The sequence below is a fragment of the Trichosurus vulpecula genome, chromosome 3 (assembly GCF_011100635.1).
Source record: "Trichosurus vulpecula isolate mTriVul1 chromosome 3, mTriVul1.pri, whole genome shotgun sequence".
Lineage (NCBI taxonomy): Eukaryota > Metazoa > Chordata > Mammalia > Diprotodontia > Phalangeridae > Trichosurus > Trichosurus vulpecula.
The window spans coordinates 72,032,367-72,609,082 of NC_050575.1; the positions used below are offsets into that span (position 1 = coordinate 72,032,367).

The 576,716-nt window shown below is 36.9% G+C and overlaps 2 protein-coding genes and 1 pseudogene across 3 annotated transcripts; 2 read left to right on the plus strand and 1 right to left on the minus strand.

Moving 5' to 3' along the window:
• The first annotated feature begins 14,093 nt into the window (after nucleotides 1-14,093).
• Nucleotides 14,094-15,808, plus strand: LOC118845102 (annotated as a pseudogene).
• A 46,593-nt stretch (nucleotides 15,809-62,401) lies between these two features.
• On the minus strand, nucleotides 62,402-322,851 carry GABRB2 (gamma-aminobutyric acid type A receptor subunit beta2). 2 transcript variants are annotated; one of them, XM_036750859.1, is made up of 10 exons: nucleotides 322,716-322,838; nucleotides 322,489-322,580; nucleotides 321,347-321,414; nucleotides 236,648-236,868; nucleotides 171,871-171,953; nucleotides 104,852-104,989; nucleotides 101,019-101,171; nucleotides 99,712-99,956; nucleotides 97,093-97,206; nucleotides 66,315-68,477 (listed from the first exon to the last, which is right to left on the minus strand). In XM_036750859.1, exons 1-10 carry the CDS (start codon nucleotides 322,790-322,792, stop codon nucleotides 68,130-68,132), a joined length of 1,539 nt encoding a protein of 512 aa, XP_036606754.1. In that variant the 5' UTR covers nucleotides 322,793-322,838; the 3' UTR covers nucleotides 66,315-68,129. The 2 variants fall into 2 exon arrangements, with proteins under 2 accessions (XP_036606753.1, XP_036606754.1); XM_036750858.1 differs by lacking the exon at nucleotides 97,093-97,206 and having other exon boundaries at nucleotides 62,402-68,477; nucleotides 322,716-322,851.
• A 163,157-nt stretch (nucleotides 322,852-486,008) lies between these two features.
• GABRA6 (gamma-aminobutyric acid type A receptor subunit alpha6) lies at nucleotides 486,009-530,132 on the plus strand. The gene is made up of 9 exons (XM_036751014.1): nucleotides 486,009-486,058; nucleotides 486,212-486,330; nucleotides 486,731-486,798; nucleotides 488,933-489,153; nucleotides 489,241-489,323; nucleotides 489,689-489,832; nucleotides 490,266-490,418; nucleotides 496,115-496,362; nucleotides 529,092-530,132. The coding sequence occupies exons 1-9, from the start codon at nucleotides 486,009-486,011 to the stop codon at nucleotides 529,401-529,403; spliced, it is 1,398 nt and encodes a 465-aa protein (XP_036606909.1). The 3' UTR covers nucleotides 529,404-530,132.
• The last annotated feature ends 46,584 nt before the right edge of the window (nucleotides 530,133-576,716 follow it).

Genomic DNA, 576,716 nt, shown 5'->3' on the forward strand with positions numbered 1-576,716 from the left:
TGAGAAGAGATCACAAGTTCTACAAACTCAAGCTCAAAGCTGTATTTCTGATCCTTCATGAGCTTAATCCCTCATCTCGGGGAAGATTGCCCCCAGTAGGTATTTTCATGACAGAACATGCAACATGGATAGAAGCTCCACTATCACAAGTCTGTCTGTTCTTCCCTTTATAAGACAAGGACTTCCTGGCTCTCAGCCAAGAGCCATAGGCTTTCTTGACTTGGATCACTTTCTCAGAACACTATCTCATTCTTCAGACAAATCAAGAGCCAATGTGCATTGGATCTCAATGTTCTCACCTGCATCACTGTCTTAATTTGTACTGTTCACCTGTGTTCCCAGATACTCCATGAGGGCTGTTACTTTCTCTTTGGTTAATCTGCCTTAACCCTACTCTTTGGAGGATAGGACACTTTTTGAAGTCATTTGGTTTGGAACAAGGAGAGAGGGGGAAAAATTCCTAAGACACCACCTCTTATACAATATGAAGCCTCCATGAAGCTACCTGATTCAAAAGTTTCTCATATATTTTGGGAGGCTATACAATATGAATCAATAAAATCTCTTGTTCATCTTAAGCCCTGAGCTGATAGTTTCCAGAAATATCCAGAGAGTATCTCTGTCTTACTGGAAAATGTGTATCACAATATAAAATCTCAAACTTCTTCATGGCATTTATCCTCCTCCCCTATCTCTGGCTACATTCAATCTCCCAAGGACACATAAGCAAATTATTGAAATAGACATAACATGCAATCTTAGAGAAACTATTTTATTTTAAAATAAATGATGAAACAGCAAGCAAAAATGTGTTCAAGAGACAAAGATTGGGGATAAAGCCTCAGTTTGAGGGTCAGATTGATGCAAGAGATGGAAAAGTAAGAGTTACAGTCCTTTTTTTAGTGGTTCTAGCCACTGTGCTTCTTTTCTAGGCAACTTCCATGTAGTTTGGCTACAGTATTTTCCTTTTTCATCTTAACATTTTCCCTTCTTACAATTTACTCATGAACATAGGTGGCAGAAACATCAGTGACTCCAGGGGCAACCTGTCCCCTTGCCATCTCTAGAGTATTGTCTCTTCTTACTGAACTTCTTGTTGTCTTGCACTTCTCCTCTTTTGCCTTTCATTAGGAAGATTGACCTAAGATAGGGCTCAACAGATAATCTCAGGACATTGGTTTTAAAAGTCCTACCATAAATATAAAAGAAAAATGCCTAGCCCTAGACTTTACAAATCTAAAGTTTCTTAGCAATTCTATTTAGCTAAAATTCCCTGACTTAACTGGCCCTTGATTCTTTTTTAGCCTGGAACATCTGGTACAACTGGCACATAGTATTACCAGTAGAGAATGTCTTCTGATTCCAAATATTCATCCTCCAGTTTAGGTTTGGATCACTGGAGTACTGTAGCTCTGACTCACTCATTCATCCTACAAATTCCTTTTTAACCAACCAGGAAGTCTCCTGATTGTGTGGCAGGTTTGGGATGTCTCATTCAAATTCTTGCCTAGCCACTCTCCTTTCCCCAATCAAGGAAAAGATGATCAAATACAAATAGATGTGCCATTCCATTTAAATACAAAATTCAAAATACAGAATCTCTCTAAAAGTGTATAAAGATAAACCCACCCATATAGGGATATTTTAGAACCAGGTAGTAGTAACTTGCTTATGAAAACCAATTGTTGAATTTTCAGTGAGAAATTTATACCTTAAGAATTGGCAAATGCTATAAATAAGGGTATAATTAATTGTTTTGTTGAGTGTCTAGCCTTAAGAAAGTAATTGAGAATATGATAAAAATCAGATTAAACTTAAAAGTGTCATGCATATATTTTTTGTTGTTGAACCATTTTATTACACATTTACCAGCACACTGCTTCATCTATCATATTTTCTCCAGCTCTCTCAGTCCCTTTACATCTGACTTTCTGCTCTTGATCCTCATATGACTCATCATTAGACCTGAGATTATAGTAAATCATAACCCAATTCTGTCTTCCTGGTATGAGAATATGTCCATTTGATTATTTAGAGAGTAATGCTGAAGAGTTGTCTCAACTTAGACATGCTAATTTCAATAACATTTGCATGTTTGTATTATGCTAGTGATTTCCCTGAAACTTCATGTGCCTTCTAGGTCTGTGTGATTTATAAAGAGCTACTATTTCTCAAAGAAATGTGTGTTTTATTTTATTTTTTAAATTCATTCCATTGAGTACACTTGACTAGCCAATTGCAAGAACTTTTGATGGCTTGCATGGACAGTGGAGGTGGGAATGATGAAGATTCACTGTTAAGAAGAAATGAGGTACTCCCTGTGATCCCCAAACTCTTATAGCATTAATGACGAGAATCACCGAGATTTTCTTCATTATCTATGCCATTGGAAACAAAATCCGTAACTGGATAGTTGAAAGGAGCTGTGTTCAAACTTTTTAGATTGTGTGCTCTAATCAGTTTAAACAATTGAGCATGCCCCCTAATATATTTATATTGACTTTATATATATGTATGTATGTATATATGTATTACTGTACTAATACTTATAGAGGAGCCCATTATTCTACTGATGTAAGGAACATTGAGGTAAATAAATTGTCCCTGCCTATGTAGGTCAAGACCTTATCTGCAATTTATAGTCTTAGAGAGTTGCCTTGGATTCTGAATAAGTGTCGGTCAGTCAATAAACATCATTAAGTGCCTGCTGTGTTCAAGGCACTGTATTAAGCACTGGAGATACAAAGAAAGACAAAAGACACACCCAACTCTCAAGAAACTGGAAGTCTAATGGGAGAGACAGACAACATGCCTATTTCATATTCAGGATAAATTGGAAACAATAAACAGGACTGGGAAACAATTCCTTTAAAAGGTGGGACTTTAGTTGAGAATTGAACAAAGCCAGGATGTAGCGATGAGGAGGGAAAATATTTCAGACATGGGGGACATCCAGTAAAAACGCAGTCACACAACCAATGCATATCAGATATAGGAGCTGAATCAAAGTCCTTTTAACTTCAAGGTTAGCTCTCTATCCATGGTAGAATAGAGGAAAGAACACTAATAATTATCTATACTATAAAACTTATGCAAAGTTATGATATTTTTAAAAGGTGAAATAAAGGTAAACAATTTATTAGTTTTTACTTTCATTAAAATACAACTGAGGCAATGTGGTCGAATGCACTTCCTGATACAGAGATTTGAAAGTCTGATTTTAGGTTGAGTTTATTTTCATTTTAATGGTTGTTATAGCTGAAAAAGATACCTCTCCAAGAAATGTAGATCCAAATAAAATATGTTCATTTATACTGCATTTGCTAAATTATGATAATTACTTTCCATCTCATCTAATAATCATGCATAGGATTTTTAAAAATTCAACTAATAAATTTTCATCTTTTCATAATGTCAGTTAATTGTTCTAGCAAACTAATCGGAAGATGTTATATTTTAATTTTTCAAAATAAACTGATGAAACTTTTTGGAAAGGATTTTAAACAGAAATTTAGAAACTTTTCCCAAGTTTTTTAAGTGTACAAATATAAGAGTTTTTATAGATGATATACTTACATTGTTTTTGTCAATAGAGTCTACTTGGAGAGGGTAATCAACAATTTCAACTGCTGTAGAGAGGTCAAGAATGACGAGGATTAAGAAAAGGAAATAAGATTATGCAATTAAGAGATCTTAAAGAGAATAATTTCACTTAAATGAGGAGGTCAAGGTTCAAGAATGCTGAAAAGACTATGAAACTAGAAGAATGGTGGTGCCCTCAATAGAAATAGCTAAGACTGGAAGTGGTATATGTTTTGAAGGAAAAATATTGTAATGAGAGTTTCAAAGCACCTCTTATGAAGTGATCTGTGTGAGAATATGGAAAAGTGTTGCGGGGAGGGTTGGTGTTTCAACAATCCGGCTAGCAGCTCTTGTGGAGGTGAAAGACCAACACAAGCCCAACAACAAACATGCTACCAGCACGCTGCAAAAGCCCAGGTTCTTTTGATCTGCTTTACTAAAGAAAGCAACATTAAGGGGTTAACAAGCTTATTTTAATCCAGCATACAAATATCACTCACTTAGTTCAGGGGGAGAAACCAGCACCCCGAACTTCAGAGCAAAATACAAACAAATTACAAACATCAACAGAGAGACTTTGTCTGATTCAAATCCCAATACATAGTTACCAGAGTTTAACAAAGCCCCAACATCCGGGTTTACAAGCTGGAGGGCTCTTAGCTACAGCTGCCCGGAGTTTCCACATCAGCGAGCCACCTAGAGTGAGAGCCCTGAGCAAATAGCTCTGTCTTCTCTCCTTATACCATTTCAGACGTCATCAACCATCATCTGAATGACCAGAACTTAGGCTGCTATGATTGGCTCTGGAGTTAGCATCTCCCCTTAGGACACTGGAAGCTTCACACCCACATAGCTTTAGCACCTAACAGGGGTTAGGGTCTGGGGCTTAGCAGCTAGTAAGACTCAATGAAATACACTGAATTAATCAAAGGAAACAAAAGCCAAACTCTTCAAGGGCACTTGGTTGAACTGAGTGCTAAGAGCCCATTTTGTTTACCAACACAGCTGGGGGGAGCAATTCTGTGTGGACAGTGGTCGCGGTTACTTGGGGAAGGTACTTCAATTATAACTGCCTTGAGTAGATAATGCATAGAACAAGGGAGGCTGGTGGTGGGAGGGGACAAAAAACAGGAGATAATGTGGTGTTGAGGTATAATCAGTGAAACATATGATTATGGTTATGTTAGAGACAATCCCATGATTGGCTATCATGGGGAGAGTTGGATGTGACCCTCTTTTATTAATTAATTTATTTTTAATTTTCAATATTCATTTCCACTAGATTTTGAGTTTCAAATTTTCTCCCCATTTCTCCCCTACACCCCCCCAAGATGGCATGTATTGTGATTACCCCTTTTTCCAGTCTGCCCTCCCTTCTATCACCCCATCCCCCACCTCTTATCCCCTTCCCCCTTACTTTTTTGTAGAGCAAGATACATTTCTATATCCCATTGCCTGTGTATCTTATTTCCCTGTTGCATGTCAAAACAATTTTTAACATTTGTTTTTAAAACTTTGAGTTCCAGATTCTCTCCCTTCTTCCCTCCCCAACCACCCTCATTGAGAAGGCAAGCAATTCACTACAGGTTATACATGTGCAGCTATACAAAACATTTCCATAATAGTCATATTGGGAAAGAGCAACTATATTTCCCTCCATCCTAACCTGCCCCACATTATTCTTTTTTCTTCTTTGACCCTGTCCCTTTTCAAAAGTATTTGATTCTGACTACCCCCTCCCCCAATTTGCCCTCCTTTCTATCATCTCTCCCCCGCCCCCCCTTATCCCCTTCCCCAGTACTCTCCTGTAGGGTAAGATACCCAGTTGAATGTGTATGTTATTCCCTCTTTAAGCCAAATTCAATGAAGGCAAGATTCACTCATTCCCTTTCACTTCCCCCACTCTTCCCCTCCATTGTAACAGCTTTTTCTTGCCTCTTTTATATGAGATAATTTGCCCTATTCTATCTTTCCCTTTCTCCTTCTCTCAATATATTCCTCTCTCACCCCTTAATTTTATTTTTTAGATATCATCCCTTCATATTCAACTCACCTTGTGCCCTCTGTCTATATATATATATATATATATATACACATATATTCTCTTGAATCATGTATTTGAAAGTCAAATTTTCTATTCAGCTCTGGTCTTTTCACTAAGAAAGCTTGAAAGTCCTCTACTGAATGTCCATTATTTCCCCTGAAGTATTATACTCAGTTTTGCTGGGTAGGTGATTCTTGGTTTAATCCTAGTTCCTTTCACCTCCAAACCCTTTAATCCCTTAACACAGAAGCTGCTAGATCTTGTGTTATCCTGATTGTGTTTCCACAATACTCGAATTGTTTCCTTCTGGCTTCCTGCAATATTTTCTCTTTGACCTAGCAACTCTGGAATTTGGCTACAATATTGCTAAGAGTTTTCTTTTGGGATCTTTTTTCAAGAGGCAATCCGTGGATTCTTTCAACTTCTATTTTACCCCTTGGTTCTAGAATATCTGGGCAGTTTTCCTTGATAACTTCTTGAAAGATGATGTCTAGGCTCTCTTTTTGATCATGGCTTTCAGGTAGTCTAATAATTTTTAAATTATCTCTCCCGGATCTATTTTCCAGCTCAGTGGTTTTTTGAATGAGATATTTCACATTGTCTTCTCTTTTTTCATTCTTCTGTTTCTGTTTTATAATTTCTTGATTTCTCATAAAGTCATTAGCTTCAATTTGCTCCATTCTAATTTTTAAGGAATTATTTTCTCCAGTGATCTTTTGGACCTCCTTTTCCATTTGGCCATTTGCTTTTTAAGGCATTCTTCTTCTCATTGGCTTTATTTTGTATTTGGGTTAGTCTATTTTTTAAGGTGTTATTTCTTCAGTATTTTTGGGTCTTCTTTAGCAAGCTGTTGACTCGTTTTTCATGATTTTCTTGCATCCTTCTCATTTCTCTTCCCAATTTTTCCTCAACTTCTCTTACTTGCTTTTCAAACTCCTTTCTGTGCTCTTTCATGGCCTCTGACCAATTCATATTTTTCTTGGAAGCTTTGGATGTAGGAGCTTTGACTTTGCTGTCTTCTGCTGGTCATATGTTTTGATCTTCTTAGTCACCAGAGTAAGATTCTATAGTCTGATTTTTTTTTCTCACTGTTTGCTCATTCTCCCAGCCAATTACTTGACTTTTAAGCTCTTTGTCAAAGTAGGACTCTGCTTCCAGAGTGGAGAGTGCTCTGTCCCAAGTTTTAGGGGTTTTGCACAGCTGTTGTCAGAGATACGTCTAGGCATGTATAAATCTTCAGTTCTTCTAAGGTGGTATGACCAAAGGAGAGGTGTTTATTCCTCTCCTGGCCTATGCTCTGGTCTGTGAGTCAGCACAAGCACTTTTATCTGCCTTGGAATTGTGAGGAGTATTCCTTTTCCATAACCACTACAAGCTCTGCCACACCAGTGCTCCTCCTCACCCCAGGACTGCCACCCAGATCCAAGTAAGGCAAAAAGCAAGAGAATCCTTCCTCAGCACCAACAAAGAGATCCCTGCAATCCCCCTCTGATCAACTGCTTGATCCCCCCACTGTCAGTGGGCCTGGAGCTCCAGAAGCAGTCCCTGCTGCCTCTGCCACCACCTCAGCTGCCCTGGGGTGCAACCACGTTCTTCTCTCACCCAGGTCCAACAGAGTTTCCCCACTGACCTTCTACTTTGTCTTTGGCATTTTTGGGTTGAGAAGTCTGGAAACTGCCACAGCTGCCAGATTCAATCGCCTGAGGCCTGCTCCAGCCCCATCTGTGTGGGCTCAGCTCACATTGGACTGTGCTCCGCTCCCAGACTGGTGCAATAGACCTTTCCTGTCAGTATTCCAGGTTGTCTTGGGCTGGAGATTTTCTTCACTCTGTCATTTTGTGGGTTCTGTAGCTCTAGAATTTGTTTAGAGTTCATTTTTTACAGGTATTTGGAGGAGTTTGGGGGAGAGTTCAAGCAAGTCCATACTTTTAATCCACCATCTTGGCTCTGCCCCCATATGACCCTCTTTAAACAGTTTATCTCATATCCCTTAACGTCAAGCCATGGCTCCCACTTTGGAATTCATTGGTTTAGAAATGGACTTGAATGTTTGGGTCAAGCTAATAGGAGTGGGTAAGAAAAAGTATCGATTTCTCAATTTAGATATGTACTTATTTGCATACTAATTGCAAAAGTGCTGATCTATATCTTGCCACTTGGGTCAGTAAGGCAATAATAACAATGGAGATGATAATTGTCAAAATGCCTATGTGGTTCTGTATTGCAAAGTATACAAGACTCTCCACATAGAAGGCTGAAGAAGTAAACCATTTATTCAGACGCCAGAGAACCATATGCCATAAGCCATCTACCCAATCCATCACAGCAGCAAAGCATTCGATACATAATATCACAATATGGAGCCTCGCCATCCCAAAACCTCTCTGACCCCCTGCTGGGGTCTTCCCAAAAACAAACTGTCACAGTTTGTTCAGCTATCAGAGGTCAACTTGCCTTACCTCAGCTCTATCACAACGACCATTAAACAGCCATAACAGCTCTCTCTCTCTCTCTCATCATTTCCTGTGACATAACTTCCTTTTCCTGCCAGGAAGCTCCTCCCACCACATGTGACTTAGACTTCCTGTGACATAAACAGGTCACATGGCCTATTAATTGGTGGAAAATATCTTCAAATCTAAATTGCTATTACACTACTGGACCCAGATGACACTGGAAGAGAAAATGAGGCTGTTGCACAGCCCTCCCTCACTTACATCCAATTCACTTGCAATTTATGGCATCACCTTCCTGATGTCATGGTCCTCTTTCAGAATGAAGAACAAATAACTAGTCGCAAAAGTAGCTTTTACAAGACTCAAAGGGACTATGTGAAGAACAGATGACATGTCTATAAAGTCAATCAATCAGCCAATCAGTATACATGAAAATATCTTCTAAACTGGAAAATCTATACAAATGTAGAGGATTATTACTTATACTCATTGAATAGCATTCTCATGTGTATGCTGCTATCAGGCAGTTTCATAACACTTGAGCTACAAGCAAATAGGTATCAATTTGATTCAATCACCAAATATTTGCTGTCTGCTTTGTAATACATGCTTTGTGATAAGCTAGGGATACAAAGTTCAAATGAAACAATCTCTGCCCTCAGGGAACATATAGTTAGCTAGTAGAATTAACATATACATTGGGGGCAGCTAGGTGGCACAGTGAGTAGAGCACAGGCCCTGGAGTCAGGAGGACCTGAGTTCAAATGCAGCCTCAGACACTTGACACAATTACTAGCTGTGTGACCTTGGACAAGTTGCTTAACCCCAACTGCCCTGCCTTCCCCCCTCCAAAAGAAAACTATATACATTGAAAACTGGATGGTAATTCTCAAAGTGAGGAAATAAGCTGAAAATAAAAAAGCCATTTGCTAATGACAAAATGGAAATTTCAGGGTGCACAGAGAAGGGTAAGGTAGAATTGGTTAGGGAAGGATTGTGCTGACACAGTTGAGGGAGCATATAGTCATAGCTAGAGAAAGAAACTTCAAGATAGCCTGCCTATAAAAGAATTATGGGAATTCAGAGTAGGGCTTTAAGGCATTATTTTGTCTTACCTGTCATAGTAGCAATGATAATGCTGAATGGTGGAATGGGTGTTAAGAGTGCTTTAAAAGTATCCTGGCAGGGCAGATGGTATGATGGTGAGTCTTTGGTCTGGCCTGTTGGTAAAGGCAGAGTAGTCATGGAACATGACTGATGATAGAGGAGTGAGGTATAGCTGTGGTACTCATCCTTCAATCTCCAGCTAGGTTAGCTCTTCACCAGGGATCACTCCAATGGTGAGATAATGATGATGGTGATGGTGGTGGTAGTGGTGATGATTAGATGATGATGATGATGATGATGATGATGATGATGATGATGATGATGATGCAAAGGAAAGGCTTAGCAGCCACAAAGAGAGGGAAAATTAGCAGGAGAGATGGCTAGTCCACGGCACTGTCTGATGGTAAGGGCAAGGTATATTTGAAAGCACACATAGATATTTGTTTTCAGTTCACTTTACCTCAGCAGGAGTAGCCACAGTCAAAACTATGAAGCAAGAAAGAGATTTTGTCTTTATCATTTCTTTCAATGCCTCCTACAATCCTCAGCTCCCATTCAGAAAGTTGGTACTTTCACTGAATTGTGTAGTGAGAAGCAGTGTGTTACAATGGAAGAGCTATGGCCATGAAACAGGAGTCCCAGATCTGCTACTCATTATGGGACTTTGGGCAAGCCATTCTTCATCTCTTTGGGCCTCAATTGCCTCATCTGTACAAAGGGGTTTAGACCAGACAATTTCTAAGCTTACTTCTAGAACAAAAATTTCATGTCCCTATGATTCTTTCTAAGTTTTGTCTGCCTCATTCATAAAATTAAGGTTATAAAATATTACCATTTTGAAGTCTTAAAAATGAGTGTGTTGGATGGATGATTTCTGAGGTCCTTTTCAGCTTGAAAATTCTCTGAATCTAAGTCAAAGTATAAATGATCTCTTCGTGTCTCTTCCAGGTATGCTTGAATTGAATTAAATCACTGATTTGACCCAATGATACTCCAAAAAAATCCTTCCTAAGATACTCCAAAAAATAGTGAACTAGGTATATTTGCTCAAAATCATTCCAAGTATATACAGTAGATGGCTGCTTATGTTGTATGCATTGTGGGGGAAGGGAAAGGGGAGAATAGGGGACTGAGAAGTCCATCTATCCCACAAATATTTCTCCTATCATCTTGCCAACATACCAGAAAGTCTATAACTGGAGTAGCTATCAAGAGCTTTCCCTATCCATGGTCACTCTAACTGGATTAAGGCTTTATGCTCCCAAGGAGGGTTAAGAACTCAGTGTGGAGGATTTAGTTTATCTGATTACAGCAGAGATGGAGGCCCTGGGGATTTTGAACTTAGGAGGGAGAAAGGGGAAAGCTAGGAAGGACATTCTGAACTGCTATTTGGGACATCTAGAAGGCAGAATGAGGTCAGTAAATGATCAAGATTGAAGGGAAGAGTGCCTTAAAGGAGGAGCATGTTCATCACAATTCCACCCCACCCCAACTTGTATACAATTGGCTCTATTTCCAAAATCTTTATTCTGTTGCATTGTTCTGTTTTTCCATTTTTATTTGGCAGCAGAATGAATGCTTTGATAATTGCCACTTCAGAGTATATTTTGAATACTGGCCCACAAATGATTTTATTCTAATTTCTTTGCTTATTACTAAAGTTCCCAAGTAGGTCATTTCTGACCTGAACTGATAAGAAGCTGGCAGAAAGAGGATAGAGCTGAATTCCCTGGAAGTTGAGCCTCATCCTGTTTATTCTCTGTGCTTCATTAGGGCCTCCCAAAGAGTCGAGGACAGTGGCTAACACAAGAGATAATGACTCTAAATCCAGCTTTCCTATTATTGATTTGTGAGATTCCTTGCTCACAATGAGACTTTGTGCAAGGCCCTCAACCTCTTCAAACAAGAATTTTCCCATATGTGAAATTATAACAGTACTTGATTTCAGAGACAATTTGCAGCAAAAACACATAAAAGATTCCTTGTGATCTCTTGATATGAAGAGATGCAGGGAAGCAATGAATATTCAGTGGGATTTCCAGGCCTTTGGAAACCTTCCTAATTAGGCAGGGTGTCTTAACCTATTTTATTGTTTGTTTAATGGGCCTCTTTGGCAGTCTGGTGAAGCTTATGGATCTCTTCTCAGAAGAATGTTTTTATATATAGTAAAGTGCATAGGATTACAAAGCAAACCAAGTTCATTAAAAAAAAAATGATTTTTCACCCATCAAAGTTCACAGGCCCCCTGAAAACTATCTGTAAAACTTTTATGGGACAGTAGATCCCAGATTAAGAGTCCTTCTACTCATTGCTAGTGTTGTAAATAATATATCTGAAGTACTTTGAAAAATTCTAAAGAGCTATATAAATGTTAGGTGGTATTTACTACTACCACCACCACCACCACCACCACTACTACTACTACTACTACTACTACTACTACTACTACTGCTACTACTACCACTACCACTTCTACTACTATTATCATTACCATTACTACCACTGCCACTATTATCACCACCACTACTACTGTTGCTACGCTACTGCCATTGTTACCACTACAACCACCACCACAGCTATTGTTACTACTAGTACTACTAACCTGTGCCACCACTCCTCTCTCACATCATAGAAACTAAGAATTTCAGAGTTGGAAGGGACCCTAAAGATCATTTTCTCAACTCTTACCTGAACATGGAGGCCTTCCATAGCATACCTGGAAAGTGACCATGATGTCTTTGCTGGATGACCTCCAATCTGGGGAACCTGTTACTTTTCAGAGCAATTCCTTCCACTTTTGGAGAGCTCTAATCGACAGGAAGTTATTTCCCCCCCCCCCTTTTATCAAGCCAAAGTTTATCTCAAACTCTTCTTTCAGGTGCCAATCAGAACAAATCTAATCCCTTTCCATATGACAGCCCTTCAAATACTTGAACAGAGCTTTCATGGCCATAGTCACTATCTTTTCCTCTTCAGACTCTAGTTTAGAAACTAGATAAAAGTCATTCATAGACCCCCAGAATCATAGGCTTTTGAGATATAAGTGACTTTAGAGACCATCTAGTCTAACACCCTGTTTCAACAATTCAGCTAGCAGCTGCTGTGGCGGTGAAAAAACAAAACGAGCCCACACACAAGAATGCTGCAAGCCCAAGTTCTTTTGATCTGCTTTACTAAGAAAAGCAACATTAAGGGGTTAACAATCTTACTTTAATCCAACATACAAATATTATTCACTCAGCTCAGGGGGAAAAGCCAGCACCCTGAGTTTCAGAGCAAATACAAACAGAGCAAATAAACACAAATCAACAGATAGATTTCTGTCTGACAAAATCACAATATACAGTTACCAGAGAAGCGTCAACATCTGGGTTTTCTTCAAAGCCAGGAGCTCAAAACAATGGCTTGCCTAGAGTCACGCACCACTTCTGCTGTGGCTCAGAGCTCCAAAAGAGAAATCCAGCCTCTGGGTTTATGTATCTTGTTCAGGGTCAAAGGTGAGTCACACATGCGACTCACCCACGTGACCTAAAATCATCACAAAAATGAGACTTAAACCCATGTGATCTAAAAGCCTCTGATGTCACAAACATGTCACTCAAACCCATGTAAACTAGGCTTTCCCTTGAGGCAGGGAGGTCATCAAGGACTCCTAATTTAATCAAGGAAACAAAGGCCAAACTCTTCAAGGGCACTTGGTTGAATAAGTGCTAATAGCCCATCTTGATTCCCAATACATACTCTCAATTTCATTCAACTCAACAAGCATTTTAAAGCGCCTACTATCCACCACTCACCAAGTTATAAGTTGTGGTTACAAAGATAAAAATGAAAATAGTCTGTCCTAGAGAAACTTGCATTCTTGGGAGGAGAAATGGGAAATAGCATGAACGCAGATAAGTAAATTAAAAAAAAAATGGCCAGAACTGGGATTCCACTAGTGTAGGGAGTCCCAATGATAAAGCTCCCTCTACCAAGGTTGATATAATATATGTGCCCATAGGAGGTGTCTGTGGAGAGGAGAAGAGCCAGGTATCATGCCTACACTACCAGCGTATTCACTGTGTGGTAACAGGAAGGCTTCAAGAACACTACTGTTAGAAACATACTTACATTGTCTAGGAATGAACAATACTTTTTGGGAAGCCAGGAACGTTTTAATTATAGTTTACATTTATTCCACCTGAATAAATGGGTACATCCCCTGGACAGAGAGAGCAAGAGAAAGTACAAAGGACTCAGATGGACCTCAGTCCTTTTATTGACCCTCACTTCAAATCTCCTAACAGGCTCTTCATTGGTCAGATGCAAACCCCTGACTGCCTACATCATGCCCTCCTCAAATGGCTCGTTTAAGCGTGTGTCAAGCCTTTCACCTGACCGACCAGAGGCCTGGGTTCAGCTAAAGCCTGGGTGGAGGGGGAGGAAAAGGTGTACTTTCAACTCTGTGGAAACCAAACTCCCCCCACCCCGTTTCTTACACTGCCAAGGCTAGTGCTCTTCTCTCTAGTCTCTGAAAAGGGTTTGGGATATATTTCCATCATTTGTTCCCCTCAAATACTGGTGGTCTAAGGGATGATAGCTTCCAAATAAGGGCTATTTCCCTCATCTGTTCTTGAGATCTTAACTCACACTGGCCAAACTTGGCTCCTTTGAGTCAAATTCTGCCTACACAGAAGAGTAGCACACATAGAGAACGTGGCGTAGAACCTCGGCCAGGGGAACTGAGCAGGAGGAACAAAGACCACGCTGGCGCCTTCAGGGGGAGAGGCCTGGGCGGCGGCAGGACTAGCAGCAGGGCCCGCGGGGGTTCTCTGGGGGAGGAGGGGGTGGCGCTGAAGTGGGGCCCTGGCCCGCCTGGCCCCCGTCCGTCTCGCTGGGGACAGGGTCAGCCCAGGGTCTCCACTATGCCCCAGGCTTCGGAGCACTGACTGGGCCGGGCCCGTGAACAGCCTCTCAGTGTCCAGCCTCGGGCGGGAGCCAAGCTACCCGGCGGCTCCCGGGCCAGGGGGAAGGAGCACCCAAGCCCAGCGCCTGAGCCTGACCCCACGCTCAGACCGCCCTCGCGGCCCGGACCCCATGAAGAATGGTTCAAGAAGCTGGAGCTGGGGGTGCGGCGGACTGGGAGGAGCTCAGCTGCGCTGATCATGGAGTGCCCCTGGCCGGCTCACCACCTCCTACTGTGGCACTGCCTCTGCCGGCCCGCACTAACCTGGCCCGGTCCAAGTCTGTGAGCCTCGGGGACTTGCGGTCAGCAGGGGCTTTTGGTGGACATCGATGCTGCGGGGGACTGGGGACTGCGCTGAGCCGCCTGACCTTCCGCCCTGAGTCCTCAGTGTTGAGACGCAGGACCTCCCTCCGACGACTTGGCGGCTTCGCTGGTGCCCCTACTCTGATAACCATTCAGTCAGAGCTTCCCGCCCCCCCGCGCCCTCCCCCACGGCCCCTTTCTCACTTATGTCCGGCCCCTGGAGCCTGTCCACCCTGACCACAAGATAGCTCATCACAGACTGCTCCAGAACCTAGCTTGGTCTCCAGAACCTAGCTAATAGGTGCTTCCTGAATGCCATGTTGCAGTGTCTGAGCAGCACATGACCACTTCGGGACTTTTGTCTTCGGAGAGACTTTCGACGGGAGGTGCCTGATGGGGGCCGGGCCCATCAAGAACTTACTGAAGCCTTTGCAGATGTGCTGGGAGCTCTGTGCCACCCTGACTCCTGGGAAGCTGTGAACCCTACACGTTTCCACAGCCTTCCAGAGATATGACCCTTCCTTCTCAGGATACAGCCAGCACGCTGCCCAGGAATTCCTGAAGCTCCTCATGGAGCCGCTACATCTAGAGATCAGCCGAAGGGGCCGCCATGCCCCACCCACCTTGGCTGATACCTCAGCCCCCTCTCTACCCCAACGGGGGGCACCCTCCTTGAAGAGCCTGAGCTGAGGCATTCCGTAATGCCCTTACCTCCTACAAAGGATGACTAGCCAGACAATCTAATGTGGAAAAGATACTTGGATGGAGAGGACAGCAAAATCGTGGACCTGTTTGTTGGCCAGTTGAAAAGTTGCCTCAAGTGGCAGGCCTGTGGGTATCTCCACAACCTCTGGGGTTTTTTTGTGATTTGTCGCTGCCTATCCCTAAAAAAGAGTTTGTTGCGGGGAAGGTGTCTCTTCCGGATTGTTTCAACCTCTTCACCAAGGAGGAAGAATTGGAGTAAGAGAATGCCCCGGTGTGTGGCAGATGTCTGCAGAGAACAGGGAGCACCAAAAAGCTGACTCTGCAAAGGTTCCCTGATCCTTGTGCTCCACCTGAATCAGTTTTCTGCATCTCTAATTCCATTAAAAAAATAGTTCTGTTGGAGTTGACTTCCCCCTGCAGTGACAGAGCCTAGGGGACTTTGCCAGTGATAAAGGTGGGAGTCCTGTGTACCAGCTGTATGTCCTTTGCAACCACTCAGTCAGTGTCCACTATGGTCACTACACAGCCCTTGCTGGGGCCAGACTGGTTGGCCTGTCTACAATGACTCTCCTGTCTCCCCTGTCAGTGAAAACCAGGTGGCTTCCGGTGAGGGCTACATGTGCTGTTTACCAGTCAATGCCAGAGCCAGCACAATGTCTGTGATACCCCTCCAAGTCCTGGACCATGAAGCCCTTTTGATGCCCATAAATCCCAGAACTTCCATTTACCTCAGAGAAGTGTATTTTTGCGTCTTTTTAATCTGGGACGGGCTTGGTTTTTTTTGTTGTTTTTTTTTTTTTAATTAAAACAGAAACAAAAACAGCCCCTTAACACCTGGAAGCTTCCCCTGCCTCCCAGACCCCTGTACAGAGCTGCCCAACCAACAACCCAGTAAGTCTCTTATATGGATCTATAGCATTACATTTAGAATTCTCTTTGTCAGTCAGGACTTAATAGTCCTAGAAAATGACCTTTGGTGTAGTGAGATTAACTGACTTGTCCAGGGTCCCACAGCCAGGATGCATCAGAAGTATAACTTGAAACTAAGTCTTGCTGAGTCTGAGACCAACTTTCAATCTACTATATCACCTCTCACATGTATATAAGAAATGTATACAAAATAAATACTAAGTCATTTTTTGGGGAATAGAGGAGCATTAACAAGTTTAAGGGATTATTAGGAAAGACCTTGTGTAAGAGATAGCATTTGAACTAAGTTTCCACTGGAGCTAAGGATTCCAAGAGACAGAAATGAGGAGAACATTTTAAGGCATAAGGGAAAGCCCGTGTAAAGGTACAGAATGGGGAAGACCAAATATCATGTACAAGGAACAATGAGGAAGCCAAAACTGACAATCAGAGAAATGAAGTCATTTGTGAAAGGTTGAACAGATGGTTCGTTGTAAAGCCAAGAATAAACCCAAGTTCCTCAATGACATCTTTCCATTATGCATACTCATTTAAGAAAAAAAAATTGGGGGAAACAAATTGCCTACATAGAATGCCCACAATTTGTCCAAAGAAGTTTTCTGAGTTGGGGCATTCCTATTTGACTGTTCCAAGTGTTGCTTCTCTGGGACAATGGAAGAACTAACGGACTTGGAATCAGGATCCCTGCATTTTAGTCCTGGCTCTGACATGAATAATCTGTGTGACTTAGACAAGTCACTTTTTTTCTCTTGACCTCAGTTTCCTCATCTGTGAAGTAAGGAGGATGAACTACATGATCTTCTATGGGAACCTCCCAACTCCACCTCTACCATTGTGTGATTTTATGACTGATTTTGTGGAGTCAGGCCTCAGCTTAATTCCAGCTTTTATGATTTGATAACACTTTCACCAAGTTCTATCCATGTGCCAACTTTGAAGAAGTCACATTAGCAATGAAATTACTGCTACCATGCAAAGCAATTAACAACTTCAGCAACAGCAGGCTGTTTTTAAAAGGTGTCATTCTCAGATTCAGCCCTTAGCATCTCACCTTTCTCCTGTTAGTTGCTGGGAAGACATGCACATGGAAAGAGGCTCAGGCCTAGCAGCAGGGCCCAACCAACCCAAGGCTTATCCCACCTGCTTTAGTTTTTCAAAACACCTGATGGAAGGTCTGAGGGGGGCCTATACTTAGTCTATAGGAACACTGTTCAGATGCCCTTTCCTGTGCCTACAAGGTGAAAAAGAAAGCATTATATGGGAGTTATTAAATAGTTTATATCCTCTGGGGAAGATAGTAATGAGTAAGGTAGAGTGCACAGTATATGAGGTATCAAAAGATACCTCAAATCAAATCATGCTAATAGCCTTTGTAACTTCTCCAACTCATACCTGCCTCTTTGCTTTGCCCGTGGAATCTAGAATGCCCCCCTTAGTCCCTCTGACTTCTGCACTACTGAAGCTGCACATTCTGCAAGATCTTACTTGACCATATTGATGATGATGGTGATGGTGATGATGATACCACTTTACATCTGCTGCCAAATCTGGTTTCAACTCCATGCAATAAAATGCCCCTCCTAGGATAAGCTCATCACTTCTAAACCCAAAACCATGCTGTTAACTTAAACCTTGATTGACACTGCCTCCCTCAGCCTCCATTCCCTTCCATTTGTAGGGCTGGAGGGTGGAGCATTAAATTCCTCCCAATGCCTTCCTTTATAGAAGGTAGAAACTGGTCTCTAGGACTACTCAACTTTGTATCTGCTGCCTCGCCTGGTTTCTACTCCATGGAGGAAGATACCTTCTGGTGTCCCAATTCCCTCCCCTCATATATTCCCCATCCCCACTTTCCTGCCTCGTGTTGTGTGTTGCCTCCTCCTTTGGATTGTAAGGGACTGTCTTTTATATTAATCCCCAGTATCCCTAGTGCTTAGCAAAGTTTCTGGTACATTGTAGGTGCTTAACAAATGTTTATTGGATTATAGGTGCTTAATAAATGTTTATTGGATTGATTGGATGATGATGACAATTACAATTCACATTAATACAGTAGATTAAATATACAGAAGCACTTTCCTCACAACAACATAGGGAGATGGATGTGTGATACAGGAAAAGAACACTGGATATGGAGGATCTGGATTCAAATACTACCTCTATTGGGAAATAACTAATAAGAAGTTTGAACTAGATGACCTCTAATGTTTCTTCCAGCTTGAGATTTCATGCCTATAACACCTCAAGACAGTATTATTTTGTAGGTAAAAGGATGTAAAGTATAGAAAGGTTACACAAACACAATTTGGTTGAGGTCACATGGGTGTGTTGAGACCTGAATCCAGGTCTTCTAACTTCACACTGGGACTTTTTTTGTTTATTTGTTTTAAATCACAATACTTGCCAATTTTTTCAAGACTATTTAAAGCCATTATTATTTTAATGTTGAGGTTTTTTATGCTCATTATATCTTTTTGAATTTCACTATTAAATTAAGTATAGAGTTCAGTTATTTTTATACCCATTTGACAGATAAGTATGAAGCTGAGGAAGTTTGAGTTAAATTGAATTAATCATAATATTATAGATATAGAGCTGGAAAAGACCTTAAAGATCATCTAGTCCACTTCATTTTACATGCAGCAAAACTGAAGTCAAGGAAAATTAAATGATTTGTCCAGGGTCACATAGTTAGGATGGGTCACAGTGCATTTTATTCTCAGTTCTTCCTGGCTCAGAATCCCACATTCTGTCCATTCTGCCAAATTGCCCTTCTATGCTGCTTTTTCTAGTTCACCAGGGTCATTGTCCTCTTCTCTGAACTGAATTTATAGACTGAACCATACATTAATGCTTAACTTATTCCATTTTGTGCTATTCTGTATTTATTTCATGTGTTAGTCTTGCCTATGCAAGGTTATCTCTTTCTTACTGGTGTTTTCTTAGATTCCTCACAAGGTGAACTACAGTTCTGAACACACCACAGAATTATTGTTAGGGTGATTGTAGCACCAATGTGATATTCACAGAGCCTATGGTGGCTATGAATATGCCAGCATAATTCTGAATTGCAAAACATAACAGACTCTCCACATGGAAGACAGAACCAAAACGTTTATTCAAACACCAGAAAGCCAAATCCCAACATCAGAAAGCCAAATCCATCATAGCAACAAAGAAATCTATACATATCAACAATGCAGGAGGCATAGCCATCCCCAAGCTTCACACCCTGTTAGGACCTTCCCACAAACGAACACCCTCAAGCAAAATGCCCGCCTCTCACAGCTTGCTACCTCTCTCTCTCTCTCTCTCTCTCTCTCTTTCTCTCTCTCTCTTCTCTCAGTTCTAACTGCTCTCAGCAACTTCCTCTCAGTTTTGCTCTACCCCTTCCTGTTCCACTCATTCAGCAAGCTCCTCCCACCACAGGCTTCATGTGACTCACACTCGTGTGACTTAGGCTTCCATGTGACTTAAGCAGGTCACATGGCTGTATTAATGGATGGGAAAAATCTTCCCATTTACATTACCATTACATTACGGTGATTTACAAAAGAGAGGGTAAATCTGAATGGAATATGAATACAAAATTTAGGTGACAAAGGAATTGGATATCCCTCAAGAACAGCAAGTGATAGTTTAAGAAGAAAATTCAGAGTGTAAAAAGCACTGAATCGAAAGTCAAAAGCCTTGGATGCCGAACCAACCTCTGCTAATTGCTAGCTGTGTGGCCTTAGTAAGTTATTTAATCTCTCTGGTCCTTAATTTCCTCATCCAGACAGGCTGGGTTATGTTCTGCATTAAGTAGGTCATAGAACTCCACGTGGTATTTAGCCTGAAGGAAAAGTCTGGAGTGAAGAGAAAGACAAAGGGCCAGATCAACAATGCTTGTGGAAAGAGGGAGAGAAGAATGGAGACATCTTTACACTTCTCAGGTAATTTGCAGAATTGATTCATTTAGCTAAAAAAGAAATTGTCCTCCTTCTATTCCAACTGTCATCATGTTAGTCCAGGCCAATATCACCCCAAACCTGGATTAATTTATTAGCTTTCTAAGGGTTGTTCCTGACTCTTACCTCATCTTCCTCCAATGAGCTGATGCCATAATGAGCTGATGCCAGAATTATACTTTAATGCTTCAAGGTCCCATGATTTCATTGATATGGATATTCTCTCCATTGACACAGATTACAATCCCTTCATACCTTGGAAGGTGATTTTCATAGGTTATCTATCATGGCCCAAATCATCACCTGGTGGCTTGGTGATAAGAGTTTCTTTTTTTCTCCTTTTTAAAAGCATATTTATTTTATTCTGAATTTAATAAATAAAACAAATATTTCCATAACATAGAATAGAATAAAAGACGATTTTAGATGAAACTGCAAATCTATTGTGTACAATTTGCTGCTCCTTTTAAATATATAATAAACTTATTGTGTAATTTTCTTTATTTCCCTTTCCTCCCCCCGCCGCCTCGCTCTAAAGATGGCCAGCATTAGACACTAATATGTGTGTGTGTGTATGATACATACATACATATATATATATATATATATATATATATATATATATATGTAAAACCATTCTATCCATACTTTTATTTAGCAGTTCTTTTGCTAGACCTTGTGCTCTGCTGTGTTCACTTTTGAGAACCAAGGGTCATTCTGTGCCATGATAAATTAAAGGAAGAAGACTTTTGTTGGAGACTAAAATTCCATTTTTAGATAGCTCTAATTGTTAAGAAGTCTTCCTGATAACAAAAAAAAAATTGTCTCTTTACAGCTTCCATATTTTGTTTCTGGTTTTCCTCTTTGGGGCCAAATAAAGCATGTACAATCCTTCCTACACATAACACTTCAAGTACTCAAAGGCAGCTAACACGTGCCCATCTTACCCTAAGTCTTTATATATATACATCCAGTTCTTTCAACCAATCTCCATATGAAATGGATTCAATACCATTCACCGTCATGTCATGGTAGTTGTCCTCTAAACACTCTCCAGATTTTCAGTGCCCTTTACATAACATAGTACACAGAACTGAATACAATATTCCAGGTGAGAAGGGCAAGAGTATAGTGAGACAATAACCCTTTTATTCCTGGAAGCTCTGCCATTTTTAATCTCCCAAGACTGAATTGCCTTTTTTTTTGGCTGCCACTTCATATTTCTGACTTAATGTTGAACTTTTTTTTAACAATTGGTTAAAAAATCTATGGCTCCCCATATTGTACCTGTGAAGTTGATTTTTATACTAGAGTTCAGGATTTTACACTTATCCCTACTGAATTTAATTCTATTAGATTCTGTCTAATGTTTTAGTTTTTAAGGTCATTTTGGATCCTGCCCCTTTTTTTCCCTATTGGACTAAACTTTGTAGTTATGTATAAATTGTCTGATCTGTACACTTGTTGATCAATCCATGCCATTATGCAAGTCATTGATGAAACTGTTAAAAAGCACAGAGTCAAGCACAATTCCTGGGGCACTGAACTAGAGACTTCCTGCCACATTCACAAAGAATGATTAACAACTATTCTGAGTGGCTATCCAACCAGTTCTGAACCCATGGTTGTATTATCATCTAATTTGTATCTCTCCATATTCATAAGAAGGACATGGGATATTTTATCAAAAGTTCTGCTAAAATCTATTGCATTTCTCTCATCTATTAGTTTAGTAATCCTATCCAAAAAAAGGGGAGGGGGATGTGGTGAATCTGGCACAACCTGCTCTTGATCAAACCATCCTGGCTCTTTGTGATCACCACTCCTTTTTCTAGATGTTTGCCACAATCACCTTTTCAATGACTGGGCCTGGAATTCCCATCTACCCCCACCCTAGTTATCTCCTTTGTTTGGAATTCTTAGGAAACTTGGTATTTCTCCTTTTATCCACATTGATCCAGACTCAACAACTGTTCCGTCTAGTATGACTTGTGACCATTTCATCTTTAGTTGTCCTATCTATCCTCTTTCTCAGCTATCACTGACCACATCTCTTTTGTTATGATACAGGCCGGGGCTACATTTAACACTCTTGCTTAGGGAATATGCTTAGAATTTGAACCCAAGGTGAAAAAAAATTTCTTTTTTCTTTCTTCCTTCCTCCCTTCCTTTCTTCCTCTCTCCCCTTCCCTCCTTCTCCTCTTCCTCCCTCCCTCCCTCCTTTCTTCCTTCCTTCCTTCCTTTCTTTCTTTCTTTCTTTCTTTCTTTCTTTCTTTCTTTCTTTCTTTCTTTCTTTCTTTCTAACAAACATTCTTGGATGAGGCTGAATTTGAGTTAAATCCCCTCCCAAAGTGATCCTTTGCCTGGAGATCCTATTTATGCTACAACCATCCCTTACGCCTCAGGAGGCAGAAATACTTTAATTTCTAGCAGAAGTCTTGATCCATGCATCCCTGGGTGTTAGGTCTAAACTGAGATTCAGGGAGTATGCAAGAATGGCCTTATTTTCTTAGAGAAATCTAGAGGTTGCTAATGTTTCTTTATATGTGTCCTTCAACAATGCCTGTGCAAGCAAACCTTTCATAAAAGAAAGCACCATGGACACTGGAACCCTGTGAACCCAGTACCAAGTTAACCTGTAAGGGAAGGAGGCTCAGAGTTGCAGTAGAGAACATAGTGTCAGAGTAAACTGGGGAAGATTTTATCTTTGGATTGTTCAGGTCAGTTTTTTTCTCTCACCTAAATGAAGCCTAAAATAAATTTTGAAAAAAAGTTAGATGTATTTTCCTTCTTGCTTGCAGGTATTTACACTATGCTTACCAAATGTATTGCTGTCGAAGAAATCAATTTTTCATAGCTTACTTATATTCTTCTCCAAATGAGAAAAGACTTTCATGGACATTTGGATACCAGTTAAAATCAAATGAAACATGTTCTGCTTACACTAAAGCTTTATTCACCATGACAACCAATACTTTTCTATTACATGTGCACCAGACCCCTTCTAACCTCTATTTTTCATACTATCCTTGAAAACAAACCTGCTAAAACAATATCATACATTTTTAACACCTACATTTTTTTCAAAAATTGTCTCCTAAACCTTCCCCCACCCTCTAGGCCTGCTCCTGTCTCATGAATACAACAGCTGCATCAGAAAAACACAAGATTTGTTATCTTAAACCAAGAAGCCATGTATTGGGTCAGATCTCTACTGGGGATAGTTAGGGAAGAAAAGAGCAATATAGGAAAAAATGAACTTGGTTTGGAAGCAAAGGATCTGTGTTCAAATTCTCACTCTGCTACTTACTGCTTATTTGAAATTGGGTAAATTATTACCCCTTTGGGAGACTGAGTTTCTTAATGTGTAAAGTGTGAGGGTTGGATAATATGACCTCTAAGACTGTTTCTGCCTCTAAATCTATGTTCCTATCAGAAATCCCTCATCTGTGAGGATGGTGATTCCATAGTTCAGCCCAGAAGACAATGAACTTAAGGTAGCTGAGGGAGAAACAAACCAACAACAAAAACCCAGAAAATTATTTTGCATAGCTCACCTTTTCTGATTAGCTGGAGGTTCATTATTGTGCCCCAATCAAGGTATTAAGTATTTATTAAAGTCTACAATGTGCATGCAGGGCTTTATACTTGGAGCAGCTCTTTGGGAGTATATTCTTTAAAAAAGAATTCAGCATTGCCTGGGGAATAGCCTCTGGCTCTGATTATTTCCGCATCCTTCAAAGTCCCATTCAAGTCACACTGTCCTCTAGGAAATCTTGCTTCTTCAACAATGACCTCTTCCTTTTCTGAACTCCTACTACAACGCATATATACATACACACACACACACACACACATATACATATACATATACATATACATATACAGATACAGATACAGATACATACATACATATATATATATATGTTATGGGTATGTGTATATATATATGTGTAAATTACAACACAATACCTATAGCAGCTGCTATGAATATGCATGCGTCTTTCAGGGTAGATTCACAAAATATAGTAAACTCTCTTCCTCCAAGACATAATCAAAATATTTATTCAAATACCAGAAAGCAAAATTTACCATGGTGACAAAAATGTTTGTACACATCACCAATCCAGGGAACACCGGCATCTCAAGTGTTCTTTCTGTTAGGTCTCCCCACAAACAAGCTCCCCCAGAAAAATTCCTCCCTCTGCCGACTCATGCTAGCTTCTCTCCCTCAGCTCTGCCTTGCTCTCCTTTCCTGCTCTTTTTTCCTCTGGTTGGTCAAGCTCCTCCCTCAATGGTCTCCATGTGACTCAAGGCTCCATGTGACTCAGGCTCCATGTGACTCAGGCTATACCAAAGCTGTAAGCTGGGCCAGGGCTCAAAGCAGGTCACATAGACCTATTAATGGGCAGGGAAGAGCTTCCTAACCTATTAACATTACATAAATATGTACACATATGTATACGTGTACTATAAAACACTAAATATACATGTACTATATACTATGATACTGTACATCTGTGTATATGTACATATAGATGTATATAAGCATTACTATAATGTACTATATATACTATGTACATGTACTATAATTATAAGCATATGTATATAATGTATATTTATGTGTATATGTGTACTATAATGTACAATGTATATTATATGTGTAGTACAAGTAATATAATGTACATATATGTATAGGTGTGTATATATATGTATGTGTATATATTTGTATCTATCGATATAGATATGGATATATATCTATATATATATCTATACCTATATGTACCTTATAGTAGGAGTTCAGAGAAGAGAGAGGTAACTTTTGTCTATACATACACAGATGTATACACACACATGCACAAAACCTATATATAGTGTGGTATTGTGTATATAAATATATATGTATATATATAATATATATATGTATATATAAAATCAATGAGGGCCAAGTCCTTGAAGCATGCCATGTTTACAATAGCCCTTCTTGGTGGGTTGCACAGAACATGTGCTGGCATTTCCTTGCTGGTTCCCATCCATAGAGTATTGGTGAACCTGTTTCTGAATGAGGCATTAGTTCTTTGTGATAATGAAAGTCAACTGTTTGGCTGAGAAGCCAAAAGGATTAACAACTATTGAGTTGCTGAACTGGAACTGAGAATGCATTGAAAAGATTCAAGCATATGATCTTCCATTTTTTCTTCTTTGGCAGCTTTTGAACGGGGACTATTGTGATTTTCTGGGTAGCTATCTCCCTATCTCCCTCCTGTTTGCTGTGTATCCTCAAACATGCTGTTTCTGTTTCTTTTATGCTTATTCTCTCCCAATTTTAGGTGAATGAATATTCTGAGAGACAAATGTCCAGAGGAATTTTGTATTGGCAACCAGAGTCAGTAGCAGCAGCAGTAAGCACAACAGTGAAGAAATTCACTTGACTCACGCCAGCAGTGGATTGGTTCATTAGCTGAAGTTGTTATTGTTTAATTGTTTTTGGTTATATGCAACTCTTTGTGACCCCATTAGGGGTTTTCTTGGCAAAGACACTGCAGTGGTTTGCCATATCATTCTCCAGCTCATTTTACAGATGAGGAAACTGAGGCAAACAGGGTTAAATAACTTGCCCAGGGTCATATAGTTAGTAAGTGCCTGAGGCCAGATTTTAACTCAAGAAGATGAGTCTTCCTGACTCGTGGCCCAATACTCTATCCACTGCATCACATAGTTGTCCCTATTTCAACTGAAATACCTCATCATAAAATACTTTGCTAACCTGAGTTATGGAGTTATTTGTTCATCACTGACTTTTTGCCTAAAACTGAATTTGGTAAGGACTCCCTAAAAGAAGAAAAGGGCTCCCACAGCCAAGAGTCATGAGATATCCCTTGGCCCCATGAGTTCCCCACATATGTGTCCTACCTTTGTGTATTAAGCTTGTACTCACTCTCCCCAAGCACCTTATGTGTGCAAAGGAGATATACCCTCTCAGTTTAAGAGATGTTGCATAACCTCTCCTTACCATACCTTCTCAGAAAATATCCTTTATAAAGCTAAGAGTTTTATTAGCTGATTTATATTGTAGAGCAGACCAAATAGGATTTTGTGAGAGACAGTAAAAGAAACCCCAATCCCTCAGAGTTACCCCAGAGACCCTGATTGGAGCAGGAGTCATTACTTTGGGGAACATAATATTTTTCTCTCTGTCTCTCTTTCTCTCTGTCTCTGTCTGTTTGTCTCTTCCTTCTCTGACCTTATGGGTCAAGTTAAAGCAAAAACTGGGGTTCAGGAATTCGATGGAAATGAGTACTCAGGAAGCTGATACAAACAAAATCTTTATTATTCTGTGGTGTAGCAAACAGGTGAGCCAAAGCATACACAGACACACACATAGATATACACAAAGACACACACACACAATGGCATATAAATAAACAGAGGTTAATGCCTATAGATTCAAAAAAACTAATTCAATATAAGGGTGAGGGAAAGGTATCAGGGAAGAAACACACTCAAAGTTGGGCTCCAGGTGGTGAAATTATATACTCTAAGAATGGACTTGGTTGAGAATAGGTAAATCTGTGCCAGATATGGGATAATCAGACCCAGATATGATGGAAAAGTTCTCGTAGTCATTTAGTCATACCAGACTTGAGTGAAGTTCAGGTACAGAGAGTTTCTTTATCTAGATACAAACTGCCAGAAGATCTGTCAGCTATCTAAGGCAACAGAATAACTCAATAGGCTGAGGCTGGTCAAGAGTTCCATCCAGTTGAAAGCTGTGAGCCTTTCTGTCAGACAAAGAGTGAACAGATTAGCGCAGTGGAAAAATTCAAACTGTCTTTGTCTGTAAGGTTTTATAGTAGTAGGTGGCAGAGTGCATAAAGCTCTGGGCCTGGAATCAAGAAGAGCTGAGTTCAGACATGACCTCAGACGTTTATTAGCTGTGTGACCCGGAACAAGTCACTTATCTATCTGCCTCAGTTTTCTCAACTGTAAAGTGAGGATAATAATAGTACCTACCTCAGAATCAAATGAGATAATATTTGTAATGCGCTTAGCGTAGTACCTGACACATAGTAAGTGCCATATAAATGTTAGCAATTATTAGGGCCACTTAGCTGAAGTGACTTCATTTTGAAGTCCTATCATTATAACTAAAACATCGAATAATACAATGTTTACAATGATTGCAAGCCCCTTTTTCTCTATCTCTATCCATATCTATAAATTAATTATCCATAATATCTGTCTGTCTATGGCAAGACCATAAGCTATGCCCTACATATCTTTTTGCATTATTTGACTACTGAAACTTATTCTGTACTTATTCTGTATATGTACATATATATTTTGTACATATCTGTTGTCTCCTCCAATTGAATAAAAGTTCTATGAGAAGAGGAGCTATTCCACTTTTTTATTTGTGTTCTCCGTTCCTAGTATTGTACTTGATGTATAGGAAGTGCTTAATAAATATGTGTCATTGATTGACTACATTCCCCAGACTATCCTGCACAGAACAAGGCACAGATTTTCATTGTCAATCATCATCATCATCATCATCATCATCATCATCACCATCATCTTAAAGTGACAGGGTATAGAAGAAAGAGCATTGGATTTGGAGCCAGAAGAATAAGGCTAAATTTCCATCTTTGCAACTTATCTATATGCCTATAAGTAAACTACTTTACCTCTCTGAGCTTCCATTTCCTCATCAGTAAAATGGGACCATAATAGCCATAATACTTGATTAACAAGGTTATTGTGAAGAAAGTGCTTTTCTAACTGTTGAGTACTACAGAAATAGGAAGTGCTGGTGGGTTTTGTTTTTATTGGATATTTCCCTTAATTTCATTCCAACAAGCAGCTGCTATGTACCAGAAACATGTTAAGTGCTAGGGGTACAAAGACAAAATTAAACAATCTTGAGACTGATGAATATGGCAAAATGAGGGGAAGCAGGACAGCCTAGGTCTCTCAAGCAATTACTCCAAAAATGACAGAGGGAAAGCAATAGGCCAAGAGATGAATCAAGTCAAGTGAAGTCAACAAGCACTTATTAAGTACCTACTCTGTGCTGGGAATTGTGTGCTAAGGGCTGGGGATATAAGGAGAGACAATAAAAACTCCCTGACTTCAAGGAGCTCATGGTCTATTGGGGCCACAATATCAAAAAAACTTTGAACAAAGCAGATATATATATATATATATATATATATATATAAATATATATATATATATATATATATATATATATATATACATAGAATGAATTGGATATAATTTCAAAGAGAAGACAGTAGCATTAAGGGGAACTGGGAAAGAATTCTTGTAAGAGGTAGAATTTTAGATGAGAAAGGAAGTCAGGCATTTCAAAAATTCCATTCAAAATATACAGTATTCATAAAATTTCTGTGAGTCCACCAACCCAGGCATGTACAAGAGCTACATAAAGAGAACCACAGAACATTCTTTACAAAAATAAGTAATTGGAGAAATAAATGTTGTCCCCAAAATCTTATTACACCTTCGATACCTTTAACAGCTTAAGGCTGCACTAAGACTTTTAGATGACTGTCTAAATTCCTCATGGCTAGGCCAAGGCAATATAATAAAAAATGATGATACCACCTAATTTAACTTATTTATTCAGTGCCTTCTCAATGAAACTATAGAAGGATTTCATTATAAATGTAGAACGAATAGTAACAAAGATGATGGCTGGAAAAAGGGACTTACTTAAGCTCCTGCCCAGGTCCCTCCAAACACCTATAAAAATGGCTCTGAACAAATTCCAGAGCCGCAGAACAGAAAAAATGGCAAAGGGAAGCAGGGCTCTAACCCAGGAAAGCCTGGATAGTCGCTGGGAAGGGTCTATCACACAAAGCTGGGAGCGGAGCAGAGGAGAGCCCAGTGTGGGCCAGTGCCAGGACCATCCACACCAGGTGGAACAGACATAGTGCCCTGTATCAGTGAGCTGTGGCAGTTACCAGACTTCTCAACCCACAAATGCCAAAGACAACAGAGAAGGTTAGTGGGAAAAGCTTCTGAGACAGAGTGAAAGGAGTTTGCAATTGGGTACCACCCCAGGGGGTGGTGGAGGTGGTGCAGCTCTGAGGCTGCTAACAGAGCTACAGCTGCAGTTGCCTCCAGCCCCAGGCCCACCTGGTGGGAAGAATTAATTTGCAGATTTGAGCGGAAGTGCAAAGCCTACTTTGCCCTGCCTGGATCTGGGTAGCAATCCTGGTTGGCCATTCTTGGGGAAGAAGGAGCTCTGGTGTGGCAGAGCTTGCTGTGTAGAAGTAGCTCTGAAAACAGCAGCCCAGCCCCTCATGCTTGGGACAAAGCACTCTCTACTCTACAAGCAGTCATTCCCTGACAAAAAGCTCAAGGGTCATGTAGTTGGCTGGGAACATGAACAGGCAGCAAAAACAGTCTCAGGTTCAGACTCAGACTTTGGAATTTTTTTTGGTGACAAAGATGACCAAAGCATAAAGCCAGAAGTCAACAAATTCAAAGAGCCTACATCAAAAGCCTCCAAGAAAAATATGAATTGGTCTCACACCATGGAAGAGCTCAAATAGGATTTGGAAAAGCAAGTAAGAGAAGTAGAGGAAAAACTGGGAAGAGAAATGAGAGTGCTGCGGGAAAACATGAAAAACAAGTCAATGACTGGCTAAAGCAGACCCAAAAATTACTGAAGAAAATAACACCTTAAAAAATAGACTAACTCAAAAGGCAAAAGAGATCCAAAAAGCCAATGAGGAGAAGAATGCCTTGAAAGGCAGAATTAGCCAAATGGAAAAGGAGGTCCAAAAGACCAGTGAAGAAAATACTATCTTAAAAAATATATTGGAGCAAGTGGAAGCTAGTGACTTGATGAGAAATCAAGATATTATAAAACAGAACCAAAAGAATGAAAAAATGGAAGACAATGTGAAATATGTCATTGGAAAAACCACTGACCTGGAAAGTAGATCCAGGCGAGATAATTTAAAAATTATTGGACTACCTGAAAGCCATGATCAAAAAAAGAGCCTAGACATCATCTTTCAAGAAGTTATCAAGTAAAACTGCCCAGATATTCTAGAACCAGGGGGTAAAATAGAAGTTGAAAGAATCCACAGATTGCCTCTTGAAAAAAGATCCCAAAAAGGAAACTCCTAGGAATATTGTCGCCAAATTCCAGAGCCCCCAGATCAGGAGAAAATACTGCAAGCAGCCAGAAAGAAAGAATTTGAGTATTGAGGAAACACAATTAGGATAATACAAGATCTAGCAGCTTCCACATTAAGGGATCAAAGGGCTTGGAATATGATATTCCAGAGGTCAATGGAGCTAGGATTAAAACCAAGAAATACCTACCCAGCAAAACTGAGTGTAATGCTCCAAGGCAAAATATGGATTTTCAAAATAATAGAAGACTTTCAAGTTTTCTCAGTGAAAAGACCAGAGCTGAATAGAAAATTAGACTTTCAAATACGAGAATCAAGAGAAGTATGAAAAGCTAAACAAGAAAGAGAATTCATAAGGGACTTACTAAAGTTGAACTTTTTGTTTACATTTCTACATGGAAAGATGATGTGTGTAATTCATGAGACCTTTCTCAGTATTAGGGTAGCTAAGGGGGAGATACATATATACACACACACATATACATACATATATAGTATGTGTATATATATATGTATGTGTGTGTGTGTATATATATATATATATATATATATATATATATATATATATATATATATATATATATATATATATATATATATATATATGGAGAGAGAGAGAGAGAGAGACCAAGAGAGACCGAGAGAGACAGAGAGAGAGACAGAGAGACAAACGGCACAGGGTAAGTTGAATTTGAAGGTATGATATCTAAAACAATAAGATCAAATTAAGGGATGAGAGAGGAATATATTGAGAGAGGGAGAAAGGGAGAGATAGAATGGGGTAAATTATCTCACATAAAAGTGGTAAGAAAAAGCACTTCTGTTGGAAGGAAAGAGGGGGCAGGTGAGGGAAATGAATGAATCTTGCTCTCATTGGATTTGAGTTGAGGAGGGAATAGCATACACACTCAATTGAGTATCTTACCCCACAGGAAAGAAGGAGGAAGGGGATAAAAAAGGGGGGATGAAAGAAGGGAGGGCGGATAGGGAGAGGAGGTAATCAAACGCAAATACTTTCCAAAAGGGACAGGGTCAAAGGAGAAAATTGAATAAAGGGGGACAGGATAGGAGGGAGCAAAATATAGTTAGTCTTCACAACATGAGTATTGTGTGAGGGTTTTACACAATGATACATGTGTGTCCTATGTAGAATTGCTTGCCTGCTTAGGGAGGGTGGGTGGGGAGGGAAGAGGGGAGAGAATTTGGAACTCAAAGTTTGAAAAGCAGATGTTCAAAAAAAAAAGTTGTTTTTGCATGCAACTGGGAAATAAGATATACAGGCAATCTATCTTGCCCTGCAAGAAAGTAAGGGAAAAGGGGTTGGGGAGGAGTGGGGTGACAGGAGGGCTGACTGGGGAATGGGGCAATCAGAATATATGCCATTTTGGAGTGGGGGGACAGTAGAAATGGGAAGAAAATTTATAATTCAAAATCTTGTGGAAATCAATGCTGAAAACTAAAAATATTGGATAAATAATAAATTTAAAAAAAGAATAGTAACAAAATTATCTGGAGTATAATTTCTTAAGAGTGTGTGTGTGTGTGTGTGTGAGTGTGTGCGTTAGGCCCTTCTGGCAGTCTGGAGAAAGTCTGGAGAAGTCTATGGATTTCTTTTCAGAATAATAATTGAAAATTTATCAGAATATTTAAAAAGCATTTTCATGGACCCCTTGGTCTGGAGGGAAAAGAAATGATCAAGAATCTCAATGGAAATAATGAAGAAGAAAAGGGGAAGGACTGGTCCCTAGCAGTGCCAAAACACAAACTATAACACAAAGGAATAATTACCAAAACAATTTTGTGCTAGTTAAAAACAGAGAGGCTGGTTAGTGGAACAGTCTAGGTACAAAACATCAAAAAGTCAACATTTGATAAACTGAAAGAACCCAGGGTGAAGTAAGAACTCACTATTCATCAAAACCTGCTGTGAAAAGTGGGAGGCAGTCAGGTAGAAATCAGGTCGAGACCAATACCTCACACCATATGTCAAGATAAATTTCAAATGAATACAGGGCTTAGATATAAAGGGTCAAACTATAAATGAGTTACAGGAACAAGGAAGGATATATACAACTAAACTATAGATAAAAGTTCATAACTAAGCAAGGATTTCAGAGGATCACAGAAGATAAATTTTGACAATTTCGACAAGACAATTTTGATTACTTACAACTGAAAAGTTTTTGTATAAATAAAATTACTGTGGTTAAAATTAGGAGGGAAACTGCTAACTGGTAATAAATATTGGCAGCAAATTTCAGAGGTAAAAGTTGGACATGAAAGGTAGACAAAGAAAAAAAACTGATTCAAATTTAAAAGAATTAGAATATGGCATCAAAACTTGTAATTCCAGCTGCTGGGGATACTGAAACTGGTATAACTCTTGACCTCAGGAGTTCTGACCTGCATTGGGCTAAGTTGACTGAGTTTCTGCACTGAGTCTGACATCAATATATCGAGGTCCTAGGACTGGGGGCCTCACCAGATGGGGAATCAGGAGTAGGCCCTGCACATCCAGTCTGGGTCAGATGCAGTTTTTAAAAACAAAAAAGTAGAGCTATTCCTCAATAGATACTCAAAGCATATGAAAAGGTAATTCTCAAAGAAAAAAATCCAAGATATCACTAACAACATTATATGTATGTATGTATATATATCTAGTGCCTTCCACCTAGGTTTTAAACTCTGTGAGGTCAGTGACTATTTTTCATGTGCTTTTATATCCCCAGTGCCTAGAATGGTGCTTAGAATCTAATGGGATCTTAATAAATTCTTGTGAATTGGTTCATTGTTTGAGGTTGTTGTTATTAAGTATTAATGATGATAATTTAATATTTCAAAGATTTATGATTCCTCAAGGGAATGAGTGTTTCTTCCCCCACTGCAGACTCTAAACTCTTCATGTCTTAGTAGATGGGTCTTCATGCATTGTTGTGATCAAAAATTGTATTAATTCTTGGCTAATTACTTGGTGGCTAAAGTACTTGATGATTGTGAAGAAAGAGAAAATCTCATCATTAGGCCTGTAGTTCAAAGTCTTTCTAGCCCTGATGCATCACTAGAATAGGCTTTGAGAATCCCAAGATCATCTGCACATCACAATAACAGTAACTAATAATATGTGTGTTACACGTAATAACTCATTCGATCCTCATAACAACCTTGTGTACGTGCTATTATTGATCTGATTTTACAGATAAGAAAACTAAGGCTTAGAGAGTTTAAGTGACTTTTTCAGGGTCACAGCTATTCAGTGTCAGAGGCAGAATTTGAACACAGGGTCTTCCCAACAATTAGGTACACAAGGCACTTTCCTCGGAACTCTACGAAAGTAGGTAGTACAAATCTGATTATGCCTATTTAATAGGTGAAGATAGCATCATCCAACACACTTAGAGAAACTGTAATTTGTCCACCTTTACTTCATAAGTGAGCACAGAACCTGGGCTGGATGTAGCCTCAGCAGGGAAGACTAATGGAAAGCCTCCTGGAAGGTCTTCTGAAGCATTTGACTCACAATCTGGGTGTGCTTATGAAGGCAGAGCTGGGAACACCTAGACCTGTATAGAAGTCTGAGCTCAGGAGAGAAAGGCCAGCACAATTGTCACTATGTTATGGTGCTTCTTCTTTATGTTCAGTATTAATTACTTGTACTATGATATTTTTAAAATGTGTACTACTATTTTTTTGTCTTTTCATATACTTCTATCTTTTATGTATTTTTACCTGTTAATCTATTAGACTGGACATTCCTTGTAAGCAAGAACTTTTAGCTCTAGGTTGTGTTCATCCTTTGTTTTCAAAGAGGACCATGATATCAAGGAAATTATGACATGACTTGCAATTGACTTTGATTTGAGTGAGGGAGGGCTGTGCAAGGTCACCAGCCTCACTTTCTCCTCCAGAGCCATCTGGGTCCAGTGACCAGATATTCATCAGGATGACTGGAGATGACCCAGTATGCAATGGGAGACCCTGGCCCTTTTAGGAGAAGGACTTTTCGTGTACTCACTTAAAGTGAAGTAACACCCATTCAGTCCATAGGCTTTAAGACTTCTTTAAGAAGTGTGTCAAGGGATGGCCCCTTTAATTAGAAAAAAAAAAAGAAAAAAAATCAAACTGGGAGGGGAAGACCCTCAGGGTTGTGGTATAGAGTGAAAGGCTGTCACTCCCTCATTAACTCCTTACCTCAAGACTGGTTGGAGAAGTTCCCAAACACTTCTTTCTTTGCCTAGGACAGCTAGGTGGTCCAGTGGATAGAATGCTTGGCTTAGAGTCAGGAAGAGCTGAGTTCAAATTTGACCTCAAACACTTAGTTGTGTGACCCTGGGCAAGTCACGTAACCCTGTTTGCCTCAGTTTTCCCATCTGTAAAATGAGCTGGGGAGGGAAATGGAAAAACCACCCAGTATCTTTGCAAGAAAACCCGAAATGGGGTCATGGAAAGTCAACAGGACAAGGAATGTTAAGCAAGTGTATTCACTGCTGATGGCTCTGCAATTAACTAATCTCACCCAAATACTCCCTTCATTAAAATGTTAAATTAGAGGGAGGCTTATCATATGTCACACTGACAGGTTCCTGCTGTCAGCTCCAGTTTGCTAAATACTTTCCAAAGAGGTAGTTTGTGGAACACCTGGCCTGCATAATGCACGGAATGGTTAGTGTTTGGAACAGTGAAGAAATCAGGCTGGGTCTCAGGCTATAGAGTTGAGTCTAAGAGTTCTTAACTTGGGATCTGTAGAATTATTAACTGTGTAAACATAGTTATATGTGTGTATATACATATATGCATATGTTACATACATATATCTGTATATAACTACAATTACATACACATATCTATTTCAATATAATTGAGTTGGTTTTTAATTCTATTTTATTTTATGGATTTTAAAATATTATTCAGAACAGTCCATAGGTTCTGCAAGACTTCTAAAGCAGTCCATGACTAAAAAAAAAAGTTGGAGGGGGCACAGTGAATAGAGCACTAGCCTTGGAGTCAGGAGGACCTGAGTTCAAATCCAACCTCAGCCACTTAACACTTACTAGCTGAGTGACCCTGGGCAAGTCACTTAACTCCAATTGCTTCACCAAAAAAAAATTAAAAATTGCACAGTGAATAGAGCATTGGCCCTGGAGGCAGGAGGACCTGAGTTTAAATCTGGCCTCAGACACTTGAGGCTTACTAGCTGTGTGACCTTGGGCAAGTCACTTAACCCCCATTGCCTTGCCTTCTCCCCTCCAAAAAAAAGTTAAGGATGCCTGACCTAGTTTAATCCTCTCATAATATAGATGAGGAAACTGAAAAATAACTTGTTCAAGGTCACACAGAGAAATGATAGGTAATATTTGAACTCAGATCTTCTGACTTGAAAAACAATGTTAGTTACAGAAAAAGAGTTTAGAAAGAGTTTTTCCCAACACAAAATGTACATGCTGAAATTTCTATATGTTGTGTAAATAGTAATCTGTAGCACAGACATAGATATGGATATAAACATACCTGTCTTTCTTCAGTTAAGAGTAAAAAAAAAGGTAGTTTTCATTCGTGTATTCCATGAATTATTATTAATAATGATAGTAGTAATAATAATTACTAATGGCATTTTAAAAATCACCATAAATCTTCAAAGCACATTATATATGTTATCTCCGTTGGCCCTCATGGCAACATGGAGGTAAATGCAGTGATTATCCTTATTTTACAACTCGTAAGTGTCGGAGACAGGATTACAATATTCTTGTACATGGATTCCTCCTGGACCCCTGCCTTGTTGTGGCAAAGGGGCTTGTGTAACTCAATGGAACTATAAGCCATGCTGTGCAGGGATACCAAAGATGGGTCATAGCAGAGAGTTTTGACAAAAGGTGATCCACTGGAGAAGGAAATGGCAAACTGGTATCTTTGCCAAGAAAACCCCATGGGCAGTAGCAAAATGATAAAAGATGTGGCACAGGAGATGAGCCTCTCAGGTTGGAAAGTGTCCAACATGCTACAGGGGAAGACTGGAGGACAACTACAAGAAGTTCCGGTACTAATGAAGCGGCTGGGCCAAATCTGAAAGAAACTCAGGGGTGGATGTGACTGGTGATGAAAGAAAAGTCTGATGCTATAAAGATTAATATTGCACAGAAACCTGGAATGTAAGATCCATGAACCGGGATAAACTGGATGGTCAAACAAGGTAAAATTAATCATCAACATCTTGGGTTTCAATGAATTTAAATGGATGAGAATAGGTGAATTTAATTCAGGTGATCACTACATATACTACTGTGGGCAAGAATTCCTTAGAAGAAATGGAGTACCTTTCATAGTTAATAAAAGGGTGAGAAAAGCAGTACTGGGATAGAATCTTAAAAATGTTCAAATCCAAGACAAACTGTTCAACATCACAGTAATATAAGTCTGTGTTCCACCTACTGATGCTGAAGGGGCCAAAGTTGATCAATCCTATGAAAACTTACATGGAAGCAACAAGCATTAGGTTGTATAGACTTTGGGAGACTGTGGAAGATAAACGGGCCTGGAATGCCATAGTCCATGGGGTCATGAAGAGTCAGATACAACCCAACAACAACAACAACAATGCAGATTCCTTGGATCCTCCTCCATCTCCAGTCTCAGTCAGTCCCACAGATCCTGGGATAAGACAAAGAGGTCAGTGTCATCATCCTCAGGATGGTCCCATGAGCTTACATGGTTCTACTACAATAGAGGCAATATGTGAATGGTTATTCTCTCTAACCTAGAGATGACCAAATTAACACAAGTCATCTGTTACCTGGGAAAGTTTTCTTTTCTTTTACCCTAAGTCTTTTCTGTGAACCTGGTTCCGTATCCACCCTATGTAAATTCAGGTGAATCACACAAAAGGCATTTCTGATGTAAGTGAATTCATTATGGATCAGTCTTTGATTTTTCTTTGCTGGGGATAGAGCTGGCAACATGCAGTTGACGTAGCTGTGTGTGAGACATATCAGAACTCTGAGTAATGGTCACAACCTAGCTTATTAATCAAAGATGGGATTGGAACTCTAAATTAAGATGAAAGGTTAAAAGGTGTCCAGGTAATCACCTTGGGGAAAGGTTACTTAAAAAAAAAGATTCCTCTTTTTCTCAGTCTTATCTCATCCTTTGGGTTGTCTAGGGGATCTGGAAGCTAATTCTTCTGCCATTAATCTGCCGACTAAGATGGGCTGTGTCAAATCAGCCCTCTATCTATCTTTTCTGAACCAAGTCATGATAAGAATAAAGAATAAATTTGGAATTCATTGAAGGAAAAATAAAGAGTTGTGGGGTAAGAAAGATGAATTCCAGAGTTCTTGATCATGAAAACAGAATGTATATGGATGATGGTGAGATCAAGGGGATGACCTTATATGAAACTGACATGGAGTGAAGGTGTTGAAGATGTGCTACAGTGGGAAGAGTGTAGGATTTAGAGTTCAAATCTCATTTTTGATGCTTACAACTTATATGGCTTTGGGCAGGTCGCTTAGCCTATTTTTACCTAAGTTTCTTCAATTCTAAAATGAGGTTACACAGGGTAGCCTCTGACATCCCTTCCATATCTAGATAGTTAGCTAGAGGGATAGATAGAACATTTATTAAGTGCTTACTATGTGCCAGGCACTTTGTTAAGTGTTATGGATACACATACAGCCATGTCCCCATTAGTGTGACTAATGAATCCCCTGAAGAGATCCTATGTATTTGAATTTTCACTAAATATGAATATGAAATAAAATAATGCAACTTCTTTAGGGGATTCATTATTCACACTTATCAGGACCTAGCTGTATAGGCAATCAGCAGTCCTTCTCCTTGAGGAGATAACATTTTAGTAGAATAAAACTCATAAAGAGGAGATGTCAAAAAGATGGTGGTATGCAGTAGGCATGGCAAGTAGCAGACATGGAGGCCTGGACCCCTAGCAAGATAAGTCCAAAGCCAGCCTCTCAAAACTGAAGGACTAAGGGTCAAAGTCCAGGTTACTGGTGTGGAGGAGGTGAATGTGATTGTCCTAGCAGAAAAGGCATAGTACGGAGCCAGAAGGGAAGCTAGATCTATGATCTTATGAATTCTACATTGTTATGATCTTGTGCAAATTAATAACAGCAAAACTGATAAGCAGCAATACTGATTAAAGTTAATGCATAGGAATCTTTAAAAAAAACGATAACAGAACATGTTGCATGTGCAACCATTTGCCATTTTTTTTACACCATTCTGCTTAATTCTCTTGATTCTCTATATCCCTCCAGTAAGTTGTTACATTTTGGTTCTTTTTTTATTTTAAATTTGTTTCACTTCCCCACAATTATATGTAAAAACAATTTTTAACATTTGTTTTGTTTTAATTTTTGAGCTCCAGATTCCCTCACTCTCACTTTACCCCTTCCCCCCCTTCAAGTTGATATAGGTTATAGATGTCCAGTCATGCAAAACATATTTTCATATCAGTCATGTTGTCAAAGAAAACAGACAAAAAACCACAAGAAAAATAAAGAAAAAGTATGTTTTGATCTGCATTCTGATGTCATCAGTTCTTTCTCTGGAGACGGATAGCATTTTTCATCATAAATCCTTCAGAATTGTCCTGATCATTGTATGGCTAACAATAGCTAAGTCATGCATTGCTTATCATCATACAATATTGCTGTTACTGTTTACAATGTTCTGCTGGTTCTGCTCCTTTTATTTCACATCAGTGCATGTTAAGTCCTTCCAAGTATTTCTGAGAGCATCCTGTTCATCATTCCATCATGATCATATATAACAACTTGTTCAACTATTCCCCAATTGATGGACATCCCCTTGATTTCCAATTCTTTGCCAAAGCTGTCTTTGGTTCTTGTGCATATATCTGACTGCTTGAATGTACTAATGGAAATGAAAACATTTTCTTTCTTTTAAGATTCAGTATATATATATATATATATATATATATACACACACACACGCACACACACACACATATATACATATATATGCATATATATACATATATATCTATACATACACACACACACACACATATATATATATATATATATATATATATATATATATACATGCACACACATATACACACATACACCCACACATATGGAAGAATCGTGAGTGCTGAGGCAAGTATAGAGCTTGTAAAGTCTCTTCAATTCCTTTTTCAAAAACCTACCAAAGGGACCTAACCAGAGTGTAGGTATGACTATGTCACTCCCTTACTCAGTGAACTCATGACTTACTATTACCTCTAAATAGAACCCACTTTTTGGCATTTGAAGCCCTTTAAAACCTGGCTCCAACCTAAATTTCCAGGCTGTGTAATAATACATTTCTCCCCTTCGTGTAGGATGCCTTTTGGTGCTAGCCTTCTTATGTTTGGGCCATTCCTCATGTCTTTAATGTATTCTTTCCTCATCTTCCTCTCTTGGAATCTGGTTTTCTTAACTCTGTCCAAGGCCCTTCCTAATTTCTCCAGTTGCTGGCACCTCACTCTCCCCCCCATCCCAAGATTTCTTGTATTTACTTTCTAAATATATCTGTATTTGTGTGTGTGTAGAAAACATCCATATATAATTTTTTCTCCACCCACAAGAGCATGTAAACTCCTTGAGGGTGGGGTCTGTCTCATTTTTTATCTTTAAGTTAAAATACCTAACAGGGTGCCTGGTATAGTAGGCAATTAATAAATGTTTGTTGATTACATTGATTGTTGACTGTATTGATTCCTAATGGCTGTGAACCTCACAAAATAAAATGAAAAAGCATAGAGCAGTCGAGAAGGAAGTAGAGGCTCTTGGGAAGAAGCTGTTAACGGTAGCCTTGGGGCAGAAGCATACAGCAAGTGGCATGTAGACTCATCCACATCTTTTGCACCATGAGTTGTTAATGGTGAATTGGGGAATGTATGCTACATGTGTTCTTGTCCATGTGGCTTAAAAAAAAGATATCAGATATCAAAATCCTGGCCCTTTGTTTTTCCTTTTCTGAGCATAGTTCAGAGACCTGAGTCCCTTGGAGAGCAGACTTTGCTGGTGTAAGAGATATCAATAGCTGGAGGCAATCCTGGAGAATTGAGAGTTCCAGGAGAGGTACTAGCAGAGGCACACAGAGTGGAGTTATGGTCAATATCTTCTGGGGATTGTTATCTGAAAATTCATCCTTCTAGATGGAGAAGGAAGATTTCCTAGGTTGTGGGAATCTTGAGGGTTGTCTCAAGAATAAATCCCAAGTTTGAGGTCTCAGGGATCTTCATGACTCTTGGAAAGAGAATAGTATTATGTACATGGCTTCCAGGTCTGAGAGGAGGAGTAGCTAGAGATGTGATCTTGGGCAAGTCCTTTGATTTCCCTGGGCCTTATTTTCCTCATTTATTAAGTAAGGGAATTAGATGGGATGATTTCCAGGTCTAACCCGTCTCTAAATGCTATGGTCCCATGAAGTTACATCTTCATTAGAAAAGAATCACCAAAATCCTGTACGTATTTCCTCTCAGGTACCACACATCCTAGGGTTTTTATTCCAGTATATCCGATGTCTGTTCCTGCTGTACCATTACTTCAGGTTAATGGTGACAATACCTCTGGATGTTCATTCATCTTGTTTGCTCAACAACTACACTGGAAATTAATGGTTTATAGTAACTTCACCTCCATCAGCATCGACATTCAGGGTTATTTTGCTGATCTGTCTCAGGACTCCTTTCTATGCAAACATTACAAAAAACAAACACACCCAGAGAAATCTCAATCTGTTCAACAGCTTGCTGTTCTGTAAACACAGGTTGACTAGGATACCACAATGACAGTCCTTTCCTCCCACACTATTAATTTAAAGTGAAATTAGCACTTTTTTGTTAGAGTCTTTAAATGTCTGAAGAGTTGTCATGTGAAGAGGGATTAGTCTTGCTCTGCTGGGCCCCAGAATTGGAACAAGGAACATGGGGATACCTAAAAACCACAGAAAATTGATTTTTCATTTTAAAGGGATTAAAATTTTATACTATCCCTTGTAGCCTAATATGATATTGATAATCTTAGCAAGCAGGGAGTTCTTCCTTGTATCTAACTCAATTCACCCTTGCTTCAATCTAAATATATTTCCTATTTTTAAATCCTCTATTGAAAAAGCAGACAATTGGTCAACACTCTCTTACTGATAAACATCTTTATATACAAAGAGAATTATTAAACTACATCTTGGTCATCATCTCTTCTTCAAACCAAATAATTTCAAGACTCTCTCCTGATATGACGTACTTTTTTTTGGCAGGGCAATTGGGGTTAAGTGACTTGCCCAAGGTCACACAGGTAGTAAATGTGTCAAGTGTCTGAGGCCAGATTTGAACTCAGGTCCTCCTGACTCCAGGGCCAGTGCTCTACTCACTGTACCACCTAGCTGCCCCTATGATGTACTTTTTAATCCTCATATTAAATTATTTCTGCTTTTCCTTTCTTTTTCCCTCTCTCCCTTCTTTCTCTTTCCTTCCTTCTTTTCTTCCTTCTTCCCTTCCTTCCTTCCTTCCTTCCTTCCTTCCTTCCTTCCTTCCCTCATTACCTTAGCTTCATTTTCAAGGGTGGGACCCTTTTCAACTCTATAATTTTCAAATTCCATTCTTCTCTTCACTGGACCTTGATAAACTGGAGAAAGGTTCATGCCTCTAATGCCACTCCCACCCCACCCCCCACCAGCACAACTGTCATAGGTAAAAGGCTGTGATAAGTAGGTTGTGGGGGGAAATTCTATTCTCTGATTCAGATGAGAATTGTATTTCAAAACATCAACTCTGAACATCTTGGTAAAGTTGCTTACTCTAGAAGCTACATGAGACTAAATCTGAGGCATTTGTGTGCTTATCAGAATTTCTTTGCAGATTCCTGTGAAGAAACCTGACAAGTTTTTAAAATTTTGCCCTTAATGATCATGTTGAGTGGCTATTTTGTTTTGAAAGGGCAAAGGGAGGTTTTCTGGTCCTTTCCTTCAGAGATTCTTCTTGGTCACATTAGGCACATTAGATCATTGTCAAATCCAAAAGGATTATAGGATCATGGATTTAAGGCTAAAAGTAGCCTTACAGGACACTGAGTCTAATTCCAACACTTTCCAGATAAGTAAACTATGGAACAGAGAGATTATATGACTTGCTCAGTGTCATGTAGCTACTATGTGTCTGAGGCAGGATATGGACCCAAGTTTTCCTGAGTCCAAGTCCTATGTCCTATCTGAGGAGGGCATTCTGTCCTCAAGTATAGACTCCATTTTTACAGTTGTGGATTAGCTTCTTCTAAGACATGCAAGAAGAAAATGGTTGGGTTATTAATGATTACTCATGTGGATGATTATTTTCTTGAGTTACAGGTATCAAAATTTAGTCTTATCCCATAGCATAGGGAAAGCCACATCTTATTAAGGAAAGAAAATACAGAGAAGAGGATACTGGGGGTGGGGTGGGGCAGGGGAAGTGGCTCATTTGGTATTCTATAAATGATGCTATTAGGCATGATTTTCTGAAGATCCTTCTAATTGGAGTCATGCTTCAGTGAGAAGTGATTAAAGCTGTCATTTAGCAAAAAATCAAACTTTACTTTTTGATTACATCTGTAATTATAATACATTAACTGCACAACTGTAAATGCAAATGCTTCATATGTTGTAGATATTATGAATCACTCTAAAAAGCAACAAATTTAGTGACTGAGCCACTGACCTGGTCAGTCATATTAAGTATAAAGTTCCTATATAGTCTGACGTAAAATGAAAATGGAATTCAATTTTACCAAATGATGGGAGCAAAACTTTGTGGTAGTATTTTCTTCAGTGGTCTTTTGGACCTCCTTTTCCATTTGCCTAATTTTGCCTTTCAAGGCATTCTTCTCCTCAGTGGCTTTTTGGAGCTCTTTTACCATTTGAGTTAGTCTATTTTTTAAGGTGTTATTTTCTTCAGTATTTTTGGGTCTCCTTTAGTAAGTCATCGACTTATTTTTCATGGTTTTCCCGCATCACTCTCATTTCTCTTCCCAATTTTTCCTCTACTTCTCTAACTTGCTTTTCTAAATCCTTTTTGAGCTCTGCCATGGCCTGAGACAAGTTCATGTTTTTCTTGGAGGCTTTTGATGTAGGCTCTTTGACTTTGTTGACTTCTTCTGGCTGTATGTTTTGGTCTTCTTTGTCACCAAGAAGGATTCCAAAACCTGAGTCTGAATCTGAGACTGTTTTCGTTGCCTGGCCATGTTCCCAGACAACTACTTGACCTTTGAGCTTTTTGTCGGGGTATGACTGCTTGTAGAGTATAGAGTACTTTGTCCCAAGCTTGAGGGGCTGCATTGTTGTTTCCAGAGCTTTTTCTACACAGCAAGCTCTGACATACCAGTGCTCCTCCTCCCCCAAGAACTGCCAGCTTGGACCAGACTTAGATCTGAGCAGGTTCTGCACTCCTGCTCTAATCTGCCACTTAATTCCTCCCACCAGGTGGGCCTGGGCCCGGAAGCAACTGCAGCTGTAGTTCTGTAGCTGCACCACCCCCACTTCCCCCGGGCGGTGGCCGAACTGAGAATTCCTTTCACTCTGTGCCTGCAGTTTTTTCCCACTAACCTTCTCTGTTGTCTTTAGTGTTTGTGGGTTGAGAAGTCCCGTAACTGCCACAGCTCACTGATTCAGGGCACTAGGGTCTGTTCTGCCTGGCTCCCAGTCTGGTTGGTCCAGGCACAGCCCACGCTGAGTTCTGCTCCCCTCTGCACCCAGCTCTGTGTGATAGACCTTACCCAGCAACCATCCAGGCTGTCCTGGGCTGGAGCACTGCTTCCCTCTACTATTTCATGGGTTCTGCAGTTCTAGAATTTGTTTAGAGCCATTTTTATAGGAGCAAAACTTCACAAAATCATGTGTGTGTGTGTGTGTGCCACATATTAAATATATTTCACTTTCTGGTTTTTTTTTTCTTAGTTCTCAGGTTTGCTTCCTGGTGTTTGTCCCAAAATGTGCAAAGGAGTTCCTTACTTGTTTTCTCCATCTGTTTTCAAGAAAATTAAGGTAACAACTGAAAAATTCATGGTTCAGTAACCCAGATCTCCTTGGGACTTTTATACTTTTCTTCTCACATGGAATATAACAATATTATAACTATAAAGGGGCATCTTAGAAATTATCCATTCTAAGACCCTTGGAGAGGAACTGACTTGTCCAATGTAATGGGATTTTGCAAATAAGAAACAGAGTAGAAACTAAATATTTCAAGTAGAGAGTATTATTTGTACTGTAGCTGAGTGAATAGTTTGGCTTTCTTATCCATAAAATCAAGAGAATCTCTAAAGTAACTTCCAACTGTGTCATCTTTTGATGCTATGGTTCTATATGAGGTCCTGGAATGACACTTTTGAAAGGATGGTACACCAAGAACCTTTTCAAAGACTGTCAGATGCAAACGCAGCACCTTTTTATTCTATAGCTGTCCTTCCCCACTGCTTGGAGAAACAGCCAGGCTTTTATTTGGAAGAGTAAAAAAGCCAGTGACCTAATGCAGCAGCAAAAACTGGTGGGCAAACTCAGAGTGGATGGGACATGAGGACATTCAGTGGCCTTGGGGGCCCTTGCTGAGGTAGTTACTGGTGCTAATCACTATGCCTCATGATGGTTTAGTGAAGGTCAGAGGTCTGTGACAATGATCAGAAAACTAAGAGAGAGCATCAGTACTAACTTTCCTAAGTTTCTCTAGTTCATACCAGATTTCACTATCCATGTACCTATGCCATGAATGTCAAGATCCTAACTAGCGTTTCTCCATCTGCACCTGGTGAGAAATATTATAGAAGTATCAGCTGGAAGACCTGTGGGAGATATGTTTGCTAGACGTTTTGTCTGCTCAAGGGAGGGCTCAAAGTGCATGTGTTCTAGATCTCTTGATAAATCCTATGTCTGACATAAATCTGGCTAAGGAAAGATGTGGAAGAATGGAAAAGGGAGGACTTAGTAAGTGACTTCAATTTTTTCAGTAAAATATGAGTCAAAGTTCTCAGCTGAAAGGTTTAGAGGAAGAAGCACCATGGAAGGTTTGAGGAGGGATGAAAATGTTTGGAAAAGCTCCTCTGGTAGCTAAGATAGTGAGCTAATTAGAAATATCTAAAAGGATTGCCTTTCAGCAGTGGGGTTCCAGTTGAAGTTACATAATATAAATGGTAATGAACCCGATTAACAATGTTTCATGATTTTCTTCAGCTTTGTTCAGCAGCATGTACATAGAGAGTGATCCAAGACTAAGGCATGGCAGGGCAAGATGGGCAATAGAATAAGAAGGCAAGGGACTCAGGAGAAAAGGACAGTGAAGAGTTGAACTGGATCACCAAGGGATCATGATGGGAAAGGGAAGAGAGTATGGCTAGTAGCTTTCCAGGCAGGCCTTGGAAAGAATAGAAGGGTTCAAGAATTAGAGGTTTGGTGTAAATGAAGAGCAGGGTTTGAGGGTGAAAGGTAGAGGGAGAGGTGGACTAACAATAGATTGTGATCAGATAAGGGAATTTCAGAATTCATGAACAAGGAAGTGGAGCATTTGTGAGTGACAGCAAGATCAAGAGTATGACCATCTTTGTGTGTGGCTGAGGTGGAGTGGAGGAGTTCACCCAATACAATATTCTCTTAGCCCCTTGAATTATTTTGACTCATAATCCAAAACTTCCCTTTATCCTGCCATGTCTGTGAACAAACTATCAGTGGAGTAAGTCACATGGAACCCATATATCTTTGAGTTGGTTTGTTGTATTTGATGAGAGCACAGATAGATTTCCAAATATAGCACACAGTCAGTACTAAACTGGGAGGCTAATGTTCCTAGAAAACAGTGCAAAAGTAAAAACTGCAAATGCTGATACTTTGAAACTATGGGAAATAGGGGAGTAAGTTCCTGCAACCACCAAAAACTGCAATCTTTTGCTAAGGATTGCTGAAAATATGCTTTTCTACATACAATTCTTTATAGCAAAACATTAATTCTGATAATATGCATTTTTCCTAACACAGCAACCATGAAGTAATACATAAAATGAAATACCCAAAATAGAATTAGTAATATGCAAAACATTTTTCGCAATAGTAGTTCCCTAGAATTCTGTGACATGTACTAACATCTTAAAAAATAGAATCTTCATTTCAGATAACATTTACTTTTCATAACACATGAAATCTATAGTACCATAAATATTTTTCTCCTTTTTGAGGATATAATGAATCGCTAACCCTAAACTCACAGCCTAGAGTGGCTGCAGGCATTCTGTTATGAAGTTTTTCCAACACCTTTATTTTCTCACTAAGCTGTATCACTGACTTTGTATGGTTGGGCTTAGGGCCCAAAGGACTTGCACTACTTTGAGGGCATAATTGCAACACAAAACTTGAGTTTTAAAGACAGACAATGAAAACATGCAACAAATACCGGGAGAGCTCTTTCTAATGGTCAAGTGAATAAGATCAGTGAAGTACCTAGTAAAACATCAATGCATGGGACTTCTCATTTTTTTCTCTACTGCACATGTACAGGTTGCTAATGCAAGAGTGAAAATGAGGTTACTAATAAAATAATGGAATTCTTGAAGGTGCAAAAGGTAAATGCAGGAATGTTGAGGATTAATTGTAAATAGTCCAAATACCACATTCATTAAGAGCCTAAGACTCTGAAATATAATCTCACTTATCATCTCTCAATTATCTCTGTGTAAGAAAAAAATAATAGGGAAGGTGAGAAACAGACAAAGAAGGAAGGAAAGAAGGAAAGAAGAAAGAAGAAAAGAGAAAAAGGAAGGAAGGAAAGAAGGAAGGAAGGAAGGAAAGAATAAAAGGAAGGAAAAAAGGAAAGAATGAGAGAAGGAAGGAAGGAAGGAAGGAGTAACAACAACATTACTCTCTGCTACTTTGACTGTGAAAGACCAAAAACTCCAGCACACAGGAGGGCTGCTAGGTTCTTTTATCTGCTTTTCTAAGGAAAGCAACTTTAAGGACTTTACAATCTCACTTTAATCAAACATACATATATCATTCACTTAGATCAGGGGAAAAAAGTTAGTGCCCTGAACTTTAGAGAAAATGCAGACAGAAATTGCAAGCAGAAATTATATAAACAGAGCAAAATAACACAAATCAGCAGACAGGTTTCTAGCTGTCTTCCGAGATATTACATACATACTTACCAGACAGAGAAGCATCAACATCTGAGTTTTTCAAAGTGAGGAGGGGTTCCAACAGCTACCTAGAGTCTCGTCTGATCAAATCACATGACACTCTTCCAGTGCGTGAGCCCCAAGCAAAATGCTAACCTCAGAGATATATGCCCTTTTTTAGGGACTGAGATCTTTGCACCCCTCAAGAACTTCATACCTCTTGTGACCTAAATAGCAAAAAGATGTGGGCCTTCCTACAAACAAAGGCAAGAATCAATCAAAGGCACTTGATTGCCTTGGTGCTGAGCACTCCAAAAGAAAAAAACAGTAAAAAGTCCTACATTGCTTGCCCTTACAGAAGGAAGGAAGGAAGGAAGGAAAGAAGGAAGGAACTTTTTTTTTTTAAGACAGTACTTTTTGCCAAGCATTGTGCTAAGCTTTAGTGATACTAACACAAAACGGAGGCTAGGCCATATCTTCAGGGACTTTACATTCTAATAGAAGAGACAACACAAATGGAAAAATGGGAGCAATAGAGGAGAATTTGATTTGGAAAATTTCAGGGTTTGTGAATAGAGCAATAGGAAAGAAAACTAACACATTCTTTCCAGGAACAATGGTAGAATTTATTTGATTACAGTTCTAGGACTGGAAGGGAGTGGTGGGGGATGCACTGGAAGACTTGTTGAGGAAAAGTCTGAAGAGTAAAATTAATTCTGCCTGGAGCTTTTAGTGAGTCACTAAGGCAGCCACCAATCAGGAAAGCAGGGTTCAGCAGATGAAAGGGTTAAATCATTTAAGGATTATTTTCTGGATTAAAGCATGAAGTTGGTGAGAAATCATGGCAGAGAATGAAATGGAGAGAGAAAAATTAACTTTCTCTAAGAGGCATAAAAATCATTTCTGACATCTTACAGCTCATATTCCTCATAGTGCTATAGCATCACATTATTAAGCATACTTCCATTGAATCAGCTTTGCTAATGGGGATATTTTACTTCTTTGAAAATTATTTTGGATTTGATAATGAAAATGTGTCATCCAAGAGATTTGTCCCACCTCTACCCCACCCCTCAGAAAATCTTATTTAACCTGGACTTGGGGTTTTGACTTCTTGTTGATCATTTCTGCCCCTTTTTTCTCTCTTGTATCCCAAATGAATCTAAATCTAGGCCCCATTACCAAATGTATGAGCCTGTTGTTACTGATCATTTAACATAGTCTTTGTCCAATAACAGAGTTGGGGATCGGCTCCTTCTTCCTTGACATGACCAGAAGCAATGATTTAATTTGCAGGAAGAGAAACAGGTTGGGACTATGTACCTCTTCCAGCTGGTCAAAAGTGAAAAATTGAATCTATTTAAGATTTCTGAAGCTCAAAACAAGTTCAAGAAGAGGTAAGTCCTGTGTGACTAGGTTGAAAAGGGAGGAATTTAGAAAGAGGAAGCCAGAGCCCTGTCCTGTCCCAGCTGGGCTGGTCACTGAAAGGAACTCAGACATACTGTACTTGCTGTTTATTCCAGATGGGTAGAAACAGCTGGGGACCTGAGGGGCAGCTGTTTGGCCTAGAATGATTTTGCAATTATACTCAAATGAGAGTTACTTGGGACTTTTGTTCCTCTTTCTTTAACTATACTCCAGGAGAAAAATCCTTCCTCTCTTCACATTTAGATTTTAGGAAACTTTCTTTCCAACAAGCCCACCTTCCCCCTTTCCCTTCTTAGTCATAACCAGCTCCCCTACCTCCCGCAATCCGAACTTATCTCTCTCACTACCTCTTTTTAATAGACACACAGGAACCAGAATAGTAAGGCAGCAGAGGAGAGTGTAGAATATGGCAGGAAACCACAGCTTTTAGCCTGATGTTTCTTCAAAAGGTATTGTTCAGGCCTTAGGGTAGAATTTGGAGACAATGGAAAAAGTACTAGTTCTGAAGTCCAAAGATCTAGGCTCAAACCCCACCTTTGACATTTATTATTTCATGACTTTGGGTGGGTCATTTAATCTCACTTGGCCTTGATTTCTTCTTCTGTAAGATGAGGGGGTGAGACTAGATGGCCCCCGAGGATCCCTGCAGCTCTCTACATGTTATGCTAATGTTAGAGTTAGGAATTCTCTATTGAATCAAAGCCTGGAAATCTCTCTTGAGTCAATCATTCCATTCCACTAAAAAGAACTACCTTAACCATGTGGGAACAATTCTATTCAAGCAATGAATCAACAACTAATCTAAGCTTTAGATGTTCCTGAAAGCCATGCATGAAATGGAAATGATGATGCATAGGAAGTATAGGTGAGTTGGATGAAGACACTCGGTTACTTCTGTGGAATTGTGATCGATACGATATGTGCAATGAATATACTAATAGGTTTGATTCTCAGAATTGCCTTTTTTAGTTTGAGTCAGCTTGAAATGATCAATCAAACTTTGACAATGCTCACAATCACTGGAATCACTGCTTACGTACCTAAGTGAAGTGAATCAAAGACTCCAGAACCTGTTCTAGTCACAGGACTCTGGTCCTATGACCCACCTGTGACCACCACATGGGGATGATGACCCCCAAGGACTCGAGCAACATTACTCCTGCAGGACTCCTGAATTGCTATATTGTCTTCTTGTCATGGGAAACCACTCTGGCTCTGGTGATGATTATAATCGCCCTTCCCCCTTCCCTTCTCATTGTCATGTATATACATCATCTCTGTTTTCACTTCAGCAAGGTGGAATTCTGATCTGGAGAATTCCTGATTTGCAAATCTGTTCCTCATAATGAAACTAATTAATTAAACAGCTACCTGATTACTGGCACTTTGTCTGTGGCCTGCTGTTTCATCATTCTCAGGTTAGAGACTGGCTCAGTAAAATCCTATTAACACTTCCTTGTGGGTTTTGTGTAGAATTGTGAACCTTTTCAGACTTCAGGATTCCAGTATCTAGCCAGCAACCTCAGCAGTCTCAGCTACTCCCCCAGAGAAGTTTTTTTTTGGGGGGGGAGGGGATATTTCTATCCTCCCCCTCCACTTGACAAGAGGATGATCTCGTGAACTTCAAATGGTGAGAGGACTTAGACTTCTCATCAGCAACTGAGCACTTTCTCTGAAACAGTAGTATAGATGGCAATGTTTGCTACCCAAGGACAAACTAGATATACCGAGGAAATGCAGCTTTAAGACTTTATAGGCACGGCAGCCAAAGTCACACCAAACCTATGGAGAGCTTCCTGAGGGCCCCTCAAAGGGGAGAAAAGGTCTTCTACTAAAAGAACTTCTAGGGGCTATAACCCCTTTTGCTACGAGTGCTCTAAGCTTGAGCCTACCTGGACTCTGTAGTTGCTTATGGGTGAATTTGCCCCTAGATTTTTTTGAATGGAGGGTGTTTTGGCTCAATTGTTCCTACTATATTATATTATTAAATTGGTCTTTCAAAAATGCTAAGTCTAGAAGACAAATTGATATTATCTGATACTCAGTGAGAGAGAAGTACACTGGTAGGGGCCTGTGAGTTCTAGCACTATAAATACAGCTCCCCCAATCTGTTTGGGTTATCCCTAGAATGGGAAGTTGGGAGAAATAGCCATTACCTTCTGGGTACTCAACCAGCTAGTGCCAGTGATGGTGGATTTGAGAGAGAATAACTCCTGCATATTGTCGTGCTATGATCCTTAGCTAATTGTCTCAAATAGCTTGGTAGGTGATTATCATATATTGTTAAATTACATTGAAATAGTGCAGTAGGCAAAATGAGGCAGGAGCACTGCTTCACCTCTTGCAACTGCCATCTTTCCTCAGTCTTCCTCCTCCTAGGCATATACATTATCTCTTCGTTGCTCAGTTTCTCCAACTTAATCTCTCCATTAGAGTCCATCCCTCCCTCTACAGCACCCTATTCTCCAAATCTTTTTCTCTCCTGTTCTTTTCTTATAGGTTCTATACCCTTAGATACAGAACCTGGTAGGTGACTATGGATGATATTAGGTAAAGTATATTTAATTCAGAGACAAAGAGAATTGCAGTTTGGAGTTAGAAGGGACTTCAGTGGCCATACAGAGTGACCTATACCTGAAAAAAAAACCCATCACCACCGCTTCCTAGGCTAGTAGTCATCTAGCCTGTGCTTGAAGATCTCCCATCAATGAATAACCACTACCTACCCAAAGAGGTAGGCATTCTACTTGGAACTTTTAAGTGTTAGGAAGTTGACTATTTTTTTTCCTGACATGAAGTTTAATTTATCTCTTTGAAACTTTCCACCATTGCACACACAGAACAAGTGTAACTATCTAGCTTAATTATAGGGAACAAGACTAAGGATTAGAGACATAAAATGGTTTGCCAAATGTCATAAAGGGTCCCCAGTGATAGAGTAAAGAATAGAACCCAGGTTTCTTGGTTCCCAGTTCAATGTATATTCTACTGTAACTAGGCTGACTTCTTGTAAAGAAAGCTCTAAATATGCGACAACGATAGTGGGAATTCCATGTCCCTGAAATGTGGAAGTGAAAGAGCTTTATTTGGTTATATGAGTAATGACCCATACAGTAATGGTCTCTCTTAACATAAGAATAAAGGGGACCATGATTGAGAAAAATTGACAGTGAGTGACTAAGGAGAAGCTAAGTGTTGTGTGAGGAGTGGATCAGGATTGGTCAGATAGAGAATGGGGGACAGAAGAAGAAACAAGACAGATATTAGAATAAATAGGCCAGTGGAAGTCCTTCGGAGGTCTGTACTTAGATATGTGCAAAATGTCCCAGCAAAGGCATCAAGGAAGCCTGAGAATGCAGCATCAAGGCAAAGACCAGGGATCAGAAATTACTTGTGCCTTGGAAACCAGAAAGTAATCAACTCTTTGTTGAGGGATGTGCTGGTAAAACAGGTCCAGAAATCAGAACATCAAGGTTGATCTGACATAGAATAACAAGAAGGACACAGAGCTGAGCCTGATCTTGATCCTAAGGCAGGCACACCAATTTGTCTCTTTATGTAGGTGAGAAATGTACATAGGGGTATTTTACTTGCTGGAGTGCTCTGACTCCAGTGAGGCAGCTACAGGATAACGAATTACAGAGACATTCCTTCACTGGCTCTATTAATCTGAGCAGGAGAAATTATTGTTTGGAGTGAAATCCCAAGAGCTGATCCTATAAAGTGGAACTGATACTTAGTAATGGGGAGAGTCACATTTTCTTGAAACCCCTTAGCAACATCATTACATAAGAGAGACAAAGCAATTTTTAAGGAACTCATGATAACAATATTTAGTAGTTAGGAATGAGTGGGTCTGGATACAACGATCTCCAGCAGATTAACTTAGATGGGAAATCCTGTGGAGGTCCTTACTTAGAGACCTCAGTGAGAGGGAGATTGTAGTACTCAAGAATCATAATTTTTCCTCTATTCCCTGAAAACTTTGACCCATTTCTCTCTCTCTCTCCCTCCCTCCCTCCGTCCCTCTCTCTCTCTCTCTCTCTCTCTCTCTCTCCCTCTCTCTCTCTCTCTCTCTTTCCCTCCCTCCTCCTCCCTCCTTCCCTCCCTCCCCCTCCCCTTGCTCCAGAGCTAGAGGGAATTAGGACACCATACTGGCTTCTAAGGGAAGAAGCAGGGCCCCTTCCTGTCACATACACAGACACAAACACAGACATAGACACAGACATAGACACTGGGTAACCTGCATTATATCTTGGGAATCAGAAATTGGGAAGAAGGTATTAGCAACCAGAAGTAAAGATGACCTGCATACTAAGCCAAACTTTTCAGGGAGTTTGGGAATGGAAGCCTTCTGACCTATGGTCAGAATGTGGGTAGGACTTAAAACACAAGGTGAGGCAATCAGCTCCGTCTGACCAGAACAGAAGAGTGTGGAGGCAGGGAGCCAGGAAGCAATTGACGATGCTCCCTTGCACATAGACATTGCAAAACAGGTGAGTGGAGTGTGTGTATGTGTGTGTGTGTCTGTGTGTGTGTGTGTGTGTGTGTATTTGGCAAGGAAGGAGCCTCTTTTAATCACTATTAATAATTCTTCCTTCTGAAGCTATTTTCTAACTTAAATCCCCCAGGTTGTGATTGAAATAGTGTTGTAGGCAAAGTGGGGTTCACTTTTTCTGCTATCAGTGGACCTAGAAAGCAGCATGTCTCAATCCTTGGACAATGAAAATGATGATGATGTTTGTGATAAATAATAAGTACTCTTCATAAAGCACTGTTATTTCATTAGATTGTCACAATAATCTGGTCAAGTAGGAAATGCCAATTTAGGGCTGAGAAAAATGATGTGACTTGCCCAAGGTCTCTTGGCAAGCAAACGATGGAAGTGGGACTTGAATCCAGATCATCTAGTTCTGTGAGTGGTGATCTTTCTGTTTTAGCATGTGGCCTCTGTAAATGAGTCTTTTGTATACTCTCAGCCTTATATCTCTTTTTACCTTTAGTATCCTGTGACTGACAATATGTCCTTTTGACAGACAATCCTGGAGTACCAATGATTCCAGACACCAATATCCAAAGAGGAGGAAGAGGGAAAAAGAAGGAAAAGGAGGAGGAGGAGGAGAAGGGGGAGAAAGAGGAGGAGGAGAAGGAGGAGAAAGAGGAGGAGGAGAAGGAGGAGAAAGAGGGGAAGGAGAAGGAGAGAGAGAGAGAGAGAGAGAGAGAGAGAGAGAGAGAGAGAGAGAGAGAGAGAAAGAGAAGCCCCAGTGGTTTTCTATTACTTCCAGAATCAAATATAAAATCCTTTGTTTGGCTTTTAAAACCCTGCCAAAGTCTAAAGTCTCTCTTCTCCCCTCCCCGCCAACCCATCTTTCCAATCCTCTTACTCTACATTCCAGAGACACTGGCTTCCTCGCTGTGCCTTGCACGTGGCACTCTACCTCTAGACCTCTGGGCATTTTCCTTGGTGCTCCCCCATGCCTGGAAGTATTTCCCTCCTCATTCTCACCCCCTGGCTTTCTTGGCTTCCTGTAAGTATCACCTAAAGCTTCATTTTCTATTTCCCAGCACCCTTTAAACTTAATGCCTTCCTTGTGCCTACCCTAATTTATCTCATATATATTTTGTTTGTACGTAGTTTTCATGTTATTTCCCCTCCATTACACTATGAGCTCCTTGATAGCCAGCACTATTTTTTGCTTTTATTTCTGTCCCCAGCACATAGTAGGTACTTAATAAATTCTCTCACTACCCTTGTGAGTTAGAGCGAGTATTATCTCCATATTTTAGATACAGAACTTGTCCGTGGTGGTTTCTTAGCCAGTGAGTGGGAGATGAGACCTATTCACTCACAGATGGGTCAGATTCAAAAGCAATGGGGAAACCAGGAGGGATTTTGAATGCTTAGTCATGCTCATATTGCTGAGATTTTTTTCTGCAGAGTCATTTTTGCCAGAGCAGAAGGCGTCTATCTTGCAAGAACAAAGAGAAACATCTTTCTTCTCAACCAGTCTCAATATGTCTCATGAATGAATGATTGAATTAATAAACGAATAAGCATTTATTAAGCCTTACTATGTGCTAGCCACTGTGCTAAGCTCTCAGGTACAAACATGAGCAATACAGTTTTTGCCTTTAATATATTGTGGGTATAAGTAAGCTAAAGTATACTTCCAATGATTTATGCAGAGCACAGCAAGTAGGAATTGGCTCAAAGTCCCCAAATATACAGTGAATCTATTTACCTTCTGGATGTCAGATACTAACAGAATATCTTAAACTTTGCTTCTGTGCTTATGTCTCTATTGTCCAGGAATCTATCTCCCTTAGATATTACCACCAGTCCTTCTTAGATATAGCAGATACTTTCCTTGCCTGGTAATTGTGCCTTGTAGCTTTCCCTTAGAAACAGCCTGCAAGGCTATCTCAATCAATTATCTACAAGCACTTATTAAGTACCTACTACATGTCAAGCACTGTTCTAGGCCTTGGGGTTGAAATACACAGATGAGACTTTCCTTGCCCTCAAGGAGTTTACATTCTAAAAGGGGGATACTACATTGTCAGTAAGGTGAATTTTAGTGTAAGTAAGGTGGATTTTAGTGTGTGTAAAGGAGATTTTTGTTATTATTTCTTAGACTTCAGTTTCCCAGTATCCGTGGCCATGACAATCTCTGTTTCCCAGGTATTAGATATGAGTTCCCAGTCTCATGGTTCAAAACATCTCCACCACGCTGGTGCAGCATTATATAAGGATAGATAATATAAACATGTATGCTGAAACTGTAAACGTCCACTGCAACCATGCAGCAAGATATAAGGATGAGGTGATGTAAACTTGTGAGCCTATTGCTGGCAATATGCCTTCTTTGTCTTATGCCTTATAAAACAGGTGGCCATTGGTCAGTGAGTTGGGGAAAATTTATGGTTGAAAGCACAAGCTGGGATGCCGTGTGCCTTGACTAGCCCCCATCAAGGCTTGGGAGGGGTGAACCTGTGTTTGCCTCAATCATTCCCCATTGAGGCTTGAGGGGATTTAGGGGATGCACAAGTTGTGCCTGTCTCAATTGACCCCATCCAGACGTAAGCGTAGTTGCCCCGCCTTCTCGCCAGCTCCTGCTAGAAGAGTGATTAGGGAATGCTGTAGGAGTTTGTGGTGCTTCTGTTATCAGCAATACCTTGTTAGAGAGGACTAGGCTAGAAGAAAGCTTATTATTAACACCTTTGAAGCTCTCTTTCCTGTCCGACCAGATCAAGAGTGATCCTGTTAGAGGCTGAAGTCTGAAAACTCCAGTGCCTCCTGTGTGTTATCTAACATACATACATGAGGAACTAATGTCTGGGGAAGGGAGTTTTGCTCTAGGAAGTCATAGGGATTGGGAGCAGAGCTCAGAGAGAATAGACAACATATGTTTTCTAACAGCAGGGGTAGAATTGATAACCCAGGTTTGTAAGGAGTGGAATATGGACTTTAAGAAGTCCCTGGTGTCCTGATGGGTGGCTGAATGACATATGATGCATGGTCTTGTCTTGGTCTGGCTAGATGTAATCAGTTGAGATGAGTTTTTATTCATTCATGCACCAATCAGGACAACTCAGCCCCACAGCTGTGTAGTCAAACTAAGGAACATGGTATAGCTGAAAGAACACACTGACTTTGAAGTCAGAAAACCTGGGTTTGTATCACAAAGCTGATATATTTATAACTGTGTGATCTTGGGAAAGTTACTCCCTGGGCTCCAGTTTCCTCATTTGTAAAATTAGGAGGTCATAGATGGTCTTTTGAGGTTTCTTTTTGTTCTCCATTTATGGTCCTATGAAATCCCCAGAGCAGGAGCAAAAGATGGTCTGTGGAACTCAAAGTCTGAAGAATCTGTTTCTGGTGGGGAGCAGAGATTGGCCAAAGGCCAAAAGGAATTACTCCTATAGTCAAATTTATTAACCCTGACACCGTCTTGGAGTGTTCAGTAAACCTCGGATTGGAATGATGGTTATTTTTGTATAGTTCTCATAGTTAGGAAGTTTCTCGGGACATAAAATCTAATAGTAGGTAGTACAATGGATACAGCATTGTTGCTGGGCTCAGGTAGACCTGATTCTGACCTCAGATAGTTGTGGGCCCCTGGGCAAACCACTGTATTTCATTTTCCTCATCTGTAAGATGGGGATAATTATAGTACCTATCTCCCAGGATTATTGTGAGAATAGAATAAAATAATATTTGTAAGTATTTTACAAACTTTAAAATGCTATATAAAGCATAGATATCATCATCATCATCATCATTTTACTATCTGACTTTGAAGCCTCCACTTCTTCCTCCTAGTTTTTCCCTTTGGGACCAATCAAAACCCCTTTACACAGGATGATCCTTCAGCTCTTTGAAGACAGATGTTTAATCTCTTTTGAGTTTTCCCTTTTCCAGGCTATATAGTCATAGTTCATTCAACTGATCATCCCTGAACATCAACTCAAGGACCTACCTTTGCCATCCTGGTTGCCGTTCTTGGGACACTCTCTAGCTAAATCAATATCCTTCTCACACCATGGTCCCCAGAAGTGAACACAATACTCCAGATATGGTCTCAGTAGGACAGAACTTCTAAAGACCACCACTTCTTCATTCCTACAAGTTATGCTTCTCTTCATGCAGACCAATATTACATTAACTATTTTTTTTTTTTACTGCCAGCACATGTACTGAGCGACTTTGAAAAATCCATTTGAAAACTAAATAATGAAATTGAGGGAAATTTATTTTCCATCATTTTTTCTCTGTAAGAGAGAAAACTTTAAACAGAATGTAAAAGTGGGGTTTCTCCACCACATTAATTAATACATCAATCAATCAAGAAACAGTTTAAAAAAACATAAACAAGTGGTTTCTACCCTGTGACCTTTTTAGGAGTCAAGAATGATATTGGCTGAGAGGATTAGTCATGGCTATTAATCGTATTTATGAAAGAACAGTTCAGCAACAAGTTCATACCAGAGGGCTCCAATCCAGTGGCCTGATTTTAGTTTTAGAGTTGAAGATTACACTTTGAGGTAAGTTGTTCAGAGGGAACCACTCTTGAGGGGCAGAGAGTGTTGCTCCCTCTCTGTCCTCTACATTTCCCCTCCCCCTTCATTAATCATATTTTTGGAGATCAGAGACCAATAGGATGTTCCACATTCAACCCAGTATAGAGAAGAACATGGCAAAGGCAAAGAAAGGCACAGATGGATGCATAAAGGTAGTTATCCTAGGGAGGGAGCAGCTTCAAGGTGCATAATCCCTTGAATCAGAAAAGAATACTAGCTATGGATTCAAAAAACAACTTCCAGTAACCAGGAGTTGTGAATTTACCCTTTGGCCACATACGTTCTCTGCAAGTATGCGTCACTACCATCATACATTAAATTTAAATACATTCTTCCCCAGGACTCTGTGTATACTTGTGGAAGAGCATATCTCAGGTTTTGGGGAGGTAATCTTCTTATACCATTTTAGTAAATAACCACTTCTAAAAGCTGACTGAAGCTATTGATTATAATCAATGTAAATTACACCAGTGAGGGCTCATAATAAACAAACAAACAAATAGATGAAGATGATAACATTTATATAGTGCCTACTATATATCTGTCCATTTCATAAGCAAGATTTCTAGAGACCTCAACCTGTCAGGGTCATTCCTAGAATCATTATGGGAGAGATAACTTCCATCCCAGGATCTAAGATGACAGAGTTAATCAGAGTTAGGGTAAGACCCTGGAGAGAGTTTTACATGTATCACCATCTAGGGACAGATATAAATTTATTTTAGGTTCCTAAAACCTTTCAAATAAAGGATAATACTTATCTTGTTGAAATTGCTCAAAAAAATCACCTTGAGAATTTATAAAGAATCTTTATTTACTAAACCTCAATGGATAACTCTGTTCTTGGGGAAAAACAAGAGTTTACTCTTCATGGATATTTTTTAGAAAAATATTGGAGATTCAATTCAATATACCTCAATGAATATTTATTAACTGCCTTTGGTATAAGGCATTATGCTAGGGCAAAGGTTGGGGAACCTGTGGCTTCCAGGTCCTCGAGTGGGGCCCTTTGACTGAATCTAAACTTCACAGAACAAATCCCTTTAATAAAACTTGGACTCAGTCAAAAGGCCACACCCACGGACCTAGAAGACCAAAGGCTGTAGGTTCCCCAACCCTGTACTAAGCCTTTGCACTAGGGATATGCAAGCCCTCCCAGCAAAAAATCTCTGATAACTGATTAATTTACATTAGAAGCTTACATTCTAGTAGGGGGATACAGTATGTATACAGATAAATAAATCCAAGTTAATTTTAGGAAAGAGGGAGAAGTAATAACTTTTGGAACCAAGGAAGACTTTGAAGGTGGCATCTGAGTGCAATAATGAAAGATGCTCAGGATTCTGAGCAGTTTAGATAAGGATCAAGTGCATTCTAAGTAAAGGAGGTATGGAATGTTGAATTTGGCAGAAACAAACAGAAAATTTATGAAGAAGAATTAATGGAAACTCTTTAGACCAAGCTCTATACTTCAAAGGAGGAAGAGGGGCATGTAGATTGAGAAAGTTAGAGCAATAAATGAATATACATGATTTCAGCTCCTGGCTCCAAAGCCAACCTGATTCCTGACTGCCAGCCTCTGGGTTTAGTTTTGGCGGATACATTCAAATATAGCTGTGAAGAACTCAAAACTACTTTTGTCATCCTCAGGCTAAATTTGCGTAGTCTAGAGCCAGCCACATGGATAGAGATATGTAGATAGAGATGACTTCCTAGAAGCAGGGTTAATGGATACTCACTCTTTTTATACTTTTCTAGGATGAGTGTGCATGCTTACTCAATTAGTTTGTATGGTTTTAAAATACCTGTGTTAGATTGGCTAAGGGCAAAACTTTATCTCTTTGTAACGCTGGATGTGGCTTACACCCTAGCAATGTGAAGTTTTTTCAAGTAGCTTCTGAAATCCCACTCCTCTATGAAGCTTTCCTTTAGTACATGGGAGGTGGAGAAGTTGTCTTGGCTGGCCAGTGTTTACCAATTAAGGACCAGAGTTTTATTAATCCTCAAAATAAGGGGATTGGGACAAATGACCTTATACCCTCTTAAAGCAAGAGGACCCTCCAATATCATATAGTCCAATTCCCTCATTTTATAGGTTTAGAAACTAAGTACTTAAAGGGGTTAAGTGATTTTGAGTTCTGCAGCTTCTTTGTCATCTTGGCTCTAATATTTTATTTTTAGGTTCCTTTAGCAGAGTCCTGGATTCTGCTAAAATTCTATATTTTTCTATATTCAGAGGACACTGGCCTCCTCTGGACCTACCATTCTATGTTTCTGGGTCTCTTCTAGGTTTAACCTTCCATGTTGGAAGGTCTCCACTAGCTCTGATATTCTATATCCTGAGGTAAGAGTCATAACACAGAGCTGGAAGGGACCTCAGAAATCCCTTAGCAATTTAAATAGTATGGAAAGGTCATTGATTTGCTACCAAAGACCTGGATTTGAATCCTGACTCCAATGCTTTATGTTATCTACAGTATTAATGGATAGACTATGGAAGGCATTGAACCTCACTGCACTTCAGTTTCCTCACTCATAAAGTGGAAAAAAATTACTTGTAGAATTTATCTTATGGGGTTGTTAAAAAGAATATTCTTGGTTAATCTTAAAGCACTATAGTTACATTTGATTAATCTTATTCTATATTCTAAATCCCTTTCATCTCCAACATTCAATATTGTAAAGCCCGTTCCAGTTTTAACAGTCTATACTTCACAATTCTGGTAGCATTAACCATGTATCTATTACTATGTAGGTTCTTGTTTCCCTGTCCATATCTGTTTCATTTCTGTCTACCTTGACCTATTCATTTCCAGAGTGCTGCTATCATGTTTTCTTGATTTACTCTGTATAATACTTAATACTATGCTACATTTTCTTATTTGAAAGTTTACTTATTTGCAAGTTCTTACTAAATGATTTTTGAAGATCATGGTAGAGAGAAGAATTAAGCAAAGCTCTCACTTAGAGAATCTTATTATTCTTTTCTCTCAAACTGAAATATAAAAGATTCAGTTTAATGATACTTTTAAAAGTTAGCAGGTTCTGGAGAGCAATATGGAACTATTCCCAAAGGGCTATAAAACTGTGCATGCTCTTTGATCTAGCAATACTGCTACTAGGTCTGTATCACAAAAAGATTTTCAAAAAAGCAAAAATGGTCTATTTATTACAAAAAATGTTTATAGCAGCTCTTTTTGTGGTGGCAAAGAATTGAAATTGAAGGGAGGTTCATCAATTAGGGAATGGCTTAAGAAGTTGTGATGTATGACTATAATGTGATATTACTATGCTACAAGAAATGATGAGCAGTATAATTGAGAAAACCTGGGAAGATTTAGATGAACTGATACAAAATGAAGTGAGCAGAACCAGGAGAACAATGTACACAGTAATAGCAATATTGTAGAATAATCAATCATGAATGACTTAGTTACTCTAATCAAGATGATGGTCCAAAACAATTCCAATGGACTCATGATGAAAAATGCTATCCACTTCCAGAGGAAGAACTGATGGAGTCTGGATGCAGTTCAAAGCACACTATTCCCCACTTTATTTTTTTGTGGGTTTTTTTTTTGGTCTGTGTTTTCTTTTACAACATGACTAATATGGAAATGTGTTTTGCATGATTGTGCATGTATAACCTATATCAAATTGTTTACTATTTTGGGGAGGGGGAAGGAAACAGTGAGGGAGAGAATTTGGAGCTTAAAATTTTAAAAAAGGAATGTTAAAATTGTTTTTCATATGTAATTGGGAAAAGTAAAATATTCAAAAAAGTTAGTGGGAAATTTTCAATATATATTGCTATAATGATAAGAACACTGTACTGATAATCAAGAAATGTAGGCTTAAATGCTGGCATTGTAATTAACTCACTGTGTTACAGTGGGTAAATAGATTATTTCCTCCACTGGGTCTCAATCTCTCCATCTATAAAATGGGTATGTGTGGATAAGGTTCCCAGGTTCCTTACAATTTGGACATTCTGTGGATTTGAACTACTCTAGTTCAAGTTGTTGTTGTGTTTATCCTTTGTTCTTGAAGAGGACCATGACATCAGGGAAATGAGGACATGACTTGCAATTGACTTTGATTTGAGTGAGGGAGGGCTATGCAAGGTCACCAGCCTCACTTTCTCCTCTAGAGTCATCTAGGTCCAGTGGCCTGATATTTACCAGGAGACCCTGGCCCTCCAGGCTAAGATCTTTTCAGATTCTCATCTGAGTGAGGTAAGGCCCATTCAGTGAACCGGCTTCTTTAAGAAGTTAATCAAAGGATGCCTCCTTTAATCAAAAACTCAAAAAAAAATTGCCAGGGGAAGACCCTCAGGGCTCCTGTCCAAATTTACATTCACAATAGATCTATTTCAAGTGATACATGCTGATTACACCTTCCCTCCCCTTACCTTGCTTCTGGGAAGCAAACAAATAATGCTTTAGATATCACCATTCCACAATCTCACACAGAATCAATGTAAAAAAAAAATAGGTCTTTGGAACACAATGAAACACTATGTAAATCCTTTTAAGTTTTCTTTATTTGTATTTTTAGTTCAAGAATTACACTAGCCAACATTATTATATATTTACATGCTAAGACTGGCTGCGATAAGTTTAAATTCAAGAAAATATCTTTTATGTTCTACTCATTTACAACAATCTTTTTCTTTTACAACCTCACTTATCCCAGAGGTTAGCAGTTCTTTTGAGAAAAACATGAAAATCTGATGCAATGATATCTGCTAGTATTTTGCATTTTCTAGCTGTTGAAAAATGTGCATTATGTGCATATAAGAAAGGCTACAAGGTAATTAGTAAGGCTGATCATGACTACATTGTGAAGCAGAGTACTAAGTTAAAAAAAAGACATCAGAATTGTGCAGAGACATTAATAACAGAACCATTTAAACACCCATGCAAAGAAAAAGAAGCATTAAGAAATTTAAATCATAGGCAATTTTGTTAGAGTTCATCTCAATGTGTGGAAGGTAAACTCAAATGTAAACTCAAAATACAGAACTGACTAAGCAGAAATAGAGGCATCTGGAGAGATACAGACATACGGGGTAGGTCATAAGGGGGAGGTCGATTGTGCTCCAAACACTGGTGACACAGAGACTGGGAGCAAATCCGAGAAGGAAAATGTGACAAGGAGAATGACTAAAAAGTGAAAACAAGATGATGTTTTCCATCAGTTCATTTCCCCCCCTCATTCCCTAAAGCACTTCAGAAAAAAAAGATGCTTGTTATCATAATGTTTCATATATCTGAAGACATGGTCTATTTACATCTCCATGTAGCTGATATTTCAGAATGTTGCTGTTCTCTTTTTTTTTTCAACATTTTGTTTTTCGACAGAGTAGAAAAGGACAATTTCTGAATGACTATGCCATTGATTCTTTATCATTTTAAACAAAGTTCCTAGTGCATTTTAAAAAGCTTTGCCTTTGGTGTTAAGCAGTGACTGGTTAGCTTTCCCTTTATTTCCCACAATTCTGGAGTCTTTGGTTTTGAGGATCTATAGAAGGACAGTCTTTTAAAAAAAATCTACCAGAACTTTTATCATAGATTTCTGGAACAAGCAATCTTCTCTGCAGTGAGATCAATATGACTTTCACTTCCTCTCAAAACTTAGTGCTTAGCTACAACCTTATCTCTTCTTTGACCTCTGCTGGGAAAAAAAAAATCTTTTGCTAACTTTGACTTGTACTGCTTACTGCTTCCTGCTTCCTGTCACAGCTGTACTCATTCTATTGTTGCATTACTTCTAACACTATAACAATTCCCACTGACTTTAAAAAAAAATCAAAAATAAGTTGAGATTCTGTTATCTGTAATCCTGAACTGTCTGTGAAAAAGGGTGTTTAAATTACTCTGTTTGGGTACTGCAACTATAGTACTTAATAAAATGAAAAAAAAAACAACTAAACAATTACTGAATCTACTGACTGCTCATTTACAGCTTACTTATTTACAGGGCTTTAGGACACAGTTCACCTAGATCATAGCATTTTTGCCTTACCATAAAGTACAAATTAGAAGTTAAAAATGTTTAAGAAATCTGATGATATTTACAGATGTTCAGCTGGACTTAGAATTGCACACATTACATGTTCTATATACATATAGCAAAATGGTTATGCTCACTATTGTTAAGAATAGTTTACCCTGGCCAACCCATCAGTTTGTATTCCTAGAAAGGTTTGGTAGCATAACTTTCCCTTGGTTTCTCTAGGATATGTTTGTTAAATTTTTTTTAATTGCTAGTGGGCAATTTTTTTTAAGACAGAGAGGAAAGAGGGAGGGAGGGAGGAAGGGAGGCAGGGAGTAAGAGAGAGAGAGAGAGAGAGAGAGAGAGAGAGAGAGAGAGAGAGAGAAAGTAGGAAATCAGTAGAATTTAATTTAATCTAATTTCAGATGTTGAGGCACAGTACTATTATAGTGTCAAATTGTGCAATGTTTTGTAAGAATTGTATGCATTGATTGGTTGAAATAGAAATGCCCAGTTACCCTGTATAGTTAGTTATTATAATGTATTGATTTTTCCCCAAAGTAAAAAATATTCTTATACTGGTTTAAGTGATAGAAACAAAACATATTAGCTTATTCCTTTTGCTGTCCAACATATAAATGCATATATATGTATGTATGTTTATACCGACCTATATATACATATATATACACGTGGATATGTTGTAAGTTTGGTTTCCTTTTCTGTTGAGTTCTGTGTTAATTTAAGGACTGGAAACTCAATTACTCAAAGTGGATATTGTTGGATTTTTCATTAAAATGTGGATCTGGCCTAAAATTAATCGGTTCATTTCCCAATTACAAACCCACCTTCTCTTTCACTAGGCATTGTGCTTTTTTAGCTGACAGTTTGTATGTGTATGTGTTTGCATGTGTGTGTGTGTGCACATGTGGGTGTGTTCCTTAAGCTTTTAAGCTAGAAAGTAAAATCTCTCAGAGAGATCTTTCACCTACTTTTCATTTTAGATTGATTTTTAGAAGAATGAGAAGAGAATAGAGAACACCTAAATGACATTGGAGTTTTTTTTTCTCCCAGTTAATAGAGTGAAGAAAGAAAAGTAACATTCCTTATGCAAACACAGAAATATGTTGCACTGGTTTTCAATTCTGAAAATGCATTTCATATTTGCTAGCAGTCATATACAAGAGATATTTACAGATTGAGATTCAAGATTTTGTTAAAACTTTGCCATTTTAGAGTCAGAATTTGTCCATGAATTTCATAAAGATGAAAAACACCTTAATTGCTGGCTGTCTGGCTGTTTTATACTCAAAAAGAAATATGTTTACTAATAGTCATATAATATCAGCATTGCCTTTGCACGGATTATTTTTACAAGTCTGCAACCTTACTCATAAGAAAGTAGAATATACAGGCTCATTCTGATTCTTTTCTTCAAGTGCAGCATCAAACCACTCTCAGGCACTTTCTTCCTAGCCAGATCAGAGAATAAAATCTCAATCAAACAACCGAGGACAAGAGGAGTCATTGCTCTCATGGGATCCAAGAGAGTGGTAGCTGGAAGCCAACATAAGATTCACTCTCTTGGACAACTCTATATTTTCCATTATAATGTCTCCTCATTACTCCTTTTCCTAATGTCTTCATCCCAACACAACTATGAGCATAAATGGAATAGCCTATTTCATTTCCTTTGAAATAACTTTGTCTATAGAAAGGTCCATTTGGCAGAGAGTACCTTGCTTTTTTTTGCTTTGTTCTAGGTCTCTGTCCTCAGTTCCTTCCACATTAGGCATTTTATTGCACCCATAACATGGCAATATTGAGGATTATTATGGCTTTTATGGTAATGGCAGGTAGCAGCCCTACTTACAGATTCAGACTCTGGCTTTTCCCTAGAACCATCCTGGCAGAATTCAGCCTATTTGTTTCTTTCATTTATGTATCTGAGGTATTGAAATACTCTCTACATTACATATTTAATTGGTAGCAGAAGTAGGAAAGGCTAGTTAGGTGATGACTAAGAAGAAATCATTTTAGGGGAAAAGAAATCTTGGGGTTATCTTGAGTATGTTCTCTGTTATGAGCCCAAGCATAAGAACCGGACTATTTCTTCCACAGAGTTATCACCAGAGTGAGCTTCAACAAATAAAAGAATGGGATTGCCAAAGAAATGTTTCACACTCTGGCCTATCTCTAGCTATATATGCAGAAGGCAGGTATAATAGTGTGCCACCTTCTGCTAACAGAGACAATCTGTTGTCTCAAATTCAGAACAAGATGTCTATGTGATAAAGCACCATTTCCAGCTAATGTTAGAAATCAGCCATGAATAAAAGGACAAATAGGAGCTAGCTCATGCAACCTACTGGTGAACCCTGGCCCATAGAGCCTTTCATATCAAATTCTGTCTGTATTCTTAAACACAAATGCTGCTTCATTAAAAAAAAAGAAGCACTCCTTTAGGAAAAAAAGAGGAAAAACCAAACTTCTGAAGTCATTCACTGAACAAAGCTCTGTAAAATCAATCTATTTTCTACAAGATGGCCCAAATATCATCCCTTCCATTTCCAAATGATGTTTCAAATACAATGGCTTCATTTAGAGGTATAGTTAGTACAATGCAATGTGGTTGCTTTCTAAAGGAAGACCCTTACAACTGAGCCTGCCAAGGAAATTCTGCTGTTATCTTCTTTCTAGTCTCTATTTTCCCTTCAATGGACAGATTTCCACATGCAAAAAGAGAGTATTCTTTCTTAAAAACAATCAAAAACTACATCTAATTCTTTTACCACTTCTGTGGAAAATGTGAAAGTGAACTTCACTACATGTAAGAGGAAAACAATTTACTGAATCGCCTAACACTTATTAACTATTTTTCTATATTACTACTTTTCAAAAGAAGCAGCAATCAGATTTCAGAGGCAACAAAGACATGAGAGGACACTTGACCTTGCTAAAGCAACGAACGGCGCCTTCATTTAGGAGCACCCCATTCAATTCAGGAAACATATTGTGGGAAATTCCACAGAAGTGGTTAGCATGGGCTGAGGTGGGGAAATCCACCATTCGTCAACTGCGCGCCATGATATGAGAAGCAAGGCTCAAGACAAATTCTTTGTCAAACATCTCAGGTACTATTGATTCCCATAATCTTGCCCATTCTTTTCTGTCCTCTGAATAGGCTGCACACCAAAGTATCAGTAGATACAATGCCCCAAAGCTTATGAAGTTGTATACAAATCCTGCCCAGTTCACCATTGGCCACTGTACCTTGTTCATATGTACCCTGGTGGTGTATAGAGCTGATGAGACATGCTTGGCTGCTGATATACTTTTAAAAGTTTTCTTATATCTTTAAAAAGTTTTCTCTAGTTTTCCTGATATTCTCTGAAGACTAACCCCCTCCTTTTACATAAAAGGCAGGTTATAAACAATTTCTGCAGCCACCCGTGAAATAGTTTTCTTACGAAATGCCCAACCTCTTCAGCCCCGCCCCCATCAAAGATCACACTTAAAACAACAGCAACCATCACCACCAGTCTCCTTTTTCTTAGCACTGGGTTTTCTAACTGTAGTACTTTGCCAACATTTAATGGGGCTAGAGAAGGCAACCTTGGTTTCCATGACTTTCCAGACTGACTTCCTTATTATGTGGCACTGCATGTCAAATGCCGATCCTTTATCAGTGAACTAACCAAGACCTTTGCAAGGTGTTGGGAAATAGTGACCTGTCATCACTATCTTCATCATCACCACTCTAACATCACTTTATGATCTTCAGTACTACTTTCAACTTGTGTTGAAAGTATTCTCCATGAACTGTGAACGATCTCTAAGTTTAATATCAATTTGACATATTTCCTTCCTTTAGAAATCAAACTGTGGAGCAGCTAGACATGCCCATTACACAAGGAAATGGTTCGCATTGCTACTACACCTCATTAAGACTATTTCCCAATATTTTCCCACTTGTGTAGGTTGAGTGAGCCCTAAGCATATAAAATGGAAACGGCATGTCAGAACTGAATTTGGCCATCACGCACCAAATACACTTCTATTTTAACTGGGAAAAATACATAGATTGTAGCATAAGGAAGTGTTTAGCAGAAGCAATCCATATAGTATGAAATGAACCACAGAATAGGCCAGCAACTAAGGTGTTTTAAAATCATTTTTTTCCTGAAAATATTTTTTTTTCCAAGTCCCACTTTTGGCTGTACAACCAGTTTGAAGAGAAATCCAGTCTTTTGTTCCCATGAGATGCTACTTTTTAGTTCACATAATAAAGCCAATAGACAATATTGAAGAAGGAAAAAACAACAGGAAAGAATATACGCGACCATCGATCTATGGCATTTACATCAGTCAAGTCGGGGATGGTGATTTTCAGCTGGGAGGCACGTCTCCGTAGTCGGCTCTTCTTCTGTGCCACATGACGCTCCAGGGCATTGCGGCCAAAGCTATGTCTGGGCAAGCCAGCTTTCCGGTATTGGATACTTGAAGCATCATAAGCCAACATGGTGCTTCTTGGGTCTCCCAGTCCCATCACTGCCTCAGAGGTGGCCATTTCATTTTTTATTTCGAGGGTGCTCAGTAAGATATTTTCATGAGGGTCCATCTAGAAAAAATAAGCACCAGCAAAATCAATTAGGAAATAAATATCTATATATTGAGCACCTTCCATGGGTGAGATGTGCTAGGAGCTGAAAGGTTACAGAGGAATAGGAGTCACATCCTAAAGAAGTTTATGATTTAAGTGGGATGTCAAATACATGAAAAATTAAATTATATGAAACATGATGAGGTGACAGATGACAGATGATTTATTAACTGACAATAACTGACACACTACAGAGAAATTCACAAGTACTAACACCTAAGAAATTATTTTGTTCATTTGTATAGCCACAACAAGATGGGTAGAGGACAAAGTGCCATCCTTTGTCATAGGAATGGGAGTCAAGGGGTTAAATGACTTACAAGGATCAATATGAGAATGCATGACAAGGTTCTTGAAATCGAGGGTTCCTAGTGACATGATAGGCAGGTTTGGTTTAATGGAAAGAATGCTGAGAGGTGTGGCTGCTCTTTGATTGATTTACTTAAGGGCACTGGTCACTCTGTCTAATCTCCTATAATGAAACATTTTCTAGTAGGAAGGAAAACATTTGTGTACTTTGACCAATAACTTCATTTTAAGGACCTTCAGTGATGATTATGGCAGGAAAATATCCATCATGTCTCCCAATAACAGAATATATTGATTTCTACCTAAGTTACTGCAACTATACAATAATGGAAAAATGCCCCCGATGATGGAGTGTAGACCCAGACCTATACAAATGTATGGGCAACTGACAAAGCAAGTAATAGGCTCATGGAGGGTTTAATAACCTAGGCTGCTTGGATTGGTATAGCAACAGCCATATATTACTGCTTACATAGACCAGCGATGATATCTTAAGTTCAGGATGATAAGTAAATTGATAACATAGCACCATAAAGGTAAACCTAAGGATTGTTTTGAAAATAACCACTATTAAGTTAATATTATTTCAGGGATTCTAGACTAAGAAATTCTACCTGGAACACCAGCCAGACATCCTCCCACATGATACATGAAAGATAATGTGGTTTCAAATTGTGTGGGTTCTTTATCCATCAGTGCTCCCCCGGAGTTGCTTCACATTTTTTCATCACTGTGTACTCTCTCTTCTGAGCATCCTGCTACTTTAGATCATAGATCCAGAGATGGAAGAGACCTCAGAGGCCATCTAGTTCAACCCCTTGGTTTCACATATAAGGAAACTGGGGCCCTAGAAGGTAAAACGACTTGCCCAAGGTCATACAGGCTTTAGGTGACAGAGGCAAGATCTAACCAAGATCCCCTGACTCCAAGAGCCATGCTCCTCCCAATGTACCATGATGATTGCCTGGCTGGCTAGGTTGGTAGTTAAGTGATGCAGTACATCACCAGGCTCATCATTTGAACCTCCCCAGCCTGGAAGTCCTGCTCAAGCTTGTATTCCATTGCATCATCTTCACATGGACATTACATCTCATAATGAGGCACCCGATGTGGACTTTGGTGGAGACTAATAATATTTGATAAAGCTAATAAAGCAATAGAGCTCATTGCTACCTTGTTCTGTAGACTTTTTAAAAATGAAGAAAACCTTTTCTAAGTATAAAAACCAAATGATTATATAGAATAATTAAGAGCAAACAGAGAAATGGAGGATCTTCAAATAAAATACAGTTATTAGTATGGATACAGTTTTGCTCACTCCAGCTGAATGTCTCATGCCTGCATGCCTTGGTGACGATTGAGACGGCATTTTTATTACACAGTTAGCATGTCACCAGAAAATTTCTCCCAAAGCCTTTGCCAATAAAGCCAGTACTGCTGTAAGTTTATACCAAATATGCTTGCATAAAAAAATGTGAAGCAGCAATGATAATAACAATATTAGCCAAAAGATCTGGGTTTTGGTCTTGGTTCTATTGCCGATCTATAGAGAGGCAATAACTTGGTGAAAGTCACTTGCCTTCTCAAGGCTTAGTTCCCTGATCTCCAAAATTAAGGTGTTGGAATAATGATTTCCAAAGTCATTTTATCATTAGCATTTCTAGATTCTGCAAATGCAGGACCTATAGATGTTGTGGTATAGTGGGAAAAAACTGGACTGGGAGTGAGAATGCCAAGTGCAAATGAAACATTTGCTAGCAGTATGAACAATGTGAGCCTCACTTTCTTCATCTGTAAAATGGGGAACATAATATTACCCAACATTACCTAACTTATTGAGTTGTTTATTTTGAAAACCTTAAAGCCCTAAGCACTGTCATAATTACATAATCAATCTGTTTTGTATGAATAACATGGAAAACTATGCTGAAAAAATAAGCATGTCATTCCAGCAGAGAAGCAGAAATGGGTATGGAGATGGGTGTTCCTCAGAGAAAAAGTGGTCATCTCAGTACCACCAGTTGTATCTGATAAAGGACCAGGATCAGTTTACAAACTGATGTATCAGAGGCAGGATCTGAACCCAGATTTTTTGGACTCCAAGTCAGTCAATCAATAAAACATTTATTAAGTGTCTTCAACACCTTCATTTTGCAGCTGAGGAAAATGAGACCTTGAGAAGGAAAGTTTCTTTCCCCCGTTCACCTCCCTTATATAGTTCAGCAGCAGAAGCAGGACTAGAATCCAGATCTCCTGGCTGCCAATGTTATTATTACTGCTGTTGTTTCATATTTTTAATGCAAGCACAGTTGGTATAAACTCATAGCAGTAGTGGCACATATGTGCCAGGCACGGTGATAAATGCTGGGAAGACAAAGAAAATGAAAAGATAGTGCCTGCTTTTGAGGAGCTGACAATTTAATGGTCAAGGCAACATGCAAGCTACATTCAAGATATAAACAAGCTACATACAGGACAAAGTGAAAATAATCAAGAGAAGGAAGGCACTAAACCTATGGGGGAATCAGGAGAGGCTTCCCATGGAAGGAAGACAGGGAAGCCAGGAGGCAGAAATGAGCAAGGACAGCATTCCAAAAATGGGGGACGGCCAATGAAAATGCCCAGAGTTGGAAAGTAGAGTATTTTGTTTGAAGAACAGCAAGGAGGTCAACGTCACTGCATCTCAGTGTACATGGGGTGGTAGGGAAGAGGGAAGAAAGAGGTGTAAGGTGTAAGACTGGAAAGGTGGTGGTGGGGCAGGTTACGCAGGACTTTGAATGTCAGAGGACTATATATTTGATCCTGGAGGTGATAGGGAGCCACTAAAGGGCGCGCGCGCGCGCGTGTGTGTGTGTGTGTGTGTGTGTGTAATGGGTGATATGAGTGATATGATTAAATCTGCACTTTAGGAAGATCATTTTAACAGCTGAGTGGAGGGTAGATTAGAGGTAGGTGGATAGGGGCACTCTATCACTGCACACAGAGACTATTCAGTAAATGTATTCAGTAAAACCTCTTAGTATGACAACTCTGGATTACGTCTGAACCAGGAAAAAAAAATCATTATTCTTACAGAGACTCAATATTGTATGTGTATATATGTATATGTATATGTATATATATATATGTGTGTGTGTATTATACATATATATATGTGTGTATATATATATATACATATACATGAAACAGAAAGGGGCAGATAGAACTATTTCACTTTTAGACTGAAGTACACAGATAAGCTAACTACAGCATTCACATTATCAGCTATGTTGACTTCTGATGTACAGCTCCTTCTTCCCCAGCCAATTTCTCCTTCTAAGCTCTACCCTTTCTCCACAACAGTCTATGTATAGACTCTAAGGGCTTTTTCTTTCTTTTTTCCGGTATGTGGTTTTTTTAAAAAGAATGTTTTTATTTTATTTTTTAAATTACTATTAAAAACAATTAATATTTTTAAAAATAATCTTTAAGTTCCAAATTCTCTCCTTGTCTGTAGTCCCCCTCCTTGAGAAGGCAAGTACATTGATATACATTATACACATACAGTCATGCAAAACATATTTTCATATTAGCCATGTTGTGAAAGAGAATAAAGACCAAAAAAGTAAGTACAAAAAATTAAGAAAGTATAAAAAAGTATGCTTTCATCTGCATTCACATTCCGTTAGTTCTTTCTCTGGATGTAGACAGTATTTTTCATCATTAAGTCCTTCGGAATTGTTTTTTATCATTGTATTGCTGAGAAAAGCTAAGCCATTCACAGTTAATCATCCTACAACATTGCTGTTACTGTGTACAATGTTCTGGTTCTCTTACTTCACTTTGCATCAGTTCACATAAGTCTTCTAGGTATTTCTTAAACCACCCTGCTTGTCATTTCTTATAGCATAATAGTATTCCATTACAATCATATACCACAACTTGTTCTGTCATTTCCTAATTGATGAGGAATCCCTTCAATTTCTGGACAAATTTTTCAGTGGCTCAACACTTTATAAGAAAGAATGAGGGTGTCCTTTAATTTTTTTTATCTTCTTTATGGAATATATGTGGATGCTTCCATTTTGCGCAGCATCACCTGCTCACAGGAATAAAACCTGGCAAAAAAGCATGGGTTTAACACCACACTAACTTCCACAGTAGAGCTGGTTTAAATGATTCTTTAATTTAAAGGGGATAGGGGTGAACTGTTCCTGGCTTATTGAACTGGATTTGATGGCTTCCTCAGGATTTTAAGGGCAAAAACAGCCTGACTATAAAGACAGAGAAAAGAAACTATTTTGGTTTTGCTGTGGTGTCCTAAAGGAAAACACACACAAAATAACTGAATATCTTTGAATTATTTAAGAATACTGATCAACAAAATGACCGACCATGAGTCCAGAGGACTGATGATAAAGTATGCTATTTATTTCCTGACAGAGAAGGGATGGACTTCCAAGATGCAGAATAAAACACATTTTTGGACCTGGTCAAATGTAGTAATTTGTTTTGTTTTACTATACATATTTGTCATAAAGCTTTTGTTTTTATTGTCACTGAAGGGAAGCAGGTAGGAGAGAAAAGAGATACATGTTTTTAATTGAAAAAAATTAAAAAGAGAAAAAAGACCATACTACAAAGGTGGCAGATGTAGTTTTATTTCTCTTTGGTCACCTATTGGATGTGTGATCAGAGGAAAATTACTTAATCTAAGGTTTACATGTAAACTGGGCTTTAGCAGATCACCTCTTAAGGATCCTTGAAGATCCATGACTTATTTATAATCCCCTGTTATTTATTTGGCATGTTTTTAGAACAGCATACACACGCGCCTGTGGTAAGGCAATGAAATTATCCCAATGGAGGTATGATACACTGTATTTTCATATAACAAATGGAAACCTGGGGTGAGTATAGACACAGATATGAACCAAGAAGCCTTTCAAATTTCTTGAAGTCAGTAGATGGAGGAGGCTCTCCAAGATGTTCAGTGATGTCCTTTCTAGCAGTGGGGAAGAAATTAGATATCCAAACATTCCATGAAGAAATATATGGGTGTTGGGATGAGGGAAGAGAAGGGAGCTTAGGCTTAATTTTATACCAAAAGTGGATTTCAAGTTGCATAAAATACAGGTGTCCTCAAAAGGACAGAGTGGTGGAAAAGAGGTTGAAATCTTGTTGAAGGTTGACAGCTCCCTCATATAGGCTATGTCAATAAGGCGTACTTTGAGCCCTATCTCAGCTTACTGGGGATTTGGGTAGAGGAATGTCCCATGGATTAGTTCCGTCCAAATCTGCCTTTGCCAGAATTAATGGCATTGTTTATATGGATAGTTTCCAATGTATCCAGTGTTTTGCATTGGATTTCACTTAGGCACTGGAAACACAAGCAACCACTTGCTTGGCCATTTTACAGTTGTTTTGTTTTTGGTCAGCAAGCTAAATGACTGACTAAAAGAGTCAGTCTTGTTTGAATGGATCAGATTGACAAAGTGTCTATACGGAATTGCTCGTATTTTCTGTAAAGGTATTCAAGAGCCTGTGTCCTCAACAGTTTCTCCGAATAAGGATTTTATTCTAGTGATACAGCTTTCCAGTTTATGATGCCCACTACATTCACCAGCTGAACTGCATAAATGACTAAATTGGCTATACAGAAGAAAGGCAAGTGAATAAATTATTCACATGAACAAAACCACATGACAAGTGCCCCAGATTTTAGGTGTTCTAAGTAAAACCAAAGTCTAAACCATCCTGACATATAGTCTGGGCTCTGAGTTGTGGTCCAGTACCTTAAGTTTCCAGGGTTGGTAAAGCACATGCAAATAAAATAATTATTTTCTAAAACTTCCCCTCCCTTCCCATGCTATTCTTGGAGTCAATCATCCTTTCTGTGCTTATCAATTTAAAAACCGTTTCTGAAAAATCTGAGAAAACAAGCTGGCTTCCTTTCTAAAGATCCCTAGGATCCTTACTATTACTTCATATAGTACTGTTTGAACTGGCACAATACTTACAACAGTCAGCCAGTTGTCTCTTATGAACTGGATGTATTTTTCTCTATGGCTCTTGAAATAAAATAATTTTTTCCCCTGGATCCTGGCCACTGAGATTGCTGCTACATTAATAGCATATTTGGATTATTTAAACTTTCCAGGATTTTCTCTTTACCATCCTCTCCCTTTTTCTGATGTGAAAAAACAAGTTTTGTGGCAAATAGTGACAACAACCATGTAAATAACAACAATAATGATAGCTAATATTTATACAGCACTTTACAGTGTGCAAAAGTGTGTTCCATGTCATCTCATTTGATGCCTTGAGAAATATCCTACTTTGCTTAAAAGGCTGAATGCTCATACTTATAGAAACTGGAATTATTAGTATAACAAAGAGTGGTTCCTATTTATACACAATACTTGAGTTGAAAGAGGTTCATCTCCAAGTTTCCCTTTTCCTGTGCTCAACTTTAGTCAGTGTTCAGTAAAGACATCCTTGACCTTGCACTATCTCACTTTGGTATACAGACTGCCTCTTTAATGACACATCCCACATGTCCCTTTATTTCTAGGGCTTTTATTGGACTTCAGTTCAAGATTGCCACTTTTCCTATGAAGCTCTGAGTGACAATTCAATGTTTAAAAGCCCTGGAAATACTTCAAATGCTAGATTACCACCTCAAGCCTCCAAGAAAGGTTGACAATGTGAACTTCTGAACTTATTCAGGAAACTCTTAACTTTCCAGTTTCGAATTAGTGTGAGTGATGAGTGGGTGAATGATTTTCCTTTATATCTGATTGATTCACTGATCTCCGCCATGAAATGCCATCAAAGACCTAACTGACACTTGAAAGACAGTGATGATGAACTATTAGTCCTCTGGGAATATCCAAAGTGCTCATTCCAAAGAAAAAAAAGAAAACATGCTACAACTGCCTAACCCATGCTCAGGATGACAAGAGGTGAAGAAAAGTTCACACAACTGAAAATGGAATGGGGAATCAAGGTGAGTCAACCAGTGTCTGTAACTTTTCCAAATCTTTCAGTCTAAAGCACCAAAAGAATGAAAAGGAGTAAAATGGGCATGGGGTTCAGACACTAATAGCTAACATTTATACAGTACCAGCTGTGTGCCAGGTACTTTACAATTATCTCATTTGACTCTTACAATAACCTTGGGAAGTAGGTGCTATGATAATCCTCATTTTATTGATGAAGAAACTGAGGCAAACAGAGATTAAGTGACTTGCTCAGGGTTACCCAAGTAGGAAGTATCTAAGATCACATTTGAACTCAGGGCTTCCTGACTTCAGGCCCAGTGTTCTATCCACTGTGACATCCAACTACTTCTAAGGATTTAATCTGAAGATGATGATCAAACCTTATAGATTTTTGTGTGCCTGGAATTAGGAGAATAGTTTCATTTGACCAAGGCCAGTTGTAAAATATGCTGAATTTGTTTATTTCCTGCTTTATGTAATATAATTTAGGAAATTTGTTACTTATGGGATAGATTAGTAAATCATTTAACCAATCAGCAAGCATTTATTAAACACTATATGTGAGGCACAGTGCTAAATGTTGGGGATACATACAAAAGTAAAAATAGTCCCTATGCTCAAGGAGCTCACATTCTAATGACAGAGACAACACATAATTAACTTGATATACATATGTGTGTATGTATATATGTGTATGTATACATAAACACATGCACGCATACACACATATGTATGTGTGTATATATCTATATTATATATAAAGTAGATGAAAGATATTTTCTGATGGGAAGGCACTAAAAGCTGAGGGACAGTCATAGTCCTCTTGAGAAAGGTAGAATGTGAGCTCAGACTTAAAGGACAGTCAGTCATCAAAACTAAGATATGGAGGTGAGGAAGAACAGAATTCCAGGGATGGGGAACAGCTGATTCAAAGGCACAAAGACAGGCGATGCAATGTTATATTTGTGGAACAGCAAGTAGTCCTCCAATACAGTTGGAATGTCCAGTACACATAAGGGAGTAATAAGAAGACTGAAAAGGTAGAAAAGGGTCAGATTATGAAGAACTTTAAATGCCAAAGAGAGGATTTTATATATTTGATCCTGGAAATAATAGGGGGCTATTAAGATTTATTGAGCAGGGGGATAACATGGGCAGACCTACACTTTAGGAATTCACTTTGGCACTGAGTTGAGGATAGACTGGAGTGGGAAGAGACTTGATCAGGGAGACTAATTAGAAGGCCATTTTAATAATATAGGTGAAAGTTAACGAGGTCTTTAACTAGGACTCCCATGAGTGGAAAGGAGAAGATGTACATGAAGAATGTGGTGAAGGAAGAAACAAAATTTGACAATAGACCACATATGTGGGGTCAATGAGAGTGAGGATTAAGTATGACATCTATGTCATCATCTTGGAGAACTGTAAGGATGACAAGGCCTGACAGAGACAGGGAAGTTCATACTGGGTCTGGGAACCATTTGTACAGAGATGATAACTGAACACATTTGAACTAATGAGATCACCCAGTGATAAAGGGATAGAATAGTATAAAGGGAAAGAAGAGGACCCTAGACAGGGTTTTGGGGGCAGTAAATAAAATTCCTATTTTTTTTTTGCCTCTTAAGTATTTATATGAAGACATCCCGAGATTAATCACAGAATCACAGCATCTTAGAGTTTTGTATATATAGATGACCTCAAAGACCATTCAAGTCCAGTCAAAGCCAGATTTTTCAAAAATCTCCTCTAAAAACAACCCTGGCAAGTAGTCATCCAGACTTTGCTTAGAGACCTCTAGTGAGTGGGAATCATACCAAGCAAATATTTCACCTTTAGATAGCACTCATTTCCTCATATCACCTTGTAATCAATTCTCAACAATTTCTATCTATTATTATATAGTTCTGCCTCTAGGGGGAAAAAGAAAAAAAAGACCAAGACAGCTTTCAGATGAGTAAAAATTTATGCAGGGCTTTGCATGTGAGTGGAGTTGGTTGATGTAATTTTCTTTAAAAAAATCTGTCTCTGGCCCAACTAATGTACGTGCTGATGGCTTCCAACATTTCCTTTTCAAAAAATACAATTTAATTCCAGAAGAGGCTGAACACTTTAGAGGAAATGACACTCAATGTAAGTTCTAATGAAAGTCCTAGCACTAACGAGCTAAAGACCTTGGGCAAGTAGTAGTAGTAGTAGTCACAGTAGTAGTAGTAGTAGTAGTAATAGTAGTAGTAGTACTAGTAGTCATGGTAGTCGTAGTAGTAGTAGTCATAGTAGTAGTAGTAGTAATAGTAGTAGTAGTAGTAATAGTAGTAGAAGTAGTGATAGTAGTAGAAGTAGCAGTAGTAGTAGTAATAGTAGTAGTAACAACTAGGATTTGTATAGTGTTTCAAAGTTTTCAAAGTGCTTTTTATAACAGCACTGTGAAGTAGATGCTATAATTTTCTTCATTTTACAGATGAGGCAAGTGAAGCTGAGAGGAATTAAGTGACTTGCCCAGAGTCATTAAATAACTTGCCAAGGATCTGAAGCAGAATTTGAATTCAGGTCTTCCAGTCTCCAATTCCATTGCTTCAATCACTGTGCAAACCAGCTGCAAGTCTTTTAATAATTCCCCTACATATAAATTTATAGTTTATGAGGCATTTTCCTCATAACAAATCTTTGAGTTATGTTTGCATATCATGTTCCTTTCACAGAGCAGAACATTGAGATCTAGAGAGGTGAAGTACTTGGTCCACAGTTGCATAGTTATTAGCAGGCATCAGAGCATCAAAGTCTTTTGACGTCAAGTCCAACGTTTATGATTAAGGTTCCTTCTATTCCATTTGTTCTCATTTCGTCCAATTAATTTCTCTTGGAATTTGATTCTTCTCTATTTGTTCACTCAAGGTCCCTTTATCTTCAATACGATCTATGACAGACTCGACATACCCTTGTTTTTGAGTTAAGATTTTCTTTTGGAGGAGAGCATTTTAGAACTGTTTCTCTTGCAGATAAATTAATGTCATTCATGAGATGTGTGCAAACTTACAAATAATACATTTTTGGAAAGGCTAGCTCTGTTTCTAGGATCTCAACCTTACATAAACAATAACCATTATCATATTTCTATAATAATAACTTATAGTTCAATTATTTTTTCTAAAGGTTTACAAAAGTTTCCTCACCAGACTACTATGAAAAAGGCAGTGCAAATATTATTATTCCCATTTTACAGATGGGCTCTGGAGATGAAGTATCAGAGTCAAGATTTATACCCATTTCACAGGAGCCCCCTGAATAAAACACAGCCTAATTGATTCAGCTTAGATTATAGACAAATAAATACACAAAACTTTTTATATTATTTAAAGCTTTTCTTTTAAAAAATTGAGGCATGTTCTATATCCACAAAAAAAAACAAAGAAATACATGCAGACTCACTGACTCAATCCCACATAGGATAGTTATTCTTGAGTTTATATTTTCCTTAATAGGTTCAGACATGTTAATTCATTATGTGCGATGCTTCACTAGAGTTTTCCAAATAGACCTTTTCATATTTACTCTTTTCTAATCTATTTCCTTGCCCCATATAAGAAATATAGAATAGTTTTCCAGAGAGAGAGACTTGGAAGGCTACCACTAAATGATTTTAGTAGTGCCCCGTTCTATCCTCAAACCCATGAATAGAGGGTTAGGTAGCTTCTGGTCAATTTTTCACTCTTATACCCTGGGAGTCACAGAGGAAGGGAGGGAATAGAAGTTTGTATTTTGGTAGATAGATGAACCAGGTGAGGCTTCAACAATGACTGGTAAATTGTGACTGACCTATTGGGAACCTATGGTTTAATTCTAAAGAGGAAGCATGGCATAGTGGAAAGAGAAATGGATTCAGCATCTGATGACTGGGCTTGTATTCCTACCACTGGCACTTACTAGCTTTATGACTCTGGTCAAAGCAATTACTGCCCAAGCTTCAGTTTCCTCAGCTTTAAAACAGGACTGATATTATCTGCCTTACCTACTTTAATAGGTTGTTCTGAGGATCAATGGGCATAATGAATTTAAAACATTTTGTAAACCTTGAAACTCTGTTTAAATGGAACCTGTTATCATCTGTTCTGTGGGTCAGTGTGCTGCACTTATGTCTAAAACAAGAAATAGAGGCAGGCTTCCAATGAATTGAAACAAAGCTCCATGGGGAATACATGAAGATTTATGGCCAAGAATTTCATTAGAGTAAGAGTTTCATGAGTAAATTTGGATGGATTATAATTTGCACCAGGGCAGAGAACGCACATGATAATGAAATCACAGCTCCAATGAAGGGTTATTCTATTCAACAAATTCAACAAACCTTTAATCATCTACTATGTGATAGGGACTTAGTATTTGGTGCTGAGGATACAAACACAGCAATGAAATGGTCCCTGTCATCAAGGTACTTACATTCTCCTGGAAAATATAACATGCATAGATAACAAATATAAAGTAATTTAAGAAGGGGGAGAGTATTAACAAGTGAGAGGTTTGGGAAAGGTTACAAAGAGGAGGGTAGAAGTAGATACGATTCCTGCATTACAGATCTGGGCAAGATGCAGGAGATCAAATGTTGAGCTCAAACAAGAGCTCATAGTCCAGATTATCACAAGTATTGCTCAGGCCTTAGAATACTTCTGCATGTCTCCTATGCCCAGACTTTGGACCTGAAAAGCCATATATGAACATTAATTTTGCTCAGTGGTCTGAGAGAATGCTCTCATATTTACAGACTATCTAACACGCTTGTTAATGTAGCATCCTTAGAGGCAGAAAGAGTTTGGATTCTGAAAGGATCTTGGCAGGATCAACTCTGGGCTGAGAGCCAAGAGCCCCAGGTTTAATTCCTAGCTCCCACAAGGTAATGTGACATTGGGAAAGAAGATGCCAAAACTCTTCCCATCTTAGTGTCACTATCTGAAAATCTCTTCTCTCTAGAGGATATATATCAGAGTAGTTAAAAGTAATCTGCAGGTCCATTTTTTTACAGTTTTAAATTGGCTCCCCATGTTTTCTCCTAACCTAATACCATTTTGTAGCTACCACTGCCTATTGTTCTTCTTGTTTACAGGCTAAAGACACACATATGCAGGACCTTCTGCACAAAGATACTCCTGCGAACATCTAATAAATATCCTTTTGAAAGGCGGAAAGGGGATTGTTCAGTTTCCTTGAGGTCCATGGAACATGCCCATCCTTCTCATGTTTGCTTTAATGGTTTACTTTGGGCTTTGAAAAAACAAAAACACACACACAAACCACTGGTATCTGTGTGAGCATGAGAGGCAACAGGAAAAAGTGACCTAGTTTTTGTCATATATCTCGAATTCACACAAACTAAAGTGATTTGAAACATGCTGATATGTCATCTTTTAAGGACACTGATATGCTGTTCAGATTAAGCAAAATGTCTCACTAAGTAACTATGGTAGCTAGGTAGCACAGTGCCTGGCAGATAGTAAACATTTAATAAATGCTCATTGACTGAGGATTGACAATAGAAAATATAAGTACGGGCCAAATCCCTTCATAGCAGATACCAAAACAATAAAATGTCTTCATTATAAAAGTGATTTTTACATCCCACATAACAGATTGCTTCGATTGAGATTGGTTGGGTTTCAAGGAACTTTAGAGATTATTGAGTTCAATCTTGACTTTTACATAAAGACTGAAATGGCTTGCTCCAGAGCACAATAAGGTGGCAAAGGATTCATATTTATATCGCTTCCCAGTGCAGGTGCAATTGACATGTGCATGGGATAATTGTCCCATGATAGTTCATTGGGAACTATGGGGATTGTGAATAAGTCATAGGATGAGAGAACTTAGATCTGGAATTTTCCTTTGGGACCATATAGTTCAATCCTTTTCCTATGCTAAGCAGGGAATTTAAGCACATAAATATTCAATGACTTGTCCAAGGTCAAACAGGGAACTTCAGTCAAGATTCAAACTAAGGACCTCAGACTGAAAATACATGTATAGTTCTGTTTCATGGAGTTGGAGAGGGATGATGAGCAGGATAAAAGTTAAGTTCACCAAATCTGATTTGGAAAAAATGTCACTTTATCTAGTCCATTATATACTTCCCCTTTCCACATATCTCTTCTGCATATTATGTGACAGGTACAGTGCTAGGAGTAGTTATCCAGCCTCTTCTTCAAGGACTCTAGTCAAAGGGAATTCACTTTATTTTGGACAACACTAACTGTTGGGAAATTTTTTGTTTATATCAAGTTGTAATTTCTGTTCACTGTTCCTAGTTCTATCCTCTGGATCCAACTCTAATACCTCTTCCATATTATAGTGCTTCAGGTATTTAAAGATAGTTGTCATGTCCTCTTTTCTGGAACAGATATCCCCAGTTCTTGCAAATGTTCCTCATACTCTCCAGTCTCCTTACAATCCTGGACACCTTAATCTGGATATGCTCCAGTTTGTCAATGTCCTTCCTAAAATAAGACACTCAGAAATAAAGACAATACCTCACATATGGTGTGATCAGGGCAGAGTATATTGGACTATCCTCACCTTTACATTTAACCTCCCAGTAAAAATCTTACATTTATGTGACTTTTTTGTTTGAACAAAAATATGGAGCTTTTTAGCTTATTAAATTCCAGATCATTAGATATGATCTATTGTTCTAGTTTGGCAAGAATTTCTTGGGTCCTGATTCTGTCATCTAATGTTCCCTGTGTGGTAGACATCTGATAAGCATGTCATCTATGTCTAGTTAACTAGGTGATTTCTAATTTTCCCCTCTTCCCTACCCAGTTCTAACATCTTTGTTTCTCTATGTGTGGGGAGCTATTGAGTCAGTCAATCAACCACTAAACCTAACTGAAAATGGCAAGATGCTACACCCTGACGTCTTTGTCAGGTGAGAACATTCACAGTTGTTAACTGATAGTGGTGTTGAATAAAGCCTAGACATCAATCAATCATAAGGCTTAGACTAAATGTGGAAAATCCTTGATCAATTTAGAAGTTCCTTAAAGTCACTGGAGTCCAACGACTCCACGTAGGAAGTTTCTTCAGATTAGTTGAGGGACCTTGTCATATCCTGTGGGGCTTACATAAAACTGGGTAGCTACTTCGGAATCAAGCATTTGGCAAATTAGGGTTGATGCCTTCCCGCTAAGACCCAGAGAAGTAAACATTTAGTGGGTGAAGGTGGGGGAAACAACCCTGTTCTCACCTTAGATGTTGGCCAAGGTCTTTTTCTTTTTCCTTCTGACCAGAAGAGGGTCTTGTAAAGATTTCGGTTTCTCATTGCTATTTTAGCCTTAGTAGAATCTCTGGAACACCTGACTCAATAACTGCTTTGGGAGCCAAGGATGAACTTGATATACTGAAGAAAGGCACTTCAGGACTCTATAACAAGTCCAGAAAAGAAGCTGCACCATGTTTCATGAGCTTTCCCTCATGAAAGGGAACCTCATGAGAATCCCATGAAAGGGAGAAAAGGACTTCCAGCAACAAGGATCTTTGACATGTGTCCTCTCCAAGCATGAGCCCACATTCCTCTGCACTCTGAGTGTACTGGTAGGGGAACATTTTGCAGATTTTTAAAGGGATGTTTTGTACCAATTGTACTATCACACCAGCTCAATAAATACTCCATTTTAAATTTGCCTAGTTGATAAAAATGGAAAATCATGGAAAGAAGCATAACAGTGGAGGGCTTGTGAGTTATAACATTAGAACTACTCCCCACCCACAGCTCCTTAAGGTTGCCCCTAGAACCCAGAGGGGACGTAATAGACAAACTGAGGACCCAGCCTTATAGTTACTCCAGAGTATGTGCTACATTTCTTTTTTTTTCTTTTTTTTTACATTTTTATAACATAACGGGACCCTTAGAGATCATCTAGTTAAACCTTCTTTTTTTAGAAGATGAAATTGAAACCAAGAAATATTAAGTGATTAAGTGATTTGTTAGATGTTGTGAGGCCAAGATTTGAATCTACCTCTCTCTCTAAACCTAATGCTTTTGCACTATTGTATCCTGCTTTTTCAGTTTGGTAGCATCTAGCACAAAGAATCTAACACAAAGAAGTTTGCAAGAACCTAGAATGACTTCCATGCAATAATGTAGCAGCAGAGTAGGACTTTAGATTGCTAAGAACTCTAATAACACATACAGAACATAATTCAATCCAAATCTCTTATTTTACAGATGAATAAACTAAGGCCTAGAGAGGCTAAGTAAATTGCTCAAGGTCACACAGTGATTAGTGACAGAATTGGCACTGGAATTCAAGTTTCCTCATTGCATTTGCCACTTTCACCATCATACTACGAGCTAGGCTAATACTACTTACTAAAATAAAATTTAGGAATTACATTCATTTATGTCTTATAACATTACCCCTCTTTCAATTGAAATCTATCTGTATATAGAGTGCTTCATCTTCATCATCATCATTTTTAGAAGTTATATGTTTAAGGTGACCCTTTTTCAGCCATATTCTAAAAATTCCTCAGCACTATAACAATGCAAAAATAAACTCATTTAAACTCGTCACATTATAATAGTAATACATTGTATTTAGATTTAGAACTTGTGTTTAAAAAAAACCTAATATCTGCTAATTCTCTTCATTCTCAACATCCCCTTTCGTGTAGGTCATAGTACCTACATTTTCTGGTAGGCACAACTGAAGCAAAGAAAACTCAACTGACTTATCCAAGATCACACAGAAAATTAGTGTAACAAATAAGCTGTTGAACCTTTACCTCCTCAGCTTGTCTTTGGTTTCTTTAGACTACACTTTCTTTTAGATTGAATAGTCACACAGTTATTACAATCATACATACAAATACATACATGACTATGAAGAGAAATTGGCATCACCCAGTCTGAAAAGGCCAGAGTTTGGTTACTACAAAAGGTTAATTTCTCCATCAGGTCAGTTGACAGCACTATGGCATTCATGCTACCTGCTCCTGCTCTTCCCTCTCTCCTCTTCCAGTTTGCCAACCTAAGTAAGAAAGTTCGTACGCTATCTCCCATCCTCTCTCACCTCATCCCTTACAGAAATTCAAAGAAATATGCAATGTCACAAGTGTCCATGATGGAGAATAGCAGGCTTTAATCATTTCAGTTAAAAATCAATTCAAGGACATAGGTCAGAAGTGAGGCATAACATGCCATTTTCAGTAGCATCACAGATCAAGAGAATAAGGCTATCAAGATGGCAAGAATATTCAGACACCCCCTCAAAGCCCTAAGGATGAGAATTGCAGACAGTAGGTCCACTTTACCCCAAGCACTACACTTTATATTTGTTTGAGCTTTAAACTTTTATCCAGGTACTTTTATATCTTTGTATGATTTTCTCCTTACATTTGCTCAGCTAGCTGATAGAACAGGTATAATTTTCCCATGTGATTGTTGAGGAAACTAAGTCTTAACGTTATTTATTATTGTTATTATTACTTACCTTGAGGGCGCTGAATGACATCCAAAGTATCATAGTTAGTTAGTGATATAATTTGACCTAGAACTCTTCTGACTCTAAGTCTGGGGCTATTTCCACTAGATTATATTCTCATTAATGACTACTTTTTAGGTTGCACAAGGGGCAGACTTTGATTTGAAGTCGCCAATGTTTAACACACATTTTGGTCTAGTTAAACTGGCCTTTTTGTTATTGCTCATACAAGGCACTTGATTTCCCACCTCTGTGTCTTTGCCCTATCTGTCATCTATGCTTGAAATACACTACATCCTTATAATTGTCCATCAGAATCCCTAGTTTCCTTTAAGGTTCAGCTGAAGCACTACCTTTTATATGAAGACTTTTTTGATCTCCCTAGCTGTTAGTGCCTTGCCCAAACAACAACAACAGAGTTTCTATCTATCTATCTATCTATCTATCTATCTATCTATCTATCTTATCTATTTATCTATCTATCTATCTACATGTTGCCTCCCTATGAGCTCCTTGAAGGCAGACACTAATTTTTCCTTTCATTTTCAGTACCTAATACAGTGTCTGACACATGGTTTCAATGCTTACTGATTGACAATTCAACATCTACCTATAATATGAACTCTTTCTACAACCTTCTTGAGCAATGGTCCCTCATTCACTCAGTGTCTCACCTCAGTCTAAAACTTGCAGAACAAACTTTTCATAAATTTCTTACTCTACCTTCTACAGAAATAAAGTAAAAAAGTGAGAAATACATTTCAGGTGAGACAGTAGAAATACCATTGTAATGGTAGCCAGAGGGCACAAGATCTAGGGTGGGCTCTGAAACTAATTATGTGGCTTAGGCAAATCACATTCTCTAGCTGGTCTCAATTTCTTCTTTAGGAAAATATAAATAATTAATTAGATAATCTTTAAGCCTCTTCTAGTTTGGCAAGTTAACTCATTTCCAGGAAGAACACAGGGTATTTCCTGGGATGTTTTTGTTCTTTTATTAAAGATTCCTAACTGCTATCAAATTTGAAGAGTAACTAGTTAATGAAAATCACAGTGACTCCCAGGTCCACTATTATTACAGCCCAAATAACTCAAAGTTGATGCCTATTCACAGTTCTAAGATCACACAATACAGGGCAGTTGTAGAGCAGAACTGTGAAATCACCAACTACTGAGTGTCCTTAAAATAAATGTAGAATTACTGATGTGGCCAGTTGAGTGTAGCCAGTACAGAATTAGTGACTGATTCTCTCATAAACCCTTGCCCAGTGTAGCATTTACCATTCCCTACTCCCATACTGTAAAAGATGGTGCTTAAGTTGGGCACACAGTTTTCAGCCATGTCCCGAGCTGTTACTTACATCCTTGGCCCTGAGATTAGAAGGATAGCAAATATTGAAAATAAGTGGAATTTCCAGATCATGGGGTATGGATGAGTCAGAAAGGTAAAGGTTTATAAACCCTGGAAGTGGATGACCACCAGGTATTCTCATAGGTCTCTCTCTTTTCTTGAGTTGTAAAGTCATCTTAATCTTGGATGCTAATTGTCATACCAAGTACTCTCTCAGACTTGTTTCTTTGTGTGCTGGAAATGGAGGCAGGTAGAAGAAGAGGACATGACAGGCAGATGAAGATGTGTGCTTAGCACTGGCTGTTTAGAATGCTTCTTTCCTTTATACATAGCACAATACCTCTTCTCTTAATTAGAAATTATATACATTTTGAATCCCATTTTAAATATGAAGAATTTGAAGCTCGGAGACAGAAAAGATCATGTGGTTTGTAAATGTTGGAGTTAGGAATATAACCCAGGTTTTCTGACTATAAAATCAGTGATCTTCTGTACTAATTCTGGAGGAGGACTACAAAGGTAACACATATTCCCAACCCTTCAGGGTGTGCCAATCTAAAGGGTAGCTGTATATAACATGCACATAGAAAACCAACAAATTTAGACATAGGATAATTCTGTAGTGAAGGTGACACAATTTTTAATGAATTAAGAGATTAATTTTCTACATATCTAAAAGAGGCAGAAGATATCCAGTCCTTGGGGTAGTGGGGGACAGAGACTTTAATAGTATTTACAAAAATCAATGAAGAAAATATCAATAATTATTGATCTACAAGCCTACCTCTCCAAATTTGTAAATTTTACAACAAAAATTTACTCAATGATTGAAGGTATTCTTGATGGGGTGTGAGAAAGGAAAAATAAGCTTTTGAAAACTGAATTGTATGGAAGGCCACATTTTTATGGTCACACAATTAGCTGAAAGATATAGAAAAAGCAAAACCTTACTGTACTTTTTGTTTAACTATTAAAAAATCATTTAATTCAGTGCAGCAAAATGCTGACAAAGGTTTTCTTCCAACAAAGTATTTCCCATGAATATTTTAAAATTATACAAGATCCTTTAAAAGATGAAACAACATGAATTCTGTTCAATGACTCCCAGATCATTAATATGATACAAAGCATAAAATAGCTTTGTCCATGGTGTCTGCCACCATCATGGAGGATTTCCAATATAAAGCCTAAATCAAATCCAAAAGGATTCTTTACTTTTGGAGAGGTATTCTGTAGAATCCCCTAAATGAATTCTATGATCATTCAAACAAGTTTAAATTTGGGCTATCTACACAAGAAAAAAGTAGATTAAGAATGGCTTTTGGCTAGACTGATAACGGAGTTGGATTAATGACCTATACAGATGAAGAGGTGATCAAAGAACACATATATCCAAGATAGATCCTGCAGATAGATAATTAATGGGCCTCAGAACTGGATAAAATGAGAAAAGCAGGGTGGGTTGCTGTTGAGTTTGTACTGACTCTAAGTTTCTCTCTGAAACATTTGTCCTCTTTCTTTCTTTCCTTCCTTCCTTCCTTCCTTCCTTCCTTCCTTCCTTCCTTCCTTCCTTCCTTCCTTCCTTCCTTCCTTCCTTCCTTCCTTCCTTCCTTCCTTCCTTCCTTCCTTCTTCCTTTCTTTCCTTCTTTCTTTCTTTTGCTTTCTTTCTTTCTCTTTCTTTCTTTTCTTCTGCTTCTTCTTTCCTCCTATTTCTTTTTTCTTCTTCCTCTTCCTCCTCCTCCTCCTTTTCTTTACCCTTCTCCTCCTTCTTCTCAGAATAATGCTGTTCCAAAGATACTTCATATCTCAATACTTCATAGTCTCTGAAGAATGAAAGTTACATGTCACTCAAATAACAATGAAGAAAACATTGGGAAAAACAGACTTCAAAAAAAATTACCAATGAACAGTTGTGTAGAAGTCATATAAAAATATCATTAAAGAGATGTATGACTAAGAAAAGAGGAAAGGGCAAGCTAAAGGCAGCTTGGTGGCAGAGTGCTAGCACTTGAGTCAGGAGGAATGAGTTCAAATTCAGCCTCAGATGCTTACTAGCTTTGTGACTGTGGACAAGTCACTTAATTCTGTTTGACTCAGTTTCCCCATCTGAAAAATGAGCTAGAGAAGGAAATGGCAAACCACTCCAGTATATTGCCAAGAAAACCCTCACAAATAGTCGGACATGACTGAATAACAACAGCAACAAAGATTACCAGTTGTCAGCCTAAATTCTCTACTGGTATCCACAAAATGTCAAGAGCTCTGGAAGAAAGCAAAGAGAATGTTGAGTAGCCATCCAGTTGAAGATTTAAAGGAACACATGGGCAAGAGTTGCTAAGGATGAAAAAGCATAGTAGAATGTAGTATGGCTGGATTACAAACTTTACCAGTGGAGGAAGTAGCCACATCAATGAGATAACAGATTGATTTAAGAATCAAAGTAGAAAATGGTGTGTATAAAAATACAAAATACTTTGAGATCAGTTGAAAGAAACCACTCTCTGCTCCAGTGATCAGGAAAGGCTTCAGAGAGGAGGTGGGATTTGAATTGAGGATGTATAGCAATAAGAGATAGAAGTATTTTTCAGGGAAAGTGAAAAGTATAAGCAAAGGTTCAGAAGTAATCATTTCTGTAAAGACTCTCCTGATTCCATGACTAGGCTTCAAACTCTTTGATGGCTTAGATAATGACTTATCACTATTTATATAGTTCATATTGCCTAACACAGGGCTGTATATAGAATAGGTATTTTATATTTGCTTATTGATTTGTTGACCCAAGAAGTCACTCAAAGCAGCAAGAAGGGGAGGAAACAGTCTATATCTAGACCTTCCTATTTTTTCCTCCAACTGCTCTTCTCAACCTAGCTTTTTTTCCTTAGGTCATATTGCCTGACTGGATTGCCTAGGGACAATTTCATATTGTTCTGGCTTACCCCTGAGCTACAAGGTGGGTTATTTTCCTGTTTCAAGGCTATATAAATATGATTTGTGCATTGTAGGAAAGACTGAGGTTCTAATGAGGACTAACAAAGTAAAATATATTGTGCAGAGAATAGTGATGATGCTGGGCTTAAGGCAAAAGACATTATTCCCATCCAGCTATGTTCATGACCCCTGTCTGCTTTACAAATTTGCTCTCTGGTCCATGATATCTCCAGAAAGATCATGTATTTGGGGATTTAATCCACTTAGCTTTGGAATATCTGTTCTTGTGTTGGCTGTGCTGATAGATGAATGAATGAACACGGATTCCCATAATCTACTATATCTAGTCAGACTCAGAATTGATCATGCTTCCCATATCATACAATCATTTTATCCACACTGCTTTCAAAACTGTAATTAAATTGTTACTGCCGTGCTTCTGGAGAATGTCATCCTCTGTCTCTCTCTCTCTCTCTCTCTCTCTCCAAACACACCCCTATTTATAGGTGCATGTATGTATCACTCCTCTATCTATCTATCTATCTATCTATCTATCTATCTATCTATCTACCAATCTATCTTTCTATCTATCATGTAAACTCCTCAAAGGTAGAGTCCACCTCTCTTCCATATTTTAATCTCCAGTATTTGGTATAATAATTGGCACATGATGGAAAGATAAAATATGATGGGTCTTCTGTGATGTTTTCCATCCTCAAGTCCTTAGCATGGGGTAGACTAGTGGATTTTTATAGAATCTTAGAGCTGGAAAGTACTTCAGATGTCATCTACTACAACTCATTCCTGAATAAAAAAGCCATTAAAATATACCTGACAAATGGTCATCCACTACCACCCAAGACAAAATATTCCACTTTTGGATAGATGTAAATGTTATATTGAGCATAAATTTGCTTCTTTGTAATTTTCACACGTTGGTCCTAGTTCTGACCTCTAAGGTCAAAAAGAGCAAGTTGAATCTCAAATACATGAAGAAAACTATCATATCCCCCAAAATCTTTTCTCCAGCTTAAATAGTCCCAATTCCTGCAACTCATCATTTTGCAGCATGATCTTGAGAATCTTCACCATCCTGGTTCTTCTCATCCAGTTGCTCTCCAATTTATTAATATCCTTTCTAAATTCTCTATATCTCATGCTCTTGCTGAGATGCTTATGTCATCACCCAGACTGAGCTTGCCCAGGAGTCTGGGGATGGGTCGTGATAACCCTGGTATTTCACATTACTAAGGGAGATGACTGAATTAACCCTAATTATTCAGTTGCATTCATTGGGGGCCAAATCCAAACCAATCCAGTCCTACAGAAATTAAACGCATACTGTGGTCAGGTTGATGCTAGGACTTGGTGATATAAAAAAATAATCTTATCTGTGAAGTAGCTTACAATCTACTGAGGGCAGACACAACATGTAAATCGAAAAGTATCTGCATGATAATTTGAGGAGGAGCCCGTGAGCACTAACAACTAAGGCGATCAGAAAAGCCTTCCTATGGGAAGACATATGATCTCAACATTGAAGGAAACTAGGTAAATCAGGTGGTTAGGCTAGATTTTAATACCCTTTGGTCCTAGGTAAGAAAAATATTCCTTCTTAATGGAGACTATCACTGCAGGCTCACCTTATGAGTAACCTAAACCCTTGTTCTGAAAGTTATTTGCATGAAAACTATCACCCTAGTGGGTGCTAAATACAAAGCAAACCTTAACTCATCTTTCCAAAATTCTGTCTGAAGTGGGAAAATGACATTTTAGGAAGCAACACACGTGATATTGATAGATATATGGAATTCTTTTTCAAACTCACAAAAAAGATTAAAGCCCAGTCTAAGCAGAAATTATATATTTTCTTTTGTGTATAGAAGTATGAATTTATGTTGTTATTTATATTATATATTTATACCATGTTATTTATATTGCTTTTCTACTCTTTTCCCTTCTCTACTAGAAAAAAGTCTCCAAAATACTCAAGTTTTCCTTATTATTGTAGATGTATGTATATGCATATATATACATGAATATATTATATATACATACATATAATTTTAAATATATATAATCTCTCTCTATACATATATCTGTATGCATGTATATATACATATATCTCTGTGTGTATATATACATATGTGTGTATATATATATATATATACATATATATGTACATATAATTTCCCTTTCTCATCTTTCTAAATGTTCTTCCTGTTTCCAATCTGCTGCCTTTGCTTTCAGTCTATGGCACATACCACCTGTGTGACTTTGGGCACATCACAACCACTCAGTGCTTATGTCATTTCTCAAACACTGTAAGTTGCAGAATGGTGTTAACTTGTTTTGGTAAGATGGAGCTTCATTATCCACAAATTCCCTTTATCAATGAAATCACAGATCAAGTCCCTTTCCTCATATTGTATCTCCGACAAGACTTTGGCTCCTTGAGGTAAGAGATCTCACCTTCCTCTGAAGTCACACAACGTATTACCTCTACCTCTCATTGGGCACTTACTCATACTACATTATTTAGTCTCTTAAATGGTTTTCTTATGCTGTTATTTAATTTTTCATGTGTTTATGTGCCTTTGCTTCTTGGCAATTCCTACTGAAACTTAAATGCAGCAGGTACTCAATAAGTATTTGCTGAATGATGATGATGATGATGATGATGATAATGATGATGATAACAGTCCTAGCCTTTTAGAAATTCCTATTGTGACCCAGGTTTAGTATTTCTCAGCCAACTTGCTCAGGTAAAGTGGAATAGCCTGTAGCAACCATAAATAAAGCAAATTTGACTGATCCACAAAGGGATCAAACTCATAACCTTGGCCTTCATAGCACAAGCTCCCTACGTGGTCAACAAAATATAGACCAGTGATATGTCTAATTGGGAGCCCATAAAGCAAGTATACAGAGCTCTGCAGTAGCCAAGGGGGAACCTAGGCCCCACAAGGGTATGAATCATGAGGGATTTCCCTGGAGCAAAGATGCAGTAGTCTAGGGCACTAAGCATGTTGTAGGGATTCAGAATGAACTAACAATGGCTATTGCATTGAAAGAAAGTTGCAGAAATCTGCTGGGAAGGGAACTGCAAGCTTATTTAGCAAAAGACTCGATTTTAGGGTCCATTTGTGTTATGTCTCCCAAGAAACTCCTTGTCCCAATTAAATAAGCATCTGGAACTACTGCAGGCTTCCTCTCTGTCAGTGGTTATAAAATGAGATCTAATTTCTTTGGGAAACTAATGATCATCCTAACCACTTTACTTGTCTTATAAAATAATTTAATATTAATAGAGTGATGGTTGATAAAAATTTAATGCAATTCCCATTGCTGCAAACAAATGCCACAGTAGTATTCTTTATCCAGCTTATTAGCTTTGCTGAGTCTTTTTCTCAAGAACAAACTCTTTGAACCACATAACTCACTTTTATCTTAGGATCTATTTCTAATTCAACATCCAGAAGCCATGGCTTCCATGATTATTTATGGGATCCTATTCTTCATTTCTCATTAAGGTTCCTTCCTTCCTCTTTCTCTTTTTTCTTTCATTCCTTCTTTCCTTCCTTCCTCCTTTCCTTCCTCCCTCCCTTCTGGCCTTTCTCCTTTTCTTCCTCTGTCTTTTTTTCTTTCCTTCCTTCCTTCCATCCTTCTTTCCTTTCTCTTTTTTCCTTCCTTCCTTCCTTCCTTCCTTCCTTCCTTCCTTCCTTCCTTCCTTCCTTCCTCTTTCAGACATGACTTTGCCTGGGTATTGAGCAAACATCTCCCTATCTTGCCCGGGCTCAAACATGGCAAATGATATCATATAAAATGTGATGGCTTCATATGCCAACTCTGGCTCCTACATTTATAGATTCAGGATCAGGTAGACAAAGCCAATGTGACAGAATTAATGTGGCTTCCAAGCTGACTCCACTAGGGGACACACACACACACACACACAAACGTGTATGTTTGTATGTATATATATCTCCCAGGAGAATCTGGTTTAAGGGAAATAGTGAGTAAATGTGAGGCTGTTACCTTCTTAACTGAGCAAGCGGGAAAATAAAAATTGGACTTACTAATTACAAATCACTAGAACGTCCAAAAATATTGATGTGGTGTTGGGGAAAGAACAATGAAGTAGGATTAAAGAAAGTTGGGCACAACAGTCCTTGCTCTGCCACTGATTCATTATGTGATTGTGGATCAATCACTCTGTGCTTTGGGTTCCTCATCTACAAAATGAGATACTAATTCCTCATTTATTTATCTAATAGGGTATTATGATGATATAGAAGTGATAAATATTAAAGCATATTGAAAAAATGATAAAGCAGGATACAAAAGTTACATAGTACTAACATAAGTAACTAGATAATCATGGTCTTTAGACTGTAAAGTATCTCAAAACATCAATATTAAAATTAAATCAACATAAAGAACATATGTATGTATATATGTATATATATGTATATATATGTGTGTATATATATGTATATATATGTGTATATATATATATATATGGAAAAGACATGCTATTTCATTGGTATATAGGAAATGCCCTGGGTGAGAAACTTTCCTTAACAATGTAGGTTGGCAACTTCTTAGTGACTTGGAGTCTTAGAAAGCATCCTATGGTACAGAGGTAACACTTGTGGTGCAAAACTCCTGAGTGCGGCCCAACAAGGTTAAAATGTAATTGGGGAATGTTTAAGAAAACAAATGAAAATACAATAAATCAGAATATTGTTTTTTGGGTTTTTAAAGTCAATATGCTGCTCACAGGGATCCATTTTTATTTGAGTTTGACCCCCCTGTGACCTAGACCATGAAGAGAAAAAAAATATTTGCCAAGGATCACATAGCAAGTAAATGTCAGGGGCCAGCTTTGAACATAAGTGCTCCTGGTTTCAGGATCAATTTTCTATCCACTAAGCTGTTTTTCCTGCAGGTTAGACAACAGGAATAAAATAAAATGCTAGAATACTAGAATGTTTAGAGCTGGTACGGATGTTTGAGGTAATCTAGTCTAAGTCTCTAATTTTATAGACAAGGCATATGAGCCCCCAGAGTATTGACCTAGCAGAGAGTTCCACAGATTATCAGAGCTAGATACTGGCTGAGTAAAGACTAAAACATAGGTCATCTTTGCACTCTCATTCTAGTGCCATCCAGCACAGCATCTTCTATTTAGACGATGCCCAGTAAATTACTTGTTATTGTTTTTAAAGTCTGGGTCTCCCTATCTTGCCCAGGCTCAAAGTATAGGACTTACTTACAGGTCAAATCCCTCTCTGATTGGCATGGCAACTCTGACCTGATTCATTTCTAGTTTGCCCCTCCTTAGGCAACCTGGGACCTTCTTGCTTCTAGGAGATCACTATATTAATACTGAACTTAGTGCATACACCTGTTTGGCTTAACTTCTGAGCTCCTGAGTTCAAGCAATCTGCCAGCCTCAGTTTCCCCTGTAGTAGGGATTACAGGTATGTGCTACCAGGCTCATCTCAATAAATGATTGTTATTCTGAATCACTGAATTGTTCTGGTCTATAATGATACAAAGTTGAATACAAGGAGAATTGGGAGGGAGGAAGAAAAAAGGATAAATGTGGGTATGACCCATGCAGAGTTGCAGTTGAAATATAAGATTTATATATCTAATATTTTAAAAACAAATTTTCAAATTGCTACATGGCTACACGATATAGCTTTAATTATAACACATTTCACTCTGATCAGTATCTATGACCTAGACAATTTGAATACTCATGATTATGTATGCAATAAAAATGAACACAAGTAATACATGTGTTCACATACATACAACTAAAAGGAAAAAAGAAAATCTTCAAACTAGTAGAAGGACAAGCATTTAAATGCAGAAGATATTCAAATTCTTATTTCAAAGAATGACACTGAACCTTGATTTTAGACAAACACATGTTCTGTTAAGTTCTAGATCACTTTTTGTCAAATTAGGTAATAAGCCTAACGAAACTCAAAAAATAAGTTAAAAGATTAAGTTATTAATAAATACAAATAACCAAGTACATTAGGTATATGAACACTTGTAAAGCAGCAAGTCTACAAGTTAGTACCCTAGAAAAATAAACTTTCTAAATTCAATGTCCTCATGATCAGAGAAAGTTGCTGAACCTCAAAGTAGAAGCAACAGTCAACTTAAAAGTAGAAAACTAATTTAAAAGGTCTGACCTTTTGTTTTTGTATATTTTCAACCCATTTTGACTATTTTAGCATAGATCTGAACATTTTCTTATAAACATTCTATTCTAGATGAGTAAGATTTAAATTATTCAAAGAAGAATCCTTAAGGTTTCAGTTTACTTCATCAATGTAAAATGGAAGCTCCAGTTTGAAAACACCAGCATTGTGAATTAGATATCCTTGAGCTAATACAGCTGGTCAACAAATATTTATTGAATGAGCAAACAACCACAAAACACATATGTCCTTTGGAGTATCTTTCCAAATTTAAGTATCTAATGAATAATGCTGATAAAATGCATAAAATGGCACCTATAAATTGGGAGTCCCATCTTACAACTGTCATAAGAAACATTTTAAAATTACCCCCACACAGAGCAGAACTCAGTACTAACTATAACATCAAAGGCAGTGAATAAGGCATCATGAAGTCTGTGATCTTGTCACATATTAACATGGAACAAACTTAAAGAGACATGGAAAATTTAGAAGAACACAATAATGAAAGAGCATCAAGCATCAAGTCCTTATAGGAAAAGGGTCAGCAACAGCCAATTTTAGAAAAAGATGGTAGGGGAAGTCTTATTAGAAAATATAATTACATAGGGAGAGTTAAATTTATAGATTATATGGAAAAAATAATCTAAAATTGAGACTATGTGAAAATTGCATGACTATATTGTCACCCCCAGCAAAAAAACATGCTCTTCTTGGGGCTATGGGAAATCCATTGAAGTGAGGAAAGCTGACAGGTCAGAAACTCAACCGTTTCATTTCACCTGTTACCACAATGGATCTGAATCTGCCATGGCAACATTCATGTCAAAACTAAATGAAAATGAAGTGAAAAGGACTTGATGCAAATTTAACATTTCCTGTACACAAATACATAACTTCAGGCTAGAAGACACATTATTATTAGAAATTGAGAAAACCCATAAAAAAGTTAACCCCCACCCCTAACCTCTAAGAAAAGAAAACATGAAAATGGAACCATGTCCATGAGTCTTATCTTTGAAATAAACTTTTTTTTTAAATAATGAGAAAGAATTTCAATATGATCCATTTGGTTAAACTAGGCCTTGGGCTGTAAACAACAAGGCTATATTATGAACAACCCCTCATAACCCCTCTAGGGTGTCTTTATTACAGTTGATCATTATAAAAATTTTAGCAGATAGTATATATCTGGATGCCAATGAGACATTTGCTAAAGCACCATACATTATCTTAAGGGAACAGCTAATACAAATTGGCTCCAACAAAAATACAAATAAATGGATCAAAAACTGGCTATCTAACCGTATACAGAGAGTAATCGTAATTGGTAGTCCGTCTAGTTGGGGAGAGGTTTCCAGTAGGGTCCCAGAGAGATCGATATTGGGTCCCATTTTGTTTAATATCTTTATAAAAAATCTGGAAGACAAAGTAGAGAACGTGCTAATTAAGTTCACTGATACTGCTAGATTGGATCGGTGGTCAAAGTTAGCTTGGATATAAATGAATGCAAATGGTCTTTCAAAGCTACAATAAAAGACCACAAAGTACCAGAATGGAATTTTTACTTCGTTTCTCCCTAATACATTATCTTTATCTCATTGTACAATCAGTACTGCTTAGTGCCTTTAAACTACAAATAGTCAAGTGTACTAGTAAAGACAAGACATAAACTCACAACATAAAGACAGGGCCCCAAGTGGCCATCATTCTCAGTTGCATATCACGTAACATGAGAGAGCAAAGTGAAAAGGAGCTTATGTGAGAGACCTTGGTGCACCTTTAATTGGAAAACTATAGTCAATATGTAGTATTATAATATTAAATAGTAGTAGTAGTTTAGAAAATATATTGGGGCTTTTCAGAGAGGCAGGGGCCAAGACAGCAAAAAGGCAGCCATATATAATGAATCAGAAAAAGAAAGAAAGAGGAGTGCATATGTAGTTAGATATTTGTACAAAAAAAGAAATTGAGGTATAAGAAAATCTGATCATCTGGAAGTAATTGAAAGGTAAAAAAAAGATAAGGGTAGAAGAAATAGTTAGGAAAAAAAATAGGAGCAAATTAGAAACATTACAAGAAGGAAATGTTAGACTAATCGGGAAGAATCAGCAGAGTTCTGTGTAGAAATGTCATTTGCAGAACATCCCATTCATTGAAGAAGGACGCTCAAAAAAAGATTCTAGAAAGCTATTGAAGGACATGGGACTGATGAAAACTTTTATATTTTTCACCTTGAATAGCAGTATAAATTCAACTGATTAAGTAAGTTATACTTGCTTTGACTAAGGGTTATCAGTTTTTATAGTCAGAAAGGGATTTTCATGAATAATCAAGTGAATAAAAATGACTTGATTTATTGTAATTATTTTCATTTCTGGAGGTTCAGTTTCTAATCCCTTCCCCTCTATTCAGAGCTGTGTGACTTTAAATAAGTCATTTCATCTTTTAAGCATCAGTTTCCTTATCTGTAAAATGAAGGGTTGGAAAAGATGACCTCTAAGGTCTCTTCCAGTTCTAACATTCTGTGTTCTTATATTTATTCTATTTTTAATATTCTATGGTTTGAACTCAAATAACTTTGGAAGATTATTTCTGCCCTCCCCACCCAAAGTCATGTTATAATCTGGATGTACCAAAGTAGTAAAAACATTTAGATCAGGGTTTCTTAACTTTTGTGTGCTCTGTCTGTCTGTCTGCCTCTCTCTCTCTGTGTGTGTGTGTGTGTGTGTGTGTGTGTGTGTGTGTGTGTGTGTGTGTGTGATGGACCTGTCTGGGGAAGCCTACTTATGGAATCTTTCTCAAAATGTTTTTAATCATTGAAGGAAATGCTAAATTTCCATTACTTGATAATGAAAATAAATATATAAATTTTCCCATCCAATTTCATAGACTCTCTGAAAGTTTGCCATGAACCTCCTGGGGGCCCATGGAACCCTAAGAAGCCCTTACTTAGATGATTGTTTGAAACTAAGAAACCTGGGAAATTACTGCTTACATTTTGTCTAGTCCCAGGAAGAAAATTTATTAACAAGAAATGGAGTGACATTATTCATAATAGTGATAACACTAACAGTAACAACAAAATCCTACGTGGAGAATGATGTGAACTGTCTCTGACTTTCCAGAAAGAGATAAAAACCAGCAGTCAGAGGTGCTTCGAATCTACGCCCACTGTGACCATCGCCTTTTGGCTAATCATGATGGGCCCAGGTATTCTGACCTCAGGAATAATTGGTGAACTTTGAAATAATTTTTCTAGACTCCATAGCAAATATGTACTGAGATGTGTTTCACTTTTTTAGACTAACCACTAAGGGCAAAAGCTACCAATTAAATCATCTATGTGCTATAGATGAATATATATTTTGTTTGCTGTAGTATATGAAAGTTACAAACACACTGCTCCAGGAGGCTGTATAGTTTAAATGAGGCTAGAATCTGTACTAATATCCTTTGTATCATGAGGATCCATTTAAACAAGATGTAGGATCAGTAATAAAAGCATAGCTTTGTTGAAATTCTGATCAAGGGAAATAGGCTCTCCCTAACTCGAGAAGTTTTAGAATAGGATAGATATCTATTGGAGAACCAGCCCTGAGGGAACAATGCAGATTAATTCCTTTTGATGGTGTATATGCCCTCCATGGATGTTTCTGTACCCCAGCTTTTTTGATTCTCTCTCTTTGTTCAATCAGTTATAAAACTATCAATTACTTTAAGCCTAAAATTAATAAATTATATACAAATAGTCATGAAAAATGTAATGGACAAGAGTGACTGAGGATCATGTTATCTTAGTTGATTTACAATCATTCTAAAATTCTATCCTATGATAGATTTTTTTCTCTCTCTCAACTAACACCATGTTTATAGTAGGGAAATTAAAGAGAGAATATAAAATAAGATTATAGGCTCATTTACCTTGTTGACATCCATGCGCAGCTTCTCATTGTTGGCACTGGCAGCTTTTTCAGCTGCTTTCTTTTGACGCTGGGGTCCCCTACCAAAGAAGATGTAGTTGACCAGTGCATACTCCAGCAATGCCATGAACACAAAGACAAAACATCCCATAAGATACATGTCAATGGCTTTCACATAAGGAATTTTGGGGAGAGTTTCTCGAAGATGAGTATTGATGGTTGTCATTGTTAGTACAGTGGTAATTCCTGAAAGAATAAGAAAGTTCCTTTAAATATGCTAACTTGAATCCCTTGCTATTATTCTTTCCAGAATGTAAGATTCATGAGGACAGGGGACTGTATATGATTCTTCTTTGTATCTCCTATGGCGTAGCTCTGGACACAAAATGGGCATTTAAGTATCAGCTGAATTGAATAATCAAATTTAGAAATAGTTTATCATAAAACATTCTAGCACATTAATGGTTTCTCCATCCTCATGTCTGTCTCTGACAATCACACCAAGAACATTCTGTTTGTAAGCCTGATTACCCTTAAGGAGGTTTGAAGAAAAGTATCATTTCCTTTTTATCTCATGAGCTCTGTATATAGCAAATGATGTTCTCTGAGGAGCCCAGTGGAACATTCCTACACTACCTTTTCCTTTACAGTTAAGTTTTTGTCTGATGTCATTTTACTTTCAGTAAAATGGTAATTATTTTATGTGATCTTGGTATTATTACAGTTATAATAAATTTGCTACTACTAAAATCCCCAGGATTCATTACTGTCTATTTCCTCTTCTCTCCCCTCCCTCTGATGTAATAACTTGAACTTTCTCAAGAAAAACGGGATAATCTATGCCAGCTCTGCTTTAATAGTATGCCCATTTTCGTGCCTCCTGCCATCCAAACTCCAAGCAAATATTATAGAGACTTAGAATTTGATCTTCTGGCATCTTGTAAATTATTAAATATACGCCATTGTATCTCTATGTTTCCCACCCATTAAATAGGTTGCATTGAAATAAATAGCTTGAATTCTCTTATATGTTAAACAGGTACCATGAAATAATCATGTGAATAATGTTATATGAAATATGCCTCAATAATAACATCAAGATGATGGGACTAATTTCATTACCAACAACCATACGCTTAACTAATTCTGACATGAAAGAGTCTTAATTTGTGCTTAATTGATTTAATGCTGAATCAGATTGCCAAAGGCCTAACAGCCAAATCTTCTTAGCATGTCCTGATCTGGCCTCATCTCACATCATAAGTTCAAGGCAAAGCAAATTCACCAAGCTACATGAAAATGACCTACCTAATGCTACTCGTGCTGCTGAGGCATCATAGTTAATCCAGAAGGAAACCCATGAGAGAATTGTAATCAGAATGGAGGGCATGTAGGTCTGCAAGATGAAGTATCCGATGTTTCTCTTAAGCTTGAAGCTGAGGGACAGCCTGGGGTAAGAGCCTGAAAGAGAAAGTTTAGGAATCATGACTATCATCTGATATCTTTGAAGTGCCTGCTATCATTAAAATATAACTATCTGCTTGCACATCTCTTCTCCACACATAGTTACAGACCCACTTATTGCTTTTGGGCAAGAAATACTCCTACGAATAGGGGACCTGAGTTTAGAGTTTTTGATGAAGAAAAAGTGGTTTAGGCATAGTGAATTTGAAATGAGGGGTAGCTAGGTTTGACTTCTGACTCTTCACTGGTGACCTTGGGGAAGTAATAGCTAACATTTACATAGTTCTTACTATGTGCTAGGCACTGTGCTAAATACATTAAAATTATTATCCCATTTGATACAACAATCCTTAAGTGTAAATGCTATCATCATCCCCATTCTACAGAGAAGGAAACTGAGGCAGATAGTTAATCTTGCAAAGGGTCACAAAGATACTAAATGTCAGAGGTTGGATTTGAACTCAGGTCTTTCTGACTCCAGGTCTTGTGGTCTATCTACAATGCCACCTATCTGCAGTTACTTAACCTCTTTGATCTTCAGTTTATTTAGTCATAAAATAATCATAATAATTGTACCTGCCTCCAAGGATGTTGGGAGGTAAACAGTCTGTAACACCTTGCAATCTGAATTTGTTCCTACCACTCTTTGGAAATAGCATTCTGCAAAGTCACTAATGACCTAAGACCAAAGGAATTTAATTTTTTGTTGTTGTTCCCTTCTGAACCCTTTGACATTACTGACTTCTCCTTCATCCTAGACAATCCTATTCCCTCAGTTTCCCCAGTGATGAGTTTTTTCTAATTCTCCTCTGATTACTCCTTTTCTGATTCCTCTGCTAGGCCCTCTTCCCCTTCTGACCACTCGAACATGGATGTCTCCTCTAATCTCCTATCCTAGACTCTCTTTTCTTTCTACATTGGCTTTCCCTTATTGATTTCATTCATTCCCATTGAATTACTAGCTCTATAAATAGCACCCATCTCTCTATATTCATTTTCTCTTCCTATCCTACAACCTTTCCTCAATGGCGTAGTCCTACATCATTGCCTACAGGCATTTAGAGGATATCTCCAACTACAGGTTCCACAACACGGCAAATTCAATATGTTTTCCCAAACTTGTTACTCTGTCTAACTTTGATTTTTGAAGATATTAAGGGAAGGAGAAAGGAGTAAGCATTTACTAAGTGCCTACTACATGCCAATGTACTAAGTGCTTTACCAAAGTTGTCTCATTTGATACAACAACCCTGTGTAACAGCAACCACACTGGCATACCCAGGATGGCTGCCAGTACAGTTTCTTTAATCTGCTTCACTAGGAAAGACAGCTATTTCAGAGGTCAACAATCTTTTTTAATTGAACAGAAAAAATACAGAGAAGAAAAATACAGAAAATACTTTACATTGGATTGAGAGAGAGCCTTTACCTCTGAGCAGTCGGGGAGCTCTGAACATACGGCAACTCAGAGTTTCAACCAGAGAATCACAAGATACTTCTTGTAAGCGAGCCCCCAAAGCAAAAGCTCACCTCTCAGAATACATACTCTTTCAGCTAACAGGCTCAGAGCCAGAACGCTCCTGATTGAGTGCCTAATTAGAAATTAACAAAAAGTGTGTAAGCCTTCCTACAAGCAAGCAAGCTTCCTTTAATGGGCTCGACATGAGGCCTATTGATGGGCGGGGAAGATATTATTCCCCATTAACCTTACACTCTGGTAGTTAGGTACAATTATTATCCCCATTATATGATTGAGGAAATTGAGGCAGAGGTTAAATGACTTGCCCATCTCATAGCTAGTAAGGAGGATGGATTTGCACTCAGGTCTTCCTGACTCCATGCTCACTGATCTATCTATTGCATCACCTAACTGACTCATCCCGATCATTCAGGTTCCTTCCTTTCAAATGATCTTCGTTTCCTCTCTCCTTCCCCAGATGTTCAATAAATTGCAAAGTATACCGATCTATTACTTTTTCTCAGTTTTTTACCACCTTTCTCCAGCCTTCATTTCATCTCACAATTACTATTGGAACAGCCTCTTCACTTTCTACCCTTAATCTTTCATGTACTCAGTACATCCCTCTCACACCAGCTTAGGTAATTTCCTTAATTTACCACTCTAGTCATATCACTTCTCTATACAAAAATCTTTGGACATTCTCTACCTACTACAAAATAGAGACTCTCTCGCAAGGCACTATAAGCCCTGCACAATGTGGCTTTGATCTGTCTGATCAATCTAACCTGACCCAAATTTCTTAGAAATTTCTGTCTCCAATTATTTTCTAATGCCTTCCAATCCCATCCTGTGTCTTGTTCGTTCCAGGCAAGAATGAGTATTGGTGGTAGGGGGGTTTGGGGGACAGTACGTAAACACGGCACTGCATTAAAATGCCTCCAAAGAAAAATGGAGAGAAAAGGGAAAAAAGTAAACATTTCTGAAAGTTTTATTTTTCTTCCTTAGGTCTAACAGAGAGAACTAAAGTTAAAAGGGGAAATTAAGGGATGAAGTCATTGATGAGGGCCACTCCTAAATGTTCAGAAGCCTGGGGAGAGTGGAGATCTATTTCCCTCATTCTTCTGCAATCTGGTTGCCATTTTAATTTCGTCCATCAGTAGCATGCTGCAGTTTCAAGTAACTTGCTGGGACAAAAAGGAGTTGGAACATCACCAGAAGGAGAATAGAAAAGGCAGCTGACATAGGATTAGCTGCTTATAGAAGATCTCATTTCTATGAGACTTCCCTGAATTTGGATCAGGCCCACACATAAAGATGTTCCTGATTATTTGTCACTGAATGAATAATTTAGGATTCAAAATCTTTTTCTACACCCTTTTCGGACTTTGCAATGAAAACATAAAATTACATTTATAAAACTGAGTTTAGCCATCAAAAATACTAATGTCGTTGATTTTCTTTTCTTCTTTGCACCAAGGGATGGTCTGACAAAGCTGCCTGGCAATAAAGCAGAATGGGGCTATTTAAAGAGTTACAGAGGTACTCTTAAAACGCACACACACACACACACACACACACACACACACACACACACACACAATCTGAATAAACAAAACAAAACAAAAATAAAACCTACCATATTGGTCTTTTTATCAGCCGGTCTTTCTTGGTTTGATCTATTATCTGACATGGTGGACTTGCCCTTAGTACATTTCCCACCAACTCAGCATATTGAAAAATTATCACCAAGAATAGGGATTATCGAAACCAGTGTTTGAATCACCTGACCTCCACTCTTCCAATAGTTCTAAAGTACCTCTCCCAAAGCTGAATCTAATCCCTATACTCAAAGCAGTGGTAGGTGAAAATATTGAGGTTGGCAGAAACTGTTCCACTTTTCTCACCTCCATTCCACCATAAATCTTGTTCAAGAAGACCCTCCTGACTTTTGACAATTTTATTACTCTCTGTTTGTTCTACTTGACTGAAAAAAGACACCAAACTCAAAATAGTGTGGAACTTTCATAAAATAATTCATCATACAGGGGACTGGATTTTAGTTTTAAATGATTTTTAAGGATTTCTTGTTAATATTAGAGTTCATCCATCTTAGACCCCTTCTCCTCTGATACTACCAGAGTGTTATATGTATCCACCCCCTCCCACCCAGGGTAGAAGATACCTTTTTCCCCTTTCCCTCTTCCCTAGTACCAACCTGTGGAGAAAACAACCTTCTTGGTGATCAGTTTGTAATCAACAATAGAGAACTGTGGTAATTCTATCTTTGTCACTCCTGTTACTGCATTATCATCTCCACGCCAGTAAAATTCAATGTCATCAGTCGTATAGCCATCTGTTAAAAGAAAACAATAAAGAAATATATTCTTAGTACATAATGTACTTCACTGACACTTCATGACAATGGGGGAAAAATCCAGTTAAGCTGCTAGGATAAGATATATGCAGTCATATTCCTTCTTAGTACAAATCATAAAATCTGGGGCCCTTTTGCCATGGGGTATTGTAACATCTGGCCATCAGCTTTCATGTGCCTACAGAAGTGTTTCTCAGTCCCAATTTTTGAAATTAGAAAACAAAACACAGCTGGCTTTGTTTCAGTTTGAAGAATAAATGTTTATTTGACAGTACTTCTCAGGTGTCCTATAATCAAATGAAAGGTAAAAATACCTTTTGTTTGGCTATATTTCTTATTTTGTTTTAAACTGTATTTGTGATTTGCTTGGTACAGGGAATTCTCAGTGAGGAACTCTCTACATTAGCAGTCCTCTCACACTCAGAATCTTAGAACAGAGGTTCTATCCCTGGAGGTCTGTGATTTTCAAAAATATTGATAACCTTATTTCAATAGAATTGGTTTCCTTTGTAGGCCTATGCATTTTATTTTATGCATTAACCTCAGAAAGGATTCGCCAGAGGGATCCATCACTCACACACACACACACACACACACACACACACACACACACACACCCCAAACAATTAAGACTTAGCGAAATGTCTGGAGCCACTGACAGGTTAAGTGGACTACTTGAGAGGTACAAGGATATAGTTGAGACCTGGTAGTGAAGCAAGTTCTTTCACATCAACTGTCTCTCTGAATGTTTATAACAACCCTGCAAAGTAGGTAGGATAGGCATTGCTCTTCTGCAGATGAAAACAAGGCACAGAGAGGTCCTAAGGGATTTGCTTAGTGTCTTTCAGTTGGTATCTGCTAGGAATCGAGTCCAGGATTTCTAACTACTGCCTCTAAGTTCTTTCTAGGGAGATAGAATGGTGCCATGGAAAGAATGCTAGACTTGGAGTCTGAAGACATCAGGTTCAAATCCAAGCTCTTCCATTTAGTACCTGTGGGACCTTGTGCAAGTCTCTCTCTCTCTGGGCCTCAGTTTTTTTTTCATCTATACAATAATGGGCTTGGAAACAGTGACACTGAAGGTCCCTTCCATCTCTAAACTAACAATCCTGGGAGCTTTACTGCCTCCCAGGTGAGTGTCCCACCTCCAAAAAGGACGGCAATCACTGTTTTGAGATCCAAGGAAACAGACAATAAATAGCTCATAAATCACATAATTGACAAAGTACTTTCCTTCATAATACCTCAATTAAAACTCTATTTTAATGTCTCATTGTGACACAATTCTGGGCCCTCAAAGATCATGGCAGTGGTGTACAAGCTCTGGTTGACGTTACCAATGAGAAGGGTTTTATGTCCGGCACCTAAGAATTAGCATAGTTCTGAGCACGTCGGGAGGGAGAAGCATTTTTTAAAGTGCCTTCTGTGAGTCAGGCTGTATGCTAAGTGCTTTACAAATATTATCTCATTTGATCTTCAGAACAACCCTTTGAGGTAGATGCTATTCTTATCCTAACTTGACAGTTGAGGAAATCGAGGCAGACAGAAGTTGTGTGATTTTCCCAGGGTCACACAGTTACTAAGTTTCTGAGACCACGTTTGAACTTTGGTCTTCTTTATTCCAGGCAGCTGGGTGTCACAGTGGATAGAGTGCTGGTCCTGGAAGACTACTCTTCCTGAGTTCAAACCTTGCCTCAGATACTTAACTAGCTTTGTGACCCAGGGCAAATCATTTAACTATGTTTGTCTCAGTTTCTTCATTTGTAAAATGAGTTGAAGAGGGAAATGGCAAACCACTCCAGTATCTCTGCCAAGAAAACCCCAAATGGGGTCACAAAGAGTTAGACATGACTGAGAAACGACTCAACAACAACTTTCTGATTCCAGGTCCAATGTTCTATGCACTGTGCTGACTAGTTGACTTAGCTAAATATCACAAGGCTTACTGTTACATATTGGCCACCAGGTCATTTATTTATTTGTCCGTCCACTTGTTTGTTTTGGTCATGGCAACTCATAAAATGTGCAAATATTGTTCAGGGATCTTCCAAATTATAAAAGTCCCCACAACAACAAAGTTAGATTGGTAATATGAGTATTATACATACATACATACACATACATTTACACACATAAATACATACATACATATATATCTATATACACAATTAAAGAACCATAAGATCTTAGCACTGGAATGTACCTTAGAGATCATCTAGCCCATGTATCTAATTTTACTGAGAAAGAAACCGAGGTTCAATTTGTAAGGTTCATAATAAGACTGGTAGAACTGGAATGAGAACTATACTGGGCTACTTATTTCTGAGATTCTTACATATTGATGATGAATATGTGAATAGAAAACTAAAATAAATTTACTAATTAAAGAACAGAAATGTTTGTAAAAATATCCAAATATTTTATATCATGCAGAAAAAACACCTGTATTTTATATTAATTTTTATATTTATGTTATTTTTTCCATTTTAGCTAGATGTTTAGTGTCATGAAGGCACAGCTTTTATATTAAACACTGAAAATAAATTCCTAGATAAATGAACTAAAGTTACTTCAGTATATACTTTTATTTGCTATTGATAAAAATTTTAGATAGTGATGAAAATTTAAGTTCAGAGACTTACGAAACCATTCTGTCACTTTAAAAAAAACTTGTTTGTGTGAGTGTATCTTTCATAATATATATACATTCATATCACTTCTAAGGTGACTTTGAAATGAAAGTACAATACCTCTACAAAGTAACTGGAAACTGAAGATAAAATACTTGAACATTATTCTGATGTCAAGGGTAATGGAAGCCCCATGGGCAATGAGCAACACTTCATGACTACTACTTATTCAACAGTCTTCTCTCTCCATCCTCAATTCATATTGGATCACCCAACTGTGGAATGTTGTACAAGGTAGGAAAACACCTGCTCCATCATCAATTCCAGAAGATGAGAGCTCAGCAATTCATAAAGGTACAAGGGGGGGTCAAGTTCAGAAGGCTATTTGACAGAGAAGATTAGTTTAACTCATATAACTCCATATTACTTTTCTCCTATAAATCTGTTCTGCAGCACCTATGAGTTTAGCATCCTCTAAAAATGAATGATGCTTTTAAAATTCTAAGGGAGGTGCCCTGGCTTTCAGTAGGATAATAGATGAGCTTTAATAATAATGGCAAAAGAGAAAAGTAATGTGATTTCTTAAAAAGGTTTGTCAGTGAGGACATACTTCATTTCCTCATTAACCTACTGCAATTTAAATACACCTCATATTTTATTCATGGGGTTCAAATACTGAGTCATTACATAGTTTTGAGTAATTTTATGTTATTACTGTTAGAGACTTCCCCCACATATTGAAATGGTTGGCATAAAGAAGAAAACTCCAATTGGAATACATATTTAATTAGTTACAGGAATGTTTTAAAGAAGCTGTTACATGTCTTTGATCAGTAAAGATAAAAATGGAAATGTACAAGCACAGTAACTATACAAGAAATTTAAGTTATACATCTTTCCTTAAACATTTGTATAAAAACCTATTATTTGAGACTAAAGGAGAAGAGATGTCATTTTGCTGAGGAATATAATTGGAAATGTTCAGTTCATTGTAATATTATCTTGTTATGTAACCAAAGCTTTTTTTTAAAAAGATACTTTTTTCCTGTACCATCTATAGTCATGTCTATCATTTCCTTTCTATTCAAAATTTATGCTATAGAAAATTCTTCAGCCTTTTTACATAGAGCTTAATACTGAAAAACAAATCAATCTGCACCAAAGTATTAAGCAAATGGGAGGGAGGAGAAATATAGCACTAGTATGGACATTGTTTCATTCAAGATTCTTCTGAACTTACGGTGGAAGGCTAAAGCCAGTTAGAATCAGTCCCAATGGTTAGCTATGCCCTATGGAACATATGAGACTTCATCAGGAAGTCTATATTCAAAAAGCTCTTGCTCTTCAGATGCCTTTAAAGACTGAAGAAAACCTAGATAAGGAAAAAGCTGCCTCCTATCTTCTTCAGCTAAGCAAATGTCTGTTTATAAGTATATAATAATTCCCATTTTTTCATATCTTAAGTAATACAATAGGAAGGGTATTTGGACTACTAAACTCCTGTATTTAAAAGATATAGAATGGATGGGGATACCATTAACAATGTAGTAGTGATATATATATATATATTGTTGCTCAATTATGCTTCTTCGGAAAACCAGTAATTTATACCCATTCTCTCCAGCATCACCTAGTCCAAACCTCTCATATGTTGTTTCTGCCTGAATAAAACTGTTTTCTTGAAAACTTATGGGAGTGAAAGCATATGTAATAACAACATAAAGATGAATGTGTAATGTAAAAGGAAAACAAAAACCAAACACTGAGATTAGGAGATTTGGGATCTGTCACAGAATCAGAATTTTTAGTTGATTGAGACCTCAGTAGCCAAGGCCAATGGATACCTGAAAGAAAAATATACTACAACACAATGAACATATTTGATTATCCAACTTCTGCTTGAAGACCTCCAAAGAGGTGGAACCCACCTCCTCTTATGGAAGCCCATTCTTCTTCTGGATATGTGTCATTGTTAGTAATCTTTCCTCCTGCCCCCCACCGCCCTTGACATCAAGCTTAAATAGATGCTAGGTAATTGCTGTGACATCTCAGTTATTTTCTATTGTTCATTCTAATCCTGTAGATGAATTGTCAGTCAACAATACTTTGCTGCCACATCGGTTACCTAGGGGTCCTGTTGCATGTTCTGCTACTTTATTTTATATTTCTAAAGCCGAGTCAAGATAAATCATGAGATATTGAGAACTAGATAAATTAATGTGAGTGATACGAGGGAAAGAAACCTCTGGCAATGATAAAGAGAAAAAAATGGGTTTGAGAAACTTACTTTAATGGATTGTCAACACAGAGTATATTAACCTGACTCTATTTAACTTCACTCATGTTATATGAGTGGGTAATCTGCCTAAATAAATGGATTTGATATTTAATAATAATAATAATAACCAGGATTTATATAGCATCTACTACATGCTAGGCACTGTGAAAATCACTTTATAAATACTATATCATTTGATCCTCGTAATAACCTTGGGAGGTAGATGCTATCATGATCCCCATTTTAAAGATGAAAAAAATAAGGTTGAATAACTTGCCCAAGCTAGTAAGTGTGAGGCCAAATTTGAATAAAAGTCTTCCTGATTCTAAGCCTTTTGCTCTGTCCTCTGTACCACTTAGTTGCTTCATATCTATAGATAGAACCAATAAGGATTTCAATCTAACTTTTAAGATTGCTTCAATACACAAAAAAATCATAGAGCCCACCAAAGGTCAAATAATGTTATCTATCTCCTTTTTTCAACATTCAAAAGAAGGTAATTGGCTGAATTCCAAATCCAATATTTTATAGTTAGGGAAACTCAGGATCAAAAGGAGGAAATGACTTGTACAAAGTCAACTATCTAGGTAGTGGCAGATTTGGAATTGGACCCCAAGTCTTTCAACTTCTTATCCTATATTCTTTTTAAAAAATTGTTGACAAGTTTGTTTTCATATCACCTACATTTCCCAATGTATCCCTTCTTCACCTCCCATACAGAGAGCTATATCTTATAAAAAAGGATAACAAAGGGGAAAAAAGAGTTCAACAAATTTAATAAACATGGCAAAAAATCTGAAATATGATTTCACACTCATCCTCCCACCTCTGAAAAGTCAGGGGAAATGCTTTTGCATGTCTTTTTATGGGGCCAAGGTTGGTGGCTGCAATTTCATAGTATTCAATTTCAATTGTTTTGTTGTAGTTGTTGTATATATTGTTTTCCTGATTTTGTTTACTTCACTTTGCATCAGTTCATACATCTCCTCACGCATCTCTGTATTCATAATTTCTTACAGTATAGTAATAGTACATTATATTCATGAACCACAATTTGTTGAGCCATTTTCTAGTCCATGGGCATCTCCTTTGTTTGTGTTTTGTTATTTTTTGCTACTACAAAATGTGTGCTATAAATATTTTTATTATATATGGGAACTTTATTTTTGTTTTCGACTTGCTTGGGGTCTATGTACAATAGTGGAATCTTGGGATCAAAGGCTCTGGACATTGTATCATTCTTTGCAAAATTCCAAATGGTTTCCAGAATGGTAGGATTAACTCAGGGCTGTCCAACCTTAGGTTTTTATTGAAACAATCGACAATATATTTTGATTTGCCATTTTAGTGAGAGCTCTGCCATACCTCAGCTTTGTTTACTAAAGCATTTATGTAAATTTCTATGCTTGTAGGCAGGCCACAAAAATTGCACTGAGGGCCGCATTTTGGACAGCCCCGGATTAATTCATAGATCTACCAATAATGTATTAGTGTTTCTATGACCCTTCCAACATTGACTATTCTCACTTTTTATCATCATTGCAAATTTGCTGGGTGAAGTTAATTCCCTAAATTGTTTTGACTTGCCTTTCTACCAGCATTAGTGATATGGAACATCCATTCATCTCCCTTATCCTTTCAATCCACTTCAACAAAGTGCATACCTACAGTGGGCAAAACACCATCCAGCTGTCAGGGATACAAAATTAGATAGGATCTAGACCTTGCTCTAAAGGAGAGTACGTGAAGGAGAAAGGGAAGGACACAAATATTTATGATATAGGGAAAGGTGATGTATTACAAAGGAGACATCTAAACAAACTATTCAGAGAATTCTGTAGAGGGAACTTTTATTTTCATCATTTGGAGGGTAAGGAAAGAAGGCTTTATTTAATGTCACTTTCAGCTTTTCAGATTGCTTGAGGTTACCAACTTCCAACTCTTTACTTCTGATTTGACAGGTAGAAGGTGCTGATTGTTATTCTAGTTGGGGGCACTGAGGGGATAATGCTTACTTAATTCAGAAACAGGGCAGGTTGCATATACTTAAGGGAGCTACCAAACTCACAAACAGGAGAGGAAGTAAGTGTTGGTCATTAGCTATTGCCCGTAATACTGGAAGAGGGAAAAGTCAGAAGCATAATGATAGTAATTAGTTTTCAAAAATTGTCCTGTGTGTTATCTTTAGTGCTTTTGATGGGGGCCACTGACTTAAAGTATACTGTTAATTTAAAGGTGAAAAAAACTGTTAGAAAGTCAGAGACCTTCTTGGAATGACTTTTCGAGAACTAATTGATCTTGGGAATCAATTATACACAAAATGAGCATACTCCTGATGATAGGTTTATGTTTATAAACTTAAGAGGTAGAGAATGCTTGTAATTCAAATGGAATGATATCCCCAGCAAGGCACTGATAAAGTCACATGAGAGTGTTTGCAACTTGGTTTGAGCATCCCTTGACGATCTTTTTCTTAGGTCTTCCTTATGGAGAGCCGGAGATCAATTAAGGATGTATTTGAATTTATAGCAATTGTTGGCAAGAGGACTTTCAAGGACCACCTTATTCCATAACGCGATGGTTTAAAAGAGCTAGGATTGAATGGATTATGGGGTTCCCTGAATGCTGTCCCACTTTTCCATTGCTATATAATGAGTAAAAAAAATTACCTTATATTTTGAATTGGGCTTAGGTAAATATATAGATCTATTTTCTTGAAAAATAGTTGAATTGTTATAAAATAGCTAATGCTACATTTAAAATACTGATCAATGCTTATGCAAATCTGCCCTTTTTTAAACTAATCATTACATTCTTGGCTTTGGGTGATTCTTTAAGGTTCCCTTTTCATCTGGAATGTACTTCATTTTTGTCTAAAATTTCACTGAAAACAGAATAATTACACAGAAAACACTATTTTAAAAATGCACATTTTTAAATAGAACCCCCCCCCCCCAGAGCTGGCTAAATTGAATGCTGGAAGCTAGATCAGGGAATCGTTACCTTCACTCAAAGTGAGAATAGAACATTAACACAATGATGGAAAGGCGGTAAGAGGCAAACAGAACCACTGAATGAACCACTTTCCTGCTAATGTAGCCCAGTTAGAACAATTCATTTGGCTTAGCTGGGAAGAAGGCCTTGTCCCATCATCAAAGCTAATCAGGCAAAACTGCAAGGTTAAACCACATTCCAATATATTGAAAGTAGAACTTCTTTTGTAGTACCAAAGGAATGGAAACAAAGTAGATATCCAGACTTGGGAATAGTTGGTCAAAGACATTTATGGTACATTAAAGTAATGGGATATTACTGGAAAGGTTTATGTGAACTGCTAAGGAGTAAAGTAAGCAGAGTCAAGAAAACAATAAAAAATAATATGACTACAATGTAACCAAGAAAGGACAGTATGTAAACTGACAGTGAATTAATTATCCAATCATCATCACTGTGGTACCAAGGAAAAAAAGATCCAGAACCCGGCAAGCAATTCACACTTTATCAAAGAAATATCCTCAATGACAGAACAAAGGGTGACAAGCATGCAGGGTAATGCCTTTTTTAATAAGTCAGAAAGTATAAATATGTAAGATTTTGCAAGGGGATTAATATTACCACCTTGTAACCATCATTGTACCATCACTGTCAGAACAAAGATTGAATCAAGGGAGAATAGGGAACTCTTACACCTCCTATGGGGAGACATAATCAATGCCAGAACAAAGGGTCAGGGCAGTGCCTTGGCAAATCCATTTCTTCAGTTTCTTTCCATCTCTATTTTCCTGTGTGACTCTTGATGAATGTCTGACAAAGGAGAGTTTTGCTATTCTCCACACTCACCCCAGGGAAGAACTCACATGGAGAAGTGGGATGAGGGAGTGACTAATAGTGCTAGGTTGTTATAATCCTTCAAGCTTGTTGCTTTTCAGTAAAAGTTTCATCCAGATTTAGCCATGTTTATACATTCCTGCCACTTACCTCTCACTTCTTTGCTGGAAAAAAAAAACTTTTCTTCTGTGACTTCAGCATTGCTTTCCTCAGTTAAGCCCAAGAAAACCATAAATAATACTACATCCCTCTCAGAGACACTGCAGAGGTTGCAAGTGCTCCATGGGCAAGACACTCATTGTCATCAATAAATGTCAGCAAAAGTAATGTGCACTGAATGCAGATCTATTGGGTATCAAGAAAGAGAGAACTGCAGTGTTTTGAGTGTGTTTGTGTGCTTATTCATACTTGCAGAAAATGTTCATAAGCAGCAATAAGAATTATATATCACTGACAAGAAAATATGACAAGATAATATGAGAGACATATTAATCAATAAGAAGTTATGAAATATTGTTAAGCACCATTAGGAATAGAAAAACCAAGACATGATCCCTGTTTTCAAGAGGTTCATTATGTGAGAAAAGAATAAAACTTGGATAACAACTAGAGAGCAACTAAAGAGTAGATAGATGAACAGCTAAATGTAGGTCTGACCAGGTTATCACCATCGCCCTACTCAATAAACTCCAGTGGTTCCCTATTATTTCTAGGATCGAATATAAGCTTCTCTTTCCTCCTCTGCCTCTGCCTGCCTCTCTCTCTCTCTGTATCTGTCTCTCTCTGTCTTTCTGTGTATCTCTCTGTCTCTGTCTCTCTCTGTTTCAGTCTCCGTCTCTCTCTTCCCCATCATTTAAAGCTCTCCTAAACAGGAGCCTTTCCTATCTTCCCAGTCTTCTTGCACTTTGCTCCCTTCTTTGCATTCCCTACTGGCTCACTCGCTATTCTTCATAGACAGCGTGTTCTGTCTGCTGTCTCCATGCTTTTGCACTAGCAGTCCCTACCTCTTTCCCTGATACCTCAAATGTTCTTCTCCCTCCCTCAGCCTCTTAGAATTCCTTCTTTCAAAACTCAGTTCAATGATACTCTATGTAGGTGAGTTTTTCCCATCTGACTCTGTCCCATTCTTCTTCCCATTCCCTGGTACCTTCTAAGTTTAACTTTCATCTAACCTGCATGTACCTACTTTTTAATATATATGTTGTCTCTTCCATTCAAATGTCAGTTCCTCGAGGCCAGAAACTTTATTTATTTATTCATTTTCTATCAACAGCTTAAAGACAGGAATCAGCATGAAATGTGTAGGGAACAACAAAGAAATGTGTTTGACCATAAAGAAGGCTCTGTTTCAGACCAGTGTGATCTTTTAACAAGAATTTGTTAACCATTCTATTATGTGACAGGCAGTATGTTTCGTGGTGTGAATACCAAGTAACAAATGAAATAACCCCCGCCACCATGGGATTTATATTCTCTAAGAGAGAGATGACAGGTACACCTATAAGTACATAAAAGATACATGAAATAAATGAACTATTTTTTTTACTGGAAAACTTTTTATTGTAGGTGGAGTGGGATAGCTGGACATAGTTTAGATGGTTCCAATTTTGTTGGCAACATCTAAAGCATCGTAATCCGGAGCAAGTCGGACATAGGCCTTCTTCTCTCCATCAGGCCGGATCAGCATGTTGACCTTGGCCCCGTCTGTGTCATACAGTTTCTTTACCACCTGCTTGTTGGCTTTGATGTCCACAACGAAGACTAGGGTGTTGCTGTCCTCAGTCTTCTTCATGGCAGACTCAGTGGTCAAGGGGAACTGAATGATGGCACAGTGATCCAGCTTGTTTCTCCGAGGGGCACTTTTCCAAGGGTATTTGGGCTGCCTTCAAAGTTTTAGTGTCTTGGGTGGCTGAAAGGTGGGGGATTTGGGATCTTCTTCTTTTTGTGGCTGTGGACACCCTTCAGCACCGCTTTCTTGGCCTTCAAGGCCTTGGACTTGGCTAGTGTCTTGGGGGGGAACAACGGCTTCCTTCTTTGCCTTTGGTGCCATCTTGGGGGAAAAGGCTAAATGAACTATTTTTAAGGGTGAGAGGAGTCTCCCTGAGGATCAGGGAAATCCTCATGTAGGAGCTGAGGTTTGGAGGAAATTAGGGATTCTAATAGAGTCAAATGGTACTAGATTATGGATGATATTTAGACTTGAACCTATAGGTACATGGCCGAGGGTCGACTGGGGTTGGAGGAAACAGGAAACTTTATATCTTCTCCTAAAATAACTTTTGATTTTAAGATCCATTGGGTTTATGAATGTACTATACTTCTTTTCTTTTGGCTTTGCAGATGGAGGAAGTACTGAAAAAGTGCTCATTGCTAAGCAATTTGGGGAGCATTGAAGGACCATGTTTGCATACACACTTTGGAGTTTTCTTGAGCCCAATACTTAGATAATGAAAGCAATGGCATAGGAAAATTAATTTGGCTGCAGTGTACAAGATGGATTGGAATGGGGAAAGATTTCAAGGAAAGGAGTTGTAGTAAATTTAGAACACTAATTCCATTTACTCTCTTACTCTTGTTCAATGGTCAGGCCATCAGAGTTTTTGAAGAGAATTTCAACAAAGTCAAAAGTTGCACTATCTTACTACATTTACAACTTACATTCAATAATGAATTAACTGAATTTCTTAATAATTTTTATTCAAATGAAGTCAGTTTCTCCAGAGAATCAGAGAATTTGAGAATTGGAAAGGACATCAATGGTCATTTAGTACAATTCCTACCCAAAAGTCTCTGTTTGAAGATTTCTAAAGAAGAGGAGCCCACTGCCTCTTGAAGTAGCCCATTCACCTTTAGGACTACTCTGACAGGATTTTTTCCTCGCATCAGGCTTACTCCTTCTGGATCTGCCCTCTGGGGCCACGGTGTACAGATCTATAGAAAGTCTTTGAGTTTTTATAATTGGCACATATGTGAAAAAATGTCTTAAATAACTATTAAATAGATCAATGCAAATTAAAGCAATTTTCAGATTCTACCTCATACCCATAAGATTGACAAAGTTGACAAAAAAGAAAAATGATAAATATCACAAGACCTGTTAGAAAACAGCATATTGATGTCCTACATTCACATTAACTGTGACTGGGTAAAACCACTCTGGACAGCAATTTTAATTGTACACAAAAAATTCCTAGATAGTGAATTCCTAAGTTAAATTAAAGGACTCAAATAAATATCTGTTTGAAATGCACACAATAATAAATAAAGTTAGCTCATAATGGCCAAAGGGGTAATAATATTAATATATTGTCTGGATAAGTGAGAAACCTAATAATTTTCCATACATAATACGGGTCATCAAATAGCATAAGCAGAATCTGAATACAGAACAGTATAGAGTAACTTTGCTGTTGCACCAGGCTAAAGCTGCCTAGCTGAAAATAACTGGTGCAAAGGAAGACAGGCCAAATGTAAGAGGAATATTTGGCCAACCCTAGTGATCTAAGCTAGTTTCTTTAAAAACATATTCAGTTTTTTTTTAATACATCAAGCTTTAACTTTCATCTTTCATACAATACCAAAAAAGAAAAAAAAAAATCTCCCTAAAGCTCTAAGAATTTGGACAGAAAAGGGAAAGTAGTTTTCTAACTAAAGTGGAATAACTGATTTTTAGCTTAAAGTGGCACAATTCACCAAACAACTTTATCTTTATTGAAGTATACAGATGTCTAGTATGATGGGAAATGTTGCAGTTGACTGCTGTTCCCAGAATGGCAAATTGAGGCAGAATAGTTTAGTGGAAAGAACGATAGTACTCTCCAGGAGAAACCTGGGTTTGGATTCCACCTCTTACTCTCACTAGCTTTGTGACTGAGTGCTGAACTTCAGGTTCTTTATCTGTAAGAAAATAGAGATAATAATACCTAGAGTGTGTACTCCATAGTGCTGTTATGAGGATTAAATGAGGTAACTCGTGCAAACTTCTCTGTAAACCTTAGAGTACTCTTTAAAAATAGTCAGTTACTTTGGTCATTCATAAAGTAGTTGAAGGAAAGGTAACTAGGGTACATTCAAAAGTACTTTTGAGTTTGTAAAAGTCGTGGCAATATGCACATATGATTCTTGAAAATATAAATGTTCCTAGGATGAGCTATCTATCATCAAAGGGATATTCTTTTGCATTGGAAAGGTATATTCAGAGTCAAGAGGTCTTGGATAATAGTCTCAGTTTTGTTCTTCATTTAACTTTGGATGTTTCATTTCCCCTCTGTAGACCTCAATTTTCTGATTTCCTGAAAGAAATTAATTAACTTCCCTAATCTAAATCAGAACAAATATGTCAAATTCCTATGGAATGCTTTTGTAGGGAATTCAGTTCAATTCAAGAAATATTTGTTAAGCACCATCTACCTATAAGGGGCTATGTTGGGTGCTGAGTGTAAAAAATAAAAAAAAATCACTAAGTTCCTAAACTCAGAAAGAACAATTATCTTGAATTTTTAAATGAAAAAAAGAAAGGAAAGGAAAAGAAAGAATAATACACATATTTCTTCTAGCAGGAAGGCCACAAAGAAATGTAAGACAGGAAAATCTTGAATGATGGGTTTATACTTGTAGATGCCCAGAGAATGTGCTGATATATGAACCCTTATTCATAGAAATGGTAGGAATAGATGTACAGATAAAGCAAAATAACAAATAATGACACAATGACTTTTTTCAATGAATTATTCATTTTCCCAATAAATTTGATATTTTAATTATGATTAACTTAGGAGGATATTTAAGTTAATTTTTCACTCCGTGAAAAATTGATATCAAGGAATCATTATTATATCCCAATCTGAAACTAAAAATCAGATATGGATTATAAAAAATAAGTTAATTCAAAGATTTCCAATAAATAGTTGACTATATCATATAGTTAATATTTTCTTGACCTGAGCCATATGACTATAGTCCTAAGCATCTTTCTTCTAAAAGCTGCCACCTTTCAAATATGAGACAGATGATGGATGATAGATGGAAGTCCCCTTCTTGATCCTCACGCAAGAAACATTCTTCCAGCTGATAAACTTTTCTTTTGTCACTTTTTACATCATCCTTTACCACATGGGACACACTTATTTGTCTCTTCAATGATTTTCTCCTGCTTCCAAATCTAAAAGATAATAAACTCTGTATAAACAAGGAAAAACAAAGATATGTGATGGCGGGAGGAAATTGAGAAGTTCCTTTTTCTAGTGAATTTGCACTAGAACTTCTCTTCACAGAAGTTTCAAATTCCCTAGTGAATCTGCACTCTTTTCAGGACTCTAGTCTCAGTAATCTTTCCAATTGTGCATCACAAGGTCAATGAAGGATCATGATATAAAGCAGCTTGGATGAAGGTGAGAATTGAGGGAAAAGAATACAAAGACCAGCCATTTAATCTGATAAGCTTCAGGATCTTTGAAATCAGCCAATAGATTCTGCCCTGTGACTTTACATTTTCTGAAATTTGATTTTCTCATGAGAACGTATTGATATAAGACTCAAAAAAAGCCCACTTGACATTTGCTTGTTAATTGCAACCAATAGACTGCGACCTCTTTGAAGACAGAAGTTGCCTTTTGCCTTTTTTTGTGTGTCCTCAGAACTTAGCACAGTGCCTGGCACATAGCAGGTATTAATACATGTTTACTGATTATCTGGCTGCCGGCTTGCTCTAAAATCGGAGGGGCATATGTAGATATGCTATTGTTAGCAGTGTCCCTAACCCTATTTCCTCCCCATATTCAAGGCGATAAAGACAAACACATTATGCTTCCCTAGTTTTTCGTTAACAAAACAATGAAGAGGATTTCTTAAATGACTATTTCCTGCTTCTCTGATTGCAACTAAATGTCCCTTGCTTGATCAAAATGGAAATATCTTTCCATTTTAATTCATTCCTGTTAAAGTACTCCCTATAATATTCCATGCTGCCGATGTGAAATAAGAGGCAATTTATCATATTGCTACCTTCAAAATTATGGGCAATGGTAACAAAATAATTCTGCTGCAATCTGGCTTTTTCTAGACATACAAATATTTTCTTCTGAAGCATCATGTTTGAGAAGTTTTTGCACTTTAGCAAACTAAGTTTAATATCTGACTCTTCCCATCCATCTCTAATAAATGCTGGTTTTATGATGATTAAAAGTATAGTCTTGAATTTTATTATGTGGATAGTATTATAGATTTAGACTTGGATGGTGTTTTAGAAATTATCCAGCCCAACCTCCTGATTTTACAAATGAAAGAACAGAGGCTTCTAGAGGTGAAGGGATCTGCCCAAGATAACTTTGTTAGAAAGCATCAAGGGTTGGATTTGAACCCAGATCTTTCCAACTTCAATTCTAGCACTTCATCAATTATATGATGCTACCTCTTAGGGAGATATCTATCTTCCTCCTTTTGCTAATTAAAAAACAAGCAAACAAAAAAAGAAACTGTGGTTCCTGGGAACATTGGGGAAGCTTCAGTGTGATAATAACACATGCATTACCCATTTGTGTGTAAGTATGTCAGCTATATACTTGATAACTCCAGATTTAGAAAGAAAGATTTAGGTTCCTTATGATGGTAAGTAGCTTCTAGGACAGAAATAAACCATTATTGGAAATACATTCATTCTTTCAGAGTATAAAGGCAAATTTTTAAGGAAGATGATCCTTCTGTATTAAAAGCAAAATCATTCTTCTTAATGTGGGAAAAATAACTTACATACACACATACATTTCCTCTCCACCCCATCATTTATTTAGATATCTTTCAGATAATAAATTACTAGCAAATATTAGCTTTCTGAAACTATGCAAAATAAAGAAAAATGAAAGCATTTTGTTTATAATGAACAGCATCAGACCAAAGTTTGATAATGGATGGTTGCAGCTGAAAAAAGCACAGTGAATACAAACACAATGTTTCTCACAAGTGTGTCAAAAGGGAAACATCCCTGAAAATATTTTGGACAAAACTTATTTTTGGGGGGGGAGGCAATTATTTGCAAGACAGGAAGCAGAAGCAATTTTAAGAGAAAATGAACATTTGTGTTTTTGTAGGGGCCTATTTTGCAAATTCGGTAAAAACAATCTGGTACAAACATCTTCCTTGGGGAGCAACTTATTATACTTAATCTTAATTACTGACAGTAAAAGCTGTATTTACATAACCCTCAATTCCCTTTACAAACTGGGAATTACAAATTCCCATTTACAAATGATGTGATTTACCACACTGTAAATCAGAAGAGGCCTGAGTGGGACAAGTGTGGAGATCCAACAACAACAAAAACAAGCATTTATTAAATGCCTACTATGTGCCAGTAATTGGTCTAGGGGGCTATCTAATTTAATTGGATTGCAGGTGAAAATGGTTTCTCATGTCATCAACAATTCATTGTTTCATATTCTATGTAATGTTGAGAAAATGATAGCTTTTGACGTATCTTCATGAGACCCACTACCTCTCAAATCTTTCTAGGCATCAAGGGAATCATGCAATTCTGAACACAACCTATACTATTCCATATCCTTAATAAAATTCAAGGATAGAAAATATAGAAAGCTTCATGAGTTTAAAAGAAGAAACTGTCCCTTACTTTCAATTGATGGTTTTGTGTTTTGAGTTCTAAGATAATCACAATCCAATTAACCAAATTTTACATTTTTATAAATAAAATGATCTAAAAATTATAAAAGGATAAATTCATGAAAAACTATAATTTTTATGTTTCCTAGAAGACTTGAGGGTTTAAATTTTTCTACTAATTTTGTTACTGGTTTTTTCATAAATAATAATTCCAAAGAAAATGCTTATAAAGTTTATTTTCTGCCTGAGATCTTTTTATCTGATTGAATTCTGAATTTAAAATTATATCATTAAAAATAAAATATAATACATTAATCACATATTTTAAAAAAGTTTACTCTTGTGGTTAATTTTTATCCAGTTGTATATCTAATTTTATGCTTTAAGCAATCTTATGAACTCTATTCTTATTTTAAAAATACAATTACATTTGATGAGAAATACATAGGAGATAATGCAATTTTTCTAGGGACTTACATTGTTACTTATACTCTGAAAATCAATACTGTTTATTAGTAATCCATGAAACTTTTATTTGCTTTCTAAATAAGCCCAAATATTGGAACAAAACTTTTTTGGGGGGCAAGGGAGAGGGAGCTGAGGAAGGGAGAGCCCTAAGTTTTGGTAACTAAAATCCTCTTAATGGATTACTAGAAGGACATTAATAATACATGATGATGATGATGATGATGATAATAATATTAATAATAATTGCTTTAAGGTTAGCAAAATGCTTTCTCATATTGTCTCATTTTGCCCTTACAACAACTCTGTGAGTTAGGTGCTATTATGATTCCCATTTTACGGATAAGGAAATGAGGAAGACAAAGTTCAAGGGACTTGCCCAGAGTCACACAGCCAGTGTCTGATGCTTAAATTTGAACTTAGGGCTCCCTGGATCTAGGCCCCACTGTGATACCTAGCGTTCTAACAGTGTTAAAGTGAAGTTCCATGAATTATTCATGAAACTTTATCAAAATACCTGGATATATATATTCCTAGTTCTTTTGAGGTATAAGTGCTTCATAACAATAGCACAAATTTGGTATTCACATTTGACATTGCTTGTGATAGAGTTTTATTCCAAAGAACAAAGCAAATGTCAATTCTCTATTTATTTTGTCAGCTCCAAGTATATTTAGTTTATTCACTACACCTCCATGGGTGAATTCAGTTTACTTTAAATTGCTTAGTAAATAGTATTTTAGGAAAAACAAAACAAAAAACAACCAAAAAATCCTCCAAAGACGACAAAAGTGAGCTTACAGATAGCAGATGTTCCATAAATACATTTTGACTTTAGCTCCAGCTTTCAGGCACACAGAACAGCCTCATAAAACCTTTCATATAATTTATGAAACAAGCAATTATTAGGCACTTATGTGTCAGGCACTGGGCTAAACTAATTCATAACAATAATTAAAATATCAGGTAACTATGAAATTTTCCTGGAGAGCTTTCTGGCATCAGCTTGAAATTGAATCATATACTGTATTATCCTGCACATAGTAGAAGTTCGAAAAAATATGTAATTTCATTTGACTCTATCCCAAAGCCCACTGAGACTAGCCTCTGTCTCTAGGAGACAAAGAAAAGATACCAGCTTGAAACCTAAAAATAATATAAGATGATAGGATGGGCAGTCATCTGACAGAGAAACTGCATTGTCTCAGAAGTCAAACTACATGTTCCTTTAAATCCTTTCTTACTTTAAAAATTCTGTGGTAGTAGGTATGCCAACAGGGTGTATGATACAGTACAGAATGGTATCTATGGATTTCCAAACAAAGAGATGAATCAACAGCTTTCATATGAAATGGAGCAAGATGAACAGGAGTTTGAAGGAAATGAGGGTGTGGTCAAAAGAAAACCTGGCCATTAATCCCAGAAAACTGGGAACTGGTTCCACTGTCAAGTAACTAAACCTTGAACCAGCCACTTAATTACCCTCTTTTGGGCCTCAAGTCTTCAAATGAACAATATAGGTGTTGGAGTAGATGATCTTTCATATCCCCTCTAGCTCTAAACAACAACAAAACCAAAAACAAAGAAAAACAAAAACCTGCCAGAAATATCACTGTTTCCCTCTTCCCTTTGTTGATTCAGATTGTGCCAGAGTCCCACTTTAGGTTTTATCTCCTCCGTGTATCCCCTGTACCTTAGCTCACAATCATCTTTCTCCTCTCTGAACTCTTCTGGATCTCATATTTTGTACCACACAACTTAACAGTAAGATGCTGCTCAATATTGTTTGTTAATTTTTCTTTTGAGAGCAAGGATCATTTATTATATTCCCACTGCCTTCAGACCAAAATAATCTAAAACAAATTTTTAAAAAATTGCTAAGTCAAAACAGGTTCTGTCTATGAGTTAACAAGAAATGCAAAATATTTACTTTGCAAGATGAGACTTGAGAGTCATTTTCTCCAAGAATGTACTTTCTTTGTTGTTACAGTTCTCTGCCCATTCTTGATTCTTCCTACTTCATTCTTTGCTGCTTTGGAGTCTGCCTGTGTATACTCTTCATCTGATTCCATGCAAGGATTAAATGTTCACTCTCAGCATAGCTAGTTTTTGTTGTTTTGTTGTTGAGTTGTTTCAGTTACATCTGACTCTCCATGACCCCACTTGGAGTTTTCTTGGTAAAGAGACTTCAGTGGTTTGTCATTTCCTTCTCCAACTCATTTTCAGATGACAAAACTGAGGCCAAAAGGGTTAAGGGATTTACCCAGGGTCACACAGCTAGTAAGCGTCTGAGGCCAGTAAGAGTTGACTCCAGGCACAGCGTTCTATCTACTATACCACCTAGCTGCCCTAACATAGCTAGTAGCGTCATCTACCTCAAAAATCCAAGATGCATTCTTTAAAGCCAGACACACCCTTGGCATTTATGTAAGAGATATATTTGTTATTCTCAATTCACCTCCTTCAGGGGTTCAATGTTACAAAAGTAACCTAGATTCTAAAGGATATAATAAACCATTTCAAAATGAAATGACAGTGGTAAAAAAGGAACCTGCATCTAATATAAAAATGATAGCTAGAACATCTAGCTCACAAACAGAATGCTGATGAAGTGCCACTGACTAAAGCACACGTATTATATATCTGACCCTCTAAGCATTTCTATGCAGCCTTCACTCTTAGCTGTGAAATAGGCTGGCTACTACTCTCCATACTGGCATTTTTGATTCCTAGTCAGGGAAATGTACAGACAGAGCTATACATTTAGAAAGAACACGATGTTATTTCACTGATACCAACAAATGTCTGAGCATTCAGACAAACATCTCTTCACGATGTTTCTCTACCCCCAACCTTACAATTCCTCTCTATTGCCTACCAAAGAAAATTAAAACTCCTTAGTCCGGCATTCAAAGTTACAACTTAGTGTTTCCCTACCTTTCATTCTATGCCTTATACCATCATCCCACTTCTCTCTCTGTTCCAATCCAATTGTACCACTTGCATCATCCTATGCATATCCTTTATTTTCTGGCTTCTGTGTCTTGGTCATTTCTTTCTACATACACTTGGAAGGACCTTTCACCATTTTTCTTTCTGTTGAACTTCTCCCCAATCTTCACTCAAATGGATGTTCCTTGATACCACCCACTCAGTTCATAAGAACTGTTCCCTATTTGGACTTTGTTTTGTATTTATGTTTATTTGTGTATGTTTCATATTCCTCTACTAAATTTATGAAAGAAAGGATTTTCTCCAATTTAATATTAGTTGAAGAGAAGGGAATGGAAGAGGAGAAGAGAGGAAGGAAAGGGGAAGGAACTGGATAAGAAGGGAAAAGAAAGGGAACAGATGGGGAGCAGAAAGAAAGGAGGGAGGGGAAGGAAAAGGAATGGTTGGAGATCGGGAGGAAAAGGGAAGAAAATGAGAGGAAAGAGAGGGGATTGGAAAGAGATGAAAAGGACAGGAAGGAAAAGGAGAAGAAAAGAGGAAGGAGGAAGACATAAATTTAAGGAAGGGGAAGGAAAGAGAAAGAAATGTTAAAAGAAACAAAGAGAAAAATTCCTACTGCAAAACTGGAATCCAAAGACCAGGGTTTGAGTGTTTTTCCCTTACTAGCTGTAGGCTTATGAGTAAGCCTATTCATATTCCTAAACCCTTTTTCTTATCTATTAAATGTTGTACCTTACAGAGTTATTATGAGAAAGTATTTTGCGAATTATAAAGTGTGTTGTCAATATGAGCTATTATCATGGTTCCAGATCCTTTCCGATCCTAAAATTCTTAGCTTAATTCATGGTCTTTAACCTAGAAAAACTCAGTCCTTCTATTCTATCCAATAAGAATGTAACTCATATAAGATTTCTAGTATATTTTGCACAAATTAACTATACAAAGAATAGAATAAATGTTGTAGATTAGCTATTGCAATGATGGAAAAAATGCCCCCCTTCCCCCTTGACTGAAATATTCTTCACTTCTACATCCTGGCTTTGCTGGCTTCCTTCAAGACTCACTTCAGACCTTGCCTCCTGAAGACTTTCCTGGTCCCGCTTAATGCTAACACTTATCCTCTGAGATTACCTTCTATTTATCCTGTATATATGTTGTTTATACTCAGGTATTTCTCATGGTGTTTCCCTCATTAGAATGTGAGCACTTAGAGAGTTTGGGCCAGGTTTTGCTTTTCTTTATATCCCAAGTGCTTATCATAATATCAGGCACAAAGTAAAAACTTAATAAATGTTCAGTGATTAAATGACTAATAAGTATGGTCTCTAAATGTATAGATATTGGGCTGTAGGACATCTATTCACTGAGGTTGGGGAATACCCATGAGGGGCAAATGTAATAAAGGAATGTTATTAATCTTATAGGGATTTAAAGAACATCTTAAAAAAAACCACTCAGTCTCTTAGTCCGGGAAAAAAAATTTACTTTTCTGCTGTATATTGAAAACATGTATTTAATTCTCATATTTTTTAATCTCCTAAGGCATGTGGTCATTTCCAAGGCCCTGAGTAATAATTTCTCGAAAAAGCCACGCTGTTCCCTCAATGAACTGCAAATTCATGTAAGTGAATCATGTGAGCTTATCCTGATTTCTTTAACACATTTTACCATGCCTTACAGAGATGTTTTGTAAAAGGGTATTTTGAAAATAAAAAGCCCTGGACCTGAACCAAAGAGAGCCACTTCAGTAAGCTGAAAGAGGTTAAGAAATCTAATAGGTCTTTCTCAGACTGTATATCCCCAGCTTTCCTCCCTTTTATATTCTTGCTTTGGTATGAGCAGACTGATTGAGCATAAGATTACTTGTAACTGTGATAGATGACTCGATGCACATATCTCCAAATTTTCCTCTGAATTAAATTCATTCATTTCTGAAGGATTAACTAAATCAGTATACTAAACTTAGTGTGAAAGCTATAGGTATGGGGTTTGTCAGGCTGTAACATTTTCACTAAATTTGTGCTGCAACTTTTCTGTACTTGCTTCTTAAAAAGGACAAAAATGTAGGCAAGAGATGAAAGTATATAAGGAAACTCCCATTTCCTCTCTGCACATTTTAACTTTAGTTTTAGTTCCAAAAATTATCTCTAGTGATGAATTATTCAAGGCAAGTGGTGCTAGGAGTCTCACAAATGTGTACCAACACTGCACCTCCAAATGTGAACTCTGCCTAATGACCAAAAAAAGGCTTCTGTTAGGAAAAAAAAAACTAAACCACATAACTGTTGATATTCTCACAATATAATATAAGACAAATTTGCAGATAAATGGACAGCTAGCTAACAGATTCTCTTCGCTGAGTGAAAAGAAATATTTGCTTTCATCATGTGCCCCAAAGTAACAAGAAACATGACACATGATCAGCTTGTCTTGCAGTATTTATGATAAACATAAGCCAAAAGGCCATTGTGGAGATAACTGTGGCTTAAGCATCAACATTCATTGTAAAGGATGAAAAAGTAAAAGAAATCACAGGAAGAATTTGTTGATTCTTCAAAGAAAGTCAAAATATACTTTGATCCCTAATTACATTTATGCAAAGTTTGGCATAGAGGAGAATGGCAAAAGAATGTTGGAAAATATGGTTCAGTTTTGAGAAAAGAAAGATAACATATGCTTATAAATTATACACTGGCTTCCCACCTGAGTATCATGAATATGTTCTTCCTGAAGTGTGCCAAAGGGCACTGGACATAGAGTAAACCAGACACTATCCTGCAAAATGAAATAGACTATATCTTAATGGACAGAAAACTACGCATTATTGATTTGGAAGTCATATTAAAATCAGTTTTCTGTGTATAGTTAGATCATGGACTGGTTAGATCAGAGGTCAAAACAAACACCAAATTGGAAGAAAAGATAAAGACAAAGGCCTCAATAAGATCAATTTTTTTGCTCCTTTAAAAAATCTTTTTCTATAGCTCTTCTTGTTAGGCTCATGTCCAATCTGCGTCTTATTGTAAAGCTTTGATTACTGATATTTTCAAGTTATTGTCTAATTTTAAATTTGCATCTTCCCTGTCACCTTAGTAAGTTTTATGGTCAGTTTTTGTTGTTGCTGTTGCTGCTGTTTGCTCATTTTCCCAGCCTTGACTTTTTGCTCTATGTTAATGAATTAGGATCTTCTCACCTCTGTGCTCTGAATTTTTGTCTTTTATGAACTCTGCTGCTTTTACAACTCAGTGGGGGCCTGTAAGGTTTTAGTGCTTCCAGGTTCGTGTGATCTGGGAGGAGATCTTGTCACTGCCCTCCTATTCTGTGCTGTGGTCCTCACATGGATAGAGTACCTGCTCCCCTGAGACTGTGACCATTCCTCTACACCCAAGAACTGTGACTCGGAATTGATTAATGGGTGACAGAGCTACCAAATGGTATCTGATCTTGCTCTCAGTGCTAGTACTAGGGTTCCCTGGGATCTCTTTCTGACCAGGTGTTCTGTTCCCTTACCACCCTGGGAGCTTGGTTGCTCCTGCTACTGCCATCCCAAATCCAGTGCTGTTTTGACCTGAGTGCTCCCAGCCAGCACCTAAAAGAAGAAACACTTGTAAACTACTTTCAAATTTTTGGTCTATATTGACTGAGAAAATGTCTACACTGATGAGATTAGACAACCACTCAAAGGAAGGGGGGAGAGTCTTCTTTACTAGAATCATTTAAGGTAGACAGGGTAAGTATTATGATCTTACTTTCAAAGATGAGTAAACAGAAACTCTTAGAGGTAACGTGACTTGCTCATGCCTATGTAATGGTCAAGTATTTGGTGCAGAACTTACACCTACATTTCCTGACTCCAAATTTAGCATCCTAACTGATGGAATGATTTACAGGTATCAAACCATTTTGAGTTTCATCTTCTTGAATTACATATTTTGGAATATCATTCTTTATCATCTTTGAAAATGCACGTGGAGAGAATCAAAGCTATTCCCTAAATGACAAATGGTGGGAAGATATGAATAGGAAGTTTCTTGGGATTAAAAATCCAAGCTATCAATAGCCATGTGAAAAAATGCTCTGAATAACTAATAATTAGAAAAATACAAATTAAACTCTGAGCTATTACTTCAAACCGTCAAATCGGAAAAAGTTGACAAAACAAGAAAATGATAAATGCAGGAGGGGTTGTGGCAAAACAGGTACAGTAATACACTGTCGCTGAAGTAGTGACCTGATCTAGCCATTCTGGAAAGTAATGTGGAACTATTCTCAAAAAGTTATTAAACTGTGCATACCCTTTGACCCAGTGATACCACTCCAAGGTCTATACCCAAAGCAGATCAAAGAATCAGGAAAAGAACCCATATATACAAAAATTTCTAGAGAAGCTCTTTTTGATGGTGACTGGAACTGGAAACTGAAGGAGTACCCATCAATTGGGATATGGCAGATGAATGTAATGGAATACTATTATGAATTAATGAATGGGATGGTTTCAGAGAAACCTGGAAAGACTTGCATATACTGATACAAAGTGAAGTAGGAAGAATCAGGAGAACCATTTATACAAGATTAACAGTATGGTAAAGACAAACAAGTTTGAAAGATTGAAGAACTCTGATAAAAACAATAGTCAACAATGCCAGAAGACTCATAATGAAACATGCTACTCATAGTGCACAATGATGAATAGATGAATAGATAGATAGATTGATAGATAGATAGACAGATAGATTGATAGAGATCTATATAGATATTACCTGGCTAATATGGAAATTTGTTTTTCTTGTCTATGCATTTTTGTTAAGAATTTTATTTTTCCTACTTTCTAAATGGAGGGAGAAGAAGGGCTTGATAGGGAAAGAATTTGGAACTAAAAATTAAATTGAATTAAAATTAACAAATAAAACTGTACAATAAAAATAAAAACAAAAAAGGCACATGGAGAGCTATTGTGTGTTTTACAGGATGTTATAATGTGGCCAAAATCAATAGGAGTCAAACAGGTATTCAAAAGTAAAGTAGATATTCAATTTTAATGCCAGAAAATTGTCAATCAAACCTTGCTATCTTCCAAATGACTTTTAGAAAAAATAGTAGGGTTTTTATTATTATTTTTTTAAAATTTATTTAACATATTTACTTTTCAGCATTAATTTTCACAAGAGTTTGAATTACAAATTTTCTCCCCATTTCTGCCCTCCCTCCCAACTCCAAGATGGCGTATACTCTGGTTGCCCTGTTCCCCAGTCAGCACTCCCTTCTGTCACCCCACTCCCCTCCCATCCCCTTTTCCCTTCCTTTCTTGTTGGGCAAGATAAATTTCTACACCCCATTGTTTGTGTATCTTATTTTCTAGTTGCATGCAAAAACATTTTTGTTTGTTTTTGAACATCTGTTTTTAAAACTTTGAGTTCCAAATTCTCTCCCCTCTTCCCTCCCCACCCACCCTCCCTAAGAAGTCAAGCAATTCAACATAGGCCACATGTGTATCATTATGTATAACCCTTCCACAATACTCATGTTGTGAAAGACTAACTATATTTTGCTCCTTCCCAACCCATCCCCCTTTATTGAATTTTCTCCCTTGACCCTGTCCCCTTTCGAAAGTGTTTGTTTTTGACTACCTCCACCCCCATCAGCCCTCCCTTCCATCATCCCCCCCATTTATTTTTATCTTCTTCCCTCTTCTTTCTTGTGGGGTAAGATTCCCCATTGGGTATGTATGGTATTCCCTCCTTAGGCCAAATCTGATGAGAGCAATGTTCACTCATTCCCCCCTCATCCGCCCTCTCCCCCCCTCCCACAGAACTGCTTGCTCTTGCCTCCTTTATGCGAGATAATCCACCCCATTCTATCTCTCCTTATCTCCCTCTCTCCGTATGTTCCTCTCTCATCCCTTAATTTGATTTTATTTCTTTTAGATATCTTCCCTTCATCTTCAACTCACCCTGTGTCCTCTCTCTCTCTCTCTCTCTCTCTCTCCCTCATATACATAGACATATACATACATACACATTCACCTATATATATATATATATATATATATATATATATATATATATATATATATATATATATACATAAACATATATGTATGCATATTCCCTTCAGCTAACCTAATACTGAGGTCTCATGAATCATACTCGTCATCTTTCCATGTAGGAATGTCAACAAACCAGTTCACCTTTAGTAAGTTCCTTGCAATTTCTTTTTCTTGTTCTTTTTCTTGATTACCTTTTCATGCTTCTCTTGATTCTTGTGTTTGAAAGTCAAATTTTCTATTCAGTTCTGGTCTTTTCACTGAGAAAGCTTGAAAGTCCTCTATTTTATTGAAAATCTATATTTTGCCTTGGAGCATGATACTCAGTTTTGCTGGGTAGGTGATTCTAGATTTTAATCCTAGCTCCATTGATCTCCGGAATATCATATTCCAAGCCCTTCAATCTCTTAATGTAGAAGCTGCCAGATCTTGGATTATTCTGATTGTATTTCCACAATACTCAAAATGTTTCTTTCAGGCTGCTTGCAGTATTTTCTCCTTGATCTGGGAGCTCTGGAATTTGGCGACAATATTCCTAGGAGATTTCTTTTTGGGATCTCCTGAGGGATTCTATGGATGGGGAGGGGAGGGATTAGAGCTTTTTACCTGGACATTAAGAACTCCCGGAAGTTCAAGAAGCCGCATTTAATACGTTTGGGCTGCAAACTTCTGGAGACGGTGTTTCATGGGTGGCGTTGCGCTGCCTCTCGTTGCTTCCACAGACTGCCGTCCTGTGTTGGGAAGCCTGGGGATCTCCACCAGTTTTGGGCGCCCAGCTTTCTCCCAGCCCGTCTCCCACGTGGATCCAATCTTAGTTTTAAAGTAGTATTTTCTTCAGTGGTCTTTTGGACCTCCTTTTCCATTTGGCTAATTCTGCCTTTCAAGGCATTCTTCTCCTCATTGGCTTTTTGGAGCTCTTTTGCCATTTGAGTTAGTCTGTTTTTTAAGGTGTTGTTTTCTTCAGTGTATTTTTCAGTAGTTTTTGGGTCTCCTTTAGCAAGTCATTGACTTGTTTTTCATGGTTTTCTCGCATCCTTCTCATTTCTCTTCCCAATTTTTCCTCTACTTCTCTAACTTGCTTTTCCAACTACTTTTTGAGCTCTTCCATGGCCTGGGACCAGTTCATGTTTTTCTTGGAGGTTTCTGTTGTAGGCTCTTTGACTTTATTAATTTCTTCTGTCTGTATGTTTTGGTCTTCTTTTTCAGCAAAGAAAGAATGCAAAGTCTGAGACTGAATCTCGGTGCGTTTTCACTGCCTGGCCATATTCCCAGCCAACTAACTTGACCTTTGAGTTTTTCAGTGGGGTATGACTGCTTGTAGACTAGAGAGTTCTATGTTCCACGTTTGGGGGGGAGGTGCCAGCTCTGCCACACCAGCACTGCTCCTTCCCCAAGAACCCCCAACCTGAACTGGGCTTAGATCTTCGGCAGGCTGTGCACCCCTGCTCTGATCCGCCACTTAATTCCTCCCACCAAGTGGGCCTGGAGCCAGAAGCAGCAACAGCTGTAGCTGCCCCACCTCCGCTGCCCCTGGGGCTGGAAGCTGAAGCGGGAACTCCTTCCACTCCCGCAGCTTTTCCCACTAACCTTCTCAGCAATCTTCGGTGTTTGTGGGTTGAGAAGTCTCCTAACTGCCGCAGCTCACTGATTCAGGGCGCTAGGGCATGCTCTGCCCGGTTGCTGGTCTTGTTGGTCCACGCCGCTCCGGCTGGGCTCTGCTTCACTCCGTTCCCAGCTCCCAGCTCCCAGCTCCGTGTGGGATAGACCTCACCCAGAGACCATCCAGGCTGTCCTGAGCTGGAGCCCTGCTTCCCTCTGCTGTTTTGTGTGTTCTGCCATTCTAGAATTAGTTCAGAGCCATTTTTTATAAGTTTTTCGAGGGACTCGGTACAGAGCTCACACTAGTCCCTGCTTACCAGCCGCCATCTTGGCTCCGCCCCCATAGTAGGGTTTTTTTAATGGAAAACTGGTAATGTTTTTCCTGAGTAAAAACTCTAGATTCTAGCTTATAGTCACACAATCTTTCCCAGTTTCACATCACTGCATCTAAGTTGCCTTGTTCATTCCAAAGTCACTGTCTTCTATGCATGGGTAAGTTTTACTTCTCAAAGAATCCTGAATTAAATTTGTGGCCTGACCGCAAACAAATCCCCTTTCAAATTCACAAATAACCTTTAAATTCTAGAACATTCAAGAGCCAAGTAAAGAGAAAAAAAAATTGTCGGGAGGGATAATACAAACATGGTATATTCTAGGAAGACTAAAGTTCTAAGAGTTATAATAATGCCTTGAATTCAGACATTTGAAAGAGTAGAGCCAATTGCTGTTACAGTGTGATAAGAAAAGCTCTGATAGTTAATATCTATAGAACAATTCCTCCTCCTTATATCATAGAATTCTCAAGTATACAAGAAGCTTTGCTCAGTGGCATATATTTTTTTAAATCATTTTACAGATGATGAAACAAATTCACAGATTGTGACTTGTCATTGGTTACATAAATACCAAGTAGCCACAGCCAGTCTTCTTTCTACTATACACACTGACTTTTATGATAATCAAATAAATGTCAAGTTATTTGGATAATATGGGTCTGACTGGGAAAGAGGGAGAAATAGATACACCCTAGACATTGCAAGAAGATGGGGTTAGGGCTGCAGATGCCTGAAAATCTAAATATTTATCTAGGAACAGTAGATCACAGCCTTTAAGGCCCTGTTCTCAATTATAGACCTTCTTTCTCTTTTAAGTCTCTCCTTACTCTGAGCCCCACTTCTTACATTTACAAAACACAGATAATAATGGCATATAGCTCACAAAGCTGTTGCAAGGATCAGATGACATAATGAATGTAAAATGCTTTGAAAATCTTTAAATTCTATATAAATGAATGAAAGTTATTATAAATAACAATAAATAAATAAAGGATTATTAATTGAATGCTGAGACTGGGAGAAAAAAAGATCACATAACAAATAGAGAACAGTGTAGAAAAATTGACTACTCAGGTTAGCTTTCTCTCTCATTGAGACAAAGAACAGCTTAAGGACCACTAGTTTGCCAAGTTTCTTAATATCCTTCAAGTTCCTTTCTAGCTCTATTTGACTATCTGGTCAGCTAATTTCAAATACCAGTTATGCTACACTGGGCAAGTCACAATGTTTCTAGGTTTGTTTTCTTATTAGTAAATTGAGAGGGTTAGACAAATTGAATGGCATATTTGACTTAGTACAGCACTTGGACTCAGGAGAGACTTTTCTTCTCATACTGGCTCAAATTCTTGCCCACTCGGTGATGCCAGACAAATGAATTTACCTCGCTATGTCTGTTTCCTCATTTGTAAAATGTGGAGGTTAAACTCAATGGACTTCGAAATCCCTTCCAGCTCTAAATCTATGATTCTATAGTTAGATTACCTGGTCATTTCTAGCTCTAAGTCCAATGACTCCTTGACTAGTTCCTTTAATTCTGCCTTCATTGATCCAAAAACTCAAGAATATCAAAGGAATCAAAAAAAGTGAAAGAAGCTGGCCTACAACTGCCAGATTTCAAACTATACAAAGTGGTAATCATCAAAACAACTTGGTACTGGATAAGCAATACAATGGTTGATAATGGAAAAGATTGGGTACACAATAGACAGAAGTAAGTGACCACAATAACTTAGTTTGATAAATACAAAAATCCAAGCTATTGTGACAAGAACCCACTATTTGACAAAAACTGGAAAGCAATCTGGCAGAAACTAGGCACAGCTGGACAACTCATACTATATATTAAAATACTGTATACTAAAATAAGGTCAAAATGAGTACAAGATATAGACACAAAGGGTGATATCATAAGTGAATTAGGGATGTATGAGAAAAATTGCCTGTCAGATCTATGGATAAGGGAAGAATTTATGACTAAACAAAAGATAGACAGGATCAAGGGAGGTAAAATGGATAATTTTGATTACATGAAATTAGAAGTTTTTTGGAGAGACAAAACCAACGTAGCCAAAATTAGAAGGAAAGCAGACAACTGGGAACAATACAGTAAGTTTCTCTGATTAAGATCTCATTTCTCAAATACATAGGTGATAGAGCCATATTTCTAAAAATAAATGCTATTCCCTAATTGACAAATGGTCAAAGGATATGAACAATAGTTTTCAGAAGGAGAAATCAAAGCTATCAATAGTCATAGGAAAAAATACTCTAAATCACTAATAATGAGAGAAATTAAAATTAAAAACAACTCTGAGGCACTATCCCACACCCATCAGTTTGGCTAACATGACAGAAAAGGAAAATGACTAATGGTGGAGGGGATGTTGAAAAATAGATTACATTAATGCACTGTTTGTGAAGCTGTGAGCTTGTCCAACCATTCTGGAGAAAAATTTGAAAGTATGCCCAAAAAGCAAGAAAACTTTTTCATACCCTTTGAATTAGCAAAGCTGCTACTAGACCTGTATCCCAAAGAGATCACAGAAAAAAGGAGTAAGATCTATATGTACAAAAATATTTATAGAATTATTTTTGTGGTGACCAAGAATTAAAAATTGAGATGCTTATCAATTGGAGAATGCCTGAACAAGTTGTAGTATATGATTGTGATGGAATACTACTGTGCTGTAAGAAGAGATGAAAAATATAGTTAATGTATGTTTTGCATGACTTCATACATATAATGGGTATTTTTTTTTATTTTTTAAAAATTTTTTGCCTTCTCATTGGGTGGGGAAGGGAGTGGAGAGAGGGAGAAAATTTAGAGCTGAAAATTAAAATAAAATAAATTTAAATAACTAAAAGACTCCCTGTGATTTTGATTTTATTGACTATGACAATACCTCACCCAATGTTTCCTTTTTCTACCCTTCTCTCCATGTCAGTCTTATGTTAAAAAATCAAAATGCCATCAGGTCTGGCCCATTCTACTGACATGCCCCTCAAACAGATTCATTGCAGAGAAATTTGGAAAAGTAAAGATATTTTACAAATAATCTCTTTCTCTTCTCCTCCCTTTTCATCCCTACATCTCCCCTCCCCTTTTCTCTTCTCCCCTCTCCTCTTACCCCTCTCTTCTCCTTTTCTTTTTTTTAAACAAGAATGCTTTGCCACAGAGAATTTGAAAATGTTCCCAGCTTCATTTGTATGGCTGTATGCTGATTAGTACTTCCTAATCCAGTCAACTGAATGGATTTCCTGCAGGGAAACTGGCAGCTCTTGCTGAGAGACCCCAGAATTGTTCTCAATTAAGTAGATATTAGGAATCACTGCTATTTCTAAAAGTAATGTTTAAAATGTCATTTCTATTTTTATATTATACTAAAAATGTATTGAAGCATGTGCATGCACTATGAATGTCTCTCTCCTACATATGGGTACGAATATGATTTGCCCTTTAAATTGCAGGTGATGAATTATTCGTTCCTATTCATTTTAACAAAAACCTACCAGACTTCAAATTCAAACTGTAAAAAGAAGACAAACATCATACTTTGCATATGAGAAAAGTTACAATATTTGACAAAGTAATTCATTCCAACACAATGCCATTAGAAATCAACAAACTGTAATCTCTGGGGGTAAATGTTCACCACTGGGAATAAATCTGAAAAAGAATGAAGTGGAATTTTGTTATTTGTCTGCCAAGCAATACATAAATTGAGCTGATATTTAAAATTTAGCACACTTTAGCATAATATTCTTGAACCAGGTCAAGCCAGCATGTATTTATTAAGCATTTATTAATAATTACTGTTACACAATGTACCACATACTGTGCGAAGCACCAGTGATACAAAGAAAGGTAAAAACAAAAAAATCCCCTGATTTCTAGCAGCTTACAGTATAATCTTGGTTGCCATTAGTCTTTTTTTATTCGTCTTCTCTCAGATTTAAGTAATAATTTGTGAGATTTGAGGATATTTCATGATTAGACCATTTTCCTGAATGGTCTTTTCTGATTTAATACCTGGTAATTAATGAAGCTATTTCTGGAGGCGATCCTTCTTTGTCCAAGATGAATGATGCCAATAACCTCTGCTAGGATACTATAACCAGTTGCCCACTGAACTTAAGCCTACGCACAAAACTGCAAGAACGTTCAAGTGAGTGAGATGAACTTGAAAGACTAAAGCCCCTTGAGGGCAGGGACTATTTCATTTTTGCCTTTGTATCCACACTGACTAGCACAGAACTTTTCATATTTTAGTTATTTAATGAGTGTCTGTTGTATGAACTGTCAGGAGATGCTTGGAGGGGTGCTAAAAAATCTTGATACAAACTGTTAACCAAGAAACCTGAGAGAATCATCTAAGTGGTAATTGGCAAATAATTAAATATATGTTCAATTGCTCCTCAGAGAAAATTGTGGATTAAATTTGGCAGAGGAGGAAAATCAGATCATACCCTGGGCATCGATGAAATCCCTAAATTATTGACCCCAAAGGGTACTTGGAGTAGAACATCTTTCAACTCTATGTATAGGATTTAGAGCTGGAATGGATTCAGAGATGATCTAGTCCAGGGGTGGGGAAGCTGAGGCCTCAAGGCCACATATGGCCTTCTAGGCCCTCAAGTGTGGCCCTTTGACTGAACTCAAACTTCAGAGAACAAATCCCCTTAACAAAAGGATTTGTTCTTTAAAACTTGTACTCAGTCAAAAGGCCATACCCAAGGACTTAGAAGGCCAAATGTGGCCTCAAATTCTCAGGTTCCTTATCCCTGATTGTAGTGCAATCTCTTTATTTTACCAGTGAGAAAACAGGGAGTCCCTCTAGATCATCATTAAGGTCATTTTCAACTTTAAAATTCTGTGACTCTCCTTAGGTTTTTGGAACTGGCTAAGCTAAACCTTTTATTACAGTTATAAACCGATAACTTTTTTTAAAAAAATCCTATTTGAAACAGTGTTATTAAATACCAAAAAGAGTGAATATGATCTTACTTTCTTATTCACTAAGACACAGCTACTTGATTTGTAATAATAAGCAAGTAGTTATTAAGATGATTCTCGATGATTAAATTGATTGGGGAATCCATTTATGTGAGTAACAAATCAGACCATGGCACCTGGAAACTCATCACAGCACTTCTAGGAGACTTCCTAGACTGAAAAATACTATCCTTCTATCTTGTTTGCGCATATACAAAATCTGATGTAAATGATGGTTCAATCTGAAATTAATGCCCATTCTTCCTTTTCATGTTTCAGCTGGTTCTTCCTTTGCTCCCTTCTCCCACTGGTGAGTTCCTCTGGAACCTCCATTTGGAGGAAGGTCCCAGGACTTCCATTTTTCTTATTCTGTACTTTGCCACCATGTCCCACCTTGGGTACGCTCACTCCTCCCCATCCTCTTCACCTCTTTTTTGAGTGCTGTCTTCCCCCATTAAAATGTAAGCTTCTTGATGGCAAGTACTGCCTTTCCTTTTGCTCATATTTACATTCCCAGTGCTTAGCATGGTGTCTGGCACGCCATTCTTAATAAATGTTTGTTTACTTGCTTATTGACCTTCATCTCCATCTCCTCTTGTTCACCTCTCCTCATCCTCTTTTTCCTCCTCCTCCTTTATGTCAGGCTTGTTCATTATGAAAATGGCTAAAAGAGGTCACTTATAGAACTTAACAACAACAGCAGTAGCAACAACAGCACCAACAACAAAATACCCTCCTAATCCTTCCCCGTCAAACCTCTGGGAATATATGGAAACAAAACAGTTTGATTCCATAACCTGAGCTGGGATTTTTATTGATACTGGTACAAGGATATGATTTCCCTGGCTTTGGAATGATAGCACCCATCACTTTCATACTCATTAACCTGAATCCCATAAAGTTTTTTTTCCAATGTGCCAGACTTCAAGAAAACATTAAAATCATGCTTAAAAGGAAGGCAGAGCCAGTCTATCCAATATCAGCCACAGTTCAATGGCTTTAAGTGGCTTTTAATAGTCTCTTATGGACTGGAAAAATGTTCTTAGATGGACTTTCTATGAAATGATTTAAGCCAGAAATATATTAATTGGATAATAACAACTAAGACCATAATCAGATAAGGCAGCTGAACCACATTATCATGGTTGGTTTCCAGAGACAAGTTTATTACTAAATGTTATATTGAACAACCTATATCACATGTATGTCTGTATGTGAAAGGAACTTTCATTTCTCGTAGTGTGCCAAATCTCGTGCCAAATAAGTCATTTGTAAAAAAGGTGGTTTAATTATTAGATGAATGGTTTAAGTTCTTTTTGGCTTGATACCCAATACATTTCAACTCGATGGATTATGTCAGGGGACCCAGTATCTGTCTCCAGCTTTGTCATTAGCTAGTAGTATGACCCATGTAAATCTCTCACCTCTCTGGGAATTGTTATCTACACCAAAGAATAAAGAGGATGAACTAGATGCTCTCTAAAGCCTTGCCTAGCAATAATATTTTATGGTTCATGACATCTAAAATGTGCCCCTGAGCCAGTAGCACATGCTAATTTTAATTTTTATAGCACTCAATAGGATAGCTTTCAATGCCACAAGTGTATTTTTCCTTATAACTCCACTCCTCTTCATAAGATAGAAGACCCTCAAGCTACAATCTCCTCTTTCTGTCAATATCACTTTTAATAAATTTCTGTGAACAGGGCCTTTACATCTGAGGGATGGCAAATCCTTGCATGCTCAGCAAAAGGTTAGACTTATTTATGGAAGGAGACATCACCAGGGAGGTCTGGAAGCAGCAAATCTTTCAAACTGGTGTGTTTTTTAAGAAGGCAGAATCCAGGAACTCAATATATAACTCACTTGCTTGGCATTGAATCCTTTCTCCTACCTGGAGTCTCACAAATATATCAATATGCAAATGTGTAACATAAAGGTTCCCTCAAGTAGCCCAATGAAATATATGTATGTAAATAATCATTTAAAAGACCTAAGTAGCAATCATTTATCATACATAAAAGAAAAATCAGACATAAAGAAACAAACGTTTGACCTCCCTGGGTTGGGTGCCCCTCTGCTGACAGGTATTTACATACTTATTTCAAAGAGATAACATTATCCAAGAGAAATAATCTCACATCACCAGCCGAAATCATGAGAAAAAAAATTAAGTGCAGTAGTACCAACACCAAAATTAAAGCCATTCTCTTTCAGTCACATACTCAGTGTATCTCATACTTACCTACTCAGATACAAATAGTCACACTTGAGTATTTTCCTGAGGAAAATATCTCCCATTACAATTGAAAGAGATCAGAAATAGGAAACTGAAAATCTGGGTTCAAGAATGTAAATTCCTTGATGTCAGTAATTGCTTCCTTGTTGAAACTATGCCCCCAATGTCTAGCATGGCACCCTGCACATAGCATGTGTTTAACAAATGGCTATCAAACTGAATTAATTTGAAAGCCCCGGCTCTGTCACATCCTAGCCGTTGGGATCACTTCTCAGAGCCTTAGTTTTCTCAAGTGCAAAAAGAAGATAGAAATGCTTACATTACCTCAAAGAGTTAAAATGATATAGGTAGTATTTGGAAAATTCACAGAATTTCAGAATTTAGAAGTTGGAAGGGTACTCAGCAGCTACCTAGTCTAACAGTAACATAGGAGGAGTCCCTACTATAACATACCTTTCAAGTGGGGTTGGATAAAATTATAAAATGTGATATAATGAGAGTATTTATTATCTCAGTTGTATTTTTTCTCCTTCATTAAAGCTCATCTTTTAACCTACTTCTCTACTAGGCAATTGAAATATGGAGCATCTGACTAAGTGAGTTAATGAATTGTTGACAAGATCCAATAGAGTCCAATAAGTAAAAATGAGTCCCTAGGACAGAAAGGTAAGACAAAATCTTTTAAAACTGAGAATAGTTTAGAACCTGAATAATCAAATTCATTTGAGGAATTTCTTAGTGGGGTAGGGGATGGGAAACTTTCAGTCTCAAGTCTTTTTTATTAAAAAGTAGTCTGGGTCACTGGATTTTAGTGGCCAATAATAATAACTTCAAGAAGATGACTGACTATAAATGAATATATAATGTAAAATCTGCTCTAAAATGTAATTTAGGCAGCACTAATAATGTTAACACATATCAATGACTGTAATACCTAAAATACTCATAAAACCAATTTAAACTGCTATAAATCTTACTTCTAACATAGAATTATAGGATTTAGAGTTCAAAAAATCATCTTACTCAATCCTTTTAATTTTATGAGTATGGAAACTGAGGCCTAATCACTGACCAGGGTCATTCAGGTAGTAAGAGCTAGCAGAAGCAAGTTCTCCAGCTATAGATACAGAGCTCTCTTCCATTTAGATCTTATGCCAACCTGACCAATAGTTTAATTTATTCCAATAAAAATAAATTTCATTAGTTTGGGCCCAATACAATTTGAGCCTTCTATTTTCTCTCGATGGGTACGTCAGTTAGGTTTTTACCCTGTTTTACTTAACTTCAATTCCTTTAGCTCTCTGTAGACAAATAATATAGATGGGAAAACTAGAAAAGTACATTTTGAAAAGTCATAACTCATTTGGATACTGCTTCTTTCTAAGTCAGAGTTCATTCTCCCTTAAATTATTGACTGAATTATTAATTTTTAAAGGGACATTGCCTAATCATGCAGTCTATGGTGAAAAACTCTAGAGCTGCCTCTCAAGGGGAGGGCTATTATTACCTTCATTATAAAACCTAGGGAAACCTTAAGCACAATTAGAAAATGATGCCTAATACCATTTTATGTGACACCAAGGCTTTTTTGAACTACACATTGATTTGAAACTATTACTAGTACTTTTTAGCTAGGCAGTCAGTGCTTTTTGATAAATTTTTAAAATATTAAACAGTTTTGAGAGGAATACTATTGTGCTATAAGAAATGAGGAGAAGGATGATTTTAGAAAAACATGGAAAGACATGCATGAAATAATGAAGAGTGAAATAAGTAGAACCAAGAATAATGTAGACAGTGAGTAAACAGCAACACGGTTTGAAGAGTAACAGTGAATGACTAAGCTATTCCGAGTATTATAAATATCCAAATCAAGATGCTATCTACCTCCAGAGAACTGATAAATAGAAATATACATTGTATGGTTATAAATCCATATGTATATATTTGTCAAATGGTTATAAATCAATATATATGTATGTGTATGTACATATATTACATTTACATGCACATATATCTTTGTCAAGTGGTAGTCCTCTCTAGAGCATGTGGGGAGGAAGGAGAGGAGACAGTTCAGTACTTAAATGTAACAAAAAAATAAATTTAAAAAACCCAGCTATCATAAAGCTTTGATGCTTATTGACTGTGTGACTTTGGCCAAGTCGTTTTACCTTCCTAGGTCTCAGTTCCTTTATTTATAAAATGAGAGATTGGACTATATATCCTTTGAGATCCTGTCTAGCTCTCTGTGATATTTATAATATTCATAATTAATAATATTCAGATATGTAGGTCTCGACAAATGATGTGGACTAGATTGACAGACATGGCTTTCTCTTGACTAAATAGTTACACACTCATTCCAAACTGATTGGTTAAATGAAATAATGTAGAATGTAGATGCATATTACCTTTTTCTAGGGAAGAACTCAGTAGCGGCTTTGGATGTTAGTATAAAGGCATGTGATGATGAAGGACAGCTAACCTTATTTGACTAGAGATGGGGACTTTCAGTTTTGTCTTCTGGAATCCTTCCTCTTTTCCCTTCTGTTAGTAGAGGACGACAGCAGTTCTTTAACTGTGCTCTGGGTCCCCTCTCTTCCAGCCATCCTTGAAGGCATAACAGGGCCCTACAATGTTCTCTATCCTGGCTTTGTTCCATGCTAGAATTGGTCCAAGAAGAATCATCCTAGCACCACTACTCATTTTTCCTTTTCTTTACCTTTCCTTCTGCTTAGAATTGAGAAATCAATTCATATCACATGCCCCAATTGGCCACAGGAGAAATGATTTAGTACTATCTTCTCCCAGGGATAATTGTATGCCTTATATTTTTAGGATTAATGTTAAGGATTTACTTTTTATTATATAGAAGTCTTTTTTAAATACATTTGCGTATTCATTGCTGAGAGTCCATGGTGTCTTGATTGCTACTGATTTAAGAATCCCTCTATAGTTAATGCACCGGTTATTCTCATTAAATATTTCTATTTCTAGCATAAAATTATATATTTATTTTGCAGAATTCAGCTTGCTAGATATTCTTTGAGTAATGTTTATAATGCTCCAAGTATACTAGTTTCTAGAAGATTTAGTAAGCAAATAGCCTAGATAAGAATGAAGCGGGAATCAAGAAGTATCTCTAACCAATTCTGCCCCTCACCTCTTTCTAGCAGATTTGGTAACCCTTGGAAAAGCCATTTCCTTCTGAGCCTCAATTTTTCTCATCTGTGAAATATGAATAATGACACATATTAATAGCTCACTGGATTCATTAACCAATGACATAATATGGTTAACAAACTTTGTAAATATACTAAATAAATATGGCTTATCATTATTAAAGGGTCAATGTATTAATCAACATAGACCAAATAACTATCCCTATAGGCTAAATTACCAGCAAGAAAATAATTTCCTTAAATTTTCTCTGCTCTATAACTGTAATTATCACAGCTTGTCTTCAGTGTTAGTCATTAGACTCCAAAATAATCTTTTAATTTTTCTGGCAAAATGTTTACCTGGGGAGAGATATAGCATAAAGAATGGGCACCCAGAGATTTCATTTAGAGGACTGTGGAAAGAATGCTTTTAGCCAGAAGTAAGATAGAAATGTTTTTATGCCTTATAAGAAATTTTCTAGATTTGTCTCCTTGGGAAACATGTTCTTTTTTAAATTAAAGAAGCAATTCTTCATGACCTGCCAAAGGAAACAAAATTAGGAAGGATTGTGAAACAACAGCATATGCCCAAAGTTGGTGTCTAATAAATGTTTATTGAATGCACTTGAAATTTGATGTACAAATACCACCTTTCTAGTGGCTGGTAGCAAGTCATCTTCAATTCTGGCAAGTGATTTCTTTGGCTGAACTCTTGATCAGTATTTCAAAAAGAATTAAACACTAAATTAAAAAAGGATTTAAATAAATTCAAAGTTAATAGATCAAGGATGGATTATTAAGTGAAGCTGGGATATATGGCCTGGCATCCTATAGGGCGTGTGCCTTGGGAACTATAAGGATTAGAATGTTTCTTAATCTAACCCTGGGTGTTATTATGTTCCTAACAAAGTGGACTGGGAATATGAACCTGGGATCTAATGTAATTTCTACACTAATTCTACTTCCATCAAAATGGAAATGATTCATGACTCTTGCATTGAGTGTAAACTTCTGGAGGACAGATGCCTTGTCTACTACATGCCTTTTAATCTCCTACAATGATAATAACTATGACTATTGCCAGTTAAGCTTTATTAATCTTTACAATGACTTTAGCAAGGTCTTCAAACAAAAATCCTTTGAGGGGAGAGAAGAAATACTTTAAGTCTTGAGCATTCATTTACATCTAATATGCTTCTGAAATTAGATTTAGGTAGAGTAGGGAGACGAGGATGCAGAGAGAGCACAATAACCTGAAAGGGTGTGCCATGCATGCATGGTGGGAAGGGATGATGAAAGGAGGAAAAGAAGAGAATAGAAAGGGCACAAAAAGTGTCCCCTTTTGATAGACCTCTCCTGGTACCCCTAGTTGCTAGGGCATTCACTTTCAAGATTACTTTGGATTTATTATAGATATATGTTATATTCCCATTAGATATAAGTTCCTGGAGTGCAGAGACTGCTTTGCTTTTGTCTTTGTGTCACAGAGTGACAAGCACATAAAAGATACTTAAAAATGCTCATTGCCTGATCGATTCCATTCAAAACCTTTCATAATTTCCCTGTAGATTGGTTTAGTGTCACCCCAAATTGCTAGTTTACTACCAGAATGGATTTAGAGAGCTTGGACAATGAGGGGAAAAGTTCTGTCAGTATTATACAGTAGAGCACTAGACAATCTTTTGTTGTAGTTTTTTCAGGATTCCAGTTTTAATTATTTTTTAATTAATGATGTTAAACCCCAATCCCTAGTGCCATCCCAGCCTTAATTCTCTCTCTTTCTTCCTGTAAATCAACCTATATAGAACCAAATTTATCATGATATTCACTCAACAGTGATATCTACTCACTTGAAGAGCCAAGAATTTCCTGATGAAGTGACTGGCAGGAGAAGTTGGTTTCATTTATAATTCATAAGCCAAGTTCCTCTCTATTAAGCTCAATGTGTCTCTCCTGAAAGCAATTCGATTGAGTCAAAGAGAAGAAGATTTTGAAGGGGGCAATGAGTCAAACTTTATGGAATGCAGAAAATTGTAGATACTTGAACACTACAGATGTAAGAATAGGGAAACATGTAGATCTGAGGATATAAAGCTTCTCTATATTTGGAGTAATGTGGCAAGAGATAATAGTGAACAACTGGAATAGAAAGTTTTTCTGCATGGACAGAGGGCAACAGAGAGCCATAAAATATCAGATATGCTGAAATAAACAGAGCTCATCAATCATTCCATCTGCATTACTTTAACGCCATAGAGCAAAAGAGCATCACTAAGCAGCTGTGCCCAAAATGAGAATCTTTGGAGGAACTGAGTCTACGCCAAGCTTGTGTTTTACTTTTTTAGGTTTTTTTTGGAGAACCCTACAGATTTACTGTTCTTAGTGCTAGAAGAAGCCTGAAGACATTATGAGGCTCAGACTCCTTTCATGCTTAATCTCCATTTTACATGAGGTTATTGAGGCTGAGAGGTCGACTGATTTTTTTGAAGATTACTTATCTGCGATTCTGGATGTATACTAGTTATCCTGCCCTCCTTGGGAAAGGCACTTTCCACTTCACTATATTGCTCTTCTGATTCACCTCATCAAATATTTATTAAATACTTATTTACTTAGGAAGGATTTGCTTCCTTTATGGATTGGATTAGATTGAGCCATTGAGGTTCCTTCAGCTTCTCAAATTCTATGATTTTTTTCGAAACTATAGTACAAGGGACTATCAATATAGAAAAAAAATGTAAGCCACAGATTAGTGTTCTTAAGCATCTTAAAACCTTATTAGGGAGATCACCTGATTTTCTCCACCCATTTTGCCTTTGGATAACATTTGACTTTAGTAGATTATTGCTTTGAAAGATGATAGTACCATTCATCCAGAGCTAGATGCTATATAGTCCAACACCCTCAATGTATAGGTGAAGAAACTGAGGCCCAAGAAGGTTGAGTGATTTAACTACAATGTCACATAAGCAGAAAGCATGAAACAAAGAACTGGGCATCTTTAGTCTCTAAAGCCTTTGATGTCTGTGTGTATACATATACACATATATGTATATATATACATATGTGTGTGTGTGTGTGTGTGTGTGTGTGTGTGTATATGTAATGGGGGTATATACCACTATATCATGGGGGTGAGGATGGTTTGCCCATTTACCACTTGGAAATGAGACTAGCTGTGAATGAAAGTCAGTGAGAAACCAAGTCAAGGAAATTCCATGGAAAAGGTCTTGGCAATGTGCTCTCTATGGGATCTAGAACCAAGTAGAGGTTTACTTTATTACTCTTTTATTCTTTGATCCTGTCTAAATTAAAGAATTCTTAAGATACCATATATCAATGGGATCCAGTATATGGCCACCTGGTACATGACTGAGCTCAACTGAAAGATATTTCTCAGTTTATTTTAACCGTAAGGATGACTTTGGAAGGAGAAACAAAGCAAAACTAGATGAACTTACATAAAGCCTATAGAAGCACTCTTTTCAGCACTCCTACCAAACCTCAGTATCTGAGTTTGGGCCATGTGTAATCCACACATGAGTACTGTATACAGCAGAGACCAAAGAATAAGATGAAAGAAGAGAAAATCTAGCCACTCCTCACCAGTACTTAAGTATGCATTTGCACCGGTCCTGTATAGTCAGGAAAGAGGAATTCGATGAAATCCAAATGGAATTTCTGATGTTTCGTTCTATACATATTATTATTGACTTTCCAACTTGAAAAGATCATCTCCCCAAAGTGAAAAAATGGGAGAGTGATATTTCCAGTGCCTATCTTTTAACTGTACCTGCAGAATCTGTTCAGCCATCTGCTTTTGGTTGAAAATGGCCATTCCGGGAACCCCAAATGAATGTATATGAATGAAGGTCAATATATGCAAGATTCACCAGTAGCCTTCTCTTCTTTGTTTTGGTCTCATATACCACCCAAGCATTCTTAATTGTTTACACATTCATTCCAGTGATTGTTTCTGTTTGCTCATGTAACACAATGGACACCTGCAATAATTATTGTAGCAGTTTTTTTTAAAGTGGTCCATCCATTTGGATGGACTTGGATTAGACTACAATGTTATACTGTCTCAGCATAACTCTAGTTCTCCTCAGGGTGAATTAGCACCTTAGAAGATGACAAGAAGAAAGCTCTTAGTTGCTGAGAAATAAATACAACCTTTGAATAATAAGGAACATATTAATCCTCAAATTTGTATATTTTTATGTTTGTGAAGCATTTTCACATAGATTATGTCATATAGTAATAATCCTGTGAGGCAGACCACTTATTACCATCATACCCATTTTGAAGATGAGAAACTGAGGTTTAGAAGGGTCAAATGATCTCATAGGACCATAGAGTTAGCATCAAAAGAGACTTAAGAAATCAGATAGTCCAGTTCTCTCATCTTATAGATTAGAAAACGGGCAAGCAAAGTGAAGAAACAAGGCCACAGTAATATTGGTAATAAGTAGATTCAGAATTGAAACAAAGATCCTTTAACTTTATATCTAGTATACCCTCCACTATACCAGGCCAACGTCACACATTAAGTAGTGGAAGCTGCATAAGAACAAAGATTTGGTGCTTTGGTATAAGAGCTGGAAGCTTAGACAATATCTTTTTACATGTATCATGATTGTGAAGTCCTGGCCTTCTCTGGGTTTCCTCATTGATATCACAATACCTGCTTAATCAATCTATTCTCTCAGTCTCTTCCAAGTGATGATCAACTTAGATTTTCACAGTCAGCCAGAGAAGGAGTGCAGCCATCTGCAGGTAGTTCTTTACTGAGAGGTCTTACAGGTCCCTTCCTGAATTTGTCAAAGTTTTGCTGCCTGAAGTCTGTTTCCTTCAGTTTTTTTCTGAGTCCCAAATTAACAGCTGGGCTTCACATTTCCCTCTGCTCCAGCTGTAAATATTTGCTTATGTGCATCACAAACTATACACACTCTGCATATGCTAAAATTTGAAACACAGCTCCCTATCAATCACTCTCAGAGCCTTATTTATCCCCATAAACACTTTACGGGCATATTCTCTGGTTTTATCACTTAAGAAATTCTTTCAGCAGTTAAAATATATGCACTGACAGAGAAACACAGAATTTCAGAGTTGGAAGGGATCTGTGAGGCAATTTAGTCTAACACATTCCTGAAGAAAATGTACTCTATAAGAAACCTAATGGTCATCCAGCATTTGCTTGGCTAGCTCCCCAAACTATCTATTCCATTTCTGGATAATTCTAATTGTTAGAAAACTTTCCCTTATATCAAGCTATAATTTGTCTTAGTAACTTCTACTCCTTATTCCTAATTCCAGGCCATTGGTCAAAGTTTAGCTGATTCATGAAGTACATATTATTGGCATTTCTAATGAAAACACTCCAACGTTTGTGTATTTCCAAGCTAAAAAAAAAGGTGATATCTATTTTTTTTCATCTTTCCTCTGTAGCTTCTTATCTAGCTAGTCTGGTGAAATATTTCTGATATAAAGTCATATGTCTTTGTTTCTCTCCAGGTTGCAGCCCTAATTAATCTTCAGAGGACTTTCTCTACTTGCCATAGAAACTTCTTTACCCTGGACGCTAACTGTACCCCTGAACTACTTAGAAATATGTTCTGCCTTGGCAACCTCCTCTTTTGATTAGCTGGTTCCTCAAAGAATATCTTTTTTAAGAAGGAGGCCCATGCTCTCCAAAGCTGCAGCCTTGACTTATCACCACAGGATTTTCTCTACAATGCCCCTGTGCTGGGTGTCTTCATCTCTCTCTAACATCCTGTTTTTCAGGACCCTTTCATGTGGTGTCTTCCACCACTAAGATGTAAACTCCTTGAGATCAGGGACTTTTTTTCTTTGCTTATTTTTGTATTTCTAGACATAGCTCAGGGTTTGACACATAGTAAGTGCATAATAAATGCTTGTTGACTTGTCTTATTGGCTTTTGGGTGAACTTAGTTCTGCAATTGTGCCTTATATTAAAAAACATATATCCCTTCAAGGCAGTAGCTGGGCCTTCAAAAGAATTATGAGACATCCATTTTCAGTCCAATAAGTCTGCTAGAAGCACCAAAGATAGGGTTGGGACAGGATACGACCTTTGATTTCATTGATGTAGGGAGTTCCTGGGCTCAGAAGATAGAGTTCCAGGCCTGGAGTCAGGATGACTTGAATTCAAATTTGGCCCCAAACACTAGCTATATGAGCCTAGGCACATCACATAACCCTGTTTACCTCACTTTCTTTATTTGTTAAATCAGCTAGAGAAGGAAATGGCAAACCATTCCAGTATCTTTGCCAAGAAAACCCCAATGGGGTATCTAAGAGTCTGAAACTACTCAATATCAACAACAAAAAAGGGTGTTCCCCGTGAGGAACTTCCTATGCCAGAGGTGAAGAGCCTGCAGCCTTGAGGCCACATGTGGCCCTCTAGGTCCTCAAGTGTGGCCCTTTGTCTACCTTTTCCACAATTTAAAGGCTTAGAAAACTGCTTAGGGCCACCAACAGGTTAAGTGATTTGTCCAGGTTCACCCAATAAATTTGTGTCAAAAGTAGGACTAGAACCTAAGTCTTCTTGCCAACTCATTTCACATTGCATTATACACTTGTGTATGTATGTATGTATGGGTATATATAATATGTGTATATGTATATATGTGTATATGTACATATGTGTATATATATATATTTATATATGTATATACGTGTGTGTGTGTATGTGTGTGTGTTAAATGATGCGACTTCAAAGTTTTTTAGGTGACTTCAAAAAGTGAGGCAACATTGTTAGTGGAAATATCAATGGATTAGGAACCAAGAAATTAGAGTTGCAGTTTTATTTCTGTTACTATCCTGTTCAGTTGGTAACAATCTCCCTAAACCTAAATTTCCTTCTCTGTACCCTGGAGATAACATCTGCCCTATACCTTATAGCATGGTTGTTACGATCAAGTGAGATAATGGATGAAAACATATTTTGTGTGTTTTGTTTTTAGTATAAAAAGCATTATGCAAATCATCCAATTCACATTAGATTTCCAATTTCCTGCTTTTCTGGTCTGAAAGTAACAGCTCATCTGGTTGAGTGTGAAAGTGAAAGGTGGATTTGTAGGGAGTCTTCCACCTGTGCTTTCAAGAGTGATTTGGCACCTGCTGTTCCTTCACTACTTATTCCTTAAGATCACCTGCCTTAAAGTGCTGCCCTACTGCAGTTCTTCATGAATAAAGTATTCCTCTGAAATTGGCCATTAGAGCTAGTTCAGGGCTATAGCCTCAGTATAATTTTTGATTCTATGCAGTGTACTCACAAATCATCTTAGAACACAGAAACATGCTTTAATTCTCACCTGCAATTTACCAAGATGAATTTATTTCACGTAATTTAGGTTGTAACCACTGATTCATGTAAGCTACACATCTCTTCAACAAAATTTTAAATTCTTATGTGAACTCCCTCTATCCCCCCATAAAACCCTGTGATATAGTAGATGAAGTTTTATTGTGATTTAATGCCATAAAGACCAGCTTAAATAATTTTCATTATTATGCCATTAGCCTCACAGTAGAAAAAGACAAAAAATCAAAATATGAATCTAGATGAGAAGACTTTAATTATGTTATAGCACTACTAGAATTTGCCAGCTAAACTCTAAGTAAAACTAGGACTTGGGATAAATAGGACTTAATCCCTTCACACAATACATGTTGCTGAATTTTAAGTCCTATCAGATAATTTAAAGCCCTCAATTTGACATCTTTCCACAGCAACAAAATCTTGAATTTTGAGGCATGCATGTAACATACACCTAATATTGGTAACCCATTTACCATAAAATGACTACAATCAGAGATCAGAACGGTCCATAGCATGCATGCTCCATGGAAACAGAATTTACACATGCTAACTGGATGCTTGTTCAGTGTAAAGACCCTGCGCAAAGCAAATCAATATCTGTCCCCAGTGCCAATAATAATCTTATACACTGTATTGTGTTCCGTGCTGGAACTGATATCCAGTTGAGTGTAACTCATCTGGACTTTATCAACTCCTAGTCAGCCACTGATCCTCAGGAAAAATCAGATATCTCTAGATTTAATATTTAATCCTGTCAACTCTAGGCTCACATACATATACCCCAAAATGACCTGCACATTTTTTATAAAGTGTTTAATGTGTTAAATGAATCTATGAAATTAATATAATAGCAAATTTAGTTATTATCTTCAGTGTTCAATGTTAAATTCTGACAAAATTACTTTGATAGAAATAAAATGATCTGTATGTAAGAACTGTTTTGGTAAAATCTGCAGGAACATTTAAGCCTTCTATGACAGCCCTTATAACAATTTCAACTAAACACTATATGCAACAAATACAGATTCACAAAAACTAAGTACATAGTATGCATATTAAAAAGTCATTTTTGTATGACAAGGCTGCCACATAAGCCCCCACAGATACTTGAATTGAGAAAAAAAATGTAAGATGTGAAAAGAGAAATTCAACACAAATTAACCAGACTGCTCAAATTGAAAAGGGAAGAATGAATGGAAAATGATTTTTCTAAAGTAGAAAGAATGATAAGTTGATCTTAGGGAGCATTATGCAGCTATTTAAGCCATACTGACAAACTAAATCTTTCAGGAAAATATCTTTCCCTTTGTTTTACAGAGAAGTTTCCATAGGCTGTCATTGTTTTCCAGGGCTTTCTGAATATCTAGAAACTGATTTCTAATTTCAGGCCACCTAGCTAGTCAGTTAGAGGCCATCAGACAATAGTCAAATTTACCAATCATTATATGTTTATTGAGGCGAGGCAAATTAAGATATATTTTTGTCATTCTTCAACACTAAGGTGTCTAAAATACAGTGTGAACATAGTCTTGGAAATAGCAAAAATTACAAGGTGTTGAGGGCACTCTCTTCTTATGTCACAACCTGGATCATGGATATCCAGGCCAGGATTGATGATAATCAAACATCTATAAGTCTTGAGACCATTTTGGTCCATGTGGACCATTTGTTTTCTAATGCCCGTAAGAGAGAGCATTCAAGTTACAATGGAACTCATGCTCAATATCTATTTCTCTAAAATTACTTTCTGAGGTACACAAAGTTGTTATGGACAATACAGTAAAAATATCCTTTTCCCGGCTCTTGAATAACATTTCAGGAAGTTACAGTAGAAAAGATGTTAAAAAACAACATTCATCAAAGTAAACAATACAAAAATTCATTGTAACATTGTTACCATGTGAAAAACAACTACTTAGAAGTATTAATTTTCAAATTTTTTTAGCTATAGACTATCCACGTTTATCAAAGTGATAGGTATAATTTGCTAGCTACAGTTACTTTTATTATAAAATGGTATTTTGGGCATGAATATTTTCTGAGACAAATACGAAGCATCATATATTAATTTTAATTGAGGAGATTGATTACAAGGCAGCACATTATCTATAATATTATTTAATTCTTCTGACATAAGCCATCCACTAGCCATCCCATCAATCAGGGAGCAATATTTTAATTGGCAGTGTGAGAATCTATGAAAGTAAAATGCTACATAATATAAGCCTCTGTGAAAGCTTAAAAATGAGTCTACAATTCCCATATGTTGAATGCTCCCTTTATTCCTTGTGTCAGTCAAAATATCTTTACCTTGCCTGATGTGAGTGCAAACCAAAGTAAAACCTTTTTTAAAGTGTCCAAATTATATAATGAACACTACAGAAAATTTTTCCAATGTGCTTATAAGTGAATAGAAATGGAATAAGAAAACTTTGTTCCCATAAAGCAACACAGTTTCCCCAGTCCTATTCCTCATCATAACATTCATTACTTTATTAATGGTAATATTTCTCCCAACAATACCAATATCAACCTCCCTCCCCATATGTCTTAGGAGATAATCCTCAAAGGCTTCCAGTGTTGAAAAAAAGTAAGTATGTATGTACACATATATATGTGTGTATATATATGTAAACATGCATATATGTATGTATATACATATGTGTGTGCTTGTGTGTACAATCATCTGATGTTAAATACTTTAGTGATGATCCTCTTCATACTTCATCTCAAGTTGGAAGGAATTCAGAGGTCATTTAGCCTAATCTCTAAATTATTTTAGATGAGGAAACAAAATCTCAGAGGATAAGAACCTTGCCCAATTTCACACAATAAGTGTTAAGAGCTAACACTTGAATCCAAGTCCTCTGATTACAAATACAGATTTCTTCTAGGCTGGTACTCTTATGACAACCGGCGTAAATATTTAACACCAGATTCACAGTTAAAATCTTTTCAGTTTCATAGAGTTAACTAGAACATGTGCACTGTTAGCATAAATTTCAGTAACATCAAATCATCTCCATGTCACAATGAAAGGAGGACTTTATTGGAAGCTGCTCCTGTGCCTATAATACAACCACCACCATCACCACTACCACTGCCACTATTACACCACTGTTACCTCCTACTACAACTACTAAACTACTGCAACTACTACAATTACTATGAAAATAGCTATGATGACTACAACCACTACTACGACTATGACAACAACTACTACTACTACTACTATTTACACCACCACAACTAATAGATGACAATGTCCACAATGGACGCCACTCATATGAACAAAAGGCATTTTGTAAACATTAAAATGCTGCATAAATAGTTTCATTTTTATGTGAATAATACCATTATCATAAATTACAGTGTCACAGAATATCAAAACTGTAAGATTCTTATAGTTCATCTAATCTAAATTTCTCATTTCACAAGTAAGGAGAAGGAATTCTGGTCTCTTGACTATACCACACTAAGTCGGAGCAATCTGATAAATTTGTGGCTTTACAGCTGTACATTTAAGATTCTCCTTAAACCTCTGGAAAGGTAAATACATGACACTAACTTTCAACATCCAGAGGGGCCATTTTTAATTGTATCAATTTTTACATTATTTTTTCTTTGACGGTTCACAATGTCAAAATCTTTTGCGGAGTGGCCTGCTAAAAATATATTCACCAAAAACTCCTACTTCTGTTGACTCATGCTGACAGGATGGAAAAACTGAACTGGTTACTAATATAACCTATGTGTTAGAAATTTAAGCATGTTTTTGCTTTCAATGCTTGTAATTTAGTTTAAAAGAATTTATTCTTCAATTAACTCTTACGAAATGCATTAATCATGCACTACCCAAATTTCATGAACAACATATTACCTTTAATTAGCAATTATCAGTATGTATAAAATTATTCTATCTGACTTGGGTAGCAGTCAAAGTATGAAAGGCTTTGAGCCAATCTTGGCTGAGAGAAAACATACTGATGAAATTACAGATTTTTAAAAATATTACACTAAGATGTGCACTGAGAAAACTAGTATTTATCATCTAGATATTCCTTGGGGTGCAGGTTGAATGTATATGTATAGGAAAATCTTGGAAGATTAAGATTAAAACATTTTCCTTTCTAAAATGCTAATTCCATATCCTTACTCTGCATAGAATATATAACATTACATATTAATTTGAAGTGATACTCATAAAGTACTAGGAGATCATATAGCCATAAAAGTTTTAGGCAGTGTATTGAATTGAATGAATTTTGGTATTTCCATCTTTGAAAAGCTAGCATAGTTATTGAGACAGAGAAAACAGCTGCCAAACAGGCAACTTTTTGGTATAAAAATAAAGATTGTAGACAATTCTGTTCTCTAAGGTAGGTAGGTGGTGCAGTGGGTAAAGTGTTGGGTTTAGAGTCAGAAAGGCCTGAGTTTAAATTTGGCCTCAGACATTTAGTAGTTTTTGAGTCTGGGCAAGTCAGAACTTCTGCCTGCCTCAATTTCCTCAACTGTAAAATGAAGTCCCTAGTAGAACATACTTTACAGGGCTGCTGTGAGGAGTAAATGAGATCTTCAAGTGAGATAACATTTATAAAATACTTAGTACAGTGCTTGGCACATAGCAATTTCTTAATAAATTCTTCCTTTCTTTCTTCTCTCCTTCCTTCCTTCCTTCCTTCCTTCCTTCCTTCCTTCCTTCCTTCCTTCCTTCCTTCCTTCCTTCCTTCCTTCCTTTCCTCCCTCCCTCCCTCTCTCCTTCAAGGCATGGCACAATTAAACACAGAGGTGTCAAACACCCAACCTATTGGCCCATATAGCGCACAATACTCCTAAATTCTATGGGAACCAGATTAAAATGAAATTGGGAAATATTTAACAAAATAAATAAAAATATAATAAAACATAGATAATATTACATTTTATAACTAAGTCAATATGCAGCAGCAAGGATCCTTATGTATTGATTAGTGGCATCATTTCTATTTGAGTTTGACAACACTGATTAAAGACATTCAAAGAATGTCAACACAAGATTTATATGCATTTGTTTATCTCTTGCCTAAGGGAACCAGAGAGGGGCATGCCAAGATGAGGAAGACCAGGAAAGGACACTGAAGAGTTTGGACACTACGTATTATAAGGAACCTTGGAACACATAATTTAAAGAGAAGAAAACTTATGGGAAAGTGATATGGTTTCTATCTTTATGTACTTGAAAGGGTTGACATATGGAAGAAGTAGCATACTTGTGTTGAATAGATCCAAAGAACAGATTTTAACTATATGTAGTGAAACTGAATTATAGAAACTTTGGCATTTCAATAACTTTACTCCAATTGGATGGTGTCCAAGAGAGTAGCCACAGCATTACCAAATGCTCTGTAGAAAACTGGGCTTCAGTACACTATACTGTGTTGGTAAGCAAAATGGGCTCCTTAGCACTTAGTTCAACGAAGCCCCCTTGAATAGTTTGGCTTTTGTTCCCTTTGAGTAATTCAGTGTATTTCATTGAGCCTTACTAGGTTCTAAGCCCCAGGCCCAAACCCCTATTAGGTGTAAAACCTTAGTGGGTGTGGATTGGCAACTAAGGTGGGGCCCAAGGTGGGGCTAACTCCAGGGAGGGCCTAGTTTACATGTCGGGGACAGCAGAGGCTTTTAGACCACGTGGGTTTAAGTCGCCCCTTTTTGACGATTCTAGGTCACATGGGTGAGTCACATGTGTGACTCACCCCTGACACTGAAAAAGATATAAAACCAGGGGTTGGCCTCCTCTTCCTTGGAGCTCCTACCTACAGTGGTGGTGTTGGGCCAGCCCTTGTTCTGAGCTTCCAGGCTGAACCTAGATGTTGGTAACTACGAATCTGTATTTGGTCTGTCTGTAGATGCTTGTGATTTGTCTGTATTTGCTCCGAAGTTCAGGGTGCTGGCTTTATCCCCTGAACTAAGTGAATGCTGTCTGTATGCTGGATTAAAGTAAACTTGTCAACCCCTTCACCTTGCTTTCCTTAGTTAAGCAGATCAAAAGAACCTGTGCTGTTAGCAGCTTTCTGGGTGCTGGCTGTGGGTGGATCTTACACCCCCACAGAAGCTGCTAGCTGGATTGTTGAAACATATACTCAAAGTACAGTCATTAGAGTGCCATAGTTTAGGCCAACACAGTTTTAAATCAATTAAAGGTAAACTGATGGCAAAAAAAGAAAAACAAAATCATGAATTTATTCTTAGACCTGGAACTCTCTGAAGGCAATTTCTAAATTTATATTTAGATGAATACATATATGCCCATGGTAATTGTTCACTACACAAATAAGGATGGGGCGGGTGGTGGGGGATTAGAGGAGTTTGGAGGAAAAGTCTTTCATTAATCTCCCAAAACAGAGGATGAATTACTTTTGATTCTCTCATTATATATCATCCTAATGAAGTTTTTTCTTCTTTTCTTGTGTGTAAAAAGGATGACTTTAAAAGTAATAATATTTATATTAATCTAGTTAAGTTCAAGATTGAATAGTAATCTAGAAAGTTGATTTGGGGCACAACTAGCAGTGACCAGAGTTTCTTGTCAGAATTAATGCCATTTTCATTAATAAATACAAGAAGTTTTGTAAAATGAGGACAGGAGAGATGACTCTTAAGATTCCTTTTAGTTTTTAAAGTCCATAATAACTGTAGCTCTAACCCTATAAGGTACAGTCCCTAGGTCTGACAAAATGGAGTATGAGTTCTGCCAACTCTTCAGCTGCTTCAGACATCTCTCCTATATTGTATGCACCATATGGAATAGGAAAGGCTAATTAAAAAATATATTTCATTAAATGTTTCCTAATTACATGTGAATTTTTAACATTAATTTAAAAATTTTGAGTTCCAAATTTTCTCCTTCACCCAACCTTTGAGAAGACAAGAAATGATATCAATTACACAAGTGGAGTCATGTAAAACATATTTCCATTCTGCAAAAGAAAACACTTACATACAAAATGAAGAAAAATAAAGAAAGTTAAAAAAATATGCTTCAATCAGCACTCAGTGTTTATCAATGCTCTCTGGAGGTGGATAGCATTTTTCATGGGTCTTTTGGAATTATTTTGATCATTGTCTTGATCAGAGTAGCTAAGTCATTCATAGTTGATCATCCTTACAATACTACTATTACTGTATGCAATGTTCTCCTGGTTCTGCTCACTTCAATTTTCATCAGTTTATAGGTCTCATTAAGTTTTTCTGAAACAAACCTGCTTGTATTCTGTCATCATATGCTACAACTTGTTCAGTCATTCCTCAAATTAAGTGCATCCCCTCAATTCACAATTCTTTGCCACCACAAAAAGATCTGCTAAAAATACTTTATATATATATGCATATATATATATATATCCTTTATATATATGTTATACATATACACATTTTATACATATCTTTCTTTCCTTTCCCTTCCTTCCTTCCTCTTTCTTTCTTTCTTTCTTTCTTTCTTTCTTTTCTTTCTTTCTTTCCTCTTTTGGATACAGACCTAGTAGTGATGTTGCTGGGTCAAAGGGTATGCATGGTTTATAGTCCTTTGGGCATAGTTCCAAATCATTCTCCAGAGTGGTCGGACTAGTTCGCAATTCCACCAACAGTGCATTAGTGTCCCAATTTTTTCACATTCTCTTTAGGATTTGTCATTTTCATTTTCTGTCATGTTACCTAACCTGATAGATGTGAGGTGGTAGTTCAGATTTGTTTTAATTTGCATTTCTCTAATCAACAACGACCTGGAACATTCTTTATGTCACTATTGATAGTTTTGATTTCTTCTCCCAAAAGTGCCAGAAAGGCTATATATGATTAGATACATACATACGCACACACAAATAAACACACACATACATATAAACATATAGAAACGGGTGGCTATATGATTAAAGACAGACTTTAAGGCATGGCAAACATGACATATTGGCCAGAATGTCAGGACTATCACTGGATGTCTCGTTCATTTTAAGAAGTTCCATTCACAAGCCAAATCCATTTCTCACTCCCACTACTGCTTTCTTTTTAGCTTGGAAAGGAAAAAAAAAGGCTATTAAAAGTAGTGCAGGCTTAAGACCTCTCTGAAAGCTATCAATGAATTTATATTAAGGCTTGGGCATTTTGCTTCTAGTCATTCCTTTTTGAAGGTGAATTTTAACAGCCTCTTTTTACTCTTCTTCGCATTTTGGAGGCAATGCCTCCAATCCTAGTTCTAGAATTACAGAAACTGGATTCAAATTTCACTTCTTAAAGTTACTATTTATGTGACTTCAGGCAATTTACTTAATCTCTAGTAATTTCAATTTCCTCATTTCTAAGATAACTGTGTTGGAGTAGATTACCAGTGATGTATCTTACAGCTCTAAATCTATGATTTTGGTTGTAGAGAAAGGAGAAATAGTATGTGGACTCAGTGGAGAGACTAACCAATGACAACATGTTTTTTAATTAAAACAATAATTCTTGAAGTATATAATACAACATCAAATCTGGACCATCATGACCCAGAGATTGGAAGGGAGGTGGCAGAGGCAGGAAGGTGCATCAAAAAGAAGCATCCTTTCTTTAATCTTCTAAGAAGGGAAAGAAGAAAGATTTCTGTCTTCACAGATGACTCAGATATTGAGTCTGACACTGGTTACATTTTCAGATACTTTCTCAGAAATTCCTTTAATTCAGTAGACTCTCAAAAGTACCAATTCCTTCAACAATTTTGCTGTATCTGCCAGAAAGCTGGACCCTCAATGCCACAGCAAATTCAGTCTACTTCCCTTTATATGTAGTGTTCAAGGTCTCCCACTGCATCTGGGGCAACTTCCAGTCATCCCGATCTATATCTTGCCACTGGACCCAGATGGTTCGGGAGGAGAGAGTGAGGCTGGTAACTTTGCACAACTCTCCTTTACTTAAATCCACAAGTCATGGCATGATCTTCCTGATGTCATGATCCTCTTTGAGAACAAAGGACAAACAACAGCCTCTGAGTAGTAGTCACTGCCCCACTGGGGACCCAATTGGCCAATTCCAATGGGGTAACACAGCTCCCTCCTTCTCTCCTCCCTCCCTCTCTGCCCCCCTCTCTCCCTCCTCCTTCCTTTCCTTCCTTCCTTCCTTCCTTCCTTCCTTCCTTCTCTTCCTCCCTCCTCTCCCTCTGTCTACATAGGGTACCATGTCTTCACCTGCAGGTGCTCTGCCCAAAGGAATAAAAATTTTTATCGCTGAAACCTCTCAAGATATCTTGGGTTTACAGGCTAAATTTACCTTAAACCCAACTCACTCTGGTTCTCACTGACTGGCCAATAAGTTCCAGCCCAAGACTCACTTGGTCATTGTTTGGGCCCAGATGGCTTTGAGTGAGTGCAAATAGCAATCGTTTCTGTTTTGGCCAGAAAACCTGAGGGTCTTCCCCTACAAGACTGATTTTTTTTTACTAGGTAAAAGAGAACATTCTTCCCCTCATTTCTTATCTAGCCTTAATCACTGAATGGGTGTTGCCTCAGTGAAACTGAGCCCTGGGAAAGACTTTAGCTTACAAAGATCAAGGTCTCCCACTGCATCTGGAGCCATCTCCAGTCATCCTGACTAATATCTTTCCACTAGACCCAGATGGTTCAGTAGCAGAGAGGGAGGCTGGTGACTTTGCACAGCTCTCCCTCACTTAAATCCAATTCACCTAGAAGTCATGGTATCACTTTCCTGATGTCATGGTCCTCTTGAGAATGAAGGACAAGCAATAAGGTGCTGACCAGTGACCTAGGGCCCTTGATGGTTTTGTAGCAACTGAATCCATTTAATTTAGAAATAGCTAAAATATTCTCATTTTTGATTCCTGCTTAATCACTATTACCTGGAGAAAAAAATACCAATCTCTCAAATCCATCCAACATTCTTCCAACTTGAATGCATGTGTGTGTGTGTAACAAAATAGTGCACTAACAAGTTGGGAAGGAATTTACTAGAATCAGAGAAAAAGGAAGAAGTATCAGATAGCTCTTTTCACACATGTAAACTGCAATGCTGCCATGTTGCCATCTCCCAAACTGGATATTTCTTATGCACTTACAAATCAGAAGGGGCACAATACAGCCCAAGGCAATTTAATCCTCAATATGTTTTCTCCATTCCCCACCAATGGTTTGCATTAAATTTCATTATGTTTGAATTCAAGTAGTCCATGATACCAGAGGTTTAGGGACAAATAAAATATATTAGAATGTATAAGCCTGATAAATATTGCCTGAAGGAAATGAAAATGGGCACTCAAGATCAATTGCTACCATTTTGCAGTAGACCCAAAGGTTGGTTTTATTTTAGTAAGAAATAAAGTGGCTCCTTAATTTCCTATTTACATAAAAAGACTTTGGGGAAAAAAAGTTTGACAAAGAAGCATTTTAAAACATCACTTGACATCTTCCTGGGTTTTCCACAATAAGTAAAGCCAAAATGCCTGACAGCATTGACCTTATAGGAAGTGTACCTGCAAGTGTGATTTCTGGGAAATTACATTTTTTCCTACCCCCGATATCCCCCACTAATTCCAGAAATCTCACCATTACTGAGCCATGCTTCTGATAAAAGCTTTACCCTTCCCCTAGTACTCTTAGAATCCAAATATACCTAAGGGATGAATCATGTCTTAAAGTCCCAACACTTCACTATAAACTAATTTTACATATTGAGCTTGGAGTCAGAAAGTATATAGAGTCAGTAGGTCTGGCTAAGTTTGACTTTGCTATTTATTTACTGCATGATTTTGGCTCAGTCACATTTCCTATCTGGCTTTCATTTTCCTCTTCTGGAAGATCATAGGATCAAAGACTTAAAACTAGAAGGAATCTCAGAGATGTCCAACTTTTTGCATTTTGCAGATGGGGAAACTAAGGACCAGGGAGTTTAAGTGACCTGTCCAAAGTCACAAAGGCAATAAATGCCAGAGGTGAGATTTGAACTCTGGTTTGGATGGGTCAGCTAGGTAGCGCCATAGTGCACAGAGTGTGGGGCCTGGAGTCAGGAGGACTCATCTTCGTAAGTTCAAATCTCAGACACTAGCTGTGTGACCCTGGGCAAGTACCTTGTTTGCCTCAGTTTCCTTATCTGTAAAATGAGCTAAAAAAGCAAATGGCAAACTACTCCAGTATCTTTGCCAAGAAAACCGCAGATGAAGTCATGAAGAGTCAAACATGACGGAAAAACAACTGAAGAATAACAACTCCTGATTCTAGAGCCAGTGGATGGAGTGATTGCTAACATGCCTTCACATTTTAACACTCTACAAGGACTCTCAGAAAAGGTTTCTCCTCGTAGGTAGTAGGTTCTTTGACAGCATGGTTCTTTTATTGTCTTTGTATCACCAGAGCCTGGCTTGCAGTAAGTGTTTAACAAATGTTTATTGAATGAAATGGAAAACCTCAAGGGTCAAAATGAACATTGAAACTCAGGGAAGAGACAGGAATGATTCCAGAAGCCAAATTTTATTAGATGATTGTTCTCAGACCTGACCCTGGTTCAAGAATGAACTTTCCCAGGTGAGAAAGTTATCTACATTTTGTGCAAAGATTACATTTGGGAAAGCCTACTGAAATGAAAACATCTTTGGGTAGCAGTGGAAATACGTGACATGTTAGTGTGTGTGCGTGTGTGTGTGTGTGTCTGTGTGTGTGTTTGTGTCTGTGTGTGTGTATGAGTATGTAGATGTAACTCAGGATAGAAGAGAGAGTCTGAGTCTTGGTTGACTGGACAATAAACATCCAAAAACAAACAACAGCAGGGTTCTAGAAATGCTTCAGGGATGGTCTGTAGGTGTATTTATGCCTTTGGCTCACAGTGTGCATATCAGGTTTCTCAAAGTGCTCTCTAGACTTCACTTAAAATGCTAAGAGAGCCACAAATGTGGCATTTTTACTTAATTAGGATCAAGTATAAAGTGAAGCCTAGCCAAAGAGAGACTTTTTTTTTCTAAGATGGAAGAAATGTTGGCACCATTCCTCAACATAAAGGCATGCTAAGTAAACACTTTTAAAAATATATGACAAATTAGTTATAAACTTATAATGTTTTGAGACAACCTGAAACAGCATTTTATGCATATAATGGGCAATTGCAGGGTGGGAGAAAAATTAGTATTGGGAAGTGAAACTGAAATTTAAAGGAAAAATATTTTCACCTAATGTAGGTGGAAAGAAGCAATGTATTGATCATGTACAGCTCTATAAATGTATGTGCATTACTTTTTTCCACCTGTTGTAGGTAAAAAATATGTATATATGTATATATATTTGTATATCTATCTATCTATCTATCTATCTGGCAAAGTCATTGATTGCCCTGAAGGACAGTCACTTAATTTCTTAAGAATATGCTCTGCCTTCACAAAACCATAACATAATTCACTTCTTCAGAATGGCCTGAAACCGTTTCTCGAGAAAATCTACAATTTGCTACAGTGCTTGCCCAGGTCTTATAGTTACAGTTAATCAGAGAAAACAGTTACTTATAGATTCTCAGGGTGAGAATGTACCACAAGTGGCCTTCTAGGTCCTTGAGTGCACTTTTTTGACTGAGTCTAAGTTTTACGGAACAAATCCTTTTATTAAGGGAATTTGTTGTATGAAGTTTGGATTCAGTCAAAGGGCCACATCTGAAGACCTAGAGGCCACATGTGGCCCCAAGGCTGTAGGTGCCCCAACCCAGCTCTAGTCCATTCCCTGTCCAAAGCTTCAATGCTTTCCACGATGTCCTCAACAAGTGTATGCCCCACTTCCTCTTGAAGCTCTTTAGGAGTAAGGGAGTTCACCACTTCACAAGGCAGCTTGTTTCATTTTGGGATAATTATTTAATTTGGTAGAATTGAGCTTATACATTAAGCTGAAATACACCTGAAATAAACAGCTGAAATACGTTCCAAAGTTCAAGGGTCCTAATTCACCCTCTGATAGCAACAGCATAAAACTAATTCCTGTCTCATATGACAAGCCTTCAAATTCCTGAAGGTATCTATAACTTCCTCCCTTACTGTTCTCTTAACTCATAATCTTTTGGCACAAGCACATAGATCCAGACCTAGAAGACACCCCAGAGACACCTAGTTCCATTCTCTTATACAAAAGTGGAAAGTACAACCCAGGGAGATGAAGTATCCAAGGTTACATAACTAATAAGACACTGAATTTGAAGCTAAGTCCTCTTGCACTCAGTCCTGTGATTCTAGAGCTTGGGTTCTTTCTGCTGTACTGTGCTTTGTGTTTTCAAAGTATCCCCCAGGGAAACTGGGGCTCCTATGTGTTTTGCCCAACTGAAGTCACACAAAAATAAAGTAGGATTTGAACCCAGGTTCTTTGACTACACATCTGGTGCCTTTTTTGTGTGTGTTTATCACTTAAAAATGGTATAAAAAATAAATGGAAACTTCACAAGTGCTGAGATATTTCAAAGGAGGCTGGTAATAGAAAATACAGTTGTATGCCATGATGAAATGGTGAAGTGCCTCCAGCAGGTTTGTGTTCTGGGTGTGGTCTGACCAGTGCAGTGCACAACTGTGGTTTCACCTTCTTTGTTTTAAATGCTGTACTTCTATGAATTCAGCAGAAGCTTACATCTGTCATCTTTTGACATTTCACATCCTATGTCTTTTCTTAGGAAGAATTTTTAAAAGTTCATTATTTTAAACAAGATGCAGTATTTCTTATACAGATGCTGTATATTCTTCCACTCTGCTTATGGTAAAATCGGCTGAAAAATCTCACAGTGTTGAAATGTACCAACTTACACATTGACCTTCAGATACTTCCTTTTGGAATGAAATAATTTAGTGAAGCTAAGAGATCTGTTGTAGATAAACAACCAAACAAGAAGTTGTTTTTTTAAAATATATTTTATCTAAGTTAAATTTCTGTAGCAGGATTTCACTAGTTACATTTCTATTCTTTGCTTTCTCAGAGCATAACAAATGCCTCTGGGAAATATGGAAGTACCCACTCACAAAAGAATATACTCTTATACATTTCTTCTGGGCTTTTGTCACATCATTTAGAGAGCCTTTAGACTGACTGCAGATGACAACTGAATTCTTTGGACAGCTTATATATTACATCAATCTATGAATGAATTCCTTTTATAAATGCATTGCTGCTATTACTAAACAATACCCATATCATAAAAGTGGATTTAAAGATAAATAACTTTCAATTTAAATCTGAATTGTTACTTTTTTATAGATGAGAAAACTGAGGAATGTTATGTGACTTACTCATTTCACACAGGAAGTAAGTAGCACAGAGCTGATATTGGAATTCTGATTCTCTAAGTCCAAATCTATTATGATCTTTGCATTATACCGTGTAGGTCAAGCCCCCATTTTTACAGAAGAGCAAAGTGATGTCCAGAGAAGTAAAGGAACTTGCCTACTGTAATGAGTTTGATGAAGTAAATAGCACCATTAGAAAAATATCTGTATATAGAAATAGGCAGGGATGGAATGGAAGAGTCCTATTTCTAACTTGGAATCAACCATTTTACAAAAGACAGAAAAAAAGTAATAGATTCCCTGTAATTGCCACTATAGAGTTTGTCCTCATGCTTCCTGCTGGCAAAAATCCATCATGGATCTTTAACAACAGAGAGCTATCTCTGAGCTAGACTAAGAACAATATTAATACTTCCCAGGGAAAATAGTTTATATATAAGCCCTAACATTTTCTCACATGGTGATACTCATTCTGCCCCCACCCATGCTCCTTTGATGCTTGCCTTAATTAGAATATTTGAGTGTAAGAAAGGAAAAAAACCCCTTAATTTGGAAGTTGTTTTAACTTTTTTGAATTTTTCCCAGATTAAAATCTTTCTTGAAGGTAGGCTGAATGTCTCAATTATCTTTGTATCTCCCACAATACCTTTCACAATAAATTTTGATTAAATGAATTATTTTTATATACATTCTTCACTATATTTATTGTCTTTTGTTCAAACAGACAAGCCAGCAATCTCTAAATTGGCTAATAGCTTTTCTGGAGAATTTTAAATGTATAACCATATTAAAATCCAACTGAGTAGTTGGGACCTAACGGCAAATAGGTTAAGCTGCTTGGCTTTAAGTCAAATAATTTGAAATATTCTAGAAATTTATTTTCCTTTGCATTTTGCCAATTTAACTCCATGAATTGAAGAACAAGGTAATTTTCCAGACTTGTAGCAATACAAGCCTTTCAATTCCCCATTTAACTCTGGTTAATTTTTCTACTCCTCTAAAACTTCTTGGAAATCATACTCCTTCCCTACTACTATTTGTGTATCTTTGATAAGCTCAGATTCCTTTCACTCCCTGCAAAACCCCCATCTTTCCAGTTCTTTCCTTTGTGTAGACAGATTTCTGGAATTGGAATTAAAAAGACCTGGCTTTAAATCTTACCTCAGTATCTCAAATACCTTCAAATATCTATTCTCAGTTTCCTCATCTGTAGAGTACAGTGGGGAGGGGGCAGTTGACATAATGTCCTTTAAGGTCCCTAGCAGTTTTATGTATAATACATTTTCTCTTGACATTCAAGTAAAGGAGCTTCCTCGTAAACTCATTCACTTTAAGGCCCCTTCTAGAATTACTGCAATATAACTAGAGAAGTACTTATGTAAGAAAAACTGAAATGAAACTAAAAATCATTAATGTCCAAATTTCTAGCATTAATGGGAAAGCTTTATTTATGTATCTATTTATTTATTCATCCATCCATGCATCCATCCATTTATTATGTTTATTTATTTGCTTATGGCTGGAAAATTTTTGTCATTCCTCAAATTTCATATTTAAGGTGATCACATTCAAAAGGCCAGATATTAATGTTTTGGGGAGGGAGGGAGGGTGGTCTGTGTGTGTATGTGTGTGTGTAGAGGTTTAAAAAGAAATAAACTGATTTCATTGGAACTTCAACAAGTGTTTATTAAGCACCTACTATGTGCCCAGGCACTGTGCTAAGCATTGAAAATACACACAAAGGCAAAGCCAGTCCTTACTCTCGAGGATCTCACAATCTTATGGGGAGACACCATGCAAATTCTTTTATTCAGCTAGTACCTCTCTCTAGCAAATCACAGGTTTTAGAATGTGAAATCTAACCCTCTAAATAAATATGATATATTTATATCACATATATAAATGATATAGTCAGGAATCCCAAATGGAATGCACCACTCTGAAGAGGGTGGGGGTTGGAAAAGCTTCTTGAAGAAAGTGGAATTTTAGTTGATACTTGAAGGAAGCCATTCAGATCACTAGGATGGTATTTGACCTGCAACTTATATTCTTAAAGAATTGTCTAGAGTACTGAAAAGGTAAGTGACTTATCAGGGTAACACAGCCAAGATGTGTCGTAGGCAGGGTTTGGAATCAGATCTTTCTGATCCTGGGACCAAATCTGTATCTGTAATGCCAGGATGCCTGATAATGTTTTATTATTACATATAAAGATAACACTTATTATGAGGTCCATAGAGAAATGTGACACAGAGTAAAACAGTGGAAAAAGCACTTGACTTTGAGTCAGCAGATGTAAGCTTGAGTCTCTGTCTTCCAGCTGTTTATTAGCCCTTCAGTCAGCTCTGAAGGGCTCAGTTTCTTCATGTATAAAAATCTGGGCAGTATTTGTACCAACTAAATCATAGGGCTATTGTGAGGGGAACTTATAACCTTCAAAGTGATATGTAAATGAGAGCTACTATAATTATTTCTATTACTTATTTACCTCTTAATCTTCTAATAATGTTGCCATAGGAAATATACAAACCATCATTTGAGCTACCCTGCTTCATTTGCAAGTAACGATGATTTTTATAAGTAAAATCAAATTTTAATATTAGGTTAAATATGAGTGAACATCAATCACATCAAGGGAAAGAGAGAACTGCATTTGACACTCTCCATCTTTACAATGCATTATACTGTCTGTTCAACTAAAGAGAACAAAGAGGGGAAAAATAACAATAAAATATTTTACAGTTGAAATGAGAAATACAAAAATGCCTCAGAGAACATTATTTTGTATGCCAGAGCCACTTAGTATCCATTGATTTTAAAGGGCAACAAGATTTTGTAAAATATGGCTTTATTTTTTGGATGCTAAATTTTCTAATTGGACCAAAACAATGATAGCAAACAGTCCTAAGAAATTTAATTTGGCACAATGTTGACTGAATTACTACTAAGGTAATATTTTCTTCTAAGTGCTGTGGGGAAATGATTGTGTGTGTGTGTGTCTGTGTAAATCCACCGGATATTATTGTAGATAGATACATAACCTATATGTCACGAACTATCAAAACATCCATATCCATACACATGTATGTGTGTATCTATGTAGACATAGACATATCATATATCATACATAGACATACACACACATATACCAAAAAAAAATCCAGTGGATGTTTTTGATGGTCCCTGCCATATAAATTATCCAAAAATCTCTTCAAGGCTAAGTTAGTCCTTGAATTTACTTCTTTAGTTAAGTTAAACCTTTCATAACATCTTTGCCTTGAAGTTGGTGGAATAAGAGGAATTCACAGAGCTGCCAATGGGCAGAGGTTCCACTCTGCATTGTATTCATTATCGCTTATGCAAACTGCTTGAAGATAGAACTGTTTTCTAGGTCAGGATTCTCTACTACAGGGAGCCATGTTTTATCTTCTCTCTTCCTACCTTCACAACGGCTGGCAATTTTATGGGGCTAGACATGGATTTCTGTGTCCACAAGGGACTCCTGAGAGACTATCCCCTCACTTCTTGGAACAGAAATTCTTTTATTCAGCTAGTACCTCTCTCTAGCAAATCACAGGTTTTAGAATGTGAAAGGACCAAATCTAACCCTCTAAATTTAGAGATGAGAAAACTAAAAACAAGAAAGGTAAAGTTCACTTTCCCGAGGTCACCTAGGTGGTTATCAATTGCGGTATTGAATAGAGTTCCTCTGACATATATCCATATCATGTTTGTTCTTTTTTTATTATACCATAGCAAAACATGAGCTTTTAGAAATAAATATGTAGGCTCAGATTCTATCTAGCTCAGTAGATTGAACCTGGCCTGCTTGTGAAAACAAGGGTCACAAACAGTGGGATTTCTTAAGACAACCCAATATGGCAAAACCTTAACAAACTTTGTCTTTTTCTTTGGCAAAAAAAGAAATAAATATGTATTGATACATCTGTGTTTCTAATAATAATGAGAGGTGACATTCACATAGTGCTTTGAGATTGACAAAGTACTATGGCTTTATTTTCATTTTGTGATTTATTTTTATCTCTGCTTAATTGCTGATGCCATAGCTAGAGATAAATAACTACACTAGACACAGGCTTTGTCAGAAAAAATGTTTGTAAAGAAAAAGGACTCACCTACTGAAAAAAAGTGTATTAGCTCACATATCCGAGTTTTATAAGAACCACACAATCACACTGCTTAGCGAAGTGTGGAATTAAACAAATTGCAGTGGGTGGGTTTGTTTATCTTGGGCTCCATACATGGGAGTTTAGTTACTAAATGGACAGGGGTAGTTTAATATGAGACCGCCTTTACTATAAGGTGGGATAATGACATGAGCCCTTAGGATAGTAGTGATTCATTCATTCATTCACTCTCTCAACAAACATTTATGTAGTTGTAGAGAACAACTGTTACCACAAAATATGGAACACTGAGGGGGGAAAAGTCTATTCCAAGAAATGAAATAGGGCAGCTTAATGGAACAGTGGGTGGAACACTAGGACTGTAATAAAGAAGACCTAAATTCAAATCTGGCCTCAGACATTTACTAGCTGTGGTGACCCTTGCCAAGTCACTTTACTCTCTTTGTATCAATTTCCCCATTGGAAAAATGAGCTGGAGAAGGAAATGGCAAACCATTCCAGCATCTTTGCTAAGAAAATTCCAAATGGGAGGGGCATCACAAAGAGTCAGCCACAACTGAAACAACTGAACGGCAACAAAATACAACAAAGAAATGCTTTCATAAAAAATTACCCTTTTATAAATTTTCTCTAAGCATGTAGACATATTCTGAGAGTGGGCAGTGGAGTGTAAAGTTCTGCTCAAAACAATGCTTTCCACTCAATCAATCAACAAGTATCTTTTAAGTGCCCACTATGTGCCAGGTACTACATGATGTGCTGGGAAAGAAAACCAAAGAATGAAAAAAAAAATTACTACTCTCAAGGAGCTCCAACAAAGGATACAACAAAGATAGACACATTATCTATCTATCTATCTACCTACCTATGTGCATATATATGTCTATATATGCGCACATATATGTGCATATATATGCACACATATATGTGCATATATATGTATATATGTCTGTGCATCTATCATCTAACTCCATATAGATATAGACATCTATCTACATAGATATCATAGTGCTTGGCACATTGTGGACACTTTATAGTGCTTGCTGATTAACTGTGTGTAAAGCATCATTCTGAGCAGGATGTTGGCATTTTGGGCATTGAAGTACTCTTATGGAGTTTTTCTTTAAAAAGCACAAAATGTGTGCAAATTTTTGAGAAGTTTGATGTCTAATTGTGTGTTCAAATCAACATTCTCATAGCATATCTCTCTTCCTAAAAGAATAATTAATTGAAAATATTCTTATACTTTTACAGTGTTTTTAGGAAAATACAAATGTCTTTAGCAAGACTTGTATTTAAAATGATAATCTATCTAGATACAGATACGTAGACATACATATATATGATGAGCTATTTGTCATAATTAAGCAATGCTCCTTATATAAGTTCTGACAGAATCTTGACTGTACAATCTGATGGCTCATAATAGAGAGACAGTACTTTATATGAAACTATCACTTACCAATTGTTTGGTGAGAGGAGGTATCATAATGCTTCAGGGAATTCACAATATAAATAGACTTGAAAGGACATCTTGCCATATTTTATCTAACCATTTAAAAGCCTGACTATTGGTATAGATCTGAGTTACTAAATTAGTACATAAAAATGAGCAAGCTGTACCTACTACATGGGTGACTGATCTGTCCATAACAAAACAAAATTTATAGCCTGTGACCATAATTGGCTGAAAACAAATCACTGTAGGAGCAGGGTAGAGAATAAAAAGAGCCATCTTACCCTTCAGGTAGATATCCTGCAAGACATATGAGTGATATTTTAAACATCATAAACTTACCATAAAAACTCAAAATAAATTCTACTAATTCATATTCTACAAATTACTAAGCCACTTGGAAGGCTAGCTACCAGGACAATTAGGGCAGGGTTGAGTCTTAATTGGTATTAGAAACTCATGCCATCCCTACCTCTCCACCCCCTCTTTGGATATGCTTAAAACCCAAACAAACTAGTGAAGTCCTTTACATGCCAAGCACCTTTCACTACTACTCAACCATACTATAGCTCTCAAGTCTTGGCTTAGTGGTTGGGCAGCATTGGGCCCTGAGTATTTTATAGCTGATGTTGTTTGTCCTTTTTTTTCAAGGAGGACCAATGACATCATGGGATGATGTCTTGACTCGTGCTTGAATTGGATTTAAGTGAGGCAGAGCTGCACAAAGTCAGCCTCACTCTCTCTTCTAGTGTCAAAATGTCTGGTAGCAAGACAAAAGTCAAGATGACTGGAGATGGCTTGAGATGCAGTGGATCAACTTAGTGTCTTTGATGTCTGACTAAGCTCTAAGCACTTCACAGTGCCTGCTTCAAATGCTCTTCATAGCCACTGGAACATAAGTTCTCATCTGCCCACTCTACTGTGGGAAGTCTTCACATGCTTGGGGTAGACATCACCCTGACTCTCTCATACATTTGAGATCTGTTGATTACTGTCAACTTGTTTTAACCCAGCTGCTGAGACGGTTTTACTGAGGTGTGGCCACTGCACATGCTACATCTTCTTAAAGCTAGAGGTGAGAGTTGGGTGGATGGTAGACATCCAAGGGGGATAAGAAACCCTGAAAAGGGCAAGTCCCCACACCAGAGGTGCTAATCCTCCCTGAATACAAACACATACCCATTTTATAGTACGGGCAATGAGTACCTTCCTTTCCCAATGCAATTGTTCACCGAAAACATCACTGTTGGTAAAACTTGGAGAATGTACAAAAAAAGAGTAGGAGCAACAGTTAAGGAAATAGCATTAATACATATTTCACCAGATATGGAATTAACACATATTCCACAGTGCACCAAAAACACAGTGACCTGGCAAGCGGCAGTCTTTACATGCCCTTGGAGCTAGATGGCAAGTCAATATCTTCATAAAATAAAACTGAAAAAAAAATTTCAGCCTCTATATAAAGCTAGATTGATCAGATACTCAGCAGGATTCAGAGAAGTACTTACAGCTTTCAATCTCCAGGGTGCAGTTTTGTTCATCTAGAGGGTATCTGCGCAGATCCATCATGCAAGCAGCTGTGGTTGTAATTCTAAGGAGGCAATAGAAATGATGAACACCATTAGTATACTTCATTTCTAAATTAATGTGATTAATGACCTGGGGGGTGTGGTGTCAGATCCTCTGGGAATTGATCTGAACATCCAGGAACCTGGACTCCAGTACTGGCTCTATCACTATCTGTCTGACTTGGAACAAGTCTTTTTTCTTCTCTGGGCTTCTTTTTCCTCTTCTGCAAAGTAAGAGGTTTGGCTTTGATGATCCTTAAGGTTCCTGCCTGATGAAACAAACATTCTAGAATTCTTTGATTGCTCGAGTTTTCCCCATGTCCTGTTTCATACTTGAGAATCTCCAGTTATAATCTCCTCCATATATTCTATATATAATCTATATATTCTCTTCCATTTTTCTTCATCCCAACTGCTATCTTCCTCCTCCAGCTTCAATATCTGAATTGCTCAAGCTTTCCTCTGGTCAATCATTATTAATATTTCTTTGTGTAATTCTCATTGAACATGTGCTTTAGTATAACTAGTAATGAATCTTCTATTCATACTCTCATTTGGTTTCAGTGGCTGACATTTTTCTGAGTTAATACTCTTCTTCCAAGCAGAAAAAAAACTCAAGAAAAAATACTAGATGATTACAGAAGAACTAGGAGAACTTTTAATATGTTATCATGTTGAAATGAATATTTTTACTTGTATTAAAATTTACTTTTCCCTGTATTTTTGCTGGCAGGTGGGGAAACTGTTCAAGTATCTGGGGGCTCAGTGAGAAATTTGTCTGTCTCTGTATTTAAGCCCCACGGTAGGTAATAGAAAGATATTCCTAAATATTTTTTCATAAGATATTTTAAAATAATATGAGATAAATACATTTAGAGGCAAAAATGAAAAAAGACATCAAAATTCCTCCTATCAATGTTAAGTTTACCTAAGGTTGTCTCCAGATAAATGCCACAAAGTCTTCCCTAATTACTCTGGCCTTTAATGTTCTTTCCCTCTTCAAATTACTTTGCATTTTCTTGTCTGTGTACATTTTATATACCCTTAGTAAAAGTAAGCTTCTTGAAGGCAGGGACTGTTTTTATCTTGGTATCCCCAGGGTCTAGCACAGTCTCATACACGAAATAGGAACTTAATATTTGTCTAATTGGTTGATCGACTAATTGACTGCCGAACCAGACTAATTATATTAAAACCAGGGTTAGTTTCAGGGTGGGGAAACCAAGACAGTAGTTTTGTTGTTGCTGGGTTATAGGTGATTGAGTTTCATACATTTATATTCATCATTTTGCTGGCATGAAAACCCTGCCTTAGTCATAAAGTTCTGTACTGAGCAGAGTAAGAAGATAAAAGAAGAAGTAGTATTTTATTAATCTTTAGGTATCATCAGAAAACTAAACAACTAGGAGTGTTGGGGGTAGATCAGTCAAATATACAAAGAACTATAAACAGTTACACATCTAAAGGGAGCTATGTATAGCAGGTCTGAAAGCATTGTGAAGCCTGAAATTGTTTTGATAGAGCTTACTGAGGTTTGCTCTGCTGATTAAAACAAAAAAATTAACAAGAAACAAACAAAAAAATTGCCTTCATGAAGATGAATGGCTCCAAACTAACTCACTGTTGAGTGCTAGTAACAAGTATGTTAATACTCTCTGGGGGAAATGTTTTCTATCTGAATTCCAATATAATGTAAAACAAGTATTGATGTTTTTCTCCTGATAATATTGTTCTTACCACCCACTGAACACTCTCTCTCTCTCTCTCTCTCTCTCTCTCTCTCTCTCTCTCACCTAGACTGAAATGTTGTCAGAATGCTACCTTACAAAAAATAAGTAAACCAGTAATAGCCATAATCAGCTAAGTACACATTTAGTGTTTGGAAAGTTAGTATATAAACTAGGTGCCATTTAGTGCAAATAACAAATTCTATGAAGTGGTCACGCTGTTCAAATTTGCATTACATATTTTCATTGGGCTGGAACAAATTAACATATTTTACATCATTATAACTTTAAATAGTGTGAATTTTAATAATGTCAGCACTTTGGGGGATTCATTATTCACAGTAGTTGGTATCTAGTTATTCTTCATTTCTTTATCCATCAGTCTCAGCTATCTAGATAATGAAAAACTTTACAGAAGTGTAAACTCCACAAGAGCAAAGTTTGTAATATTTACAATATGGTGCCTTGCACACAGTATACACTTCATAAGTTTTTGACCAATTGAAGTGAAATAAGCAAAAAAGGTGACTGAGCAGGCAAAGGAGATGTGTATGTTCACGTTCATGATCATGATCATGTTCATATTATACTTTGTCATTAACAAAACACTTTCCTCATAAGAACCTTGTGAAATCCATAGTACTAATGGTGTGAGCAGTGTTGTAGCAAAACACTGAATTTGGGACGTGGAGACCTGAGTTTAAATCCTGCCTCTCTTACTACCTTCCTTTGTGAATTTGGGCAAATCAACTTTCCTCTATTTCCTTATCTATAAAATTAAAAGGGTAAGTTAAGGAGGGGTGTTAGATTGGATGACCTCTCCAGTCTCTTCCTGCTCCAAAATCCTATGATGCTATGACTCTGGTTTCATAGAAGAAAAAATTGAAATTCAGACAACTCAGATATTATACTAAAGTTACATGGCTAGTAAATTAATGGTTGAGCTGGCACATAAGGCAGGCCTAGTGACTCTAAATCAAATGTCTTTTAGACCCATGGTGTCAAACTCATAGAAAGGAGGGACTGCTAATCCATATATAAGGATGCCTGTGGGAGTATTGATTTAGTTTTAAAATATAATGTAAACTATGTTTTGTTACATTTTTATTTATTTTATTAAATATTTCCCAATTACATTTTAATCTGGTTTGGCCTGTACTCCAGAGCGTTGCCAGTCTGTGAGCTGCTTGTCTGACAACTCTACACTTTAGAATACAACACTTACTCTCTAAGTCCATCAACCAAAGCTCAAACACTTAAATTATGTGCCACTCAGAGACTATTTACTGATTTTGGATATACTTCTAACTACCTTAGCTAACTGGTTTTATGGCTCACAAGGAATCATAAGCAACTAATTAGAAGGCTATGTGGAGGCATGTACTAGGAAGTGACAGCTGACAGCAAGTATAGAGATAGAAAAACTTTTTTAAAAAATTAAATAAATTAAAAACTAAGAAACTAGACTGGGTAATCAATAGGCAATTCTTGTCTTTTCCTAGTATCCACATAATGTGAAGAGAACTAGAAGTTTCCCAGGTGGCAGGTGGACTCCATATGGAGGGTTTATAGGGGGGCATGGAAAAGAGTTGTAGAGGATGAGAAGGTATGGATGGGTTGAGATGCTACCCATAATGATTATATGACAGATCTATCAAGTATCCAAGTAAGTCCCATAAATATTTTATGGCATTTATGGAATTTCCTATCAATGTACAAAATGTAAAGACACTTGACACAAGCTGTGTGACTAAGTTGCTTAAGCCTCAATTGCCTCAAAAAACAACAACAAAATACAACATGTAAGTTCTGACCACAAATCCTTCCAACCTTAAGATTACTCTTACGCTGATTAATTATTTTCATTTTATTCCTGGTAAATCATTAACCAACATTCATCTTTAAATTTAAATATAAATGTAAAGGTCAAACCCATGCTTATCAAGAAAGCTGACTGTGAGTACAGCTTCTTCACTAATTTTCAGAAGAGCTGAGAGGTAAGACACCCAAGCCTCTATTTCTTGTTTCCTTTTTGATTTAGAACACAGTAAGCTTTCTACAGGGAAAAATCAATAAAACAAATAACATTTAATGGACTTTTCATGAAAATGCCTGCTTCTAGATCTAAAAAAGGTTAGTGTGGGGGGGAAAACACACATCTTTCTTAAACATTCAACACATCTGCTATGACATAAAATCAGAGTAGTAATCATTTAATAGATGTCCCAACTAACTCTTAGGGTCATTATAAAATCACTTACCTGATCCCAAATGAAACCATCACTGGAGTGGGAATCTTTTTGATGAAGAGGGGACAATAAATGGGCCTTGGGTTTGTGAAAAGCAGAGAAGTGTGATCTCTGGAGTTCAGTTACACAATTTACTGCTGCAGAAGTTAACATTTTGCCTTTCTTGCATATGTGGATAATCTAGCCTCATGGTAGAATGGGGAACAATAGCAAAGCTGGGTTTTGAGTCAGAGGGGTAGATGCTATGCCCAATTCAACCATTTACTGCCTTTGTGGCCCCAGGCAATCAGTCTGTCAATTAATCAATCAATCAAGCATCCTTTATTAAGCACTTATTATGTGGTGTTTAGTGCTGGAGATATGAACTGGAGGGCCAAAACAGTCCTTGTTATCACTTACTCTCTCTGGTTTCCATTTCCTAATCCTTAAAATAAGAAGTTTGGACTAGATGATGTACGATGTGTCTAGTTCTACATCTATGAAACGTAGAGTCTCAATCTGCTATTGTGTGTGGCCTTTTAAGTACAACTATGATTATAAAACATAGAATCTAAAATTTTAACACTAAGTACATAAATTAGAAATTGAATCTTTGAAATAGACATAAATTTCCATCATCCATCAGCCAATGGCATTTTCCCTTCTGATTAACTTAAAGAAATAGTTTTACAATGCAAAAAAGTAAACTACGTTGTGACTACATTCTAGGCTTTCTGGGCGAGGGGCTTAATCAAAGGACTTATATTCATATAGGATGGCATATACTCCTCTCACCTCCTGTGAACTTTGCAATATTCCTCCTAAAGGGTTATGGCAAAAAATGAAATGGGGGAAGGGACCTTATCTCCCTAGATTTAGACATTATATTAATGATGCCAAAATAACAGATCACTGGCACTAAAGGAGTCGCTAAAATCAGTAAATTGATAGCTATATTTGTATTTCTTTCAAGAATTTTTACCCATACAGCAATAGGTACTTTTGAGGACCATGAAGCAGTTAGATTTAACAATTACACTTTCATTTCATTTGGATGTGATCAATAACCATTACTGAGAAAGTGTCTCATTGCATTTACCCCTTGGCATAACATAAGTCACAATCAAAGTTCATGCGCCAGTCAACATGGATTGCCTGAAGATTTATAAAAATCAGGCTATTTATGGAAAAAAAAACATTATTCTCTGCACAAGGTCTGAGTAACAGCCATTACAAGTTTGGATATATGGTTCAAAGATATTAAGATTTTAGTAAAGAAAACCTAAAATACAATTTAAGATTATTTAAATCCAAATGTATATCATAATCTGGACAATGGGTACTCTTCATGTACTTTGTTTTTCCTGTGTGGATGCTTAAACCAAATTCTTTAGAATTGTTAAGGATTTTATTTAGAAAACTCTGCAATGCTCCTGGGATGAGATGTAAATAACACAATATCATGCATAAAAACAAGTATTTGAAGAACACCATCTACAGTGAATCCCTCCTTAACTTGGATTCTATACTTGACCTCCTCCAAGGCAGAGATGACTATTTTTAGTAAACATAAATTCCCTAGTTACATATGTTGTTCTCTATTGATCATTACAGTTTTTCAAATAAGGTTAACTCTCATGCTTTATCTTCCAAGGAATATTATATAGTTTTGACAATGTATAGGAAACAACTCACTGGATGAAGGAGAACATTTTTAGACATTTCCAATGAAATCAAAAGTTTTTTTTTTAATTGGTCATCAAAGAGTAAACATAATGGGGTCTTGTATCCTTTTCATTCATCTTATGGAATATTACTTACAAAAACCTGATTGTTTCCTCTTAATACTATTATAAAGCATGCTATTAATGTGTGCAAATAATTTTTAAAAAATGTGTGCATGTGTGTGTGTGTTTGTAAACATGAGAGCAATGGTTATTGATATCCTCTTGGTCACCTTTTAAAAGTAATAAATAGGAAGGTCTGAGATTTCTCCTGTTTGGAATTTTCCTTCCCATTAGATACCTTGAAAATCAGTCTCTCAATGTCTTCAAAACTGTGTCACCTCCTGCATGGGTCTTCGCTGTGTATACTTGACCTAGTCTGGCTACTTTTCCCAGTATGGAATAGCTTTGAGTCATGGAACATTATAGTCTCTAAAGAACTGCAATCACAGATCAACCAAAGAAACCCATGGAGAGCTATACATAGCATACAAGCAATCACAAAGAATTGACACCAGGGATGCTATTTTTAAAAAAAATAGAAAAAAGGAGGGTGGTTTGCAGGTTTTGTGATGAGTAATGGACAGCCAGTATAGTCAATAGACAGCTTACATTTTCAGTTGATATCATATTCAGCTGGTAGCATGTCAAGGGAAAACAAATTCCCCAGCACATTGGGTGGATTTTGGAGAGGATATACATGAGAGTAATACAGGATGGACAGGCATGGCTAGGTGAAGATCTGCATTGTTCAACAGAAGATAGACATATTTACATATATTTACATGGATATAGATATCCTTGAGATCATAAATCCATTTCAATATTTACTCTTTACTGATAAAAAAGGAAAAGAAACTTTTCTCATAATGTCTTTGTATAAAAAAGATGTTTTAATCATAATCAGATTTTAAATTCTGTTCCATTCTAAACCAGTCATTTTAATTTAAACTGTATGTTTAACTCTTTTTTAGAAAATATTTTAAGGAGATACAGAACATGACTGATTTATTCAATTATATATGACACACCAGCACGTTTGTCATAGAAAAAATGATTAGCTCAATTTGTCTTTTGATTTTTATTTTTTGCAGACTTTTAAACATTGTTAAGCTATATTTTACTGTGCTGATGACCACATATTCCCTTCTTTCTGAGTAAGTGTTCCTAAATCTGCAAAATTAGTAATGATCTGTGGCTAATTATGCTATGAATCACACTAGGAACTTGTGAAAATTAAGCAAGAAAACTAATCTTTGAAAAAATCCAAATTTAAGGTTGTGGAGAAAGTAAAATGACAAACACAGTGACCATATCCAATCTTCTTAGTTTCCATGTCATAGAATGGGAATTGCCCTAGATTGGGACAGTATATAGAAGTGTCCTAGATGGGGAGTCATGATACCTGAGTTTTAACCTGGGATCTGGTAGGGGATCTTGGCTAGGTCACTTTCCTATTTTGGGCTTCTTTAGTTATAAATTCAGAGTATTTAGCTAGAAGACTGCCAGTCTCTTCCAACTTTAACATTCTATCATTCTATTTCCTCTCCTTAAAATATATACAGAAACCCCTATGATATTCATTAAGGGAGACAACTACTTTTGTGTGGAGCTTAGGTATAGGATCCTTGTACTTTATTTTGGGCAAATGAAAAAAAAATCAATTGGAGTTTTTAAATTCCATAGCCAAAGAGGTTATTTCTTAGTATCTTAGTTGGGCCATTTTAAGAAGACAGCTATTAAGTTGTTGGGTTCCCCCCCCCAAAAAAACTGCAAGAATTTAACACAAAGAGAATGTACTCCACCCTTAATTGTTAATATTCAGCTTTGTTGTCACTCTTCACAATGAAATTGTACTTCTAGTGAATGCCAGAATTAGTGACTTTTCCACCTCTGTCCACATACTCAAAGTACTAGTTTGTCATGGCAACCTAACTAAATTCTTCTTTTACTGTAACATTGTTTCTGTTTTCTTCTCAGTAAGTGGAAAGAACACTGGAAGACTTGGTTTTTGGCCTTGGCTTGGCTATTACCTAGATTTATGCCTTTCAGTATGTTCTTTCATCATTAAGATACTCATTCTTTAAAATGGCCAGTTAACCAACAAAAATACTACAGGAATTCCAAAAACACAAGTGCACAACCCTCTTAATAGGAAAGGAGGAAGATATAAATAATTGGAGAGACAATCAATGTTCATGGCTGAGGTATATAAATATGATATAAATGATTGTATGAAAGAAATTAACATATATTTAGTGTTATGGGTGAAACCACCAAGGTATTACTTTATATAACTAGGCAAAATAATACATATTAAAAGAAAAAAAAATATAAAAGGAAAAATGGAAAAAATAGCAATGAATAGTGCCTACCATTATTAGCATTACCGGATCACAAATTTTATTAAAAAAAATTATTGATTAAAACTATTTGGTGCTAGTTTTCAAAATAAAGAAAAGGAAAGTGGAACAAGATAAGCAAAACCTAGAAACAAGTAAACAGGTTATTTCAGATCACAGGGAAAACTACCAGTTTTGCAGAAAATAGATTTGGACTAGCATCTCATATCATATATCACATAAAGTTCCAAATGGATGAATGATCCAATTACAAAAGATAGAAAACATAATTAGAAGCAACAACAACAGAGGATATTGCAAAGGAGCACTTTTCACAATTATAGGGAAGACTATCTAACCAATGGATAGAGATGATTATAGAAGACAAAATATATAATTTTGATTATGTACTTAAAAACTTTTGCACAAAATTAATCAATGCAGAATAAGAGAATAGACTAAGAGAAGAAGCTTTCTTTTCACAAGGGTAAAAACTTTACATCAAACATCTCTGTCAGAATTCCAATATTTAAAATATATAGGAAATGGAAACAAGTAGCTCTTTTAGGTGAGATTAAAAGTCATTCCCCAGTAGATGTGTAATCAAAAAATACAGTTTTCAAAAGGAGAAATATAAACTACCATCAACCACATGAAACGATATAAATCATTAATAAGAGTGATGAAAATAAAAACTATTCAGAGGTTTCAACTCATAGTCATGAACTTGTCAATGATCAAAGCCAGAGATAATTGATCTTAGACTGGCTTTGGGAAAACAGACATCTTAAAAACATTTTTGGCAAAGCTTAGTTTGAAAAAACAATTTGAAATTATATGATAAATGTTACTAAATTGTTCATACACTTTGAGTTAGCATTTCTATTCCTCAGCAAATTTCTTGAGGTCAAAAACTTCAAAGATTTCATGTATACCAAATTCTTAATTGCAACATTTTTTTTTTTGTATTAGGGAAAATTTGGAAACAATATAGCTTCCTTCTGACTGGGGAAACAGATTTAATGTAAAATTTTTGAACTTCAAGAGACAATAAATGTATTTAATTCACTAGGACAAGGAGAATAATGAACACAGTGAATAAAATAGCATAAGGAAGACAATACCAAAAGATATCAGCATACAGGTCAAGTGCAATTATTCTTACTGTGTTCCAGATGACATATACCTTCTTCCTCTCTATAGGGAGGTGGTATGATAAAACTATGAAATATTTCTACTCTTTTGGGATTTTTTGTTTGTTCTTTGACATTGTATGAATCATGAACTGTTGGAGGGGGGAGGATTTAATGGGAAATGAGTATAGAGTAACAAATAAAATGAATCAGTAGACCATTAATATAAAAAGAAATTTAAAATAAAACAAGAGGTATGAACTAAGCTATTTTTAAGATGCTTTCTAACTTTGAAATATGGTGATTCCAGGAAAGTATATTACATAATCTATGGCCTTATATATGTTTCATTTTTGCACTATTCACAAATTAAAATAGAGCATTTTCATTGCTGTATATTACGTTCAAGTCAATTGTAGAGAATAAATCAGTCCAAAGCAAATCAATAAAAGCCTCTCTCCTAAAAATTATATGCAATACTCTTCCGTTATTAAAAATCTTTTGCACAGTGTTCTGTTTTTGTTCATATTCTCACAACATATTCTTACAATAGGGTATAAGTTGTAAACATAATAGTGACAACTTGTATAGGTAGAGAGAATTTCCTTACCTGAGAGTTACTAAAACCAATGAAACCACAGGCCTAGTCACCATTACTTGTTAAATACTGTCCTTGTGTCTAAATGAGAACTGGATATATTATGAACTCAAAGAGAAATGGAACAGATGATGTTTGAAATCCCTTCTGGATATTTAAAACCTATAATTTTATGGCTTTTTAAAATCTTTTTCCTATTTTCAAGGACCAATTAAGGTCCTAACTATTTCATGATGCCTTTCCTGATGCCATCTACGAGAAATGATTTTCCCTCCTTAAAGTTTTTCTAGCATTTTTTATAGACTTCTTCTTAGAATTGCCTAATATGCACTACAGCTGTTCCTGTAGACCAGTACTGTCAAACTTAAATAGAAATGAATCTCTGCAGGCCACATGTTGACTCAGAAGACCACAAATGAACATTATCTGCACTGTATTGTAGTTTTATTTTAATAAAAAAAAAAACAACAAACATTTCCCAATTACATTTTAATCTGGTTTGAGGCCATACTCCGGATTGTGGACATGAGTTGAATACCTCTGCTCTAGACCATAACTCATGGATAGTAGGGACTGTTTGTGTTCATTTCTCTCTAACGCCTAGCCCAATTCCTTGTATAGAGGAGCGGCTCATAAATGTTTATAATAATTGAAGAGTTACAACATAAAACTGCATTGCTCTGTTGTACTTTGTCTTATATCATTTGAGAAGGAAGGAAATGGAATATGATCCTAACAATCAGACCTATGCCAGAGTGGACTGGACTGGTTTGGGAAACAACAGCTTTACTCTCACTGAAGGTCTTCACCTAAAAGGTAGGTGACCACTTACTAAGTATCTTGTAGAAAAGGCATTTTTTGTTTAGGTACAGGTAGAACTGGATAATATCAGTGTTCTTTCTCTCCACTAGCTAAAATCTTAAGTAAGATTATGAAGAAAATCCAAGTTTCATATGTACTGTAGTAAGTTATTCAAGACACTCAGTACAAGAACGGATCCTTAGATGACTATTTCAGGCTACAAACAAATAGCATTTACTTTTCATGCTTCAATATCATCCTAGCTAACTCTCTGAGATTTGGAATGTTCCTCCCACCTACCCACTGTGCTTCTCACAATGTTAGAAGTAGAGTAAGCATGTAATAATAGTTAACTTGTACATTCATTGACTGGAATGTCAATCCACGCAGATCTGCTCTCAGACCACTCTGAAATCCATTTGGTATCTTAGGTTCTGCTCTGCTTGGTTTCAACTCCACACAAGACATACCTGCCACACTCATCACCTGTAACCTCAGCATGATCCTGCTAACTCATGCCTTGATGTATATTACCTCCCTCAGCTTTCTCTCTGTTTGGAGGGCTGGAGGATAGAGTTCCAAATTTCTCTCAATACCTTCCTTTACATAGGGCTGAAGCTGAACTTTTCTGCTTACTCCACTCTGCATCTGCTGCTGTGTTTGGTTTCAAGTTCACCAAGCAAGAAGCCTACTGGTCCCTCCCCTCCCCTTTCCTGATTACTTTTTGAGTATTGTCTCTTCCCATTAGACTTTAAACTCCCTGAGGGCAGAACTGTTTTTCCTTTTATTAATTGTACCCCCCAAGTGCTTAGTACAGTGCCTGGTATATAACAGGAACTTGATAAATATTTATTGGATTGGATTGGATTGAAAGAGATGTGAGAAATCCTCTAGTCTAAACCTTTCATTTATTGAAATAAGCTCACGAAGGTTGAAAGTGACTTTCTGAAGGGCACACAGTTAGTGGCAGAGTGGGACTAGAATCCAGAGCTCTTGACTCCTAGTCTAGTGTTCCTTGTGCTATGACATGATGATATTTATACACACACACACAGAGAGAGAGAGAGAGAGAGAGAGAGAGACATAGATGATAGATAGTAAAGAATGTTAGATTGTATGCTAACACTTCAGTCAGGGAAACACTGTATTCATCACCCTGTTGTAAAATAACCATGTGATGGTCCATAAAACACTAAACAGAGAATGCTTAGAACCTACTATTTTATTTTGTAAAAGTAGTGCTTTTCCAGCTTACCTTAACATATTTCAATGAAGCAGACCCTCTCTATCTCACTCATTTTAAAATACCTATGATTTTCATTCCATATTTGTAAATTTCATTCCATTTCCTCCTCTGAAATCCATTTTTAATGTTGCTTAGAATATAATGGCATCACGGTTAACTATTAAAAATTAAAACTGAGCCAACTAGATTGCCCAAAATTAAAAAAAGATTATCTCTAGGGTCCTTTATAACAATTTCTCCTGGGTTTTGGGGGGAAGTGAAAAGTAGGAAGCAGCCTAATGAGTAATTCTGTTCTGATTAAAAACACAAGCAGGAAATTTAGAATCCTTTTCTTAAATCTGGTTTTCTTTCAAACTATATAGGTTTTGATATATTATGGGCAACTGTATCCAGTCATCAGCTGAATCCTATAACCTTTATCAATCATGCTTCTGTGGCTGAAAGTGATCAAAGATGGTAATCAGCTAAGCAGTATGTGCAATGGAAAATGCATGGAGATAAGGGTCAGAAAATCTTATCCTAGAATTTGCTATGTGACAAATTAACCATAGGAATCAACTTCTTCTTGGATTTCAGTTTCCTTGTTCTTCGAATTATCTATATTATCTTAAAGGCCATTTATCCTCTAATATTCTATGACTCTAGCCCAACTCATAAAGCTCACATGGCCAGCACAACATGGTCCCTAGTGAGGCAGTCCGAAGTGTATATCTCTATCTTAGTTCTACAATTCTTACTTTTTGTTTTGTTTTGTTTTGCCCCTTAGGCAAAGTTAAACTTTAGGTAAGGAAAAAAAATACAATTAGGGTATCCAAAAGGGGAATGGACTGCCTCAGGAGATAGTAGGCTCTTCCACACTGAAGATCAAGTAGAAACTGTATCATTGCTTGTAACAAAAATTCATATTCCAGTATAGCCAGGATTAGATGTCCTCTGAAGGCCCAGAGATCTTGCCAAAAATAACAGTTCTCCCAATGACTTTTATATTTGTTATTATTACTCACTGGTAACTAATTATGTAAACTCACTCTTAATCATATTCATATTTTATATAAAAATTACACACAACACAAACAAAAAGCTTAACTGTGTTATCATCAGCCCCAAACAAGTATGAAGTGTTACGTAGGTATTGGCGTAAAGTTAGAAAGATATGGAAAACCAGTTTGGAATCATAAGAAAACCAAAAACAAACCAAAAAACATCAACTGCACTATAAGTCAAAATACCTGGGTTCTAGTTCCAGATATAATCCTTAGTTATTACATAATTGTGCAAGTCTCTTCACTTTAATAATCTTCAATTTTCTCCTCAGTAACTCAAGCATTATATCACTTTCTCCATTTACCTCATTAATCACTTGCAAATATTCAGTATGCTTGGCAAACTGCAAATTTTATATAAATAAACAGATGATGTACCTGGCCTCTGTTCTCTGAGAGCTTAGGTCCTTAGAATTTAAAATTATAGGATCATAGGCATATAAATTTAGACTAGAAAGTTACCTCAAAGGCTATCTAGTCTAAAACTTTCATTTTATAGATGATGATTTAACATAATCAGATTTTAGTTTTAGGAACTTTTAATGTTTAGAACCTGGAGGAACTTCCTACCTGGGATTTTCTGATTCATTATTGGATGGTTCTTAGCCCAGTTCTTGGTACAAAATAAGCACTTAATAAGGGGATTTTTCTTTATTCATTCATCTATATGAGAGATTTTAATTTTAGGTTTACTATTTTGAGGAGGAACAGGGACACAAAGTGATGCCTAGGATTACATACATTAGTATCTTTGGAGAAGTAATGAAAATGTTTCTCCACTGATGCAAGTCTGCAATTGATCTGAAACTTATACTATTAGCTGATCAGGCACTGATAAGCTAAGTTACAGTCCCAGGGTCACAGAACTAGTATATGTCAGAAACTGTACTTGAATTCAGATCATCTAACTCCAAGTGCAGGCTTCTATCCACCATATTTAACTATCTTTTCATATGTTTGGGGATTACAGTCAATTCTCACCCACTAATCAGAACTTATTACTAAACATAAGAAAATGGACACAACTTCAGTGGTTAAAAAGATATTCAAAATGAAAAGTCAATACCAAAGTTAATTTTGATCTTAAAAATCCAAACAAGCATCAATAATGACCTCTGATTATGGAAACAAAATATTTCTTAAAACTTGTGTTTCTCTGAATTTGTTCAAAAGTTTAGTGGAGAAAACTTGTCTTTCATTGATCTTGTCTCCTGAGACATCTTGTCTCATCCCATCTTACAACTTTTCTCTGCAGTGTATGGTTGCCATCATAATAGCCCTAACCAGTGGAGTAAAACATTGTTGTTTCTTTCAATAGGCAAAAGAAAATACTCACAGCTAGCTTTTGTTCCATCCTGGCAACACAGTCTGCTCTTTGGCTCTAACAGTCTGCTTCTACTGTGGCATCTAACTCATGGCCTCCCCGCTCTCTGTCAGTTCAATCCAGTCCAAAAGACAAAACATATTTCCAATCTACAAAGAACAAATAATTTTCTGTCTTCTCTAGTCCTCTAGTCACCAGTGAAATTATTAACTTTTATTAATTCATTATTCTTTGCAACTACATGGCACTTCTCAAATGGAGCCTTTTAAAAAATATATAAGCTTAATATGACAATGCTAACATCACTTTGTTCAATGAACTAGAAAACACGGATGGTGGCTAATTCAGTCTCTTGAGTGTTTGGGTGTTCCACTTCACCACATTTGTATCTCTCCTCCTCATCCAGCAATGGAACATATATATATATATATATATATATATATATATATATGTCATTTAATAAATGCTTGCTGAATGAATTTACAGTGTAAGTTCATTCAACAAGCATTTATCACTTTGCATGGTGATAAATGTAAAATGCAGAAAGAAATGTAATGATTCACCCTATTATGCGATTAAATAAGATATTCAGACTCATAAGAGCTGTTTAACTTTGAATAAATCATTATACCTCTCTGGGCCTTATTTTCTTCATCTTTAAAATGAGGTGGTCAGACTAGATAATCACTAACAACCCTTCCAGTGTTAACATTTTGAATCAGAGAGCTAATAAGAATTTATGAAGTTACTGTTTTAAGCCCTTTAGATACAAAGAAAAGCAAAAGAAAGGCAAAAGGGCCTTGCCTTCAAAGTGCTCACAGTCTAAGAGGAGATGAAACACAAACAATTATGTACAATTAACATATATTATGTCATATGATCCCATACAACTATAAAGTTGATAAAGAAATTTAAAGTATTAGATATAACAAGGGCTTACCTAGAATATAGGTAAGACATGGAGGTGAAGTATACACACATGTAAACTTGTAACACTTAAAAACACATAAGAGTTAATGGTGAATAAATATTATAGGAATTTATTTTTCTTAAGTTTTGTGCTATCCTAACATCATCATTTCATTACAGAATGTATAAATTTTATGGAAATATAGTTCAGTTAAAGATTTGGAGAAAACTAAAATAAAGAATACAGAGATGTGTAATTGAGTCAAAAATCACTTACAAGGGATGACAACAGAGGGATGGATAGTGTGACCCCTAATGACCACTTCCAGGGGTAGGGATTTCTAATTCAGTGATACATGCATTCCTTTTACTTTCCCCAATAGACATAATTGCTTTGTAGTCTGAAAACACATTTGTTGGTTTTTTTCCCTGATAGGAATCAGCATAACCAAACAGGAGGTAACTTTAATAGACGGTAAATATAATTAAATAACTAAAGAGGTATAATGCATTTTGCAGACATCAAAGGACTACAGCAAGCACTTAATGGCAACAAGAGCTGAGAAAAAAATCTTTCACTGGCAGGTAATTATTCTCCACACTATTTAGGAACATTATTGGAGGCTATGGACTTAACATTAATCATCAATTAGAAACAGAGGATGTCTTGCTAATTTTGCTGTTTGTCCCCAAATCTCGAAGTTGGTTGATTCATTTGTAGGCTTAGGCTATTGTAATAGCATTCTGTTTAATTATTTTTATAGCAATGCATTTCTTCAGTGATTAATATGCTTTGTGTCCTAGTTACACAATTGTTTTTACATTCACTTATCCCAAACTCTGCTTTCCACATGCAATTAGACTCTGTCTTTTATCATCAAAAAACATTTAAATAATGATTGATGAATGTATAAAGTCCCTGGGGGGAAAATTCAAGGATCCAGCACTGGCTGCAGAGTCTTTATTTTATCCCATTGAGCAACTATTTAGGCTGGAAGGAGCCTTGAAGATCAGCTAGTTTGTTATATATTTTTATAGATGAAAAATAATTTTACAGCTGAGATCAAAAGAAAGAAAGTAACTTACTAATGGTCACCTAATGTGAGAAATGGTATAATAGATGGGCAAATTGGACCCAGCCCCTATTTCCGTTATATCTAGCTATCTTCCTGACATGGAATTATAAATAAATGAATGGGGGTCGATCTGGAAAGATAAATAATACATATATGTGTGTATGTATGTTTATACATAAATACATACATATATATGTATATATGTTAAAAAGAAAACAAAAAATTAAATCTCTCAGATATCAAACTCCGAAAAGTACCTTGTCTTCCTATTGAAGAATTAATCACCATTCTTTAGCTACTGCACAGCCAGAGAATATTCTGTTTTGATAGAAACTTACTGAAACTCCAAGGATGAGTGTCAGGTAGCAAGAATCTCTCCTCATGATTGAATAAAATAAGACTTCTTATACTTTTAGGAAAGCAGAATTAAAAGGAATTGAAGGAGTGGAAAAAAAGAGAGAGAAAAAGCCACTGATAGTGTGCTGATGCTTCTCTAGAGCAGCTGACATAATTAACCGATACATTCACAACAGACTACTGAAAGTTAGCAAGGCTGACAGGACCCTACCATCAAAGTAAGTATTAGTGGAATATAGATCATCAAAATAACACAGTTAAGCAAGCATAAGTGACATTTTTCCACTTAGAGACAATGAGATTCTCCAGGGTCCCTTGAACCTTTTGCACTAAAATCAAGCTTCTATGAACACAACAAAATGGCAGACCTAGAATTTAATGGGTTTAGACATAGGCATAGAAAAAAATGTGTAAACTGATAGCACAAGTAAGTATATGCTTAATGACACAAATAGAAATCATTTAGAATGAGAATTTGAACCAATGGAGAGAGTACTCCCACAGATAAGATTGCAGATCCATCAAAGTTTCAAAACACATGTTAAATTCCAAATGATTAATACAGACGGTAGATGTAATAAAAGTTCATAGAAAGATGAGATGACTGTGGATTAAAATATTCATGTAATCTTTCAAAGAGAAGATGATACTTGGACTCAGTTAAGGATGGTATATTTCAGGTGAGAGGAAGGTAGGTGAAAAAAACAGAGAAACAGAAAAGAACTGGGTGCATTTTGGAAACAGGAAGAGTATGGTTTGACCAGAGGAGCAGTTCTATGTAAGGCAACACTAGAAGATAAAAATAAGGACAGATTGCAAAAGACTTTGAATATCAGGCTTGTGAATTTGGACTTTATTGTGAAGGTAATGAGCAGCCATAAAAAGGATTCAATAGGAGTTTTGCTTAACTATGTTGTTTCGATAATCTACTGTGTCAATATCAAGTAAACCCCAAATGGCAGATATAAAATTCTATATATTTTAACTCATCTAGTTGTCTATAGCCCAGGCAGAGCACCCAGGTGATTAACTAGTGTTCATTGCAAATAGGCTTCATTGCTGTCCAACATCAGAATGGGCTGCCCTGAAAGGCAATGGGTTTCCCATCATAGGAGGACTTCAAGCAGACATATTCCATGTCAAGAATGTTGTGGAGATGGTACCATTTGGGGTACAGATTAAATGAGATGCTTTTCAGTTCTATTCCAGTTTTGCATTTTTGTGATTCCATTGCTGTCATGTCAAGAGATCTATTTGAGTAGCAAGGTCATCTTCACATCTTAGAAAGCGATTATATAGATCAAATAAGGAAGTCATTGTATCACCAGTTATAACCAAACCAAGAATAGACACAAGTCAAAACACAGCGATCATAGCTGATACTGCTGCTAATTCATATCTCTTCATTAGCTGAATTAATTCACATCAAGTACTGTAGGTGAAAGAAGCTTATGCAATGTCAAAGCACCATGGAAGAACCAGAAAAGGGTTATATGCAGAATCATTATTAAAATGAATGGACTATTTTATACCCTACAAGATACAGGAGATGTGATTTAAAGTCAATCTTACAGTAAAAAAGAGATGAGCTAAAAGATATTATAAATTTTAGTGAGTATTGATGACCTAGGAAATAAACAAGGCTCATAAATGAGTGCAAACATTCCCTGGAACTCTACTTGTAACTTTAAAAATCTTAGAAATAATAGGTAAGAGAGGAAATGAACAAGGTCATATGGGTATTCAATAGTACTTTTAAATTGTGGCTTACTGGTACAAAAGCCATTGCTTTTCCCTCTATATCACATGTTGTCCCTTGCTTCCTGTCTCTCATGTTTCTCATTTATACTGCTGATAGCTGCTGAAATAATCTCAATACGCCCATCTTACCAAATCATTCCCTGTTCAAAAAAAAAAGAAAAGAAAAACTTACTACTGCTTATCAGATAAAAACATAGTCTCTTTAGCTTAGAAATGACCCTTGACAGTTTGGTTTCAAACTACCTTTCAATACTGAGTGATACCATGGCCTCTCATGTAGTCTCTGCCCCAGCTAACTGGATTAACTAATAGACACCAAATACACCTTATATTTTCTCACCTCTGCTCCTTAATCTGTACTCTTCCATAGATCTTTTTTAACTCCTATCCCATCTTGATGACATCCTATTTCTGCCTCAGTGCTCTAATTCCAGATCCTTTAAGAAATTTTCCTTGATTCTCCCAACTGATTTTTTTCTATGTTGCACTATGTTACTCATAATCTAATTTTATTATATTTAAATTCTAGATTTTGCATCATCTCTTCCCCTTCTCCACGCCTACCACACTTCCACATTATATCCTAAGATCCCTGATGGCAAGAGGAATATCTTATTCATCTTTGTTTCTTCCAGAGGATAGCACAGTGTTTATAATAGTAGGTGCTAAATAAATATTTGCTGAATGAATAACTCATGATTAATTCATTAAACAATAAGAAGGAGTATGTTGGCAGTGGAAAAAATACTGCACTTGGAGCACTGAACATAGCATCATGGGAACTGACCTCTACCTGGTCCTGCCACATATGAAGGGGAAAAAATCACTTAACCTTTCTGACCCTAAGTTGCCTCAGTCACAAAATGGAGTTAGATTAAATGGCCCCTAATATTTTAACAATAATGCTGCTTGCAACTACTGTGGCTGTGTAAGACCCAACAACACCAGCAACAAGAGCACACAGAAAGGCTACTAGCACAGGTTCTTTGATCTGCTTTACTAGGGAAAGCAACTTTAAGGGGTTAATAATCTCACTTTAATCAAACATACATATATTATTCACTTAGTACAGGGAGAAAAGCCAGCACCATGAGCTTAAGAGCAAATATAAACAGAAATTACAAGCATACATTATATAAATAGAGCAAATAATACAAAACAGTCTATCCATAGCAATACATAGTTACCAGAGAAGCACCAACATCTGGGTCAGCAAAGCTGGGGGGGGAGCGGTTACTTAACAACAGCTACCCAGAGTCTCATCTGGTCAAATCACACAACAATCTTTCTATGAGTGAGAGCCCCAAGCAAAACACTAACCTCTGAGTTTATATACCCTGTTCAGGATCAAAAGGTGTCACAACCATGTGACTCAAAACCATGTGACACTTCTTCAGGCATCACAACCATGTGACTCAAACCTATGTGAACTAGGTTTTCCCTGAAGTAAGAAGGTCATCAAAGATGCCTGATTTAATCAAAGAAAAAATGGCCATACTCATCAAAGGTACTTGATTACCTAAGAGCTCAAAAAGAGAAAACAGTAAAAAAAAAAAGTCCCACCCTAATTACCAATACAAATGTCTACATCTAGGTCTAGGAACCTCTCAAGTTGGATTAATAGACAAAATTTTAGATTCATAGCAACATAAAGGCTTGCCAGCATAGTCAGAGGACCAAATCAATATTTAGAGCTTCTTCATAAAATTAGCATGGGAATTACTTTAAGACATAAGACTCTTTATGGTAGGGACTAGCTCTATCCTCCTTTTTCATATCTCTCAACAGCAGTTTAGATTGGAACCCTGCAAACACAATGCTCCTGGCAAACCGGATACCCGAGGGAAGCTTTTCAATTTACACTAAATACTAGCTTTTTAATCCTCTCTGGACTAATAAAAAATAGTATGTCAGTGATTGGTGGGACATATGAGGCCACTACAAGGAATATAATAATTATATTCTCTGGAACATAAGAATTTAAACTTACAACATCAGCTTGCTAGATGGTTTACAAGTTTCTTAAGGTCAGGGATTGTTTTATTTGTATTTATATAACCATGTGTACTTCATCATCACAGAATTAGAAAAAACAACTTTAATTGCTCTATAAGCATTCTTATTGTTTCCTAGTTTTGTTTCCTATTTGATTTTGTGCCCTATTATTTTTGAATTTAAAACCAAATCAGGAGACGTGAGGAAACCATGTGGTATAATAGACAGTGCACTGGGCTTAGAGTCAAAAGATCTGAGTTGGCATCCCTCTTCTGACACCAGCTGCAGGAACTTCTTTGAGTTGCTCAACCCATCTGGACTTCAGTTTTATCATCTGTAAAATGAGGGCAACTGTGCCATCTATATATTATCATAGGAACATATATCTAGAGCTGGAAGAGACCACAGAGGTCATGGAATCTAACTTTCTCATTCTACATATGAGGAAACTAACATCCAGAGGGGTTAAGTGACTCACAGAGATAGTAAATAACAGGCCTGGGATTAAATTTGCGTCCTGAGATTTCCTCTTTATCTCTCTCTCTCTCTCTCTCTCTCTCTCTCTCTCTCTCTCTCTCTCTCTCTCCCTCTCTCTCTCTCTCTCTCTCTCTCTCTCTCTCTCTCTCTCTCTCTCTCTCTCTCTCTCTCTCTCTCTCCTGCACAACATTCGAATCTTCATAGTTGTGTGTATACAAATGTGCTTGGGAAGGAGGACTAATTTATTGTGTCTGATTAGAAGTGTATAAATGTAGAGACTATAAAGGTCTAGCTAAGCCAGTGTGAGCTTTTAAGCTTTCCCTGTCTTGTGACCTGAAAGTTATCAGAGGGACGTGGAAGCCTGCCTAGTAGGTGAAACATTTTGGAAAAATGAATTATTTTTATCTACTTACAAACAAAGAGGGATTTAAGTGAAACCCCTTTTCAAATCAGGTGTAAAGGGACAGGAAAACAAGGTTATGTTAGTCAGGATCCTCACCACAACCTTGTGAAGAAGACCCTACCATTATTCCTACCTTACAGATAAGAAAACTGAGACAGAGACAGATTGAGTGATTTGCCAGAGCCATACAGCTAATAAATGTCTCATATGGGATTTGAACTGAGGTCTTAGTACCTTGATAATTCTAGGATCAAATAAAACTCTATTTTCCATTCAGAGCATTTCACAAGTTGGCCCCAAGCCACATTTGGAGCTTGATTACATATTATTACCCTTTACACACATTACATTCCAGCCAAAATAGCTTTCTCTCTATTCCTTATACAAGATGTTCCATCTCTGCTCTTTATGCTGTTGTGCTATCTGGTCACTATGCCTGGGACATACAGCAGCCTCCCCTCTGCCTCTTAGAATCTCTGGTTGCCTTGGAGGCTCAGTTCAAACACTGCCTTCTACTGAAACAATTCTTTATTCCTAGAACTTCACACTTTTCCCCTAAAATGATCTGTAATCTATTCTGTATGTATCTATTAATGGGCATGTTTTCTCCCATGGGTAGTTTGTAAATTCCTCAAGGACAAGACCTGTTTAACTTTCACCTTTGTATCTCTACATCCAGCAGAGTTTGCCAAATGTTAGCATTTAATCAACGCATCCTAATTGATTCTGTTCAGAGTGATCTGAACATCTCTACTATTTTCTCTTTTAAATAATTCCTATATGCAAATAAGGTATTTTTCCAATTAAAAGACAAAAGACAATGCCCATTATCAGCTTCATTGTCTTAGAGGAAATGTTTAAAAGATAAGAGTGTTTATGTTGTCTTATGAAGCTATTCTGCCCTTTTTATCTTCAAAGTTGGCTTGGTGCACTCATACTGGTTAGTTTTTTTAGATGCCAAAATGTCTCTGTAATGCTGTTGCAATTTGTTAAGGTATGGTATTTGTGGGCTAAGAAAAACTTTCAAATCAAAGATATATTTTTCACTAGATGAAAATACAACATGGCAACTGCTTTGCCTTGAGGGAAAATGGTTACATGGCTGCTACTTCTGGAGAGATGGTATTAACAGGCAATTTGATGTAATGTCTCAAGAGCATCAATGCAATGTTCTCTTAATGTCTCCAGTAAAAGAGACATGAAAACAGATGAATGTTTAAAGAAAGCGCTAATTTTTTTCCCTTCCCTAGCTCTTTTAGTTCCACTCATGCACAGATAAAACTAACTTTCGATTTACAGAGGGAAGCTGACAGGTTTGTGGCCTCAGACTCATGATAAATGATGGACTACAAAGCAGAAATGAAAAAGAGCCCTTTGATTGAGAACAGAACTTTCTTAACACTTAACACTCTGAGTTTATGACCTGGAACTCTACTAGAGCTCTTAGTCCTACCGAATGGATCATTTTAAACCTTACTTCATTTCTAATTACTGCTACTAAAAAAAATTTTAAATGGCAACAACATAAAAAACCCCAAATAATCTTGGCCCGTTTGTGTACTTTGTGGGACTTTTTATGTCTATCTGCTTTAAATTCTCTTCTCTTAGAAAGGGCAGTTGAATGGTTTTCTACCATGACCCTAATTTTAAAAGAAATGTACTTTAACTTTTAAGATTATATCAAACCACTGTCTTTGACCAACGAACATGTTTCAGTTGGATATGTTTAGCCTGGAGAAGAGAAGAACTGTTGAGTTGTAGAGGGAGGGTGAAAGAAATATTGGTTATGAAAGCTATTTTCAAATATTTGAAAAGAAGCTGTGTGCAAGAGGGATTAGGCTTGTACTGAAAGTTCTTGAAGGACCAGAAACAATGGATGCAAGGAATAGAATGACAAAATTTGGCTCAATGTAAGAAAGGACTTCCTAGCAATTAGAGCAAACAGCAACAACAACAATACAAAATAGGCAGCTTTAAGGGGTAGTGAGTTACCCAACAATGTGGGTTTTCAAATAAAGACTGGTTGAACAGCTGTCTTGGATATTATAGAAGAGAATCATGTATCATTTATGGGGCTAGATTACTGAAGCAGTCTTTTCTACCTAGAGTAAAGTATCAGTGTTGATTTAATTATTCCATCTTTTATGAATATTTTGCTGTGGTTCCATAGCACTGATTTGATATAAAGCGAAGTCCCAACAGAAATGGGCAAGTAGTACTGTCTCTTATGGGGCGGCTAGGTGGCACAGTGTTTGGAACACAGGGCTGGGAATCAGGAAGACTCACTTTCATGAGTTCAAATCAAGCTTCAAATATTTACTAGCTCTGTGACCCTGACCAAGTCACTCTGTTTACCTCAGTAAAATGAGCTGGAGAAGGAAATGTCAAACTGTTCCAGTACCTTTGCCAAGGAAATTCCCAAAAAGGGTCACAAAGAGTCAGATACAACTGAAACAACCCAATAAGAGCAACATCTTTCAAATTAAGCTATACTTTGACCTATTCTGTTGTCTGAGGGGACAGTGGTAGAAAGCAGATAAAGCACTGGACTTGGGGGTCAAGGACACCTAGGTTCTAATCCAAACTCAGACACAACAGCAACATGATCATGGACAAGTTATTTAAGCTCTTTGATCCTCGGTTTCCTTATTTATAAAAGAATGACGTTGGATTCAATGAATTTTATGGACTCTTCTAACTCTATGATACTATGAAATGGGATGAATTGATGCGTGAACATAAGTCCAAACAGAAACTAGCTCATTAAAGCTTTATTTCAGTAGAGTACAAAATTATTTTTTAGCTACAGAGATACAAAAGCTGGGGAGGTAGTTATGTTTAGTCAGGCTGAAAAACAAAAATGACTTTTATTCATTGACTTATTTCCAATAACTTTTTAAAAAGTTAGACTCTTGCTAATAAAAATCAACCTCAGATATTCTGATAAAATACTTTTTAACTATCTTCCTTCCCTGATCTTCTTTATTTGATTAAAAGCCCATATGTCTCAATAGCTTTGACATTACTAGTATTGTGCTTGCAAACTAAAAAAATCTTTATTTTTTTCTACTTGTTACAGCTTATTTTAAGTCAAAAACACATGGAAGCAACAACTGGAGAAGGCCTAAATCGGGAGTGGGGAACCTGCGGCCTTGAGGCCACATATGGCCTTCTAGATCCTTAAGTGCATCCTTTTGGCTGATTTAGCACTTAAGGATCTAGAAGGCCACATGTGGCCTCAAGGCCGCAGGTTCCCCACCCCTGGCCTAAATAAACTATCATCTATGAGTGTCAATAGATTATTAGGACTGCTCTATTAGAATTAATAGACATGAAGTATTCGGAAACACTTAGGAAGACTTGGGAATGATGCTGAATGATGAAAGAAAAGTTAAAAAAAGAATGATATACACACTGACATCACAATATGAAAAAATCAGTTAAAATTCAATCAAATATAATAATCAATGAGGTACACTACCGATGGTAAAGGGAGCATCATCCTTCCTTCATGTTAACAATAAAAAAATGGAAAAGTGGTTATGTGCAACTTGTCGACATCTTGCTGCTGGGTAGATCTGCTTGACTCTCTTTAAGGAATGTACCTTGTACCTAGGGCAGAGGCATCATTGTTTTATTTGTGGCAATGTTTCTATTATTTTAGAACAAAAAGGCATCAATAGGTTAATAAAACAAAACAAAATCCAAACACACGATAGGGTTTTTTATTGAGTTTTCAGAATCTTGCAGAAAACATATGCTTTTAATATAAAGTTAGATCCAAATGAGAAATCGTGAAATTATAAATTAATTACTCAAATTATAATAACTAGAATTTATAGATATTGCTTTCTATTTTATGATATGCCTTTATCTCTGTTATCTCATCTAATTTTCATAAACACCCTTGGGTGGTAGGTAGTACAAAGATTGATCTTTCCATTTTATACTGAGGAAACTTTGGTTGAACAAGAAGAAATGACTTGCCCAAGGTACTAACTGCTAGTTAGTAGCAGAACCGGCATGTAAACACAGGTCTTTTGACTTCAGACCCAACGTTCCTTCTATTACTTTTACCCTCTTATTTTCACCTCTCCTTCAACCAAAGCTATCACACCTCAAAAAAATCAAAGCTTATGTAAATGATTGAATTTCATAGACATGACCAGAAGTTTCCTTGAAAACAGAAGTCATTTTTCTATTTAAACATGGTAATACTGATTTTGATCATTAAAAACATGCTCACTACATTGAATTGACTCTTTTTGTCTATTGAAAAGCATAATTTTGTATTTTAAACTATAGAAACAAATTCAATTATCTGTTAAATATTAGTGAGATATCAATGATCAGTTCTTGTATTCAGACAGTTTTTAGGCCAGATTTTGTTCCTCAGTTTCTGTGACACTTTAAATTTTGGTGCCAAATGTGGTCAGCAAAATACAGAGAATGCTATGATGTACACTTAATTTATCCAATATTATCGAATATCAACTTGAACTTTCTGTTACCCAGGATTCTAACATATTCTTAGAACAATATCAAATAGTCTTTATAATAGTAGTGCTGAACTGCAACCTAGCTTCCTGCCTTTCCTAGTTGTATTCTTTTTGACTATGTCAAAATTCCTCTCCAGTTTGACTAAGGAGACCTCACCCCATTCCTAAACTGTGCCAAGTGGAAGAGAATTTGTGAGAGTGGCATATGGTTATATCATGAGAGAAATGGAGGTCTGTTAAAGAATTTACACACTGGGGTGCCCAGAAGCAATACTGAGTCCAGAATGATGTTGACTTAACCTTGTAAGACAAGGATGCTTCAGTTCAAGTCAAACCTGCTCCAAGTAATTTTAAAATGACAAGAAGGATGACATAATTCAGCTAGAAGCACAACCTACATATCTGGTAGAGTGGTTTCCCATTGACTTGAGTCTATCAGTACCCAGTCTTTTCTGTCACAAATAATTATGAGACTTTAGATTTAAGCTTAGAGGACAGATATACAGAAGACTAAAAAAAAGTAACTAGCACAACAAAAGGTTGCACATGATTTGACAGTGTTCATACGTCCACTCTATATGTATCTTGTATGTTCCCTTTTAATATACATGTTGTCTTTCCCCCTGTACAATGTAAGCTTCTTGAGAGCAGGGATTGTGTTTGCCTTTTTTCTACCCCTACTGTTTAGCACAATGCTTGGAATATAGTAAACACATAAAATTTTTTTGTTGTTTGATTGATTCATTGTGTAACATAACAATGAAGGTTTTCATTATCAAAAAGAGGAGATTGGTGTAATGGAAAAGGCACAATATTGGCAGTCAGGAGACCGAGGTTCTCTTCCAGTTATACCTCCTATTTGTTGTTCTATCTTTGCAAAGTTTTTTCCCCTCTTTGAGCCTCCATTTTCTCATCCAGAGAATACTTGCCTAAGAGGGTTTGCAGGGTTAAAGATAGTGAATGTGATTTGTCATAAATAGCGCACTATAAGGAATTATTATTACCACTAATGCTTCTTCATGGAGTGGAGTTAACCTTGCCTTCATAGGATAATGGGATTAATGTTAAAAGGGACCTGGGTTCTTGAAAGACATACCAGAAGAATACACGTTCTGGCAAGTCCTACCAAGAAAGAAACCTTCGAGTACAGGATGTGGGTCCTAAAACTCCTAAAGACCCTCTGAGTTCTCCGACGTTCATCATTAGAACACCGGGTACCAGGTGAAAGAAATAGTGATAAACATATATTCATATGTGTGTGTATATATACATATATCACCATTTCTTTAACACTATATAACACTATATATACATACATGTATATGTATATATCACTATTTATTTAATACTAATAACTATTTCTATAACATTATACATATATACATGCACACATTATATATGTTGATATGGATATAGATACAGAGATAAAAATTATAGGCATAGGGCTATAAAAATGGCTAGAGATGATAAGAGATAGTGAAAGAGACACTGCAATAGTAGGTCATAAATGTATACCAAGGAAAGAAAGGTTTTGTGATCTACATCAGTGTTGACTATTAAGTAGATGAGATAGTTTGATAAGGTTTCATCTACCTTACTATTGAGTCTCTCCTTGTTACTAAGGGTCCTACTCATTAGAAAGATGTCTGAAAGGGAAGGGTTAAGGCTACAAACTATGGTTATAGAACAAATCAAATCTAGTTGGAAAGTGAATGCATAGCCACAATACTGCTGTTCTAACCAACGGGCATCCATAACCTCTATCTCTCAACTAGATGTAAAGCAATGAGAACTGAGGCACCCACACCCTCACAATGCTGAAGGGACTACTTACTAAGAGGTTAGGGCCTAATAGAAGGTTTAGGAACACTCTTCTTTGGGAATACTTCTATTAAAAAAGTTTATCATTAAGACAATGTACATCACTGGGATCCATTATTCAAATTCTGCAAACATATTTCCAAGCATTTTATTCTTTTTGGTTTGTTCTAGGCGTCTTCTGATGGCTCTGTGACATGTTTCTCCATCTGTTCATGCAAATGACCCAAGACAGAAAATCAATAATATGGGGTCCCAAACTTTCTCTTATTAAATCAACTTGCCTTATCCATGAGCATTTTAGGACATTAGAAGGAGAATATTTTCGTTTAGTAAAAAACAACAATGATAGTGATAATGATTATAGCTGATAGTCATCTACTGCTTTATGGTTTACAGAACACATGACATGCTATATTAACAGCACTATTATTATTGCTGTGAGGGATAGCAGGGCAAGTATTATCATTACCACCATTGCATACATGATGAAACAGGCTGAGAAAGGTGAGATAATTTACCTTAGGTCACACCATTAAAAGGCTTGAACTCTTCACATGGTGATCAGGAAAAAAAGGAAAAAAACCCTATTATGTTCTAAAACATTTATAGTAGCTCTCTTTGTGGTAACAAAGAACTGGAAATTGAGGGGATGCCCTTCAACTGGGGAATGGCAAAACAAGTTGTGGTATACGATTGTGATGGAACACTACTGTGCTGTAAGAAATGATGAGCTGGTTGACTTTAGAAAAAAGATGGAAAGACTTGCATGAAATAATGAAAAGTGAAGTGAGTAGAACAAGAGAACACTGGATACGGCAAGAGCAAAATTGTTAAAAAAAATTGTGAACAACCAAGTCATTGTGTGTACTATAAATACTCAAATTAATTATAAAGGTCCTATGAAGGAAGACGCTATTCACCTCCAGAGAAAGAACTAATAAATAGACGTACACATAGTATGGAGGCAGTTCAAAACTCAAAATTTAACAAAAATAAATAAAACTAAATTTTGTAAAAGAAAGAATTGAGATTCAAGTTCAAGTCTACCAACTCCAAATCAAGTATTCTGTTTTAATACATTATAGCTATACCTCCCACCTGCATAAGTGTTGACTACATAGATGGAAGATCAAAGCATCCATAACTCAGGATAAGAGACCCATCCATCATCATTATCTGGTCTAGGCTATCTTACTCATCAAAGTCTTCATTCTAGCATTTACTGGAATAAAGCATTGTATCACTCATAACTGAAGTTTTCTCAAACGTAGACATTTTCCCTGCAATCTTCCAGGGTCATTCTAGCAACATTATAGAAACAATGTTAAATACTTCTTCTCTGTATATTTTAAATACTTTTCAACCAATTTCTAATGATTCTGAAAATTCACAAGGACACAATAGCTTCTTTGAAGTCTATATTCCATTGAGATATATTAGAACAAAAAGACAGAACTGCATGAAAATAAATGCACTTTTTTCTTCAACTATCCAATGCATCAAAAAAAATGAAAAAGCACCTCTCATCAGCTACTAGAACAATGCATTTGACTAAAAATTTATCAAACTTTGAAGAGAAAGGGAAAATAGTCAATAAAAAGCAGCCATAAATTTCCTTCTATTACACACACACACACACACACACACACACACACACACACACACACACCCCTATCAAATGATAAAAAAACACAGATTCAAAAAATTTCCAAAAATGGAATGTATGAGTTATCTATATTATTAGCCACTGGACTCTCGTCAACTATAGAATATTCTGTATTCTTCAGGCACAAAGTAAAATCTGTCTTCAGTATTTTTTCCATTCTCCTTTATTCTTCTATATTCTTTTATAGGGTCCTGCCCTCTCTAAAGGACACCAATGGCCATGTGCCCTTTCACTGCTCTAGGCCACATAGTGAAACCTGGACCTTTTCTTCTCTCATATACCTACTATAACATTAAAAGAAAAGAAATTTAAAAAACATTTTATCTAAGAAACATTTTTAAATTTTAATTTAATTTTATTATAATCCAAGCATTTCTAATTTAGAGAAATGTCCAAACTGCCTTCACCTCACATTCCCTTGAACTTTTTTCTACTCCCAAGACAATATGAAATATCATTTACAGGAATCTTGAACAAGGAAAAGTTATATTAAAATACAGTTTGGGGTTAACATGAGAACAACAGTAACTAACAGTAGTCACTTAATCTTCAACTAGGACTATTCACTTCCTTCCCTTGACCACTACCACAAGGATTGAAAGGGTTTCCATCCCTGAGATTCGTCCTTTCAGAAATAAAAAGGACACTGCCCTTGGATATGTCACAGGCTAATAACTTCAGCACTTTAGGGGATGGAGAATTGAATGTTCTTAAGCAAACTAGAGGTTGAAGAAGGTGAACTTCTTCATAGTTTAATTACCACTCTAAATCCACTACTTTTTTGGAAATAGTATTTTATTTTTATAATTATGTATACAGATGGTTTTCAACATTAACTTTTATAAGATTTTGATTTCCAAATTTTTTCTCCCTCCTTCCTTTCGATCCTTCCCCCAAGATAGCAAGCAATATGATATAAGTTGTACATGTGCAATCGTGTAACATATTTCCATATAGCCATGTTGTTAAAGAAGAAATAGAACAAAAGGGAACACACACACACACACACACACACACACACACTCCAAAGAAAAGTGTACAGAGAAGGCTTCAATCTGCATTCAGACTCCGTAGTTTTTTTTCTCTGGATGTGAATATCATTTTCCATCATAAGTCTTTTAGAATTGTCTTAGATCATTGTATTGCTGAGAAGAACCAAGTCAATCACAGTTGATCATTGCACAATGTTGCTTTACTGTGTACAATGCTCTCCTCATTCTGTTTACTTCACTCAGCATTAATTCAAGTAAGTCTTTCCAGGTTTTTCTGAATTCTGCCTGCTCATCATTTGTTATGACACAATAGTATTCCATTTCATTCATATACCACTTGTTCAACCAGTTCCTAACTGAGGGGCGTATCCTCAATTTCCAATTCTTTGCCACCACAAAAAGAACTGCTATAAATATTTTTGTATATATAGGTCCTTTTCCTTTTTTAAGGATATCTTCAGAATACAGACCTAGAAGTGGTATTGCTGGAGCAAGGGTATTAACAGTTTGATTGACCTTTGGGCATAGCTCCAAATTGCTTTCCAGAATGGTTGATCAGTTTACAACTCCATCAACAATGCATTAGTGTCCAAATTCTCTTGCATCCCCTTCAACATTTATCGTTTTCTTTTCTGGCATATTAGCCAATCTGATAGGTGTGAAGTGATACCTAAGAGTTGTTTTAATTAGCAATTCTCTAATAAATAATGATTTTGAGTGTTTTTTTTCATATGACTATAGTTAGCTTTAATTTCTTCATCTGAAAATTGCCTGTTCATATCCTTTGACCATTTATCAAGTGGGGAATGACTTGTATTCTTATAAATTTGACTCAGTTCTCTATACATTTGAGAAATGAGACCTTTATCAGAAACATTTGCTGTAAAAATTGTTTCACACCTTTTTGCTTTCCTTCTAATCTTGGTTGTGTTGGTTTTGTTTATGCAAAATCTTTTTAATTTAATGTAATCAAATTATTCTCTTTGCATTTCATATTGTTCTCTATCTCTTGTTTGGTCATAAATTCTTCTGCTCTCCATAGATCTGACAGGTAAATTATTCCTTGTTCTCCTAATTTACTTATGGTATCACCCTTTATGTCAAAATCACGTATCCATTTTGACCTTATCCTGGTATATGGTGTGAGAATGTTGTCTATGCCTAGTTTCTGCTGTACTATTTTCCAGTTTTCCCAGCAGTTTTTGTCAAATAGTAAGTTCTTATCCCCAAGCTGGAGTCTTTGCATTTATCAGATGGTAAAATACTACAGTCATTGACCACTGTGTCTTGTGTAGCTAACTTATTCCACTGATCCACCACTCTATTTCTTAGCCAGTACCAAATAATTTTGATGACTGCTGCTTTATAACATAGTTTTAGATTTGCTATGTCTAGGCCACCTTCCTTTGCATTTTTTCCATTAATTCCCTTTATATTCTTGACCTTTTGTTCTTCCAGATGAATTTTATCATTTTTTTCTAGGTATATGAAATATTTTTGACACTTTGACTGGTATGGCACTGAATAAGTAAATTAATTTAGGTAGAATTGCCATTTTTATTATATTAGCTCAGTCTTCCCATGAGCAAATGATATTTTTACAATTATTTAGATCTGACTTTATTTGTGTGAAAAGTGTTTTGTAATTTTGTTCACATAGATCCTGGGTTTGTTTTGGCAAGTAGATTCCCAAATATTTTATACTGTTTATTTGAAATGGAATTTCTCTTTCTATCTCTTGCTCTTAGCTTTGTTGATAATATAGAGAAATAATAATGATTTATGTGGATTTATTTTATATCCTACAACTGCTAAAGTTGATAATTATTTCAAGTAGTTTTTTAATTGATTCTCTACAATTCCCTAAGTATAGCATTGTATCATCTGCAAAGAGTAATAGTTTTGTTTCCTCATTGCTGATTCTAATTCCTTTGATTTTTCTTCTCTTATTGTTAAAGCTAACATTTCTAGTATAATATTGAATAATAGTGGTGATAATGGACATCCTTGTTTCACCCTGATCTTATTGGAAAGGCTTCTCTTTATCCTCATTACAGATAATGGTTGCTGATGGTTTTAGATAGATACTCCATATTTTTTTTAAGGAAAGCTCCACTTTTCCTGTGCTCTCTAGGTTTTTAAATAGGAATGGGCTCTGTATTTTGTCAAAAGGTTTTCTGCATCTATTAAGATAATCATATGATTTCTGTTGGTTTTGTTGTTGATATGGTCAGTTATGCTAATAGTCTTCCGAATATTGAACCAGCCCTGCATTCTTGGTATAAACGTGACCTGGTCATAGTGTATTATTTGTGTGATAAATTGCTGTAATCTCTTTGCTAACATTTTATTTAATTTTTTGTATCAATACTCATTTGGGGAATTGGTCTATAGTTTTCTTTCTCTGTCTTGGCTCTTCCTGGTTTAGTTAGCAACTCCACAATTATGTCATAAAAGGAGCTTGGGAGGACTCCACCTATTTTTGAAATAGATAATATAGTACTGGAATTAATTGTTTAAATATTTGGTAGAATTTTCTTGTAAATTCATCTGGTCCTGGAGATTTTTTTTCTTAGGGAGTTTGCTGATAGCTCATTCAATTTCTTTTTCTAAATGGGGTTATGTAAGTATATTATTTCCTCTTCCATTAATCTGCACAACTTATATTTTTGTAAATATTCATCCATTTCACTTAGATTGTCAAATTTATTGGCATACCATTGGGCAAAAGTTTTCTTAATTATTGCTTTAATTTCCTCTTCATTGGTGGGGAATTCACCTTTTTCATTTTTGTTGCTGGTAATTTGTGTTTCTTCTTTTTTTAAATCAAATTAACCAAAGGTTTATCTACTTTATTATTTTTTCCATAAACCAGGTCTTGGTTTCATTTATTATTCATTTATTAGTTCAATAGTTTTCCAATTTTATTACTCTCTTTTGACTTTCAGAATTTCTAATTTTTTGTTTAATTAGGGATTTTTAATTGGTCCTTTTTCCAACTTTTTAGTTGCATGCCTAATTCATTAATTTCTTCTCTCTCCATTTTATTCATGTAAGCATTTAGAGATATAAAATTTCTCTTAAGCACTGTTTTGGCTGCATCACATAAATTTTGGTATGTTGTCTCATTGTCATTCTCTTGGATGAAGTTATTGTTCCTATGGTTTGCTGTTTGATGCACTCATTCTTTACGATTAGATTGCTTAGTTTCCAATTAATCTATCTTTCCATGGTTTTTTATTACACATAATTTTTATTGCATCATGATCTGAAAAGGATGCATTTAATATTTCTGCCTTTCTGTATTTGATTATGAGGTTTTTATGCCCTAACACATGGCCAATTTTTGTGTAGGTGCCATGCACCACTGAGATAATGGTACATTCCTTTCTATCCCACTCAGTTTTCTCCAGAGGTCTATCATATCTAACTTTTCTAAAATTCTATTCACCTCCTTAACTTCTTTCTTGTTTATTTTGTGGTTAGATTTATCCAATTCTGAGAGGGGAAGGTTGAGGTTCCCCACTATTGCTCTCTACTTCTTCCTGTAACTCACTTAACTTCTCCTCTAAGAATCTGGATGCTATACCATGCTTAATATTGATATTACTTCATTGTCTTTAATACCTTTCAGCAAGATGTAGTTTCCTTCCTTATCTCTTTTAATTAAATCTATTTTTACTTTTGCTTTGTTGAGATTAGGGTTGCCACCCCTGCTTTTTTTTTTTTTTACTTCAGCTGAAGAACAATATATTTTGCTCCAGGCTTTTACCTTTAGTCTGTGTGTGTGTCTCTCTGCTTCAAATGTGTTTCTTGTAAACCACATAATGTAGGATTCTGGTTTTTAATCACTTTGCTATCTGCTTCTGTTTCATGGGAGAGTTTGTATCACTAGCATTCACAGCTGTGATTACTAACTCTGTATTTCTCTTCATCCTATTTCCCCCATTTACACATTTCTCTCTCTCTCTCTCTCTCTCTCTCTCTCTCTCTCTCTCTCTCTCTCTCTCTCTCTCTCTCTCTCTCTCCCCCTCCTTTTCCTCCTTACCAATGTTTTGCTTCTGACCACTGGCTCCCTCAGTCTGCCCTCCCAGCTTTTCTTTTCCCCTACTCCTCCTACTTCTCTATAGGGTAAGGTATATTTCTTTACCCAACTGAGTGTATATGTTATTACTTCTCTGAGCCAAATCTGACAAGAGTAAGGTTCAAACAATGCTCACCCCTTCCCTTCTTTCCCTCTACTGTAATAGGTCTTTTGTCCATCTTCATGTGATGTAATTTATGCCATTTTGCCTGCCCCTTTTCCTCTTCTCCCTTTTTCATCCCTTAATTATTTTTTTATCATCACATCAAACTCAACTTATATCCACACCCTCTGTCTAAGCATACTCCTTCTAACTACCCTAAAGGAGATACAGGTCTTAAGAGACACAAGTATCAACTTCCCATGTAGGGATGTAAACAGTTTAACCTTATTGAATACCATGTTGTTGTTGTTGTTGTTGTTGTTCTTTCCTGTTTACCTTTTTATGCTTCTCTTGAGTCTTGTGTTTGAACATCACATTTTCTGTTCAGCTCTGGTCTTTTTATCAGTAAAAGTTTGAAAGTCCCCTATTTCATTGAATATCCATCTTTTCCCTTGAAAGATTATGCTCAATTTTGTAGGTAACTGATTTGATTGTAATCCAAGCTCCTTTGCCTTCTGGAATATAATATTCCAAGTCCTCTGATCCTTTAAGGTAGAAGCTAAGTCCTGTGTAAACCTGACTGTGGCTCCTTGACATTTGAATTGTTTCTTTCTGGCTGTCTGCAGTGCAGTATTTTCTCCTTGACTGATAGTTCTGGAGTTTGACTACAATATTCCTTGGAGTTTTCATCTTGGGATCTCTTTCAGGTGGTGATCGGTGGTTTCTTTCAATACTATTTCACCCTCCAATTCTAGATTATCAGGGCAGTTATCCTTGATAATTTCTTGAAAGATGCTGTCTAGTCTCTTTTTTCGATCATGGCTTTCAAGTAGTACAATAATTCTTAAATTATCTCTCCTGGATCCATTTTCCAGGTCAGTTATTTTTCCAATGAGGTACTTTACATTTTCTTCTTTTTTTCTTCTTTTGATTTTGTTTGACTCATTCTGGATAGCTCATAGGGTCATTAGCTCCCACTTGCCCAATTATAATTTTTAAGGAATTATTTTCTTCAGTTTGGTTTTGTATGTCTTTTTGCATTTGGCCAAGTTTACTTTTAAAGGAGTTGTTTTCTTCAGCGTATATTTTTCCCCATTTGGCTAATTCTATTTCTTAAGGAATTGTTTTCTCCAGTCATTTTTTGTGCTTCCTTTTCCAAGCTGTTAACTCTTTTTTCATAATTGTTTTGCATAACTCTCACTTCTTTTCCCAATTTTTCTCCTACATCTCTTACTTGATTTTGAAATTCCTTTTTTATTTCTTCCAAGAGGACTTTTTGGTCTTGAGACCAGTTCATATTCTCCTTTGAGGCTTTGCATGTAGGCATTTTGACATTGCCCTCTTCTGAATTTGTATTTTAGTCTTCCTTGTTGCCATAGTAGCTTTCTATGACCAGGTCTCATTTTTGTTTTATTTTTTCTCATTTTTTAAAGTGGACTCTGCTCCTTGGACACAAGGTGTACTTTCCCAAACTTCTTGTACTGAGAGCCAGGTGCCTGGTCACTGGCTTTATCTGCTGGGGCCTCTGGGCCTGGCTGCTGGCCCACTGCACAAGGGTGGTGCAGCCTTGTCATGCCTCTTGTGTCCTAGGTCCTGGGCTGGCAGTTTGCCTGCTGTGCTAGGGCTGGAGGCCTCACAGCTGGCCTGCTGTGCTACTAGCCTGTTGAGCCAGGACTATGGGCTTCAGTTGCTGATCTATGCTGTGGCTGAAGAGCCTCCTGCTGACTTGTTCAAACACCACCTGTGCTGGGCTCCACACCCCTTTTACCCAAGTGAGATAGACCTTTCCTGCCTTCTAAGTTATCTCAGGCTGGAAAATTGTTTCACTCTGTCTTTTTGTGGATTTTATTGCTCCAGAATCCTTTTAGAGGCTTGATTTAAGGTTTCTGAGGGAAGCTATGGAGAGCTCAAGCAGCTTCTTGGCTTCTCTGCACCATCTTGGCTCCACCCCACCTCCAAACCAAACAATTATGTCTTCGTTTTTTCTAGACACTGTGAAGTAGCTAACTAGCAGGGCAAGCTTATTGATGGTAAACTATTAAAAGCTCTCATGCATTACCTTTCTGGTTAATTTTCTAAATGTCTTAGTCATTTCTTTAATGACAAAAAGAGATAAATGTGATAATTTCAGACCCTATTATAGGTTTAATGAGGATCTGATTTGTAGAGCATTTCTCAAATCACACCATAGATGAACTGTCAATATAAAACTGTGCCTAGTTCTAGAAGACTAGGATTACAGTTAAATTATTTTGAACACAAGGTATTTAGGGGAAAAAATGCATTGCCAAGGTACAACATAAACTGCCTTTTACTTCACATTCACAAGGAGAGGCAGGATAGTGTAGTTGAAAGACTCCTGGACAAAGTCAGGAAATCTCAATTTAAGGCCTAGTTCTGCCTTGCTCTAGATGTGTTATTCAGGGCAAGAAAATTAAACATCTCTAAGTCTCAATTTCCTCATCTGTAAAGTAGAGACAATACAAGTTGTTGTATGTAACTCAAGGGGTTTTTTGTGAAAAGTATGTAAGACGACATATTGCTACTCTTACACATGGAACTTAACCACTTCAAGGTTGATACAGTTCTATCACATACACACACATATACATATGCATATGTATGTATGTTTATATTATATATATATGTGGTATATATTTATATACATACTTGCATATATAATGTATACACCACAATACACCTCCTCTTCCCCCAAAAAGAATATAAAGTTCTAAGGCTTTTTAGTAAAATTAAATTTGTTCATGATGAACAAAAAGAATCTCACAAAAGTCAACCCTTTTTCTGGTGTTCATATTTAAAGTCAGAATTTTCATTAGCAAAGTCACTTTATGCCTCATTTTACAAAGAAGACCTTAACAGGTCATTTAATCCCATGACGACTGTCCCCACCTTAATGCCCCTGTAAACTTTTAAAGTTCACAAAGTGAGCAAGATATAGAATGTTACAGTGCAAATGGATATCCCTGCCTCATCAAGTCATATTTATATTTCAGTAACAACTACAGAAATTAAATTTATGAGCTTTGGGATCATCTCTTTGTTTTTTAAATAAACTCATCTAATATTCACAAAATAACATCTTGCATGTAGCGTAATTCTTCTTAGAGGCCTGTTTACAGAGGAAATGTCACCATGAGTCTAATTAGAAATATGACTGGATTTTCCTCCTTTTATTATAGCATGATAACTTTGATGATAGAACAATTAATGATATTGATTTCTTTTCCCTTTGGCTCTGTTTACTCCTCAACTTTATTTTTATTTCATCATGCAACACGATTCTTTTGATTTAGAAGGTTGCTACTTAAAACAACAATAAAGAAAGATAAAGAATAAACCTGCTTTTAATAAGTTGCCTATACTGAGAAAGAGAAAAATAATTTTCTTTGGGACAAATTCTGACTTCATTCTTTTGGACAGGGGGACCATGGCATCAATCCCAACATCTGAATAAAATCCACACTCACAAAAGTAATTCCTGAGATTTATATAATCTTTCCTTGTTTGCAGGGGGCTTTATATGAGTGATTTTATTTGGACTTTGTGTGTGCCACAAGCATTATTGTTATTTTGCAGATGAGAACAATTGTTCAGAGGCTCAGTGACTTGCCCATGATCATAGAAGTAATAGGTATCAGAGGCAGGATTGGAATCTCTTATGTATACCTGACTCTCAGATCATCCTTTTATTCATTGTACCAGTATGATACTGCCTCCAGTGTCTATGTGATGCCAAGTGAAGTGGAGATGGAAATTGTTAGATTAGTTTTCTCTCTTGTAGATGACTAAAGTGGCTTATTGAAAACTCAGTCACCCAGTTTGGGTATCTTACAGCTTCAGTGAGAAACCTGAACAATATGCCCATGAAAACAATTATTATTCAATTTGTATGACAGAAGAAATATGTTGTGTACCAAAAGTCTTAATGCAGCTTTCAGCTACTAAAGTTTAAAACTGCACTAAGACTTTTGGGACATCTTGTACATATGCGTATGGGTATAAAATTATTAACATTTTCATATTGTGTTTATATAAATATGTATTTATCAAAGTAGATATATTGTTTGACATATAAAGATAGATAAACAGAGGGATAGACTGACAGATAAAGCCTTCCATAAAGATTTGGTATCCAGTGAAGGTCAGGGACTGCTATCAGACTCTGCTATCCTTTAGTTAGGTCTTATATGACAATACGATTCTTGCCTTGTCAAAGTGAACCCCTCTACATGTACCTTTTGATCAAATATGTTCATGTAGCAGATTGCTCTAATTATAATGTCCTTTCCCTCTAATCTTTACACTCTCCTCATCTTCAGATTCCTCCTCTACTACCTACAAACATTTCCAAGTCTCCTTCTATGAACAAACTGTGACTTTTATCATGTCATACATAAATGCTCTGCCAATTATGAATGAATCTTATCTTTTTAAGCAGGAAGGTGAATTTCTATTTAGAAAAGATATCAGCTGTTTGTATCTATATTAAAGTAACAAACCAAATGTTTTAAAATGTCCTATAATTTATAGATTTGAAAAATTTTATGAACCTTTTCCCAATGATTCAGAGTGAAACTACAATTACGTTGATTATATCCTTTCCCCTCCCAAAGTATGCCATGGGTAAGGGGTACTGTTCCTTATTCACACACATTTATTAACCAGTATGGAAAGGCATACTGATATTGGATGGAGAATAAAGGATGAGTCTTAAAGAATACCTCAGTTCAAACAATGTACATATTAACTGTGTGGCTACGTGCAAACCACTAGGCAATCCCAGTCCTGTGCACCAATCTCAAGCTTATTTATAAGCTTATAAAACTATAAATTCAGAAGAGTTTCTGGTTCTGAACAAGAGTTATAATGTGAGCTTTATGTGAGTACAGATTTTGTTTTTAATTTCTGTCTCTGTATCTCCAGTCCCTGACAGTGGCTTGAGGCTACTTACATAATCACCTGTTGAACTGAATTGAATGGAACTGAATTCCTTACATCAGTCAAATCATAAGCATAGGAAACAAAACTCTTGGATACATTCCATCCTCAGTTACCTGTGCACAATACAGCTCATGTTGATTTTGTTCATGCTTTTCCCCAGACACCCCTTCCTTCATTTCTACATGTCCAAAGCCTACCTCCAGGCTCATCTTAAATGTGATCTTCTTCCTAAAACCTTATCTGACAAACTCAAGCAAGTTTACTTTCCCTCCTAAACAGCATTTTGTGATTTAAACTTCCAGGAGCCAAGATGGTGGAGTAATGAGTAAGTTGCTCTCACCCTCCCTTATAGATGGTGAAAAACTCAGAGAATATTGCCCTAGGAAAAATCCTGGAATAGTGGAGCCAGCAGAAAGATGGGGTACAGAAGTCTTTTAGCTCAGGAGACTAGGGAGTTTAACAGAAAAGGTCCCTTTTGCAGTGGCTGAAGGGGACCAGTATAGGACTGGAGGCATCCCAGTAAGCCAGCAGCAAGCCCTACCTCAGCAAACCAGTGGAAGATCCTGAGCCCCAAGGTGGTGGAGTAGGCAAACGCCAACACTAGGCACAAACCAGCCACCATTACCAGCTCCAGCTTAGCACCAGGAAAACTACCAGAGCACTACAACATCCAAGTGCCAGCACCTGAGGCCCCAGAACAGAAAACCAGTAACTAGGCCCCTAGCCCCCAGCACAAGAAGCTTGGTTCAGTGTCCCCTGGATCCCAGAAGTAGAGATCAAATTTAAAAGCCAGGAAAATGGCAAATAACATGAGCAAGAAGAATCAAAGAAAAACAATGACCATAGAGAAATATCTTGGTGACAGGGAAGATCAAAACAGAAATCAAGGAGAGGACAACATGGTCAATATACGCACATCTGAAACCTCAAAGGGGAATATGAATTGGTCTTAAACCCCAAAATCCTTCTTGGAAGAGCTCAAGAAGGATTTTAAAAGTTGAATCAGAGAGATAGAAGAAAAATTAAACAATTCCTTTAAAAATACAATTGACAAAATGGAAAAAAGTATACTGAAGAAAACAATTCCTTAAAAAGTAGAATTGGCCAAATGGAAAAGGAGGTACAAAAGCTAACTGAAGAAAATAGTTCTTTAAAAATTAGAATTGGGCAAGTGGAAGCTAATAACTCTATGAGACATCAAGTCAAACAAAATCTAAAGAGTGAAAAAATAGAAGTAAATGTAAAATACCTCATTGGAAAAACAATTGACCTGGAAAATAGATCCAGGAGAGATAATTTAAGAATTATTGGTCTACCTGAAAGCCATGATCAAAAAAAGAGCCTGGACAGCATCTTTCAAGAAATCATCAAGGAAAATTGCCCTGAAGTCCTAGAACTAAAGGGTAAAATAGTCATTGAAAAAAATCTACTGATCACCTCCTGAAAGAGATCCTAAATTGAAAACACGAAAGAATATTATAGCCAAATTCCAGAATTATCAGATCAAGGAGAAAATGCTGTAGGAAGCCAGAAAGAAACAATTCAAATATTGTGGAACCACAGTCAGGATTGTGCAGGTAGCTTTTACATTAAAACATCTGAGGGGTTGGAATATGATATTCCATAAGGCAAAGGAGCTTGGATTATAATGAAGGATCAACTATCCAGCAAAATTGAGCATCATCTTTCAGAGGAGGAGATGGATATTCAATGAAATAGGGGACTTCCAGACTTTCCTGATGAAAAGACTAGAGCGCAATGGAAAATTTGATCTTCAAATACAAGACTCAAGAGAGGCATAAAAAGGTAAACAGGAAAGTGGAAAAAAAACAAAGATGTTATTCACTAAGGACAAAATGTTTACATCCTTACATGGGAAGATGATACTTGTAACTTTTGAGAACTGTACTTTATTACGTCATATAGAAGGGAAATACATAGACAGGGGGGTGGGTTTAGGTTGATTTTGATGTGATGATAAAAACCTAATTAGGCACTGAAAAAAGATTTTAATGGGTATAAATAAAAGGAGGAGATAGAAAAGGGTAAATTACATCACATGAAGAAGCACAAAGACATATTACAGTAGAGGGAAAGAAGGGAGGGTGATTAGCATTGTCTGAACTTTACTCTCATCCGATTTGGCTAAAGGAGGGAATAACATACTCAGGTATAGAAATCTAACTTGCCCTATAGGCAGCTGGAGAGGAAAAGGGAAAGAAAAGGGAGGGAGGGATAGAAGGGAGAGCAGATTGAGGGAGGCAGCAGTCAAAAGCAAAACTCTAGTGAGGAAGGAAAGGGAGAGAGGAGAAAGAAAAGAGTAAATAGGAGAGGGGATAAGATGGAGAAAAAGACACAGATAGTAACCAGAACTGTGAATATGAATGGGATGAACTCTCCCATCAAATGGAAGTGGATAGAAGAATGGATTAAAAATCATAATCCTACTACATGTTGTTTACAAGAAACACATTTGAAACAGAGGGATTCACACAGGGTAAAGGTAAAAGGCTGGAGTAGGACATATTATATTTCAGCTGAGGTAAAAAAAAGCAAGGGTAGCTAAATAGCATTTTGTGTTTCTCACCTGGGATTTACAGTTGCCTGGTGCTCTGAGCCACCTTTCACATGTATACATCAGATTGCCCCAACTAGGTTGTTAGCTTCCTAAGGGTAAGCACCATGTGGTTTTCACTGCATGTTCCTCAGAATCTTGCTAAGTGGTTTACTTTAACAAACATCTGCTGTTTGACTGATTTATCTAAGACACCTGTCCTAACTTATGCCAGGTCTGAATTGTATTCAAAGTATATTGAAGAACTCTTTCAAATGTTCATGATTCAGATTCCTAGAGAATTTTCAAATGTTACTTCCTTTCTTGTTGTTATCTGGACTTCCATTTGAAGGGTGCTGCTCCATTATATGATGACCAATTTTGATAGACTTAGCTCTTCTCAGCAATACAATGATCTAAGACAATTCCAAAAGACTCCTGATGAAAAATGCTAATCATATCAAGAGAAAGAACTATGGAGTCTGAATACAGATCGAAGCATACTATTTTCTTTTTTTTTTCTTTCTCATGATTTTTCCCCTTTTGTTCTGATTCTTCTTTCACAACAAGACTAATGTGAAAATATGTTTAATATGATTGTATATATATAGCCTATATCAGACAGCATGCCATCTTGGGGAATGGAGAGGAGAGGGAGAAAAGAAAAACATTTGGAACTCAAAATCTTATAAAAGTGAATGTTGAAAAAAATTTAAAAAGAAAGACGAGTATTGCTCTGACTTCCAGGACCTAAGGACCACTTAGATTCTCTCTTCTTAGTATGTGTACTAGTGAGGAAATAAATATTTTAATGACTTGTACTTAGTGTTTAATCAAGAAATAATTATCGATAAAGCAAGACCTTTTGTTAGGTGTAATGGGATATCCAAAGAAGTGTAAAGCCTTTGTCCTTTGGGAATTTACTTTGTAATAAAGCAAATAATATATGTTCATTCTAATAACAATACCTACAATAAGAGGCAGGATCTTAGTGCCAATAAGGGGTGAAGATAATAGGAAGTCATTTAGTTACTAGAAAAAATACTGGAGTAGGAGGATATAAGTTCAAGCCATTTGCTACTTGCCAGCTGTGTGACCTTAGGTGAGTGATTTAAGATTTCTGAGCCTCACTTTCCTTATCTGTAAAGTGGAGTAACATATTCATGCAACCTCTCTCACAAGGATATAGTGAGAAAGGTGTTGTATAAATCACAGGCTGTCACATAAATGTCAGATCTTACAGTAATACTTATACTAAAATTCTACTCTGACATTTCATTTTTGGTGTAGAGGCAACCCTGGATTCTTTCAGTCTACAGGTTATATGCCAACTAATAATGCTTCCAAGTATGAGGTCTGAAACAGGTCACAGTCTGAGAATCCATCCAGTTCAATTCAGGTAGGCTAATGATCAGAAAAGTAGCCACCAAATGTGACCTGGGAAGTGGGGAGGGAGAACAATATCAACACCTTAAAAAAATCACAGTCTTTAAAACAGTGAAAAAAATTTATAGGAATATCCTTTGGGTTACAATCCTGTGACAGAAAGTAATTTTTGTCTGAGGTAAGACCTGACCTTGTTTAAATGCAAAAGGCTAAACTAGAGGATATTTTACACTTTTTCTAACAATACAGATACTGTAGCATTTGTCCTTTGTGCATGCACGCGCGCGCACACACACACACACACACACACAGAATTCTAAAGATACCTCAAGTAGTAGGAATAAGCAAAACATAGTCTGATCACACTCTAAGTGGTGAATATAAATTTTTTTAATTAAAGTGGAAATTAGAGTGCTAGGAAACAGTATCTGTAAATTAGGGAAGATAGTATAAAGAAAGGTCTAGACCTTTGTGAGAGACAATATAATATATATATATATATAATTATATTTCTACATAACAATACATAATTATATAACAATACAAATTAATTTATAGTAAGTAACCAGTTACATGGCACAGTAGACAGAGTGTCAGGCCTGGAGTCTACCACATGTTAGCTGTGTGACCATAGGCAAGTCAATTCATTTCTCAGGGCTCCCGTTTTTTTCATCTGGAAAATGAAGTATGAAGTCTAGACAGGCCCAAAGGTCCCTTCCCACTAAGTCATTCTGTAATTTTCTAAGGATTCAATAATTAGAGAAGCTAGCATGGTAAAGACCAAAAAGACCAGAGTCATAGCACACACGTTCAAATACCATCCCTGATGCTTTAACCTACTAGAGCTTCAGTTTCTCTATCTATAAAATGAGGGAATTAGAATGGTCTCTGAGCTTAGTCCCTTCCAAATCTACATCTGTGATCTTATGGGTTGAAAGACAGCAGAAAGAAAATTCATAATGCATTTGAGGACTTTGTTCTGCTATCACCAGTTGCCTGCTGGATATCTACGTGGGTGTCCCACAATCCTTGTACACTGAAAATATCCAAAACAAAACTTATGGCATATTCCCTTTCCCTACCCCATATCCATTTGTCCTCAGCTAGATGGCACAGTGACAGAGCATCAGGGCTGAATTTATGAAGACTCAAATCTGGCCTCAGACACTTATTAGCTATGTGACCCTGGGCAAGTCACTTAATGCCGCTTGCTTCAGTTTCCTCATCTGTAAAATGAGCTGGAGAAAGAAATGGCAAATCACTTGAGCACCTTTGCCAAGAAAACCCAAAAAAGGGGTCACAAAGAGTTGGACCCAACTGAAAAACTGAACAACTAGTTAAGAACTACCTTTTCTTCCACTTCACAGGGACACAAAGATTAAGTATTTTTCCCACTATCACAAATAAATCAATGACAGAAAGCACTATATAGTTTATTCCACATCTTTTTTCAGGTCATTGATGCCTTTGCTTCTCTATGACTAGAAACTGTCTTTTTATTTTTAATGTCGTGGCAAAAACTTTGTTGTGAAAGGTATTCTTCTAGGCCATGCTATTGCGGGAGATAGTTGTGGAATATATTCTAAAATCAGAAACATTACAGACAGATCTTTCCAGTCTCTCCTCACTCAAATACCCGGGAAGAAAGCTTGGCGCAGTACAAAGAGCAGCAGCTCTAGAGCTGGAGGATAGGATTCAGATCCTGAATTTGATGATTATTCTCCATCACCTCCTCCAGGAAGACCTCCTCAATCCCTACAGTAAGACCTTGAAAAGTATTTGCTTATAATTTTTTATGTATGCTATCTTCTATTTTATGGGTAGCATTTTGTACATTTCATATCCCACTGAGAAATTATAAGACCCCTAAGGAATGAGAATGGTGGTCTTATTTATCTATGTTCTCAATATGATATTCCACTCAGAGTAGGCACTTAAAAAGTCATTGTCATGTTGAAGTGGAGCTGTCCTAGCCTGATCAGATATGAAATTATCTCACTAGCTAGTAATAGAATTATACCACCACCTAGGAAGAGAAAGTTATGCCATTTTTGTAGCCTTTTTTTCTTTATTTCTGAGTTGGTATATTAAATAGAACAGGAGGGAAAGGCATTTTTCATATTGCTACAGTTTCGGTTTTTTTTCTAGTATGAGACATGTGCTGAAAGATGATAGAACAAAACAACAGGCCAGATGTTTGGTACAGCTGCTTTTGTGCCATCACTTGCTGGGAATTCTCCATAAGGGGCTCTCACATCTAACTGTAGAAATCAGTGAAGTACTTTCTAGGGCTTTGGGGAAGATGACAGAATTCCCTTGTGGAACAGCTATTTGCACTTCCTATATTTAGTTGAGGAACTTGAGCATATTAATAAAAAAATTACAAAAGAACAGAAATGTAAAAGTGGCCATACAAGGAATACTGATCTAGAAAACTATGACTCACAAGAAGTCCATGTGATGATATAGAAAGAGCACTAAAGGAGTCTTTCTAGGACACTGGCATTTAAGAGATTTTTTTAGGTTCTATCATTTATTTATGAGTCAAATGCCTTTAGATAAGTCACTTCTGTAGGCTTTTGGTTTCTTCCTCTTTAAAAGTGGTGGAGGAAGCTGGCCTTTATTACCTATAAGGCTATCATTTTTTTAAGTGAATATGCTCCCATTCCACCTCTTTTTTTCCCTTTGTTTTCTGGATGGAGATCCTTCTTAGGCCTGATAATTAACCATTACTCATTCCAATATATGATGAATTCATTACTTCCTGTACTGCCTCAGACAAGTCACTTCAGGCTGTTTCATCCTCTATACAATAAGGAAGTTGGGCTGGATCACTAAGACCCCACACACTCAGCTTTAATCTGTGTTGTGATCCATGACCTAATAATTATTACTATTCCCTTTCCTTCTTAAAAACATTTTGTGTTTCTTTGTATAGACTTTCTAATCACTTAACTTGTTTACATAATGTATCCCCCTAGTATCATGGAAACTTCTTGTGGGCAAAGATTATTTTGTTTTGTCTTTACATCTCTAGCACCTAGAAGAATGCCTTGCCCAGTAGTTGCTTAACAAAGAGCTCACATTAATATGATGCTTTAAGGTTTGTAAAAGACCACACACACACACACACACACACACACACACACACACACGTATATGTATATCTTGTTAGGGCCTGAAAAAAAACCTTATGTAGGTACTACTGTCATCCCCATAGATGGAGGTGAGGGAAATTAGGTTTAGGGAGAAAAAGTCACTTGTACTGGATTATATAGATAAGTAGTTGTGCAGGACTCAAACCCTGGTCTTCCCCATTGCCAAGTCCAGTGCTTTATATATTAGGACATACTCTTGTGAAGCAAAGCTGTTTTGAAAGCATTGACTCATTTTAGTTGGGTGGCAAAATAATTAAAACAGATTAGTCTTCCTATGCCAACAATGTCAAAAAAAAATAACAGAGAAGGAACAGGTTGGAAACACATAGCTGTGCTTTCATGTGTTTTAACCTTACTGACTACAGATTTCCTGACCAGCACAGCTCAGAATCACTTTGAGGCAAGACAGTGCTGAGCTCCAGTTTGTTTTTTTTGTTTTGTTTTGTTTTCTTAAAGTAGTTGTCAGACCCGCTGCCATCAGGTTATTACTACTAAAATATAAAGGCTAAATTATTTTCTCTGTAGTAGCTGGCAGGAACAATTCACAACTGAATTAGCATTTTCCTCCAAGGCCTCATAACCATTTAGGATTATATTGCCTTTTATTCTGTCCATCAGATTGTACAGATAATGAGCTGCATCTGAGATGTGAAACAGCTCAAACATTTTGTAATATCGTGAAAATGATTTGAGTCATTAACCTATTATAGTGGTTTGGTCTCCAAGGAAAAAATTCACCTTAGTTATAACAAGAACTTTATACACTCAAAGAAATTCAAATGGTGGTGGTGGAAGGGGAACATATACCTACTCAGCAAAGAAAAGCAACATTCTAGCCCTAACTCATTTAACTATCATTTATTTGAAGTGACTGCCCCATAGGTAGGTTCATCTTTCTATTTCCAATTTTCCATGGAAAGAACAGCTTGAAAATATCACATTAAATCCTACTTTCAGGTTGAGCTCAAAGAAAATAAACAAGATGGCCCTTAGAGGCATCACTTGATTCACAGTAGCAATTATGTATGGAGTTAGGGTTGAACATATAGATGTGAGAATGCACATCCCATACAATGCCTTTGCAAAGCTGTCCCCTGTACACAGAAGGAAATCCCCTCCTCCCCTCTACTTCTTAGACTCTCTAGTTTCCTTCAAGGATCAATTCAAGCACTACTTTCTACAATAAAGTCATTCTTGATGTCTCCTCTTCACCACCACCAGATGTAAGTCATTTCCCCCACAAACTAATTTGCACACACACACAGACAACACACATATGTGCATCAGTATATATTTACATATATGCACATGTACACATATGGATACAGGTACACAAATTATCTTTCCCCAGCTATTTTGTGAATTTCTGAAGGATAAAGAACTTTTGTTTCTGTATTGTTAAGGTCTGATAATTACTTTAGACATGAGTTTCAAAATAAGGAATTTCTCCAACAGCTCAGACCCCCACATCGCCTGTTATATCCAAATAAATTTTCCTTCCTGTACATGACATGCAGACACTCAAAAAGAGAGAGCCCCATTAGCTCCAATGGAGTGGAGCAGGTTACTGTGGGTTACTTCAGGTTCATTCTTCTTATTGATTGTGGAAGAGCCCTGTGGCTTGGAGTGGCAGCTCCCACCAGGCTGAATTATTGTTATTAAAAACAATTGTTTGATTTGAAAAAAAAGAATAAGAAATTTTTCATTCTTTTTAGTTCTGGAATTATTGTCAACCCATGCCATTCTGAAGTAAGGGGCTATAAGTAGTAGGAAAAAAACTTCCCACTTTACAGATGTTTGGATGAAGAGAAACTCTTTAGAGAATCAGGGGGTTTCCACTGCTACTCAGGAAAAAAACAAAGGGAAAATTTTCATTAGACTGGTTAGATTATATTGGAAGGAAAAGTTGTCCTTTTTAGTGATCCATAAGATTAGTAGATTGAACTCATCATCCAGAAGGCTTAGGTACCACATTAGTGGGAAAGATGATTACTCTAATTTCTTAAAACAGTCTGCTTTATTTTCTTTTTTGCAATATTTTTCAGTGCATTCTTTCTACCTTTTGGAATGATCCTGATAATTTTACTAGGGATGTGGGGGATAGATATGCCATTTTCTATCCACTTTGACTAAGAATAACATGATAGAGACTGTCAAATAGCTGTTTGATTCATTACAATTTGTTACTGTTGATCTTTCTCTGAGTTTTGCCTATTCCCTGATTCTTGGTAAGTCACTGGGCAGGTACTTCCAGAAAAAAAAGCATTTAATCAACCAAGAAAAATTTATTAGGTATCTACTATGTACTTTAATAGTTAGCCTGTTCAAGGCATAAAGGGAAAAAATGAAACAGTCCCTTAACTCAACAGAGTTTACTTCTTTTGGTAGGGAAAATACATATATTACACACAGAGAGAAATATATTCAAACCAAACACAAAGTTGTTGGAGAGGGAGGGCACTAGCATAGATTGGTTATAGGGCAAAAGGACAGGAAGACATGATAGAAGAACTGAAATTTCTACTTGACATATGAGCTAAAGTTTATTCCACATTTAGGATTTCATTTGAAGAAACTTTATCCTCTTCCTCTACAACTTCTCTGAATGGGTGAATATCCTCAGAAAATGGGAATGAGCAGTCATTAAAACATTAGTGGCAGTCAGTCTAATCACCTACTGCAGTGTGCTTACTTGAAAATATGATCTCTATTTCTGACCTTGAAGAAGAGGTTTCTTATGACTGCAATAGCTACCTATTAAGTCATCAATAAATGTATCCTTTAGAGTGGGTTTATTTACTCCACACAAATTATGTATGCATATAGTCAGAAGTGTAAGAATAACATTTCCTCACTAAGTTTAAATGTTTTTGTTCTTTTCAGAGAATGTCTCAGTGGCCATTTTAAGATACCACTATGCTTAATCTTCATAATACATAATCCAGATCTTTATCTGGGTCACAGCTAGTTGCTTTTCTGTTTTAGAATGACTGAATCAGCTAATCATCCATCTTCTTTGAGACTGTTGCTTCAAACCTATGGTATCCATGTAACAAAATCCAATTGTCATTCTACTGTAGTCAATGGCACACTGGGACACCTATGGACAACTCCAGTCAGATAACATATGGGACACACTAACTAGTATAATACATTGTATCAACATTATTAAAGAATTTATGAAACCTTCATTTTTAAAAGTTTTATGTTTAATATGGCTAGAAAGAAAACCAATGTTGGGGGAGCCCCTTCACAAATATCTTTTTGCATGTTATATTCACTGTTTACAAAGCTCAAAATAGTCATACAAAGCCTTTTATTTATCCTTATAATGACTCTAGAAGGCAAGAAGAAAAAGTACTTAGGGGATAAGAATATTTTATCGTTGGAGAATCTAATGTCACAGGTGTGACTCCTAAGTCTTTGCCAGGACTGTACATTTACTTCAAGACAAAATCACTATGAGAACTGACTAACTAAAAACAGTTAAGAACTACACGTTGCAGATTAATGTGGCAATAATTTTAGAAGGGGGAAGGCAAGGCAATTGGGGTTAAGTGACTTGCCCAAGGTCACACAACTAGTAAGTATATCAAGTGTCTGAGGCCACATTTAAACTCCGGTCCTCCTGACTCCAGGGTGCTATTCACTGTACCACCTAGATGCCCAATAATTTTAAATGGAATGTGATTTATATGTATGCTTTTAATCTACTTACTCATTTGCCTAACACTCTGCAGCAAAGGTTTTCCTAGCAGAATGACAGTAAAATTAATAAAGCCTTGTTGTCTAAATACATTAGGTAATAACCTTCTTTTTCCATCTTCTTAGTGACAGAACATAGCAGGTGGCTGTAGAACTGCTTTCTGCTCCCTGCTGAATTTAACCTTAAGAATGTTAACATTTAATGAGAAGTGACATATTTCTGATCTGATATTATGTACAGGTGGTGTAAGGATGTATGATGTCACAGCCTCCCCAGATAGCCAAAAGACAAGGAGTTAATTTTATAAGAATTAATACCTGTTGTGAGAAGCTGGAAGTAAAGTCCTTAAACGAATACTGCCCTGAAAAAAATCAAGAAAGAATGTATCTTCCACTTTGCTGACAATATTGGAGAACACACTCATGACAGATTCATTAGACTATAACCTTTCAAAATCATTAAATCATAGAATGTCCAAGTTGGGAAACAGCTTATATGAACTTTCCCTTTTGGAATTGAAGAAGACTGTATTCTTTTTTGACAACTTTGGAAAGAGAGAAAACAATAGGAAATTTAGCCCCATACACTCAGATTCTTTCCTGGCTCCATGATCTCAATGGTTTTGGTATACACTATGGATAATAAGGCATCCATGCTTTCTCAACCTGTCACACTCTGGTGCATGTCTTTCCATGACTTTTTCAAAGACCTACTCATGCACTATGGGTCTTTGTCTCAGTTTTTTAATATTCTGCAGATATCAGTGTAACACCTGTCTGTGCAGAAGCAGCAATGACTCTTCTAGCTCAGCATTCTTTACATGGACCCTGAGTAATTCTTACTCCCTTTCAATTGTGGCCTTTAAAAATAAATATCAAGGCATTCTGATTCATCAACTCACAAGCAAATTCTCTCATTTTTCCCAAAATCTTGACAAAATTCTTCCTGCTTATCATTTGCTATTGCTTCATAGCTTGTTTTCTTTTCACCCATCACCTTTAGTATTAAATTTTCAATCTTATTTGGTGTTAAAAGCTCTTTAGGACTTCCCCCACTGCAGCCTTTGAAGCACTCATCCTATGTACTCTGTTGTCCAGTAAATCTAGCCTCCTTCCTTGCTGGCCTTTTGATAACATACGCCATCTCCCAACTCAGTATTTTCACTGGCTGTCCTCCATGCCTGTAATGCTCTCCCTCCTCATCTTCCTCTGCTGACTTCTCTGGCTTCCTATAAGTTCCAGCTAAAATGTCTTCTACGGGAACCCTTCCCTAATCACTCCTAATTCTAATGTCTCCCCCCTCCCCCAATCATACTATATATTGCTTTTTGGACATAATTGTTTGCATGTTGTCTCCTCCATTAGACTGTGACCTCCTTGAGAGCAGAGACTGTCTTTTGCCTTTCTTTGAATCACCTTAACTTAGTACAGTTTCTGGAATATAGTAGGTGCTTAAAGAATGTTTACTGACAAACTGACACATATGTTCTTGATAGATATAGGAACTGGGTCTATGATTTCATTGGTGTAGGTCAGGGGTGGGGGACCTGTCACCTCAAAACCACACGTAGCCCTCTAAGTCCTCAAGGGCAGGCCTTTGAATCCAAACTTCACAGAACAAATCCCCTTAATAAAAGGATTTGTTCTGTAAAACTTGGATTCAATCAAAAGTCTGCACCCAAGGATCTAGAAGGCCATGTCGCCTTGAGGTGGAATGTTCCCCACCCTTGGCGTAGAGAACCCCACCCTCTGTAAGAAACTTCCTCTACCCAATGTAAATTGATACCTTCTCAACAATTTAGTTTTAGAGAGTTGCTTAGAACACTGAGAGGCTAACTGATTTGATTAGGGTCACACAGGGCAGTAGATTTCAGGAGTGGAACTTGAGTCCAGAACTTCCTTGCCCCAAGGCCAAATGTCTATCTACTATTCTCCACTGCTACTTGATAATGTATTTTAAACTACTTCTCATCCAAGAAGACATCATCGGTAGTATGCTGTAGTCTATATACACTCTGTACATGATCTGCTATTGCCCTCTAAGTTATCTGCAGTGTTTATTCTTCTAAGATTGTGATCAGAACTGTGTAAAATCAAGGAATGATGTTCATACACAATCAGTCAACAAACATTTGTTAAGTGTGTTACATTGAGATTAAATTAAAGAAGCAGAGGATCAAAGCATGGAGACCAATGAGAAGACCACTGTGTCAGTCTAGATCTCTCTAGACTCTCAGGTAGGCAGAAGTTACCTTTCCCCACAACTATCTAACTTTTTAAATTTAGTCCCAAGGCAAACACAAAGAGTCTAGATAGATGCTTCTAGGAATGTGAGCCTTATAAGAGGGGTACTCCTTTTTGCCCTAAATCTGAATGAAGTCTGTAAATACCTAACTTGAAATTTCTCAAATACAGAAATACTACTATGCTTTATTTTTAGTTTTCTGTTACTTTTCAATTATATTATCTCCAGGGTATGTATAGCAATCCTATCAGTCAGTAGGGCAACTACCATTATCCTTACTTAACTAATGGTGAAATTGAAACATGCATAAGCAACTAGAGTTAACACAAAAATCCAGAGGATAATAATGTGTGTGTGTATATGTGTGTGAATGTATGTATGTGTGTGTACGTGTACACACACATACATATTACTTAATGCTTACAAAGCAACTTACATACATGATTCCATTTGATCTTATTTTGGTAATTAGGGTGGGACTTTTTTTTAATGTTTTGTAATCAAGTGCCTTTGATTAAGTCTTGCTAGGTGGGAAGTCCTAGGCTCATACCCTTTGGCTAACTAGGTATGAAGCCCCAGGCCCACACCCTTTTGCTGTTTAGGTGTAAAGCCTTTGGGCCCTAAGAAGGATATATATATATATACATACTTGAAGGTTAGCATTTTGCTTTAGGGCTCTCACTTACTGGAAAAGTGTCCTGTGATTTGACCAGATGAGACTCTGGGTGGCTGCTAGAGCCCCCCAGCTTTGAAAAACCAGATGTCGGTCCCTCTCTGTCTGGTAACTATGTAATTCTTGGTTCAGACCGCTGGAGGCCTGTCTGTTGATAACTATGTGTGTTTGCTCTGTTTATATTGTCTCTGTTTGTAATTTCTGTTAGTATTTGCTCTGAAGTTCAGGGTGCTGGCTTTTCCCCCTGAACTAAGTAAATGATGTATGTATGTTTGATTAAAGTGAGATTGTTAACCCCTTAAAGTTGCTTTCCTTAGAAAAGCAAATCAAAGAATCTGTGCTAGCAGCCTTCCTGTGTGCTGGTGTTGTTGGTCTTACACAGCCACAGTAGCGGCAAGCAGCATTGTTGTTACAGATCTTCATAATAGTACCAGGAAGCAGTCATTACAGGTACTAGTATCATCCTCATTTGACAGACGAGGAAACTGAGGGTTAATGACTTGGGCTATTTAACATGGCTAGTAAGAATAAGGGGGAGGATTTGAACCAGGTCTCCCTGACTAATTCCAACACTCTATCCTTTATGCCCCACAGCCTTATTCAATTCCTATTCTGTTTCTCTTACTATAACACTATATATTACACTCAAGACTCAAGACCTGAGTTTGAATACTGACTCTGACAATTACTGTGTGACCTTGGAAAGGTCAATCAATCTCTCTATGTCTTAGTTTCTTGACCTGCAAAAAGGGGCCAGGGGTTGGAATAGAAAAACTTCAAGGTCTCTTCCCATTCTATATTTATGGTCCTATGATTGAATTACCTTACTGAAACACCAGGGAGGTAAGGGCTATAGAAACAGCAAGTACTGGACATACTCAATTATATTACTTGTGAAGGCTGCTGGATGGTATAATGGACAAAGTACCAAACCTAGACTCATCTTCCTGAGTTCAAATCTGGCCTCAGACACTTACTAACTACATAACCCTAGGCAAGTCACTTAACCCTGCTTGCCTCAGTTTCCTCATCTATAAAATGAGATGGAGAAGGAAATGGCAAATCACTGCAAGCCATATCTCTGCCAAGAAAATCCTAAATTAGGTCACAAAGAGTCAGACATGGCTGAAAACAATTGAATAAAGATGAGCACTACTTGTATATTACTCAAGTATCTTTTCTTTGCCAAGATATTCACAGATAGCAAATGAAAAGCTATAAAACTAAGATTGTAAAGTGGTTTAATTGATTTTTTTTAAACAAACAGACCAGAACTAAACAATCCAATGAAGACTATCCCCTTCAAAGCAAGGAATCATGTTGGCAAAGTTTGGCAATCTCCTCATTTATTCACATTTCTGGAGCTCCTCTTTAGGAGCTACCTTCAGAGACACTTCAGGAGCCACATTAAAAGAAGAAAAAAAAATTATATTAAGCTCACACTGTTATAACAACACACTGCTCCATATTCTCTAGCCACTTTCACACCCACACCAACTTCTGACTGGTAACTCCATCCCCCAGATCACTATTTCTGGAAAGCCCTAGACAAGCTTTACCTTGCTCTCTGTTCCCTTGCTGTCTCTTCTTTTATCCCCACTCACCATCCCAAAACTGAAGTGCTCCCTCCTTAGCCATTAGTCCTTATACATGAATTATCTACCCAAGTAAAACAGGTCATTCTTTGCCTCACTTCTTATTTAGAGTTCATCACTGAATGAGCATTCCCTCAGCCAAACTGAGACCTTGGAAGGACCTTAGCTCCCACTGCATCCCGGCTATCTCTAGTCATCCTGATATATATCTTGCCACTGGTTCCAGATGGCTCTGGAGGAGATAGTTAGGGTGGTAACTTTGTGCAGCCCTTCCTCACTTAAATCCAATTCACTTGCAAGGCATGGTATCACCTTTCTGATGTCACAGTCCTCTTTGAGCAGAAGGACAAACCACAACAACAATCATCTCCCTCATTGGGCAGGGACTGTCTTTGCTTTTGTAACTGTACTTTCAACACTTATTACAATTCTTGTCATATAGTAAGCACTTAATGCATATTTAAATAAATTAATTCATACATATTTTCTTCTTATGGTCTTGAAACTTCTTTCTATGAACATGTACAAATAATGTCCATGTTCAATTTTGACTGACCTTCTGATGACAGTAAATAATCACATCCCCACTGTCCCCAAAATACTATGAATATATGTTTCAAATCAGATGCTATTTTGACAAACTTGAGTTACAAGAATTTCTATTTATTTCCTTTTTAAATTAGAAGATTGTAAGGAAGCAAATTTCATTTTTCTAAAGTACCATGATATACACACATTGGGTGAAATATTGCCCAAAATACATGAGCCAGGGCCTAAGTCTTAATTAATATCATACCTTAAATTACTAAAATCAAAAAATTTTAGAGCTGGAAGGGGTATTTCAACATCATTTAATCTAATTCCCTCCTTTTATGGGTGAGGGAACTGAGATCCAAAGAGGAGTGTTCACCCAGGTAGCTGTGGCAAAGTGGGACCAAATGTTATCCCCTGATCTCCTGATCTAAATCTAAGTGTTCTTATTTATTATCTTTTAGAAATCAGAAAAAAAACTGGTTTTATCTTATTGCTCCAGATGTGAAGAAGATCATTCTAAATTACATCTGTGTCAGTATTGCGTGTCTCTGTCACCTCCAGAATGGCCTTGATTTACAACAGGGCATCTTTTTAGCTGAAATTGCTGTCACTAACATTGTATTTTCTACAAAGACAATTCCTTAAGAGTGTTTTGAAAATAACTTGATTCAGTGAAGACACTGAATTAAAATAGAGATTGAAACCACTGATTTAACATAGAGGTTGAAACTATTTGGAAAACATGTACTTGATAATATTAATTAGAGTTCCTTTTGAAACTATTTGTAAAAGAATGGTATTGCCAACTCATCTGAAAGACATTTTATCAACATGCCTATGGTTGAAGGCATCATTGGTTCAGGATTCCCTGAGAGAGGTGTGGGTCCAACACTTAACCACTACTTGAAACGATAGATGATCTTTTCAAGTTCAGAGAAGGCAGTTCATGGAAAGCTAAAAGGAGACATTTGATTTTTTTCTAATCAGACTGACCTAAATTAGCTCTCAGCCCATGGAAAGAATTAAATATGAGAAAAAATGAAAGGTATTCATAAAAAGGAATTGGATGTGTTTCTAGGGAATAACTGGGGATTAGTGACTTGCACTGTGTCGTACAACTAGCAGAGTTCACGTGGAGAATTTGAACCAGGTTTTCCTGACAGCACTCTATCCATTAGGCCCACAATCTCACCTAATTCCTATTCTAAATAACCTTAATTTTTTCTAAGATTTACTTGTTTCCATGGGCTTACAGTATATGTAGTAGGTAGGTACATAGGTAGATAGATAGATAGATAGATAGATAGAGTGAGAGAGCAAGAGAGTGAGAGAGAGAGATGGACAGACAGACAGATAGATAGATAGCCAGATATATTTAATCTCCCATGTTCAGGTGCGTGCAGTGCAGCACTGGAAATATATTTGTTATTATGGTCATAGTAGAAGCAGGTAGAAAAGGGAAAGAAAGACATCATCAATTCATTAAATTATTTGTAGAATATAAGCTATGTACATGGCTCAGTGCCACAGGACTAAATTTGGACATACTTCATAGCAAACCTTTAGACAAATGATTAGTGGTGACCTTGCCAGGAATTCTAGGACATTTTTTTCCATTTAATAAATCACATTAATTAATGAATCTCAAAATTGGAAGGAAGTCTAGATATCATCTTATCTATGAAGAAACTGAAGCCCATAGAGACTGGGTTATTCATTATCACATAGCTAGTTAGTGGCAGAGACAGGAATAGAACCCATATCTTCTGAAATATGAATCCATGTTTCTTCTAGGACTGACTGACAATCTTTGCAAATTCTCCAGCGTCGGCTTTTTCTATACTAGTATATCAACAGCACAATGTTGTCTTTGCTATGACAAAATTGCTTTCATCCTGAAACATGATGGAAGAAGTGGGCATGGAAATGGGTCTCTACAATTCCTACTCCAAATACTCTGAGTTGGACAAACTGAATTTCAGAAGGTTGTCAATTGTCCAGCTTAGCCAGTGGCATTTTATAAATAAAAGTCCCTTTTATCATATTACTAAATCTTCCAGTCCACCACCTGACTGCTCCCTTGGGAGGTTGTACATTAATGCATTGCTTGCTGAGCAATGAAAAGAACAGCTGGTGTACTTTCCAGAAAGTCACTGCTATCCAAATATAATCTATCACTGTGATTAGGTCCAGTTTTACTGTGAATGTTGCTGAAGCCTTCCCACACCCCACCCCCATTTGAAAGGCATAATAGAACAAGATAGTGAAGATCTTTAAATGCCAAAGGCACTTATATTTTATCCCAGAGACAAAAGATAGCCACTGGAGTTTCTAAAGCTGAAGAATAACATAGCTAAGCTTATACCTTGGGGTAATCATTTTAGCAGTAGTGTGGGGTGGGGTGGTGTAACAACAGTGCTGCTTGCAGTTGCTGTGGAGGTGTAAGGCCAATAACAGCAGTGCACAGGAGGGCTGCTAGTAGAAGTTCCTTGATCTGTTTTTCTAAGGAAAGCAACTTTAAGGGATTAACAGTCTTACTTTAATTAAACATGCATATATCATTCACTTAGTTCAAGGGGAAAAGTCACCACTCTGAACTTCAGAGAAAACACAAACAGAAATTACAAACAGAGAAAATAACACAAATCATCAGATAGGCTTCTGTCTAACCATACAATACATACATAATCACCAGAGAGAGAAGTACCAGAATTTGGGTTTTCAAAGCTGAGAGGGGGCTCTTATCAATGGCTACCCAGAGTCTCATCTGGCCAAATAACACTAACACTCCTCCAATGAGTGAGCCCCTGAAGCAAAATGCTAACCTCAGACACTTCTTCAGGATCAGAGGGCATCACAACCATGTGACTCAAACTCATGCGACTTAAGCAGTCATCAAAACTCTTGATTGAAACAAAGGTGAGACTCAATCAAAGGCACTTGATTGCCTTTGTGCTGAGAAGCATTCCAAAAGAAAAAAACAGCAAAAAGTCCCACTTTGCTTGTACATTACAGATGGGGATGGACTGAATAGAGGAAAGATTTAAACCGAAGAGATAAATTTGGAGTTGATTTTAATAGTTAGGGTAGAGGTGATAGTTGCTATGTAAATAGAGAGGAGGAGGAAGAAGATGAAAAAGAGGAGGAAGAAAAAATGAAGAATAAGAAGAGTAAGAAGAAGAGGAAGAGGAAAGCGTAGAAGGAGGAGGAGGAAGAGAAGGAGGAGGAGAAGGAGGAGGAGAAGTACATGTGTGTTTGTGGGGGAGAGAATTACTGTGGAAATACAAATGGCAAGAATTAGCAAGAAATTAACAAGAAATGACTGATATGTGGAGTAGGAGAGTCAAGTGTGGAGTCAAGGATGTTGCCAAGGTTGTAAACTTGAGTGTCTGGAAAGACAATCATGCCCTTAATAACAGGAAGGAAGTTAGAAAGAGGAGTGGAAAGGCAAGGAGTTCTGCCTTGTATATACTGAATTTGAGATATATAGTGAACACACAACTGGACATGCCCAATAGGCAGTAATACAGCAATGGAGTTCAGGAGAGATATTGGGGCTGAACAGTTCAACCTGGGAGTCATCCCAGAGAGGTTAGTTGAATCTATGTGAGTTAAGATCATTGAGAGTACAGAGAGAGAAAGAGAGAGAGCATAAAGGACCTGTGAGAGAGACTCGAGAGGTCTAGCAACATAGAGGTTAATAGGACAAGGATAGTGATTAAATAAATATGACTGAGATACAAAAGAACTGAGTGGGCAAGTAGAGGGAGAAACAGGAGAAAAAACAATATGAAAAACCCAAGAAAGAGCGGATGTGTAGGAAGGGATGAACAGCAGGGTCAAATACTACCAAAAGGTCAAGAAGGCTTAGAACTGAGGAAAGGCCACCAGATTTAGCAATTAATAGACCAAAGGTTACTTTAAAAAGAGCCCAGACTGCAAGGGGTTGAGAAATGAATGGGTGGTAAAAAAAAAAACATGCAGGGAACAACTATACACCACTTTTTTACTTTCCCAGAAACTTGTTTATAAAAAAGCCAGACACATAGGGTGGAAGCTTGAGGAAAATGTTGAGTCAAAAGAAGGGGTTAAATAATCTTAATTTGGCCCTAAAAGCTAAAGCTAAATTGTTCATGTGTCCCTGGTTCACCTATCTCGCTTCATTCACCGCATGTTGCAGAGCTTCACTAAAAACACTAAGGCCATCAATTTAAGCTCTCTCTTACCCCCAACTCTATACTCTATTTTTAGTTACCTTATTAATTTTTTAAATTTTATTTTCAGTTCCAAATTCTCTCCCTCCTTCTTGCCTATCCCCACCCATTGAGAAGGCAAGAAACATGATACCCTTATTTCCTCATTATGCATGTTCCAACATAAACAAGAAAAATAAAGGAAAAAATAGATTTGAATCTGTATGCTAAATCCATCAGTTCTCTATTCTGGAGGTGGGTAGTATTTTACATCATGATTTCTTTGGAGTTATGATGGATTGTTGTATTGATTAGACTTACTAAATCTTTCACAGCGGATTATCTTTACAATATTGCCTTTGTTGTATAGATTGCTCTCCTGGTTTTTCTCACTTCATTTTACGTCGGTTTATATGCCTCCCCAGGCTGTTTTTTTCTGAAACCATTCCCTTCATCATTTCTTACAGCACAATAGTATTCCATTATATTCATATGCCATAATTCATTCAGCCACTCCCCAATTGGCAGGCATCGCTTCAGTTCCCATTCTTTGCCACCACAAAAAGAGCTGCTATAAATATTTTTGTAAATATGAGTCCTTTCCCTTTTTTTGGATCTCCTTGGGGTATAGACCTAGTAGCAATATTTCTAGGTCAAAGGGTATGCACATTCTTAGTCTTCTAGGCGTAGCTCCAAATTTTCCTCCAGAATCATTGGACTACTTCATTGCTCTACCAACAGAGCATTAGTGTACCTATTTTCCCAAATCCCTTCCAGCATTTGTCATTTTTTCTTTTCTATCATCTTAGTCAATCTAGGAGGATGAGGTAGTAATTCAGTATTATTTTAATTTGCCAATTCTATACATTGAATCACTTCCAGTATCATCCTTCACTCTCTCCTCCCTTATTCCAGTCTCTGAGAAAAAGTAATGCTCTCTGCAAACGCCAGTCCTACTTTCTCTCCTGACCCTGTAATCTCCTATCTCCTCAAAGAGCTTATACCTTCAAACTTATCCTCTTTTACTAATTTTCAATCTCTTCTTATGCTTTCCTAATATGAAAAACCATATCTATGTCTTCCTATTATTAAATATCCTTTTTTGATCCCTCCTTATTGCTTTTAACATGGCTGACTTTGGATAGCTCCTTGACAACCATCTCTTTCTGGGTCCCAGGGTTCTCTGCTATCCCATCTAGCCCAGAGCACAGGGAAACCTCATATTCAATCCCTCAGTGATTACACAGGATAGCAATGCATCATGCACGAGAGAATTAAGTATCATCCTTTATAACTATATCTTATTGGAAGGATGTTCATGTCTTTGGCACCAAAGAATCCTATTTCAATCGAATTAACTTTTGTTGTACTACTTATCAGTCCTTCCATATTACTGGTTCACATTTTTATTCTAAACAAATAAACAAACAAACAAGCATAAATGCCTAAATGATAGCATTTTTAGGCCACACTTCAGCTTAATATTTTACAGAAAGACAGTGAGTGGTCCAAATGGACCTGAATAATCCCTAACAAGCATAATTTCAATTAGATTTCCTTTTATTATCCATCATAAATGAAGCTTGTAAGGTTCAAAAGGCAATACTGCTCAGTACTAAATTTCCAGCAGTGAAGTAAATTGCTCTGGTATTTGTCTGCATAAGCCAACGTAGAATATTATGACATTCTTGGACATGCCCCCCCCACCAACCAATTTCACACTGAGCATGAAATGATATGCACTTGAGATGACAAATATGCTTTATATACCTTTCTTGCCCACCAAGGTTAATCTCATGAAGATAGGCATTAGGGGCAATGTTGTAATATGCATTTTGGGAGGAGGACCAGATTTGTGATTTCATTGGCACAAAAAACTTCTCATGTTGAAACAGCCTCTACCAATGCAGACTGACAACTTTTGCAACTTTTAGTCTGTAAGAGTTTCCTGAAGCATGGAGAGGTTCCGTGAATTGCCCAGGGCCATAAAGCCAGTATCAGGTATAACTTGAAGTTAGGTATTTCTAACTGAAAGGCTGGTTCTCTATCAACTTATTATGCTATGTTGCCTATCCCATATTTTACTGTAATAATAATTATAATAATATTTAAAGAAGGCAAGGAAAACAGATCAGTTTTCCAAGATTCAAAGTAACATCTTTTTATTCTGGTAAGTAGATTTACTGAGTAACGAGTTTCTCCATAGAATATTACATTATAACATGGTACATTAGAATTTCAAAAAGTTTTCCTTATAACAACATTGTGAAGTGAGTTAGTTCAAGTATTATTATTCCAAGTTTATAAATAAGGTAACTGAAGCTTAATGTTGTTACGGGATTTGTCCACACTCATACAGCTAGTAAGTGTGTGACCCCCATGAAGCCAATGGACTCTACTTCTCCCAATCTTCAGATGTCTTTGTATATATGTGTTTCTTCATTGCTATGATTTTCAATATTTTTAAATTTTTCTCTCCACCTCTGTCCACCAACACTTAGGGATGACTGTTGCCATGGAGAGCAATGATAGTGGTGGGAGCTATCTAAGTGAGGCAAATTTAGTGGCAGTAAGAAGGAAGGGACAGTCACACATGGCTGTGCATAAAAACAAAGGCACACAAGTGCCAACAGAATACTGAAGATTTTTTTTAAATCATTAAACATTTTAGTGAAATTTTTTTAAATTAAACTTTTTGTTAAGCTTGATCTCTTATGCCTGTCACTGGACCTCAAATCTCACTAGCCCTCAAATCTTTGTTGATCCTGGATTTTACCCTGCATCCTCTCCCAAAACTCCTTTCTGTCTCTGGTACTTCCATTCCATCGTGGTTGGATTTTTGCATGATATTCCTGCATTTTTCCTGGGCTAGAACTTCTTGACTGAAGTTTATCCCTACTCCCTCAAACCAAGAAGGCTCCCTCCTATTTGGTATAATCTGAGCAGCCACAGTGTAGAACTTCACCAAAGGGAAGGTGTGAAAAGTAGTAATACAATTTTTACTTGCTTTTGTAATTATTCTCCTTCCTCATTTCACCTACTTTCTCTTCATGGCCAAAGGAAAATTTCCTGCTGACATTGTCGCAGTTTCATCTATTCCTCTGGTTAAGTTCAAATGCCTGCTAAAGATCAGTGCCAAATCCTGTTTTCTCCACAAATAACATGTTAGTGAAGGGGAACGTAATCCCAATTCATTCCAAAGTCCACAATTAGTCATCATTCTCGTTAGTCTTCTTACATCTGTACCTTACTTATATTTCCCCCTTTCTTGTATGGAGCAATATCATCCATGAATTAAATTTGATTTTAAATAGTTTTCAGTCTGGATCTCCTCAAGTACATCCTACTCTCTTCTTTTCATGAAACCTCCATTCATTGTCATACTATTTTGTTGCTGAAATGCACCAAAAAATTGTCATAGGATATAATCTAAGAAAAAGTAAATTATAACACAATTTATACCATATTTCATTAGCTTATACCATAATGAAATCCCTCATGTCTTTCTGTCAGGTCAGAATTCACATTCACCCTGAAGAAACATCATAATATGACATTGTCACCAGAGTCATTTCAAAAGAAGGACACGGAAAGCTAATTCAAATAATAGACTAAGAGGTCTTCTTCTTCTATTTTAGTTATATAATGAACTCATCTCAACTCTATCCAAACCTCAAAGATCTGAGACTGGGGAAAAGGAACAACACTGAGAACAAAGATGTTTAGCAAAACACGAAGTGTAACGGAACAAGAATTAGACACATTCTCCTCTTATTTCTATTAGGTTTCTTTTACTTATATTGTATAACTGTCTTTCATATGTGAGGATGGTGCTATATACCTAGTATGAATAGAGCAATAGCAGCAGAATTTGCACTGATCCATCTATACTTTCTCACCAGGCTCCCATTGTGATCAGCGATAGAAACCTTCAAGGTGCTCATTAGTGTTCTACATTTAGTTGTGGTTGTACAGCAGAGTCAACTGATCCATGAGGTGATAAAGCCTGTAACCTTGACACTGGATTGGGATTCTAGTTTAGGTGCTAGGTCACTAACAGTGACAACTATGCCTTGTCCATTTATTCATGAAGGTAGTGCCTTGGTAAAACAATGCTCTGTCCCTCTCTTATGCACCTCTCTCATTCTTCCTCATGGGATGGACAGCAATCTTTCTCACTAGAGAGTAAGTTCCTTGAAAGCTGGAATGGAATTTTATTTATGTGTCTTCCTCAGTACTCAACACAGTGTCTTGCATATAATGCATGCTCAATAAATATTTGTTGAATGAATGGTCCCAATGGGGCCATTTTCAAAAGAAGGGAAATTAAGTTTAACTTGCAAACTTAATTGCTCCTTCATGGTGCTAATATGAATAGTTAGGCTGCTGTGGGCTATATGCAGAATGTGGAAATGTATTACAACTCATTCAGGGTTGGGAGAAAATTTGTTAAACTGCAGTTAAGGAAAGGTATCTTTTTTAATAACTTGGACAATATTGGAAAAATTAAGATCACGTAACCAAACCCAAATTTACCAATTAGTCAGAATTAAGAAATTGGTTATGCTTTGACCTAACACTCAAGAGTTTTCAGCACACAAAAAGATGGTTTACGATAAACACAATAAGAAATCAATTTAAAAACAAAACAATTTCAATCCCATATACATTGTTAATAGAATAGTTCACCAACACCTAAAAGTCTTGGGAAATTGAAATATAGGACTTTTGAGTAGCCTGCATTGAAATAAAGGGATTTTCTCTATATTACAGTGTGTTAATAACCCACATTTCTTTCCTTGTCTTTTTCAGAAAACCATAGGAATCAATCTCTGCAAAATAAGAGAAGCTTTTTTTTAAAACTTCTATGTCTTTCCAGCTGACCACGAAGCCACTGCCTGATTATGATATAAGGAATTCAGTTTAATAGCTTAACAAAAGTGTTAATGAAGCAATTTGTTCATGTTTGCCTTATTTTCAAGGCCAGCTACCTCTGGGTTAGGGGTTGTGAGAGGGCACCAAGTTCTTCCTCTCCAAGATCACATCTGACTCACTTTGAACAAGATTGACTAACAAATTGGAAATGATGCCCAGTTTCTTTTCTTTTCTTTTTTGGGGGAGGGGTGGGGGGGAATTAGCAGTTTGTCACTGCCAGCCTGTTATTATTTATTTCAATATTTTAAAGGAAGTAGCTCCAAAGTTGGCAACTGATACCTCATCGAAATCTTAGTCCTACATGTGACTAACTACTTGGTTATTCAAGGCTTACAGCTATTTATGTTGAAGATATTTTTAATTGCCTATTGGAAAGAGTAAAAAAAAACTCCCTAAGAATGTCTCCAGTTAGGCAACATAAATATGAACATAGAAAAGATGAAGTCAAAATTCTAAATTGCTACAGACCTGAGGCCATAAAGGACAGTCCCATCAGGATGCAGACGGATCATCCTATTCTTGACAGTCACCCCATGCACAAATGACTTCTTGTCGTTCAGGAAGTACGTGTCAGGCACCCAGAGCTGATCCGCTACTCTATTGTCCAACGTGAGATTTAAAGGTATTACATTATATGACAGCCTCTTATCTCGCCAAGCTTGCTGAAAGTACATTGTCAGGGTATAGTCCTGTGATTGGGAGAAGAGAAAATTATTATTTGCACCAAAATAGACTTTGGAAATAGGCAAACTACTCTCTGTGTATATAAAATGGAGTGATGCTCAGCATACCTTGTATGACTATGAAATAGAACTATTGGCGCCTCCTCCTATCTATCAATAACTGTATCAGCAAGTATACATTGAACATTCCAATACCATTATTGCAATTCCACAACTTTCCTTTCTCCTGCTGGTCTTTCACTGGAGAAGAAAGAATTATTTGGATTTAGTCTCTTTAAAGTTGCAGAGCAAAAAGTTAATGTGTGTCTGAGTTCTTGTCCCTTTAGTTACCACTTCACTATGCATATTTATGCATAATTTGTTAATGTAATTGGTAAGAAAGATGAGGTAGGTGACACAGTGGATTGAGCATTGGACTTGGGGCAGGAAGATCTGAGTTTAAATCCATCCTCATATATCTACTAGCTGTGTAACCCTAGATAACTTATTTTATATCTATCTACCTCAGTTTCCTTATCTGTAAAATGGGGATAATAATATCACCTACCTCACAAAGTGGTTGTAAGGATAAAATGTGATAAAAATTGTAAAGTACTTTGCAAACCTTAAGATGCCATAGAAATGCAATGATGGTGATGATGATGATGATGATGATGATGATGATGATGATGATGATGGACAGGGCCCTGGAAATAGAGTCAGAAATCATAGGCTCATCTCACTTAAGCCATGTCTGCCTCAGTTTCCTCATCTATAAAATGAAGATAATAGTAGCACTGACCTCCTAGCAGTGCTGGAAGGATCAAATGAGTTGTATTTGTGCAAGTTGTACTTATAAAAGCACTTTCCAAACCTTGAAGCATTCAATAAGTATGTCCTAGATTTTACTAAGTAGTGTGGCATTGAGCAGATTATGTCAGGTCTCAGAAGCTCAACTTTTTCTTATGTAACAGGAGAGCACTAATACATTCATGACCTTTCTAATGATGAGATAACATATGAAATGTACATATAAATGATTATTAAAGATGCTAGATGAAATAAAGCATTTTTGAATCCATGGAATATATCCTTAAAGTTATGTTTTATCATTTCCTTCACCTCTTTTCCCCAAATCAGAAATGTCTATGCTTGATCTCAGAGTGAGTCTAATGTCTTGTGAATTTAAAATCTAGTCACTCCCGTTTATTCTAGAAAAACAATGAAACAGTGGATAAAATACCAAAATTTTGGGCTTCTTTAAAAAACCATGTGTAAATTTGACTTAAATAATTGCTTCTCTTAGTGATTTGGGTTGTCTTATTTTTTTAATATATAGATATACAGATTCTTTTTCATCTTTTTACTGTTGTTGATTTTCTTTACTTTTGCATCATATTCATTTGCAAGTATATTCCTCTCCTTCCTCTATCCAGTGAACATTTCCTTATAAAAAAGAAAATAGACAAAAAGTTCAATCCATCAATAGCATCTGTCAGCGAATGCAACATTCCACATATGTTGGCCCTTACTTCCTGCAATGAAAGGGAAGAGATCAATTTTTTTAACCCTTTTCTGAGGCCAAGATAGATCATGATAACTACACAGCATTCAGATATGTTCAATTGTTCTTTCTTTTTTATAATACCATAGTTGTGTATACTGTTTTTTTCTGTTCCTGCTTGCTTCAATCTACATTAATTCATATGTCTTTACATTTCACATTTGTTATTTCTTATAGTGTAGTAATATTCTAAATTTGATATAGCATTCTTCAACCAACTGACATCTCCTTTATTTTCAGTTCTTGGCTACCAGAAAAAAGTGATGCTATATCTAATCTGGTAAATAAAGGAATTCTCTATCTTTGACTTCCTTGTGGTATATGTCTTGCAGTGGGTCAGTGTATATGGACATTTTAGCAACTTTTTCTAAAACTTAATTCCAATGGTTGGAATGGCTGGAACAATCCACAGCTCCAATCATAGCACAACAGTGCATTAAAGCCACCTTTGCAAAATCCCATTGAGTATTTCCATGTTTTTAAAATCCTCTCCAATTTCCTATGTGAGGTGAAACATTCCATTTAATTTAGCATGCATTTATCTTATCAGTGATTTCTGAAAAACATTTCCTATAGCTATTACTGACATTTTCAGCACTAAATTTTTCTACAGGTTTCCAGAAATTATAGTGGGCTTACAATTCAAATCTTCAAAGAACAATGGTATAGAAAATTTAAAGAAAAAATTGCAAACAGACATTTTATAAGGAATTTAGAAGACTGAGACAGAAGACTCAAGAAATAAAACAAGTAGCTACTTTTTCTCTGAGAAAGATATTAGTCAATCCCCTTTCTTGGCAATAATTACTTGGAAAATACAATTATTCTTCCTGCTAGGAGATACAGCCATTATAGTGACTTTGATTATGGGCTCTTTTCAGATTCAGAGAAGTGATTATTTGGAAGGTGTTGAGCTCTATCTATTAGGCCTTGAGATACCTTTCAGCACCAGAAATGAAATCAAGCCTTTAATGAATTGTTAAATGAATAGTAATATACTGAGATTCAGACTTACTTGATAATTTTTTATCATTTTTCTACCAAGACAATATGCACTCATATATGCTCCTGGAAAGGGATGTCAGTTATTCTGTGAACTGATGCATCAATTCTTGTTTAATTTAATTTTATCATTATACATTACAACATGGTCAGTTATGGAAATGGGTTCTACAGGGAATCTAAATAACCTCAGAAGAAATAAGTTATCTCACTCTATTTTTCCCATCTTAACTACCAACCATCGTAATTGAGGCCTTTTTTTCAATGAACAGTAAGAAAAAAAACAATGACATCCCACTCTTTCTATCAGGACACTGCCACAGTATAGGCTTATTCAAACTGAAAATATTTACAGATACAAGATTCAGGATCTTCATGACCCACGTCAGATCCATGCAAGAAGACTGGGAATTTTTTGTTATTAAATACAGTGGTCTATTAAGTTACGGGTTTGGAGAAGGGAAAATTATATATCTGAGCAACAAATACCTCCTCTCCCTCTCCAAAAAACCCAGACCAAACCAAACTAAAACTAAACAAGAAACTTTAACTTCTGTTCTATTTTTAAGGTGTTATTTTCTTCAGTATTTTTTGGGTCTCCTTTAGCAAGTCATTGACTCGTTTTCATGGTTTTCTCGCATCACTGTCATTTCTCATCTCAATTTTTCCTCTACTTCTCTTACTTGCTTTTCCAAATCCTTTCTGAGCTCTTGCATGCCTGAGACCAATTCACATTTTCCCTGGAGGCTTCTGATGTAGGCTCTTTGACTTTGTTGACTTCTTCTGGCTGTATGTTTTGGTCTTTGTCACCAAAAAGAGATTCCAAAGTCTGAGTCTGAATCTGAGACCATTTTTGCTGCCTGTTCTTATTCCCAGACAACTACATGACCCTTGAGCTTTTTGTCAGGTACGACTGCTTGTAGAGTAGAGAGTATTTTGTCCTAAGCTTGAGCGGCTGTGTTGCTTTTTTCAGAGCTACTTCTACACAGCAAGCTCTGCCACACCAGGACTCCTTCCCCAAGAACCACCAACCAGGATTGTGGCCTAGATTCAGGCAGGGCGAAGTAGTCTTTGCACTCCTGCTCTGATCTGCCGCTTAATTCCTCCTACCAGGTGGGCCTGGGGCCAGAAGCAACTGCAGCTGTAGCTCTGGAAGCAGGCTCAAAGCTGCACCACCTCTGCTGCGCCACCCTGCCCCCAACCCCAGCAGTGGCCAACCATGAACTCCTTTCACTCACTCTGTCCCAGAAGCTTTTACCACTAAACTTCTCTGTTGTCTTTGGTGTTTGTGGGTTGAGAAGTCTGGTAACTGCCACAGCTCACTGATTCAGGGCACTATGCCTTTTCTACCCAGCTCCTGGTCTGGTTGGTCCTGACACGGCCCACACTGGGCTGTGCTCCCTTCCACTCCCAGTTCTGTGCCATAGACCCCTCCCAGTGACCATCTAGGCTGTCCTTGGCTGGAGCTCTGCTTCTCTTTGCTATTCCATGGGTTCTGCAGCCCTAGCATTTGTTCAGAGACATTTTTATAGGTGTTTGGAGGGAAATCGGGGGGGGGGGAGTTTAAGCAAGCTTTCCAGCTGCCATCTTGGCTCTGCCACCCTAAAGTATCTTATAAACTATTCTATACAAATGCAAGTGATTATTAGGACTATAATACTACAGCTCTAGAATTGAAAGGGAAGTCAGAGGCCATCTAGCACAAACCCTTCATTTTATAGATGAGGCAACTGAGGCCAAGGGAGGTGAAGTTACTTGCCCAAGGTCACACAGATAACAGGAATCATAAGTGGGATTTGAAGCTAGATCCTCTAAAACCAGAGTGAGCATTCTTTCCAATGCAATGGCTCATCACAACTACAACATATCAGTCAGCAAACTTTGATAGGGTTAAAATCATCTGTACTTACTCAGTTTCTATTCTATTCCATTCCATCCCATTCATATGCATTAACTACTTACATACTGTCTTGTGGGTTTTTTTTCTCTGTTTAGTAGTTATTTGAGGCATGTACATAATGGAGATCTGGATAATAAGCCTATTCTTTGAGAGCCTGTATGAAGTGCATTAATGTGTACAGCTATTTTATTTCTCCATATGGAAGAAGCTAGTGAGCCTGCTTCTGGGAGAAATGCGGTGATATCCAATGGAATTGCCTTGAAGATAATTTGGAAAATCCTAAGCTGGCTCTATTCTGCTAACTCTGTCATGAATGTGTGCCTCTTTTACCAGCTACAGGTGTGGAACTGGAACTAGAGGCACTTTTAGGAGGATGTAGTCTGCCTCAAACCCTTTATCATGATTTGACTTCTTTAACCTAGACAGGGTCCAGTGAAAGGCAAGCCTGTAAAGAGAAAGGGCTCAATCCTTCTCCCTACTTGAGGTTGACATGTGGCCCCATGAATCAGTTTTTTTTTTTTTTTGCCAGCCTTATCATTTATTCTTTCATTTGAATTGAAGTGATTAATCTGGAGGTTACAACTCCTATTAGTTTTGAAAAGTCAAGAGAGTGACTCATCTAGGAGTACAGGAATATAGAAATCCAGTCCACTGATGGGTTTTGCACTGAGTCCAGCACTGATGTTTGTTCAAGCAAGAAGTAACCTTCCAGACCCAGGCCAAAGTTAGCTAAGAAAGGATTAATCTGGTAACAATGACACATTTGGATGTGGATTTGACTGGATGGATTCCATGTAGAAACTGTGCTAACAGCAAGCGACAGATCAAGAAGGTATAAGGAAGAATGTACTCCTGAGGTGGGGAAGTTGGCGTAATTCTGTTTTTGCTCTATTTGTGAAGTAAATAACCATTTGTTAAATTTAATCAGTGTTAAGTGGTCAAATGTCACTGGGGTGCTAGTCAGAGATTGGCTAACATTGACGGGAACATATTTATCATGGCAACATAAGCTATTAGAATTACAGAAAAGGGCCAAGATGGCGGCTGGAAAGCACAGACCAGCGTGAGCTCCCTGCTGAGTCCCTCCAAAAACCTATAAAAAATGGCTCTGAACCAATTCTAGAACTGCAGAACCCACAAAACAGCAGAGGGAAGCAGGGCTCCAGCCCAGAACAGCCTGGATGGTCTCTGGGTGAGGTCTATCCCACATGGAGCTCGGAGCTGGGAGCGGAGCGGAGTGGAGCAGAGCCCAGTGTGAGCTGTGCAGACCAACCAGACCAGAAGCTAGGCAGAAAGTGCCCTAGCCCCCTGAATCAGTGACCTGCGGCAGTTACCAGGCTTCTCAACCCACAAACACCAAAGACAGCAGAGAAGGTTAGTGGGAAAAGCTGCGGAAGTGGAAGGAGTTCGCGGTTCAGCTTCCAGTCCCGGGGGCAGCGGTGGTGGGGCAGCTACAGCGGCTGCTGCTTCTGGCCCCAGGCCCACCTGATAGGAGGAATTAAGTGGCGGATCAGAGCAGGAGTACACAGCCTGCTGAAGATCTAACCCCAGTCCCGGTTGGGGGTTCTTGGGGAAGGAGGAGTGCTGGTGTGACAGAGCTGGCACCTCCCCCCCAAATGTGGAACATAGAACTCTTTAGTCTACAAGCAGTCATACCCCACTGAAAAACTCAAGGATCAAGTTAGTTGGTTGGGAATATGGCCAGGCAGCAAAAACATGCCCAGATTCAGTCTCAGACTTTGCATTCTTTCTTTGGTGACAAAGAAGACCAAAACATACAGAGAGAAGAAGTTAATAAAGTCAAAGATTCTACAACAGAAACCTCCAAGAAAAACATGAACTGGTCCCGGGCCATGGAAGAGCTCAAAAAGGATTTGGAAAAGCTAGTAAGAGAAGTAGAGGAAAAATTGGGAAGAGAAATGAGAAGGATGCGAGAAAACCATGAAAAACAAGTCAATGACTTGCTAAAGGAGACCCAAAAAAATACTGAAAAATACACTGAAGAAAACAACACCTTAAAAAATAGATTAACTCAAATGGCAAAAGAGCTCCAAAAAGCCAATGAGGAGAAGAATGCCTTGAAAGGCAGAATTAGCCAAATGGAAAAGGAGGTCCAAAAGACCACTGAAGAAAATACTACTTGAAAAATGAGATTGGAGCAAGTGGAAGCTAGTGACTTTATGGGAAATCAAGATATTATAAAACAGAACCAAAGGAATGAAAAAATGGAAGACAATGTGAAATATCTCCTTGGAAAAACCACTGACCTGGAAAATAGATCCAGGAGAGATCATTTAAAAATTATTGGACTACCTGAAAGCCATGATCAAAAAAAGAGCCTAGATATCATCTTTCAAGAAATTATCAAGGAGAACTTCCCTGATATTCTAGAGCTGCAGGGAAAAATAGAAATTGAAAGAATCCACCGATCGCCTCCTCAAATAGACCCCAAAAAGAAATCTCCTAGGAATATTGTTGCCAAATTCCAGAGCTCCCAGATCAAGGACAAAATACTGCAAGCAGCCAGAAAGAAACAATTTGAGTATTGTGGAAACCCAATCAGAATAACCCAAAATCTGGCAGCTTCTACATTAAGAGATTGAAGGGCTTGGAATACTATATTCCGGAGGTCAATGGAGCTAGGATTAAAACCTAGAATCACCTACCCAGCAAAACTGAGTATCATGCTCCAAGGCAAAATATGGATTTTCAATAAAATAGAGGACTTTCAAGCTTTCTTAGTGAAAAGACCAGAACTGAATAGAAAATTTGACTTTCAAACACAAGAATCAAGAGAAGCATGAAAAGGTAAACAAGAAAGAGAAATCATAAGAGACTTACTAAAGTAGAACTGTTTCATTTACATTCCTTCATGGAAAGATGATGTGTATAATTCATGAGACCTCAGTATTACTGCAGCTGAAGCTGTTCTGCAGGAAGAGAAGCGGGAGCAGGTGAGGGGGAATGAGTGAATCTTACTCTCATCGGATTTGACCTGAGGATGGAATAACATGCCCACTCAATTGGGTATCTTACCCCACAGGAAAGAAGGAGGAAGGGGATAAAAACAGGGGACGATGGAAGGGAGGGCAGACAGGTAGAGGAGGTAATCAAAAGCAAACACTTTCCAAAAGGGACAGGGTCAAGGGAGAAAAATGAATAAAGGGGGATAGGATAGGAAGGAGCAAAATATAGTTAGTCTTTCACAACATGAGTATTGTGGAAGGGTTTTGCATAATGATACACATGTGGCCTGTGTTGAATTGCTTGCCTTCTTAGGTAGGTTGGGTGGGAAGGGAAGAGGGGAGAGAATTTGGAACTCAAAGTTTTAAAAGCAGATGTTCAAAAAAAAGTTTTTGCATGCAACTGGGAAATAAGATATACAGGCAATGGGGCATAGAAATCCTATCTTGCCCTGCAAGAAAGTAAGGGAAAAGGAGATGGGGGTGGGGAGTGACGTGACAGAATGGAGGGCTGACTGGGGAATGGGGCAACCAGAATATATGCCATCTTGGAGTGGGGGGGAGGGTAGAAATGAGGAGAAAATTTGTAATTCAAACTCTTGTGAAAATCAATGCTGAAAACTAAATATGTTAAATAAATAAATTTAAATTAAAAAAAAAGAATTACAGAAAAGATATCACAGCCCTAAAGAGGTACTCCTAAAACCCTGAGGGGATGATGTAGCAGAACTGAATCTGAGATCACGTGTAAGGGAAACTTGGCTGTTTTTTTTTCCACCACTCCTATAGATTCAGGGCCTATTTCTTCTACTGTTTGAGCTGTTGGCCTCCTCACACTGCTCTCCAACTTGCTGTCATCGAAATAGTGATAAACTCCTGTTCATGTTGCTGATGTTCTATAAATGCCTTCTGAATACATGAAAGAATGTTGACCCTGGAGGTTTCTGAGACTTTTAAAACCACTGGATTATATTCCATCATATATGTGCATACAGAGAACAACTCTAGCTTTATAAAAAAAGTGATGATTTCAAATTCACTTTGTTGCAACAGAATTTTGAGAATAGCTTTGGAAATGGCAGTCTATTCACTACTACTAAAAAAAGAACAAAAAACAGAACATAAGATGTATTTAAAGGTATTATAGCTCTGCAGAGGGGAGCAAAACAGGTAAAATTTCTGTCAGCCTGAAGTATACTCAATTTGACATCTTACTACATAACAATGATTTTCAGCAAAGCAATGGCAATATTTATTTAAAAACCATGGTAGATGGAAAGAGGAAGAAATATTAAAGTTTCTGGATTCAAAAGAAAATATTCCAGGTTCTAGCCAGTTAGTGACTTTTTTGCACATACACAAATACACACATTCGCTCATTTTATCATGGCAAGTTCAGCATACAAAGTACTGAACTTGCCATGATATTGTATTATGTGCGTATTTGTGCACGCATAAAAAACAACTTGGAAAGCTATAAGAACTAAGACCAATATAATAACTATCCATGATTCTAAAGGACCATTGGTGTAATGTACAGAATGGTATTTATATAATATGCACACATACACATATACACATGCACACTCTATATCTATAAAGATTTACATCTATATAACAAAGGCAATGAAGAAATTTCTTTGGTTTGACCATCCATATTTTTAAAGGAATTTGTTTTTCTTTTCTCTTTTTTTCCCCAGTGGGGTACAGAGTGCAAGGGAGAGAAAATATAATCAGAAAAATAACATAGACAACAGGGGCTGGGATATGATACTACAGCTGTGGAATATCACATGTACTTTCCAGATGCCCATCCTTTCCTTTCCCTTCCTTTCCCTTCCCTTCCATTTCCTTCCCTTCTCCCTTCCTTCAGTCCCTTCTTCCCTCCCTCTCTCCTTTCCCTCCTTCCCACCTTCCTTCCTTTTTTCCTCCTTTTGTTTTTTCCCTCCTTCCTTCTTTCCTTTGTTGAATGAAAACATGGTATAATTAAAACATACATTAGACTCACGGTCTGAAGAGGTGAATTCAAGTTCCCAGTCAGACACCACTGTGTGGTTCTACTGAAAGAATTCTGGATTTGGGGATGGAGAATTTGGGTTTGAATTCAAGTTATGTTACTTATTACTTCCCTGACATTAGGAAAGTCACTTCATTTCTACTATCTTAAGTTTCCTCATCTGACAATGAGAAAGATGGATTAGATGGTCTCTAAGGTCCCTTAAAAATAAATCAAAAATCCTATACGTCAGCCATAGAACAGGGGAAAAATATGCTTGCATTTCTCTAATCTTCAGCCTCATCCTCACTGAAGTGAATAGAATTGAATAGACTTGACAGTCTCTTCAAACACTAAATTTATGATCTTATAATCTTTGTTATCAAACTGCTTTGCTATCCTTTCTTCCTCTTGCTGTTGTTGGTTGTTCCCATGTCCCCTTAGAAATTTTCAGAAATTCCTAAAACATTTCAATTTTGAGGGAAAACATTATTAAAAGAACATTGCATCTAGTTCTTAATATAGTAATTTTCTTTCACCTTAGCCACACTGAAAATTAACTTTTTTCAAACATGTTAATGGCTATAATATAAAACCAAGTAAGCTTTGGAATATCCGATTTATCTAGTAGTTCAGTTCTCTACCTAAGTTACCCAACATGGGAATCTCCCTATGGAATGTCCCCACTCATCTAGTGTCAGTGTTAAATAGTCTAAGAATTCCTAGCTAATCAAATTTATGCTCATCACTTTTCCTTCCTCTCAAGAGACAATCATTCTAAAGAAATTATTTTTAATGAAGTTTAGGGGTAAATATTAGCAGAGTTTTTTCCCCTAACAAGGGAAAACTGGGGCATGGGGAGGAATAGAATTAGATTTCCTCATGCCCCCCCCCCCAAAAGCAGACACCTTCTTGGAAAAAATGGAGGACCAAGCTTATGTTTCAAAGCAGTAACCGAGTTCTTACAAAAGAAGAATCAATGCGAAAATTGTGTTAATTTTTTATAAAGTGACTTATAGGAAGTAACTAATTAAATTAACTCTATAATGAATCCTTCCCTTCACTAGACACCAGGTGTACAATGAAATTTGTGTGTGTGTGTGTGTGTGTGTGTGTGGTGGAAGGGGGGAATCACAGCATTATGGGATCATATTTTTAGGACTTACAGGAATCTTAAAAGTCATAAATCCAACAATTTGATTTTACAAAAGAGGAATCTGAATCCCAGAGATGTTATCTTCTACAACATGACCTTAGGTCTCTACCACCTCAAATATTTTATAACTGTGAAAATATGCCTAACAGCAAATGAATACCCTTGCAGGAGAGTTTTCTACCTTTATTTTTAAAGAAAGAACAAATTTAAAAAGATAAGAAAAATAAATTCCACAAATATATGCCCTTAATGATTCACAAATCACAGTAGACTATACTACAGTTTATGCAGTGGATACTGGGCTCAACTTGATGTCAAGAAAATTTGAATTGAATCCTGTCTCAGATTCCTACTGTATGACTCTGGGCAAGTCACTTGATCTCTCTTAGGTTCAGTTTCTTTATCTGTGAAATAGGGATGATAATATCACCTAGCTCACAGAATTATTGACAATCAAAAGAAATAATACATGCAGAGGACTATGTCAAACTTAAAACTCTACAAACATTTTAGCTATTAGTATGATGAACATTTTCTACCAGTTTCCCATACATTTCCAAAGGAACATTTTTAAGTACTATAAACTTCTACCTTTTTTTTTTTAAATCCATGAATCCTAATGAATGATTTCTTAAGAACAGTGAATAGTTTAAGCAAAGTTCTGAAGGAGATGGACATGTAATATAAGGCCTCAACTTTTTTTTAATTTTAAATTCTATTTTTCTCCCTTCACAGCATGTGCTCAGTGTCTTTTCTCTGAAGTGACAGTCTCTGAAGAGATCTGATAGAACTGAAGTAAAAGGACAATTTAAAATAAGTACATATCACTGCTTTCATTTATTTGACAGGCATGTGGAAGCTGACAGGAAGTCCAATTTGCAGGCCGATACTACAGCAAAGAGAATATGTTTAGTATATACGTGTGCTTCTAAGAGAATATCTGATGTGAGGAGATGAAAAAGAAATGTGTGTTATCACCCTTTGCAAGCAAAGCCAATCTTCTTTATTTTAATCTTGTGACCAACATCCCTCTCTATTTCTGACAGATTTTTTTACATTTTCTTTTCAGTTCAATGCTATTCATATACATTAACAACACTGATTAGCCAGTATATCTGGTATTGAAGGAGCCACTTTTTTTTGTGCCACTCCCCACCATCCCAACACACACATGCACATATATACATACACAAACTCACATTATCATGCCTTCGATCTGCTTGCAAGAATAGAAAGCAAATGCTTTGGTTCTCAGATTCAGGTATGATAGCCAGTCAAGCCTCTCCAAACAGTGTAGACAGTTGTGTGTAGGTTCACAGAATTTAATCCAGTGGTGTGTGAGTCAGCTTGTACTAGCTGAGCTGATTGTTAAATTTCCGGTGTGAGTACTTATGCCATGGAAATCAGCAGTGCTAAAAATCAAGACTTGGCTTTTATTAATCTGTTGATTGTCTAGACTTAATAAGGTTATAGAGAAAATTGTATTAATGCTGATTAAACTTAAAAGTGTGCCATATGTATTCATTTTAAACATTTATCAGTATATACCTGGGTACCTTCAAAATCATCCATACATCTGCCTTATATTAAACACAAGGAAACTGGGACTAGAGCACATCAGTTTGAAGCAGGTTGGCTTGTGGCAGGTTAATTCAGCCTTGTAATGTATACATTTATAACTACTGAGTGGCTTTCCATGGTACAGTGTAAAGGACAGCTACATTTTTTTTTCATTTTACTTTTCCCCATAGAGGCAAGCATCATCTTGCCAAGCCTTCTCCTCTGTGGCTAAGACCAATAAATCCTCATTTCATCAATAATGAAACTCTGCAGTCTCTGAATGCCACTGAGGTCACCATAATGGATTCAGTGTGAATAAAATTCCTGGAAAATTGAAACATGTGAAACAAGCATGCAATTTGGAATAGAGAACTTCTAAGTTCCCTCCTAAATCTATCACTGATTTCCCAGAAGCAGTTTCTCTGGTGACAGATATGCTCATCAACCTGTCTTCCAATGTCATAGAGGGCAAAGTGCAATTAGAAGGATAATCCCTTATGGATGGTAAGGTTTTATAGATCCTTCCCTTGGGAGGCAACATTGTGATGATTTTACTAAGCCATTGCTGGCATTCTGCAGACACTCCTGTTTGAAATCTCATAGCCTCTCAAGGTATGGGTTTAGTACTCTATATAGGAAAAACTCAATAATTAAAGAATGTATATTGCTCTATTATGACATGGAGTTGTATGAACAGTCTATCAATCTAGTTCAATCAGTACACATACCTTGGACAGAGACATAACGGGAAAAGAACAAACATTAAGTCTTTATTATGTGTTGCTTTATGCCAGGCTGCACAATATATAGCCCGCTTAGGGCAGCCTGAGAAAAACGTAGGGTTATCAATGCACACTCTTCTGTTTGTCTGTGACCCTCGGCAACCAAACATCATCAGCCTGTCTCTAGTCTAACCCATCCGGGCCCAAAGAAGTTTACAAGTTGTGCAGGTCTGCTTTATGCTAACCACTTTACAAATATCATTTCATTTAATCCCCACAACAACTCTAGAAGATAGGTGCTATTATGATCTCCATTTTACAATGAGAAAATTGAGGCAAAGGGAAGTTAAGTGACTTGTCCAGGGTCATACAGCTAGTATCTGAAACCAGATTTGGACTCACATCTTCCAGGCTCCAGACCCAGTGCTGTATCCCTGTGCCACCTAGCTGCCTCCAAAGAAGGATGATGATTTCTGCTACAAACCAAGTGAGAGGACTACATTTGAGAAATGACACAGAGTTTCCGACAGTCCCAAGTTGTTCCCAATTACAAAACCCTTTTATTTTTCCACATGCGAATTCCCCCGCTGATGATAAATGGACATGAATACAGAATATCATGTTTATATAAGAATAAAAATTCCAGGTAATCCAAACAATGAAAGAAAGACACATGCCGGGTGCTAGTGGGTAAAAGCATCTCACCAACAATCGCTTGACTTCCAGAAGTGTTAAATGGACATCCCAAATTAAACATATGAACATAAAAGGACCTAGTCACATTCCCAAAGTGAAAGATGAGTACTATGGGTAGTATGACTGCTGCACTAATGCTTAGGGAAACCAGAGGAAGGCCTCCAGCAAGGTGGGTAAATCCTCTACGGAAAATATGTGTAAAGGCACAGACAATAATTATATACCAGATGAGGGAGAATGGATGGATTACAATTTGCATTGGTGGAAAACATACCCACACCAAAGAGATCAGAAGTCTATCAAGGTAGCTTCTTATAGTAGTTGCCTAATGGAGAGCACAGCATTTTTAAGAGCTGAGAAATGATTATCTCAAGCCTGGCTATATTGCTAACTAGGTTGAAGACTTTGGATAAGTCATTTTTCTTCCCTGGGTTTCAGTTTTCTCATCTATAAAATGACAGTTTTAAAGTAGATGATTTCTAAAGCCTCTTTAAACTCTAGGACTCCGCCTATAGGTAGAGAAATGAGGTACTAAAACCTAAAGGAAAATTTAATTAGGTCCTGAGTTACATGGTTAATAAATGAGGCATAGTGCATAGAAGGCTGACCTTGGAATGAGAAATCCTCTGCCTCAAGTCATGACTCTGACACACACTGCCAATGTGAGGCATTCCACTTCTCATTTTACCTTGGCACCTTTCTGATACTCTAAGTTACAGATTAGTAGCAAAACTGTTATCAGTTGGAAGAGTTTCAACACTGATGAAATCGCAGAGCTGTGCCAAAACAATACAACAACAACAAAAAGTGGGCTGACTATTCAAATTCTTTACTTACTTTTTCACCACGCCTAAAAGTGAAGTCATCTTATATAAAAAATTATAACACTTAAGAACTAGCACAGTGGATAGGAAATTAAATTCTCAGGCTATGGATTTAATTATTTCATTATATTATGGGTAAGGCCATATCTGTAATGGGACTTTTCCAAGGAAGAAAGGCTGTAACAAAGTTGAGCAAATTCTGATAGGTTGCGCTAACTTCATAGAAGATGGGTATCACTATGCAACTGACATCAAATGTATGGTAATAAAAGGAGAAGTGCAAAAGCAGAGTGATTGGGGAAATTATTCATGTTTCTTCTTATATAGCTATGTGTAAATAGAACTTGAAAATCATATGATTTTCATATTAAAAGTGGAACTTTGACAATTTTTATTTTCTTCTTTATTTATGAGAGAAGACAGGAAAAAAATCCTCTTTTCACTCTTCTAACCAGCGAGTGAGAGAATTGTTTAGCTGTGTACAAAAAAGCTTCTACCAAAGCACAGTCATCAGACATCCACTTGGCTCATATGTGTCCATGTCACACAGAAACTACAACCTATAAGAGTACTCCATAATGCAGAGAGGGTGGAGCTGCATATTCTCCTATCAGAGATAACAATGTGACTTAGTTTATTTATCCTTATGCAAAGAGGAAAAGATAATATGTTGCATTTGTCACTGTCCCCAATTACTACCTCATCTCAACCACAGTTACTTCTTGAGTGAGAATAGTTTAGGTGAAATACAGCTGGTTTGAGTTAAGATTGGAGGGTAAAGAAATTGCTTTGTTCAAATTTTGTCTTAATCCTCATAGAAAGATGAAGCCAAAAGTAACTTTATAGAATTCAGGGACAGAGAACCTGCAGCCTCAAAGCTACATGTGGCCCTCTAGGTCCTCAAGTACAGCCCTTTGATTAAATCCAGAAAAAGGATTTGTTCTGTAAACATGGACTCAGTCAAAAGGCCACACCCAAGGACCTAGATGGCTACATGTGACCTCAAGGCCACAGGTTTTCCACCCCTGTCACATCATTTAGTCCATCCCCTTCTTTTTAGAGAGAAAGAAATTGAAGTCTTGAGCAAGGAAGTGGCCTGCCCAAGGATACACAGCATGTTACAGGCCTGACCAAGAGGTGAACTTGGGTTGTTTGTTCTAGCACGCTGCCCCTCCAGTAATAGTGGTTTCTCTTTCATTTGTATACTTTCAAATGTTAATTTCATTCCACTCTAACATTGTTTTGTTATTTCACTTTAACAATGTAGTTGTGATGGGAAATAAAAGTGTAAATACGATTTTATGGTTGATAAGTTACATATGTAGCCTTTGGGATGGAAGAAACTAGCCTCTGTTACTCTTTTATGATTATTGTCTTTTGATTAAACCATGCATTTTAAGGCAGACTCTCAGTTGCTTAAATGCATGAATATATTCAATAGAGTTATCTTTTTTATTAGCATCACACCAAGCGCTAAATTTAATTTCTTGTCTAAATTATATCTAATCTATTTGGTATTCATATTCATCCAGAGAGCTCTCCTCCAGGCCAGAGTACCAAATATTTATCTGAAGCATTGTGATTCACAGTGGATAATTCCTTACACTAGTAACCAATGCCTATAAACTGTATACATTTATGCATATGCTATGGCCAAACACTATGCAGCTAACAATCACAGCAAGGACAGACCATTTCTCAACTTCAGGCACAAGAAATCTATTAGAGTTGTGTTGAAAAGTGTAAGCATTTGTTATCAAGATGTAGGTTATAAATATTTATGTCAGCATATATTGTGAAAATATTAGAATCCCAGAATCTTTATAGTTGCAAACGACCTCAGAGGTACCTGTTTTTTTTTTTCCTTGGGCAGCTAGGTAGTATGGTGGATAGAGCTCTGAGCCTTGAGTCAGGAATAGTTGAGTTCAAATTTGTTCTCAAACACTTACTAGGTGTATTATGCTGGAAAAGTCACTTAACCAGTTTGCCTCAGCGTTCTCATCTGTACAATGAGCTGTAGAAGTAAATGGTAAATCATTCCAGTATCCTTGCCAAGAAAACTCAAATAGTGGCATGAAGAGTTAGACATGACCGAAATCACACAACAACAGTCTCTTCTCTTCATGGAACTTCTAGTAGCAGGGCATTTAATATTACACCAAATCCTGAGTATCTATTGAGAAAATGTACACCAGTTGGGAAAATTCATTCTAATGTTAAAAGTTATTAGTAAAAGCAAATAATTGGTCTGGACAAAATGAATATGAACAACGCCCCATGAACGATTATTATAATGATTAACTTTGTTGTTGTTATTGCCATTATCATTATTACTTTGTTTTAGGTGCTCTAGGGGGAGGAAAGAAGTGGATGGAAGTGACAATGTGTACAGGGAAACACAGCAAAGATTTGGATTGAAATCCCACCACAGGAAATTCCTAGCTGCATGACTTAGGTAAATCATTTAACCTCCCTGAAACATGGTATTCTCACATATAAATTGAGGGGATTTGACAAGATAATCTCTAAGGTCCCTTCCAGCTCTAAATCTGGGATGCTAAGAGCCTATCTGCTCCATTGTGGCAGAAGGTTATCGCTGGGTCCCAAAGGATATGCCATGGGTGTGCAAATTCTGAATCATCCAATTAAGTTGGAAAATGTTAGAGTAAGGGTTCCATAATACACTCTTTCAATATGTGTAAGTTTGGAAAGATTCACCACCAGAAGACTGGTCACCAGATGATTAATTTTATGGTAACAACAATTTATGAAAATGCCTGCTAAAATATGTAGGGGTCATGATCTGCATTAAAAGAATACTCATAATGGTCAAATGATGGGTATTTTAAAATACCAGAAGATAAAAAGGAATGAAAATTCAAATTAGTGATTACCAATTTAATTAACAATTTAACTTCAGTCTATTGAAGGTCTATTGTCCAAGGTTGTGGTTTGTGGTCTTTAGGCTACTTTATACTCTTAAAAATGAGTGTTAACACCCCAGAGATTTTTTTTTACTATGTATGTTTTACCTATCAACATTTACCATATTGTAAGTTAAAATGTCTTAATATTATTATGAAAATAGATTTCACAGACCACCTGAAAGGATCTTGGGGAGTGTTTTGAGAACCACAAGTCCAACATAAAATTTTAGCAATAAGATAATATGATGATTAACAAGACATAATCAATGCCCTTAGCATTTAACAATCCAATATATCAAGTGCATTTGTAATCTCATCAATGGAATACTCGCTCTAATGATGTAGACTGACATCATCCATGCCTGACTCTCTTGTGTGACTCTTAACTGTGTCCTCCCTCAAATTTTTCCATAGGGAATTCATTCAGTATCTTAGAGAAATACTTCATGCTCTATTAACATCCCAAAGATACACCATGGAGTAAATACACTATCCATTGGTTACCTCTTCTATTTGACACATGACCAGCTCACTTTTTGAAAATTATACTTTGAAACTGGTGATAAGCTGACTTATTTTTCACTGCATATCTATATATCTATATCTAGGTATATCTATCTATCTATTTATCTATATATATATATATATATATTTCTTTGTTTGTAATGTATTACAGTCTGTTTAGATCCACCATGTACATGCCCTTTGCTCTGAGTGATCCTTAAATTTAGTCCTGTGTGATTGCAGTGTTCTATGTTATGTAGCTATAAATCATCAACAGAGGACTACAGAAATTAAAAATGGCCAATGGATAACAGGCATGAAGGACTAAAGATATATAAAGTTGCATGATCTGGCAGATGAATCACTACTTCTGTTCATTTTGCTTAACTTTATTTTTTAATAAGGCAGGACTCATTTGGGTGAGAATATATCTGCAAATGATCATGATGTAAAAACAAAAGATATTAATAAAAACTCAGTTCACAAAGAAATTATAAATTGGCCTTTGTTTTGGGGAGAAGCCTTGGGTCTTTAAAATAACTTTGTAATTTCCCAATGACAATTAAAACCACTTAAATTTAAATAGTTTATAATCTAGGAAATAAATACCTTTAGAATAAAATATTCTATTAAAAAGTAGAATATATGCATTTTCATGAACATAGATATTTTAAATGCCAAATATCAAAACATTCTCATATTGGAAAAATGAAAAAAAATCATTAAAATAGAAGAAAACAAAATACCCAGACTCATTGTTATTGTTTTTTTGTTTAGCAATCTAACCTTGTACTAATATTTTTCAGGTAAACTTTGAATAGCAAGAGTCTAACACAAGAAGAAAAGATCAGTAAGAAAATTTGGTATCAAATAAATAACTACAAACCATTTTATTAAACTAAAAAGGAAGAGATAAATGTCTGATAAATGGAGTTTTGGAAACAAATATCCCAAAGCAAGTGGCTTTGTAAAAGGCATTACAGGAGACAGTTTCTAAGTCTGGTTTAATGATACTGGATTTGGCATCAGGAAGACCTGGGTTCAAATATTTGATTAGCTATAGAACAACACATTTTCGAAAGGACATTACAGCTTTCAAGGTAATTAAGTCACAATGACCCTGTGAGCAGGTAACACAACTAGTCTTATATTCTCTCTGAGGAAGCTGAAGGTCAGATACATTGAATGACTTTTCATGGTCACATAACTCATGAGTTAGCAACAGAGCCTTTCTAATTCCAAGTCCAGTACTCAATGAATTATGCCACATTGCCTTTCCAAACTGTAATGGTAATCAGGACGGGATTTTTTGGTATCTTTCTCTTAAGTGTTTTTAATGAGTCTGGCCTTTGTTTGAATGGTGCAGGTAAAGTGGGATCTTATGTCTTGGAGTGCTTCTCAGCATGCCATTAATTTGTATAGATATAGCACTAGTGAGTGATTGAACAACTTTCCCATACCCTGATTTCCCACATCCTGGATGGTGAGGCTTGAGTCCTCATGGCCCTGAGCAGAGTATATGTGTTGGAAGGTTAGTGTTTCACTTTGCAGGGTACACTCATTGAAAGAGTGATGAGACTCTGGGCAAGCCATTGAAATAGTCCCCCTGGCTTTGATAACCCGGACAGATGCTAGTGCTTCTCTGGTAACTATGTATTGTTATGGATAGACTGGTTTGTGTTATTTGATTTCTTTATAATGTATGCTTGTAATTTCTGTTTATATTTGCCCTGAAGTTCAGGGGGCTGATCTTTTCCCCCAGAACTAAATGAATGATATGTGTATGTTTAATTAAACTGAGATTGTTAACCTCTTAAAGTTGCTTTCCTTAGAAAAGCAGATCAAAGAACCTATGTTAGCAGCCCTTCTATGTGCTGGTCTCCTTGGATCTTTCACCCTGAAAACAGCTGCTAGCAACAACATTGTTACACAAATACAATGGATTGGGGAACTGAGATAAGCAGCATCTGTTCTATGGAGCACAAACGTTTCTACTTGAGTGAACCAAGATGGTAAACCAGTGAGAATTAGCCCAAGGTAATAAGCTCAAGCTTAATAGCCTCAATGAACCAGTTAGCTTCTCTCAGTAACAAGAGCCTGCATCCTTGATTTTGAGATCATAGATAACTCAGTGCAATCACTACTCCTTTTAGGACATAAAGAACTATGTTTGAGAGTGCATTAATAAGCTATTCTTACTGAGGATAGTGTATTTTGACACATTTGCTGGACATCTTTGTATTTCCTCCATGTTCACAACAGATACAATGGGAGCTCCTAAATGTGATGCATAGACTTAAGAAACTAAAAGTATGACCCTGAAAAAGAACTGGTTGTTTTAACCATAAAACAGTTGGTTTGTTGCAACTGTGCTTTTATTTTCAGTCATGCAACCATTCAGGTATGAGTTTGAGTCATCTTCCATTCTGTCTCCAACACTCATGAGCACTAAACTGAAAATATTTCTTCCCATACCGTTCCTAAATGAATTATCATGTTTCAAGTTGGGACTTTAAATTGATCATGTTGAATGATAGATGTATCACCTACTATACGCCTCACACTGTGGGGATATAAGAAACAATGGACCACAGAAATGCAAGGAGTCTCAACAGGTTATCATGTTCAAACTTCTGACTTAAAGTAATATCTATTACCCCATTTTACAGATTAGAAAACTGAGGGCTAGGTTGTGTGACTTTCCTATAGTCTACACTAGTAATTAGTATAAGTGAGGACTAGAAGTCAGACAAGTCTGCCTCTTACTGCCACTTCTGTTCCACTTTACCAGATAGCCCCACAATCCAGGGGCCTAAAAAAACCCCACAAACAGAAACCAAACCAAATAAACAAAAAACCCTCTTATTTCTTTGCCATTTTCTTTGTGATCTCTCATATGTGTCAAAATAACAGTCAGAGGAAATTCAAAATAGGCAATATATTCATATATGTATCTTACTTTGCAATTCCAATGTCATTCTACAAGGGCTTTGGACAGTACTACAAGCCATCACATCCCCAACTATTATTAAAATATTCTGAAAAGCAGAACCTGTTCTGGATTTGAAGTCAGGCAAACCTGATTCACATTCCAACTCTGACACAATATGTGAGGATGAGTAAATCACTTAACCTCTTTCTAAGCCTCAGTTTCAAATAAAATAGGGAAAATAACACCTGTACCATCTAACTCATAAGGTTGTTTTGAAGCTCAAATGAGATAATGTATGCAAAACACATTACAAACTTTGAAATGTTATGTCCCCAGTGTTATTGTCCTTGTTATTTTTTTTTAATCCTTTCACTAAAATTTCCTGGTTAGAGATAACAAACACTGGCAGAGATCCAGGGAAGCAAGCATGGATACTGATATTTCACAGTGTTGGCTCCAGGATGCCCAAAGAGCAGGTGACTCCCCCCTTCTTAAACATTATCTTATATGGAAAACATATTCTCCAGCCAGTTATGTCAAAATAGAAATGTTATTGCATATGTAATAAAAACAAAAACTAAGATAGCAGATGGGAGACAAAAAAGTTCTTTCCTGTGAACATCAAGAAGGTGATTCATGAGGAGCTGACATTAGTTAGAATGACTGAAGAAAGGAATGTGTTTTGCATTGTTAATAGGCTTCTTGAGGGAAAAAAAAGGGAAACTAAAGTAATTGTTATTCAAATATCAAGAGAAGCAGACAAAAACAATTGTAGCTGTGTACCATCCCCTCCGGACTGCTCCCCAAAATTTTACTAGTAGGTTCCATACGTCAGAGCACAACCGCTACCTTGGGTTCTAGGATATCCTGTGTGTGGTTACTTCTAACACTATAGCTCATGAGCCTGGAAAGGGATGACCCTCAGAGCTTCTGGCCAAAACAGAAACAAATGCTATTGACATTCATTCTGAGCCAATCAGGGCCCAAAACAATGACCAAGTAGGGCTTGGCCTGGGATCTATTATTGGCCAATCAATGAGAGCTGGTGATTTAAGGCTAAGGCTGATCTTTAAGAGAAAAGGAGAAAAAAAGTTTCAGAGATTAAAAATTTGCATTCCCTTTGGGCAAAGCACCACAGGTAAGGTTGTGATATCCCAAGTGAACTGAGGGAAGGGAAAGGAAGGAAGGAAGGAAGGAAGGAAGGAAGGAAGGAAGGAAGGAAGGAAGGAAGGAAGGAAGGAAGGAAGGAAGGAAGGAAGGAAGGAAGGAAGAAAAGCTGTGTTGCACAACTGGCCAGTTCCAGTGGGTAGCTCTTTTTTACTTACAGAAGTCGTTGTTTGTCCTTCATTCTCAAAAAAGACCATGACATCAGGAAGGTGATGCCATGACATGCAAGTGAGTTGAATTTAAGTGAGGGAGGGTGCTGTGGGGGTATAAGACCAAGACACCACCACACAGGAGGGCTGCTAGAACAGGTTCTTTGATATGCTTGTCTAAAGGAAAGCAACTTTAAAGGGGTCAACAATCTTACTTTAATCAGACATATATATCTCATTCACTTAGTTCAGAAGAAAAGTCAGCACTCTGAACTTCAGAGAAAATACAAACAGAAATTACAAGCAGAAATTATATAAACAGAGCAAATACAAACAGCAAAGACCAACAGACAGGACTTCCAACTATCTGACTAAAAGAAATATACATACATAGTTACCAAACATACATAGTTACCAAAGAGAGAAGCACCAACATCTGGGTTTTTCAAAGCCGGGGGGCTCCTTAACTGCTACCCAGAGTCTCATCTGGCTAAATCACACAAACACTCTTCCAATGAGTGAGCCCCAAAGTAAATGATAACCTCAGAGTATATATATATATCCTTCTTCAGGCCAGAGGGCATCACAACCCTGGTGACCTAGGCTCATGTGACTCAGGCTTCTATGTGACTCAGGTTCAAAGCAGGTCACATAGGCCTATTAAGGGATAGGGAAGATCTTCAAATTGTATTAACACTACAGAGGGCTGTGCGAAGTCACCGGCCTCACTTTCACCTCCAGAGCCATCTGGGTCCAGTGGCCAGATATAGATCAGGACAACTGGAGATGGCCCAGGATGCAGTGGGAATTCTTGGCCTTTTCAAGCTAAGGTCCTTAACAGGTCTCAGTTTGACTCTCAGTTTGACGGAGGCAAAGCCTACTCAGTGAGTAAGGCTTAAGAAACGAAGCAAAAAGAAATGGCCTCTTTAAAAAAAAAAAAAAAAAGATAGATCTGGGAGGGGAAGACCCTCGAGGTTTCTGGACAAAACAGAATATTTACGTTCATTCTGAGCCAGTCAGGGCCCAAAACAATGACCATCCTTTGCTTCATTTCTTATCAAGCCTTAATCACTGAATAGGCTTTGCCTCAGTCAAACTGAGACCTGTTAAAGATCTTAGCTTGAAAAGGCCAAGGATCCCCACTGCATTCTGGGCCATCTCCAGTTGTCCTGATTTACATGTGGCCACTGGACCCAGATGGCTCCAGAAGTGAAAGTGAGGCTCATGACCTTGCACAGCCCTCCCTCATTTAAATCCAACTCATTTGCATGTCATGGCATCACCTCCCTGATGTCATGATCCTTTTTGAGAATGAAGGACAAACAGCAGCAGCAGCAGTAGCCGTAAGTTCATGAGCCTCCAAAGGCATACTTTCTATTAACAGTCTACTAGTTGTTACACTTAACTCATAGTAAAGCAACTTACTAAGATAGCATAGAGGGAAAAAATAGTCATAATTTTCCCTATAAAACTTGGGTGTATTCTCCCCAAAATATACCCAGCATTCATGAGAACAAGCAGGCTTAAGGAGCTTTCATTCCTAGAGAATGAAAGGGTGGAATAAAGGGTGGAGATTACATTATTATCTTATTACCCTGAGGAAATTCTGGTAAATAATTTTTTCCCTTCCCTATCCTACCCTTCTCTTTCCTTCTCCCTGTTCTTCACTACCTTACCCTTCCCTTTCCTTCCCTTCTCCCTTCCTTTTCCTCTTTCCTTTCCCTCTCCCTTCCCTTCTATTCTCTTCCCTTCCTTCCCTGTGGAACCCAGAGTGTAACAGAAGGAAATTACAATCTATTGTAAGGGTTAGGACAAGCAGTCACAAAAACTCACAGAATTATGATGGATTTTCAATTATACATTTCTTAGAATCACTGAGTATCAGAATTACAAGATACCATAGAGATAATTTATATAGAGGTAAAAATAGACCAGGGAGTTGAAGTTACTTGTCCAAGGTCACAAAGGTAGTTTGGCTGAGCCAGAGTCCTATGTATCTTATTCTCAGTCTACTGTTCTTTTGGCCAGACCAGATTGTTCACATAATTTCTTTCGTTGCTTATTGTATCCAGGTCTCAATACTTTGACTATGTACATAAAATTGACAAAAATCTGTTTTAATAGCCAATTCTACTGTCCAGATGCAAAATCCTGCTTCTATTCATACTACTTTTCTCACCTTTTCAGACAGTAGTCTTTTCAGGTGGCATTAGTGGAAATCATTGAATAAGGCAGATAAAAGAGTCAAGAAGCAGGATATAAGGTCTTTATTAGACAATAATAAGCCCTGACTCCATGGCTAAAAATTGATTACTAGCTAATACCCACAACAGTGAAAATAGCTCTAGATGTTACACTTTATATATTATGCATACTTTCTTTCAATTTTAAAAGACTTTTACATATACATTATTATTTTGGATGCTAACAAAATTCTTATTAAGTTGGAAAGGAAGAAGTAATGCCCATAGGAGATAAAGTGGCTAGTCTGTGATCACCCTGCTAGTAAGTGACTATAGCCTATGTTCTTTGACTCCTAGTCCAGTGTTCAGAGCATTGTATGTCTAGAGCCAAAAGGAGCCTCTGACATTATCAATCTCATCCAAGCCCTTCATTGTACAAAGTAGAAATCTCAGTCCTAGAGACATTAAATGGCTTTCTCAAAGTCACAAAGATTTGCGTTAAAGGTAGAATTTCAACCTAAGTCCTTTGGTTCAAGTCATTTCTTATTCCTAATAATACTGTTTCTGGTTTTGTTGGTTTTTTTCCCATTAGGCACTTTATGGATTATTTTTGTTACACATTTCTGAGCCTGATTGTTTAACTAGGAGGCTGTGGCTTGACCAAGCAGCTAAAATGAAAGTTATTTTCCCTTCACACATAGATTTGGAGTCAAGAACATCTGGATTCAAAGCCCTGCCTCTGGTACTTATTGGTCATGTGAACAGAGGCAAGTCATTTAACCAATCTAAACCTCACTTCCTTATATTTAAAATTCAAGGTTAGGACTAGATGGCCTCTAATATAACTTCTAGCTTTATATTATATATTATGGTCCTCTGAAATTATATATAAATTTTGTAAAGCTTTTATCTTCTATCAAGAAGTCATGCTCATCAAATATTTTTAGATCACCCAGAACTCAACTGCATATAGCCAGGTCATGAACAAACTATAAGAATAAATGTGTATGTTTCCCAAAGCAAAATTTATATTTTTGTTTGTTTGGTTTTGCTTTTCCTCAGGAGATTTTTTTTTTTTTTTGCTATGTGTTTGTTCAAACAGAGACATCATTACATTATCATATTCTGTCCTGGAAATGTCAGCAAATTGATATCAGAATGCAGAATTTCAGAAAGCAAACTGGGTTTTATAAAAACTGAGGACTAACTATTAAGTTTAAGTTACATCTGCTGCTCCTGCCTCTCCTTCAGGCTGGAATACAGGCCATGGAAACCTTCACTGCACTTTGTCCCATTTTTATAGATTCATGCCTCCTAATCTGTAATATGGACTGCATCACTTCAAGAAAAGCAGGGATGTACCTATTCAATGCTCAGGCTTCCTACTCATAATAGATTTAGGATTTTAGCCTCTCCTCATTGCTTGTCCTTTTTTTAACATCAGCTGCACTTTTTTAGTGTCTTTTGAAGTATAGAAAGTACAGTGTGATCCTCTAGGTAAAGAGGCATCAGATGGGAATAGTTTCCTAAAAGAAATCAGATGCACTGCTGCCTACCTAATACACAGGCAGTCTGGAAGGGACTTTGCATATAAAGCCCAACCCCGTTATGTTACAAAAGAGAAAACTCAGGTCTAGAAACAGTAAGAGATGAACTCAAGGTCACACAGTGCTAGTGGTATAACCATTATTAGAGATGATTTCCTGATTCCTAATCTGGTCCTTCAGTCAGTGCTCTTTGGTGTTTTTGTTTCTCTTTCAGTTTAAGCTGATTAAGGAAGAAGTCCAGGTCACTAAGCGTGTTGGTAACCCAAAATGGGCTCCTTAGCACTTAGTCAACAAGTGCCCTTGACTAGTTTGGCTTTTTCCCCTGAACTGGATGCTGTTTGTATGTTGGATTGGAGTAAGCTTGTCGGCCCCTTCACCTTGCTTCCCTTGCTTAAGCTGATTGAAAGAACCTGTGCTTTCCCCAGCATACCTTACACCCCCACAGAAGCCGGATGGTTAAAAACAGCTTCCGTTGGAGCCAGAGGCTGCTACAGCTACAGCCACAGCCGAAGCTGAAGCAGGAGCTGCCAGTAGCAGAGCTGACCTACGGGAGGAAGCTGAACAAGGACTTGAGGCCAGTGGGTAATCTTTTTACCATAGAGGGGAAGCATGTATATGATTTTGCTGTACACCATCATGCTTCTGTGTGGCCTCCTGGTTACTCTTGTGAGGGGTACTTATTGGGCCTGTAAGCTTTTGATCAATATATCAAAATGGGGATGCTGGTTCATGAGTTGGTTACTGTGGAGCCTAAATATATGCTTTGATTCTTCTGCCTCCTACTTTGAGAGTTTCTTATATCCAGCAGTTCCGAACTTTTCAGACATATATATGATCCTCTTTGAAATTATAAACTCTGCCCTCCTAATACAGTAAGCAAACGCAACTATTTATCATCATGCCTCCTAGGGAATGTTTCATGTCCATCAGCATCTATAAATATATATGACTAGTGTAAGCTCACAAAGCAAATGTACTATAAAGCCTTTTCATTATTTCCAGTTCTATCTTTCCCAGTGGTGTGTCATTGAAAATCTTAATGAGTTTACAGATGATCCCTTGGTTTAAGGTTTTGTTTTTTTTTTGTTGGTGGTGGTGGTAGTTTTTTTTAATGGACTAAACCATAAATGTCAGGATACTGATGTTGTAACAGTAACACTCAACAACTCTCAAGGGTAAAATAACTTTTCCTAAAAAAAGACTGTTTGCTCTTAAGCACACTTCTAATTCAGACATTGTGCTCTGTTACAATGATTGAACTGGTGGTGGCTTACTAGAGCACAAATATACACAAATAATTAAAGAACTTATGATTTCTTCAGGCTAGGAATTCCCAACGTGGAAGCCCTCTCCACCAATATAGATCATGACCCACCAATGACATAGAAGTTAAGTCCTAGAGATATGCCTGAGACACAGAGTGCTTTGACTAAGGTCACACAACTTGTCAATGTCAAAGATGGAATGTGAACCCAGATCTTTCTGAATCCAAGTCTAGCACTTTAACCACTATATCATAGTGCCTCTCATCTATTGAATAAAATGAGTCTTAAAATAGTTTACATAAGACTCTATTAAACACATGATAGACATGGAAGTGGAGAGAGCATTGAATTAGTCCCTGCTCTCCTATTTGTCAACCATGTGACCTTGGTGAAATAACTTCCCTTTTCTAGGAGTTGAGTTATTCACTAAAAAATGAGAGGCTAGGACTAGGTCATACCTAAGTTACTCTCAACTTCAATGCACTCTGATTCTATGAGTTTATGTTACAAGTAAAACAAGGCTATTAACAGACCAGGTATTTGAATTCATACAAAAAAATTGCCTGGTCCTTTGAAGTACTCTTAAATTCTGTTCCTTGCTGTGTTAAGCGTCACTAAACATTATATCTATAATATTATAATAAAGAAGGGTAGGTGAACAAAACTACCTATTAATATTCTTTAAAGGGAAAGAGGAACTTTAAGCCATCAGATTATTTCTTAAAATGTATATCAATTCTAGGGAATGATTTTTAGCTAGTTTGTTTTTTTGAGGGAATTCAAAGCTGGTTGTCCTGAATCATCTTCAAATTGTGTTACATCAAGATCCTCCTGAGAAATAAATCTTCAACATCTCAAAATAGCTCTCTCTTTGTGTGTTCTGTACTTCAAAGGTTGGATGAGATTCAAAGCTCTGCGGCCAAAACTGTGGTTAAAAAGGGAAGAGTCCTCTTCCAGTGTTTGTGTGCCATTAGCTTAACTCTTTGAGTTGAGAAAAGTGGTATGCTCCCAAGGACATTTGCTAGCCAGCAAAGGAAGGTCTCAAAACTCATGATAATGGAGTCACTTGGTTCCATAAACTGAACTCATTTTTGGTTTTTTGGAATGTTTCCTTACATTTTTTTCTTAACTGATTGTATGGATGCTTTGGTCATTGATCTATTGCTAACACTCCCACAAACATCTGTGCTCTCTACTGTCACATCAGTATAATAATCTTTATTTTATGGGGCTTTGAGGCTTTCAAAAATCTTTTCCTTAAGGAAATATGAGCCATGTAGCTCAAAGATTACAACTGCCATTTTGTATATGAGATAAAATAGATTCAGAGACATGAAATGACTTTCCCATAGTCACACAGCTAGTGGGTGTAGGAGCTGGTATTTGAAGCCAGGGCAGGTAGATGATATAATGGATAGAGTACTAGACCCAGAGTCAGGAAGACTTATCTTCCTGAGTTCAATCTTGACCTCCAGACACTTAGTTGTGTGACCATGGGCAAGTCACTTAACTCTGTTTACCTCAGTTTCCTCATCTATAAAATATGCTGGAGAAGGCAATGGCAAGCCACTTAGTATCTCTGCCAAGAAAACTTCAAATGAGGTCATGAAGAGTTGGACACAACTGAAATGACTGAACAACAACAACATTAGAAACCAGAGCTTCCACTTCAAAGCCTAGCATTTTCCCCACTGGGTCAGGATTACTTACTTCAACACAAGAAAAGTCAGGTAGTAATAGCAGGTGTAGGATATGTCACTAGCAAATGTGACTTGCTCCCTTTCTAGACGGTATTGTCAGGTGGCAGCTAAGCTATTGAAGTACCATCTGTGGCAAAGGCACTGAGCTACCTCCTGCAGCTGCTGCTGGGCTCTATTCCCTGACCCACTGTGAACAATCAAAGAATATCTTCCTATGGGGGAAAAATCTATCTCTTGGTCCCTCTGTATGTCAACTGAACTTCCTTTGAGATGTATAGGCTGTAAAGTCTCCATGGGAGATCTTTAAAAATACAAGGTAATCAAGCAGTCTATGATTTAGGCTTAGAGATGCGAAGGGGCAGGGGGATGAATTAGAGACTCTCTTGGGATCTTTCCTAGATCAATGAGCCTATGACTTATACTGTAGCTAAGGGCAAAGCTAGACAAGTCCTACTTCAACCTTATAGAAGGTTTAGGGACACAATTATGTTGCTCTTTCAGGGATACATGCCAGCAGTTGCTATTATTAACAAGCACTACCTGGTTTCCTCTTAACCCAGACCACAGTTATCAGCCTGTGTTTGGTAGTCTCTATGCTTATACTTGAAGGTCAAAAACATTTTGTAGAGCACTTTAAGGTTTGAAAAGCACTTTACTTACACTATCCTATCTGGCAAGTATGAGGTAAAATACTCTAGGTTTTATTATTCCATTTTAAACAGGACGAACTGAAGCCCAGAGTAACAAAGTTATTAAATACCAGAGGCAATATTTAAATCTAGGTCTTCCCAACTTCAAATCTAGCATTCTATGACTATGCCACTTCATATTTCTATGGAATCAAGTTAGTATTACTTCACAGTGTCTGGCACATGGAACTATATAAATGCTTATTTTCTTCCCTTCCCAGTAGAAAAAAAGAAAATAAAAACAAACAATTGACTTTCTACAATATGGAGCCTGAGAAAGAAGTTCACTTAAACTAAAGAATGTGGTTTGGGCTTATCTGGGCAGATTGACTGGCTTCCCAAGGGAGCAAAATATGTACGATCCGTAAAAGGAAATACTTGCTCTGGTGCTGGGCCATTTAGACTGAAGATATGCATGTCTAATTATCACTTTAACACTGCCTTTCTAAATCCTGACTTAATGAGAAATAATCATCAAGGCAATGATACCAAAGGCAACTTTTTTCTATGGAATATTGTAGTTAAAATGTTTCAAATTCTTGATGTGTATAAATCCTATTGCATTTTTCAAAAACCCCTTTCAAGATAGTTGCTGGAAAGGAGAAATATTAGTACAAAGATGGTAGGGACAGAGTTAAGGGAGAGAGCATGACTTCTGTGGGCATTTGTCTCTTAGGAACACCAAATCTTGGACATTCTACAGTGTCCATTTCTTCCAAAAGTCTAAAGAGTTAAGGGAGCTCAAACTGAATTCAAACCTGGCCTCAGACACTTATTAGCTGTGTGACTGTGGGCAAGTCACTTGACTCTATTTACCTCAGTTTCCTCATCTATAAAATATGCTGGAGAAGGCAATGGCAAACCACTTTAGTACCTCTGACAAGAAAACTTCAAATGGGGTCATGAAGAGTTGGACACAGCTGAAATGACTGAACAACAACAACAACTTCCACCTCAAAGCCCAGCATTTTCCCCACTGGGCCAGGATTATTTACTTCAACAAAGAAGAAAAGTCAGGTAGTCATAGCAGGTGTAGGGTATGCCACTAGCAAATGTAACTTGCTCCCTTTCAGGAAGGTATTGTCAGGTAGCAGCCAAGCTATTGAAGTAACTTTGCCTTTTGTCTATTGAAGTACCTCTTTGCCTTTGGGGCAAAACTAATCTTTGCCCATTCCTGGTTTCTCAGGTTTCAGTCAGTCAGTCAACAAGCATTTATTAAGCACTTACTATGTACTAGGTACTGTGCTAAGCTCCTAGAATACAGCTATGAATTATGTCTGAGGACACTTTTCCACTGTCATCCACCAAAGATGTCTGTCAGCAAATAGAACCCTTAGAAGAGACTAAATCAAGAAGAACTGCATAGTAAATAGAGCACAGGACTTAGAGTCAGGAAGACTGACTTTGAATGCTGCCTCAAGAACCTATTAGTTGTGTGATCATGAACAAGTGACAGACTCACTGGGTTTCAGTTTTCTTATTGGAAAGGATATGGATAGGGATTGGATTTATAATGTCATTGGTATTAATTTCCTCAATCCCAGGTGAGGAAGCTTCCTCTAACAAAGCGGTTTGAAAAGGAAACTACAGTTTTATAAGAGTGGATCTCAAAACTTTTTTTATTCCCTTAACAATTTTTGAAGATCATCCCTTCCTTCACCCCAAAGAGCTTTTGACATTTATCATGATAGAAATGAAAATGTTTTTGTACCATTATAAAAATTGTTAACTTCATGAACTCCTAGGAAGAGTTGTCGCACCCACAAGCATCCCTAGACCACACTTGGAGTTCTCTAGAGCACTAAGAAATTAAGTGAATTGCCCAGGGTGGCATAGTTCAAATGCATCAGAAGTAGACCTTGAACCCAGTTTTTCCTGACTTCAAGGTCCAGTTTCTATTCACTCTGAAGTGAGGACCAAATAAGATAAAGTACGTAAGGTACTTCACCAGTCTTAAAATGCTATGTAACTGTTGGCTATTATTGTTAATAATAATAAAGTAGTGCTCTAAATAATATTTGGAAATGGTCTTTGGAAAAGAAACAAAGTAATGACCTTGAAAACATGGTACTTCATCATACCTGCGAGGCTGAAACTACTCTAAAGTTTCATTAGGATTTATTATGCACCATTAAGCAAATATGTACAAAACACAAAAGCAGCAGAGGCCTTCAGAAAGAGCATTTATGGTTTGTTACCTAAATTAGCACTTCAATATCATCCAAATTGATGCTTGGAAAATAATATTTAATGGATCTTTTGAAGCTTCCTCAATTGTCCTAAGTAAATATGAGTTCTATAGATACATTTGGCCATCTCTCTGTGCTATCTGTGAAGGATCACTTGACAATTGCGACTTTTTAATTCTGACTTAAAACAGATTTCATTTCATTATTTCTTCTTATTTCATTTTATAATGCTCATGCCTTGCTCTCATTAACATAGCATAGTGTTGGCAGCAAAAATAATCTTTTTTTCTAAATTCTCTGGCATTTTAGTATAAATGAAAAGAATATTTTCTCGCATCTGTACTTTCTTTGGTGCCTTTTCACTTCAATCAATTTAAATTTGGCATGAAGAATTCTCTCATCAATCATGCGTGATAATCTATAGAAAGCAGCCAATGGTTCCTTCCTTTCATCCTATGCCCTCTTATCTTTGGCAGCCAGGGTATGGCAATCTCCCAATGATAACTCAAAATGCCAAAAGGGAAAACCAGGCTCAATACCCAATGTGTATCCACTAGAATATGTGGTATATCCAAGGGTCTAAAGAGGAGACCAATACCAAAAACACTCTTCAGACCCCAGGTGAAACAAAACTCATTGCAAAAATAAAACATAGCTTTGTTTTGAGCTACAGAGTTTTACATGTTCTTCCCCTTTAAAATCTATCCCTCTTGAAACCCATCCAAAAATGCTACCGGTTAACCTATGACCTGGAGTAGTTCACTTCTCTTCCGCAAAATGAAGGTGCTGAACTAAATGATGTCTAATATTCCTTCCACATCTAAGTCTCCTAATTATTTGAATCATACCATACTAGAGTTTGTGTTTTCAGAAAAAACATGTGCCAACATCAAAAGCTTCCTCACTTCTCTTCACTGTTCCCAAGTCCCACTCCACAGAAATCAGTAAAATTTTTGGGAGGCAGCTCCATCTTCACAATGCTCAAGCTATCGATCCCTCTTCTAGTACTCTTAATAGCTTGCCAGCTCTTAACAACCATAGAGAAAAACAAGCAATAGTTTTTACTTTACTGCTTTCAGGTAACTATTTGAGTCCTCTGTTTTCACTTAACAGACAAATGAAACAGAAGCATGATCAAGTGATTTCTTGGCTTCCCGATGTTTGTTATTTCCTGTTTGTCTTGCATATAGCTTAATTGTACATAGTTGTTTGTATTTTGCCTTATTACACTGTCCTTTTTTCATATGCTGAGCACTTAGCACAGAGTCTGGCACGTGGTAGGCACTTAACAAATGTTTATTGACTTAAGTGACAAAAATCTAAAAAAAAAGTATGTTAAATGAGGAACATGCAACTATAAGGATTATTTTGTCTTTAGGTCATCCCATATTCCTTTATAGTCTATGATGAAGAACACGGATTTCATAGTTTAAAAGGTAAACACAATTGCCCAAAGTAGCATAGTTTAAAAGGTAAACACAATTGCCCAAAGTAGCATTGCAGATAACACTGGAAATTCAAGAATCATACAATGAATCTTAGGGGGTCTTTTTTTCTCTGGGTGTTCATTTTCCAAGTACCAGCAGTTCTGAGGTTGCAATTTTTTTGGTCCATACCTGGGATTTCCTTGAAAGGAGACACTCTCTACTCCTGTAGATAATCAACTGTTATGTGTCTTTGTGTTTTAGAACTGAATGAGAAATGAGAGGTTCAAGGATTTGCTAGTATGAGCCAGACTTGAAGCCAAGACTTGAACACAAGTCTTCCAGATCTGAGGAGAGATCTCTCTCTACTATATCAATTTACATTCCTATGAGATTTTGGAAGGAATAAATGTTATCATAACACAAAAATGTTCCCTAATCAACTGACCACTTATAAAATCAGTCCATCTCAATTATTCCTCCTTTCAATACTGATCCAGTCCTCTCTGGCCATGTCTATTCATCTTTCTCTTCTAAACAGAGTGTATGTCCATATTAAAGGATTAAGAATGACCTTTAGTGGTCTGCCCCTCCTAGTTGATTATGGCATCTTTTTGTGTCTTAGTCTTGCCATTCCCCAGCTTTCTTATCAGAGCCCTCCCAGGACACTTCCCCCTAGTACAATCTCCAACCTTAAGGCTTCCCCCCTCCTGCCCCCCTCCACTAATGAAGGGTTGTGATTTTTGCTTCCAAATGGGAGAGGGCAGGTGAAGCAGGCAGTTAGTTTGTTTAAGACACCTCCCTTTGCATTTTCCCAGTCTATACTGCTATTCTGAACACCATTTATGTGCTCAGGTCTTTTGTGGGCTCTTCTGTGACAGAGGAAAGGAGAAATTGTTTCCCTACCAGGGAGGGAGGTGGATCACTCTTTCAGGATACAGAAACAATGTGGGATGACCCCACAGGATAGGGATATTGACTGTAGATATGGAGTGGGGCACAATGAAACTTCCTGGAGGAGAGAGTGGATGTCCCAGCAGAAAGCTGTATTTGAAGGAGGAAGTGTGACAAAATCACTTTTTTGAACAGGGGTTGGAGACCAAGATTGTAGAGAACAGACACCTCATCCCTATCCCATTCCTCCAATCCCATGTAAATAAATGGCATGATCTCTGTCGTGAAAAAAAGGCCCTTGGAAAAAAATGATAAAGTATTCAAGTATTTTTGCAATAATTACAATGTTTATTATGTTCTACAAAACAAAAATGTTAATTAATTATGTCACATTATATCATTTTATCAGAAAAAATTACATCTGACTTTCCCCTAATCAATACTCGATTCATCCTTTGTTCCTTCCAAAAATTCAGATAGCTTGTTAAATATAGGATAATATAAACTTATTTTCATACATTTTCATTTTATTTTGTGAAAAATTCCCAACCAAACTGATAAAATCTTTTTTACAATTTACTATGAAATGTTTTAAATGCATTCATTTTAACTGTACTCTGTTCCAGTACCAAGCAGCCTGAATAGTAGAGATAACAAAGACTACTTTAATGTGATTTTCAAAATTCCAACATGTAAGATAAACATATATTATTGATGTAGGGTTTTTTTTATTTTTTATACTTCTACAAATTCTTAACTTAGGTTTTTTATCATTTATAAAAAGTATACTGAACTCTTCCTTCTAGTCTATCATCTCTAGGAATAATTTGACAATGCATATATTTCTGCCCTTGCAGGTAGTGAATGAAATGCATGGGAACCATATTGAGCAAACTATCAAACTACAGAATATACTCTCTTTATTGAATGAGTGGAATCAGGGTCCTACATAGTTAAAACCATGGAGAGTCAATTGTTCAAGGAAGACCATTAGTTAGCAATTCCCATTTCCAGTTTTGTAGCATGCCAAGGAATCTCTAATTATTTTAGGAGATATAATGAAATTCCCTATAGCTACTACCAAAGCAATCAACTTTTATTTTGCTTAATTCCTTTATTTTCTTTTACTTTTGAAAAAAAATAGATGTGGGCCATCCAGAAAGTGGAGGATATGTGAACAAAGTCCAAGAAACCTTTATAAAGGTACCAAAAGCTTTTCAAGAGTTGCCTAACAAAGAGGATCAAAATTATAATCTTACTGATGATAAAATTCCATTGGAAGGGAAACAACAAAAAATGATAGATATCACTATTCTATATTCATTCCAAGAAGCATCATTCAAGTAACCTAAGACTTAAAAATTTGATCATTTTATGGCTTTGGGGCCAAAGCAATTGTAAATGATATCTGTGGATTAAAGAAAGTATTTGCCTTTTGGAAAGTAGAATTAATTAGGTTTTCAGCCACAGACCTTTAAGTAAAATGTAATTTTTCATTTTTCAGTTATATTTGCAATAGCCTTTCTATGTGTTAACTGGACTATTTTTCCTTCTCCCAGTTCCTTAAGACTTTCACCTTAAGACTCTGACTTGATTATCCTTTCAATTTTCTTCACAAATTTTAAGAGTCCAAAAAAGACTTGCCAATCACACATGCATCTGTATATGAAGTCTATCCTACAATCTGGATTAGTAAGGATAAACTTTTCCATTTGTATTTTAAAAGAATTATCTAAATTAAGAGAGCATTTTAAAAAGCACAGTGGAAGCAGTTGAGAAGAATCTACATTTACTTCTATGAGTAATAAGAAGCCTGAATCAAAATATGATACAATAATATATGTACATATATGCAATTTAAAATATTTTAATGATAAAATATTTCCCTTATATTTTAGATCCCCAAATATGTTATCATTGTGATATAAACATATTTCCTATATCAGAATGTAAAACAGCAAACACAACCTCCCTGTTCTTCTTTTGTTTTTAACAATGAATCTTGCTAGGCCATGAATTCAATTATTCTATTAAAAAAAAAAGGAAGAAATGAATAAAAGAAAGTAGAATATTAAAAATTCTAGCATTTTCATATTATTTTTAAAATGGCCCTTTGGTTTGTTTAAAAATATAAAACATGTATAAATGATATATAGTATTATATATACATATACATATACATATGGATTTATAAATGCACACAATGATTGTGTTGGAAATGCCAAAAATTATTTGGGAGAATATCTCCCAAATAAGAAAAATCAGATAGGATTCGTTGTCTTAGGAAATCTTTTTAGTTCTATTTGGAAGAGTGCCAGATTTTTCCTATTTCATTACTCAAAGGAACACATATATGTATTTGTAGACTCATTGCCATCAGTAATGCAGTTTACATGAGAAAAAAAGAACACATACTGTGGCATTATCCATGGTGCTAGAACTGTAGTTGCATGTAGCCTACTACAGACACTCCGAAAGATCAGAGATTGTGATCTAGACATAGGGGTGGGGAATCTTAGGGATGATTTAGTCCACACTCCACATTGTAAAGATGAGGAAGTAAGGACCAGAGAAGTTAATTGACCTTCCTGAAGTCACACAGATAGTAAACAGAGAGAGAGTTTGAAATCAGGTCCTTCTCTAACGGCATATCTAGCATTCTTTTCACTATACTTCCCCCTTCCCACACCATCAACACACACACACACATACACACACACACACACACACACACTTTCAAACTAAGTTTATTCCAAAGTTCATTTCTCATTCAGATGTTTCAGGAAGTCAGACTATATTTTCTTAAATAGATGAACATAGTTAAATGGGGGAGATGTAAAGAAAAAAGCAATGGACTGAGAGTTAGGAAAATCTGAATTCTCCCAGGTCTAAACTACTTACTGAATAAGTAAAGCTATAAGTCTTATGGTGTAGGAAATCTTCAAGCCCTTTCAGACATCTAGATCACCTTATCATCCACTACAAAATATATAGCTACATATTTATATTGCATTTAGTATTTGACAAAATTGTATCTTTTCCTCAATTTTCTCATGTAAATTAAGCTTCCCAAGCCAGATGGATTAAAAGCTCCTCCAATTCTGAGACCACACTCTGTATTCTTACATTATCCCCCCCTCCAAAAAAAAGCTAGAACATTGTTAGGCATATAGTAGACATCTATAAAAAGTCTGCAGTCGAAGAACTTTAGAGATAGAAAGGATTATGTATTCTAATGACTTTGTTTTAAAGCTAAATTAAGATCACAGAGTCTGATAATAACTCCCTGGGAGATGAGGCCTAAAGAAGTAACTTGCTCATGATTTGGTTGTTGTTGTTCAGTCATTTTCAGTCATGTCCAACACTTTGTGACCCCATTTGGGGTCACACTGGAGTGGTTTGCCATTTCCTTCTCCTGCTCATTTTATAGATGAGGAAACTGAGGCAAACAGGGTTAAGTGACTTGCCCAGGGTCACACAGGTACTAAGAGCCTGAGGCTGAGCTCAAGGAGATGACTCTTCCTGACTCCAAGCCTAGCACTGTGCCACCTAGCTGCCCTTACCCATGATTATATAACTAATAAGTGACAGAATCTGGAAAACAACCCAATAACAACAACTCAGGGTTCCTGACGTCTAGTCTATATTTGTTTCCTTTAAACAATCCTATCAACTTGTGAGTCTTTCTTCATCAGGAACTAATGTTCCAATCGATCACCATAAGTTTCATCTTGGAAAAACATAAACAATGTCATCTTTTGTGCTGAAGAGAACATCAGAAAACTCGGGCTAGAAACCTAACACTGTTGTTTACAACATGAGTGACATTTAGTTGTCACTTAGCTTCCCTGAACCTCTCAGTTTTCTTGTGTGTAAAATGAAACCAGATGACTTCTTATTATGTCTAGTTCAAAAACTATGAAAATATCATCTACTTTCAAAACTATATTGCATCTTGATGATCTCTGAAATGGTGATTATTTTCCCTGAGGGAGGCAGGTTTCCCCTGGTTATTTTAACTGAAGAGATAAACTCACTTGGCACAAAAATCTATTGAATCTGTTCAGTATGAGACAATTAACATTTGAGGTGACTTTCTGCCCCCTTCTCTTCATGAAGTAACTAATAAAATCCTAAATAAGAATCTAAATAATTAAGAACAGTAAAAGTCCATTACAGAGTACTCTTATAATGATATTAATTCTACTGCAGGCCAAACTATTTCCTCTGTATACATGCTAATTTTCAATAATTTTCTTTCCCAATTACAAAGCAAGCCAACAAAGTGATTGTTATCCTTGCCCCTGACATGGGTGCAAAGTTGGGGCTATACCATATTATAAAAGAAAGACATAAAAGTCTTTATTCTATTGGTGAATAATGGACAATTAAATTTGTCAGAACAACTCAATTTCTTCAAAGCTGCTCTTTCTTTCGAAGAGGTATTCATTCTTAAATTAGCAGTACTTAATACTATTTCAAAAAGCCATGTGAGGAAATGAGGCAACACAATGTAAATTGAGTCCTGGGCTTCCCTTAATCCATTCACCATGAGTCAGTGTGAAAGTAACTTATGCAGAATAAGGCAAGACTAATGTCTGATGAAGATACTTTCACAGTCAGTATAGAAAATTGTAGTAATAATAACTCATTTACACAGGATTTTGATGTATGAAAGCACTTTACTCACAATGACCCACTGAGTCAAGCATTGCCCCCATTTTATAGATAAGCAATCTAAGGTTCATAGAGATTGGATGATTCGCCCACAACCACACAGCTTGGACACAGTGTCAGAGGCAAGTATTTGAGCATCTATCTCTTGACTACAGGTTTAACTCTTTACATTAAACATGACATCCATTTGGGTAACATGAGCCAATGCTCCAAAAATACTTTGTGGCTATTTTTATAGCTGTATGTTGCAAAGGATAATAATAATGAAGGTATGATTATTTTAAAGTATTCATTGTGATTGCACTATCAGATGATTTCAGTGTTTTCTGCAGGATTTAAAAATTAAACAAACACACACAAACACAAATACATACATAAAATCAAACACAAGTTAAAATGACATCCCTACTGTCCTCTGCAATACTTGGGTAAAGTCACATAAACACTAAGATTTTCAAATAATATGAATACATTTTTCCCTTGAGTTTACCTTTTGACTGATTGGTTGACTGAATCATTGATTTATGCAAACATTGATTAAACATCTGCTCCAAACCAAGCATGATGGTAGGCACTGGGAAAAACACATTTAGATAAAACATGGTGCTTGCCCATATAAAATTTAGAGTTTAGTAAGGTGATAAGGTGCAGGTAAGTACAATACACAACACCAAATAAGCAGATTAGAGAATTGTCAAATGTATCATTAGGTACCATGGGGAAAATGTCATTATCAATGAGGAATGTGTTGGATTAAGGGAAGGACTGCTGACTCAGGTGACCTCTGAACTGCGCTTTAACATGTGATTAGGAATTCAAGGGAAAAATGGAGGAAATACAGGATATTTTAGTTGTCCATTACTTATTTAAAATGAAGTAATACACTCATTTGGTTTCTTAGCACAGGGAATGCTTGGAACAAGGCACAGATTTAGGAAAGCAAACATTGAAAGGGTAGAGCATGCTAGAGCATAAAGTAGATTGAGGGTAATAATATACAAAAAAGCCTAGAAAGTTAAGGATAGGCCTCTGTAATTCAAAACTGTGATGCCTTGCAAAGGCCTAATATCCTAGAATGTTTCTAAGATTTGACCGGCATTGAATTTGGAATAGAGAAGTTATGTTGTCTCCAACCCCCAGGGGACGCTGAGGAGTAGGCCATAGAAATGCTAGCCAGAAAGAAAATAATTATGTGTGACCTGACTAGAGCAGAAGAACAGTGGGGAAAGGATTAACACACACACATTCATAGAGAGTGGCAGGCATGAGGCTTGGTTCCTCTCTCTTCCTAAGAAGCAAATCAGCAACAGGTTTCTGCTCTCCCCTTCAGCTCTCCTTTGACATCTGAGTTAAAGAATAGTTATCAATAGATAATGTAGCTCTGCTCTCAGCAGAAAATTTTGTGTATTTATGTCATTAGAGTTACTATGAAGAATTATTCTCTCAATTCATAGAATGTTAAATTTAATTTTTATATTTTTACTGATCTGGGAATTTCTTTAAAATTCATATGCTTCTCAATCATCATTAAACAAATATCTCTCAAGAAAAAATCTGCTTATCCAGTGGGATTCAGCCAGATAATAGCTGTATTATTTGTCCCCTGATCAAAGATCTTTTGGTAGATAGAAATTGTGTACAATTGTATCTAAAAATCTCTTCCTATAGCAGTGACCTTAACAGATAAAATAATCAGATTGAGATGTCACAGAAGCATTTGGAGAAGTGTCAGGAAATTTGAAGAGAGAATAGGATTAGATTTGTGAGTAGATCTACATTTAAAGATGCAAGCCCTAATTCCTAGAGATATAGACATTATGTAACTCACAGTACACATATAGAACTAATGATGATAATGGAAAAAAGCATTTTAGTTGGATATGTATATACATATACACACATATATACATGTATATGTATGTGTATATGTATGCGTGTGTCCTATGTGGTTGGTTACACAGTAAAGGGCAAGGGAATTAAGCTATTGTAAATAGGAAATAGAAAAGGTTTGGCTGATCTCCCGTGCTACCTCTCAGAGAAGGAAAAGAGTGGAAAAGAGAGAAGAAGAGAAAGGGGGGAAAGAGAGAGAGAGAGAGAGAGAGAGAGAGAGAGAGAGAGAGAGAGAGAGAGAGAGAGAATGGCTTTACATATCAGTTGAAGATTTTAGGGTCACTTATCATTAAGAGATCCAGACAAGAGCTATGAGCGAGAGGGACACAAATGAACCTCCTGAAAAGAAAGGAACTGAAGAATCATTTATTTAGAGCAGAGAATGAATATAAACTTGTTTATCATTCAAATGGAGAAATGAAAACATAACAGAGCAGTCTGCACATTCAAGAAATGCAATACTATAAAATTAACAGCAAGGAAAAAGCCTAACCACTGTTCAATTATTTGTATAAGTGTAATGCTCTGGTCAGTGATCAATGGTCAATATGCCCAAACTAATGCAGTTCAATTTCAAAGTGCAATTCATTACAAACCACTTAAGTTTAAAGCAGATTCAGTTTCTCTTCTCCCCTAGGGAACATGACTCTTTGCGAGCTTATTCTAAAATGGCCAATAATAAAACAGCACCATAATAGAGTTAATTTTATGTATAACTTTCTAACACTGAAGTCATAATCAGGAAGAAATCTGTCACTATAATTCAGCCTCTCATCATTCTGTTGCTTTTTGCTATTTTAAACCATATTTGTTAACATCTCACTTGAAATGAGTTTTTTTTACATAGTTGTACCCTCAAAACAACTAAAAAGGTAGATCACTTTTATTCTATGTCAATGATAGTTTGATCTCAGCACATAATGATTATATTTCTACAACAAGACACACAAACATGTCACCAAATATGTTTATCCTGGCACTTGCTGAATAATCTCTCTCCAGAAGTAGTATTTCCTCACTTACTACCTTTCCCTAATCACTCCAAAGCATACTTCCATCATTTTGGAAAAGTTATATGATTGCAAATGGCCAATGACTTGCAAATTTGAAGATGAGGCTAAATTGATGGAAAGCATTGCCTGGTACCACAGTCCTTTTGAAAGGCTATTTGAATTAGTAGGGTAGGGGTAGCTATGTGGCTCAGTGTGAAAGAGAGTGGGCCTGGAGTGAAGGAATTCAAATCTTCTGAGGTCTAAGACACTTACTAGCTGCACGACCCTGGGCACATCACTTATCATTTTCCTTATCTGTAAAATGGGGACAGTAATAGTATCTACCTCCCAGGGTTGTTGTGAGGATCAAATGAAATGATGATTATAAAGCACACTGCCTGGCACATAAGTGGTATATGAATATTATGATTATTAATTACCTCCCCCGTTTTTTTCCCTGACTTTACTGTAAGTGCACTGAAGGAAAAGACTGAAGCATATTTCATCTTTGTAGCTCTAGTACCTGACACTGGCTTATACATAAAGATAGGGATAGGGATGGAAGAGAGGATGGGAAAAATTAGGACTGAACCTGTGATTTCTTTGATACTGAGAACGTCAAAAGGAAGCTCCCTGTACCAATGCAAATTGGAAACATCTCTGATTATGTAGTTTTAGAAAGTTTTCTAAAGCACTAGGAGGTTAATTCATTTGTCCAACGTCATGTAGCCAGCATGTGCCAGAGGCAGGGCTTGCACTCAGGACTTCTAGATGGTTCTCGAGTCACTACACCAATACAGCCTCTTGACCATTCACATAAAGGGTGCTTGCTTTGTGTATGTCTGCTTAAATAAATTTTTTCTTGATGGTGACAATGATAATGATAATATTATCAATGTAATGTGTTTACATGGTTCAAATAATTTCTTCTGCTATTCATTCTTTTCTCTTAAAAACTGAAGACAGAACTGTATGCATTTTAATTAAATACATGCATTTTAATCAAATGTATGAGTAGAGGTAAAATAAAATATAATAAAATCTGGATTTCAAAGGGAAATCTGAGTATTTTCTTGAACCACTAAGTTACCCTGTTTCTAGCCAAGTACCTTGTATGAAGTGTGTGCTTACATATTTGTTGACTGCTTAACTAAAGCTTTCAGGATTACACAGATTATTACCATACTGGAAGAGTCAGCAGGGTGGAAAACTGTATTTCTCTCATTTTGTAAAAGAGAAGACATGATTGGCTCTATGTTACCAGGCAAGAACTGAACTGACAAAAACGTCATTAATCTAGTCTTGCTTTCACCCCTAACCTGTGGCTTCCCCATAGAAGAAATGAAGTTATTTTAATCTTGGTAAAATTATTTTTGAATAAACTTTGTGATGATGATTTCCATGTCAAACCTTTCAAAGCTTTAGCTAGAATTATATTTGATATCTAATATGCTAAAGGCATGTGTTGGAAACTTTTTCTCCTTAAAATTTCCAAAATTAAATAAATACCTACATTCATTCTTAGTAATATGAGTTTAATATTTTAGAAATCAGTATCATTTTCCACGTGGAAGACTTTTTGCCAAGAAAATTTTTTTTAATTTGCAAATTGAAAGAGCATTTCACCAATAAAGATGTACTTGTGAGGAACCAGACATTGATGATGTGTTTTCTGCTTTGTTTTGCTTTACTGAACAAATTAATTAGCTAAAAAGTTAAGATTTTAATGCTTCGGGTATTTAGCTAATTCCAAACTTGATTTAAGTTTCTCTAAACTCAGATGCTTTCTAATTACTGTACAGAGGGATTCCTAAGTTCTTCCTGAGGTCAACTTTTGAAGGAAGGCTAGATGATTGTATAAGCCTTTTCTTTCTCCTGTTTTGGGGGCTGTTACACAGGCTTCACAAATCAGAGCATGTTGACTACCCTAGAAAAAGATAAGGAACAGCAACATGACAAGAGTTGAGGAGGCCAATGACTTGACATTTACTATAACAGCCCAATATTATGGAAGCTTCTGGAATGGATTTAGGAGTAAGGATTAAAGAGGAAAAGCATTATGGGACTTTTCTGCCTTCTGCTAATTTGGATTAATTTGACTTACCTTAACAACACTGAATTATTTCTGCACAGTGTGCTGAAGAAAGTTTTTAAAAAAGTATACAGGAGCATGTTATAGACAATATTTTCTCCCCAAGTACTACCATACAACTTTATCACTCTAAACACTTTCTCAGTAGAAATTTTAAAAACTGGTTTGCTGTGACCCAGAAATTGTTTTCATGCTATAAAAAATATAGCTTGGTGCACATCACTATCAAATAGCCAAGGGCCTAGGAAAGTAGAAAACAAACAAAAAAAAAAGACCAACATTCCTTCTGTGAAAAATCAAGATAACAAGAAAGTAGGGAGAATAATGACTTTAGAGAGAGGCTATTTGACCACTGTATATCTAAATGAATAAAACTGATTTCAGTATCAAGACTTTCGGTGATCCTCAAAGTCAGCTTCATATAATATCCATGTCAATAAAGGCCCTCTCCTCCATGTGGTATATGAGCTGATTCCTTGTAATGGCTACAGAATAATCAAATTTTGGACCTGGAACTCACCTTAGAGATCATCTAAACAAAATCCCTAACTACAGGGAGCCATATTAAAATGTAATTGGGAAATGTTCAACAAAATTAATACAAGATACAATACAACATAGATGGTTAATTTGTGGTTTTCCAAATCACCACGCAGCCTCAGAGATCCATTTCTATCTGAATTTGACACCATTGATCTAACCGATGCATTCAGTTTTACAGAAGAGGAAGCTAAAACCAGAGAGGCAAAACAACTGGCCCAAGGTCAAACTGGAGACGTTGGAAAAGTTAGAACTAGAACCCAGCTCTCACATGCAATTCTCAGCCTTGTGTTCTTTTCTCTAGCATTGTTCTTTGACAAATTTTAATAACACACCAAGGATATTCAATGAAATCACTACTTTTCTAGTCTGCTCATATGACCAAAAAAAATGGGAGAAAAAGATAGTCTGGGTACTAGCCTTGTATACTGGAAATTGTTTGTTTGTTTTTAAATAGAGAGAATCTTCTAGCATATTGGGTAGATTTTCTAGGAGAAATCTATATAAGTATCTGGATCAAAATATGGCAGGAAGCAGGGGAGATGTCTGGATCCATACTGTTGAAAAGAATATCTGTTCTGAAAAAAAATATGGTTCTATATTATCTCACTGAAGCCTTACCAAAGACAGCTCTATTCTTTCCATAGATTCTAATGAGATACCATATTGAGTAGAAGGCATTCCACTGAGTGAAGTAATAAGTGGGACAAAATTAGTTTGAAAAGAACTTAATTAAACATATATTGTTTGGCATGTATGTATTTAAAGTTCTCGAGGTATGTTCCATATATTATTTCATTTGATCCCCATAACATCCTGAAAAGGGGACTACACTTTATTATTATCCTCATCACCATCACCATGATCATCAGTATCTCTCATTTTACAGATGAGGAAACTGAAGTTCAAAAAAATTAAGCAACTTGCCTGTGCTCACATAAACTGATCAATACTAGAGGCAAAATATAAATCTAGCCTTTCCTGAGTCGGGTCCAGCACTCTTTCCACTACATCATGTAACTTTTCCAAGGGCACTGGGTACATTAGTAATAGTTTATACAGAGGCAGCTGGCCATCATGGATAGGGAGCCACCCTCAGAACAAGGAAGACCTGGGTTTGTATCCTTACTCTGACACATATGGGCTTTGTGACCCTGGGCAAGTCATTTAACTTCTCAAAGCTGCTGGCTGGCATAGGTAGAAGAAATTTCCTCACCTGGGAGTTCCTTATAACAATGAAGTCTCAGGTACAGGCCTTGTATGTGTTGATATAATATTTTAATGTAATATTTTCTTTAATATTATTTATTTATTAATTTATATATTTTAATATAATATTTTAAGGTTTTATAAAATGCTTCATTCCCAACAATTCTGTGATGACCATAGTGGACAGGGATTATATTCCCATTTTGAAGGTTAGGGAATTGAGGTCCAGAAACCTCAGGAGACTTACAGGGTCACAGAGCAGTGTCAGAACTGGGAACAAAATTCAGACTTTTTGGGGCTCCAAACCCAATATTCTCTCTACTACATGTTGTTGTACATTATATGCCATATATTATTACAGTCATACTTTAGTAAATTTTGCTAAAGGAAAATTCTGCTTTTAGAATATTTGGTGATATGAAAATATAAACATTACTGGTCCCCATATGATAACACGTATGTGTAATTGTGCTTACAACTTACTGGTTTGCAAATATTTTCCAAGAACAACTTAAATAGGGTAAGAATTTTAGAGTTGGAAGAGAACTGAGAGGTGACCTAGTATTTCATTTAACAGACAGAAGAACCAAACACAGAGCTTGACAGCACTCATCCCCTCCAACAAAAAACAACTTTTCAAGCTTCCATTTATGTGTTGTCTCTTTCCATTAGAATGTAAGCTCCTCAAGGGCAAGAGGTGTCTTTCTTTTTGCTTCTATATATGCCTTTTATATTCCTAGCACTTAGCTTGGCAAATATAAGCACTTAAACACCTGTTGACTTAACTTGTTGACTTGCCAAAATCACACAGATAGTAAGGAGGAAGAACCTTAAGACTCAAATCAAGCTTTTCTGATTCCAAATACAATATTCTTCCTCTTACACATCTCTGTCTCTCTCTCTCTTCTGTCTCCCTGTCTCTTTCTGTCTCTCTGTCTTTCTCTGTCTCTGTCTCTCTGTTTTTCTATCTCTCTCCATCTCTGTCTCTGTATCTCTCTGTTTGTCTCTGTCCGTCTCTGTCTCTCTATCTCTGTCTCTCTGTCTCTATCTCTGTCTCTCTCTCTCCTGTCTATCTGTCTCCTGTTTCTCTGTCTCTCTCTCTTATCTGTCACTCTGTTTCTCTCTTTATGTATTTCAGGACTTGAAGAAAAGGTTATATATTATCAGGACCTGAAAAAAAGGTTAGGATCCCAAGTTAACACTTCTTATAATGTTTCCATTTAAAAATCCTCACTAACTCACATTAACATCCTTTGTGACATTGTTCATAGCCATAGCTGTCCTTTAATCCTTGGGAATGACTTTTATTTTCCTTAACTCTATTGGTTTCTTTTCCAAAACAGCTTGTTCACTGATGACTGAGATTCCATGACAGGACTGAGGATGAAATGACAGGAAAGCCATTTTTAAAGCTGGACCTTTAACAGTTAATCATCCTATTTATTTGGGGACATGGTTCCTGCAGTTTCCAAGAGTCTTATATGTAGGAGTTTCAAGTCAAAAAAATGTACTTCCTATGTAAATGTTTGAGAGTTTAAGAAATGAGAAACTGTAAATCATTTTTTGCTTTAAGTCCATAATTAAAAGACACTTAATCCTACTACGTGGATATTCATAGAGAGAAAGCAACGGCTTCACGGAAGATTGAGGCCTTACCTTGCAGTCAGTGGACCTAGCTTTGAGGTCTGCATATGACATATGCTAGATGGTCATGGACAATCACTAACCTCTCAGTGCCCCAGGTGACTGTTCAGCACTAAAAGCTACAGATAAGTTGTTGAACTGTATTTGTAGAAGTACTTTTCACATAGGGAGTTTTCCACACCAAAGAAGTCAAAAGTCCAGAACACAGATTAAAAAAAAAATCAAAGCAACATATCTATAGCTATATCTATAGTGATTTTCAAAGCATAATTTTCAAATTTGGGTAAAAGAGCATTACAACCTGAAATTTTAAAAATAAAATGAGAATTATTTCTACAGTAATAGCAGCTATTGAGTTGTGAAGATTTTTGTCAAATTTTAGTGTTAAGTGGTTATTATAAGGGTAGAATATCTTAAATCACTTTGAGTATATACAATTAAAGACTTCTTAAATTCGATTTTCTGTCAGCAATACAATAATAACCATACTTGGCATTTATAAGGTTAAAAAGTCAGCACTTAGCTTAAAGGCACTGCTCATGAAGTAGTCATGAGCATTTTCATGAATGCCATTTCAGAAGCTGCAAGGAAAGGTTAGAGTTCAAGGTCACTATTTTGAAAACTACATTTTATTCTTGCATGTATTGAGGAAAAGAAGAGGCAAATTAAGCTCTCCTTTTCTAAATCATGGGTCACAGCTGACCTCCTTATGCTCTCAAGGCAGAATGGACATTAAACTGAGCACACATAAATGTGTACACAGGGGTGCACCTAAGTCACCTACTCATTTTAATTCTGCAGCAATTCAAAAATGCTTTGGCTCAGCGTATAATGATTATTTGTTGAATACATCAAAGCATTTTCCAGTGTTTGAAGACAAAGCTTTAGCACAAAATGTATGCCCATGAATATTTGCAGATGGATGTACATGGAGCATCTATTCTTGGGAATTTCTGCCACAAATATAATGGTGCAGAAAGAAGATCAAATTATAGCTGATCTATCAACAACAGATCCACCTACAGTTAGGCCTCAGTTAGCATATCTAAAACTATTAATCAAGTATTATGTTGGACAAATGCAAAAGCTTATAAAGAATCCATTTCCCTTTCATTGGTCATACCATCTATGAAAGATGGTGGACTAGGGGGGCGGAGCCAAGATGGCGGCTGGTAAGCACGGACTAGAGTGAGCTCCGTACCCGAGTCCCTCCAAAAACCTATAAAAATGGCTCTGAACCAATTCTAGAACGGCAGAACCCACAGAACAGCAGAGGGAAGCAGGGCTCCAGCCCAGGACAGCCCGGATGGTCTCTGGGTGAGCTCTATTCCACACGGAGCTGGGAGCTGGGAGCTGGGAACGGAGTGGAGCAGAGCCCAGCCTGAGCGGCGGGGACGATCCAGACCAGAAACCGGGCGGAGGGGGCCCTAGCGCCCTGAATACGTGAGCAGTTACCAGACCCCTCGACCCACAAACACCAAAGACTGCGGAGAAGGTTAGTGGGAAAAGCTGCGGGAGTGGAAGGAGTTCGCGGTTCGGCTTCCAGCCCCGGGGGCAGCGGAGGTGGGGCAGCTACAGCTGTTGTTACTTCCGGCTCCAGGCCCACCTGGTGGGGGGAATTAAGTGGCGGATCACAGCAGGGGTGCACAGCCTGCCGAAGATCTGAACCCAGTCTGGACTGGGGGTCCTTGGGGAAGGAGGAGTGCGGCTCTGACAGAGCTGGCACCTCCCCCCCAAACGTAGAACATAGAACTCTGTAATCTACAAGCAGTCATACCCCACTGAAAAACTCAAGGGTCAAGTTAGTTAGTTGGGAATATGGCCAGGACGCGAAAACGCGCCCAAATTCAGTCTCAGACTTTGGATTCTTTCTTTGGTGACAAAGAAGACCAAAACATACAGCCTAAAGAAGACAGCAAAGTCATAGAGCCTACAACCAAAGCCTCCAAGAAAAACATGAACTGGCCCCAGACCATAGAAGAACTCAAAAAGGATTTGGAAAAGCAAGTTAGAGAAGTAGAGGAAAAATTGGGAAGAGAAATAAGAAGGATGCGAGAAAACCATGAAAAACAAGTCAATGACTTGCTAAAGAAGACCCAAAAAAATACTGAAAAATACACTGAAGAAAACAACACCTTACAAAATAGACTAACTCAAATGGCAAAAGAGCTCCAAAAAGCCAATGAGGAGAAGAATTCCTTGAAAGGCAGAATTAGCCAAATGGAAAAGGAGGTCCAAAAGACCACTGAAGAAAATACTACTTTAAAAATTAGATTGGAGCAAGTGGAAGCTAGTGACTTTATGAGAAATCAGGATATTATAAAACAGAACCAGAGGAATGAAAAAATGGAAGACAATGTGAAATATCTCCTTGGAAAAACCACTGACCTGGAAAATAGATCCAGGAGAAATAATTTAAAAATTATTGGACTACCTGAAAGCCATGATCAAAAAAAGAGCCTAGATACCATCTTTCAGGAAATTATCAAGGAGAACTGCCCTGATATTCTAGAGCCACAGGGCAAAATAGAAATTGACAGAATCCATTGACCGCCTCCGCAAATAGATCCCAAAAAGAAATCTCCTAGGAATATTGTTGCCAAATTCCAGAGTTCCCAGATCAAGGAGAAAATACTGCAAGCAGCCAGAAAGAAACAATTTGAATATTGTGGAAACCCAATCAGAATAACCCAAGACCTGGCAGCTTCTACATTAAGAGATCGAAGGGCTTGGAATGCGATATTCCGGAGGTCAATGGAGCTAGGATTAAAACCTAGAATCACCTACCCAGCAAAACTGAGTATCATGTTCCAAGGCAAAATATGGACTTTCAATAAAATGGAGGACTTTCAAGCTTTCTCAGTGAAAAGACCAGAACTGAATAGAAAATTTGACTTTCAAACACAAGAATCAAGAGAAGCATGAAAAGGTAATCAAGAAACGGAAATTGCAAGGGACTTACTAAAGTTGAACTGTTTTGTTGACATTCCTACATGGAAAGATGATGTGTATGATTCATGAGACCTCAGTATTAGGGTAGTTGAAGGGAATATGCATATATATATATATGCATATATATATGTTTATGTATATATATAAGTGAATGTGTATGTATGCATGTATCTATGTGTATATGTATGTATGTGTATGTATGTGTATATATATATATATATATGTAAAAGAAAGAGAGCAGACACAGGGTGAGTTGAGGATGAAGGGAAGATAGCTAAAAGAAATAAAATGAAATTAAGGGATGAGAGAGTAACTTACTGAGAGAGGGAGATAGGGAGAGATAGAATGGGGTGGATTATCTCCCATAAAGGTGGCAAGAGGAAGCAGTTCTAGGAGAGGAGGGGAGAGGGCAGGTGAGGGGGGAATGAGTGAACCTTGCTCTCATCAGATTTGGCCTGAGGGGGAATACCATACATACTCAGTTGGGTATCTTATCCCACAGGAAAGAAGAGGGAGGAAGATAAAAAAAAAAAATAAAAGGCAGGGGGATGATGGAGTGGAGGGCAGATGGGGGTGGAGGTAATCAAAACAAACACTTTGGAAAGGGGACAGGGTCAAGGAAGAAAATTCAATAAAGCGGGATGGGTTGGGAAGGAGCAAAATGTAGTTAGCCTTTCACAACATGAATATTGTGGAAGGGTTATACATAATAACACATGTGTGGCCTAGGTTGAATTGCTCAACTTCTCAGGGAGGGTGGGTGGGAAGGGAAGAGGGAAGGGAATTTGGAACTCAAAGTTTTAAAATCAGATGTTCAAAAACAAAAAAACTTTTTGTATGCAACTAAAAAATAAGATACACAGGCAATGGGGCGTAGAAATTTATCTTGCCCTACAAGAAAGGAAGGGAAAAGGGGATGAGAGGGGAGGGGGGTGATAGAGGGGAGGGCTGACTGGGGAACAGGGCAACCAGAATATACGCCATCGTGGAGTGGGGGGGGAGGGCAGAAATGGGGAGAAAATTTGTAATTCAAACTGTTGTGAAAATCAATGCTGAAAACCAAATATGTTAAATAAATAAATTGCATTAAAAAAAAAAAAAAAGAAAGATGGTGGACTTGAAGATCACCAATAGGAGAGTTCATATTTATCAGGGGGAAAAATCTACAAGGAAAACATGATACGAGAAATGAAGGGGCCTTTGTTACCCACTACTGCTGTGAATTATTTGGATAGCACAGAAACAAAAAAGAAGAGGTTTGCTACTTTATTAATCCCCAATCAACAAATAAGCACCTGGGAAAAGGCATGATTTGAGGGAAACTAGGAATACAGAGTGGCAGAAGTGAAGAGGGAGAGCATCACAAAAATGGAGAAAGCACCAAGTAAAGGGCATGGAAGCCTCACATGAAATTGAGAGTCGTGATTCAAGTCACTGAGAACATGGAGCCTGAATAAGAGAAGACAGGGAAGCTAGGGAACCAATCTTCAAGTACTCAAAGGACTCGCAGGACTTGAAAATCTTTTTACAAATACTAGCTATTAACTATTATTATTTGCCTTTACAAAGTCTTTTAAATAGATTTTTTTGCATATTGCACATAACTCTCTGAGATTGGTGGCACATATACATATGTATTGTTCCCATTTTACAGATAGTACACTGAGGCTTGGAAAGGTTAAAGGAAGCATCTAAGGTCACATAGAATTGGAGATCAAAAGCAATTATTCTGACTTTCAAATTCAGTACATTCATTTACAACATATATCAAGTCAATTAAATTGTCTAGGTTCCTGGCCACCACTTCTAAATCATGGATATGGATGCTTTTGAGGCATTTTCGCATTTTTGTGAAATCACAATTACTTTATTGAGTGTGTCTCTATATCAAAAATTTCAGAGAGTAATAAATCTAAGTATTATTGCATTAGGTAAAGAACAAGCAAACAAAAAAACTATGGAACAAATTCAAAAAATATCATTATGAAATGATTATTAATTATTAAATTAATAAATTATTAAATTCATTTTAAAGAACAACTTCCATAATATGTTATAGAAGTTTCAACCCAATTCATTAAATTACCAGTCAAGTAATACAAATTGAAGTTTATGTTGCTCTAAATTTTAAATGTTCAACAAATTTCTGAGTCATTTGACATTAATAAAGTCTTTCAAAGTTTGTGATTACAACTTATGTTTATTTACATAGTAGGTTAAATTAGTTCATGATATTTTCTTGCTTTTCTACATCTGAATTATTCTGACATATTTGCTAACTGTTAAGTCATTATAATTATACCTCATTCTTTCTCCAATCTGGTGTACCTGTATTATTCAGCTTTTAGGCCATCTTTAATCCCACCTACATTTCAGTGTCAGAGCTTCAGAAATGAAAGACATCTGCCAAAAGATGACAGGTGGAGATCCTATTTCATAAACAAGGTAAATTCCAAAGCCGTCTGGGATTTTGTTTCTGCCTTCATTGATGGCTAGGCCTTCATGTGACTTTAGGGATAAAGGTAATAATGAAGATGCTTTCCTCATAAATTCAATTGAGCCTTATATCTCCTGTTCTGTTAAAAGCTTTGCAAGTATGACGTTCATCTGCTATGAGTCACTAAGAGCAACAAACACTATTAAAAGGGTTATAAATTGAGTTCAATTGAACAAAGTTTCACTAAGCCTCTACTATGAATTAGACACTATGCTAAGTATTGGGGATACAAAGAATTCCTCCCTTCCAGAAGCTTATATGGGGAAGAAGAGTTTCATAAATAAGGAAGATGCAATGTATAAGGACATTGATAATGATAACTAACTGTATTGGCAACCAAAAATGGACTCCTTAGCACTTAGTCAACAAGTGCCCTTGACTAGTTTGGCTTTTTCCCCTGAACTTAATGCTGTTTGTATGTTGGACTGGAGTAAGCTTGTCGGCCCCTTCACCTTGCTTCCCTTGCTTAAGCTGATGGAAAGAACCTGTGCTTTCCCCGGCATACCTTACACCCCCGCAGAAGCTGGATGGTTAAAAGCAGCTCCCGTTGGAGCCAGAGGCTGCTATAGCCACAGCCACAGCCACAGCCACAGTCACAGTCACAGCCACAGCTACAGCCACAGCTGAAGCAGGAGCTGCCAGTAGCAGAGCTGACCTACGGGAGGAAGCTGAACAAAGACTTCAGGCCAGTGGGTAATCTTATTACCATAGAGGGGGAAGCATGATTTTGCTTTACGCAATCATGCTTCTCTGTAGCCTCCTGGTTACTCTTTCAAGGCGTACTTATTGGGCCTGGAAGCTTTTGATCAATATATCAAAATGGGGTTGCTGGTTCATGGGTTGGTTACTGTGGAGCCTAAATAGATGTTTTGATTCTTCTGCCTTCTACTTTGAGAGTTTCTTATATCCGGCGGTTCCGAACCTTTCAGACATGTTTATGATCCTCTTTGAGATTATAAACTCTGCCCTCCTAATACACTAACATTTATATGATGCTTTAAAATTTACAAAGTACTTTACATGTATTATCTCATTTGAGTCTCACAACAATCCTATGAGATAAGTCCTATTATTGTAACTCATTTTATAGATGAGGAAACAGAAATTCACAAAAATTAAGTGAACTGCCTAGTGTCACAGAGCTAGAAAATGTTTAAGGCAGATTTGAAATTCAGGGTTTCCTGACTCCAAGTCCAACACTGGCATCTAGTATGCCACTCAGATATGCCCATATATGTCCTGAAATGCTGCAGGAGTCCCTTCTTCCCCTTGTATCTCTTTGACATGATGTGAAGACTCTAAAAACTCTGTAATGTGGATTCCAGGCAAAGGCCTTTACCTTGTTCTGCCACTCTTAAGTTCATGGCTGGTTTGTACAAATTGACTGTACTCTTAAACTGAGAGTTTGAGCCATGGAGACCTTGGAACAAGGATTGCAGGTGGGATGCTACAGCAGCCAGCCAGCCCTGCATGGAAGCCTTGAGAAGCCAAGGGATCTGGGATTCAAGTCCAAAGAGGTTTGGGCTTGGAAGTAGGACTACAGGAACCAAGCCAAGTTATGAATCTATTACCTTCTCTTCCTCAGAGGCTGAGGTAGTGAAGATGGGGAGGAAGATTATGCCCTCTACATGCTGGGGGTGTGAGTAAGTTCATGTATTTGCGATCATACCTTCAGAAGTAAATATTTCTGTGTGAAAGCTTCTGTGTTACATATCTATTTTAAAATGAGAAAACTGAAGCTCAGAAAAAGTAGATGGCTTGTCTGTGGTCACACAGCTGGTATAAAATGGAGGAATGGAACAAAGTACTCTGCTGACTCTAAGTCTAACGCTCCTCCCAATATTTGAGGATATTGCCTCTCCAGACAGCTTGCATTAAAGGGGAATTCATACTCCCTCAAAAATCCTGAGCCTCAGGGTGCCAGAAACACTAAAGGTCTGTTTGAAAGGAGCTTCAATTTTAGCTAAGATCCTAAGCAGATTCATTAGTGATTTTGCTCCCCAGAGCACCAAAAGTACTTAGAGGGCCTCGGCTCCTAGGGATCCAGAGATTGGGGGCTGAATGATTTCTCCATGTTTATCACATCTTCTAGATATGCCTCACTCCCCGTCACTTTGAGATGAACTATGCAACTGGTGCTAAGTGTAAACACAGTCTTAATGGTGGTATCTGAACATCAGTTATTTTAAATCAGGTTCAAGGACAGAACCCCCTGACACCCCCTACTTCTGTCTCCATCTCCAGAACCCATGTATTTTGAGTAATCGATTCAAGAAACACTGCTCCCTCACTGATGTCATATTCAATCATCAAAAGATGAATTGTTTCTGCCCCAATTCTATGGCAAAATTCAAGCTCTGGTTTTCCTTGTCCCTATGATTCAGAGTTGCTATCGATTGAGACAAACAAACCTTCTCCTTCTCATAATTCCACTTCCATCCACCTTAACTCTACTCCTCCATGAAATACAACCTCCCATCCTAGATCCCTTCACCTCGTACTCTTTCAGACTCCTAGTATGAACAGGATCTTGACTTCCTTCAAAAGACATGGAATACCTAGTCACTGTCTCTAGTACTATGTGCTCCTTCTTTCATACCCTCTGACAAAATAGTTAAGAAGAAAGAGAAACTCCTTATTCATCACTGTCACTTCCCAAATTTCTCTGTCACCATCACTCAGCAATCTCTGCTTTAAGGTTCATTTCATTAAGAAAGAAATGGTTCATTGTGTTCCTCTTAACAATAAACTCTACCTTCATACTCAGAGACTTCAAAATACACACTGAAACCCCTTGGAATGGCCCTGAAGTTCATTGACTTCCTTCACTCCAATGACATACGTACATCTTTGTCAATATAAATGACCCCCAGGTATAGTCACATCTTATATCTCCCCATCACCCACAATTTTGATCGCTACATGAAAGTGAACTTCGAAATTCCTCTCTTCTACTATATATTCTTTTTCCTCAATTCAAAACTATACTTGACTAGTTTAACTGTACGTTACTCTATACCACTGATTCCCTTGCCTCCTTTATCACCAGTCATGCTTTGCTAAACTCCAAGTTCACTCCACAACAGGCCTCCTCCCTCTTACATGTATACCACTACAAGTTTTTGGAGAAAGTCACATAATCATGTTGGCTAGGAGGCTGTTACAATTGTCTGATTAAGATGGAAGGAAGTCCTAAACTAGTGTGAACCTTAAAATGAAAATCTGTTGTTGTTCAGTTGTGTCCGACTCTACCCCATGGACGTAGTCCATGTGGTTTTCTTGGCAAAGATACTGGAGTAGTTTGCCATTTTCTTCTCCCAGTGTGTCCCCATTTTACAGATGAGTAACTGAGGCAAATAGGGATTAAATGATTTACCCAGGGTCACATAACTAGTAAGTGTCTGAGGCTGGATTTGAATTCAGATTTTCTTGTCTCCAGGTCAGGAGCTCTGTCCTCTGTATCTCCTGGCCGCCCCAAAATGAGAATACTGAGCTAATTTAAATTGCCTCATTCTATTTGTGCCTTAGGGGAAAAATTACTTGTTGCTCATATTTGTATTCATAAGGAACATGGTCAGAATGGCTCTTTAGAAAGATTCATCTAGCAGAATAGTATAGAAAAAAGAAACGATGACAAAAAAACTGGAGAGACCTATTTTCTCTGAAAAACAGAACTGATTTTTGGAGTGCAAAGGACAAAACAAAAATGGCTAATAGAGTAAATACTAAATAAAATTAAGGAAATAGGACTTAGCTCCATATAATGAGTTCAAGTTACCAGCCCCAGGTGAACTATATACCCTTCAATCCTGAAGAACCTGACAGATATAATTACTGTGTCAATGTCAGGGATTTCTGAAAGATCATGGGAGCTTCCACAGACCTGGAAAACAGAAAATTCCCAATTCTTAAAATAAAGGGAAGATAATAGAGCCTATAAACAAAACGGTACAGAGTTCATCTTCAGTATCTGGTAAAATTCTTAACTATATTATTAAGGCAAATTATGTTTTCCTTCCTTCTTTGCCCTCCTTCCTTTCTTCTTTCCCTTTTTTTCTTTTTTTCTCTTTCTTCCTTTCTTTTTCTTTCTCCCTTTCCTTCCTACAAACTCAGTCAATCAGCAGGCATTTATTAAGTTTTTATTGTATGTCAGGAACTGTGCTGAGCTCTGGATTTGCAAAGACAATTATGAAAAAAGTCCTTGCTCTCAAGGAGTTTATATTTTAATCAGAAAGAGTAGACATACCTATAATTATGTGAAGAATATTTGCAAAGTTAATACAAGGTAGTTTTTGGAGGTGATAAACTCACTAATAACTAAGGGAACCAGGAAAAGATTGCTCAGGGAAATGCCATAAATATAAGTAGATTTTAGACAAGTGTTTGACAACATCTCCCATGTTTTTCTTATAGAAAACATTGGGAAATGTGGACTATATGAAGTTATGATTAGATAGTTTTGCAACTGATTGAATGGCTGACTCAAAGAGTAGTCCTTGATTTTTTTAACATCAATTTGGAAGGGGTGTCCCAGGCATTTATACTTGGACTTGGGCCATTTAACATGTTTTATCAATGACTTAATTTACTAGATAAATGCACAGATGACATGATTTTTGAATTGACAAATGAAACAAATCTGAAAAGGAAAGTTAACACATTTTAAGAAAGAGTTAAGATCCAAAAAGATGTTGCGAGTCTATAAAACTGGGCTGGAACTGGCAAGATAAAATTTTTAAGAAATAATAATTTCTTGAGTACAATATGTAAGACTTGTGATTAGACAGTAGTCTAATCCGAAAAAAAATCTCCAGGTTTTATTGAGAAGAAAGAGTAACCTGAATCAAAAATGTGATATGTCAGCCAAAAATAATTTTAAGTTACATTTTTAAAAGGCATTATATCCAGGATTATTAGATTTTATTAAAAGGATAAACAGTTTGTTTTAATATAAACTTGAATTTAATATAACGGTAGGACATGAGGGGGAAAGGTGCTGTAGGGAGTTTGAAACATGAATCTGAGCTTGAGAGAGAATGTGGAACCATGGATGCAAACTTGTAAGTCATTTTCATAGTAGCTGAAATTGTGAGAGTAGATGAAATAGCCATGGAAGAGAATAAGGAGATGGCAGAGTCCAGAACTATGCAAAACACCTACAGTCAGGAAGAGTCAAATCCATTCAACAAGCATTTATTAAGCACGTATTATGTGCTAGGCTTCTTGACTTGACTTAACTCTTCCTAACCATATGTGTTCCATATGATTCTGGACTGCTTTCACTGTATGGCACTTCCTTGGCTACTTCACCTGCCCTGAAGGGGCTTACAATCTAGGGAGCATCACAGGAGCAGAAGAGCAGCAGGTAGAGAAGCGGAAATAAAGCTAGAAGACCACAGTGGCCTAAAAGAAAAAGGAGAAGTAAACATCAAGTAGAATGTAGTGGTCAAAATAGTCCAAAGCTACTAAAAATAAAAGTCAAAGAGAACAAAGATTGAAAAAAGGACATTATTGGGTATGAGAATATTACTGCTATTATAAACATTTCTGCCCAATAATGATTTCAAAATCAAAAGAAACCTATGAAGTGAGAATATTTGTTCAAACATTATTTTATTTTATTTTTCATTCCTTCATACAAGAGATAAGCACATATCTTGGGAGTGGTCCTATTTTCTAAGGTTTGGGATCTAAAGATTCATTCCCTTCCTGCAATATATATTTCTATGGAATAAATTGTTCATTCAAAAACAAACCAAAAAATCCCTCCATTTACTCTCTTACACTATTAGTCTACTATTAGTTGAGTGAATGCTTTCTGATTTCTGTTCTAATTACCTCTTGAAAGTCTGAGAACATTAATATGGCTTCCATAAAAGCCTAATTCAGCTTTAATGTGTAGCTGACATACTATGACTCTCTGAATCATAAAATGGTCATCAGATCATATATTAAGAGCTGAAGGGCCCTCAGGGGTCATCAAATCTCATTTTAGAGACAAAGAAAAAAGATTCAGAAGTTAAGTAACTTGCTCAGGGTCACATAACTAGTAAATTATCTTAGGCAGGATTTGAACCTGAGCCTTCCCATCAACAAATCTAGAACTCTGTCCACCATACCATTAGGCCTCTCCTAAAGCAGTATTTATCATATGATGTCATAGGATAAAGTATTGCTAAAGTAGTATTCTCCTTTACTGTTCCCTTTGATATCATTATCAGTTTTATTTACTGCGCTTACTTGGATTCAGTGTTCCAGTGTAATTTTTAAAAAATAAAATAAATTAATAAATCAAATTATAATTTTAGGTCTGAAAGAGATTTAATCAGTCATTTTATAAATATTGTTTTTTTTAACAAATAAGGAAACTGGGGTCCAAAGAGGGCAAGTGACTTATCCAATGTCACAGAAGTAGCTTGTGAAAGAACCTGAACCAGAACCTTGTAAATGATAAAATCATACAAAGTGAACACTACACATTTGATTGTTTTCAGTGAGCACATATTTTAAGAGGTAAGAGAAAAAGGGCGTTATGTGAAATGACTAAAAATCAATGTGTTCTCTAATGTGTCACCAGTGAACAAGCAGTTATTAAACACTCGAAGGATTCCTGGCATTGAACTACCAAATAAAATGAAAAAATCATGCTGATGTAGACTCTATTAACTCTAGAATTTGTGAAAAATTCTGGACTTCTACTTTTTCCATATCATCCATGAAAAAATTAATAATTACATCTCTAATTAATTAAAGAAGCATATTTTAAATAGCTAAATTTTTTCCTGATCCCTTATGTAGCCTGAAAGTACTACTTACATACCAACCACTGATGCTAATTACAAATCATTCTTATTCTCCCAAGGATAGTTGTTAGACAATATTATTCTTCTATATTTTATTCTAGCAAATACTTTAAAGTATTTTAAAACATTTATTTGTTTAAAAAAATGAGTCTGTAATTTAGACTTCTCCCTGATTGAAACTAATCTTCTCATTAGATCTTTTCAACTGAAAAAGGTTTTTGGTTTTTTTACTATATTCAATCTTTTTGTAAAGTAGTACAACAAATCTCTTGGTAGCCAGGACATTTTAAGAAAAAATGGGGAAATTTATCAGAACAATAAGGGTCTGGGAATTAATTATTGCATATACTAGTCTCTCACTTAAAAATTTTAACTACCTACAAGGGTATAAATTAATTTTCTGGGATCTGGACACAAATTCTCATTTGAGACTAAAAGAAAGTTCTTACTAGTGCTTAGGGGAAGTAGAGCAAGTGTTCAAAATTTATCAAACTTGAATTTCTATTTCAGATGGTTCTCAAAACTGCCCACAGGCCAACCTCTCCCACTCCTTTTAATTTCTTATCAAATGAAACTTAAGAAAGGGTTTTTTTTTCCCACTTTCTTTAGAACTCTAAGAATGGCAATCTGAAACCAGCAAAACCTCGTATTAGCCAGTATAAGTTCTGGAATGTGACATGTTGCTGTTATTATATGATTACTAATAATCATAATTTCAAAATGTTAAGAATATTAGAACTTCAAAGGTCTTTAGAGACTGTCTACCAATGCCTTCATTTTCCTGATGAGGAATCTGATTCAAAGAGAGCCAATTCACTCTATTCAATGACTTTGCCCAAAGTCATACAATTAATTAATGAGAGTCAGGTGTCAAACTTAAATCCTCTGACCAAGTCCTGGGCTCCTTCCATTATACCACATTACCTGCACAAATGTTCAACTCTGATATCTCATTACGGCATAGTTATTACTCTGGGATCTTGAATGCCAGAGAACTGAGAACAAATCATGGCAGATAACATAAAATGGAAAGGTTGGAAATATCTTATAATCAGATTGTATATCATCAGTAGTCATCATTGTTGTAGCAGTAGAAGTAATACTAGTAGTATCATCATCATCATCATCATCATCATCTTTATTATCACCATAAATTATTAACTTAGCTTAAATTTATATAGCACTTTAAGTTTACAGAATGTCTAAATGTATTACAGCTAAGTCCTGATTAGTGCAATTAAGAATCTCCTGCTATAAGCATGTTATTTGAATCTTACATATTTGCATTGGGTTGGAACCAATTAATGTATTTTATATAATTAATATGGAATTCAATTGCATTGACCACTTCAGAGAATTAAGTATTCTCACCAAAAAGGCCCTAGCTATATTTTATTTAACTTCCATATGATGTAGGTGTCATTATTACTCCCATGTTAACAAAATATCTGAAGACAAGTCTGTATAATTTTAGACAGACTCATCTCTTACCAGAAGGCCGTCCACCAGGTTTTTTTGTTTCTGTTTTTTGGACACAGAATCTGCTAGAGACAGTTTCCACATTAAGTCCCCTGCAGAGGGGATATAATCTTTATCAGGGTATTCATTACAAGGGGAATACCTTGTAAAAATAATAATACATTCATGCAGTGCTTTAAGGTTTTACAAAGTACTTTGCTAGAGAAAAAAGAAAACCTATGTGATAAGTAGCATGAGTATAATCATTCTCATTTATGGATAAGGAAAATGAGACTCAGAGACAAAATGACTTGCTGAGACACTTGTTAAGTGTTTAAGTTTTGAACAGAACTCAGATCTTCTGAATCCAAACCCAGTGCTCTTTTCATGAGACCAGCTTTCCTTTGACTGCTCTTATACTTTTATCTCATAACCACCGTTATTTTCAATAATCTCCTAGCATTCTGTATAGCAAAGAATGTTTTGTGAAAACTGGGTTTCAATAAAATCGTTTTATAATTTGGACATATACTTCTCAGATCAAACAGAATCCTGATGGAAGGTAAGGAAGACATACCCTGTATTTTGTTCTTTGTAGATGGTTTAATTTACTAGAAATAGAAGTTTCTGTTTTATAGGGTAATGGCTACACATTGGTTACCATCCTAAAGTTGAATATGTCTTTTAACCAACAGTAGTAAATCAGAATTGAGGCAGATCACCAAAATCACAGGGCAGTTTTTTTTAAAAAGTTTTCTATAAGCATATGAAAAATATGAATATTTTTAAAATTTCCATAGAATGAGATTACTAGTAAATATTTATTTATTTAAGTGCTAGTATATTTTCTAATTGTAGTCTTTAAGGTAAACCTTGACTACAATACTTATTAGAATTATAAAAATACTGAAAAATAAGATAGTGCTGTTAAAAAATACCTAGAGGTTCTGCATGCATTAAACATTCCTTTGAAATTTTCCAGATACACCAAGGTGACACTAAAATGCACAAAAAATCATTTAAATTTAAAAATTCTACATTGTGGATAACAGGCCCATATGTACTAGCTGAATGACCCTATTCTTCCTTTATCAAGACAAAAGGAATGTCAAATGACCATTGTCCTATTTGCACAGGACACATAGAGTTTTTAAAGAACAAAGTGAGAGCATATGGCAAATCTAATCATATATGATATCAATACATTAAAAGATTTTATGACTAGTTCTAATGTTTCAGTTTGGAGATATCTGCTTTTTATTAATACTGGGGTAAAGATTGAACTAGTTGACTTGAAGGTCCTCTCTGATTCTAAAACTCCAGGATTTTTTATTAGAATGAAATTACAAGCCAGTTTTAGGAATAACATGCATAACCACACTTATACTGAGCAGTCCTTAGACATTAATTGATGTATATGATATATGACTTTTATTCCTCCAAGTTGTGGTGAGCTTTGACCATTCCCTATACTATTCTTCTGACCAACAAACATGGAAATGATTGTTAGAGTGGCATGCTTCCAAAATGAGTTTAAATTAAATTTTTTATAAACAAGTCAGTATATTAGTTCTCTATACCTGATTCTTTAGACATACAGATGATCTGACATCTTACTTTGAAATGGACAATCAAAATCACTTATGAAATCAGAAATCCTCAAGTATTACAATGCTTATCGACTGATTGATTGTGAGTTGTCTGATGTAAAATAAAAGAACTGGATTTTTTTCAATGATAATGATTCAGTGATTGAGAACATAAGACAGCATGCAATCACAAAACATTAGACCTGAAGAAGATTTTGAAGATCATCTAGTTTAACACCCTCATTTTACCTCTAAGGAAAATGAGCTTTAGAGAGGTGAACTGACTTACCAAGTGTCATAAAGGTAAGATTGTAGAACAAGGATTTAAACTTAAGTCTCTAAGCTATAAATACATAGGTAGAGATCAATATCTATATACCTAGACATATGTATATATGTATCTATGTATCTAGATATTTTAAATCTATCTCCATTTCTAGATGTCTACATCTAGAGATAAATACAGATATCTACATATATATACATATGTGTCAATCCTTTTATCACTGTTTTTCTATCTGTATATATAAGCACATCAGTTCATTGAACACTAAAACACAAATGCCTCATTATTACAACATCAAGTTTCACATTGTGGTGAGGACTAGTTCTCCAAACAAACCAATCCAATTAGAAAGTAAATCACAATTAAATACTACACTCAAGTTTCCTCATTAGTATGGATTTTGTAGGATACAAACTCATGAATCTCAGAAAAGGATTATGCTCATTTTTAAATGTGACTGGAAATCAAGGAAAAAGAATTCTTGAGCCATAAAAAGTCAACTATGAAGTAGCATAGTCAAAAATGGCTTACTTATCTTGAACCATCCCTACTCCAAACAGAGATACTAACTCTGATTAAATAGTGTTGCATCTATACTATGTACTTAATTTATTTGCTCCATAGCCATAAAGTTACCAGGAAATCTATGTGAAAATTAATGTCTTAACGTAAGCCAGAATGTAGACCTGACTTTATACATATTTTGCACATTCAAAGCTCAAGAAAAATCTCCTAAGAGGAACGACAATTATTTTTGATTCACTTTCAAATCTCAATTTGATGACTATTTTCTTTTTTTGGCACAATTATTCATGACTCATATTTCCTTGTCTTTCAGAAGAATATAAAACTCACTAACTTGATCTGTGCCTATTTTTTCTAGCAAGCATCAGAATTTTATATAGGAAAGTCATGATGCAATTTTCTTATTTCAATTGTGTTAATTTGTTTTAGTTATAAAAAAATCAAATGATGCATAGTTGGATGTAACCATATATATGTATCAAGTATTAATATGTATGGTAGTATATTAAAGAAGATAACAAAGAAATTAAATGGCTAATTTTCCAGGGACTATTATTCTTAAATAGCAAGATTTTGGAATATACAGAGTGCTCCCAAAGTCTGGACACATAGGCAATTGAGGGCAATGTGGAGTTATTGCATCGAGTTCATGTGAAGCGCATCTTTGCATCACAGATGATGGAAATTGAAAATGTTATTTGTTAATATTCCAATTAAATAAAATGTCGTTGAAAATTTCATTCATTTCATTTCTTGAAAATAATCCTTTTTCCCCATGTGTCCAGACTTTAAGAACACTCTGTATGGTAATTTTTTAAAATGTTATTTATATATACAGTTTTCTGTAATAGGTGTGCTGTATAAATTGAAGTATGCCAAATAATTACAAGTCTGATCATTGGTCTAATCTGTGAAGCATTGGTCCACAAAAAGGTAATTTCAAGGATGTCTGTGGCCAAGTTCTTTGTAGACTGAAGAAGACTTTTTATAATACAAATGACTACCAATTTTGTCATTTGAAATGTTCACTCACTAGTTTCTTTGAAACACAGTACATACTTTAAAATTTGTATGTTTGGTACTAAAATGTTCTTTTTGCCTCCTTCCATGGAATAACTTATCACAAATATAAGATAAGAACATTCAGGTTTCCAGGATTGAGACTTTTCTTAAAAGTTTCCTAATCATAATTTGACATACTTAAAAATGAAGAAATATTCAGAATAATGTTCCTTTAGTCAAAAATAAACCAGCCTATATGTGTCGAAGCAGCAGTGAAAATTCAGTTTGCTTAAGCAAATTCTCATTTGATTGGTCTGACTTGATAATGGAAAATGTTTGGTATGTAAATAAATTAAAAATACTTTAAAACTGTGATCCAGTGAGCCATATAATTTAAAAATAATGAGAAAATAATTGGAACTAACAAGCCTTCAATGGATTCCACGACTAATTATGGAATACCATATCTCCTTGTATATTCCATATTCCTTGTACAAATTAAAGAAATTGAAACCACTTTGTACATTTATTTTGGGGGTGGAAGTTGGCATCTGCAAAATCATTCAACTTAGGACCAAAAAGCAATCAACAAAAAATCTACAGTTTTATCAATGTGAATAGTTTTAAAGTTGTTTCAGGTAAAACCTGACCAAGCAATTTTAAATATTACATATTTTTATTTTTAATAATATTTTAATTTTTCTCAATTACATGTCAGGAAATTTTTAACATTCATTTTTACATGATTTTGAGTTCCAAATTTTTCTCCCTCCCTCTGTCCCCTCCCTTCTTCTGGTAGACAATTTGAAGTAGGTTATACATGCGCTATCATGTAAAACATATTTCCATATTAGTCACCCTTGTGAAAGAAGAAATAGATCAAAAGAAAAAACACAAAAAAGAATAAAATAAATGAAAAAATTTATGCTTTAATCTGCATTCAGAGTGCATCAGTTCTTTATCTGGTTGTGGATAGCATTTCCCTCCTCAGTCCTTTGTACTTATCTTAGATCACTGTGTTGCTGAGAAAAGCTGTGTCATTCATAGTTGATCATCATGCAATGTTGCTGATAATGTGTACAATGTTTTCCTGGTTCTGCTCATTTCACTTTGAATCAGTTCATACAAGTCTTTCCAGTTTTTGCTGAAATCTGCCTGTTCATCATTTCTTACTGAACAATAGCATTCCATTATATTCATATACCATAGCTTGTTCAGCCTTTTCCCAACTGATGAATATCCCTTCCATTTCCAATATATTGCCAACATGGAAAGGGCTGCCATAAGTACTTTTATTACATGTAGTAATTTTCCCCTTTTATGAATTTCTTTAGAGATACAGATACTAGTACATGAATATGCTGGATCAAAGGATTTGCACAGTTTGGTTTCGCTCTTTGGGGTATAGTTCTAAATTGCATCTCGCCGAATGGTTGGAATCAGTTTACAACTCCATCAACACTGTCATTAGCATCCCAATTTTCCCCACATCCTTTCTATATCTTTATCATTTCACTTCTTCTTTTAAGTCCGATGATTAAGCCAAATCTGATAGATGTGGGATGAGTTACCCAAAATTGTTTTAATTGATTTCTCTAATCAAAAGAGATTTACATAGCCACTTCTACCTATGCCTTAGCATAGCCCTTTGATTTCTTCATCGCGAAAACCACATGTTCATATTTTGAGCATATACAATTGGAGAGTGCGCTGGTATTACTTCTAAGTTTGACTAGTGTTAGCTTCTCTACTATACTTTAGAATTGAAGGCCTTTTCAGAGACATCTTATATAAGATTGCATTACAGCTTTCTGCCTTTACCTTCTAATTGTGGTTGCATTGGTTTTGTTTTTATAAAACCTTTTTTATTTAAATATAACTAAAATTATTTTATATTTCATAATGCATGTAACTCACTTAATTTCTACTTTAAGAATTTGGATGTTATGCTATTTGGTGCATACATGTTTAATATTGAGATTGCTTCACTGTTTAGGTACCTTTTAGCAAGATGTAGTTTTCTTCCTTAACTTTTTAAATTAGGTCTATTTTTGCTTTTACTTTGGCTGAGATCAGCATTGGTAGCCCTGCTTTTGTTACTTCAGCTGAAGCATAAAAGATTCTGCTCCAGCCCCTTACTTTCTGCATCTCTCTAATTAACGTGTGTTTTTTGTAAACAACATATTGTACAGTTCTGGATTTTTTGACCCACTCTACTATCTGCCTCTTTCTGTTTTATGGGAGAGTTCATCTCGTTCACATTCATAGTTATGATTGCTAACTGTATATTACCCTCTATCCTATTTTTCCTCATTTGTCCTCTGTCTCCTTTTACTCCTTCCCTCTTCACCAGTGTTATGCTTCTGTCTACCATGTCCTGCAATCTGCCCTCCACCCCTTTACTTAATCTCCTCCTTTCCTATTTCTTTGTAAAGTAAGATAGATTTCTATATTTAACCATGTATTTTATTCCCTCTGAGCCAATATAGAGGAGAGTAAGATTCAAGCAATGCCCATTGCCCACCCTCCCATTTTCCCCTCTACTGTAATAGCTCTTTCGTGCATCTTTGTGTCAAATAATTTACACCTTTCTGCCTCTCCATCCCTTCCACACCCAGTGTACTCCTTTTTCTCATCCCTTAATGTTTTTATGCCATTCTCTGAAACCTTATACCCATACCCTATGCATATTCCTTCTACCTGAACTATTAGAGATACAACTTTTAAGAATTACAAGTATCATCTCCCCAAGTAGGATGTAAACAGTTTAGCTCTATTGTATCCCTTATGTTTTCTTTTCTCTTTTTATCTGTTTATGCTTCTCTTGGGTCTTGATATTGAATATCAAATTTTTGATTAAATTCTGGTCTTCTTATGAAAGCTTGAAATCTTTCTATTTCATTGAATGACCATTTTCCCCCTTGATGTATTATGCTTAATTTCACCAAGTAAGTGATTCTTGGTTTTAGTACTAGCTCCATTGCCTTCTGGAATATCATGTTCCATGACTTCCAGTGTTTTAATGTTGCAGCTGCTATGTACCATGTAATCCTGATTTTGGCTCCTTGATATTTGAATTGTTTCTTTCTGGCCACTTCCAGTAATTTTTCCTTGACTTGGTAGTTCCGAAATTTGGCTATAATGTTCCTTGGGGTTTTAATTTTGGGGTGTCTTTCCTTAGGTGATTGGTGGATTCTTTCAACACCTATTTTGCCCTCTGGTCCCAGCATATCAGGGCAGTTTTCCTTGATAATTTTCTGAAGGAAGTTGTCCAAGTCCTCCTTTTGACTATGGCTTTCAGGTAGTCTCTCCTCTATTTATTTTCCAGTTCAGTTGCTTTTGCCTTTAGGTAGTTTACATTTTCTTCTATTTTTTATTCTTTTGAATTTGTTTGATGAACTCTTCATCTCCCATAGAGTCATTAGCTTCCGCTTACCCAATTCTAACTTTTAAGAAGTTGTTTTCCTCAATTAGCTTTTGTACTTTCTTTTCTATTTGGACAATTGTACATTTTAAGGAATTGTTTCTTCAGTGGATTTTTGTATCTCCTTTTCCATTTGGCCAATTCTACTTTTAAAGCAGTTATTTTCTTTTTCCAAGCAACTGACTCTTTTTTTCATAATTTTTCATAATTTTTCATAATTCTCTTGCATCACTGTCATTTCTTTTCTCAATTTTTCTTCTACCTCTCTTATATGATTTTAAGCTCCTTTTTGAGCTCTTCCACAAGTTCTTTCTGTGCTTGAGACCACTTCCCATTTTTCTTTGGGGTTTTGCCCATAGGTGTTTTGACATTATTGTCTTCTGAGTTTGTGTCTTGATCTTCCCTGTCACCATAATAACTTTCTATGGACAGATTCCTCTTTTTCTGCTCTTCTTTTTTTGCCTTTTCCCGTTCTTTTAAGTTTGATCTCTGCTCCCAGGGTGAGGAGCACTGTCTCAGGCTCCTTGTGCCACGGGCTACAGGCCCTGGCTGTTTACTTGATGCTGCACTGATGTTGCCCTGTGGCCCATGGCAGACCCTCATATTTGGTGCTGTGTTGTGCTGAGGGGATGGGATGGGGGTGACTGGTGCTACTGGAGGCCACAGGGTTCTGGCTGCTTACCTACTGCTGGGCCTGGGTCCTACTACCGGTGTCTGGGGCTCATGGGGTGTTTCTGTGTTTCCCTGTGGATGAAGCACATGGAGGCCTGGCCACTGGAGGTTGCCTGCTTGCCTGAGGCTACACTGAAGCACAGAGATGTTCTCAGAGCTGGAGTCTGCCCATTCCCTTGGCTATGCTGAGGCCCATGGAGGGGGGGGGGTGGTTTCCCTGGTGTTGGCCTTTGCCTGATCTGCTGCACTGAGGCTCAGGATGTCCTTCTAGTTTGCTGAGGACGTGCTTGCTGCTGGCTTGCTGAAACACTTTCTCTCCTGGACCATGTTCCCCTTTTACCTGAATGAGAGACCTTTACTGGTGCTCTAATTTTCTTGGGCTCAAAGATTATTACCCATCTTTTTGCTGGTTCTACTATTCCAGGATTTGTCTTGGGGAACTATTTTATAGTTGTTTGGAGGTGAATATGGGAGAGTTATGGCAATTTACTGCTTACTTCCAGTATTACATTTTTAAAACAAAAAATTAATGATCCCTTATTGATTTCTCTTAGTTTCATGAAAGTCTTACCCCAATGCCTCATTGTGGTATACAGAGGACTTTGGTTTCTTGAAAGTCATCAAATAGAATGTAAGCCTGGGCAGGTGACTAAGCTGTGATCTTTGAGTACAGGAGAAACACAAGAGATTATGTGCCAGCCATTCCAGGATGAACCCCAGTAAATTTTGAAGTTTATCAAAAGAAGACTGGATGCTACCAGGTGATTTTTTTAGGCCATAGTAATTCATGAGGCATAGAAGGATCACATTTTGAGCAAGGGGAGAGAAAAAGTATGAAATGATGGGTTCTTGTAGTTTTTATACACAATATTTGTTAGGGGAAAAAATGTTCACCACACAAGAATAGTAATTTGATTCAAAGGAATGTTTCAATGATCTTGGAATTCACATCCCAGAAACAGATTAATACAACCAATCATAATTGTCTCAGAGTCCTTAGAAAATGCCATGTCAGAGTTCTTAATGCAAGTGATGTCTGCACAGTGAACTGCAGCAGTTCTCTTGGAGCTCCTGGATCTATTAACTCTCAACTATGCTTTTCAACACAAACATAAGTGTAAATTTATATACCAGACATTAAATTCTCTTGGTTTATAGAGTAATATATTGTGGTAATACAAGTTACTGCCTCTTCTTTCAAATCATAATGTCATTAATCTATTGTGTTCTTTGAGTAATAAGATGTAGATTAGAATGGCCATTTAATTTCACAAGTGTGCTAATTAAAAACCCAATCATTTCTACCTATCTATATATGTGTTTTATTCAGGACTCAACAATTTCTTTGCTTCCTAAGTAGATAATACACCCTTTTCAAGGTACCATAAAAGATTCCATGCAACGATAAAACACTTTACAGCTGCAACAAAAACTGGCACAAGCTATGAAAACTGACATTCCTATAGAGAAATGGTCATTGTACATAATAAAGAGAGAGCCAACTATTACTGCTTTGATAGCTGATAGTCCTCCATATGAACAAATTGCTTCATCATTTAAAAACCTATAGCTTATGTCATTTAAATCACAGACACAATAAACCACATAATGCAACTGTTCTTTCCATATACCTGTTTCTCGTGAGAGAAAGCTAGTATCACTGTATTCATGGATTATAACAGTTACCTTTGAGTATCCATTATGTCTTCTTGCCATTCTATAACTAATATTGGTTTTTTATGGAGAATGGTAAACTATAGGGAATTATCTTTTATTAGTGCCCATGGAAATTTGTACTCTCTGCAAAGGCAAATAGAAATTTTCACTGCAAGGATGACAGGATTGGGACAGCTCAAAACTCCAAATCCTTCTCAGTCCTTTGAACTCATAGATTCATACTATTAGAGTTGGAAGATACCTTTTATTACTATTAATTATTGTAAAACAGTTATGAATACTTTAAAGTCTCTAAAGTACTTTACACATTATTTCCTTTGAGATTCACAATTTTGTGAGATAAAGTAGTACAGGTATTACTAACTCTGTTTTATAGATAAAGAAACCAACAGTCAGAGAAGCTAAAGGACTTGGCCATAGTATGAAATTGACAGCACACGTCAGAAACAGAATTTGAAGCCTGGTGTCTCTGATTCCAGACCTACCATTTGATCTACTGTTGTTTTCCTTCTAGAATATCTACTTTCTTAAATAAAGATCATAGAAATGAGCAATCACTTCTTGATAATGGAACTGTTTGAGTAAGTTGTTTTTGTTTAATTGACAAAAATTTACTCTAAGTTAAGACCTCTTTTCCGTCAAGTCTTATGCCAGAGTGGACAGTTATGGATAATTGTAAAGGGTAGAAGAAAAGAATTTATAATTTAACAGACTCAACTAAAAGAACACTATTAAGTGTCAATATAATAAATATAAGACCAATCTATTCAATAGAAATATGAATATAACAATCATAGAAACCTATTTCTTTCTTATGCTTAACATTTTATATAGTTTCCAATGTTGTACACATATAAAAGCATTTATATTTCTTAAGTTAGTAGATAAGTCATTATCTGAACTTTTTTTTCAAATTATGTCTGAATTACAGTACCTTAAACATATACAAAAAAAATTTGATTTTGGGATAAAACTTTACAACTTAAGTGTTTATCAGAATAGAAAATTATATAAGTTCATTATGGCTCAGAGAATTTGATCCACACAATCTGTCTCTCTTTCTCTCTCTGTATGTATGTGTAAATATGTGTATATGCATGTGTGTATATGTATATATACACATACATATCTATGTGGAAGTGTACATATATATGCACATACATATACATGTATATATGTATATGTATATAAAATGTATTCCATGCAAATAAAGTTATTTACCAAATAGTCTTTAATTGACCTAAGTCCTTTGTTCAAAAAACCTGAAAGTATTTCATTCTTGTATAGTTTGTCATTCTTATAATTTCTAGCAAATAGAAAAGGATTTTGATAGAAGGAGAAAAGCAGTACAAAGAACTAACATGCTTTGAATTTTACAATTTGTCCAATGAAGAGTCCCAGGAAGGGAAGGGATAAGGAGATACATTCTCAGAATTCTACACACATTTATTGTCTATTTCACAATGTTGCCTTGAGCACATCCTATTCCATATCCTGTGGCCTCTCAATAAATACTTGAATTAATTTATCCATTCACACAACTTATCTCTGTAAAGCAGTCTCCTAAGCAGATCCATCCATGCAAAATGAACACAGAAAAACTAAATTCTTGACCAAAGTATCATGCCTGAGCATTGTTAGCCTTTCATACTGTAGGCAGGAACCTGAGGCAGAGGCCAAGGCTATGTGTGATCAATATCATGCTGAATTAATTTTACATATTATATTCTGCATTTTCTACACTTCTGGAAATTACATAGAATTCAATGGAACTTGAGAACTAGGAAACTCAAATGCTTGGGTAAAGTTCTAATATATTCCCATTTGGCCTAAGGATGAAGATAACTCATGCATTCAGAACAAGAAGTGAACAACTACAGACCATAATTAAGCCATGGTAAAGAACACATTTGTTCTTTAAACAAATACGTGTACAAGGTCTATTAGATACTTTTCGTGTTCTAAATTTTTAATTCTAATATCATATGCCAAAAACAACTAGTCATGCCACTCTCAAACCAAGAATTTCTATGTCAAATGAGTCTTCAAAATTTTAAGCAAGTCCAACCATATATAAGAGCCATATTGCTATGGGTGTGTATTTGTTCTTGCTGTTTATTTGTTTCTTAGATTGTCACCAAAACATCCCTTCCTCTCTCTGATCTTTGTCCTTTTCTTATATACTGGTTATATCCCACTACCAACAAATGCCCATTTCCCTCATGCTGGAGGGAAACATCCTCTTTAGACTCTACTCCTTTCATGCTATTCTTTGATATCTCACAGTCAAATACTCGAATAAGCTGTATATACCCACTGCCTCTAATTCAACTTTTCTCACTTATAGCTCAGTGCCTCAGAATCTGGTTTCTAAGCTCATATATCAACCGAAACACCTATTTTCAAAGTTATCAATAAACTTTTAATTTTAAAATCTAATGGTCTTTTTCTCAAACTTCATCCTTCTTGAAGTTTCTCTGTTGCATTTGATAATGAGGATGACCCTCTTCTCCTGCTCTCTCCTAAGAGAGAAAATTTCATGTCTTTACAACAAGGCTGTCCCTCAGTGTTCCTCCTGTTTGATAACTCATTCTAGGTCTCCTTTGCTTGAGCCATCATCTGTATCATAATTCCTAACATCCCAAGGCTATGTCCACGGTTTTCTTCTTTTCTGTCTATATTCTCTGAAATCCTGATCTTCTTAGCTGTCATAGGTTTATTGTTTCTAGATAGAAGGCCACCAAATATATATATATATATATATATATATATATATATATATATATATATATATATATATTTAGTCCTAGTCTCTCTCCTGAGCTCCAGTCATGCATCTCCAAATACTACTGAATATTTTAAATTAGATTCCTATATGTATCTTAAATTCAAAATGTCAGAAACAGAACGAATCTCCCTCCTAAATATACTCCTTTTTGAACTTTATTTTTGTAGAGGTACCACCATCCTCCCAAATCAAGTTCACACTATCAGCACTCAGCCCTATCCTCAATTCCTTACTTTCCCTCACACCTATATCCAACCAGTTGTCATTTTCTTCGTTCTCCTTCCATAACATCTCTTATACTAACTGTCATCTAGACTATCGCCATAATCCCCTAATTGTTCTCCCTGCTTTAAGTCTCTCCCTACCCCAATCTATAGCTGATGAATTATTTTCCTAAAATGAAGACTTGAGCACGGCACTCCTCTATTCAATAAAACAGTTGGCTCCCCATTGCTCTTCTGTTTAGCTTTCAAAAGATCATTTTCTCCACAAGCTAGTCCCAACTTGTATTTCCAATCTTATTATGCTTTCACACATTCTACTGTACAGCCAATCCATTATCTTAGCTATTCCTCACACATGTCCTATCTATTCATCTTTGCACTGTGTTCTCCCATAAGTAGGATGCACTCTTATCTCACCTTCACCTTTTAGAATCTCTTCTTTCCTCCAGTACTCTGTTCAAGGGAGCCCTTCTCAAAGAAGCTATCCCTGATGCCCCTAGCTGCTAGTGTCCCTCCCTGTCTAAAAAATTACATGGTATCCCAGAAGTTTTCATGCAGTTTTAAATTTTGATAGATTAAGTAATATTAGTGAAGTTTTAAGCTATCAAATGTTTAATAGTTTAAAACTCTACTCAGACTCTTGGGGCATCCTATATTGTATTGATTTTGTATATATTCTGTATATCTTATAAGAATATTGGCTGTGGAGTCAGAACGCTTGTGTTCATATCCTACCTAGGAAATACTTTAGCTATGTGACTTTGGGAAACTCATTTACTCCTCAGGGCCTCAGTTTCCTCATCTATACAATTAGGTAGTTTAAAGACTAGGAACTTAAATATACATTGTCAGTTTATAAGCTGGCCAAGGGACAAATACGTATTCTACTTCCTTCGTAGATTTCACAGCATGCAGTGCAGTGCTGTACATAGGGCCCATTACTGATAAATTGTGGCTATATAAATGGAATTAATGTCTTCTCTTTTTTATTCTAATAATAAAAGACAAATAGGCTGACATGTCCTATCATGCAGCCTTATTGTTTCATTACTGTAATACTGTAACAGCCTCCTAAATGGGCTGTTCCCTGACTATGATGTCCCGTTCTACTATGTACAATCCACGTAAATCAGTGCTTTTTACATGATTCTCAGCCTTCAATAGGTCCCTAGCAGCTACAGGATACAGTCTGAATTCCTTGGCGGGGCATTCAAAACCTTTCACAAACTAATTTCTCACTAAATTTTTCCTATGGTTTAAAGCCAGGAAGACTTGAGCTCAAGATCCATCTTTGTCTCATAGTAACCATGAGTACCTAGGGAGGCCACTTTTGATTTGTCAGTGTTCTAGGCAGCTCTCTGAGAAAATACTTTTGCAGAGAAGATATTGATCTGCCTTGTTAAAGGAACTTCCTCATCTTGGAGCTGTCTATATCAAAAAATCACAGGTCTAGTCCTTATCTCTATCTTCCACAACAAAAATTTTTGCTCTGACCATGGTGTTCTCACTTTTCTCCAAACATATCTTGCATTTTCCTCCTTTCAACTCTCTGCTCATGCTACATCAACTGCCTGATATGATTTTTCTTACTCCAGATTCTACCCATGATTCAAGCCCTTATTTTCTCCATGAAACTTTTTCTGACTGCCCTTAATTCACATTAAGGTTTCTTTCATCTAAACTATTACATTTGTCTGTACCTTACATTACTTCTTATATTACCTTTTATTTAACTAGCTATTATCTCTCTCTCTCTCTCTTTGTGTGTGTATACACACACACACACACACACACACACATACACACACATACAGATATGTGTATATATACATACATATGTGCATATACATGATACAAATATACTATATATGTATTTTCTTTTTTTGTCTCTGGAACTAGATAGCAAGGCAATCAAGGGTAGGATCAGGCTGTTATGTTTCTTTGTGTCATCCATGGTGCCTACAATTGTAGTTCAAAAATGGGTAGGGTCTCTTTAAAAAAATATGTATGCTATATGGTTAATATTGCAAAAGATGTAAAATTTATTTTTCATAGTATCCACCTAAGCTACTGATCATGAAAGAGATAGAAAACAAGAACTTCCACTCAAATATATGAAAATAAAAATAAGCAAAGGTACAGACACTAAAAAAAATGAAGATAAATTAGATAATATGCTACAAAGGACTTTATCCATAGATGTGATCTTGCTAGAGGATGATCATTTCAACCCATAACTTTTCTTTTTCCTGCTTCACCATGAGGCAAAAGAAGACACAAAACAGGAAATACAGCAAGAACATTCTAGTTAACCAATGCTAAATAAAGTTGTCCCTCTCATTAAGTCTACCATCCCACGTAGAATGAATAGACTCTGAAAGGATCACATTAAGTAATAGACACGCTGACACTATGAAAGGCACATGAAACTGAGAACAATGGAGGGAAAAGCAGATTCATATATTATAGGATATATTCTTATTAAATGGGGCAAAATGAATTGCCCAAATCACTTAAATTCTCTCTCTCTCTCTCTCTCTCTCTCTCTCTCTCTCTCTCTCTCTCTCTCTCTCTCTCTCCCCCCTCCCCCTCATCCCATTTGTCTTGGTCTCTCTGTCTCTCCTTTCCCTCTCTTCTCTTCCTCTTCCCCTACTCTAATATTAAATAAGCTAGAAAAAGAAGGGTTTTATATACCAAGTTGAGCGATTTTTTTTACCACTTATCCTACAAGCAATAAAGAACTTTAGAGGGAGGTCAAAAAAATCTCTCTGATCAAAACTCTTTTCCAAGTGGTCTTTATAGCTCCTTTACTATCCTGCAACTTTTAAAATTGTTGTAATTTTGTAATCTGAGAAGAAAACCACATAAGCAAAAATGAATTAACGTAATTAAAAATCTCCATTTGCCCCCAAAATCAAATAAAGCTTGATAAGGGTAAAGGAAAAAGAGAAAAAATCCAAGAGCAAAAAGGACCAAGAAGCCTGAGCAGAATAGTAGGAGTAACTTGGCCAGCAAAGAAACCCATGAGGGAACTAAGAAAAGAATAATTGTCCATGACTGAAGTCAATCAGAATCTATACATATCCATCATCTTTGGCACACAGATATATTAAAACAAGCAAGTTCTTTGTGCAACTTGACTCTAACATTCAGTTACTGATCAACTAAAAGCGATTTTTATTAAAGTCCCCACCATGTACAAGGTGTTGGTGATATGAGAGATGGTTCACTGTGAAGTTCCCTCACTAATACAATGTTACATTCTTATCTCTCTCTGCTACATTTGCCAACTAGTTAGGTCTCAGTTTCATTGCCTGAGAAACACATGATTTCCTGGAAATGATGAAAGGAAACCAAAACTGAACCTCAATAATCCTCCTCTGATTGGTTACTCCCACCCAAATTTGGTAACAGGAAATGCATAATGAGGTTTTTGCAAAACCACTGTTCTCTGATAGGGTACAGATTAGTTATGAATAATTATGGTAATGAAAGATAGAAACTATTTTGTGCCCATTAGTTAGACATTAGTAACAAGACTGTGAGCTTACCTCACCAGCCAATGGTGAGGTAGGACAGGAGTTAGAGGTGGGATTAGGATTAGGACAAAAGAAGCCCGCAAGCCTCCACATTTTGTACTCCCTGGCTGTTGCTACTTGAGCAATGGGGGCTGTGTCCTTTCTCATGAGAAAGAATAAAGAATTTTTCTGATCTCCGACTCAGACTCCAAACTTTTGATTCTGGTGGTTGTCATCCCACACAGTGATATGGAAGAATACAAAGAAGTATAAGCCACTTCCCTTCCATCTCAAGGATTTTATTATCTCTGGAGATTGAAGACATATGGCTAAAAATAAAATCTAACAACTCAAATCAGAATATGAATGATACAAAATCATAAGACAAGGGATTTAGGATTCAAAGGAACATCAAAAGTCATTTAGTCCACCCTTTCGATGTACAAGTGAAGAAACTGTGACCTAGAGTTGCCTCAAAGTCACACGATAGTAAATAGTAGAGATAAGTCAAACCCAAGTTACATGATTCCAGATACAGCACATTTCCACTATATCATGTGATGTGTCAAACTAGAGTTTGGGATGATACGTTCTACAGGAATTCAGATGAAAGTGAGCTATATCACTGTTGAATGGAAAATTAAGGAAGGTTTTATAGAGAAGGTAGAGCTTGAGCAGAAGTAAAGAGCTGCTGACGTAAATATGTACAAGTGAATGTGTATAGATGCACAGGCTAGAATGGCCAAGTGGAGGCTTCAGGGATGTATACAAAGCACCAACATGAGTATTTGGGGTTTGTTTGACAGGGCTTCTTTATCTTTGCTCCCATCTTTGAATGAAATTTTATATATATACATATGAGTGGGTATGTATGTATGTCCAAAGAACATATGGATAATTGAAATTCACAGAATCATAGGATGAAGGGCTTTATATAGAAGGTTGTTTCTGAGCTGAGCTTTGAAAGAAATCAGAAATTCGGACAGGGCAAATGCAAGGAAGAAGTGTATTCCAGGAATGGACAGACTAAGCAAAAGCGCAGAGATAAGAGATGGAGTATGTGAGGACTAGCATGATGGAACGCCAGTATGGTTTGATTGTATAATGTGCATGTAAAGGGCAGTAATTGATATTAAGACTAAAAAGGTAAAGTGGAAGGATTTTAAATGAAAGACAGGTAACAAAGGATTTTAAATGTCAGAGATTGAGACTACCGGTAATAAGAAGACAATGGACTTTACTGAACAGAAGAGTAATATGTCATACTTGTGCTTTAGGAAAATTACTTTGGTAGTTTGAGTGGCATATGGAGTAAAGGGAAGGCACTTATGATGGTCTGAACTACTGGGTAGTGGCAAATGAATAGAGACAAGGGCATTGAATGCAACACATGGAAAGAAAGAATGGACAAAACCTGGCAACCAATTGGATATGTGGAAGTGAATGAGAGAGCAGCTAAGGCTAATACTGAGGTTACAATCTAAGTATCAGAAGGATGGTGGTGCCATTCAAAGAAATGGTGGAATCTGGAAGAGGAGTATGTTCTAGGTGGGGAAGAAAGTTATCTTTAGATGCCTGTAGGAAATCCAAAAGGAATTGTCCAATATTGGTGAGGTGGACCTAGAGTTCAAAAAAGAGATTATAGCTAAATATGCAGATCTAAGAGTTATCTGCATAGAAATGATAATTAAACCTACGGAGGTTGATGGTATCATTGTGAGAGTACTGAGACAAAGAGAAGAGAAAGAAGCTCAAAATAGAGTCTTCAGTTTCATCCACAGAAGGGGGCTGGTATATGGATGATGATGCACTGAAGGAGACTGAGGAGTGAACAGAAAGGTAGGTGATGAAAAAAGAAAGAGAATCATCACAAAAAGAGAGAGAAAGGAGAATATATTGGAGAGAAGCATTGATAATAGTGTTATATAATGTAAGAGAACAAGAAGGATAAAGATTGATAGGAAATCAGATTAGGAAAACATTTCAGAGGATGTTTCATTCAACAGGAAGTAACACTTAAATTAGATTGTTAATAAAAGGAGTTTGGCCAGCAAAGATGATAAGGGAAGAAGTTGACCACCAAGCAATGAACTTTTCAGTTATGGCAATTCAAAAGACGAAAGATGTTACAAAAGTGAAAGAGAAGTACCCACAGGGATGATTATTTTTTATTTTGATGTATCTTGATATTGGAAATAAGGTATTATGAAATAAAACTCTTCCAGACTCCTCTATAATGATGCTAGTGTTTATTGTATGTATATATTTTATGTATGGTGAAGAATCACCTTTAAATAACTCAAAGATGCAAGACAGATGTCAATTCTGTCCCTAATCCTTCTAGCCAATTGTGGTGGGTAAATGAACTTTTCCTCAAAGGAGTCCAACAAAACAAATACTGCTAATTTAACCAAGCTATTTGGTGGTAGCTTAGATTTCTGACATGTCTAATACTGTTATTAAGAATTCTAAGATTAATTTTAAGCATCTCTTCTAGCAGGAGAAAAAGAAGTGAAATTACTGTTTGCATTCTTATGTATTATTTACAACAAAACTTGCCCTGTTGGAGGGAAACAAAGATTTTGGAATGCTGAAGGCCCTTAGTGGGCAAAGACCCAGGGACAGATGAGGGTGCTGATGAGGTGGGGAGGGAACAGAAAGGATTCAGGCCAGAGCTGAGATCACCTGGGTACAAGAGGAAAGGTACCACCAAGGAATTTTCTATTTTAACTAAACAGTCATGTCAACTTGGTGCTAAATGCATTTATTTCTACTTACTTGCTATCAGCAAGCAGCCTCTAAAATTCAGCATCCTAACATAAAGCCCCAGTTACCTTTCTCTACTTTTGTAGCTTTGTTACATCTTTTGAAACTTTATCATCTCCCCTTTAATCTGATTTGCATTTCAAACAAACCTGAGCAAATTGGAGGGGATAATTAATAACAATATTAACAATAACAGTAATAAATACCCAGCATTTACATAGTACTTAAAGTCTGTAAAGTGTTTTACAAATATTTCCTCATTTATTACTCACAAAAACCCTAGGAGGTAGGTACTGTTACTAAACCCATTATACAGATGAGGAAACTGAGGAAGACGGAGGCTAAATGACTTGCCCCAGTTCACACAGCTAGTAAGTGTCTAAGGAAAGACTGAATTGAGGCTTTCCAAGTTCCAGACCTAACACTCTACCCACTGTGCCCAAAACTTCACTAATTCCAATTACCTAAACTCTTCAATGCAAAGTTGGATGGCTACTTATTGGGAAAGTTGTAGAAAGGATTTTTGTTCATGTATGGGTTGGACTAGTTGGACTTTGAACTCTTCCCAATCTGAAATTCTATGAAACTTCAGACCTTTGCTCAGAATACTACTACTACTACTACTACTACTACTACTACTACTACCACTACCATTACTAGTACTACTATGACTACTACTACTATTACTACTACTGCTACTTCTATTACTATTACTACTACTACTATGACTACTACTAATATGACTACTACCACTACTGCCACTACTACTTCTACTAATTACTACTACAACTACCACCACTACTATTACTATTACTACTACTACTTCTACTAACTACTACTACTACTTCTACTAACTACTTCTACTACCTACTACTACTACTACTACCACTACTACTACTTCTACTTACTACTACTACTTCTACTAACTACTTCTACTACCTACTACTACTACCTACTACTACTACTACCACTACTACCACTACTACCACTACTACTACTTCTACTACTTCTACTAACTACTACTACAAATGGCAAAAATGATAATGATGATGGCAGAGGGTTGGCTTTCTCTGTCCCTCTGACTCATTGTAAAATATACTATAGATAGATTATATAACAAAAACAAGATAGGACTGACTATACAAGTGTTTACCAACATCAGGAAGTGTCTAATAAACCCTTGTGCAATTTTCTTTTCTCAAGAATGAAACGTTCTATCTGATAATTCTCTTTAGAGTGCGAATGGTCCCAGTACAGCCTCTCTTAGAAGTACGCTCTTGAAGGAGGGCATGAAAATGCGTATGTACAATATCTACACTGAAACTCTGCCATCTCCCCTCTTGATTCTGGCTGACCTTGCTAAGTACGTCAATCCAACCTCCTTTAAATTGTATATATTAAAATTCATTGTTCACACAGCCATATTCATCCCTTATGAACAACCTTAGAGATTCTCTTTAACATTATCATACAGCATAAAACCAAATGGCTTCTCTTACTTTTCCCAGAAGTGAAGCGGATTATTTTTTTTTCTTTTCTTTCAGTTCAGTAAAAATGGTCATTTATTTTTCTCTTTATTAGAAATCTTTCCTTAAAAATGAAAACTGGTTTCATTTTGGTTTGGCAGTTTTGTTGTTGTTTGTTTCAGGATAGTGAAGAATCAACTTTAAATCACTCAAAGATGCAAGACAGATGTCATTTCTGTCCCTAATCCTTCCAGCCAATTGTGGTGTGTAAAATGAACTTTTCCTCAAAAGAGTCCAACAAAATAAACACTGCTAATTTAACCAAGCTATCTAAAAAATTGTCTTACTTCGAAGCCAAGTGTTCACACAGGAATATATTGAGATTAGCACAACATTCTTCAAAAAATCCTCAATTAGGCTGCCACTTGGCTAAGACACTAAAAGCATAAGCACACTAAAAGCATAAGCACCTTCCAAAGTGAGCACCTTTAATTGTCGGCCATTTAAAAATTTGGCCCCTTCTGTTAAGTTTACTCATAGTTTCCAGGGAATACAGGGATTTCTGTAGTACTAAAACCAAAGATAATTGCTAGTCAATGGAGACCCACCACTTTAGAACCATAGAATGTTTAATCTGAGGAGGGATTGAGGGGGTTTTATCCAACGTTGTAGATGAGGAAATTGAGGGCCAGATGGGAAACCTGACTTGCCCGAAGTTAGATAGGATGAGCTATAGGTAAGTCCAGATGTAGAAGCCAGATTTCTAATATCCTAATCCAGGGCCCTTTCTTCCACATTTTATGACAATAACTTCTTTTTTTTTCAAACAGATGATTCAAGGAAAATTAAAATTATTTTATGTTCATGATTTTCAATTGCTGACATTTAAGATGGTACACAAGGAGACAGGTACAGTAACCGAAAGTTACAGCCTTGAAAGGACAACATATCCCAACTCTATTTGGGAGATCTTTCTTGAAGAACTAATGTGCCATTCTTTGAGAAATTAATCAAATAATGTGATGCAGAACATTTTAGATTCAAAAAAGAATTCCACGGATATTTTCCCAATTCAAGAAAAATAATTTGTCATTCCGAAGGCTCCTCTTATCAGAGCAGGATGGGAGTAATTATTACTTTATTGTTTTGTAATTAAGAAATATTCCAAAGTTGGTCAGCTAATGGACAAAGGGCTAGGCCTAAAGTCAGGAAAAGTCACCTTCCTGAGTTCAAATCTGGCCTCAGACATCTCATAGCTATATAACCTTGTGCAAGTCACTTGGCCCTGTTTGCCTCAGTTTCCACATCTGTAAAATGAGCTGGAGAAGGATATGACAAACTACTCCAATATCTTTGCCAAGAAAACCCCAAATGGGGTCACAAAGAGTCAGACACAGCTAAACAACAACAACCTAAAGTGCTCAATTTTTAGCCACAAAATTTACCAACCAAAATTAAATTTTAATTTCTACTTGACAGTAGTCTAATGTAAACCTCAGAACAAGAAAAATCACAAGCCTAACACTTTTTTAAAATAATAAATATTGTCCCATTTACAAGCTGATTATTTATTCTCACACCATTAAAACCCCATGATTTTTCAGCCACAGTAAATAGGTCAAGAAATGACACCTCACCTTAGCTGATTGTAAATTTTGACTAGAATATCTCTGTATTGTGGCCACCACATATTCACCAGGTACATGAATATAAAGTGAAGTGAAATAAATTAAAACTAAACATTTGGATACTCTATATGCTAAATTAAAGTCAGTGTATTTTTCATCGAGGTTCTGTTATACTCCCTTATTGTTGCTTCAATTTAGTTTACTGATGGTCCTTTGTAGTCTTACATTTTAGTTCCATGATAAAATCATTCAAAGATTTATCAGGGTTTTTCTAAGTTGTTGTAAGAGGCAGGCAAAATTGAAAAAGAAACCTTAAACTTTAAGAAGTTACAAAATACTACTGTGGTTTTAGCCACATGTCTCTGTGTGTGCATATATATGTGTGTATATATACATGTCCTATACACATATACATACACATAGAGACACACATTAAACACACTTCTTTCTCATTTCACTCCACTCTGAGTAATCCTGATCACCTAATAGTTTATGACTTAAAGTTGTTCAGCCTGAGGGAACACCCACACTAGAAAAAATTTGATTTGTGCAGTGAAATCTAAAGTAGAATTTTTTTAAATAAAGAATTCCCATAGGAAATAAATTCAGCTCCCTAAGGAAATGCGACTTTTCTGCCCACATTCAGCAAACTCCAGAATGTCTGAGGAACTTGATATTCTGTTTAAGCAAATGGTCTGTTTAGTTGAGAGTTGGTATGTAAGGATTACCAATCTTAATAGAATTAATGTACAATTAACTACATATCTTAACAACTGCAATGTCCATTTCATTTTCCCTCCATGAATCAGAAGGCACTTTGCTTATCAGTATAACTTATAATTGTATTACAGTATGTAAGATAAATTCTGGCTGTTTCTTGTTTCCCCTCCTGCCCCCCAGTTTTCTGTTTGCATGCATGCTTTCTTGCTTGGGGAAGAGGTGATTTACGGTATTTTGAGTTCACAAGGACATAGGTCTTTTAAATTATACAGTACGTGATAAAATACTTTGCAAACCATAAAATTCTATGTAAATGCCAGCTATTTTTGCTGTTATTTTCCTAAGGGTGGAAGACTCTCTGATGTCGAAGCATTTGACTCAATTGGTCAATGTTATTAAAATAATTATCTAAGCAACCCAAGCCTTCATGCTATTTATGTGGTTAAACCAATTTGGAAACAATGATCATACACAGTTTCAGCCACCTCTATTCTGCCCACTAAATCCTACCATGTCATAAAACTAAGTTGCTGGGTGGGCTTTTGGGAATGGGCCTAATTCAACTATCCAGCAATTAAATGTGGCTTCCATAGCTGAAATACCTATGCCCTTCCAGAGTGAGGAACCACAAGAGGAAATAAAACCTTCCCATCCCTCTCCCCCCTATCTTAGATCTGGGACAATGTTATTTATAATACATGGCAGCAGTGTTCCATCATGGACAGCAGGGGGCACTCTTGCATGAAGCAAAAAACCCCAACAGGGCTCCTTGGGTCCAGACTGCCAAGGCTTTCAGTAGAGCTTCCTGTATGTCTGAAGGGGTATCTACTAAATAGTACGACAATAAATCTACAAGCTTCGGAGGTGAGTCATGATGCAGAAATAAATGGAGAAGGCATATAGTTCAGTGCTTGGCTCTGACACTAGGATACTCAGGCTTGATGATTATGGGGGTGGGGTGTGTATGGAAGTAGCAGAGCAGGTATCACAAGAAATCAAAGTGTGAGGAAATGGTACCAAGAAGCATTCCTGTGTCCTAAAAGCATCAGGATCCTGAGGAGTTCAAAGGTTTGCTGCACGGTTTGGTTTGGGGTTTATTTTTGTTAAATGCCACCCTCCCCCTCCCCAATGCCAAGAGAGACTTTGACAATATCTTCCCCTGAACCCCAGGTAGTCAAGCCACTGGAGAACAACATATGCGTTTTGTATGGGTGGCTGTGCATACGTTTAATTTGTGTGTGTTTTCACTCTCCTTTATAACAATCGTCTGGTGTAGCTTTAAAAGAAGCTTCATCCAGGAAGGGTGGGGGGGAGGGAGATTTGGTGAAAGAGAGCTGACTTTTTTACCTAGGAGTTTTCATCTTTTGCACAGAGGGTTCCAAGGAGAAATATGACTTCCCCCTTGCTTCCCCCACAGCGCACCCCACTCCCATCCCTTTCCCCACCCCGAGATAATCAGTAACATCAGAGGCTTCCGGAGGGAGAAAGAAGACAGACAAAACTAAATACTCACCATATTGACTTCTGATACCATATCTATGCTGGCTATGTCTATATTCATGCCCACAGCCACAGGAGGACCTGAAAAACCAAGGAGATGGCAAGCACTGTGATCTCTAAGAACTTAATTCATTCTTAGGAAGTTGTCTCTTCACTCCATGGTCTCGGCACAATCCTCTCCCTCTTTTCCCTTCCCAACCCCCAAATCTCTATTCCTGAGTCCTCCATGTTAATTTGCAACAGTGAAGATTCTTCAGTTGCCTGAGCCTTGGGGGCTTCCCTCTAGGAATTCTTTATATAACATGCACACACGTGTTAGGAATGGGTGACAGGTTCCAGATATGTCTACACGTGTGGTCCCACCAGGATATGAATACACACATATACAAGCTGTTTTAACCGGTTGGTTTATATATTGCCTTGAATATCACCATCACCATCACTTCTTCCTCCTCCTCTTTCTTTCTCTCTCTCCCCTCTCCCCCTCCAAGCATGTTTTAACTGTTTCTGTCCCATACAAGTCAGAAGCAATGCTGAGTTTGCACCTTTCCTTTAGGCTACAAGATGATGGCTACAGAAGGTTTTTTGTTTTGGTTTGGGTTTTTTTGGGGGGAAGGGGCTGCTCACTAGACTGGGAGGAAAGGTTGGGGGGACACTAAAAAGGAGTAAGTCAGGCTGTAAGGACAAAAAGAGAATGATAAGTGCCTAAAGAAATGGGCGAGTAAAACTCTTCAAAAGTAGGCAGGCACAGGGGGTTAAATACCATCTTCTAATCATTTGTCAGCACATCTTGCCCTCAAGAATGCTTACTGTATCCCAGGATATATTTATACTTTGGACCCAAACAAATCAAACTTATAAGACTTACATGTTAATAATGCCAATAAATATCAGAACATGAAATCGGATAAGGGGGAAAAAACAGGAGTGACCAGTTACAAAAATTCAGTAGTATTCAAGGATCACAGCAAGACTGTCCTGTGCTAAGGAAATTAAGGAACTTTAGACCAAACTGAAAATATAGTGACACCGAGAACAGCAAGCAACCAAAAACAATAACAAAACAAAATAGCGATATTGAGAGCGAGAGAAAGAAGAAAAGCAAAACTGCAGAAAGAGCTTTGGGATATCTTATTTGCAAGACAACTGAATTACCTCCAAAATCTGGCCTCAGACGAATGTCATAGCCTTTCAGCAGTCTATCCACCGTCTCTTTAACCAGTGACATATTGCTAGGGTCATTGGCACTAAAAAATGACAATAAGAGGAAATAGATAAGCCACCATGCACAGGTTTCTCAAGAGCAGATCCACACTACACATTCCTATTAACTGGCATAGACAGTGATTCCAAGTGAAGAGGAAAAAGGAAAGATCACTTACCTCTGTGCACAGACCGCAGCTATTATTAAAAGGAATGTCCAAATCCCAAAGTAACCCTTTTTCCGGACTCTCCACATCCCTTTAGCTTTTGATATGATTTAGGGTTTCACTGAAGAGAAGAGATCCAACTTATTCTGGCCAGTGCAGTAATTCTAATGTGAGGCGCATGCGCACGGCGTACCAAAACATCAAAGGAGCAGCGGTGGCTGCTGGAGATAGAGCAAATTTCCTTGTTAAAAAAAAAAAAGAATTAAAGGGGAAGAAGGAAATGTATTATATTTAAAAAAAAAAAAGTCACACCACTGGAGCATCAAGAGTAAATTTTGATTGTTGTCCTCGGATTAGGGTAATATAAACTACAACGTCTGGTGAGTTTCGGGAGTTACGGGATAAGGCAGTTTTTCAGTTTGCCTATGAGGATGTGGGTTTTTCTTTCTCTTTCTTTCTTTCTTTTTTCTTTTTTTTTTTCTAATGTGCAGAACAGGATTAGGAACGGAGGGCAGAACTGTTGTGGGGAGAGTGAAAAGAGAGGGCAGGGGAATCTGTGAGCCACGGGGTGCAATGCCTACATATGGCTTGACAGAGCGGGGGGCGGAGGGAGGGGGGCGAGGGTGTTGCAGGAGGGCGGGAAGAGAGTTTCAACTTTTTTTTTTCTTCTGTAAACAGCATCCCCTACCTGGCTAGTGAGGGGTACCTAGGGTGTGGGATAAGGGCGGAGGAGAGAGGAGGGAGGGAGGAAAGAAGGGAGTAGAAAAGGGGGAGGAGGTAAGGGAGGAGGGCGGACGCTGGGAAACCGGCTAGAATTCTCATGCAAAAAGAAGAGAGGGGAAAAAATGATAGTTTCTAGGAGAAGGGATGAAGATCGATTTCTTTCTCCCTCCTTCTAGCAGGATATTTCTTTTTCTTTTCCCTCATATCCTTAGAAATAGGAGCTTTGGGGTCTTGGCTTCTCACCATGTGACGCGCCGGGACGACTTTTCGGGGTTATTTATAGCAGGAAAATACAGAAAAGGGAGAGGCAATTTAAAAAAGCCACTGCGTTTTCGCCCGGATTTCTAACCAATTTTGCCTTTAAGTATGTACATCGGTGGGACTAGCCAGGGTGAGAATGGCAGTGACCTGGGTGGGCGGTGAGATGGGTGGGTAGCGATATAAAGGGACTACGGGGGAGAGAGATTTAAACGTTAAAGGGGGCAGGGGTGGGTGGGATGAGGGGGAAGAATAGTGGAGATTGAAGAGACAAGTTCTTCAGCTGGACTTGTCCTAGACATACACACACGCGCGCGCGCACACACACGCACGCACGCGCGCACACACATCTCTCGTTCCCCTCCCCTCCCTGTCTTCCTTGTTGGTTCCCAGATTCACTCTGAACCCCCTCCCCCTCTCTCGGGACCCGAACCCACTTCTCCACCTTCCAAATGCAGAGTGGCAATGCAGGAGGTGGCAGGCAGGGCTTCGCGGCAGATCCCCGTAACCAAAAAGCAGAGGCTATGCGGGATGGCATGGAGACCCGCAAAGGCAAGATACAAAGAGATTCCCAGAGAGAAGGGCAGAGGAGGAGAGCAAAAATAGGGGCGGGGGAAAATTGAGAACCGGAGAAGAATGGGGGGGGGTACCTTCTTGACAGCTAATGTCGCCTCTTCCTTCTCCTCCATTATTACCACCCCCTCCTCTTCCTCCTAGAAAGTCCCTCTTGGACCCCACTTGCTCGCTGCCTCAGAGGCTGGGGTTGGCTCTGCTCCTACTGTCCCCTGGAGTTCCTGGATACCTGGGAGGGAGAGCTATTTTAATTCTTCAAATAGTAAAACAGATCCTTCGTTTGCATTAGGAGAAGCACAAACATACACACAGACACGGTGGGAGGTGGGAGGTGGCTCATGGCCTCAAGAATGGGCAAAATCATCGTGGCTGAGTGTTTCTCCTGGGCCATGAAAACCAAAGTGACTGTCCTTAGATTTTCTTTGGGAACTTTACCCTTCTTTTCCATTCCTGTCCCCCTTTTGGGCAGTGCCTTGGCCCAGCTAAGTGTTTGGTGAACGAGGCCAGGTCCTCAGCCATGCATGCAGCTCACGGTCTGCCACCAGACAGTTATCTGGCATCTGACTCTTCCCTTCTGGCTCCTGTCGGTCTCCACGCCCTCCCCCTCCCACCCCACCAAAAAAAGCTCCTTAGTTCTAGAGTGCGGGATGAGGAAGGCCAGACTTTACTCGGGCTTCTAGTGGGCAAGTGCCGTGGTAAAGAACTTGGGGCCCCAGTTGGATGGAAGGTGCAGGAGGAAGGCATGCATTGTGATCTGTTGAAATGAGGCTGGGCACTGACCCTGCTTGAGGGCTTCCTAAATTTCGGCTACACTCATGACCCACTTCCTCCTACCATTGCCCCCTTTCATTTCATCTCTCACTCTTTTTAGTCAGTGGGTCACACCAAGGCAGTGCAAATGCAGAAGAAGAAGGAGAGAGGGAGTAGCAATCTGTGCTCTTAGGATGGAAAAGGTGGGCACGATGTGAGAAAATTTGTGTTTACAAATTTAAAAGCAACGAAATTAAAAGGCTAGATAATCATAAATAAGAAAAAGGTAGGTTGATACTTGCATCTCTATAGCTTTGATGATAGTAGGCTATGGATCTGCAATATGCTTCTTCCCTATCTCTAAAGATCCATCTATGATAATTCTTTAATATATATCTATGCCTCCACTAAAGTCCTTTTACAGATGCCTTACTGTAAAGTGGAAGTGACCCTGGGGTCTTTTTGAAGGTTATGCTCTGGCAGGTGTTACCAAACTGGAAAATCTTTTAATATTAGTCCTAGGAAAATGGCGGCTATGTTACCTGAGTAGCAAGCAAGCTATAGTCAGAAAGATTTATTAGGAGGTCTCACCACCAGGTGATAAATTATTTTAAAGCCAGAGCAATACACTTATCTCTGTTAAAAATATAAATGAATTGATATCTGCAACCACCCCTACCCAAGAAATAAAGGATCCTTGAAATTTTATTTGAAGCAAATAATCCATGATCCATACATTCCTGTTTTTTTATATCTGTAATGCAGATTGGGGAGGGGGGGAAGGTGGTATCTATTCATCTATACCTTGTTCCCTCTCCCTTTTACACAAACTTTTTCCAGAGAGAAAGATTGGCTTCTTACAAAATCATGAAGAGTGTAGAAGCCTGATACTCAGTAGCAGACTGAGCTGTAAGCACACCAGCTAGTGAGACACAACATCAATCAGTCACACTCCAGGAATCACCACAGACAGGTTGCTTTGCAATTTGGTTATTCAAATTATCCTTCTTCTATCTCTTGTCTAACTGGGCCCATGCTAGTTTGGACTAAAAGGAGATTTTTGTTCTATGGTGCAGTCCTCAGAAGACAAAACAAAACAAAAAAACACCCCCAATGCCAACCAACACCAGACTACCCTGCCAAGCATTACTTGCCTCTTATGCACAGAATACTGATGGGGATAGGGTATAAAAAAATGGAAATGCCCTCCTACCTCTGATATGTTTAGTATTTTTCAGAGAACCCAAAGTTAGACACATGGAGCAACTTGAAAAAACAATTGAAAATCAATAACTGCATCTCAACTTCTTGCGTCCTTCAGACATATTTCATTTGCTTTCTATCTCTGTACTTTTGCTCATACAATTCTCTAGTGCTAGAGTCAAAGTCCATCTCCTGCAGGAAATCTTTACCCAGTTTGAAGTGACTTCATCTGATTTTATGGCATGGTATACTCATCTGATACATGTGCATACAATTTATTTTTGGTATTTTTTTTGCAGCTGTTTTCTTCTGTTTAGAAGAAAATTCCTTGAAGGCAGGGTCCATTTCATATTTATCTTTGAATTTCTCTCAGTAAACTACCAAAGTGCTTTGTCCATAATAAGTGCTTTACACTTTTGTTGAATGAACAGCAAATGTAACAGTTGAAATTGAAAACAAGAATGCAGAAGGTAGCAATCAACAGAGATTGTTAATCTCAAAATAGTTCCAGGAGGTGTGAATTTGAAGCTAGGTTCTAAGGAACAAAGTGAAAATGACTTTTGCAATAAAGAGAGGAAGACATTTCAGAGAGCAGGTCAGATTCAAAATCTAAGCAGTGGCAAAAGGAAAGGATTTTTTAAAAAATTCTTTAATTCTTCTGAAAGAACTGTTGACATAGATATGTGCTGATAACCTTTTGCCCAAGGTTACAACTGAAAACAATGATGATAAGCTTCTAGTCACTCACCCTGAAAGATGAAATGGGCCAGTAATTTGTACTGGTTTCTGTTCCATAGAAATATGCACACACAGCCAGTTAATCTGAAAGTACGTTGACTTGAAAGTTAGAACTTATTTGGTTGAAATCCCACCTCTGTCCCAAAGTATATTTGTGAATTTGAGCGAATTGCTTCTCTCTCAATTTCAGGTTTTTTATCTGTACAAATAGAGTATTGGACTATATTTCTAAAAGTCTTTCCACCTCTAATAATCTCTGGCCCTATGAACTTGTCCTGGAAATTTTTGAAAAGAAACCATTACCAGAAGAGTAATACAATGAGGAAAATAATTGGCATTTCAAGACCTCAGTTTACTAGTGTCTTTTATTTAGAACCTCAAAGTCTTCATACAACAATTGAGGAAACAGTGACTGGGGACTAAAATACAGAATGATAATGACATTGATTTAACTCGGTCTAGAAAATTCACAACTTTGCAATGCTAGCCAATTCTAGAATCCCAAACTCTTCTTGATTCTGAAAACACTCAGATTTGTAGTATCACATCAGGGAAAAAAAGGGAAAATAAAAAGACCTTAATATAATTATGAAATTGCCCTGGCCTGTCATGGCTTCTTTGTTGTTGAGATCAAGGGAGTAGGAGGACACTGAGCAGAAATAAGAGAACTTTCTTGTTTCTTATTTATTACCAGAGCCTTAGAATGTCCTTGTGGTTGAAAGGTGACATATTTTACATAAAGAGACCTATAAATCTCTAACTCATTTGTCTTCCCAATTTATGCTCACTTGGATGAAATAATATTAATGCTGAATTGGGGTAATACAAACACTGCATGATAAACCATCAGTCATCTTGAAAGGCTAGTCTCAATTGGTGAAATTTCCAAATTATAAAATACTTTAAAAAGAAATTCAGTTGTACTACTTCCAAGTATACATGTTAACAGAGACTAATGATTAACAATATATTACTTAGTAGAGATTCTACTGAGACAAACAAAAACATTGATAATTAACATGTCAGTTTTTACATGCATATAGGTACCACTGGAGTCAATTTAGCCATTATATAGTATTTAAAGAGAGTTACACATTCTTGCTATAATTTTATTCAATTGATACATTTATTTAGCAAAACTTTGTATCAATGGTAATAAAAAAGCAATTCTGTATATATTCGTAATGTCCAGATCACTAGACTCTGAATGAAAAGATTTTTCAAAACATCCTAGAAACCTAAACTATGTTATATTTCTTTTCTTACACTATACTGGGCTCTTTAGTATACAATGTAAAATATTCAAAACTATCAATAAAGTATAGGCTACCATAACATTAAGATACCAGTCTACTTAATATTCAAATTTTTCATTTATTCTAGTATACTGCTCAAATCTAGTATGTCTATGTGCTTATTAACACCCTAATACCCAATATAGATATATTAGAATCACAGAGGTCATATGTTCTTGATGTTCAAGAGTTGACAAGTGTGAATGACTGAGTAAAAACATAAAAGGACTTAGGACCTTTAAAGTAATTTCTTGGCTTTGTAAAAAAAATCCTGCTAAAGATTCCTCCACCCATTTTATAGCCCTTTACCTGCTTTACCCATCAAGTGAATGGAATAGAAATTTTAAAAGTATCCCAGACAAGTGATCATTTCACTTTAGAAATCAAATGACATAGGAAGAAGTTGAGAGCTTGAGTTACTAAAGGTCTTTTAATTGAACATCCCTTCTAACACCATCTGAAATCAATCAATCTTAAATATATAGTATAGTTTGCTTCAAAATATCAAATGAACTTATTGATGATACAAATGGAAGTAAAATGGTAATGTGAGAAATCTATCAATGCTGTGGCAGTGGGGGAATACTGATTACATTTAGATTTCTATCTCAGGCGCCTAGGATGATGGCGATACAAGATGTTATTGAATACTGACAACTGGTATTAAAAAACAGATAGGGAGGGAAGAGGATAGGGTGGATGGGAGAGACTACTTAAAATGACATCATCAGTAAACTAATATAATTGAGTTGTAGGCAGGTCACAAAAACCCTTCTATATATGAAGCTTGCAATGAGGAGTTTCCTTATAATGCTTTGAATTGGACTATCGTGGATCATTAAAGGTTACCGAAAAAGCTGTTTTTATTTTAACCTTGGGAACTGAAAACCTTTCTAAAATTCCTAAATTTTTACTTTTCTGTTTTCCAATAACACTAGTGTAAGGAACGTAAATGAATGTTTAAGGCCACTAATGTTTGAGAATCTTTCAGGGTCCTAGCGTTATCTTTCTGAAAGTCAAAAATCCTGTACAGGACAGTAGGTAAAGAAACTATCAAAGAATGGTAGGAATCAGTACTGGCATCGAGATATCATTCATTTACTTCCTCCCTAAAAATACAATTTATTTATTACTATCATGTTGACCTTTCTAATTTAAAGGCCTACCACTTATTTAAGTCTACTATTTTGCCTTGATTAAAACTTATTGGCAATTGGAAAATAGATATTTTTTAAAATTAGAAATATATTTGAATCACAATTTATAGGAGAAAAAAGAGGTTGAAACTAAATGGAAGCAAAATTAATAGTTTATCCTTCTGGAAGAATGTTAATCAATTGACAATTTTGATTTCATTGTGCAACAAAGGGCAACAAGTCTCATTTTATAATGCACTTGATCATTTTGCCATAAAGTGTTTATCATAAGCATTGCCAAGTCCACTCCCAATAAGACAGTTGCAGAGAAAGAATAAACAATTCATGCAGATAATGTACAAATAGAGAAGCTCCATGAAGAAAGAACTAGACAAGATCCTACAAAGCAATTCAGCATACTTATTATTCAGTGATTTCAAGGCAAAGATGGGCACAGTAGAGTATGAAAAAAGAGGGAAAAATATGTGTCAGGATGAAGCAGTGAAAAGGGCCCATAGCTCATGGTGGTGGTCATTGTCCTTCATTCCTGAAGAGGATCAAAATGACATCACTATGATAGAGTCAAGTCTCAGTGTGTCTGACTGTGGCTGATCAGACCAATACAAGCTCAAAATGCTCTACTACAGGTTGGGTACAAATAGTCCATGTGAACATTTGGGTTGGATATTCTAAATTTGTGCATCCTGCATTTCCTTTGAGTTGTTTCAATTCTGCTTTGCTTATAGAACACAGAACCTTCTCTGATGTGGGAATGCCATGCTGAGCAGTCCTGTGCCAGTGTCTCCCATGTCACACAATCAATTCCAAAGTTCTTGAGAGTGTCCTTGTATCGCTTCTTCTGACCACCAGGTGAACGCTTGCCCATAGCCTACACGGAAGTCTCATGCCAGTATGTCAATAATTTTTTAAAGATGAAAGCTTTGGAAACTGATAAGACCTCCATGATCTACTGCAGAATGAAGTGAGAAGAATTAAGAAAACAATTTACCCAATGGAAACAACACTATAGAGAAAAACTACTTTGAAAGACTTTAGAATGCTGGCAATTAAAATAATAAACGTCAAGTCCAAAGGAATGAAGATAAATCTTGCCACCTGACTAATGCTAAAGAGGTGATGGTCTTAAAATCCAGGAGACATGAATTTGTAGATGACCTATATGAGAATTTTGCTGGACTATGAATATTCATTGTATGTGTTTTGTTCTTTGTTTTTAGTTTTGTCTTTTGGTTTTTGTTCAATCAGCAATGGAAGAGAGAGATGATAAATGTGTGGCATATTAGGTAGAATACATTATTTGGAGTTGGGAAGATCTGTTCAAATACTGCTTTACAAGCTTACCGGTTGATTTTGGGCAAGTCACTTAATATCTTTTGAGTCTCAGTTTTCTTTTATGTAGTAAAAGATCTAGCAAATATATAATGGGTTAAGAGTTATAATGTAATTTAATTTTTTTCATTTGATCACCCAGCCCTCCTGGAAGATTAGTTGTTCTTATTATCTTCATTTCACATATGATGAAACTGAAGCTGAGAGAGATAAAGTTATTTGCCTAGGGTCATAGGGCTAGTAGATGTCAGAGGAAAGATTTGTACTCAGGTGTTCCTGATTCCAAGACCAACGTTCTATTCACCACTGTTGCCTATAAAATGGAGAGTTTGAAATAGCTAGTATTTAGAGTCGCTTCCGGATCAAAATCTGTGACTGCAAAATTGTTTGATCATAGTTCTTTCTTCTCCTGCCAAGTAGAACAAGTTCAACATCTACCCAACATAGTAGACCTTCAAATAGTTGAAGACAGCTATCGCATGCCCCACATGTCTTGTTTTCTCCAGACTAAACACTTTTCAAGATCAACTGATCTTCATATGGCCACAAATGAGGATCTTCACTATCTTGATTGCCCTCTTGTGGACACTACTTTATCATTCCAAACTTCAGTTTTAGTAAAAATCAGGGCACAGTATAGGGGCACCATTTGTACCTTTACCTCTTCTGGGTTCTGGACACTGTTTTAATGTAGTTTTAAAAAAAAGGATTGACTTTCTTGTCTGCCATATCACATGTGTTCACGTCCACTAAAACTCCCATTTTCTCAGGTTAATCTGCTATGCATCCATGACTTTCCTATCTTGTACTACTAAAATTAATCCTTTGAACACAAATGTAAGGCTTTCCATTTATTTTTAATAAATTTCATCTGATTAAATTAGGACTAATAATCTACCCTGTGAATTTCTTTTTTAATCCTGAATCTATCTTCCAAAGTGTGAGCTGTATTCTTCTCATTTTTGTAATTAGCAAACCTGATAGGAACATCTTACTAGCTGTGTGACCCTGGGCAAATCACTTTATCTGTTTGCTTCACTTCCTCATCTGTCAAATGAGCTGGAGGTAAATGGTAAAGCACTCCAATATCTTTGCCAAGAAAATTTAAAATGTGCTCACAAAGATTGTGTACCTAATCTATTCCACCAGATCCACCAATCTGTTTATTAGTCAATACTAGATTATTTTAATGATTACCACTTTATAAAACAGTTTGAGATCTGGTATTGATAAGCTACCTTCCTTTACATTTCTTTATTGATTCCTTTGATATCCTTGACCTTCTGTTCTTCCAAACGAATTTTGTTATTATTTTTTCTAGCTCTCTAAGTTTTTGGTAGTTAGTTTGGAATTGCACTGAATAAGTAAACTAATTTAGATACAATTTTGGTTTTTGTTATATTGGCTTGCCCTACCCATGAGCAATGAATATTTCTCTAATTATTTGGCTCTTTCTTGATTTGTGTGAAAAGAATTTTGTGATTGTGTCATATAGTTCCTGCATTTGTCTTGGCAGGCAGACTCCCAAATATTTTATGTTGCCTGCAGTTACTTTAAATGGAATTTCTCTTTCTATCCCTCAAGGCTGGACATGGTTGTCAGTATATATAAACAGTGATGATTTCTGTGGGTTTATTTCATATCCTGCAACTTTGCTGAAGTTGTTAATTGTTTCAGCTATATTTTTAGTTGATCCTCTAGAATTTTCCAAGCAGGCTATACCATCATTATCATCCTCAAAGAATGAAAGTTTTGTCTTAACATTGACTATTCTAATTACTTCAATTTCTTTTTTCTTCTCTTATTGCTATAGTTAGCCTTTCCAGTACAATATCAAGTAATAGTGGTGATAATGGGAATCATTGCTTCCCCCCCGATCTTATTAAAAAGGTTTCTAGCTTAATCCCATGACAGATAATGGTTGCTGATGGCTTTAGATAGATACTACTTATTATTTTAAGGAAAACTCCATTTGTTCCTATGTTTTCTACTATTTTATTAAGAGTGTTGCATTTTATTAAAAACTTTTTCTGCACCTACCAAGATAATCATATATTTTATTATTTTTGTAATTGATATGGTTAGTTATGCTGATGGCTTTTCTAATATTGAAGCAGCCCTACATCCTTAGTATAAATCCCACTTGGTCATAGTGTATAATCTTTGTCATATATTGTTGTAATGTTCTTGCTAATATTTTATTTAAAATTGTTGTATCAATATTCATTAGGGAAATTGGTCTACAATTTTCTTTTTCTGTTTTTGTTCTTTCTAGTTTACATATCAGCATCATATTTGTGTCACAAAAGGAGTTTGATTGGATTCTTTTGCCTATTTTTCTAAATAGTTTATTTAGTATTGAAATTAATCATTCTTTAAATGTTTGACAGAATTCACTTGTGAATCCATCTGGTCCTGGGGATTTTTTCTTAGGGAACTCATTTATGGTTTGTTTAGTTTCTCTTTTTAAGATAGGGTTATTTAAATATTCTATTTCCTCTTCTGTTAACATAAACAATTTATATTTTTGTAAATATCCATGCATTTCATTAAATTCTTACATCTATTCATATACAATTGGGCAAAATAATTCCTGATAATTGCTTTAATATCTTTTCATTGGTACTGAATTCACCTTTTTCATTTTTGATACTTATAATTTGTTTTTTTTTAAATAAAATTAACCGATGGTTTATTCTATTATTTTTTTATAAACCCAGCATTTCATTTTATTTATTAGTTTAATGGTTTTCCTAATTTCAATTTTACTAATATCTCCTTTGATTTCAGGATTTCCAATTTGGTATTTAATTGGGGATTTTTTACTTGTTCTTTATCTAGGTTTTCTTAGTTGCATGCCCAATTACTGATCTGTTCTTTCTCTATTTTACTGGTGTGAGCATTTAGAGGTATAAATTTTCCCTCACATACCACTTTGACTGCATTCCATAAATTATGGTTTATTGTCTTATTGTTGTCATTTTCTTTCATGGAATTATTTATTATTTCTGTGATTTATTCTTTGATCCACTCACTCTTTAGGAGTGGATCCAGTTGACTTTAATCTATGTCTCTAGCCTTTATTGAATATAATTTTATTGCATTATGGTCCGAAAAGAATAAATTAAATATTTCTGCTTTTCTGCATTCGTTTGTGAAGTTTTTTGAAGGTGCCTCTTAATGCAGTATGTATGTGTAAGTACATATATGTGTGTGTATGTATGTTTGCATGTGTATACACATATCTATATATACATATATATACTTTTTGTCTTTCTATCGATTACAATCTTTCTGTCTACTAGAATATACATTTAGATGTGCATCTTCTCCTGACTTACCATTACACAAGCCTTACCAAGAAAAAAAATGAGGTTGGTTTGTCATTACCAGGCTGTACAGGGTGACATATATCAGTGCTCTCTGCTACTGGGGAGGCTGATGGATCACTTAAGTTCATGAGTTTTAAGCTACATTAGGACTACAGGCTAATCAACAGTCTGAACTAAACCCAGCACCAATATGATGAGCCCCTGAGAATGAAGAACAAATAGGACATCTAAGGAGGAGTTAATTGAGCCATGTCAGAAAAGGGTAGGCCAAAGTTTCTCTGCCAATCAGGAATGGACTTGGGCTTATAATGATGTACTTCTAGCTTAGAGATATAAAAAGACCTAGTCTCAAGAAAGAAAAAGTTTGTCATGACTGACTCTTATAGAATACATATGAGTTCTTAGTGATTACTAATTCTATTTTAAAATAAATACAAACTATAAAGAAAAAACAAGAGAGTTGAACCTTAGGGCTCATATCTATAATGCGATTTCCCCAAGTCCAGGAACTATTTGGGGTTTAGCCATCCAAATAGTTCTAAATGCTTATTATTGTGCTACTGTCTGGTATACATCTTTCCATCTTTTCCACAAATGTAGTGACAGATTTTTATCTTTGTCTTGTCTTATTTTGTTAAAAGCTAGCAAATTGTCTCAGAAGTCACAAAACCAACCAAAAGATACTGAAAATACTAGATTCCTAATTACTTATTAATTATTGACTGTAAAAAGGATTTAAGTAGAACAAAATTAAATATTCTTTTCCATTGAGTTTTCTTCCCCCTTTTTCCTAACCAAGTTTCCTTGATGGATGACATGACAGTGATCATTTTATTCAATGATGTTCTGATTATCAGAGTGAGAAGGTATAAGTATAAATCTAAATAATAATTCCTACAGTTTGTGTGACCTTGAACAAGTCACAACCCTTCGCATATTCCCCATTTGAAAAATGGATTCCTGTGATTGGGGAATAGCTAAGCATGTTGTGGTATATGAGCATGATAGAATGCTACTATAATATAAGAAATGATAAGCTTGTTGATTTCAGAAAAACATGGATACCCCTGCATAAAATTATGAAGAACAGAATGAACAGAACCAAGAGGATGTTGTATACAGTAACTGCAATATTATTTTAAGAACAACTTTGAGAGACTACATCATTTTGATTATTATAAATACCCAAATTAACTACAAAGGACCTATGAAATAAGATGCTATGTGCATCCAAAGAAAAACTGATAAATAGAAGTGCGTATAGAATGATTTTATATACGTGTGTGTGTATATGTGTGTGTGTGTACACTCACACACATATATGTACATACTTGCATCTAATGGTAACCATCTTTAGAGCAGAGGTGGAAAGGAAGGAAGAAAAAAAAGAGAATAAAAGAAATTTACCTGATAGCTTTATTATATATTTTGTTGAACATAATAATTTTTCAATTTCATGTGCAATCATCTTTTTTTATTCTACTATGTTATATGGAAATTCTTGTTTTATTTCATAAACCTCCTGAAAATATTTTTCCTCTCCTCTGACACTATTACCAGTTTGGCGGAGGACATCATCAACTTACAACTGGAGTGCTGCTTGTTGTTTCGTTTTCCTAACTCAAGTTCTTACTCCAGTCTCTTCTCCACTCAGCTGTCAAATTAATCTTCCTAATGTGTAGATCTGACCATGTTAATGCTCTATTCAGTAAAACCCTGTGGTTCTCTATATCTTTTAGGATCACATATAAAATCTTCTGTCATTCAAAGCACTTCACAATGTGTTTCCCTTCGCCTTTCTACTCTTCTTATACCTTACTCCTCCCTACACAATCTTCACTCCAGTGAAACTGACCTCGCAGCTGTTCTTCACACAAAATACTCCATATTCAGACTCCAGGAATTCTCACTGATTGTGCTCTGGCCCTGAAACTTATGGTCATTACTGAGACTTTTAACTTATAAATGATCCCTGATTCACCATAGCTTCTTATGCTTCTCCAAAATTACCTCTTAATTATTTGCATGTAACAAATAATTACATGCAAAAGATAAAACAGAGATTATGGCATGAACCTTCTCCTCAAAAAACTTTTAATTCTTTTTTCTAAATCCATAAAGTAACCCTTTGGTGGTTCAATTGCCATGACATTCAATAAGTAATTGAAGTTATATTGTCATTTTTATCATATTGGTTCAGCTTAGTCATGAATAATTAATATTTCTGCAATTACTTAGGTCTCCTTTTAGATAAATATTATTTCATAGGTATATTTGCAAATTCTGTAGTTACATTAAGGAGAATTTATCTGTTCTTTCTAAAAGTATTTTAAATAATAACTTCAGCATTATTTTAATACATAAAGTAAATCCATACAAATCATCAACACTTCTACTGAATTACCAAGAAAATCTATCGAGAACAGATAGAAAAATTATTCTTAAAAATTCCCTTCAAAATACGTGCGTGTGTGTTTGTGTGTGTGTGTGTGTGTGTGTGTGTGTGTGTGTACCATGTCTTGATAGAATTTTTGTTGTGCTTTTCTATCATCAACACCTAGCACAATGTCTAGAAGACAGTAAGTACCTAATTAATTATTGTCTCTCCTCTATAAACTAGCTGAGAATTGGGGGTTTTGCTCAAGGGAAGAGGATATGGATTTATTGGTGGATCCAATGAGATTCATAATCTTTTTTAAAAAATAGGAAAATTAACCTGATCTTGGTAACTGAAGGACATGATTATAATTCAGGTAGGTTTCATCAATGATGGTGTCCATTATGATGATCATGTTACTGTGAGCAAATGACCAAACCCAGGTGATAGCATCAAAAAGAGGTGAAGTGATTTTCCCTACCTAAGGAATTTTCCAAATAAGACTGAGATAAGCAATCAGAATAATGGACAATTGATAGAATCCAAAAAAATCCAATATATGACAATAGTCTATGTTAAGAAAAATCTTAGTGACATAATGAAATTATCTGTTTCTATTCTTTGTAAATTTGTTTTATTTTATTTTTTACTTTAAAAAGACAAACCCTTAAAACAAAAATGAATAATTAAATAAATTCCTATATTACTCATGTCTGAAAAATACCTTATTTTGCAACCTGAGTGCATCACTTCTCTTTCAGAATGTGAGTGTCTTGCTTCATTATTTATCTTCTGGAATCTTGGTTGATTATTGTGTTGATAATAGTTATTGTTTTACAGCCAAGTTGTTTGTCTTTATGATGTTATCATATAACTTGTCCTTCTGTTTCTGTTCACTTCACTCTGCATCAGTTCATATTTTTGCAGAAAATGTGATGTTTTACTTAAAGGACTCCAGAATCAACTATAATTATTTAAAATAATTTCAGCAATATTTGAGAATAAAAGGTTAATTCTAGGACTTCCCATGCCAACATGGTGGAATGAGAAAGGAACCCTCTGAAGCCCTCCAAACAACTAGAAAGCCACCTCAGAATTGCTTTAGGTGCAGGGAAGCAAAGCAGCTTACAAGAACAGGAAGAAAGGTCTGTCTCACTGTGGTGGAAGGGAGCAAGGTCCAAGAGCAGCAGCAGTAGCAGCCAACCTCACTGCAGGGAGCTTGAAGAACGGCTCTGAGTATGGGGCAAGCCATCATCAAGGTTCCACCTTCTCACAAAACAGCAGACCCCTAGGCAAGTGAATAGTCTGTATAGCACAGAAAAGTCCAACCTCAGCAAACCACCCCCAGTACAAGCCACCAGGGAGGCGTTGACTCCATTGCTGACCAATAGTGAAGCCCTCCCCCAGGGCTAGCCAACAGAAAGGTTCTGTTACCATAACAACCCAGCAGCAAAGTCCTACCCCTGGAACAGGTCAGCAGCTAAACCCCACACCCAGGGGAAGCCAACAGGGAGGTCCCATGCCCCATTATGAGCCAGAAAGGAAGCCTATCCTCCACAGAAAGGAAGCAGCTAAGCCCTAAAGCCCATTGAAAGTCACCAGTAAGACCCAAGCACAAAATCTTGGGACAATGCAGGACTAGAGCCTAACTTTCACAGAAAAACACCAAGTCACAAAAAAGGTAGAAAAAGACCAAAAAAAAAAGCTTAGTTACTATGGTGAGGGAGGATCAAGACAAACAAGACTAGGACAATAGTGTCAAAATGGCTACATGTGAAGCCTCAAGGAAAAATGTAATTTGGTCTCAGGTCCCAAAAGAATTCCTAGAAGAACTTAAAAAGCATTTTTAAAAGCAAACTGGAAAAGTAGAAGAACAATTGGGAAAAGAAATGAGAGTATTGCAAGAGAGTCATGAAAAAAGAGTCAATAGCATGGGAAAAGATATACAAAAATCTACCAAGGAAAATAACTCCCTAAAAAAATAGAATTGGCTAAATGGAAAAGGAAGAATAAAAACTCACTGAAGAAAATTATTTCTTAAAAATTAGAATTGAACAACTGGAAACTAATAACTATGAGAAATCAAGATACAATAAAACAAAATCAAAAAAGTTAAAGTATAATAAAAGAAAATGTGAAATTTCTCATTGGAAAAACAACTGACCTAAAAAATAAATCCAGGAGATAGTATAAGAATAATTGAACTATCTGAAAGCCATGATTTAAAAAAAGCCTGGAAAATATCTTTCAAGAAATTGTCAAGTAAAACTACCCTGATATACTAGAGACAGAGGGCAAAATAGAAATTGAAAGAATTCAAAGATCACCACCTAAAAGAGATCCCAAAATGAAAGTTCACAAGAACATCATAGCCAAATTCCAGGGCTCAAAGATCAAGCGGACAGAACAGCAAATGGCCAAAAAATAAATAATTCAAATTTCATAGACCTACAATCAGGATTTCACATTATTTGGCAGTTTCCACATTAAAGAATTGCAGGGCTTGGAATATAATATACAGGGAGGCAATGGAGTTAAGATTACAGCCAAAAATCACCTACCTAACAAAAGTGAATATAATCTTTCAGAAGAAAAAAGGATATTTAATGAAATAGAGGACTTTCAAGCATTTCTAATTAATAGACCAGAAGTGAATTAAAAAATTGACCTCCAAATACAAGACTCAAGGGAAAAATAAAAAAGTAAAAAAGAAAAAAAGAAGAGAAAACATAAGAAATTCAATAAGGTTAAGCTGTTTATATTTCTATATGGCAAGATAATATGTGTAGCTATTAACAGTTTTATTACTATAAAAGCAATTAGAAGGAGTATGTTTAGACAGATGGTATGGATATAAGATGACTTTGATGGGATGATAGCCTGAAAAACAAAATAAAGGGGTGAGAAAGAAAAATGCACTTGAAGAATAAGGAGGGGAGAGATTAAATGAGATAAATTATTCTTCATAAAAGTAGCAAGAAAAAGCTATTATAATGGAGAGGAAGATGGGGGGGGTGGTTGGCAAAGCACCTTACTCATCAAAATTGGCTCAAAGAGATAGATAATTGGTTATAGAAATCTATCTCACCCTAAAAGACATGAAAAGGGATGGGGATGATAGAAGGGGGAAAGGGGATTGATAAAAGGGAGAGTATACTGGGGAAGGTGATGATCAGAAGTAAAACATTTGTGAGGAGGGTAGGGGTGGAGGGTAAGAGAGATGGCGATAAACAAGTGAAAACTAGCATGGAGGAAAATACACAGTTATCATAACTATAAATGAGAATGGGATAAACTCATCCATAAAATGGAAGCAGATAGCAGAATGGACTAACAACCAAAATCCTATAATATGGTATTCACAAGAAACACATTTGAAGCACACAGGATAAAGGTAAGAGGCCAGAGCCTAGAATCTATTACACTTCAGCTGAAGCAAAGAAAGCAGGGGTAGCAATCCTGACCTCAAAGCAAAAGCAAAAATAGATCCACTTAAATGATAAAGAAGGAAATTATATCTTGCTGAAAGGTACCATAGATAATGAAGTCATATTAATACTAAACATATATGCACCAAATGGTATAGCACCTAAATTTTTGAAGAATATGAAAGAGTTACAGAAAGAAAGAAATAGTAAAACCATACTAGTAGGGGACCTCAACTTTCCCCTCTCAAAACTAGATAAACCTAACAAAAAAGAAAAAAATAAAGAAGTTAAAGAGATTAATAAAATTCTGGGAAATTTGGATATGATAGCTCTCTGGAGAAAATGGAATGGGATAGAAAGAAATATACCTTTTTCTCAACAGTACATGACACACAAAAATTGACCATGCATTAAGACATAAAACCTCACAACAAAATGCAGAAAAGCAGGAATTGTAAATGTATTCTTTACAGATCATAATGAAATAAAAACCCCATCAATAATGGACAATGGATAGATAGATTAAAAATATATTAGAAATTAAATAATCTAATCCTAAAAAAACCACGTGATTCATAGAACAAACCATAGACACAATTAAAAATTTTATTAAAGAAAATTACAATGATGAGACAACATACCAAAATTTATGGGATGCAGCCAAAGCAGTACTTAGGGGAAAATTTGTATCTCTAACTGCTTACATCAAGAAAATAGAGGAAAAGTAGGTCAATGAACTGGGTATGCAACCATAAATAACTAGAAAAAGAACAAATTTTAAATCACCAGTTAAACACCAAATTGGAAATCCTGAAAATCAAATGAGAGATTAATAAAATTGAAAGTAAGAAAATCGTTCAATTAATCAATAAAAATAGAGGTTGGTGTTATGAAAAAATAGATAAGACACTAGTTAATTTGATTGAAAAAGGAAAGAAGAAAACCAAATTACTAGCATCAAAAAATGAAAGGGTGAGCCCACCAATAATGAAGAGGAAATTAAGACAATTGTTAGGAGCTATTTTGCCTAATTATGTGCTCATAAATCTGACAACTTAAATGAAATGGATGAATATCTACAAAAATATAAATTGCCCAGATAATCAGAAGAAATAAATACTTAAATAACCCAGTCTTAGAAAAAGAAATTGAACAAGCCATTTATAAACTTCTTAAGAAAAAATTCCTGGGACCAGATGGTCCCAAGCAAATTCTACCAAACATTTGAAGAACAATTAATCCCATACTGTATAAACTCTTTGGAAAAATAAGCAGAGTCCTACAAAATTCCTTTTACAACACAAATATGGTGCTTATACCCAAACCAAGAAAAGCCAGAAGTGAGAAAGAAAAAAACAGACCAGTTTCCCAAACAAATATTCCCCCAAAAAAAAATTCCCAAAGAAAAATTTCCCAAATAAACAAATATGCAAAAATTTTAAATAAAATACTAGCGAAGAGATTTTAGCAATTTATCACCAGTATAGTACACTATCACCAGGTGGGATTTATACCAGGAATGCAGGGCTGGTTCAATTTTAGGAAAACTATTAGCATAGTTGACCATATCAATAACAAAATGAACATATATATTATGATTATCTTAATAGATGCAGAAAAAGCCTTTGAAAAAATACAGCACCAATTCCTATTAAAACACTAGAGAGCATAGAAATAAATAGCTTAACTTAAAATAATAAGTAACATCTATGTAAAACCATTGGTAGGCATTATAGGTAATGGGGATAAGAAAGAAGCCCTCCGAGTACAATCGGAGGTGAATCAAGGATGCTCACTATCACCTCTATTATTTAATATTGTACTAAAAATGTTAATTATAGCAATAAGAGAAGAAAAAGATGTTAAAGGAATTAGAATAGGCTGTGAGGAAACAAAACTATCACTCTTTACATGATATGATGTTAGAAAATCCTAGAAAATCAACTAAAAGTTATTAGTATACATGAAATTATTAACAACTTTGGCAAAGTTGCAGGATACAAAATAAACACACATCAATCCTCAGCATTTCTATATGCTACCAACAAAACCTAGCAGCAAGAGATAGAGAAATTCCATTTAAAATAACTGTAGACAATAAAAAGTAATTTGGAGTCTAGCTGTCAAGACAAACCCAGTAACTATATGAACACAACTATAGAACACTTTCCACACCAATAAAGTCATATTAACCATTGGAAAAATATTAATTGCTCATGGGTAGGCCAAACCTATCTAATAAAAATGACAATTTTACCTAAATTAGTCTACTTATTCAGTGCCATACCAAACTATCAAAAATTATTTTATAGAGCTAGAAAAAATAATAAAATTCAACTGAAAGAACAAAAGCTCAAGGGTATCAAGGGAATCAATGGAAAAAAAATGTGAAAGAAGGTAGTCTAACCATACCAGATGTCAAATTGTGTTATAAAGTAGTAATTATCAAAACAATCTGGTACTTGTTAAGAAATAGAATGGTGAATCAACGGAATGGATTAGGTATATAAGACAGTAGTCAATGACCATAGTAACCTAGTGTTTGATAAACCCAAAGACCCCAGCCTTTGGATAAGATCCCACTATTTGACAAAAACTTCTAGGAAAATTGGAAAACAATAAGGCACAAACTAGGTATATAGACCAATATCTCATACAACAATTCCAAGATAAGATCAAAATGGGTACATGATTTACACATAAGCAAATTTACCATAAGCAAATTAATAGAGCAAGAAATAGTTTATCTGTCAGATTTATGGATAAGGGAAGAATTTAGGATCAAAGAAGATATACAGCTCTGAGGTACTCCCTCACACCTATCAGAATGCCTAATATGACAAAAATGGAAAGTGTTAGATGTTGGAGGGGATGTGGGAAAGCTGGGACACTTTGCAGTGTTGGTAGAGTTTGAACCAATCCAACCATTCTGGAGAGCAGTTCGGAACCCTTTGGTCCCTATACCCTTTGGTCCAGCAATATCACTGCTAGGTCTATATGCCAAAGACATCCAAAAAAAGGAAAAGGACCTATTTGTACAAAAAAAAATTTATTGCAGTTTTTTTTTGTGGTGGATAAGAATTTGAAAGCAAGGGATGCCCATCAATTAGGGAATGGCTAAACAAGCTGTGTGTATGTGCTGTGCTGTGTATGTGACTGTAATGGAATATTATTGTGCTATAAAAAAATGATAAGCAGGTAAATTTCAGAAAAAAACCTGGAAAGACTTGCATGAACTGATGCTGGGTGAGGTAAGCAGAACCAGGAGAACATTTTACACAACAGCAGTCCTGTTTGATGAAGAACAGTAAATAAGTCAGCTATTCTCAGCAATATAATTATCCAAGACAATCCCAAAGGACTAATGATAAAGCATACTATCTGTTTCCAGAGAAAAAACTGATATTGATTGAATACAGACTGAAGTATGCTATTTTTACCTTTTTTTCTTTTATTCAAGTCTTCCTATACAAAATGATGAATATGGAAATTTTTTATATAATTGCCATGTATAACCTATATCTGATTGCTTACCATCTCAGGGAAGGGGAAGGAGAGTGAAGGAAGAAAGGAGAGATAAAATTTGGAACTCAAAACTTTATTTTTTTATCATTTTTTTATTCAAAACTTTAAATAAAAATGTTTTAAAATTAAGAAAATCTATCAAAAACTGATAAATACTTTTTAACATAACTCTAGAACCTATAAAATGTTTGGAAGACTACCTACCCAAGTACAAGTACCTACCACACATACAGGACCTATATGAATACATCTATGAAAGAATATTTATTGAAATAGAAACCTAAAAAATTGCAAAAATATTAATTACTCATGGTTAGGCTGAACCAATATGATAAAAACAACAAAACAACTTAAATTACTTACTTACTGTATGTCATGCCAGTTGAAGGACCGAAGGGTTACTTTGTTGAATTAGAAATAGAATTAAAAGGTCTTTGAGGAAATTGATCATGTCATAACCTTTATTTCATCTTTATATTTATTTGCACATTTTTTCTTGCAGAAAGCTAACATTTCTATCACTATATTGAATAGTACTGATGATAATGAACATTGCTTATTTACCCTCGATGTTATAGGAAAAGTTTATAGTTTATTCCTATTCCATATAACTCTGGTTCTTATTTTTAGGTAGGTACTATTTATATTTTTATTATTTTAAATAGGAATGGATGCTGTAACATTAAAAAAACTTTTTCTCTATCTTGACACAAAATGATTTATGTTGTTCTTTTTATTGATACAGTATATTTTGTTGATAATTTTCTTAATGTTGAACCAATCCTGCAGTTCTGGCATAAATCCAACTTGGTCATAGCTAATACATTAGTTGTTTTATTGTTTTTTTAAACACTCAATTTCATATGCTGTTTAATTTTTTTTTGCTTTAAATGTATTAATCCATTCTTTCAGTTTCAGAATTTTTATTTTGGTGTTTAGCCGGAATTTAAAATATATTGTTTTTCTAGCTTTGTTAATTGTACATCAAATGCATAGATCTGGTCATTCTCTCTTTTGTGGATGAAAGAATTTAGAAATAAACATTTTCCCCTGCTTTGGTTTGATCCTACTTTGGACTGTTCTGACTGAATCTCACAAATTTTGTTTTATATTGTGACTATTTTTAAAGAAATTATTGTTTCTATAACTTGTTTTAATCTACTAATAATTTATGATTAAGTTATTTATTCTTTAATTTTTAATCTTTTCTTTAGAAAGGGACCCTAATTTGAATATATTTTTCTTGAACTTTTTGTTTAATCATTTTGCTTTTGTTCCTTTATTTGTAAAGTTTTTATGCCCTAAATGGACCTACATGGATCATTTGTACAAAGGTGGGATGTACAACTGAGAATATGTATTTCTATCCTCATGCAATAACCACCAGAGTTCACCTACTTCTATTCCCTTTCAACAATCACTGGAGTTGTATCATATGTAACTTTTCTAAAATTCTATTTGGGTTCTGAACTTCTTTCTTTGAACTTTTGTTTTGTTAGATCTATCTAGGTTTGCAAGGGGGACTGTACTATTACTGATGTAAGCTGAAGTGCTTTAAGAGAGACATTTTCAAACATAATTAAGTTTTTTGAAAAGAAAATGCTTGTTTCTTTCAGTGTCATAATGTAGCCACACCAAAAAAAAAAAAAAAAGGTTTGCCCTGCACTCTCTTTATTTTTTTTTCCTTTTCAATGTAGACACACTTGTATCATAGTGGAAACCACACATACTAATTGGGGCAGCAGCTCACAGTGGATCCAGTTTATTTTTTAAAAGCTTAAAATATTATTATTGTTACTCTTTTGCTATTCTCCTTTCCTATTCTCTTCTCTTCACCTTCTTTAGGATTGTTACTCCTCTTAGGAAACATGGTCAATTATGCAAATGAAGTCCTAAGCAGATGAATTTACAATGAGTAGCACAGAGGTCTCAGGCAGAAGTATACAGAGTAGAGTCATGTAACAAGTTCTTACTTATGGTGTAAGTGAACAAATTCATGCTACATGAACTGGATTGCCATGATGTCTTATATTAAAACACCATAAATCAAAAGTAGAAGTGAATGGTACATGGGTGTGATCGTAATATATTTTCCCACTCTTTCTACATATTGATAAGATTTTGCTAAATTTTTCCTCTTCTTCCTCTTTTTCTTTCCTTTAAAATAATATTTGTTATAGTGAATGACTTTCTGGGAGGGGTGAGAAGAAAGATACCTGAGGAATTTTAGTTAATGTAAAAGCAAAATATCAATTAAATTTTATTTTTTAAAGAAGGCAATGGCTTTAGTTAGAGTCTATTTCGGCAAAAAAAAAAAATGAAAAATCATAAAATTTACTGTCAAGAGAAACCACTAAGAAGAAAAGACATATACTTTGAATTGCATTTTTTTATATGATCACAGAGTTGGGCGGGAACTTAGAGCGCTTCTAATCCAAACTATATCTAAATAAGAACCAATTCTAAATCAAGGCCAGGAAATAGCATTGTAGATTCTGCTAAAAAATTTCCAGCACAAGGCAACCCACACTCTCACACAGTTGTCTGCTCCAATTTCAGATAACTTGGTTAGGTGGTTTTTCTTTGCCGAAGCTCTCACCCACTGTTCCTCATTTTGCCATCTGTGGCCAGTATAAAAAGTCTACTAATTCTTCTACATGTCCTGATTATATTTGGATATTTTGATGATAGTGGTTATATACCCCACTAAGTTTTCTCTATGCCAACCCACTATTCTGAGTTCCATCAATTTACCCTCCTTTGGTATCATCAATTCCCTGACCATTCTGGTTACCCTCATCTATATCTTTAATCTGCCAATGTTCTTCCTTAAAAGTTGCTTCTGAGACATGTACAAAATATTCTAGATATGGTCTGATCAACTCACACTCCAATGGCTTTATCCTTCTTGTTCTTCTTATTCTTGTTCAGAACTAAATATCTTAATTGAGGTTATTATTACCTTCTTGGTTACTATATCACTCTTTTTCAGCTGAGCTATTGACCAGTAAAACCCAGTCTTCCTATATGGTACTTGGAGAGTTGATTTTGCTAACCCAAGTTTGGATCTTTACTTGTATCACTATTTAATTTCATCTTCATAGGTTCAGCCCATTAGCATAGAGTGTAAAGATCTTTTTAGATCCCAACTGTCATCAAATATTAGTTAACCATCTCAGATTCATATCATCTGAGGATTTGATCAATATAACATCTATATGTTGATCAAAATTATCAATAAAGGGGCAGCTAGGTGGTGCAGTGAGTAGAGCACCGGCCCTGAGTTCAAATCTGGCCTCAGACACTTGACACATGTACTAGCTGTGTGACCTTGGGCGAGTCACTTAACCCCAACTGCCCTGCCAAAAAGCAAAAAAAAAATTATCAACAAAATATTAACTAACACAAAGTCAAGGACAGATCCCTGGGTAATTCCATGGGAAAACTATGCATGAGTTGGCATCATCATTAATGATTCTTCCATTTTCCCAAATATTCTACATGTTTATCTACTTCAACTCATGGATTTATTCACATGAGTGTATGCAAGTTTACTGTCTTTGCCCTTTTTATTATTCTTGATGAGGGCATAATTTTCCATAAGTATATTCTAGGCTAGAGACCTAGACTACCATAACACATTGATGCTTAAAATTTGTTTCATTCCATTAGGATTTCTAGCTTATTCTGGTTATTTCCCAAACTTTGCTCATTTTATCTATTTTATTATTTATTTTGTGCATGTAATGTAAGGTGACATGTTTTTTTCTTGGCTTACCTCCTGGATATTACGTTTTATGAACTATTGTTCTCTACTCCTAATCTTTCTGTGCTATATCTGGTAGGGTGGACTTTCTCCCTACTCCTCCATTTGAGATATAAAACTTCCTCCATCACATTTGCAACACTGAAGATTAGAAACATATGTATATAATATATCTACAATATATTTATACATATATAAATTTATGCTAAGTATAATTTTATTTATAGATATACATATACATGTGTTGTTTATGTGTACCTCACCCCAAACTAAGATTTCATCACTATTATAATTTAAACCATGCTCTTGAAATTAAAAAAAAATAACATTTTCAGACACTGTCTTCTTAACTTCTAAATCACTTCCTAAATCTCAATTTTTCTTCTGAATTGTCATCTAGGTGGCATGGTGGATGGAGTGCTGGGCCTGGACTCATTAAGACCTGAGTTCAAATCTGACCTCAGACACTTACCAGCTGTGTGATTCTGGGCGAGTCACTTAACCACTTTTTGCCTCAGTTTTCTCATCTATGGATGATAAGGATGATGGGGATAATGGAGGTAATGGAAATAATGATAGAACTTACCTCCCAGGGTTGTTGTGAGGTTCAAATTAGGTTATACTTATAAAGTGTTTGGCACAGTGCCTAGCACATAGTAAGCAATATATAAATTATCATTATTATTATTAATTGCCTACCTTTAATTGGTAGTGTTGATAGAAATTACACCCACCAAGTTCTTTAGTTCATTTTCAAAGACAGTCTAATACTTTAAAATGCTTTCTAGGTTGCTTCAAAATTGCCTGGATTGATTCTAGAAATTATAGATAATGGGGTTTGCTTCTGGTACAAGAAAATTGTTGAGAAAATCATTAAAGGATAAATTATAAAGCACTTTGTTATAAAAAGGTCAACACACCCTGGCTTTTGAAAGCCTACATTATACCTCTTAAACCTTTCATAATTTTAAGGAGAAAAGTTATCTTTTTGTATAGGTGGAAGCCAGGCGGGATTAATTGATTTTGAAATGTCAAATTTTTTTCCAAAAGGTTTTTCACTGAGGAAATTTGACTCCTAAAGGAAACTTGGCTAACTATAGGAAAAAGAAGAAAACCATGGTTTGGGTTAGAAATTGAAGAATTTCTATTCAGAGCACAATGGGATATTTTAGGAAAAAATTAGCTGGTGTTTCCTACATAAGATGCTCCAAATCCGTTGTAATTTATTGTAAGGTATATAGAAAAATTGACATCCTGTCTTCCATCTAAGACAATTTTCACTTTGTTTCCCTACTAATACTATACTCATTCCATATCCCTTAATACTAATTGGTTGAAAATGAAAATATAGGCATATTTAACAATATTTTAATTAACCAACATACTCAATAATTTACCCAAATCAGACCCATCCATAAAATTGACTTGGAGAGCAATATTTCTGCTTAGAATATTGAGGTATTATTGTAAATCCCTCTATTCAAAATATAATATTTTCTTTCATTTTCTTTCCCCTAAGGCAGAGATTGGGATCCTGCGGCCTCAAGGTCATATGTTGCCCTCTAGGTCCTCGAGTGTGGCCCTTTGACTGAATCCAAACTTCACAGAAGAAATTCTCTTAATAAAAATATTTGTTCTGTAAAACTTGAACTTAGTCAAAAAGTGGCACCCAAGGACTTAGAAGGCCACATGTGGTCTTGAGGCCATGGGTTCTCCAACACTGCAGGAAATTGTTATGATTTACATTGGTTCTCAGTTACTTTCCAGAGGCACATGTATCCTATTACTTCCAACATTTGGTAGACATCTAACCTTGGAGTGGATTTGAAATTGCTTGATGAGTTTCTCTTCAAATTACAAAAGGAATCTATTAAAAAGGGAAAAAAGAGGATTATGAATCTCACTGCTCTAAATTTATGACAACTTATCAATACAATATTTAAGAGTATATTGAGAGCTTCTGCTTCATCTAGGCTAGTCTTTTCACTCTGTCACTGCCAATACCATTTTTGTCCCCATCAATTACACATTAGCGCTCCATGATGAGTTGGTTATGCAAATTAGTCCTTGTGAAAACTTAAAATTTCAGGTAAAAGTCTTAGACATCACAGAAGCTTTTACAGATAAATATATAAAGGAGCAGAGAGAGGAAGTGACTTACCAAAAGTCATAGAAAGGTTAGCGATAGTGTTAAGATAGGAATATGTGTGCCCTGGCTATTATTCCAATATTCTTTCCAATAAACTAGTTTACCAATTCTAAATATCCCTGGGTGAAAAAATGTTAACCAGACTGAGTAACAGTAGTAGTGATTCAAAAAGCCTTTGGTGAATAAAATTTTGGAAAACATTAGAAAATGACATAAAAATATAGAAAGAACACTTGAAATGTTAAATACTTTTGTAAGCCTGCAGAGGCCCAAAACACAGACTAAAGCATGGCTTATATCCAAAAGGAAGGGGAGCATAGAATTATTCTCTACAGGAAAATGAACAAATACATACACATGTGTATATAGAGAGAATGTCTATATAGAGGGAAAAAACAGCTAGGTTGTACAGTGGTTAGATTACTGGGCCTGGAATCAGGAAGACCTGAGTCCAAATGTGACCTCAGACAATTTCTAGCTCGTGACCCTGGGTAAGTCACTTAACATCTCTCTGCCTCAGTTTCCTCAACATATCTACACCCTTTCTTTTCTGTAAATGTGCAAGTTGTCTTCAGATTATAAGAAAGAGTAGATAAAAGGAAGATAATGACCTGTCTAATAGAGACTCAGATAATTGCCTGAGTCTCAAAGAAATTAAGCGATTTGTCTATGGTTATACAGCTCTTAGTGTCACAGGTATGATTTGAACCTTAGCTTAATAACTCGAAGTCTAGTGTTCTATTCATTAGAACACACTGCTTCTAATTTAAGGTAAATAATTTATTTAAAATATAAAAATATGAGATATTAAAAGACACTTGAAGAAACAGGGAGATGATTTATAGTATTTACAATGCAAATATTTTATGAGACCTGATGTTTCTTGTGCTTCAATTGATAGGACAAAAAATATCTCTTAAGAAAATAATTGTTTTTGTTCAGTTGTTTCCCACTCTTCACAACCCATTTAAGTTTTTCTTGGCAAAGATACTGGAGTAGTTTGCCATTTTTTTTCTCCAGTTCATTTTACAGATGAGGAAACTGAGGAAAACAGGGTTAAGCGACTTCCCACAACTTGTGAGTGTCTGAGGCCAGATTTGAATTCAGGAAGATGAGTCTTCCTAACTCTAGACCCAGCACTCTATCCACTGTACCTCCTAGCTGCCCCTTAAGAAAATGTGCTTTTACATTTCTCTGCATGAGTTCCAGATTTCAAGTAGAGTTTCATCATAGGATTAGGAATTTCCAACTGAAAAGGACTTGAAATATAATTTACTCCATCTCCATCATTTTGATGACCAGAAAAATGAGGCCCAGAGACATTAAGTGATAGTAAATTGAAGAATCTGAGTACAAACTCAGGCCTTTTGTGTTCTGACCTGCCAGATACATATTCTTCCTATTAAACCATGTTTTTTTTCCTTCATTAGGGATTTCTGAGCATTTTATCTAATCTGAGAGATCTTCCTTGAATAAAATGGGTGATGTCTACTAACTGATACTGACTATGGAGAAAAAAAAAACACAAATTTTAGAGCCTTGAAAATGACATGTTGATAATTTAGAAGTTTTCAATCTTTATTTTCTGAAATATTCCTTGCATTGAACTATAACTAAATTATAAAGTATAACACCTAAGAAGCACAATTTGGGAGATCAATAAAGTAAAGTACAAGTTGACTGTCATCAATATAAATCTCAACCAAGATGCAGGAAGATAGGATATTCTTGGACAATTGAATTTCTGGATAATTCATGGTTACCTAAAAATAACAATGTCAGGTACAGGATGTAATTCTGGACATGGTTTCATGTATACTCAGGGTCAAATCTTGTCTCTGAAATTTACTAGCTATGTGACCCTTGGCAAGTCAGAAAACTTTTCTAGGACTGACCTGAAGATATGTGTTTGCCTTTGCAGAAGGAATTCTTATTCTCAGACTTGGAATTTCCTAACCTGGAGAAATCAGATATTCTTTGTGCATGTCGATGTCAAGGGTTAAAGAGAAACTCTTTTGTTTCAATGTCTCTCTAAAATATGATATAAAGTCCACTTATGTAATTACAGCCTAATAAACAGACTTGAAATCTTTAATGAAAATTTGATATCTTGTAGTATCTCAGAATAATCTAGGATAGGAGTAAATCTAGAATCTATAAGAAATTGGACCAGAAATACACAAAGCTGAAACCATGCCTTTTGGAAGTTGCTCTTATGCTTCATTTTCTTGTATCAAGTCATTTTGTTATCATTTTCTATTATAAAATTACAACTAAGCAAATAACCAAATAAATAAATAGGTGAAAATGAATGAACAAATGAATGATTATAAGAAGCTAAATAAATAAATTTCACCTAGCCAGGGTTGGTTGCCTAAAAGATTTATCATTTATCAGTTATAGGATATTCTACTTTGTATTTTATAAACAAGTAAAGTTATTTGTACAATGTTTATTTAGTCTCATTTGTTCTGCATTTATTCATTTTTTGGCTGTTGTTCAACCCTGGAGGTTTATTTAATACAAATTTCTTACGTTCTGTACAACAAATATACAAACACATTATCTGAAATGCTGCATAAATGCAAAACTTAATATAGAAATTTTCTAGTATTGAATATATAATGCAAGTCAAGAAAGTGATTTATAAAGTATAAAATCAACTTGTTAGTTTCTTGAAGGTCATATTATCAAAGGGCAAGCTGTTTTATGAGAGATTACCTAGAGGCTGGCCCATAACCAACTTCTGAGGGAGCAAAGCACAGGGGTAGGTATGTGCACATATGTGAATATATGTGTATTTATATGTACATATATGTAGATGTATATATTCATGTAGATTGTGTATGCTTGTATACACACACACATATATATACATATATATATATATATATATATACACATACATATATGTATACACAAAGGAATTGACATCATTGAGTAAAGAGATGAAATGAAAAATCTATACTGCTTTCCAAGGCAATTTAACCCCAGCAGATCAGTAGAAAAAATTCAAATAACTAGACTACTGGGGTGATAATGTAATTGAAGATCTTTCCTTGCCCATTCAATAGGCCTCCGATGGGGCCAGTTAAGAGAGGCAAGCCCATACCTTTGTGATGCCAATCGGTGATTAAAGATCTTTCCTTGCACCCTTTTGCCAGTTGGGGATGAAGCCCTTGGGCCTTACAAAGAGTATATACACCCAGAAGGTAGCCATTGAGAACTGTGAATTCAGAAGTCACAAGAGAAGCCAGAATTCAGAATTCAGCCCAGGAAGACGGAGTAAGAACTCCGGGTCCACAGAGCTGCAGAAGAGAGTGCTAAGCAGAAAGTGGAAACCAGGGAGCTTCAGAGACCAGAGAACTGATGGGGGCGAGAATGCAGGCAAGCAAACAGTTAGGATTAGTGAAGGATTGTTTACGGGAAAGCCCTAGCAGGGGGGAAGGTTACAGGATAACTTGTCTCTTTGCTGTAATACTGTGTTTTAATCTCTTGTTGTTACATTGAGGTGGGCTTACTGATTACTGCTATGTTGAATTGGAATATTGGTTCTGGAATTTGATCCTCTGGTGCCTAAATAAATGTTATACTTCCTCTGCCTTCTACCTAGAAAGTTTTTCATACTTTGTGATTTTGAAACCATACAGATATGTTCATGGTCATCCTCAAGTTCATGAATTTTGCCTTACTGATACAACTACCGTAAGGTCAGCTATAGCCTGAGTTAGAGTGGATATGGAGTGAGTTGCATAACTTCATGTGTTCTTTTCTTAAATAATCAAACAAGTAAATTATCAATGTCAGACATATTCAACTTTTCTGACATAGCAGAAAAAATGGTACATATTTTGGGAAGACAAGGCTTTGATATTTTTATCTCCTCCCTACCTGATTTAGCTTTGTTGATAGCTTGTTTTATCAGGAGTTGATAACAGTGAACTTTCTCTGAGGATGAGGGAAAAAATGACAGTATTTTATAGGATGCAGTCCTCTACCCACAACATTCCTATAAACCAAATTTAGCCTTGGGAAGTGTTTTAATTTGTTTTCTGGAAGTCACCAAGCATTAGGAGATATTCAAAACATCAGTCCTTTACTAGTTGGTGTTGGGTTCCTTTTTTCTCTCCTCTACTCTCCATACAAATGATATATTACGTTTAATGGGATTTAAGTGACAGAGTAAAAAGTACAGCTTTATTTTATTGGGAGGACTTGAACTTGGAGCAGCTACCTATATGAGTAAGAGTTGCCCTTTCTCTTTATATGTGGATGTTATCTGGCCTACCTTCCTTAGGGGCTATGACAACCTCTTCTTGTGAAGACTGAATGGTCTTTACTGGGGCCTGAGCCATTGAGCCTCTCTAGCAATGGCTGTTATCCTTTACCATTAAATCATTCTCTGTCCATGGTACTGAAACCATCTCAGCCTCATTTGAAATTTCAAAATCTACATACAAATAACTTTTAGATAAGTGGATTTATTTACTAGGCATAGAATACACTTTTCCTCCCTAAGTGGGAAATATTACCTTGGTGTAATGGCAGGCAAGGTGGGACTTTTTGTTGGTTTTTTTTGGAGTGCTTCTCATCACTAAAGCAATCAAGTGCCTTTGAGTCTTGCCTTTGTTTCAATCAAGAGTCTTTTATTGAATTGGGAGTCTTCCTGTGCTTAAGTCACAGGAAGGCCTAGGTCACATGGATTTGAGTCACATGGTTATGAGGCCCTCTGACCCTGAAGAAGTATATATATATCTGAGGTTAGCATTTTGTTTGGGGATTACTCATTGGAAGAGTGTTCCTGTGGTTTGGCCAGATGAGACTCTGGGTGCCTATTAAGGAGCCCCCCAGGTTTGAAAACCCAGATGTTGGTGCTTTTCTCTCTGGTAATTTTGGTATACATTGCTACAGACAGACAATTAGAAGCCCTGTCTGCTGATTTGTGTTACTTGCTCTGTTTATGTAATTTCTGTTTGTATTTTCTCTGAAGTTCAGAGTGCTGACTTTTCCCCCTGAACTAAGTGAATGATATATGTATGTTTAATTAAAATAAGATTGTAAACCCCTTAAAGTTGCTTTCCTTAGAAAAAGCAATCAAAGAACCTGTGCTAGCAGCCCTCCTGTGTGCTGGTGTTGTTGGCCTTGTTGTTGGTCTTACACAGCCACAGTACTTGTAAGTAACATTGTTGTTACACTTGGTCACAATCCAACATGCACTGTGGTGGGTTTTAGTGAAGAGGTTTTTCCTCTTTGCATCATTTTTTGAGGGGTAGGGCTGGATTTGGAGCAGTATCACTTCCCACATATTCTTGTGTCTCCAGGGAGGTGGTTGGAGATCCAGAGCAACTGGAGCTGGAACTTGAGGTTATACTAGAGCTTCTGGAGCAGCTCAGTGCTAAAGAAGACCTAGACCCACTAATGACTAGAACCAGAGCTGGAGATGAAACTGGAGATAGACCTGGAAATACTGCTACTTCAAGGCCCAGAGTGCCACATAATGGCTTCATCTCTGACCAAGGAGTCCCTTCTTTCTTGATTCTGCTCTGAGCCTTTTTATCTTTAGAGTAGTCCTTTAAGTTGTCATCAGTTTAATCTTTATGTTTGATGGGAGAGGAAATCCTAGTTTGGAATTAAACAAAGATATTTTCTGGGATTCCTAAAAAAGCTCTTCTTTTCCATTCCTGACCCATTCTCTCCTTCTGAAGTTGTTCAAAGTAGTTCTGGGCATCCTATTATCTGAGCATGCACTTCTAACTCCTTGAGTCTCAGAAAATAAAACTCTAAGCAATTGCAATTTGCTCTGTAGGGTAAAATTTACCAAGATCCATGGTTCCTCATCTACATCTTTCAGGCCTGGTACCTACTTACCCATTTATTTGCTTTTAAGATACCTGAATATAATTGAAAATTTAAGGTGGTACCTTTTGGGACATTGAGTGCTTTTTACAACAATATATACTTCTTTCATTAGTCCTGAGATTCTCTGCTGCCATCATGTTTGCTTGCCATAGATGTCACTAGTATTTTATCACAGATCTATGAAAGATATGGGGTGTTTGGAAATTACAGTGATTTGTAAGTTTACAACATTGACATGGATAGTCTGATCAGAGCAAAATTAAGCCAGTCTGTGGACATCACAAGAAAACAGTTATTGGTCAATAGAAGAAAGAATTTTATAGCTACAGCTGTCTAACATTGAAATAGGCTACTTTCTAAGGCCTTTCTTTAGCTATTATCTCTAGAGGTATTCAAGTAGATTCTGGATGATTATATATCGGGGGAAAAATTAAGAGATCCATATACAGGGTCAAATTAAGTGACCTCTATAGTCCCTTTCCAGTTCTAAGAATTCTATATTCTCATGGAAACCAAACAAGCATAGTATCTTTGTAATAGCTATCATTATGTCTCATGAGAATAATTTGGAGCGGGGGATAATGAAAGTGGGGCAGTAAGTCAAGCCTGGCAGAGGCAAAGTAAGGATGGAAATAAAAGACAGGTGATGCTTTGACCTAAGGAGTTTCTAAATGGTGGTGGTCAAAACAGAGTCAGGGATAAGAAGTGGAGTTAACAATCAGGTACCAAGGAGTACCTTAAAATAGAGGTAGGAAAAGACAAGGCAAGCCAGAAAGTTAGAAACTAAGAAATCCATCAAGATACCAGTGATAAGGGGATCTTGAAACTAAGACCCATTTCTGTCTCCCATCTGCTTACAAAAAAACCCAAATTTTGTCCAGTTTTTGCCGAGGGAACAGATGAGCCAGCCATATTAAGGAAATATTAAATGGTTGAATCACATTGTCAAGAGAACTGTAGAGTCAGAGATTATAGAATGTTCTGACATGATGCTTGTCATACGTGGTTGTTGTTCATAAATGGGACCTTTAACACCCTGAAAAAGTAGAAAGGTAGGTCCTTTTGGTTTCATAGAGTTTATTTGTTATTTATTTATTAATTTAAGACTAGAATTTGCTTTTTTAAATGAAATTGGAGTCCAGAGAAGGTAAATGAATGCACAACTTCGTACAGATATTGAAATAAAACTTAAATTTACTTATCCTCAGTCTGTTTCTTTAGTTTTACAAGTTTCTATATAATCTTTGGGGAAATCAAAGCTGGTGTTAACTAAATTTGACTAAAATACTACTAGTGTATGTGGAAACAAGCTCTACTTATGTTTATAATGTCTGGGGAAACAATCCAGTTTAACTTTTATAATAAAATAAGAAGAGTTATCTAAACACCTAATTGGTACAAGAAAAAAAAAGAAAACCAGAAATGGATCCTGAAATATGGTGTTATGTGTGCTTTACACACAGCATACATATATATTAATTCATATATGCATATATGATATATATAATTATATGTTGAGGCATATATGTAATGTGAGTCCTAAAGCTGGAGAAAGTAATTATAATTTCCTGTGAATTATTTCCAGGTTCCCCAGAACAACTCTATCATTGGTTTTTTATCAAGTGCATGACCTTTTTTTCCAAGTTGGTCAAAAGTAGCATTGCACCATGGTGCCAACAAAGTGGGTTCAATATTAGGAAACATGTAACTATAGAAGCCAGAGAAAAAGAGAAAAAAGAAAAACTCTAGAACTAGATGTACTTTCTTCACATGTGTTATAAATATCTATAAAAGGTTGAGACATCAAAATAGTTGGTCATTCTCTTTGTGCTAATTCAGGATGTCCTATCCAATGTTCCTAGAACTCTGATGTTTGTTGCAGTATAATGTGACTTATTGTGAATACACTCCCCAACTCCCAATATAGCTCATGAAGTCAGGGGAGGCAAGGGCAAAACACTATCCCTAAGTTACCAGAACTTTAAATGGCTCTCAAAATAAATCAACCACTTTGGCTACAAATTGCCTCAAGAATCTCCAGTTGTGTTATCAAGCATTCTTTGTTATGAAAACTCCTGATACCTGTAGAGAACATGGAATATAGAATAATAGAAATAATACTAGAGGAAAAATTGGGGGGGAAGCTTAACAAACTATAGAATAACAAAATTTACAGTAGAAAAGTTCCTTAGAGTCAATTTAACCCAATCCTTAGCAAGTGATCATCCAACCCTTGTTTGAAGATCTCCAAAGAGTGAAGATCCATCACATTTCAAGAAACCTATTACAATTTTGGACAGCCCTAATTGTTAAGATTTTTATTTGTTTTCTCTCTGTCATCAAGACAAAATTTAACTCTTTACAATTTAAAACTCTACCACACATAGCTCTTGGTTCTCCCTTCCAGGGCCAAGCAGAACAAGTTTTCTGCATGATGGCCCAACTTTCACTGTGTGATGCTTCAAGTAATAGAAGACAACTATGGTGTCTACCTTAGGTCTTCCCTTCTTCAAGCTAAACATCTCTAGTTTCTTCACCGGAGCCTCATAGGAGATTTTAATAATAACTAGCTTTCTATAGCACTTCAAGACTTGCAAAGCACCTTATAAACATTATCTCACTCTATCCTCACAACGACCCTATGAGAAAAGTACTATTGTTATTTCCATTTTACAGATGAGAAAAATGAGGTAAACAAAAGTTAAGTGACTTGCCCAGAGTCACACAGCAAATAAGTGTCTGAGACTGAATTTGAACTCAGGTCTTTCCAACTCCAGACTCAGTGTACCACCTCACTGCCAGTAGATAAATTCAAGGTCCTTCATCATCCTGGATGCCCTCTTTTTATTAATTAATATCTTATTAATATACTTCTTAAATGGTGATAACCATATATACACTTTGACCCAGCAATACCACTATTAAGTCTGTATCCCAAAATTTATGTCATATTCTTTTCCTTGTATTTTGGATTCTAGAAGTATCTATGTTACTCTTGTAGGGAAGAGTCAATGGCAGAGTCACATAATGTTCACATGAATTCTGTATCAGACAGTAACACAAATCACAATGCTACCATTGGAATGTTTATGTCACCTATTCCTGGAATAATGTCCTTCCTCAACTTTGCCTACTGACTTCCTTCTAGTACCTTCTCTAATTATTTGCTATTTATCCTGTATATAGCTTACTTTCTTTATGTTTGTTCGCAATTTGTCTTCTTCAATAGACTAATATACTTGAAGGCAAGGAATGTCTTTTTGCCTCTTTTTCTATCCTCAGTATCCTAGCATGGTACCTGGCACAGGGTCCTTATTAAGATTTATTGATTGATTGATTTTATTAGAAGACCTAGCTTGACTTGACAGAAACCCAGAACTTTAGAACATGAAAGTTTTGTACTTTAGAACATAAAACATAGAACTACAGTTTTCAAAGAGGTGTAGGGCTATGAAATTCATTATGAAGCTTAGCAGTCAATAGTAAGTGAGTTGAGTCATTCCTCTCTTAAAATACTACATCTTACCAAATTGCCCTACTTATTTAGAAGAAAAACACATTTGAGACCTTCACACAATGGGTGCTTAAAATAGCTCATTAAAGAGTCTGTAAACACTATGTAAGAAACCAAGGAGTCTATATAGTAGAACCAGTATCCTGCATCACAGAGAACCATGAATATCACATTGCTAATTCTTACAGAAAGATGGCACTGCCTCTTGCACAATTCAATTCCTATCACTTTGTAAATAAGCAGACACATAAACAGTAAAATATTTAGTATCATCTACTAGAGAATAGTGTCTGCCACTTAAACACTGTACCCATAACTGTTTTTTCTTGATTACAATGGAAGGTCTCGTTGTGTGCATGGAACAAGAAGGGGAAAATTATATCTAGAGATTACTGATAGTAAAATGAAAGATTTTTAAAAATTACTCTCAATAAAAACAAAACTTACTTTTAGAGGGGCTGGAAACAAGATGGTGGAGAAAAAGAAGGGACTCACCTCAACTCTCCCAAATTCCCCTTCAAATAACTTTGGAGGTGGGGGAGGGAATGGGTATTCAATGAAAAGAAGACATTCGAGCATTCCTGACGAAAAGACTAGAGCTGAACAGCAAATCTGAATTTCAAACACAAGAATCAATAGAAGCATAAATAAGTAAACAGGAAAGGGGAATCATAAGGGACTTAATGAGGTTAAACTATTTACATTACTACTGGGAAGATGATACTCATAACTCATAAGAACTTTCTTGCTATTAGGGCAGTTAGAAGCAGCATACATAGACAGGGTATGGATGTGAGTTGACTATGATGGGCCGTTTTAAAAAAATAAAGGGTGAGAGAGAGGGATGCGTTAGCAGAAAGGGAGAAGTAAAATGGGGGAAATTGTCTCACATAAAAGAGGCAAGAAAAAGCTTTTATAGTGGATGGGAAGATGGGGGAAGTGGTAGGCAGTGCTTTAAGCTTTTAATTGGCTCAAAGAGGGAATAATATACATACTCAGTTGGGCATAGAAATTTGTCTTACCCTGCAGGAAAGTAGGAAGGAATGGGCCTAAAGAAGGGAGTGGAGTTGATAGAAGGGAGGGCGGATTGGGGGAGAGGGTAGTGAGAAGCAAAACACTTTTGAGGAGGGACAGGGTGAAAGGAGAGAGAGAAAATAGAATAAAAGCGGGAAATAGGATGGAGGGAAATAAATTTAGCAATCATAACTGTGAAAAAACTTTTGAAGCACATTTCTCTGATAAAGTGTTTCAGATATATAGAGAATTAAGTCAAATTTATAAAAACAAGAGGCATTACCCAGCTGATATATGGTTAAAAGATATGAACAGTCAGTTTTCAGATTAAGTAATCAAAGCTATCTAAAGCCATGTGAAAATGCTATAAATCACTATTGATTAGAAAAAATGCAAATTAAAACAATTCTGAGTTACTGGCTCATATCTATGGGATTGGTAATGGGACAGAAAAGGAAAATGACAAATCTTGGAGAGAATGTGAATAAATTGAGATGGAGTTGTGAACTGATTCAACCATCATGTAGAGCAATTTGGAACTATTCCCAAAAGGCTATAAAACCATATATACCCTTTGACTCAGCAATACCACTATTAAGTCTGTATCCCAAAAGAGATAAAAAACAAAAAGGAAAAGGATCTATGTATACAAAAATATTCATAGCAGCTCTTTTCTGATGGCAAAGAATTGTACATTGGGGAGCTGCCCATCAATAGGGGAATGGCTGAACAATTTGTGGTTTATAATTATGATGGAATATTATTGTACTATAAGAAATGATGAGCAGAATACTCTCAGAAAAACCTAGAAAGATTTACATGAACCAATGTAAAATTAAATGAGCAGAACCTGCAGAACATTATACACAATAACAGCAATATTGTAAGATAATTGACTGTGAATGACCTAGCTATTCTCAGTAATACAATGATCCAAGACAGTTCCAAAGGACTTATGATGAAAAATTCTATCCACTTCCAGAGAAAGAACTTATGGAGTCTCAATGCAGATGAAAGCATACTTTTTTATACTTTATTTTTCTTGTGAGATTTTTTTTGTTCTGTATTTTCTTCCACAACATGACTAATATGGAAATGTTCTATGTAACTGCACATGTATAACCTATATCTAATTGTCTTCTTGATGAGTGGGGAGAATAGGGAGGGAGAGAGGGAGGGAGAGAATTTGGAACTCAAAATTTTAAAAAAGTGAATATTAAAAAATTGTTTTTACATGTAATTGTGAAAAAAATAAAATATATAAAAATAAATAAAATTTGCTTTTAACAATTAAGAAATATAAATCATTCTAGCATAAGCATGGCTATCAGATAATCTATTTTAGAATAGTAGTGTAAAGAGGAACTGGATCTCTCTCTCACCCTGAGCCAGAATGCATCCATGGGCATATTGACTAGGGGGAGAGGGGACTAGTCACTGAATGAGGTACTAACAAGCATTTGCAGAGTGTGCAGCTATTGCAATTCCCAAGTAGAATCTGGAGCATGTGTAGATACTCTGTAACTAGTTCTGATTTGTTAACCAAGAGGTAAAGAAGATCTTTTAATTAACTACTGTAAATGGAACTGGATGTGATTTCAAAAAGCATTAGTAACCCTTTGTCTGTCCCTTCTATTTAGGTGACTTCTTCCTGTCTGTATTCTGGGGAGAAAAAAAAGAGACAATGCTATCTGAGGAGAGGTTGAGGGCCCTACTCACTCAAGGCCGAAATGTAGCACATGAATACTGGTCTCAAATCTCTGCATTGGCACTTGTTCCTTTGTTTTCAAGTCAAATAGATTAGAGGCTATACTATATAAACTTGTGATGTTTTTAAGATAAGAAAAGGGTGTTATAACAAAGTCTGGAGTATGTACTGGGGTTTGAAGTCAGAAAGTCCAGCTTTGAGGCCCCAAGGATTAAAGAATGATTCCTGGAACCAGCCCAGCCACAGGATTTTGGTAGCTGTGAAGAGGGCTCCTCTAGCAGCAAAATCACAGTTGGATTTGAACTTGCAGAAACTGTGTCAAGTCTGAGCCCACCCTCCTAGGTTCTAAGGTGGTATAGTAGGGGAGAGTGTGCACCCTCCAGGGTGGTAAGAGTGGCAGGAATGTTTATACATCTGTTCTTGCTATAGCTTTTGTAAAAGATAATTGGCATTAACTGGTTAGATAGAAATGGGATGCTAGTCACTGATGGAGGAACCCCATCAGAATGGAGAATTGAACTAATAGACCAAGAGAAGACACATGTTGACCTCCCAGGGAAACCCCTAGAGCCCTGAGAAGACAATATATCTGACCTCACTCTAGAAGGCTACCAGTAATTCCCAAATTAATCATATCAGTTCTCAAAAGGTGTTGTAGAAAATTGGGATGTGATATCACTTAAACCCCCAAATAATTTGAAAGTATCATTGGATGTTGTAGCCCCAGCTCGATACCCATAGCAGCTATGGCTGCTATGAATATGCTGGCATAGTTCTGAATCACAAAATATAACAGACTCTCTTCATTGAAGGTGAAACCAAAACATTTCTTCAAACACCAGAAAGCCAAATCCATCGTAGCAACAAAGAAATCTATACACATTATCAATGCAGGGGGCACCAACATCTCCAAGCCTTCCCTCTGTTAGGGCCTTCTCACAACAAGGGCAAAATCACCCCCTCTCTCATTCACGCTTGCTGTTGCTCTGTGTGTGTGTCTCTCTCTCCTAGCTCTGACTACTCTGTCTCACTTCCTCTCAGTTCTGCTCCACCCCTGCCTGCTCATCAAGCTCCTCCTACCACAGACTCAAGTCACTCAGACAGGTCACATGGGCCTCCTGAAGATCTTCAAATTGTACTATCATTACATTAGGCCCCAAGACCTTTCACATCCATTACATAGGTCAATGAGATTTTAGGAGCAATAGGCATCAACAGGACTGTACAAAAATATAACAAGGATAACACAAAATAAACACATAAAACAATAGCTTAGGTTGGGGCTTGAGCACAAGCACTCTATCATTCCCCCCTCGAACTAATGGGGCCCCAAATCCCTTGGGGTAAGAGGTGAAGGTCTCTTCTTCTATAGCTACTTCTTGCTAAAATTGGACATAGAGCTGTTCCTGCCCCAAGAGGTCCCATGTGAGGGGTCAGTTCTTCAGCCAGCATCCAGAATGTGGTCAAGGCCAGGTCTGGGGTGACACAGCACCGTCTTAGACAGGGGGGCAACATACAACTCAAGCATTCAGTCATCTATAAGTGGAGAGTACTAAACCTGCAAGAGACAAATCTAGCAAACAAGTTGAAAGGCCGAAAAGAAATAAGGAGACAACAACCAGAAGCAGGGTAAATACAGGGTCAGCTGTGCTTCTGGAGTCCATGAACCCACTAAAACTGTATAAATTCCTATTTTCCTTACTGCTGTGTATTTCTTTAATTCCGAGCTAGGGTTTAGCCAATTTCCTATTCTCTCTAAAGGTGTGACAAACTTGGATAAAATGATTCAGGAGTATCTATAGGGGCATTTCTTATTTCCCTATTCAGTCTAATATTAAGTACCTTTTCTTGGTACATCTTACTCAGCTCATTAGTTGGAACACCACCTATTCTTCCAAAATCTATCCCTGCTCTTAATAAAGCAGCAAACAATTCTTTTCTTGTTAATCTCTTTTAACTTTGAATCCACTGGCTATTTACTCTTCTCTGTCAAGGAAATTTATCTTTTCCTCATTCTCTGAAGTCACTTAACAGTGAAATCTTATCCAGTACCTCCAAAAGAGGATGCCCTATTTCCCCAATTAGTAGAGTCAGAGTTAGCTTGAGGAGCTATCTTCACTATTATATTTCTATGAAAAACTGCTAAGGGGGTTCCATGATACTCATCTGCCTCTCCCATCATAATTGCAGTCTTTATTACCTCTTCCTTTAACTTTCTAATACAGTCTGTAAACGAGTACCAGGGTCTATCTCCACTAGGCCACATAGAGTCAGTAGGATACTATCTGCTGCATCTTTCTGTAGCTAAAGCTAACAGATTAGTTGTATTGTTACCTCCTTGCTTACCTAAAAGCTTGCTATACAAAAGGATTTTGACTAATACCTAGGAATTTCAAAGAATCTGTGTTACCTGAGCCTACTCTGGCCCTTTCATCACTGATTCTTACCATCCAAGATACTAACGATCCTCCCATATTTTGGGAGAATCAACTCAAAACATCTATGACCTCTTGCTGAGTAAAATCCTCAACTATTTCCCTAAACACTGTGTGACCCCCTGCCCCCTAATTCTCCTGTTTCTTTCATAGTATTGGATGAACTTCTACATTAGAAGCCTGCTCATTTAACTTTGTTTCATTCTCCTCGCACACATCCTCCTGGCAGGTGTTTGGGCACCAATCCAGCCAGCCCAGGCTGTGGAAGGGCTGCATGTACCTTCAACTTGTTACTTTTTTGCTTCTTTTTGTGAGCTAAATTCACAGCGGCTTTTTCTTCTATCACATGAGATTTTCTAGCTTGCCCTTCTAAAGGAAAGCTTGAACACTAGCACAGGAAGCTTCTCATGAAAACTAGCTAACTCCTTTTCCATCTGAACTTTTTCCTCCAGTAATTTGTCTCTGCTTTTACATATGATATGATAACTTGTAAGCAAAGCCCAGCCTCTCCTACCCACCCCTGCCAGTTCTTTCCCAGGTTCTATTGGTATTTCTTGAAAACATCTTTCTAAATCTCTGGGTCCTCCCTTCTGTAGCCTTGTTCCCACTTTGGTTCCCACTTGGTTCCCAGTGCTTTTAGCCCATTTTCTTGCCAGGGGAGAATAAGGTAAATCCTCCCATCCTGGGATATGCATCTCCTTCCCTAAAGCCTTCTTGCCTCCAAGTAGAGGTCTGATATTTTACCATCCCAGCCTAATGTAGCACCAACTCGATACCCATAGCAGATACAGCTGTGCCTTCATACTTCTGAACAACAAAATATAACAGACTCTCTTCACTGAAGGTGAAACCAAAACATTTATTCAGACACCAGAAAGCCCAATCCCAATGCCAGAAAACCAAATCCATCATAGCAACATAGAAATCTATATACACATATATTATCAGTGCAGGGGTCACCAACATCCCTAAGCCTTCCCTCTGTTAGGGCCTTCCCACAAGGGCAAAATCACCCTGTCTTTCACTCACACTATCTGCTGCTCTGTGACCCTCTCTCTCCCAGCTCTAACGGTTGCCTCACTTCCTCTCAGTTCTGATCTACCCTTCGGTATTGGCAATCAAAATGGGCTCTTAGCACTTAATTCAACCACGGTGCCCTTGAAGAGTTTGGCCTTTATTTCCTTGATTAAATTAGGAGTCCTTGATGACCTCCTTGCCTCAAGCGAAAGCCTAGTTTAAATGGGTTTTGTTTGTGATGTCAGAGGCTTTTAGACCATGTGGGTTTAAGTCGCATTCTTGTGACGATTTTAGGTCATGTGGGAGAATCCCACATGTGTCTTACCCTTGACCCTGAAAAAGATATAAAACCAGAGGTTGACTTTCTGTTTTCAGAGCTCTGAGCTGCAGCAGTAGTGATGCGTGACTCTGAGCCAGCTGTTGTTGAGCTCCCTGGCTGAACTCAGATGTTGTAAAGCAGATCAGAAGGACCTGGGCTTGCAGCATTCTGTGAGCTGGTTGTTGTTGGTTTTACACCACCTAGCAGCTGCTACGTGGATTATTGAAACACCTTTCTGCTCCACCCACTCAACAAGCTCCTCCCACCACAGGCTCATGTGACTCGGACTTCCATGTGACTCAGACAGGTTATATGAGCCTATTAATGGATGGGAAACTCTCAAATTGTGTTACCATTACAGATGTTTACATTATTTAAGGCATTTATGGAACTATCATACAATATAACTGATTCTATTGTAATTTTAACAACAAATTTTTAGTCAGGATTAGATACAAACATACAAACTTTCCAAAAATCCTCATTCTACCAACGAATTGATTAATTGAAAAAGTGATTATGTGTTGGAGATTGAGAGTCAGCCAGTGTTGCATGGTGGATAAATGGTTGGCTTTGAAGCCAGGAAGATCCGTATTCAAATCCTGCCTTTGGCAAATACTGGCTTTGTGACTCCAGGTAAGTCATTTAGTCTATAAGAACTCTATATAATTCTCTAAGATTGTAAATTGCAGAGAAGGTTCTGTTCTGCATTGGTAGGAGTTTCCTTACCTGGTAATCCCCTATACTAATGAAACCACTTTTCTAGTCCCTTTCTCCTGCTATAGATTCCTATGTTTAATTATTTGGGATTTAGTTGACAAAAAGGAAAATATCAATCATAAATTTATGCAGTAGAATATTGAACCAAATGTTTATTGCTAAATCTGACTGAACTATCTAAACACAATCACCTGGAGTTTTAATTAGACAGTGAGGTGGTGCATTGTGTGGAGCACAGAAGACCTGAATTTTAATTCAGCTAAGATACTTACTGGCTATGTGACCCTGGAAAAGTTACTTAACCTCTCTGTTTCAGTTTCCTTACCTGTTAAATGGGTATAATAATAATAATACTTATGTCACAGGGTTGTTGTGAGGATCAAAAGAATTAATGTATGTAAAATGCTTTGCAAATGCTAATGTACTATATAAATGCTAACTATTAGCTATTATTTAAACATTGTCTTTATCCAAAATGTTTTGAAATAAAATGTCCTGGAAAAAAAAGATTGCAAAGAAAAAAATAGGAGAAATACTATATTTTTTAGATAGATTTATTCACCTCTCACACCCAAACGCTGTTTATGACAATGACTTTGCAGTGAGAATGTGTCAGATCTCATATGCATTTTATTTGCTCATTCTCCTGGACAGATAATGAAAAAGAAAAAGAAGTAACACCCCAACAAGGCTATTCTTAGATAATTCTCTCAGGTAGGTAATCACCGGGATTAATTAGTGTGTAGATAATTGGGGAGCTTGATCATGCTCTTTGAATCTTAGTCTTACATCATTGCACAGACTCTAAAATCAACTGAGATGTGTACATCTTGCCAGCTGGGGAGTGGAGATCCACATCCCACCAGTCTAGCCAGCAGGAGTCAGGCTCCGTTTACTCAGATAAAATTGATTCTAACATCCTTTCTTCCAACCCACATTTTTCTCACTGACAAATGCTAAGGTTCTTTAGGCCCAAATGTCATTCTAGCCACAAATAGCTCTTTTCAAAAACTCTGCCAGAGATTTTCCACCTGCAAAAAGTTGGATTTCTAATTAGATATGCTTCCCCCAAACAGTATGCCTTTGAGAGCAACTGGCAATCTTAATCCTTAAAACAGAATATATTTGGCTTAAATGGACATTTAGTTAGCTGGTTATGAAATTAATATCCTTGGAAAGACTATGATCATTAGAGCTTGAATGTACCTTCGAGATTAAGATAGATTTGTTCCCTTCTACACAAATTTTAGAAATGAAAACGGGTGTAGAGGAGGTATCTGAAGGCAGCAAGATTCAACAGTCTTTCCTTAGTTGTTTTTAAAGCTAATGCGATATTAGGTAGCTTGTTTCCTATCAATGGAATGAAAAATATTAAGATTAAGAAGACAATGATGACATTCAAAGTTATATCTTGGTTATTCTCATCTTTGACTAATTTTAGTAGCATTGGTTCCACAGATTCAGAGTTTTGTGATGGGTATTTTGCATCACAGAGTTGAAAGAGAAAGTTGTCTTCACTCATGCATATCTTACCCAAGTGGAATAATAATGAATAGGACTTATAGAGGGTTTTAAGAATTGAAAAACGCTTTATGGAGATTTGTTTTTATTCTTATGAGGTAGGTTCTTTTATTATACCTATTTTACAGATGAAAAAACTGAAACAGACAGAGGTTATGATCCAAACAGGTTAAAATGCTTGGCCAGGAACACATAGCTAAACAAAACAAGTCTAATCCCTCTTTCACTTAATAAATTTTCAACTGTAGCATGCCCATCCTCATTGCTTCTCCAGACTATACATTACTAGTTTTTTCACTCTTCCTATGAAATGGCAAAAATTCCCTTCACTATCATTGACACTTTCCTCAGGATGAATTCCAGTTTATCGGTATTATTTCTGAATGGTAGCAGCCAGGACTGAACAAAATATTCCGCGTGCTAGTTTAGAGGATGTGATAAAGTGCAGTGAGATCGTCATTTCTCTCATCCTGGAAACCATGCTTTTGTTAAAGTAACATGTGGTTGCACCAGATTTTTGTTTGCTATGCCACATGGGTTATTCATATGGAGCTTGCAATCTATCCTTGCATTTTATCCTGCCGGGTGATCTTCAGGATATATACATACAGACAGACAGACAGACAGACATATATAAAAAAATAGTGTTCAGTTTCAGTCATGCCCAACTCCATTTGGGATTTTCTTGGCAAAGATACTGGAATGGTTTGCCATTTCCTTTTCTAGCCCATTTAACAGATGAGACAACTGAGAGAAACAGGGTTAAATGACTTAACTGGCATCACACATCTAGTAAGTGTTGGAGTCTGGATTTGAAGTCAGGTCTTCCTGATTCCAGGCTCAGCACTCCATCCACTGTGCTACCTAGCTGCCCCCAATAAGCATGGTATAAATATAAGAGAATGTTGTATACAGTAACAACAATATTGTTTTTATAATATCTTGGAGCAAATAAGTTATTTTGACTATTATAAACAACCAAATTAACCATAAAGGACATATGAAGAAAAATACTATATGCATCCATAGAAGGCACTGATAAATAGAAGTATATATAGAATAATTGATACACACATATATCTATTTGTGTCTAATTGTAGCCACCTCTTGGGGCGGGGGAAGAAAAAAGAAATTTACATGGTATTTTTGTTGCATATTTGAAAGGAATATCAAGTTTTGCATATTAGATTTGCAGTTTCATGTGTAATCATCTTTTTATTGTACTATGTTATGGAAGTGCTTGCTTTATTCCATAACTTAAAAATTAAATTAGAATTTAAAAATAAATTATATATCATATATTTAAGTATATAATAAATGTGTGCATTTTATGTATGTATACGTATACACTGTATACACACATATCTAGATATATACACTTGTTCATTTTAAAAAATACTTTTGTACCATATAACTTTATATTTCTCATTATTCTTTATCTTTCTCATTATTCTATTTCATTTTCTTAGACTTGGTTTGTTGTTCATACCTAATGAGGTCCTTCTGAATTCTCGTTCTTTCATTTGATCATCTTTTCTGTAGATCTAAGTCACTGATAGAAGTATTAACTAGAAAAGGGGCAAGGTAAGTCCTTGCTGTATTACACTTGAGACCTCCCACCAAATTTCTATTGATCCACTCACATGTATCCTGTGCATTTTGAACAGTTCTGAATCCACTTAACTGTACTAGCATAAAATCTGCCTTTCTACAACCTATTGACCAGACCGTCTTGAGGGACTTTGCCAAGTGTCTTTTGAAATCTTGCTATACTATTTCTATAGCATCCTTTTCATCTGTCAACCCCAAAGGAACACTGTCAAGAAACAATACTGAAGTTGGTCTGATATGACCTGTTCCCAATGACCACATATCAGTTCTTGGTAATTGCCACTTTCCTTTCTTATTAATTACTCATATTACTCCCCCTTACTAATATATTTTAAAGTTTAATATACTTACAGTGTATAAAATTCATCAATTTATGATGCAATATATTATGGCAATCATACTAATTGTCACAATATTCCTTTACGGTAAAGAAAGAAAAAAATATAATCTTGTGTAAAGGATGTGAATTCTTGCTAAATCACTCTGTATTCTGTTCACAATGTTCCATTTCTTTCTTCTGATTCTCCAAACCCTCCCTCTCTTTGTGAAATGATCAAGTTTGGACTATGTGACTACAGCGTAAGCTTTTTGAAGTGAATGATTCTTTCTGGATGTCCATCTTAAGTTAAGTCAGACAAAAAATATAGTTTCCCCCATAAGAATGATAGCCACATAATTCAGACCCACAAAGTCAGTTGTGGTCTGTAGCACAGGAGAGATGCCGATTGTTTAAAAATCATCCCTTCAAAACATTTGAAATTCCATTTTGCAATCAGGAGCATTGATAATTTTTCCACCTCACTAGTCATTGTAATTGTCTAAGCCAAAAATAGAATTGATTAACATTAACATAAAAAGCAGCCTCTTTCAAGCTTAGATTGCAAGATCTCAGCAGGTAAGAAAATAACTCAAACCTGGTCCCAGAATATAATAACATTTATTTATAACTATTTTAAAGAACCTGATTGAATATTATGGAACATTTTCTGAAATGGCAGATTATCATGTACTTTATAGGCTGGTCAACAATATAAAATATAAAAGTACTCTTTTGTCAAAAAATAAGAGGTAAATTATATTTAATCAAAGTAAAATTGCCTACAAGATAAATGGGCATAAACTTAATCATTGAAAAAGTTTCCTTCATTCTAATTCCTATATAGTTAGATTTGACATAGGAATTATAAGAATTTGGTCTTATGACAGTTATGTTGGAAAATTTGGGGGAAAAAACTAATGTTAAAGGTAGAGAAATCTTTATTTCTTCATATCAAAAAGTATCACTGTCTCTTCTTCTGAACACCATCTTTTCTTGTAGAGATTTTTGTCCTAAGATTCCAATTTTCCATATAGGTTATATAAATTCTTGGTTTCAGCCTATACTCAGTGATAAATTAAGGATATTTGTCATATTCAATAGTATCTTCAGTAGTAGTAGTAGTACTCTGAGGAAAACTAGTGGTCTCTTATTCACATAAAACTTTACAACTTATAAAGTACTTTCACAATCATTCTAAAGTTTGATTTCCTCAATCAATCAACTTTATTTATTAAATGCCTTATAAGCAGCAGGTATTATGCTAGGAGCTGGGGATATGACTGCAAAAATAAAACAGCCCCTGCCATCAAAATGCATACATACACATACTACATAAATGCATACATACATACATACACAACACACATATACTTATGCACAATGTATATATGTGTATACACACATAGGTATATGCATATATGTATTTATCTGTCTGTACACATGTATATGTACATGTACATACACACATATGACAAAATAGAGACAAAATAAAATGAATTTAAGATAATTTGGGGAGAGAGCCTGGTGAGTAGGGAGAAGGATGTAATTAGTGAAGGCTTTGTACAAAATAAGACGCTTGAACTGAATCTTGAAGGACCCAATTCATCTTAATATGTAGATGAAAGAGGAATAGCTCAGGCTTTGGATACAAGAACAAAGGTATGGAGAGGAGAAATGGAATGTTGTGTATTTGAGAAAAAGCAAGAAGACAAGTCGGATTAATGTATAATAAGGCCAGGTTATAGTGGGTTAGCCAAGGATTTTATTTGTGGAGAGGCAATACAAAGCCACTATAATTTACTGAGTAAAGGAATATTATGGTCAGAAGAGGATAGGGTTTTTTTTGTAGAAGAAGTTAACACAAAAATCACAAACTTCATAAAATGAAATTAAAATAACTGGTATCCTGATCTTGGTTTTCAAAGGCTTTTTGAAACTTATGGAATATTTCTAACAGTGATAGATTTTCATGTAACATAGAATTGCACTGATCAACCTCTGTTCAAATTCAAGTTATTTATTATCATCCTTTACATCAACATCATTTCCATCATTTTTATCATTCTTCAAGTAATGATAATGATATTTCATTCATATAAAACTTTATAAATCTTTTACATCTACTATACTATTTGTTTCTCACATCAATAAATAGTTATCAAATACCTAGTAATTGTCTGGAAGTTGCTGAGATTGTGAACTGAGGAAGACAAAAGGAGTGGTGCTACTCTCTCCTAAAATGAGGAAGTTCAACAGAGTGAAGAGTTGGAGGACAGAGATAATGTTTTATTTTGGACACTACCAAAAGGTAGTTGGTAATGAAAGATTGGAGCTCAAGAGAGAAATTATAGCTAGCTGTATGGACTGGAACTCATCTACAGAGATATAATTAAACCTGTTGGAGCTGATGACATCAATGAGAGATTTTAGAAAGCAAAGGGTAGGCCAACCCAGAGTGTGCCCGTCGTTAAGAAGCATGATGTTGATCATGAACCAACAAAGGGGATTGAGAAGAAGTGGTTAGAGAGATCAATGTCAGGAATACCCAGAGGAATGAGGGTATGCAAGAAAAGAGGATGACCAACAATGTCAAATAATGTGGATATGCTAGAGGTTAGAGATTGAAAAAAAGCCTATTAGATTGGTAGCTTTGAAATAAGCACTTTCAATTTAGTGATGAACTCAGAAGCCAGATCTAGAAATCAGCAAGGAAGAGAAAGGAGGTCAATGAGAAAAGACAACTTTTTATAGGAGTTTGACTATGAAAGAGCTGAAAAAATACAGGATGATACTTTGAGGAGATGGTAATGTATAATGAGTTTTTTTTAATTGAGAAGACTTAGACATGTTTATAGGCAAACAGAAAGGAACCACTAAAGGGAGAACTTGAAGACCGAAAGGGTATCAGTGAGGAAGCAAAGTGCTAGAGAAGGTAGGAGGTGATTGGTTTATGCATACATTCAGTGTAGTTGTCAGACACTGGGATAAAAGAGGATAGGGATGGTATCAAGGAGATTTGTGATAGAGAGAAAGAAAAGGGAACTCACACCAAAAGGGGCACATTTTCTCAGTATTGTATGATATATAGTACCTTTACATTGATCCAATGGGATAGATAATTCAAACATTATTATCCTCATTTCACAGGTGAGGAAACTGAGGCTGAAACATTTGAAGTAACTTTCTTATGTCCAAGTGAACTACTCTCAAAACCAGATCTTCTGGTGTTTAAGACTGGTGTTCTTTCCCCTATTCTCATTTTCAAAGTAACACCACTTTGAAAAGATATAATTATCACTAGAAAAGCCATTTACATTTTGTCTATCTTAAATGAAATATTCTCAAGGTCATTGGTAATAATTATTAGTTCTTGTTCTCTGCAGGTTATTTGCAATAACCAAAACCTTTGTAGGCTTATTTTCTCTTCTATTTCAGTCTTTTTAAAAAATGTGGTTTTTTCTAATTTTTTCAAATTTTCAGGGATAGTTACTGGAACTTTCACCCTTAATACATTATAATGAGTGATTCTGAAAAAATATGCATGCAGGCAAATATGTTTAATGTTGATATGATAATGTTTCAACTTAAACTTTTTTCTTAAGAGCTGAAAGCAATATCATAGATAGTATTTCCCTCCTCCAATTTACAGATGAAGATACTTGAGGGCCTAAGAAATGACTTCCCCAAGATCAGTCTGTCAATTTGCATTTATTAAGTGCCTAAAGCATACTAGGCACTATGCTAAGTGCTGGTCACTCAGTCAATATCAGTCAGGATTCTGACCTGGGTCTCTTGATTCCTACCTTAACTACCCTTCTACTCTTCTATACTCCTTGTTTACATTCAATTTTTTCTTACACCTTTTGATTTAAGCTTCAGTACTTCCAATATCAGAACCCATAGTAATATCTTAGAGAAAAGATTTCTAGATCTAGATGTGGAAGATACCTCAGAGGCCATCTGCTTCAATCCCCCTTGTTTTATAGATGAGGAAACTGAGGCTCGAGTTGGTTAAGTGACTTACCCAAGGTCACACAGGTAGAAAGCATCATGGATGGAATTATTAGAGAACAACAAAATTTGCACCTTGAAGGAGATTAGACATAACCTAATCCAAATCCTTCATTATAGAGAAGAGGAACTTGGGGTATATGAAGGTAATTAGTACATAGGAGAGCCTAGCTTTAAACCTATCTCTTTGGATTTTGAATCCTGTGTACTTGTCACTATACTATTTTATCCCTTTGAAGCACGGATGAATCTAAATTTGCTATCTGGATCCTTTATCAGTTTGATGTTGGACATAGAGCATGAGGGAGACAAAAGCACTTCTCTGAAGGACAAATTTGGTAATTCATTCAGGAAAGAAAGCATGTATCCAAATTTCAGGTGTCAGACACTATGCTAATTTGGATCATAACACTTCTCTGTCTGGAGCAAAATGATTTTAGTAACTGTGTTAAACTCATGTGTTATACTATTTTCCTAGACTTTTCTACATCTTCTGCATCAGTTCTGTTACTCAATGATTCCTGTACTTGTTAATGAACTATGTCAGAATGATATTTTCTGCCTTCATTCACATTTTCAAAGGATACATTGAGGGGGAAAATATCACTGTAAACATATGAAGATACAGGAATGGAGGGGTACTGAGTGAAAAGAACTCTGGATTCAGAGCACTAGGGTTCACATCCCACCTTTACTTGGATTACCTTTGGCCAGGGGTGGGGAACCTGTGGCCTAGAGGCCAATGTGGCCTTCTAGGTCCTTGGGTGCCACCTTTTGACTGAGTCCAAATTTTACAGAACAAATCCTTTTATTAAGGGGATTTTTTTCTGTGAAGTTTGGATTCAAAGGGCTGCACTTGAGGACCTAGAGGGCTACTATGGCCTTGAGGCTGCAGGTTTCCCACCCCCGCCTTGGGCAAATCATTAAACCTCTTGGTGCTTCTGTTTTTCATTTGTAAAATTAAGGAGTTGGACTAGATAGTGAGGTCCCTTTTTGCTTAAAATCAATGACTCTATGACTCTTATGCTACCTACAAACTATGTTATTAGTGTTTAAATGTGCAACAGAGGAGATGCATATTGTACCTTAAATTACTTCCTGTCACTACTTTTTGTTCTCTAAGCCCAATTCATAGCTTTTATTTAGGGATATAGTCAGACTTATCTCTTATTATATCTAAGGACCATAATGATTTTTTAAACAAACTTCTCAAAACATAATTAAATTTACTTCACTTCAATCTAAACAATAAAGATAAGCTTTGTTGCCTTTTTTGTACAAAAACATAGTGAGTGAAATATGAAGTTATGTGTCATAATAGTTATATATATATGTATATATATTTAATTTAGTGGATAATTTTATCAATACTTTGTTAATCCTTCCTAGTCTAAACAATAGGCTCTCATGTTAGCAAAACAGAAGAAAGGGTATCCAGGATATGGTATGGATAGGCATGGATAGGGTAACAGAGTAGTACAAAGGCTAGAGTTAGGCTTAGAATCAGGAAGACTCATCTTCATTAGTTCGAATCTGGCCTTAGACACTTACTAGCTATGTGACCCTGGGCAAGTCATTTGACTCCATTTGCCTTAGTTTCTTATTTGAAAAAATGATCTGGAGAAGGAAACGGCAAACCATTCCAGTATCTTTGCCAAGAAACCCCCAAATGGTGTCACCAAAGAATCAAACACAATTGAAACAACTCCTTAACAACAACAACATATGTGAGATATGTGGTAGATGATTCTTTGAGATTTTAATGGATCTGTGATCTTATCAGTTTAGGTAGTCTATTATGATATAGCTTATGCATGTAAGCCTAATTATGTATGTGTCTTGCCTATGTTTGTTTCAGTGGAAAGAATGACATGGAGTCAAAGGAACTGTTTTCAAATGTTGCCTCTGCTGTTTACTCCCTGGGTAACCTACACTAAATCATTTACCTTCTTTGGGTCTAAATTTATTCATATGAAATAAAGTGGTTGGAATAGAAGACCAATAAGTCTTTTTCTCATTCTAAATCTATGTACCTATGGCCTCCTATGAATCCTTCACTGAGTGGAGATGGGGGAGGCAGGTGGTAGTAGTGGCATTTAATAGAAGTGAGTCTTTATCCTGCATCTCTTGACACTGCATGGCTAATAATGGGCAAGGACTTTAGGTCAAATGTGCAACAAGATGGAGTATTAGACTTTTTTTGCAATCCTCGGAAATTCTCAAAACTCCTCAAAATAAGAATTAAGCACAGGAGATAAAGTAGTTGCAGTTGAATACACAGGCTAGAAAATAAGAAACCTAACAAAGTAACAATGTAATGATTTAGCTAAAATAGAAAAGGCTAATCCCTAAACTTTAACAAACTCATTCCATGCCACCTCCATCAAGAGCCCTAACAAGCTGGCAGAATGACACAATCAGCTCCATGGACTTGTTGCGCACTGGGATCAATTTTGTAATTTTTTTTGCTGCTGCTGAAGTTTATATCAATACACCTGAGCCCTGCCCTTACCCTAACACTCTGTAACAATAAGCAATAGAATTGCCTAACCCTCTCGCAGAGAAAGTAGAGAATAGGGGAAACATGCTCTTCCTGGGGGAGACGCTCGTAGGATACATGTGTACATATGCACAAAATGGGTGTGTGTGTGTGGTGGGGAGCGGCACCAGTTCTGAAAGAAAGGGAATTGGTTTGTAGTTGGAATCAATTCTATCCCTCAGAATTCACTTGGGGCAGGAACTGAGATAGGGAAAACTGAATTCCCAGACATGGGAGGAGGGTGAGACAGCTTTTTTGAGGTCTAGACCCTGGTCATCTGTGATAAAATGTTATAGAGTCATGAAGTAAGTGATAGGTGAATCTGAGGGGGGAAAAAGACAAACTACCAAAAGGCTGAGGAGGAATAAAATTCAGTTAAAAACTTAGAGCTCAAGAAGATTAATCACTAGGGAAGTTATTAAAATACAAGGGAAGATGATCATGAACACATCGAAATTAATCCAAACATCTCATCTCTAAATAAATAATGCAAGAAAAAGAATATTAAACTAACATCTGATGAGGCAGTTGACTCTATGTATTTTCAAGAGAGAACAAAATGTTCCTGACTGGTTTTAGAAAAAAAAAGAACAATAAAATCAGAAATTATAGTAAGCGCAGCATAAATAATAAGCAGAATAGAACAATAATAACAACAGATATTGATTTTGTTGTGGTTGTTGAATCTTTTGACAGGGTAAAGTGAAAAAAGCAAATAACTGATCAGGAATACAAACATACTGAAGTAAAGAATAATCTGGGAGAAGAGGAACAAAAAACAATGACATTAAAAGGACACATGATCTTCGAACAAACAAAAAAAACCCCATCATTTATCTCAAAGACTGGATGGGTAGAGATAACTCAATGGTCCTAGGTCTTCCATAAGAAAGCATCAAGTCAAATCACCTGAACACCACAATGACCTGGGGAAAGAACAGGAATGTGGATAATGTGAGACTTTTTTGTAATTAACAAAAATCATAGAAGATAATCGTTAATGCTTTTCAAAGAGCAAAGGAGTACAAGATGCAACCCAATATGATGCACTCTGCAAACCTAAGCTTAATCATCAATGAAAAAAATTGTAGCTCAATAAAATTAGGGCTTTCAAAACATTCCTACCAAAAATAGTAACTCCCCCTCAAAAAAAAAGATGTGAGCATGTTATTCATTTTGGGAACGCTCCAAACAATAACAGAAACACAAGGTGAATACATGCAGCTACCAAAGAAGGTGCATATAAAGGAATAAATTACCCCAGGAAAAAAATGGAAAGAGAAATATCCATATGGAGTTTAAAACAGCAACAATAACAACAAAATAATTACACAGGGATCATTAAGACATTTTTCTCTCTAAGTAAACAAGGAAATAAAAATGGGAGGAGTATATAAATAGAAGTGTGGTGGATGAACAGATCTGAAAAAAACAAAGGCAAAATATTACAAAATCTTGCATTCAGGTGAATCAGCGATTTTTGTAGAATGGGAGAGAGCACAAAAGGGGAGAAAGGAGGAAGGAAATGTGTGGTGTACTCTAATCAAACAAATGTTAAACAATGAAGGGGAAAATGTCTCCTAAAGTCTCACATGAAGAGGGTATGGCAGGAACATGGATAAGGTGGCAAAGAGAAGGATTGAATCAGAGAAAGAAAAGGGAAAATTTTGATTTAATGGTTGGTGGAGTACTTTTTAAGAATCTTCATATAGAGTGGAAGGATATATTTTGTGATGAGCAATGAAGACCCTGCAATGGGTCTGATCTATTGGAAATTGGTACATACAGAAGCCACTATTCAATGATAGTGTGGTGCTTCAATGGATAGCATTCTCCCTCAAGAGAAAGGCAAATCAGAACTCATGAAGGAAACCAGCACCAATCAAGGTGAGAGGGTATAGGCACAGAGAGATTTTCTTAGCAAGTGGGAAAGAAAATAATCATAAGGAAGAAGGGGTCAGAAATGGCCCACATGATCAAGGACTCATGGAAGTTTCTACCATAAGGCAATATTTCTTTTCTCTTTATCTCCTGTAGAAATAGATAAGACTATGGTACAGCAGAAAAAAAAAGTAGAGGACCAAGATCTACAGGGCAATGACATAGAAACTGTTTAGAAGAGGGAACTAAAACTAGGCATTGTAGAAGCTTTAATTCCATGAAGAAAACAGAAGACCCAAGAAGGAATAAATACAAACAAGCACCATGATTTAAAGAATAAAAAATTAGAATACAGAGAAGGAAAGAGAAATAATGAAGAGAAGGGAAGGACATTCTTTTTATAAATGCACAAACTTTTTTTAAAAGCTAAACAAAAGAAGCTGTATAGAAAGAGAGAAATGGAGGATTTTACTTAACTAAGGAAAAAATGGAGGGTGGAAGAGAATTACATAACTATATAAAAGGAAGAGAGGAAAAGGAATTAATAAATAATATTCTAAAGCTAGGAAATAGTGTGACAAATGGGGGAGGTCCTTGAGGATGAAGGGATGAAGCGTATGGAATGATTGCCTAAAATAAGCAAAAATAATTGGAGACAAGGTACTGTTTTTATAGAATAAGAGAAACAAACAAAAATCCTAATTCAGCAAGACAATACAGTCCATCAGTAATCTGTCTCTTTTCCTATATGAATAGTCCACTTCCTATTCTGATCATAGATTGTTCCAGTTACCCCTTATAAAATTTCTCTCAAAAAATCACTACCTAATCATACCCACTCTATTGCCCCTTGCTGACCTTCAACTTGGATTTTTCAAATACAGAGATAGTCTATGGCTTACTGTAACAACCATGTTATTTGCAACTACTGTGGAGGTGTAAGGCCAATAACACCATCACACAGGAATGCTACTAGCACAGGTTCTTTGATCTGCTTTTCTAAGGCAAGCAACTTTAAGGGGTTTACAATCTCACTTCAATTAAATATAGATATATCATTCACTTAGTTCAGGGAACACTCTGAACTTCAGAGAAAACACAAACAGAAATTACAAACAGAAATTATATAAATGGAGCAAATAACACAAATCAGCAGACAGGACTTCTGTCTGTCCATAGCAATATGTACATAGTTACCAGAGAGCGAATCACCAGCATCTGGGTTTTCAAAATTGGCGGGCTCTTTAACAGCTACCCAGAGCCTCATCTGGCAAAATCACAGGAACACTTCCAATGAGTGAGCCCCCAAGCAAAACGCTAACCTCTGAGTACATATATACATGCTTCTTCAGAGCCAGAGGGCATCACAACCATGTGACTCAAACTTCTGTGACTTAAGCTTTCTTGTGACTTAAGCAGGTCATCAAAGACTCTTTCTTCAATCAAAGACTCAATGAAAGGCACTTGATTGCCTTAGTGCTGAGAAGCACTCCAAAAGAAAAAAACAGCAAAAAGTCCCACTTTGCTTGCCATTACACTTACTAGCTATAGAGTATCTCAAGAAGGATATGGATATTAAAATAGAAGCTTTTGTTTGAGAGCGAAACTTGGCATCATTAAAAGCCCTGCACTGTTTCCCAAAAGCAGTCTAGTTCCCTCTTTCTCTTATCCAATTCTAACCCCATTTCACTGTCCATCTTGCCATGTTTATCTAATGTATATACAGATAGACCAAACTTATGGGCTGAACTCTCAACTGTATACAGTAATCTAGATAAAACACATATTTATTCTGTTTGATTTTCCCTATATGAATAGTGGAATGTAGCTAAATTGGTCAAGTGATTATATATACTAGAGAAGTAGTCAAATGATTATATATTCTTGTTACTTAACCTCCCTAAACCTCATTTCTTCATCTATAAAAGGAATGGTTGGACTAGATTGTCTCCAATGTTCAAAAACTTAGCTGTACATCTATGAGCTTATATTGCTTTTAGAGGGTTCTGCAGTTTTGCAGGGCTTGATGAAACCAGCACATTGTTATTTGAAAACAGGAGTACATGAAGGACTTCTTTATCTTCAGGGAATCTATCTTGGTTTTGGACTCTGGGCTGGGCATCCTCCATGGCAATGCACTCCGGCTGCCACATAAAATAAATTTCCATCTGATTGTTTCTTGGCAGTCTCTTCTACATTCTACATCATGGATAGGACTCAGGGACTCAATGGGTAATATAAAGCACAATGATAGAGTGATTGACATGATGGGGGGCAGATACTGGGGAGGGGAAGGGACTTTGTTATACACAATTGTACACATATTCAAAATAATGAAAATTTTAAGTTGAGTAAGTATTAAGAAACAAGAGGCTTCTCTTTGACCCAGCAATACTACATATGGGTCTATATCCCAAAGAGATCATAAAAATGGGAAAAGGACCTACATTGTTTCAACAATCCGGCCAGCAGCTGCTGTGGGGGGTATAAAATCAACAACACCCAGCTCACCAAAAGCTGCAAGCCCAGGTTCTTTTGATCTGCTTTACTAAGGAAAGCAATGTTAAGGGGTTAATAATCTTACTTTAATCCAGCATACAAATATCATTCACTTAGTTTAGGGGAAAAAGCCAGCACCCTGAACTTCAGAGCAAGTACAAATTACAAACATCATCAGACAGACCCTGTCTGATTCAAATCCCAATGCATAGTTACCAGAGTTTAACAAAGTCCTAACATCCAGGTTTACAAGCTGGAGAGCTCTTAGCTACAGCTGCCTGGAGACTCCAAATCAGCGCACCACCAAGAGTGAGAGCCCTAAGCAAATAGCTCTGTCCCCCATTTTTATACAGTTTCAGACATCATCAAACATCATCTGAGTGACCAGAACTTAGGCTCCTATGATTGGCTCTGGTGTTAGCACCTCCCTTCATTGGCCCCACCTGGAGCCCCACCTTAGTTACCAATTCACACCCACACAGGCTTAGCACCTAATAGATAGGGGTTTGGGCCTGGGGCTTAGCACCTAGTAAGACTCAATCGAAGACACTGAATTAATCAAAGGAAACAAAGGCCAAACTCTTCAAGGATCCCCATTACATACATGTACAAAAATATTTGTAGTAGCTCTTTTTGTGGTGTCAAAGAATTGGAAACTGAGGGAATGCCTATCAATTGGGGACCTGGTGAACAAGTTGTGGTATATGAATGTAATGGAATACTATTGTGCTAAAAGAAATGATGAATAGGCAGATTTCAGAAAAACCTGGAAAGACTTATATCAACTGATGCTGAGTGAGGGGAGCAGAACCAGGAGAACATTGTACACAGAAACAGCAATATTGTTTGATGAAGAATTGTGAATGACTCAGCTATTCTTAGCAACACAACAAAGAAAAAGACTTATATGTACAAAAATATTTGTAGCAACATTTTTGTGGTGACAAATAATTGGAAATTAAGGGCATGTTTATCAATTGGGGAATGGCTGAACCAGTTGTATATGATTGTGATGGAATATTATTGTACTACAAGAAATGACGAACAGGTGGACTTCAGAAAATCCTGGAAAGACATATATGAATTGATGATGAGCGAAGTGAGCAGAATCAGGAGAACATTGTACACAGTAGCAGCCACATTGTGCAATGACTAACTTTGATAGACTTAGTTCTTCTCAGCAATGCAAGGTTCTAAGACAACTCCAAAAGACTCATGATGGAAAATGCTATCCACATCCAGAGAAAGAACTATGGAGTCTGAATACATATCAAAGCAAACTATTTTCTCTCTTTTGTTGTTGTTGTTGTTTTTGTTTTGTTTTGTTTCTTCTTTCTTGTGGTTCCTCCCATTGGTTCTAATTCTTCTTTACAACATGATTAATGTGAAAATATATTTAATATGAATGTATATGTAGAGCCTTTATCAGATTGCACACTGTCTTGGAGAGGGGGGAGTAGAGAGAGGAGAATTGAATGTTAAAAACTAAAAACAAATAAATTAATTTAAAAAAAAGCTTTATGAAAGAAAATGAATCTAAGGGCAGAGAATTTGGCTGCTTTTATGACAGAGTCATAATAATAATAGGATGAATGACTAATTTTTTTAAAAAAAGTTTTCTTAAGTTATTACTATGTACCAAGCACTATGTTAAACACTGGGGATACAAACAGAAAAGCAGATACAGTCCCTGCCCTCAAGAAGCTTGTATTCAAATGGGGAAAATAAACCAAATAGGGAAACAATGGTCAGGGAGGTACATTTTTCCCCCAGAAAAGTGTCTGAAATGGTGAGTGAGGCAATGGGTAAGTAGATTAATACATTCCCTCCAGGAGTGGTGGCAGGGTTGATTTGATCATGGTTCCCAGTTCCATAAATGGGGAGATGGGGATGGGAAAGAGAGTTTGGAGGGATGGGAGAAGGAAAGGATATTCTCATAGTTATAAAGGGGTTGGCAAAGTTGCTATGCTTTTCAGAATTGCTCCTGAGGCCAGGGAGAAGGGAATGGAGTGAAGCATGGCTAGATCTTTCCTGAAATAGTGCTCCAGGAGATGACATCACCAATTAACCAATTAGGAATTGATTAGGGGGTTTGACCTAGAGGTGAGATTTAGAGGGCATAAAATTTAGACAGCTTTGAATTTAGGGATGCTGGGAGATTTCTTGTACCTTAATACTTTCATAGCAAAGAAACAACAGGCATTTATTTAACCTAGATAAACCTAAACAGAAAGAATAATGAATTAAACAGGAAGATACCAGATGGGCTAAATTGATCCTCCTGCAATCCACCCTCCACTGAAATGACAATGAGTTTTCTAACACTTTCCCTGGACAAGGTTTATGGTATTTGTTCTAATGAAAGATTTACTATTTGGAATTCTATTCTATCTTATGCTTAGGGAAGGGAGAAATCGCCTCACCCTTGTAATATATGAATCTCTATTTATAAACAATAATAAACTAATTGCTGAACTGGAATAGGAAAGAGGCAGAAAGGGGATTATGGACTCATACCTAATCCCTTCTTTTACATTCATACTGCCATAAACTTAGTTCAAAGTCTTATTCCTTCTTACTAGGACTTACCTAACAACATGGCAGAAGAACTAGAACAATTTTTTTATACATTGATAACTATATTACAGAGAAAAATTAAACTATGAAAGGCTTTAGGGCTCTGATCAATACAATGATAAAACATAAGTCCAAAAGAATGAAGAAAAAACATGCCATTCACCTCCTGACAGTTAAAGAATTCAAAATGCAGAAAGAGATGTACATTTTTGGACATGTCTAATGTGGTAACTTGTTTTGCTACAGTGTGTAGACTATGTTTTGTTTTAATTTATTGAACAGAAAAGGTAGAAGAAAGGATAGGTCAGTTAAAATGTTTTTACTGGAAAATGGGAAAAATTTAAAAGATGTTAAAAAAAAGTGATAACAGTTAAAAAAAATAAAACCTGCCAATTAGTCCTTTAGCTTCTCATTCATCTATTTTTGTTCCATGTTATTTTCTGTTGCCAGATTAATTTTCTAGGTGAACCTAATTAAGTACTCATTACCACCCCAATCCTTCTACTCAAAATTTGTCAGTGACTTTGTTAACTTTGTTAACTAATAAATTAAGTGCAAATTTTCATCTCAACATTCAAGGCCCCCCAAAACATGGTACTGGTCTGAAATAAGGATGATAATAATAATAATAATATCTATGCAATGTTTTAATATTTCCATAGTGCTTTGCACATATTATTTCCTTTGATTCTTGTAACAGCCATAGGAAGTAAATACTATTATTATTCCCAATTTATAAGTGAGAAAACTAGAACTGAGACAATTTAATTGACTTCCTCAGGGTCATATAGCTAGTAAGCATCTAAGGTAGAATTGAACTCAGGTCTTCCAACCCCTGTGCTCTGTCTGCTGTACCACCTAGCTGTTTCCTAAATGCTTAGCTTTCTTTATACAAACTTTTTTTGTTTCTTTATGCAAACTTTGAGTCAAAGAAGCTGTGTATAAATTCCACTTGTATACTGATTAATTATGTGGCCTAAGATAAATTGCTTTATTTCTTAGAGACTGACTCCTCATTTTAAAAATGGCTTATCATTTAACTGTTGAACTCACAAGGCATATTGCTTTCCGCAAAGAATGACAGACAGGTCCTTATGATCCCTGCTCACTAAGTGTTCCTTTGTATCTGAGGAGGGCCATGGTATCAGGGAAATGATGGCAGGATTTGCAGTTGACTTTGATTTGACTGAGGGAGGGCTGTGCAAGGTCACCAGCCTCACTTTCTCCTCCAGAGCCATCTGGATCCAGTGACCAAATATTCATCAAGATGACTGGAGATGACCCAGGATGCAATGGGAGACCCTGGCTCTTTTAGGCTCAGGCCTTTTCATGTACTCACTTAGAGTGAGGTAAGGTCCATTCAGTGAATAGACCAACAACAGGACCACAATCCCTGCCCAAACTCCACTTAATAGCTGTGTTTTGGACCCTTCTGGCTTAGAATGAATGTCACTGGTAACTGTTTCTCTTTAGAACAGCCATCCTGAGGGTCTTCCTCTCCCAGTTTGATTTTTTTTCTTTTTTTTCTAATAAAAGGGGCCATCCCTTGACTCACTTCTTAAAGAGGCCTATTCACTGAATGGGCATTACCTCACACTAAGTGAGCACATGAAAAGGCCTGAGCCTAAAGGGGCCAGAGTCTCCCATTGCATCTTGGGTCATCTCCAGTCATCCTGGTGAATATCAGGTCACTGGACCCAGATGGCTCTGGAGGAGAAAGTGAGGCTGGTGTATTAACAATCCAGCTAGCAGCTCCTGTGGGGACGTAAGATCCCCCCACAGCCAGCACCCAGGAGGTTGCTAGCATGCCGGGAGAGCACAGGTTCTTTTTATCTGCTTAAACAAGGAAAGCACAGTGAAGGGGCTGACCAGCTTACTTTAATCCAGCATTCAGTTAGCATACAGACAACATTCATTTAGTTCAGGGGAAAAAAACACCAACATTCAGTTAGTTCAGGGGAGCAAAGAGACAAGCATCAAGAGATATACCAAATACAGATTCATTCATGTACTTCAGGGGAAAAATCCAGGACCCTGAGGTTCAAAACATTCATTTAGTTCATGGGAAAACAAACCAGCATCCTGAAACTCAAAACCAAAATACAAACAAATTACAAATATCAACAGACAGACCCAATGCAATTCATAGTTATCAACATCTGGGCTCGGCCCAAGGGCAAGGGCTGGCCCCGAGTCACGCTCCCCACCAGAAGAGGAAATGAATCTTCAAGCTGTCCTCTCCCCTCTTATAGAGTTTTTGACATCATCAAGCACTGCCTGAATGACCAGAGACAATTGGTTCTTGAGCTGGCCCCTCCCCCTAGTGTAGACCAGGTTAACACCCAATAGGGAGTGGCTCTGGAGTTAACACCTCCCCTCAGCCAGCCCCATGACTCATCACACAGGAAGTTCTCTGGTTCCTGGCATGGTTGATGGTCACCTTGCACAGCCCTCCCTCCTTTCCTCCCTCCCTCAAATCAAAGTCAACTGAAAGTCATGTCATCAGGTCCCTGAAGCCATGGTCCTCTTCGAAAATGAAGGACAAACACAACAACAACACAACACAAAACACAACAACTCACTAAGTTAAATTGCCTGGAATGGCATGCCCTGAGTACTTCTTTCAAACTGTTCCGGGCAAAAACCAGCTGCATGTGGTGCTATTCTCACTCCTGACAAGTCCTCTTTGAAGCAACCTGTTATAGTAGAGATAGCTCTGGATTTGGAGCCAGAAAACTGACATATGAACCTTGACTCTATTACGTATTTTCTGCATGACCTTGAGTAAATAACTTATGCTGCTGGGATGTCAGTTTCCTCACCTATAAAATAAGATGATTGGAGTAAATTATACTTAAGGTACTTTAGAATTCTAAATCTGTTTTTCTGAGTAGTTGGCTTATGAGATCCTTTTCAGTTCTCTAATTCTGTCTCGGACCACAGTAATGTCCTTTGGTATCCTCTTCATAGTCTTAGTATTCCATCAATGCTTTTTGGAAGCATTTATACTCATGATGAATCCTCACATTTTATCCAGCCATCTTCTGTTGTGCTACAATTCCAAGTTGTCTTGTCTAAGCATCCTGCTCTTAAAACTATCACTTTTCACCTTGACGTATATAAATAGGTACATTTCAAGCACCTGACTTAGCTCTTTTAAATTGAAAATCAAAGTTAAATTTGGGCTAGAAAATTGCCACAGGTGAGGCAAATTCAGGCAGTGTTAGCTGAACCAGTAATTTCTATTTTTACAGTTCCTGATTTTTTTTATTATTGTAATCAGTTTGGCTCAGCTGTAGTCTTTTAAGACTTCACTTGTGATTGGGCTAACTTTAACTTTTCTACTTCTATTAAAAATAAAACAAAACAACAAAAAGTTTCAAATCTAGGTGCCTAGATTAGTTCTGATAAAATACCTCTGATTTTACTTCTTTGCATAATGAATAAGGAAAAATAAAGTCCTGTTTGGGAGTCAGGGAGGAATGATAATGTTAGAGCAATAAGGTGAGTTGTCAAATTCTTTCTAGAACTGCCCAGTGTACAAAGTTACTACCCTGATAACAGTCTTAGCTTCCATAAAATCCACTGGATCTTGGTGCAAGAATAAGTCAAGATTTTCCTGCTTAATGGATGGCGTGCTGTTGGGGATATAATAGAGATTGCTCTGGTTCTAACATATTGGCTCCAGCAGGAGTATGATGGTAAATGTTTAACAATTGGCTTTTTCAAAAAAAAATGTACACAAAACGCTCAAGCTTAATCTCCATTATTAATATTTTCTCCATCACTTTCTTAAGTCTAGATAATCAACAAAACAACACATCAAGCCCTAATTTGTAGCATTTGCAGATTTCATACTAAAAATTTTACAACCAGCTCTTGCAAGCTGATTTGAGATCTAGCAGACCTCCCTAAAGCTTTGTGTTTGTGTGTGTGTGTATGTGTGTGTGTGTGTGTGTGTTTGTAGGGGGGTGGTGGAGTGAGGAAAGAGATATAGACCCTCCATGAGGGAATCTGTGTTCATGCAGAGCCAATTCCATCTTGTGGAGCCTAAACTCTCTGAAGTGATTCAAACACTTTTTCTATAATAATTCTCAATCTACGAGATTGCTATAAAGGATGGTAACCTAATATTCTTCAAGACACATAATCATAGAGAAGATATAATTCTTCATTAATAGATGGGAATTCCTGAACTGGGAGCTATGATTACCAATCTACAGCATCAACCATGGTATCTGACATATTGTCAGTACTTAATAAATATTTACTGATTGATTCTTAAATAGAAAAGTTGTTTTGTCTCTTAAATTTAAAAGTTAACTCAATGCATATTTAACAAAAAAAACCCTCCACCTTGTCAACACACTCATGAGATTGGTGTAACACCTAAGAAATTTAAAATATTTGAGGAAATAGGATAAGTTCAATGTTTACTGACACCTGGAGTATACCTGATAAAGTAATTTGTTACACTTGAGTTTCAGCACCTGATTGGATACATGAACATGTGTATATAAGCCAGGATTTCACATAGCATGCGAAAATAAATCAAGTAGTGACTTAATTCTTCCCTTTCCTGTTACTTCCCTCCCAAACAAATCATGCTTTGCTATTTCCTTATGTTGCATAATATAATAAAAAATTCATATGTCACTCAATAATGGCATGTGATAGATTCCATTTGCTTCTTTGATCTGATCATCAAAAAAATACACATAAAACACTCAGAAATTTCAATGTGACAAAATTTATGGAGGACAGTGCAATCTATTTACAACTCTTTGCTATGACAAATAATCTTGTTTTGAATATTTTGGTACATATGATACCTTTCTATCATTGACTTCCTTGGGATATAAACCCAGAAGTGGAATCACTGGGTGAAATAGTATAGAATATTTACACTTGAATAATTCTTATTGTATTATCTTAAATTATTTTCTCAGAATATTTGGATCAATGAATAGCTTCACTAGAGCAGCTAAGTTGTGTAGAGGATAGAGTGCTAAGCCTGGAGTCAGGACTCATCTTTTTGAGTTCAAATCTGGCCTCAGATACTTACTAGTTGTGTGACCCTAGGAAAGTGACTTACCTCCATTTACCTAAGTTTCCTCATCTGTAAAATGAGCTGGAGAAGGAAATGGCAAACCACTTTAGTATCTTTGCCAAGAAAACCCCAAATATGGTCACAAAGAATGGGACACAACTGAAAATGATTAAAAATCAATAATATAGTTCCACAAACCATTAACCATCATGCCTATCTTCCCCTGCCACCTTCTAACATGGATTGTTTCTATTTTCTTAACTTCTTTCTGTGTGAGTGCACCAACAGTATCTGGCTGTGAGATGTTTTTGAGCTGCCTACCAACTCTCCCTAGTTTGACTTTCTCTCCTTTTTCCACGAAGGGTTGAAACAGTAAGGCAATATTAACTATGTAGATGATAATTGTCAAAATGTCTATGTAGTTCTGTATTGTAGAGTATACAAGACTCTCTACATGAAAAGTAGAAGTAAACCATTTATTTAGACACAAGAGAACCATATCTCATAACCAAATGCTCAGCTCTCACAGCCTGTCAGTCCACTTCATCATAACAGCAAGGAACCCAAAACATTCAATACAGAATATCACAACATGGAGCCTCTTCATCCCAAAACCTCTCTGATCCCCTGCTGTGGTCTTCCCCAAAACAAACCCACAATACAGTTAAGTCAGCCTGTTCAGTTCTAACCATCATCCTTGTGGCTCTTGGGCCTTATTCTTCTGTATTGAGGTATAGCAGTTTTAGTTCAGTCTTCAGCCAGTCTTACTGGTCCCTTCACTTTAATAACCTTAAGAACTAAAACCCCTTCCACTCATAGCCCCTTCCATACAACACTAGCTTGGAGTTCAGGTATGTACGTTTTGATTATAAGATGACTTACCACACTGCTTTTCCTTTGGCCATATTGCCCTCTGTAATCCAGGAGATGCATGTTTCCTCAAGGCAGTACTACAAGGGAGCCCATGACTGCTTTGATATTTTTGTCGGTGAGGGGACTTTAGATGAGCATGTTGAGATATTACTAAAGCACTTGTAAATGTACTGTGAGCTCTGTGGCACCTCGGTTCTCATGAAACTGTGACCCTAATGCAGCTCCACCAGTCATGAGGACTATTAATGATTGCTTCATCACCCCAAAATGCAAGTCCTTGAGTGTCTTGAGTTAGAGCATACGTTAATCCTCAAGGAGCTAGATTGCCCAATACCCAAGTCAAGCAAATTGGATGGCTTATTACATGTATGTGTGCATGCCCTATGAGCAAGTATGAGCACCACTACTAGGCATATACTCCCAAAGAGATAAAAAAACAGAGGGAAAGGATCTGTAGCACTCCCTACCTCTTTATTTTAAAAGTTCTTTTAATTGACACATTTATTTTCACTCCCTCCCACCTTCTATCCTCTTAAAAAATGGAGAAAAGAAAAAAAACATCCATGTAGCATAGTCAAAAAAACAAATTCTGTGTGTGTGTGTGTGTGTGTGTGTGTGTGTGTGTGAGACCCTAAATCTATTACCTCTCTGTCAGTAGGTGGATAGTATGTCAACATCATTTGTCTTCTCAAATCATGGATTATCATTGTATTGATCATAGTTCTTACAATTTTCAACATAATTTCAAATTTGAAATGCTGTGTTATAAATTATTTTCTGATTTCTACTCATATGCAAGATGTCTTTAAAATTATTTTTAAAATATGTTATTCTGGTTCTGTTTGCTTTACTCTGCATCAGTTTATTTAAGAAACATGTCTCAGGACTTTCAGGGACAGAGCCAAGATGGCAGAATAGAGGAAGCACTATTGCTGAACTCCCCCAACATTCCCCTCTGAAATGACAAAGACTGATTCTGTTTCATTTTTTTATCAATCTTATTTATAGTTAATTTATTTTGTCTTATAAATGCTTTAGTCATGAGTCTCTATCTCTGAACTTAGTTCAGAATCTGGTTGGCCTGTAGTGGCTTAAGTGTAGAAATTCAGTTTTCTTACTAATCACTGTTCTATTCTTGCTTCAAGGAATTTGGCTAAGCTTGGGATGTGGCTTGCCATAAGAAAGTCAGGCCTAATATTTGGACTATACCAAGTTATCCTTTAAGGATGCTTGGCTTGCTGTTCAAAACGTCTGGGTCATTATCTTGCAGGTAGACTAAAAAAAAAGATCACTTCTTAGTCACAGGGGGTAAGGAGAGCTTTGTTTTTTTGGTTTTTTGGTGTTTTTTTTTGCTAGCCCTTCATTACCAAACTTCTAATAAATCATATTGTTCCCCTGTGCCTCAACCGTGTAACCAACCATGTTTCCCTCAATACCATGATGTCGCCTACTATGTTCTATTCTTTGTTCTGTACCCTCCAAAACCTGTGTAAGGGGAGCTGTCCTTTTGCTTGGAGTCTTTGGCTAGAGGAAGAACCACCGACCCATCCTTTATTAATAGGTACGGCACCTTATTAATAAATTGTTACTTGCTCAGAGAGAGTTATCTCAGTTTATCTTTTTTGTTAAATTTCATTCATGACACCTCCAAGCAACTTTAAGATAATACCTTGGGGGCAGCTAGGTGGTGCAGTGAGTAGAGCACCGGCCCTGGAGTCAGGAGTACCTGAGTTCAAACCCGGCCTCAGACACTTGACACATTTACTAGCTGTGTGACCTTGGGCAAGTCACTTAACCCCAATTGCCCTACCTTCCCCGCTGCAAAAAAAAAAAAAAAAAAAAAAAAAAAGATAATACCTTAAACAGAATTCCAAGTCACCAGTAAGTCAGGGTGAAACATTTTTCCAGCCTAAAACAACTTAGGAAGTCATAAGGAGAGGTATGTGATACAGGAAGAGGAGCTAGCCCAGATCCCATGTGATGACAACAGCAGCTACGGACCTTGGAAGCTGTGACAGCAGCAGCAACACCTTCAGGATTTCTTAGCTCAGAGATGGCAGGAGATTTTGTAACTGGACAAAAATATATTACAGGGGACAGTTCTAAAATTATGATCTTATAATCACTAAATTCATTCTAAGCTCTAATCCTACTAATTCTTTGTTCTCATTCTTGACTTGTGCTGCATTTGACACTGTAGATCAGCCAATTCTCCTTGATACTCTCTTTGCCTTAAATCTTCATGACATTGCTTTCACGGTTCTTCTCTTACCTGTATGTTTACTCTTTATCTGGGTCCTCTGCTGCATTCTCTTTCAGGTTGTTGTTGTTGTTATAGTATAGTTGTTCAGTCATGTTCAACTCTTTGTGACTGCATCGACCATGGCATGTCAGGCCCTTCTATCCTCCACTGTATCTCAAAGTCTGTCCAAGTTCATGTTCATTATTTCCATGGCACTATCTATCTACATAATCCTCTGTCATGCCCTTTTCCTTTCACCTTCAATCTTTCCCAAGATTGGTGTCTTTCCATTGAGTCTTGTTTTCTCATTATATGGCCAAAGTATTTAAGCTTCAGTATTTGACTTTCCAGTGGGCAGCCTGATTTTTTTTTTAATATTGACTGATTTGGTCCCCTTTCTGTCCAAGGAACTCTCAAAAGTCTTTTCCAGCATCACAATCCAAAACTGTTGATTCCGTAGCACTTAGCTTTATTGTTATCTTATTTATTTAACTTATATTCAGAGTACATCATACAAAATGCTATGCTGGGTGAATCAAAAGCCAGAATTAAGGGTTCTATGAGGAATATCCACAATCTCAGATATGCAGATGATAACACACTGATGGCAGAAAGTGAAGAGGAATTAGCAAGCATCTTGATGAGGGTGAAAGAGAAGAGTATAAAAGCTGGCTTGAAGTGTAACATTAAAAAAAAAACAAACCTAAGATCTTGGCAACTCATCCCATCACTTCCTGGCAAATGGAGGAATAAGAAATGGAAGAAGTGTAAGATTTTACATTTGGGCTTAAAGATTACTGCAGATGTTGACAGCAGCAATGAAATTCAAAGACATTAGCTCCTTGGAAAGAAAGCTATGGCAAATCTGGACAACGTACTAAAAATCAGAGATATTGCCTTGCCAACAAATGTGCATATAATCAAAGCTATTGTTTTCCTAGTAACAGCAGATGAGTGTGAAAACTGGATTATAAGGAAATCTGAGCTCTGTAGAATCCATGATTTTTTTTCAGATAATGGTGACTAACTGTAGGGCTTTCTGAAGGCTCTAAACCAATCACTTTTCTCTTCTTTCTGTACTATTTCACTAGGTGATCTTATCAGCTTCCATGGTTTCAATTATAATCTTCATGCAGATGGCTCTCAGATGTATTTGTTCAGCCATAACCTCTCTCTTAACCCTCAGAATTTAATCTCCAACTGCCAATTACTTATTTAAAATTGAATGTTCCATAGGCATTTTAAATTCAACATGGCCGAAGCTGAATTTATTATATGTCCCCTAAAATCATCCACTTTTCCTGTGTTCCCTTTTATTGTCAAGGGTACTACCATCCTCCCAGTCACCTAGACTAACAACCTGGGTGTCATCTTCCACTCTCCTCTATTACACATATCTAATCAGTTGTTAGAGCTCAACTTTAACACTAAGTTAAGTCAAGAAACAGACTAGAAAAATGAGTGAAAAGCAAAAAAACAAAAATGAAAACCAAAGAATCTGACCATTAAAAGGTACTATGTTGACAGGGAAGATAGACTCAGAAGAAGACAATGATGTCAAAACAGCTACAACCAAAGCATCAAAGTAAGAATGAGAATTAGATACAAATCCAACAAGAATTCTAGAAAGAGCAAAAAAAAATAAGTCAAATAACAATGGTAGAGGAAAAATTGGGGAAATAAATCAGAACCATGGAAGACAATTATGGACAGACAATTAACAGCTTGGTAAAAAAAAAAAAAAAACAAACCACAAAAATACTGAAGAAAAAACACCTTAAAAACAGAATTGCCCAAATGTTTTTAAAGGTGTAAAACTTCACTTACAAAGCAGAAATGGTCAAATGGAAAAAGAGGTTAATAAGTTCACTGAAGAAAATAATTCCTTTAAAATTAGATTTGGGAAAATGAAAGGTAATGGCTCAATAAGACATCAAGAAACAAAAGAAATTCAAAAAAATGAAAAAAATAGAAGAAAATGTGAAATATCTCATTAGAAAAAAAACAAGAACCAACTAATGAGCCAAATATCTGACAACCAGAGGATAAAATAGATGTGGAAAAAAATCCACTGATCACCTCCTGACGCAGATCCCAAAATGAAAACTCCCAGGAATATTGCAGCCAAATTTCAGAGATCTCTGGTCAAAGAGAAAATACTTTAAGCAACCAGAAAGAGATCATTCTGGTGCTGTGGAGTCACAGCTAGGCTCACACAAAATTTGGCAGCCACAACATTTTAAAGTAGCAGAGGGCTTGGAATATGCTATTTCCAGAAGAAGCTAGGATTACAACCAAGAATATCTTACCCAGCAAAACAGTGTAATTCTTAAGGGGAAAAAATTGGCATTTAATGAAAGTCCTCTAGGACTTTCAAGCATTCATGATGAAAAGACCAGAAATGAATAGAAAATTTGACTTTCAAATATGACTCAAGAGAAATATAAAAAGGTAAACATGAAATAGAAATCATAAAGGACTCAGTACTCAATAAGTTTAGACTGCTTAAATTCCAATGTGAAAAGATGATACAACTAATTCCTACAAATTTTATCATTGTAAGGGTAGTTAAAAGGACTTTGTGCAGCTAGGTTGCCCAGTGGTTAGAGCACCACACTTGAAGTCAGGAAGACCTGACTTCATATATGGTTTCATACACTAGCTGCAGGACCCCAGACAAGTCACTTGACACTATTTTTCTCATCTGTAAAATGAGCTGGAGAACCAAAACATCCAAATCATAAAAGAGTGTGTTACTATTTAGCTTCTGGGAATCAATGTACTCCAACCGTATTTACAGCTAGTCAATATTTTTTAACCCTCTGAGAGGCATGCTTTCACTCTGAACTTTTCATGATTTTGTACGTATCTTCTCAAGCACTATTTTTGTCTCATAACTTTTTGTTTCTCCTGAAGCTGATTTTCTCTGTTTCACACAAAATGTCTCTTTTCAATTTCAGTAAATAAAATGTCCACATTAAGAAAGGTGCAGTATCTACAGAAGAATTGTATCAGAATGATGACACACACAAGTCTTCCCTCTATGTAGGGAGGTGGTAGAATGCAGATGGGTAATGTTGCATACACTGTTCGATACATTTGCTGGGATAGTGTATTTTGCTTAAATTTTTTTTACAAGGGAATATTATGGAGAGTGGAAAGTTATTATGAAGGGACAGTGTGTTCAAAAGCATCAATAAAACATTTTTAAAGTAGCACTACAGAAGCACTACATCTCAGAATAATTTAAAGCTATAGAGGATAGCTGAAGATAACAAAAAGGTTATTTTTTGTTAGAGTGGAGAAAAAAGAAGGATCAAAGAATGGATAAGATGTTTGCTTAGGGTGCAGAAGGCAACTTTACCAAACATGGAAAGAAACCAGAGTTGCTTAACTCATCTTTTTTATTTTGTTTTCTTTCCCAAGGAGAATGATTTGGGGACTGCCAAGGGCAGAATAAAACTGAATGATAAGAAGGTGATAGATAAGGGAAGAGGTATACATAGCAAACTAACATGTAAGTGCCCTTGAGTCCAGTGAACTAAATCCCAGGGTCATGAAAAGAACTGGCAGATGATACTCCTAAAATGGATTTTTAGCTAAGTATATGAAAACATTTCTCACGCTATTCCAGGGGAGTAATAAAGAAATAACATTAATGATAAGCACATTTAGAAGAAGGCAAATGGCAAGACCCAAAGAATAGTCATTAAAAGACGAAAGGATCCTAGAAGCAACCTAGTCCAAACCCCTCATTTTGTAATTAGAGAACTGAGACTTAGAAAGGTAAAATAACTTGCCTAAGCTCACAGAGGAAGTAGGAGGAAGACTAAAAATTCAAACCCAGGTATTTTTTGTTCCAAATTCAGCTTGCTTTCTATGGTAACACTCTGATTGTCCACCACTGTTTGATGTTAACTTGGAAGGAAATCTCTATCGGAGAATTGCAGGATTCTCAGCTTGGCCTTGGGCTATTTAATATTTTCCTAATATCTTGAATGAAGAAAAGTTGGCATACATATTAAACTTGCAGGTGATATAAATCTAGAATAGAGAGTTAACATACAGGGTGACATATAAATGAACCAAAATGATATTTACAGGTTAGATAATTGGGGCAAATTTAATAAATGTAGTTCTGATACTTTTCTTCAAAATGTTTTCTTACCAAGTTCAAGATTAGAGAATTATCTTTTTTCATCTGCAGAAAAAATATCTGGAGATTTTCATGGACTACAAGTTCAGTATTAGTTAATAGTCTGGCAGGACAATCAAGAAGGTGAATTCAAAAAGTTCAGAACATCCAGAACTAGGGTAATGTAAGTTTTATTGCATTTTATCATGGTCAGATGATATCCAGTGTAGAATTTTCAATTCTAGGACCACATGTCAGGAATGTTCTTGACAAGTTGGACAATGTACAGAGCAGGGCAATCAAGATGGTGAAGAGTTGGAGTTTGCACTGCCTGGTTAGTAAAATAGTGATATGATTGCTATCTACAAGTATTTGAAGATATGTCATGTAGAAGAAGGATTTTTGTTGGTTCTAGAGAATGATCTAGGAGGAATGGGGTTGAAGTTACAAAGAAGCAAATTTAACTGTAATGGGTGAAAAAAGAAAGCAAAGAAAAACTCCATTAAAATTACAGCTATTCCAATTTGGAATGGATTGTAGCAGGAGATACTGGGTTATCTCTTCAAGCAAAGTCTTGGCTACTTCTTTTCAGGTATATTATATATAGGATTCCCGCTGTAAGATTGCTAGTTTCTGGTATAGTTTAGGTAACTCGGGTCTGCTTCCAACTCTGGGAGTCTGTGATTCTGTCACTTCATTTTCTCTATCGTCTACAATGTTACAGGACTCCAACTAGTATTTGTTCCAGTGTTTCCTAAAAAATAGGTACTTTTAAGGCATCTCAAAATTATAGAAGAAGCATTTGAATGGCAAATGGGACTTCTGACAGCTGTTTAGATGGAAGGTAGTATAAAAATATAGTATTTCACATTAATGGAGATTCCATGTGTGTGTGTTGCTGGTGGACATTTATGGAGAAGTATAAAATTGATTTTTACTCTTGAACCTGCTGCAATCTTTTGCCATTATTAAACTTTGAGATAATTTTCCATTACATGACAAATGCAACTGTTTGAGGGGTATAGAGTAAAAATAAATTATTAGCACTGACATAATATAATTTACTTGCCTGAAAATAATTTTATCCCCACATTAGTGTCAAAAAGTAAAATTCTTTCAACATTCATTTGTACTAGCAAGATTTTTATTGACTCATAATTGGGCTATATTTACTGAATAAAGGGATAATAAAATTCACAGATGACAATTGGACAATATTGGCTGTTTAAGTTTTATTTAATCATAAACATTTGTGAGGTTTTCATGAACAGCATATGTTGGTCCACAATTAAAGGCTTTACTCTAAATGCAAACTCATTTGTATTGAGGCAATTTCTCTATAAAGGTTAGTGCTTCAACCACTTTCAAATAAAAAAGAAATATTTAAAAGTTGCTTTGACAAGTAAGTGACCATGAAGATATAAGAAAAGATTTTAAAGAGAGTTCCAAAAATATGTAATAGCTAATTGTGATAGAGAAAAAATAACAATCCTTCACATTTACATCTGTCATCTTACTTTTCCTCCCAACAATCCTGCAGGGTAGTTTGGGGAAGGAATTGTTACCCTCATTTGGGGGATGATAAGGCAGCACCGCAGAGAGGCCAAATAAAGGTCAAAATCTAGTTAATGCCACAGATCAAAATAAGAGACCAAGTTTTCTGACCACTAAGGTCAGGTTTCTTCTACTAAATGTACTGCTCTTGCTTACTAAATAGTCCCCCTAAATAGTCTCATCCCAAAGAGGATGGCTAGAAGAACTAGAGAGTACTGGAATTCCACTTTAAGAAATAGAAATATTTAATACAAGGCAGGCCCAACTTGGTCTCCCTCTAGGTGGTATTTATTCATTGGCTTCTCATGAATTTTATAATATAATTCAATCTTACATCTATTTGTTGAGAAGCCATTTTCTTCCAAGTGCCTGTGCTAGGTGCCCTATGGAATATAGCACCGTATGAAAAATAAACCCTGTCCCCAAGGATCTTTTGTCAGTAGGGAGGATGAGCCTTGTATATATAAAACTATAATATAAGATAAGTACATAGGACAGGTAAAATGCTTGGCAAGATATCCTAGGAATAGAGAGATAAGAATGCACTGTGCCTAGAAGAAGAATAGAAGGAATTTCTTTTGGAATAGACTATAGGGTGTATGAACATAAAAGTGAGAAACTGTTTCATGGCATAAACCATATAGACAACCAAAACTTAATCCTAGAGAATTGTAAGAAAACTATAAGTAGAAGAGCTCTGAGTCTCAAATGAGGTAATGGATACACAGCAAAACCTTGCAAAACTTCGTGTTATATAAATGCTTAACTGTTTATTATGATTATTATTATTAATTGGAGAGTGATGACTTTATTCCCAGAACCTGATACTACACTCCCAGTGAGCTCAAGAAACATCCATATAGCAATACAGTGGTATGCTGGAAAATGTTTAACAGCTAGAATATTCAGAAAAAAATTGTATACCACATGCTTTTAAATTTAATCTTCATTACTGACACTTTTATAAGTCTAGAAAATCAACAAAACAATAAATCAAGCCTTGCCAAGTTATTGCCAATTTCTGATGTGTAAATATTCACACAAAATTTAGCAACTGGCTCTTGTAAGCTGGTGATGGATGGCTCCAGCATATTCCTGACTGTAAGTAAAGTATAAGACTACTTAAACAAAGATTGGTAATGTACTGGGTGCAAAACTTCAGTGAAGGATGACTGACATTCTTATCCTGCTTAAGTTATCTATCTATAATTTTCTTATTGTTATTGATATGTTTTTAGTATCAGATTATTCTCTTAATCTATCTCTCCCCTCACTGCTACCCAGTGAGACATTTCTTGTAATAGAGGATTAAAAATAGGAAAAATTACTAGTTTATTAGAACTAACCAACACGAAGGCAGGGTCTCATCTGAACTCTTCCAAATTCCCATCCAAACAACCTTAAATTATGCCTCAAAATGAATTCTGGAATGGCAGAACCCACAAAAGAATGTGGTGAAACAATTTGGTAACTCATGATAACTTAGAAAGTCAGCAGGAAAGGTCTATCAACACCAGGGTATGAGTGGAATGCAGTCCAGCATGGCCAGGCCCAACAAATCAGCAGTAAGTCTTGGGGCAATTGAATCAATGGATGCAACAGCAACTTTCAGAGTTCTCAGCCCATGGATGGTAAAGATGACTGACAATTGACTAGAAGAATATTGCAGGGGACCTTTGTTGTATTGGCAATACAAAGACCTGGTTCTCTGTCATGGGTGGCAGTTCCAGGATGAGGAGGAACACTAGAACAGAAGAATATGGTTGCAGGGCAATGGGGACCCTGGTCACAATTCTGGGGTGGAGAAGAGTGCTTGTGGTCTCTTATGGACCAAAACATAAGCCAGGAGAGCAGTGACCACACCTCTCCTTAGATCACACCACCTTGGAAGAACTAAAAACTTACAGACACACCTAAATAGCTCTGAGAGTAGCTGCTAGAAAGGCCTAAAGTTTGGGATAGTCCCCCCTCAATCCACTCTAATATAGAGTTAAAAATCAAGAAATAGGATGGAAAAAAGGGCAAACAACAACAATAAAAAAGTCTGACCATAGAAACTTATTATGGTAACAGAGGAGATGAAAACACAAACTCAGAAGTCAAAACTGCTACATCCAAAGCCTCAAAGAAAAATGTGAATTGGTCTTAGGCAGAAGAAGAAGAAGAAGAAGAAGAAGAAGAAGAAGAAGAAGAAGAAGAAGAAGAAGAAGAAGAAGAAGAAGAAGAAGAAGAAGAAGAATTCCTGAAAGAACTCAAAAAGTATTTTTAAAAATCAGTAAGAGTAAAAATTGGGAAAAGAAATGAGAGTGGTACAAGGAAATCATGAAAAAAGGGTCAACAGCTTGATAAAGAAGGCATAAAAATACTGAACAAAATAACACCTTAAATAGAATAGGTCAAATGATAAAAGAGAAACAAAAACCCACTGAAGAAAAGGAGTCCTTAGAAAGTAGAATTGACAAAACAAAAAAGGAGATACAAAAGCTCATTGGAGAAAATAATTTCTTAAAAATTAGAATTGGGCAAGTGGAAGCTGAAGACTTTATGAGACATCAAGAAATAATAAAAAAAAGAATGAAAAAACAGAAGACAATATGAAATATCTCATTAGACAAAGAACTGACCTGGAAAATAGATCCAGGAGAGATACTTTTAAAATTATTGGACTTTCTGAAAGCCATGATTAAGAGCAAAACAAAACAAAGCAATCCTAGAAATCATCTTTTGAGAAATTATTAAGGAAAAATGCCCTGATATTCTAGAACCAAAGGGCAAAACAGAAATAAAAAGACTCCACAAATCACCTCTTGAAAGAGAATTTAAAATGAAAACTCCCAAAAATATTATAGAGTTCTAGTAGTTTAGGTGGTGCTGAGAAGGAGTGGGCAGTGTTGGCTGGTGTGTGCCTGCCTATTGTTGCTGCTTGCCTGCTCCACCACCCTGAGGCTCAGGATCTCCTGCTGGTTTTCTGAGGTGAAGCTTGCCACTGGCTTGCTGAGACACCTCCCGTCCTGTATTGGTTCTCTTCAGCCACAATAAGAGGGACCTTTCTTGTTAATCCCTCTTGTCTTCTGAGCTAAGACTACTGTACCTTGTCTTTCTGCTGGTTCCAGCATTCCAGGATTTTTCCTGGGGCAATGTTCTCTGGGTTTTTCAAAGTTTGTTAGGGAGAGTAAGAGCAACTTATTGCTTACTCCACCATTTTGGGTCCCAGAAGTTTAAATAGGTAACTTTCAAACATTCAGTCTGTGGGCTGATAGTCCCAGGAGCAGTTGTTGCCACTGCTTCAGGCCCTGCCCAGGACTGTGCTTCTCTCTGACCTGGTTCTGACAGAACCCCTCCTACTCTGAGAGGTCTGGAAATCATTACTACCACCAGTGATTCAGTCCTCTGGGGTCTGCTCTGGCTTTGTTATGGTCGGGTCTATCCTGGCAGAGCCTGCATGCTAGACTGAGCTCCTCTCCCAGCCCAGTGCAACAGGCCCTTCCTGTCAACCTTCCAGGTTGTCTTGGTCTGGAAATCTTCCACACTTGGTCTTTTTGTGGATTCTGCCACTCTAGAATTTGTTCAGATTCACTTTTTAAATGTATTTGAAGGGGTTTGGTGGAGAGCTCAGTTGAATCCCTGCTTTCACTCCACCATCTTAGCTCTGCCCCTCCCAGAAATAGTACAGCAAAATTCCAGAACTCCCAGGTCAAGGAGAAATTATTGCAAGAAACCAGAAAAAAATAACTCAAATATTATGGACCCATAGTTGGGATAACACAAGATTTAGCAGCTTCTATATTAAAGGATCAGAGGGCTTGGAATGTGATATTCCAAAGGGCAAAGGTACTATTTTTGCGACCAAGAATCACATACCTCAGCAAAGCTGAGTATAATCCTTCTGGGAAAAAAAAACAGATGTTAAATGAAATAGAGGACTTCCAAGCATTCCTGATCAAAAGAGCAGAGTTGAATAGAAAATTTGACTTTCAAGTAGAAGACTCAAGAGACAATAAAAAAGGTAAACAGGAAAGGGGAATTATAAGGACTTAATAAGGTTAAACTATTTACATTCCTACATGGGAAGATGATATTTCTAACTGAAAAGAACTTTTGTCATTATATAGAGCAGTTAGAAAAAGTATATATAGATAGAGTGTGAGTTGTATATGATGACATGATACCTTAAAAACAAAAATTAAATTTAAAGGGTGAGAAAGAGGAATTCACTTGAAGAAAGGGAAAGGGAGAAGTAGAATGGGGTACGTTTTCTCATGCAAAAGAGGCAAGAAAGAGCTTTTACGTGGAGGGGATGATGAGGGAGGTGGCACCTTACTCTAATCAGAGCTAGCTCAAAGAGGGAAAAACATACAGACTCAATTGGATATAGAAATCGTTCTTACCCTACTAGAAAGTAGGAGGGGAAAGAGATAAGAAAAGGGGGAGTGCTCATAGAAAAGAGGGCAGATTGGGGAAGGTAACAGTCAGAAGCAAAACACTTTTGAGGAGGACAGGATGAAAGAAGAGAGAGAATAGTATAAATGGGGGGGGAGAGATGGAGGGAAATGCTGTTAGCAATCATAATTGCGAAAAAATTGAAGCAAGTTTCTCTGATAAAGCTTCATCTGTCATATATACAGAGAAATTAGTCAAATTTATAAAAATGAGGGTCATTCCCCAAGTGATAAATAATCAAAAAAATATGAAGTTAGTTTTCAGATGAAGTAATCAAGGATATCTATAGCCATATAGAAAAATTCTGTAAATCACTATTGATTGGAGAAATATGAATTAAATCAATTCTGAGGTACTACCTCACATCTATTAGATTGGCTAATAAAACAGAAAAGGAGAATGACAAATGTTGGAGGCGATGTGGCAGAATTGGGACACTAATGCGTTATTGGTGGAGTTGTGAACTAATTCAGCCATTATGTAGGAACTATGCTCAAAGGCCTATAAACCATGGACACCCTTTGACCAAGCAATACCACTAGTAGGTTCATATCCTAACAGAGATAAAAATCAAAAAGGAAGAGGACCTATATGTACAAAAATATTTATAGCAGCAGTTTCCCAATAGCAAAGAATTTGACATTGAGGGGTTGCCCGGCAATTGGGGAATGGCTGGACAAGCTATGGTATATGATTTTGATAGAATACTGTTGTTCTATAAGAAATCTTGAGCTAGATACTCTCAAAAAAAAGCCTTGAAAGACTTACATGAACTGATGCAAAGTGTTTGTCTCACTTTCCTCATCTGTATAATGAGCAAGAGAGAAATTGCAAATCAATCCAGTGTCTTCACAAGAAAACCCCAAATGGAGAACAGAGAATCAGACACAACTGAAATGACCTATTAGCAACAAAACTTTTATCTTATTCCAGCTTTTGATATGAACTGCAGAGAAATTTAAGCAAACTCTAAAAAAACAGGTGAACTTTGGGCTTAACATATGCTCTTTGGGGCAGGGATCAGGACACAGGACTGAGAAACAAAACTACCATCTGTGTCATCAGTTGTCTCCAATAAAAACTCCAGCAACCACTGGACAGCCCAGGCAGACAAATTTATTGTCTTAGTCTCAGATTTTAGGGATTACAGTTCACCCACATTCCCACAGCCATCTCCTATCTCCTGAGACTTCTCCAAGGCAAGATGAAGTTAATGTAGTCACATTAAGGCATTGTTTTAATGTCAGTGTTTCATAAAGTATCACAAAGCAATTGAAGAATTCTATTTCGTCCAGATGTCTAAGCCCTTTTGTAGATGGGGTACTACACAAGAAACATTTATCTAGTACCTATTTGTTGCAGAGCATTGCTCTAGTCACTGAAGACACAAAAACAACACAGCCCCTGAGTTCAGGATGGATACAGTCTGATCTATGCAGAGACCACAATATAGGAAGAGACAAAGGGAGAGTCAGTTGTACAATTTGCTTGATTACTAAGGAGAGAAATTTCAAATAAAGTGGGAAAGATAGATTGGTATCAAACTTTGTGTGTCCTTACCTTCCAGGTTAGAATCTGTGTTTTATTTTATTGGTAAAAGCTAAAGTTTCATCAGTTACTTCAAGGTTGTTTGGAGCAGGATAACTAGGATAAAAGAATCCCAAAATGTTAAAGCTGGAAGGAACATTACCAGTCATTATTATTCTAATTTTAAAGATAAGGAAACTAAGGTTATTAGGACTCTAAGGTTATTGTACTATGTTAGTGACAGAACTGGGAAAAGAACAAAGGCCTTTTTTCCTAAACCAGTGCACATATCATCATGCAGCATTGGCTTTGTCATACCAAAGTGCACAATATCAAATAGGAGGGAAATAATATGTGAATTGTAAACTAAATAAAATAATCTAATCAGATATTAAAAATAATGGGCCGAATATCTCACTTACAAAGACAACGTAGTATGAAGGTGATGAAGAATGAGTTCAAATAGTTTAAACCTTCTCTAATATCCATAAAATATATATATATATATAATACACACATACATATATATATACACTTATATAACACACACACACATATATGTATACATATTTACAAATCTATCTAATCCCTGAATGTAAAATTCATGAGAAAATTAATGTCCAGACATCCATACTCCATGTAAGATATCCAATAAACAAAGTGGTTTTATAACTAGATTTTTGTTTCTTTGTTCCAGTATCAGCTAAAAGGTTCCTTTTTCTCCTCCTTTTATCAAATTGCAGAAATGGTGATTCGTACTCATTTGAAAACAAGGGTATTTTGTCACCAACTGCATAGTTATTCTCCACACCTGGCTTTGCATTCCGCAGATCTTCAGAATCATTCAAGGTATCTAGGCTTTTGATGTGGTTTCTTTCTTCTTTTGTTCTCCTTTGTTTCATTGTTTAAAATATTATCATATAGCTTAGATACTAACTTCAATTTCTTTAAAAACACGGAAATCATGTAGCTAGTCAGAGGCAGAGAATTTTCCAATTTCTTGGTGACAGGGAAACATATTTTTCTTTTTTTTTAATCACAAAATAAAAGGCATCAGATTTGGAAAACTGTTTTCAGTAAGGTAGAGTTTGTTCATAGCTGGCATGGAATCAAAGAAATAAAGTCAAAAGAACATTCTAATTTTCATTCTGAGATTTAATGTCTATAGGCTCAAAAAAAACTTTTCAGCATTTCCTAAGATGCTCTTTTTTCAAAGTAAATTTTCCTGTATTTTCTCATATTTCATAAAAGCCAGCCATGAATATTTCACAAAATGTTGTTTTCATTAATTCATCAAAACCTGATTACATATAAAGATGTTTTACAATATTAATTCTTCTAAGAACCCCAAAATATAGTGGTAATAAAGTAAGTGATATTTTGGGGGGAAATGCACATGTTGCATGTACTAGAGCGGAAAATGTTGTGACATTACACCTTCTCTAAATTGATGTGTCTGTTGTCACTTTTCAAATGAGTCTCTTAAAAAAAATGTGTGTTTCCAAATGTAAAATGTATTTTCTGGGGCCAAAGTCTATGAATGAACTTTCATTTTCTGAAAGTATATGTTAAAATGCTTACATTGTTAAAATAACATATATAAAATTATATGTGTATGTATATATACACACATATATATATATAAATATATATGTGTATATATGTATAAATGCTGAACATACATGTTTACCTTTATGTTATCATCAACTTCATTCTTTTTCTTAATTACAAAGCATAATGATCATAGATTTAGTTCTGGAAGGGGCCTTAGAGATCACCTGCTCCATTTCTCTCACATCAGGGATAATGAAATTGTGACTATGGAAACTATTAAGTCATCATGTATGGCACCAGGGGTTGCCTTATGAATCACTCAACATCTGAAAGCATTGTATGGCTTCAATTAGTCACTAGATGCCAGGGGTAAATCACTAGTGCCTATCCCTAGTTAGACCAGGTGGCCACACTCCAGATAATTTATCCTTTAAAAGATAGTGCCAAATGTTCTGGGGTGGCTGAGCCCCATCCCATTTGCCCCAGTGCCTGCATAGTAGCAGCTAAAACTTTCAAAAAGTACCCTTGTCATATGCTCCTGCAATAAAATCCTCATGTTTGTATTACTTTGGGCAACTGTGCCTCTATATTGAGGCTTGATATCTGTCAAACTCACCTCAAGACAGAGACCTAGAGAGGTTAAATGATTTGTCTAACATCACACTGGTAACCGAGTGACAGAATATGAACCTGTCCAAATCCAGCAGTTTTTACAACACACCACTTCATAAAAGCTACAGGGAGTAACAAGTTCCTGATCACTGTAGGTCTTTGACTACTTCTGGAAAATGTTTTAGAGCAGTGGTATCAAACTCAAATAGAATCAGATCCCTGTGAGCCACATACTGATGTAGAAAGCCACAAACTAACATAATCTATTTTAAATTATAATTTTATTTATTTTGTTAACATTTCCCAATTACATTTTGAACTGGTTCTGCAGAGTGACCCCCTGGCCAAAAATTTGATACATTTGTTTTAGAGAAGACTCTGGTTTAGATTTGGATTAATCTCAAAGACCTTTGACATCCTTTTCAGTTCTATGATTCATGTTTAATCTTTGCATTCTTAGCAGGTAGCACAATTTATTGTATGAAATTAGAGTTAAATGAATATTTGTAGAATCAAATGGAAATACAAGATTTTAGCTTAGATTAGGGAGTATAGAATACATCCACTTTTCCCCCTCTGTGAGACACTAACACAAGTTGAGGACTGGCACTACCATCACAGTGATGCAGTGCTATTTTATTGAATCGTTCCATTTGTCTTGATTCTCCCTCAAATTTCTCTGGGGACTCCTATAAAGGCTAACAATATCTGGTGAAGTGCAGCACTAATAATAACAAAACTATGCATTTGGAGTGGATTTTATAATGAATTAGACTTCATTTTGTTTATATGAAATTCCATGACTTATTTTTACAAATGAAATATTATAAAGGACTCAGATACTGGGTAGAAAATAATGGCCTAAGAAATTTAAATGTCATGGCAAATGTGACCAGGTCTGCAGGAAGCCAGAAAATTGCCACTGTGCATTCTCTCCAGTTTGTCACATGACCAACAGCAATGGACCATCATCAGTCTGTCTCTAGTCTAACCTATCTGTGACCCAAAGAAGTTTAGCCTATTTTAATTTGGCCCGTATGTACTGCCAAGTTGTGCAGGTCTGGATGGGACATAGAGCCCATAGGCTCTCTGAACGATATTTTCTTTATTAAATGAGGATAATGTCTCACAAGGCTATTGTGGGCAAAATTCTTTGCAAATTGTAAAGTGCTTTGGAAATGTAAGTTTTTGTCATGCTATCATTATTATATCCTCCAGTGCTTCTAAAGACCTGAGATTTCGTTAATGTGGGTTCTTTCACATCTTACTAGATGTACTTTCTAATTTATCAGAGCCAAAAACACATTAGCACTTGGTGGTCAGCTCTAGAAATAGTGAGTCTTTCTACACTTTACTGGGCTGGTGGGCTCATTCTTTAAGCTTTTCCAGATTGGTAAATGTATTTCTAGAGTTTGTGTTCCACCATCTTTACTTTCAAAACCAAGTTACCTCCATATCAAGATTAGTCACCAGAGAAAGGCTTTAATAGAAGCAACATGTTGTAGTAAGTTAAAAGATTGATGCATTTGGGATCAGAGGGACTAGGTTCAACTGTGGCCCTGCTACTTATGACCCTGTCATACTGACTTGTATGTGTTGGTGTTTCTCAAAGTTTGGTACATGGCTTATAGTTTTTTCTCTCTTCCTCAACTTATGCTCTCATAACAACTCCGTTTCTCAACTTACTTCCTATGACCAACTCCTCCACTCTATCTTGGACACATACAATGATGGTCACACTCTTCTTGATCTTGCCATCACCCACAAATGTAATTACTGCCCATATTCAAGAATTCTAAAGTCTTCTCATCTGACCATAATTGGTCAACTTTCCATACCATTTAGCTAATTCCAATTTTTGAGGAATAATTTTCTTCAGAAATGTTTTGTATCTCTTTTTACAAAGCTATTAATTCTCTTTTTATAATTTATTGGCATAGCTCTCATTTCTTTTCCCATTTTTATTCTATCACTATTATTTGATTTTTAATATAATCTCTTTTAGTGCTCTATTCTCTCTCTCTCTCTCTCTCTCTCTCTCTCTCTCTCTCTCTTTCTCTCTCTCTCTCCTCTCTCTCTCTCTCTCTCCTCCCATCTCTCTCTTTAACTTTTCTATAAATTCTGGTTGGACTTGTATCAATCTTCATTTTTCTTTAAGGCTTTGCTTGTAGATGTTTTCAAGTCAGTGTTTTCTTTTATGTATGTATCTTTAGCTTTCTTGTTACCACACTACTTTTTATGGTTGGATCCTTTTTCATTTGTTCATTCTTCCACTCTTCTTCTTTACATTGGACCTTATATTAGGGTTTGGCTCTGTTCACTTCTAGAGAAGATGTTTATCTTGGGCTTCTGACTTTTTATGTCCTGCTAATTTTACAACTGTTTGGAGGCCTGCAAGTTTTGTCCCTAAAGTGGTGTGATTTGGGGAGAGGCTTTTATTTTCTTTTTCTTTTCCTGCTCTTCTGGGAGGAAATTGCATACATTGGATTGTGTTGTATTGTGTGTGGTTGGTTTCAGTAGATTGTTGCTAGACTTAGTTATTGTTAGCCTACTGGAAGGTTTATAGGTTCAGAGCAATTAAACTGTTTGACTCCATTTTACTGTTGCTTTTCTGCCCTCTTTATTTCATTGTAGACTTCTATGTGAGGATAAAGATCAGAACTTGGATATTCTCGATTCTTCTCCCCCTGCTCACCCACATACACCTTGGGCTCAGAGACACACAGCTAAATTTTTGGAAATTGTTCCTTGCTCTGCACACAGCTTGTGTGTGTTCCTCTGCAAGCTGGAACTGTGACCCAGAATTGGGTAATGGGAGACAGAACCGCTGGCTTGAACTTGTTACTGTTCTGATCAGGGGTTCAGGGGTCCCCTTAGATTTTTTTCTGCTCTGGTGCTTCAAGTCATGGTGATCAGTCACAGTCCTCTCACATCCCTAGGCACCAGAATGTTTCTCATCACTGCTGCCATCTCTCTAGAAGTACCACATGCTAACCAATTGTGCCACCGAAGCCACAGATCTCTCACCACTGCTTCAGAACTACTGCTTCTACAGCTGCTGATTTCTAGATTCAGACCTTTCTATCCTCCTAAACTTCCCTGCCCTGGAAAAAAAGAAAGATTCTTTTTAACTATTTCTATATAGAGCTTCTCCTCCTTTTCCTCCTCCTCTTCTTTGTCTTTCTCCTCCTTTTCCTCCTCCTCCTCCTTCTTCCTTCACCACATATGGTCCCTCTTTTTACCTGGGGTGCCATGTTCTTCCATGCGTGTGTTCTGTCCATAAGAATATATACATATACATACATATATATATATGTGTGTGTGAGTGTGTATATGAATATGAAGAGGTTATTGTAAAAATGATGATTGGTAGGGGAACCATAGGTTTCTAGGGGTGCTCAAGGCCCCAAAATACCTACACGCAGGGTCCTGCCAAAAGAATTCGACTCAAACCTTCTCAGCCAAGGGATAAGACAAAGTTTATTAGGGATTCACCATAATGGGCTGTCTTAACAAATCCCACCCTTTATGACGCCTGTTTCCACAAGTGGGCCAGATTCAACCTACTGAATTAGATTGAATCTGAGCACCTTCATGGAGGCAAGATGGAGATTATATACACAAAGATTGTAGGAGGGATTGAGGGGTGGTCTGGGGTGACCAGAGGAGGGGTTTAAGGAGGGTCTTGAGGGGAAGTTGAAGGAGGATAAGGTGGGATCAGAGTCCAGGAACCAAGAGAATGGGATTAAGGGCAGGAAGTTCCTGAAGGAATATCAAGGTTGGGAAGTAACTGAAGGCATGCATATCTAAAGTAACAATAGAGGGCAAGGTTTAGGTAGAGATTTGGGCCTAATGATAATGTGAGGCTTGTGGCCTTAGGGGAAGGCCAGATCTAGTTGGAAGATTCAAGGACAGTTCAAGGGGGCTCCCAGAGACTGTATTCCAGATTCAAGGGAGTTCCCAGAGACTGTGCCCTCATTATTCCCCCCTCAAACAAATAGGACCCAAATTCTTTTGGGGTCAGGGTTGAAGGTCTCAGCTTCTGAAACTGCTTCCTGCTGGCAAGGGGTATAGAGCTGTCCTTGCCTCGATGAGTCCAGTTCAAGGGGTACACAGTCTGAGTCATAGTCTGGAAGTTGATGGCTTGGAGCCTGGAGGAGACAAACCTGGCGAAGAGGTTAAGCAAACAACCAAACAGACAGCATAGGAGTATAGATAAAGGACAATTTCCCTGGAGGTTATTAAAGATGACTATTTCATACCTAGCTCCCCTAATCACTTGTTCTGTGTACCACACTGCTTCAGGGTTCAGGAGTATGTAGCACATCCAAATTAGGTCAGGGGTATCTAAGAGCAAGGCTTGATATTTGGTGAGCCTGTGGTTAGCTAGCCACTGGTGGCCCTCTGCTTCTAGGATGCTCTGGGGAGTCAGAGCTTCTAGGGGCTGGTCTGCTAGAGGTTTAGAAGCTTCTTCAATTGGAATGGCTGTAGTGATGAGGGCACAGTCTCTGGGAACCCCTTGAACCCTTGAGCTCTCCTTGAATCTTCCCACTTGATCTGGCCTTGGCCTGAGGCTATAACCATTAAGTCCAAATGCCTACCTTGCCCAGTCCTCTATTGTCCAGCTGTTTCCCACCCTTAGTCCTGTTTCCCATCCTTAATCCTGATCAAAATATCTATACCCTAGCTCTGTTACCCTAGCCCTTTATTGTCTGTCAAATCCATCACCCCAGACCACCCCTCAATCCCTCCCACAATCTTTGTGTATATAATCTCCATCTTGCCTCCATGAAGTGGGTCAGATCCAATCTAGCTCAGATTGGTCTGGCCCGCTTTCCTTACAGGTGTCGCAAGGGATGGGATCTCTGGGGGCAGGCCTATGTGGCTAACTCTTAATAAACTTTCTTTTCCCTTGGCTGAGAAGGCTTGAGTCGAATTCTTTCGGCAGGACCCGGTGTTTCTGTACTTTGGGGTGTCGAGCACCTCTCACCCCAAACCCTCATCATTTATGGTTCCCTGAACCGGGAAGCACTGCTAATCTCAAGTTCTTCTCCAGCCAAGACTGAAGGTATGTGAGCCTCCCCCTCTCCCAATCCCCCTCCTCGCTCTCCAAACATTTTGGATGTGCTTCTCGGGCCTGACCTCAGCAGGTCCCGGTGGGTTGGACAGCTTGGTCCAGTGGTCTCAGTGAGTCGGACAGTCACGCTGTCCTGGTCAACCTGACGCTATCAGGTGGTTCTCGGTCCAGTCGGACAGCTCGGTCCAGTGGTCTCAGTGAGTCGGACAGTCACGCTGTCCTGGTCAACCTGACGCTATCAGGTGGTTCTCGGTCCAGTCGGACAGCTCGGTCCAGTGGTCTCAGTGAGTCGGACAGTCATGCTGTCCTGGTCAACCTGATGCTATCAGGTGGTTCTTGGTGGGTCGGACAGCTCGGTTCAGTGGTCTCAGTGGGTTGGACAGCCACGCTGTCCTGGTCAACTCAACCTGACACTATCAGGTGGTTCTCGGTCTAGTGGTCATGTCAAAGGACATGGACGGATGCCCCATCTGGAAGCATGTGCCAGATCCTTTCAATTGTTTCGGCGCTGGGAATTTGGGAAAGTTTCAGGTATCTTCTGTATATTTTGTCTTCTTGTTTATTTTGTTTGTCCCCCGACAATTACTCCCAACTTCTCCTTTACTAAGGAGGAAGGAATTTCCAGCCTCGGGCCCTGCCCCCACGGCAATATCTCCTCCCCTAGTCCCTCTCTCTGAGGTAGCACCCACTTGGGTCTCTGGGGTATCTTCCCCTCTGACCTCTACCCCTCCTCAAGTACTAGCTGATCTCCCTTGCCAGGCAGATGCCCTGGCCTTGCAGTCTAATCTACCTCAGCCCCAAGCTCCAGGTCCCACAGTGCCTTCAAGGCTTTTTCCCCTGAGGGAAATGCCTGCCTCCCCTGCTGGGACAAGGAGAGTGCATGTTCCATTCTACAGTTCAGATCTCATCCAAATTAAAGAAAAACTGGGGAGATACTCAGAAGATCCAACTAAGTTTACTGAGGGTTTTAGGGATCTGTCCCTGCAATTTGAACTTTCTTGGTGTGATTTGCATATCCTCTTCTCTACCTGTTGTACCACTGAGGAGAAGAGGAGAATATGGAAACACGCTCAAAAATTTGGGGACAGTTTGGCTAGCAATAACCCCATAAAATATCCCCCAGGAACAGCTGCTGTTCCCACTAGTGACCCAGGATGGAATTATCAAAGGAGTGAGGATAGAGAAAAGAGAGACCATATGGTAATTTGCCTGTTAGAAGGCCTAAGAACTGCATTTCAAAAGCAAATAAATTTTCAAAAAATTAGGGAGATTACTCAGGGAGAAAAAGAAAACCTTGCCCTTTTCCAAGCCCGGCTAGTAGAAGCTATTAAGAAGTATACAAATTTGGATCCTGATTCTATTGAAGGGGCGGCAATACTTAACATGTATTTCATTAATCAGTCTGCCCCAGATATTAGGAGGAAACTGCAGAAATTGGCCATGGGACCCCAAACACCTCAGGCCCAATTGCTGGAGACAGCCTTTGGAGTTTTTAACAATAGAGACCTGGTTGCAGCAGAGGAAAGAAAATGCAGGGGAAGAGCTAGAGGCAGAGAACACACTCAATTCTTAGCTGGTACCATGGCCAGGAAAAGACCCAAGGAGCGCCCCTCCAGGGAGCCCCCTTGGAAGCCCATTGGCTTGGGCAGTGGGGAAACCTGCTTTCGATGCCACAAGGAGGGTCACTGGTCTAAGGAGTGCCCCTCTAGGGCCCCCCCCCTGGAAGAAGCCTCCAGGATCCAGGCCTCTAGGACTGTGCCCAGCATGTAAGCAGGAGGGACATTGGAGATGTCCCCGAGGCTGGAAAAGTGGTAGAGCCTCCTCCCAGCACCCTGTCCTCCAGTCTTCTCAAGACTCGGAAGGAGGGGAAAGCCTGGGACTTGGCTGTGCTCCCACTTTCTCCACCTCTCTCGCGGAGCCCTGGGCAAAATCGAGGCAGAAGGTAAGGTTACCCACTTTATCACGGCTATGTTCTCTTGCTTTAACTAGTGGCTCTGGCCCCACATGCCCCTCGACCTATCAGGTCATGGGCATCAAGGATCTGTTGTCTGAACACTCCTTCTCTGGCCCTGCCCCCTTGGGAAGGGACCTGATGGTGAAATTGGGAAGCCAATTTTCTATAGTTAAACCTCCCATCTCCCTTCTCCCCCTGCTTAGCAGGCCTCCCCACGTTCCTCCAGAAGTGTGGGAGACGGTCAAGCCAATTGCTTGGGATCAGGGAATTCCTGGGAAAGCTACTCATGCCACCCCAGTCCTTATTCGCCTTAGAGACCCTAATGTGTTTCCCAACGTGGTCCATATCCAATTAAGCCTGAGGCTTGGGAAGGACTACAACCACTAATTGAAAAATTCCTTAAGCATGAGATCCCACCCCTATTAAAGGAAGTTATACTTCATTTTGGCTTACCTGGTTCCTTACGGAGTGACAATGGCCCAGCTTTTATTTCACAGATAACACAGGCTGTGGCAAGGACACTTAAAATCACTTATCACCTCCACTCAGCCTGGAATCCAAAATCCTCAGGTAAAGTAGAAAAGATGAATCATACCCTTAAATGGGTCCTTACTAAGCTGTGCATAGAAACTCAAGAAGATTGGATTAAGAATCTTCCAATTGGCCTTCTCAGAGTGCGTATCATGCCTCGGGAAAATATCAAGCTTAGTCCTTTCGAACTTCTCTATGGGAGGCCCTTTCTAACCTCTGACATCCTCGTAGACCCAGAACAGCATTTAATCACCCAATTTGCAACTCAGTTAGGGGCTGTCAGGAATGCTCTAACCGAACATACCAAGAAGTGTCTTCCGAGACCTGAAGACAATGAAAAAGAGTGTCCTGCTACAGTACAACCAGGAGATTGGGTTTATTTAAAATCATGGAAAACCCAAAAGGGAGAACAGCTAGATGTCTCCTGGAAGGGACCTTACCGAGTCATATTCACCACTCCCAGAGCAGTAAAACTCGAAGGCCTCCCCAGCTGGACTCATAATTCTAGGATTAAACCAATGTCACCTCTTGCCTTTCCTCCAGAAACTCCAGAATATACTTGTGAGCCCTTGGAGGACCTCAAGCTACTGTTTCGAAAAGACTCCAGCACCCTCCGGGGAAAGGGAGATAAAAGGAGACTCCAAGCCATCAACTTCCAGAAGACTGCCCAGCCCCTGTACCCCTTGAATGGAACCCATCCAGATAGGGACAGCTCTACGCCCCTTTGCCAGCAGGAAGCAATTTCAGAAGCTGAGACCTTCGTCCCTGACCCCAAAAGAATTTGGGTCCCATTTGTTTGAGGGGGGAATGATGAGGGCACAGTCTCTGGGAACCCCTTGAACCCTTGAGCTCTCCTTGAATCTTCCCACTTGATCTGGCCTTGGCCTGAGGCTATAACCATTAAGTCCAAATGCCTACCTTGCCCAGTCCTCTATTGTCCAGCTGTTTCCCACCCTTAGTCCTGTTTCCCATCCTTAATCCTGATCAAAATATCTATACCCTAGCTCTGTTACCCTAGCCCTTTATTGTCTGTCAAATCCATCACCCCAGACCACCCCTCAATCCCTCCCACAATCTTTGTGTATATAATCTCCATCTTGCCTCCATGAAGTGGGTCAGATCCAATCTAGCTCAGATTGGTCTGGCCCGCTTTCCTTACAGGTGTCGCAAGGGATGGGATCTCTGGGGGCAGGCCTGTGTGGCTAACTCTTAATAAACTTTCTTTTCCCTTGGCTGAGAAGGCTTGAGTCGAATTCTTTCGGCAGGACCCGGTGTTTCTGTACTTTGGGGTGTCGAGCACCTCTCACCCCAAACCCTCATCAGTAGCAGCCAGATAATCTAATTGTTTTGAAAAACAGGGAACTGGCTTGGGGTCAAGTCCTAAGGACTGGGTTAGGACTCCCAAAGCCTGTCCTCTCCTTTCATCAACATACCGAGTAAAAGGTTTTTCTAGATTAAGTAAAGCTAATGCTGGAGTGGTGGTCAGTTTAGTTTTCAAAGTCCCAAAACTTGTGCTGGGTAGGGGCCCCACTCTAGAGGGAGTGAGTCAGGGCCTTGAGTGGTAATTAATGGTTGCAGTCCCTCCCAAGCCTTGGGCTTAATTGGATATTGAAGGCAATGGAGGGGAACCATGGCTGGGGTGGCAGAAGTAGCTTGCCCAGGAATTCCCTGATCCCAAACAATTGGCTCAACCTTCTCTTACATCTCTGAGGGAACATGGGGAGGTCTGGTAAACAGAGGGTAAAGGGAGTTATGAGGTTTAACTAGAGAAAATTGGCTCCCCAATTTCACCATCAGATCCCTTCCAAACAAGGGGACAGGGCCAGAGAAGGAGTGTTCAAACAACAGATCCTTGATGCCCATGACCAGACGGGTCGAGGGGCATGTGGGGCCAGAGCAATTAGTTAAAACAAGAGAACATAGCCGTGATAAAGTGGGTAACCTTATCTTCTGCCTCGATTTTGCCCAGAGCTTCGTGAGATAGGTGGAAAAAGTGGGAGCGCTGCCAAGCCCCAGGCTTTTCCCTCCTTCCGAGTCTTAAGAAGACTGGAGGACAGGGTACTGGGAGGAGGCTCTACCACTTTTCCAACCTTGGGGATAATCCTTCCTCTAATGTCCCTCCTGGTTACATGCTTAACACGGTCCAGGAGGCCTGGATTCTGGAGGCTTCCTCCAGGGGGGCACCTTGGAGGGGCACTCCTTGGACCAGTGACCCTCCTTGTGGCATCGAAAGCAGGTTTCCCCACTGCCCAAGCCAATGGACTTTCAAGGGGGCTCCCTGGAGGGGCGCTCCTTGGGTCTTTTCCAGGCCATGGCAGCAGCCAAGAATTGAGTGTGTTCTCTGTCTCTAGCCCTTTCCCTGCGTTTTCTTTCCTCTACTGCAACCAGGTCTCTGTTGTTATACACTCCAAAGACCAAGCGCAGTAATTGAGCCTGAGGTGTTTGGGGTCCCATTGCCAATTTCTGCAGTTTCCTCCTGATGTCTGGGGCAGACTGATTAATGAAATACATGTTAAGTATTGCTGCCCCTTCAATAGAATCAGGATACAAATTTGTATACTTCTTAATAGCTTCTGCTAGCCGGGCCTGGAAAAGAGCAGGGTCTTCCTTTTCTCCCTGAGTAATTTCCCTAATTTTTTGAAAATTTATTTGCTTTTGAAATGCAATTCTTAGACCTTCTAACAGGCAAATTACCATATGGTCTCTTTCCCCTATCTTCACTCTTTTGGTAATCCCATCCTGGGTCACTATTGGGAACAGCGGCTGTTCCTGAGGGGTATTTTATGGGGTCATTCCTAGCCAAACGATCCCCAAATTTTTGGGCATGTTCCCAGATTCTCCTCTTCTCCTCAGTGGTACAACAGGTAGAGAAAAGGATATGCAAATCACACTAAGAAAATTCAAATTGTAGGGACAGATCCCTAAAACCCTCAGTAAACTTAGTGGGATCTTCTGAGTATCTCCCCAGTTTTTCTTTAATTTGAATGAGATCGGAAATGGAGAATGGAACATGTACTCTCCTTGTCCCGGTAGGGGAGGCAGGCACTTCCCTCAGGGGAAAAAGCCTTGAAGGCACTATGGGACCTGGAGCTTGGGGAGGGATATAGGAAGTCCGGCTTCTGGTGAGGGAGGGGCTGGGAGCTGCCGACTGATCTAGATTAGACTGCAAGGCCAGGGCATCTGGCTGGCAAGGGAGATCAGCTGGTACCTGAGGAAGGGTAGGGGCAAGAGGGGGAGATACCCCAGAGACCTGACTGGGAGCCACCTCAGAGAGAGGGGCCAGGGGAGAAGGTACTGCTGTGGGGGCAGGGCCCATGGCGGGAACCCGAGTAGGGGTTGCCTCGGGGGTAGGCCATGAGGCCAGAACCTGAGTAGGAGTTCCTTCAGTGGAAGGGGCCACAGAGGGAGATACCTCAACAAGACCCTTGACTGGGATGTGAGCAGGGGTCACCAAGGGGGCAGTGGCCATGGGAGGAGATGCAGGGTAGGAGACTTGAATCATGAAGGAGGCAGGAAAAAAGGAGGGTTGCACTATAGGAAACCAAGAGAAACAGGGGGTGGCCAAGGAAGGGGGAGCACAGGAAACAAGGGTGCTCTGGGGAGGTTGGGGAGCAGAAGGAGGGGCTGGGGCTGAAGCCCTGGGGGCCATAAGGAGGGGGTTACCCAAAATGTCTTGTTGAACCCCATTGCCCCTTTGTAGGGGGGCTCTAGTTATGAGCATCTTACACTCCTTTCTGAGAACGGGGTTCCGAGAGAGCTCCACAAAGGTCATCATGTAAGGAATTTCTGTCCGTTTTCTTTCTCGCTGACAATATAACTTTAACTGCAAAAGAGTATTATATTGTAAAGTCCCAAAATAAGGCCACTCTTCCTGGCCTTCTAGGCAATATTGTGGCCAAGCAGTATTGCAAAGGTATACCAGCTTTTTCCTTTTAAGTTCTTTAGAGAACTTAAATTTTTTTCCAATTTTGTAAAAGACAGCCCAAGAGTGAATTTTTGGGGATTGAGGAGAATTGAACCATTATGAGCCCGAGTGGGGCTGGAAGTCCCTTCCTCTGCAAGGAGGATCTGGGAGTAAGCATCAAAAAGGAACAAAGCAAGACAGGAAAAAACAAACACAAAAAGGTACCTGAGATTTCCCATTCCCTAGCGCTGAGATAATTGGGAAAATTGGGGGTGCACTTCCGGATAGGGCATCTGTCCTTGTCCTCCGTGTTTCAGAAGGTGTGCCCAGGTCCATGGCCTCGAACATAAACCACTGGACCCAGAACCTGAGAGCATCAGGCTGAATTCGAGACAGCAAGCAGCTGTCTGACCTACTGGGCACCTGGGAAGTCAGGCCTGAAAAGAACTTCCAAAATGCTTGGAGAACGAGAAGGGGTTTGCGATAGGGAGAGGCTTACCTTCCAGTCTTGGCTGGAGAAGAACTTGAGATGAGCAGTATTCCCGGTGCCAGGGAACCAAAAATGAAGAGGTTATTGTAAAAATGGTGATTGGTAGGGGAACCAAAGGTTTCTAGGGGTGCTCAAGGCCCCAAAATACCTACACGCAGGGTCCTGCCAAAAGAATTTGACTCAAGCCTTCTCAGCCAAGGGAAAAGACAAAGTTTATTAGGGATTCACCATAATGGGCTGTCTTAACAAATCCCACCCTTTATGATGCCTGTTTCCACAAGTGGGCCAGATTCAACCTACTGAATTAGACTGAATCTGAGCACCTTCATGGAGGCAAGATGGAGATTATATACACAAAGATTGTAGGAGGGATTGAGGGGTGGTCTGGGGTGACCAGAGGAGGGGTTTAAGGAGGGTCTTGAGGGGAAGTTGAAAGAGGATAAGGTGGGGTCAGAGTCCAGGAACCAAGAGAATGGAATTAAGGGTAGGAAGTTCCTGAAGGAATATCAAGGTTGGGAAGTAACTGAAGGCATGCATATCTAAAGTAACAATAGAGGGCAAGGTTTAGGTAGAGATTTGGGCCTAATGATAATGTGAGGCTTGCGGCCTTAGGGGAAGGCCAGATCTAGTTGGAAGATTCAAGGACAGTTCAAGGGGGCTCCCAGAAACTGTATTCCAGATTCAAGGGGGTTCCCAGAGACTGTGACCTCATCAAATATATGTATGTGTATATATATATATACATACATACATACACACACTTGTGTGTGTGTTATATTTGTAAGATATTTTAAGGTTTGGGGGCTTGATTTTTTTTACTTTTTATTTTATTTATTTTAAAATTTATTTCATTATTATTATTTTTCCAAAAAGCTGGGGACAATTTACTTTTTATCCCATGCAGTTTTTGGTTCTGATTTCTTGAAATGTACTGTTGGGGGGAAAAACAACTGGCTTAAAAAAGGCCTATTGGGTTTCAAATGGAGCTACTTGACTACACCTTTAAACCCAAATCACTCTGGCTTGCATTGAAAGGCCAATGATAACCCCTAGCCCAAGCCTCAGTGGTTCATTGTTTAAGTTTTGATGGCTTGGAATGACTGTAAATAGCAATTTCTTTTCTGTTCTGCCCAGAAACTTTGAAGGTCTTCCCCTCCCAGACTGATACTTGTGAGATGATAAATTAGGCCATCTTTTGTCTCAATTCTTACCTTGACCTCAGTCATTGAATAGATATTGCCTCAGGCAACTTGAGACCTGGGAAAGACTTCAATTTAGAAAGGCAAAGTTGTCTTGATTTTTGTCTTGCCACTGGACTTTGATAACTCTGGAAGAGATAGTGAGCCTGATGATTTTTTTTTTCTATTTAAATTTATTTATTTAACATATTTGGTTTTCAGCATTGATTTTCACAACATTTTGAATTACAAATTTTCTCCCCATTTCTGCCCTCCCCCCCCACTCCAAGATGGCGTATATTCTGGTTGCCCTGTTCCCCAGTCAGCCCTCCCTTCTATCACCCCCCTCCCCTCTCATCCCCTTTTCCCTTCCTTTCTTGTAGGGCAAGATAAATTTCTACGCCCCATTGCCTGTGTATCTTATTTTTTAGTTGCATACAAAAACTTTTTTTGTTTTTGAACATCTGATTTTAAAACTTTGAGTTCCAAATTCTCTTCCCTCTTCCCTTCCCACCCACCCTCCCTAAGAAGCCTGATGATTTTGAGCAGCTGTCTCACTTAAATCCAGTTCCTGCACATGTCATGACATCACTCTTGATCATTTAATATCAATCTAGTAACTTCAACAAGGGCCAGAGCCTGGACTGATTAACCAGAAGAAGAGACTGAACCTAACAACCTCTTTGTTCTCTGAGTAAACTCAGAAAAGTACCTCTTCCTATATCAACAAGGCCAGATACCCGCTGACTTAAGCGCATTCTTTCCTCTGTCTATTAGCCATTAAGGATGAGATCCTTAACCTGAGACACTATCTTTAATAATGTGACTTCTTCTTTTATGGGTATATGCTATGTTATGGCAATGTTAATGGTAAATTAAACACAGAAACACTGGGTTGTAGTTTCAATTGACCCTTCTCATTTCTCTTATCTTCTTGTATTTACCACCTATTCAATTTAGAAAAGTACTTTTCTTGTATCGTGGTTAAACATACATGGAGATTGTAATATTGAGTAACACAGACATGCTGAGTTGCGACTGTTCTAAAAGTGCATTTAAACTTTCTCATTCTTCTGTTCAGGCAGTCAGATTTTGTCTGGTATATATCATGTATATGTATAACACATGTATATATCCGCTAGCTTTAAGGTAATAAACAATATGGATTTTACATATCACTTAGCCTGTTTGCCTCCTTTAACCAAACTTTCAGGTCCACACTCTCATGATGATGAGGGCACAGTCTTCTTTGAGAACTAAGGATGAATGACAAACAACTACAACAACATCACTGTTTTTTAGGTTGTTGTGGAGGAGGTATACTGGGTGAGCTGGTCAAAAATGCTGGCTTTCACTCCGTTGTCTTCATTCTAACTCTCTCAGCCCCTCTTAATTCTAGTGCCTTCCCTCTCTTATTTTCTTCCTACTTATCCTATTTATAGTTTGCTTTATATTTTTGTTTGTTGTTGTCTCTCCTTATTTAAATTGTAAGCTCCTTGTGGGCAGGTAATATCTTTGGACCCTTTGTAACCCCAGTGCTTAGTATCGTGCCTGGTACATAAAAAACACTTAATTATTTCTTGGCTGATTGGAGATATTGAAGGTGTTTTAAAATACTTTGTCCTCTTAAGTAGTTTAAACTGTTCCCCAGGGATCTCCTTTACATTATTAATGTGCTTAGCAATCCTTTTATTTACTGACTTTTGGCACTGTCCGAATTATCACAAACTTGGCATCCAAAAATAACTTCTATTTATCTACTGAAATATTTTTGACACAATAATTTTGTGTCATATTAGGCACAATAGATTCTAAAGGACCATTGGACAAAAGGTGATAGCCAGGATTGTGCTGGAGACTGCCCGAACCAGTTCATGAGAAGTGTTAAAATTTCAGTGTGATCCTTTATATAAAAGAAATTGGAAAATACTACAAATCAGAGCTTGATTTCTCATTTTCTTAATTGTCTAGACTTAAAACAATGATGGAGAAAATATTAATAATACAGTTTAAAAGTGTGGCATGCTTAATTTTTTTATGTGTGCAGAATGCTGATTATAAAACATTTGCCATCACACCCTTAGACGTAGCACTACTATTTGACATGCATATGCCTAAAATTTGATAGCATTCATTTTTTTATTACCTTCAATAGTTTGTAATTAGAATTCTTGTATACAGAATGGAATTGCTCATGGATGGAAATGCATATAATTATTCCCTGAAAAGTGTGTGTGTGTTGGGGGTGGTGGTAGTGGTATAGTGTGTTTTCTATTATATGTGTTGTACCACAAGCAAGCGAGACACACCACAGAGTATAAGTTTTAAGTGGAGAATTTATTAGCCGGCGGCCATCGGGGTACGGCACCACAAATCAATGGCAAATGTGTTGGGGTGATGGCTTGGTTTATATAGGATATGGGGGTACAGAGTAGGGGGGAAGAGGAACAAAGGTCCTGGCTGATCAAAAGATTCAGTCAGGTTATCGTACTAGTGGGATAATCTCATTTACATTCCTTGGTGGAGTCACAGAGTCCCAGGGATATCTCCCAGGAAGGGTCTATCAAGTTATCTCTCAGTGGGATGGTCCTATCTATTGACATTCCAGGAAGGAACCAAGGAGTCTCAGGGATATCTGCTAGACAGGATCTGCCAGGTTATCTCTCAGTGGGATGGTCCTATCTATTGACATTTCAGGAAGGAGCCATGGAGTCCCAGGGGGGTTTGCTAAATACCAAAGATATCTGAATCCATTCTTTCTGGGGGGGCTTGTCAGTAGCTAGGGGTTACTCAGGGGTTCCTAATTTTCCTTGTATTACATAAGGGTATAAGCAACATGATGCAAATTTAAGGGAAAAATGCCATTGATAATTTTCACTTTTTGCCCATAACGTAACGCTATTTATCACAATACTTGTTCATATTGTAATACAAAATCAATATATAGAAAATTGGCTTTTTGAAGTGCTGTTTTTGCTAAATCAGGGATCCAGATGTAAAGCTATTTCCAATGATTTCTGACCCTCTCACAAGCCTTATTAACAAAAGGGTGATATGCAATGTAGAAAAATATGGCATATCTTAGCAGGACTGCAAGGAAATCTAGGATGATATTCATTTTACTTTTTGATCCTCTTTTTGCCCTGTTTGGAATAGGCTTAATTATTTGGTTGGTTGTCTTGTTAAATATTCTGTATGACCTTCTTCTCTATAGGTGTTGTGGTTTGGGATTCTGGCAACCGTGAAATATAAGGGTACAGAGGTGGTCTGCTTCCGAAGAATTTGACCACTGAAGCCTTCTTTCTGTCAAAGTAGCAAGGTTTGTTGGTGATACTAATAGAAGCCACCTAGATTCTAAGAATCTGCACAATTTAATGGGGGTAAAATTGGTACTTTATATACAAAAAAAGACAAGGAGAAGATCTGGATGGGAGTAAGGAGTGGCAAATAGCTGGGGGTGAGCCAGGTGCAGACAATGAAAGGAGTTAGTCTGGGCTGGGTCAGGGAGCCACAGTGAGAGGACAGCTAAAAGGATTATTGAGTATCTAGGTAGTCTGAGGATGGGCCAGATGCCTCAGGCAAAACACCAGTTTTGAAACAGTTCAGGGGTTGTGTTGCTTTCAAAGACATGGTCTTTTCCTTTTAGGGGTCCAGGTCCCATCACTCTATCATTGTCAATTTTTATCTAAACAATATTTCTTTTATTTTCCATCCTTTATTAATCCTAGTGAGACTACATTTGGAGACATGTTTTTCCTTCTTTAATTATAAACTTCTGTGGTTCAGAGATATCTTACTTATTTCACTGTATACCCCAAGGAATCTAAAATAGGTGCTTGAACATGGCAAGGACTTAAAAAGTTTGAGGTGAATTGAATGTCCATGTTTCAATATGGCAGCTCTGTCCTTTCTTTTGTTTCTGATCCCAGGATATTTTTTTTTTCATCAGGTTTCATTTGTATCACTGTTTCAATGCCTCTAACTGCAATCAAAAATTCAGTAGGAAGTATTAGGCTTTTCTGAATCTTTAAAACCATTGATTATTATTTAGAAAAATTGAGAAATATAAAAAGCAATCTAGATAGCACAGTTCCCAAAACATAGAACGATATTGGGTGAAAATTTAAGACAACTACTTTGATTTAGGATCATAATATTTTAGAGTTAAAAATTACCTTAGAAATTGTCTACTTATCTAGAAATTATCTACTTCATTTTATAGAAATTAAACTGTTAATTCATATCATGAAATATGTAATCAAATTACCAAGGGTTGTCAGTCTCCCAGAATTTGGTCTAAGAAAGAGAAATGAATTAGGTTGTCTGTGTGTTTATTTCTTTCAGGTCAGTAACGCATATGCATATGTGGAGCTTCAGTCAAAGGGTGAGCTCCCTTTGGGGTTGGGATATACAATTTATGTCTCCTTAGAAAAAATAGATGTTTCCAAGGGGTGCCAATCAACACTGATTGGTTAACACATTGGGAGTTGGGCTACATTAAAATACTTCCATATCACCTATCTTAACAATAGGGAGAATCAACATTTTCCCAGAACTATATGAGCAAACACAATGAGCAGGAATACACCCATTAGCCCAAACTTAGATTTTCTTTTAATGTCTTATTGAAGAAGTTTAATCAAAATGAATAACAGGCGGTGAACCATAGGTTTCTAGGGGTGCTCGTGACCCCAAAATACCAACATGCCAGGTCCTGCCGAAAGAATTCGACTCAAGCCTTCTCAGCCAAGGGAAAAGAGAAAGTTTATTAGGGATTCACCATAATGGGTTGTCTTAAGAAATCCCACGCCTGTTTTCACAAGCAGGCCTGACTCAATCTAAACTGAGCTAGATTGAATCTGAGCTGAGCTAGATTGAACCTGAGCGCCTTCATGGAGGCAAGAAGGAGATTATATACACAAAGACTGTAGGAGGGATTGAGGGATGGTCTGGGGTGACTAGAGGAGGGGTTTAGGGAGGGTCTTGAGGAGAAGTCTAAAGAGGGTGAGATGAGGTCAGACTCCAGGAACCAAGAGAATGGAATTAAGGGTTGGAAGTAGCTGAAGGCATGGATATGATAGTGTCAAGGGTGGGAAGTAGCTGGACAATAAAGGGGAGGCCAGGTAGAGATTTGGGCCTAATGATAATGTAAGGCTTATGGTCTTAGGGAAAGGCCAGATCTAGTTGGAAGATTCAAGGAGAGTTCAAGGGGGCTCCCAGAGACTGTATTCCAGATTCAAGGGGGTTCCCAGAGACTGTGTCCTCATCATTATCAGATCTTGGCCTGATAAATCTTTAAGATTTCCCAAACTCCTTGGTTTCTGGATAATTTTTTGGCAGAAATTCATGGTTTAGCAAACACTGCAAGGATTGCATGTATATATAGCTGGAGGGGTGCTCAGTTTGCCTCCTGATTAGATGATTCTGATTCCCAGGTCTGTTCAGCTTCCTCTGGATAGTGAGGAAGCTCAAGCATATCAAGGTGGTTAGTAAAGTCATTAACCATTCTACTTTCACAATTTTCATAATTTTTAAAGGGTAAAGAAATAATGGTTAAATAAATTGAGGAATAGCCAAGCAAATCATCTTACACAAATTTAATTGAATATAATTGTGTCATAAAAATGATGAATAAGAGGAATTCAAAGAAGCATGGAAAAACTGAGAGGGCTCAGATTTCTTCATATGACTTCATTTCCTATCAGCTGCTATGGTTTCAAACATCATCCCTCCACCCCCCACCACTTTGGGAGCTTCGTCTTCTCCCTCTTTCCTCATCTTTGTGTGTATTGTCTCCCCCTGTTATACTGTAAGCTCCTTAAAAGCAAGGATTGTCTTTATTTTTATTATTTGTATCCCCAGTTCTTAGTACAATGATTGGCACATAATAAGTAATTAATAAATGTTTATTGAGTAAGTAGGACCAGAAAAACAGTATACTTAATTACTCCAAAAAAGACTAAGATCACCCCTGGAGAAGGGTTGAGAAAAATCTGCCTTCTTGCCTTCTTTGCTGAAGTTGGTGAGGTAGGGTACTGTAGGCAAGCAGTACTATACATACCATCTGACTAGGTCCATGTGTTGTTTGGTTTTATGCATTTTTTTCTGTTTCAATTTGATTGTTTCTTATAAGAATTGACTCAGTAGAAAGGTGTTGTTGGAAAGAATGGTCAGAAATAAATGATGTAAAAATAAGAGTTAACATATAGGAGGGAAAATAGTACTCAACTGAATCAATGCTATACTCTTGCTCAGTATATTTTCCATGTGCTAGCCAAATTAACTTTCTTTTCTTCACTAATAGGTAGTGTGCATGTGACTCATTTTGACGTTTTTGTTGGAAGCAACAGAGTAATGCTGATTCAGGCATGGCCTATAGCTCCAAGTCTTCCTGACTCCAAGATTGTTCTTCTATTCCCTATCCTCTGATGCTCCCCTCTAAGTAAGCTTAATAAGTACTTGTTGAAGTTGCATTACAAGAGCTATTCATAAGCAGTAGGTGGGACTTGAGGTGAAAAAGCAAAATCAGAGCTTTGAGGACAAGATTTTCTAAAACCTTATGTTAATGTTACTTTATTGGACCTTCTAGCCTCCTTCCAAACTTCTAAGACACCAGGTTTCCTAAAAATTTAGAACATATGTCCAGCATTAAAGTTGATTCATGGAAAAAAACCAAACATATTCTTGGATATAAGAGAAGCAGTGACAATTTTCTGATTTAACAGATTGGTTCTCCACTGTAAGGATGACATTTTGGGGAACATGAAGTATAGTGCCATTTGGGGCACCTTAGACAAATCTTGCAATTTGTGAGTTCCCATATGAGAAAGAACTTGGATACTGCTGAAATATTCCCAACATCATCACTTTGCCGACAGACTGCTGCGTAGTCGAGAATCACTAGACAACACTGTATAGCATTATGGGTGTGATTTTTGGTAGAAAAATATTGTTTTGAAAGCATTCATGTGTTTGAATCAATCTCCCCTTCAGCTATCTTTACCCATTGGCCTGTGATCAGAAGATATAAGTATCCTCTGAAGTGTAAGGCAGGTTGTACAGAGCGCATGCAGATATTCTGTGGCTTCTTGTTGACCACATGTATGACTCACCACCTGGGCCCTTTGAGGATGACAAACCTCCTGGATCTCTCTGGCTACATGGCAGTTCAGCACTGAAAGGGTTTGGCATGAAATGGAGTAGTCCCCTGGTCCTTTGTAGCTGGTTATAGTGGCAGTAGAATGGACTGCTGCATTGGTTAAAAGGAGAGAAAACTTTTGGCTCTCTCCTGCCTTTGCTCTGCAGTTGGACAAGTCATGTTTCCCTCCCTTTCTCTTACCCTACTTCTCTCCTTCCCATGAGGGGTGGAGAGTGGGAGATTCAGTAGTGTTGCTTCCTTCCATTCCAAGGATCACGGGCTCAATTACATGAGCATGCACCAAGTCCTCTGCCTGTGTTTTCTACTTTGTTTTCATTTCTGAGTAGGTGAATGAATGATGTAGTCAAATTATATATGCCCAAACTTGGAGATGACCTTGTGAATTCAGTATATCCAGAGACCCTAGTTTCAAAAAATAGAGCCAGCTGTTGGCATGGAAAGCTTCTAGATCAGAGAAAATAATGACCAAAAATAAGATGAGACCGAGCTCTTGGCCTTGCTTGCCAGAAGACATGGACTTTGAGAAAGGCAATGTATATCTGAGGTGAAATGTAAAACAAATTCCCGTCCAATTCTTGGTTCATATTGTACACTGAGCACCCTTTAACTTCCTCCCTTTGGTGAGAACTAGACATGATCCAGAAATTAAACTTTAAATACTTTGTCCAAGGATGCTGAGGAGAGTGTTTAATAAGCCAAAAGATGTGAGAAGGGAATCAGTCCTCTCATAAGAGGATAGCTTCATCAAGGAATAAAGCAAGTCTCTACCAGATGGCTGGGGCCAAGGTAAAGGTGTACCTTAGTTAGAGGGAGTGGATGAATAGGCTCATGAGCCCAGTAGCAATTCTTTATTATTAGATCAGAAATAGGGAGACTCTTTAGCCCAGACCAAATGAAAAGTAGAGATTCAATGCTTCTTCCAGGTGAATGGAAAATGGTGGGAAATGATTCCAGGATTATCTTTTTTTGCTCTTTTACACTTTCCAATTTTCACTCTGTCACACCCTCCTCCTAGTGTGACATAGTCATTACTTCTGGGAGCAGACACTTTGTTTAGGCTGAGATTAAATGTCCTTAGAGTTGTTGTGAGGTTTAGCGTGAAATAGGGTTTGGAGAAATTGCAGAAACAGCAGTCACCTCCCTGCCAGACCAACTGTGTCTATTCATTGCATCCTCTTTGTTTCCAATTCAATTTTTCATTGAAGCAGGAGTAGTTATACACTTTGTATGCTAGGGCATTATCAACTTAGTTTTCTCAGATATTACAATCATCACATTGTAACACATCTCAAGAATGCCCTACAACATTCTAAGCCCTGGGGGATAAGTTTTGCACTTAATGTTGGAGTCAGTGGCAGTTGTACAGTGGGGAAATCTGACAAGTGCCATTCATCCATTTGAAGCCATGCACTTTGCAAGGATGTTTAGACCTTAATCTGTAAAGCAGAATACAAAATTTCACAATAGTGGGTAAATGGAACAGAAGACAGAAATAATATTTCAACTTGGAGGCATAAAAACAGTTTGGGCAAAACAACGTTAAGCATTATTTGTGGGGAAGAAAATGATCTCTAAATCCTCTATGAGAGATGAAACTCTCTTTTTTCAAGGAGTCTCATATAGTAGAAAACACACACACACATATTATACACAGATAGAGAGAGAGAGAGAGAGAGAGAGAGAGAGAGAGAATATAATATATGTGTCTAGAAAGTTGGGGGGGCGGAGCCAAGATGGCGGCTGGTAAGCAGGGAATAGTGTGAGCTCCCTACGGAGACCCTCCAAAAACCTATAAAAAATGGCTCTGAACCAATTCTAGAACAGCAGAACCCACAGAACAGCAGAGGGAAGCAGGGCTCCAGTCCAGGACAGCCTGGATGGTCTCTGGGTGAGGTCTATCCCACACGGAGCTGGGAGCTGGGAGCTGAGAACGGAGTGGAGCAGAGCCCAGCCTGAGCGGCATGGACCATCCAGACCAGAAGCCGGGCGGAGGGGGGCCTAGCACCCTGATTCAGTGAGCTGCGGCAGTTACGAGACTTCTCAACCCACAAACACCAAAGACTGCTGAGAAAGTTAGTGGGAAAAGCTGCAGGAGTGGAAAGAGTTCACGATTCAGCTTCCAGCCCCGGGGGCAGCAGAGGTGGGGCAGCTACAGCTGTTGTTACTTCGGGCTCCAGGCCCACCTGGTGGGAGGAATTAAGTGGCGGATCAGAGCAGGGGTGCACAGCCTGCTGAAGATCTAAGCCCAGTTCGGGTTGGGGGTTCTTGGGGAAGGAGCAGTGCTGGGGTGGCAGAGCTGGGACCTCCCCCCCAAAACGTGGAACATAGAACTCTGTAATCTACAAGTAGTCATACCCCGCTGAAAAACTCAAAGATCAAGTTAGTTGGCTGGGAATATGGCCAGGCAGTGAAAACGCACCGAGATTCAGTCTCAGACTTTGCATTCTTTCTTTGCTGACAAAGAAGACCAAAACATACAGACAGAAGAAATTAATAAAGTCAAAGAGCCTACAACAGAAACCTGCAAGAAAAACATGAACTGGTCTCAGGCCATGGAAGAGCTCAAAAAGGAGTTGGAAAAGCAAATTAGAGAAGTAGAGGAAAAATTGGGAAGAGAAATTAGAAGGATGCGAGAAAACCATGAAAAAGAAGTCAATGACTTGCTAAAGGAGACCCAAAAAAAATACTGAAAAATACACTGAAGAAAACAGCACCTTAAAAAACAGACTAACTCAAATGGCAAAAGACCTCCAAAAAGCCAATGAGGAGAAGAATGCCTTGAAAGGCAGAATTAGTCAAATGGAAAAGGAGGTCCAAAAGACCACTGAAGAAAATACTACTTTAAAAATGAGATTGGAGCAAGTGGAAGCTAGTGACTTTATGAGAAATCAGGATATTATAAAACAGAACCAAAGGAATGAAAAAATGGAAGACAATGTGAAATATCTCCTTGGAAAAACCACTGACCTGGAAAATAGATCCAGGAGAGATAATTTAAAAATTATTGGACTACCTGAAAGCCAAAGAGCCTAAATACCATCTTTCAAGACATTATCATGAAGAACTGCCCTGATATTCTAGAGCCACAGGGCAAAATAGAAATTGAAAGAATCCATCGATCGCCTCCTCAAATAGATCCCAAAAAGAAATCTCCTAGGAATATTGTCGCCAAATTCCAGAGCTCCCAGATCAAGGAGAAAATATTGCAAGCAGCCAGAAAGAAACAATTTGAGTATTGTGGAAACCCAATCAGAATAACTCAAGATCTGGCAGCTTCTACATTAAGAGATCGAAGGGCTTGGAATGTGATATTCCGGAGGTCAATGGAGCTAGGATTAAAACCTAGAATCACCTACCCAGCAAAACTGAGTATCATGTTCCAAGGCAAAATATGGAGTTTCAATAAAATAGAGGACTTTCAAGCTTTCTTAGTGAAAAGACCAGAACTGAATAGAAAATTTGACTTTCAAACACAAGAATCAAGAGAAGCATGAAAAGGTAATCAAGTAACGGAAATTGCAAGGGACTTACTAAAGTTGAACTGTTTTGTTTACATTCCTACATGGAAAGATGATGTGTGTGAATCATGAGACCTCAGTGTTGGGGTGGTTGAAGGGAATATGCATATATATATATATATATATATGTTTATGTATATATATATATATAAGTGAATGTGTATGTATGTATCTATGTGTATATGTATGCATGTGTATGTATGTATATATATGTGTGTTTTTATATATACATATATACATATATATATATATATATACATATATATATGTAAAAGAGAGAGAGCAGACACAGGGTGAGTTGAAGATGATGGGAAGATATATAAAAGAAATGAAATGAAATTAAGGGATGAGAGATCAACATACTGAGAGAGGGAGATAGGGAGAGATAGAATGGGGTGGATTATCTTGCATAAAGGTGGCAAGAGGAAGCAGTTCTGTGGGAGGAGGGGAGAGAGCAGGTGAGGGGGGAATGAGTGAACCTTGCTCTCATCGGATTTGGCCTGAGGAGGGAATACCATACATACTCAGTTGGGTATCTTACCCCACAGGAAAGAAGAGGGAGGAAGATAAAAAAAAATAAAAGGGGGGGGGGATGATGGAGGAGAGGGCAGATGGGGGTGGAGGTAATCAAAACAAACACTTTGGAAAGGGGACAGGGTCAAGGGAGAAAATTCTATAATGCGGAAGGGGTTGGGAAGGAGCAAAATGTAGTTAGCCTTTCACAACATGAGTATTGTGGAAGGGTTATACATAATGATACATGCGTGGCCTAGGTTGAATTGCTCGACTTCTTAGGGAGGGTGGGTGGGAAGGGAAGAGGGGAGAGAATTTGGAACTCAAAGTTTTAAAATCAGATGTTCAAAAAAAAAAGTTATTGCATGCAACTAAAAAATAAGATACACAGGCAATGGGGCGTAGAAATTTATCTTGCCCTACAAGAAAGGAAGGGAAAAGGGGATGAGAGGGGAGGGGGGTGATAGAGGGGAGGGCTGACTGGGGAACAGGGCAACCAGAATATATGCCATCTTGGAGTGGGGGGGAGGGTAGAAATGGGGAGAAAATTTGTAATTCAAACTGTTGTGAAAATCAATGTTGAAAACCAAATATGTTAAATAAATAAATTTAAATTAAAAAAATATATGTGTCTGAAGACAAAGATAGAAGAAACCCCTAGAAAATAGTTCAAGCATACCACCTCTGCAACCCCCCTCCCTAGTTAATATTGGTTCCTTGGTGACCTCCTAGAAACATCTGAAGAAAAGTTACCTTATTGATGAGTAAGCAAAAAAAAAAAAAATTCTTAGGCTTTTCACACTTCCCACTAGTAGCCTTTATCTGGTTCTGAGGACTACATTCACTTGCCTAGTATAAAGAATAAAAATCCTAGGACCCTTTGGGGGCACATCTTCCTGAGAGTAATATGGTTCTGAAAATCCTCCCCATATCATGTTTTCCCTGTGCCTTCCAGAAGTAAGCTCCCCTGCTCACTACATCTGCTTTCATTTTCACTCTCACTGTTTGAACTTCCCCACAGAGCTGCAATCAAAAAAAGTTGTAATCACTATTTTTTTAGATTAATTAATTAATTTTTAGTTTTCAACATTCATATCCATAAGACTTTGAGTTAAAATTTTTTCTCCGTCTCTCCCTTCCCTCTCCACCCCAAGATGGCTTGTATTCTGATTGTCCCTTTCCCCAATCTGCCCTCCCTTCTATCACCCCACCCCACCCCCATTCCCTTCCCCTTTACTTTCTTGTAGGGCAAGATAGATTTCTATACCCCATTGCTTGTATATCTTGTTTCCCATTTGCATGTAAAATCATTTTTTTAACATTTGTTTCTAGAACTTTGAGTTCCAAATTCTCTCCCTTCTTCCTTCCCCATCCACCATCCTTGAGAAGGCAAGCAATTCAATACAGGCCACACATGTATCATTATGCAAAACACTTTCGCAATAATTGTGTTTGAAAGACTTACTATATTTCCCTACATCCTATCCTGCTACCCCATTTATACTAGTTTCTCCTTTGACCCTATCCCTTTCCAAACGTATCTGCCTCTGAATACCCCCTCCCCCAATCTGCCCTCCCTTCTATCATCCCCCCCCCATCCCTTTCTCCCTACCTTCCTGTAGGATAAGATACCTAATTGAGTGTATATGCTGTTCCCTACTTAAGCCTAATCCAATGAGAGTGAGATTTCACTCATTCCCTTTCACCTCCCCTCTCTTGCCTTCCATCATAACAGCTTTGTCTTGCCTCTTTTATGTGAGATAATTTACCCCATTCAATCTCTCCTTTCTTCTTCTCCCAATATATTCCTCTCTCACCCCTTAATTTTATTTTTTAGATATCATCCTTTGATATTCAACTTACCCTGTGCCCTCTATTTACATATATGTATATTTCTTTCAACTACCCTAATACTGAGAAAGGTCTCATGAGTTACAAATATCCTCTTTCCATTTAGGAATGTAAAGTGTTCAAATTTAATAAGTCCCTTATGATTTCTCTTTCCTGTTTACCTTTTCATGACTCTCTTGATTCTTGTCTTTGAAAGTCAAATTTTCTATTTAGTTCTGGTCTTTTCATCAAGAATGCTTGAAAGTCTTCTATTTCATTGAATATCCATTTTTTACTCTGAAGTAGTATACTTAGTTTTGCTGGGTAGGTGATTCTTGGTTTTAATCCTAGCTCCTTTGAAATCTGGAATATCATATTCTAAGCCTTTCAATCCCTTAAGAAAAAGCTGCTCAATCTTGTATTATCCTGATTGTGTTTCCATGATACTAGAATTGTTTCTTTTTGGCTGCTTACAATATTTTCTCCTTGACCTGAGAACTCTGGAATTTGGCTACAATATTTCTAGGAGTTTTCCTTTTGCGATCTTTTTCAAGAGGTGATTGATAGATTCTTTCAATTTCTATTTTCCTACCTGGGTTTAGAATATCAGGGCAGATTTCATTGAAACTTTCTTGAAAGATGATGTGTAGGCTCTTTTTTTGATCATGGCTTTCAAGTAGTCCAATAATTTTTAAATTATATCTCCTGGATCTGTTTTCCAGGTCAGTGGTTTTTCCAATGAAATATTTCGTATTAGCTTCCATTTCTTCATTCTTTTGATTCAGTTTATAATTTCTTGATTTTTCATAAGGTCGTTAGCTTCCACTTGCTCCATTCTAATTTTTTAAGGAATTATTTTCCTCAGTGAGCTTTTGGACCTCCATTTCCATTTGGCCAATTCTACTTTTTAAGGCATTGTTCTCCTCATTGGGACCTCTTTTGCCATTTGTGTTAGTTTATTTTTTAAGGTGTTATTTTCTTCAGTATTTTTTGGGTCTCCTTTAGCAAGCCATTGACTCATCTTTCATGATTTTCTTGCATCCCTCTCATTTCTTTTTGCAATTTTCCTCTACTTCTCTTACTTGATTTTCAAAATCCTTTTTGAGCTCTTCCATGGCCTGAGGCCAATTCATATTTTTCTGGGAGGCTTTGGATGTAGGAGCTTTGACTTTGTTGTCTTCTTCTGGTTGTATGTTTTGATCTTCTTTGTCACCAGAGTAAGATTCTATAGTCTGAATTTTTCTAACACTGCTCATTTTCCCAGCCAATTACTTGACTTTTGAACTCTTTGTCAAGATATGACTCTGCTTCCAGAGTGGAGAGTGCTCTGTCCCAAGCTTCTGGGGTTTTATGCTGCTGTTTTCAGAGCTACTTCTAGGCACCTATAAATTTTCAGTTCTTCTGACATGGTATTATCTAAGGAGAGGTGTTTGCTCCTCCTCCAAGGAGGACTCCCCCTGCACGGCTACCACAAGCTCTGCCACACCAGCACTCCTCTTCACCCCAGGATCACCACCGAGTACTGTGACCCAGATCCAAGCAGGGCAAAGCAAGAGAATCCTGCCTCAGTGCCAGCAAAGAGATCCCTACACTCTTGCTCTGATCACCTGCTAGATTCCTCCACCATCTGTGGGCCTGGAGCTCTGGAAGTAGGTGCTACCACTCAATTTCTGCTGCTGCTGCCACCTCCACTGCCCCAGACCACGCTCTTCTCTCACCCAGATCCAACAAAGTTTTCCCATTGACCTGCTAAGTTGTCTTTGGTGTTTATGGATTGAGAAGTTTGAAAACCACCACAGTTGCCAGTAATTCAGCGCCCTGAGGCCTGCTCCTCCCTGTCTGCTCTGCCCTTGACTGTGCTGGCACAGCCCATACTGTACTGTGCTCTGCTCCTAGCATGGTGAGGTAGACCCTTCCCTTTGACCTTCCAGGCTGTCTTGGACTGGAAACTTGTTTCACTCTGCCATTTTGTGGGTTCTGTAGCTCTAGAATTTGTTTAAAGTCATTTTTACAGGTATTTGGAGGGATTGGGGGTGAGCTCAAACAAGTCCCTGCTTTTACTCAGCTACTTTGGCTCTGCCCTCTGTAATCATGATTATTGAGAGATGCAACTGTCTAATGCCCCTTTCAAATTGGAATATGGCCTAAACCAGAAACAATATGTATATGTCTTGCATACATTTTACATTGATGATTTGATGGGTCTATGAACTTGTGATGAATCTTCATCCAATGGTAGAAATAATAACCTGTTCTGTGATTCTGTATGACTATGAGTCATGCAATCCTTTTTTTTTTTTGATCTCACTTAAAACTTCTGCAATCTCACTTCCTCTCAGCCTCATAATTAAATTGAATCTGCTTACTCTATAATTACTGGTTATCTTTTTGTTGTCAAATATAATAACTTTCTCCATCCTAATCCTTCTTGATCTCTCTAAACTTTGACTCTTTTGAGCACTATATCCTCTTGTATACTCTTCCTTATAGATTTTTGTGAAACTTTTTTCTACTGGATATCCTCCTACCTTCCTAATACCTTCTCAATTTTCTTTGCCAGATCTTCATGCCTATGATGCCCACTAACTATAGATTTCCTTCAAGGTTCTGTCCTAGGGAGGCAGAGACAAGATGGTGGAGTAAAGGTAGGGACTCTTCTGAGCTTTCCCCCCAAACCCTCCAAATACCTTTAAATAAAGAATCTAAATTAATTCTAGAGTGGCAGAATCCCCCAAAAGATGGAGTGAAATAATTTTCCAGCCCAAGACTACTTAGAAGTTTGGTTGGAAAGGTCTGTTGCACCCAGGTGAGAGAGGAGAGCAGTCCAGCATAGAACCCAGCAAACCAGTCATCTCAGGATTACTGTATCAGTGGCAGTAGTAGCAATTTCCAGACCTCTCAGCCCAAACATAATAAGGGGGCCAGACAATGGGTCAGAAGGAGATTTACAAGGGTCCATTTGCTGACACCATAGGCAAGACTGTGGTTGCCTATACTTGGATCTAGGTCACAGACCTGGGTCTTAGTTCAAGTGCAAGGAGAAACACTAGCATAGGGCTTGTTGCAGCAGGGGAGCAGGGACCCTGGTCACAGCCCTGGGTTTGAAAGGAGTGCTTGTGGTAGCTCATAAACCAGTGCACAGTATAGGGGAGTAGTAAATACATCTCTCCCTAGATCACACCACCTTGGAAGAGCCAAAAACTTACAAGTCCCTAGAATTACCTCTAAAAACAGCTGCACAAAAAACCTGAAGCTTGGGACAGTGCCACCTCCACTTAGGAAGCAGAGCCCCACTTTATCAAAAAGTTAAAAGTCAAGAATTATCCTGGAAAATGAGCAAACAACAGAAAAAATTTCTGACTATAGAAAGTTACTATGGTGACAAGGAAGATCAAAACACACACTCAGAAGACAACAAAGTCAAAATTCCTGCACCAAGAAGCCTCAAAGAAAAATATGAATGGGTGTTAGGCCATGGAAAAACTCAAAAAGAATTTTAAAAAATCAAGTAAGAGAGGTGAAGGAAAAATTGGGAAGAGAAATGAGAGTGATGCAATAAAATCATGAAAAATGAATCAACAGTTTGGCAAAGGAGACACACAACAATATTGAAGAAAATAACATCTTAAAAAAGAGAATAGGCCAAATGATAAAAGAGATATAAAAATCCAATAAAGAGAAGAATGTCTTGAAAAGCAGAGGTGGCCAAATGGAAAAAGACATACAAAAATTCACTGAAGAGAAGAAATCCTTAAAAAGCAGAACTGGTCAAATGGAAAAGGAGATACAAAAGCTCCCTGAAGAAAACCTTCCTTTAAAATATAGAATTGGGCAAATGGAAAAATCCAGAAACAATAAAAACAAAATCAAAAGAATAAAAAAGTAGAAGATAATGTCAAATATCTCACTGGAAAAACAACTGACTGGGAAAATAGATCCAGGAGAAATAATTTAAGAATTATTACACTACCTGAAAGTCAAAATCAAAGAAAGAGCCTAGTCATTATCCTTCAAGAAATTATCAAAGAAAACCACTATTTTAGAACCAGAGGGTAAAATAGAAATCTAAAGAGTCCTCTAATTACCTCCTGAAAGAGATCCCAAAATGAAAACTCCCAGGAATAATATAGCCAACGTCCAGACCTCTCAGATCAAGGAGAAAATACAGCAAATATCGTAGAGCCACAGTCACCATAACAGAAGATGTAGCAGCTTCTACACTAAAGGATCAGAGGGCTTGGAATATGATATTCCACAGGGCAAAAGAGCTAGTATTATTACCAAGAATCACCTACTCAGAAAAATGGAGTATAATCCTTCAGGGGAAAATGGGAATTCAATGAAATAGAGGACTTTCAGGCATTCCTCATAAAAAAACAGAGCTGAATAGAAAATTTGACTTTCAAATACAAGATTCAAAAGAAGAATAAAAAAGTAAACAGAAAGAGAAATCATGAGGGACTTAATAAAGTTAAACTGTTTATATTCTTACATGGGAAATGGTATTTACAACTCCTAAAAATGTTCTCATTATTAAGGTAGTTAGAAGGAGTATACATAGACAGAAAGCAGACATATAGATTGAATGTGATGGTATTTAAAAAAATAAAATTAAGAGCTGAGAAAAAAGAGAGCACTGTGAGAAGAAGAAAGGGAGAGGTAGAATGGGATAAATTATCTGACATAAAAGAGTCCTGAAAGAGTCTTTACAGTGGAGGGGAAAATGGGGGAAGTGGGGAGGGGAGCACCTGAACCTTACTCCAATTGGAGTTGACTCAAAGAGGGAATACTATATATACTCAACCAGGTGTAGAAATCTATCTTACCATACAGGAAAGTAGGAAAGGAAGGGAAGGGGTGGGATATAGCTGATAGAAAGGAGGGTAGTTTAGGAAAGCTAAAAGTCAGAAATGAAACCCTTCTGAGAATGGACAGGATAAAAGAAGAGAGAGAGTAGAATAAACAGGGGGAAAATAGGATGGAGGGAAATGAATAGTTGATAATCATTACAGTGAAAAAAAATTGACACTGAGTTTCTCCAATAAAGACTTCATTTCTCAAACATTGCAGAAAACTGAGTCAAATTTATATAAATAAGAGCCATTCCTCAATTGACAAATATTCAAAGGATAGGAACAGGCAGTTTTCAGACAAAGTAATCAAAGATACCTATAATCACAGAAAAAATACACTAAATCACTATTGATGAGAGAAATGCAAATTAAAACAACTCTGAGGTACTATTTCACATTTGTCTGATTGGCTGATATGACAGAAAAGGGAAATTACAAATCTAGGAGGGTATGTGGGAAAATTTAAACACTAATATACTATTGATGAAGTTGTATACTGATTCAGCTATTCTGGAGAGCAATTTGGAACTATGCCCAAATGGCTATAAAACCACGCATACCTTTTGACCAAGGAATACCACTATTAAGTCTGTATCCCAAAGAGATAAAAAACAAACATGAAGAGGACCTCTGTGTAAAAAACATTTATAGTGGTGGCAAAGAATTGGAAATTGAGGAGATGTCCATCAATTGGGGAATGGCTGAAGAAGTTGTATATGATCATGATGAAATACTGTTGTGCTTTAAGAAATGATGAGCAAGATGCTCTCATCAAAACCTGGAAAGATTTACATGAACCGATGCAAAATGAAATGATCAGAACCAGGAGAACATTGTACACAGTAACAGCAATATTGTATGATGATTTACTATTAATACCCTTGCTATTCTAATCAATACAAAGATCCAAGACAGTTCTGCAGGAATTATGATGAAAGGTGCTGTCCATCTCCAGAGAAAGAACTGATAGAGCCTCAATATAGATCAAAAATACTTTTTCTTTACTTTATTTTTGAATCTGTGTTTTCTTTTACAGAATGACTCACATGGAAATGTGTTTTGCATGACTACACACATATAATCCATGTCAAATCTCTTGCTTTCTCAATGAGGAGGGGAAGAAGAGGAAGGGAGCAAATTTGGAACTTAAAATTTGGAAAAAAAAGAATGTTAAAAATGTTTTTACACGTAACTGAGAAAAAATAAAATAGTAAGATAAGAAGAAAAATAGTTCTGTCCTGAGCTCTTTTCTCTATATTCTCTCACTTCATGACTTCAACTTCTGTGGGTGTAATTATCATTTCTATGTAGAAGATTTCTGGCTAGCTAGTTACCTAAAACATTTGTTAAATGCTTACCTAGTTCCAGGAACTGTGTTAAGTCCTAGAGATGCAAACACAAGTGAAAAATGATAGTCCATAACCTGAAGGAGCTTACATTCTAATGAGGGAGGATAAGACATTTAAAAAAGGAAGTGGGGAGAGGAGTATCCGTTGAGGTAAGGCTAATGAGAGAGAAGTGGAAATGTCTACAGAGTGAAGAGTGGAACTGGGAGTGAAATAACCATGTTGTATGCCCCTCATGAAATGGTGGTCCAAGACAGTGCTCCAGTCAGAAAAGTATTCCATAGGGTTCTCTTCTCAGCTACAGTGTCACATTACATACTGTCAAAAACAGAACTCATTTTCTTCCACCCCAAACTCTTTCTTCTGATCTATGTTAAATGTCAAGGGCACCATCATTCTACCAGTCACTTAGGAACAATACTTAGGTGTTATGCTTGACTCCTCTCTCTCAGTCATTCCACATATCCAATCAATTGTCAAATCTTGTTTTTTTTGTGTCTTCAAGACATATCTCATATAGATTCCCTTCTCTCCTCTCACACAGCTATTGCGATAGTACAGTACTTCATAACTTCTCACTTGGGCTATTGGAGGAGTCTTCTATTTTTATACCTGACTTAAGGATCTCCCTGCTACAATCCATCCTCCACCCAACTGCCAAAGTGTTATTTTTTCCCTAAAACTCAGGTTTTGTCATGTCACCTTCATGTCACCATCATGTCACATGATAAATAATCTCCATGGGCTCCCCATTATGTCCAACATCAAACATAAAGTCCTTTGTTGTGATTTAAAGCTTTCTGTCCCCTCCCTACCTTTCCAGTCTTCTTGATTCATTTCCATGTCCTCTATAATTTAGCTACTCTGTTCTTGCCATTCCTCACACATGACCCTGCAACTCATGCCCGTGTGTTTGAACCAGAACATTCTCCCTCCTTATTTTCATTTCTTAGCATTCCTGGCTTTTTTTCAAGACTCTTCTCAAATTATCTCTCTGGAGAAGACCTTTCCCAGTCTCCCTTTATCTAGTGTCTAGATAGATAGGTAGATAGATAGATAGATAGACAGATAGATACTATCTAATCTTGTAAATACATAGTAATTTACATATTCTGTTCCTTATTAGAAGTTGATCTGCTTGAAGGGACAGAGAATGCGTTTTGTCTTCTTTTGTTTCCCTAGCACATGACACAGTGCTTGGCACATAGTAAGTACTTAATAAGTACTTGTTGACTCATTGACAATACCACAACCTTTGAAGAATCAAAATATAAACTAGATACAGATATATACATATATATGCACATAATGAAATATACATATTTTACTTGTTCTGAGGCAAAATGCCTTGTGGATTTTTGCTTTCTCTTCTCTTCTCTTGCCCGGCTACCCAAACAAAATCATTGGCACAGCTGGAAAATTAAAGAACAAAATTGTAAATCCCTGCTTTCTGGACAAAACCTTTAACTCAAAATACTGTGATTTAGATTCTTTATTCTATCAACGTCCTACTTGAATATACATCTATCATCATTATATCATAAAGCTAGTGACTATGCAGATAAAAGTCTTTATTTTAATGACATAAATCATGCCAATAGCCATGCATTTCATGAGACACAGCAGACAGCAAGGTATTAAACGTATGAGCTGTCATTAGTTTTTATTAAGATCTAAATCACTTACAGGTTATAAACCATAAAATGGTAAGAAAGATGAAACATGCCCTTTTGGAAATTATTTTTTTAAAGTGCATCCCACAAAGTAGGCCATAATGAAAATAATCTGAATGACTGGGGAAGGTAAATTGTGTGGTTCATTCCTACCACCTGCCCTTCTCATGATCTTTTGTTTTTCTCTGTTTGCCATGAAGTTTCCTCTCTGTATCTATGTCCTCCAAACTTTCTCTTTGCTGGTTTCCCCCAGGAGCTCTGATTCCTCTTCTCAAGATACAAGATATTATCCATTGAGGTACAACACTCTCTCAGATGTCATGGTCTCTCTGAGCATCAAATCCCTGGAGATAATACCTCTTGTAAGGTGTCCATCTCTCATTACAGAAAATAGGAAGTACTTTTCATTGGGACACCCTCCCGCCACTGAATTGAATTTTTTTCCTTTTTCCCTCTCTTTCAACCCTACCCTTTGAGACTTCACTCATTCTCCAATAGTCCCTCTCCTTTCTTGCAGAATAAAGGACTTATTTTACTTTCACAGTTTACCACTGATATGATAAAGGTATTTCAGAAATTTGCTTCTTCTTTCAGTCTCTCAATTTAACCCCCCATTCTTGTAGATGAGGTGTTATGTTTTTAGAACATGGAATTAAAGGGTTTTTCCACCACTATCACTTCTATTGGTATTTTTCTTTAAACCTTAAGTGTGTTTTTTAAAAAGACATCTTTTGGGGTGGCAGGGCAATTGGGGTTGACTTGCCCAAGGTCACACAGCTAGTAAATGTGTCAAGTATCTGAGGCCGGATTTGAACTTAGGCCCTCCTGACTACAGGGCCAGTGCTCTACTCATTGTGTGACCTAGCTGCCACCTAGCTGCCCCCTAAAAGGACATCTTTTAATGGCTCTTTCATTGTTATTTTATTATTGTTACTTAAATCCACAGGTACCATTGTAGACTCTTCCCCCCTTCCACACATGCACCTTTTTTCTGGTTTATTTTGTTATTTATGCTTTTAAAAATTGCATTTAGTTTTCATGTTTTTCTTTTGTTTGGGAATCTTTGCAAATATAATTTGTTTACATTTATTTTTATTTGGGGGGGCATGTTTTAATGGCCTTTTGTTGGTAATTAAACTTAAGTTTACTAGATATGTGACTTTGAGTTGCACCTTACTCTCCTTTGCTCTCCAGAAAACCAATAATTCTACTCTGTCTTAAGATTTCTCTGTGAGTGCAAAATAGTCGTATTTTATTCAAATTTTTCTTTACTTTATATAAAGGTTTTCTGATTATTTGCAGAATTAGTTGTTTGTCATTGGAAATATAAAATTTAACCTTTGTGTCTTGCAGTTTACAGAACAAGATTTTGTGGTTTCTATTTTATGGAGACGATCTGCAGATTCTTTCAGTTGGCACTTTATTTTCTGCATTCGGAAGTTTGGGGTAGTTTTCTTGCATTATAGTTTTCAACCTTTTCAATTTTTTGTGTTCTTGGAGACTTAAGATCTTTAAGTTTTCTCTATGCATGCTGTTTTTGAAATTGTTATATTTTATTTTTATACAGATGATGTGTTCTTTTAAAGTTATTGCTTTTTGATGCTCTTCCTTCAAATTGTCTTTTATATCTGGGTATTTGCATTCTCAATCAATTGTCCTCTCTCTTTCATTTCTTTGGAGAGCTTCACTGCTGTGAATTCCAGTTTTTTCTAGTCTGCAAATTGTTTCTTTTGTGCAGGCCATAAATCCTGCTTCTTTCTTTTGAATATTTGGGGAACATCCTGTGACTCTATGATTTTGGGGGAATCCACAGGGTGCTCTCCCTCATCAAATATTGACTGGTTTTTCTTTGTCTTATAATATTTATTTAAAAATGTTTTGACTTGTTTAGATGTCCTTGATTCCATCTTCCCTTCTGTTATTAATCTTCCCTGTTGGTTTATCTATTTGTTCTTTAGGTATTTAACTGAATATTCTTCTTCTTCATTTCAAAGTTGTCTCAGCCTTATCTCATACTAGAAACTTCATTTTTATAAGCCTCAGTTCCTGATCCAAATCATTTTGGAGGGGGCAGAATTTGCTCAATCTGGATGGTCGTTCCTTTCCTTTCTTTCGGATCTGGTATAGTTTTCTCCCTCCTGCTATCCTCCCTCCATTCCCAACACATATGTGTGCTATTGCCCTACCTTAGAACCTATTTGCCTCACAGAGTTATTGTTAGGATTGTAACAACAAGGAGGCTTGCACCTGCTGTGACTGTGTAAGACCAACAACAACAGCATACAAGAAGGACTGCCAACACAGGTTCTTTGATCTGCTTTTCTAAGGAAAGCAACTTTAAGTGGTTAACAATCTCAGTTTAATTAAACATACACATATCATTCACTTAGTTCAGGGGGAAAAGATCAGCCTCTTGAACTTCGGGGCAAATACAAACAGAAATTACAAACATCAACAGAAAGACCTTGTCTGATTCAAATCACAGTTCATAGTTACCAGAGAAGCACCAACATTTATCTGTCTGGGTGACAAAGCTGGGTGGTGGTGAGGTGGGTTCAACAGCTTGCCCAGAGTCTTGTCACCCACATTCTTTCAGTGAGTGTACCCCAAAAACAAAATGCCAATCTCAGATCTTATATACCCATCTCAGGGTCCTGAGGGCTCGAGGCTCACCAATTAGAATGTGGGGAATCACTAACACTAAGAGTGTGGGAAAGCTCCAACCACCAGCACCACATCCTATACAATTCAATGACTCTCAATTGTCTTAGTGCTGAGAAACACTCCAAGGCAAAAGATCCCACTTTACCTGCCCCATTCAAACAACGAACAGGGAAAAGTCCCATTTTGCTCGCTATTGCAAGCATCAAATTAAATAATTACAAAGTGCTTTGCACAGTGCCTGGAACATAGTAAGCGCATAATAGATACATTTTCTCAACTCTTTCTCCCCCTACCCACTTTTATTCCTTCTGTTTTGTAGTTCTCTGTCAAACTGGAACTGTAGTACAACGTGATGCTGCTTCAGGGAGAGAGAGAATTCCAGTTCTCTATACCTCTACCTTCCCTTTGGGGGTGGCGTAAGTACTGCTGAATAGTGAGGTGTGTGCAGGACCAGAGTGTCTTGAGCAAGATTGAAGGAGTAGTAAGGCTATTGCAGATTGGGTCCTACAGCAGAAGTCCTTAGTAAGTGTTAAGCATTAAGGATTAGCTTTCTCTGTTTTTAATTTTTCTGGTTGTTACTTCATTAGAATTCTTGCAATCTTAGCCCATACGATTGCAGTTATCTTACTTCTTGAACTTGGCTTTTTATGTTGAAAGTTTTAAGAAGTCATGGAAATTGGGGGTGGGGAGAGCCAATCTTTTATCTTGTTTTTACATGCAACTGGGAAATAAGATATACAGGCAACGGGGTATAGAAATCTATCTTGCCCTACAAGAAAGTAGGGGAAGGGGATAAGAGGGATGGGGTGCAGTGATAGAAGGGAGGGCACACTGGGGGACAGGGTAATCAGAATGCATGCCATCTTGGGGTGGGGGAGAGGGGAGAGATGCGGAGAAAATTTGGAACTCAAAATCTTGTGGAAATGAATGTTGAAAACTAAAAATTAATAAATTAATTTTTAAAAAGAGAGATGCACTGGGAAAAGGAGGAAGAGAAGGGAAGAATGGGGAAAATTATTTCACATAAATGTAGTGCGCAAAGACGTGTGTAAATAAGGAAGGGGAGATTGGCCCAGGGGAGCAGATAATGCTTGAGTCTCACTCTCCTCTGAATTGGATAATTTACATATACATACTTGGGTATAGAACTTCTATTTCTCTCTCTCTCTCTTTGCATATGCATATGTGTGTACATGCATATATATATATACATATATGCATAATGTGTATACACATAAACATACACATAAACATACAATATATTTGTGTACATGCACATATACATATATGTATCCATGTGTATATACATACACATATACATACTATATATATATATATATATATTTGCAGCTAGGCAAATCTAGCCTTATATAATTCTTAGTTATATAATATTGGGCAAGTCACAACCTCTGTCTGTCTCAGTTTCTTAATCTGTAAAGTGGTGATAATAATAGAACCTACCTTCCTGAGTTGTGAAGATAAAACGAGATAAGATTTTTATGATGTTTTGCAAAATTTAAAGGGTTTCCTAATTGCCAGCTCTTATTATTATTTTACCAACGTCTTGTTTTTGTACCTGTTCCCCCATACCTTCAATGCACTCTCTCTTCATCCCTGCTTTATAGCATACTGGTTTCTTTTAGAGCATCATTTGGGTGCCGCATCCTGACTATAAGAGGTCTTTCCTGATTTCCCCAGTTATTAGCACTTTCTCCCTCTTGAACTTATTTTGTATATACTTTGTAATTCGTTTGCCATTCTTACCAATTGGACATAAACTCCATGAAGACAGAGACTGTTGTTTTTGCCTTTATATCCTTAGTGCCTAGCATAGTGTTTTGCCATTGCAAGCCTTTAATTTTTGTATAATTAAATCGAATTGAACTCCACTGATTAAAAATATTTCTATGTAAACAAATCATTCATTAGGAGATGGGAGTGCTGAACAAAGAATGAAAGATGCCAGAGCTTTTATTTATTCCTGGTCATTGCACCATCTTGAGCAACTTAGTTAACCTTCCTACATCTAAATCTGTCTATACAAAGATTAATCAGGTGATAGCTTTCAGAATGATGATGAGCACAGGAGTTATTCTAATTACTATAGCTGTTGACACTGACATTTTTCTCATTTTTTTTACGCCAGTTCTACTCAGACCTCATTCACTGAGAACCCTTTGCTTCATTTTTTTTAAGTGAGGTAAAAAAATCAATTAATAAACCATTTTTCATTAAGTACCTACTATATTCTAGGAATTATCTTATGTGTTGAACTTGTAAAATATTAATGAGTAGAGAGACTTTGCATCCAACATTCAACCATAATTTTTATCTTTCACTCAACAACCAATAATTTCTATTGCTTTGCACAAGTATTTATAGTACTAATTTTTCAAAAGTGTCTTAATTATCTGTGACATGGTAAAACAAACTATATGATCATCAATATTATATATATTATTCATATCATTATCAATTATATCTATCTCTACCTATCTCTATCTATCTATTGGCTATTGTATTTCCTCCTATGGACTTTTTTTCTCCTGGTTTCTCACAAACTTACAAAGAACCCAGTACTTGGTTTCTTATCTTCCAAAATTCTCTCTATAAGAATTTTCTTATTTTCACATCAATTCAAAGTGAATGAGTGTATTCATAAGACTCAGCTGAAGATATGATCGTTTAAAAATGCTTTTTCTTTCTGAATGGTTTTTATCTCATTTTACTGCACTACTCTCTTAGGCTGGGCAATTCTACTTATTTCATTTTTTACTGCCCAGAAAGCTATGTTGCTATAAATGGAAATGTCTTTGTTGTTGCTATAGCAAAACATCTTTGTAAGCATTTTCTGTTCTGTTTTAATGATGAATTCACCATACTATAAATAAAAGTGGATTAGTGCTGTATTTCATTAACATGTTCTTTTCCATTTTACAATTCTTAGTAATTTCTTAATGTGATAATCTGGGAAACTGAGGATTTTAAATGCTTACAGCTCTAAATAGATAGTTGGAATGAATGGCAGTGGTCAAAAGGAGTTTCAAAGATTGACAAAAATAAGATAAAATTAAAGTTGCCTTTGCAAAGAAGGTTACTATGGACAAAGATATCTAAACACTAGTACATGAGAAAAACTGTTTTTTAGTGATTGGAGGGCTAGCCTTAGATCCAGGAAGATCTAGGTTAACTCCTCCATCTCACACATACTAGCTGTATGCCTATGGACAAATCATTTACACACCTGATTTCATGTGGCAACTGTGGTAGTGCAGAAGTTTCCTGATATAGTTTCACTTACTCTGATGCAGCTTCCTCCCCAAACATGACCCCTCGGACAACTTCCTTGGTCCCAACTTCCTAAGTAACTTCTCTGGCAAAGCTTCCTTCCCCAACAAAACCTAATTTCACTCCAGCTTTTCTGATTCTTGGTCTAGAGCCAATAAAAAGCCCACGCTATGTGAGCTCCATGCCCCTCAGACTTGTTGGGTGCTGTACACCATGAGAATACCTTTTCCCTAATGACTGATTGACCATATGGTTTTCCAGATGGAGAGAGGGGGGCCCAAATCCGGGGAAGATATTATATCCTTGATGCATATCCTTACAAAGTTATAGCAAAGTAAGCTTCCTTTTTAAAATGTTCAGTGTCTTTCAAGTGCCTCATTTCACAATGACATAGAACCTGAACTAAGAGAGTTGCTTACAACAATAACTCTCTAAAGCTTTTGGTTACAGATGAGTTGTTGATATGCATTGACCCCATCCTAGAAGACCCCACTAATGAAATCATAGCTATAGGGCAGGCCTTCTATAACAACTTCCTCTCCCCATAAACCTTTTACATTTTTCAAATTTCTTTCATATTTATTATCTCATATCATCTTGTCTAAAGCCCCATAAGGGAAACAGAAGTGGCTCTCCAGTTTCATAGTGATGGAGTCCAGCTTTGACCCCAGTACTTCTGACTTGTTGACATGTACTCTTTTTACTAAGCCATATGTCACAGGTCTCTTTTGTCCATTCAGTTTGTTCCATCTGTTTTGGCCATGTGATGATGCAAAAGACATTGGATTGGGAGTTTTGAGTTCCAGTTTCTAGTCCCATCCCTACCATTAACTAGCCAGTTATACTTTAAAATAAATATTTATAATTGGGCAAGTCATTTCCATTCTTAGGTTAAATTTTCTCATCTATGAAATGACCAGTTTAACTACCTCCAACTTCATGGGTCTACTTACTGAGAGGATTTGTATTTCTCCACATGATGATGATGAATGTATATATACGTATATATGTATGTATTTTTTTCTTATCAAATTATAATTTTTCTTATTTTTCCTATAAAAAACAACTCCTGGGCCAGGAAATTATTGCAGTTCTTCTTGATATTCAATTAACACAGACAATTAAGAAGCCATATGGATTTCTAATGAATATTAATGATTTCAACCTTATAAGTTAAATTCAGAATAATAAAATATTTTGATGTTAACCTGCAAAAAGCAACATATATTCTTGATTCAGCTACCTAAATGAGATATATAATCAATTTGTACTGGGGAAGAAGATGACAAGCAAGGGCAGCCAATTATTGGTAGGTTTTTGCTTCCTGATCGTACCTTTAGTCTCTCAGGGATTGTTGATCAAGTGGCAAACACAGTATTTATGTGGCAGAGTCTTAGAATAATACAACACTGTGAAACATTGGAATGTACTTATTTCTTTCTCATGAATCACCAGGATGTAATATTGACTGGCCACTGCTTTGTTTGTTATGGGTGTGCCTTGTGTGTTAGACTATTCAGCTAGGGCTCCTTTATGTCCTGTTTATATAGAATCCAAAAATATATGGTCATTCAGCAGCATGAAGAGAATTTTATGAGGCATGACTGAGCATGGCCATTTATTGTACCTTTATTTAGGACTACACATTTCCCTTAAAATTCTGTATTCATGGATTTTTGTTGGCAACTATGAGAGTTTTGTGTCTTGATCAAGGAGAGGAGAAATCCAGCTGGAATGAAAGAAGAAAATGAAAGAAAATATGGCCATACCTTGTTGAGATTGTGTTAATTTTGATGGAATAAAACCTAAAGTGATAATTACTGGAATTTGATAATAGGTCAGGTTTAGTTAGTCCAGAATTACTCCAGCCATAGCAAAAAAGCTGTTACATCCAACTAGGTCTTTACAAATCCACAGAAATCCTGTGAGATAAATATTCTAAGCATGTTTACTATTTTATGGATGAAAAAAGCAGAAGCCCATAGAAATCAAGTGAACAAGTTCACCTATTTTTAAGAAGAAAAATTAGAACTTGAATGCCACAATCCTCTAAAATGGACAAAGAATTAAAAAAAGATGAGTTTTGATGACATGTCATCCTCTTGGTTAGTCAAACAATCAACAAGTATTTACCAAGCACTGACTATGAGCCAAGAACTGTGAATAATATGAAAATAACTAAAACTCACAACCATACTGGAAAGATGTATAATATTGTTAGTATGGCTACTACCACTGCCAGGTTAGTTAGAAATCTTTCTTTGACTTTGCAAATTGTCTTTACAAGTTATATTGGCTGAAAAAAACATGTATTACCCTCTATCCAACCTAATGGTTGCCTCTTCATTCTTAGCTAGCTGGTCCTCTAAAGACAGAAATGACTTTCATCATTGGGCCTAAATCTCAAAACTGTGACCAAGGTCATCTACATACCAAAATGAAGCAGTAAAGGAAGGCTTTTGTGGAGTCCAAAGAACTGGATCTTTTTTTTTTTTCTCTTTGTTTGCATAGGCATTGATATATATTGCACAGAAAAATACAAGTGACTTTAAATTAACACCTTGAACAAAGGTTTTTCAAAATGCAAATATGTTGGGAAAAGCCAACACATTAAGCTATTAGTACTGTCTAACCCTTTAGTGTTAATTAGATTATCTCACTATTTTTCTTACTGACAACTAGTTCAGGGCAGAGCACTAAGAGAAAGGGACACCAAATGAAAGAATATAGGAGAAGAAAGAGGGACAACTTTGGAGCATGAGACACCCCACACAGAGGACCAAGTCATGTGCCACAGAAAGAATCATGAATAATTCTAACACGTATTTATGACATAGCACTTTACAAAGGACTTTCACAGCCATTTAGTCCTCAAAACAACATTGTGAATCTGGCAAAGAAAACATTCCTGTCCTCATTTCATAGATGATATAAATTAAATTAAATGACTTGCTTAGGGTTACAAAGCTAGTAAATGTCAGATTCTGCTACTCAAACCTAAGTTTTCTAGGCTTTCAAATTCCAAGTTTAGTGTTGTTTCTGTGTTTTTAAAACATACCGTACTTCTGCTAAGAGGTAAGATTTCTAAGAGGTTTGAAACATGAAGGACCATTCAACCCTGTTTCGTAATTTTACTATAATCTTTCAGTTTCTGAAAATAACAATGTTTTTGTGTTTTATTTATATGTCTTTTTAAAATTTTATTAGCCTTCACTGCAAATATACCTTAAGATATTCAGATACCCAAATGGCTCTTGAATGGACATAGTTCAAGATAGAGTTAATAAAGTTTTGAATGTGTATTTCATCTAAATCCAAGCATGTGAAAGAACATACAAGTCAATATATAGCATCTCATGATTCTGGAAAATACTATCTTTACTTTCCCTTCTTTGCAACAAATTAAACTTTAGACTTAAAAGCAAAATTGTTCTTTCACATCCTCCAAATATGTGACTGTTCAGACATACTAAAAAGATAGAATAGAGATCAAAAGTAAATGATAAAAATTAAATGCAAGAACCACTTTCTTTTCTCCAAAAACTTTAAATTTCTTGAAAATATGAAGATGTTTATATGCTTCTTGCCCTACCCCATTCAATGTCTAGAACAATGCTTGCCATAGAGCAGGTCTAACAAATATCTAGTGAGTGTAACTCAATGGAATTTTCCAAACTGTTGTGGTATCATATAGTCACCAAATCTCAAGGTTGAGAAAGGTCATTTCATCCAACCCCTCATTAAAATATGAATGTCCTCTATGCCTTTCGCAACAAGTACACAAAAAATTTATGACTAAATATCTGAAGTGACTGGGAACTCACTACCTGAGAAAGCAGCTCATTTAATTTTTACATAGTTTTAACTGTTGGGAAATTTCCATTTCTTTAGACCAACCCTTGCTTTGCACATTGATACTTCCTGGGATCAATGAAAATTAGTCTTATTCCCTTTCCACGTGGAAAAATAGTAATAATAACTGATATGTATATGATGTTTTGAGGCTTACAAAATATTTTCCTCAAAATATCCCTGTAAGGTGGGTAGCATATGCATTATTATCCTCAGATGGAAAACTGAGGTTCAGTGTTAAGTTAAATGATTAAGGACCCATAGTTAATAAGTATAGGTTTTGGGATTTAAGTCCAGGTTTTCTAAGGTCAATGCTTTTATGAATAGAAATTGATATCTTGGGAAAAAAGCTAAGATCATCACTCTAGTAATAAGAGGGACCTCAGAGGCCATTTTCTTCTAACTACCTCATTTCATAGATGAGAAAAATGAAACCTGTGGAGGGTAAGTGATTTCTTCAAGGTGACACAATTAGTATGTATCAGAGGATTTGAACTCAGGTCCTCTATTTCTAGAGCCAATGATAGGACCAATACCAAAATGCTTTCATTTTTAACTATTTCCTGTCATATAATTCCATAATTGTTACATGCATACTACCAGTTTTCCCCAAATAATATGTAAACTTCCAAAAAGGAAATAATGTCTTACACTTTTTTATTTATATAATACATAACACATTACTAAATTAACTCAATACCCTTTTGTTGAATGGGACCTATCAGTCAATAATCATTGAATACATGAAACATTGACCCTACCTTCAAAGAGACTAATAGAGCAAAATACTGACAAATGCATGTTTTCTGCCATTTGTCTTTTGAAAAGGAATGTCTTCTATCTCATGCTCGCCACTTTTTAACTTTCTTCTTTTCAGTATCTGTAGGTAAAAGGAAATTTGGTCAGAATGGCTGTGCTTTATCCACTGAAAATTACAGAATGCTATAGTGTATTTGGGAAATTTATTTTTGTTTACTAAAATATATTTGTAGAAAATGTGGGACATGGTGCTGTATTGATATTTTTGCTGGAATGACAATTTGACATAAATTGTTAGTGTTTTCCTAAAGAATAGATTACCACCAATTTCTTCCCCAAATCAACCAGCCATATATTTCAGCTAATAAGGATTTTCTGTCTTCCCTTATTTTCAGTCCTGTGCAAATACACTTGTAGGGCATTTCTTTTGATTATACTTTAATCCTATGGGATCTCACTGATGTGGATAGTCCCACCAGTGATTTAGAAGCCAATATCCTTATATCTTCTCATCCTGAGTTTTTATTTCCACTAGCTGTTATTACATTCCTCACAGATGCCTCATCTTACCAGCTGGATGTCTTCCACTCTTTTACTGGCTGACTGGATGGTAACAGTGTATCACGTTGATCGTCTACCATTCTTGCTATGCCACCAGACCATGTTCTTTTTTGTTCATGGGTTTCCTCGGTGATGTCTTTTATACCATTTGTCTCACTTGTCATCATTTACATCATATGCTGAAGAAACAGAAACATACACACACAGAGTTAAAATAAAGGGCCGTAGCAGAATCCATTACACTTCAGCTGAAGTAGAAAAGGCAAGGGTAGCAATCATGATCTCAGAGAAAGCAAAAGCAAAAATAGACCTAACTAAAAGAGATAATCAGTTAGATACCACATCTCTCCTGTCAGATTGGCTAAAATAACAAATCAGGAGAATGATAAATGCTGGAAAGGATGTGGGGAAATTGGAACATTGTTGCATTGCTGGTGGAGTTGCGAGCTGATCCAGCCATTTTGGAGGGCGGTGTGGAACTATGCCCAAAGGGCTATAGAAATGTTCATACCCTTTGACCCAGTAATACCACTTCTAGGGTTGTATCCCAAAGAAATCACGCAAGCGGGAAAAGGACCCATATGTACAAGAATATTTATAGCAGCTCTCTTTGTGGTAGCCAAGAATTGGAAAGCAAAGGGATGCCCATCAATTGGGGAATGGCTGAACAAGCTGTGGTATATGAAGGTGATGGAATACTATTGTGCCATAAGAAATGGGGATGATGCAGACTTCATAACAACCTGGAAAAACCTACACGACATAATGCTGAGTGAGCGGAGCAGAGCCAGGAGAACGTTGTGCACAGCCACAGATATGTGGATTCCGTGAGGACCAACCCTGACATACTGCGCTTCTCTCAGCAACCTAAAGGGGCAAGGACAAATCCAGGGGACTCACGATGGAGAATGCTATCTTCATTCAGAGAAAGAACTGCGAAGTTTGAATACAGACTGAGGCACACTACATGCTCGCCTTTTCTGCTTCTCTTTTGTTTTTGGTTTTGGGTTTTTTTTTTTTTTGTTGTTTTTTTTTTTTTTTTTTGGTTCTGTTTCTTCTTTCTTATGATTCATTCCATTGGTCAAAATTCTTCTCCACGACTTGAATAGAGCATAAATTAATTCAATGCGAAGTTATACATGACAGTTATATGAGACTTCATGCCGTCTTGGGGAGGGAGGGGGGAGGGAGGGGAGAAAAACTGGAACTCAAAACTATGTAGAACCGTGTGTGGTAAACTAAAAATAAATAAAGGAAAAAAAAAATACCATTACAAAAAAAAAAAAAAAAAAAAAAAGAGATAATCAGGGAAATTACATTTTGCTAAAAAGTACTTACTATAGACAATGAAGCAAAAAAAAAAATTCACAGCAAGTTTCTCTGATAAAGGCCTCATTTCTCAACTATATATGAAACTGAGTCAAATTTTATAAAAATAAAAACCATTCACCAATTGATAAATGCCAAAGGATATGAACAGGCAGTTTTTAGAAGAAACCAAAGATATGTATGAAAAAATTCTCTAAATCACTATTGATTAGAGAAATGCAAATTTAAACAACTCTGAGATATCATACACCTCACAACTATCAAAAATGATGAATGCTAGAGGTGATGAGTGAAAATAGGTATTCCAATAAACTGTTGGTGGAGCTGTGAACTGATCCAACCATTCTGGAGAATAATTTGGACTATGCCCATAGGGCTATTAAACTGTGCATACCCATTGACCCAGCAATACCTCTATTAGGTTTGCACCCTAAGACAGGACTTATGATGAAAAAATGCTATCCACCTCCATAGAAAGAACTAATAAACTCTGAGTTCAAACTGAAAGATAATTTTCTCACTTTATTTTTTAATTCATTTTTTTGTGATATTGCTAATATAAAAATATGCTTTGCATGATTTTACATGTGTAATTGATACAATTTTACTTGCCTTCTCAGTGGATGCGGGTGGAAGGAAACGAAGGCCAAACTCTTCAAAGATCCCCAATACACCTCCCCACCCACCCTCACTGAGAAGGCAGGTGATTTGATATAAGTTACATATGTGTAGTCATGCAAAACACTTCCATAACAGGCATGTTGTGAAAGACTAACTATATTTCACTGGATCCTATCCCACCCCACCCCCTTGATTCTATTGTCTTCTTTGACCATGTGCCTCCTCAAAAGTGTTTGCTTCTGATAACCTGTCCCCCAATTTGCCCTCCCTTCTATCATCCCCTGTTCTCTCATGCCCTTCCCCCCTATCTTCCTGTAGGGTAGGGTAAGATAGATTTCCATACCCAATTGAGTGTCCCTCCTTAAGTCAAATCCAGTGAGAGTAAGGTTCACTCATTCCCTCTCACCTTCCCCCTCCTTCCCCTCCACTGTAAAAACTTTTTCTTGACTACTGTGTGCCCTCTGAGTCTCTCTCTCTCTGTCCCTGTCTCTGTCTCTGTCTCTCTCTCTCTCTCTCTCTCTCTCTCTCTCTCTCTCTCTATATATATATATATATATATATATGTATGTATGTATATGCACACATATATACATATGTATACATACATATATAGATATAGATATTCCATCCAACTACTCTAATACTGAGAAAGGTCTGTGTGCTGGTGTTAGTGGTCTTATACAGCCACAGTAGCAGCAAGTAGCATTGTTGTTACATCAATTCTTTATTTTAAGAGATTGTTTCCTTCAGTGAGCTTTTGTACCTCCTTTTCCATTTGGCCAGTCGCACTTTCTAAGGAGTTGTCCTCAGTGAATTTTTGTATGTCTTTTTCCATTTGGCCAACTCTGCTTTTCAAGACATTCTTCTCTTCGTTGGATTTTTGTGTCTCTTTTATCATTTGGCCTATTCTCTTTTTTAAGGTGTTATTTTCTTCAGTATTTTTTTTTTGTGTCTCCTTCACCAAGCTGTTGACTCATTTTTCACAATTTTATTGAATCAGTCTCATTTCTCTTCTTAATTTTTCCTCTACTTCTCTTAATAGATTTTCAAAATCCTTTTTGAGCTCTTCTGTGGCTTGAGACCAATCCATATTTTTCTTGAAGGCTTTGGATGAAGGAATTTTGACTTTGGTGTCTTCTTTTGGTTGTATGTTTTGATTTTCTTTGTCACCAAAATAAAATTTTATGGCATGAGTTTTTCCCACTGTTTAATCATTTCCCCAGCCAATTGCTTGACTTTTTCACTCTTTGTTAAGATGGGACTTTGTTTCCAGTGTGGAGGGTATACTCTCCCAAGATTTTGTGTCCCAAGGGTTTTGTGCAGTTGTTTTCAGACATACTTGTAGAGACCTGTAAATTTTCAGTTCTTCCAAGGTGACATGACCAAAAGAAAGATATTTACTTCTCTTCTGGACAGTGCTCTGTTCTGTGAATGACCACAAACATTTTTTTGCTACCCTGGAATTGCTAGGAGGATTCCCTCTCCAATGCTGCCACAAGCTCTGCCACACCAGCATTCCTCCACACCCCAGGACCACCATCTAGTACTCCGAGCCAGATCCCAGCATGGGCAAAGCAAGAGAATCCTGCCTCAGTGCTAGCAAAGAGATCCCTGCAATTCCCTTCTGATGAGCCACTAGATCCCCCAACTGTCTGTGGGCCAAGAGCTCCAGAAGCAGCTGCTACCTCCACTGCCACTGCTGCTTTGAGGCTGGGGCTGAACTCTGTTCCTTTCTCACCCAGGTCCCCCAGACCTTTCCTACTGACCTTCTAAATTGTCTTTAGTATTTGTGGGTTGAGAAGTCTGGAAACTGCCACAGCTGACAGTGATTCAGTCCCCTGAGGCCTGCTCCAGGTTTGCTAGGGTCAGGTCTGTGCTGGTGCATTTTGTGCTGGATTGTGCTCCTCTCTCTGACTGGTGCAGCCGACCTTTCCTGTCAACCATCCAGGTTGTCTCGGGCTGGAAATTTGCTTCACTTTGTCATTTTGTCACTAGAATTTGTTTAGAATCATTTTTTGCAGGTATTCAGAGGGGTTTGGGGGAGAACTCAAACAAGTTTTTTCTTTTACTCTGCCATCTTCATATATTTTCTTTCTTAAATGATTACCTCTTTGATCCTTTGTAATATATTTTTAAAGAATCTTTTTATCATCTACCCAATTAAATATAAAAACTCATCCTTATAAAATGCTTTCTGACTATTCACTTATAGATACTTTTTGTTTTCCTCTTGATTTTGGTATGTATATTTCAAAGTACATTTTCAATTCCAGTTTTTTTCAGCAAGAATACTTGAAAAGAATCTACTTTTTGAAGTTCCATTTTTCCCCTTTGAAAGGTGATACTTAGCTCTCCTTGATAAGATACTATTGGTTGTAGATCTTTTTTTTTGCCTTTAGCCATATCTCATTCCATGCTCTATGCCTCTTTGAGGTTATAGCTGATAAATCTTGTTCAATCCTATTTGCCTTTCCCTATAGTATTATAATTTATATTTGTACTCCCTATGGAGGAAAAAAAATGATAGTTTGGGCCATTACTGCCATTCTTACTCAGTCTTGGTGATTCTGCTTCTCTATTAGAGGTTTTTGAGCTTCCTGGGAGCTTCTCCATTTAGTGGTATGGGTGGGGGGCATGGTTTATTGGGGTCATAATACAATGGAACCTAGTATATTAGAAAGTTACTGGATTTGGAGTCAGAATGACTGAATTTGAAATTTTACTCTGCTACTCAGTAGCTATGGGACACTAGGCAAATCTGAAGGCCATTTTCTGACCTTCAGTTTCCTCATCTGTGAAATTAAAAGATTGGACTAGATGATCTCTAGGGTCTTTTCCAGTTATACATACACACACACACATGCATATATATATATATATATATATATATATATATATATATATATATATATATAATTCAAAGATACAATTTTTACAAAGAGTTAATTTCTGGTCAAGGAAAGGGAAACAGGCCAGGATATAAGACTAATAATTGCCAATGATATCATTAAAAAAATCAAGACTAAATAACATAATTTAAATAGCATATTACCATTGCATTAAATATGTCACATTTGCTGTCATTGAATGGGTGATAGTGTTTTAGTAGATGCATTAAAATTAAATTTCTGGGCTAACAGGTCAGAAAAAGAACTCTTCTTTTAAATCTCAAAATGCTATTTGCATAAAGTAGAAAAGTAAGGGCCAGATCCTTTGAGGCTAGATTAAGAGATACCCCATACTAAAAGCCTGATCCTTTCTTCTAGGAAGTCAGTATTTAAAATTAGTTTAGCCAACACTGGTTGTCCTCATTCACAGTAAGAACAAAGTGTCTGCTGTTAAAATCTAATTGATTTCTACATGATTTTAATAAAAACTTTGTGTTTTGCATCTAAGGCCTTAGAGAAGAATCAATTAAAATTTGTTTCCCCTAAGATGACTGAACTCCTTCCTTTAAGGTTGGACACTGCCTCTTCTATTCTACATAGAAAGATAAAGTTTAAAATATAAAATATCCTTGGAAGAGAGAAAACAAGGACAAGCTATCCCAGGGTTAAATAACCCCATGCTAAGGCCTACTCGGTTATTCTTTGGGCCCTGATTGGCTCAAAATGAATGTAAATAGCAATTGTTTCCTTTTTTGTGCAAAAACAGTCTTTCCCTCCCAGATTATTTTTTTTCCTAATTAGGTAAAGGAGCCATTCTCTGCCTGTTTTCTTAGTAATCCTTGATCACTGAATGAGTGTTGCTACAGTCAAACTGAGACTGAAGGGGATGCTTGGGTGCTTGTGCTTGGACCCTAATTCTAACATTTCTCCTTAGCCTCTGCTTGGGTGCCTGTGCCTGGACCCTAATTCCAAAATCACATCCAGTTCTAAAATCACATCTTTCCCTAGCCTCAAAATACCGTCTCAAGCAGTTCCTCTCCAGTTCAAGGGCAGCATGCCTTAGCAAAACACCTATCTCTCATCCTGATACTGCAGCCAGCTGCACCTATAGAATTTATTAATTTGGGACTCCCTGTGTAAGTGCTAATTGGCTGTGCACTGGGCCATAACAATATTTTCTACTTCCTGAACTTCCTGATATATATCCTAGACATAGTCAAATGTATACTCCCTTACATTCATCTTGTCTAACAAGACATTTGATGGAAGCAACCTGGATATTTACAATGAGCCCTGACTGTTAGTTGAGTTAGTGAAGTTTCATGGTCAAAACCACACCTCCAGGTCACCCCCACCATCACCCTTTGGGCTATTTCCCAGTGAGCTCTGGGTAAGATATGTGTGCAGTAGATACAAAATATGCATGTTCCTTTAAGAACTGACCATCCCTTAACCACTCCCTAATCCCACCCCAAAACATCTAATTGACATGTTTCACCCCAAAACCTTGTATATAAACTTTTTCCTGCATCCCTGTAAGATTGCAGGTTCCCTAAGAACTCTTGCCTGCTGTAAAGTATAATAAATCTTTGCCACCTTGACTTAAAGAATGCTTGAGATCATGAATTCATTGCAGATGGCCCCAGCCCTCTCCAGTGCTTGGGTCCTTGAGGGGTACTCCCCCTCAACAACCCCATATGGCAACTCCAGTCTTGGGGTTCCTGGACCTCGTCTTTCTCAGCCTTCAACAAGACCTGTTAAAAACCTTAGCTTGAAAAGTCCAAAGTTCTCCACTGCATTCTGGACCATGTCTGGTTGTCCAGATCTATATCTTGCCACTGGAGGCAGATTCCAGGGGACAGTGAGGTTGGTGAATTTGCACAGCCCTGCCTCACTTAAATCCAATTCATTTGAAAATCTTGGCTTCACCTCCCTGAAGTCAAGGTTCTCTTTGAGAAGGAAGGACAAACAACCACAAGGTTGGTATAAAGTGAATTAATTGCTTGGGCATTTATTAAACTCTTCATTTGCTAAATATTACTAGGCATTCAAATTCAAAGAGAAGTCAATTGCTGCCCTTAAGGAGTTCACATTCTATTTGGAGAAAATAGCCCTTAGATGATATCAAATTTGCTGGCAAGAGAGAGAAACCAATAAATTTGTTAGTCATCAAGCTGTTTACTGGTTAAATGTTTACTGGTTGCTGGCTTTATTCTGAGTACTTAGGATAAAAAGACCAAAGTAGTTTCTGCCCTCAAAGAGTTCACATTCCAATAAGGAAGACAAAACCACAAGTTTTATACGTATATATGTACAAGATATTTGTTGAGGACCTGAGTCTAAATCTGGCCTCTGACACTTATTAGCTATGTGACCCTGGGCAAGTCACTTAACCCTGTTTGCTTCAGTTATTCATCTGTAAAATAAGCTAAAGAAGGAGATGCAAACCAATCCAGTATTTTTGCCAAGAAAATCCCAATGGAGCAACAAGAGCTGGACAGGACTGAAATAACTCAACTACAACAAAATATGCAGGGCAAATTGGAGGTAATCTCTGAGGAGAGACACTAGTAGAGTGTATACTGGGGAGGAGAAGGGGATCAGGAAAGGCATTTTAAAAAGGTGGAATTTGAGCTGTGACCTGAAGCAAGCTTTAGAAACCAGGAAGTAAAGGTGTGCTGGGAGAGAATTCCAGGCATAGAGAACAGTCAGTGAAACTTCATGGAGTTGGGAAATGGGGTGACATGTTTGAAAGACAGTTTGAAGGTGAGCATTGTTGGATTGCATAAGATGTGGAGAAAAATAAAGCATGAAAGACTTAAAAGGTAGGAAGGGACCAGGTTTTAAAGGATTTGAAAAGCCAAACAGAGAATTTTCTATTTGGCCATGGAAGCAGGAGTTTACTGAGGCAGCTGGTGACCCATGGTGAACATAGTGCTAAGCTTTGAGTCAGGAAGACCTGAGTTCAAATATCGTCTCAGGCAGTGTGTGATGCAGGGCAAGTTGTTCAACCTCAGTTTGGCTCAGTTTTCTTACTGTAAAATGGAGATAATAATACCACCTTCCTTGTAGTGTTATTGTGAGGATTAAATGAGACAATATTTGTAAAAAGTGCTTAGCACATAGGAGCTATGTAAAGGCTTATTCCTTTCCCCTTATTAAATAGTAGTTAACAGTTTCCACATGCTTTGCAGGACTAAAGAAAACAAACATGCAAAACCCCCAAAACAAATAAACCAAAATGTTGAATCAACAATTGAGCCTTTGCAAAAATTCCTCATCTACATCTTTAACCTTTTAACAAAATGTGCTCTCCAACATTTGCAGGCAGATTCACTAATTCAACCTTTTGTTTTTCATTGGAAATAGAACATAGCCAACTGCTGTACTTTCTCAAGCCTAAGCCTTTGAACTTGCTATCTTTATTTGGGGGGGGGGGAGATTTGCCATATTGGGTAGAGTCTTAAGCCATTTCACCATTTGCCGTGCTTATTTTTGACAAGCGGGCCAGATTCAATTTACTGAACTATATTGAATCTGAGCACCTTCTTGGAGGCAAGATGGATCTTATATGCAGAAAGACTGTAGGAGGAATCTAGGGGTGCTTCTGGGGTTATGAGAGGAGAGGTTGAGGGAGGGTCTTGAGGAGGAGTCTAAGGAGGATCTTGATGGGACTGGGATGACTAGAGGTTAGACTCCAAGAAGAAAGATTTTGATGGGATCAAGGGTGGGAAGTAGCTGGACAGTGGAGGTCTAGGCTAGGTTAAGAGTAAGAAGAAATTTGGGTCTAGTGATAATGAAAGGCTTATGGATTCAACTGAAGGCCAGGTCAAGAGGAAAGTTTCAAGGAGAGTTCAAGGAGGCTCCCACAGACTGTACCCCATCATACACACACACAAACACACACACACACACACACACACAAAATGAAAAGGAGATTTAAACAAATTACCTAAAGTTTGAACCCTTTGAGACAAATGATGCCTAAATTGTTTTGCTCAAATTTATATATTCCTTATTAGCTTACAAAGCATTTTTTATACCCATTGTCCTATTTGATCCTTAAAACACTTTTGTCAGCCTGGGAAGGTTTTGTTGTTGTTTCTGTCATCATCGAGTCATTCAATCATGGCCGACTTTTTATGACTCCGTGGACCATGGCACACCAGGCCTTTCTGTCTTCCACTATCTCTCAAATTCTGTACAAGTTCACGTTCATTGTTTCCATGGCACTATCTATCCATCTCATTCTGTGCAATCCCCTCCTTTTGTCTTCAATCTTTCCCAACATCTGGGTCTTTTCCCATGAATCCCATCTTCTCATTATGTGACCAAAGCATTTAAGCTTCAGCTTCAGTATTTGACCTTCTAGTGAATGGTCTCAATTAATTTCTTTAAGTATTGACTGATTTGATCTGCTCGCTGTCCAAGGGACTCTCAAAAGTCTTCTCTGCCATGACAATTCAAGAGTTAATTCTGTGTTGCTTAGCTTCCCTTATAGTCCAACTCTCACAGTCACACATTACTACTGGAAAAAACTATAGCTTTGACTTTACAGACCTTCTTTGGCAAGGTGATAGCTTTGCTTTTCAGTATACTGTCCAGATTTGCCACAGCTTTCCTTCTAAAAGCAAGCATGCTTCAATTTCATGTCTACAGTTGCCATCTGAAGTGATCTTTGAGCCCCAAAATATAAAATCTGGCACTGCTTCCGTTTCTTTTCCTTCTATTTGTCAGGACCAGTAGCCAAGATCTTAGCTTTTTTGACGTTAAGCACCAAGTCAACTTTTACACCCTAGTCTCATTTTACATATGAGGATACAGAAATTGAGAAGCTAAGTGACTCTTCAAAGGTTGCAAAGTGAGGAAGTGACAGAGACAAGGAGTCAAATGCCCTGATCTCCTGATTCCTCATCCAGTGAGGGCTCTCTCCACTACACCATGAGATGATCAATAATAACAGGCAAGTGAAGAGTATTTCAGAGTCTGAAAAGCATTTTATATACATTGTCTCACTTGAGACGCATAATAACTCCATGTAGCTGGTGCTGTAGTAAAAATGACTTTTTTTTTTGTTTATTCAGCTACTATCAGAGGCAAGATTTGAATGCAACACTATCCACTGTGTTGTGCTGCTTCTTCCTCTATTATGTATCCTAGTCAGGTCTAGATTTGCTCTATAAAATGAGTGCCCTTTAGGAAGAATTGCCACTAAAGCACTATTCTTGATTGATAAGATGTAATGCATTCAATGGAGATCATCTTTGATCTTTCCTAAATCTAAAGGGACTGAAGTTGCTGAAACTTTCAAATACATCTGATTGATGTGCTACAGTGAATTGTTAGTGGTTTGGGGGGCATTTTGGGAACTGATTTTTTTTTTCACTAAGCTCATTTAGAATCTGAGTCCTGGTATATAGTGGCTGTTGTCTGTATATAATTAAATATGTTCAATGAAGATTTTTCAGGAAAAGTTAATTTGGAAGCCTTCAAATATCCTCTACATGTGAAAATATATTCAGAACAATCCAAGAGCTAAGTGTTACATGAATATTAATCTGTTGTACAATCGCTTGAATTACTTATCATATCACAGATCTTGTTCTGTCATATAGATCTTCTTGAATATGTGTTAGTGGAATATTATGCATACATGACCCAATAACAAAAATTGCTGAGTGGATTGCAGGCAGACCTTTCTTGCAACTTGCAGGTTCTCAATCTCTTTTGTAGCTGAATAAAATGCCCCAAATAATATGAGAGTTACTTTATAGGAGAATAAAGTTATTCTTTAGAACAGTGCCTTTCCATGGGGAATAAAGAAATATCATGGTTACCAAATGACAGGGTGATGGGACCTGGACCCCTAAAAGGAAAAGACCATGTCTTTGAAGGCAACCCAGTCCCTGATTTTTCCCATACATTTCAGCAGCCCAGATCACTGGCCTCTGCCCAGGCACCTGGCCCAACCCAGCATACTGAGATCACCAAATTAGCTTACTTGACATTCCTTTCACTGTCCCTCTTGGCCCACCCCAGACTACTTGCATATACTTACCACTCCTTAATCCCACCTAGATCACCTATTTACCAACTTGATATTCCTTTCACTGTTGCACCTGGCCCACCCAGACTACTAATCACTCTGTAATTCCATGTGGATCCTTTTACTGTCCCTTTTGTATATAAGCATCAGCACCATCCCCATCAATTTTCAGGTTCACTAGCAACCTTGCCCACTTCTCTCAGCTTTACAATAAAATTTGTACCCTGACTGGAAGAAGGTTTGTGTGCATGAATTCATTCCAGATAGACGCAGCCCTGTACCCTGACATTTCAGGGTTCCCAGCAATCCCAAATTGCATCACCAAATATAATACACCTAATCCCTAGAATGTAAATTTGTGCAATATAGATTAATAGAATTTTATCCAAGAAATATTCTAGAAGTGAAAGGATCTGAGGATATGAAGTAGTCCAGAGGAAAGTACAGAGCAGGGAGATATTCTCATCATTAAGACTGTGCTCATGCAATCTGTAATAGAGTAGAGCAAAAGTGACTGCAGGTTGAGGTGGGGGAAGAGGATATAAATCTACTTCCTCTCCCTAGCCCACAGGTAGAAATGGGAATGGTGGGAAATGATTCTAAAAAAGTGATTCATTTTGTGAACAAAAGAAAGGAAGAAAAGAGAGGCAGAAAAAGTCAGAAGAAGATGGGGACAAAGCAAAATGCTGGAGAAAATACATTTAGAACAGAAAGAAAGAATAAGTACTAAATGAGAAAGAAATAGAGACAGAGAAAGATGGAGGTAGAGACAGAGAGAAAGGGAGACAAAGACAGAGACAGATCATTGAAATTATTCCAAATATATAAAGCAAAAGAAAAAATAGAGGCAGAAAAATTGAAAAGGAATGAGAGGCCATACAAAAAGCTGATAAAGTTTTAGTTTCCTTAAATTGTTTTTTAAATTTAAAGAACATATCTGCAAATAGAAATAGATGAACTCTTTATGCAGTCTCCTCTTCTGAACAAGTATAAAGCAATTAGGTGGGCTGGCCAGGGAATGCTAGTCTTAACCACTTATTTCTATGTTTCCTTCAATATACATATTAAAATTTAAGGAACACAAACCCTGGTAATAGAGGACTTGGATTAAAAATGCTCTAAAGCTATAAATCATTCTTAATTAGAGAAATACAAATTAAAACAACTCGGAGATATCACCACATTGGCTAACATGACAGAAAAATGAAATGATAAATTTTCAATGGGATGTAGGAAAATTGAAACAATAATGCATTTTTGGTTGAGTGTGAATTGATTCAAATATTCTGGAGAGCAATTTGGAACTGTACCCAAAGGGCTATAAAACTGTGCATACCCTTTTGACCCAGCCACACTGCTACCAGATTTTTATCCCAAAGAGATAAAAAACAAAAAGGAAAAGGATCTGTATGTACTAAAATATTTACAACAGCTCTTTTTGTGGTGGCAAAGAATTGGAAATCAAAGACATGCTCAATAATTGGGGAATAGCTGCACTAATTGTGGTATATGATTTTGATGGAATACTATTATATTTCACAATTGATGGACATCCCAATTTCTACTTCTTTGCCATCCCCAAAAGAGGTGCTATAAATATTTTTGTACATGTGGGTCCTTTCCCCTTTTTTATGATCTCTTTGGGATACAGGTCTAAAAGTGGCATTGCTGGATCAAAGGATATGCACAGTTACCCTTTGGGCATAGTTCCAAATTGCTCTCCAGAATCATTCCATCAGTTCACAACTCCACCAACAATGCATTATTAGTATTCTAATTTTCCCACATCTTCTCCAACATTTATCATTTTTCTATTTTGTCATATTACCCAATCTGATATGTATGAAGTGGTACCTCAGAGCTGTTTTAATTTGTGATTCTCTAATTAATAGTGATTTAGAGCATTTTTTCATTTGATTATGGATAGCTTTAATTTCTTCCTTTAAAAACTACCTGTCTATATCCTTTGACCAGTTTTCAATTGGGGAGTGACTTGTATTCTTATAAATTTGACTCACTTCTCTTTATATTTTAAAAATGAGGGCTTTATAAGAAACACTAGTTATAAAAAATATTCTGCAGATTTCTGCTTTCCTTCTAATCCTGGCTGCATTGGTTTTGTTTGTGCAAAACATTTTTTAATTTACTGTAATTAAATTTATCTGTTTTGTATTTCATAATGTTCTCTATCTTTTGTTTGGTCATAAATTCTTCCCTTCTCCATAAATCTGACAGGCGAACTCTTTCTTGCTCTCCTAACTTCCATATGGTGTCATCTCTTATGTCTAAATCATGCACCATTTTGACCTTATCTTGGTGTTGACCCTGTCATGTGGGATGTTGATCTATGCCTAATTTCTGCCATACTATTTTCCAGTTTTCCCAGCAGATTTGTTAAATAGTGAGTTCTTATCCCAGAATGCAGAGTCTTTGGGTTTATCAAATGGTAGATTACTGTAGTTATTTATTACTGTGTCTTGTGTATCTTATGTATTCTCCTCATCCACCACTTTATTTCTTAGCCAGTACCAAATAGTTTGTATAAATGATGCTTTAAAATATAGTTTTAGATCTGGCATGGCTAGGTCACCTTTCTTTGCATTTTTGCTTCATTGATCCCCCTGATATTTATGGCCTTTTGCTCTTCCGGATGAATTTTATTATTTTTTCTAGATTTATAAAATAATTTTTTGGTAGTTTGATTGATATGACACTAAATAAGTAAATTAATTTAGGTAGAATTGTTATTTTTATTATATTAGCTCAGACTACCTATGAACTATTGATATTTTTCCAATTCTTTGTATCTGACTTCATTCATATGAAAATCATTTTGTAATTGTGTTCATATATAGTTCCTGCATTTGTCTTGGCATGTAGACTCCGAAATATTTTATGTTGTCTAAAGTTATTTTAAGTGGAATTTCTCTTTCTATCTCTTGCTGTTGGGCTTTGTTGATAATATATAGAGATGCTGATTATTCATGTGAGTTTATTTTATATCCTGCAAATTTTGCTAAAGTTGTTAACTATTTCAATTAGTTTTTAGTTGATTATCTAAGATTCTCTAAATCATCATATCATCTGCAAAGAGTGATAATTTTGTTTCCTCATTGCCTATTCTAATTTCTTCAATTTCTTTCTCTTCTCTTATTGCTAAAGCTAATGTTTCTAGTACAATAGTGAACCACAGTAATGATAATGGGCATCTTTGTTTCACCCCAAGCTCATTGGAAATTCTTCTAGCTTATCCCCATTGCATATAATTCTTATTGATAGTTTTAGATAGATACTACTATCTACTTACACTTCTTATCATTTTTAAAAAAATCCACTTAATCCTATGTTCCCTAGTGTTAATTTTTGAAGTAAGAATGGATGCTCTATTTTGTCAAAATATTTTTTGCACCATTTTTGTGTCATAAAATGAATTTGGTAGCACTCCTTTGCCTATTTCTCCAAATAGTTTATATAGTATTGGAATTAATTGTTCTTTAAATGTTCAGTTGAATTCACTTGTGAACCCATCTGGCCCTGAAGATTTTTTCTTAGTCAGTTCATTGATGACTCATTCAATTTCTTTTTCTAAAATGGATTATTTAGGTATTTTATTTCTTCTTTTCAATCTGGGCAATTTATATTTTTGTAAATATTCATCCATTTCACTTAGATTGTCAGATTTATTCCAACAGAGTTGGGCATAATAGCTCCTAATTATTGCTTTAATTTCCTCTTCATTGGTGGTGAATTGAATTATCTTTTCCATTTTTGATACTGATAATTTGGTTTTCTTCTATTTAAAAATTAAATTAAACAAATTTTTATCTATTTTATTGTTTTTTTCCATAAAACCAGCTCTTAATTTTATTTATTAGTTTAACAGTTTTCTTATTTTCAATTTTATTAATCTCTCTTTTGGTTTTCAGAATTTGTAATTTGACATTTAATTGGAGATTTTAAATTTGTCCTTTTTCTAGCTTTTTTAGTTGCATGTGCAATTCTTTGATTTCCTCTATCTCTATTTTATTCATGTAAGCATTTAGAGATATAAAATTTCCCCTAAGAATTGCTTTGACTGCATCCCATATATTTTGGTGGGTTGTCTCATTATTGTCATTCTCTTTCATGAAATTATTGATTATTTCTATAATTTGTTGTTTGACCCACTCATTCTTTAGGATTAGATTATATAGTTTTCTATTAGCTTTTAGTCTATCTTTCCATGGCCCTTTATTACACATAATTTTTATTGCATAATGATCTGAAAAGTATGCTGTTATGGTAATTAGAGTGGGACTTTTTTTTTTTTTTTACTGTTTTCTTTTTCAGAATGCTAAAGTAATCAAGTGTCTTTGATTAAGTCTTGCTAAGTGTGAAACACTGGGCCAACACCCTTTTGCTGATTAGGTGTGAAGCCTTCATGCCCTAAGAAGAGTGTAAATACTCAGAAGTTAGCATTTTGCTTTGGGGGCTCACTTATTGGAAGAGTGTTGGTGTAGAGACTCTGGAAGGCTTTGAAAGCCCAGATGTCGGTGCCTCTCCCTCTCTGGCAACTATGTAATTCTTTAGTCAGACAGCGAGAGGCCTGTTTGTTGATAACTGTGTGTGTTTGCTCTGTTTATATTGTCTCTGTTTGTAACTTCTGTTTGTATTTGCTCTGAGGATCAGGGTGCTGGCTTTTCTCCCTGAACTAAGTGAATGATGTATGTATGCTTGATTAAAGTGAGACTGTTAACTCTTTAAAGTTGCTTTTCTTAGAAATGCAGATCAAAGAACCTGTGTTGGCAGCCCTTCTGTGTGCTAGTGTTGTTGGTCTTTCACCCCCCTCCCCAACACAGCAGCTGCTAGCAACGTTGTTGTTACAGATGCATTTAATATTTCTGCCTTTCTGCATTTGATTGTTAGGCTTTTGTGTGAATACATAGTAAATTTTTGTGTAGGTGCCATCTACCATTGAGAAAAAGGTATATTCCTTTCTATCTCCATTCAATTTTTTCCAGAGATCTATTATATCTAACTTTTCTAAAATTCCATTCACCTCTTTAGCTTCTTGTTTATTTTGTGGTTAGATTTATTTAGTTCAGAGAGGGGTTGAGGTCCCCCACTAGTTCTTGTAACTCTTGACTTCTCTTCTAAGAATTTGGATGCTATACCACTTTGTACATGTATGTTTTGTATTGATACTACTTCATTGTCTATGGTACCTTTTAGCAGGATGTTTGCTTCCTTATCTCTTTTAATTAGATCTATTTTTGCTTTTTCTTTGTCTGAGATCAGGATTGCTACCCCTGTTTGTTTGTTTCTTTTTGTTTTCCTTTAGCCGAAGCATAATACATTCTACTCCAGCTTTCTACCTTTTACTCTCGGTGTCTTTCTGCTTCACATGTGGTTCTTGTAAACAGCATGTTGTAGGATTCTGGTTTTTAATCCACTCTGCTATCAGCTTCTGTTTTATGGTAGAATTTAATCCCATTCGCATTCAGAGTTCTGATTGCTAACTTTGTATTTGCCTCCATGCTATTCCCCATCTCTCTTTTATACTTTTCTCCTCTCCTTTCACCCTTTCCCTCCTCACCAGTGTTTTGCTTCTGACCACTGCCTCCCTCAATCTGCCCTCTCTTCTATCAGTCCCTCCCTCCTTTTTTTCCCCTTCCTTTGCTACTTCCTCATAGGGTATGATAGATTTCTTTACCCGATTGAGTGTGTGTGTTATTCCCTCTTTGAGCCTATTCTGATGGAAGTGAGGTTCAAACAATTCTCACCCTCTCCCTTCTTTCCCTCTACTGTAACAGGTATTTTGTGCCTCTTCATTTTAGGTAATTTACCCTACTTTGCCTCTTTCTTTCATTCTCTCCTGGCACAATCTTTTTTTTTTTCACCTGTGAATTTTTTATATCATCACATCAAAGTCAACATAGACATACCCTCTGTCTATGTATACTCCTTCTAACTGCCCTAATAAAGATACCGTTCTTAAGAGATACAAGTATCATCTTCCTGTGTAGGAAAAATAGTTCAAATCTTATTGAATATCTTGTTTTTTTCTTTCTTGTTTACCTTTTTATGGTTTTCTTGACTTGTATTTGAAGTTCAAATTTTCTGTTCATCTCTGCTCTTTTCAGGAGAAAAGTTTGAAAGTCCCCTGTGTCATGAAAATTCATCTTTTACCCTGAGAGATTATGCTAAAATTTTCTGGGTAGATGATTCTTGATTGTAATCCAAGTTCATCGCCTACTGGAATATCATAGCTCAAGTCTTCTTATCCTTTAATGTAGAAACTGCAAAGTCCTGCATAATCCTCACTGTGGCTGCTTGATATTTGAATTGTTTCTTTCTGACTGCTTGTAGTATTTTCTCCTTGACCTGATAATTCTAGAATTTGACCACAGTATTCCTTGGAATTTTCATTTTGGGATCCCTTTCAGGAAACAATCAGTGGATTCTTTCAATGAGTATTTTAACTTCTGGTTCTAAAATATCAGGGCAATTTTCCTTGACAATTTCTTGAAAGATGTTGTCATGTCTGTTTTTTTAAAACATGGTCATCAGGTAACCCAGTAATTCTTAAATTATGTCTCCTGGGTCAATTTTCCAGGTAGTTGTTTTTCCAATGAGGTATTTTACAGTTTCTGATTTTTTTCATTCTTTTGATTTTGTTGGACTGATTCTTGACACCTCATAGAGTTGTTAGCTTCCACTTGTCCAATTGCAATTTTTAAGGAATTATTTTCTTCAGTTTGCTTTTGTACCTCCTTTTCCATTTGGACAATTTTGCTTTTAAAGGAGTTGTTTTCTTCCTTTTTTATACAGCTGGCCAATTCTATTTTTTAAAAAGTTGCTTTCCTCAATTTTTTTTTGCTTACTTTTTCAAGATGTTGACTATTTTTTCCATAATTCTCCTGTATAACTCTCATTTCTTTTCCCAATTTTTTATACCTCTGTTACTTAATTTTCAAGATCCTTTTTGAGCTCTTCCAAGAGGACTTTTTGGGCTTGAAACCAATTCATATTCCTTTTTGAGGCTTCACATGTTGGAATTTTGAGTTGTCCTCTTCTGTGTTTGTGTTTTGTTCTTCCTTGTTGCCATAGTAATTTTCTATGGTCAGGGCTCTTTTATTTTCCTTACTCATTTTACAACCTATTTTATGACTTTTAATATTAAGCTTTGGGGCAGAGGCAAGATGGTGGAGTAAAAGGAGGGACTTGGTTGAGCTTTCCCCCAAATCCCTCCAAACATCTGTAGAAAATTACTCTAAACAAATTCTAGAGCTACAGAACCCACTAAATGACAGAGTGAAACAAGTCTTCAGTCCAAGATGGCCTGGATGGTTGGGAGTAGAGCACAGTCCACCATGGGCTGTGCCAGAACAGACAAAGCCAGAGCAGACAGGGTAGAACAGGTCTCAGGGCACTGAATCACTGGCAGCAGTGGCAGTTTCCAGACTTCTCAACTCACAGACAACAAAGATAACTTAGCAGGTCAGTGGGAAAACTCTGGTGGACCTGGATGAGAGAAACATGTGTTCTGGCCTCGGCCCTGAAGTGGCAGAGGTGGCTGCAGTAGCAGTGGCTGCTTCCAGAGCTCCAGGCCCATACGTAGTGGGAGGAATCAAGTGGCTAATCAGAGCTGGAGTGCAGGGATCTCTTTGTGGGACTGAGGCAGGATTCTCTTGCTTTGCTCTGCTTAGATCTGGGTTGCAGTCCTGGTTGATGGTCATGGGGTGAGGAGGAGCGCTGGTATGGCAGAGCTTGTGGTGGCTCTGGAAAGGGAGTCCTCCTAACAGTTCCAAGTCACAAAAGAGTGCTTGAGGTCACTCATAGACAAGAGCACAGACCAGTAGAGGAGTAAACACCACTCCTTGGATTATACCACATCAGAAGAACTGAATATTTACAGGTGCCTACAAGTAGCTCTGAAAACAGCAGCACAAAACCCCTGGAGCTTGGGACAGAGCACTCTCCACTCCAGTCAGACCTTAACAAAGAGCTCAAAAGTTAAGTAATGGGCTGGGAAAATGAGCAGACAGACTAAAAATAAACTCAGACTATAGAATCTTACTTTGGTGACAAAGAAGATCAAAACATGGAACCAGAAGAAGACAACAAAGTAAAAGCTCCTACACACAAAGCCTCCAAGAAAAATATGAATTGGATTCGGGCCATGGATGAGCTCAAAAAGGAATTGGAAAATCAAATAAGAGAAGTAGAGGAAAAATTGGGAAAATAAATGAGAGGGATGCAAGAAAATCATGAATCATGCTAAAGAAGACCCCAAAAATACAGAAGAAAATAACACCTTAGAATACAGACTAACTCAAATGGCAAATGAAGTCCAAAAAGCCAATGAGGAGAAGAATGCCTTAAAAAACAGAATTGGCCAAATGGAAAAGGAGGTCCAAATGATCACTGAAGAAAATAATTCATGAAAAATTAGAATGGAGCAAATGGAAGCTAATGGCTTTATGAGAAATCAAGAAATTATAAAACAGAACCAAAAGAATGAAAAAAAAATAGAAGACAATGTGAAATATTTCACTGAAAAAGACATTGACCTGGAAAATAGATCCAGGAGATATAATTTAAAAATTATTGGACTACTTGAAAGCCATGATCAAAAAAGAGCCTAGGGGCAGCTAGTTGGCACAGTGAGTAGAGCACTGGCCCTGGAGTCAGGAGGACATGAGTTCAAATCCGGCCTCAGACACTTGACACCCTTACTCGCTGTGTGACCTTGGGCAAGTCACTTAGCCCCAGTTGTCCTGCCTTCCCCCCTACAAAAAAAGAAAAAAAAGAGCCTAGAAATCATGTTTCAAGAAATTATCAAGGAAAACTGCCCTGATATTTTAGAACCAGAGGGTAAAATAGAAATGGAAAGAATCCACCAATCATCTCTTGAAAAAAGATCCCAAAAGGAAAACTCATAGGAATAATGTAGCCAAATTCCAGAGTTCCTGGGTGAAGGAGAAAATATTTCAAGTAGCTAGAAAGAAACAATTCAAGTGTTGTGGAAACAGTCAGGATAATACAAGATCTAGCGGCTTCTACATTAAGGGATCGGAGGGCTTAGAATATGATATTCTGGAGGTCAAAGAAAGTAGGATTAAAACCAAGAATCACCTACCCAGCAAAACTGAGTATAATCCTTTGGGAGAGAAAATGGATTTTCAATGAAATAGAGGACCTTCAAGCATTCTTGTTGAAAAGACCAGAGCTGAATAGAAATTTTGACTTTCAAAAAAAAAAAGAAGAAATTTTGACTTTCAAATACAAGAATCAAGAAAAGCATGAAAATGCAAACAGGAACGAGGACTCATAAGGGACTTACTAAAGTTGAACTGTTTACATTTCTACACGGAAAGATGATATTTGTAACTCATGAGACTTTTCCAAGTATTAGGGTAGTTGAAGGGAATATTCATATATGTATATCTATATATCTATGTATCTATATATCTATACCTATATCTATATATATGTATAGACAGAGGGCAGCACAGGATGAGTTGAACATGAAGGGATGATATCTAAAAAATAAAATTAAGGGGTGAGAGAGGAATATATTGGGAGAAGAAGAAATTGAGAGATTGAATGGGAGTAAATTATCCCACATAAAAGAAGCAAGAAAAAGCTGTTGCGATGGAAGGGAAGAGTGGGGAGGTCAAAGGGAATGAGTGAACCTTACTCTCTTCAGATTTGGCTTAAGGAGGAAATAACATACACACTTAATGGTGTATCTTACCCTACAGGAAAGTAGGGGGGAAGGGGATAAGGGCAGGATGACAGAAGGGAGCACAGATTGGGGGAGGGGGTAGTCAGAAGCAAACATTTTTGAAAAGGGGCAGGGTCAAAGGAGAGAATAGAATAAATGGGGGAGCAGGATAGGATGGATGGAAATATAGTCAGTCCTTTGCAACATGACTATTATGGAAGTGTTTTGCATAATGATGCATGTATAACCTATATTGAATTGCTTGCCTTCTCAAGGAGGGGGGTTGGGGAGGGAAGAATGGAATTTGGAACTCAAAATTCTAAAAACAAATGTTAAAAACTGTTTTTCTGTGCAACTGGGAAATAAGATATACAGGCAACGGGGTATAGAAATCTATCTTGCCCTACAAGAAAGTAAGGGGGAAGAGGATGAGGGGATGGGGAGTGGGGTGATAGAAAGGAGGGGAGACTGGGAGAAGGGGCAATCAGAATACATGCCATCTTGGAGTGGGGAGGAAGGGGAGAGATGGGAAGAAAATTTGTAACTCAAAATCTTGTAGAAATGAATATTAATAACTAAAAACTATATCCTACATGAAAGTCCCTTGTGTAGTTGAAAATCCATCTTTTCCCTGAAAATAATATGCTCAATTTTGCTGGGTATTTGATTCTTGTTGTAATCCAAGCCCTTTCTACCTTCCAGAATACAATATGCCAAGCACTCTATTCCTTTAAGGCAGAAGTTGCTAATACTGACTGTGGCACCTCGATATTTGAATTGTTTCTTTCTGGCTGCTTGCAGTATTTTCTCCTTGACCTGATAATTCTGGAATTTGGCTACAATATTCCTTGGAGTTTTCATTTTGGGATCTCTTTCAGGAATTGATGGGTAGATTCTTTCAATGAGGATTTTACATTCAGGTTCTAAGATATCAGGGCAGTTTGGATCTTTGTTTATCTTCTTAAGAACCTAGCACAATGCTGCATACTTGGTAGGCAATCAACTAATAATGTATGATCTGAAAAAGACTTAGGATCCTAAATTAAGAGCTGGTAAGTTTCATAGGTTTTGTCTGATTCAACCCCTTAACTTGAGATAAAAACAAATTGATACTATGAAAACTAAGTGATTGCCCCAAAGTTATAGCTAATTAACCAGCAAGAACTTGGGTCTCCTGACAGTTTAGTAATCTTTATAAGAAGCCGTTATTTCTTAATGAAACCAAAACGAACTAAAACAAATTCATTGGTAGAGGGAGAATTAACAATCAATCCTGCCAGTACACAGTCATTAAAAAGAGGTATTAAAGTAAGAGTTTATTCAGTCAAAAGCCCAATGTATAATGTTCACCCCAAACTAACACATCAGTCAATGATTTTAACTAACTCAAACATCTTTACAAAAGACTGTTCATCCCTGTCTTCTAACACGCTCAATTATTGAAATTGCTTTCAGTACTTTTCTGCTCATCTCATGAATGTCAGTCAGTAAACAAGCATATATCCGTATTTACTATGTGTCACCTGAATTGTTATCTAATCTGCTAAACATGCTTCAGTCCAACCTTAATTGGGTGCCTCTTGGGCTTACTTCTAGACCACCCATGGTTAAAAGGGACTTGATTGTAGATATATCAGTACTGTATACAGTAGGGGGAGGCAGATGGTAAGCAGTCAGATTTATCCCAGCAGCTAATCTTTTCATTCTTCTCTTAGGTGTTTACCCTAATGGTTTTAGGAATGATAGAAATGAAGTACCTGGCCTACTCAAAGACAATGGAGCCAGAGGGCTTTAAGTTATGGTGGGGGAGGAAATGTTTATGGAAGAATGAATGATGATCCCAGGCACCAAATCTCTGAGACAGATAAAGATTACAAAGATATTTGGAGTCTTCGGTTTAGTAATTCAAAGAGAAAAAGTTCCAACTGTGTCAATAAGAGACATTTTTGTGGGGTAGAGGTAAGGAAGGGAGACCTGGATATATATCAGGAAGGAACTACGATTTCAACGAAGGGTTTCTGATGCTGAACATTGTTAGGGATTATATATGTGAGAATTATGCTTATCATTTAACTGGGGCAAATAGAGGTTAAGTAACTCACCTAACGTCACATAACTAGTAAGTGTCAGATGTGGTATGGGACTTTTCTTTCTGACTTGAAGCCTAGAAATATTTTCACTCAGAAGCTTCTAACAAAGGAAAAGAAGTCAAAATTCATGATTTTTCTGTCACATATAGTCTATTCTAGCGGCAAATCTGCTTATTTGAGTACTAATAGTTGAGGGAGCATGAAAACAGAAAGTTCTTTTTACAGAACTATTAGAGTCTTTATTCAGAAAAGCTTCTTGGAGACTTCTTCCGTGTGGAGTATTAGATTCATCTGCACATTAAATATCTGTATTCTCTCTGAAGTGTTTTTTTATTTTTTTTGTCCTTTGAAATTTCCTGTATATATTAGAAATAGATGATAATTAATTTGATAAGTATGCAGCATTTAAACAAAAACAGTTTCTGAAGATTACCTGATGTTTGTTTAAAAAAAAAAAGATGACCTCAGAGGGCTGGAGAACAAATAACACATAGATTAATTATGCGTGGTGTAACAAGAAAGTTGCTTGCAGCTGCTGTGTAGGTGTAAGAACAATAACACCAGCACACAGGAGGGCTGCCAGCACAAGTTCTTTGATCTGCTTTTCTAAGAAAAGCAACTTTAAGGGGTTAACAATCTCACTTTAATCAAGCATACGTATATCATTCACTTAGTTCAGGGGGAAAAGCCAGCATCCTGAACTTCAAAGAGAATACAAACAGAAGTTACAAAAATACATTATATAAACAGAGCAAATAACAACAGTCTATCCATAGGAACACATAGTTATCAGAGAAGCAACAACATCTGGGTTTTTTTCAAAGCCGGGGGCTCCTTAACAAGGGCTACCCAGAGTCTTGTCTGGTCAAATCACACAACAGTTTTCCGGTGAGTGAAAGTCCCAAAACAAAATGCTAACCCCTTGAGTTTATATACCCTGTGCCAGGTCAAAGGGCATCACAACCATGGGACTCAATCCTATGTGAGCTAGGCTTTCTTATTTCTTAAGCAGGTCATCAAAGACTCCCAGATTTAATAAAAGAAACAAAGGTGGGACTCATCAAAGGCACTTGATTACTTCAGTGCTGTGAAAGGGAAAACAGTAAAAAAGTCCCGCCTTAATTACTAATGCACCTGGTTATATGTAGGTATATATGTATGTATATGTTTATGTACACATATATGTGTGTATGTAAGTGTACATATGTACATATACATATATATGCACACACATATATACATGGATAGATATATAGGTAGAGATAAAGCCTCAGTGTCTAAGCTGCATTTGTGTTATCCATTTCTTGAGAATTAATTTCCTCTTTATTACTCTCCAAATGTTAAGGCGCCATTAACATCCATATATTAGCTGGTATTATACTTCTCTGTCAACACAGAAACTTTGGGGGCGGAGCCAAGATGGCACTGTGAAAGGAAGGAACTACTAGAGCTCTCTCACAAATTCTGTCAGATACATCTGAAAAAGTGAATCTGAGCAGATTTGAGAGAGTTAGAAGCCACTAGTAGACTGAGAGGGGTAAGAGCACCAGGCACATGGAATAGCACCAGACCAAACCAACCTGGAACAGTAGTGGAATTCAGCCAGCTCATGGGTCTGGGAGGTCGCTAGGTGAGCGAAACGCTGAAGCAGGAACAGGCCCAGGGAGGAAGTACTGGCAGTGATCGAGCCCCAGGCCTCTCAGCCCAGGACTAGAGTCTGTAGGAGTACAGAGCCTGTGGTCGCTGGAGCAACTAACCCAGAGGCCTCCAACCCTAGGCAAATGCAAGGGATCCACACCAAACTAGCCATGAACAGCAGAGAACTCCAGCCAGCACGCTGGTCTGGGAGGTTGCTGGGTGAGCAAAATCCCAGAGCAAGAACAGGCCCAAGGTGGAAATACTGGCTACGGCACGATTGAACCCCAGGCCCCTCAGCCCAGACTGGGAGTCTGTTGGAGTGCATAGCCTGTGACCATGGAGCAGCTAGCCTGGAGGCCTCCTACCCACAGTCTAACGGCTTGAAATTCACCGTCTTGAACTTCTGGGAGCCATGATGTGCAGGTAAAATGGCTCACATACCTCCCTTGAAAAAACCCAGTGAATAATACCTCAGGAGAAACAGAGGAGCCAGAAGTGGGGCTTCAGTAGCTAGAGAAGTGGGAGAGAAGGAGACTAGTGCAGGAAGAGAGGTATCCCAGTAGCCCTCACCTCAGCAGAACAATGAGAGTAAATGAGCCCCAGGGTGTGGAGCTAACAAGCATCACTGCCAGGAACCCAGACTGGGCTTTGCACAGTCAGGGAAAGTGGCAGACACCAGCACAGACAAAAGCTGAGACCACCCATTCTGTGGGACAGTCCTGAGGAAGAGGAGACGCCACCCCGCCCCCCCCCCCCTCGCCAGCAGCCAGATTACTCCTCTCCCACATCTCACCAACCCAGAGGCCATAGAACATAGATCCAGTGAGCATATCCACAGATTCCAACACAAGAAACTTGGGACAGAGCCCCCTGAGCCTCAGAAACAGAGATCCACTTCAGAAGCCAGGAGGAAAAAAAACACCATGAAAAAACACGCTGAGAAGCCAAAGATGATTGATTCATATTATGGAGACAAGGAAGACCAAAATACCAATTCAGAAGAGGACAACATGGACACTACACCGACATCTGAAACCTCAAAAGGGAAAGTGAACACAGAATCCTTGTTACCCTAGTTTGTCAGTTGTCAGAGATTTGACCATATTGAAATAATTTTTCAAAGAACTAAAAGTTGGAAAAATGCAACAAAGAAATACAATTCAAGAAATATCAATTGAACTACTAACATAGGCAAAACATCATACTGGGAGCATGGGCAATAGGTCCACTGGGGAAGGGGAGAAAATGAATAAACCAATAAATAAGACAGCTCATATTTTCACAGAACTTTGATTTTAGTATGGAATAAGTTAGACTTGTACAGAAATAATTTGAATTCAGTTAGACTGTGAAAGTGCATGAAAAGAGAATTATTTCCCATGCAGCTACTTTCCTGGACTTCATCATGTCTAGAAACTCATCATTTTGCAAGTTGAAAATAGTCCAGAAATTCAGAAACCTTCTCAGATAATTTCTCACCTTGGCTGCATGACTTCATCATGCCTCTGAGTTGGTAACTTCCCCCATCTCCTCTTCAGCTTCTTTTTACATGTTATCTTCTTCGTTAAATTGTGAGCTCCTTGAGGGAAAATTCTATCTCATTCCTTTCTTGGTATCCCCAATGCTTAGCAAAGTGTCTGGCATATAGTAGATATGTAATAAATAATAATTGGCCCCTTAAAAATGTTTATGAAAAGTTTAAGGGTCAACCTAGACAATTTCCCCATCCCATATAAAGTAAGTGATAACAGTAACATCGACATTGTGCAATGATTAACTTTGATAGACTTACTTCTTAGCAATACCATGATCTAAGACACCTCCAAAGACTCATGATGGAAAATGCTATCTATATCCAGGAAAGGAACTATGGAGTTGGAATGCAGATCGAAGCAGACTAATTCCTCTCTTTTTGTTTTGGATTTTTGTTTCTTCTTTCTCATGGTTCTTCCCATTGGTTCTAATTCTTCTTTACAACATGACTAATGTGACAATATGTTTCATATGTGGAGCCTATATCAGATTGCATGCTGTCTTGGGAAGGGAGGGGAAGAAAATTTGAAACTCAAAATTTTATGGAAGTGAATGTTGAAAACTAAAAATAAGGAAATTAATAAAATTTGTAAGCCCTGAGGGGCTTATAAAAATGAGGAACTAGTTCATAGCGCAAGAGGTTAGAATGATAGAGAGCCTAGAAAAAGTAGATCTGGCCAAGTTCCTAAGAAAGAGTCAAATGCACAGGAGAAAAATGCCAATCCTTCCCCAGCCTCCATTGTCTAGAGGAGGAACTTATTAACTCTGGAGGGTTGGAAGAATTGAATTTCTCATTGGCATCCTTGCAGTGCCCCTGGTATAGGAGCAGCTGTCAGCACTGTCTGCATTGGAAACCAAGTGTACAGGCATGCCATGTTTTACTGCGCTGCATTTTATTGTGCTTTGCAGATATTGTGTTGGAGTTTTTTTTTTGTTTGTTTTTTGGTTTTGTTTTTACAGATTGAAGATTTATGACAATCCTGCATTGAGCTTATTGGCACATTTTTTTTTCTGGCAGCATGTGCTCATGTCATGTCTGTTGAATTTTGGTAATTCTCACAATATTTTAAACTTTTTCGTTACTATTATGTTTGTTATGGTGATCTGTGATCAGTGATCTTTGATGGTACCATTGCAGTTATTTTTGGGAGCTATGAACTATACCTACATAAAGAAGGTGAACTTAATAACTGTGGTGTGCATTCTGACTGCTCCCCTGACCAGCCATTCCCCACCTCTCCCTCTCCTCTGGCCCCACTATTCACTGAGACACAACAATAGTGAAGAATATTACATAAACTTAGTTGAAAAAGCAGTGGCACAGTTTGAGTGGATTTACTCCAATTTTGAAAGAAGTCCTACTGTGGGTAAATTGCTATCAAACACCATCACATGCTATAGAAAAATCTTTTATGAAAGGAAGAGTCAATAGCTGCAGAAACCTTCATTGTTTTCATATTTTAAGAAATTGCCACACCCACCCCTACCTATGGCAACCACCACCCTGATCTATCAGCAGCCATGAATTAAAGCAAGACCCTTACCAGCAAAAAGATTATGACTAGCTGAAGTCTCTGATGGTTTGCACTTTTCTTTTAGAAATAAACTAAGCATAAAGAAATAAAGAAACAATACAGAAAAAAATTTAAAATGAAGAAGTAAAAATAAATTTTTAATTAAGGTATGTACTTTTTTAGTTATAATACTATTTCACACTTAATAGACTATAGCATAGTGTAAATATAACATCTATGTGTATTGGGAAACCAAAAACAATTGTGTGACTTGCTTTGCTGCAATATTTGCTTAATTGTTATGGTTTGGAACAAAACCTGGAATATCTCTGAGGTATGCCTGTAGACTGGATGCAATGAGAAAAGGCAGATTCAAGGCTACACAAAGAACTCAGCAGAAAAGCTATCGCATACCTAAAGGGAACTAATTGAACACCTCATAGAGGAGAGAAAAGGATTTACAGTTGCTCTGTACCCTTTGCCACATATATGATCCCTGAGTGTGAGTCCACTTTCTCTCAACATCGTTGTGGGATACTGTTTTCCCAGTTTGAGGAGATGTTTTGTCCCAGCTATAGCACCATAATAAATACCTCTATCTAAAAGCTTAGTCTCAGTAACTAATTCATACTAGTGAAAATCATTGAGGGAAGCTGGGGATCTTGAGCCATAGCAACAACTATAGCTGGATGGTGAAGAGAAGCCCTATGCTAGGAGTAAATCTGTAGGCATCTTAAATCCTCAAAAAGGATACTAAATTAGGTGCCTTCACTTTCTCTTCTCTCACTCTGTTCTCATTCCTTTACTGACTTCCACTATCATTATCATTCCATTGCCACTACTTTCTCCAAAGTCACTAATGATGTCTTAATTGCCAAATCCAGTGGCCTTTTCCCAATCTTCATTCTCTGTTACCTCTCTACACAACTTTTGATATTGTTGGTAATTTCTCCTTGATACTCTCTTCTCTCTAGGTTTTTGGATCATCTCTCTACTAGTTTTCCTCCTACTTATCTAACCACTAGTCCTCTGTCTCCTTTGCTGGATCATCCTCCAGATCATGCTCTTTAAATTTAGATGTCCCTGAGTTCTATCCCAGGCTCTCTCCTCTTCTCATTCTCTAATACTTCACTTGATGATCTCATCCACTCTCATCAATTTAATAACCATCTCTATGCTGATGATTCTCAAATGTATGTTTTCCCAATCTAATCTCTCTGTTTCCCTCCAACCTTGACTTTTTCAACTGCCTTTCAAACATCTTGAACTGGATGTCCAGTAGATAGATATTCTCCTAAACCTTTCTCCCTCTCACATTTTCCCTGTTACTGGAGAGGAAAACAGCATCCTCCTATTATCTTAGGGTAACAACCTAGGAATCATCCTGGATTCCTCACTACCTCTCACCACCTCCATATCCAAATGATTGCCAAAATCTGTAGATTTCACCTGTACAACAGCTCTCAAATGTGCCCTCTTTTCTCCTCTGACACTGACACCCTTCTACTACAAGCTTTCATCAACTTATACCTTGATTATCTCAATAGTCTGCTTGTGTGTCTTCTGCCACAAGTCTCTCCTCACTCTAATCCATTCTCCATTCAGCCACTAAACTGATTTTCCTAAAACACAGGTCTGATCATGTTACTCTCCTACTCAATAAACTCCAGTGACTTCCTGTTGCTTCCAGGAGCAAATACAGAATGCTGTGGCATTCAAAGACATTCATAACCTAGCCATCTCTCATCTTTCCATTCTTTTTACACCTTACTCCCCAACACTGACTCAGATCTAGTGACATAGGTCTCCTGGATGGTCCATGAAGACACTATATTTTGGCTCCCAGCATTTTCTCTGGCTCTCCTTCATACCTGGGATGCTCTCTCTCCTCAATTCTGCCTATTGATCACCCTATCTTTTCCAATTAAAATCTCACCTTCTTAGGGAAGACTTTCCTAGTCCATCCTAATTTCAATGTTTTCCAACTTTTTATCAGTTCCTATTTATCCTACATTTAACTTGCTTTGTTGTGTGTTGTCTTTCCCTTTGGATTTTAAGTAGCTTGAAGGCAGGGACTCTTTTCCCTCTTGTTGCATCCCTAGTGCTTAATACAGTGCCTGCAGGTGCTTAATAAATATTTATTAATTCATTGATCTGACCTGCAGTGGCAGTAGGGCTGTGAGGAATAACTTTAGAGTTTACATATACTGCAAAGGTATGGAATTCCAAGAACACAGATTGTCAGCAAGATAGTGCACAAATATTTCTTGCATGTTCAGCACTATAGAAGGCACTTTGGAGATCCAAAGGAATTATAAGAAGGGTCTCTGATCCCAAGCATCCTATAATCTAATTGGGGAGATAAAATCAAATGACATGGCACAGAGTAAGAGCAATACAGTTATATTCAATCAATGGACAAAGTATAGGTTGCAGATCTCAAATAGTACAGTAGTTATGAAAGATCACTGAGTCAAGAGTAGCAAAACGTTTCAGGGAAAAGGTAGGGCTTGGATTGAGTCTTCAAGGGTCAGTAGACTTTGGATAGACAGAGGGAAAGGAATATTCATGAAAGAGGAACATGAATAAAGGCCTTAAGGCAAGACTTGCAGATGACATTTTTGAGGGATGGTAAAGGCTGGTATTACTTGAATGACAAATACGTGTATGTTGAGTCATTGGTGATAATTGTTTGCAAGGTAAGGTAAAATAGTTTAAGAGAATCCTTGAAGGCAAGATATTTATGCTTAAACCCAGAGGGAAACTGTAGCTATTAAAGGTTTTTGAGCAGTTGAGTAAAATGATGAAATGTTAATGGAATATCAGACTAGTATCATTATACAAGACATATTAGAATTAAGAAAAACCTTCATGAAGCCAACATAAAGAATGCTATCCTAGTCTAGGCATGAGGTGATAAGAGCATAGAATGGTGTGGTGTTCATAGAGGTGGAGAGGGACAGATGAAGACAAGGGACATTAGGAAGGGAATATCAATAGGGCTTGGAGATTGCCTCAATATGAGGGGGAAACCATGATGATTTAAGGGTTACCTCCAAGTGTTTCATAATGTATGGGTGTTTGGGAGATGGTAGTACTAAGTGGTAGAGAGAGGTTAGGAAATGGAGTATTGTCATAAGACAGTAGATAAAGTAGCTTGGCAAGGAAAAATATTCCTTATTATCATGTCTTAGGATCAAAGACAAAGTGATAGCCATAGAAATGTGGCATCAATGGTACTTAAATGCTAAATGTGGTTTTAATATTCTATGTACCATGGAGGCCAATAAAACAGTAATAAATGTGACAATAAGATCATGCAGATGATAAGAGAAACATAGATAAGTCTAGATAAAGTTTCAAAATAATGAAGCAGAGAATCAAGAGCAGGAAGAGATGAGAATTTAAATCTTCACATTCCCTTTCACTGAAATAACAATGTCACATGTTTATGGAGTGCTTTACAGTTATGAAAAAATTTGCCTAAGTAATTTCATTGGATCTTTGGAATAATCCCATGAGACAGGTAGTTAAAATATTGTTGTCCTCATTTTACTCATGAGGAGACTGAAGTTCAGAGAGGTTAAGTAATTTATCCAAAGGCACAAAATACAGAAATGACTGCATTAGATTTTGAATCTAGTTACATTCACTGCAATTTCAGTACTCTTTTCTTACTATACTCTATGTGAGTTTATCACTTTTTTTGAGATATTAGTGCCCAGCAGGATTATTCTTCACAGCTATTTCACAGCAAAAAAAAAATCATGTAATACCCCAGTCTCCTGCAATAATATCATGAATATCATAGCATTCTATGAATTGATTTACCTTTACATTGGAATTATTTTTAAGTCTCTGAACAAAGGATAGCCCCAGAAAATATATGGCCAATGAACTCCAGATGTCTTATCCAATATCATGAAATCAGAAGATCTAATCATCTATGGCTTTCAACAGGAATTTAATAACTTTATTTGTTGTCATTTAGCATATATAATTAATAAAATGTTTGAAACACCCACCCATTAGGAAACTGCTTTCTGGGATTAAGGTAGGTGAGACCTCTTCCAGCATCATTAAATGGTCTTCAATTACAACCTAGAATGAGTTCCATTATGACCTTTTCCCTTGGTGAAATTTATGACAAAATCTTCTATTAGTTCATCATGGTGGTCACTGGCTTGTCCAAATGGACTTGGAATGGAAATGATTCCTAAGTAGCTGTGCATGGGTAAAGTAGATGAATGAATGGACAAAACTATTGGGTGATGCATTTTGTTTATGTTAATTAATGACCTCTTCAGTGTAAGAAAAGTTTAGTCTTGCAACCATCATAGCACCATCTGCAAACTTTACTTTGGGAGACTGCAGTCAAGCAATAGTGTCCATTTTCAAGGGTTCCTAATGATTATAGAACTCTAGTATGAAGAAATCTTAGGGTTTAAACTCCTCATTTGACAAAAAGAAACTGAGATCCGTACAAGTAACAGGTCATGGATAGGTTTAGAGTTGCAGGGGTTATTAGAGGCCATCTAGTCAAATTCTCTCATTTTACAGGTGAGGAAAATGAGGTCCAGAATAATTAAATGACTTGTGAAAATTCACACAGGTGGTAAGAAAGATAGAGGAAGGATTTAAACTCATCTGATTCCAAATCTAGAACTTTTTCCAGTGTACCTTCCTTGACTTATCTAGTGTCTTCACGATCTTCAAATAGACTCTGGAAAGTTGATTATTGACTCCTATGACTGATAATAGAGCTCTCTTTATTGTTTAATAGGATCACAATTAGGATGCTTTCTTCAACAGAGAGGTTGATGATGTTATGTAGTTTTTCTTTCCAGGACACTCATATTCTGTATATGTAATCAACAAATCCAACAACAAATCCAACAAATCCAGAATTGTGGCAGCATCATCATTAATTAATCTACTAATACTGGAGTCTAGGTGCACTGTTGAATATGAGCATTAAGCCACTTAGGGTCATTGAAGCCACTGAACAGCTCCCCAAAATGCAATGCACATTATTCTTCATTTTTCTTATTATTCAGATCTAGGGTATGCACTTTGTTCATCTGGAATGCTTATCCTTTATGCATACATATATCACATCTATGCACATATATCTGTATAGAGACACATATATCTATATATAGAGAGACATATATATCTATAGATAACTTTTATATACATATTCAGAGATATTTATGAACTTAGAGATACAGAAATACATCGATGTTGATATTGATATATAGATACAAAGATATTTATATACTTATTTACCTATATATGTATATATGTATGTGTTTGTAATGTGTGTATGTGTGTGTTTGTGTGTGTAGATACATTACTACCCATACAACTGCATATTGTGACGTGGCCAATTAATTTTCTTCATCTACTTTGTACCTCTAGTTATCTTGAACTTTTTCAAAGCAGAGAGTTTTTCTTTAAAGGCCCCATTTTTTTCTTAACCATATTACTCAAGCAAAATGTCTCCAGAATATATAATAATAATGTCTATGTCTATGTATATATATATATATATATATACAATTTTTAAATTTCTCATTAATTTAAGACATCTTCTATAAAAATTGCACACAGCTTTGATAAGCATGTCTTCTTGTTTTATGCCTCACAATATTAATACTTAGATGAGTATTATATAGAGTTATCTGTTTATTCCTATTTGGCATAGAGTTTTGTATGCTTTCAACATATGTGGGTAGTAAAGTGCCCACATTTTGCTTGAGGAGGGTCTTTGGGAATATATTGTATTCAGTGAAGTTGTAAAATTTCTGGAAATGGGCAAACACTAGACATAGTGGGACTTTCCTCCCCCCACATTGCCTCTCAGTCCCTTGTGACTGTGAACATCATCTGCTTCTGGAAAAGGCTGTCTATTACCTTCTCATACTTTCATCAAAGAAATGAGATAAAATGCTTTGCAGACCTTAAAGCACTATATAAATGTGAGTTATTGTCATTGTTATGCATAGAAAATACAGATGATGAAGTAGGCATATGGGTAGGTAGTTTTATTATCTCATCAAGCACCACTCTCTTCTTTTTTTTTCCATAAATAAAGAAGTAGTGATCTTTTTTTACTTCTACAATCTTCCCCTTTTCAAGATTTCTTCAAACTATTTCTAGGAGACTTTAATATTGTGTCATTTCCAGCATTGATTTCTTCCATCTATACTTTGCTCCAACAGCTGTTCCTGTCTTCATATTCTTAAGCACCTGTGCTGCTTTGCACAAAGTACGTTAGGTATACTGGTAGAATACAAATATGGAAGCCCCCATTATCATTTCTGCTGAGTAGAAGTGTATCCATGTAGTTAACTCTTCCCAGCATTTTTGGGAAATTTATATTTTTTATGAATCATGAATCCGGAAAAAATTAGTTTAGAATTTTTGGGAAAGTATTTGTATTGTCCAATGAGAATAAATGGCTATCAATCAACCTAGAGACATTGCTGGTTTGATGGAATCCATTGACATTAAGTTGAAAGTAAGATCAAGAAATGTTGACCCTCAGAGTTAAAGGTTAAAGTTGACATTTCTGGGCACTAGGAAGAAGCATGTAGAAGAGAAGCAGTTGCTATCTAATCAGTCTTGCTTATGACTGTTGCCATACTATGTCTGTATTCAAGGCCCTGTTTGCTTGTAATAGTGTGTCATTCTTGCAAATAAAAGGAATATTAATAAGTTTATACACATAGTATATTTTATACGAATCTGCTGAATGGTGTTCCAAGATATTAAGAGTTTTGGAAGCAAAACAATTCTTCGAATTAGCAATTTTACACATGATTCTCTATAGTGCTACTAACCTTGTAAGCAGATTTGACTGTTAGGTTACATAATATCCAATAATGTTCTTGAGCATTTGCCAGTGTTTAAATATTGTACAGTTCTTTGTAACTACAACTAAACTTACTGAGTCTTATTAGTTAAAATTCTTATATATCCATAATAATGAGTGAAGAATATGAGGAATGTTGGAAGTATTTTAAGAAAAAAATAAAGGAAATCAGTCACCTCATTGCCAGATATGTTTTAAACCATTATCACAATACATTGGTTCAGGGTAACAATAAACTATGTATTTACTATTGCATTAGTTTTTCACTGAAAATTTCAGAAATTTTTAGTGTGTAACCTTGTAACAGAAAAATGATTCACCATTTGTTATTATAAATACTCATTGCTATTTAAACGATAATAAATAAAATATCATGAAAACAAAAACTTATTACTTCCAGGATTCCCAAGAAGTCTCTGGAATTTCCATTTTTCATTCCCAAATCCAAAAGATTAATATATATTAGGATTTTAGAAACACAAATGTATATCACTAATTAAATGGTGGCAGATTCATTCCCTTTTATGTTTTCTTTGTTGTCCTCCTTTTAGTTTCATCTTCAAGTTCTCTCTCATGATAGGTTTAAGTCAATTTTGCACTAGATTCCTTTTCTCCTTGTTTGCTTTCTGTTGATTTGTGAGGCATTATCATTCATAATCTTCTATCATCCTATATTTGTAAATGAACTTGTACTCTAAACTGTTGGTGCTCTATCTAGCCTGCATCTCCATGATTGGCAAAAACATAGAATGCTTTTTGCTGGAAGTAATTCCTGGATTATATTGGCCTTTTTGTTGCAGTTATTTTTGGTTATTTAAATTTCTTAGAGAAGTCTAAGTAATAAAAACTGTCCATTCTTCTAAATATTGTGTTGGGACACATTAAATCTCAGATTGAAAAGGCATGTGTCTAAAATGGAGGTACATGTGGAAAAGTTTTGCATCACTTCAAATGTATAAAAGGTATCATATTTCCTGCCTTTTCAATAGGTTGAAGGGGGTGAGAAAGAATTTGCTACTCAAAAATGAAAATAAATTAAAATAAAATAGAGATGCAAAAGGGTTTGGGTTGGGGGGATTCCTGGTTTTAGAAAGCAAACAATAAAACAACTAAAAACCAAAACATATACTAACAAAACTCAGGAGTCCTTTATCTGTGTTTTTATATGCTCAAAGGTAGGAAATTATAACAATTTTTTAAATATAAAAAGATGATCTAGCACTAATAAATATAACAAAAAAATCAAAATGAAGACTTAAGAGAAAGACCATTTATTTAAAAAAAAAACTTTTAATGTAGTAAGAGCTGAGTAGGAGTATGTGAACCATAAAAATAATAAATGTTGAGCCCATTTTGAACATAATCTCAATCAGCAAGATGCCACTGCTTTTCCAGATTCCCTAATGGGGCCCTGCTAACTCCTTGCCAAAACTAGCAGTGGATTTCTTCCTTTTAATCTCCCCTAATGCCTTATTCTATTATTGTCACTGCTCTCTCACCATGCACTGTCCCTTCAAACCCACATTCTCCAACCGAGCCAGTCAGAGAAGCCTGAGTGGTGGTGAAGAAGTCTAAGATTGCAAACTCCCCAAAAAGAGGGTGAAGGAAAAGAAAGAGGTGTACCTCCTTGTATACTCCCCTTAAACTCTTCCTCAGCAGCTTCTTTATCCACTGAATCACTGGGGTTGAAGAGAATAAGAATAAGGGATATGTAAGGTCTTGGGAGCATTGCTCTAGTAGCGGAGGGAGGGAAAGGGGAAGCCCTTGCACAGTACAATGCACTGCAGGATGCCCTTGCTTCTGAAGTGGCTGCACATCATTGTATGGTAAGTGCTTCCCCTACCCCAATTTCTGTCTTTTCTTAAATCAGGGGAATGGAGAAGGAGAGAACTATGTTCTGGGTTCCTGACCAAATGAAATAAAAAGATAGGGTGGGAGCAGGGGAAGTGGACCACAAGGCATCTTCCCTGTATTTGCAGCCTAGACAATGCCCTGGGTGATTCTACGTATGAAGGAAACCTCTACTCAAAGAATATCAGCAGGATATTGGACAACCTGTTGGATGGCTATGATAACAGGCTTCGACCGGGATTTGGAGGTAAGAGGGGGTGAACTTTGAACTTTCTTTGTTCCAAAACAATCTCCTCCTTCTTCCTTTCTTGTCCTTCCATGACCACACTATTTGCAAGGGAACCTTAACTGAGTTCTATTCAAATTTTTTGTTTATTCAGCTGCATCTTACACAGCCTGGGCAAAGTAACTGGTCAAATCCAGGAGCCAGGCTCATCTTGAATCTTTTAGTCTGGGCTGGCATAAGTCAATTTTCACAATTGAATAGAACTAGGAATTCCTAGGAAAGAAAAGACTGAGGGGATGGTGGGCATCCTGAATGCAGAATATAGCTGGATTTTTTGTGTAGCTCTTAGGAAATTTCCTAAATCTTATGTGGGTAAAGTATAAAGGGGGAAAACCCTCACTCTTCTTCACCTTCACCTTAGGTGCTGTCACTGAAGTGAAAACTGATATTTATGTGACGAGCTTTGGTCCTGTGTCTGATGTGGAGATGGTAAGTGTACTTGGAGCTATAAGTGTTCCAGAATATCCCATGCTAAAGGATTTGTTCCTCAGAGAGTAGGAATGAAGACCAGAAATCATGAGATATACCTAGTATATGGTATATACTAGGTCCATGATAAAGGATTCACTTATTTATGCCCAATGCTTAGCATTTAGAAAGTGATAATTGGATATTTGCTGAATTAATTGAATTGAAATATTACCCTTCATATTGGAAGGGGGGCTATTTTTTAGAGTAGAGTGTTAAATTTAATCTCCTAGACAATTGCACTAGGCGCCAAGCTTGAACAATTTATAAGTTACTTTCTCAAGACTTTATTCCTTCCTCCTCAGGTCAGGCACTAGGGTCTATTGAAAGAAAAACGAACAAACAAACAAACAAACAAACAAACAAACAAAAATGGTGGTTAAAATTTCATTTCTGAATGGAAAGGTGAGAATTATCAGGTTGAGTGAAGGATACTAAGGATCCAAGTGCATAACAATGAGGAAAACATTTAACATTTGTGGTTTAGCTACCTTTTGAAATCCAACACAGAAGAATTTGGGAAATGGCACAGGGAACCATTCAGGGAGGCATAATGCAGTGAACCATTCACTTTGTGGACAGACCAGGAGGTATTAGAAGGACATATTTATCGTAAATGGCACTAAAACTCTAAGCTAGCCCTTGAGAACTAAATACTTTGTGGTGTTCTTTGGACTCAAGTAATGTTTTAACCCATCCATTAAAACAACATTGAATACCACCCATGGTCATCTTAAAAATGCCCCCAACATTGCTAGGTTTTATAGTGGAAGTGCCATTGCTGTCTTCCTTTGCTTTCTGCTTCTAGTTATCAATAACTGGAGATAGAGGAAAGATTAGAATCTGAGATTTGAGAGATTTCCACTTTGGGACTGCCTGCCTGAAGGAGTATAGGGAGTTTGCACTATCCAGAACCTTAATGGTTTTTAATGATATTTTTTGACCCTTACTAATGTTGGCAATTGCTATGCATTTCTACAGTGTTATTACTGAAGACCTGACTGGCTGAGGGATGGAGAAGGGGTTGTTAGAGGGGAGGCCTAGAACTTTTCTCTGGGATTTTTTCCCCCCAAAGTTCATCAGTACTGTGGAATCTCACCACTAGAATCCAGAGCTTGACTGCATAGATTCAGACCGTGTTTGTCACATTTTGTCTGACCCAAAAAACAAATGCTGGCAATAAAGCCAAAGATAAAAAGGGAGCTAGGAAATTAGATGCAAATTATTGTCCCCTAAATCCAACTTTACAATGGTATATTTCATGTAGTCTTAGAAAAAAATGAAATATTATCTCCCTTGGTAAAAATTGTTCTGATACATTCACTTATGTATTTTCAAAGTACTTAACATTATTTTTGAAGACAAATTTTAATGAACTATAAATTAGTCACAAATAATTTAAACTATATATGTAAGAGACTTTTTGACTAGATACTGGAATATTGGAGTTAATGTATTTTGAGAACTATGTAACCATCCTTTGTTCTGAGGATAGAAAGACACTTGGCAAGCAAAGCATAGCTACCCTTAAGACATCACTGAATGGTGAGACCACGCTCCTGTACTCATTTAATAGAGGGTTAAATGCCAAGAGAAAATATATGATATATTGAGACTAGATGAACACTCTGAACCTAGACCTTTAGAATAATGGAGATGAAGATAAATATGGAAATTAGAATGGAGATGAAAATGGAAATGGATATGTAGATATGGATGTGGATGGGGATGGAGTTGGACATATGGATGGAGACGTGGATAGAGGAGATTTGGAGATGGAAGGGAGAAGAGAGAGAGTCAGAGAGACAGTGAAAGACACACACAAAAGTTGTTTAGTTAAGAGAATTGTTTTCATGTTAGGTTATGTATAACTATTTTTCTGCATGTGAACAGGGTTAATAATATAACAAATATTCCAAGAAATAAGAAGGAGAATGATGCAATAAGACCAAAGCATTTTGAATAGGCTATTTCTCCAAAGAGTGACTATCTTGTAGTTATCCCTTAAAGGAAATAAGATTTAATTTTAAAGAAGTAAATAAAAGGTGTTTAACAAATTAGCAGGCAGTTCAGTGACTGTTTTGCTTTATTACAGGAATACACGATGGATGTTTTCTTCCGTCAGACATGGACTGATGAGAGGCTAAAGTTCAGGGGCCCATCTAAGATTCTAAGTTTGAATAATTTGATGGTCAGCAAAATCTGGACACCTGATACTTTTTTTAGGAATGGAAAAAAATCCATAGCTCACAATATGACAACGCCAAACAAGCTCTTCCGTATCATGCAGAATGGAACTATTCTCTACACAATGAGGTGAGCTTTCAACAGCTATTATTTCTTCAGAGCTCAGGGCCTTCTAGCTAACAATATCATAGCATCCTCTTTTTCAATGTGTTTTAGACTTACCATCAATGCTGACTGCCCTATGAGACTGGTTAACTTTCCTATGGATGGGCATGCTTGTCCACTGAAGTTCGGGAGCTGTAAGTCTGAAAACCCTCACATATGCACATAACTTATTCAACCTAAGTTATTATTTGAATAACTAAATCTGTATCCCAGGGAGCTGGAAAGGAGTATCACTATAAAACACACAAACAACTTGCAGCTACTTGTGATTCTCAGTATGATTCAGGGAGCATAATTAATTCATCACATCTTCCGTGTGTATATAGTAATGCAGGTTCTAAGAAATGCTTTTTAAGCTTCCCAGATAAAATGACAATGACAGCTCAGTTTGTTACAATTGCATCTCCTCCCTTACATAAAGTGAAACAAAAATGGCTTACGTTGATTGGACAAAAATACTAAGATTCATTGCTATGCTTAATATGTTCTTAAAATTCAGATGCTTACCCCAAAAGTGAGATCATCTATACATGGAAAAAGGGCCCTCTTTATTCTGTAGAAGTTCCTCAAGAATCCTCGAGCCTCCTACAGTATGATCTGATTGGACAGACTGTGTCTAGTGAGATAATAAAATCCAATACAGGTAAGAATCTGGACCATGCGGCGGCAGCCCTCACCTGGCAACCAGACCACAGTTTTCCAGTGGTATACCTTGTTGACGTTACTTTAACTATTTATTATTCCTTAGCTGAACTTGCCCTCCTGAAAGTTCCAGAAAGATTTGCTAAAATTGATTTCTCCACTAGGTGTGTAGATGTATGCAGTCTGGCTTGACCTTGAAGATTGCTGCTTTTGTCACTACGTGACAAAAATATCCAAAGAATAAATGGATGTACTTCTTTGCTCTATCTAATGATCAGGTCCCCCTCCCCCCTTTTCTTTCACATTGAGCTTTTCCTGTTCTCTTTTTTCCTCCCAGGACATGCTAATTTAAAATCCTCTTTGATTTACTTTAAGCTTTATTTTTTTTGCATGATGTCAACAACAATAACCCTGATATACGTGTCTCCTTGCAGGTGAATATGTAATCATGACAGTTTATTTCCATTTGCAAAGGAAGATGGGATATTTCATGATACAGATATACACTCCCTGCATTATGACAGTCATTCTATCTCAGGTGTCTTTCTGGATTAATAAGGAGTCTGTGCCTGCTAGAACTGTTTTCGGTATGCCTTCCTGTCTCTGCCTTCATACAATTTATCCATCACCTCCCATCCTTTCTATATTTTAATTGAATATTCATAGCAATTGCTTTTTTGCTGTCTACCAATGAAAAACTCATTGCTGTCTTATTCAGAGATAATGCCCACTCACCATGACCCTTATCCACGTTATGTTCTTGACCAATTAAGGGACTGTTTCTCCAAGAATAGTGGCTGGTGTTCTTCTTGTGTCCTAGCTTGTGTTTCAAATTGTATCTGAAGAAATGAAATAAAGAAAAGAAGATAGGTCTGAATGTGGAATTTAAAAGACCCTCAACCAAGGGTGTAACATAGCAAAATGTGGGGAATATAGTGGTAAGATACTTACCCTTCCTTACCCCCTCCCCCAGTTCTGTAACTCCAGCTCTGTAGGGAGACATTATATAGTTTATATACATTGATTGTAACTGAAAGAGCAAAACGGGGTTACCATAAATAAAAACTCCAAAGCTGTAATAACAAATTAAAAAATACAAGCACACAAAATGCATGCAAACAAAAATATGATGCATAAGTTAAATAATAGCTTAATTTCCCCAGCACTATACATTTTATAAGTTCCTTTCATAGACATCTGATGCTTTCATAACTACCTCATTTTAATTTTCAGTATAAGCCTACAAGCTCAGTCAGTCAGTAAGCATTTATTGAACACCTACTATATGCCAGGCATTGTGTGATTAGAGCTGAGGATACAAAGAATGGTAAAAGACAGTTCCTACTCTCAAAGAGTTCAGAGTGTAAAAGAGGAGCTAGATTGAAAAAGCTAGGTGCAAACAAGATAGGCAGCATAAATTGGATATAATCAACAAAAGGAAGGTAAGAATAATGAAAGCAACAACTGATTATTTATATTAAATACCTACTGTATTTCAGGCACTGTACTAGGCATGGGGGATACACGCAAAGTAAAAATTAAGTAGTCCCTGCACTAAAGGAACTCCCATTAAAAGAGGGGATATAATGTACCTGTGTATAGGTATTTATAGGTAACATTTTCACTATAAATACATAGCATATCATTGGAGAGAAGACACTGGCAACTGGGGCAATCAGGAAAGTCTGTACTTAGCGTTTAATACAACACATTTTATGAAGTCCTTCATACAAATTATCTAATTTGAGTTTCACAATAAGTTTCTGAGGCAGCTACGAAAAATATTATTATATTGGTTTTACAGGAGGGGAAACAGTTTGAGAAAGATTAAACAATTTTCCCACAGCTAATAAGAATCAGAGGTAAGATTTGAACCTGGGTCTTCATGACTCCAAGTTCAGCACTCTGTTCAATCCACTACACTCTATTTTATGGACGAAGAAACTGATGCTTAGGGAGGTGAAGTGACTTTCTATAGACTGAACAACTAGAAAGTGACAAAGATGAAATTTGAACCCAATTCCAATTCTGAATCTAGCGTTCTTTTAGCTATACCATGCTACCTCTAAAAGAAAGTATCAGATGTGATAATATAAAATTATTTAATATAATATTTGGTAAAATGACAATATCAATAATAACAATAAAATTATTCAATAAGAATAAGTGACATTTGCAAAATGTTTTAAGGTTTGTATGATGCTTTCCTTAAAACCCTATGAGGGTGATTTGTGTAAGTCTAATTATCCCCTCATTTTGCAGAGGAGGAGACTAAGACTCTGAGAGGTAAAGAGAATTTGCCACAGTTACGTTGCTAAGTTAAGTGTCAGAGGACAAAATCTAACCCAGATCCCCTGCTGTTTCTCACGTGATTATAAATTTGTCAGCATACAGATACATGTCATACATTGATTATCAATAACCATACAGATGAGAAATGTATTCCCCAGATATATGTGTATATGTTGGTTCACTTAAGGTATTTTTAACCCCATATAATATATCATTATAAAAGTTACATAGCAGATGTTCTTACCCCTAGGCAATAATATAGTCTTCCCTCTAGGCTAACAGACATTTTTCATAGCATAAATAATGTTAAGTTGGAATGTCAGGCTGTATCAAAAGGTTTGTATGGGATGATTTAGGTTGTTATATTATTGTTTCAATTCATCTGCATTAGCCAACATTGTAAAGCTGAATGGGACAAGAAGACATTTCTATAATCTTATGCTAATGTCTTCTTATCTGATTCAGCTTTATTTACAAAAATTGTTGAGCAATTGATACATTGTTAATCAGTTTGGTATTTGACTTTGGGGTATTAATTTCTCCACTTTGGACCTCAGCTTTTGTATCTTTAAAATGCATAGAATAATGCTAATGCTTCAGCATCCTACTTTACAGGTTGTCATGATGATCAACTAAGTCAATGTATTCCAACATATTTTTAAAACTTATATTAGCATGACCTTGTTGTTATTACTGCTAGGAACATAAAGCAATTGCAAAATAGAAATGAGGATCTCAATATTTAGAGCGGAAAGGGACTTTAGAAATGACCTCCCACCCTCTTTTTACAAAGGAGAGTATAGAGATCCAGGAAAACTAAGACTTGCTCAAGGTTACATAGTGGCGGAATAGTTTGAATTCAGGTTCCCAGTCACTAAAACAAGTGTCCCTTCTAGCATAGCACTTTGTCTCACCAAGTTCCTTAGACTATAAGGAACTATAAAGGCTTTGACACTGACCAATTTTTTATTGTCTGTTTTTTTTTTAGATCAGGTAGCTAAAGTGATAAAAATTGTATGTTCACTCTTTAAATAAAATGACCAGTTGTCAACTTCAAATTCCTGTTTTTAGAGGGGGGAAAGCAAGGCAATTGGGGTTAAGTGGCTTGCCCAAGGTCACACAGCTAGTAAGTGTGTCAAGTGTCTGAGGCCAGGTTTGAACTCAGGTCCTCCTGGCTCCAAGGCTGGTGCTCTACTCACTGTGCCACCTAGCTGCTCCCAACTTTAAGTTTCTTAAGGCCATGTAATTGAAAGCTTGGTACACTGGAGAGATTACAGACATCAGATGACCTGGATTGAATCCTACCTTTCCAATTTATGAGCAAGACCCCCATCTCTCTGGCTTCTTTTTCCTAGAAGACCCTTCCAATTCTAAACCACATCTTAGTTTGCCTTAAGCAAAAAACAGTGAGATTATGCCTGCCTTAATTAGATATTAGTCCAAAATTATACAAATTCAGTTCAGTTTGAGTTAATACAATATACAGTTATTATATCACTTGACAGGACAGTAGTTAGATGGTATTTTCCTCCTATTAAATATTTTTTAAAAAAACACAGTACAGAATTGAATTGGATGATAGACACCTGAAGCAGAAAAGTAGCTGACACTTTAGGTACAGGGCTGCCAATACTGGTGCCAGAATGACTTCAGTCTAAGCAGATTCTAGCCTCAACTTGGTAAAAAGAACCACTAAAAATTTTACATAATTAAGAGTCAGGGCGGCTAGGTGGTGTAGTGAGTAGAGCACTGGCCCTGGAGTCAGGAGGACCTGAGTTCAAATTCGGTCTCAGACACTTGACACGTACTAGCCGTGTGACCTTTAGCAAGTCACTTAACCTCAATTGCCATGCCAAAATCAAAAAAATATAAAAGAATCTTCACTGAGAGAAGCAAATATAATAATAGGACAATATTTTTAAATGCTAGCATGTTTTTGTACAAGAACACTGGCCTGGGATTTAGAAGAGCTAGATTTGAATTCAGGGGCTTCCACTCCCAGCCTGGGTGACTTTGGGCAAGTTGTTTACTATTCCTGGCACTCAGTTTTGTCATCTGTAAAACTGAGAAGCTGGGCAGACACATCTCCAAGGTCACTTCCAGTTTGAGCATTCTAGAGTAAAAATGAAATATTATCCTGTGGCTCTCTAACCAAGTCACATAGTAGAACTTGATAGACCTCAGAGGTTATAAAGCCCCACCTCTCTGTTTTATAGATGGGAAAACCAAAGCCCATGGAGTCTATGACTTAAGACTATGAGATTCTATTTGTGTAATCTTTCGTTATAAGTAACATTAAAATTCACAACAAAATTAAAATCCTTACATGATTTAGAATGTGACCTAAGAGCACCCTCTCCCATTAACCCTAAAATTAAAGAAAATTCATACTCTGATAAAAGTTTACAGATAGGACTTCCCCATTACAAAAGAAAATCAGTCTGTGCCCAGGAGTAGTTTGATATTATTTCCTAAAAATGATTAGAAACAGGTGTAACATAGCACAAACTATTATGAAGCTTATAACTGTAGGAATATCTTGCAAACTCCTTGAGGGAAGGGCCCAGTGATATATAATATTTTTTTATGCCCTCAGTGCCTAAGGTAGTGTTGGGTACATAATGGATACATGATGATTACTTGTTGAAATAAATGGGAATGAAATTATCAGCTATGCCAAACAGATGCCCCGAGTTAGTCAGAAAATAAAATCGACTTCATCTACAATTTGTATAGATTTTGCCCAACTAATCTTTGAAAAATGGCAGTGATAAATAACATTCTAAAATAGGGAATGATATAAATTATCCCTGAGTTCATGCATGAATAGTACTGTTAGTTTCCCAATTCTAAAATTTTTTAATAAAACATATATAATATAATGCTGATATATAAGCTAATTAAGTACTGAAATTTTCTTCTTTATTCATTTGTTTGTTTTTTAATCATTTATCTATGTGTCTATCTTCTTGTTTACTTATTTACTTTAGATGATAAATGGCTAGACTTGGAGTCAGGAAGACCAGTTTTTAAATTTTGCTATCAACCCTTTGCTATGTGGCTGTGGCCAAGTCAATGATCTTTTCTCAGCTCCAGTTTTCTAATCTACACAATGTCATTAATAATACTGCGCATTATTGTCTCCAGGATCAAATGCATGTAGAACACTTTGCAAACCTTAAAGTGCTATACAATGTTGTTGGTATTGCAACTAATATTATTAATATTAAATGCACTGAAGCTAGGTAGCACAGTAGATAGAGATCCAAACCTGAAATCAGGAAATTCAAATCTGGCCTCATACACTTAGTAGTTTTGTAACCCTAAGTAACTAACTTAATCTCTGCCTCAGTTTCCTCATCTGTAAAATGGAAAGAGTAATAGCACCTACCTTTCATGGTTGTTGTGAGGATTAAATAAGATGACATTTCTAAAGGGCTTAAAAATTTTTAAATATTCATTATTACTATTATTTTTTATTAATATTATCTTCCTTACTTCCTAATAGTCTCTTATGTTGTTAGGAAAAGGCATTGATGTGGTTTGAATTACGTTAGAATAAAGTCAATTTCATCATGAATAAATAAGTGATTATTTTCAAGACAATTTTAAACCAATGAAATTAAGAATTTTGGGGACATTAGTAATCATCTTATCCTATGGAATAGGGATATTTCCATCTCTGTGTACTTCTGTGCTGTTCCTGAAAGATTGATTAGAAAGGACAGGAAGTTTCAGGAATGAATGACTTTAAGGAAGACACAAATGTCCTTAAGTTTCTACAATCATCCAATGTCAATTTAATTAATAGCTATCAATTTCTTGATTTTTGTAGTCAGTCTTCATAACATTTCAAAGCACCATTATAATTGCTAATATTTTTTCATTAATTCAGCACTTCCTTCATGCTTTTCATTAACACTGTCTCATTTGATCTCATTATAAGATCCTCATTTCTAAATTCATACATTTCTTTCTTTTTCCTTTTTAGGAATTACCACTGTTTTAACCATGACCACTTTAAGTATCAGTGCTAGACATTCTTTGCCAAAGGTGTCCTATGCGACTGCCATGGATTGGTTCATAGCTGTGTGTTTTGCCTTTGTCTTCTCTGCCCTTATTGAGTTTGCAGCTGTCAATTATTTTACCAATCTTCAGAACCAGAGAGGAAAGCAGAAGGTGTCCAGAACAGTGCTGCCCTCAGTCACAACGATGCCAGTGGAAGATGAGATTGTTTTGGTAATGGTTCATTTTTCTAATATTATGAATCCTACAGCAGGAGATAGCAAGAGTAATGCATGCTGGTTCTCAAATTATCTTGAAGCAGTGTTATATGGGAGCAAAACACCTAACCCTGAAGTTTTTATTCCGTTGTAGTCAAACTTCTATAGTTTCAGAGGGGGAAAACCTCACAAGTCTTCATTTTCCTTTTCTGAAAATTATTTTACGTTTTTGATTTTAATATCAGATTTTAGGTTCCCCGAAGAGCCTGTGAGGATGTTTTTAGGCTTTAGATGTTTCCTTTGAACAGGGCCACTCACATCAACTACAGAGGATAAAAAGAAATAAATGCTGTTCAACATACTGAAACTTCAGAGCCTGAAGGAAGCCAGCAGGGACTGATGTAGAATGGGAGAGGGGTATTTATCAGAAAGTTAAATTGAGAAAAATGTGAAAATGAGGTTACATGTAAATACAGCAAAATTGAATCCGAAGTCCAGACTTTTGGTTCATACTCATGAAAATGTCCATTTTTTTACATTGTACTTTTTGGGATAAGCGAACATTTTTTTAAAATTAATTTTTATTTATTTAATTAAATATTTCCTAATGACAGTAATTTTTAAAGTCATTCTTTAAACTTTTGAGTTCCAAGTTCTCTCCTTCCCTCCCATCCTTTACCCCTCCTTGAGGAGACAAGTACTTTGATTTTGACTATACATGTGAGGTTATATCAAACATTTCCATATTAGCCACATTGCAAAAGAAAACACAAACAAAATGATAAAGCATTTTAGAAATTTAAAAAAAAAATTGCTTCAATCTTCATTCAGAGTTCATCAGTTCTCTCTGGAGGTGAATAGTATTTTTCATCCTGAGTCCTTTGAAAATGTCTTGAATCATTGTCTTGATCAGAGTATGTAAGTCTTTCACAGTTGATCATCTTTACAATATAGCTGTTATTGTGTGCAATGTCTGCCTGGTTCTGCTCACTTCACTTTATGTGAATTTATAGAAATCTTCTCAGGTCTTTCTAAAACCATCTTGTTCATCATTTCTTATAGCATCATATTATTCCATCACAAGTATATACTACAATTTGTTTAGGCATTCTCCAATTAATGGACATTGCCTTGATTTCCAATTTTTTGCCACCACAAAAAGAGCTGCTATAAATATTTTTGTACAAATAAGGCCTTTTTAATTTTCTTTGATTTTTTTGAATATAGATCTAAAAATGATATTGCTGAGTCAAAGTGTTTTGTAGCGCCTTGGACCCAGAATGAGTGGGCTAGTTCACAACTCTGCCAATTGTATATAACAACTTCATAATAGCCAATTTGATAGATGTGAGATGATATGTCAGAGTTGTTTAATTGATATTTCTCTAACCAGTAGTGATTTGCAACATTTTTGTCTATAGATAGCTTTGATTTTTTCTTTTGAAAACTGCCTCATCACATTCTTTGACCACTTATCAACTGAAGAATAGCTTGTATTTTTATAAATCTGTCTCAGCTCTCTATGTATTTGAAAAGGGAAACCTTTGTCACAGAAACTTATTGCAAATCCCTCACCCTATTTTCCTGTTTTCGTTCTAATGTTGGTTGCATTAGAATTGTTTTTGCAAAAGCCTTTTAATTTCATGCAATCAAAATTATTTCTTTTACTTCTCATAATTTCCAGTATCCATTGCTTGGTCATAAACTCTTCTCTTGTCCACATATCTGCCAGGTATATTTTTTCCATACTCACCTACTTTACTTTTTATGTCACCCTTTATGTCTAAAGAATTTATCCATTTTGACCTTATCTTGGTATTTGGTGTGAGATATTGGTCTATACCTAGTTTCTGCCAAACTTTTTTCCGGTTTTCCTAGCAATTTTTTGTTAAATAGTGAGTTCTTACCCCCAAACTTGGATGATTGGGTTTATCAAACATTAGATTTCTATGGTCCTTTGCCATCGCATATTATGTAGCTATTCTATTCCACTGATGTTCCACTTTATTTCTTAGCCAGTACCATACTATTTTATTTTATTTTTTGATTACAATTTTGTAATGTAGTTTCAAATCTGGAATGGCTAAGTCTTCTTCCTTCACATTTTTTTTTTCCATTAAATCCCTTGTTATTCTTCACCTTTTCTTCTTCCCAACGAATTTTGTTGTGATGATTTCTAGCTTTATAAAGTAATTTTCTGGTAGTTGATTGCTATGGCACTGAATAGGTAAATTACCTCAGGTAGAATTATGATTTTTATTATATTGACTCAGCCCACCTAGGAGCAATTAGTATTTTTCCACTTGATTAGATGCATATTTGAGTAAAAAGTGTTTCGTAATAGTGTGCATATAATTCCTTGGTTTATATTGGCAATAAGTTCCCAAGTATTCTATATTGTCTGCAGTTATTTTAAATAGAATTTGTTTTTCTGTCTCTTGCTCCTGAGTTTTGTTGGTAGTATATAGAAATGCTGACAACTTATGTGGATTTATTTTATATCCTACAACTTTCCTGAAGTTAATTGTTTTTGACTACTTTTTTAGATGATTCTCTAGGGTCCTTTTTTTATACCATCATATCATCTGCAAAGAGTGATTATTTTGTTTCCTCATTACCTATTTTTATTCCTACCATTTCTTTTTCTTGTCTTATTGCTGTGGCTAGCATTTCTGGTATGATATTGAATAATAGTACAGATAATAGACAGCCTTGCTTCCCTCCTGATTTTACTAGAAAGGTTCAAGTTTATTCTTATTACAGAAATGCCTGTTCCTGGTTTTAGATAGATACTACTTATCATTTTAAGCAAAGTTTCATTGATTCTTTTGCCTTCTAGTGTTTTTAATATGAATATTGTTTTTTCTCAAAGGCTTTCTCAGCACTTATTTATATAACATATGATTTTTGTTGTATTTGTTATTGATGTGGTCAATTATGCTAATTGTTTTTCTAATAGTGTACCAGTTGTTTTCTGGATATAAATTCTATTCGGTTATAATTATAATCTTTGTGATATATTGCAGTAATTTCCTTGCTAGTACTTTATTTAAAATTTTAACAGTGATATTCTTTAAGGAAACTGGTCTATAGTTTTCTTTCTCTGTTTTGACTCTCCCTGGTTTATATAGCAAAACCACACTTTTGTCACGAAAGGAATTTAGTAGAACTCCTTTATTTTTTTTAACTGGTTTTTATAGTATTTGCATTAATTGTTTAATTAACCTGTGAATCCATCAGGTACTGGGGACTTTTTCTTAGGGTTATTTAAGTATTCTGTTTCTTATTCTGTTAATCTAGGTGGTTTATATTTTTGGAAATATTTATCCTTTCACTTGGATTGTTATTTTTACTGCCATATAATTGGGCAAAATAATTCCTAATAATTGCTTTAATTACATCTTCATTAGTGGCACATTTTTAAACCAAATTAACCGTTAGGTTATCTGTTTTGTTATCTTTTAAAAAAAACAGCTCCTAGTTTTATTTATTTATTTCATTTTAAAAAATTTCTATTTTTAATCTCTTTTTTGGTTTTCAGGTTTTTCATTTTGGTATTTAATTAGTGATTTTTAATGTGTTGTTTTTCTATTTTTTAAAACAGTGGCATGCTTGATTCATTGATCTTCTCTCTCTCTATTTTATTGATTAAATATTTAGAAATTTTTCTCTAAGTACTTCTTTGGCAGCATCCCCCAAGTATTGTTATATTGTCATTATCTCTAACGAAATTATTTATTTTTATATGATTTTTCTTTGACCCACTCATTCTTTAGGAATAGATTATTTAGTTTTCAATTAATTTTTAATGTATGTTTCCATGATAATTTATTGAATGCTATTTTTTAAAAATTGCATTATGGTCTGAAAAATATGCATTTTATATTTCTGCTTTTCTGAATTTGCTTGTGAGGGTTTTATGCCTTAATATATGGTCAATTTTTGTGAAGTTGTCATCTACAGCTGACAAAAAGGTATACTCCTTTCTATTCCCATTTAGTTTTCTCAGAGGTCTATCATATCTAGCTTTTCTAAGCTTCTATTTGTCTCCTTGAATTTTTATTTATTTCTGATTAGATTTAACCATCTCTGAGAGAGGAAAGTTGAGATCCCCCTCTAGTGTATTTTTATTGTCCATTTCTTCCAGTAATTTATTTAACAATCCCTCTAAGAATTTAGATGCTATGCCATTCAGTGAATATATGTTTAGTATTGATATTACTTCATTGTCTGTTACCTTTTTTAGTAAGATGTAGTTTCCCTGCTTGTCCCTTTTAATTAGGTCTATTTTTGTTTTTGCTTTGTCTGAGATCATGATTGCCACCCCTGCCTTTTTAAAAATTTCATCTGAAGTATAATGGATTCTGTTCCAGCCCCTTACTCCCTTACTTTAAGAGTGTGTGTGTGTGTGTGTGTGTGTTTCTTTCAAGTTTCTTTCTTGTAAGTAACATATTTTTGATTTTGGTTTTTAATCCATTCTGCTATCTGCTTCCATTTTATGGGTGAATTCATCCTTTTCACATTCACATTTATGTTTGCTTCTTCTGTATGTCTCTCCATCATATTTTCTTCCATTTTTCCAATTCTCTCCGTTTCTATCCTGTTTCTCCGCTAAAGTCTGTTTTGCTTCTGAACACTTGCTGCTTTTATCTGCCCTCCCTTTGTTATCCTCTTTACCTCCTATTTCTGTGTTGGGCAATAGAGATTTCTCTCACCAATTGAATACACACACATTGTGTGTTTGTGTATGTGTGTGTGTGTGTAAATTATATATTTTTTACCCTTTGTGAACCAATTTAGATACAAGTGAGGTTCAAGCAATGCTTGCTGCCTCCACCATTTTCCTCTCCACTATAAAAACTCTTCCTTGTATGTTTCTTTTTTTTTCTTCTATTTTTTGGAGGGGGGAAGGCAAGGCAATTGGGGTTAAGTGACTTGCTCAAGGTCACACAGCTAGTAAGTGTGTCAAGTGTCTGAGGCCAGATTTGAATTCAGATCCTCTTGACTCCAGGGCCAGTGCTCTACTCACTGCCCCCTTTAGCTGCCCCCTTGTATGTTTCCTTTATGTGAGATAATTTTCTCCATTCTCCTTTTCTCTTCTGCCTTATGCCAGCATAATCCTCTTTCTCATCCATCCTTTTTTTTAATATCATCTTAGCATAATTAACTCACTCCCACACACTCTTTATTTTTAGAATCCTTCTATCTGCCCTAATAATCGTAAAGTTCTTAGAAGATATATGTGTCATCTTCCCTTATGGGAAAGTATTATGTACCTTTAACATTACTGAGTCCCTAATGATTTCTCTTTCATGTTTTCCTTTTTATGCTTCTCTTAAATCCTGTATTTGAAAGCCATTTTTTTTTTATTTAGCTCTTGTCTTTTCATCAGGGATGATTGAAAGTCCTCTATTTCGTTAAATACCAATTTTTTACCTTGAAGGATTATACTCAGTTTTGCTGGGTAAATGAATCTTCGTTGTAATCCCAACTTTTTTGCCTTTTGGAATATAATATTTCAAGCCCTCTTCTTCTTTAATGTAGTATATACGAAATCTTGTATAATCCTGACTGTGGCTCCATAGTATTTAAATGGTGTTTTACTTCCTGCTTGAAGTGTTTTCTCTCTTTAACCTGGGAGCTCTGCAATTTTGGTTATAGTGTTCCTGAGAGTTTTCACTTTGGGATCTCTTTCAGGTAGTGATCCATGAATTCTTTTAATTTTTATTTAACCTTCAGTTTCTGGCATATCAGGACAGTTTTCCTTGAGAATTTCTTGAAATATGGTAACTAAGATCTTTTTTTGATATTGTCTTTTAGGTAATCCAATAATTTCATCAATTACCTCTCCTTGATCTATTTTCTAGGTCAGTTGTTTTTCTGAGATATTTAACATTTTCTTTAATTATTTTCATTATTTTCTTTGTTTGGTTGTTTCTGGATATCTCATGGAATCATTATCTTCCACTTATGCAATTCAAATTTTTAAGGAATTATTTTCTTCACTAATCTTTTATACTTTTTTTTATTTGGCTAATTCAGTTTTTAAGGTATTTTCTTTAGCATTTTTTTGTGCCTCTTTTACCAAGCTATTAATTGTCTTTTCCTAATTTTCTTCCCTTGCTTTTGTTTTTTTTTTTTTACTCAATTTTTCCTGTACCACTCATTGGATTTTGGAAATATTTCTTCACCTTTTCAAGGAATTCTTGTTGGCTATTTTCTAAATCACATTTTTTTTTCCTTTTGGCTTTGCTTCTAGCTTTTTTTCTTTTTTTGCTTCATTGTCTTCTTCTAAGTTACTGTGTTTGATTTTTATGGTCACATTCTTTTTTGTTTGTTGGTTTGCTCATTCTTTTCTACCATATTTCTTGATTTGGAAGTTTATGTTATTTTTGGGCTTTGTTTCTGGCATGAAGAAGAGGGATTGTCTCTCAACCTTCATATTTTATACCTTGCTGTTTTCAAAACTAGTTCTAGTAGTTTGGAAGTTTTCAGTGCCTTGAAGGTAGTATGATCTGGAAAGAAGTATGGTCACTACTCTTTTGTTCTGCACTGTGGTCCTTATCCAGGAAGGGTCCCTGATCCCTTGGGATTACTTGATACTTTTACTCATTGACCCTGGTGCCTTAGGGCCAGAAGAAATACTGTTCCTCAAGGCTTTCACTCCCTTTTGACCAAAAATGTTCATCTCTACCCTTGAACTATATTTCAGAAGTGAGTATACACAATGGAGTGGTCAAACACCATCTTATCTTGTGTCCAGTGCTTAGACGGGGGTAACTTTTTTACGGGTGTAACTTTTAATCTCTTTCTGACCATTTGCTATTTCCCCATACTATCTTTGGCTTGGGACCTCCCAAAATTACTGCTGTTTCTGCCTCCACCACCTAGTCCCACTACTAGTGTTTCTTCCACGTGGACTTTAGACAAGCCTCCTCCTCCATGTTACAAATCTATCTCTCTTTCCAACTTCTTATGTTGTTTTGGGCTGGAAGAATAAGTCACTCTGACCTTTTGTGGTCTCTGCCACTTTAGATTTAGTTTGAGGTATTATTTTAAAGTTGTCTGAAGGGGAATTTTGAGAGAGCTTGTGTAGATTTTTTTCTGCTCCACCATCTTGGCTCCACTTCTGGAAGTTGCAGCAATTAAATATTTTCTTTGTTCATTCAGATAGATAATTTCATGTGGACAAAATCAGAACAACTAGTAAATTTAGAAAATCCAAGGGAATCATTCAGAGATCTTTCTTAGTATTACCATGTCTATAGAAGGGTCTCAATACATTTTTTAAAGTGGAAAAGAAAAACAAAAATGACTGTTTATAATTCATTGCCTATCAAGGTATCTGAAAGTTTCAACAAAAGATGACAGAGAATCCATTGATTATCAAATTTTCACCCAGGTTACTACAAGCAATGTGATGTAAATCAAATCCCTTTCCCCATTCTAAATGGAGGGGATTACATTAAGAACGGAGAACTCTGACAATGGTGTCAATGCAAATTCTTTGTTGAAATCCCTGCTGCAGCTCTTTGCAAAGGAAATTTGTGGTATTTTAGATGTATTATCATAGAAGAAATCTTTAACTTTTAAAGGTATCTTAGATATTCACTAGTTTTTATTTTATAGATGATGAAAATAAAGCTTAGTTGTGTTAAGTTATCTACCTAAGCAAGTGAGAAGCTGAACTGGTTTAGAAACAAATCTTATATTTGACTCTTAATACTCTACTGATTACACTACATTACTGTCTTTTGACTAGTGATAAGATATGAATTATAGTAGCAAAAAGGTCCATTTTCTATACAACTTACACATAACTCTGGAAAACTCCCCTACTAATTTTTTTGTATAGGGGCAAAATTATTTACAAAGGATTTCTTTGACTCTATAATTGCTTTTGGAAATTCAATGTAGTTGACCACCTAAAATCTGTTAGAGAGTGGCTCTGTACAGATGAGGCATAGATCATCTGAGAAGCTAAAATAACGTTTTTGTGCTTGATGAATTTTTTTTCAAATATCCAACTTTTTTTGAGAATGGGTTGCTTTATACAAAACTTAATGATTTCCATATCAGATGCATTTTACTGCTCTGCATATTCTTGCTATTGAGCACGTTATATCTATTATATTTGTGTGTGTGTGTGCGTGTGTGTGTGTGTGTGTGTGTATAAGTGTGTGTGTGTGTTTGTGTGTGTCTGTGTTAGGTCATGAGGAAAAGAAAGAATTAACATATTCTAGAACCTGGCTGTTCCTGAAAGAGATGAAAAGAAACAAACACTGAATGACTGAAGAAATAGTACTACAGATGCTTAATGGATGTGTGCCACCATGTACTTCACTTAACTTCTCTGCCTCAGTTTCCACATCTGTAAAATGGGGGAATGAGGCTTACTAGTCCCTAAGTCTGGGGCTTTTAAACATTTGTGCATGCGTGCGTGCATGCGTGCGTGCGTGTGTGTGTGTGTGTGTGATGGACCTCTTTAGCAGTCTGGTGAAGCTTATGGATACCTTATAAGAATAATGTTTTCAAATGCTTCAAATAAAATATATAGGACTACAAAGGGAGTCAGTTATATTGAAACACAGTCAGTACAGTTACTAGTTATTAAAACTGGAAAGATAAGATTATACATTTGTAATCTCCTGGACTACAACATATTTCTTTAGACAATGCTGATTTTCCCACTTCTTTGTTTTCCCCCTCAATAAAAGACTATTATTTCATAAAAATATAGATTATTATTGTTATTATATTATTATCATTATTACTGTTAATTAAGATAGAACTATAAAGCCAAGGAGCTCTTATACTTTTCTTAAACACTAAACATACTAGATTATGACAACCAGTTGACAGAGTATTGGAATTTGAGACAGGAAAAAGTATAGTTTGAATTATATCTCTGACATTTATCACATATTTGATAAATGGGAAATCATGGGAAAGTCATAATTTAATGAGCTTCATTTTCCTCCTCTGTAAAACGAAAATGAAAATGACGACGATGATGATGACAACGACGGCGATGATGATGATGTAAAGATCAAAGAAGATGAAGTATGTAAAATGGTTTCTAATCTTTAAACTATTCTATTTATTGTTATTTGCATTATTTTGTTATTGTGTTTACAGTGGAGGTTGGAGAGCAATTGCCCTGAAATACACCACTATACTATTATTTTGTGTTATATTTAGTGTTCTATACACTCTTTCACAGGTAAACAAAATAACTGCTATTTATAGTTGAATAAAATCATCAGGACATGAGCTTATGTTCTAGCTTGAAACTTCACTAAGACTGCTTCAATATAATCGATTTCCTTTGTAATTCTGTGTGAGTTTATATCCTAATGATTTTATTCAACCATAGTGATTTTTTTTCACCTGTGACAGAGTTCGTTTTGAAGGAGAAGATATGTACTTCTTCCTATTTCCAAATTATTTTGATTTCTTATGCTAGGCCTTTTAAAATTAAAGCTTTTCATTATTTTTATTTTTACTGTAGCTTTGAGATGATGAGTATTTGGTATACCAAAATCTATTTAAAATAATGTTCTTAAATTTTTATGTAAATGCTCTATCAGGAAAGGGTGGGCAAAGTTCTGTCTGTCATAATGCTCTAATTCCAGCATATTTTGTTGGTTGAGTTGTCCAGGAGATTTTGAGATTTGTATTTGTAGTATGGTTTGTCATTTGTTAGTGCACGAAAGGTAGTAAGCATTTGATGAATAATGGTAACCAAATACTGCCTTACCTGAAATCTTATAGGTGCTAAATTTTTGTAGCTTTCTGTGATATGTTGGTCCAATTCTACCATTTCCATTTCAAGGCCAAACTCCTTAAGGATTATTTTTTTCTAATTTCTAGTGACAATAATCTAATCATGAGTTGCCTTAAAGAGCCCCTCTCTTTCTATAAACATATTGCTATTACTTAGCCATTTATTTAAGTCTTTTTTATTGTTGATTCATTGTTGGTTAAATTATGTGGATATGTTTTGATTCTGTTCTTGAAACTATTTAATAGGTTCCACATAGAGGTAAACCATTGTAGATTGTTTGACTTATTCAGTAGTACATACCTGTTGTCAGTCCTTAGTATTACTCTGTGAAGTGATAGTTGGTTGTTCCAAAACTATTTTGCAAGTTTTTGACATGTGTATGTATGTGTGTATACACATATATGTATATATACATGTATATTTACATACACATGCACATGTATATATACACACATGTCTGTATGTGTGCATGTATATGTATATGGGTATATGTATATATGTATGTCTGTGTATGCACACATACATATATTTCTCTGAGAATGTGTATTGATTTTCTTTCTCCCTTTTAGCAAATAAGTCTAAACTTTTCTCTAGCTGCCATAGTTATTAGGGCCTGAATCTTGTTAATATTGCACAGGTTTTCATTAGGAGCCTTTTCAGATCTCTTATGGTCCATTTTACTATTTCAACAGTGAACATTTAGCTTTACATTGAATAGGTATTCATTGCTTCTAAATATATTCTGTCCATTTCGACTCTATTACAGGATACCAGTAAGTCTCTTAATACATTTTGTTTTGTTTCTGTTCAGTCACTTCAATTGTGTCCAACTCTTTTCATAACCCCATTTGGGATTTTCTTGGTAAAGATGCTGGAGTGGTTAGCTCTTTCCTTCTCTAGCTCACTTTATGAATGAGAAAGTGAGGCTAACAGGATTAAGTGACTTGCCCAGGCTCACACAATCAGTAAGTGTCTGAGGTCAGATTTAAACTCAGGAAGGAGTCTTCCTGACTTCAGGCCTGGAACTCTACCCACTGCATCACTTAGCTGACAACCAGCTTTCTCCCTGATAGCATAGTGTTCACTCTGTCTTGCCTGGAGGAGATGAGATTATTTTGAAGTATAATACTGATTCAATTTTTTTTAAAAAAATCATACTTTGGTACACATTAAGAACCTCATACTTACTGAATCCAAATGACATTGTGATATCCTTCAAAAAGATTCCCACTAAAGGAAAGATCCTTTTGGTAGGTTTTGTTTAGTTTTGTGGGTGGAGCTATATAGATTTATATAATCTATGCACATAAAGTGATGAATGAGATGTTGTGGTTTGACTCCCTCTTTAACATGGAAACTCTACTCAGTACAATTTATGAAACATGGTAATGAATTTAAGGATAGGCAAAAACATAACGGGCTTAAAGAGTTTCCCTGAAAAATCGCACTTTTAAGGACAATTGTTGTTGACATGTTTGTGTTGATTGAAACAGGCATTTTAAAGTGGACATTAAAAGTACTCTAGTTTTCTCCTTATACTTGGTTTTATTTTATGTATTCTCTCTACATGGAAAAGCCATGCATGTGAAACTAATTCAAAAGCTCTGCAGTTGTCAATAAAGGAATGTTGCCACACTCTTAGGCAACTTAGTTAATAATTTTTGAGGGAATAAGTCATGTTTACACCCACGGGTAATTTTCACACACCTTTTTTGCTTTATTTATTTTTTCTTATAAGCATTTGTAGTTTTTTTTGTGATATATTATGAAGGTATTTTTTATAAAGTACACAAGAACATAATCGGCATACATATGGTGTAAGCTCTCTCAGTAGCCATTATATTGTACTCTCTGTTAAGAAAGAAGGGTTGAGTCTTATATCTGAGAGGAAGCTGGTAAGATGCTTGTTCATGCTACACTGTAAAACATTTGTATCAATCATCATGGATCTTATCTAGCCCCACCACTTTTTGTGAAGATTAAGTGATTTGTCTAAATCTTCATAGCTAGGAAGCGTCTGAGATTAGATTTGAACTCAGGTCTTCCTCAGTCCCAGTGTTTTCAGTGATCTTGTGTTCAAATTTTCTCCCTTCAGATTGAAGTTACTTAAATCTCCCATTTCTTTTAATCTAGGGTTAGAATAAAGTTTTTCTTATGATTTTTTTGGATCCACAATATGTTACTGTCTACATTGGTGCTGAAGGTTGTATTGACAAAACACAGTATGAAGCCCTTGCCTATAACCCCTAAGATATGTTTCCAACTTTGTTATTATATAGTACTTATTACATGGTTATTATACAGTATTATATAGTATGTAAACAAAATTTAAATATTCATGTCTTTGTCTCTTTTTGTGAACACTCGTAATTAATCTACATGGGTGGTCAATATCATCTGCACTGAAACACTTCTAGTAGTTGAGTTATTGGCACTTATTATTTCTTGTAGTTAATCTTAATTTTCATGGTAGCATAACATAATGTCTTAGAACTCATTCCATTCTCCTTAACATCAAGCTGATTATCCCCACAGTTTTGTGGACCTTCGTCCTTCCAATTTGTGCCACCGTCTGGGTCTTTTGCTCATAGCAAAAAGACATTTGCATCACATTGGCCAAGGGACTACTCCGCTTATTGGTATCCTCGGAGCCCAAGTTTCCCTTTGTTTCAGGGCTGCTGAATGTTCTTCACATCCAGTATAATAGTTTCACACTCCTGAATTTCTTTTCATACGTCTCTAATTCCCCTAATTTTCCATTGCCACGTACTAACCCCAACCCCATCACAACATGGTTGCACTTTGTTGGGGGTTATTATTATTAACGAAGTTACCAAAAATGTCTTTCAAAGCATATGAAGATAATTCACTCCCCATTTGGGGGCATCAGTGACCTTATCTGTAAAATGAGATAATTGGACTAAATGATTTCTAAAGGTTCTTTCATATTCTGGCATTCTATGATTCTGTTTTGTTTGTTTCTTTGTTGGTTGGTCTGTTGGTTTTAAAATGAATAACCTTTTCCCTTTTGGAAAGAAATGAGAGCATTTCACAGTCCTGTTTCATTTCAAGAATTTTTTTTTAAATGGAGAAAAAAGTTTTGTTTCTAAAAGGTTAACTTAAATTGTAAAGAAAGCTGCCACCCTCAGAGTCATAAGAAATGAACTTAGATTTCTTTTCCAGAGCATGTCTGTTTTATTTGTTCACTGAAAACCCAGATAATTTGTTTTATGGAAATACATAAGAAGAAACAAAATAATATTATAAAATCAAAGCCATTCCCCCCACCCCTAAATATCATGACATTTAAAAATGACTATTGTCATCAAAACAACACTATTTGAGTAGGCTTGCTGGTGGAATCATAAATTAATGTTATGAAGTTTAACTGACATTAAACACTTGGTTGTCTTACATCATCAACAATTCTAAATCTTCATGTGAGTGTGACTTTCCAATGCTTAAAATGGGATTACGTGAGAGGCTGCCACTTTTATTACTGATTTGTGCTGGAAAATGGTTATTAAAACATCCTTTGTGATTCTTTAAAGTTAGTGTTCATAACAGAAAGAACACCTTAAAGAAGAGCTTCCTGGGCTATTCTAATTATCTTTCTGTTTTAAGGCATTTGGATTAAGTTATTCTTTTTTCATCCTCAGTTTTCCAGGATGCTCTGTGGTTTCTGTCTAGCCCTATATCATAAGTTTTCTTGTTTTCTTTGTCTGACACACTGGGTCAGATTTCAGAACATTTGAATCCTAACTCTGGCACTCAGTGCTTGTGTGAACTTCAGCAAGTCATTCAACTTTCTCTGTTTTATTTTCTTTGTCTATAAATGAGAAGCTGATTTCAATGACTTCTAAACCTTGATAGTACTTGAAATCTTTGATCTATCAAGTTATGATCTTTTAACTTATTTAATTCAATTAGATTCAAAGCTCCTTGAGGGCAAAGACTGCCTTTTGCTTCTTTTTGTATCCCTAACACCTAGCACAGTGCCAGGCACATAGTAGGCGCTTAATAAATATTCATTCAATTCAATTCAATTCAGCAAGCATTGTGAGAAATGGTGCCAGATGCTGGGAATAAAAGACTCCTTGACGCACCCCTTCCCCCCTCCCCACCCCAACACGCACAAAGAAGGAAACAGTACCTGCCTTCAAGGACCTTAAAGAGCACTTGAGGAAAACAACTTTTATACAGAGAAAGAAATACAAAATACATGATAATTCAAAGTAATTTTGAGGGTGGTGAGGGGACACTAACACTAAAGTGGATTAAAATGGTCTTGTAGGGCAGGTAGGTCGTGCAGTGAGTAGAGTACCAGCTCTGAAGTCAGGAGGACCTGAGTTCAAATCCAGCCTCAGGCATTTGACACACTGGTTGTGTGACCTTGGACAAGTCATTTAACCACAATTGCCCTGCCTTCCCCCCTGCAAAAAAATGGTCTTGTATAGGAGGAAGAATGTGAATTGAGTCAAAAGGAAATTAAGAGGAAAAGTATTCTAGGTATGAGGGATAGTCTATCAAACTGCATAGAAGTAGAAGACAGAATGTCAGGTGTGAGAATAGCATTTAGACCAGTTTGGCTGCAGTGTCCAATATGTAAGTGGGAATAATGGGTAATCAATGTGGAGAGATATGTTGGAACCAAATTGTAAAGGGTCTTCAGTCTCAGAGAAGTTTGTATTTTGTCTTAAAGGAAATTGGGAGCCATTGAAGCTTCTTGCCCAAGGTCCTAATTATACTTTAGGAATATCTATCTTGTCAAATCAAGTTTACCAGAATCTGTTAATCATATATGAATATTAATCTCCAAATCTAATAGCTTTTTTACAATCTTCATCTTTCTTGACATCCCTGAAATATTTTATACCATCAATTAACCTCTTCTCCTTAATCAATTCTTTTCTCTAGGTTTTTCTTGACACTGCTCTCTCCTTGTTGTCTTCCTACGTACCTCATTACTCCTTAGTCTTTTGTTGGATTTTTATCCACGTTACAATCACTAGTGATGGGGATCCTCCAAAGCTTTGCCCTAGACACTCTTATCTTCTTTCTCAGTATTATCTCACTGGTTGTTCTCATCTTTTCTCTTAGTTTCAATTATAATCTCTATGCAGATTACTCTCATATATAATTGTCTATCCTGAATCTCTCTCCTGATATCCGGTCTTATATCTCCAATTGCCTATTAGATAACTATCTATAGATCTATTAAACTCGACATTTCCAAAACTGAATCATAAACTTTTACCCCAAACACTGCTCCCTTCCAAACTTCTCATTAATGTCAAGGTACCACTATCCTTCCAGTTACACAGATATGTAACCTATGACTCTTCACTTTTTCTTACACTCCACTTCTCTCATATTTAATTAGTTAAGTCTTTTCATTTCTACCTTTGTGATACCTCTCCTACATGTCCCCTTCTTTCCTCTGATGCTGGTGTCATTCTCATATTGGGCCTCATTGCTATTAGACTGCAAACTCCTTGACAGAAGATATTATTAATTTTTGCCTTTTGTAGTATCCCCAGCATTTTGCATAGAGCTTGCTCAAAAGTAGGCACTAAATAAATACTAATTGTCTTGATTTGACTTAAATACTATGAACCAGGAGCTAAGCTAAGTGTTGGGGTCACTAAGAAAGAAAAAAAAAATTAACTAGTTCTTAAGCTCAAGGAGTTCACATTTAATGAGGAGATAACAGGCAAACAACTACTATAAACAAGTTATATAAAGCTAAATAGGAGATATCAGTGAGGAAAGGCATTAGCATTAGGCAGGGACCAGGAATGGCTTCTTGCTAAAGGTATAATTTTACCAGAGACTTGAAGGAAACCAAAGAAGACAGGAGGTGAAATTAAGAAGGAGAGGATTCCAGGCATGAGAGATTTCCAGTGAAAATGCAGGAAGTGAAGAGATGAAGTGTTTTGTGTGAGGAACAACAAGGAGGTCTGTGCCATTGGGTCATAGAATACATGGAGGAGAGTAAGCTGTAAAAAGAGTGAAAAAGTTGGAAGGAGGCAAGTTATGAAGACTTTAAAACCCAAACAAGATCTTTAATTTTATCCCTGAGATAATAGCAATCCATCAGAGTATACTGAATAGGAGAGTGGCATGGGCAGAATTGCACTTTAGGAAGATCCCTTTCATAGCTGAGTGGAGGATGAACTGGAGAGGGGAGATACTGGAGGCAAGAAAAGCAATTAGAAGGCTTATCCAATGGTCCAGACTAAAAGAGATGAGGGCCTAAACTAGAGTGGTGGCCATGTGAGTAAAGAAGAGAAAGATATGATCTTCATAGGAGAAGAATCAGCAAGACAATAATTAATCTATTGATTATGGCAGATGAAAAAGAGTCAAGAGTTAAGGATGACACCAAATTTGTGAAGTTAGGTTGCTGGAAGGTTATATCTTCCACACATAGCTAAGGAGCCCTCCAGCTTGTAAACCCGGATGCTGAAACTTTGTTGAACTCTGGTAACTATGTGTTGGGATTTGAATCAGACAAAGTCTGTTGATGTTTGAAATTTGTTTGCATTTTTGTTTTGAAGTTCAGGGTGCTGGTTTTTTCCCCTGAACTAACTGAATGATATTTGAATGCTGAATTAAAAGTAAGCTTGTCAACCCCTTCACCTTGCTTCCCTTAATTAAGCAGGTCAGAAGAACCTGTGCTGTTGGCAGCCTTCTGGGTGCTGGCTGTGGGTGAATCTTATACTCCCACAGAAGCTGCTAGCTGGATTATTCAAACAGGAAGTTAGGAAGAGGGTAGATATAGGAAAGTAAGATAATGATTTCCACTGTTAACTTATTGAGTGTGGAATGACTATGAGACATCTGGTTTGAGATATCCAGCAGGTAGTTGGTAATGTAAGACTGGAACTCAAAAGAGAAATTCATATTAGATATTTAGATTTGGAAATCATAGAAATGAGAGTTGCCCCAATGAGAGGTAGTGAGAAAATAGAAACATAATAAAGTGAGAAGTGAAAGAGATCCAGCCTGGATAGACACATTCATAGGATATTGGATATAGATGATCTAGAAACAACAGAGCTTGAGAATGCTTACTTCAATTTGTAGACCCAGAGATGATCTAATATCCTGGAGATAGTGGAGGTGAACAGTGTCAAATGCTATGGAAAGGTCAAGGAGGACTAACATCAAGTAAAAGTCATCATATTAGGCCAGGGGTGGGGAGCCTTTGGCCTCAAGTCTACATGTGGCCCCCCAGGTCCTCAAGTGGGTCCCTTTGACTGAATCAAACTTCACAGAACAAATCCCCTTAATAAAAGGATTTGTCTTATAGAACTTGGACTCAGTCGAAAGGCTAGAACCTAGAAGCCACAGGTTCCCCACCCCTGTATTAGGCAATTAAAAGATTATCTGTGATTTTAGGGAGAGTTATTTCAATCTAGTGGTGGGGCTTGAAGCTGGGTTAGAGTGGATTGAGAGGTGAATGGGAGATGATGATATGTAGGCAATGCAAGTCAATTTCCCCCCCCCACCCTTCCCCTGCAGGACTTTGACTGAAAGATATAGGATATCTTGAGGAAATGGGGATGTTATGTGAAAGTTGTCTTTTTTTAAATGAGAATTTCTAGCTGCTTTTAGCCTGTGGGGAAGGAACCAGTAGATAAAGAGAAACTGAAAATTAGAGAGGGGGTGGAGATTATTTAATGGAAGCAAACTGGAGAAAAAATTGGTTGGTATCAAGGGCAGTGGTACAGGGGTGATCTTGGCAGACATTGAATTTGAATTGGGCATTGAAAGATGGGTAGGATATAAATAAGTGGAGTATGAGTGGGTGGATAAAAAGAGGATCACTGGGAGCAAAGGCCCCAAAGGTAGTAAGATATGGGACTTGCTGCAGAGATCATGAGCTGTCCAGCTTGTTTGGAGAATGAGGTTAATGAAGCAGAAGCACTAAGAGACTAAGCTGAAGAGGTAGACTGGGGTTAATTCATGGCTTTAATGTCATTCCTTGAATGCAGTGAGAAAGAATTTGAGGCAACTACTGAAAATCTTCAAATAAGAAGGTACCATGACCAGGGATGTGATTTAAGAAGGTTAACCTAGAAATCTCATAAAATGGATTAGAATGGAAAGAGAGAAGAATGCCTTCAGAGTGTTCTTGTCCAGATTAACTGGTTACTAAGTAAGCATGGATATATGTATAAATTTGTGTACCTAAAAATCACTTTCAGTATATGGAATTGCTCTAACATTGGACCATTTACTTAAGATCCTTTAATTTAAAAACAAAAGAGTAACAAGTGGTTAACTTTTGATTAGACATTGAAACACGCTGACCAAACCCTAGCAGTGTGTTCTTAACTATGTGGATATGATAGCATGACATTTCTTGAGATAATCAAGCTGGCACAAAAGACTCAGCATACCTTCAGTGACATAATAACAACTTGCATTTACTGAGCACAATAATTAGAAAGCACTTTCATTTTTGGAACTCTTCTTGATATCTTTTACTGGCATAATCATATTCATCCTAGTCTAAGGATACACAGGATGAAGCCATCTCTTATAACCAAAGATGAAAAAAGAAAGAGAAAAAAATCAGTAAAAATATCTAATACATCAACTGAGTTTGACAGGATATGAACTATTTCATGCTGATAATCCCTCACATCTACAAAGACTGTGCTTTGCAATAAATGGCAGTGCACTCCTGCATGCATTTTCTCATTTGACCATTTGCAACAAACCTGTGAGGCTGTATGAGCAAGTGTTATTTTTCCATTGTACGGATAAGAATGCTAAGGCTGGGCGAGCATAATGTCCAAGTTCAGATAACTAGTGGGAGGCAGAAATGAGACTTGAACCCCCAGGTCATGTGAGTTCAGGTTCCATTATCTTATCAGTACATGCTGCTTTATTAATGAACTATTAAAAACAACTACTTCTATGAAAAGTATGCTGCCTATGTAATAGATAGTGAAGTCTTAAGATTACTGCATTCGTTGGGAGAAATTGAACATGATATACATGATTCTTATTAAGTAAATTTTCTAAGTAACTGAATCAGGACTTTTATGTTCAGCATATAAAAATCACATAATGTGGGCTTATGGTGAATTGTAACTTTCTCATTAACTTTCCTCATTTTACTTGTCCATGTCTGTTTATAGCCTATATCATAACCATTAACATTTATTGAACATCAACTGAGTGTATAATGAATACAGTACTTGAAATTAACAGAACTAAATTTTCTTAAAAATACCATTCAATTTAAGTTTTCTAGTAATTTGAAAAAAAATTCACTTCCTCTTACAGTAATAGAAAGAGTACTTGAAGGCTGATGACATGGCTGATATAATTCTGACTCATATAATCTTTGCAACCTTGAGCACAAATCCCTCCAACTCTGTGTCTTGACTTTCTCATTTGTAAACGGCATCAAAAATTTATTGTGTTACAGGTTTGTGTGTACTTCTGTATGGATGTATGTATATGTACATACATATGTGTATACATATACACACACATGTATCTTACTCCTCTCAGTTTAAGGATAAGAAAATTTAGTCCGAGAAAAGAAATGTGATTTGCTTAAGGCCACACAAGTAGCAGATATAAAATTTGAACCAGGGTTATGCTGACCCCAGATCTTTTGTTTTTGAAGATATAATACAAAATGCCTTGCCAAGTCAAATCTAAAGATGGACCCTTTAAGGAGGGTTGGAAATATAATGAATTTTTCTCTTAACCCCTTGAACCTAAGGGATTACAGCATATTTCTGAATACATTTTTCTCTATAAATAGAGCAACTTTTAAAAAAAGATCCTTTAAACATTGGTCAAATGCCTCTTTCTTCCTTTAAGGGATTAGTTAGTCCTAATGGCTAGTTTGATGCAGGATGCTTTTTTTTAATGGCATTACTCAAAACCAAGCATTGTCTAAAAATATAGATGGCAGGATGGCACTCAGTGGCAGGTGTGCCCTCTGCATACTCAAAACCATAGGTGCTCATTCTCCTCCAAACAGTGACAGCCTCAAGCTGAGCTCTCATCTGCACTCTGACAGAAGCCCATTTTAACACTGACTGGAGCCTTTCCCCTTGTGTTTTAGAAGGTAGGTCCTAATTTCAAACATTGAAGAATGGTTTACAAATTGGCTTTTCTTTCCATTTTAAAAATCTATTGGTTTGGGGGGATTTTTGCCTTTGGGGTTTCTATTGCCAGTTCTTCATTATCCAAAGGCCAGTTAACTAGCAAATGGAAGGAGAAAGAAAACAGGAAGGGAGGAAAGAAGGAAAGAAGGAAGGAAAGAAGGAAGGAAGGAAGGAAGGAAGGAAGGAAGGAAAAAAGAGGGCAGAAAGAAAGGAAAGAAAGAAGGAAGGCAAGAAGGCAGGAAGTGGGGGGGAGGAAGGAAGGAAGTAAAAAAGGAGGGCAGGAAGGAAGGGAGAGAAAGAAGAAAGAATTTAAGTACTTTCTATGTGTCAGGCACTGTACTAAGCACTTTACTAATTCTTTCTCTGTTACCTTCAAACATAACCAAATCTTCCACATCACAAACTAAGGACTTTACTATACCTTACTATCTCTTCAAACTATCCTCTTACAGATCTTCCTATTTTCTAAGCTGGAGTCATAGGAAAAAGAAACATAACTGTTTACATTTATTGCCTTCACCTTTTCCCTTACTCCTCAATCCTTTGAGATTTGATTTCCAATTTCATCTCTCAACTGAAATTGTTCCTCTAAAGTTTCCACTTGCCAGATCTCACTATCTTTTATCTGTCTTAATTGTTCTTGATCTTTGTGTAGCATTTGACACTTTTTACTATCCTCTCCTCCTTGAAACTTTTTCTTCTCTGGGTTTTCATGATACTATTCTCTCCTGGTAAGCCTCTGTGTGGGTAAAGAGGATCAGGACTCTTATCCTCCCTCACCTTAGATCACAAGTCAGTTAGTCCTCCAAGTATTTATTAATTGCCTTCTATGTACCATGCACTGTACTAAGCATTGGATATACTAAGAAAGTCAAAAGGCAAAATGCAGTCCCTACTATTAAGAAGCTCAAAGTCCAAAGGGAGAGATAACATTCAAACAATTGCTGTTTCTTGAAGAGGACCATGATGTCTGGGAGGTGATGCAAGTGAATCGGATTTAAGTGAGGGAGTGTAATGGTAAGAAGGTTAGGACTTTTTTTTTCACTGTTTTCTCTTTTGGAATGCTAAGGCAAGCAAGTGCCTTTAATGAGTCTTGCCTTTGTTTGAACTGAACAAGTAAAATGGGACCTTTTGTTGTCTTTTGTTTTGGAGTTCTTCGCAGTACTTAGGTAATCAAATACCTTTGATGAGTCTTGGCTTTCAAATGTAATGGCAAGCAAGAGTGCTTCTCAGCACTGAGGCAATCAGGTGTTTTTGAGTCTTGCCTTGTTTGAATCAAGAGTCATTGATTGGAAACAATGTATATGATGTGGTGCTAGTAATTAAAGATCTCTCCCACACCTCTTTTGCTAAGCAGGTACTGAGCCCTCAGGGTCCTGAACAGAGTATATGAACTCTGAGGTTGGCGTTTTGCTTTTGGGGGTATACTCATTGGAAAAGTGATGGTGATTTGGCCAGATGAGACTCTGGGTAGCTGTGGGAGGCCTGCTGCCCCACCCTGCAACCCTGGCTTTGAAAACCCAGATGTTGGTGTTTTTCTCTCTGGTAACTGTGTATGTATTGCTATGGACAGATAGAAGCCTGTCTGCTGATTTGTGTTATTTTGCTCTGTTTATATAGTTTCTGTTTGTTTTTACTCTGAAGTTCAGGGTGCTAACTTGTTCCCCTGAACTAAGTGAATGATATATGTATGTTTAATTAAAGTGAGATTGTTAACCCCTTAAGTTGCTTTCCTTAGAAAAGCAGGTCAAAGAATCTGTGCTAGCAGCCCTCCTGTGTGCTGGTGTTGTTGGTGTTGCTGTTGGTCTTTCACCTCCACAGCAGCTGTTAGCAACATTGTTGTTACCGGGAGGGCTTTGCAAAGTCACCAGCCTCACTTTCTCCTCCAGAGCCCTCTGGGTTTAGTGGCAAGAAATAGATTAGGAAGACTGGAGAGGGCCCCAGATGCTTATGGCTCGATAAGAAATAAGGCAAAAAAGGCCTCTTTTATCTAGTTTAAAAAAATATCAGTCAATCTAGGAGGAGAAGATTCTTTGGGCTGCTAGTCTAAACAGAAACAATTGATATTTACATTCACTCTGAGCCATCAGGGCCCAAACAATGACCAGGTGGGGCTTAGGCTGGAACCTATTGTTGGCAAATCGATCAGAGCCAGAGTGATTTGGGATACAGATGAGATACATATAGGATAAATTAGAGATAATCAATAGAAGGAAGAAACTAACATTAAGGGTGATCTGTAAGGACTTCCGGTAGGAGGTGGGATTCAGGAAGCCAGGGAAGCTAGGAAGGGAAAGAAAATGACAAGAGGAAGAATTCCAAGCATGAGGGGACCTAAGTGAAAATGTGGATAGAAAAATCTACATTAAAGCACAAATATTCTCCTTGTTCTTTAGGATAGGAAAGACTTATAATATTAGAAGAATCAGATACACTTTCTATGTATGTATGTGTGTATGTATCCATTTATCATTTACCTGCAAAATTATACTCTATATACACAGTTTGTAACATAAATGCTACAGACTTACCCAAATTATTTGTGAATTTATTTAAATTTCACATTTATTTAATCTTGTGAATTTTGAATTAAATATTTAAAATTTTAATTTAATATTCTGGATGATGTTTTCTCACACTAGTGGATCAGGAGGTGAGGTCCTATTGCATGGCCACTTTAGAAACCTTTTCTTTCTCCATTAAACTTTTTCTACTGAAGTCACATCAACACTGTCATGAATGTTTTATAACTTTATTCTATGGATGATCTTAAGTCTAGGGTTGTTGAGGTCTAGGGGTGTTGGGACCCCGAACTCAAGGGCAAGCAAGGCAAGCAACGTAAGTCCTGCCTTGAATGAATTTGACCCAAGCCTCCTATCAGTCAAAGACAAGGTTTAGTGAAACATGGGTCAGGGTGGGCAAGATTTAAGAGTCCATGCTATTAGACAGATTTTTAAGAATCTGAACATTTGTGACCCTTTTATTGACATGTGGCCTGATTGAAACTGAGCAATTTAATGGAGGCAAGATGGATCTTTTATACAGAAGACTAATTCTAGATAGAATTAAAGAGTGGTGGTCTAGGATGGGGCCTGGGGTAGGCAATGAGGGCCACAATGAAAGCGCAGTTAATTAACTTGGAAGGGCCAGTTGCCCCAGGCAAACAGCAGAGACCTGGGCCACATGGGAAATTCCAGGGCTTTTCCTTTTAGGGGTTCAGATCAGGGTCATAAATGCAATCTTTTGAATGATTGAGCAGCAGCTAATAAGTTTTTACAAAATAAAAATTGACTAGATCAATATATAGCTGACAGTGGTTATGTTGAATTGAAATAAGAAACCTATAGGTATTTTAAAAACATAAATAATAAACCATTCAAATGTTTTTGTAAGCTTGTATCATTTACATTTCCCAAGTTATTAAAGGTTAAAATGGCACTAAGATTTTTAGGACATCTACACATATCATATATACTTACATCTCTATATGTACATATTTGCATATCATATGTGGGTATACATATACCGTTATACTTTTCTATTTTTCTGAAACCAGGTCTCTTCATCTGGCCCTTTGACCTATCAATTTCCAATCTGTCCTTGTTTGTCCCTTCTGTCACATCCTGGCAGCCTACCACTCCCAGGAAATCACTGTATTTATGTTTGATAGTGCAAACATCCAATTGGTTTTAGCCCTGCCACAACTCATAACTCCTGAGCTCAAGTGAGCCATCAACCTTAACCTCTCTGGTAACAATGATTACAGACATGTATCATCACATCCTACTTATACATACCTATGTACCTACCTACATATGCATATACACATGTGTGTGTAGATACGTAGGTATGTATACATATATAAAAGTATATATGCATGCATATATATTCATGCATGTGTATATATATATATGTATATATGCATACTTGTGATCTAAAGGAAGGGATGACTCATTCAATTGCATGTCATACTATAATATTTACAATCTGAAGTTTTCATTAACTTTTTTTCCACAATGTGTACAGCTAGAATGATCTTACTTGAAGGAATATGGATCTCATTGATAGCCCTTATACTGTTCTAGGGTTCAATATAATCGGCATAATGCTATCCATGAACAGATAGAACTGGAAAATCTTGATACTCAATAATACGTCCATTAGATTCAACCCAGTGGTCCCTGGCTGCTTATACTGGCTGTTCTAGGCAGATCCTCTACTTCCCATTTTCCTTGCCCCTCTTGATATTTCTCATGACTTTTCTTACTCTGTTCCATATGGTTGCAATGCCCCTCAGTGTTTCCTTAGTCTATTGAATTGCATATTGAATCTATTTCAGGAACAACTTTACCCTTTGACCTGATATAGCACAGTGTTTTGGCATTCTTTATTGCATGTAATGATATAGCATTAATTGATTAAAATGTTTTATTTGGATTTTGCATAGGATATTATTTTCCATGATATTGGTGAAAACCTTTGACCATCATATATCCCCTTATTTAATGTCTTACTTGGTAATGATAATTTATAGATCATTCAATAAAATGTCCAAGCATAAAAGATAGCTTATTTAAGAAGAACTATTAAGATTGCATTTGTCTAGTGAATCAAATGTATTTTTGTAATCAAGTAACGACAGGTACAATATAAGACAGTAAGATCTTTTCATTTTCTGTCTCTCCATATGGTTTGTGATGGTGAAAATATGTCCTCTTTTAGAAGCTTGTTTGTGAATATCCACCTGTTAACAGTTAAACTCTTACGTATGCAGGGCTCATTCTCATAAAGATTTTATAGAAATGAGAATGTAAGCACTTGGATAAGTAAGTACTGATATTTCAATTACCTTTATTAGGTGATGTTAACATTCGTGTTGTGTATAATTATTTTAGAATCTTCCCCTCTTTATCTTCAAAATCTGTCTTTCAGCACCTTTAAAATTGTGGCATTTCCAACAGAAGTTTATTCCATATGTATTTGATCTGATTCAGGCTTCTCTACAATTTCAACAAACTTACTCTGTGTAAGACACTTAATGTTGGACATATAAAGAGAAGAATAATTACAACCTCTTTCCTTAAGGAACTTGCATTCTACTGGAGTTGATATACTTAAATGTCACTATCACTTCATCACATAGTAAATAAGGTAATAAGGTGGAAAAGAACTAAATGTGTTGATTTTAATGATACTGTTAATTAGAATACACCACCAAAAGAACCCCTGGAAGAGTTATGGTTTTGCTTTTTTTTTGCTTTACATTTCATTTTTATGAGTTGTCTCATTTCCAATGCTCTTAGAATGTTCTGGTTTAGCTGCAACTTATGCCTACTTTTCCTTTAAGAGCTTTTTACTATCTTGTGAGGGAACACTGTTAAAAATTTTTTTGTAATTATCCTCAGGAATCTTTTGTACATTAGTTTATAAGGTCCTATACTCTCTTGTTTCTCTATTTGGCAATGAGATAGAGTGTTTGTTGATGGAGGTGGTTTTTGAACCCTTTCTGCCTCTTTGTTATAGCGAATGTTCTTCATTGGTTAAACTTAGCTAAGAAATAGTGATAATTGGAATCAACATCTTTGTGTAGGTCAATTTCCATTTTTCAAAACTGGTACCTTGACTAAAAGGATGGGTTGTAGATGCTGTTATCATAGGCAGTGTTTCCTAATCATATAATATTTCCTTTGATCTTTGTTCAAACTGGTATATCATCTACTAATAAGTGCAGTTGAAATTACAATAACGATAGCCAGATGTTCCTGTCTATTAAGACAAAGAAATTTTGGAGGATTTATTTATTCATTTTTTTTTGATATGCACAACTTCTAATGCTTTCTGGATGGCCCTCTTTAAGAGAAAATTCAACATATACAGGCACAAGACTTCTGAGTAATATGAAAATCTTTGGCTTTTTTAATGGTGAACTAAATTTCCTATGCTTAAAAAGAAAAAAAAAACCTTTATTCCCATTGAACAGTACTCACAAAGTATAAATGAATATGTTTAGATATTTAATATGCATGCTCTGACTCCACTCTCTCAACTTGAGCAGCTAGAGATAAGGAGGTCTCTTGACTCAAGATCCAAATTGTGTTTTACCCATTTATTGGGGAACCAGTAATTAGAACCACTTAACATCAATTGGCTTTTACAAAGGGATAAAAAAGAATTAAAATATATAGCAAAAATAAACATATAATATTACCCCCACACCATTACTTTTGAGTCATAGTCTCCTCTACACCACCTCAGTCTTTGACTCAGATCTTAACATAGAACTGGTTTCATCAAATAAATGTCCAGCTGCAGCACAACTTCCAATGAAAACTTTTTCTGAAGTCCCCAAGGCCACTTTCACAGATTACTTCTTGCTCCTTGGGACATCAATGCTATGCTGACTGCTATGAGTTAAAGAGCAGGAAAGAGGGAGTAGCCAAATCTGAAAGGCATTTTGTGGATACTCCCTCAAACCAATTAAAGCCATGTGGTTAATTGAATGGAGCAAGTTACAGATTGTTCACCCATGCCCTACAGTCTCTCCAAGCATTAGATGCTATTAAGAGTATGAGGGAGTCAGGTTCCCAATTGCTCTTCACAGAGAGACTCCATCCCAGGTGAGTTGTACATATGCCAGACCCATATTACACTTAGTTTGGAGAGTTTACCCAACCTTCTTCTTCCTAATTTGAGATAATTATATCAGAGATATAGCATGGAAGGGACTTCGCAGACTACAAATTCCAAGCCCCTTATTTTATATATGAAGAAAATGGAAGCCAGAGAATTGTACAAGGTCACACAGATAGTAAACTGTCAATACTGAATCTGAGCCCTCTGACTCTAGAATGATTTTTCTTTTCATTCTAATTTGGCGTATAAACCATAGATATCTTCATATTTGTCTATTTATGCTCATCATAGACACTTGACAGATGATCAAGTGTCCCATAGACAAATGTTTTTGTTACTCTTGAAATATGGTAAAACAGCTTCAACCAACACTTTTGTTCACTCTCAAATGAAAATTTGGGAGCCCAAAGTATGTGACCTCTTTATTTCTTCTCTTTTCATGTGTAGTAGCAACTATATAGCTCAGTAGGTAGAACACTGGTCCTGGAGTCAAGGAGATCTGAGTTCAGATCCATCCCCACAAACTTACTGGCTGCATGACCCTGAGTAAGTCACTTAACCTATTTGCCTTAATCCACTGGAGAAGAAAATAGCAAACCACTCCAGTAACTTTGCCAAGAGAAGCCCATGAACAGTATTGGCAAGTTATGGTCCATGGGGTCATGAAGAGTCAGACATGACTGAATCACTAAACAACAACAAAAGCAATATACAAATAGACATCATGGAATTCCCCCAATATCATGTCAATTCATTGGCTTTTAGATAAATATTTCATATCAAAAATGCCAGTAGTTAAATGATTGGCTATACTTGGTCTGAGGTCTTGTTGTTCTCTGAAGCACCCAGTACCATTTCCACCATACTGCCCATATCACATTCTCCCAACACACACAATGTGCATGGGAAAGTGTAGGCATACTCTTGCAGAAACTTGACTGGGAGATATAGGTAGGAAAATTCGTGGGCTTAGGGCAATTCATAATGTTGTAAGGTAAGCTTGAAGACCTTGGTTTTCATCACCTGCTAGCTAAAACCTTTTTCTCTTCTTTCTGCTCTTGTTATGGTTGTCAAAACTCTCCTGCTGAGCAAAGCTCCTTTTCCTCCTCTTCTTCCTCCTCTTCCTTCTTCTCTCCCTCCCCTCTCTCCCTTCTCCTCCTCCCCCTTCCCTTCTCTCTTCCTTCCCTCCTGCCTCTCTGTCCTTCTCCTCTTTCTTCCCCTCCCCCTCCCTCTCCTCCTTCTTCTGCTACATTCAGCCATTGAAGCAATGACAGACTCTTTAGCACACAGTCACCCTTGGTAGAGTGCTGAAAAAGAGTTATGCTCTTTCAGGGACAAGGAATTCCCTTAAGGCAGACAACTGCCAAGATTTTCAGATATGAAAATAACAGGGGATTCTGTTTTATCCAGTTGTCTTTCAGAAAATCCAAGCCTATTCCCATAGCAAAACAAACTTAAAGCCTATCTTTCCTTCTCTGTTTCTATTTCTTTTTTTCTGCTCATACATAGGTTTTTCCTACAGCTTCTACTCTGACTTCTTATGCTACACATCAATGTGTCTTAATCAGCAGCTGCCTATCTCTCACTTATGATATGCAAAGCCAACAACTATTCCTTTGTGTTAGGTATGATGTCAGCAGTTTTGCATTATCTTCCCATAGTGTCAAAAGATTTTTGTTTTAGAGTTTTCACTTATAACCTTTAAAACTCTAAAATAGGTACATGTAAATGAGGTGAAGAACCACCACTCCCTCTAGCCATACTGACTAATGTCATTACTCTTCCTTAATTTCATTCAGTACCTTCATCTTAGTGGTAGTTCTCTATCAGGAACTGAGAAAAATTTGGATTTCTCCTCAATATTTTATCTGAAAGGCCATGTTTCTTCTCATGCTGATTTTATCAGTTTTCCCTTAAGAAATATTCTTTCTTCTTCTATCAAGAGCCAAAATGTCCACATATCAAAGGAACAATACCTTACACGTATGTCAAGCCTAAATTTGCGTTTTTGCAACTTTTATCCACTGTTTGTAATTCTGCCCTAGTTCTTATTTCTTGAAGGCTCTTCCAACTATATAGAACATATGTGTCTTCAATCAATCAATCAATTAAATGTTTTCTATGTTTTCTATGTGCCAGACACTGCGCTAAGATTTGGAAATACAAAGACAGATTGAAATAGTAAGTGAGCTTAAAACACTTTCATTCACTGACTGAGATAAGATGTCCACATATTGCTGATTATGCAGGAGATCTACAAGAAGTGCTTTAGGATGTGTGATGATCACTTCAAAGTCTAGAAAATGTTGCAAGTCAATTCGTTCTGAAATAACTGTGAAGGAGATGATTTGACTCACTAACTGAGGCAGATAAGCACAAAATAACTAAAAGGAGCCACCACTGTGGAAATGGTTAAGAGAAAATGAGCTAGAATACTTTGAATAGAGAATCACCCACAGAGAGCCTGTTATTTCCCCAAAAAGAGAATCTCATCTTTCACACTGAAGCCTATGCTTGTAATTGCAGCCAAGTCTCTTTAGTAAATTGAATGAAAGCCTTCAGGAGGAAGAAAGTCCAGAGAGAAAAATTATAACAGTTGCTGTAACTTATAGTCCAAATGTCACCAAATCTGCAGGCCCTTCTGCTCTTATAGACCAACCAACACTCAGGGAGGTGCCCAACTTATCCGGTGGCTGCTGGGTTTCAGGCCAGAGTCACATGGGGTCTGTCCATGTGAGAAACATATCCCACAGGGCAGCAAAGTGGCAATTCTCCTGCCAGTGTGTAAACAAGTCTATTTTATGAGAGTGAGGAGAATGTATAACATGTGTTGTGAGGGAGACCTGCTGTAAGGTAAACCCAGCCTCAAGTGGCGTGCTGAGAAATGGGCATTAAAGGACAAACATACCACAGAGATTCTCACAGCATGGATGGGAAAATGCCCAAACCATACAGAATCTGGTTGTTAGCCCATGTTGCTCATAGTGGGGAAAAAAACCATACCACATTCAACTTTATCACAAAGCAAGTAAGGAATTGGGTGTCTTGGGGAGTAACGTAGAATGGGCATCAGGAGAGCAGAGTTAAGCCAAGGCAAGTCATATAACTTCTCAAGGGCTTATTCCTTCATCTGTGAAATGGCAGGATTAGCAAAGAAGTTTTTCTAAAATTGTTTTTCTGGGATTTATTGATTTGGAAGAAAATGTCAGACTATTGAGGGTCAGGAGACAAAAGGATATTCTTTATTAATGCTAAAAGAGAAAGAGAAATCTATGGGAAAGTATTATAATAAGTCTTTCTTATCAAATATACAAGGACATTTAAAAAGCCAAACGGGTAATCTCACTCAACAAATATGTTGGTGGATTATACTGGTTATTTGAAGGAGATATGGGTGCACATATTTAGGAGGGACTGGGGAAGAAAACTGTTAAGATGAAGCTAAATTGTTGAAAGCCTTGAATGCCAGTATAAAAAGGTCGGTCTATACTGTGCAAGAAATGGACAGCCAAAGTTTTTGTTCTCTTGGGAATTTTTGACTCAAGCCTATGGGGGAGTGCTCTGTGTAAATGACCCCCATCCCTCTTGAGTCACATTTGTCAAGGGAAATGGACATAAAGGAAAGGCCTTGTGAGAGAACTGGTTTATATTTAGTTAAGACAATGAACTTCCAGAAGCACTCAATATCAGTGCAGGTGATGATGAAGTTATTAGAACACGCAGGAACTTGGTATCTCTGTGTTTTAAGAAAAAGAGAGAGAGAGAGAGAGAGAGCACAAGAGAGAGAGAGAGAGAGAGAGAGAGAGAGAGAGAGAGAGAGAGAGAGAGAGAGAGAGAGAGAGAGAGAGCACAAGAGAGAGAAAGAGAGAGAGAGAGAGACAGAGAGAGAGAGAGAGAGAGAGACAGAGACAGAGAGAGACAGGGAGGGAAGAAGGGAACGAAGGGAGACAGAGAGAGAGAAGAGGGAAGAGAGAATGAAATCAGATCATTCACTGATTCATTGGAATCCATATTATATAGTAGTATCAATGCTTGTCCTTAGATTGAAGGAATGTACTTCAGGAGAAAATATAATAAACAGAGAAGCATAATATAGTCCTGAAACTGCTCTGAAATGAATGAGCAAGATCCAATTGGTGTTTAGCAATTTCAGCCCCTATAGTTAGAAGAAGAGGAAGAAAGGATGAATTTAATGGTCATATGGGCAAGAAAGCCAAATAATACTTTGGACTTAAGTACAGTTTTAGGGAAAGGGCAATAATCATCATTTCGCTGTGATTAGCACCAGGAGAGGGAGAGTGGCCAAACTTTGTTCTCTTACTCGGAAATGTGTGTGAATCCTATTTACCACCTCTTCCTCCTCCTGGCTCCAATCCTTGTCCCATGGTTCCCTTCCTCCAAATGAACTGTCTATGACCCTCTCTCTATCACACACACACACACACACACACATACACACAAATTTAAACTCCCAGTGCCAGCCCAGCAGGGTCCCATAGTAACATTGAACAAAACATTCATTTAGCAGAATTAGGACAAGGGATGAAGATGGAAGATTATGATACTTAGGAAAGTGATAGAAAACTATGATTTTCTTATAAAAATAGGCTTAAAATCTGCTTTTTTATTTTCCTCATTAAGAGTGAGTACTTTCTGCTATTGTGTTGTAGTTAAGGGATGTCCTGAAAATAGGTAGAACATTCTCTGATTCTTTTAAATCCAATCTCTGTCTTTGTATCTTCATTTGTCCAGACTATTCCTGTTTGAAGGATATTCCTCTTTCCAGGAATCTCTGTGATCCCAGCCATTTTCTCTTAAATTCATCTAGTGGTTTGACTTTGAGAAAATGTGGAACAATTGCAAAAAGCACTCAATTTAGAATGAACCAGTATGAGTTCTAATCATGGCTTTGCCATTTAATTCTTTTGTGACCTTAGGCAAGTCGCTAGACTTTTTTGGGACTTAATTTCCTCATCTGTAAAAATAGTTGGCTTCTTACATTCTTGCAGTCTTAAATCTGTACTTTCACAGATTATGAAGATGTGTCTTCTTCAAGGATATAGTTCTAGGATATTATCATGGATACAAAAGAAAGGATCTGATGAGAGAACCTCATTACTGTGATGAGTGAGCTTAAGAGGGGTTTTATTATATATTTTGTTTGACGACTGGCAATACTTGTTCATTTTGCTTTTCCTGCCTAAAAGAATGAGAGCAAACTAAGAGGGGCCCCAAGTTATTTTTGAATCAGACAAGAGCCAAGATAGTCATTCTAGTGGATTAACAGTTTTGGGAATTTTGAGGTTTGCTGACTGACATCAGAACATGGAAGGAAAAGGCCATAAATTCTTTTACCTTAAAATGAAAATATCCGAAACCTAAATTTAGGAAGTTGTTTTAGACCTAACTCATCATACAGTCATACCATCTTGGTATTTCCAAGTCCCTAAGAACTACATACAGAACTAAGTGACAGAACTATTAAAATCTCAAAATTCCTAGCATTATCTGGAATCAGCTGCCAACTTATTAGTGCTTACCAATTCACTGAGCCTGCTCTTTCCATGTCAGAGTTGCCTAATAAATATTTGTGGATTAATTGAATGATTAAGTGATAGATAGATGAAAGGTAATTTAAGTACTTGCTGTGTGACAAGTACTGTGGATAGAAAAATAAGAAAACAAGATTGTTCCTCCTGGAGTTCACATTATAATAAAGGAAGACCAAACATAAAGGGGGAATCTGGAAAGGAGGAAAGGAGAGCTGGGTACATAAGCAAGTTGGTGTTACTGGGTCAAGACAGCTGGTGCGGAGGTAGAACAGTCCAAATAGTGAATTTAGGTAGGAGTGAAGTAAGCATTATGGCTAAGGCCCCTCATGAAATGGCAATCCCAGCCAGGAACTTACCAATCAGGAGAGCAGGCCTCAGATTTGAATCATTCTAAGTTGACGTGATAGAAAGTCAATAGAAAGAACTCATTGGTTTTCTAGGGAAGTATAGAAGGAACATTTTTTTTTAATGCATTACTTGTACTGTTTTGATTATTACAGCAAGATCTTAGCATAGCCCCATGCACATTGCCTTGAAAATAAAAAGAAGGCATTCCATAAATGCCTACTGAATAAATTGTCACTAGTATTGACAGGTATGTTACTAACCACTGAGTGCTTTCTTTCCACAGTGTCCTCATTCCAATTATAATTTGAAGAAGCGAGTGAACTCTCTGACTCTGTCAAAACTTCAGTCACCTGAGGTAAAGAAAGTTCTCACCAGAGTACCCAACTCACAGTTGATGCCTGACATGCCACTGTCACTACCGCCACCACCGCCACCACCACCACCACCACCACCACCACCAGCCATTGGTGGCACAAGTAAAATAGACCAGTATTCCAGAATTCTCTTCCCTGTGGCATTTGCGGGATTCAACTTGGTATACTGGATTGTTTACCTTTCTAAAGATACTATGGAAGTGAGTAGTAGCATTGAATAGTTGTTAGAAAGAAATAACCTGTACAGGTAGTATCTATATTTAATGTATCAACCATTTATATTGAACATAGCATAGGGACTCAAGCTTTTAAAATTGTATTAAATTTGGAAACACAATGATAACATAAAGTAATTATGTACTAAGTAATATTACTAGCAAAATGTGAAGGATGGAAAAAAATTACCTTTCTAGAGAAATGCTATTTTCTGAAAGATTAGAATGATACTTAAGTGTAGATATAAGAAATTTAAAGCATTTTTTTTTGGTCTATCATTGATGGCTAATTTTCCTTGTTAATCACAAGATAAAGAGTATGAAAATGTTAACACCTCCAAAGATTGCCTTAAAATGCATTAGTTTTTGCCCTCTTCCAAAAGAACAAAATTATATATGCCCTAAATATTTATCAATAGGTAAAGATCAGCATGGAGGTGACCTTTATATTGGCTAAGAATGGCTTTCACTTGCATTGTGAAATCAGCATTCAGCCTGACCATTATTTTTTTTAACCTTGCTGTGCTCTTTTACCTCAATAAAGTATGATATTTGTATATCTATGAATTATTCATTCAATATAAAATATGTATGCATATGTACATAGCTTAAGCATTATTCAAAAAATAATGCAGCTGTATACTATTAGATTGTCCTTAAGAAAATGTGCTCCACACTATGCCCTACAATTATTGAAGTTGTAGTGATTAAAATGAAATCATTAAAATCTTATATTTTACATATAAATGTCTCCTTTTTGTCTTCCTCTTGTTTCTAAGAATGCCCAAATAAAACAGCCCTGACCTTGTTGCACTTCTAGTAAAAATATTAAGCAGAGTCATCCCCAAATAAGGCAGTCCAAACTAGTATGCATTTATTAAGTACCTGCTATTGATAAAGCAGCTTGGGATAGAGATACCTCCCAGCCCCAACCCCAAAAGCCAGACTCATCCCACAAGAAGTTTAAAGACTAAAATGGATCATTGCTTAGGTTTGGACTGTGGGGCACTTGACAAACTAAACAGGGATGTAGGAGGTGTTCCACTTTTATTTGGTGTTGGAAAAACTATCTGAGTAGCATAGTTATTCTAGAAATTGTTGCACCAATGATTAGGAGGTACTACCTCCTTCTGATGCACAAAGAATGGATTAGATTTGGATTGAGAAGACTTGGATAGAAACTTAAGTCTAGCTCCACTATTTATCACCTCTCTGACCTTTGGTAATTCACTAAGTCTCAGTTTCCTAATGAGAAAATGAGATGTGTGTGTGTGTGTGTGTGTGTGTGTGCATGTGTGAGCATGCACATGTATATATAAGTAAAATGGATGGTCCTCTATAGTTCTGACATTCTTCTATGATCTTCTATTACCTGAACTGTGCTAGATTCAGATATTCAATAAATTCAATTTTAAATTTATGGAATCTGTAGTACTCAGACTTCGACAATTCTAAAGACTTAGATTTTGGTCTCACATTCCTTTGCCAATTACTCGTATTTCTTCAGTCAAGTTAAGAAATAATAATAATCAATAATAATAACTCACATTTATCAAAAATAGATAAGCAAGAAGTTAAAGATTTGAATATAATTTTAGAAAAGTTAGATAAACTAGAATCATGGAAGCCAATGAATGTATGTGGTAGAGAGTATATGAATTACTTAGGCTGTGTGGCACCTTTGCAGAAACTCGCCATGTACTAGAAGCATTAAATACATATGAAATTCAGAAAATCAGCATATTAAATATATCCTTGTAGAATTAAATAAGTTATAATCAATAAAGGGAAATTAAAGAAACGGTTCAGTTTTAGAAGAATATCTTATGGGACTTCCAGTGCTAAGATGGTGGAATGAAGAAGGAACTCTCTAAACCCCAAACAAATTTCCCTCCAAACAATACAAAAAACCACCTCAGACCTGATCTAGGAGCTGAGAAGCAGCTTACCAGCACAGGAGGAAAGGTCTGTCTCACTGGAATGGAAGGGAAGGCAGGCCCCAAGACCAGGAGCAGCCAGTTTCACAGCAGGGGCTCTGAGCCTGGGGCAATCCACCAGTGAGGCCCGACCCTCCTGCAAACCAGCAGTGTCTGCTGTGGGCTCACAGCAAGCTCACCCTAGAAGCCCCACCTCCAGCAAAGCCACTATTCAGGCCTTGATCTTTTTTGTGACAGTAGAGAGGCTGCTCCCTCGGCAGGCCAATAGCAAGACCCTGCTGTGAGGGCCCTCCACCAGAAAGGCCCTCTTGCCAAGGCAATCCACCAGCAGGGCCTCACCCCTGGGATGGACCAGTAACCAGATCCCTCCCCCAGGGATAACCAGCAGAAAGACTGTATTCACAGCAACCCAGCAGGGAGACTCTGCCTGTGGGATGGGGCAGGCCAGCAGAGAAACCCTACACTCTTGGAAGGTCAACAGGGAGCCCTACCTCCTAGTACAAGCCAGAAGGGAATCATACCCTCTACAGAAAGCAAATAGCTAGTTCCTGAATCCCAGTGAAAGCCAGAAACAAGACCCTGAGCCCTAGCACAAAACACTTGGAACAGTGCAGGACCAGAGTCCAACTCTCACATAAAAGCACTAAGTCACTAAATATACAGAAAAAAAATGAGCGAAAAAACCAAAAACAAAAACAAGAAAAGAACTTGACTATGGAAAGTAACTATGGTGACAGCGCAGATTCAAGGCAGAAGCTTAGAAGAGAACAATAGTGTCAAAATGGCTACATGTGAAGCCTCAAGGAAAAATGTAATTTGGTCTTAGGCCCAAAAGGAACTCCTGGAAATGCTTAAAAAGAGTTTGACAAAACAAATTAGAGAAGTAGAAGGAAAATCAGGAAAAGAAATGAGAGCATTGCAAGAGAAATGTGAAAGAGTCAACAGCATGGAAAAAATATATTCAAAAATTCACTGAAGAAAATAATTTTAAAAATGGAATTGGTCAAATGGAAAAAGAAGTACAAAAGCTCACTGAAGAAAATAATACCTTAAAAATTAGAATTGAGCAAGTGGAAGCTAATCACTACATGAGACATCAAGCTACAATAAAGCAAAATAAAAACAATTTAAAAAATAAATAGAAGGAATGTGAAATTTCTCATTAAAAAAATGACCTAGAAAACATATCCAAGAGAAATAATTTAAGAATTATTGGACCACCTGAAAGTCATGATAAAAAAACAAAAAATGTCTGGACAAAATCTTTCAAGAAGTGTTCAAGGGAAACTAGCTGATGTATTAGAACCAAAGGACAAAATAGAAATTGAAAGAATTCAATGATCACCACCTGAAAGAGATCCCCAAATGAAAACTCCCAGGAACATCACAGCCAAATTCCAGAGCTCACAGATCAAGGAGATAGTACTGCAATCAGCTCAAAAGAAACAATTCAAATTTCATGGAGCTACAATCAGGATTATGCAGGGTTTGGCAGTTTCCACATTAAAGAATGACAGGGCTTGGAATATGATATATTGGAAGGCAAAGTAGTTAGGGAATACAACCAAGAATTCCCTATCCAGTAAAAGTAGATATAGTCTTTCAGGGGGAAAAAATGGATATTTAACCAAATAGATGACTTTCAGGAATTCCTAATTAAAAGACAACATTGTCTATGGTACCTTTAAACAAGATATAGTTTCCTTTCTTATCTCTTTTAATTAGATCTATTTTTGCTTTTGCTTTGTCTGAGATCATGATCGCTACCTCTCCTTTCTTTCAAAGACATAGTGAAAGCAGTCCTTAGGGGACAGTTTATTTCCCTAAAAATTTTCATCAAAAAAAGAAGTAAGAGACCAATGACTTTTAAATAATAATAAAAAAAACTAAACTGGAAGGAGAAAAAAAAAGAATTTTAAAAAGGAACTAAATGCAAAAACAGAAATTCTAAAAATCAAAAAAGGTCAACAAAATTGAAAACAAAACTATTAAATTAGTGGAAACAAATCTCTTTAATAATAAAAATAAACTTTAGTTAATTTGATACAAGAAGAAAAGCAAACTATGAAAATGAAAACTGAAAAAGGAGGAATCACACCAGAGAGATGAGGAATAAATAAAGAAAAATGTTTAAAATTATTTTGACAATTTATATGCCAACAAAATATATATCAAATGAATTAGATGAATTTCATCAAGATACAAATTGCACAGATCAATGGAACAATAAAGAGAAATGATAAATAACCCAGTTTGAGAATAACAAACTGAATAAACCATAAATGAACTCCCAAAGGAAAAAAAAAATCACAGGTCCATCCAGCTCAACATCTACATGCATTCTATGAAACATTTAAAAAAGTAACTTTAAAATTAACTAAATTGTTTGCAAAAATAGAGAATAAAGACATTCTAACAACTTTCTTCTTAAAAGGAAATATGGTCCTGATACCCAAGGTTATTGTTGTTGTTCAATCAGATATGACTCTTCCTGACCCTGTGGATCATAGTGTACCAATACTGTCTGTAGAGTTTTCTAGTCAAGCATACTGAAATGGTTTGCCAATTCCTTCTCTAGCAGATTAAAGCAAACAGAGGTTAAGTAACTTTTCCAGGGTGACACACTTGCAAGTGTCTGAGGCTAGTTTTGAACTCAGATCTTCCTGATTCCAGGCCCATCACTCTCTCCACTGAGCCACCCAGCTACCCTGATAGCCAACAAAGGGATACATAAAGCAGTCAAACAAACTATGGACCAATAAACTTTGCTATAAAGTAATGGATATAATATAACAGTGAGCTACAGAACTATATTTTTAAATTTATGCATTATGTCTTAAACCAATACAAATGATCTTAAAAGACAAAATGTGCAATTTTTCAAGAAGGAAATCAATAGGGAAAAATCACATTAAATTTCTGACAGAGATCTTATATCCAAGTATGTAAAAGTTTGATATAAATAACATGTAAGCATGTAGTTATTAAAGAAATATAAGCTATCAAAAACTATGTGAAAAATTCTCCAGATTCCTAATTAAAAATGAATTACAAAGAAAAAGCAATTCTAACATTTTACTTCATACCTTTTGGGTTGATAAGATGACAAGAGAGAAAAGCAGCAGTTTTTGGTTGGTGGTTCTGGTAGGTCAGGTGCACTAATGTATTGAAAATTGAATTGTGAATTGTTTTAATCATTTTGGGAAATAATTACACCCTCCAAAGTTGTTAAACTGTACATATCATTTGCTCAGTGATACTATTATTATGTATTTACCAGGGAGGTATTTTTTTAAAAAGAAGGAATGGACCCAGATATGTAAGAATGCTCATAGGAAAACTGAATACTCATAGAAAATTTACTTTTTGTTATAGCAAAGAATTAGAAAATCATAGATGTCCAATTCAGAAATGGATGAATAAATTTTCATACATCAATCAAACCACATAATATCGCTCCATAAGAAATGATGAACATAGCCAGGGATCCAGGCAGGGAGAACACTGGGCACATGAAAATGGTGGCAATCCCCAAGCCTCTCAGTCCAGGATGGGAGCCTGTCAGACCTACTGGTGACAGCAGTGTAGCACCTGCAGCCACAAGAGCAACTACTCTTGAGGCTTGCAGCCCACAGTCAAAAGGTTTGAAGTTTGCCTTCTTGAACTTCCGAGAGCCATGATGACCAGGTAAAATGGCTCTCATCCCTTCCTTCCTCACCCAGATAATATTCCCTTGGGAGAAACCCTGAAATAGAAGAGCCAGAAGTGGGGCTTCAGTAGCTCTATAGTGGGAGTTTCTGAGCCCCAGGGGGGTGGAGCCAGAAAGGGTCAACACCAGGAACCCAGAGGTGCCTTCACACAGCCAGGGGAAGTGATAGGCATCAGCTCAGACACCTCCTGAGACTTCCCAGGCTATAGCCAGGGGATAAAAAGGAATGTACTTTTATCTCAGTGGTACATGGCACATACTCAAAAATTGACCATGTACTAGGGCATAAAAACCTCACAATCCAGTGAAGAAAGGCAGAAATAATCAATGCCTCCTTTTCAGATCATGATACAATAAAAATCAGTTGCAATAAAGAACCATGGAAAAACAAGCTAAAAATTAATTGGAAACTAAGTAATCTGATCCTAGAGAACAAATCATAGAAATAATAACTTCTTTCAAGAGAATGACAATAATGAGACAAAATACCAAAACTTATGGGATGCAGCAAAAGCAGTTCTTAGGGGAAATTTTTATATCTCTAAATGCTTACACGAATAAAATAGATAAAAAGGAGATCCATGAATTGGGCATGCAACTGAAAAAAGCTAGATAAAGAACAAGTTTAAAATCCCCAATTAAATACCACATTAGAAATACTGAAAACCAAAGGACAGATTAATAAAATTGAAATCAAGAAAACTATTGAACTAATAAATAAAACTAAGAGCTGGTTTTATGAAAAAAAAGCAAACGATAAAATAATAACAAAATTCATTTGGAGGAACAAAAGTTCCATGATTTCAAGGGAATTTATGAAAAGAAATGCTAAGGAAGGTGGCCTAGCCATACCAGATATTACACTATACTATTAAGAAGCAGTCATCAAAACTATTTGGTGCTGGCTATGAAACACAGCAGTGGATCAGTGGAATAAGTTAGGTACACAAGACACAATAGTCAATGACTATAGCAATCTACTCTTTGATAAACCCAAAGAATCCACCTTCTGGGTTAAGAATTCAGTATTTCACAAAAACTGCTCAGAAAATTGGAAAATAGTCTGGCAGAAACCATGCATAGACCAATATCTTATGCCGTATACCAAAATAAAGTCAAAACGGGTTCATGATTTAGGAATAAAGGCTGATACTACAAGCAATTTGGGAGAGCAAGGAATAGTTTACCTGTCAGATTTAAAGGAAAGGGAAGAATTCATGACCCAACAAGAGATAGAGTGTTACAAAATGCGAAATGGTTAATTATGACTATGTTAAATTGAAAAGTTTTGTATAAATGAAGCCAATGCAACCAAAATTAGGAGCAAGCAGTAAATAGGGAAAAAATCTTTACAGCCAGTGTCTCTGATAAATTCCTCATATCTAAAATATACAGGGAACTGAACCAAATTTATAGGTAAACAAGTTATTCCTCAATTGAGAAATAGCCAAAGGATATGAACAGGCAGTTTTCAGAGGAAGAAATTAAAGATATCTATAGCCATCTGAAAAAAATGCTCTAAATCACTATTGATTAGAGAAATGCAAATCAAAACAACTCTTAGGTACCATACCTCCCCTGTCAGATTGGCTAACATGACAAAACAGGAAAATGATAAATGCTGGAGAGGATGTGGGAAAATTGGAGCATTACTACATTGTTGGTGGGATTGTGAACTGATCCAGCCATTTCCGGAGAGCAATTTGGAACTATGCCCAAAGGGCTATAAAAATGTGCATACCCTTTGACCCAGAAATACCACTTCCAGGGCTATATCCTGAAGAGATCAGACAAGTGGGAAAGAGACCTATATGTACAAAAAATATTTATAGCAGCTCTTTTTGTGGTGGCAAAGAATTGGAAATCAAGGACATGCCCATGAAATGGGAAATGGCTAAACAAATTGTGGCATATAAATGTAATGGGATACTATTGTGCTGTAAGAAATGATGAGCAGATGGACTTCATTATAACCTGGAATGACGTATATGAACTGATGCTGAGTGAGGGGAGAAGAACCAGGAGATCAATATACATGATTACAGACACATGGTCTCTGTAAGGACTAACTTTGATAGACTTGACTCATCAATGCAAGGTTCAAAGATAGCTGCAAAGGACTCATGATAGAAAAAGCTAGGTACACCCAGAGAAATAATTATGGAGTCTGAATGCAGATGGAGGCAACCTATTTGCTCTCTTTTTTTCTTTCCTTCTTTTTTGCTTTCATTTCTCCATTTTCATGATTCATTCCATTCATTACAATTCTTTAAAACTGGACTATTATGTAAATAAGTTCAATGAGAAGGTAAATATAGAACTTACATTGGATTGTATGCCCTCTTTGTGGGGGAGGCAGCAAGAGAGGGAGGGAGAGAAATTTTGGAACCTAAAACCTATGGAACTGAATGTTGTAAACTAAAAATAAAAAAATATTAAAAAAAAGAAATGATGAACATGATGGATTCAGAGAAACATTGGAGCATATATATGTACAGATACAGAGTGAAATGAGAAGAACCAGAAGTTTACACCATGACAATAATACAGATATGAAAGAAAACAGCTTCGAAAGAGGTCAAAGCTTTAATCAAAGCAAGAACCCATTGTGACTTCAAAAGACTGGTGGTGAAACATTCCTCACAGCTACTTGTAGAAGGGTAATAGTCTAAGGGTTCAATATGAAATATTGATTTTTAGATACAGTAAGTGTATTTGCATGTATGTGTTCGTTAAAATATATTTATTATAAGGGATGATTTTTCTTGGGAGTAGGTTGACTAGATTAATGGGAAATGATAAAGTAAAAGATGGGAAAAGAATATTTCAACTAAAATACTATCCTCTACAAGAAGACTTTTCTAACCCTTCTAAATTCTAGTGTCTTCTGTCTTATGTGTCTAAATAAATGTTATGCTTCCTGTTTTCTGCCTAGAGAGTTTTTCATACTTTGCGATTCTGAACCATACAGGCATGTTCATGATCATCCTTGAGGTCATGAATCTTGCCTTAATGATACATGTCCTTAAGGAGCTCACAAGCTATTTGGGGAGACAATAAGCAAACAAACATGTACAAACACACATTTTCAAGATTCTCTCTCTCTTTCTCTCTCTCTCTCTCTCTCTCTCTCTCTCTCTCTCTTGCTCTCTCTCTCTCTGTATGTGTATATATATATGTATATACATGCCTACATACATATACATATATACATACATATATAAATACACATATACATACATGTATAAACAATCATGTGGATAGATAGAGAGATGATAGAGATAGAGATATATACTCCAGAGAGTAAAATGCCCCTCCCAGAATAAGCTCATCATTTCTAAACTCAATACCATGCTTTTAACTTAAGGCTTGATTGACCTCCCTCAGACTCCTTTCCCCAGTCTAGAGGGCTGGTGGGTAGAATACCAAACTCCTCCCAAAGGAATTTATAGAGGACAGAAATTGGACTCTCAGATCACTTCACCTTGCATCTGCTGCCCATTCTGGTTTAATCTCCCAGGAAGAAGATACAACTTCACCGGGTAGCCCCTGGTATCCCTCCCCACACTCTCCTGCCTCTTTTTGTGTAGTCTACCCTCTTAGATTGTAAGCTTAAGATTGTAAGGCAGTCTCTGTCTTTTGTTTTTATTAATTGCATCCTCAGTGCTTATCACAGTGCCTGAAATGTCAGAGGCACTTGACAAATGTTTATTGGATTTGATTGGATCTATTTACATGTAGATAGCTATATATCTACGTACATGTAGACAGATATATAAATAATTTCATTTGGAAACTATTCTTAACAGAAGAGCTTCTTATGCAATCCTTTTTTTGTTGTTCACATGTCAAAATGTATGTGTGCGTTTTGATTGTTGATATCGAACTAAAAAAGAAAATTTAATTTAAAACTATTAATTATTAGTATAGTGTTAGATTAGGTTTAACTCTCCACTTACCTCAATAAAAAAGGACACTCAACGTAGCAAAATGAGCAATGAAAGGCAGAGAAGAAATGATACAATACTCATAGGAAAAAAACAAACAGCAAACTAAAATCAATCTCCATTGTCCATTGTTCCTGACATTGATTCTCCCTGAACTCCACTCACATAGTCAGTGGTCAGTTCACATAGCCAGGAGAGGGGCAGACCTGCATTACTCATGTGGGCTGCAGTATTAGATACAAGTTTTTGGAATTAACTCCTTGACGATGTTCTTGGGGACCTTTATTTTTAACTTTTCTTGAGTCCTGTGGATCAGACCAGCCCCAAAATCCAAAACAGAAGGAATTTCATGAACCGTGAATGTCATATGTCCAGAAATCATAGAAGAAAATTAACCAGAATTATTAGAAACAGATAGAAAAGCAGAAATAGAGTGCCTCCACAGAACAAAAGTAGAAAGAAATACTATCAAACAACAGAATATTAACATCAAACAAATATTGTGGGTAACTAGGAAAATAGAAAAAGAAAACTTTTCACATGTAATAAGGCTGTCTCAAAGTCATTCACAGAATAGATCCATCTCTAGAGTCTCTTCCCTCACCCCCATCTCCCATTTCTCTAAGGTAGTATGGTTACTATGAAGAAGAGAAGCAAGAGATTGGGGCCCAAAACTGGCCACCACTAATCTCCCCAGAGAGAGGAGGTACTGGACTATCTGCTCCCTTAAATGTTATTAGCCTAGGGCATATTTTCAGGTCCATACTAAACTCCTGATACTATTTCTTAAAGTGGAAGGAGGACTTCAATTGCTATATACAAGAATGGATTTCCTTCCATTCAAACACCAGTTCCACAATGAACATATGTAGAAAATAGCCAAGAAACCCATTTATCCATGGTGATAGCAAAACAGAGATCAGAGAATGTGTGTGTGTGTGTGTGTGTGTGTGTGTGTGTGTGTGTGTGTGTGTGTGTGTAATAGATATACAGGACAATACAATTTGAAAGACTTCTCCCACTAAGAGTAAGGTAACTCAGGTCAACTAAGAAATCAACCCATATCTCACCCATAGGAGAATTCCCTTTCTTTAATTTTTCAAGTTGTGATAGAGAAATGATGGAGATTGCCAGCTCCTCTTAAATTGGCTTCTTCTGAAGGAGAAGGAAGAGGAGGAGGAAGAAAAAGAAGAAGACAGTTAAATGGAGGGAAACTTTGCCATATGTTTCACTGATAAATCTGTGATTTTATAGACATATAATAAGTCAGCAGAAATGTAAGACATAGAGCTATTTCTTCATACATAAGTGGTAAGAGGATGTGAACACAGCTTCTAAAAAGACTTGCATATTAAAAATAACCAAATGCTTCATGCTCTAAATTAATAATAGAAAGTATAAATTATAATAGCTCGGAAAATTCACTTCATATCCTGCAAATTTTAAAACTAGAAAAAATGGGAATTGACCTTTTTGGAGACACTGTGGGAAAACAAGCACATTAGTACATTGTTAGTAGAACTATGAATTGCTAAAACATTTGGAATATCAGCTTGGAATTAAGAAAAAAAGTAACTAAACTTTTTATATCTTTTGTTCCAGCAACTCTATTAATGTGAACAAATGCTAAGTTTGATAAAACTAACAAACATAAGTAAGGAAAATAAACATGGAGCTGTTTTGGAATAAATATTGAGTTTGATTTCATATGGTAATTTTTAGTTTGCCATTTTTTTTGATAAGTTGTATTCACATCTTCTGACCATTTGTAGACTGGGAAATGGTTTTTCGTCTTTTATATTTCTTCTGATTACTCATATATCTATGAAATAGCATTTTTGGTGAAATATTGTACCAAACATTTTCCCCTGATGCGATAATTTTTCTCCTCTTCTTCCTTTTTCTTCTTCTGCTTCTGGGAAAAAAAGGTCCTATATATGCCAACATTTTCATAAGAACACATTTGTGGTAGGAAAGAATTGGGAACAAAATGAATATCTGATGTTTTGGGAATGGCTGGAAATTTCTGGTATTTGAACAAAATACACATTATTGTTTAGTAAGAAATAGTGAATATGAGATATATGGAAAAAACCTACAAGATTTGAAAAAATTGTATGTAGAATAAAATAAGCAAAACCAGAAGAACTATACACAAAATGACTTCAACAATATAAATGGCAGAATCACTAAAAGAAGCTAACTATGTGATTAACTGAGAAAAGAATAATAGTGCCAGTCAACAGATAAAGTGACACATGTCCTCACCTCCCTTTGGTAGACAGAATATTATCTATATTGTAAAACAGAGTCACATTATTGGATATTTTGAGTATAATTTTTAAAATGTTTTGCTGACTTTGTTGTTTTGCTTACTGGTTTGTTTTGGAAACAGTGGAGAGAACAAAAGAGGAAAATGACAAATGTTGCAAGGGCCATGGAAAAGCAAGTATGCTATTGAGCTGTTAGGGGAACAGTGAGATGGTCATTCTGGAAAACAATTTGGAACCATGCCCTAAAGTTAATAAATTGTACTTATCTTTTACCCTATCTATTACAAGGCTTATATACTACAGAGATCAAAGAAAGAGGAAAAGGATCTATATGCACAAAAATAATTTTAGCAGCTCTTTTTCAAAATATTCTGAAAGTGGAAACCAGTGATGTACCTGCATATATAGGAATGGCTAAACAAATTGTGATACATAAATATAGTAGCATATTATTAAGGCAGGTAGGTGGCACAGTGGATAGTGCATTGGGACTGAAGTTCAAATCTGGCCTCAGATGCTAGCTGGCAATTCACTTAAAGTTGAACTGATGCAGTGAAGTGAGTAGAATTAGAACATATAGTAAGACAACAACCATATGGAGAAAACAGCAACTTTGAAGAAGTTTAAAATTCTAATCAATAAAATGATACATTAATAGCACTAATTAATTAATAGCAATAATTAATAGCAAAATAGTAGCAATATGATAAATTAATTCAAAGAGAAGAAGAGGAAATCTGCTACCTATTTTCTTATGGAAAGGGGATGGACTTAAAATGTAGAATGAAAAATGAAATTTTGAACCTAGCCAATGTAGGGATTTTTTCTGTTGGCTTATGAATATTTATCATGAGGGTTCTAGTTTTCATTTTTTAAAATGTTCATTTGGGGGGCAGTGAAAGATACATTTTAAATGCTTATAAAATAAATACATGGTAAAACAATAGAGAATCATCTGAGGAGGTGGGTTAAGGAAAAAAAAAACTGTAGTTTCAGAAATAAGTGTAAATGAAAAACTAATCCATCAATAAAATATAAAAAAAAGATTTGATCTTAAAATTTGTCTGAAAATGAAGACATAAGATTGAGATGCAGTGCCTGATATAATAAAATAAGAGAAGATAAATGGGAAAAAGTTAAAAGTGTTTTATGGAGTAGTAAAAAAAAATACACTACCACTTGGCCACACAGAAGAAAAAAAAATGTCTTTGCTGATAACTTGCTTCTGAACAGTGTAGAAATGGCAATATTTTGACCAGTTCTGTAGAGTCGAGAGGTACATTGTTTTATTGAGAAATATATGATGTAGGAGATATCATATCTGAGGGTCATTGTGATTGTACCATCAGAAGGAAGCTGTGAAATATCTTTAATTTTAATTAAATCAATATTTGGGAAGTTAAAAAAAAAGTTAGCCCAGGTTTTATTTTCTTCTCTTCTGCCAATTGAAGGAATGGCACTATAAGAAAAAGAATGACATGGGAAATGAATATATGGCTTTAAAGATGGTAGATACTAAGCTGGAGATAAATGTATTTTGTGAAGACAGGGAAAAATTCTGCTCTCAAACATATGTGTTGATCTGATCCAAAGGTTTTGCAAGCTCAATATGAATCAACACAGTGATGTAGCAGGCAAAAAAATGAACAAAAAAACCCAACTCATAGTACTTGAAATGTAGCATTAGAAACTATCTATCTATCTCTCTATCTATCTATCTATCTACCTATCTATCTATCTATGTGTATATGTATGTGTATACATGAATAATTAGGGTGTGTGTCTGCATGTGTGTATGTGTGTGTATTATATTTGTTGCAGTGGCGGGGAACCTGTGGCCTTGAGACCACATGTGGCCCTCTAGGTCCTCAAGTGTGGCCCTTTGACTGAATCCAAACTTCACAGAACAAATCCCCTTAATAAAATGATTTGTTCTTTAAAACTTGGACTCAGTCAAAAGGCTGTACCCAAGAACCTAGAAGGCCACATGTGTAAGTTCCCCACCCTTGGAAGAGCTTTGAGTGGGTGGAGAAATGTTAGTTGATTGTGATAGATGTGCAAGGAATGAGCATCGATAAAACATTTATTTAATAAAAGTACAGGATATAAAAAGTATTTTTCTTATCATTAAGTTATCTCTATATGTGCATATAAATGCTTTTAAAGAAACAATGGGCATGACAATATCATAAAAAACTCCCTTCATTATTATTCTTAGTATATTGAAATCTTTGCATATATGATTGTTGAGTTCATAATAAAAAAATGAGAATGAGAAAGGAAGGGAGGGAGGAAGGGAAGTGGGGAGAAAGAGAGAGAAAGAAAGAGGAGAGAGAGACAGAGACAGAGAGAGAGAGATGGTATGTCCAGGATAAAGGAGGTAATTTAGATTTTAAGTAAGTAAAAAAATTTTTAATGATTGTTATCTCAAATTGGAATGGGCCAGTAGACACTGGATTCCTTCACACTAGGGTCACTTTAAACAAAACTAGATAATCATTTGTTAGTTACCTCATAGAGGAAATTCACTGTGGGAGCTGCTAGTTGGTGCAGTAAATAAAGTGCCAATCCTGGAGTCAGGAAGACTCATCTTCCTGAGTTTAAGTCCAGGTTCAGACACTTAGTAGCTATGTGACCATGGGACAGTTACTTAACACTATTTGCCTCAGTTCCCTCATATGTAAATGAGCTGGAGAAGAGAATGTCAAACCACTCCAGGATCTTTGCCAAGAAAATCCCAAATGGAGTCATGAAGAGTTAAACCCAACTGAAAAATGACTGAACAAAAGCAGTAATAGAGGCAATTCTTGTTCACACATAGCTTAGATTATGCTGTTTTTTTTTTTGCATGCACTCACAATTCTTGAATTCTTGGGGTATTCAGAGAAGAGCAATCAGGATACTGAAAGAATCTGAAAATATGCCATATGGGGATTGTTCGAAGAAAATATGGATACTTAGTTTGGAAAAGAAAAAGATTTAAGGAGGACATCATGGCAGTTTCCAAATATTTGATGGAGTGCTGTTTAAAAATGGAATGGCTTATTCTGGAGTTCTATACTTTTTGATCACTGAACCTCATCAAAGAGATATTGGATGGCCATTTAGGAATACCATAGTTGGGGGATGTCTATTCAAATATAAACTATAGTAACTCTGAGGTTTCTTCTAACTGCATGACTTTCCACTCCACTCCATCTTTAAAAAGAGAGGAATGATGAAGTATGTTACCTAACAACTCTTACCAGAGAGGTAATGGAATTGAAGGAGACAAGTATTTTTGGACACGACAAGTAACAGAAGTTGTTTTGTTTGATAATGCATATTTGTTATAATTTTCTTTTATATTGTTCAACTGAGAAGTAAATGAGAAAGAGAGAAAATAATGTTTTCAGTCAGGAAATTTTAGATAAAAGGAAAAAAATTATAAATGGAAAAAAGAAGACAAAACTAGGTTATTTCGAGGTCAATTTTAATTCTAAAAATCTTCTTATGCAATATATTAATTAATAACACTGCTAAATTGTATACATTGTCTACTAGCTTCATATAAAAGTAACACTAGAAACTACTGAATAATTCAATTGATGAAAAGCTAACTACTTATGAGGGGAAAGATGATTTGCTTCAATGACATTTTCCTGATTGATTATGTCTTATTGTTGAATAGCTCTTGTAACTTCTGGCAGGGTAACAAGCAGAATAAATGGTGGTCGTTGTTCTAAAACCTAGTCAGTTAGCTATATGCATCTTTCTAACTGGATGTGTTAATGAGACAATGAGCAAATATTGAGGAGAAAAGCCCCCTCTCCCCAAAAAATACTTTGGAGCAAAGTATTTGGAACAAAATAATAACTGGGAACTACAGAGTAATAACCCATAACATTTTTCATCTGAGACTGCTGCAAGGACAGCAACCTTGTGGTGAAGCCAAAAGGAAATTGGTCTCTCTCTCTCTCTCTCTCTCTCTCGCATCCTCTCCTCCTCATCTTCTCTCTCTCTCTCTCTCTCACACTCTCTCTCTCTCTCTCACACTCTCCTCGTCTCTCTCTCTCTCTCTCTCTCTCTCTCTCTCTCTCTCTCTCTCTCCCCCCCACACTGCCCTCAAACCCTCCTGCCTTTCGCATTTATCCCTCAAGTTCTTTTCTTGAAATTAAATATTTCCATTTTTTCTAGAATTATAAGCTGGATAGGCACAAACTGATGTTTTAGGGTTTCCTGTGCAAATCTACAGTGATCCATTCTGTTATAGTGGAAAGAACATGAGGCTTGGACATCTGAATTTGACTCCTATTTCTGATATTACTAACTTTCTGAACTTGGGCAAGGAACTGAACTTTCCAATTAATTTTGTCTCATGAGACAGTGGTAAGAAGAGCACTGTATCTGCCATCAAGAGAAAGCAAAGTTCTAATGGTGCCTCTATTATTACAGGCAAGGTGCAACAGCAACAACAGCCAGCATTTCTTTGGTGCCTACTACATGCCAAGTACTTTACAAATATAATCTCATTGATCCTCAAAATAACCCTCAGAAGTAGTTGCTGTTGTGATCCCCATTTACAACTGAAGAGACTGAGGCAAACAGCGATTAAGTAAGTTGCCCAAGGTCACACAGCTAGCAAAATGTCTGAGGCCATATTTAAACTCAGATCTTCCTGACTCTGACACCAATTCTCTGTCCATTGTGCCACTTAGCTGCCTGATGGTATAATTAATTCTTTCAGATTAGAATCTTAAGATTTAAAGCTCCAAAGGACCTTGAGATCTTCCAATACAACCTTCTCATTTCAAAGAAAAGGAAAGTAGGCCCAGAAAAGTTAAATGATTTGCCCAATTTTACACAGGTGGTAGTTGTCATATTTGTTGTCATAGTCTTTGCTGACATTTAACTAGCTCCTTAAGTTTTGTGAAGTATGATACCTACCTCATCTTAGTTGAGTTTCATTACACTGTGATGTAGGTAGTACAGGGATAATTATTTCCAATAGCCATGAGGAAACTGAGACTAAGAGATGTTAAGTTTTCCTTAGATCACAAAGCTGCTAAGTGCCTAAAGCAGGGTTTGAACTCATGTTTTTCTGACTACAAGTCCAATGCTATATCTATAGCACAGGTTTTCTTATTCCAAAACTACACCTTTTTTCTTGCACTGTCCTGCATGATGTATACAAGCAAACCATAAAGAGCTTTACAAATGTTAGCCATTAATGCCTTACAGAGTTGTTACTAGAAATGACTTTTGTATATGTTAAAGAGTGATAAACATGTAAAAGGTTACTATTTAGAAAACATATTAGTTTAAGTGACCTTTAAGATCCCTTCCAAATCTCACATTCTGTATTTTTATATTCCCTCCAGGGCCATGTTCCCTTCAAGCACACTCAGGTCTTGCTGGTCCAACCGTGGAACGTTAACTGTGCTATAACAGAACCTATGCCTGCCGGTTCAAGTCCTGTCCCATCTCTATTATAATATTGCTTCATTAACTGTTCACGTATAGTCACATACAGTTCACATATAGTGTAGAGAGAATGTAAAACAATAAAGTGAGGAAGCATTAATTTTCTTAAAGGTCAGTTTGCATGCTCCCTCATACAGAAAACACATTCTCATCTCCTCAGGGCCTCAGATTCTAACTTTGTATATATTTTATATGACTATTTTTAATCTATTTGCTTTACATTTACTTGTAACTTATATGCTTACTTGCTTAATATGTACTATTTATTCCCAATGGAATATAATCTCCTTGAGAGCTAGGATTCTTTTTTTTTCCTCTGTATTCCAAGGGCATAGTACAATGCAAGGACTATAGGTGCGTAATTAATACTTAATAAACAAAAGTATACATGGTCTTAGCATCTTATGACAGTTATATTTCACCTACATTAGTTCATATGAAGGCAAAATGTGATAGAAAAATCAATTAGTCTGGAGGAAATAGCACATGGCCTTTTCTATTTCATAAGCATTAAAAGAAGTTTTGCATAGTGCAGTAGTCAGGTAAAAGTCAGCAAACAGGTCCTGAGCAGAATACATGCAAACCAAGGGGGGAAAAATCTATATACTCTGGTCACATGATATATATTTAAAATTATTTTGATTGTTTCTACTAATGTTTAATTTTAAGATTCAGGCTTGTCTGTAGCATTCTGAATTTGAAATTATAGAATCAGATTCTTATTATTACTTTAAAACATTTAGCAAGTACTTTAGTTTACTAGAAGCATTAACTAAAGGAGAATGTTAACCTTGACAAACAGCCTAACTGTCCAAAGATGCTTAGTCTGTTTAAAAATGGAAACAGAACTTGGGAAAACAGAAGACCAAAACTTCTCCAAAGGACATACATTTAAATATCAGTGAGTTGGTAATTGTGTAAAAAAAACCCAAAATAAACAACAATAAAAACAAAACATACACATGTCTTACATTTTCAGGCTTAGAGAAATGGAGATGTTGAAACATATACAAATTTATGGGGAGAGCAATGTCCTACCCTATTCCCCCATGCAGGTTGGCCTGATTTTTCCCTGAAAGGCAAGAAATATCTCTATTATTGGTCTACAGGGTTACAGTTCAAAATATACTTCCCTTGAGGCAGTCTCTTGGTAGCTTTGGCCATATTGATAGGGATTCCTGGTCACTTAATGAATGCAATAAATAGGCTATCCCACATAAAGTCAGGGCTCTTTAGACTTGGAAGCTACCAGGTCATGGGAGTCATTATATCTTTCCCTTCTGACTATATATGTCTCCATGGGAGACAACAGGGACCACAATCACCCAAGATAAATTTAGGGTACACTTGTTGGGAATTCTTCCTATTATATGGCTAAGTAAACCTATTTTTGTTAGCTGTCAAATAATTTATAATGCCTCATTTGGTCACAACACCAAACCTGGTCTACTATGGCACTGATGTCACTCAGTCAGATCCATTGTTAACAGGTAGAACAAATTAGACTAGTATCCTGACCTCAATGAGATGCAAATGGACAGAGAAATCAGAAACCAATGTACTAAGAGGGTAGAACCAAAAAAAGAAATGGAGACACAAGAAAAAATAGGTTTAGATTCTAGGTTAAACAAGTAGATATAAGAATTAACTTGAAATTATTTGAGAGCTAATGATTTGCATATACAATACTAAATTTGTATGTCTAAGTAGTTTGAAGCTGCCATATTAATATTAATACACTTTTTTCTTCTGAAAAATAGCATAAAAATCTGTCCTCAGTGGAAAGTGACTTGAGGTAACTGACAAGTGCCTTCACTGATTTAGTCATTCATTAAATATTTGCTAAGGGCCTGATATATTGATAACCCTGTTCTAAGCATTGTGTGAGATAGAAAGTCACGAAAAACACAGTTTTCTTTCAAAAAGTTTGCAATTTACTTAGGAAGAGAATATAGGATTTATTAAGATGAAAGGAAATTTTTAGGGAAATTCTGATAAGTGAAAATTATTCCAAGAATATGGGAAGCTGCAAGGGTGACTTGAGGAGGAGAAATAAATATGTAATGGAATATTTTTTTTCCCAATTCTTTCTCTTTGCTTGACTAATTCTTACTTCTTATCCATCTTAGACTCAGATTCTGCTTCCTCCTTACCTTCTATCATATCAATTCCTTTGCACTAGGGGTGAAAATGGTGTACTATACATGAAAATATGAGTAAGGAGGAACATAAGGAGCAAACTGAGTGGAGAAATATAAAGATCACTTTGGAAGGGAATGAAATTAAAGTTACTAAAAAAGAGACTATCAGGCTTTCCAGCCTTACCTTAAAATGCAGATGTATATTCATGTATGTCACACAAAAATGACAAAGTACACATGGAATAGAGGAAGTACCTGACAAATATTTGTTGCTGTTATTTTTGGTGCAAATCTTTCTAACATTTTAGTCAGTAAAGACTAAGAAAACCTTCTTAAATTATAAGCCTCCTTAGAGATCAGCTACTTTAACTTCCTCATTCATGTATTTCCTTACATAATATTATGCTATGTTATGTAATATTATATAATATGTAATAATATTTTCCTTATATATTATTACATAAATATACGTTGTATTTCCTTAAATCTCACAGAGAGAATTCACATAAGTCTGTAGAAGTCTTCCTGTGATCAAAACATATGATAAAGGTTATTAATATTTAAAGGCAAGACTAGACATCTGCAATCATTTTGTAATTCTGGTTCTCTCTCATTAATTATTTTAGAAATTATTTTTGTTAATAATTTTTGTTTCTTACATCACCATAGTATCACCATGTATCCTTCTCCTACCCAGAGACCCTGGGTCCAATGTATCCTTCTCCTACCCAGAGAAAAGAATAAAAAGGCAGTGCAACTGACTGATACATTTAAAAAGTCCAAAAAAAAAAAAACCATGTACAATGTATAACAAGTATGTAACTCCCACTTCCATGAAGAGGTAAATTGGAAGTATCTTCTCATATTTCTTGATTCCAATCTCACTTAATATTTATTATTGTGTTAAATTTTCTTTTTATTTTTTTGGCATATCATTATTCCTTTCTTTTACATTTTTGTAGTTACTGTCTATACTGTTTTCTTGGCTCTGCTTTTTTCACTAGGCATCAGATCATACAAAACTTTCCATGCTTCTATGTATTTATGACATCTATCATTTTCTATAGCACAGCAATATCCTATTATATTCATGTAACACAATTTGTTTAGCCATTCCCAAATCATCGCATCTATTTTGTTTCTGATTCTTAGCTATCCTTAAAATGTGCTGTTATATTTTGGGGTATGTGGAGACATTTTTCTTATAAATTTCCCCTGTGGGCTATAAACACAATAATGGAGTCTATGGTTCAAAAGTGTTTGTATATTTTAGTCACTTTATCTGCAAAATTTCAAATTGCTTTCCAAATTGTTTGTATCATTTTACAGCTCCACCAATCATGTATTAGTGTGTCTGTCCTTCCCCTCCCTTCCCGTCCCCTCTCCTCCCCTTCCCTCTTCTCCCTCTCTTAAGATTTGTATAAATTCTTCTGATAATTTGGGTATTTTATATTTTTGATGCTATTTCTCTCCTACTATTGTGTTCCCAGGTTTGTTAACATAAAACTGTGCATGATATATTCCGAGTATTCCTTTTATTTCTTCTGGTTTTGTTGAGATTTCACCTACTCATTGACTATTTTATTGATATGATTTTCTGCTCTCTTCTTTTCAATCAGGATACCTCAGGGTTTATCAATTTTATTAGTTTTTTCAAAGCCATACTAGGAGAAAAAGAGGATCAACAAAGGGAGAGAAATTTGTCTTGACTTTAAATCTTAGTAACATTCTGGAATGAATTGATAAAGAGATTTGACTGGTAAACATCTAGACAGGAAAATGGTGATTTCAAAGATCCAACATGGCTTTATCAAGAATAGGTCATGACAGATTAAGCTCATTTCCTTTTTTTTTATAGGATTCATAAAGTAGTAGATGGAAAGAATGTTGTGGATATGGTTAATTTAAATCTTAATAAAGATTTTTGATAAAATATCTCATACTATTATTGTAAATAAAATGGATTAAATGATAATACAATTGGATGAATACAGAAATTATTGTGTGACAGGACTCTAAAAGTAATTGTAGTTCATTGTCAATGTGGTAGGTCTCCAGTTGATTGCCCTGTGAATATGAGCTTGTCCTTGGGCTTTTTCATGCCCTTCTATGTGCTTTGTGATCCAGTGACACTGTATCCCTTGCAGTTCTTTACTCATGACACTTCACTTCCTGAGGTCAAGCCTTTTCACCTGCTATTCTCCATCCCTGGAAAGCTGTCTCTTTTCATCTCCACTCCTAGTTTCTCTGGCTTCTTTCAGATCTCAAGCAAGTCTTTCCCATTCCCCCTTCCCTTTCAGTCCTTTCCCTTCTCTGTGCTCAGTTTTTTGTTTCTAAATAACTGTTTGCATGTTATCTCCCCATTAAACTGTGAGAAACTTTACAGCAGGGACTGTTTTTTTTTTTTTTTGGTGTTGTTTCGTTTTTGCATTTGCTTGAATATCCTTTGTTGAGCATAGCATTTGACCCATAGGAGCAATCAGTGGAAATAACAAAGGGGGAAATTTCAGATTAATATAAGGAACAATTTCCTAGCAACTAGAAACTCTTACAAAATAGAATGGTACAGGCTGTCTAGAAAGGTATTGCGATCTCTATCAGAGGTATTCCAACAAAGGCTAGTTACCCACTTTTCAGGTATTTTGGAATATGTAGACATGTTGCATCCTTATTCAGGGATTTTTATTCAGGCACATGTTGAACTAAATGGTCTTTGTGGTTCATTCTTACTCTACAATCCTAGGATTCAATTTGCCTCTGTAGAAATTGGATTACAAAGTTTGTACATAATTTTAAATTTTTAGGAGGTGTTTTCTCAATGTCACTCTTAGTTTTTTTTCAGGAGAAAATCCTTGATACTATTTTTAAAAATAATTTGTAAATCACAGTTGAAAGAAGAAGGAAGTTGAAGGAAGAAATATCAAATCAAAAGCCAATTTTAAATTAATTTAATCACTTCCTGAAGGATTTTTAGGGTTTTGTTTTAGTATTCGGGGTTATATTATCAAATAAAGTCAACAATCATTAATTGATTACTATGTGCAGGGTACTGTTTCAAGTATACAAAGATGTAAAATCTTTCCATTCCTTAACCAGCTTACAAATCAGTAGGGCAGTAAAATATACATGTAACCATAGCCTCGAAGTCTATTTGCATAGAATTCTCTCCTCATTGGTGGAGATTGATGGCTTCTGTGCCAGTGTGAAGGTCAGGGTAGAGTTGGCAAGAATGGGAGTGAAGGGAGCTCTTTACTCTTCTTTGAGTGTTCTGTGAGTCTATCTTCTTTGTGTCACAGAGTCTCTTTAGACTTCTGGCTTCAGCTTTGAAATAGAACTTGTAAGACACTAATCCCCCTTCAGGTTGCTGAAGGAAGAGACCTTGGGAAGAAGCTAACATGTAAAAAGTAGTCAGTCTTCATCATGTCCCTGTCCCCTGCTTGCTACACTACAGATTTTAGGGAACATCCCCTTGGATGAGATCTCACACTCTCTTGGTTGAGCTAAGTTATCTTGTTCCCAAAGTTAGAGTGTCTTCACTCTGTAGTGTTTGATATATTTTTCTCTGTAGAGGAAATATTATTGAATTATACATATAAGGAAGTAGGGACAGAAAGAGGTCAAACAATTTGCTTAATGTAGCATTCATAATAATAGAAAATCCAAAATGCCTGGCACATAATAGCCAGTACATAAATGTTTATTCCCTTTCCTTCTGCTGTTTCAAGAATTATATACTATTCTTCTTTCTAATTTTATAATTAATGTCAAATCTGTACATTTTCACAGTATATAATAATGTAATAGCAGTAATATCAGCAATGAGATTACAGAGGAAATAATGCTGCTATGGGTAACAGCAAACTCATGAATTTAATTAAGCAGCAATCTTGTGCCTTTGATTCTAGATTAAGATGATATGTTTTGATATATAAGAAAATTTTGTCATATGTATTATTCATAAACATCTACTTCCTAAAAAAAAACCTAATAACTATGTTTCTGCAGGTAGAAAAAGCCTTACTCCATTCTTCTTGTTATATTTAAAGTGATATGATGAAATGAACAGAAATGACAAGACCATGGAGATATGACTCAGCAGGTATTTCTTTAAGTTTTAAATATGGACAAAAACAGTCGCTTTCTCTTTTGAAGGGGAGGGAGAGCAGACCTCATTTTTCATTTCTACTTCACTTTTCATTTTCTTAGCTGCTTGAGTGTGTCCTTACGGTTATGTTGGAAAAACTAATAAATGTAGTTATATCTTTCTCAGTTGCATCTCTGTTCCTTAAGTGTGGTAAAAGTTTGATAGCGCACTATACTTGCAGAGGAATTATAGAGATTTATGGCCATGATTTTAAGTAGGACTTTCTTGAAGTACTCATTGAAGTACTGGGCATAGGAGGTAAGGCTATGGATGGCATGGAGGAGGAAAAAAAACACAAAATTCAAGGGTTAACACTAAATGCAGAATTCTTATTTCTTAGGAATAAGCTATGAAATTAGGAGAAAGCCCAAAAACGGAAGTGCATCCAGAAAGCATAAACCAGAGGCAATCACTGAATCAGTATTAAAACTGGAAGAATGATTATATTTAGAAAACTATAAAGTTACATTTATTTTTAATTATTTTTTTAAGAAAACAGACATGTTTGTATATAGCAGGAAAATGTTTTTAAAATTTATGTCCATATATTTCAGGGCTATTCAATATTTTTAAACATACATTGGTGTTGTTTCATCTGTTGATAGAATCATGTAATTTTTATTATTTTTGTTATGAATATGGACAATTTAACTTATAGTTTTTCTAATATTTAACTATGCCAGAATTCTTGGTAAAAACTCAGTATAAACCATCTATCTACTTTTTGTCCCAGTGGCTTTTTCACACTTGAAATGCTTCTACTTGTATAGCCTACTGCTTCACTTGGTAAGTTCCTCTCTAAACTTCTATTGGAGGAAGCACTCACGGGAACTATCATATTCTCTTTGAACTCATACCAGCCCATGATTCTCCCAGCCACTTCAACCCCTTGCCATTCCCCAATCAAATTATCTTCACTATTCTCCTACTTTCCAGATCCCTTTTAAGTGATGTCTTGGCAGATGGGCTAAATCAGGTAGAAGGTAGCCAACAGGCCTCAAACCCATCAGTGAGTTGGAGGATATCTACCCCAAGCATGTGAAGACTTCCCCTGGCAGAATGGGTAGATGGGAACAATTTGCTACAACAGCTGCAAAGACAGCTGAAGGAGGCCTTGTGGAGTGCTTAGAACTTGGTCAGACATTGAGGACATCAAAATCATCCACTGCATCCCAGGCCATCACCAGTAGTGTTGACTTTTGTTCTGCCATTGGAGTTCAATGATTCTGGGAGACAGTGAGGCTGAAGACTTTTTGCTGCTCCGCCTCATTTAAATTTGGTTTACCAGCAAGTCAAGACAGCACTATTGTGATGTCATTGATCCTCTTCGGACATGATGGAAGAACAATAACAAGAAGAATGTGATCTCTTTGAAGGAAGGCACTGGCTTTCTTTTTTGCTTGTATTTATATTCCCAGCACTTAGCACAATGCCCAGCATATAGGAAGTGCTAAATACATGCTTTGGCAATCTATTTATTTGGTCATACTATTTTTAATGTCATGCTGTTTTTAATATGTTGCTTTAGCCCCTTTGCTAATATTTCATTGCTGATTTTTGCATCCATGGTCTTTTAAAAGATTGGTTTATGGATTCCTTTTCCTGTCACTTCCTTTAGATAACAATACCATATTTATCTCAGAGGAGTTTGTTTGTATGGTTTCTTTCCCATTTTTTTTATTTTGCAAAAAGTTTATGCACTATTGTATTAGAGTTAATTTTTCCTTGAATGTTTGATGGAATTGACTTACATATCCATGTAGTCCTGATATTTTTTCTCTGTAGGTTAATATATGGATGAACTAATTTCATTTTAATCATTGAATTATATCAATTATCAATTTATTGGTCAAGTAATTTGTGTATTTAACAGTTTGGTAAATATTCATTCTTTAAGATTTTTAACCATTTTAAAATAAGCAAAATAGTTTCTAACAGTCTATTTTTAATTATTGAGAATTATCTTTTATTTTTCAGTATGGTAATTTGCTTTTATTCTCCTTTTATATAAAATTAGCAATCAATTAGTTTATTCAAAAACAGTTTCTACATTTTACATCAATTCTGTATTTATAATCATATATCTTCAATTTTTGTAATTTATATTTTTGTGTTAAATTAGGGTTGCTTGATTTGATGTTTTTCTAGGGTTTTTTTGCATAATCAATTCATTGATCAACAAGACATTCTTCTCTTTTGTTAATGAAACTGTTTAAAGAATGCAAATTTTCTCCTAATAATTGTTTTCTCTACATCCCAAAAGTTTTGGTATTTTTTCTCATTTTATTTAATGAAATTATCTAGATTTAAGTATTTTTTTTGGCTAACATATTCTGGAGCTTTATTATATTTCCTCCATTTAGGCTTGTCTTTTCTTCAAAAGGCCTTTTTATTGAATTCTAATCAGTCAAGGATGCTTTTCTTTATTTTTTCGTGAATTTGTATGCTCTTTCTCAGATCTCAGATATATGTATGAAACTTTCTAATCTCAGTCAGTAATTGCTAGAGAGCTATCATTTCTAAAATTTTAAAAATTCTTTAAGTCCTTATGTAAATTTTTTTAAAGTTCTTAACATTTTTGATCTTTTTCTTAAATTTTTCTAGGTATAAAAAGGGCATACTAAGGACCCTAACCATTTTAGCTTGTTATCTATTTCTCATTGAAATTCTATTAACTTTTTCTTTAAGTAATTTCATGCTCTGCCATTTGGTGAATGTATAAGTATTGATATTATATGTTGATCCATAGTGACTTTAAGTGTAATGTAGCCCACCTCTTTCGACTATGTATATTTTCACTGCTACCTTTTCTTTGATCATGCTTTCCACTCTTGCTTTTTAAAAAAAAATGCCAAAATATAATAAGTCCTTCTCTACTCCTCATTTTAATCCTGTGTGAATCTTTATATTTGATGTGTGTTTCATGTAAACAACATAGTGTTGGATTCTGCTTTCTAAGTCATTCTGCTAGTCGCCTCTATTTTAGAACAATTTCATCTGTCACATTCATGGTTATGATGGCTAATTTTATTTTTCCTTTATCATATATTCACACATTTTCCTCTTTCACTCCTTCTTTATACAGAAGAAGAAGATGAATAAAGAAAAGTAATTTGATCAACACTAGTACACTAGTAATCTATAATTGAAACAGTCTGGTTTTACTCTTGTACACAATCTTCTCTTCACCAGCTTTAGACTGTGACCATTAGATCTTTAATTTTTCCCCCTTCCTCCCTCTCTTTTTCTTTCCTTCATCTCCTACTTCCTTCTTTCCCCCCTCCCCCTCCCTCCTTCCTTCCTTTTTTTCTTTCCTTCCTTCCTCCCTCCCTTCCTTCCTTCCTTCCCTTTTCTTTTTCTATTCTATCAAGATACATGGTTTTCCCTATAGAATTATCCTCAATTTTTCAGGATAAATTATCATTTTTGGTGACTCTCTTTCCTGGTTTTTTAGAACATCATAAATAAGACTTTAATTTATGGTAGTTGCAGCAGATACTTATGTGGTCCTTACTGTGTTTACTTAGTGCATTAATTCTTTCCTATTACTAACTTAACCTACCATATTTTATTTCTTTGACATAGATTCTCTGAATTTTGTTTAGGACTTTCTTAGGTGTTTATAGTTCAAGATTTCTTTCAAGACCTAAATAATGAAATTTCCTCTTTTTACTTGTCTATCTGATTGTAATTTGACCTTACAAATTTCTTTTATGAGTTCTGGAAATACAGCATCCAAGTATTTTATTTAGTCATAGTTTTCAGTAATTACCAGACATCTATTATTTCTAAAATTTTAAAAATTCTCTAAGTTCTTATGTAAATTAAATTGTCTTGCTCTAACATGTTTCTATGTTAGTAATTTTTCATAGTAGATACCTTATATTCTTTTCTAATTCTGCATTCTTTTGACTTGGTTTTTAATTCATTATTTCTTTGTGTATCATGGAATCATTAAATTCTATTTACTCTATTGAGCTCTTTAGACTGCTTCATAAAGACTGTCAACCTTATGTTCTCAGCTATTTGTTCTCTTTCCTATTCAGTTTCTTTAATAGTTATAATTCTGTGTTTTGAAGATTTTGTTTCACCCCTTCTAGCCACTCATGGAGTGCTTCTGGCTAAGCCACTTTTATCTCTAAGGCTATACTTGTCCTTATTGTGGAGTTACTCTCCTTTTACCTCTTAGGCACCTTTTAATCAATATTATTTATTTATTTGCTGTATTTGGATTTTTCTTCTATTTACTCATATCTCTTTCTTTACTTTATGAATCTGGATTTTGTTTTAGGGCCAGGCTCCATTCCTCCTTCTCTCTTGGGTTGGGGTGGGCAGGCCTTGTCTCTTTCTCCCTTTCCCCCAGTCCCTTCCATTATCTTGATGCTACTACTAGCACTGCAGTTATTTTTGTGGTGACTGGGACTAGAACCTGTCCACTTCATCAATATCAGTCTTATTCCTCTGTGATCTGGTGGCCCAATACAAGCAATGATTTCAAGTTTCTCTTTGTGTCTTTCTCCTTGCTTGTCCACCAGTTAGGAGATGGATGTATAATTTATTGTTGCCCTGACAGGCTCCAAGTGGATGTTAGAGACTGTACTGATTTCAGGGTTCCTAGAAGGCCTTCCAAAGAAGAAAATATCTGGGTGTTGCATTGTTGTGGCTCTGAAAAGGAAATTGTCTTGAGGTCTGTTTGAAAGCTCTGAAGTGTCCTTTACTGTCTGTCCTGTCTCCCTGCATTGTGACCTGTTAGGGGCTTACCCTTTTCTGTCTTGCTCCTCCAAGAAGACAAGGATCCAGTTTCATAATCCAGGAAGGAGAATTACTGTTGACTTCCCTTTTCCTGGAATTTCCTCAATCTGAGTTCCTAAAGGATTCTGGCCATATTCTTGTACAGTCCTGTGTTCAGTGGAGGATCTTAGTGAGGTTTCTTTCATCTTCTTTATCCTTGTTCTACCTGTTGTTCTTTTATATACCTGATGGAAATTATTTTAAGAAGATTAATGAATTTATAGGGGATAATTCAGACAATGTCAGTTTGTTACTTGAAGATGTGATTTAAGTCTCCATTTTCTAATCACTATTACATGCAAAAACATACTTATACATTTCTTATCATAGCATTTGTAAGTATTTTATTTTTGCTGATCCATGCCAAGAGAAGGAAATTTCCTGAAGATATCTAAGCTACCCATTCAGAGAACCCAGGCTGTGCTGGAAAAAAAGCTTTCCATTACTGAAACATAATGCTTTCCCCCTAATGGTAATAGCTCTAAGAAACCAGCTTTCCTAACAATAGAAGAAGAAAAAATATTCAGAGCCAAGATGCTTAAGCTTCAAGTCTCAAGTGCCAAGACTCTTTGAAATGGTGAGTTTGAAATAGTAACACTGAAATTTCTTTTGCTAGATAAGCCAGTAAAGCTTCAGTGGTAAAACACAGGCCAAATCTATAAAATACCAGCCAGCTGCCAGCCTTTTATGCAGAGTACCACTGTAGGCCCTTGGGTGGAACACCAAAGAAATGAAATTCAATGAAGCAATTATTTACTAAATATTTATTTTGTACAAAGGTTAGTAAGATCTTTACTCTGAAGGAATCTAGAGCCTACTTACCTGATAAAATCCTCTACTTTCAGTCATGTCTCCCAAGGTTGTATTATGTATGTCTATATGTGTGTGTGTGTGTATACACATTATATATATATACATAATATGCATGCATGTATGTGAAACAAAATATATGCGTATGTACTATATATAACATAGATAGATAGATAGACAGATAGATGGATAGATGGAATGGGCAACAAGTGAATAAGAGAAATTACTAAGAGTGCTGTGGATAAGCCAAAAACTAGAAATTCATTTCTGGAGATGAAATGTACCAATCCACCTTCATTGAAATCTCTAGGAATTCTGCAATATTGAGGGGAGACAAAAATGAACATTTAAAGTCAATTACTTATCCTGAAGAACTACAGAACCTAGACAGACCGGGCTTTTGTGTGTGTAGTTGAGGAGAGGGAGGGGGAAGATATAGGTCAATGCATTTCTGAAATTTTGTTTTTGAAAATTTCGGTTAACTTCATTTGTTTTCTCTCTTTTTGGCTTTCTCCCTCTGCAACATGGGGCTTGCCCTTCTTCTACCCAATTTTCAGCATATAACTTTAAATAACGCCATACAATTTGCTGTTTAAAACAAGTAAAAGAGAAGTCACTCCATTTTGTAATCCATTGAGTCATCAGTTCCTTTGCTTTCATAAGCAGTAAAGAGACTCCTTGTCATCTCACGGTATAAACTCTTCAGCGATGAATTATGCATAGTTGGAAGTTGGCTTTCTAAAGCTTCCACACAGAAGCTTGCTGCTGCTCTCTTTTAGTGGATTCTTCTGTTCTGAAATTTTGACTTATACTTCTTCTAGGGAGAGATATTCAAACTAGAGTATCCTCTACATCATTGTGGTTTCAGCTCATCTTGCATGGAACACTGGGTGATCTAGGACCCAGGGCATTGGGAATATCAGTAGACATTTCCGAGAGCTTTGGCAGATGAAAAATTCATTGTCCTGAAGCCAACCTGATAATGAGATTTTCAGATGGTAGAAATAGATTCCATTACCCACCTTTTCAGCACAAAAAAACATACCATGGCCTCATTTTCTTGGGCAATGAAAACCTAGGCTAGTCTCTACACTCAGAAAAGACAGGCAATCAGAAAACCTTATTGGAGTTATTAGGTACTTTTAGTAAGTATATTTATTCTTTGATATACCTATAATTTCCTCAAAGTGTTTACTCCCTCCAACAATGTATCTTGCAACCTATTTGTGCCATGTCATCTTGTGTGACTTGATTATCTTTTCCCATAATTCTAGAAAGCTGGAGGCTATCCACAAATTCTCTTATCATTGTAGGAGTACCAGTTGAACATATGTATTTTCCACCAGATTATTTGTAACTCTCATTACATGTAAGAGTCATCTCCTTTTTTGGTCCATACATCTTGCTGGTGGATCCCCTTTGTGACATTTACTTCATGCAGTTTTTATTTGTTTTGTTTCAACATACTAATGATGACCAAGGATTTCTCAATTGCCATTCTGGAACCCAAATTCCTAACCCTTAGTTCATTAAAGAATATGACATCCTGATACGTTCAGCTTTAAGACTGTCTCCTTTCCCCCACCTCACACTACATCCTTGGTGGGGGAGAGGGGAAGGTTGATCCTTGAGATTTAGTTTTTTTTCCTTTTTATTATTCTATATGGAAGTAGAAATCTGTGGATTATGAATTGTAGGAGAAATCTTCTGCCCCCTCTCCCTACCTATCCTGTCTGGACCCCTCATACCTCACTTAGCACCAGAAGAATACTGATTGGCTTTTCTTTCTGGGAGAAGTTTAAGGTCAATAGAAGTACTGGACAATTTATCAGACTATTTAGTCTGCTCTCTTCTTATTCAAATCTGGGATCAGCTAACTGTTCACCTGCAGCCTGACATACATAAATATAAAAACATAAATCTATATATAACATACATGTGCATATGTACTTGTGTATATACACATACATGGATATATTATTTGCATGTGCATGAATACATGTGAATATATATGTGTGTATACTCTTGTATATGATGTATAGGTTTAGGTGTAGGCATAATTGTAGTTATTTGCACACATATATGTATACACATACACACACACACTAATAGACCAAGTTCAAGACTATCCCATTGAACTACTTATTATCTAGACAGTAGGCATTTTTTATCCACTTGGATTTTCCTGCCTCTGCATAGGTGGATTGAACTTTTGAGTAATTAAGGATCTTTGAAATGTTCTAGGGCTGTGTGTAATCAGCACAATGTCTTCCACAAAAAAGAGCATCTTGAGAATCCCATTACCTATAAGCAACTCAATTTAGATTCTACGTTGCACATTCACTACAATAGTAGGAAACATGTTGGTGAATAAAAATCTCCCTGTCCTATGTCTTCTATGATAGCAATAATCAGAATTTCATCGAGTAAGAGTATCTATGTGCTCATATTTCAATGAATTTTGTGTAACTTCAAAAGATGAATCAACACAAATGCCATCTCCCACATTAAAAATTTACAGATCACCCAGTTGACAAAAATTTTTCTTCTCAGATCTCACAAGATACTTTATTTTGGATCCCTCTAGCGCACTAATCACACAGAATTCTTTGGTATCTTTATTATTAAAGTGATATATTTTGTATTACATTCTTGTAGTATTTTTCTAGTGGTCTAGTATTATAGTAGTCAATCAATCTAGTAAAGGCAATGACTGTTTTCTGAATTTCCTGTAAACACGTGGTTATCCCCATCTGATAACCAGAATTGTCTTCAGATTGATCACCACTTATGAAGCTGAAAAGTCAGGGAACAGATAAAATCAAAGAGGGAATATGATGGATTTTTCTGTTATCAGAAATAGGAACTGAAGATCTCCAGGTTGGAGATGAAATGTCTAGAGTTTGACAGAGGCAGGCTTTTCTGGTCTGTCTTTCAGTCCATTCCCAGTTCAACATAAATAATAATCTGACTGTTAAGAAGCAGTCAGAGGTCCCTGACTGTGAAAGGATGCTGAACTAAAAATACCATTCATAGTACCTGTCTGCTCCAGAAGGCTTTCTCCAGTCCATACTTTGTGTTGTGAGAAAAAATATATATCTGGAGCAAGAATACTTGAGTTTTTCATCTAAAAACTTACCCTGCTGGATGTTCTGACAAATCAAACAATAAAGCATTTACTTGGTGCTAATCAGCACTAGACACTATGATAGTAACTAAGAATATGAATTTTTATAGTGAAGCAGTTTCTGTCCTCAGGGATCTTGTACTCTCCCAGGGTATACAGCATGTATTTGGGGAGCGATGGTTGGATACAGGTTTTGCTCTTAGAAGTCATAGGGACTTTAAGTGGAATTCAGTAGATTATCAAATCCTGAAGTTCAGAGGAATTCAGATAAAAAGGTTTTGGCTCCAGGTGAAGGCCCAGAGCCCTTCCAGGCCCAAACATAAATCATTTGAATCAAAGCACTAGTATGATAACAATGGAAGACAACTTTGTTATTTATAGGAGCAGTAAAGTGAAAATGTGTTCTAATCTAAATGACTTAATAAGGATTAAGGAAGGTGAATCAGGGAAGTGGAATGAAGAGCAGGAAAGTAGGAGAGAACTCATATGGTTTTCATTCTTGCAAGAACTTGAGAAAGGTTAATGATCAGTCTGAGTTTGTCAGCCTTAGCTTATTTTGCATCCTGAAGAAATTGGGTCTAAACCAATTAAACCAGCTTTGACTGGTCAACACAGCCTTTCCAGGAGTGGTAATATTAATTAATTTTTCCCTGAGCAAGAGATGAAAAGCAGAGCCAAGGGCAGGGAGGCGAGGGGTTGGGGTGGGGAAGGATATGAAGTGGTGGAAAGGTAAATGGCAGGATGCTGTAATGGCAAGAAAAATGGGGACTTTTCACTGTTCTTTTTTCATTTGGAGTGCTACCCAGCACTAAGGTAATCAAGTGCTTTTGATTGAGCTTTGCCTTTGTTTGAATCAAGAGTCTTTGATTGAATCAAGAGTCTCTGATGACCTGCTTAAGTCACAAGAAAGCTTAAGTCACATGAGTTTGAGTCACATGGTTGTAATGCCCTCTGTGGCCTGACCCTGAAGAAACGTGTGTGTATATATATACACCATTAAGTAGCCATTAAGGAGCAACTGGCTTTGAAAACCCAGATGTTGGTGCCTCTCTCTCTGGTAACTACATATGTATTGCTGTGGTCAGACAGAAGTTTGTCTATTGATTTGTGTTATTTGCTCTGTTTTTATAATTTTTACTTGTAATTTCTGTTTGCATTAGCTCTGACGTTGAGGGTGCTGACTTTTCCCCCCTGAATTAAGTGAATGATATGTACATATATATATGTATATATGCATATATACATATATATACATGTATATACACATATATATACACATACATACATATATATATGTATGTATGTATGTATGTATGTATATATTGTTGTTACAGATGAACATGATGGTAAGCTCTTGTTTCCTTTTGGATGGTCAGACAGGATGTAATATAATATGAGGGATCAGGTCTGGCTAGACATAGAGGGATCAAGTGAGGTTCAACTTAGCCTCCAACTCCAGCAGTTCTTCCCAGGAGAACTACCAAACTAAATGGATTGTGTCCTGGGATAAGGATTTAATCTTAATAATTATTAGTTGAGAACCACGTTGTATTTCATTAACTCTTTGTCCAATTGCAGAAGAAGCATTTAGGGGACAGAGATGGGGTAAAAGTGTTTATCTGTGTTTCTTCTTAAATTTCAGAGTGAGCTAAATATTATTTTGAAGGGTGGCCTTTATGTAAGAAAATCTGTAAGCATCTAGCCATTTAGTAGATATCCTATTATGTATTATCTATTCCTTTTGTTAATTTAGTGGGAAAAGGTAAAACATTGTCTTTATTTGTCCTTTTGAAGTTATTTATAGAGTTCTATCAAGTAATGCAGAATGTATGAAATAAATAGAACCAGAAGAACAATTTGTAGGATAACATCGATATCATAAAATGAACAATTTAGAGGATTTTTATAAAATTATGAAGATTAAAATGAGTAGAAACAGAACTCTTTATACAATAATGGCGACACTATGAAAAACAACTTTGAAAGCTGTAAAAACTTTGATCAATACAATGTACGATTCTGGAGGACTGATGATGAAATATGCTATCCATGGCAAAGAAATGGTGGATTTAGGGTACAGAATGATACATAGGTATAGATATATTCTATATGGATATAGATCTATAGATACATAGATATATTATATCTATCTACATCTATCTATCCTCTTGGTATAGCCACTGAGGGAATTTTTTTCCATTTGTGGCAATGCCTATTTGTTAGCAGATACTTGTTTTTATTCTATTTTCTCCCCATGTGGTGAAGGGTAAAAGGGAAAGAAAATAGATTTCTGTTAATTAAAAAAGAGAGAAAGAGGGTGAGTGCTACGGAAGTGATATGTTCCATGCATTTTAGATGAAGTAACTGTATTTGTTAATTTTTCTTAACTTTTACTTTGTTGCAAGGAATCTCTCACAAAGTGAGAGTAATTTGTAATGTAAAGCAAAATACATTGATAAACTATTTTTTAAACATGTATGTCATATATCTGTTTTTTTGAGAGGCTAACTCCATTATAATCAAAATGACAATAGTTAGCACTTTATGAAATCCTTTACCCTAGAAATTTCATATCGTTTTATCTTCCCAACAACTCTAGGAGGTAAGTACTATTACTATCCCCATTTTACAGATAAAGAAACTGAGGCAGATAGAAGTTAAGTGACTTGCCCAAGAAAACATTGCTAAGGGGCAGCTAGGTGGTACAGTGAGTAGAGCACTGGCCCTGGAGTCAGGAGGACCTGGGTTCAAATCTGGCCTCAAACACTTGACACAATTACTAGCTTGAGCAAGTCACTTAACCCCAATTGCCCTGCCTTCCACCCTTCACAAAAAAAGAAAACATTGCTAAGGCAGGATTTGAGCTCAGATCTTCTTGAATTCAAGTTTCATGCTATACCTATTGTATCAAAATCTTGATGAAATATTTCAGGAAAGGCAGTGTCTTATATTAAGTGGGTTCCCAAGGCTACTAATATTGGGAAAATCCTCATTAGCCATGCTGTTTAGACTAAGAAGAGGACTGTGAACACAAACAAACAAACAAATAAATAAATGAGATGGATTGAAGTTCACAGTCTGAGGACTATGGAAGACAGTAAGTTAAACAATTATTAGTATTCAATTTAATGTATATGTATATATGTGTATATGTGTGTTGTACATATGTGTATTTGCATACACATCTGTATAGACATATATTATGTTGCGTTTTGTATGTGTATATATGACACATGCATTAGAAGGTATATGTATATTCTTTGTTATTCTGGCTTTCTTATTCTTACAGATAAATTGAATTTTACTATTGGCTTGTCAAGTTCTCTTATTTTGTGAGTATTTTAATCAATATTGCCTTCAATTTATAAATTAACTTAAAGAGGATAGTCATTACTATATTTAGTTTTCACGACCAGGATTACACTCATTTTTAAGATCACAGAAAATCATGCTTAGCCACGAGGTATTTCTCTAAATTGAATAGCAATCAAGGTTCTGAAACTTTCCTAATGAGGCCTTGTGCATGACCCTAAATCTTATAAAGTATATTCAGGATGGAATGTGTGAGTTTAACACCTCAGTTTCCTGAGGGTTTGTTCCACTTAAAGACATAGTATCCTAAAAACAGCTCCTGTGAGGTATACCACATGACTTGCCTTTGCTCACACAGGCAAAGATTTTGCAAAATTCTCAAAGAAGAATGTAAAATGTGACTAGGTTGCCCCTAACAGATCCATATCTCCACTGAACATTGAATATCACTATATTACAGTGTTCTAGATTTTGAAATCTGTATTCTCTTTGCCAAATTTGTCATTCTTAAGTCCCTAATAACATCTCCCACTGAAATTATATCATAGAAATGACGTTAAAGTCTATGTTTATGGAGTATATTTTCTCCCAGTTTCTACCAAACTAGAAAAGCATTTATTATGGATGTGTTGAAGGACTATCAACAAAGGACCACCCTAACTAGTTTGGTAAGGTTCAACACCAGAGGCTTGGCCGCTAGGGGATGATTTTTTTGTCATTAAAAAAATTTCTTTCAAGTCACACACATTCACAAAAATCTGTTAATGTAGTATAAGGTGAAGTTACAATATAATGAATGGATAAAACAAGTACTCACACTGGAGAAGTAATGAAATAATAGCAGATTGAAGGGGAAAGCAATGTTGTTTGGGGATGGTCATTCACATAATTCATTGTGTACTCTTATGATTGAAGGTTACTAAAAGGCCAGCTGAGAAAGAAGGCCAGAAAGGAAGCATTCAATACACTCACCTATTTCAAACTCTCTTCCCCCTTCTATTTTTTGCCCTCTTATTCTACTCCATCTTTATCTGTTTCTCCTGAAATGGTACAGTCATGATCAGCATCTAACCTGCATGGAAACTCTATCCCTTTTATATATCTTGTCCTAGTTGTGGACAAAATCCTTATCCCCTTAGCATAGCCTAGATAAATTGGAAGATCCCCAAAGATCTAGGTTTTTAGTGTACTGCAAAATTCAGCATCAGTGTGTCATGGCAACTAGGAAAACAAATGATATTCTACACTGCAGGAAAGGAGATATAGTGTCAAAACAAGAGAGAAATGTTTCTGTGATAACTAATAAGATTACATCTAAAAATTTCCATTAAGTTTTGAGCATCATATTTTAGGAAGATATATCATTAAGCCTATGTCTCTCTCTAGGTCCAAAAAAACTGCCATTCAAGAAAAGACAGAATAGGCTGCTGGAGGGTTGGGTGAAGGAATATGAAACAATTAGCCTGGGGAAGATAACATTTAGAGGTTACATTATAGCAATTTACAAACATTTGACAGGCCATCCTGAGGAAGACAGTTGGACAAGTTCTGCAGAACTCAGAGCAATAGGTGGGCATTGAAAGATGGGGGACTAAGGTTTGACATAAGAGAAATGTCCCCAAATGGTTAGCATTATCACAAACTGGAATGGGATGCTTTGAGAAATACTTGTCTCTGTCTTTATTGAAGGCTTTTCTTTTTTAAAATATATTTTTATTTAGTTCATTAAATATGTCTCAATTACATGTATATTTTTAACATTCACTTTTTAAAAATTTGAGTTCCAAATTCTTTCCTTCCTTCCAGCCCCTCCTCAACCCATTTAGAAGGCAAGCAATATATTGATTGTTCATATGAAGTCATGCAAAGCATACTTTATTGGAGGCTTTTCAACAAGAACTTGAATATCCCTTGTCAAAAATATTTGAAACAGTATTTTGGTCAGCTAAGATTTGGAATAGATAGCTTCTGAAATTTTAGCTTTGAGATTCTGTGATTCTGTGACTAGATCTTTATAGTGGTCTGCAGATTTTTTTACTATTTAGAAAGCTCCAGAATATGTATTGTAATTGTTTCTTTAACTCCGGTGCCTGGCATGGTATAGGCACTTAAGAAATTGTCAGTGTCAAACTGGATTATGCTTACTCAAATTTTAAGTCTATGGTAGCTTTATTTTTTCAGCCCTTCTATATCTGATGGGATTCTCAGTTCCTTCCAGAATCTGCACCTTATTTTTTTCTTCTCTCTGGGTTTGGGCCTCCTAGGTTCTTTTTCTTCCCTAGTTTGTACTACACTTCTGCATTCTAGTTGCTTTATCTCCTGTATTTATTCTCTAATCATGGTCCCCTGGATAAGCAATAAACTTCCCTATCTGGTCCAATAATTCCTCTCCAAGTCTTAATCCTTTGTCCATTTAGTAATGTCTTTTCTCTCTTCTGTAGTTCTGGATGGATCTGGGTCCCTCGATGTCTTAACTTTTCAACCAATCTATTTATCTCTGTCTCATTTATTTACTAGATTCCTGGATTGATGATTCCTCAGAACTAGAACAAATCTCAGAGTCCCACTCTTTTATTTCACAGATGTGGAAGTTGAGGAACAGAATCAATTTGTATGCATTTATTAAATACCTCCCATGGGGAAATGGATACAGTATTATACTTGGCATCAAGAAGAATCAAATTCAGCCTCATATATACTTACAAGTTGTGTGACCTTAGGCAAGTTACTCAACCTTTCTCAGTTTCAGTTTATTTTTCTCTAAAACTGGGATATTAAATAGCTCCTACTGCCCCTCTCCCCACCCTGGGCTTATTGTGAAGATAAAATGAGATATTTGTGAAGCACTTTGTAAACTTTAAAGTGATATACGTGTGTATATATATATATATATATATATATGTATGTGTATATATATATATTATATACATTATTATTACTATATGCCTAGCACTAGAGGTTAATAAAAGGAAAACAAATAATCCCTGGCTTTTGGATCTTATAATATAGCTGGGGCCTAGCATATACATTGATAGCTATATACAAAATAGGAGCAGAGGAAGATGGAGGGGTGAAGAAGCACTAGAAATTGGGTGGTTAGGATCAGGAAAGGCTTAATATAGAAAATGATACTTGAGATAGGTTAAGGTAAGCTAAGAAAACTAGGGATTCTATGAAATGAGGCAAAGAGAAAGTGGATTTTATGTATGGGGGAATAACCATCGCAAAGATATGGAGGCAGGTGATAGAATACTAAGAAAGCTAGTCTTGTTGGGCCCTAATGTGAGTGAAGGACATTAATGTGGCCCTAATGTGAGTGAAGGACATTAATGTGAAATAAAGATGGAAAGGTAGCCTGGGGCTATGTTATGAAAGGCTTTATATTCCTGAGAGAGTTGATATTTGATCCTAGAGGTAATAGACAACCACTGACATTTATTGATTAGGGGAATAATATGGTCAGAAGTATATTTTAGGAAAATTGCTTTAGCAACTATGTGGAGAATAGATTACAGTGGAGGAATATTTGAGTGAGGGTGACTAATTTTGGAGCTATTTCAATAGTTCAGGTAAGAGATGATAAGAGCCTCAAGTGAGTGGAGAGGTCTATGAATGGAGAGAAGGAGATAGATCTGAGGTTTGCCAAAGTAGAAATGACAATATTTGGCAAATGATCGGATATATGAACTGAATGTGAATGAGGAATTAAGGGTGACCCTGAGTTGGTAAATAAGGATGAATGGTGGTGCCCTGAACATTAACAAGGAAGTCTGGAAGAGGGTTGGATTGAGGTAGGGGGGAGTTATGTTTTAGATATTTTGAGTTAGAGTGCTTAGAGGACATCCAATTTGACATGTTTAATAGGCATTCGATAAAACTGGACTGGAGGTCAGGAGAAGGAATAGTGTTAGATATATAACTCTAGGCATAACTAGCATAGGAATGGTAAGTAAACCCAGGAATGCTGATGAAGTCACTAAGAAAGAGTGTAGAAGGTCACCCGGCTAGTCAGTGACAGAGCAGACATATATTCACTGGCTGGCTCTGCTAAAGCTTACTCTACTCTTGAGTGAAGTTCAGATTCCTCACCAAGTTTCAGTTGTCATCATTATGCAGACAAGCAAGTACTGTACTTTAGAGTTATACATGTATGTGTGTGTGTGTGTAGGTGTGTGTATGTGAGTTCCTGAATTTTGTAGGTTTCATTAATTAGATTAGAAGAGTCATGTTGAGGGCTTGATGGTGTGCCTCCTTAACCTCTGCTTGGGTGCCTGTGCCTGTGCCTGGACTCCAGTTCTAAAATCACATCTCTTCCTAGCTTCAAAGCATTGGTCCAAGCAGTTTCTCTTCAGTTCAAGGGCAGCATGCTTTAGCAAAACACTTATCTCTCCTCCTGATATTGTGGCCAGCTGTGCCTACCTATAAAATTTATTAGTTTAGACTCCCTGTGTGTTGCTAATTGCCTGTGTACTAGGACATAACAATATTTACTACTTACTGACCTTCCTGATATGTATCCTAGACATAGTCAAATGCATACTCCCTTACATTCATCTCGTCTAACAAGATATGTGATGGAAGCCACCTGGATATTCCCAGTCAAACGTGACTGATGGTTGACTTAGAGATGTTTCATGGTCAAAACCACACCCCCAGGTAGCCCCTCCTTGGGCTATTTCCCAGTGAACTCTGGGTAAGACACCTGCACAGTAGATACAAAAAGTGCATGTTCCTTTAGGAACTGACCACCTCTTAACTACTCCCTAATCTCACCTCAAAACACCTAATTGACAGGTTTCACCCCCAAATCTTGTATTTAAACTTTTCCTGTAGCCCTGTAAGGTTTCATGTTCCCTAAGAACTCTTGCCCACTGTAAAGCATAATAAATCTTAGCCACCTTGATTTAAAGAGTGTTTGAGATTGTGAATTCATTCCAGATGGCCCCTCCCTCTCCACTACTCAGGTCTTTGAGGGGTACTCCCTCTCAATGACCCCATCTGGGAACTCTAGTCTTGGGGTTCCTGGACCTGAGCTCCCTCATCCCTCAACAGACTTGATATCCTGTTGCTTTGTTTTATTGATACCGTTCACAAGAGAAGTCTTGTGATCTTGGTCTGAGGTTCAATTATTTCCCTCTTGAAGCCTATCTATATCACAACATTTTCTGTTCTGGTTAGCAAGAATCCCTCACTTTCTGCACACAGCTGCTCAAGTGATTTTCCTTCAGTATAGATCTGATGAAGTCACTCACCTATTTTATAAACTTTGGTGGCTTCTAATTGTCTCTAAGGCTTCTCTGGTGTATAATGACCTTCCCTTCACGTATTTTTCCAGTAAAAATTTACATTACATCCCTTCCCACACTACAGTGTTTACAACTAGCCTATTAACATGGACCAGAGTTGTGCAAGATACAGCCATAAATGGGTTATGATTTGAGATCACAGATTCATTTATTTGGTCCAAAATAACAATAACAGCAATAGCAATACACACATGCATACATACACACACACACACACACACACAAAGACACACACACACAGACACAGACATACAGACACACAGACACACACACACACACACACACAAATCCCAATCTATCCCAATGTTTCTTTTGAAAAAAAGGATGACTTTTTTGATTAAAACACCTTTTCTTCCCAAATGTATTTAGATTAGCTCTTTGCAGGCCAGGTTATTTATAATATGCTGCCTGTAATAGGTCATAAGATTATAAATTTAAAACTGGAAGTAGTCTTAAAAATCAGAAGATGAAACCTTTTGTTTTTATACCTGAATTAATGGAAGCTCAGAGAGCTTAAGCCACTTGCCCAAGGCAGACAGTTAATAAACAGCTGAGCTATTCATGAAGACCACAGATCACAATCCTTAGATTATCAGCAGCTTTAGGGCCAGGACTATCTTGAGGCTCTTTTTCTATTTCCTGTGCTTGATATAGTGCCTGGCAACTAGCAGCCACTCAATAAATGTTTATTGAGTGATGACTGCTCACTCAACATCTACTTCATCTTGTTCGAATGAGTCTTGTCTTGGCAATATAGATAGTTCTTTTTCAGGAGGACAGTAGGCATATACCTAGAGTTTCAGAGTTTCTGAGAAATAACTTGCTCTATATCTCCTTTTATTTCTTCTCTCACATCAAAGAAACATGGGATTTTAGAGTTGGAAGGGAACTCAGAGGTCTTCATTCGGTTTTACGTAAAGCCTCCCAGAAGAGGAGCCCTACCAGTTCCTGAAGAAATCCATTCAACTTTGGAATAGTTCTAATTGTTTTCCACTTTTACAGTAAAACAGCAGGCTCAAGCCTCATCTTAAAGAAAAAAAAGGAAAATAATAGAATTGAGAGTTGGGAGGAAATGGAGATTAAGCCATACCTTAAAGATGTCTGTGTTATAACATACCTGACAAATAGTTCTCTAGCCTCAGCTGGAAGACCACCGGTGAGATAGGTGATAATCAAACTAAAATTAGCTTCTTTGCAACTTCTACCTATTGGTTTTCACTCTGCCCTTGGAAACCAAATAACAAATTGAGTCCTTTTCCATGTTAGCCCTTTCAATGCTTGAAGACTGCTACCATGGCCCTTTTGAATCTTCTCTTTTCCAAGTTAAACTTGTCCATTTCTTCCAAAGAGTCTTCCAATCAGTGTAACAACAATGTTACTAGCAGCTACTTTGGAAGTGTAAGGCCAATAACACCAGCACACAGAGGAGTTGCTAGCACAGATTCTTTGATATGCTTTAATAAGGAAAGCAACTTTAAATGGTTTACAACCTCACTTTAATTAAACATACATGTGTCATTCACTTAGTTCATGGGGAAAAAGTCAGCACCCTGAACTTCAGAGAAAACACAAACAGAAATTACAAGCAGAAATTATATAAGGAAAGCAAATAACACAAATCAGCAGACAGGGCTTCTAATTGTCCATAGCAATACACACATACATAGTTACCAGAGAGAGAAGCACCAACATCTGGATTTTCAAAGCTGGGGATGGAGGGGGTGCTCTTTAACTACTATGTAGAGTCTCATCTGGCAAAAAACCCCACTCTTTCAGGGAGTGATCCCCCAAAGCAAAATGCTAACCTCAGAGTATATATACACTTCTTCATGGTCAGAGGGCATCACAATCATGTGACTCAAACTCATGTGACTTTCTTGTGACTTAAGCAGGTCATCAAAGACTCTTGATTCAATCAAAGGCAAGGCTCAACCAAAGGCACCTGATTGCTTTAGTCTGAGAAGCACTTCAAAAGAAAAAAGAGCCAAAAGTCCCACTTTGCTTGTCATTACATTTAGATAGATTAAAAGTCCTTCATCATCTTGGTTGCCCTCTTTTAGATACTCACCAGGTTGTCAATAATCTTCTTAAATCATAGTATACAGATCTGAACACAATGCTTTAGATGCTATTTGACTAGGATAGAGTAGGGTGGGACTATCACCTGCCAGTTCCTAGAAGCTATGTTTCTCAATGCATCCCTGCAACCATTCAACACCAGTTCCATTTCTTCTTGCTTCATGAAACTACTTTCTTGACTTCTGTAGTCACAAGAGAACTTCATCTTCTGAATTTCAAGAGTACTTGTCTTTACCACTCATCCCCATTTTGTATTCATCATAAAATACCTTGTATTCTAGATTATGTTTTATGTTTGTTCATAGGTCCCTTCTTTTTTTTCAACTCAACTATAAGTTCCTTGAGGGAAGGGACTGTGGTTTGTAAATCTTTTTATCCTCTAAATCTAGCACCCAAAATAATATCTTAAATATAGTAAGTCTGTTAAATTTTTAAGAATGATGAGATTAGACCAAGGCAGTAGAATTTATCCCACCAGGTTTATTAGCTATAGGATATGTCTGAGTAGGCATTTAGTAGAAATATAACATCTGTCAGGGAGAAATGGAAGTAAAATGTAACAATCAAAATCAAACTGCTCTGGATTATAGAAAGGCAGCAAATATATTAGAAACTATTTTGCATTATTATGTGCTAACAAAAATGATAACTTAGAGGAAATAGACAAATTCTTACAAAATAATACATATAAAACAAAAGAATATTAAATAACCCAACATCATGAAAAAAAATTAAATAAGCCATAAACTCCCTAAAAGGGATGAGGAAGAGAACTTGGGAGCAAGATAGATTTGCCTATGAATTCTCAAATATTTAAATAAAAATTATTTCTAGTATTACATATATTTTACTGAACAGAAAAAAGCGAACACCCTTCCATTTTCTTTCTCTGATTCAAATAGAATCTTGATATTTAAACCTGGGTAAGATAAAATATAAAAAGAAAACTAGATTAATAAAGTTAATGGATATTAATGCCAAAATTTTAACTTAATATTAGCAAAGAATTTATAACAACTTATTAGAAAGATTATATAGCATAATTAGGCTGGATTTATACCAGGAATGTAGAGTTGGTTCCACCTAAGTAAGACTATAAAATAATAAACACTTTTAATAATATAAATACAAAAACTACATGGCTATATCAATAAATGCTGAAAAAGTTTTTGGCAATATTTGATATCCTTTTATGTAAAAAAAACAAAAAAATTCTAGAAAGAATAGGAACAAAAGAACCTTCAGTTAATATAGTAAATAAAATCTTCCTAAAAGGAAGAGCAGAGCACGCTGGTCTGGGAGATTGCTGGGTGAGCAAAAGGCTGGAGCTGGAACAGGTCCAGGGCAGAAGTACCAGCTACAGCTGTAATGGAGCCCCAGGCTTCTCAGGCCAGGACAGGAGTCTGTTGGAGCACAGAGCCTGCAGCCATAGGAGCAGCTAGCCTGGAGGCCTCCAACCCACAGTCTAAAGGTTTGAAACTCACTTTCCTGAACTTCTGGGAGCCATGATGGTCAGATAAAATGACTCATGTCCCTCCCTTAGATAAACCCAGAGGAAAAAACCTCAGGAGAAACAGAGGAGCCAGAAGTGGGGCTTCAGTAGTGAGAGAAGTGGGGGAGAGGGCCCTTCCTGTGGTGGCAGAAGGAGACTAGTGCAGGAAGAGAGGTATCCCAGCAGCTCTCACCTCAGCAGAACAATGAGAGTGTTAAAGTCCCAGGGGGTGGGGCTAACATCAATGCCAGGACCCCAGACTTGGCTTTGCACAGCCAGGGGAAATGACAGACACTGACACAGAGATGAGCTGAGACCACCCCTGCTGTAGAACAGTCCTGGGGAAGAAGAGACTCCCAGCAGCCAGACCACCCCTACCTTACACCTCACAAAACCAGAATCCATAGCACATAAAGCTAGATTCCAACACAAGAAACTTGGGACAGAGCCCCTTGATCCCCAGAAGCACAGATCCACTTAAGAAACCAGGAGGGAAAAAAAAACACCATGAAAAAGAATAGCAAGAAGCTTTCAAAGGCAATTGATTCATCTTATGGAGACAGGGAAGATCAAATTACAAATTCAGGAGAGGACAGCATGGACACTACACGCCTATCTGAAACCTCTAAAAGGAAAGTGAACTGGTTTCTAGACCAAAAAGCATTCCTGGAAGAATTCAAAGAGGACTTTAAAAAACAAATTAGGGAGGTAAAAGAAAAAAAATAGAAAAAAATTCAATGAGGAAAACAAATCTTTAAAAGGTAAAATCAGGGAATTGGTTAAGGAAAATCAGAATATAATTGGAGAAAATGTCTATTGAAAAGTAAAATCAACCAAATTGAAAAGGAGTTAGAGAAGATAAAGGAAGAAAACAAAACATTAAAAATTGGAATTGGGCAAGCATAAGCCAATGACTCTATGAGACATCAAGTATCAGTCAAACAAAATCTAAAAAATGAAAAAAATGGAAGAAAACGTGAAATATCTGATTGGAAAAAAACCGACCTGGAAAGTAGATCCAGGAAAGATAACTTAAGAATTATTGGTCTACTTGAAAGCTCTGATGAAAAAAAGAGCCTGGATAGTATCTTCCATGAAATCTTTAAGGAAAATTGCCCAGAGGTCCTAGAAGCAAAAGGTAAAATTGTCATCAAAAGAATCCAGCGATCACCCCTTGAAAAAGATCCCAAATTGAAACCTCCAAGAAATATTATAGCCAAATTCCAGAACTACCAGGTCAAGGAGAAAATTCTGAAAGTGGCTAGAAAGAAACAATTCAAATATCATGGAACTACAGTCAGGATCACACAGGATCTTTCAGCTTCTACATTAAATGAAAGGAGAAATTGGAATATGATATTCCAAAAGGCAAAGGAGCTTGGACTACAATCAATGATCAATGATCAGCAAAACTGAGCATAATTTTCCAAGCAAGGAGATGGACATTCAATGAAATAAGGGAATTCCAGACCTTCCTGATGAAAAGGCCAGAGTTCAACAGAAAAGTTGATCTCCAAATACAAAACTGAGGAGAGACATAAAAAGGTAAATGGGGGGGAAACCCTAGTTAATCAATAAGGCTAATTAATTAGATCCTTATATAGGATTATTTTGTTTTGTATATGTTTTATATATATATATATATATGCATATATATGTCAATCTTGAGAATATTATACTCATTATGACAATCAAAAGGGATATTCACGGAGTGTGGATATCAGTATAAAATAACCAACATAATGACAAAAAATACAATTAAGAGATATAAAGTGATGGTTCTTGGAGAAGAGGAAAGGAAGGAGTAGAAAAGGGTAAATAATATCACATGAAGAGGCACAAAAACATATTGTAGTAGAGGGAAAGAAGGGAAGGAGAAGAGCAGCATTTGAGCTTTACTGTCATTTGATCTGGTTCAAGAAGAGAATAACATAGTCTGATAAGTATAGAAATCTAACTTGTCCTACAGGCAGTAGGAGGGGAAAGGGAAAAAAAAAAGGGAGGGCAGTGGTCAGAAGGGAGGGAAGAAGTAGCAAGTGGAAAACGTAAGATAAGGGAGAGGAATCAAGAGGAACGGTAAACAGAGGAAGGCGGCAGTCACAAGCAAAACTTTGTTGAGGAGGGGAAGGGGAAAGGGAGAAATAAAAGCATAAATGGGGGAAATAGGATGGAGAAAAAGACATAGATAGTAATCATAACTGTGAATGTGAATGGGATAAACTCTCCCATAAACAGAAGTGGATAGCAGAATGGATTAAAAACCACAATCCTACAATATTCTGTTTACAAGAAACACATTTGAAACAGGGGGATACACACAGGGTACATGTAAAAGGTTGGAGTAGAATATATTGTGCTTCAGCTGAAGTAAAAAAAGCAGGTGTAGCAATCCTAATCTCAGACAAAGCAAAAGTAAAGATAGATCTAATTAAAAGAGATAAGGAAGGACACTATATCCTGCTAAAAGGCACCATAAACAATGTAGCAATATCATTGTTTAACATATATACACCAAGTGGTATGACATGCAGATTCTTAGTGGAGAGGTTAAGGGAGTGGGGACTGCTAACCTCTGTTGATGCGGATAGAGATTAACCAATTTACCTAGGGTTACATAATTAGTAAGACCACTTGAATTTCTGGTCTTCCTTATTCCATGTCCAACTATTTATCCACTGTGCCAACAGGTACCTAATGAATATTAATAAAATAATTTTAAATAAAATATAGTAAAGATGCTACAGCAATATATCACAAAGATTGTACACTATGAACAGACTAGGTTTAT

Coding starts and splice junctions, on each gene's coding strand:
- GABRB2 (XM_036750859.1), bottom strand. CDS start 322,792: ATGTGGAGAGTCCGGAAAAAGGGTTACTTTGGGATTTGGACATTCCTT. Junction 101,172..104,851: donor GAAGGTTGTTTTCTCCACAG/GTTGGTACTAGG, acceptor TTTCTCTTTCAG/GCTCTTACCCCAGGCTGTCC. Junction 68,478..97,092: donor ACGATTACTCTCTGTATACG/GTTAGATAGCCA, acceptor TATTTTTTCTAG/ATGGACCCTCATGAAAATAT.
- GABRA6 (XM_036751014.1), top strand. CDS start 486,009: ATGCACTGCAGGATGCCCTTGCTTCTGAAGTGGCTGCACATCATTGTA. Junction 489,324..489,688: donor TCCACTGAAGTTCGGGAGCT/GTAAGTCTGAAA, acceptor CTTAAAATTCAG/ATGCTTACCCCAAAAGTGAG. Junction 489,833..490,265: donor GATAATAAAATCCAATACAG/GTAAGAATCTGG, acceptor GTCTCCTTGCAG/GTGAATATGTAATCATGACA.